Source organism: Microplitis demolitor, chromosome 4 (genome assembly GCF_026212275.2).
Source record: "Microplitis demolitor isolate Queensland-Clemson2020A chromosome 4, iyMicDemo2.1a, whole genome shotgun sequence".
NCBI lineage: Eukaryota > Metazoa > Arthropoda > Insecta > Hymenoptera > Braconidae > Microplitis > Microplitis demolitor.
Genome location: NC_068548.1, coordinates 7,820,671 through 8,380,685, shown reverse-complemented (window position 1 = coordinate 8,380,685; position 560,015 = coordinate 7,820,671). Strand labels below are relative to the sequence as shown.

General features: G+C 30.7%; 20 protein-coding genes and 1 long non-coding RNA gene across 53 annotated transcripts; 11 read left to right on the top strand and 10 right to left on the bottom strand.

Annotated features, from left to right (window-relative positions):
- Nucleotides 1–7,174: 7,174 nt before the first annotated feature.
- LOC103580536 (forkhead box protein F1) lies at nucleotides 7,175–18,064 on the bottom strand. The gene is made up of 2 exons (XM_014440340.2): nucleotides 16,615–18,064; nucleotides 7,175–7,415 (listed from the first exon to the last, which is right to left on the bottom strand). The coding sequence occupies exons 1-2, from the start codon at nucleotides 17,768–17,770 to the stop codon at nucleotides 7,183–7,185; spliced, it is 1,389 nt and encodes a 462-aa protein (XP_014295826.1). The 5' UTR covers nucleotides 17,771–18,064; the 3' UTR covers nucleotides 7,175–7,182.
- A 14,755-nt stretch (nucleotides 18,065–32,819) lies between these two features.
- On the bottom strand, nucleotides 32,820–96,605 carry LOC103580531 (exonuclease mut-7 homolog). 2 transcript variants are annotated; one of them, XM_008562312.2, is made up of 8 exons: nucleotides 96,379–96,605; nucleotides 96,143–96,310; nucleotides 95,920–96,060; nucleotides 95,659–95,843; nucleotides 93,948–95,594; nucleotides 93,690–93,886; nucleotides 93,298–93,602; nucleotides 32,820–32,917 (listed from the first exon to the last, which is right to left on the bottom strand). In XM_008562312.2, exons 2-8 carry the CDS (start codon nucleotides 96,282–96,284, stop codon nucleotides 32,835–32,837), a joined length of 2,700 nt encoding a protein of 899 aa, XP_008560534.1. In that variant the 5' UTR covers nucleotides 96,285–96,310; nucleotides 96,379–96,605; the 3' UTR covers nucleotides 32,820–32,834. The 2 variants fall into 2 exon arrangements, with proteins under 2 accessions (XP_008560534.1, XP_008560536.1); XM_008562314.3 differs by lacking the exon at nucleotides 32,820–32,917 and adding an exon at nucleotides 92,107–93,154.
- LOC103580533 (fork head domain-containing protein crocodile) lies at nucleotides 58,971–60,988 on the bottom strand. Its single transcript, XM_008562318.2, has 2 exons — nucleotides 59,353–60,988; nucleotides 58,971–59,269 (listed from the first exon to the last, which is right to left on the bottom strand). Exons 1-2 carry the CDS (start codon nucleotides 60,669–60,671, stop codon nucleotides 59,137–59,139), a joined length of 1,452 nt encoding a protein of 483 aa, XP_008560540.1. The 5' UTR covers nucleotides 60,672–60,988; the 3' UTR covers nucleotides 58,971–59,136.
- LOC103580532 (paraplegin) lies at nucleotides 88,864–91,954 on the top strand. Its single transcript, XM_008562317.3, has 4 exons — nucleotides 88,864–89,266; nucleotides 89,336–89,611; nucleotides 89,943–91,631; nucleotides 91,708–91,954. Exons 1-4 carry the CDS (start codon nucleotides 89,102–89,104, stop codon nucleotides 91,870–91,872), a joined length of 2,295 nt encoding a protein of 764 aa, XP_008560539.1. The 5' UTR covers nucleotides 88,864–89,101; the 3' UTR covers nucleotides 91,873–91,954.
- Nucleotides 96,606–102,455: 5,850 nt separating the features above from the next.
- LOC103572918 (frequenin-1) lies at nucleotides 102,456–163,656 on the top strand. 3 transcript variants are annotated; one of them, XM_053738689.1, is made up of 9 exons: nucleotides 148,585–149,422; nucleotides 150,542–150,713; nucleotides 150,785–150,920; nucleotides 158,296–158,320; nucleotides 158,408–158,456; nucleotides 158,567–158,656; nucleotides 158,805–158,883; nucleotides 159,479–159,567; nucleotides 163,080–163,656. In XM_053738689.1, the coding sequence occupies exons 3-9, from the start codon at nucleotides 150,857–150,859 to the stop codon at nucleotides 163,254–163,256; spliced, it is 573 nt and encodes a 190-aa protein (XP_053594664.1). In that variant the 5' UTR covers nucleotides 148,585–149,422; nucleotides 150,542–150,713; nucleotides 150,785–150,856; the 3' UTR covers nucleotides 163,257–163,656. The 3 variants fall into 3 exon arrangements, with proteins under 3 accessions (XP_053594665.1, XP_053594664.1, XP_053594663.1); XM_053738688.1 differs by having other exon boundaries at nucleotides 150,542–150,920; XM_053738690.1 differs by lacking the exons at nucleotides 148,585–149,422; nucleotides 150,542–150,713; nucleotides 150,785–150,920 and adding an exon at nucleotides 102,456–102,522.
- Nucleotides 163,657–173,061: 9,405 nt separating this feature from the next.
- LOC103572917 (uncharacterized) lies at nucleotides 173,062–189,699 on the top strand. 3 transcript variants are annotated; one of them, XM_008551727.3, is made up of 8 exons: nucleotides 173,062–173,851; nucleotides 184,454–184,585; nucleotides 184,649–184,859; nucleotides 186,045–186,523; nucleotides 187,792–187,969; nucleotides 188,663–188,884; nucleotides 189,088–189,317; nucleotides 189,392–189,699. In XM_008551727.3, exons 2-8 carry the CDS (start codon nucleotides 184,556–184,558, stop codon nucleotides 189,551–189,553), a joined length of 1,512 nt encoding a protein of 503 aa, XP_008549949.1. In that variant the 5' UTR covers nucleotides 173,062–173,851; nucleotides 184,454–184,555; the 3' UTR covers nucleotides 189,554–189,699. The 3 variants fall into 3 exon arrangements, with proteins under 3 accessions (XP_008549949.1, XP_053594474.1, XP_053594475.1); XM_053738499.1 differs by lacking the exon at nucleotides 173,062–173,851 and adding an exon at nucleotides 176,739–177,910; XM_053738500.1 differs by lacking the exon at nucleotides 173,062–173,851 and having other exon boundaries at nucleotides 184,543–184,585; nucleotides 184,638–184,859.
- Nucleotides 189,700–191,244: 1,545 nt separating this feature from the next.
- On the top strand, nucleotides 191,245–196,659 carry LOC103572916 (zinc carboxypeptidase). The gene is made up of 6 exons (XM_008551726.1): nucleotides 191,245–191,435; nucleotides 191,523–192,047; nucleotides 192,303–192,390; nucleotides 192,476–192,678; nucleotides 196,226–196,310; nucleotides 196,383–196,659. Exons 1-6 carry the CDS (start codon nucleotides 191,292–191,294, stop codon nucleotides 196,583–196,585), a joined length of 1,248 nt encoding a protein of 415 aa, XP_008549948.1. The 5' UTR covers nucleotides 191,245–191,291; the 3' UTR covers nucleotides 196,586–196,659.
- Nucleotides 196,660–197,642: 983 nt separating this feature from the next.
- LOC103572914 (probable G-protein coupled receptor B0563.6) lies at nucleotides 197,643–336,188 on the bottom strand. Of its 8 annotated transcripts, none has more exons than XM_053737880.1 (7): nucleotides 334,916–336,188; nucleotides 208,011–208,039; nucleotides 207,142–207,299; nucleotides 205,763–205,912; nucleotides 201,977–202,227; nucleotides 201,618–201,905; nucleotides 197,643–198,104 (listed from the first exon to the last, which is right to left on the bottom strand). In XM_053737880.1, exons 3-7 carry the CDS (start codon nucleotides 207,293–207,295, stop codon nucleotides 197,856–197,858), a joined length of 1,092 nt encoding a protein of 363 aa, XP_053593855.1. In that variant the 5' UTR covers nucleotides 207,296–207,299; nucleotides 208,011–208,039; nucleotides 334,916–336,188; the 3' UTR covers nucleotides 197,643–197,855. The 8 variants fall into 8 exon arrangements, 7 of the variants coding, with proteins under 7 accessions (XP_053593855.1, XP_053593851.1, XP_053593850.1 ...); XM_053737876.1 differs by having other exon boundaries at nucleotides 207,142–207,869; nucleotides 208,010–208,039; nucleotides 333,982–336,187; XM_053737875.1 differs by adding an exon at nucleotides 241,558–241,714 and having other exon boundaries at nucleotides 207,142–208,039; nucleotides 334,916–336,187.
- Nucleotides 240,967–241,641, top strand: LOC128667657 (uncharacterized histidine-rich protein DDB_G0274557-like). The gene has a single exon (XM_053738716.1). The coding sequence runs from the start codon at nucleotides 240,967–240,969 to the stop codon at nucleotides 241,639–241,641; it is 675 nt and encodes a 224-aa protein (XP_053594691.1).
- LOC103569411 (acetyl-coenzyme A synthetase) lies at nucleotides 274,769–333,988 on the top strand. 2 transcript variants are annotated; one of them, XM_053737872.1, is made up of 12 exons: nucleotides 274,769–274,872; nucleotides 275,288–275,424; nucleotides 318,855–319,070; nucleotides 323,755–323,950; nucleotides 324,043–324,271; nucleotides 324,385–324,556; nucleotides 324,647–324,839; nucleotides 324,909–325,064; nucleotides 325,150–325,317; nucleotides 325,391–325,580; nucleotides 327,386–327,631; nucleotides 327,701–333,988. In XM_053737872.1, exons 2-12 carry the CDS (start codon nucleotides 275,336–275,338, stop codon nucleotides 327,895–327,897), a joined length of 2,052 nt encoding a protein of 683 aa, XP_053593847.1. In that variant the 5' UTR covers nucleotides 274,769–274,872; nucleotides 275,288–275,335; the 3' UTR covers nucleotides 327,898–333,988. The 2 variants fall into 2 exon arrangements, with proteins under 2 accessions (XP_053593847.1, XP_053593848.1); XM_053737873.1 differs by lacking the exons at nucleotides 274,769–274,872; nucleotides 275,288–275,424 and adding an exon at nucleotides 293,617–293,778.
- LOC103569410 (enolase) lies at nucleotides 325,537–327,475 on the bottom strand. The gene is made up of 3 exons (XM_008546694.3): nucleotides 326,656–327,475; nucleotides 326,316–326,561; nucleotides 325,537–326,222 (listed from the first exon to the last, which is right to left on the bottom strand). The coding sequence occupies exons 1-3, from the start codon at nucleotides 327,167–327,169 to the stop codon at nucleotides 325,615–325,617; spliced, it is 1,368 nt and encodes a 455-aa protein (XP_008544916.1). The 5' UTR covers nucleotides 327,170–327,475; the 3' UTR covers nucleotides 325,537–325,614.
- A 1,084-nt stretch (nucleotides 336,189–337,272) lies between the features above and the next one.
- LOC128667577 (uncharacterized) lies at nucleotides 337,273–347,611 on the top strand. Of its 3 annotated transcripts, none has more exons than XR_008403512.1 (4): nucleotides 337,273–337,333; nucleotides 347,086–347,230; nucleotides 347,320–347,388; nucleotides 347,490–347,611. It is a non-coding gene; the product is annotated as an uncharacterized LOC128667577 (long non-coding RNA). The 3 variants fall into 3 exon arrangements; XR_008403513.1 differs by having other exon boundaries at nucleotides 337,282–337,374; XR_008403514.1 differs by lacking the exon at nucleotides 337,273–337,333 and adding an exon at nucleotides 337,389–337,742.
- A 483-nt stretch (nucleotides 347,612–348,094) lies between these two features.
- LOC103569408 (inositol monophosphatase 1) lies at nucleotides 348,095–350,304 on the top strand. The gene is made up of 6 exons (XM_008546692.3): nucleotides 348,095–348,520; nucleotides 348,834–348,967; nucleotides 349,165–349,424; nucleotides 349,510–349,615; nucleotides 349,693–349,844; nucleotides 349,919–350,304. Exons 1-6 carry the CDS (start codon nucleotides 348,464–348,466, stop codon nucleotides 350,023–350,025), a joined length of 816 nt encoding a protein of 271 aa, XP_008544914.1. The 5' UTR covers nucleotides 348,095–348,463; the 3' UTR covers nucleotides 350,026–350,304.
- Nucleotides 350,305–350,450: 146 nt separating this feature from the next.
- LOC103577725 (serine/threonine-protein kinase PRP4 homolog) lies at nucleotides 350,451–370,065 on the bottom strand. Of its 4 annotated transcripts, none has more exons than XR_008403481.1 (12): nucleotides 369,930–370,065; nucleotides 369,461–369,634; nucleotides 369,104–369,350; nucleotides 367,594–369,006; nucleotides 367,441–367,526; nucleotides 367,158–367,304; nucleotides 366,907–367,060; nucleotides 366,542–366,794; nucleotides 363,653–363,891; nucleotides 352,909–353,118; nucleotides 351,181–351,254; nucleotides 350,452–351,110 (listed from the first exon to the last, which is right to left on the bottom strand). XR_008403481.1 is itself a non-coding variant. In XM_053738042.1 (11 exons), the coding sequence occupies exons 1-10, from the start codon at nucleotides 369,932–369,934 to the stop codon at nucleotides 352,909–352,911; spliced, it is 2,928 nt and encodes a 975-aa protein (XP_053594017.1). In that variant the 5' UTR covers nucleotides 369,935–370,065; the 3' UTR covers nucleotides 350,451–351,254. The 4 variants fall into 4 exon arrangements, 2 of the variants coding, with proteins under 2 accessions (XP_053594017.1, XP_053594016.1); XR_008403482.1 differs by having other exon boundaries at nucleotides 350,455–350,813; XM_053738042.1 differs by having other exon boundaries at nucleotides 350,451–351,254.
- Nucleotides 370,066–394,594: 24,529 nt separating this feature from the next.
- On the top strand, nucleotides 394,595–395,580 carry LOC103577724 (U6 snRNA-associated Sm-like protein LSm5). 2 transcript variants are annotated; one of them, XM_008558509.3, is made up of 4 exons: nucleotides 394,595–395,031; nucleotides 395,135–395,331; nucleotides 395,414–395,478; nucleotides 395,562–395,580. In XM_008558509.3, exons 1-3 carry the CDS (start codon nucleotides 394,986–394,988, stop codon nucleotides 395,444–395,446), a joined length of 276 nt encoding a protein of 91 aa, XP_008556731.1. In that variant the 5' UTR covers nucleotides 394,595–394,985; the 3' UTR covers nucleotides 395,447–395,478; nucleotides 395,562–395,580. The 2 variants fall into 2 exon arrangements, with proteins under 2 accessions (XP_008556731.1, XP_008556730.1); XM_008558508.3 differs by lacking the exon at nucleotides 395,562–395,580 and having other exon boundaries at nucleotides 395,414–395,529.
- Nucleotides 395,567–398,587, bottom strand: LOC103577727 (mitogen-activated protein kinase kinase kinase 21-like; the record flags this gene model as incomplete). The annotated part of the gene is made up of 5 exons (XM_014440294.2): nucleotides 396,645–398,587; nucleotides 396,372–396,568; nucleotides 396,048–396,311; nucleotides 395,926–395,978; nucleotides 395,567–395,851 (listed from the first exon to the last, which is right to left on the bottom strand). Coding segments are annotated over exons 1-5 (882 nt in total), but the record flags the coding sequence as incomplete, so codon positions are not given.
- A 38-nt stretch (nucleotides 398,588–398,625) lies between these two features.
- On the bottom strand, nucleotides 398,626–473,321 carry LOC103577691 (band 3 anion transport protein). 5 transcript variants are annotated; one of them, XM_053738134.1, is made up of 8 exons: nucleotides 472,883–473,321; nucleotides 460,613–460,855; nucleotides 434,574–434,754; nucleotides 433,958–434,039; nucleotides 433,542–433,889; nucleotides 431,893–432,580; nucleotides 431,541–431,588; nucleotides 398,626–401,305 (listed from the first exon to the last, which is right to left on the bottom strand). In XM_053738134.1, the coding sequence occupies exons 2-8, from the start codon at nucleotides 460,679–460,681 to the stop codon at nucleotides 398,939–398,941; spliced, it is 3,783 nt and encodes a 1,260-aa protein (XP_053594109.1). In that variant the 5' UTR covers nucleotides 460,682–460,855; nucleotides 472,883–473,321; the 3' UTR covers nucleotides 398,626–398,938. The 5 variants fall into 5 exon arrangements, with proteins under 5 accessions (XP_053594109.1, XP_053594110.1, XP_053594113.1 ...); XM_053738135.1 differs by having other exon boundaries at nucleotides 460,613–460,852; XM_053738138.1 differs by lacking the exons at nucleotides 460,613–460,855; nucleotides 472,883–473,321 and adding an exon at nucleotides 437,697–437,746.
- Nucleotides 473,322–475,947: 2,626 nt separating this feature from the next.
- On the bottom strand, nucleotides 475,948–513,164 carry LOC103577686 (disco-interacting protein 2). Of its 6 annotated transcripts, none has more exons than XM_014440390.2 (14): nucleotides 512,988–513,164; nucleotides 489,413–489,484; nucleotides 487,608–487,760; nucleotides 483,996–484,659; nucleotides 483,509–483,920; nucleotides 482,684–483,425; nucleotides 481,994–482,424; nucleotides 481,449–481,680; nucleotides 480,545–480,675; nucleotides 480,084–480,470; nucleotides 479,680–480,015; nucleotides 479,292–479,588; nucleotides 478,663–479,216; nucleotides 475,948–477,829 (listed from the first exon to the last, which is right to left on the bottom strand). In XM_014440390.2, the coding sequence occupies exons 1-14, from the start codon at nucleotides 513,070–513,072 to the stop codon at nucleotides 477,577–477,579; spliced, it is 4,749 nt and encodes a 1,582-aa protein (XP_014295876.1). In that variant the 5' UTR covers nucleotides 513,073–513,164; the 3' UTR covers nucleotides 475,948–477,576. The 6 variants fall into 6 exon arrangements, with proteins under 6 accessions (XP_014295876.1, XP_053593846.1, XP_014295877.1 ...); XM_053737871.1 differs by having other exon boundaries at nucleotides 480,545–480,657; XM_014440391.2 differs by having other exon boundaries at nucleotides 487,608–487,757.
- Nucleotides 513,165–514,644: 1,480 nt separating this feature from the next.
- On the top strand, nucleotides 514,645–518,325 carry LOC103577687 (putative ankyrin repeat protein RF_0381). The gene is made up of 2 exons (XM_014440334.2): nucleotides 514,645–514,818; nucleotides 517,003–518,325. The coding sequence occupies exon 2, from the start codon at nucleotides 517,018–517,020 to the stop codon at nucleotides 518,170–518,172; it is 1,155 nt and encodes a 384-aa protein (XP_014295820.1). The 5' UTR covers nucleotides 514,645–514,818; nucleotides 517,003–517,017; the 3' UTR covers nucleotides 518,173–518,325.
- Nucleotides 518,326–522,090: 3,765 nt separating this feature from the next.
- On the top strand, nucleotides 522,091–550,855 carry LOC103577688 (triple functional domain protein). Of its 5 annotated transcripts, XM_008558451.2 has the most exons (29): nucleotides 522,091–522,282; nucleotides 523,137–523,426; nucleotides 523,526–523,639; nucleotides 524,093–524,417; nucleotides 524,498–525,156; nucleotides 525,314–525,424; nucleotides 525,753–525,848; nucleotides 526,259–526,437; nucleotides 526,580–526,727; nucleotides 526,834–527,025; nucleotides 527,103–528,569; nucleotides 528,916–529,217; nucleotides 529,296–529,998; nucleotides 530,090–530,446; nucleotides 534,608–534,929; nucleotides 543,626–543,698; nucleotides 544,587–544,929; nucleotides 545,010–545,093; nucleotides 545,206–545,537; nucleotides 545,653–545,812; nucleotides 545,920–546,147; nucleotides 546,248–546,436; nucleotides 546,511–546,743; nucleotides 547,762–548,014; nucleotides 548,611–549,154; nucleotides 549,228–549,759; nucleotides 549,842–550,177; nucleotides 550,263–550,455; nucleotides 550,529–550,855. In XM_008558451.2, exons 2-29 carry the CDS (start codon nucleotides 523,166–523,168, stop codon nucleotides 550,631–550,633), a joined length of 8,841 nt encoding a protein of 2,946 aa, XP_008556673.1. In that variant the 5' UTR covers nucleotides 522,091–522,282; nucleotides 523,137–523,165; the 3' UTR covers nucleotides 550,634–550,855. The 5 variants fall into 5 exon arrangements, with proteins under 5 accessions (XP_008556673.1, XP_053594588.1, XP_053594587.1 ...); XM_053738613.1 differs by lacking the exon at nucleotides 525,314–525,424; XM_053738612.1 differs by lacking the exon at nucleotides 525,753–525,848.
- A 105-nt stretch (nucleotides 550,856–550,960) lies between these two features.
- On the bottom strand, nucleotides 550,961–557,977 carry LOC103577689 (zinc finger protein on ecdysone puffs). Its single transcript, XM_008558455.3, has 7 exons — nucleotides 557,678–557,977; nucleotides 557,154–557,439; nucleotides 556,914–557,057; nucleotides 555,978–556,201; nucleotides 555,100–555,388; nucleotides 552,608–552,766; nucleotides 550,961–552,537 (listed from the first exon to the last, which is right to left on the bottom strand). Exons 2-7 carry the CDS (start codon nucleotides 557,430–557,432, stop codon nucleotides 551,206–551,208), a joined length of 2,427 nt encoding a protein of 808 aa, XP_008556677.1. The 5' UTR covers nucleotides 557,433–557,439; nucleotides 557,678–557,977; the 3' UTR covers nucleotides 550,961–551,205.
- Between the last annotated feature and the right edge of the window lie 2,038 nt (nucleotides 557,978–560,015).

Below are 560,015 nucleotides of genomic sequence, written 5' to 3'. Positions count from 1 at the left end.
AGAAGAATATTTTTTTTTTATTTAAAATAATAATCTTTTACTTATGAATCCGTTTACGTTATTTAAAAGCTGGTAAAATTGCATCAAAAGTGCAAAAAATTACATCAAAACCAATAAAAGTTTATTGGTTTCTTTGTGACCTTAGTTCCCTTTAATTAGATTCTATTCGAGTTCTTTGATATAATTTTTGTTAAAAAAAAAAAAAAAAGAAAAAACATTTAAACTACACAAAAAAAAGAATTTATTGGCGAAAAGAATTTTTTGCATTATGAATTGAAGACAACAATTTTTTTTTTTTAATTTATAATGTAAGAAATTTCTTGGGACAGTTGGAAATTTTTTGCACCAAGAAATCCTTTTTTTCTGTACATCAATTTTTTAAATAAATCGTACATGCTTTACTTGCAGCCCTTGGTCTACACTTGCAAGTAAGGGAGTTTGGTTACGGTGGGTGGTAAAAATGTGTGATGGAATATACTTCCATCCTTTTTTAACACTCTGTACGGCTGTATGCACTATAGAGATTGTCCTGAATGGCATTGAGTGCCTTTGTCAAGTGACAAAATGTTGAGAACTTTTTTAGAATATTCCAGATTTTTCCAGAATGTTCGAGAATATTCTAGAATATTTTTAAATTTTTGAAATGAACTACAAAAATGTATGACTGTAATTGGTTCTGAGTGTGCTAGCTTGTTCTTGAAATTTCAGGAATGATCTGGGAAGTTCTGTATTATGTCGAAATATTTAAAATTATTAAAAATATCGATCTTTAATGTTCTGGAATGTTCGAAAAATTTCCAGCATTATCTGGAAAATTCCAAAATATTTTTAAGTTTTTAAAATTATTTTAATCAGCTCTGAAAATTTTGAGAATCATTTGGAAAGCTCTAAATTCTACTAAGTTGATATAAATCTCATAAATTGTTTCTGATTTGCCTAGAATGGTCTAAATAGTTCAATAAATTATCAGGATAATCTAGAAAGTTCTGGAATATATATTAAAATTTTTGAAATCATTCAAAAATTTTTCTGTTCCTTCAATTTATGGTATGATCGCATACAAATAAAAAATGGAAGAAAACATTACGGAGAGCCGTAAGATCATTGATGATTTCAAAATGTAACAAAAATACCTGAAAAAAGAAGTTGAGGAACCCCTTAAATTAAAAGACGAAATGTCAGTAAAGTCTCAAGAAAGAAATAAAAATGTTTCCACTGAAGTAATCGTGGGCCCGGAGCCTGACCTAGAAATTAAAAAATTGATAAACCATGAAATATTGAATTTACCAATCGGTTCACGATATTTATTTAATGAAACAACAGATAAAGTTCATGAGAAAGATTCTGACTGCGGTCATAACTCTGGTAAATCAGAAATAATTCTTAACATTGAATCTGAATCGCAAGAAGTAAGGTTTAATAAGGTATCAAATTCATCTTCCTATCTACAACAATCAGGAATTTCAACGCCTACTTCAACGGATAGTATCGATAACATTTTAGGTATAAATAATGATGATCTTGTGCCAATAATTGCTAATGGGAATTGTCTATTTCGGAGTTTATGATATATTTTATATAATTCTGAAAATGAGCATACACGGATAATAATATAGTGAGAACAGATTCTGATCATTGGGATAAATTTTTAAAAGATATCAATTTTTATTCATTTTATCGATTTTATGATTGTAAAATTTATTTTAATTTTATAAACAAAAAAGTTCAAAATTCCGTTGTTATTCGAATTATTAGTATTTGTACAAATTTATAATATTTTGGTACATGTATATCTTCCCATCGACGATTGCACTTGCAAAATTTTAGCTCTTTTCAATAAAGATGGCAGTACTACTAATCAAGAGCACGAAAAATTGTTATTTAAAGGTACATACAAAGAAAGACATTTTGAAGGTATAAAAAATAAGGTTGCCAACAAATCTGAATTAAATACTGACTTCGGCTCTTATTCAAGTTTAAGTAAGAACCGTTATGAGGATGAACAGTCTGACAAATGTGATAAGAAATTAAATGAATTCATAGGTGGATACATTCGAGATATTGAAAATAGTATAGATAATGAAATGGTAGAGGAAGCTCCCTTGGCAGAAGATTCAACGTCTCATGATACCGACGGCGATAATGATTCAAATGTAGAAGATTCAGATCATGATACAATTAAATCATCACCTTTAAATTGTGAAATGAATAAAAGTACAGATAAAATTGCCCATGACGGTGTAGATAAAACGGAGGAAAAAACATTACCTTGGTAGATTTATATTTTATACAAAGTTGGCCGTCATTCGCGATAATCATGGGTGTTACTATCTTAATTCTGATTTATTACAGTATATGGTTAAAAAAATGCACGAACAACTCGATTGTCATTGTCCTACAATTTTTTACAGTGGAGTGAAACCCTATAATGAATACTTCTCGGCGTATGCAAGATGTTTTGTTTTAAGTCATAAAATACGTTTTAAATTTGATGTTAGAGAACGTTATGCTGATGTCTTGGAAGTTAACGCTAACAGTACTATCCCTGTTGCATTTGCTCACGATCCTACTGAGACAGTATACACGGAAAAATTGAAACTCGACTGGTTTCTGTGCAGCACACGACTGGTTCGGGTGCGCATCAGAACCAGTCGTGTGCTTGCCCTTATTTTTTCTTGCAAACGACTCAGTCGTGTACTGCACAGGAACCAGTCGGGTTTTAATTTTTCCGTGTACTGTACCAAAATGAGCTCGATGTTTTTTTTAATTAAACATTATAATTTTATGATAATTGTTCATGTTTTTAAATTTTATAATAACTATTTCTTAAAATAAAAAGCGAGAGTTTGTTTAAACTACGAATATGTTCTTTTGTGAGCTGGCCGAAAAAAAAAAAATGATACGCCCTTTCACCTTTAGATCAACAAAATTTCGAATTCTTAAAAGTAAAAGGGCGTATATTTCAAGACATTTTACCTTTCGACTTTTTTTTTTTCAATTTTAAGCGTAGAATGTGTCTACTACTCGATTGGCAATAAAAAAAAATATGTGCCCTTTTACCTTTACAAAGGTAAAAGGGCGCATAAATTATTATAAGCCCTTTTACCTTTAAGCACGTGATGTAGTAAAAATACATTTTGAGAAGTATGCTTTAAAAACTTTCTTTTTTTGAGTAAAATTTTGCTAACTTAAAGTCTTAAGGAGATCCACGCAAAGTAGTCAAGTTTTTAAAACTTCCTGAAAATTTGTAAATTTAATCTACATAGCCTAATAATCAATAAAAAAATTAAAAAACAGTAGGTTTCCCGGATATTTTATGAAATAATGAAGTTTGAAAATTGTAATTTTTACATGTAGTTAAATGGAGGTTCCACCAGCCGTGTATTTGGTTAAGAATTTAATGCAATTAGCGATTTAAAAAAAATTTTTTTTTATTGAATTTGATAGAAAATTTAATAAGCTTTCGATTAAAACAATAAAAAAAGTAGGTTTCCGGACGTTTTACGGAGATATTTTATATTTTTTATGAAAAATCACAAGGAACTTCCGTTCTTTAAATTCTCGTATTTGACTTGGCAACACCGCTTGCGCAGTGACCCAGCGCATAAGTAACCGCGGTTTTTTAAATGCTAGAAGATCTTAGTCATTTTAGTTAGACAGTAAACATAATTTTTTTTATTAAAGTAAGTTAAAAATACAAAGATACTTACAATTTAAAGTTGGAAATCATTTAATCGATGAGTGAGGAATATAATTTAATTAACAAGATTATATAAATAAAATAATATATTTCTTTGTAAAAAAATATTAGTGTGAACTTCATGAATTTTACAGCAACTCAAACATTTAATGCAAAAAATATTCGATAAACCAAACTGTTTTTCACTCTGAATATTTTTAAGAGATAAGGAAATGCCACATTTGAAACACCACAATTCTTTGGCAAGTGTATTTATTTCAACTATTCTTCGACCCCAATCCGTCAAAATTTGTTCGTGAACTTTAGATTTATTATATAGTGCCTCGTATGTTCTTTTTTTAGTAGTTTTAATAAAACGTGTAGAGAATTTTCCAAACTGCGCTCGCAAATTATGCCGGTTTATCTGTGACATGTTTACAAATAAATAAATGTCAAGGTTAGAGAACTCTTGCGGTGTTGTCAAGTGTATATCGGTAATTCAGAGTTCTCTATTTTTTTTAGTCAATTAAATAATTATTAAATGTTAATAATTATTTAATGCGTAAATTTTTCGGAAATTTCCTCAAAAATATTATTAATTAATTTAAAAATTAATTTTAAGATGCATAACAAAAGTATTTCTACGTATTATTTTTTTTTAGACATTCTTTACACTAGCAGGGTACTTGGATTTCCTTAAGCAAACCTTTTTTTTACCAACAAAATTATAAAAAAGTTCTACTCGAAGTTTTAATTTGTCTCAAGCTTCTCGAACTTTTTTGGAATCTTTTTGGAACTAATTTTTTTACACGGTTAATAGGGAGACTGAAATTTCAAAAAAAAATTCTTTACGTTCTTTAGACCAGGCTTATAACGGGTAGACGGCTGTATATTCTTGTTTAGAAAATACTAGCTAATAACATCACGATAAAAAACTACAAGAAAGTATTTTTTTTAAGCTATAAAATACATTGAGGCTATCAAGTGTTTTACTTGCACGTATTTTATTTATGAATTCTCAATGAGATTATATCTCAAGGGTTCTGTTGTCGAAACAAAATCAACTAACAGATGAAAAATAAAACATTTTCCAAGTCTAATAATTATCAATACTTCTTTTATCCCACGAGCTATAAAAACAAATATCCATCATCTATTCATTACTTATATTTTATTGCTTTTTAATTTCTTATTCGTAGTGAAAACTTTTTAATAAAATATTTGTAAAATTTATTGTTTTACTTCCTTTCATTCGGCAACGACTCGATAAATATTTGAATTGTTTAATTTTAATCTTTAAAGTTTGTTAAGCCTGGGCAATATAAGCCACATATTGGTTGTGTTTCTATCCCTCTGGCTTTGTGTATATAGTTTATTATTTTAAGAGTAAACCTCTTCTTTTTATTTTCATTTTCTTCTTCTTCTTCTTCTTCTTCTTCTTCTTCTTCTTCTTCTTTCGACATTATTTTTTAATTGTTTCTAATTTTTATCCTTTATTGTTAAAAAATTTAAGTGTTTGAAATAAAGTAGTAAAAAAAGATTATGAGTAATGTACATTGAGCTATCATCAATGATGCTGAGTGGCTTCACTAGTACATCATGATACCCATATTTTCTGACGTATATATCATTCACCTACGTAGATTTCATACTTCATTGAGCATGTAAAAGCTAAAAAAAAAAAAAAAAAAAAAAAAAAAAAAAAAAAAATAAAAAAACGTTAGTAAAATATTTAGGACACAAAATTTCATATTTTACTATACACTTTATTGTACAACTTTTTTTTCTCTATAGTAAAAATACATTTTTTAACTTTGGTTTTTAATATTTAATAAAATTTTATACATATAAACAAACGAGATTTTATAGAGACAAAAGGAACGTTTAATGTAAAGTTCAACGATAGTATATGTGTAAAAGAACGGGGAAAAAGAAAAAAAAAGAGAGGCGATGGTGTTGAGTCTGCTTCGTGTACGCCGACGCATGCCACATGCGTTCAGCCGTTGTGGATCGTACTGTGAGACGTTTAATTTATTATGTAAACAAATAGAGAGAAAAGATGACCTGAGATACACGAATTGATTATACTAAGCAATTTGTCCATCTTATCTTTATCCTCTATTTTGTGATATTAACATTTTTTTTGTGAATGAAAAAAAAAAAAAAAAAACAAAAAAAAAAGTTGGGCAGATTTTATAGGTTTTGAGCACATAGCAAGCTTTTTCTTTTAATAACGTAGCGTAAGTTTGTTAGGCCATTTCCAAATACTCTGGTTCTACGTCTGGATGCAACGTGTTGGTTTCATATTATTTTATTTTTAATTCGTTCAAAATTATAAAGTTGAAATTTCGAGTTTCATGACTTGCTTGAAGCATTACTTAAATAATTTATTTGTAGGAAAAAAATGGTCATAACAATAGTTACTATTTTCTAATTATATACTGTAAAAAATTTGCGGAGTAAATACGGATTTGAATAAAATCTAAGCCGCTCCGAAATCACTCCGCTGAAAAGACAAACTCCCTATTTATTCAGTATGCAGAGTGATTCTTTTACTCCCGATATTTACAGTGTAATGAACACTTTCAAACCGATAAAAATAATAAAGAAAAAAATTATCCATATTACACGGAACAATATTTGATATATTTTTATTTATACACCCCGGGTGAAAATATTTCACCGAAATTACGTAGAAACCATACAAGTTTATTCGAAGAGGCCTAAATTTGGCCGAAATTACGCCGTAGCCGTAGAATTTTTTTGGAAACGGCCGAAAACACCGAAATTTTATTATTCTTAACAAACGCACTGAGAAATGGCCGATAAATTTAGTCGACCTATTTTTAGCCATAGCATTTTTTTTTTAAATAAAATTATAGAACTTAAAAAATTTTCAAGTATTCGGCGGAGAAAAAATTTAATTATTTTTTTGACTGGAAATTTTTTTACGTGACACGTCTTACAGTACGATCGTACTTTTAAATATAAATTCATAATTATAATGTTTCATTTGGAGCTATTTATAGTAGTGCCATTAACAATAGACCAGAACTTATTGCTTAAAAAGATAAGAGACGAAACAAATTCTTTACAAATAAGATTTGAGATTTACGTCATCAAAGATTTTTAAGCACTACCGGGAACTTGCAGGAATAATTTATTTATATTTTTATTAATAACTGTACACAATGTAATTATTTTGAATAATTTTGTATTGCTCTGAATTTTGAAACTTACGATAAATTAATAAAAACGGCGATCAAAAATCTTTTTACAAAATTTTTGACCCACTCCGTGTCGCAGTCTTTCATGTATTTATATGCACATGTGGATATATTTAAATTTTAGTTTTCATTTTCTTTTCAACGGATAATGAGATGAATAATAATGTTTTGACCATTAGAAAATGAAAAACTATTAAATATTTGATATTTTTATAATTTATTTAATTATTTCGTAAATTAATAGTTTTTTTCGAGCATTAAAGTTTTTTCTTACTTCTACATTGAATATTTTATTTGATCATAGTACAAACTTGCGTTGGGTAATGTAGTGCTGTGAACATTTGATGGCACAGTACCAGGTATGCTCAGACCACTGAGATTACTTAAAGATAATGAACTTAATGAATTGAGACTATTTAATGTTAGTGAGCTTGATGTCTGACCGATGTAAGGTTTTCTTTCCATTAGAGATCCACCAGAACTGGCATTGGAACATTGAACCTTTAAACCTGCGATCAAAAAATTATTAGCAATAGTTAGAAATAATTAAATAAGTTTATTTATAATTTTACGTAATTTTTTTTCATCAAATTAAAGACCACACGGGTTTAGAAGAAAGAAAAAGTAAAAAGTCAAGATAAATTTAAAGGGGCTTGAAACTCAAGTGGATTACTCTCTTCAAGAACCGAGAAACCACTCCGTTCAATCTCTCATTATATTTTTTTTTATTTTTTACAGTACTTTTTTTTTCCTACACTTCATACGATTAAATCATATAAAAGTTTACCTTTTATGCACTATTTTTTACTCTGACTGTTTAAAGTTAAATTTTTTTGTTCGTCAAGTTGTAATAATTTATTTTAAATGAATTTCATTTTCAAGAAAACTTTAATTATCTTATGACTATATAGCAAACTGACAAATTTCAATGAAAAATATTTTTTAAAACAAGAAAAGTCATTGGATTCGGTGCTGAAAATGATTGTCAGTGTAGGAAATCAAATATGCACATTAGGGTGGCCCAAAAAAACCGACTTTTTTGTTTTTTTTCGAGTCTCTTATGAAAATTTGTTGGCTTACGATGTTTTAAAAAGCCTCTCCAAAAATCAGCTCGATAAAAAATTTTAAAAAGGTCGCTCACGAATTTTGAAAATATCAAAAATGATCGAAATTTGAATATTTATTTCAAATTTTTTTCTTTCTCGTGGCAGCAATAGTTTATATTTGTGAAATCATGTCTATGCTGAAAATTTCAGCCCAAAATTTGAATATTTAAACAGCGTTCAAGAATTTTGAATATTAACAGATAATATGTGATTAATACTTTGAATTAGTTTTTGTATTTTTTTATAACTCAATTATTGTCATTTCACTAAAATTTAACTTTTGCATAACCAAAAATATACAGGACAGTCTTAAACAATAAAATTTGCTGTTTTGAATAAACGAAAAAACCTAAAAATTGAATTAAAAAATAAAAAAGTATATTAAAAACTTATTATTTCTATCGCTCGGGTTATATTTTCATTCATTGTGATGCAAATTGATGGTGAAAAAATTGAGAAGCTTTATTACCAATATTTTCGAGTTGCTCGAAAACGTTCAAAAGACAGCATTCGAAAACATTTAAAATTCTTGAGCGAGGTTTAAATATTTAAATTTTGGGCTTAAATTTTCAACGTAGTCATGATTTCTCAAATATAAACTATTGCTTCCACAAAAGAAAAAAATTTGAAATAAAAATTCAAATTTAGATCATTTTTGATATTTTCAAAATTTGTGAGTAACCTCTTGAAAATTTTTTATTAACCTGATTTTTGGAGGCTTCTTAAAACATCGTAAACCAACAAATTTTCATAAGAGAGTCGAAAAAAAAAATAGTTGTTTTTAGGCCATCCTAATGCACATTTGATTTTTCATGAGAAATAATTCTAATTCCATCGGTCCAGATGGATTTTCCATAAAAAGCTATAAAATTTTGCTATCATATTTCTTACTAATATTTACACTTCTATTTAATTTCTCATTGTCAACTTGTAAATTTTCGGATTTTTTGAAAAAATGATATGTAGTACCTTTGCTTGCCTAAAATACGTGATCCATTACAATTTTCAGATTATCGCCCAATATCTATTTTATGTATGTTATCAATAGCACCAGAGCGATGTGTACGAACAAATTTTAAAATATATTGTTGATTATAATTACATTGATAAATATCAAACAGCTTTTTAAGGAGTACATGAATACTGAAACAGCAATTACTAGATTAATTGATGGTGTACGTTTTGCAGTTGATCATTCGAAAATTACAATTGCAGTCTTCTTTGATTTACGAAGGCATCGATTCTGTTTGTCATATTAAACTATTTTGTAAATTAAGAAATATGGGTTTCTCTGATACCTCTATTCAGTGACTTTTGTCTTACCTTAATCAAAGAAAACGATATTCGTGATAATAATAAGGGCACAAGTTCATTTTGGAGAACAATATCAAGGAGTGTTCTCCAGGGTGGTGTACTCGGTATTATATTATACTCTTTATATGTATCTGATCTTGGAAAATTACTTAATTGCAAATACTTATTCTATGCTGATGATTTTGTTATTTATTTATCTTGTAATATTGCTGATATTAATGATTGTATTAGTGAGCTTTAATAATATAACAAGAGTAATTTGTAATTGGTGTGATGAAAATGATCTTAAACTAAATGCTACGAAAACAAAGGCTGTAATTTTTGGTACACGGAGAGAAATATCAAGTGAATATGCAAATACAGCATAGAATCATTTGCATTACGCTATAGTTTGTGTCCTGCCGCTCTTATGTAACTGCTTACACAAACTATCAAGTAATGTAATTATTACTATGCTGTATAGGCATATATTTACTTGACATTTCCCTCCGTGTAGCTCATATAATGTCAACCGCGATGAGTCTATACTCTGTAACAATATTACTGTTAATGATGCTATAATTGAATTTATAAATTCTGTAAAATATCTTGGAGTATTTTTTGAAAATACAGTTCGTGTCACTTGAATAGCCTCACTAAAAATTTGTTATAAATTAAGTTTTATAGAGCCAACCGTAAATTTTGTACCATCAACTAATTGTGTTAATTTACTACTACAGTGTTATTAAATCAACTAGACTTTTAATATTAAATACTAAAAGTTTAACGCCTAAGTTTAAACAAGGGCTGGTCACTTGAATAGCCTCAATAAAACAAAATACAGATTAACATGCTTTATATTGACTTTTAATATTTTGTATACTTTCCATTACTTTGAATAACATCAAAAATTCGATTAGGAATGGATTTATATAAAGAGCGAATGTAATTTTGATCCAAATTATTCCAAATATAATTTATTTCCTGTATGAGCTCTGCGCTGCTGCTAAAAGTGCGTCCACCGGCAAATAATTGGCGAGATAGGTAGCCCCAAACATTTTCTATTATGTTTAGGTCCGGAGAGTTTGATGGCCAATCTAAAACTTGAATTTTGTTTAGCTGAAACCACGTTTTTGTTTCATGTGATGCATGTGAAGGGGCATTGTCTTTCTGAAAAATCCACTTTTTTGACTTAAAAACTTTACGAATCTCTTTAATCTTTTCTTCCAGTAATTTGATATACGATGTAGACGTTTGCTTTCCTTTTATAATGGAAATATTAATGATACCATAATAGGAAATCGCACCCCATACCATGACGGAGCCACCTCCTGAATGACGGCGGGATAAAATTATCTCTTCTTTTCTCAAATCATGGAAATAATATGAATATCCATCTGGACCATCTAAATTAAACTTTTTTTCATCACTGAAAACAACATTATTCCACTGATCTGTCCAGGACATGTGTATTCTTGCGAACGATAATCGAGCCTCTTTATGAGAATCGCGCAGAAGGGGTTTCTTTCTCATTTTATTGCGTTTGAGGTATGATGACGACTTTATTATACGTCGCACTGTAGACAGTGAAGCACTAGTGTTTACGTCATTGGCTATTTGTCGCACTGTCTTCGAAGAATTTGATGCAGCACGCAAAATAAGTCGACGTTCCCGAGATGAAGTGGCTAGTTTTGTTCGACCTTTATAATTTTTTCCATAGTTTTCTTTATGTTTTATGTAATTATTAACAACTTTCGGACTACGACCGATTCTTTTAGCAATTTCTCGATTACTTAGTTTTTGATCCATATAAAATTGAATTTTTTCCATTTCAAGATAAGTTAATTTACGACCACGACCCATATTAAAAAAATAAATAAAGCAATGCACAAACAATATTTATCAATGATTTTGTAATTAACGCTCTTAGCAAAGCACTTATCAGCCAAAAGAATAGAAACAAACGAACACGAAGACTGATTAAACTGGACTGAGGCTATTCATGTGAAACACGCAGGAGAGGTACGTCACCTTGCGCAGTGCATCGTGTGCAGGTTCGAACATATTCGTGCGTGATTCGCAATAGACACTGTACGAGTATTTAAAATATGTTACAATAGTTGTGATATTAATTTAATACAAACAAAAATAATTTAAAAATTTGTGAGGCTATTTAAGTGACACGGGCTGTACTTATCGTGGAATGAACAAATTAACAATGTTTGTAAGCACAGCAAGAGAACTCTAGCACAGTTGAAGATGAATAATGAAGTTTTCAGTGAAGATATTAAAATTAAACCTTGTTACCTCTTTGATTTCCCCAATATTTGATTATTATGCTGCAACCTACACTAATATTACTCAAAGCCAACAATGTAAATTATAATAAAAACTTAATACTTGCGTTCTTTTCATGTTTAAACTTAGCAGATTTGAGCTCATTACACCATACTATCGCATACTAGGTTGGATAACTCTAAAAACTAGGAGAAATTTTTTTCTATCTTGCTTGTTATACAAAGCTATTTATATGATTCAGGGTCAATTATTTAATAATGAGTAGCCTTTGCGTAGGAGAGATGTAAGGCAGGACTATTTATGTCCACCTACTAGTCATCTTGCATTTTACATCATGTATTGTATCTGCAATTTGCATTAGAAACACACTGCTCCTTGGTGGAAGTTTTTCGAAATTTTTTCTGAAAAACTTAGTTTTAAAGACTTTTTCAGACAAAAGTCCGAAAAATTTCCACTAGGGCTACACGCCCATTATATTGAAATTAGTCAATAGGTTAAAAAAGCTGAGCAGGTAAATTAACTAACTTGTAATTAGCTTAGCTGATTTAATCGATTAACTGAATTATCTTGGTTATAATTAGCTTCATATATGTTCATCCCCTATAAACAGTATAAATAATGTTTACTTAAATTTAAAGATAAAAATACCACAGAAATAGTATATTACACACCAAGAAAGGAACGTGGAATATTTCAACCCATGTGCGAGTAATTGACTATCCGAGCTGAAGGCATCCTACTTTCCTTTGAGGTGTGTATATTTTTCACTAGATCTCTATCTGAACGTTTAAATTGGTGCCTCTGTTTATGGAAAAAATAGCGCACGCGCTAATTTTATCATTTGTTTTTTCAAAAAGGAGAAGAACGTATTTCTTCCCTCTAGCAGGGCAGAAATTTGAATTTTCGGGACAGATACACTACAAAAAATTGGGAGTGAAGTCATTGCGGAGTTTTTAAAAAATCACTTCATATACAGAGTGTATAAATAGTTTTTTTTTTTTTTTTATTTTAATCAGTATTCAATCCGATTCGGAGTTTCAATACTAAAATAAATTTCCTTTCGGAGTGAATTTCACTCCGGATGTAATCCACGTTCACTCCGCAAATTTTTGACAGTATATGAGGAATACGTACATGTGTATAATTTATAATATATTAATTAATAGAAACATGTAGAGTAGTTTAATTTTTAAAGCTTCAACACGTGCTAACATATTAGAAGTTATAACGAGTGACTTAAGAAAAAGAATATGAGATTTAAATTCAATAAACTGACGGGTATGTCATGTAGGTTAATAGTCGCTGTCATTTTCCGTCGGAGAGACAACGTTCTTCCGCTTCATTAATACCAATATGTAAAGTGCTAAGAAAGTTTTAAAGTTACTGGTGTGTTAAACGAGAACGACCGATGAAAATAAGGGATTGAATAAACTATAAGTCGACCACTAAATAAGAACCATTAGCACACAATTACAATCAATTCCAAAATTTTATTTTGAAGGATATATAAAAAAAAAATAAGGCGTATTTAGAGATGAAATTTGAATTTTAAATGAAACAATCTCAATATTAGAGAGAAAAGTTGAAAGCAGTTTAAAGTTTGATTGATTTTTTTAAGTAGAAAATTACGGTTTACCAAACTAACTATTGTACATAGAAGCTTTGTGTTACTTGACTAATGAGGATTTACACGTAAAGTGACTATAAAATTTCCAGATGGCTAGTCTTCATCATAACCTTGTCTGTATCCTTTGGAATCAATGTAAAAATTTAACGCTCGTAAAAGTAGACACATTAACTTTTAAAAATCTGTGGGTGGTAAAAAAGGTCTTCATTCATTCCTATATGCTTTTTCAAACCTTTTAAAAATATTATTTTTATTTTTACTACACTATATGATATTCGTCAATGAGAATATTTTGATTTAAGCGATTAATTTCATAAAAAATTATAAAAACAATATAAAATTATTGAACAAAAGTTTATACATTTTTAGTTTTAATTATAACATTTGTTATCTATATATACATATATATCTTGTGATGAGTGGTAAATCTTTTATAAATATATATATATATACTCCAGATGTGTTACGTATGTCAACGATAAAAGAGATTTTCTCAATAAAATTGATCATTTTTTATTTTTATTGTACTAACTATTGAATTTACGATTAAAGTAGTAAGGACAATTTTGAAAAAAATTTAATTCTCTTCAAAAAAGATCTTATGAGTCAAAACGCTCAACCTCACTGTTTACGAGATACATGAATTTTAATGATTCAAAACAAATTAATAATTTTTGAACAAGATATTTAGTTTTAAAATTATCGAAGTTCTTATATCATGTAAATAGTGGGGTCGAGCGTTTTGACTCATAGGATATTTTTTGAAGAGAATTAAATTTTCTACAAAATTTTATTTGACGATTTTATCGTATATGCTGTAATTAACACAATAAAAGTCGAAAATGATCACTTTTATTAAGAAAATGACTCTAATTGTTGACACTTGTAACGCAGCTGGAGTTATACTCAAACAATAACTAACACTTTCAAAAAACAATTAATTCCGTACTAGTCTCCATAAGGAGAAGATATCATAATACTAGCTGAACATTAGGAAATTAAGAAAAAGCAATTATATTTTCATGCTTTTGAAATAGAAAAAATTCAAAATTGTAAGAATTGCTGTTAAAATTAGAAATGATGGCTCAAACTTGGAGGAAATTTTTGTTTTGATATATACAATAATCTTTTGTGCGTAGGAAGCAAAGAAAAATAAATTTTTAAAAGTTTCAGCAGGGTAAAAAAAATGACTGTTTAAATCAGAGTTCTTAATATCAACATTAAGAACTTCTTGATTGCAATTTCCAATTTTTCATTTGAATAACATAAGGAAAGAAAATTTTTAAGAATAGACTAAAGTATACCGGTAAGATTAATACATATTTTTGTCATATCAACCGCGGAAGTTGAATTTTCGAGTAACATGCAGAGGGCGCAAACTATACGATTTCTTGCAATCTATAGTTTAGTTAATTTTCTTCGAACTAGTATCGAAAAGTAACTTCTCTCTCTCTATCTGTCTCTACATTCCTACACGACTACCACAATACGCTATAGATGAGTCGAATTATCTTTTAATTCGACAAACGTCCGCTAGGTAGAACTTTCAAATTAAGTAAACAGTAATTAAACATTTTTGACTGTTTCTCTCGCAAATTCAACTACCGCCGTCGATATGACAAAAAATTATGTTCGATACTTTATGCTCAAAGGTAGAAACCTTGATAAACTTGAAGTGCAGACACGCGTTTGAGGCTATGGATACATTCTCATTAAGACGTACTATATCCGGTCTTGCTAAGAATGCGCCCATAGTCTCAAACTCGTGACGTCACTTCAAGGCGTCACAATTCCTACCGTTCCGCATACGTATTGAAAGTAACTATTTTGTAGAAAATTAAATGCTGCACAAAAAAGTCTCTTATCATTTTTTGATAAATTTAATATTTCAAAGGTTATTCAAGGTCAAAGTTTAATTTATAGAATTTTTCCTATTTTTCCACATTTCGGGCGAAACTATCAAACTTATTATAAAATGTTATAGGACCATTTTAGTAGATTTTTTGATTTCCAACAAATTATCTTCTACAAACTTTTCGAAATTCTTGAACGCTCTACAGTTATTTGCATTAGAATTAAAATCAGCCGTAATACGACTTTTGAAACTGATTGATTTTGAATAAGAATAAGTAAAAATTATTCAGAAATTTAAAAAAATTTGTAGAGGATAATTTATTGAAAATAAAACAATCTACAAAAAAGGTCTTATAACATTTTGTAATAAGTCCGATAGTTTCACTAGAAATGTAGAAAAATAGGAAAAATTCTATAAATTAAACTTTGACCTCGAATAACTTTTCAAATTTTAATCAAAAAATAATAAGAGGTTTCATTGTAGATCATTCAATTCTATACAAAAATATGTATTGATCTTTTCGGTATACGTATTCGTTGATAAGTTATAAAATCCTTTCTTCCTGTGTAGGTATATATATTTTATAAAAATAAGGTTAGTTGTGAATATATACATATCGACGTTTTAATTAGCAAATGGTCTAACTACATTTCAGAAAATTCTCCATTTATGCGAAAAAAAAAAGTTGAAAATTTTTTTTTCATCTATAAATTAATTCCATGTCTAGTACATGCTTAGTATTTTTGTTAAGGTTACTCAAATGATATTTTCTCTGACTATTAGTATCTGAAAATTGCATAGAATCACCTACAAAAAATAATCAGTTAGACAATTTGCTAATTAGAACATCCATATGTATTTGCTGTTGTTGCTTATTGTCACGAGAATCAGGCCAGCAAACTGAGGATACGATTCGCACGTGGGAGATCAGGGTTCGAATATCGGTCAAGTCAAGTGATTTTTAAGTATCGAAATTTATACCAACACCCAATACACATGCCATAAATAATAATATTTAATTATAAAAATCCGAAAAACTATTAAAAATGTTATTTTATTTAACTCCGCTCTAACATAGTAAAAAATTTACTATACTGAATAGTAAAATATATACTCATATATTGGATAGTAAATTTCACTAAATATAGTCAAATTTACCAATACAGCTTATGTTTACCGACATATTGAAATAATAAAAATCACTAAATATAAATAGAAATCAAATTTTCAAGATAAAAAAAATTACACTATTTTAATAGCGTTTCAAGTTTACAATATGAATTTAAGTATTTTAATTCATATTTTTAAGTAAAAGTTCCCGATATTTTTAAACACTCAGTTAGTGTTTACACGAAATAATCATTAAAAGGTAACAAATACTTAATTTTATGAAATTATCTATAGTATTGTCAATATAAAATATAACATTGTAAAAACAAGAAAATTTTCAAATCAAAAAAAAAAATTTTTGTTTAATTGACTACATTAATCATTGGAAAAGCATTAATTTATAGTGAAAATGTGTTTACCATGTTCGGCTACAGAATTTTGAGACTCCCCATGTGAATTACTGATATTTCCAATAGAACTTAAAGAATTCGATTGTCCTTGAAGGCCTCGTAGTGTAGCAATATTGCCTGGATTTCCGGTGAATCCATAACCGATGTGATAATCTTCAGATGGTATACATTGTGACTGTTGATGAATAGTAGTATTTTCAACAGTTTTGTAATTGCAACTAACTAAACTTTGGTGTTCATTTTCTGTTTTGTAAGTGATATCTTGGTTTTGCTGATGTTGAGGATGATCTTTATGTTGAAAAGATATTTCATTAGGTCTATAAGTTATAATTGGATCTTGATTTCTCGAATAAGGTTCATTCTTCAATGCAATCTCTCCGTTTCGATACAGAGAACTATCTCCAGTTTTATAAGTAACTTCGGTCGTTTTATAGGTCACCTCTGCTATTGGTGGAGCTGATTTATATTCTGGATACGTCCAATCCGTAACCGATCCAGAAGACGGCCCGTACATTGCATATTCTTGATAATTTTGATATTGGTTTGGATAACCATTTGAATATTCTATTGTCCCGGTCAAATTGTCGTAACCAGGAGGCTGGATATTTGTTCCAACACCAACTCCGCCAGTTCCCGAAAAATACTGACTGTATTGAGGTTTTAATGCTTGACATTTTCTTCTGAAACCTCTTGGTCTACGACGAAAACTTCCTTCCTCGAACATGTACTCGCTTGCTGGATCGATTGTCCAATAATGTCCTTTACCTGGTCTTCCCAGTCCCTTTGGTAACTTAACGAAACACTCGTTGAGGCTCAAATTGTGTCGCACTGAATTTTTCCAACCTTGATATGTTCCACGGAAAAAAGGAAATCGCTGTTGAAGGAAAGTGTATATTTCAGATAAAGTCAATCGCTTATCTGGACTGGATTGGATTGCCATCACTATTAAGGCTATGTAAGAATAAGGAGGTTTTTCTTGTCTACGTGCACCAGATTTTCTTACCGGCTCTGTTGTTAAATTTGATACTAGTATACTTTCACTTTGAGATAAATTTGAGATAACACTTGATTGACTTCGCGAATTTATCACATGAGGATTTGTTGATGATTCTATTAAATTATGACTATGCACGTGTAAAGATGACACTTCTGCTTCGTTCTTCATTTTTTAACACTTAATTTATTAATTTATGTTCAAATACAATTTATAAGATTACAGTGGTAGCGTGAAGAAACATTGTATTTAATTGTAAGCAATTGTTTTATCTTTTTATCATTTCAGAAATATTGATATTACTTGTAGATAATTTATGATATTAACTTATCCAAGGTCTAGGTTAGCGTAAAATAGTTTACATAAAACACAAAATAAAGTAAACTGTTTGTGGTAATTCACCAGATCAATTATAATATTTGTTTGTAACAACTCTTTCTCTCTCGTGATGAGAGGACGGAACTACTGTATTTGAGTGTTTCGCTTGACTGGAAACCAGATATAATGTCTAAGTAAGATATAATAGAAAGAAGGTGTGGCTAAGATATTTAAACCCGCCTTTGGGCGGGTATTGATTCATGAATGGTAAATATCCAGCATCCGGAGCTGTATCATCCAATCAAGTATCTTTCAATTTTATAAAAATTATCTCAGAAAAACCAGAAAAATATTCGAAACAACTTTTAATTGATAATCTAAAATGAATAGTTTTTATATTGCATCTTTATAATCGACTATAAATTCCTGCTGTGAAAAATGAAAACGATTTATAATTTTATTGAACATTGCGTGGCTGTGCCAGTTATGAGACATAAATATTTTTTATTTATTATGTCGACAATTATTTTATATTAGCTATGTTCAATTTTAAAATTCTTTTTTCTTACTACTCTCTAAAAGTTAATTAGCGAATAGTGAATATTCACTAATAATTCAAAGTTCTAGTCGTACCACTTGGAGTAAGTAGTACGACTATCACTGCGGATTAGTGAATATTCACCAATTTTCATTAATGGTCACAGTAATTTGTGATATAATTATTGTTAATTTTACCATGAAGCTGAATCTAGCGGCCGTTATAAGTAGCGGCCAGAAATTTTTTGCGTTCTCTTGGGTTTTCTACATTAGACAGTAAACTTTGTTACACTGAAAAATAGTATATCGTGTGACACCCATACAAAGAAAGAAAATCGGCCCATTACTGGGTTGTGAATGGCTGCCAATTTTCAAGCATCGGCTGAAGATCGGCTAAATATCGGATGATAACGGTATGCCAAGCATGGCAATTGCAAGCATTGGCCAATCGTGGCAATGAATCATCGGCCAAAGCTTGGTATCAAGAGCACTCGATCAAACCGTTGGCCAACAAACGATGGTTAATTGTGCGCCGTTTTTATAAGCAAAAAGACACCTTGACGATCAAAATCAGTTCATCCATTCGAAAGCTATAGATATTTACATACGTACACTCGAACACCATCGTAAAATTAGTCAGGATAGCTTTCTAGAATCTCAAAACGTCAAGATCTCTTAGAAATTCAATTTTCGGAAATCGGACTGAAACACCCATAACTCCGAATTTTTGAAAATTTCAAATTTTTTTTAGCGGGAAGTTAAAAATGTGCAGTTTTGTAAGTATCGCCCGTATTTAACCCGCTTTCCTATCAATTTCTCTCAAAATATCTTTAATAACTTCCAAACATTTTTATTTAACATATCATTGCATATAATTGATATCAAATTATAAAAAAATATTACATCATTCAAGCATTGATATTTAATATAATAAATTCACACAAAATCAATATATTACTTTTTTTATTTTCAAATCGGCGAAACATTATTTTTCTGATGTTATCTGAGCTGATATTTTATACGTTCTCATTAAGAATAACATAACATACAAGCATATACCATTGAAGCCCATCAATCTGTTATTAGTCATAAGATGGAGAAATAAAAGAAAGTTTTTTTTTTATCGTCAGGACAAATCTTTATATTCATTGCCGACAGAAGTTTATCATATGCACACATAATTATAGTGATCAAAATTCTGAGAATAATATGAATCTTAACTAACATGATACAAAATAAAAATACAGGATACATTTAATATTTATCTACTTCATAATGAAAAGTAAAAATTCATTTTTATTTCCTTATTAGATATTCATTGAAAACGAACATTTATCGAACGGTCTAACGTCAGCAGAAATATTAATGGTTATGAAATTAAAATTGCTGAGAAAGGTCTACAGTACTAACCGAATTTCCGGAATTTAGATTTTAACTCGGAGAAATTGAAAAAAACACATGCAAAAATTACTATAGTCATTTTTGTATGTGTTTATTTCAATTTCTGTTAATATGGTCCGGCTTTATTATAACACCGTAGTATTTCAAACTAGAATAATTTCTCTGTGTATTAATTATATTGAAAATATTGATGGGACTCAAATGATGAAAATCTACCGTGGAAGTGTTTCTTATGCCTTTTTGTGAAAGCTGAAAAAATCGCTGTAATGATAATAAATTAATATGTAGAAATCTAAAATTCAAGAATTTGTTCTTTAGCTTCAAGACATCCAGGGCAGGAGTTTGTCAACCTCCTCTGATTTTATCCAAATTTAAAGAAAATCCGAATATTTGTGTTGTTTTAATACTATCACTGGTGGGAAGGGACCATTAGACTCGGATCCAGCTTTAGCCAGTCGTCATGCCAGAGTTCCAAGCCTTGATCAAGCCTTGGATGGACCATTGGGTGAGTATTGGTCCAAGCCTTGGATGATGTCCATGTTCCAAGCCTTGGGAAACAAAAAATCTAAGGCTTACCCAATGCTCCATCTAAAATAGTCATTGAAATCAATAAATATAATTTTAAAGAAGTTTGAATACCCTTTTATCGACATTACATTGGAGTGTAATTAACTAATTACTGAATTAATAGAAAATAACAAATAAAATTATTTAGGCGCTACCGGGGTTCAAACTGAGATCCTTCTGATTACTAGATCGGGACGCTATCCACTGTGCTAGATCTAATTTTTAAATAATCATGATTTTTTTGCTTGTTAATAATTTAAATCCAATTTAATTTAGAAATATTATATAGTAAAGATGAGGTGAAATGTAGTTTTATTCAATGAACTTAGAATTGTCTAATGGGTAATGACAAACATTTATTAATTTGTAATTTTATGATTCGATGTAAATGAATAAATTAAGAGTAAAATCAAGTAGCACTACTACATTGTTTATTGAACTTTAACATTTATGTTAACTAAAGTTTTGTTCATAGCAATAACTTTCCAAGTGAAAATTATTGTAAATCGAATAATTTTGCTTTTTAGAAAATTTCAACTCTTTTGATATAAATTGTATACTCGGTAGACCATCATGTCCTGGTCTTCTCTATATACAATAGACTGGGCCAAAAAAATCGAATATTTTTTTTTTCTTTCGATACTGTGAAAATATTATTCCTGATGACCAACAAACATTTTTGTGCAAGTTTGAGCCCTTAATATTGATATTAAGAGGTGTATCGTTACGGCTATTCGTTTTTTGACAGAAATTTCATTTTTTACCCAAAACTCGTCAATCATCTATCTGAAAAATTTGAGCAATGTATGTTCTTAAAGGAAATTGAATTCCCTACAAAAAATCGCTCTTAGTAAATTGACATAAAACGAGCCGTTTTTTTGTAACCGTGCCTTAAATATTGATTTGTTTTTTAAATTCTTTGTTTCTATTTTGGATTTTTATAACTACTAGAAATATTAAAATTTTTTCTAGTCAAGATGCATATTTTCGAAGGAAATTTAATGCTATACCAAAAAGGTCTCTTAACATTTTCTGCTAAATTCACTCCTTTGAAAGTTATTCAGGTTATTTAAGTCGTTTTTACTCAACTTCAACCTTGAATAACTTTTGAGGGAGTGAATTTAGCAGAAAATGTTAAGAGACCTTTTTCGTAGAGCATTAAATTTCCTTCGAAAATATGTATCTTGACTAGAAAAAATTTTAATATTTCTAGCAATTACAAAAATCCATAATAGAAACAAAGAACTTAAAAAACAAATCAATATTTAAGGCACGGTTATAAAGAAACGACTCGTTTTACGTCAATTTACTAGGAGAGATTTTTTGTAGGGAATATAATTTCCTTCAAGAATAGACATTGCTCAAATTTTTCAGATAGATAATTTACGAGTTTTGGGTAAAAAATGAAATTTCTGTCAAAAAACGAATAGCCGTAACGATACACCTCTTAATATCAAGGATATTAAGGACTCAAACTTGCACAATAATTTTTTTTGGTCAGGTATAATATTTTCACAGTATCGAAAGAAAAAAAAATAGTCGATTTTTTTGGCCCAGTTTAATATATATGTATATAGATCCATGTAAAGTTGCTAATTTTAATATAAAATAAAAATTCAACCAATGCTGAGACATTGGCCAATGGTCGGTTCTCAGGTAGGAATCACCAAGGCTGACTGTTGGCCGAGCCTTGACCCTGTTGTCATTTGCCAAGCTTCAGCAGCTGACCATTGGCCCAAGTCTCGGCCAGGGCTTGGGCCAATGGTTTGATTAAATTAAACCGAGCCTCGGGTAGTGACCATTAACCCGAGCCTCGGCCAGGGCCAAACCCTATATTTTGATTTTTGTTAAATTGAGACTGCGCACTGACCATTGGCCCAATAGTCTCTGATCTGAGCCTTGGGGAAGGACCATTGGTCCAAACCTGAATCGAGGCTGGATCCGATAGTTTAATTTTTGTCAAGCTAAGCCTTAGCAGACTCAATAGACAATTTTAAGTTCATTGAATAAAACTACATTCCACCTCATCTTTACGATCTAACATTTTTTAATTAAGTTGTATTTAAATAATTTAACAAGCAAAAAAATCATGATTATCTAAAAATTAGATTTAGCAGAGTAGATAGCGTCCTGGTCTAGTAATCAGAAGGATCTCAGTTCGAACTCCGGTAGCGCCCAAATAATTTTATTTGTTATTTCCCATTAATTCAGTTATTAGTTGATTACACTCCAATCTAATGTCGGTAAAAGTTTGATCAAACTTTTTTTTAATTATATTTATTGATTTAAATAATAATATTTTAGATCGAGCATTGGGTGAGCCTTAGATTTTTTGCTTCCCGAGGTTTGGTTGAGGCTTGATTTTTCGTTTCCTAAGACTTGGCCCAAGCCTGATTTTTTTGTTTGCCAAGCCTTAGGTACATCGTTATCATCAGTGGCCTGGACCAATCCTTGGCCCGATGTTTAGCCAAGTGTGGATTTAATATAATTAACGTCTTGTAGGTTGGTCTACTAAATCTAATGTTTTCAATACATTCTATAATAGATCTATTGTAAAAAATGAAAGAGTGGTTGCTACAATAACTTTACTTTAAATTTAAAATAATTCAAACTTTACAAAAAAGAATATTTCACCTTTAATTTAATATTGTACTTGAAGTTTATAAAGCTGTATACATTCTTGTTCTTAAAGAATTAACTTCTGGTTAATTTTTTTTAGTACATGTTAAACATCTTATATATAGTATGATCTCTTTGAAAAAAAAAAAAATTGTCATAATCGTGATTGAGCTTCGTCCGCTTTCGGGGTCTCGCTCGATCATTCAACCGTAAATATTTATATATGATCTATGCATGAACATAAGTGAATAAAAATTGTGTTCTTTTTACTAGCATACAATTTATATAAGACTATATATGATTCTGCATGAACATATTATGATCATATATGATCCTGTATGAATTGTATGTGACTAATCAAATTATTATTGTTTTTCATTAATGTCAATTTATGTCCCTACATGATCACATATGATCTTATACTAATTGTACATTAGTTAAATAAGTTTTATACTGCTTCATATGATTATATATATGAATCATACATGATTTTATATGAATCATCCTCGATCACGTGTAATCGTATCTGAGTATATATGATTGAAATTTAAATTCTCAACAGATTGCAACGTCGTGCGGTCTTCGGAACTATTTCAGATTATTTTTAGCATAATATCTGTGTGCGTGTGTGTACACGTGTAAGAAGAAATATTTTACATTTTTTGAAGGAACAAACCGATTTAGATGGTTCTAGCAGCAATTTAGGACTAAGCTAGTAGGTTTCAAGTAATTTGAAGTATCATTGGGAATTTTTGTTTTTAATTAGGCTTTATTAACTTAAAAATTGTTGATTGAACTCAAAAAGTAATCAGCATTGCAGCTGAATAGAATCTTTTAGTTGACGTAAGAATCGTGTTGTCAGCTTAGATTAACTAACCTGAGCTTAAAAACTATCGATGTTTATAACGAGACGTTAACCATGTTAATGTTAATATTAACCCTTTTTCAATTCAACTGAAAAATGATAATCTTCCATAACAGAAAAGTTGCTAAAGGATGGTTGAAAAGAGGAGAATAAAAGTAAGTACCTCGTGTGATATTCTGACTGAGCAGTGAGCACGTGATGTGTAGTTCACTGTATAGATCATGTGAGGGAACGAAGATAGCCCACCCAGGCCGTCATCAGACATGCCGACAAGTCTTGTTGTTTAGATGATACCGTAATTTTATACCACTGGTTGTACGTATGTTAAACCCTACAGTTATCTTGTTCTACCCTTTGCTATTTTCTATACATATCATTTATTTAAACTTGGATTTTAAATTCATTTTTAACTTCCCGCTAAGAAAATCGATGATTTTCAATAATTTCGGGAAGTTATTGTTTTCACCCCGATTTTCGAAAATCCAAATATCATCAGATGTCGACGTTTTGAGGTCCTAGGAAGCTATTCCGACTATTTTCAGAATGATGTCGGACTGTGTGTGTGTGTGTGTGTGTGTGTGTGCGTGTGTGTGTGCGTGCGTGTGTCTGGATGTAAACTTTTAATATCTTTTTAATGAACTGATCGATTAACAAGTTTGAGGTGGCAATCAAAAGAGTTTATTGACCGTCAACTTTTCTGAAAATTTCAAATCGATCGATCAAATAGACTTTAAGATATGGAAGAAAAACAAAAATTTTTTTTTTTTTTCAGTTTTTTTGAAATTTTTCAGAAATGGCTTCATCGATCAATCCCAAAATCTAATCAGCACAAGAATTCAATAAAACGCGTCGATTGCCGCCTCAACCATCTCAATCGGTTAATTCTTTCGTAAGATATCGTGGGAGAAAGAAATGCTAAAAAACGGTTTTTTCCTAAAACAATAGAATACAACAGTATTTCCGAGCTCGAAGAGCTCGAAAATGTATTCACATCAATGTTTTCGAGCTCAAGGAGTTCAAAAACTACGGGAAGTTTTAGGGCTGGCCTGCAGGGTCAACCGATAGGCCGATTTTTTTCCGGATTTATTGTAATATTCATTTTTACTGATGTCACCATAATAATATCGATACTTGTTTTTCAATGTAAGATCTTAGATTGCATGATATTTATATATTTATAAATAGTAATTATTTATTCAATTGTAAAGAAGAAAAAAGACTACATCGAAATTCATTCCTATAATAAATAACTTTCTTTTCTTTTAGTCGGCTATCTATTGTGAGAATCGTGTGCCGCAAATAATATGTAATTTTCGAATATGATCTATATTTTTTTCATATCAACTTACAGATCTTTACGTACAGACACACTAATAATTTGTAATATTGATCAAGTAGAGATTTTATTATAATTCTTAGTAGTAAGATTTTCTGGTCAGAAAATTGGTGTCAATTAGTTGCTATCAAGTCGCTGCCGGCAACTTCAGCCTTTGTAATTAATGACTATATGTTGTTGTCAACTTTCCCGGAAAATTGAAAGCAACTTTATGTCTATTAATGGATGCCAACTTTTGTCATCAACTTTCTCAGAAAATTTTGTGATCAAATTACAGCAGTAAATAGTCGATAACATTCAGTCAATTAGTTGCGATCAAGATCACGACAAGTCAACTTTTCAATTCAGTTCAGCTTTTGTAATTTTTGACTCTAAGTTGTTGCTAACTTTTCCAGAAATTTCTCGACAATCTATCGCAGTAATCTATCGCCAACTTTTTAGGACAATTGAAGGCAATCTTCCATTAACCAATAGATGCCAACTTTTGACATCAACTTTCTCAGAAAGTTGATGTCTAGATAAAGATAACTTATGGAAATACCAACTTGGCGTCAAGTTGCAGCAACCTGGCGTTAATTTTCTGGGACAATTGAAGGCAACTTTTCGTCAACTAATGGTATGCCAACTTTTGTTATCGAGTTACAGTAGTACTCTGATAACACGAGTTGATCGTGAAAAAGTTGGTCATTCATTAGTTTCCGACCAACTTGACGACAAGTTATCGACAACTTCAGCTTTTGCAACTTTTGGCTACAAGTTACCGCCAACTTTCTCAAAAAATGTCTATCAACTATTGGAGGTACCAACTGTTGGCGGCCAACTTGGTGTCCAGTTGCGGCTGCAAGTTTCTCGTCAGTTTCTCGCCAACTTGGTTATCAGGGTTGGCTAACTTTATCTTTGCAGAGATTAACGTTATCATTGTTTGTTAATTCCATTAGTCTGCGACCTTACTTACTATATATAGGTTGCAGGTATATCTCTCAGACAGTTTCCACTCTTAACCTTTGTTGCCTTAAGAGGAATCACGCAAGTTGGTTTTTACTGAAGTAGAGTTTTATCTTACCAACATTATTCTGCTGATATTGTCAATATTCTGTCAACTTGATTACTTAAGTTCAGAAGTCTTCATATAGATAGATCTGCCAATCACAAATAAAATTTCAATCGTTCAAAAAGTAATACTTCTAAAAATATTACTGTATTTAATTTATTTACCGTGACTTCTATTAAAAATGGAATAATAGTGTCGTTGTTTCTTTTTTGATTGATTTATGAAAATACAATCGTCTGATTGTTTTAAATCCAAGCAGAGCTTATACTGAACGGATATTAAGCTTTTAATTTTGTGCTTTTAAGTCTAGAGCCGCATATTTATTATTTTAGATTTATTTCTGTTTCACAATAACAACGTGTTCGTCTTAAAAAACATAAATAATTTTAACGCAACAATTCTTTGTAAAAATGTTAAGTCTTAATTGGCGATAATCGACTATATAAATATAATTTCAGATTACGAATAAATCTTAATGTAGTTGAAAAGATTATTATGTTAAAATATTATCATACCAGACTAAATAAAAACATTGTTGGAATTATCTTATCCCCTATCTGTGCGACGCCAGATTTTTGTATATTTTCTCAGTCAATATAGAAGCTTCGAATCGACCTTGATATACGCGACGGAACAGGTACATGAGGGAAAAAAAAGTATCAATCACTTTATGACCATAGAAACTTTTCCTATTTTACTTACATGGCTAAATTTCTCTTATGGAAATTTGATACTGAGTTTTCGATGAGTTTTATAAAAATATTTTATATTTGTGTTCAAAATAAATGTCTATGAAAGTTTTATTATTGACTTAAGCATCTTCAATTTGAACTATTAACCGACATCAAAATATATGAATTACATTGGTTAAAATTCACCATTGAAATGTATTGTAAATTGTTATTCTTTATAAAGTTTTCGCTGCTAATTTTTCACGGGTAATTAAAAGAAAGCTGAAAAAATGGGTTAGATGCATTCTGTAGCTTAACATAACTGTTAATCACTTAGTAACAACAAATTATGAGCATTTTTAGTTTTGTAAAATGAATTACATTTATTTTAACAAAAATTTACATGAATATCAAATCCATACCTGTAATTATAATACGAAATAAAAATCACAAGATGTCAGGCGTAAAGATCTTCGTTCACACTTTAATGCGCCATATAATTATTTCTAACCGATAAGTACTAGAATGAAAGAAAAGAGCCGAATATTTCCGAATAAATTTGAATTTAGAAGTCGAAATTATAGCTATGATTCCATTATAAACTAATTATTGTTTTCAAAGTAACCGGTGTTATGATCTTCATTGTTATTAATTATATAAAACTTAATAATTGAAGGCTTATTATCATATGGAGCAGCAGCTTCCTGATCGGTAATTTAGATATATTTTTGAATTTTTTAATTTAAAGTGATAAATTCTCTATTGCACCGTGAGTTTTTTAAAATTATTTCTTATTGTAAATATTGAAACCTTAGCGAATCCGAGTTACAGTAAATTACGGTAATTTACCACAACATACCATAATTTACGGTACTCACAGTAATTACCGTCAATTGCCGCAAACTACCTATTTTACCGTAAAATACGGACTTTAGTAGTAAAATTGCGGCACTGCTGCGGTAGTTTAGGTTAGATTGCAGTATTTTACTGTAAAATGGCATACTTTAAGGTAAAATCCTGTAATATTTTACGGTAATTCTTCTGAATACAGTAAATAACGGTACTTTGCCGTATTCTACTAATTTGTAGTTATTACAGTATTTTGTGGTAAAATCCGGTAATTTATCGTAATTCAGATTCGTTAGGGAGTAAAAATTACAGAAATAAACAGTATTACTTAAGAATATCTAGTTGTCTTTTCGTCACCTAAATTTTTAGGTAATTTTTACTATAAAATTCTCTACGTGATATAATACGCACATTTTAATAAACAATTATGATGCTATTTAAAGTGAATAAACTTGAGTAATTCCATCAAATAGTTCTATTCATTTTTTATTTTTGGTCAAGTTTGCTTATATATACATATGTACACGTAAAAAAATGATGGAGTTGAATTCACCACTTTAAACGAGTAATAATTAAATTAAATTTTGTGGTCATCGCGTCGACAAATGTAGGAGCCGGTATCATCATTAATCTTTACTGTAGTATATGTCGTTTTTTTATTTTTTTAATCTACTGATACACGAAAAGAAAATTATGAGAATGGTTCCTATAATTTTGTGAAATTTCATCCTATACCAGTATAGAAATGGTTCCTATAATTTATGGGAATGGTTCCTATAATTATAGGAATGGTTCCTATAATTATAGGAATGGTTCTTATAATTTATGGGAATACTTTCTGTAATATTATGGGAATCATTCCCATAATATATAGAAACGATTCTTATATTTATAGGAATGGTTCCTATAATATTATGGGAATGGTTCCCATACTATCATGAAATTATTTATTCAAAGAAAAGTGTGAAAATGACTTCTACACGAAAAAAAATTATAGGAAGTATTCCTATGTATTATGAGAATGATTCCCATGTCATTATGGAAATGGTTCCTATGATGATATGAGAACCAATCCCATAATGGTATAGGAACTGTTCCCATACTATTATAGGAATGGTTCCCATAATGTTATAGGGGTGGTTCCTATAATATATAGGAATACTTCCTATTATTTTTTTTCCGTGTAGTTGTTACCATGATAGTAGTAGATATTACAGTTTGTGTATTACAATGAGCCAATATCCCCCATTGTAGTAAATTTATCTACACCTTTTTTTACGTAAACGTGCATTTGAACATTTAAATAATTATTTTCAAAAGCCGTAATGAGTCGACGTATAACCTAATACCAACAATATCATTAATATAATAGTAGTATAAATAAAAAGTAGCTTTCGAAAAATCAAGTTTATTTTGAAAAAATTTAATGCGAAATATCACAGATACATAAATTTTGAATTTGATATACAAGCCGATCAATAAAAAATTTAATTATTCACATCAAAGTAATTATTAATATATTTTCGATTTCTGCTACTTAAATAACAAATATTTTATTGTTTTAAATAATTATATCGATAATTATGAAATAATAATAATATTGTGATTCGGGAAGTATCGAAAAGAGAAGCATTCAGAGATGCATTCGAAAGAATATGAATTTTCCTACATTTGTTTCGGCTTAGTGAATGGTTAGCATCTGGAAAGACTTAAAATGTAGGGATTGAAAGAAGCATCTCAAGAAACATCTCAACGCATCTTCAGTATAAGGAAAAGAGAACAAGGTCGAGAGTTAAAACTACTCTTGTCTCTTGTCAAGTTTAACTATGGAGATTTTTTTTCTATTATAGAAAATAGAGCCTTTTTGCCATGTGACGAAAAAGTTTACAAACCTAAACTAAAAATCCAGATATCCTAGAAAGGGTAGAGGTCAAAAACTGGCGTTTATTCGACCAAAAACGTACAAGTAAATACATCATTTGATTTGCCAATATCTCATTATGTAAATTTATACTAACAATTAAATTTTAATTTTAATGCAACATTTAAGGATATCCTGTAAAAAATTTGCAGAGTAAATGCGGACATCCAGAGTGAATGTTAAGCGGATAACCGGGCAATTATTTAATTCCCTTGGAGTAAAATTCACTCCGAAGGGGAGTTTATTTCTATATTGAAACTCCAAATCGAAGTGAATGCGAATTTAAATCTAATCCACGTTGCTACAAAATCACTCCGTTGAAAAAACAAACTCCCTACCCGAGAAAAAATGCTTAGATATGATCATATCTGTTCATGTATCATCCTTTATGATCATGCATGATGTCATGTATGATCGTGCATGATCATACCTGTTCATGTATGATTTATATGAACTCATATATGATTATGCATGAGCATGCATGATCATATCTGCAGCCTTTTACGAGGAAGAATAATCAGGTATGATCATATCTGTTCATGTATGATAATATATAAAGCCATGTATGATCATGCATGATCATGTATGAGCAGGTATGCTCATGCAGGGCCATTTTTCGGATCTGATTAGATCTGAGTATTCATACATGACCATATATGATAATGTCTGAATATTTTTTCCCGAGTATATTTACTCTATATGCGAAGTGATTTTTTCTAAAAATCCGTAATATGTATAGGAGTTAAGATTTATACTGATAAGAGAGTTAAGACACATAAAAAATTGCATGAGTGTATATAAGAAAGTCGATAGTGCAACATCAAAAGACGGTGAGAACAGATACGACTAAGCTATGAGATATTCAGGGTGTTCTTGGCTTTTCGTTTTCAAGAAAAAGTCATCAAAGAGCTGCGGATGGATAAATGTAAGCACCCGTTTAGTGTCAAGTCAGTGCTAATTTTATTTACCACCTCTGTGTCTACTTTTTTTGTTGTTGTATTATTAATAATATTTATTGAGAAATTTGGATATCATTATTAGTCTAATAAAGTTGCTGAATATAACGATTAATTAAAAACAAATTAATAATAACGCGGATAGATAATTTGTTAGAGTAAATAGATGTAAACATTTGATATGAATAGTAAATAAAAATAAGCATTTCATTGCCTTAAGAATAAATATTAGTTTAATACTTAAATCATAGTGATATCTCTTCAGTTTTAGTGGTAAGCTTATTGTCTTTAGGCAGACGTAAACGATTAATAACTATAACATTTTTATTATCTTTCATTCCGCTTAAAAAAAATATTTCGAATAAGGTACTTAAAAATAAAAAATATATGATATGCTTCATAAACGCCGCATTTTAAATTATTTAATGTTATTGTTTATTTGAACTATGAATACGATACAAATAATTTACTACATTTTATTATATTATCTTCACACAGCTTAATTACACTTTTAGATCAGTGACGAAAAACTTAATTTGAATTCTTAAAAATTTGATTTTTTAAATATTTAGTAAACTATTCGTTCAAATGATCTTTTACAGAAATTTTGATCTCGACATAATAAAAATTTAAAGGAGCTTACTCACAAATATATAACGTCTATCTAAAAACGTTCTTCGTTCTTTTAACTCCCCTCTATAAAAAATTGAAAATTTTCAAAAAAATTGTTTCGGTCCGATTTTTGTAAATTGACTTTTCATCAGATGTTGACGTTTTGAGGTCCTAGGAAACTATTCTGAATATTTCCGAATGGACGTCCGTCGGCGTGCGTGTGTGTATGCATGTGTGTAAAAAGTTTTTTTGTCCGACGATATCTCTGGAACGAATCAACTGATTCGAACGTACTAGGCGGAAATTGAAAGGCTTACCAAGACAGAACTGAGTAGATCTTAATGTTGGTCGGTTAAGTTTTTTCCAAGTTATTCAAAAGATAAAAATTAAAGAAAAAATCTTGTGGTCTTTGTTCCCAACTGGGTCCCGATGTGGCAAACCTAATAAAAGTTATTTATTTCTGCATTGGGCTATCCCAACGAGTTCTCAATTAGGTCCCACTCAGAAAAAGATGTCGGTTAACTAATTATGGCATTGGAATATCCCTACAAGTTACCAATCGGGTTCAGACCTACTGGGTATGCCACAGGGATTCCCAATTGGGAACCAATATATATATTGGGACAATTTCTACTTGGGTAAGTGTGACCAGGATAGCGCCCACAATTCTTATCTGAGTAAAACGTGGCACACGTATTTTTTGGTCTGATAGCTTGATGAAGTTCAAAAATGAGCTGAATCGGTTGATTAGTTTTGAAGATACAAAAGTATTTGAAGAAGAGAAGCTTGAAAACTAATAAATAACTGATAGGAAATCTACTTCTATTTCCGTTGCTGAATGGCATTTTTTAGCTTTAGAGCAATAAGTCATAGATTCGATGAAAATGATAGTTTTGAGGAAAAAACTTGTAAAAAGTTTGTTTAGAATCATATACATTTTTGATGCGTTCGAATGAATAAACTTTCTTTTCTATTTTATTTTTCTATAATTAGCTTTTACTCGTTATCTATAAAGAATTTATATTCTGCGTGATTTGATAGCAAACGTTCTATAGAGTTTTAGTTGCCCTTATACCAAACAAAGGAACTTATTCTCACTGACATATTTTTATGTATTTTCTTCTTTTATATTATTGTGTGTTTTCTTTTCCTTTATTTTTTTTCTCTCAAAATTTTAATTCCTGTTTTTTTTTTTTTATACGCATCATTACTAGTGTTAGGGAATGTTCACCTACGTATATAAGTATAACTCACTTAAAATGATCTTAAAGATACAAAAATTATCGAGATAGCGGACCAAATATATGAAAAAACTCGAGAGATGTTCACTAAAATAGTTTCGGCAGACAGCGTGGCACCAGACGGACTAAACTACCAGAGGGGATTGTCCCCAACGACAGCAATAAGGAAGTTTCCTGCTGGTTGAAAAAACACAAGAGTCGCTAAATATCGGTATGTGTCCCCTTATTGCCTGAAAAAACACCATATTCTTATACTTTTTATATTTGTTTTCAGAACTATATTAGAGCAGTTCAAAAATTACCTTCGTTGAGCATACCATGTAAAATTAATCCGATAGTCAATGAAAAATCATTAGAATTATCCATCTTTGTTCCTAAAAAAAAAAAAACAAAAAAAGTCTACAAGTTATTTTTATTATTAATTAGTTTACATGAACTGTTTCCATATCAAGTTTTGTTGCTGAAAACGAGTGTAACCACAACGTAAACAAACTTATCCAAACTTAAACCAAAATAAATATTGTAATTTTTTACTTTTTGGCCGTCGAATTTTTTCTCTTGAAATTTATAAGTGCAAAGATCCTATACCTGAGTCTCGATCCGTACTTGACCGGTTTTATTTTTTTCGAAGCATATATAGAGAATTAGTGACGAGGGGGACTGATTCTATACGTTAATAAACTCACACCTCGTTGTTATGTGTCTTGTTACTCCCCTTTTTACGGTTCTCATCGCATGGCAATAGAATATATAGCCATTGCTGTCAGTTGACGGGCACGACTTGTGTACACATCGAGCGTACTTTCCCCTTAATACATGGTGTTACCACTCCTACAAACATGGAAATATATATATATATATATATATAAAATCCAGTATGGGTTCATACAGTGACTATCAAGAAGTACAAGAGGTAGAAAAGTGGGCAAAATAAATATGGCGAGAACGTCTTTTGTATATGAAATTGAACGGCCATTACGGTAGCATTTCTGTTATGAACTTGACAGGACTTTGAATTCCTTTTATGAATATTTAATTTATTAATTCATGGTATGACTTTTAATTAATTTCATAATAAAATTATATTAAAAAATTATTAATAATAGTTAGTGAAGTAAAACCATTTTCAAAAAATATGAAAAATGAATTTGTATAGTTGGGTATAAAAATAGTGATATTTTAAAATGTTGTTAGAAAGTAAAAGTTAGTACCAGTAAAACACCAGTTTAGCCTTTAGTATTCACTTATAATCCTATGAATTAACTCGAATTCGTTTGGTAGTTTGTAAAGATAAAGTGGGACAGTAAAGGCAATGAGGCATATTCGATGTTTTGACACTATGCCACCTTCCGGGATAATACTTTAAATGACGGATGCGGGTGGTCCAAGTCATCTCGTCATTTTCGACTTTAAACTTTAAAGATTCTAAGGACTTGTCGAAGGTATAAAACGAATTAGATATTGGGAAAAAACCTAAAAGTAAAGCTAGGTCGAGTCTTTTTGTTCGCTAATATAATCCTCAGTCATAATCCTTGCCACCAGAAAAATTTCTCAGTGTATTATCTTTTAGCCAAGGAAAAGTTTGAAAGTATATACACGGTCTATCTTTGGAAAAATGGGAAAAATAAAATAATACTTTAAATTATTCGTAAACTCCTTCTTATTGGGATTGAAAATTAAATAAAGCTAGTAAATGAAGTGTACATAAAAAAACAATTAGAGTTCACAGACAAGATTTTAAATGATGAGATTTTTACATCGAGTTTAAATTATATATAACAGATCAATGCATTAGAGCGGTGTAATGAAAATTATAGGATATCAATACAAAAATAATTATGGCCCGCAAAATCATAAATTGATTAGAAATCAAGGTTCGGCTGAATTCTGTCAAAATCATGTCGAAATCATAGACGGAGAAAAAAATATTGTAAAAATTACAGTACTATAGTAAAATTCACTAACAGATATGAAAAAATAAAATCTGTATTATACACAGAAAGAAAATTCTAGCAAAATTTACGATGTTAATATCGTAATCGTGGACTAGGCTTTTATTAGCGTCAATTTTAAAATATCTTATTTCAAAATTTACTATATGGGTTATATTTTTAACTATTTAACATCGTAATTTTAACAAAGACTTTTAGGATTAAAAATTCCTTCAAAAATTGCAATTTAATATCGTAAAAAAAGAAAAAATAAAAATTACAATTCAAAAACTATATTTATTCCTATATTTATTTTTCTATGTACTTTTGAATAAAATAAATATTACAGTGCTGCCTCTGTTACAATAATTACTCGAAAAATTATCGTAATTTATCGTAATTTTTAAATATTAATTGCGTCCTCCGCAAAAGGCGCTCATGACTTATGAATGTATAATCAAATCATTTGTATAGACCTTAAAAATAAATTAAAGTGTAAGCCTACAGTGGTCGAGTGGTCCAAGGCGTCCGACACTTCGAACTCGAAAGGACTTGGGTTCGAATCCAACGACCGGACGAATATTATTTTATTCTTTATTTAAAGTTTCTCTTGAAATTTTACGATATTCACATTGTAATTTATACTAGAGAGCTTAAGACTTCGTGATATTTGTCTGAAGTATTATTTCTTAAATGAAATTTCCAACGCTACATCGTAAAAATTACGATTTTGAAAGTCTAGTTTACCACTACAATAATCAATAGGGTAAATTACGATATTATTATCGTAAATTTTACTAGAATTTTCTTTCCGTGTAATTATTACTAAACATTTAGTAAAACTTAATAGTTAGTAATAATTATATAATAAGATATTAAAAATTACTATGCGTAATGTATGTTTTGCTAAGACGATTATATTTTTTACTATTTGTATAATAAACTTTACTATAAGTTCTATTAATAAATACAAATTTAAGAAAGTTAATTTTCTAATACAATGTAGGATTTGTTACTATACAAAATCTTAAAAATTACTTTACGCAATGTATTTTTCGCTAACACGATTATATTTTTTTACTGTCTGTATACTAAATTCTACTGTGTATAGATAAAATTGAAAGTTGGTGGGATAGCATATACAAATATGTATTACAAGTTCTGAAACCTTTGTCCGAAGGAGGCATCGGGCCGTCAGACATAGGAAAGGACTTGCGCGCGGGAGATCAGGGTTCGAATCTCTGTTAAAACAAGTGATTTTTTAAAAAACAAAAATCGACGCTAACACCAATGCAGATGACAAATAACAATAATAATCAAAATGATAGCAATAATAATAAAAAGTTCAAAGCCAATAAGAATTTAATTTAATTTTTTTCCATTTTAATATAGTAAAATTTACTAAACGGGACAGTAAAATTTACTAAATATAACTAAAAATTAATATGTAATATAGGAGATTTTCCATAACCAGTATATGAGAAATTATTAAACGACTTGTAAAATATGCTTATATGTTTATTAATTTTTCATATAAATCATAAGCGTTTCAAGATTACTATCCAAATTTAATAATTATTCTCATATTTTTTAGTAAAATTTACTATATTTTTTTCTCCTTGTACAATTTTATTTAAAGAGGCCTAAACTCGTCCGAACTCACAGCAAAGCCTTAGCTTGTTAATAGAAAAAGCCGATAAATTGAGTCGTCTTATTTTTGGTTATAACCCTTTTGGGAGAAAGCTCGAAAAATTGATTACTTTTTACTTGCGACATCCAGTTTTAAAACTTGAAATCTCCAAAAAACCTTCAATAGAGCTTTTTTTAACAGAATTTTTTTGTTTACTGAGTGCTATATTGTATTTATGTACGTAATGTATTTTCAAACAAAACAAAACTCTCGGAAATGTATTGCGAAATTGATCATTTTTCTCAAAAATAGACAAATTCAAATAGTAAATTTTACATTCGACTAAAATTTATGTCTGAATCAAATTCGTACAGTAGTTGAAAATTTAAAACAAACGCAAAAAAAAAATTAAACCCTACCGCTTTACTCGAGAAGGTTTTACCTGTTGCTTTAATTTAGCTCTACGTTGAATGTTTCAACAATTATTATGATTGCTAAGATTTTCAGTAAACACCATTTGTTTAGTTAAATTATATACATATTTGGAAATAAGATTAGTATCAGAAATTTTAAAAGTTGATTTATGAACTGAAACGTTTTACTCTGAAACATAATTTTCAACCGATAAAACAATGTTTCGGTAAAAATTAGTAGAAAATAGAATAAATTTAGGGTATCCAAGCGGTATATATCGTTTTGTCTTTTGAGCTAAGGAACATCCGGTTCCGGTTTGTTATCTCAAGTTACATGAATGTGATCACTTTATTGTCAAACACATGTGTCTTTTAACCCCCAACTGCAAAACATACCAGTAAAAAAACTGATGAAAAAATTTTATCATTTTTTATGGAGAATTTACTATTAACTATTAAGTTATATAAATCTGGACTATATTATGATCATAAATAGAATACCAATTTATCACACCCTTACATATATTGGGGTTGGGAATTTTTTTCGTTTCGTCTCGCGAATAACGTTCCGATTTTCAGGTACATAAATATTTTGAAAATAATACAATTTTCAAAAATTTAATTTGTTCTATTTTTATGAGGAACATAAACGATTGATATGTGTTCGTTTCGATTTTTTAACTTTTTTGTTTTATGAAAAATTTTAGAAAGCTCATTTTACCTTATAGGGCTTGTGTTGCTCATTTTTCCTTACGTCGTCGGTAGTTTAATTTTCAATATTTCTACTCCCGAATGTACATAGTGAAAAAAGAGGGGTATGTTCATGTCCCTAAAAATCTCTTGTAACTTTTTTGTTATAACCCAATTTTCTTGTAATCTAATTTACATAAAAAATTGTTTAACTAAAAATACCTCTATTTTTTAAATATTTTATGTTGTTGACATAATATTTTTTTTTATTAATTTTTTATTCAGCAAATAAACCAGCAAAAGTTATAAAACCAAACCGAAATTTGAAAATGGGCTGAGTTTATTTTGAAGATTAATGATTCTACGATCTTCGGATTAGTAGGATGATAAGTAGAAAGATAATAATAAAAATAGGGAGTAGTATAGAAGCAATTTCATATGGAGGAGAATTTCCATTGGAATGTTAAACAATTTGACATAGTTTGAAATTGGGAATAAAAAAGTTGTATGGTGTACTTTTTAATACACTAATCGAAGTGATTTGAAAAGAGAGTTCCTTTGAATATTGTTATCTTTTTTCTTTATATTTTTTGCTCTTCTGATGAACTTAACAAAGAAGAGATTGGACGAGTTATCTGTCAGATTTTCAGGGTGACATTAAATAAACGAGTAAATAATTTTCGTCACGTTCGGTGGCCGAAGAGTGACTATTGTGCCAGTCTGAAATAGGATTATATTAAGCTGTTTCATGGTGAGAAGAATGAAGTCAAATGGAGGAGTAAGGTGATGTTTTGGTAGGCGAGCGACGTGAGACCTCTAGTGAGCCACGAGACAACCGTAGAAAAGAAAAAAAAAGTAAGTGGCAACACGTTTCACTTAAAGTTGACAGGTGAATGCTCTTTTCTCATCTTATATTCGTTCTTTCTCTTTTAAACTGTTGTAAACACAATTCCTGAACATTCAACGAGTTGGTTCCTTTTCTTTTTTATAACGCACGTTATTTTCCCACGGATGTATTTTTTATCTGGTTTACTATAGATACGAATTTAAAACTAGTGAAAATTTTAAAAACACAATATACATATATTGTGATACATATATATATATATATATATATATATATATATAGAACGTCGTGTGTATGTCAGTACGAGTCAATTTATTTTAGCTAACCGATATTTCCATCCGTCCGAAAATTCAAATCATAGCTACGAGCCAAGAACAACAGTAGCGAGACCATGATGTTTTTCTCATTTATCTTTCCTCTTTTCTCTTTATTTTCTTCATGAATTCTCAAAACGTATTTTATTTTATTTAAATACTCCCAACATAGAATACAAAATATATTACAATAATGCGTTTCAATGTTGGAGAATTCATTTTATATATATAGTAAAATAATAAATTATAATTACTAGATTTGATTCATCAAACACTCAGGCATTACGCGTGAATATTAGTAGATATTAGTAGATCAACCATGGCTGGTGGGCTTGAAAATGACGTAGCATTATAAGAGCCTATCTTTGGATACTTATAATCATCATACCAATTTAATTCCTTATTCCATTGAGTGTGTGCTTGTGGATACCCAAATCCATCCAAGTCCTTAGTCACTTTTATGTTTAACGTGGTTCGGTCATTCATTCAACTTGTTCATTTGCTGCTTCTTTTTTATTCATTTTTCTATACGAGCTCTTTTACTATACATGACTCAAGTGAATTCGAAGGCATAGTAAAGTGGGCTGTAAAGAATTTTATTTTCGACGGATGAGGAGCTTCATTGCATCCTACGTTTTCAACTTGACATGTCGAGTTCTCCATTTTTAATATTTTATTCAACTGAATATATATTTATACATATATTTATTGTTATTAATTATAGTTTTTTTTTTTTAAATACAAAATTTGTTGAAGGTAAAAAATTTATCTCTTTATAATTTAATTCAATCAAAATATTAAATGGGATGTTAAGATGAATGAAGAATTTCTTTGATTCAATATCAAATATTTAACCATCTTGTCATGTTTGCTTGAAGAAATTCATGGTCATGATAATGCATCCTTTAACTCATAGAAACCTCTCTAAAACAAGTTCGGTACGAGTCCTTAGATTCTTCCAGACTGCTTGGCGACTTCAGATGACTAAGTTTTACATACTGTAAAACACTCCAAGTAAACCGAGGATTAAGGAAAATAATATAAGAAACTAGATAGGATAGAAAAAATAAGAAAACATACAAGATGTTCCTATGTGAGGTCCATATGTATCAGTCACGTGGCAGAATAGGAATGTTTTTCCGGTTTAGAGATTTTTTTCAACTGATGTTTAGACTTTTAAAAAACGTTGCGGTTAATTCATTTCTACTTAATATTTTTTTCTTAGCTACTGGAAAATCATTAACATTTTTCTTCTTATTGTTCATTTATAAATAATTAGATATTTTAAAAATTATAATTACGAAATTAAAAAAAAGGCCAATTTCAGAGAATGGAAATTTTTTAAAAATAAATATAACTTTGAACGTGAAGAAAAATAATTTTTTTCAATCCAAAAATTTATAACTTCTTCAATCAATATGTAATACTTATCATAGAAAATAGGTAAAATTATAATAGTCACGAACATTAACGATCGATCAACAAGTTGTTTAGTCTCGTACATTAGTTTTAAAAAGAAGCCTTTGAACGATCAGTCAACATGTTGACATTTAGGTGTGTATCATCAGCAAAATAAAATACTGTCGGTATCTTTTAAAATTTTTGTGGCTCTATTGACAATCTCAACGTCGACAAGTTACCGAGAAACTCCAAAGACAGGGGGATGCATTCGTGCTTAAAATTTTTATACCCTCAAATCTTTTCATGTCGTCAAGGGAATATATTTTGTTGAAGGCGCATTAAGATGTAGGCGGTACCGACAAATTACTATTTCCTGATGGTGTTTCCTTGTAAGTTTTTTTAAGTAAAAATTATAGGGCGTTAACAAACTTACGGAAGCGTATTTACGATTTATTATCCATTAAAGTTATCCATAATGATATATATATATATATGTAATTAGTCTTATAAAAAAATATAATCTAGAAAAACTTCGATAAATAGCTTAATTATTCAAACATTTTTCACACTGTATTTGCTTATAACATTTATTATTATTGTACAACGAAATGAATTATAAATAATTAAAATATAGATGCTCGTATATAAATATATGCGTCTCGGGAAACAAATGTGGTGTATAATCAGATATATTACACTTATCCAAAAAATTAAAGGAACAAGAAAATTTTATAAATTTTTTAGTGATTTTTGGAAGTCTGTATTTTTGTGAAAAATTATCGTATCGAAAAAATGAAAAAAGCAAATCGAAGCTTGAAATCTCTTCTTTAAAGGTCTTTCAGCCAAATAATTTTCTGAGCCACGGTTTTTGCGGAATCATAAGAAATATGTCGAGACAAAATTTTTCTAAATTTTTTGGTTTTGTTTTTTAGGTCTACGGGGCCGGAAATTTTTTTTTTAATAAAAAACCAATTCATGGCTCGTTTAGGAAATTTATTTAACTACAATTTGCTTTTTTTTGTTTCTCTGTATGACAATTTGCTGCTGAGATATCAGCCTTCAAATAAATAAGGATCCTTTTGTCTTTGATTATCGATATCTCAGCAACTAATGATCGCACAGTAATTTAAAGGGCAATTTAAAAAACTTGAATAAACACCGTACAAGCTTCATTTGCGATTTCTTTGAAAAAAAATTTTTTTTCATCTTTAATATCGATTTGGAAAATCCACAAAAAATGGCCATTTTCTGGTTTTTTAGTCAACTCATCGCTACTTTGTAAATATCGATAAAAAAATAATGTTGTCAGGTGATTTTATAGCTTAATGTACTCCCAAAAACCCTGGAAATTTTCAAATTGATCCATTGAACCGTTTGTCCGGGCCGATTGCTCAAAGTTTTATAAAACAATTAAAGGAACAAGTTTTGTTCCTTAATTTTGTGTAATCATTACCGAAATAAAAACATTATTTTTTTTCGGATTTTCTTTCATTTTTGCGTTAGTTATTCAGTAAATGTCAGGTAAGGAGAAAAAAACAAAAAATTTTTCCAGAAAACAAAAAAAAAAAAAATCTTGTTTTATTTCGTTTTTTGAAAAGAAAAAATTGTTCCTTTCCCTTTGCCTTATATTTACTGAATAACTAGAATTTCAAGCCTGGCTCAAGCTGGTTTGGGTATCGAAATGATAACTTCTTGCCAGGCTTGACACTTTATCCTGGCCCAATATCAAGTGCTAGTATTGTACTCTTTTTTAAAATGAATCAGTGAAAAGCACCACAAATAATTGAATATATACTGTCCAAATAGTCCCAAGTATATCACTAATTCAATCAAAAATAAAACTATTAGTGAACTCGAACAATAAATTTGTTAAAAAAATTACTCTTAGGCCAAGATTGGCAAACCAACGCTGGGTAGTCGAAGATTAGCAGAGTCTTAATTAAAGACTGATAAACCAAGGCTCGGTAGCCCAATATTCTGCCAAGACAGGCTCCGCGTATAGATTGGTCGAGTGATTAGCCGCTCAGATTTCAGACTCGGACGATCCAGGATCGAGTCCAAGAGACGCCGCGATTTTTTCATCGATAAAGATAAATAATTATTCTTACCATAAACTCATCTTTCTTGTTTAGAAGACACGTGAATATATTGTTGCAATTAATATTATTTTTTTCGTAATTTTATCAATTTTTTAAATAATATTTACTATATTTATATAATTATAAATATTTTTTATTTTTATTTGAGATAACTTTTTAACTGCTGCGGTCAACAGCGACTATAAACGCTTGGGAGTATTAGTATACGTTGGGACTTTATGGTTTGTACGGTCCGTGGCTGGCCGAATCTCAGAGAACCGATTTTTCGCCTAACACTGATATTCGAAATTACGCCTGGTTGAAGTAACTATCTATTAATATAAATATTTAGATTAATACTCATAGAAGTAGTTGTAACAGATATGTGTATAACGACCCCAATATTTTGAAGAAGAATGCTTTTTCGTTTTTTGATTTATAATCTCAGTATACTTATTAAATATCTGTTGGACAGTACACCTGATATTAAGTTATGGATTATAGGTTTTTTTAATTACGCCTGCAATTTATGTCATTGAAAATATTATAAATTATATTTTGTTTATTTTTTTAAATATCATAGATAAAAATATTTATATAACTTTATTTTATAACTGAATCTATAATTTTATTTATCATGATTAACTCAAACTTTGATGTACAGTCCACTTGTTAAATTATTAAAACGAAATGAAAAAAGTTTTACGAAAAATAAATTTTTTTCTTCGTCAAAATTGTCTTCTTTAGTGCCGGGTACCTATAAATTTTTGTGTCTAATTTAATCTTGATCTTCTTTATTTTTAACCATGGATAAGTTTAGAATACAGAAGAATTAATTTATATTATCTACTTGCTAAAATTTAATATTGTCAGTTTATTTTTTTATATGATTAAAAAGTTGACGAAAAATTCAAATTCTGTTATTTTTTAAAAAGTAATTTAGAGTAAGAAAAAAAAATTATATAAATAAAAATAAGTCTTGTACGTAGAGAGGTCTATTTCGAGAATATAAAAAGATAAAGAAACGATGCTAACAATTACGTAGAGTTCAACGCAATAATATCTTTGAAAAAAAAATCTTTGAGGAAATAAAAGGTTACAGATAATTAATAAATAAAATAATATTGTGAAGTTAAAATTTTTAAAAGAACAGAAAATTTTGACTTTTAGGTGTAGTTACTGTATATGTATATAAAATAAATATTAAGGAAAATAAATAATTATTGTAAATTATTTTACTTATCTATGATATTTTTATATTAAAAATTAAAAAATTTCTTAAACACAAGAATAAGTGGCAAGTTGTGCTCAATTTATTTCTCTACACTTTCGTCTTCTAACCTTTTAAATACTTGTTTTTTATTTTGGTCGTTTAAGTTCGTCGCCGCACATTTGCAATAAAACGGTTGAACACCCTGAAAAGAAGATGTGACACAGTCGCACCGGCTGTCGCAACTCCAATTTCCTTTTTTCGCTTTAAGTTTCTCACTTATCCGTTAGTTGTTTATTTTTTTTTTTTATTTTTGTTCTATAGTCGGATCTTCTTTGAATCTGCGCCCCATTACTCAAAGCCCTTTGATATGATAAGAAAAGATTGGACGATAAAACGGCAAGACAAAGGTATCACCTAATTGATAAAAAAAATTCAAAAAATAAGTGACCACGTAGACCAGACCCGTAACTTGTCGGCTGTTTTCAAGCTCCTTGATCTCAAATAAACATTATTGTGGATACATTTTTGCGGTTTTTAAGCTTGAATATATTCATTAGTACCACGGTACTTTGAGCTTCTCGAAAAAAGTTACGGCCTACGACTGAGCTACGAAATTTCAAGAAATAAATTTATGGGACTCGAATTTTGAAAAGTCTTGTGCATTTTTCCGCAAGGTGGGAAAATCGCTGTAATGATAATCAATTAATAATTTAATAGAAATATAAAATTCGATAATTTGTCAAGTACGGCCCAGCCTTAACCGATATTTTAAATACTTCCTTTATATTATAAACAAAAGTTTACATTTAATAGCTTATCGAATTCTTTGGTAAATCGAGCATGATTTCCAACGTAGATTTTGGTGTATCTCGTATATAAGTCTTTTGTGAATGAGACTCCTGTGGTGTCACGGTAAAAGACATTAACAATAGGTCTGTTGAATCGACTATGTGATGCGGCTTTTATACCTTTTTATATTTTTTCTTTAATACTGTTACTCCAGCTAATTTTAAATGAATAAAAGAACCTAAAAACTAAATCGTAGTGAATGTATACTTTTATGTACGAAAATGATTTTGCGCCATTTTTTCTTATTCTTGAAAATAATATATCCAATAAATTACAAGTTATGAGGACGATGGTTTTTGTTAATTCAATCATTTTTTTTCACCATACTTAAACCTAAAGTTTACATTTCTGCCCTGTTTAGAAGGAACAAAGTCGTTCTTTTCTTTTATGGAAAAAAAAAAAAAAAAAAAAAAAAAAGAAAAATGATAAAAATTAGCACATGTGTCATTCTTCCCACAAACAGAGACTAAAATTTAAACTCAGGTACAGATCTGGTGAAAAATTGTAAACACTCCATGGAGAAAGGTAGGGCGTTCCAATCCACGTGTTTGCCACCGGCAATTACACGTGCCGATTGGAATGTTTTACTTTTCTTCTTTGGTGTGTAATATACTATTTGAACTATTTTAACGCAATTGTTGGTTTAATAAGTTATCATTAGAATAACATAAATATTTGAAGGCTTACAACAAACAAATGTGATTATGATAAAGACAAAATCAAGTCAGATTAAGAGCTTTTACGAAACTAAAAAAACTCTGACGCCAGCTTTTTGAAGAAGTTGAAAGGTGACTGTTTCATATGCTGAAAGTGAAGAACATAGAAAAGTGTCTGGACTTTGAACTAAACAGTTGTACATATGTATAATCTATAACGTCGCATTTGTCCTAGTCTCTGATGAGCACCGCTAACGAGCGTCCACGATGATTGACAATATATTCTGAGTTTGCCGGAGTATTCAAGACGATTACATACAGATATATTTACTCTAAAATTTCATACTACAGTTTTTTACTGTAAAGAATATTCTTTAAAGTTTTCTGGCCTTTGTAAAATGTCGCCACAAAAATAACAAATATTAATTTTTTGATTTGTCGGATTATGACATTATTGTACACTTATTCATGAAATAGTAAAAAAAGCTTTGTTTGTATGTGAACAGACATATGAATAAAGTTTCTGATGCACAACCATTGCATTGATGATGTCAAATAGCCAATGTTTTGATCGCAAGTATTAGCTAAGACTTGCTATAATATCAGGAGACACGGTAGTGTCTCGCGCCAAGTACACGTTCAAACACATGTATATGTGTGAAGTGTCATAGTTTCATTTTCACAAGCTGTAAGTTAAATTGATTCAGACCGGTCACTGTGCATTCATTTTCGATAAGTATATGCTCGCAGCTTGAAATAAGATGGAAAAAATTACAAAATACAGCTTATCTTCACGGAAAAAAATATAAGGAACTTGACTTAAAATATGAGTTGAAATTACTATAAATCTATATTGTGATTTTTTAGATACTGTATTCAACTTTATTGTTGCACATGTGTATATTATTTATTAGTTATCTTTAACCTACCTCACGATATCTTTTCTATTTTTTAATTTTTTAAAAATTGAAAATAAAAGGATTTAATAACCAAAAAAAAAGATATTATATAAGAATTATAGATTGAGGTGAAGTGTGTTAAGAATAGTACTAAAAGATAGTAAAATCTCACGTATGGTTTAGGCCACCCGCAATGCGGGCGCGTGGTCTCCCTCTCATCGAGTTTCATATGAAAAAGAGTTGGCGGTACTTGTTTATAAAATTACGAATGATAATGTAAGCATTTTTTCACGCTCTCGCCACGTGTGGGTGCGAGTCGAGTCGCGTCTTCTTAACCTCTAGGGCTAATTTTAGGGTTTATCAACCCTCGCGTGTGCTGCTCGTCACTCTGTGTACGACCCAACATGCTTTTGTTTACGTTAGAATATAGTTTGAACACTTCAATGGGCCGAACGTTTTTTCAACGTATTTCAAATAAAACTATTTTATATTATCAACAGACAAAAAGTAATTACGGTAAACTTTTTTTATCGCTCACTACAAACAAATAGTTATAATTAACAATGTAATTTTTTTTTATTAATTGAAATGACTTAAAACACTTTTAATAAATTCAATATTTCAATTTAAATCGTTATATGACAGAACTCTGCTCAATATAGCGTTGAGAATCACGGCCTTGGGGTGAATCGAATTAACACCACGGATGCATCATGATTAAATCAATTAAATTTGGCCAATTACTGGAGGAATCAGCTCAATTCGAATCTATTTATACTGTATTAATTGCTAGCATGACCCCCGATATGAATCATTTTTGGTATATAGAGGAGTATTTTAATGTATCAGGTGTTATGTATATAAGCGCAATAAGTTTGATATTTAATATCATAATAACCATTGAATTTTTTTTGACATTGACTTTGGGCTTTTATTAAAATTTTGATTATAATTATAGCGCTACTTATTAAATACCATCTATTACATTTTGAATTAAAATTATTCTTTACGTTCATTATATATAGTTTTATTTACACATTTAACTGACATAACACTTCACAGAGAGAAAATTATGGTAACCGTTCCAAGTACGTTTATGAAATATCATCTCATACCGCTATGGTAATGATTACTTGGGACTATGGGATATAGACCTATACTTTCTGGGAAAAGTTCCCATATCGCATGTAAAAGAATCATGGTAATGATTACCATATTCATAGGAATAGTTCCCATAAGCAAATAGGAACCAATCCTATAACCACATTGTAACGGTTCCTAAGTGTATATGGGAATAAATCCTATATATTATGGTAACCATTATCATAGTTACATGGTAACGATTACCATAACTCCATAGGAACTATTCTGATACCATATAGAAATTATACCCATAATTATAGGAATGATTACCATAATATATATGGGTGTGCTGTCAACTGATCCCGAGAATTTTATACCACGACAAGTGATCCTTACAAATTGATCCCACCGACATCTAATCCCATTGACATACGGTTTGAAATGATGAAAATAAAGGTTTCGAAGATGATAATAATGAAAGTTATGAAGATTTTGATCTTGAAACTGATGAATTAGAAGATAGGTTGTCAGTTGGGCCAGTTGTCAATTGGATCTAGCCTGTGGGATCAGTTGTCTGTGGGATCGATTGTCGTGTGATCACTTGTGGGGGATCAGTTGTCATGGAACCATATATATGGGTACCGTTCCTATCATTAAAATTTCAAAAAAACCGGTTACCATTCATTATGGGAACCATTCCCATAATATATTGTAACTGTTGCCATAATTTTCTCTCCGTGTTGCCTTATAAATTAACGAAAATCAGAAATATAAAAATCGAGCTTCTTGAGTATTACTAATAAATGTCACTGAGTGGATCAGTAATTTTGTTTCTCTAATGCTACCAATTGGTCAATAGACGACTGGTTACTTAGCTACTATTTAACGGGAACGAATATTGACTTTTACTGATTAAACAAGTGATAAAATTCTACTGATTTAATCAGTGAGTATTCATTAAATTCCAGAGGTATAGTTATAGCTGAGAAGAATAGTGAATATTTACTATGGCTCAGTGGAACTCAAAACTATTTCAATTTTAAGATTACTGTTATATTAGAAGGATATGGACTTTTTGTGTATCCATATATGTATTTCAAGAATGTTTCATTTAAGTTAGTAGAGCGAATTTAGCTTTGCTCTTTTTTTATTATCCTCTTTCTGTTGTTCCACATACACATGCTTTGGTTGATACATTATGTGTGCCACCGGCAAGTATTATATAAGTCGGCACAATAGTTTAAGTGACAAGGGAGAATCACTCGCTCAACTTACTTGAACACGACTCTTCTCTATTTAAACCTCATTGTTCATCTCATTCTCTCGTAAGCTTTTTTTTACTCTCTTATGTTATATATTTTAACCCCACTTTACATGCCTCGACCAGCAAATAGCGGCAAGCGATATCGTTTTACCCTCGACGCATTATACGCGTGGCGTGGACGATTTAGTCAATCGTGAAAACCGTGAAGTACACAATAGAAATGTTTGCTGATCCTTTTAAAATCCTTCAAATAGATACCACTGCTCTTTTTCAACATACTATAAAGATCTAATTATCCACCAAATTCTTTTTACATTCGATACAATAAAACATAATATTTTTTCTACTGAATATTCCAGTAATCGTTTGAAAAATAATTTCTTACATTAATTATCATTCAAGATGATAGAAATTTCTAAATTTATAATTACTATTTAATACTTTTATGTAGAGACAATAATGAACACATTAAAAACCATAAAGAAAATACAAAGTGAAGGCTAAAAAATGAGGTCAGGTTAGGTTAGATAGCAAGCATTGAGCGATTTAAGTTTTGCGTTTCGCCGTGGGGCTCTCTGAGAAATAATGCACCTGCTCATCTTTCCAGGGTTACGATAAATACATTTTAGAGAACGAGCGAGTGCTCAGAAGACGAAGGTATAAACGATAATGGAATGCTCCAGGAAATGTAACCGACAACTAAGTGCCTCTGGTTATAATAGAATTTTCCATCACATTTTGCTAAGATTTATTTCGTTACACTTCGTTGCTCCTACCTTTCATATCTAAGATATAAAATAAATATATTTAATGATATACAATATAAATTCATTTATTACGATATAAAAAAAAGATGTGACTATTTTGTGACCCTGTGAGTCAACGATATTGAATTTTTCACTATTCTAAGGATTGGAAACTTATTTTTGAAAGATGTATGTTATATAAAATTATAAAAAAAAAAAATTGATTTAGGCGTACTTAAATACTTTACAATTTAGAAAAGTTACTATATCTGTATAGTAATTTCTGTAAGTCAGATGAATAGCCGAGTATTGAGTATTATACAGCAACAAACAAATTACTAAGCGGTTTGTGGTTTTTCGAAGTCAGATTGACAAAACTAACAATTAATAGAGACTGCGTAGACGAATATTTGTTAGAAATTCAGAGACCTTCCTTTAAAAAAGACACTGAACTGCTCTTATAAGAAAAAAACAATGGTCCAAGTATGGCCGAGGTTCGGGGCACAACTTGTAAACTCTAGAGAAAGCTTGAAATCCAAGCTTGGCCCAAGACTGTCTAACACTGAACCGAGCTTAATTGTCAGCATTGTGCCAAGACTACATCTAAGTATTGGCCCAGTATTGAGAGCTAGTACTGCGCCGACTGTAGCTAAATAAGCACCTATACTTATTAGAATGAAATAAAAAACAAAAATAGGGTAGAAGTACCATTTGTGGTCATTGCTTCATTTTTGGACTTAGTACTTTATTTTAATCAGTGAAAACGTATTAAAAAAAAATTCCATTGCAATGTTGTGATAAAAGTATCTTCGAACAAATTCAAAAAATTATTTATGTCCTTGCGTTTTTTACGAATAATTTTATTTTAAGCTTCTCAAAAGGCCAAAACTGGCTCTAAAGTGATCAAAAACTTTACTTCTACTCTATACTAGTAGACATGTGGGTAAATGAAACTAACTTCTTTCGTATTTGCTGGGTCTCGAACCTGGTCCTTCATGGCTGCTAGGTATCTTATCCACTAGACTGTTACGCTATACTTAGACGCCAGAGATTTTTAGGTACCATTTGTTATTTAAACTGGTAAACCAAGGCTGGTTACTTGAGTATTGGCTGAACGTTGCCCGAAGACTGGCAAACCAAGACTTGTCAATTAAATGTCTGTTGAATCTTGGCCCAAGACTCGTAAACTAAGGTTCGTCAATTGAACGTTGGCTAAATCCTACTCCAAGACTGGCAAACTAAGGCTTATCAGTAGAGTATTGACTGAACCTTGTTCCAAGATTGGCAAACTGAGACTCGTCACTTGAACATTGGTCGGATCTCGGACCAAACTATGGAGGCCGAGCTTTGGTAGCCCAGTATTGTGCCAAGACCGGCCTCGTAATCAATGTTTTTTTCTTACAAAGCTATCAGACTGAGGATAGGATTCGCACGCGAAAGATCAAGGTTTGATTATCGGTCGTCAAGTGATTTTCAATTATAAAAATTGACACCAAAACGAATACACCTGCGATAAATAATAATAATAATTGAAAGTTTAAAAATAAATAAAAATGAAATTCTCAAGATAGTAAAAATTACACAATTTCAATAGCGTTTTAAGTTTACAATATAAATTTAGTAATTTTGACTCATAGTTTTGAGTAAAATTCCCTACATTGTTTTCTCCATGTAAGTTTCGAAAAAATCTTTTTAATGTTTCAAGTCTATTATATTATTATAGTCAATTTCGGTCTATTCGTTAAAAAGATCTCACTATCTCAACCTTTGTAAAGAACTCGAACGTTAAAAGTTAGTCAGATTGATAAAGCGTCTTTTTTTGAAAAATTTTCAATTTAAAAAGCAAGAACTTAAAAAGCGGAAAAACATAATTTATCATATATATTTGGATAAATATATATTACAATAGTTAATATAGAAAATTTAATATTTTCAAAAAGAGTGGTTTAGAATATTAACAAAAAGTGTTCTATTTATGAAGTGATATATATATATATATATATATATATATATATATATATATATATATATGTATATATATATTTTAAATATTAATTCTTAAATTTTACAAACAAGAAAAATATTTAATAAAAAAAAGTCTAGTAGCTTTCCCACGAAGCATGACTTCCGTTTATATTCAAGAACTTGACGACAGGGAGGACGCAATAGTAATAAGACGGACGAGAAAAGACCAACTGTTTATTTTACTAAGCTCGTCTTGTCCCTTTTCTGTTACCATCATTTTTAGAGAATTAATTGCCACAACTAATGGTCCTATAGCTGACGAAAATTTACGATGAAAATAGAATGGTCTGAATCTAATATATTAGTTAATAAACAATTTATAATTATGGCGTATTTGCATACTCGACATTCTATTTTATTATAAGTATATTCGTATATTTTGGGAAAAATCATAATTTCATATACGTTTTTTTCGTTTTTGTGTATACTGTTCAAATTTGAATGCTTTATTAAAAGTTCTTCAATAGAGGACTTGTTTTACTAAAAATGCTAATACATAAAAAAAATTTTTTTTTAATTAATTTCCAGTAATGAATACATAATACAAGCTACAGTTTTTAACAAAAATATGATAAAATAAAAAAAAAAATTCACATCTAAGTATCAAATCGATATTGAAATTTTCAACAAATCATTCGATTATAATTATATTCAGTTGAAATGATATACACTACTGGAAAAAATTAAAGGATAAAAAAAAAATTCCAAATTTTCGGGTAATTTTCAACAGGTCGTAACATCGAGAGAAATGGTCGTACAAGGAAGAAAAAAAAAAGGAAATTGTAGCTCCAAGTGTCTACTTTTTGGATTAGAACTTCAAAAATTTTTAGCGTCAGCGGTTTTTGAGTAAGAGACCACGGAATGCAGCGAAAAAATCGTGTTAAAAATGGTTGGGCGTTGGTCTTTTAAATTTCTTAAAGTTGTTCAAAAAAAAAATTTTCAAAAAAAAATTTTTTTTTTTTTTTAAATTTTTTTATTTTTTTAAAATTTGAGCACTGTTATAAAACGAAAATGTGGACGAAGCTCGGAAAAAAATTTTTTTTCATTTGTTAAAAATTATGAGCATGTCAGAGCAAAAAACGTGATCCTTTAATTTTTTCAAAAATTCGATCGAGTGAAACAAAAAAACGGCTGGTTGGGTTAATCTGGCTCTTTGTAGGTTTTTTGTGGGCATATTTAACTGTAATATGCACACTCAACATTATTGATTTCCACAATATTTTCAATCCAGCGCTTGATTTTCCAAAAAACCACCAAAAGCCCTTTTTTTGTTACATTTTCAAATTCATGTGACGAAAGAAAAAAATTTTTTTTTTTCGAAAAAATAATAGCTAATTATTCAAGAGAATTTATTTAAGTTTTTGAAACCCATCATTAACTTTCTGTGCGATCATTGGTTGCTGAGATATCGATAATCAAAGACAAAAGGATCCTTTTCCATTTGAAGATCGATATTTTGGCGACAAGTGGACGTATCAAGGTCTATAAAAAATGAAATTAAAGCTGAATAATGAAGGTATCAGATCTTTATAGTGGTCAAGCACAAAAAAATTTTTTTACGCCTGTAGACCAAAAAAAAAAAAAGTAAAAAAAATTAAAAAAATTTTTTGTCGCTGGTTTTTCTAAGATTACTCAAAAACCGCTGACGCTAAAAATTTTCGAAGTTCTAATCCAAAAAGAAGACACTTGGAGCTACAATTTCCTTTTTTTTTCTTCCTTGTACGACCATTTCTCTCGAAGTTACGGCCTGTTTAAAATCACCCTAAAATTTGGAATTATTTTTTTATAGTGTGTGTGTGTGTGATTGGTCTACAACTTTTTAACTAATGAACCGATTTGGATGGTTGAGGCGGCAATCAAAAGAGCTTGTTGGTCATCAACTTTTCTGAAAATTTCAGATCATTTGATCAAGTAAATTCGAAAATATTGGCGAATTCCGAAAAAAAAAATTTTTTTTTTCAGTTTTTTATTGATTTCTCAGAAACGAGTCTAACGATCGACGTCAAAATCTAATCAGCGCTCAGGCGTAATAAGATCCGTCGATTTCGCGCTTAGCCATCTCAATCGGATAATTCGTTCTAGAGTTATCGTGGGAAATAGAAATGGTAAAAAATGGTTTTTTGCGAATATATTTGAAACAACTGAACTAAACAATTCCAAAATCTGATCAGCTTTAGAGTTTATTAAAACAAGTCGATTGTCACCTCAACCATCAGAATAGGGTCATTTGTCTAAAAATTATCGTGGAAAAAAGAAATGGTAAGAAACGGTTTTTTGCAAATATCTTTTAAATAACTAAACCAAACGATTTCGAAATCTTATCAGCTTTAAACTTTATCAAAACGGGTCGATTGCTTCTTCGAACATGAAAATTAAATCATTTGTCAATGAAATATCGTGGGAGAAAGAAATGGTAAAAAACGTTTTTTTCGAAAACAACGGGTATACAAAAATGTTTTCGAGCTCGAGGAGCTCGAAACTGCATTCCTGATAATATTTTCGAGCTCAAGGAGCGAGAAGTTTTGGGGCTGGCACGCAGGGTCAACCGATAGACCGATTCTTTACTCGGTCATGATATAAATCATTTATTTGTGATCAAAAAATAATTTAAAAAAATAAAAAAGTTTATTCTAATGCCGTTTAACCTTGCCTAAGTAATGTTACTTTCTCATTTTAGTACAATTAGAAAAATTTTATTACACACTTTAAAATAAGTGTGCAACAATGACTAATACATATTTTTGTAGGAAATATCATAGCCAAGTAAAAAAATCTAATTTGGAAAATAACGGACACCCCAGTGTGTATGTAAGTACGCATGTAAATATCTGTAACATTGAACCGATGAACCGATTTTGATCTCCATAGGAGCATTCGATACGGTTTGTTAATATCTAGAAGCTGTCAAAAATTGAGCTTGATCGGTAGGGTGTGTTCGGAGATATTCCAAAAACAAAATTTTTTCAAAAATGTTTTTTTTTTTTTATAGTTTATAATGGGCTCGATGTATTGAATTCAAAATTTAATCAACTCTAAAACTTTATAAACCTCGTCGAATACCACTTCAACCATCAAAATCGGTTCATTTGATCAATAGAAATCGTTGTCGAAAGAATTACAAAAAGATTTTTTTTTAGTTTTCTTGAAATTTCTCAGAAACGACCAAATTAATCAATTCTAAAATATAATCAACTCGAGGTCTCAATAAAACGCGTCGATTGTCACCTCAACTGTCTCGATCGGTCAATTAGTATGAGAGATATCGTTGGAGAAATAATGGTAAGAAACGTTTTTTTTTTTTTTTTTAAGGCAATGCCATACTAAAGAATTTTCTTCCTTTGCATTGATAATAATTGTGAAATCTAATTTTCTTTATGTATAGATTACTTATAAGAAAATTTAATTTAAACAAATTTATTTAATGTCTAGAAATTTTTTTTTTCACCTTTACCAGGGGTTACCAAATTTTGCCAACAAAAATTGAAAATTTTTTTCTAACGGCAGCTGAAAATTTTTCCTATTTACTTTGAATATCATTAAAAAAAAGATTTAAGGTATTTGAGTTCCCCGTAAATTTAGTATTTCCTTAAGTATTCCGTTTTGCCTCTCTCCACTAAATAGGTGTATATATATGGTCAGTGGGAGACTAAAAAACTATTAATGGTACGAATTAAATAGATAATCCAGACAGGACAGTACGTTGGGCCCAGGCTTGGTTCAACTACATTGAACTCTGGTCCAAGCCTGGGTCACCACTGAATGGCCAAAATAGAGGAACCCAGTCTTGGCCCAGACTCGGGTAATGATTGCAATGGCCAGGATTGAGTAACCTTTCTTGACTCAAGCATGGGCCAATATAGTTTAGTTTAGTTTAGTTTATTTATTGACGATCATGGAGCTGCTGCTCCTTGTGATCAAATATCAAAATACATATTATTTTGTTATATTATTAGCGATAACAATTAAAATAAAATACCATATAATTATAATTCAGACGCTATAATTTAATTTAATATAATTTAATTTAATTTAGACGCTTACTCACTCACTCTAACACATACAATATTTTAATTTATTAAGGCTCTACTGGTTATCTAGATCCATTAAATACAAATAGCATTTACTTCGAAATTAATTTAAACTTACTGATGTCGTAATTTCGATTGGAATATAGACGTGCCAAAGCTAGATTCCCCAGTCCTGAGCCAAGGACGGCCCCGTTGTTTAACTCTGGCAGCTCTTGCATGGGTAAACGGAAAGAAGATGCAAGAGTGGTTGAACATTGTTTTTAAATGTATAGTAAAAAGTGTTTTTGAATTGTCAGTGTTTTAAAATTTCAGATTTACTTGAAAATTTACTGGGAATTTGATTTTTACAGCACACTTAATTTTTAATTATTAGCTAACCACACTTATCATTAAAATTACAATGTGATGTCAAAACGGTGTACATGTGAAGCAATTTAACTTCGATTGGAGTATGAGAGTATGAGTTATGATTTTTTTAAAATCTACAAAACAGAAAGAACAATTTTATTATCCATAAAATAAAAAATGTCACTTATTCACTCTTTGAACAAATTGCCGATATTTTTGATCACTTATCAAATTAAATATTTTGAAACAATATTATATATTTATTTTTACTGTAACTCTAATGTTTTTCATGAGGTAATAACTGATTTTAAGATAATACATTATAATCATTGGTAATTTTATTTTATTTTTTTCGCTGATTTAGTTTGCAAAGAGGTTTGATTTATAAAAATCTGTTTTTCATATTTTATACAGTAGCATTAATATGACATTGTAGACAAACATTCTTTAGATTTTTTCATTAATTGGTAAATTGGCGGTATCACGCATTTTTTAAATTTAAAAAATTTTTTTATTCATTTGAAATACAATCGGACTTCTGATACTTGAAATATAAAACTACTTTTTTTTTAATCGGGAGAAATCTTAAAACCGCTATTGGTGTTATTTTAAATCCATTTTTGGGGTTGAATTTAACATTGAAATTACGTGAACTTGCGCGGTTTTTTTTAAAAAGGTAATATTTAAGGATCACAGAAAAATGTTCAAAAAACCACTCGGAAGCATTTAAAATTCTTAAGCGATATCTTAAATATTACAATTTTTAGCATATTCATGATTCTGTATATACAAACTATTTCTGCCACAAGAAAAAAAAATCCGAGATTTAATAATTTTTGAATTTTCGAAATTCGTGAGCGATCTCTAAAAAATTTTTTATCGAGCTGATTTTCGGAGAGGGTTCTTAAAATGTGTTGAACAACAAATTTTCGTATGAGACTCAAAAAAAAAATAGTCGATTTTTTTGGGCTACTCATATATATCACTGCAGTACATACTTAATCTGCTTGAGAGTATAATGATAAATTTTCATATGTATGAATATGGTTTATACTTGCCTATACAATGTTCTCATAGAATTCATTTATTCTCAATAAATGAAGCTATAAAATCTGATGAGAATTTCTATGATGTAGAAAAATTGTTACTTTTTTTGATGTGCTAAGTTATGTTTCGATTAAAATAGTAATTTTTATATGATGATAATAAAGTAAGCACTTTTTTGATAACTTTCTTTGTTGGTAGGGGAGAGTGGGGTCAATTGAACCACGGGGCAATTGAACCAGTAAGCTTAAAAAATCGAAAAAAATATAAAAATAAGTCGTTCTCATGGAATTATATTTCAATACACTAAACCTCAGTCTGACCAAAATTTTGAACCAATATGATGATTTACTTTTAAAAAATTCAAGTTTTTGTGTTTTTAGGCATCTGAACTTTGTTTTTCAGCTCTTGAAATTGTTTAATAATTTTTTAATTTTCAAATGTAATCTTAAAAATTTTTTTGTAATAGCTTCTTACATATATTAGTCATAAATTTCAAACTTTACTTCTAGTAAAATAGTTCTTGAATATTTTTTTTTTAAACTAATTATTTCAATAAAATCATATGGGGTCAATTGAACCAGTACTCTCGGGGACGGTTGAACCACACGAATCACACTGTGAGCATCAGACATGCGCGCGCATCTTGACAGAATGTGAAAACAAGCTAAACTAACCAAGAAAAAAAATAATTATATTGACAGAAGTTTTTAAAGTGATTGTTTTAACATATAATGTTATATAAAATAATAAATATTATTAGAAGTGTTGTAATTTTAGTTTAAAGCTGTAATGAATAGTAAATTATTCATTAAAGTCATTCGTTTGTGGTTCTAATACTCTTGGTTCAATTGCCCCCGCAAAGGGGACGATTGAACCATTTGATGCAGTTGTACAGTTTCGTATTTATTGAAAATTTTTATCATTTGTCAAGTTATGTGCTTACGAGAAATGATAGTCTATATAATGAATTTTAATTTCGTCAAAAAAAAAAATATCTTTTTGCTTTTATTCATATAAAAAAAAAATGTCAATGTATTTATGGTTCAATTGACCCCACTCTCCCCTACTTGAATCATTTAGAGAATAATCAAGTCTAAAAAGTATGATTTATTTTTCACTTTTTCGAAAACATACACTTGATGATATTTTAGGAAACTTATTAATAGAAAAGTTATATGGATGTCTATGGACATAATAAATTTAAAGAAAAAAAACATTTAAGATTAACTGTGAGATGGAATGTTAAGTATTTTGTACACAAAAGCTTACAGGATTGATCGAAGTTGTTCAATCTATTAGATATATACACACTATAACTCTTATACAACTAACAAAGTGTCCAGCTTCATCGACAACAGTAAACCTGATGAGGGTCTTTGCAGTTTATCCGGAGCACGTGTTTCAAAAGCAGATGTGGTTCAATCTCAGCCTCGGGTAGTTTTAAGTGCGGAAGATACAAACCCGATACGACCACCCAAGCAACTTTTGACCCTTCGAATACTATCTAACTACCCTCTCTTACTGACAATCAAAAATTCAAAAGCTTTACTCAAAGATTATATTTTTACATTTATCTAATAACAAAATTATTTTTCAAATTATTTTTATAAGATTTTTTTTTTACAAGTTTTAAAAGTTGAATTTTTTGAATGAATATATAGCTATCAAATTATATCAATAAGTATTACAAAACTTTATTAATATTCCATTTAAAACGTTTTTTTTTTTTTTTTTAATGAGTGTATGTATGTATATTCAAATAAAGATTTTCATAATTAAGAGAATATATAAATGATCCTGGTTACAATAATACATCTGTATATATAATTTAAAATTTTTAAACAAATAATAAATTATTTGATTTTTTTTTAATATCGAACTGAAACAAATAAATGAACACATTTTTCTTTTAATTCAATTTTTATTTGGAATATTCACATTAATATGCGAGGTATTTTTAATGCATATATATATATATATATATATACATATATGTATAATAATAATAATAATAATAATAATAATAATCAGTCTCACAACTTGCGAGACATTCATGTGCACTTGAAATTTTTTATTTGTTTCTTAAAAATTATCGTATCATATCTTTATCGTTTTTTTTTTCTTTTTTTTTTTTTTTTATAATATACAAACTATTGAACATTTCTACACGCAAAGAACCGAACATGAAAATTCGTGATCGCTCAATAACTAATAACTACATCGTCTATGTCCAATATTTTATTCCTACATAAATAATTATAATCATTTACTTTAAATCTATTTTCTATTTATTCACATTATTTTGAATTAAATATTGATTTTCTCTTGTATAGACTATTAATAAATATATCTCAGTTCTTTTATGAACATACTGGTTATAGAAATTTTCGTGATATAAATAAAACGAAAATGATTACTAAAAATATAAAAATTAAATGCATCATTAAATAGATAAATAAATAATTAATGAAAATCAGATAAAAACTCCATAACAATTGATAAAGGAATGACTTTGATTCGTCCTTTTAAACGCATTTTTTTTACATCCGATTCTTCATGATATCGAGACAGACGATTGGTAAACAAAAATTTAAAAAAAGTGTCATCACGTTGATTTATTTAGTGCCATGTTGTCCTCTATTTACACAGTTATTATTTCTTACACTCGACAAGTATAACAAGAAAAAAATTAAGCAAGATCATCGATATGATGTAGATAAGGTGATGGTAAACCGGAAAAGAAAGAGTATCTGCAGATTCAATGTCAGCATAATAGCGTACGTACTTAAAAGTATTTTTTGACTTAGGTCAAAAAACTCGTATATTAATGAAAGCCTTCGGAAACCTCCAGTTTACACAGTTGTCATATCAATCTTGACCTTTAAATTATATTAATTACTTTATTCCACAATGTTACGCGCAAATATATACTTTTTTTTTCTTTTTTTATATGTGTTTAACATTAAGTCACGTATAACTTATCAGTGCCATTCTTTTGGATGTTCATCAGGTGAAATCCACTCTTGCTTAATGTAAACTAAATATGGATCATAATCTTCATGCCTCTGTTGATGATAATGATTGCCACTTATCGATGATACAAGGTCTCTTTGAGACCTTGTTCGATAATCTCAGTACTTATGTAACGTTATTGGAAGATTACCACTAGTATTAACTGCATTGCAATCCTGATAATATCTATGACTGTGATATAATGGCGGCGAAGGAGCCGCACTTGAGGATAAAGGAGTAGGTGGGCTCGACCTAGAACCAACCGAGGAAATACTTTATTTTATTATTTCATCTATTAAATTATTCGGTTACCCTAATTATAGAATAATAACTACCTGTATAATTGACAGCTTGGTGATTGTGTATCCTGATAAATAGTTGCGGAATCGGGACTTGCAGCCTCTTGATACCATTGGGAATGTGGTGGATTATGATTTCTAGCTGCTGTAGCATTATAATCCGTATGATCCATTATATATCCCGAAGAGCTTGGACAGTAGGGAGAATACATTGTTCCAGATGGACTAGAATTACCTCTCGAGGGTGTTACATGACTGTACCCAGTGGAAGCAGGCATCATTGCGACTGCAGCAGCGGTTGTCGTGCTAGTTGTAGTGACCACTGATGTAAGATCTCTAGTACCGACGGTAGTATTGGGATCTCGCGATGTCGTCATTATAGACGGATGCGAAAGCCCAGAATGCCCATGAGAATGCTGAATTGAATGAGGATGTTGTGAATGATGATCACGGTTCATTAAAGCACTATTTTCCCTCGAAGTCATTAATGCGTCAACACTGAAATTGGCTGGATCCAAACCAATATTTACATCAGTTACTGCAACATCTTGGTGCACTTGATGTGGTTGATGTTGAATTTGCAGACCAGATGTATGTCCCAAATTCGTTTGAATTACACTTGCAGTTGTTGTTATTGTTTTACTATCTTGCATGCTTCCATATTTAGCGACTGAACTGTTATTACCCATGCAATTAGGCTGGTCATTCAACGGCTCTCTTTTCGGCTGCTTGCACTCTGATGATGACAATTTTTTAGTTGAATCTATACTGTGATTAGATTTGATGTCATCACGTTTATCTAATACAATCCCTTGGCGTTTTAATGCTTCTTCTTTTTCTTTTAATGCATCTTTTTTCTTAAATCGCCGTCTTCTTCTTAAATAAGATCCGTTATCAAACATATTGTAACTATCAGGATCCAATGACCAGTAACTTCCTTTTCCTGGTTTTTTATCATCCCGTGGAACTTTTACGAAGCATTCATTGAGACTCAAATTATGCCTTATTGAATTTTGCCAACCTTGCTTGTTTTCACGATAATAAGGAAATCGCTCCATAATAAATTGATAGATTCCATTTAAAGTTATTTTTTTATCAGGTGCATTTTGTATCGCCATAGCTATCAATGCTATATAAGAGTATGGTGGTTTCACCATATCTTTGGCTGGATGATGCATGTGCTGTTGTGATATTCCAGCGACGGGATAACCCGCTGTTGCATAACCACCATAACGATATTGCTCATAGTAAGCCGGTGCTGCACCAACTCCTGGATATGATGAAGTACTCATACCAACTGGAACACTCGTTGCATGCCTGTAATAAGCATTTTGTTCACCAAATAAAGTATGCATCGTATTGCTGTTTATATTCGTTCAATAATAACTTAAACTTCACTCACTAATCACTAAAATTTTCTTTTAATTCTTATATATCATCACTACCATGTTATTAGATATCGTTAAACATTTGATTAAAATAATTTTCATTCACATAATAATCACAGTTCACAATTTATAACGAGATTCGAAGGAGGAGTGTTTTTTTTTTTTTTGCCAAATAGAAAGAAATGAATTTTTCGCGTTTAAGTGGACGGAAGAAACGAGTTAGAGTCAGTTAGTAGGTACAGCAGCAGGCGTTACGGGTATATTATGATACACAACAAGCGGCTCGTTTACTCAGCCCCGAGTAAAAACACACTGGGGGCTCGTCGTTGCTCGTGGCAGAAACGTAGAGTGTCGAGTTGCCTCTTTCTTCTCTTAGCTAATGTTACTTGCTAGTAGAGTGAAGAAGATGCGCGGGCAGAGCCTCCTTCAATTCTCCTAACTAACACTTGAGTTGTGTTTCAGGATCATTCAGGCAGTTTAGAGGTGGCACGTTACGAACCAACTCAAGGAAAAATTTGGAAAATCCTGAGAGACGCCCCTTTGTAGTGGGGATGTGCTTTATCATTGGCTGAGATATTTAGTTGAGCCACGCCTATGTGGTTAAATTCAGCAATCAGATTCACCAAAAGAGGATTATTCGCAAGAATATGCAACGCCCATCATAGTTGATGCTATGGAAATGTAAAAAGTACGCCCTGCAGTTATTTCTAACATCTTCGGATCTTATAAAGATGTATACGTAGAATAGAAGTATGTTGCTTGAAAAGATTTCTGGTATTTTGTAATTTTTTTTAGTTGACGCTGTGATGTATTTGTGGATTATATGTGTGTAAATTTTATTTTATTTTTATTTAAAATTATGTAGAATGCGAATACTTATTTTGTGATTTCTATTATTTTTAATAATTATAATTATGGATACAAATGTGATTTATTATTTTTTAAAAAAATTCAACGCGACTATTTTTGCCACAAATAAATTTTTATGAGTATTTATTTGCCGATAAATCTGTGAATTAAATTAAAATTAAGTTCAGTAAAATACCTCTTTCATAGAAAAGATTCCAGTTAAAAATTATAAAATCAAATAAATCAGAACGTGAGTCTAAAAATAAATATAGTAGTATAGAAAAAATTTTTATGAAGTTATATATTAGTTGTTAAACAAATCATAAAGTCATCAAAATTATAAGCCAAAAGTAGACAAAAAATTAATAAAGTATAGTGGAGCAGATAAGTAATGAAATATACCGGAAACACAGATAGTCTCAAGTGCAGAAAAGAAAAAGATAATAAAAAACGTTGAGAAGAGTATTTCATACTCAAGGGATTCAATTTTGACAGTGTTATTTCAAGGGTTCGAGTCCCGACTTGCACAAACACTCATAGGACACTTGGTCCTAACCATACCATCTTCTTCATCATCCTTATTTCCATCCCTCCATTTTGATCTTTGTCTTCTTAACTTACTTTTTCACTGTTATTCCATACACCTACTAAATTCTCACATGTAAGTTCGTACCCAAGTGTCTCCATTAATCTAACGTCTAAATCCGCTATCAACAAACTTGGAAATAAAGAACTCGACTCACTCATTGTCGAGTTTGTAATATAAATTCAAAGGAAAACGTTTTTATTCAAGTTTCTCACCAAAAACTTGAGTGAAAGTCAACTGATCACTTACATCAATTTCATTCGAGTTTAATCTTTTTTAACAAAAACAATTTGTTGCTTTTTTATTGAGTAAAATCAAATGGTTCATGCTAATATAAAAGTTCTGTTAATTTTCATTTAAATGAAAATGTTCAAGAGAAGGTTTTAATAGAGTGCCCTTGGGCTATTGGATAAGTATATTGAAATATCAAATTCCTTTTCAAGTTTCAAACAAACTTTAATTGTCTTTTGTATTATATGAACTATATCATTTCTGTTTATATCTTGAGAAAAATTTAGAGAAAGAACGCCAGTAGCCATTTTCGTCCCTTTTTTTTTTTTTTTTTTTTTGATGAAACATGTATAAATGGAAAATCATTATTTTTTATTATAATTGTATAGTCGTTGCAGTATTCCCACGATGTCATCAAAGTTCATATTTAAACAAATTTTAAGGTGAATTGGTTGAGTAGCTTATAAGCTATTAAAAAAAAAATAGAAAAAATTTAATAGTTTGTTTTTTTGGTTCGTGAAATCCTTTAGGTGATTTATTAGTACATTGTACAACAAGGGAGGAAAGTAGACATTTCAACCCATGTGTTTAATTGCCTACCCGAGCCAAAGATATTCTACCTTCCTCCATGGTGTGTATACTTTTTTCCACCAGATCTGCACCTGGAAGTTTAAATTTTTGCCTCTGTTTATGAGAAGAATGGTGCATGTGCTAATTTTTATCATTGCTTTTCTTATAAAGGAAAAGAATGACTTTCTTCCCCCTAAGCAGGACAGGAATTCAAACCCGGCGCAGGTATATGGTGAAAATAAACTTAAACCGTTCTTATAATTTCAAGACAATCTAACTATAGTAATTATTCCTTTTTTAATGACACAATGACAATAAGCGGGTGGCGTGCACAAGCAGGGGCTTTATTTTACAAATCGATCCAATGTATACAATGTTATTTTTTCAGTTTTCGGATTATAACACTTCCCAAACATACTTACCGATCGGCCTAAGTTCTTATAGCATTTAGTCTATGAAAAATTTATAATCGATCAAAATTACTATTTAACTGGACAAGTAAAATTTAAGAGAATTGAAAAAAACCTGTTTTCTGTAAAACTTAAAATCTACATTCTGTGAATGTAACAAAAATTTTCCTAATATTATTACATTTATCTGAAAGACATATGTTAATTATTTATATACGAATAACATTTAGAAAAGTCACGTTAAAAATATAGTTGGAAAAAAAAACCTAAACTTCAATGTACTGACATTTGCTGAAAATCGTAAAGCTGAAAAGACCCAAATCAATAAGTTTTTGGCAGTACGAATCATCTTTATTTAATGTAATTTTACAGTTGAATTATTTCTAGTTGGCTCTTATTGATAACACGAATATTAAGATCATGATCTTAATATTCATGCACAAGGCAGCAAGTGGAATTGAATCAACAGTAATAATTATACATTACATACTAATTCAATGTAAATGTCTGCATATTTATACATACATGTATATATGTACTTTTATTTATATTAAGGTTTATTTTAAATACGGTACAAGTCCCCTAAAGTTGCTCTCTCCGTCCAGGACCATTATCTAAAGTTGCTTTTACCCTTATCCATATTCTATACATGCTTACTAATATAATTATTTTCCTATGCGCGTTCCCATGCGTCATAGAAATTGAAATCGTTATCGATATTTAAATAGCGCGTATTTTGATACGTCTTGTAAATATTGCAGTTAGAGGTGTGCAAATAGTCGAATGGACGAATTCTTTGACACGAATTCGAATCAAGTAATCCGAAAAATTTTCGAATAATTCGTGAATACCAAAACTTCAGAATAAAAATAAACTATTCAATTAAAGAATTCGAATTGTGCAACAAATTCAAATAATTGGAAAATTATCGAATACTTTGAAGTAACGACTTATTTGAAAATTCGAACTATTCGATTCGAACGCTATTCGTACATCCCTAGTTGCAGTGCGCATTGCTGGGGGTAAGTATACGAGCAACTTTAGAGAACGAATCCTAATAACTTTAAGAGACTTCGAATGCATTTATTTTATAAAATAATTAATATAAGATTTTGTGACTACCAACAGAAAGTCAATTTATATAAGGAATATTCTATGCCAAAACAGACGATTTTGAATCTTACATGTTTTATTCGTTCGAAAATGTTTTATGTATCTTTTTTGAAACATCAAGAAAGTCTTGAAAATAGTTGACCCTATCCAGTCTCATTCAAATATTGTGTCGATATCATGAAGAAAACCAAAACACAACATGCAAAAAAAAAAGTCCAAATTTGGTTGTTATTTGGAAAATCTGTGGTATATGCGGCTTAAGTTAGACATATCTTTGAAATTTCTGACTGGAATATTTTAAAGCGATATGATCAAACGCTTGCTAAAGTGTATATAAAGTTTGTCAAATTTGGCTGTTATTAGGAAGATCTGTGGCATGGTCTAAATTAGGCCTATCTTTAAAATTTCTTACTGATACCTTATAGTAGTTTATTTAGCATAATAAACTTAGGAGCCACAATCGATTGCGTGTAATAGTTGAAGCGTCGGTCTTTTGTACGTGTAGAATCCTAGGTTTGAATCACACTTCACGGAAAGAAAATTCTAGCAAAATTTACGATGTTAATATCGTAATATACGTACGATAATTTATCGTAATTTTTAAATATTAACTGCGTCCTCCGCAAGAGGCGCTCTCATGACTTTTGAGTGTATATCCAAATCGTTTATATGGACCTTAAAAGTAAAATATAATGTCCTCGGTGGCCGAGTGGTCCAAGGCGTCCGACACTTCGAACTCGAAAGGACTTGAGTTCGAATCCAACGTCCGGACGATTAATATTTTATTCTTTAATTTAAAGTTTCTCTTGAAATTTAACGATATTCACATCATAATTTACACTAGAGAGCTTAAGACTTGGTATTATTTGTCCGAATATTATTTCTTAAATGAAATTTCCAACGCTACATCGTAAAAATTACGATTTTAAAAGTCTAGTCCACCACTCCAATAATCAATAGGACAAATTACGATATTATTATCGTAAATTTGGTAGAATTTTCTTTTCGTGTAGAGCGTGTGCAGTTATGCATAGGTCTAGCGTTTTTCCTTGAACTAAAAATTTTTAATTCGATTAGAAAGTAAATAAATAACATCTGTAATGATCACTGATGCTTCTCAAAAATATTTTAAAAAATAAAAAAAAAAAATTTATTTTTAATGTAGTTAAAGTTGTATAATCATAAACAGTCATACAATTACAATACATGTATTGCAAATTTTTATGCATAGCCACCTGTCGCGGATAGGTTGCAGTTTTTAGATAAGAGTACCATTTCTGAAAATGTAATGAATCTTCAGATGCAATATCAATAGGTCTAGTTTTATTTTTTCCGTGAACCTTTATCTTTTTTATTCGTATAGCAGGTAAAAATAATTAAAATTTTTTATTTAATTATTTTTATTATATTTTTATTTTATTTTTTTCAATTTTTTCTCTTTGATGTCAAAATTATGTTTGAGCTATAAAATTCATCTTAAATCTATGACGATTTTATAAGTGGAATCTTGATAGACGCGAATAACATTCTGCTTAGGGTGTGTGAACTCAAAGAACATTTGTTTGTTATCTTGGTATATGTCTTTCGCGTCATATCTTTTGCAGCCTGAACTAGAACATAAGTAAAATACAGGAAGGTTAGCATATTAGACTGAATAGAAAATCTTCAAGTCATTAAATAAACCGTTAAATAGTGTCAAATCAAGGCATATAAGCCAGATATTTTAACTATTTAGAAGCCACGCAGAAATATATTTAATAACTAATAGATATACATATATCTACTGAAAATATCTCCGGCCTTTTTCGCTGGGCAACAAAATGGACTAATTAAAAAAAAATTGATAATATATTTAAATCTCAGTTATAACTTTGAAACTAATTGAATTTTGATTATTTTTAAGCTTTGAAAAAAAAAAAATTAATTTTCAAATTTAAGTTCGAAAAACTTTTCTATTTAGACGTGTTAAAAACAAATCACAATCTCAAACACTTTGCAAGGGTTCCTTGTTCATAAATCATTTAAACTGAACAAAAACTTTCGGGGCCCATTTTGCCCCCAGATATTTCGAGGCATCAAAAATTTTAGGGGGGCCTCCCTCCTCCCTCCCTTACCCCTATATATATAATGTGGACAGAATAACTGATTTTAATGGTTTCTGCGGGAATTGGAAATTTTTATTAAGTTTTGAAACTGATAGAGATTTGTTATTTTGATGTAACCAATTAAAAAATTCTTCAAATATTGACAAAAAAATCATTTTCATTTTTTTTTTATATTTTTGAAACTGCCCATACATGTTTAGATTGTATTACATCTGTTTACATCGTAATATTTGTTCTGCAGATATACTCATGAAAATATATACGAGTATATTTTTATTTAAAATCTCCAAACATATATATTTAGATCTTCTCGGATAGAGAAGTATACGGGTCAATGTATATATACTAAATTGGAATTCCCATCAAAATATAGAGATAGTTATATTCAAGCGTATATAAAAATTTAAGACCTGGGCAAAGTGAGATATTATATTCCTTGTGTATATTTCTTATACTAAACGAATCATAGCAACAGGATTTTTCATGTTGTAGCAACAGGATTTTTTCTGTGAAATCAACAGGATACGAAACTAATTTCATGCACCAATTTTTATAGTCCGTATAATAAAATTTCAAAATTTGAAAAAAAATTCAAATTTACAAAAAAAAAAAAAAAATTTCTGGAGTTACACTTTTAGATCACAATTTTGTTGAGTCTTACAAAACAAGTTTTTTGTTAGTGAATTTGAATTCATAATCATACTCGCTCATGACGCTTGCGCAAAGAGTGGTAGTATTGTTTGCGTTTATGAATTTAAACTTCACTTTGCACTAGTGTGCATCAGCTGATGTAATTCAAAACGTGTGCTTTTAGTTTCGATCAATTGCAACTTCACTTTCGTCAAAATTTTTATGGATAATTTTTTCATGTTGACCCACCTAGTTATTTTTTCCCGTGTAGATAATGTGAGTAGACCTCACTGTTTTTTGGTTATGAACGAAAAACAATATGTATGCCTAAACGCGGGCCAAAATATTCACGAAATATAAGACTGCGAAAAAACTTTTTTTTATTAAAATCGAAATTTTTTCCAAGCTGAATGCTTTTTCAAATTTTCAAATTTTCTCATACGGACTATAAAAATTGCTGCATGAAATTAGTTTCTTATCCTGTTGATTCCAAAGGAAAAATCCAGTTGCTTCTATAGGAAAATCCTCTTGCTACAACAGAATTTTGTCCTGTTGCAGCATCTATTTTTTTCCGTGTATGGGAATTTTTGAATAGAGTATATTATATACAGAAGAGAAGGTTAACTTGGCATAAGATAATTTTTGTCTTAATTTTTTCATCTTGCACTGAGTAATTATGTTTTTTTAATTTAAGAACATTAGCGACTGAGGCGGCCGTTTGGCACGCGTGTGGCTCGGGCGATCACCAAAGTTAAGTAGCATCGAGCATGATTACTACTTGGTTGGGTGACCACTTAGCCATGCGTCGGGTTAGAACGGAAGTCTCAGACCCTTAGGCGCGGGATGAAAATCCAGTGATCGGTAAAATGGGAAATTTATCGATCACTGGAGCTTCACCCAAACCGAAACTGTACTGGCTAGGTTTTCTCTGTGGTTTTCCTACGCCACTTCACCTCCATTGCACAAGGGAGATAGTAGGGCAACATCGTAATAATGCAGTACAGTACAAGCACAAGTCGTGCCACAGTCACACAAAAAACCGGGTATAGGAAAAATTTAGACGAGTAAACATTGCATACCATGTGACAGGCGACACCTAAATGTATGGTGGAATTGCGAATAATAAAAAAAAAAAAAAAAAAAAAAAAATTCAAGAACATTTTTCTTTGATTAATATAATAAGAATATTGAATCAAGACCAATTCAATTTTAATCTAAGTAAAATAATCTTGAATTAAAAATATTTATTTTGTTTTTAACTAACCCTGGTATGAATTATTCTGGGCACCTGACCACACTGTGGAAAATTTCTATTAAATTTTACTATGGATGCATTGTAACCCCGGACCATAAGGAAACTGGTACAAAATTTACAAGTGTCTTATAGTAAACGTATGCGCATAGGTCCCAATCGTGTCATCTGCGCATACTATTTGTTGGAAATTTTTCACAGTGCAGGCTTCATATAATTTGCCCGATTTGAAATAAGGTCCCGAGAAATTGCCCCGATTATTAGCTCGACTAGAATGTAATGCTTTTTGAGATGGCCTCAGCAAAAAAGCCCGGTCGGATAAGTAATTGGACAAACAGAGGCTAACAACATTCTCCCTGACTAGTTACCTAACTGGGTCTTCGATGGGTCTGGCACCTTCTTGGGTACATGTCATCGGGCCTTATTTTTACTCCCCGACCGGATGTTGGTCGACAGTCAGGGGACGTTGTCGGGCACTTTCTACCAGGGTAAGTAAAAAAAAAACAAACGTCTCAATATATATCAACACCTTACGCCAAGAACTTCTTTCCCATATTGTCTATTGGAATGAAAAAATTAAAATCTTGATTTAGTAGACGTACCGTATAGACGCTTGAGCCTCATTGACAATGAATCATTTTTCATTAATGAAAACAATAATTATAAAGGTACAATCATAAATAAATGAATAAATGAATTGTATTCTATATACCTTCCTATTTCTTAAATTTGAAATAGTGAAAATAGTAACTATTCACTGATTACTAGTAAAAAATATGTCACTAATTCAAATAGTGGTATATGTACTTTTTATTAGCAATAAGTGACTATTCACTGGCAAATAGTGATTTTCACTAATTCGTTTTAGAGAATAGATCAGAATCGATCTTAACAGATATTGAAAAAATGCAGATCTGTTTAGATCTGAAAAATTAGATCGAATTTTATCTGGCTATTTAAACTTTTTTTTGTCGGGATATGCATACAACGTAACGCATACTATATTTTGATGAAAAATGAAAAATTTAAATGAAAAGATTTGTTTTATTGTGGTTTATATATAAATGAGGAAGTTGAATGCATACTGATGAATGTATGTTATATTCTTTGGAAGCTGGAGAATGGTGATAGGATTGAAAAGTAATGTTGAAGGGAGAGGTTAGTGCATTAGAAAATTTCCACAGTGATATAATAAGCAGAAAAAAAGCATAGAACAGAATAAAACAGGACAATGTAGCGTACCGACAGGCAATTTCACGCGACAAGTACGAGCATCAGCATATCAATAGCCCGACTAGGATTATCTGGATGCAGAGTAGATATACTCTGCGGTTGGTGAGACCAGATAGGGTTGCCTGTATTAAAGCTTTACATTATATACCACCCTCTTGCATATTTTCTTCCTGCGATGAATTTGTCCGAAACTCGTCAATTAAAATTGCTATAACCCTATATATTATTTCAAAAAATTATAGTTATATCATATACTGATACTATTTTTATTACTAATACCGTTATTCAGATAAATAATTGTGATATCTTCAATTAAACTAGATTATTATAAAAAGTATCATCCATAAAATATACCTATTGAAAAATAATTTTTGCATTAAAAATAATAAATATCTAAAGATAAAATTTCAAAGATTTCCGAGTATCCTTGAACTTAGTATAGCTGATAAATGACAAAAAAAAAGTTATCATACGACATTAAAAAAAATATTTTTTTACTGTATGTTTAAAAAAATAAATAATGAATCCGACTTGAAAATATAAAAAACGACGAAAAAATGACGCAGGCGAACTCTTTTGCACCTGTGCACATGTACATAACGTATGTCGTCATTAATTTATTTTATTTTTGTTATACATCTATCTCTTCAAATCGAATACTTGAATAAAAATAAGCGTAATCCATATTTAAGAGAAAATGCTTTCGTTGCTTTAAGGTATAGCTCTTGTACAATATAATTATACTATGTAAAGAGTTTTTCAAGAAAGCATTCTCATAATACTCTTTGAATCATTGCTTGTTATGAGAACTGATCAAGCTTTCGACGCTTTAACTTCATTATTTATATGGATTATTATAATGTTAATAGTTTTTATATTTTGTAATAAATCCATAAAGAGTTTTACCAGTGACGATATGTTGTCAGCACAACAATTTTAATTTAATCTGTATAAACACATACATTGTAAATTAAAATAAAACAATTGGCACTTTTCAAAAATTGTCTTGACATATTCTCTTACTGTTTAAAAACCCAACGCTCGTCAGCCCGCACACCATTTATTTGTCTTGAAAGCCAATCGGCCATGTTTTTTTTTTCATTGTGTCTAAAAAAATAAATCGACTGTCAATCAGATAAGATCGTCATCTCAATGAGACTTTACTCATTTACGTATATGCTATAGCGTACAAACATTTAACTAAATATTTTCTTCTTGTTAATGATTACATTTATGTGTTTCAAATATAAACTTATGATACATATTCATAAGTACAGTTTTTTAAAAATAATATATAATATGCTGTAATGTTGAAAGTAAACGATTTTTAGATTTGAAGCAAATGCCGTAAAATGGGTACGCTTGTATTGAAATATGTACGAAAGTCTTATTTTTCAGTTGAATTTAAAATTAAAGTCGCAGTATTGAAAAACTAAATTAATATATAACTTTAAAATATATATTTTGCTTTACGCATATTCTAATGTTGATAAAATTTCTTGAACGAAAAATTTCGTTGTACCAGTAAACCTGTCATGGTATACAAAAGATTAAAGTTGCGGCTGAACAAACATTCTGTTTATTCTTTCTTTTTTCTTACTTATTCTTTCTCTCGCCTGCGTCCCTAGTAAACTACTGAAAGTGTTGCGTGACTGTCAATCGTACTAGTTATACTGTGGGGAAGGGAAAAATAAATGATTAAATTTAAATAACATAAATAATACTAAAATACTTCTTTCTACCATTATAGATCTGATGAGATTTTATTAGATTGTTATAAAAGCTTTCTAAATTAAAATGTTATTGAAACGCACTTGTGATAAATAACATCAACGCATCATTAGTTTACCGACGGCATGCCGAAGCCGTAAAGATGCTCTATTTTGCCGAGGGGATGGATGAAAAAGTACTTGGTGTTCCTAATTTGAGATGTTTATCCAAGAAACCGACGTTATACCTTCAAGGCTTCTTTTTGTACTTTCTTGCCCTCTTTTTCTTCCTCTCTTAATTCATAACCCAACACTGTTATTCCAGCTTCAGCGCCAAATTTATTAAGACAGTTTCTGCGGCATGACAGTTTTACTTTAATATTAATCATAATTATTAAACTTATAATCTTTATAATATTACAAATAGATTTATAAGAAAAAAGTTATATTCAACCTGATGATGTCTAGAGTTTTAGATTGTTAAACTCTTCTAATAATAAACAAAATTATTACTTACTTACATATGGGCATATCTGATAATAGTAAAAGTCTGTAAAATCTGAATGTCCACATCTCAAACATTTAAATTATGACTGAAGTAATTTATTTAAACTTATAAATACAGCCTTGAAGACGATAATTTTATAATTTAATCATTTTTTGTTTAATAAACATTTGCCGTTACCCAACAAATTCGTTAATATGTATAGTTCTATATTTTATTATTAAAACAAATCTACTGGAAACAATGTTATATAACTATACTACATAACGAAAAAAAGTGATAAATGATTGATTTTAACATTGTAATTATGTCCTAAATATCTTAAGAAAAATTATTAAGAATTTACAACATTAGTTCCCGCTACACGGAGAGAAAATTATGGTAACAGTTACAATATATTATGGGAATGGTTCCCATAATGCATGGTAACCGGTTTTTTTGAAATGTTAATTATACGAACAGCACCCATATATATTATGGTAATCATTCCTATAATTATGGGTATGATTCCCATATGGTATCGGAATAGTTTCTATGGAATTATGGTAATCGTTACCATGTAACTATGATAATGGTTACCATAATATTATGGTAATTGTTACCATAATATTTAGAAATTATAATGAATTTTTTTTTTGTAATAAGCGTTTTTTTTATATACTTAAAATTTTGTAATATTTTGTAATATACAAAAAAAAACGCTTCTTACGAAAAAAAAAAAATTATTATAATTTTTAAATATTATGGTAACTATTCCCATAATATTATGGTAACAGTTATCATAATATCATGGTAATAATTTCCATACATTATGGGAATGATTACCATAATATTATGGTAACCAATACCATAATATGATGGTTATGTTTACCATAATATTATAGGGTTTATTCCCATATACACTTAGGAACCATTACAATGTGGTTATAGGATCGGTTACTATTTGCTTATGGGAACTGTTACCATAATGATAGGAATTGTTCCTATACTTATGGAAACTTTTTCCAGAAAGTATGGGTCTATATCCCATAATCCCAAGTAATCATTACCATAACGGTATGGGATGATATTTCATAAACTTACTAGGAACAGTTACTATAATTTTCTCTCCGTGTAAACAGTAGTCAGACATGTGACTGAAAGCAATAGTTCCTGTCCAACACAGGAATGGTTACTATGCTGAATGATAATGAAACGTGTTCGTCCGGGGAGTCTTTCGTATCTCCACACAGGACCCATACCTATTTTATATAGTAACACATCGACTGGTAAAAAGAACCTGTATTATCTGGAAAACGAAAAGTGACTGTGAACACGATAACCAGTCATGTTTTCGACATAATGTGTAACATAGTAATGGTTGCTATGTTAGATCATACTCAGTTGTATGTAAAAACGACCCATTCCTATTATAACGAGAACTAGTAATGTGCTAAGATTAATTTTCACAAAATTTACGATCATTATTGTGTAGCACAGTAACCATTCCTGTCTATTCTTTTCCGTGTAGGGACTATTTATTCTTTCGCTATAACGAATTGTTAACCGCTGTTTCTGTTGCTACCTCTAACCTTAAAAATAATTATCAATGTTGTTTTGTCGTCTGTTAATTTAATATTAAAGTATTATTAAATTCAAACTATATATTTAATGCAGATACAATTTTTAACTACTCTAATATCAAGTTTGAAAACTGTGTTTTTTATGGAAGTATTATTAATAATTGTAATAAAAATGAATACATCTTTGATAAAATGAAATTAATTTATTTTCAAAAAATACGACCAGACTGGACTCTTCGAATGTATTTGATGCCTGCCTCCACGACCAGCAGCACTCTCTTCGCTCATACCGCAAATGTCGGGGCAGACATCAAAAACATACTTATTAACTTTTAAAATTAAAAAAAGAAATATTACTAAAGTATTTTCGACCGGCTATTAAGAAAAATCATATACACTACACGGGCCAAAAGTTGAAATCTCGGTCCTGCGCGTCATGATTCAACTTTCGGCCCTTGTAGTGAAAAATACTATTTTTTTGTAAGTCCAAGTTTAATTTCTGAAAAAATTATTTATGAAAACATTGATAATAAATATTAATGTCACGATATAAAATAGGATATACTATGTTACCATGAAAAAAGGTACTTGTCACTCTGTCAAATAACAGAGAAGTACTCGTGCCAAAATTGCCCTCAAGATTGTAATATAATAGTTCTGAAATAAGTTTCTTATCAGGGACACTACAACCGGTGGGCGCGATCTCGTGGCGAGCATCGAAGTACTTCCGTTGCTGCTTATAGCACCGGTGACTTCCCTCTACTGCATATATAAATATATTAATATATGTATATATATATATATATATATATATATATATATATATATATTTCAATTAAAAAAAATATGATTTTAACTACTATCGTCGAAATGAAAATAAATGTTTAGTTATTTCAACTTTTTTCATGAAAAATATATCATTATCCCTGATTAAATACTTCAATTAAATCCGATTGAAGCTCCATCGAATTTTATTCGTATTAAATCGGTTCAAACGGAGTTTTTAGTCATGGATATTGATTAATTTATTATCAAAAATATTTTTAATGTTTGATCGTACATGACTCATGAATGATCTATGGTTGACTACGCTTGGTCTTGCCTGAATCATGCATGATCATGTTTGGCCATGCATTCTGATTTTTTCCCGGGCCTATTAAAAAAATTCCATATGGGAATCTAGCCTAGATTTCTATATGAGTTTTCACATGGCGTTTTCAGATAGATTTCTATATGGTTTTCTATATAGTATTCAAGCATAGAGCCCAATATAGATTCTCACATGAGTTCCCGGGAAAAAATTATGATTCATTCATGATCGTGCATGATTCGCGCATGGTCGGTCACGCTCCATGCATGGTTCAGGCGTGGTTGCACATCGTCTAGACATGATTTTTTTATTAAATAATATAAAAATAATATATAGGAATAAAATATATGGAATTTTTACTTAAAAGGAAAGGGGACATTAAAAAATATTCAAATGGATGATGTCTATATGGACGATTAAAAAAAAAGCTTACGTACAAAAGAGAAGCAAAAATAATGGAGTAAAAAACAATTACGATAAAAAAAATAAAAATACCAGAGTGAAGGGAATATACAGAAAATGGATTGTGAAAGTGCACTCGATTTGCAAATCGGTTTAACAAACATACTAGTCTATATACATATATATATATATATATATATATATATATATATATATGTATATATATATATATATATATATATCTTTTACTACATACATTTGATGCATAGAACAAAATAAGACTAGCAAAAATAAAATGTTAACACTGATGTTAATTCAAGTTATGCTCAGAACATAGGTATTTGTCACGTAAAAACTCACATGATCAACAACCTGTAGGTGAAAAGTATTTTATATATACACTCATGCCATAAATTAAAGGAACAGAAAAATTTTAGAAACTTTTTAGTGATTTTTGCAAGACTGTATAATTTTGTGGAAGATAATCGTATCGGGATTTTTAAAAAAGTATTTTATAGCTTGAAGGAATCCATGGGCCGTGGAAAATTTTTATCAGCTCAACCAATCCATAAGTCAGTTAGCAAATTTACTCAGCGTTAATTTGCTTTTTTTAGCCTAATTGTACATCAATTTATCGATGGGATATTAGCCTTCAAATGAAAAAATATCCTTTTGGCTTTAATTATCGATATCTCAGCTACCAATGAACGCACCATAAATTGGAGGGTGGCTTAAAAATCATTAATAAGTTCCTTTCAAGACCCTTTCACAATTTGTTATGAAAAAAAATTTTCTCTATCTTTAACGTCCAATAGAAATAAGTATACAAAAAATGACTTTCTTTAGTTTTCCAATACTTATTATCATAATATATAGGAACCATCCCTATAATAGTATGGGAACTATTCCCATAATGGCATAGGAATACTTCCCATAATTTTCTTTCCGTATAGTACCATTTTGTTTTTAAAAATTTATATTTCTCTTCTTCTTTAACTTAACAGGTACAAATTTTGATAGTGGAACAAATGTTTTTATAAATCACCAAAATGGAATGTCGATAACTTTTCAAATTGGAAATATCACAACGAAACTTATCTTTTATCGGCTGATAATCTATAATCACGCATCAAAAAATTAATCGATATTTTATAATTATAGTGACTTTATAGAATACAAAGCTTAAAAATGTGATTTTTTTCTGATAAAAAATATAAGTCTATTATTGTGTTAGTTATTAGTTAATTTTGATAAAATACTATGAACATGTTAAGTTTCACACTCGTATGGAAAGACAACAATAGTAGGTTTATATATATGTATATACATATATAATAAAAATGAGCTTGAAAAATAATTTCCTGTCAACGATATATAGATCGTGTGAGGGGGAGAAATATGCTTCAGGCTATCAAAATATTATTGGAAGGTGTACAAGAGATATAGCTAGAGTGCAAGTATAATAGGATAGTTGCGCATTTTCACACTAGTCATATAAAAAAAAAGCCAACTGTTTATTGTTAGTTGTCAAATGAAAGAAAAGACAATTGTTTAAAATCTTCATTATCAAATTTGTTTAAAGTTTTAAAAAATTTTATTCATTTGGCGAAACTCTACATTGAAGGATAGGTGAAATTAGTGAGTTTGTTGTTGGAGGGTAAAGGGGTGAAGAAAAGAGACGAGCAAAAGCGTGACTCGGTCGATACGTGGACACAATGGAGGGTGTGGCGTTCGACAACGAAAACCTAATATTCACTTCGTTCTTTCATTCATTGGTTCACCAAGTAATATACAAATATGTGATCTTGTATATTTATTATATTAGAGCATGTTAACATTTTTCTGACTGACGATTCTAGTATTAACAATTTTATATTTTATAAAACGATATTTTTTATTTTTTTAATATAATATAAACTTTTGATTATATTTTTCAAATTCATTGTTGCTAGAAAAATCTCGAGTGGGCCTTACCCCGCCATTTTTTTTTTTGTCTTAAAAAATCATAGCGCCCAAAAAAACTCGTAGATAAGAGATCACTAGGTGATAGATGAGAGCAAGTGTGAATAATAGTTTATCGAAAATCTTAGTGACTATAAGTGGAAGAAACCCTTTTTAGGGTATTGAGAAGAGGTTGCGCCTCACCACTAATTTGCAACCTAAAGACCAATACAGAGAATTAGTACCATATGGGGGGCCCATTCCAAGCCCCACTTCGATTTGAGTCTCTCTGTTTCCTGAGATGGGAAGAGGGATGGGCCCAAGTGAGGTAGGACTCGCGCTGGCTGACAGTGAGGTACCCATATGCATTGCATACCTAATGGGTAAGCAAATCTGGGCTTTGTTCACATTTCGCTTTTATAATACCATGGTAGAAAGTAGTCGATTTACGCAACGCGAGTATGCCCAAAAAGGCGAGGTATCGGCTTCTGGTCGGCGGAGGTGGACTTAGTCCCCGTTCAATTAATTAATTAATTTTTGCTAGAATAATTTTTGAACAATTTCCCATTGAAAGAAAATATCCAATTTACTCTCTAAAACTGAATTAGTGAATTAATATTCATTATTTGCTTATTTATTTGTAGAGAGTATACTCTATATACCTATAGGTCTTTTATTAATATCATAGGTTACCTGTATGATTAAATTTATGAGAATCTGGAAGAAATCGAAAAACTTTTTGAATTTTCGGATCTTAACTGAACAATCAATCTTTATAAGGAAACAAATTATAATATATAGTAAAGGCCCAATTGTTATGATATATATAGTAAAGTGCTAATTCTCGTACTCTAGAGGCTCCAGGTTCACTTTTTGATGAGCTCTGCTTGATTTTTTATTATCTATTACAGCACGTCTATTATAAGTTTTATTATTTCTAAAAAACTTTTATTCCTCGTTCAATTAGTTTTTTTTTATTCCACGCATGCACAGTTATTCTGTTTTACCATAGCTACACAGCGAACCCTAAGAAGCCGTTTATCAACCGGCGGATTTCTAACTTTTTCATCGGTGTAACATAATGATCTCATTATGGCACTCTGTTGACGTCAATATTGAATATTTTTTTCATCTCATCTAAGTTGAAACTGCAAGTTTCAATACTTTTTTTCCCAGTTGAGACAATCCAGTTTTAGACTACTGCAGTTTATCGGTTAGAAACTGACTAGTTTCTTCCCTTTTATTGAGAGGCTCAATAAGTTTTTGTATTCATTTCATTTCTGTAGCTGATACAACAACCATTGAATTCCATGATGGTTGGAAGTCAGCAACTACTAAGGAAGACTTCATTCAAAACTCGATTAGAAACAAACGAAAAATATCTAACCATAAATAAAAGAATTAAGCGGTCAATTGTCATTACTTTTAGCAAAAGATAAATCTGTAACACTAGAAAAGAAAATCAAAAAATAAACAACTAGAAGACGATTTGCAGAACCGAAAACATCATCATCAGGAACAGGAAGGTTTCGAATTCTGCATTATTTTCTAGCTATTTCCATTTTTATGCCTAGCTCCTAAAAAAATAGTGTTCTGATCGATTTTAAGAACTTGGCATTAAAATGGAAATAACTAGAAAACAATGCAGAATTTAAAAAAAATTAACCAATACTAATTTGTAGGAAATGAAATTGTCTACAAAAAAGATTTTATGACATTTTATGATAAGTCCGATAGTTTTGCCGGAAAAGTAAAATGATCTCGAAATTTACTCTAACTTGACTTCGAGCTCGGATAACTTTTGAACAGATGGATTTATCAAAAAATGATAAAAGTCTTTTATTGTAGAGCATTTGATTCCCGACAAAAATATATTCTGAACTTGTTTGTTCAATAAGCCATCGTCGAGGTATAAAATTCCAAACTTAAAATTTTTTTTTTCCCATGTCATTTAAATGGAAAATAGAAAATCGTGAATCGCCACCTTTAAATATTAATATTTCAGTCTCATATTTTAACAGGGTCTTTGTATAGAGATACTCTGTCGATTTTTCAATGTTCTTCGAGAAAAAAAAAAGTCGATTTTTTGAAACACTCTAGTATAGCTGGTCCATGTTGGCCATGAGCAGACACTAAAATGATCACATGCAAAAATTACTATGGTCGTGGTAAAATTGACAACGATAATATCACAAATTACTGTAACGATTGTAAATTTTACTATGGTGATAGTAATTTTCGCATGTGTTTATTTCAATTTCCGTCAGGTCGTCAACATGAACCGCCTTTACTCTGACACTATAACATTTCAAACAAGAATAATTTCTCCGTATACACATCCAGTTTAAATATAATAGTTCGATTGTGTTTCCACTATATTGTTCCCATATTTAACGATGGTACACTAAATTATTTTATTCACAAAAATTTTCTCCAATACAAGTGATAATAGTCATAAGTAAATGACTATCTTGAATACAACATTAATGAGTTATATTCTTATGAATGCTATTAAGAATGAAATTTTTTAATTTTCGTTTGTAATTCAAAATATTTATTAAATTAACAGAATGTTGTAGTTGATCTTCGGTTATATAGACCAGGGCCGAAGCCTTCAAAAATAGTCAAAAGTGAAAAAAAATTATAGTAGGATGAAACCCATTAGAAAAGGAGGGGAATATGATGAAAATAAAAGGAAAAATAAATTACAGGCGATCCGAGTTCGGGAAGTTGGAGGGGGTGAGTTTTCAAAGGTAAAAAATGGTTTATCAAGATTTCCGGCAAAACTACAAGTCCTATGGAAAAAAGTTAAATAGCAAAGTTGTAGGTAATAAAAAGATCTACAACTTTTGTATTTACAATTTTTTCACATAACCCTAAAATTTAGGTGAAAAATTCAAATAACCAAGTTTTTGGTTTTTTATTTTTATCTTTTTCGAACAAATTTTTTTTTCTACGAAATTTGGTGAAAACTTACCTTATTATGTCCCAAATACACTGTAATTTATTTGATTTAAAATATTTATTTTTTCGCCTTATTTTAACTTAATATCAAAAAAGTACCCTAATTTTCAATCAAAAATTCTCGTGCCAAAATATCAGCTTTTTTCAAAAAGTCGGGAGGCTTTTTGTTCGTTGAAATCTCGACTTTCTGATGGTGTTAAAAAAATATACATTTCTATAGTAAATGTTCTCAGAAAATGCAAAAAATTGAAAAAAACTCGAATTCGACAATTTTTTTTTAATTACATAAACTACAGTGTATTTGGGACATAATAAGATAAGTTTTCACCAAATTTCGTAGAAAAAAAAATTTGTTCGAAAAAGATAAAAATAAAAAACCAAAAACTTGGTTATTTGGATTTTTCACCTAAATTTTGAGGTTATGTGAAAAAATTGTAAACACAAAAGTTGTAGATCTTTTTATTACCTACAACTTTGCTATTTAACTTTTTTCCATAGGACTTGTAGTTTTGCCGGAAATCTTGATAAACCATTTTTTACCCTTGAAAACTCACCCCCTCCCACTTCCCGAGCTCGAATCGCCCGTAATTTATTTTCCCTTTTATTTTTATCATATTCCCCTCCTTTTCTAATGGGTTTCATCCTACTGTAATTTTTTTTGGTTTCAAAAATTATCGACCCAGGTCTAATATTTTCTATTTTTTCTGTAAAAATCAGGATGGAAATGAATGGATTACTTCATACTTAAGTCCTCATAAAACTAATGATTATACTTAAAATTTATCTTAAAAACTCGAAACCTAAAATCTTAAAATACACCTTCCAATAATCAGACGGAATTCAATCAATAACTTTATATTTCATTTGCTTTATTTTTTTATATTTTTACAGGAAAGTTAGGAATTATTTTTCGTATACTGTTATTTATGATATGCTGTCAGAAGGATATGCACACGATCTGAATGTCTATATAGTAATATTTTTTCATACTTAAAACGTGACGACAAATTTTGCTATTTACATTTCTCTCTACCCATAAAACTCTTTTCTGCAAGAATGAACTAAACTTCGGTCAAACGACATTCGAGTTGAATTGGCCAATTGTTCGATCGAAAAAACGCAATGTTATTGTTATAATTCAATGAACGCCCTCTCATTCCCTTATACTGGGGAATCGTTCCATTCTCCAGCTATTCGCCCTTTTGTCCTTTCTGCGGTAGGGAGTTTGCGCAGAAAAGAGGGAGAGAATGAAGAGCTAGAGTGTTGTTTTTATTGGCCGCGTTTAGGGAGCAAGCGAGTGAAAATGGGCTGTTGTTTCGCCCCATTTCACCCTCTTCTCGGTCTCTCTCTTTCTCTCTCTGTCTTTTTCTCTCTCTCTTTCTCTCTCTCTCTATATATATATAGCTCCAAGAATCGAAATGCCTTGGAAAACGTCCTTGTCTCTGTGTAAGAATACGTATAGAGAAGACGATTGTCAACGCCGCTCAGTTGTTATTTCAGAACAAATTTCCATTCTCCGTCCCTTTATCTTCATTTCATTTACTATTTCTCTCTTATTCGCCTCTATCATTAATTTTCAATTCACGACTCGAAACTCGCAATGTGAAAGACATACTATACACCATAACGTTTTGTCAACAATCGTTATCTTGATTCTTAACTAGAGAAACGACCCAGTTATTAATAGGATGTCAATTGCTGACACTATAATTTAATTTAATTATTTACTTAACTTCCCTTAACATCTTTAGGAGTTTTTAATATTTTTATGCATTTGTTGAAGTTTGCAAAATGCTGAAAAATTGCACTTTTTATAATACGAAAGACTATATGATCTGCAGACGGAAACGATAAAAGCACAAGAAACTTGTGAATTTCATATTAAAGGGTATGTAACGTGTTACTAATTAGTACTTTTGAGTGACTAGCTAAAATGCTCTAGTTGTTACAAAAATTTTAGTTACTATCCGTAAAAATTTTGATCAGCTAATGTTAACATTGAAGAGTTATTTTAAATAGGAAGATGATAAGTTTTATTTTAGTGTTTAAAAATAAAATTATTGGAGATTCCTTATTTTGGTAATAATAAGATATTTCGAGATTAGATTAGAAAAATTAACAAATGGAAGAAATCGTCGTCACCTAAGAAAAATATATATATTTTTTATTGTTATTAAAGTCTTATGATACCGTTAAAATTGGTTATTGAAAAATTTTCATTCTTCCGGTTCACTATCATTATATGGAAAAAGTTTCTTTGTGCCTGAAATACACCCTAGGATCTAGCAAGATGTGGCATCTGTAATAACAACCGATGAGATCTTGTTCGTTTCCCATTATGGACGTCATCATCGTTACTGTTATAGACGTCGACGTCAAGTTGATGCTTTCGTTCAAACAGCCTCGGTGACTAGTTTATGAGCTCAAAAAAATTATTGACCATTTTTTTTTGAAATAAAAATATTCAAAGATATGTACATAATCAGAATCTTTGATTCTATATTAATATAAAAAAGCGATTTTCATGTTCGCATCAACTGCGAAAAATTACTGAATACATGAACAGAAAATCTGTACACGGAAAGAAAATTCTAGCAAAATTTACGATGTTAATATCGTAATCGTGGACTAGGCTTTTATCAGCGTCAATTTAAAAATATCTTATTTCAAAATTTACTATATGGTATATATTTTTTACTATTTAACATCGTAATTTTAACAAAGACTTTTAGGATTAAAAATTACTTCAAAAATTGCAATTTAATATCGCAAAAAAAATAAATAAAAATTACAATTCAAAAACTATATTTATTCCTATATTTATTTTTCTATGTACTTTTGAATAAAATAAATATTACAGTGCTGCCTCTGTTACAATAATTACTCGAAAAATTATCGTAATTTATCGTAATTTTTAAATATTAATTGCGTCCTCCGCAAAAGGCGCTCATGACTTATGAATGTATAATCAAATCATTTGTATAGACCTTAAAAATAAATTAAAGTGTAAGCCTACAGTGGTCGAGTGGTCCAAGGCGTCCGACACTTCGAACTCGAAAGGACTTGGGTTCGAATCCAACGACCGGACGAATATTATTTTATTCTTTATTTAAAGTTTCTCTTGAAATTTTACGATATTCACATCGTAATTTATACTAGAGAGCTTAAGACTTCGTAATATTTGTCTGAAGTATTATTTCTTAAATGAAATTTCCAACGCTACATCGTCAAAATTACGATTTTGAAAGTCTAGTTTACCACTACAATAATCAATATGGTAAATTACGATATTATTATCGTAAGTTTTACTAGAATTTTCTTTCCGGATACTATTGGAAATTCGATTTACTTTGAAAATGGATTAAATATATATTTTATTATCAATTTCTCATTAGTATCAGATTTTGTTGAAAGTTCTTTAGTTATTTTCATTTTAATGCCAATTTGTTTTAAAAAAACGTATTTTTACTGATTCTAATCAATTACTTTTAAATGCAAATAACTGAAACTTTCTAAAATTTCGAAAACTGCAATAAATAATATGTGTGAAACAAAATGATCTCCAAAAAATGTCCTATATCGTTTTGTGACGTCTCATAGTTTTGCCGGAAAATGTCACATAAAACTAAAATTTACAGCTAATCCAACTTTAATCTAAGGTAACTTTTGAAAAAGTAAATTTATCGGAAAATAATAAAAGAACTTTTTGTAGAGCGTTCAATCTCCAAAAAACTATGTCTTTTTGACCTTTTCGATACACTAATCCGCTGAGGAGTTACAAAATTCCAAATGGAAAAAAAAGAAGATTTATCCATGTTATTGAAATGGGAAATGAAAAATTACAATTAGCGATTTCTTAGCATTAATTGCAAAGCGCTTAAATTTCAATAGAACCGTTTATATTGATGTTTTCTATCAAAATTATGTATTTCGGATGGCCGCAAGGAGTCTCGGTTTTATGGCCAATTAAATAAATGAATAATATTAAAATTTTAAGACCATTCATAAAAAAAAGTAGTCGGTTTTTTTTTACGGTCTAATATATATATATCTATATAGCAAGAAACGTTTGAATAGCATATACAGCACTTATATACTACTAAAGTATTGTTTTGGTTATTTTAGCAAACCTAACACAACATAGTTTGTTATTTAACAAAATAAATGATGTCGAGGCGTTCTTCTTTTTTTACTTGTATTCTCTTGCGATTCCGCTACTTAATACATATACGAAAATAAATTCATTCAAGTTTGTCTGTTAGTTAGTACATTAGATTGAGTAGGTTTCTGAATCGTTCGGTAAAGCCAATCGATTTCGTCGACTGTAATAAATTTATACTTGAAACGTTCACGTTATAATCAAGTAGTAAGTTAAACTTTACAATAAAACTTTTTGTGATTTTAATACTATTTTATTATTTAATAAAACATATAAGATGTATGAGTCAGTGAGTGATTAAAAATAAAAATTATATGTTGACCGCTAATACACGATATCCAATGTATGCCAACTCCGTCGCATAGCTAAATAAAATTTACCCTCTACTTTATGCACGATATCTTAGACAAGATTTATGGCATACAATTTATAAAATACAGTATTTTACGGCAAATTTACAATAAAATTGCAGTAATTCACCGTAAAATTTACGGCAATACTGCGGTATTTCTACCGCAAATTTGCCGTAATTTACGGTATTTAGAGGAATTACGGTAAAAATATGGCATTAGACCGTAAATTGCGGTAAATTGTGGTGATCTACCGTAAATTACGGCAATCTGCCGGAAATTACGGTAAATCGCGGTATTTCCCCGTAAAATAGGGTAATTGACCGTAATTCGGATCCATTGGTGTTTAATACGTAAAAAATTTTCTCTGAAACATTATTTTCTTAAACATATATGGTCACATATGAATCTGTACGTTGCGACTATTTGTTATAGTTACAAGTTCTTACTACACGGAAAGAAAATTATGGGAATGGTTCCTATAATTTTGTAAAATTTCATCCTATACCAATATAGGAATGACGACCATAAATTATAGGAGTAGTTCCTATAATTATAGGAATGTTACCCATAATTATAGGAATAACTTCTATAATTATGGGAATGATACTCATACCATAATGGGAATGGTTCCTATAATTATAGGAATGGTTCCTATAATTTATGGGAATACTTTCTATAAATTATAGGAACCATTTCTATAATATTATAGGAATGGTTCCTATAATATTATGGGAATGGTTCCTATAATATTATGGGAATGGTTCCTAAATATTATCGGAATGGTTCCTATACTATCCTGAAAATATTAATTCAAAGAAAAGTGTGAAAATGACTTCTACACGGAAAGAAAATTATAGGAAGTATTCCTATGTATTATGGGAATGGTTCCCATAATGGTATAGGAATTGTACCCATACTATTATAGGAATTCCCTATAATGATATGGGAACCATTCCCATAATGATATGGGAATTATTCCCATAATATTATGGGAATGGTTCCCATAATGGTATAGGGATGGTTCCTTTAATATATAGGAACCATTCCTATAATAGTATTGGTACAATTCCTATACCATTATGGGAACCATTCCCATAATACATAGGAATACTTCCTATAATTTTTTTTCCGTGTAGTTCTGAATTGTCAGATTTGATTATACATGAGGTTATATTCATGCAATTGTGCTTCAATTTCTCGATATGATTATGTATGCATGATAAAGCTAATTTGTTTTCTCCAGTCGAATCAATATAAATCTATTATTGCTGAGTATGTGTGTTCGACTTCTTGACACAATGAAACTCAAAAATCAACAAAATTATAGAGTTAATTTCGTCACATTATACTTTTTAATTTATTTTAACAATAAAATTTTCTTTTGTTTCCATTTAAAATATTATATTATTGTTAATTATTGACACTAATATGGTGATATCTCAATTTAGGATACTATATAAGTGGTATTCACTTTATGAAGGAACAAATGTGAGCGACGATCCATTAGCTGGGAAGCCTCATCTGACGCACCCCGACGTTATCAAAACACTGTCTTAAAACTTATATTCCAGCTTGTATTAACCTGTAGTAGTGGAAAATCCATATGGGTGAGATAGAATAACAATGTATAGATATAACAAGTATGTACTAAAAATATTCTTAATGTCATCAAGTTTCTCTTATTTGTTATTATTTATTAATTTTATTTGAACTAATAATCGAAAGTTATAAATATAATTATTTTTATATAATTAAACTCTATTTCCAGTTTTAAAAAGATATGTATTTTTTTCGTACCTAGCACGTTATACACTTACGTATAAACAAAACATCTTTTGTTTTACATATACTTGGATAAATGAGAATTTTATACAAGTTGTTTCCTGAGATAAATTAAATTTTTCAAGCGAATAAAAATTTATTTGATAACTGCATTAAATCTTCATAATTCAAATGACATAATTTTATAGAATGGTTTAGAGTTTCATCTGCAAGAACGGTCAAGCTGACCAGTAGCTGCCTGCTAAATCGTATATTGGTTTGAAATTGGTTTGATTCGACTAATAAAACAAGCATTGAAATTTTCAGTTTTACTAGGTAAATGATATAAAAAATAAACTTATCAGTTTTCTGAAAATACAGGTCTATCCAGCGATTCCTCATTAATCCCCAGTAATCAACGCAACTCAAAAACAATCTGATGATTGAAAATGAGTTTATCTTTCGATACAGATTGTACTGTTCGTGATTCAATAAAAAATTTCTTAAATATTGCATGTAGACCATGGGAACGGTCTTAAAAGGCTCGTGAATCCTGAAAACTACACTGAGAGAACAATTTATTTGAGCCAAATGAGATTTGTTTCAGGCAAATAAATCCCATATTTGAAGGGACCCAATTATTGTTTATTTGAGACAAAGATATGGTTCATTTGAATGAAATAATGATTTGTTTATAGTTAACAAATCTCTATTTGACAGCGCCACCAGCCGTAGTGAAATTTTTTTCAACCAAGATTTGTTAACTATAACCAAATATATATTTGAATGAAATAAATGATTTTGTTCAGTCAAATAAATCTATTTAGTTGGCTCAACTAATTTGTTCTCTCAGTGTAGAATGTAAGCTTCAAATCTAAGAAATTGTTTGTGAGGACACGTTTTTATCGACTAAAAATTACGTCTGCGTGTAAGTTTTTTATTAGGTAACTGACGTCACGACAACCAAGAGGCATCAAGCTGTCAGACGACCCTGAATAGCTTTCAATGTCAATCCAGCTCCCATTACTTCGTATTAAGCGAAGTCTGAATATTTTCAGGAGGCACACGCCCCACCTCAGATCCCTTAAATCGACCCACTGGAACTTTGGTCCAATGCTCTGCAGACCACCTTGCAGAGACATACCCGACTGGATCATTAAAAATGAGGCTAGTTCGACCTATGTGGCGCCATCTCTAAGAGGGAAGCAGATAAATATCAAATTGATTTACTTATTGAGCGACAAAGCGTGGATTCACACAACGTTGTTGCAGATCACAGTAACAACGGGCTCTGGAATTTTCCTAGGAGTTAAGCAGTTGGTACACTGTGCTTTGAGTAACCGGAATCAACATTTAGGAGGGAAAAGATTGTACTCTTGATTCTCGTGCCATAAAGTACGGACGTAAATTTTGATACCGCAGATAAAACTTTTGTAATTATCAAGCAAAACAATTACTGGAATTGTTGAGGTTTTTGGATATTTGGCCGAATGATAATCGTATATTATCAGTCCTTGTGAATATTGTAAATATCGGTAGCAGCAGGTAATTATGTATTTAGATGTCGAATGATTACGCGTGTAAAAACAAGTAAAGTCTAGTTACCTGATCAAACACCGTGAACATAAGTCTATCTAGATACTTCTCCACTACGTAGAGGATCCCCTGGCGGTCCTGATTCACCGTGATATAGGGTGAATTACGGTGAATCAGGCTGATAGGGTGAAATTACGGTGAATCACCGTAAACTACCGTGAATGTGTGCGTGATATCACGGTAAGCTTTCACGGTAATTCGGGGTAAAATCATGGTGATTCACGTCTATTCACGGTGAATCACGGTAATATTCTATAATCGAACTCTGGAGATTTACCGTGATTCAAGATGAATTTTTGTAAAATTCTGCTGCCCCATCGAGGTTTCATAATGTACTGCCTTTTTTTTATACAATAACAGTGATTTTCGAGGAATTGCCGTGATTTACGACATCACGGTGAACTCTCACAGTAAATCACCGTGATTCAAGGTAGCATCACGGTGATTCACTGTAATACACCGTAATTCAGGACCGCCAGGGGAGAGTTATCGTTTCATGTTTTATCCTTTTTTTTAAATTTGTAGTTAATGAACCGTTTGTTGAAAACATATCATCAGTAAACAAGTAATAAAATTAAACAACTCACATAGTGGTGCTCCTACGGTGCCCGGGTAGTCTAGAGGTAACGTCTGAGGGAACAAAGCATTCAACTAATTTTTTCAAAGGCACCCTGATAACACGAGTTGATCGTGAAAAAGTTGGTCATTTATTAGTTTCCGACCAACTTGACGACAAGTTATCGACAACTTCAGCTTTTGCAACTTTTGGCTACAAGTTACCGCCAACTTTCTCAAAAAATGTCTATCAACTATTGGAGGTACCAACTGTTGGCGGCCAACTTGGTGTCCAGTTGCGGCTGCAAGTTTCTTGTCAGTTTCTCGCCAACTTGGCTATCAGGGCAAGCTCATTTTCCGCATTGCCTATAGACTGCCATCTATTATTAAAAATCCAAACTTCTTTACTATTCTCCTGTAATGGTAAGAGTCGAGAAAAAATCTCGACTGTTACTACTTATTCGACAGATGAATGCAAAGTATGTATACCCTAACTTACTTGATTGACTGTAGAAAACAAAGTTTATTTCTTTAGTAATTGACAGCAAAAAACGTTTGTTATGCATTTCGGTATCAGTTAATAAAAAGTATAAAAATTTCGGCTTATACTTACATTCACTGTTATAAATATAAATAATTTCATGATTTAGTGTAATGTAGTGAATTAAATAGTTATTTAAAAATATGTTTGTATGCTACAATTAATAAGTACACGGCGTTATAAAAAAAGTTATTAAAATATTGAGTAAACTATTGAACGAAAATAATGAACCGTTCATAACCTGACTTAACTTTTTCTTAAAAATAAAAAGGAAATTACAATGCAAAATATACCAAAATCATCTTGTCGCCATTTATTTTCGCCGAAATATTTCATAAGCTCAGTTATACATCTCAGAAATATAGAAAAAAAGAATTTCAATCGCAGATTTTTAAAGTTTTGGAATGAATCAGCTCGTAATATTTTTTCATCAGTCTCGTCTAATGTAAATTATTCAATGCATTCATTTTATTATTAAACTATTTAAATAATGGATGTATTTTTTTCTTTTCAGGTTTTGTATAAAATTTCTAGAGAATGCAGGTCAATGTGTTATTGTATATTAACACAAAATCTTTACTACAAAAAATCAGACATTACTAAATTATTAGAAAAAAAATTTAGTACACATTCATCTAGTAATGGCAGGCCATCACCTGATGATCCTTCGAAAAATAGACCCCCGAATAAAGGTGACGAAAGAGCTGCTTTTATTAAGCTCATTCTTATTTCATTATTTATTTATGGAGTTTTTATTTATCCAATGCAAAGAATGGCTTATAAAATTGAGGTACTTTTATAATGTTCTCTCACTCTTTCTTTTCATTTTTAAGCAATACCCTCGCAGTTTTTACAGTACTGTGTAAATGCCGTAAGAATTTACCGGCTAACCTTAGAGAATGTCTAAACAACCTGGAGAATATACACAAGATTATTCAAATGCTAAAAGATACAAAACTGTTAAATAATATATAATTTTTCCTATATCTATGTTTGTTTTTATAATCTAAAATCTATTTTATACTACTAAGGTCGCTAGTGACCTAGTTGTAAAACTACGAGGGTATAAATGAATTTAATGGTTATATTCGATTAACAATCGTTTAATTTATATTTATTAGGAGTCACCATTCGTCTCGTGGAATGAATTCGTTCACAAAATGTTAGCAAAAGGTGAAGTTCAAGAATTGATTATAAAACCAGAAATGGACTGGGTGACAATAGTTTTGTACGATGGTGCAATAATAAATGGAAAACGTAGTAACCTTCGTACGTATCAGATGATTGTAGCAGATGCAACACGTTTAGAAGAAAAACTACGCGAAGCTGAAAATGCGCTTGGAATTAAAGCTGGTGATGGAGTACCGATAGTTTATGAGCGTGTAAATGAAAATACTGCTTTCTTTATTATGTTAGCTATTGCAGTGGGTATATTGATAGCAATAAGTAGAACTTCGAATAAAGCTGGTTCAATATCAAAAGATTTATTTAGTGGAATGACACGAGCTAAATTTACTCTAGTTGATCCATTGACTGGTGGAGGAAAAGGAGTTAGATTTGCAGATGTTGCTGGTTTGAAAGAGGCTAAAATTGAAATAATGGAATTTGTTGATTATTTAAAACGCCCAGAACATTATAAAACACTTGGTGCTAAAGTTCCTAAGGGTGCTTTATTACTTGGACCACCTGGATGCGGTAAAACAATGCTAGCAAAAGCCGTTGCTACTGAAGCAAATGTTCCCTTTTTATCTATGAATGGTTCTGAATTTATTGAAATGATCGGAGGTTTAGGAGCTGCAAGAGTTAGAGACCTTTTTAAAGAAGCTCGTAAAAGATCACCGAGTATTTTATACATTGATGAAATTGATGCTATTGGAAAGAAACGATCTGGTGGAACTGATAGATCAATGACCAATGAATCAGAACAAACTTTGAATCAATTACTCGTTGAAATGGACGGAATGGCAACCAAAGAAGGAGTTATTGTTTTAGCATCGACTAATCGTGCTGAAGTATTAGATAAAGCTCTATTACGACCCGGACGTTTCGACCGACATATTTTAATTGATCTTCCAACGCTTCTAGAGAGAAAAGAAATTTTTGAAAGACATCTTAGTACTATTGTTCTTGAAAAAAAACCACAAGTTTATTCATCCCGACTTGCACAGCTTACTCCAGGATTTAGTGGTGCTGATATCGCTAATGTTTGTAATGAAGCAGCTTTACATGCTGCTAGATTCAAAAAAAAATTTATTGATGCTAGTGATTTATCTTATGCAATTGATCGAGTTCTTTGTGGTCCAGAAAAAAAAAATCATGGTGTGTCACCAGCTGAAAAAGAAGTTGTAGCTTATCATGAAGCAGGACATGCACTAGTTGCTTGGTTATTAGAAAGTACAGAAGCTCTATTAAAAGTTACCATTAAACCCCGAACAAAAGGAGCTTTGGGTTTCGCTCAGTATACACCCACAGAGCAAAGAAATTATAGTAAGGATCAATTATTTGAAATGATGTGTGTCGCTTTGGGTGGTCGAGCTGCAGAAAGTATTATTTTCAATCAAATAACAACTGGTGCGCAAAATGATTTAGAAAGAGTTACTAAAATTGCATACACACAAGTAAGACAACTTGGGATGAGTGAAAAAGTCGGTTTGCTTTCATTTTCTGATGAAGAAACTGGATTGGACACAAAAAAACCATACAGTAAAAAATTAGCAAATTTGATGGATCTAGAAGCAAGACAGTTAGTGGCCAAAGCTTACCAACATACTGAAAAGTTATTGAAAAATAACGCTGATAAATTAGAAAAAGTAAGTGTTTTTTTTTTTTATATTTCAATTCACTTACACAACGTAAAAAATTAATGAATATACATTTTTTTTAAAGATTTCACGACAACTTTTGAAGCAAGAAACCCTAACATATGAAGAAGTTGAGGCTCTAATTGGACCACCGCCTTTTGGTAAGAAGAAAAAAGTTGATTTCATAGAATTTGATGTACCAACAGCCACAGTAATTGAAAATACTCCAGAAGTACAACCAGCATCGTAATTATTAGAGATGAGATATAATTTTTAACAATGAAATTGGACATTCAAGTACAGTTTGTATGTGTGATTTAAAATTGGTATATTTGTAAATTTAAAAATTTAAGAAAATAAATAAAATACGTTCTATAATAAATGGAAATTTATTTTTTACATTTTTATAATGTAATCTCCAAAAAATTATCTTAAATTTATAGCCAAAGATATTTCAATACTATAATTTTGAAATTAAAAAATATTACATTAGTTAAATTAAATAAAACCGGTGATTTGAATTTTATGCATGACATATCACTTACTATTATTTCCGCATGACAATAATTGAACTAGATAAAGTACAATGACATTATATCATTTTTTTTATAAAGTTTGACTAAGTAAGAAACTTTATTCATTCTCTAAGAGTATACTTATTTGAATATTAAGTTAAGTCTACGTAATAAAAAAAAAAAAAAAAATTCTGTTGGTTTAATTATTCTTGTGAATAATTATAGTAAGATTTCGAATATTAAGTAAAATTAATAAATCTTTAAGTATTCAGAGAAATAGTGTGAGGCTGCTAACAACTTTTATAATAAGCTTATTCGATGTTGAATACTGGATATCAATTATTACCATTGCACTTCAAACTTTATCTGAGTATGCTGAATAATCATTTGAAACATTCAAATATAATATCATTAATCTCGCAACAAAAAAGACGTGACAGAGATTTGAAATGAGCTTTTTTTAACATTAGACTAGCTGTACCTGTGTGCACAGCTAATATAATATAAAAACATATATGTTTCAAGTAACAAAATATATCAATATAATACATAATATATATTAACTAAACTAAGGCCCTATAAGATACATAGATGTGGTTGATTTTAAATAACCACATTGATAGCGTTTACTATCTATTTATAGCAAGAGTAAAATAAAAAAGTATAATCAATTAATCCGATATTACTAATATATTTTTAACAGTCAATAATTGGATAAATTAAATTTCCTAATATAGAAAAGACATCAAGTTATGGTACGCACGAAATATTTTTCTCTACCTTTATTTTAATAAATAATATATTTTGTGAATACAATTATTATGTGGAAAGTAACGCGAGACTGTTAATGGATCCGATAGCTATTACTTTTGTCAAAAATATCGGATTCAATTACTGGGTTTGTTTTGGGTTACTTTCTACATGGTAATTTTTGCTTACTTTTATTTTCCACGTAAGCAAACGTGCTTGCATCTCTTCAATCACGTTTTCAAACACCTGATTAGTTATTCACGTATGCTATAGATCAGAACATAAAAGAAAACAATTACACGAGCGGTCATACCATAACTAAGTTTTGAACTAATTCAGAATCGTTGAAGAATTATTTTGCTATCACTTATTAATTTATTATTGAACACAAGCTGTTTTCGTTTACTTACGGACAATTAAATCCTTTAAAGTACCATTTAAAGTACGCTCAAAATGAGAACCATCCCAATATACTTTACCACATCTTTCGCATACAAAAAACTGTGGAATCGTTTTACAAACAGATATAGGAACTTGGTCTATTTGAACAGGCGTATCATACTTTGTTTTACAATTTGATAAATTTAAAGTTTCTATTGATAACAACCATGTACGAGTATTACTTCCATACTTAATGCCAGTATACTCAATATTGTCTTGACTATTTTTTACTAACGTTGTTACTGAAGGATGGTCATATTCACGTCCAAAAAACCTAAAAAATTTTTTTTTTATTTTTACTTAAAAAATTGATTATTTACTTGTAATATAATTGTTTTTTTTTTTTTTTTTTTTTATTTACGTTTTATTAAGTTCCCACATTGTATTATTAGAAATTTGAACAAATTCATCGCAGTTGCAAATTTGGCAGCGACTAAAAATATCATTTTCAGTAACGAAAATATTAAAATGTTGAAAGACTTCTTTTAATTGCTCATCAGAATTATCACTTTTGACTATGTAATATTTTTCTGGTGGAAAATCAGCCAACTTTTCAAGCTAAATACATTAAATGGAAATTAATAAGTTATTTTATTAATATAAGAAATAGAAACGATACCTTTTCTGAATTAGGATTATGTGTAAGAAGTACTCTATTGTCTTGACGAGCCAATTTAATTGATTTATTGCCACCTCGATCATGCCCTAAATAAATACAATCACAGCCACACATTCTTAAAGGTCTCACTAAATTACTTAACACTGAATCACAAACAACTCTCCATTTATGCACAGGAAATTTTTTAAATTTAATTGTTGGTGCAGTAACAGCAGGAGCATCAGCAGCAGCAGCAGCAGCAGAACTAAGATGATTATTTTTCAATTTTTTTTCACTTTTTTTCGTATTTTTCTTTGGTGACATGCAAGATCGATATTGAAGTTCATAACAAATTTCTAGCAGAGGAATATTACGTTGATTACAAAGATCAATAAATATGTTATAAACTTCAATTAAACAGTAGGCGTCTAAAGCAGCATACGTGATTTGATCCTCACGCAATGGCCTTCTTCCCCAATTTGAAAACTGATCAGCTTTATTCAATCTGCTTCCTAGACAAATTTCTACCAATTTGCTAAGACTTTCACCAGTAAAATTTTCATCTCCTTGATAAGGAAATGTAAAATTATATTCTTTTACAAGTTTGAGCCATAAATTATGAACATCTAAATAATTTGAAATGCCTTCTCTAGTATCAAACATCGCGGGTAAACATTCTTTGAACATTAAAATATCATGGGCTATTCCAAATCCTAGTTTTAAAATATTATTATTGCCGAATAATTGACCACCAAATTGTTCCCACAATTTTGTTTTTTCAGGTCCGATTTTTATAACATCTAAAATAAATATATTTTTTTCTGTAGCTATTTGTATTAGAGCCAATTGATTTTTTTTCAAGACTTCGAAGCTCGGTTTCCACTCAGAATCAATTCCAACAACTCTGAATTCAGGTAATTGTTGGGTTATAAACTTTTCAAAGTCATCTGGATGATCTATAAGCTGTATAGAATCTCTTGGTATACGCAAAGAATGATAATTAATTACACTCTGATGTAAATCTTCCCAATTATTTTCCTTAGTATCCCAAGATGTATTGAATTCCGTTAACTTACTGTTCAAATTGGATACTGACCAAGGCCATTTGTCTTTAGAAATATTAAATATTTGTATCCAATATAAAGCTTCTTCGGGATCATATTGTGCAATCATTGTTACTAAATCAACTTGAAGATTATCGTCTATAATAGACGTTTCACGTACCATTTCTCGCCAGCATTCAGAGCTTATACTTCCTTCTACAAAACGCTTGTAAATAAAAAATTGTAGAGTACCTTCTTCACGTTTACGATGCAAATTAGGACAGATATCTGGTGATAAATTAAATATTTTAACCAGACGTGTAACCAATTTAGTCATTGCACGTGATTGCAATGTACACATTTTAATGTCTGTAATATTATTAGATTCAATAAAATCATTCAATGTATCTTGCATTTTTTCTTTTGGTATAAGTATATTGTCTAGATATATAACCATTTTTTTTTGGATTTCTGGACAATTTTTGAGAAAATCTTCTACTATTGTATTTTTATTTTGAAGAATCAGAGGTAATAATATTGATTCAGGATCTCCAAAGTGTTGCTGTAAATTTAACATTGTTGCATACTGAGCTACTTCTTTGTACTTTTTTTCATTCAGCATAATCTGTAATAAAAATAAACTGAATTAAAATATATTTTTAATTATAAAAAATAGAAAAATGAACTACCTGTATAAGAGGCAAAAATATTTCTTTATCAATTGGAAATTCATATGCATCTGATACTAATTTAACAAGTTGCATATTACGTTGTTTGCTAACACCTTTGAATGCCCCAATTTTTAGCTCAGGAACAAGACAATCTTTGTGTTCATTTTTATTAACTGAGAGCCATTTTTGAAAATCTTCAACAACTATTTATAATTTAATCATTTAAATAAAGTTAAAATTAATAAAAAATAAAAAAATTAAAAAAATTTTCATATTTACTTGTCATTGATATGGAAGATTTAGGTTTTATATTATTAAAGTCTGCAGCATTTAATAAAATTCTGAGAGTACTTAGATACGGATTGGGAGCAGTATCAAAGTATTTATTGAGTATGTCAGTAACTGCTTTACTTTTTTTCCCTAAAATATATAATAAAACAAATTTATATAATACTTTAATTATTGCAACATAATTTGAAAGTATTGAAGAAAAATTATTTACAATGATTCCAAATACTGTGTAATTGCTTAAGCCAATTACTTGTGGCTTCATCAATTGAAGTATAATAATCCAATTCTTTAATTACTGTGTAATTAAAACTACCATCTTCAGTTGGATATCGTTCATTTGTTTCTTCATTCATTATTGAAAAAATTATGTATTTTTATCCTATAAAAAAAAAGAAATTAATATACTTCTATTTTCATTATGTAAATAAAAAAAAATTAACAACTAACCTAACATAAACAACATAAGAGAACTTAATAAATTTTTCAAGAGAACTCAATAAAATTTTATTCAATAGTGAAAAACATTGAAGGACACTTCATTATTTTATTTTTATTCTTAATGTAATATTTTTTGAGAAATAGAATTGAAAAACGTCTTATGCAAACACTTCTAAACGACGATTATCGAAATCCTTAGATTTATTATGAAAAGCAACCAGGGTTAGTATGGGGTTACGTTTTGTCAAACTTCTCCGCTTGAGAGCAGCATCGGGAACTGACACGGAAGCGTGGCCTACAAAACATGGCGGACAATGGGTTACACTTTTAAATACGTAACCATGTTATGATAGGACTTATAAATAAAATGTTACTAAATTTATCAGTTATTTTATCTTGGACGGGTAAAAATCCAAAATAAAAAATTATATATGACGCAGAACGAAATTTATCTATTGGTTATTTGATAATGTATGGAATAAACCGCGAAAAAAGCGATAAAAATATGACCGTAGTTACCGCGCTTTCTATCCAAACGAGTCATATAAAAAAAAAATCCCATGAAATCAATGCTAAAATATCTGAAAGTAGAAAAATAATTTCGATAATTTGTTCTTGTAATAAAATGTTTATTTACTTGAAAGACAATAAGAATCATATTTTCAGTTTTTAATGTTTAGGTTAAACTTTACAAACGTACCTGGCAATATCGAATAATCTTTTTTTTTTAAATGTAAAGAGCAAGCTTTCATGTGAGGAGTAATTTCATTTGTTTTTGAATAACTTCTTCGTCGCTTCTAATTTATAAACTTTTTCAAAATTACCAAAATAATTTTCTAATAGTACTGAACTACCACCAGCCTTCGGAAACTTATGAAAAACCAGATTTAAATTTTTATTTGTTTTACTCTGACAATCTCTAACTACAAAGCATACTCTACTTTTTGTTTTTTCACGTTCTATAAATATTCCAACTTTCATTTTAATATTTATTTCTTAATAATTTCTTGTAAAAAAATTATTTCTGTGTTCACTGCATGCATTTACTGTATTTTACTCGACTTTTGTAACCCATCATTAGTTTGATTTTTTATCACCAGATTGCGTGACCCTGTTTGTCAGTTTCCAATAAGTTTGTTATTCATACTATTTGTTTTTTTCATGTTGGTAACTGGATTTTTGTTTAATTATCACATTTTACGATTGAAGTGCGAGTGTCATATCAATTTAGAGTTTTTATTTTGATTTGTACTTCATTTAGTGTAATATATAAGCTGTGGAATGTATATACTTTGATATTGACCAATTTTGCTTTTAAATTTTCTTGCATTTGTTGCGTTGGCTACATTTTCGGATCTCTCTTAGGCACCCTTCCAATAATAGTGAATTTGGTGGAGCGCAAATTTTTAAATGTCAAATTTAAAAAGACAAAAAATTTGTTCTAGAGTGATTTAGGAAAAAAAACCCAAGAAATTTTCAATTTTACAATCAATTAAGGTAAAAGCCCCTATACCCGCTCACTTTTCATTGGTGTGAGATTGAATCACTCAAATAAATTAATAAATAAAATGAAAAACCATATTTTTTTTTTATAGTTATTTTTTATAGTTTTAAGTATTAGAATAAAATTTTAGTTTAAAGAATAATGTGGATAATTAATTATTATTAATTTTTTTAATAAGGTCCTTGAGTGTACCCATAGTCGCTCACTAAAAGTTGCGATGTACCATTACTCGATCAACACATGGCCCTATAGTCGCTCAAAGACAATTTCAATTAAAATATGATCAATTTATTAATTTGGAAAATAATTTTGAAATTATACTACTTTATTCTTTCATAATATAAAATTTAATAAGATATAGTTATAACAATTCTTAACAAATTTGACGCAACCTAAATTTAATCTAACGGATGTACGTTAAAGTAAAAAATCCCCGGCTGAGCGCGATTTTGAAAACAGTCATTCAATTTAAATTTATAATCTATTATAAAATAATTTGATACATGATATTTTAATATATTTAGATTCACAAATAATTATTTATCAATAATAATATTATTAGTTGTAATTTTTTTTAATAGAAATTATAAAAAAAAAGCCTTAAACATTCAAAGTGAGCGACTAATGGTACTGAGCGGGTATAGGGGCTTTTACCTTATATGATGTTTGGAATAAATAATATACCCTGATAGGGGTGTCATCTTTTTGTCCTAACAACCAGTTCTTTCGAGTCGAAAAGTATTTCGATTGAATATTATTTCCGGTATAGTTAAGAGTCAAATGATGTTAATAATGACTGTATTTATTTCTAGTGGATGTTTGAGACAGATTTGTATTTAGTCAGTTGCATTTAATGTTGTTTCCTTTAAATACAGATGGCTGATAGTAACAGTACGAGATGGTGACTTAGTAATGTAGAAAGATGTCAAATTATGAACAGTTGTACATCTAACTGATGTTATGTATTTGCATACAGTGATTAAGTCGGACATAAAATGTTACATGTGTATTTGTTGCTATCATGAAAAATAGTCACTAATCTATTAAAAAAACGATAATTTAATGCATTAGTATTTTATACTTTTTTTAAAATGAGTCAAATAAATTGCGAGCAGTTTGCTGATAATGCCAGTTGAATTTTTGTCTAGCCTTATTTAAGTTTACAATAATTTCGAGTCAGCGATTGTATGTTGCCAACATACTTGGTAGCATCGAAAGTTGTAGCAAGTGGAGGTTTATGCTCGTGCGATTTAGTGGTAGCAGTATATTATACCAAATTAACTTTATACTAGAGTATACAGCGGTACCAACTTTTTTAATTTTTATATCTCTGAAGGTAAGGTAGATCTCGAAAGGTAACTCTAACATTATACGCGGGTAGGGATCGGAATAAGAAAATTTAAATTCATATAAAATTTCTATTAAAACATTTATTAACAAAAATAAAGACATTAAAATTTACGACTATCATTAAAGATTGTTATTTTGATAACTGTATTTTATATTTTCTTAAAAATAGATAATTTAATTAACATATTTTTTAATAATTTAAAATATTTTATTGTCATAATATAATTTTTACTTTATTTGAAAAATTTAATTATTTACACATAAGTTACATAACAAAAAAATAATAGTTAATTGAAAAAAAGAAAATTATAAATTATAAAATAATTAATTTACTAATTATATCAATATTATTCAAATAAAATATTAGTCTTCACTTTCTATCCATAAATAATAAATAAATTATTTAAAGAAAAAAAAAAATTCGGCAACAAAATGCCCAACATTATCAAAAAAATTTACTCAAATCATTCCTTTAACGATACAAAAACATAAAATAAATTTCACAAAGTGTAACATTTTAATTTCTTAAATTATTCAATTTGGCGTGAAATACGCTAGAATTGAACACTCTCCAAAAAAAGTCTCTTATCGCTTTTTGATACATCCATTCTTTTAAAAGTTATTTAAGCTTGATGTCTAATTTATATTAAATTTTTAGATGTTTTAACTTTTCCGGCGAAACTATCAGACTTATTACAAAATATAATGAAACCTTCTTTGTAGACAATTTTATTCTCTAAGAACTATTTCTAATGAAGTTCTTCGGATTCCGCATTGTTTTCTACTTCTTTTTATTTTAATGTCAAGCACGTAAAAAAATAGTCTTCTGTTCGATTTTAAAAGCTTGGCATAAAAACGAAAATAACTAGGAAACAATGCGGAATTCGAAAAAACTTTATTGGAAATAATTTGTAAGGCATAGAATTGTCTAAAAAAAATGTCCCGTGATATTTTGTGATAAATCTGATACTTTCGCCAAAAAAATGACAAAATTCTGAAAATTTAATTTAAATTCGACTTCACGCTCAAATGCTTCACCGGTTAACTCAAATTTCCATGGCTTATTAGCTAAGAGTTATTTTAGAAAATCTATTGGAAATACATCAACCGGTGAAGCATTTGGCTGCTTAGCCAAGCTAATGAAGTTAATCTGTTAAATTAGCTAAGCTGACGAGCGAGCCAGCTAATTAGCCTACTTAAGTATGTGTGTGTGTGTGTGTGTGTGTGTGTGTGTGTGTGTGTGTGTGTGTGTGTGTGTGTGTGTGTGTGTGTGTGTGTGTGTGTGTATGTAAACTCTTTGTAACTTTTGAACTAATAAATCGATTTGGACGGTTGCGGTGGCAATTGAAAGAGCTTGTTGGCCTTCAACTTTTCAGAAAATTTCAAATTATTTGATCGAATAGACTCGAAAATATTGGCGAATTACGAAAAAAAAAAAAATTTTTTTTTTAGTTTTTTATTGATTTCTCAAAAACAACTTATACGATCGACTTCAAAATCTAATCAGCTCTAGAACTCAATAAAACGCGTCGATTGCCTTGTCAACTATCGAAATCAATTGATTACTTCGAAAGATATCGGCGTTGAAATGTTAAAAAAATAATATTTTATGTTATTTGTTCCGGATAAATCACAATATAACATACTAAAATGTACCTGATATCATACCAACTCATCTTTTTAATAGTTTCTTTTGATCATATAATGTCATCGAACTTGGTTTTTAGTTTAAATCATATTATCAACAAAAAAATCGATAAAACGTAGTTTTTAATATTTTTATCGGATATTTCATATTTTATTGTTTCTTACATGAGTCAAAACTTATTTAAATCTTGATTTTGATCCCTGACATTGATTTCTGCCTCAATACACTTATTTTACTGAACATAATCAGGAACTAAATTTTAAAAACCGCTTCATTGATGATTTTCGATTCTTAAATTTTCAAACTTCAGCATAACAGGTAACTTGTTAGAGCTTGAAAAGATCATAAAAAAACAATTGCATGTGATAGCATTTTCGAGCTCGCAGAGCTCGAAAATATATCTACACTAATGTTTTCGAGCTCTTTGAGGTCGAAAACAGCGGGAAGTTTTGGGGCCGGCCCGCAGGGTCAACCGACGCCCAGATTTTTTGTTATGTAACTTATGTGTAAATAATTAAATTTTTCAAATAAAGTAAAAATTATATTATGACAATAAAATATTTTAAATTATTAAAAAATATGTTAATTAAATTATCTATTTTTAAGAAAATATAAAATACAGTTATCAAAATAACAATCTTTAATGATAGTCGTAAATTTTAATGTCTTTATTTTTGTTAATAAATGTTTTAATAGAAATTTTATATGAATTTAAATTTTCTTATTCCGATCCCTACCCGCGTATAATGTTAGAGTTACCTTTCGAGATCTACCTTACCTTCAGAGATATAAAAATTAAAAAAGTTGGTACCGCTGTATACTCTAGTATAAAGTTAATTTGGTATAATATACTGCTACCACTAAATCGCACGAGCATAAACCTCCACTTGCTACAACTTTCGATGCTACCAAGTATGTTGGCAACATACAATCGCTGACTCGAAATTATTGTAAACTTAAATAAGGCTAGACAAAAATTCAACTGGCATTATCAGCAAACTGCTCGCAATTTATTTGACTCATTTTAAAAAAAGTATAAAATACTAATGCATTAAATTATCGTTTTTTTAATAGATTAGTGACTATTTTTCATGATAGCAACAAATACACATGTAACATTTTATGTCCGACTTAATCACTGTATGCAAATACATAACATCAGTTAGATGTACAACTGTTCATAATTTGACATCTTTCTACATTACTAAGTCACCATCTCGTACTGTTACTATCAGCCATCTGTATTTAAAGGAAACAACATTAAATGCAACTGACTAAATACAAATCTGTCTCAAACATCCACTAGAAATAAATACAGTCATTATTAACATCATTTGACTCTTAACTATACCGGAAATAATATTCAATCGAAATACTTTTCGACTCGAAAGAACTGGTTGTTAGGACAAAAAGATGGCACCCCCTGATAGCCAAGTTGGCGAGAATCTGACGAGAAACTTGCAGCCGCAACTGGACACCAAGTTGGCCGCCAACGGTTGGTACCTCCGATAGTTGATAGACATTTTCTGAGAAAGTTGACGGTAACTTGTAGCCAAAAGTTGCAAAAGCTGAAGTTGTCGATAACTTGTCGTCAAGTTGGTTGGAAACTAATGAATGACCAACTTTTTCACGATCAACTCGTGTTATCAGGGTAAATATCAGACCATAATAAATATACAGTATATTTGTCAGTTAAATATGTGTTTTGGAGTAGCTATAAGTGTCGCCTAATCATCATGTATACAGTCGAGTCTCGTTATGAGTCCGCTCGTTATGAGTCCGTGAACCAGGATTTCCACGGAAGACCTTCCCCCTCCACAACGTGAAAAAAAAATTAATTTCAGAGTCTCGATATGAGACCGTATATTCATGAAAAGAAATTAAGAGTTTATTTATCATATTAGTCCTATTTACATATAAGAAACATAACACTCAAGTCAAACGGACTCATAACGAGATACTGGAAACAATCACGTACACACTCACACGCTTAAAAAGTAGGGGAAGTTCAACTCACGACTGTCGCCTGCACTGACAGAGTGGGGGTACACAAATTCTTAGAATTATATTCCCCTACACCCCTTTATGCGGGTTCATAACGAGACTCGATTGTATTCGATATCAGAGAAATTAAAAAATTATACAGAATATGGGTAACTGATGCCCTGCTTAAGAAATCCGATAGATTCTTATAGTTGTGTGCATAAGATCATATGCTTAACTATAGCACTTCTTATAGAACTCATTCATTCTTATAAAAACTCTATGGGAATTTATGAGAATCTATTGGATTTTATGAGATTTTCTAAACAGGGTGTGCTCTTTTTTGTAGAGGAAAAGCAACTTTTACTTTTCCCAATGATGGAAAACATCGAGCCTTTTGGGAACAGACTAACAATGTAAATTTTCGGTCTTCGAAATCATCGAGGTTATGTCCTAATCATTTCGCGAAGGGTGTTATTGTTAAAAAAAAAATCTGGACGTCGGTTGACCCTGCGGGCCAGCCCCAAAACTTCCCGCTGTTTTCGACCTCAAAGAGCTCGAAAACATTAGTGTAGATATATTTTCGAGCTCTTCGAAAATGCTATCACATGCAATTGTTTTTTTATGATCTTTTCAAGCTCTAACAAGTTACCTGTTATGCTGAAGTTTGAAAATTTAAGAATCGAAAATCATCAATGAAGCGGTCTTTAAAATTTAGTTCCTGATTATGTTCAGTAAAATAAGTGTATTGAAGCAGAAATCAATGTCAGGGATTAAAATCAAGATTTAAATAAGTTCTGACTCATGTAAGAAACAATAAAATATGAAATATCCGATAAAAATATTAAAAACTTCGTTTTATCGATTTTTTTGTTGATAATATGATTTAAACTAAAAACCAAGTTCGACGACATTATATCATCAAAAGAAACCATAAAAAAGATGAGTTGGTATGATATCAGGCACATTTTAGTACGTTATATTATGATTTATCCGGAAAAAATAACATAAAATGTTATTTTTTTAACTTTTCAACGCCGATATCTTTTGAACTAATCAATCGATTTTGATAGTTAACGTGGCAATCGGCGTGTTTTATTGAATTCTAGAGCTGATTAAAATTTTAAATCGATCGCGTCAGTCGTTTCGAAAATATTTAGAAAAAACCGTTTTTCACCATTTCTTTCTCCCGCAATAACTCTCGAACGAATTATCCGATTTTGATGTTTGAGGTGGAAGTCGACGCGTTTTATTGAGTTCTAGAGCTGATTAGATTTTGAAGTCGATCGTATAAGTCGTTTTTGAGAAATCAATAAAAAACTAAAAAAAAAAATTTTTTTTTTTCGTAATTCGCAAATATTTTCGAGTCTATTCGATCAAATAATCTGAAATTTTCAGGAAAGTTGATGGCCAACAAGCTCTTTCAATTGCCACCCCAACCGTCCAAATCGATTCATTAGTTCAAAAGTTACAAAGAGTTCACACACACACACGCACACACACACTCACACACACACACACACACACACACACACACACACACACACACACACACACACACACACACACACACACACACACACACACACACACACACACACACACACACACACACACACACACACTCGGACATCATTCTGAAAATAGTCAGAATAGCTTCCTAGGACCTTAAAACGTCGACATCTGATGAAAACTCGATTTTCGAAAATCGGGGTGAAAACAATAACTTCCCGAAATTTTTCAAAATCGTCGATTTTCTTTGCGGGAAGTTAAAAAAAAAGTTATTACACAGGTAAATAAATAGTTGAGTTATCTTCTTTTAACTGGGCAACATCACTAATAGCACAGTTTGTTTGAGCAAATGTTCACTGTACAAAAGTTTCGTTGAATTTTTCGTCTAATTTCCGTCAACTTCGGACTTCTCCATTTTTTACGACAATTTGTATGCAACTTGCTATTCAATTTGAAGTGAATTTACTGCCCGAATTTGAATACAAATTTACTTCAAAAGTTGACTAGAAAAAAGTTGACTTTAATTTTCACCCAAATTTTATGTCAATTTATCGTCAATTTAACTTGAAAAATTGTTAAGTATATTTTTACCTTCAAATTGTAGACAATTTTATGTATAAATTTGTTTATCTTCTGAAATGGTAAAAATGAACATTATCGACTGTTTTTTTTTTCGTAAACATGCCAAGTTCGATGATAAAACAAAACATTTCCGATAAAATAAAAAAATGGCTGCAGTGTGTGTTTGTTTATATTGTGCCGGTTTTAACAGAAGTGATTTATTATAAAAAAAAAAAAAACAGAGAACTACATTAGTGATTCTCGAGAAAGATCTTCCTTGCATAATTCTGAAGACAGTGAAAAAAAAAATAAAGTCATTTTGTCAAGCTGTTCACGAGATATTCGTGCCACAGACTTTTTTTGGACTATACAGACTAACTAACGTCCACGATACATATTTTTTATTGAACTTTTTTTATTATAATACGTATAGGACAACTTAATGAAAGTATCAGACTTATTAATTAGTGTTTCCTTTTATGATTAATGTGCTTTTTATAACGTGTAAGTGTGATATGAAAATAATATATACAGTTTAATGCGAAAAAATCACTTGACCTTGACAAGTTCATTATAAAGCACAACCTCTCCACTTTGCGTTCGAGGCGTGCAATACACTTTTAAATTAATATAACACACACATTTCGATAGTAAAATGTAATAATTGAACAGCATTATAGTGACCAATATAAAAAAAAAAAAGTATGGATAATAAACTCTTCCCTGATAGTCAAGTTGGCCGCAAAAGTTGACATTTCCATAAGTTGACGGCAACTTTCCGAGAAACTTGTCGACAACTTTTAGCTCGTGTAACTGTTGCCTACAAGTTGACTACAAGTTGCACAGAAACTTGGCGATAGGTTGCGGAAGTAGATTGTTGACAAGTTGCTAAGCAACTTGTAGCCAACTTGCCGCTAACAGTTTCACAGTATGAAGTTACCTCCAAGTTGCTAACAAGTTGGTCGCAACTAATGTACACCAACTTTCTGATCAGAAACTCTGGCTATCAAGGTTTAAAAGTACAATACTGTCTAATAATTCTTGAGCGGTAGCATAGAATCGGTAAAAAAAAAATATCTCAAAATAAAAATGTATGACTACTTTCATACAAATGTAAAAATATAAAAATAAAAAGTTGTAAAAAAAAGTTCAATGTTTAAAAATATATGTATATTAATAAAATGTAAAATTATAAATATGAATTGTAAAATAAGTGAATAAAAAAAAGTCCCTATATAAAAAATCTTTAGATTTATAAATCACTAAGAAAAAATTACTATAAAAAGAAAGATTCTACAAACAAACATTTGCAAAACTAAACATCTTTATAAAAAATTATGTATAAATAAAAATCTCTACAAACAAAATATCTATGAAAAATAATCGATTTTAAAAATCTCAATAAATTATGACATCTATAATCAAATATCTAAATAAAGTACAACTCAAAGGCTAAAAATTGAATTAGAAGTACATCTCGATCCCCTGCATGGAAATCAGGCGGAGTATGAACCAAGAATCCATAAGAAAACAATGCAAAGGGTCTCTAGGTGGGAAAAATAGGTCGAAATCTCGATTTTGGCCACTAAAATCGATGTAGAAAATGTAATTATCGTTCTAGAAGGCTAAAAATTGGTTTGGAACTAGATTTCGATCCCCTGAATCGAAACCAAGCAAAGTATGAGTTAATTTTCCCTCAGAAAGCCATCCAGGGTGTCCCTAAGTGATAAAAATGGGTCAAAATCGTCATTTCGGCCACTAAAATCGATGTAGAAAATCTAATTACTGCTCTAGAAGTTTCAAAATTGGTTTAGAAGTAGATCTCGATCCCCTGCATTGAAATCGGGCGGAGTATGAACTAAGAATCCATGAGAAAGCTATGAAAAGGCTCGCTAGTCGGTAAAAATTGGTCAAAATTGTGATTTTGTCCACTAAAATCGACGTAGAAAATCTAATTATAGCTCTAGAAGGCTAAAAATTGGTTTAGAACTAGATTTTGACTCCCTGAAACGAAATCAAGCAAAGTATGAGTTAACATTCCACAAGAAAGCCATCGAGAGGGTCCTTCAGTGGTCAGAATGGGTCAAAATTTAGGTTCTGGCCAGTAAAATCGATCTAGAAAATCGAACTATAGCTTTAGAAGGCTAAAAATTGGTATGGTAGTAGATCTCGATCCCTTGCATCGAAATCAGGCAGAGTATGATCTGAGGATCTACAAGAACGCCATGCAAAGGATCTCTAGGTGGTAAAAATGGGTCGAAATCTCAATTTTGGCCACTTAAATCGAAGTAGAAAATCTAATTATTGCTCTCGAAGGCTTAAAATTGGTTTGGAAGTAGATCTTGATTCTTTGCATCGAAATTAAGCGGAGTATAAACGAAGAACCCATAGGAAAGCCATACAAAGGGTCTCTATATACGCAAATTCTTTGTACTTTTCTGGTCTGTGGATTTTGAAAATGAATATTGGTCAACCAGTCGTTATAGTAGGTGTCATTTCGTACTTTCTAGGGTCTCGTTTGTCAATTTCAAAAGTTCCTATAATGCTTTGAGGCCTCAAAACTGCCTCAGGTCAACTGAACTCATTGATATACGCAAATTACTCGTACTTTTTCCGTTTTTGGAATTTTAAAATAAATTTTGGTCAACTAGTCGTTATAGTGGGTATCATTTCGTACCTACTAGGGTCTTTATTGAGGATATAAGGGCCTATAGTTGAGTATAGGTTCTTATACATACAACTATAAAAATCTATCGGATTTCTTAAGCAGGGAAGATACTTACTCCAGAATTTTGCTCAAACACGTGTTATTAGGGCACTTACTCCACCTCCAATACCCTCTTTCGACAATGTAACGTCACAACATTTAATGACTCAATGCATAAGCTCTAACGTCAAAATATAATTAATCGCTCATGTCATTGTTACTAAAAACTAGGGTTTCATCAGTCCATATTGTTTCACAATATTTTCTAATTTTTAGGCTATTCGAAATGGACCAGTAAGATTTATGTTATTAGTTAATTTTTTTCCTTTCCTAAGAGTTTCTGAAATCAGTTAAAGAATAGCATTACACAACTTTTGTTGAAAATGTGTTAGGTAATCGCTTCAATTTCAAAAGGATGATTCACGGAATGGTTAGCTATTGGGTTATGTAATTGTTAAAATATTCAAATGTGTTAATTTTCTAAACGGCTAATGTAATTAAATTATTTTTAATATTTCTACTGAAGAAACATTGAAATAGTGATAATAACCTTCAGTGCATTGTATAAGCTGTCATTATAATTTTAAGTTTTTTTTTTTTTTTTTTTTTTTTAAATATCTTAGGTTGCTAATTGTTATGTATCGATAATATCGAGGACTCATGGCAATTGCCATAAGACTTAAGTCTATTTATTTATTAATATCGATAATGAAGCACAGCTAATGACCGATAATACATTAACTCAAAAAATCAAAGGAATAGAAAAATTTTAGAAATTTTTTAGTGATTTTGGCAAGGTTGTAACTTTGTGAAAAATAATCATCGTTCTCGAATAAAGCATTTTATAGCTTGAAATATCCAAGTTTGGTGCATTTTCATACAAATTTTTTTAGAGGTATGGCTATTGCGCAAACATGAGAAATACCACGATACAAATAATTTCCAAATTTTGTTTTTTTTCCGAAGACCTTACAGGCCGTGCAAAAATTTTTACAGCAAAACCAAGGCATAGGTTTAGGCATAGTAAATCAACCGCTACTTTGTAAATATCGATGGATGCATCGTATGCGATTGTTTTTTAATGAGCTTTCAAGCTCAAAAGAGTTGCGTTTTATGTTTAAATTTGAAATCTTAGAATCAAAAATAATTATCGAACGAGCGTTTGTTGAATATTTATTTATATTTATGTTCAATAAAAATAAAAGTTTATTTAGGCAAAAATCAATGTAAGTGATCGAAGTAAGGATTTAAATGAGCTCTGAGTCATATCAGAGTGTTAATACATGAAATATCTAAGAAAAATATTGAAAACGGTTGTTCTTCAATTTTTTTTGTCGACAATATTACTTACACTGAAGAATGAGTTACATTTCCTTACATGACGGTCAACAGAGATCATGAGCACGAAGATTTGTTATGATTTTGTATACATTTTAGTACATTATACTATGATTTACTTGGGTAAAATTACATAAAATGATGTCTTTTTAACATTTTGACGCCAACATCTTTTGAGCTAATGAATAAATTTTGACGTTTAATGTGGCAATCGACGTGTTTTATTGAGTTCTATAGCTTATTAATATTTAAAATTAGTCAGTTTAGCCATTTCAATGATATTTGGAATAAACCGTCTTTTAGTATTTCTTTCTTCTGCGATTTCTCTCGAACAAATTAACCGATTCTAATGGTTGTGGCGACAATCGACGCATTTTGTTGAGTTCTAGAGCCGATTAGATTTTAGAATCAATAGATATAGTCATTTCTGAGAAATTTTAAGAAACTAATAAAAACTGTTTTTTCAGATATCTTTCATACCTTAGAGATCAATTGATTGGTCGATCCGAAAAGTTGACGGCCAACAAGTTTTTTCGATCGCCGCAAGAACCGTTTTGATTGGCTGATTATTTAAAAAGTTATAGCAAGTTTACACACACAAATACATACAGACGCTCAGACATCATCCTGAAAATGGCCAGTCTAGCTTCCTAGGACTTTGAAACGTCGATATCTGATTCAAACTCGATTTTCGAAAATTGGATCGAAATCAATTTCTTCCCGAATCTTTGAAAATTATCAATTTTCTTAGCGGGAAGTTAAAAAAAAATTGAATTTTTTTTTTTGTGTTCGAAATTTATTTTTTTACATTTTTTGGGTATTTTTTTTTCTTTCTCTTTTTCCCACATTTACTGAGTAATTAGCGTAACAATGGCAGAAGAAAAAATTTTATTTTGATAATGGTTACACAATTAATGGAACAAAACTTGTTCCTTTAATTGTTTAGCAAAATTTTGATCGATCGCCTCCGGACAACGGTTCGCTAGATCAATTTAAAAACTAACATTGTTATTGGGTGTATATTAAGCTAAAAAAGTACCTAGCAACATTAAATCTTACCATAGATATTAACAAAGTAACGGTTGATTTACTGAAAAATCAAAAAAAGTCATTTTTTGTACTTATTTCTAATGGATGTTACAGATAAAAAATTTTTTTTTTACAAAAAATGATCAAAAGTTCTTGTAGACAGTTTATTCTAGCCTTAACGCCGCCTTCAAATTTACTGTGTGATTATTGGTACCTGAAGTATTGATGATCAAATCCAAAAAGATCATTTTTCGTTTCGACGCTGATATCTTCGCGACAAATTGTCCTATAAAGTTAGAAAAAACAGAATTAAAGTTGAATAAATTTGCTAAACGACCTATGCCTTGGTTTAGCTAAAAAAAATTTTCCACTGTCCTCGGGCTCTTTGGAACAGAAAAAATTTTTTAACAATTATCGTTGATGCAATGTAACGAATCAGTGCATTAAATGACTGATTAACTCATTCAATTGTTTAGCAATGATGATTAAGATTTGTTGGTCATTTTATTACAATCCGAATTAATCAATTGTTGCTGAGCAATCAATACTATGACACCGTCTATATATGTTCTGTGCTATTCTTTTGTGTTTGTGTTGAATTTTTTTAACAAAAGAAATGCCAAATTGATTTATAAAAAATGACATTATCACTTTAAACGATAACTTTTGTCATATAATTATTTAATCATTTTTTTCATACATTTATTAGAGATACAGCTCGGGGGGTATATATATATATATATATATATATATATATATATATATATATATATACTCCTCCGTGAGGTAACTAATAACAAGAATAAAACTAAAAAAAATTATTATTCTATTATTGTTTACAGTTCTGCTTATTTTCATAACGGTTTTATCGATAGGCATTACAAAATTATTTACATTTATAATTTAAAAAGCTATTAGAATAACATGTCGATAACGGAGCAATACCAGTTTAATCATTTCATTAGACCAAATCAAATCACAACTTTAAATCATTGGAAACGTCGATCAATTCTTTATAAAGATAACTAATGACGTCTATTAATATGCGGCATTGGTCTATACGCACTGTCGTAAATATGAGTTGTTACTTTACTCAAATGCACATTATGAGAGATAATTAAGATAATCAATCAGTTGTTTTATAATGATGCGCATCAATTAAAAACAACGAATATAAAAAAAAGTTATTTCATTCGGTATTGTGGCCAAAGTTAGTGGTGGAAAATTACTTGAAAAAACCGTTATGTCGAAATTAAATAAAAATGTTATTTTTAAACTATGAAATGATTTTCGAGCTAGAAGTTTCACAAGCATAGTCTGTTTCTGTGAAATGTTGGTATTTTCAAAATGACTGAACGTTATTTCTAAACTGATGGGTGTTAAGTGTACGTGCACTACGACTATTATAATGAACTCGGCTCGAAATCGTTCAATGTAATTAACCGCCAATAATGAGTAATAATATCACGTATGTCTGACCAGAGGTCAATATAACCTCTTATCAGTTTCATGTAATTGGGTTTTTAGTGTTTCATCAATAATGATTAATTATTGAACGGTTAGATAGACAGCAATGGTTGTTTGACGTCAAGATGTCTTATTCCTGCTGTCAATCATTTGTCATACATGCTATGCCATCTGGCTATTCGCTATGAGTGTGACTGCAGCGCCAGACAAAATATGAACTACGGGAGGCTGTCAGAGTATGTTTTTATACGTATGTCAATAGCAAGAAACATAAAAATAAATAAATATTATAAATAATAGTAAAAAAAAAGTTGTAAAAAATATGTGACAGTTTTATAGTAATTGCAGTTTTGTTTTTTAGCTAAACGAATCATCAATAAGTAAGTATAATGATAAAAAATAAAAAAGATTGCAGTAAGCATTTAGGTTAAGTTATTTGAAATTCATATCAAAGTCAAAATATGATACTAAGAAAAAAATCAAAATGAAAAATAAATAATTAAATAATAACAAAATAAATACTTTCACGTGTGCTTGCTTACAATTTCAGTAATCATAGCCTCCCGTAACTCCGAAAGTAACCACTGCAAACGCTTCAGTCAATTTGATTTCCCCTACCATGGCTTCACTCAGAGCGAATGCATAAATTAATGAATTAGCAAATGACTTATAGTCATCATTACGGCTGATGATTTTTTAATTTGAATTTAAATTCAAATTATTTTTATTTGTGAAAAATTAGTATAATGATTATGAATAAATATGAAAATACATAAATAATCATCAAATAAATCAAGGTAACAATTTAATTAACTAAATAATTTATTATAAAATTTGTATAATAAATTGATTGTTTTTGAATAAATTGAATAACAAGTGAAATCGAGAGCTAATCCATTTTATAAAGTGTTGAGATTGTAATCTGCATTTAATTGTCTATTGCGAATCAAATTTTGTTTTGTAATAATTTTTAATAACTGTATTGATTCAAATAAATTTGGAAGTTCTTTTAATTTAGCTTTCATTATTTCACTAAATTAATTAAATTTTATTTTACTTAATTTTTAATATTTTTATTTATCTTTTAGACAACGATGCATTTTTATTTTCATTTTATTTTAAATAAACAGTCATCATTATAACTCCGTTCCAGTTATTTCGCTCAGCGAACGGTAAACAGGAGCGCTAGACTTAAAATGTGTTATTTTGACACATACACGTCCCGATGAAAGCTTGGGATTTTTTTCCCACCAGTTCTTTTCTCCACCACCATAATATTAGAATGAGCATATGCGCAAAGCCACTAAAACGAACATTTAAAGGGTGGGGGAAGAAACTGCGATGGGAAAAAAATCCCAAGCTTTCGTCAGGATGAGGTCGGGATGAGGTTAGGACCAGGTCTCGAAAGATGATCTAGAAAATACTTATCTATCTGTAGATCAGGTGTTTTTTTATGTAATGCATTTATGAAAAAAACAGCACATGTTTGGTCTTTCTTACTAAATGATTGAGACTAAATTCACGAAGTGCATCCAAATTACTATAATACACTACTAGAAAAAATTAAAGGATAAAAAAAAAATTCCAAATTTTTGGGTGATTTTCAACAGGCCGTAACTTCGAGAGAAATGGTCGTACAAGGATGAAAAAAAAGGAAATTGTAGCTCCAAGTGTCTACTTTTTGGATTAGAACTTTAAAAATTTTTAGCGTCAGCGGTTTATAAGTAATCTTAGAAAAACCAGCGACAAAAAAATTAAAAAATTTTTTTTACTTTTTTTTTTGGTCTACGGGCGTAAGAATTTTTTTTTTTTGCTTTTTTTGCATTGAAAATGAATTCCCTTGGATGATTAGCCATTTTTTTTCAAAAAAAAAATTTTTTCCTTTCGTCACATGAATTTGAAAATGCAACAAAAAAAGGGCGTTTGCTGGTTTTTTGGAAAATCAAGCGCTGGATCGGAAATATTGAGGAAATCAATAATGTTGAGTGTGCATTTTACAGATCAATATGCCCACAATAACCCTACAAAGAGCCAAATTAATCCAACCAGCTGTTTTTTTGTTTTACTCGATCGAATCTTGAAAAAATTAAAGGATCACATTTTTTGCTCTGAAAAGCTCATAATGTATAAATGAAAAAAAAAATTTTTTTTCCAAGCTTCGTCCAAATTTTCGTTTCAAACAGAGCTCGAATTTTCAAAACATAAAAATTGAAAAAAAAATTTTCAAAAAAAAAAAAAAAAAAAATTTGAAATTTTTTTTTTGAACAACTTTAAGAAATTTAAGAGATCAACGCCCAACCATTTTTAAAACGTTTCCTTCGCTGCATTTCGTGGTCTCTAAAATAGTGAAGGTATCAGAGTCATCAATTATCGGTGAGTTTGTAGTAGTAAGTCTGTCATCGTATTCGTTTCAGGCGTGTGGTTAGTAGAGGTATCCGAGTCATCAATCATCGGAAAGTTTGTAGTAGTAATGTCTGTCGTCGTAATCGTTTCAGGTGTGTAGTTAGTAAAGGTATCCGACTCATCAATTATCGTTGAGTTTGTAGTAGTACTGTCTGTCGTCGTCTTCGTTTCAGGCGTGTTGTGAGTAAAGGTATCCAAGTCATCGATCATCGGTAAGTTTGTAGTAGTAATGTCTGTCGTCGTATTCGTTTCAGGCGTGTGGTTAGTAAAGGTATCCGAGTCATCAATCATCGGAAAGTTTGTAGTAGTAATGTCTGTCGTCGTAATCGTTTCAGGTGTGTAGTTAGTAAAGGTATCCGACTCATCAATTATCGTTGAGTTTGTATTAGTACTGTCTGTCGTCGTCTTCGTTTCAGGCGTGTGATTAGTAAAGGTATCCGAGTCATCAATCATCGGTAAGTTTGCAGTAGTAATGTCTGTAGTCGTATTCGTTTCAGGTGTGTAGTTAGTAAAGGTATCCGAGTCATCAATCATCGGAAAGTTTGTAGTAGTAATGTCTGTCGTCGTAATCGTTTCAGGTGTGTAGTTAGTAAAGGTATCCGACTCGTCAATTATCCTTGAGTTTGTAGTAGTACTGTCTGTCGTCGTCTTCGTTTCAGGCGTGTGGTTAGTAAAGGTATCCGAGTCATCAATCATCGGTGAGTTTGTAGTAGTAATGTCTGTCGTTGTATTCGTTTCAGGCGTGTGGTAAGTAAAGGTATCCAAGTCATCGATCAGCGGTGAGTTTGTCGTAGTAATGTCTGTAGTCGTATTCGTTTCAGGTGTGTAGTTAGTAAAGGTATCCGAGTCATCAATCATCGGTAAGTTTGCAGTAGTAATGTCTGTAGTCCTATTCGTTTCAGGTGTGTAGTTAGTAAAGGTATCCGAGTCATCAATTATCGTTGAGTTTGTTGTAGTACTGTCTGTCGTCGTCTTCGTTTCAGGCGTGTTGTGAGTAAAGGTATCCGAGTCATCAATCATCGGTAAGTTTGCAGTAGTAATGTCTGTAGTCATATTCGTTTCATGTGTGTAGTAAGTAAACGTATCCGAGTCATCGATCATCGATGAGTTTGTAGTAGTAATGTCTGTAGTCGTATTCGTTTCAGGTGTGTAGTTAGTAAATGTATCCGAGTCATCAATCACCGGTGAGTTTGTAGTAGTAATGTCTGTCGTCGTATTCGTTTCAGGCGTGTGGTTAGTAAAGGTATCCGAGTCATCAGTCATCGGTGAGTTTGTAGTAGTACTGTCTGTCGTCGTCTTCGTTTCAGGCATGTTGTGAGTAAAGGTATCCAAGTCATCGATCATCGGTGAGTTTGTAGTAGTAATGTCTGTCGTCGTATTCGTTTCAGGCGTGTGGTTAGTAAAGGTATCCAAGTCATCGATCAGCGGTGAGTTTGTCGTAGTAATGTCTGTAGTCGTATTCGTTTCAGGTCTGTAGTTAGTAAAGGTATCCGAGTCATAAATCACCGGTGAGTTTGTAGTAGTAATGTCTGTCGTCGTATTCGTTTCAGGCGTGTGGTTATTAAAGGTATCCGAGTCATCAGTCATCGGTGAGTTTGTAGTAGTACTGTCTGTCGTCGTCTTCGTTTCAGGCATGTTGTGAGTAAAGGTATCCAAGTCATCGATCATCGGTGAGTTTGTAGTAGTAATGTCTGTCGTCGTATTCGTTTCAGGCGTGTGGTTAGTAAAGGTATCCGAGTCATCAGTCACCGGTGAGTTTGTAGTAGTAATGTCTGTCGTCGTATTCGTTTCAGGCGTGTGGTTAGTAAAGGTATCCGAGTCATCAATCATCGGTGAGTTTGTAGTAGTAATGTCTGTCGTTGTATTCGTTTTAGGCGTGTGGTTAGTAAAGGTATCCGAGTCATCAATCATCGGAAAGTTTGTAGTAGTAATGTCTGTCGTCGTAATGGTTTCAGGTGTGTAGTTAGTAAAGGTATCCGAGTCATCAATCATCGGTGAGTTTGTAGTAGTAATGTCTGTCGTCGTATTCGTTTCAGGCGTGTGGTTAGTAAAGGTATACGAGTCATCAATCATCGGTGAGTTTGTAGTAGTAATGTCTGTCGTTTTATTCGTTTCAGGCGTGTGGTTAGTAAAAGTATCCGAGTCATCAATCATCGGAAAGTTTGTAGTAGTAATGTCTGTCGTCGTAATGGTTTCAGGTGTGTAGTTAGTAAAGGTATCCGAGTCATCAATCATCGGTGAGTTTGTAGTAGTAATGTCTGTCGTTGTATTCGTTTCAGGCGTGTTGTGAGTAAAGTTATCCAAGTCATCGATCATCTGTAAGTTTGTAGTAGTAATGTCTGTCGTCGTATTCGTTTCAGGCGTGTGGTTAGTAAACGTATCCGAGTTATCAATCATCGGTGAGATTGTAGTAGTAATGTCTGTCGTTGTATTCGTTTCAGGCGTGTGGTTAGTAAAGGTATCCGAGTCATCAATCATCGGAAAGTTTGTAGTAATAATGTCTGTCGTCGTAATTGTTTCAGGTGTGTAGTTAGTAAAGGTATCCGACTCATCAATTATCGTTGAGTTTGTAGTAGTACTGTCTGTCGTCGTCTTCGTTTCAGGCGTGTTGTGAGTAAAGGTATCCAAGTCATCGATCATCGGTGAGTTTGTAGTAGTAATGTCTGTAGTCGTATTCGTTTCAGGCGTGTAGTTAGTAGAGGTATCGGAGTCTTCAATCACCGCTGAGTTTGTTGTAGTCATATCTGTCATCGTATTTGTTTCAGGCGCGTAGTTAATAAAGGTATCCGACTCATCAATTATCGTTGAGTTTGTTGTAGTACTGTCTGTCGTCGTCTTCGTTTCAGGCGTGTGATAAGTAAAGGTATCCGAGTCATCAATCATCGGAAAGTTTGTAGTAGTAATGTCTGTCGTCGTAATCGTTTCAGGTGTGTAGTTAGTAAAGGTATCCGACTCATCAATTATCGTTGAGTTTGTAGTAGTACTGTCTGTCGTCGTCTTCGTTTCAGGCGTGTTGTGAGTAAAGGTATCCAAGTCATCGATCATCGGTGAGTTTGTAGTAGTAATGTCTGTAGTCGTATTCGTTTCAGGTGTGTAGTTAGTAAACGTATCCGAGTCATCGATCATCGATGAGTTTGTAGTAGTAATGTCTGTCGTCGTATTCGTTTCAGGCGTGTGGTTAGTGAAGGTATCCGAGTCATCAATCATCGGTGAGTTTGTAGTAGTACTGTCTGTCGTCGTCTTCGTTTCAGGCATGTTGTGAGTAAAGGTATCCAAGTCATCGATCATCGGTGAGTTTGTAGTAGTAATGTCTGTAGTCGTATTCGTTTCAGGTGTGTAGTTAGTAAAGGTATCCGAGTCATCAATCATCGGTAAGTTTGCAGTAGTAATGTCTGTAGTCCTATTCGTTTCAGGTGTGTAGTTAGTAAAGGTATCCGAGTCATCAATTATCGTTGAGTTTGTTGTAGTACTGTCTGTCGTCGTCTTCGTTTCAGGCGTGTTGTGAGTAAAGGTATCCGAGTCATCAATCATCGGTAAGTTTGCAGTAGTAATGTCTGTAGTCCTATTCGTTTCAGGTGTGTAGTTAGTAAAGGTATCCGAGTCATCAATTATCGTTGAGTTTGTAGTAGTAATGTCTGTCGTCGTATTCGTTTCAGGCGTGTGGTTAGTGAAGGTATCCGAGTCATCAATCATCGGTGAGTTTGTAGTAGTAATGTCTGTCGTCGTATTCGTTTCAGGCGTGTGGTTAGTGAAGGTATCCGAGTCATCAATCATCGGTGAGTTTGTAGTAGTACTGTCTGTCGTCGTCTTCGTTTCAGGCATGTTGTGAGTAAAGGTATCCAAGTCATCGATCATCGGTGAGTTTGTAGTAGTAATGTCTGTAGTCGTATTCGTTTCAGGTGTGTAGTTAGTAAAGGTATCCGAGTCATCAATCATCGGTGAGTTTGTAGTAGTACTGTCTGTCGTCGTCTTCGTTTCAGGCATGTTGTGAGTAAAGGTATCCGAGTCATCAATTATCGTTGAGTTTGTAGTAGAAATGTCTGTCGTCGTATTCGTTTCAGGCGTGTGGTTAGTGAAGGTATCCGAGTCATCAATCACCGGTGAGTTTGTAGTAGTAATGTCTGTCGTCGTATTCGTTTCAGGCGTGTGGTTAGTGAAGGTATCCGAGTCATCAATCATCGGTGAGTTTGTAGTAGTACTGTCTGTCGTCGTCTTCGTTTCAGGCATGTTGTGAGTAAAGGTATCCAAGTCATCGATCATCGGTGAGTTTGTAGTAGTAATGTCTGTAGTCGTATTCGTTTCAGGTGTGTAGTTAGTAAAGGTATCCGAGTCATCAATCATCGGTAAGTTTGCAGTAGTAATGTCTGTAGTCCTATTCGTTTCAGGTGTGTAGTTAGTAAAGGTATCCGAGTCATCAATTATCGTTGAGTTTGTTGTAGTACTGTCTGTCGTCGTCTTCTTTTCAGGCGTGTTGTGAGTAAAGGTATCCGAGTCATCAATCATCGGTAAGTTTGCAGTAGTAATGTCTGTAGTCCTATTCGTTTCAGGTGTGTAGTTAGTAAAGGTATCCGAGTCATCAATTATCGTTGAGTTTGTAGTAGTAATGTCTGTCGTCGTATTCGTTTCAGGCGTGTGGTTAGTGAAGGTATCCGAGTCATCAATCATCGGTGAGTTTGTAGTAGTAATGTCTGTCGTCGTATTCGTTTCAGGCGTGTGGTTAGTAAAGGTATCCAAGTCATCGATCAGCGGTGAGTTTGTCGTAGTAATGTCTGTAGTCGTATTCGTTTCAGGTGTGTAGTTAGTAAAGGTATCCGAGTCATCAATCATCGGTAAGTTTGCAGTAGTAATGTCTGTAGTCCTATTCGTTTCAGGTGTGTAGTTAGTAAAGGTATCCGAGTCATCAATTATCGTTGAGTTTGTTGTAGTACTGTCTGTCGTCGTCTTCGTTTCAGGCGTGTTGTGAGTAAAGGTATCCGAGTCATCAATCATCGGTAAGTTTGCAGTAGTAATGTCTGTAGTCGTATTCGTTTCAGGTGTGTAGTAAGTAAACGTATCCGAGTCATCGATCATCGATGAGTTTGTAGTAGTAATGTCTGTAGTCGTATTCGTTTCAGGTGTGTAGTTAGTAAATGTATCCGAGTCATCAATCACCGGTGAGTTTGTAGTAGTAATGTCTGTCGTCGTATTCGTTTCAGGCGTGTGGTTAGTAAAGGTATCCGAGTCATCAGTCATCGGTGAGTTTGTAGTAGTACTGTCTGTCGTCGTCTTCGTTTCAGGCATGTTGTGAGTAAAGGTATCCAAGTCATCGATCATCGGTGAGTTTGTAGTAGTAATGTCTGTCGTCGTATTCGTTTCAGGCGTGTGGTTAGTAAAGGTATCCAAGTCATCGATCAGCGGTGAGTTTGTCGTAGTAATGTCTGTAGTCGTATTCGTTTCAGGTGTGTAGTTAGTAAAGGTATCCGAGTCATAAATCACCGGTGAGTTTGTAGTAGTAATGTCTGTCGTCGTATTCGTTTCAGGCGTGTGGTTAGTAAAGGTATCCGAGTCATCAATCATCGGTGAGTTTGTAGTAGTAATGTCTGTCGTTGTATTCGGTTTAGGCGTGTGATTAGTAAAGGTATCCGAGTCGTCAATCATCGGAAAGTTTGTAGTAGTAATGTCTGTCGTCGTAATCGTTTCAGGTGTGTAGTTAGTAAAGGTACCCGAGTCATCAATCATCGGTGAGTTTGTAGTAGTAATGTCTGTCGTCGTATTCGTTTCAGGCGTGTGGTTAGTAAAGGTATACGAGTCATCAATCATCGGAAAGTTTGTAGTAGTAATGTCTGTCGTCGTAATGGTTTCAGGTGTGTAGTTAGTAAAGGTATCCGAGTCATCAATCATCGGTGAGTTTGTAGTAGTAATGTCTGTCGTCGTATTCGTTTCAGGCGTGTGGTTAGTAAAGGTATACGAGTCATCAATCATCGGTGAGTTTGTAGTAGTAATGTCTGTCGTTGTATTCGTTTCAGGCGTGTGGTTAGTAAAGGTATCCGAGTCATCAATCATCGGAAAGTTTGTAGTAGTAATGTCTGTCGTCGTAATGGTTTCAGGTGTGTAGTTAGTAAAGGTATCCGAGTCATCAATCATCGGTGAGTTTGTAGTAGTAATGTCTGTCGTTGTATTCGTTTCAGGTGTGTAGTTAGTAAAGGTACCCGAGTCATCAATCATCGGTGAGTTTGTAGTAGTAATGTCTGTCGTCGTATTCGTTTCAGGCGTGTGGTTAGTAAAGGTATACGAGTCATCAATCATCGGAAAGTTTGTAGTAGTAATGTCTGTCGTCGTAATGGTTTCAGGTGTGTAGTTAGTAAAGGTATCCGAGTCATCAATCATCGGTGAGTTTGTAGTAGTAATGTCTGTCGTCGTATTCGTTTCAGGCGTGTGGTTAGTAAAGGTATACGAGTCATCAATCATCGGTGAGTTTGTAGTAGTACTGTCTGTCGTCGTCTTCGTTTCAGGCGTGTTGTGAGTAAAGGTATCCGAGTCATCAATCATCGGAAAGTTTGTAGTAGTAATGTCTGTCGTCGTAATCGTTTCAGGTGTGTAGTTAGTAAAGGTATCCGACTCATCAATTATCGTTGAGTTTGTAGTAGTACTGTCTGTCGTCGTCTTCGTTTCAGGCGTGTTGTGAGTAAAGGTATCCAAGTCATCGATCATCGGTGAGTTTGTAGTAGTAATGTCTGTAGTTGTATTCGTTTCAGGCGTGTAGTTAGTAGAGGTATCGGAGTCTTCAATCACCGCTCAGTTTGTTGTAGTCATATCTGTCATCGTATTTGTTTCAGGCGCGTAGTTAATAAAGGTATCCGAGTCATCAATCATCGGTGAGTTTGGAGTAGTAATGTCTGTCGTCGTATTCGTTTCAGGCGTGTGGTTAGTAAAGGTATCCGAGTCATTAATCATCGGTGAGTTTGACGTAGTAATGTCTGTCGTCGTATTCGTTTCAGGCGTGTGGTTAGTAAAGGTATCCGAGTCATTAATCATCGGTGAGTTTGACGTAGTAATGTCTGTCGTCGTATTCGTTTCAGGCGTGTGGTTAGTAAAGGTATCCGAGTCATCAATCATCCGAAAGTTTGTAGTAGTAATGTCTGTCGTCGTAATCGTTTCAGGTGTGTAGTTAGTAAAGGTATCCGAGTCATCAATTATCGTTGAGTTTGTAGTAGTACTGTCTGTCGTCGTCTCCGTTTCAGGCGTGTTGTGAGTAAAGGTATCCAAGTCATCGATCATCGTTGAGTTTGTAGTAGTACTGTCTGTCGTCGTCTTCGTTTCAGGCGTGTTGTGAGTAAAGGTATCCAAGTCATCGATCATCGGTGAGTTTGTAGTAGTAATGTCTGTAGTTGTATTCGTTTCAGGCGTGTAGTTAGTAGAGGTATCGGAGTCTTCAATCACCGCTCAGTTTGTTGTAGTCATATCTGTCATCGTATTTGTTTCAGGCGCGTAGTTAATAAAGGTATCCGAGTCATCAATCATCGGTGAGTTTGGAGTAGTAATGTCTGTCGTCGTATTCGTTTCAGGCGTGTGGTTAGTAAAGGTATCCGAGTCATCAATCATCGGTGAGTTTGACGTAGTAATGTCTGTCGTCGTATTCGTTTCAGGCGTGTGGTTAGTAAAGGTATCCGAGTCATTAATCATCGGTGAGTTTGACGTAGTAATGTCTGTCGTCGTATTCGTTTCAGGCGTGTGGTTAGTAAAGGTATCCGAGTCATCAATCATCCGAAAGTTTGTAGTAGTAATGTCTGTCGTCGTAATCGTTTCAGGTGTGTAGTTAGTAAAGGTATCCGAGTCATCAATTATCGTTGAGTTTGTAGTAGTACTGTCTGTCGTCGTCTCCGTTTCAGGCGTGTTGTGAGTAAAGGTATCCAAGTCATCGATCATCGGTGAGTTTGTAGTAGTAATGTCTGTTGTCATATTCGTTTCAGGCGCGTGGTTAGTTAAGGTAACCGAGTCATCAATCTCCGGCGAATTCGTAGTAGTTATGTCTGTCGTTGTGTCAAGTTTAAGCGTAGTGTCCCGATACGTGTTTTCTGTGGAGCGCTGTGTGGTGTTTATTGTGTTATTTTTAACCGATGAGAATGATTACTTCATATCCACTATGCAATTTGGTGGCACCTGAGAAGCAATACAATTGGTTCTATTACACTAGTGATAAGGTGTGTTCGTCGTCTCATGAAAGAACGTTCTATCATTACCGTTACGAGATTTAATATTTTATTTTCATAAAAAAGATTTGTTTTTACAACCTAACTTGATCGTGTCAATAACAATTTACAAAGAAATAAGTATTCTTCACCTCATAATCTGCGGGAAGTGTTAAATTTGCCGCTGCTGCTTGATAACGATAAATTGGATTGTTTGGTAATTTTTTGTTAAACCACCATTTTTGATTTGTATCCTATGTTTCTTTTGGAACGATTATAGTGTTGAAAGGCTTTTCATCATCTGAGAAAAAAACAAAAGTAACTTTAAGTATTGGGCGAAATGAGACCACAATACTAGACCATATTTTTCATAAGTGTGTATATACATAATTGTAATTTCGAGCTTGGCTTTATTAAAAAAGTCTCTATTTTCGTGTATCAAGTCCCTATCAGTAGAACTTTTTAAATCTTTACCTTGGAACCTCATTTCATGTTCAGACGGGTCGTGTACAAAATTGGGTGGGTGCGTAGCACCCCCGCTAGAAGCATATTATAGAAAAAAATCTGGACAACGGTTGACCGTCCAGGCAAGCCCCGAAACATCCTGCTGTTATCAAGCTCTAACTCGAAAACATTTTCGTAAATCAATACTTTTGAATACGTTTGTTTTTTTTTTACCTTTCTGAGCCCAAAAAAAGTATTGTTTTGCATTGAACTATGTAAATTGGAAAAATCTCAAACTGCTCTTGGATGTGATCCGCATTTTTGTTAGTTCTATAGTTGAATAGATTTTGATATTGATCGATATTGTCGTTTCAGAGTTATTAAAAAAAAATTAGTTTAGTATCAGTTCCTTCTACAACTATATTTCTTGAACGAATTGACCAAATGAAATGATTCTGGTGGCAATCAAAGCGTGCTATTGAGGTATAGAGCTGATTAGATTTTGAAATCGATTCATTCAGTCGTTTCTGAGAAATTTCAAAGAAACCAAAAGCAACATTTTTTTTCGTTGAGTATTTTTTAATTTTCTCAGAGTTGATTGGATCAAATAAATTGAAATTTTCAGGAAAGATGATGGCTGGAAAGTTCTTTTAATTACCGGGAGAATCATCTGAATCGGTTGATTTATTTAATAGTTAGAAAAGTTTACAAGCACCCAAATACACACACGCACACAAATACATACAGAAACTCGGACATCATTCTCAAAATAGTCAAAATAGCTTCCTAAGATCTCAAAACGTCGACATCTAATGAAATTTCGGTTTTCGAAAATTGGGGTGAAAAAAATATTTCCGCATTTTTCGAAAATCGTCGACTTTTTTCAGAAAAGTTGAAAAAGGATTTTTTTCTTCGACACTGTTATCACACACAAAGTAAGATCGAAATGAGTGAAAAGAGACACACATTAACACTTCTACTCGCTTATTTCATGCGTATGAATTCATGGAGTTTTTTAATTTACGCTTTGCAGGTGGACATTCATTAGTTGTGGGCTAGAGATTACAATGATGTTCTGAAAAGATTATTTTAAAATATGCACATTAATTATTAATACTTATAGATTCGACCTTTTGGATTGCAGCGTCGTGGTATCTGAAAAACAATATACTTAATTTTATTACACTAGTAATAATCTGTCGTCAACATCTCGTGAGAAACTGTACTATCGTTATCGTTACAAGATTTTACCCGAGCTGTTCGGAACTTCGATTTGGCTTGAATAATCAAAGTAGCTAAAGGCTTGGGTGTGACGCGTTTTGGTCCCAAAACATTTCATCCCCGACAACTCATCCCCGACAATTCATCCTCGCGACAGTTCATTTCCTGACAACTCATTCCCGACGATTCATCCCAGTGATAATTCATACCTGCGACAGTTCATCCTTTGACAACTCATTTTCAAAAATTCTTTACCAACAATCCATCTCTTAATTTCAATATTCTTATTAGAAATCGAGAAAATTTCTAATGAAATTCAATCAAAAAAAAAAAAAAAGTTTAATTACAAAACAAAAAAATTGCCCTCCCTGTTTAGAAAATCTCATAGAATCCAATAGATTCTCATGAATTCCTATAGGGATTTTATAAGAATGAATGAGTTCTACACAGAAAAAAAGGATATCTTAGCGTAAGAAATTTTTTCTTGCCGCAAGAATATTTTTTGCAATTTTGAATGAAAACGAAAATTTTCTTGGTTCAAGAGCAAAATTTTCTTAAATTTAGTCATCTTGGCATAATATTTTTTTCTTATTCAACCAATATAATATATGTTTCTTGAAGTAAAAAATATTTTCTTAAAGTGGGAAAAATAAATATTTTGCCCCAATATATAATCAATTGTCCGAAAAGTAAAATATTCTTTCTTGAAGAATAATTTATTTTGAATCGAGATGATTTGTGACTCGAGTCAAGAATTAAAAGTACTCGATTCAATGGTAAGAAATATCTTGGCTTAAGTATTTGTTGTGTTGCAGCAAATAAGCGTAGACGTTTGAACCAACAGCAACTGCGCTTACGGCTCAACGCAAAAATTCTCTTGGGAAAGCTAACTGTACTATACTAAAGTGGCGGTAGTTTAGACTCTACATTGTACAGTGTGCTAACTAGATATGGGTAAAGTGAACGAATATTCAGGAAATGGTCGGGTAGCATAACTGGTAAAGCTCTCGCATGATGCTGAATCGGTCTAGGTTCGATTCCTACCACGAGCAAACAATTTATTTTTCTCAATTCGTTCATAAGCAATTTAATCGAGAGAGTTTATTCCTTATCCTCTCTACTGCTGTATTGCGGTGTTCTAAAGATACGCATACACTTTCCTGCTTAACAATATTTAATATTTCTATTAGGTTAGATTCACTGAAAAATATAGGTCGATATATTTTTTTAAGTAGAGTCATTTATTTTCTTGAATCGAGACTAGAATTTTTTTAAGTCAAGAAAAAAAAAGCATCAATGGGAGAATTTTATGTCTTCCGTTAAGTAAATATTTGCATGATTCAAAAAAAGTTATTTTATTAAGCTAATATTATAATTTATTTAAATCAAAATTAAAATTTTCTCATTACAATAGACCGTTGTCTTGAGTCGATAATGTAGTTTTCTCAAACTGAGAGTAAATGTTCTTCTGTCACGCAAAAAAAGTTCTTGGTTTGAGATGTTGATATATATTGTGACAATTTACTATACTCACCGACCAAGACAGAAAAGTATCTTGTTTTGATAGTTTTTTTTACTTGGTTAGAAACAAAATATATTTGACTTGAAATAAATATTCTTAAACCAAGATTATTGAACTTGAATTAAAATTTAATTATTCTTGATACAATATTTTTATAATATTAGTCGAAGAAAATGTTCTCGGATTAAAAAAACCCAATTACTCAGCCCAAGAATAAAAAAATGAAGGCGAAAATTATCTTGGGCCAAGTCAACCTTTTTTTCTGTGTATGAGAAATGCTATAGTTAAGTATAGGGCCTTATACATACAGCTATAAGAATCTATTGGATTTTTTAAGCAGGGCTGGGGCCTACTGCAATTTTTCATATTTTGTTATGTGCGGGTATATTTTTTTAATTGCACACACACAAAATTCGTGAAAAAAGAGCGCTATGTTTTACATTTTTTTGTGTGTGGGTATATTTCTGCAGTTATACGCGTACTAATTTGAGGTTTAATTATAATTTATTTTTATGAGTTATTAGTTTTTTCATTAGTCAAATATTTATTAAAATTATATTGATAAACTGTTTATAATTAAAAAAATTTATAGTTGTTTTATTGCATTTAATATTTTTATTGAAGTATCAATTGTCCAACAGATAAAATATCGGGTATAGTTTGTCTGAGTGTAAGTTGTCATTGTCATGAATCGTCGCGGGGATGAATTGTCGGGGATGAGTTGTCGGGGATGAATTGTTTTGGGACCAAAACGCAGTGAACCAAAGGCTTGGAGAGTACAAAGTTATCAGGGATTGAACAAGTGGATAATAGCTTGTTCAAAACTTGAACAATTACAAATGGAGGGGGAACCCTTTTTAAGGTGTTAAGGCCAGGTTGCATTTCACCATTACCCTGTAGCAACCTGATTACCAGTAAAGAAAACTGGTACCACTGGGGGCCTTTTCAAGCCCACTTCGACTAGAGTCAAGAGAGGTATGGATTTGTGGTGGCTGTGGTTGAATATCACGTGCAATGAGGCTTTTTAATCATACCTCCTGTTAACGTCTACTTAGTCGTTATTCGATCATGATTTTTGACTAGTCGTGCCGTTTGAAGTGGAGGTAGGCATATACGAAACACATGTATACCTCAATAGGTGAGCAAATGGTTTCCTGTACAAAGAAGGCAGACTCCGTCTCGTTATATCAATCTTTACAAGATTCTATTCTTATAAGAATCGGTTACTTGCACAACCTTATTTGAATGAGTCAATAACAATTTACAAAGAAATAGATATACTTCACCTCGTAATCTATTGGTAAAGTTAAATTTGCTCTTCCTGCCAGGCATCGAAAAGACGGATAGTGGACTAAAAAGTCATGCCATTGTCTTTCATATTCGAATTTTATTTTCGTCGTATCTACTGTTCTATACAATATCGGCATTCCATCATCTAAAGAAATAACAAAAATAATTTTAAGAACCAGGCGTACCTTAAGTAGATAATTATAATAATGAAAATGTATATTATGTATCAAAAGAATATCTTTAACTAACACATAATATTTAAATCAATAATCGAATAATAAACTAATCACTGAATTTACAAAATCCCATGTACGAAAACATTTTTCGAAACTGATTAAACAATCTTTGAGTATACTTAAGATAATCATTTAAAAACATAGTTGTACAAGCTCCGTACTAGTAATAATTTGTAAAAAACTTAGATGATATGAAAATAGACTTTTACTTTCATTAATGTAGATAGCAAAGTCAGGTGGACATACATTAGTTGTGGGCTGAAGATGACAATGATATTATAAAAAAATTAATTTGGAATATGCACATTAAATATTAATACTTACATGATAAAACTAGTGTTGGAGTAAACGCCAACAAAATCACTATAGACAACATGTTCACTTAACGTCTGTTGGTATACTGAGTAACTGCCGTTGAAACTTTCCGAATCCAGTGTTTGACAACTGTCAACTGATAAAAGAATAACACCCCATTGGTTGGAGGACTTGATCTCAAGAGAGCGTGTGCTCACTCTATTATTCGCTCGGTCCAAATGCAGTCAATATTATCAATTGCCAACGATGAGTAATAATATCATCCCGGCCTGACTGGAAGTTAATATAACCTCTTATCAGTTCTGTATGTTTGGGTTTTTTTGTGTGCCACCCATGAATGATGAATCATTGAACAGTAGATGAAAAAAACAATTGTGACTCATTGTCAGTAGCCTACATGAATGGCTGTTACTATGTCTCTAAATAATTCTACTTTTTAATAGTTTTGCATGAATGCAGATTTCAATGTGGGTTCCTACATGGCGTTCCCGAGAAAAAATGTTTGTATATAATCATACATAATTATATATAACTATATATGATCATATATAATTATATACAATCTTGTATATATATCCATATAGAATTAAATATAATTATATATGATTATATATGATCATACATAATACAATATTTAAACGGAAAAAGTCATATGTAGCTCCATACATATTATATATAATTATATTTAATACTATTCCGAGAAATTTTTTTCATATAGAATCATATATAATTATATATAATCTTATATATATATATATCCATATATAATTGTATACAATCATTAGGGTGTTTAAAAAAAAATAATTTTTTTTTTTCATGGTATTCAAAAATTGGAAGTACCCAGTTTTTCAATCGGTTGAATTTCATATAATTTTGTGAAATTATTCAATGTTTCCCAAAATTTTATATAAGTTTTTTTAAATTTCACGTCACAACAGAAAATCAAAAAATTTGAAGAAACTTAATAAAATTTTATATAATTATCATTGAGGCCAACAAAAATAAAATTTCATATAAGTTCATGGAGTTGTTTTAAATTGTGTAAAAATCCATCACGAAAACTTATGAACTCGGTCTTTACCGGCATTTCACTCTAAATACATCAATTAAGCACATGACTTGAACTCTCGTGACGTGGACCAGTGATCAACGTTCAGGGCTACCAGCCAAAAGAAGCCGTGTTCGAACCCAGCAGATGTTCCAGGATTTTTTCATCATTTACTGCTATCAATTCTTGTTTCTGAATTTGTAATGCGTTCGCGCGGTAATAACCAAATAAAAAATTTCGTATTTAATTTTTTTTTTTTTTTTTCAAAAATATTTTTTAATTATATATAACTTGATTATATATAATCATATATGAAAAATGGCCAAATATAATTATATAGAGTTATTTATAATTATATACAGTTATATATAATTATATATAATTTTACATGATTATATATAAAAATTTTTTCTCGGGTTTTCGGATAGATTTCCCTATGGTTTCTTATAGAAATTCAGTACAGATCCCGATATAGATTCCGAGATGTTTCAAAACTTCCAACCGCTGAAGAATTACATGTGTAAGTGTCAATCTTACTTTACTGACATTAAAGTTCAGATTCTATGACACAGAAATTTTCTAATTGAAGAACGTCACTAGTACGAGATAGTTGGAAATGTATGAAGATTCCATACATATTTCCAAAAGACATACTAGGGATGGTTGTTTAATAGAAATTTTCAAAAAACACTAGCCAGGTATCATAAAACAACTTTAAAAGATTTCAAATCAACATGAAATAGTTCAAAGCATATAACATAACACTTATTGCTCATATCTAGACAATCTAATTAGCATTTTCGTTCATTATTCAGACAGCTATTAGATTTATCAGTTAAATTTTTATGGTTGAATTCAATGTTGTAATGAAAAGCAATCGAGAAAAGATAATGATGGTTTAGTCTGGGATTTGAACTCAGATCATCTGATATCGCGTCAACTGCTTTAAGTTAAGCTAACCTTAACTATACCACTGAGCTAAGCAACCATCTACATTATTCCATCTTAATTTCTCTCTTCTGTTACTCATTGAATTCTTTTTGCTTTGATGTTTATTTGTTTTTGTTTTTGCATTGCGCATGTTCATGTTGTAGTTCATATCAGTTTGTTTAGATGTCTTGCACCTTGATATGGACAATTAATTATTATTTTTATTTTCGACCGTAGTCTTTCGACCAATAGACCGGGATCACATTCAGGGATTATCTAGAAGGCTTTGTTTTTGAAATAAAAAGATTTTGGATTTACAATTTAAACTATTATATATTATACAACTCAAAATTTTGATGATACGAATAATTTGAATATAATAAACTTAAAAATTATTGTGAAAATATTAGGTGGCTAGCAGCCGACACTAATCGTATAATTAAAAGTTACCATAAAATTGCTATCATAAATTCGAAATTATATTACAAATATTAGGTGCCTGGCAGCTGACACTTAATTTTACAATAAGATTAGTACGATAAAACTTGGTTTCAATAATCAGGTAGGACTGTAGAATTTGAATACGATACAATTTGCTATGATATTTCCGTGTGTTGGAAATGTTTTGGTATTTTAACATAAAATAAACTTAAAAATTACAGTACCTGGATTCGCAGCAACTTAATTATTTTAATTCGTTGATACACTGATTCTAATATATAATTCACGTTATTACAATTCTATTTACTTTTTAAATTTATTTATGAACAACCACGAAATGAGACGAGAAGACTAGACACTTGTAAAATAATTAATAACTTAAGTGTGAGAACACTTTTACAAAAACTAGTGTGGAACTAGGGTAAAACTTATGTGAGGACACTGTGATTTGAACTTCACTGTCTCAAGGGAACTCCTGTCCTGAGCTAATTATGTTTTGTTGAACGACCCTTTTTATTCGTTTTTACCTGGTTCCGTGTATTGTTTGGGGGAAACCATTCAATCGGAATGTAGTTCCCTTGGGTCCTTTCCCTTTCCTCTTCTAAGTCACGTCGGAAAAGTGGTAAGGGTCCGCCCGATGCTGGCCTATGTGCGTGCACTCTCACACATACACCCGCATGTACGATATTCTATTTATAAAAATAATTTTTATTTATTTATTTGTTGGAAATTTATTGTTGAATTACCGGTTGTCTATTCTTTTATTTAAATTATTTTATCTAGTTAATTTTTTATTTATTTACAAACTTGTTATTGAGAACTATTCCATCTAGAAATTATTAATTTTTTAAATATTACTTCATGTAGAATGATTTATTTATTTAGAAATTGTTATTGAATATTCTTTCGGTGAAAATGATTATTTATTAAACATTCTTTTTGTTAAAATTCTGTTGTCAAAATTATTATTAATTGAGTATTCCTTCGTTAAAGTTGTTTGTTACATATGCTTTCGGTAAAAATTATGTTTTTTTTATATTCTTCCGTTAAAATTGTTTACTAAACCTTCTTCCAGTTAAAATTTATCATTTATTCAATATTCTTTCAGGTGTAATTCTCTTGTTTAATATTATTTATTTGAATTTATTATTGAATATTCAGAGTAACGTGTCATTAAAATCACATTTGGGCATCTATTTTACGTTTACGTAGGTACCGAAGTGTTATGTAGAAAAGTGCACAAAAAAAGGCAAGATTTTATAAGATAACTCCTTTATTATATTTATTTAAAAATAAGTCACTGTTAAAATTCATTTTAAAATTTAATTTTTTCTTTTGAATATTTTACGTGCATTTTTGTTGATAATCCTTTAATTGCTTTCTAAAAAAATATTTCCAGCTGGCCTTTGGGCCTTTACTTTATGGTGACCGGAGGAGTCATTAAAACTTCAATTAGGTGTTTGCTCTAACATTTCAATAAATGTCAAACAAACGACCTCGACTTATTTCGAAAGCATACTCAAAACTACAACATGTCTTATCAGTTTGAATTAGTTTGGAAGTAAAATTTGGTCGTCAACTAATTTTTACAAGAAAATAAAATTTAATATCTATAACAGGGCTATGCTGTTACTCTGGTCGTCCTTAATTTACCTTCTTAAGGGCGCCACTGGAAGTGATAACGGCCTCCCAGAACCGGATCTTAAATCGTCAGGGTCGGTATAATTTATTTAATTGTAAGAGAAGGATGAGGAAGGATAACTTACAAATGATTTATTTCTCCGATTAACAATTTAAACCTTTTTATTTACTCCATAACCTATTTAACCTTTATAAACCTTATTTACTTATAACCTTTTATAAACCTTACACATTATACCTTTTATAAACCTTATAACCTTAATTAACCTTTTGTTTATTGATCCGCGATATTTTCATTAACTACTAATTTATTTATTACCCGCAATAATATATTTAATAAAATTAGCCAACTACCTTTGGCATTTCCACACACACACACAATTGTTAAAAATCGCTTAACCTTCGCGATACTTAATTACTACAATTTTCCGTTAAGATTCTGATTTAATTCATTCACACACTCACTCAGTCCCCTGGACTTTATTCTTTTCACACACTGAGTTAAAATAATTTTCCCACAAAATAAATTAATTAATTTAGAAGTTTAAATAATTATTAATTAATTTATTATTTACTTTTGATTTTCCTTAATTTATTATTATTCTCTTATCACTTTCATCACCAATTATTTCTACTCCAAAATTTAGAACTTATTACTCAGTAATTTCCATCAACACGTTACCAAATTATTCAACTCAAAGTTCACCCGATTCAATTTATATACTTTCCACGTGCTCCTTCCAGGTACTTTATGACAGAGAGACTAATCTTGCCAAGTCTGGTCGCACCTAGTATTATAGTCGAATATTGGGGCGTCACTGGAAGATGGACTCGGCCTTCCAGAACCGGATGTTATATGATTTTATTTTAATTAAATTAATTTTATTTATTACTCAGGGTCGTTTGTAATATTTTGTGAGTGAGAAGAGGAATCGTAGAGTAGGCTGAAATAATGTTAATTCAAATTTTATTTAATTTAAGCACCTTGCTTTATTTTCTTACCCTGTGACAATATTTATTTCTTATGGCAAACTAATTTTACTTATGACAAACTAGAATTCTTATGACAAACTAATTTCTTATGACAAACTAATTTCTTATTACAAACTAATTTCTTATGGCAAACTAATTTCTTATGGCAAACTAAATTCCTCGTCCCCTGGACGGTTACTTATGACAAACTAAATTCCTCGTCCCCTGGACGGCTACTTATGACAAACTAAATTTTCCTCGTCCCCTGGACGGTTACTACACCCACACACCCACACACCCACTTAAATTATCTCGTCCCCTGGACGGTAAGCCTTAACTTCAATTTAAAACCATCCCCTGGATGTATAATTATTTAAAATAACCTTATCATGTCCACCGGACCTAAATCACAGACACAGTTTTTCTTTACTTAAAATTATTGACTCTACTTTACTTTATTTAATTCATGACTTCATTTTCTTTTACTCAATTTCTAAACTCGACATAAAAATTTCACCAATAAAAATTCCCAGTATAAAAATTTCACAACTATTTAATTCTTATTTATTTTCCCTGATTTATTTAATTCATTTATTAATTTTCACTGTCTTATTTAATTCAATTATATTTATTAATTAATTAATTTTGGTTTTATTTTAATTATTAACTAATTAATTTTCCACTGATAGTTTTCCCATTAATATCTAATTCCAAAAATTTATATATAATTAATTTACTCCAAATTTCTGAGAATTATTTTCATTATGTATTTTAACACTCAACTTAATTCACTGACAAAATAATCCATCCTTAACTTTACTCGAGACAATTTTATCGTAATTTTCTAGCGTCTTACTTTTGATTTTATAATTTTAATTAGAATTATTTTAACATTATTTTATAAATATTTTATGACTAAATTTTACGACTAGAATTACGGTTAAAATTGACTAGAACATTCGGCCGGTGAGTTGGCGTCGCAAGGCCTTAATTTACGATCTTACACGCGGACAATTATTGTCTAGAGCGGCCGACAGGCCTGAATACTTTTATTAAGTTATTGAATTTCATTGAATTTAATTATCAAATAATTTACGCGGAAAAATTTATTTTATTCCAGCCGAGAGGCCTCGAATAGAATAAATTTAGAGTTACGACAGAACAACGAGTACCCGGCAAAGATTTTACGGAAATTTCGAGGGCGTATTCAACTGGCCGACGGGCCTTGAGATACCGATCTAATTTACGTAACCAGTAGAAAGATGTTAAGTAATTAATTTATAATTAATTCGGCCCTCTAATAATCAAATTAGAGGCCTTAATCAATTATAAATTTTACCTTGCGAACTCCAGACGCGCTGAGTATTTTCCTGTTGCTGCTGTCTTGGTTCTGCTGGTGATGTCTGGGGGCCTCTCGAGTTTACCGCCTCTCTCTCTCTCCAAATCAATTTTCCAATTCATAACCTGTCAATGAACAGTACGTATTAGTATTGTATTAAATAATTGCTTATTATAATTATCGGCCTAAAGGCCTAATAATTTACAGAATAGAAAAAATATAAATTAATAAATCGCCTCGTTCCACGTGAAGCGTGAACGGACTTCACTATTTACCTGAGGGTTTTCTTCCTGGTGTACTCGTCGTCTCGACAACTCTCTTTCTGCTTCTTTTTCGTTCCGCAGTCCATTATATCATTTCACTCCCGTTCACCATTCCGGAAACTTATTCCCACTACCTTAGACTAAGGAAATGACGAACGGACGGGCCTTAGCGATTCACGCGACGCCCGGTGACTAGTCGCAATACTACTCGTAACTTACGAGGTCATCGGCCGGTCATTGGCGGGAACGAAATTCAAATTCAAATTAATTTAGTTATTCATGTTTATTAAAATTACCCTGTTACACTCCCCCCTGCCAGACTGTCACCCGGGTTTCGAATGATCGCGAAGGCCTGGGCGTCCTAAGGATAGGAAACGGCCGTGTGTTTCAAACTAATAAATCTCAAAATTGTGGAAAAATGTAAGAAAATTTAATTTAGATATTTTAATTTAACAAAAAAAAAAAAAGAAGATTATTATAGATCAAAAGTAAAGGGGGAAGAAGTTATTATTTTTTTTTCTTCTTATTTGATTTTGGCGTTGGTGGCCCAGTGTACAACGGCTCGTCAAATGAGCTTATCCCTATCTCGAGGACGTCCTCCATTAAGAAATCCTCGTCTGCATAGTACTTGGGGCTAGCACACCCAGAATCGCCTGAGCAATATGGTCCCCCGTCAACCATCTCCGTTTCGGCCCAATTCGGCCCCGGTTCTTTATTCTTCTTCTTCTTCTTTTTCTTCTTCTTTTGATCCCCACTGCCAGTTTTGGAACCACCGGCTTCACCAGCGGCCTCGGGTGAGCCTTGCTGGTGGGCTGCTTCCTCTACTATCGGATCTTTAGGTGGTCGGTCTACCGAATTGTCAGCCTGAGGAAGTGCCCTGGCTTTCTCCTGCCAAGCTTCGAGATGTTGGGCTGGTATCGGCATTACGGTAGCAGATTTAACCGCTGGTTCAGGATGAGGGCAGCCTCCATCAATTTTTAATTCCCCTAGAACCTTTTCAACTAATTTACGACCCCGGTTCGTGCTCACATGTTTTTGCAACCTCTCCAGTCTAGACATATCGACCGTTTCTGGATGTTCAGCTAATTCACGAAGTGCTTCGTGTCGTTTCTCTCGGCGTTTAGCGCTTTTGGATTTTGCCGGAGGTCTCGTTACAGCCTCTGTGGTTGTCGTGGTCAATGCTGCAGGTGGTGAAGTCAATACAGTTGTCATTGGGGCTGACGTGGTGGCTTGGCTTTGAACGGGCGGTATTGACTTCATAACCGATATCCGAGTCTCTGAAACGGCGGATCCTCCATCTAATTGTATCGGTTGAGATACCACGGGTGTTAAGGGTGGTATCTGGAACGTTGATGGTCGTCGTTCTCTACTAACGTCCAATTGTGTCTCGATGACTCGACCAGAAGCTATGGAACTGCCTTGAGTAACTCGTGGACCCAATCGATTGAAAACTGAGTGACTAACTACCATCTCACCCGGATTCAACGGCCACTCCAGTATACCAGTCTGCGTCGCCACAGATCGATATACTGAAGCACCGCCTGAAGAACCCCGACGACGGCCAACCTGGTATTGTCTGAAGCGGCCCACTTGTCTTCGTGCGGCATCAGCTCTTGACCAACCCCTTGGTTGATACCGGTTCATCTGAAATATAAATTTATTAACATCTTTCCACATTCAATTTAATAATAATTTATAATTAGATTTTATTATTAGTCTTAACAATTAATCGTTCGCTTCTGCGAGGGAGTTTTAAATCGGGAGTATAATGGGTACCGAGTATTTTACCGTTATCATTTTTCAACTCGACTACCAACGGACTGACAATTTTTGATACGATAGCCGGACCTAGATATTTATTGCCTAAAATCGCACTATAACCTTGGCTTTTATTACTAAGTTTACGATTTGGGTAGAAAACTTTGTCACCCAAATTAACTGTAGGAATTTGTGTGTTTTTATTATGATATGTTTCTTGTCTTTCACTTTCCTTCCGCATCACTCCTTCGATTTTATGACGTAATTCATCGAGACGTTGTACACGATTTTTCCATTCTTCATTGTTAAAATCCAGATCATCTAATTCAGTTTCAGTGATCTTGCCTGATAATCGTGGTTCTTGTCCATGAACTAAGTAGTAAGGTGACAGTTTTAGAGCAGCATGATATGAACTGTTATATGCAAGTTGGAAATCACCCAGATGTTCATCCCATTTAGTCTGATCTTTATCAATGTACGCTCTGAGCATCGGCTTCAAAGTTCTGTTGATACGTTCAACTGGATTGGCCTGCGGATGGGCGACTGCTAACGGAGTGAACTTAACTCCAGTACTCTCCAAAAATTCCTTGAGAGTTTCGTTGACAAACTCTCGACCATTATCAGTTACCAAGAATAATGGATATCCTCTTAAAGAAAATGTGCGTCTAAGTGAGTCGACCACTGCAGCCCCAGTATGACGACGAAGTGGATACAGTTCAATGAACCTCGTGTAAAGATCTTGTATCACTAACACATATTGATGACCTCTTTTGGACCTCTTAAATGGGCCTGTAGTGTCAGCAGCGACTACTGCCCACGGCCGAATAGGTTGTCTAGTTTGCATAGGCGCCTTGGATGATGTTTGCTTGTACTTTATCTTCTTACAGGTTTCGCAGGCTTCTACATAGTTATCAACATCTTTGAACATTCCAGGCCAATAGTAATGTGTTTTTATTCTCTCGTACATTCGATCTCGTCCTTGATGAGCCGCATCAGGATCTTCATGATTCGTTTTAAGTATTTCCAACACTTCTGAGTCCTTAAGTACTTGTTTCCATGCCGTATCATCACCGACTATTGATTTAAACGGGTCTGGACGATAGTATTCTAGTCGATCGTCCACAATTCTCCACTCTGAATGACTACTAGGATTTCTACGTACATTATTAAATTTTAATTCATACCAATTTGCGACTTGCAAGTGAAGACAATCAACTTCTTTCAGGTTATCTTTAATGTCTAGCCAATCTTCTGAGTCTTGATCTTCATACATCCGACTTAAAGCGTCTGGACCCTCGTTCTCAGTGCCTTTACGATGCTCCACAGTAATTTGATGAGATAGCAATTCCATTGCCCAACGGGCAAGTCTTCCATTGGGATCACGTAAAGAATGTAACCATCTTAAAGCTGCGTGATCTGTAATTACTGTAAACGGTGTACCTTCTAAATAGCATCGAAGCTTCCGCACTGCCCAAACGACTGCCAAACATTCCTTTTCTGTGGTCGTATATCTTGTTTCTGCACCACGAAGCTGACGACTAAGACAGATAATCAAATATTCTTTTCCAGTGTTCAGATCTTTTTGTACTAAAAACGCACCGAGTCCAGTGTCACACGCATCAGTGTACAAATAGTATGGGAGATCCAGTCGAGGGATAGCCAACGGCCGGGCTTCCACCAAGGCCTGCTTGAGCTGTTGAAATGACTGTTCTTCTTTTTCACTCCATTTCCATTCGGTATTAATTCCAGTTAATTTATTAAGAGGACCTTGAGCTTTGGCAACATCTTGTAAATGACGATGGTACCAGTTAACAAGTCCCAAGAAACTGCGAAGTTGTTTTCTATTTGTAGGTCTTGGATAATTGACGATTGGCGCGATCTTTTCAGGATCAGGATGAAGTCCATCTCGATTCACAATAAATCCCAGAAATTTAACTTCTGGACGACAGAATTTACATTTTTCAGGGTTGATTAATAATCCAGCTTCTCGAAACACTTCGAAGACTAAACTCAGTATAGCTTTATGTTCATCCAGTGTGGTACTGATGACTATCCAGTCATCCAAATATGCGAATACCTTTTCTGACCAATACAGAGGCAGAGACCGATCAATTAATTTTCTATGAAATTTATCCTTAAGTTCATCCATTGCTTTTTGAAACGTACTTGGAGCCCCGACAAGTCCATAGGGCATTCGCAGCCACTCAAACTGCCCTCGTCCTTCTACGGAAAAAGCGGTAAGAGGAATCGACGCAGGAGACATACGAACTTGATGAAAGGCTTCTTTCAAGTCCATAGTACTAATCCAAATAGCCTCATGTAACGCACTTAAAATTCGCAACATATTAGGTAATGGATGCGCAGGTGGTATAGTAACTTTATTAATCGGTCGATAGTCTACGCAGAATCTCCAGGCTTTATTTGGTTTCGAAACCATGACTGGTGAACATGACCACACACTATAGCTGGGTCTAATGAAATTCTTCTTTAATAATTCATCTATTTGTTTATTTAATTCTTCGTTTATCACTGGACTTCGACGATATGGTTTTATTCTCACTGGAGTAGCTTCTGGCTTCAAAACGATCTCATGTTCAATTAAATTGGTTAAATCCTGATTAGGAAGACCTTCGAATTTCTTCATTTCCTGATCAATAAATTTTTTGAAGTCCTGTTCTTGTTCTGAAGTCAAAATGGCGCAGGCAGAATTATTATCCTTACAGGAGATAAGCTCAAAAGGATGATTTTCAGTGCTTCCGTTAAAATGCCAAATTCTTTGCTTGCTATCAATCACAACTCCAAAATGCAGTGCAAAATCCATTCCTAGGACGACTGAATGTCCTAGATTCTCTAATATACTCAAGTACTGTTCCCCAGCTACCGAGCCAATCTGAATTATGAATGGGGCTCCTCCAAGACTTTTACACTGAGTATGATTAGCCAACAAGATACCTTTTTTCTGAGTTTCATCAGATCTTAATTCTCCTGAAGCATATTCCCGTATATCTTCATATACTTTCGCGTTAATGTATGACCTTTCACTGCCAGTGTCCAATATTCCATTAATTTTGACTCCAAAAATCCACAGCGATACAGGAATCCTAGCTGTAATGATAGGAGGCCTCGGACCTGATCCTGGAATGAAGATTTTCCTTTCTGCCAGACGATGTTTAATTGCCGAAGGTAATGGTTTCTTTTGAAGTAATTCTGGAACGAATGCTTCTCTAGATGACGCCGTTGGTATAAATGTGGAGGCCTTAGGCTCCAAGGGTTGGCCGGGAGAGCCTAATTCTTGAGGTATCGGCCGAGACTGGACTGAATGATGGGCCTGGGATTCAGAGAGTTGGCCGAGAGGACCTAATTCCAAAGAAGACGGCCGGATCGTGTCGTGTACTGGTTCAAAACCTGGATCAAATTCTTCTTCATATGGAATCTCAAGCTCTTCGTCTTCTAAATTCATAGCTGATGTTAATAAATTACAACTGGAGTTCATTTCAATATCCCTTATATCTTCTGGGATACAACTTGGATCTTCAAGTATCCGTACTGATTGAATGACAACTTCCTGAATATTCCTAGACTGGTCAGCTTTGCTCCAAGAAATTATTTTATTTATGTCTATGGTGTCAGTTGACATTTCCAATGTTGATGTTGATGATGGAATTGAAACTGGAGGGCTTGAAATAGAGTGGGACGGCCGGGACCAGGCCTTACCCAACTCCAAACAGCCGAAATCATTTATTAACCCCTTCTTTACTTCTTGGATAACCTGTACCGACGGGGAATTCGGGACAGGTTTTACTGGTTTTTTCGTTCATCTTCAGTATTACTTATGCTGTCTTGACGACCCGTATCTCGATTGTCTTGTTGTATATTTTGTAATGAATTATTATTATTACCTCGAGCCAGCAAACTACAATTATTTCTAAGATGACCAATTTCAAAACAGTAGTTGCAAACATCTTGTCTCGGGTTCTCACATACTTCAAACATGTGTCCATGGATTCCACAATTAAAGCATGGACGACTATTTCTCGGTGGTGATGAAGGATATCGATTATAATTACTTGAAAAACCCGCAGGTTGGTTCATACGTGGTCGATAATAATTTTGTTGTCTTTGAGTGTATGGTGATGAATAATTATTGTTAGTTGGTCTAGTCTGAACGCCATATTTGTTGTTATAAGTTGATGGACTAGACGACTCCATTACATTACAATTTGTTAACTCATATTCATCCTCTTCATGGCTGAGATTCTCTGGTGTAGATTGTAGTAAACCAAATCGTGGTTTATCCTGGAATTTCACTGTTTTTACTGTTGGAGCTGGTTGTTGAGCTTCATCAATACATCTGGTTGCTTCGTGTAAGGCGTTAAACAGATGCTCATAGGTGAATACTGGCCTCGCAAATACAAGAAATCTCAATTCATCAGTAAGATGGTTTCTTATACATGCTACTTGATCATCAACAGGAGGTGGAATCTGCATGCTCTGATATTTCTGTTGTATTTTTAGTACAAATTCCGTTGGGCTTTCTCCAGGTTTCATACGGAGCTTACTAATTTCCATTATGATTTGATGGTCTGTTGTTGATGTTCCACAAGCTTTAATAAACTCAGACTTGAAGTGTTCAAAATCTGTCCAACTTTTGTAATTTGCATCGTACCATCTTGCTGCAGTACCATGTAAAATATAACTCATAGCTTTCAGTAATTCATCTTGGGTCCAACCCTCTCTACGTGCTCTGGACTCTACTGCAAACAAGAACTCGTTAACAGACATTCCTTCTTGTGGATAAAATAAATTACCCATTTTAAGACTTTGCATGATTCCTTTCCACCTTCTGTCATCTGTGTACAACCCAGATGGACTTTGTTGTAAATTTTGAGTCGGAGCGGCCGACCTCGGCCTTATATTAGAAAAGGCCTGGGGTACCGGGCCTCCACTCGATCCCAAATTATTTTGAGGACCACTCGACTGACGTTGTTGTGTTGACCGTAGTTGTTGTATTTGATTTTGAAGAAAATTTATTCTTTCAGCCAATGGAATATCTTGGCTAGGTTCGGCTCTTTCTTGATGATTATCAGGTTGAGGTCTTGATGCAGCTGGATGGTCTCTCCCCCCCGCCAAACCTTGACCCATCGGGGCAAAGGTTGAACCTCCTAATTGGAATTCAGCTGCCTGCCAATTCACGGGAGAACTTCCTCGGAAAGAATTATTACGAGAGGTTATCCGGTCCAATAGCTCTCTCTGTGTATTCATCATATCACCTAGCATACGTGTCAGTTGATTAATCGACCGCGAATTATCCTCATTAATTGCACGTTGTTCCATTGACATCTGTCGAACCTGATGAGATGCTAGATCCATTCTATTAAAGATTACTCGAAACTCTTGTGGTATATCACCTCCCGCAACTTCATCCACATCCTCAAAACGATCATCGACCATGTGTACTGGCAATGTGTTTTGTCTATCCAATGGATTTGGATTGTTTATGTTTTGTAGTTGAGATGGATGACTTATTCTGGTACTCATAGTAGTTGTTACTGATGACGTAGTTGATGTTGTTGACGAAACGGTTGGTATTTGTGGTAAACCCGGATTGATAATTGGTAATTGTTGTTGTATACGACCACGACCATTTGACGATCTTCTTGTTTCTTCATCGATAAGTCCGTGTTGTTGTAGTAGATTATCCATTTTGTATCGTATTTTGTTGATTGAAATATATTGAGTGATAAAGTTTTCTTTTGTATAGGGATTATAAAACTTCTAAATATATTCTGAACTATTGTTTCTCTATTGTAAACGGATTATTTTGTTGTTGTAAATTAAATTTAATTTTTATAAAGTTTTAAATTTATTTTATTTTAAGTTACTAATATAAATTATGATAAACTTCTTAATGACTCATCGATAATTTATTTTATCTATTCCCGGTTAATTTTAATCTAATTAAATAAATGAATTAAATAATTAAGTAATTATAATGTAAAATCAACTGTTGTCTGTTTGAAATATTTCTGATGCTAAATTTTATTTGATATTTCGATAGTTTTATTTTAAGTTTTAATCCCTTGAATTCTTTTATTAGTGAGAATTTAGTATGAGTAATTTTATTTGATTTTAATCCCCAAATAATATTTCGATATTTCTATCACTCTAATTTATTTTATATTTGTCACAATAATTTTTCAAAATTTCTAAATTTTCGTATATTTAATCCCACACTTTATTTCAATTTCAAAATTATTCCTCCTTCAATATTTATTTTATTTATTATAAAATTTGATGTCCCACAATTTTCAAAATTTTCCAATACTTCAGCAAATCTCAACTCCTCAACACTCTCACAAAATTTTACGGGGGGTTTTATACTAATAAGTTGGGCGCCAAATATGACAGAGAGACTAATCTTGCCAAGTCTGGTCGCACCTAGTATTATAGTCGAATATTAGGGCGCCACTGGAAGATGGACTCGACCTTCCAGAACCGGATGTTCTATGATTTTATTTTAATTAAATTAATTTTATTTATTACTCAGGGTCGTTTGTAATATTTTGTGAGTAAGAAGAGGAATCGTAGAGTAGGCTGAAATAATGTTAATTCAAATTTTATTTAATTTAAGCACCTTGCTTTATTTTCTTACCCTGTGACAATATTTATTTCTTATGGCAAACTAATTTTACTTATGACAAACTAGAATTCTTATGACAAACTAATTTCTGATGACAAACTAATTTCTTATGACAAACTAATTTCTTATGGCAAACTAATTTCTTATGGCAAACTAAATTCCTCGTCCCCTGGACGGTTACTTATGACAAACTAAATTCCTCGTCCCCTGGACGGCTACTTATGACAAACTAAATTTTCCTCGTCCCCTGGACGGTTACTACACCCACACACCCACACACCCACTTAAATTATCTCGTCCCCTGGACGGTAAGCCTTAACTTCAATTTAAAACCATCCCCTGGATGTATAATTATTTAAAATAACCTTATCATGTCCACCGGACCTAAATCACAGACACAGTTTTTCTTTACTTAAAATTATTGACTCTACTTTACTTTATTTAATTCATGACTTCATTTTCTTTTACTCAATTTCTAAACTCGACATAAAAATTTCACCAATAAAAATTCCCAGTATAAAAATTTCACAACTATTTAATTCTTATTTATTTTCCCTGATTTATTTAATTCATTTATTAATTTTCACTGTCTTATTTAATTCAATTATATTTATTAATTAATTAATTTTGGTTTTATTTTAATTATTAACTAATTAATTTTCCACTGATAGTTTTCCCATTAATATCTAATTCCAAAAATTTATATATAATTAATTTACTCCAAATTTCTGAGAATTATTTTCATTATGTATTTTAACACTCAACTTAATTCACTGACAAAATAATCCATCCTTAACTTTACTCGAGACAATTTTATCGTAATTTTCTAGCGTCTTACTTTTGATTTTATAATTTTAATTAGAATTATTTTAACATTATTTTATAAATATTTTATGACTAAATTTTACGACTAGAATTACGGTTAAAATTGACTAGAACATTCGGCCGGTGAGTTGGCGTCGCAAGGCCTTAATTTACGATCTTACACGCGGACAATTATTGTCTAGAGCGGCCGACAGGCCTGAATACTTTTATTAAGTTATTGAATTTCATTGAATTTAATTATCAAATAATTTACGCGGAAAAATTTATTTTATTCCAGCCGAGAGGCCTCGAATAGAATAAATTTAGAGTTACGACAGAACAACGAGTACCCGGCAAAGATTTTACGGAAATTTCGAGGGCGTATTCAACTGGCCGACGGGCCTTGAGATACCGATCTAATTTACGTAACCAGTAGAAAGATGTTAAGTAATTAATTTATAATTAATTCGGCCCTCTAATAATCAAATTAGAGGCCTTAATCAATTATAAATTTTACCTTGCGAACTCCAGACGCGCTGAGTATTTTCCTGTTGCTGCTGTCTTGGTTCTGCTGGTGATGTCTGGGGGCCTCTCGAGTTTACCGCCTCTCTCTCTCTCCAAATCAATTTTCCAATTCATAACCTGTCAATGAACAGTACGTATTAGTATTGTATTAAATAATTGCTTATTATAATTATCGGCCTAAAGGCCTAATAATTTACAGAATAGAAAAAATATAAATTAATAAATCGCCTCGTTCCACGTGAAGCGTGAACGGACTTCACTATTTACCTGAGGGTTTTCTTCCTGGTGTACTCGTCGTCTCGACAACTCTCTTTCTGCTTCTTTTTCGTTCCGCAGTCCATTATATCATTTCACTCCCGTTCACCATTCCGGAAACTTATTCCCACTACCTTAGACTAAGGAAATGACGAACGGACGGGCCTTAGCGATTCACGCGACGCCCGGTGACTAGTCGCAATACTACTCGTAACTTACGAGGTCATCGGCCGGTCATTGGCGGGAACGAAATTCAAATTCAAATTAATTTAGTTATTCATGTTTATTAAAATTACCCTGTTACAACTTTTATTATCATAATAATTATGGTTATTTCATTTACTTGATTTCTTTAATTAATTATTTTTTCTAACTAATTATTTTTCCGTAATTTTACTTAAATAAATTATATCAGTGACCTTGACCTTTTTATAACTTTTATCAAGACAATTTACTGTTAAATTGATTTATAATTATTTTATTTGTTTTATCATTTGAATTACTTATAATTAATATTATTTAATAATATTATTAATTAATTAATATTATCGACTAGCGATTCGTGACTAGATTTGACCGTTTCCGGTGCGTGAGTTCCACGATTCACCTGGAAACTTCTAGAATAATTCCGGCTACCTGCCTGGAGTTAATTAATCACTTAATTTTATATAATTACGTCCGAGTTTAATTTATGAAATTTTATTTACGAAATTATTTATTTAAATTGCGAGTAATAGTTTCCGAATGCTAAGACGCGACGCTACCAGACGTATACTATGGATTTAATAAAGTTTTTCGGCTTACCGCCTGGAATAAATTTTATAAATACCTTTACAACCTTCTCAATATCAATTCTGTCCTGGCGTTGTCCCTTGCCTCGTCCTGGTAACTGTCCTCGTAAATTTTTAGGTCTTGTTGTTGCCTCGTCTCTCTCTCTCTCTCTCTCTCTCTCCTTCAACTCTCTACCCGTTCTCTCCTTCAACCCGCTTAATCAGACGCAATCAGTAATATTCATAAGAAATACCGGCCACCTGCCTGGTATTTGTTAATAAAAATTGAAAATGGCATCGCTTGGTTCCACAATAAACTCAAGCTATTAATTAAATAATTACCTGGTATGATTATATTAACGGCGTCTGTTATCGCGTCACTTCGCTATTCTCTCCCACGTCTCAACGATTCGGATGTTCCGAGGGTTAATGCCCGATTCTCGTTCCGGTCCCAGTTTATAATTGCTCGCGTACTCTTGACTTTGGTTGTCTTTTTCTCTCCTACTTAACTCTAAGTGGGGTTGACGGTTGAGCAAGTGAAATTTCCATTTCCGGACGACTAGTCGCTACCTACCCGGAATACCCTGAGTGGTAATGTCACATGACCGACAGTACACATAATAGATTTTATTTTGAACTTATTTGAACGCGGTAAATTTGAATTTACCCCGTTAAATATCATAAAAAAAAATCAATAAAAGTTCAGCATCTAAGCTGGACCCAACAAGTTAAATATTGCGTTGAAATTGAATAAGCTTCCATATTAGACTTGATCTATCAATTCATTTTACTATGAATTTTTTTTAATCTATCTTTTTAATAGAAGCAAAATGGGTATATATATGTATATATATATATATATATATTAGGGTGCTTCGTTTCCGGCGAAAGTATTTTTTTCGTTGCTCATCAAGCAAAATATTGTTTTTTATACTAAAACAAAAATTCCTGCCAAGTTTGAGCTCTTAATTTCAATCCTAAGTACTTTCCATTTTATTTCCAAAATTTCCCATTTAAAATACACGTAAATTAAATTACTATTTTTTTAACTTTCTAATACTCAGACGCGTTTTATGATATCGACGCGGTTATGGTGGCAAATTGTAGGGCATTTGGTGTTCTTCAAAAGTGCCCGTAGTAACTTAGTTGTAATTCCAGCTGTTTCACTTGTGTCCGCTGAGAAAGTTATTTTTCCTATAAAATTTACCTTTATTGGCTTGTAGAACGTAAACCGATGAAAGCACATTGAAAATGTTAATGGGAATTTTATAGAAAATTTTATTCCCTTCAAAAAAAGTCCTATGAGTCAAGTCGCTGGAGTCTATAGTTTCCGAGTTATAGTAATTTTTATAATTTAAGAAATAAACAAAAAAATTAAAATTTTTAGTTTTAATATTATATTTTTTAAATTATTAAAATTACTATAACTCGAAAACTATGGAATTTAGCGACTTGACTTATAGGACTTTCTTTGAATGGAATAAAAATTTCCTATAAAATTCTCATTCATATTTTTGGTGTGCATTCATTGGTTTACGTTCTACAAATCAATCAAGGTCAATTTCATAGGAAAAATTATTTACGCAGCGGACACAAGTGAAACAGCTGGAATTACAACTAAGTTACTATGGGCACTTTTAAAGAACACCAAATGCCCTACAATTTGTGACCATAACCGCGTCGATATCATAAAACGTGTCTGAGTATTAGAAAGTTAAAAAAAAAGTAATTTAATTTACGTGTATTTTAAATGGGAAATCTTGGAAATCAAATGGAAAGTACTTAGGATTGGAATTAAGAGCTCAAACTTGGTAGGAATTTTTGTTTTAGTATAAAAAACAATATTTTGCTTGATGAGCAACGAAAAAAATACTTTCGCTGGAAACGAAGCACCCTAATATATATATATATATATATATATATATATATACCCTACTTTTAAGATTTTTTTTTTTCGCTGATTTCAATAATTTAGTAGATTAAAAAAAATCCAACGCTTGATGAAAAAATTGTAATGGACTATTTCGAATGATCTAAACATCAGAAAATATTGGAAGGGTTTTATGACAACTGATTCCAGACAACTGATCCCCAATAAGTGATCACACGAGAATCGATCCCACAGACAACTGATCCCACAGCCTAGATCCAACTGAAAACTGGCCCAACTGACAACTGATCTTCTAATTTATCAGTTTAATCAAGATCATCATGACTTTCATTATCATCATCTTTAAAATCTTTATTTTCATAATTTTAAACCGTATGTCGATGGGATCAGATATCAGTGAGATCAATTTATAGGGATCACTTGTCGTGGTATAAAATTGTTGGGATCAATTGACTGCACACCGCATTAGCGTCTCAGGATGTTGCTTACATACCCTACACAGTGTGTCGGGTAGCTGCATCTGGAGCACTTTAGCACGGTACTCGAGAGTGTTGATCACACCATAGTGGCAAGCAAAAATATACCCTTCGGTTTCGGATATTAGACCAGCTGATTTAAGGAAGGAAAACGTCAGCTGGGTGGACAAGCCATGGTCATGCACGTGTTTAAAGAACACGCTGTACATGGACTTGTCCATGTATGTACTAAGCAGTTTTCGCTGCTCAGCGTTCCTAATCACCCTCTTAAAATCCTCTTTAGGGAGATAAATAAGAGGGTTAATTCTTCCAAGACCGAGGGATTGTGCCGTGTACATTGCTACCTTATATAAGAACGCTCCCTTATGTCCATTCTCAGGACGATGAACAATTTGCATAAGGAAGTCATCTTCATCGGCGGTAAAATTGATAACTTCGTATGGTAGACCCAAAACCAAACGATCGTGTAGACACTCCAAGCTCTGCATACCTCTCCCTCCGATGTGCCGTTAAAAGCATAATCTGGTGACTGAGGACTTAGGGTCCATTCTCCGATTCATATTCATGACTTTGCGTTTCTTGATATGGAGGTCTCTGAGCTCTATTCGGGCCTCATTTTAGAGATATCCTGCTTAGGAATCTCGTCAATCCCTAGATATTTGTATGACTCTCCGGCGTCAAGATGATTAATGACGCTCTCATCTACTAACTCGATATCATCACGCAAATGAGATCACTAACCCTACACCAGATTAACAACCGCGCACTTGTCCAACCCAAAAGACATGCCGGCATCCCGTGTATACGCTTCTACAATGTTCAAGGCTGTCTTCCCATTAAAATATAAAGATGGGAATAGTTACTTCGTTAAAATGGGAAGTATTACCAATTTCAGTGTGTAACTAAAACTAATGAACCAAAACAAATCTGAAATTTCGACTAGGGAGGATATTCTAGTTTCATAGCAACTGTTGGTAAGGTAAATAATATCCAAAGGCGTTGATCATAGGCTAAATATGATCTCTATTGCAACCATTGCTATGATAAATGATCTGTGTAACAGTTGATGCTAAATATCAGTAGTGTGATCTCATGTTGATAATGTTAATCGTCTTTATAATGTTGAGAGAAATTAAAAATAATATGTACCCCTAGGAAGGCTCATAATCCGTTTCATTCTGCGTGTTTGCTACCCTTATTTGTAGCTCAGGTAAGTATTGACAAGGAAATTAAATTGCCAAATTTTCTTTCGAGGTTCAGTTTCATAATCACTATTTCTCGCTTGAAAAGCTAAAAAAACGTATTTAGCATAATGATTTTGAGCTTTTTAATCCTTTCGATAGCGAAGAATTTCGAAAGTGTATTTAGCTTTAAAGCTTTTAAATCGTCGCTCTATTTCTAGGAAAAAGCACGTCAGTGTAGAGTGGCTATAGGCAATATCACACAGTTATAATCGTAATTTTTGGATGTATGATGCGTTATTTTATCATTGACGCTTATCAAAATCACTTGTCCGTAAACTTATGTACATTAGATGTGTAAAATAGGATTTTTTTTACTGTTTATTCACTAGTTTAATGACCTACATTATTAGTGTTGGATTTTAATGAACAATCTAAGTTACGTCTAGCTCTATCGAAATGATCCTAAGCGTTTCCATCTGATCTTTTCAGGAATATTGGAAAAATAATGTATGTCTTTGTATATATTAAAAAAATTACGCCGTAATGAAATCAATACTGAAAGTATACATATATACAAAGCACTAGAAATTTTATAAACATTTTCATACTTTGATATACTTTCTATAGCAATAATAATTGATTACTCGAATAATATTATTTATTAATGAATGCGGTAGCTGACATACTTTTCTTAATCAAATATATTGTGTATAAATTGAAAATATATAATTGTCTATGTACATAGTATTACGTATATAGCATAAATATATAATTGTCTTTACATATAAATGTATTAAAAAATCGACTATTTATCCCGATTTTTCAAATTTGGCGCTATCAATTTAATGACATTATTCCATAAAATTATATCGTAAACGAATATTGTTTAAAAAGTTGCATTGGATTACAATTAGTTATAATGTGTAAAATTATTAGTGACAAAAAGATTCAAATATCTTTTGTTACATAATATAAGCACTTGTACAATTTATTAGCACGAAATATTGTAGCGCGTGCGCTGTCGATGTATTTTCTTACTCTGTCTTTCTATCGAGTTAGGGTTTTCCAACTACTGTCTAAATGCTCACCGGTTTACATACATACATTTAACTAGCCAGTATGACGCCGGGAATCGCTACGTCATGACGGAATCACTTCCATACACTATGTTCTGTCTTTTCTTTTTGTATTGTGGTAAAAATCAAGTGAGTGCAAAATGTGCTCATATAAGTTTATGAATGAAAATTCCTCTGATTATACTAAAAAATAGTTTTTATCAATGAAACAAATATAAGTAAAGCAGTTTTTGTTCTTTATGAGAATTCATTTTTCGATTTTATCAGAGTAAAAAGTGTCACACCCTGTGAGAACCATCGAAGTCCTAATAACAGGCCAAGGACTAATATTTAGTGCACGCGGTAATGCCAACTGCTTAAACTTTGGTTTTGAAGTCTTCTACGTATATTGAAGTGTATATCATGCACTTCTTTGTAATTGGAAATATTATTTTTTCTCTTCAATTCGTACAAGTAACGTGAATGATAATCAATAAACTAAAATGTTTAATTGAAAAATTTAACATTGATAGAATCCAAACAAACTATTTGAACAAAATTTAATTTAATCGATTTTCATTATCAATTATTTTCTGATAATCGATCTGAAAAATTAAGAAAGTTAAAACGTTTCTCTACAATCACTACATAATAAGATACTTGAAGAGAAAAGTGATATCACTTTTAGTTTTTAACAATTAAATGATGCAAAATATAAATGATGTTAAAGAAATACTTAACTCTTAACATGAGTATCTACGTACTTTTCTGTATATCCGTTCTTCTCATTCATAAATTTGTTTTACTGTAACTATGTACATTTTTCTTTAACAACTTATATATTTGATCCTTAAATATACTTGAATCCGGTATATACAACGCAGACTAGAAATACCAGAGAAGGGAATGAAAAGTCTGAAAATTTTAATACTATTAATGTTAAATTGAGTCATATTAAAAATTAAAGTTATATTTTCGAAAAAAGTATCATCAAATCTATAACAAAAGTATAAAATATTTTACATTCTAAGCTTATAACCTAAAATAGAGTACCAATGAAAATAAATTTTTGTACATAGTTCTCTTGTTTCTTTTCATGGGTAAAATATTTTTCAATTTTTTCATTTCAGAAAGGAAATTTGGATAGAATATTTTATCGGTTAAATACTATGTTGACTTGTAAATGTGACTTTAATTTTGATTATTGTTACTTTCGAAATAAACAGTTTTGTCAAACTTAGCTAATTAATGTTAAAAATAACTTGCTTATAATCTTTTTTTTTATTTTTTAGCTTTGCCTATTCACCGATAAATTTTATTACGAATAAAAAATTTTTTTTTAAATGAAGTGCAGCGAGATTCCCTCCGTCATATGTTAAAATTTTTTGAGCAACGTTTACATTGACTTATCAATTTATTATTTTTTTTTTTCATTGTAGAAATAGAATAATAAAAAACATAAGAGATGCTCTTGCTTAACAGGTAGAATTGTCTCCCAATGGTGCGTCTATCGGGACTCAACGTGAGGATAAAAAATAAAAATGTTATAAGTAGGTTTTGAATTGTGGCGTTCATGAGCATGATAGAAATGAAAAAAAAAAGGCGTTAGTATTTTTTATCATATTTTAAAGAAGAGGAACAAAAATTAGATAACGTAAATAGCTCAGCAAATAAGAAATACAATTTTGTAAAGTATCCAAAACACTATAGCCTTAACTATATTAGGTGAAAGAAAATTGAAGGTAACTGAAAAGAGTTAAATTAACTGTGAATATAAGCTTAGTTACTCAAGTGAACATGGGCAAGAAAAACAGCAAACTCAAGCAGGACACAATCGATAGGCTTACTACAGATACATATTGTAAGTATTTTACGAAAGAAAAATTTTCCCAGTGTTCCTTTTCTTTTCTTAATATAAATATCTTGATAATTATTCGTAATTTTTAACTTCCCGCTAAAAAAATCGACGATTTTCAAAAATTTCGGGAAATTGTTTTCACCCCGATTTTCGAAAATCGAGTTTTCATCAGATGTCGACGTTTTAAGGTCCTAGGAAGCTATTCTGACTATTTTCAGAATGATGTCCGTGTGTGTGTGTGTATGTATGTAAACTCTTTGTAACTTTTTAACTAATGAATCGATTTGGATGGTTGAGGTGGCAATCGAAAGAGCTTGTTGGCCGTCAACTTTCCTGAAAATTTCAAATCATTTGATCGAATAGACTCGAAAATAGTTGCGAATTACGAAAAAAAAAAAAATTTTTTTTTTAGTTTTTTATTGATTTCTCAGAAACGACTCATACGATCGACTTCAAAATGTAATCAGCTCTAGTACTCAATAAAACGCGTCGATTGCCACCTCAAACATCAAAATCGGATAATTCGTTCGAGAGTTATCGCGGGAGAAAGAAATGGTGAAAAACGGTTTTTTCTAAATATTTTCGAAACGACTGACGCGATCGATTTCAAATTTTAATTAGCTCTAGAATTCAATAAAACGCGCCAATTGCCGCCTTAGACATCTCAATCGGTTAATTTGTTCGAGAGATATCGCGGGAGAAACAAATGGTGGATAATGGTTTTTTCCAAATATTTTCGAAATGACTGACCCGATTAATTCCAAATTTTTTTTTTTTAGTATTTTGAAAGTATTTCAAAAACGACTTGATGAATCAATTCAAAAATCTGATCAGTTATAGAACTCAATAAAACATGTCGATTGTCGCCTTGAACGTCTTAATCGGTTTATTCGTTCGAGAGATATCGTTTGAAAAAAAATCGTAAAAAACGTTTTCTTTCGAAAACAAAGGCATACAAAAGTATTTTCGAGCTCAAAGAGTAAATGTATCTACAACAATTTTCTGAGCTCAAGGAGCTCGAAATAGGCGGGAAGTTTTGGGGCTGGCCCGCAGGGTCAACCGACAGACCGATTTTTTTTTTAATGGCAATCAAAATAAATATACTTATCCAAAAAATTAAAGAAACAAAAAAATTTTATAAATTTTTTAGTGATTTTTGGAAGGCTGTATTTTCGTGAAAAATGATCGCACCGAAAAAAAAAAAAAAAAAAAAAAAAAAAAAGCAAATTGAAGCTCGAAATCTCTAGTTTAAAAATTTGTGGAATCATAAGAATTCGGTCGAGACAAAATTTTTCTAAATTTTCTAGTTTTGTTTTTAGGTCTACGGGCCCGGGAATATTTTTTTGGAAAAACTAATTCATGGCTTGTTTAGGAAATTTATTTAGCTACAATTTGCTTTTTTTTGTTTTTCTGTATGACAATTCGCTGCTGAGATATCAGCCTTCAAATACAATAGGATCCTTTTGTCTTTGATTATTGATAACTCAGCAACTAATGGTCGCACAGTAACTTAAAGGGAAGTTTGAGAAACTTGAATAAAATCCCTATAAGCTTCATTTTCGACTTTGAAAAAAAAAAATTTTTTTTATCATCCTTAATATCAATTTGAAAAACCCACGAAAAATGGTCATTTTCGGGTTTTTTAGTCAACTCCTCGCTACTTTGCAAATATTGATGGAAAGGTTAATTTTGCCAGGTGATTTCACAGCTAATGTACCTCTAAAAACCGTGTAAGTTTTCAGAATGATCTATTGAACCGTTTGCCCGGGCCGATTGCTCAAACTTTTATAAAACAATTAAAGGAACAAGTTTTGTCAAATTTGTGTAAATTACCAAAAAATGAAAAAAATAATTTTTTTCGGATTCTCTTTCATTTTTGAGTCAGTTATTCAGTACATATGAAGTAAGGAGAAAAAGAAAAATTTTTTTCCAAAAAACGAGATAAAACAAGAATTTTTTTACTTTTTTATCTCCCGCTAATTTCATTAGATGTCGACGTTTTGAGATCCTAGGTAGCTATTCTGACTATTTTCAGAATTATGCCCGAGTTTGTGTGTGTGTGTGTGTGTGTGTGTGTGTGTGTGTGTGTGTGTGTGTGTGTGTGTGTGTGTGTGTGTGTGTGTGTGTGTGTGTGTGTGTGTGTGTGTGTGTGTGTAAACTCTTCATAACTTTTTAACTAATAAACCGATTTAGATGGTTAAGGCGGCAATCGAGAGACCTTTTTGGCCATCAACTTTTCTGAAAATTTCAAATCATTTAATCAAGTGGACTCGAAGATATTGGCCAATAACAAAAAAAAAAATTTTTATTTTTTTATTGATTTCTGAGAAAAGACTTATACGATCGACTTCAAAATCTAATCAGCTCTAGAACTCAATAAAACGCGTCAATTGCCGCTTCAGCTATCATAATTGGATGATTCGTTTAAGAGTTATCGCGAGAGAAAAAAATGGGTAAAAATGGTTTTTTGCGAATATCTTTGAAACACTTTAACGTAACAATTTCAAAATCTGATCAGCTCTAGAACTCAATAAAAGACATCGATTGCCGACCCAACCATAAAAATTGGTTCATTCGTTCGTGAGATATCATAAGAGAAAAAAATGCTAAAAACAATTTTTTTCGAAAACAACGGCATACAAAAATATTTTCGAACTCGAAGAGCTCAAAAATGTTTTCACAACAATGCTTTCGAGCTCAAGGAGCTTGAAGTTTTGGGGCTGGCCCGCAGCGTGAGCCGATGCACAGATTTTTTTTTTATGTTTTACTCGGGGGTTTTTCTTTTTTTTTCGTTTTTCAACGAACTCAACTGGACTATATAAATTTTAATCCAAAAAGTTTTTGTTAAAATTACGATGTTAAGTAGCAAAATATTTAACCTACATAGTGTATTTTAAAATAAGACATTTAATAATTGATGCTAATAAAACTATAGTCCACGATTACAATGAACAGGGTGTTTTTTAACCTTGCCAAGTTTAGCCCCTTTATTAATAGATCTTAATAAGGGCGCCACTGGAAGATAAAACTCGGCCTTCCAGAACCGGAGATGTTAATGTTAAAACTTCAGGGTCGTTGAAATATATATAAGAGTGAGGAAATTGAGGAATTAAATTTATTGTACACAATATTTATTCAATATAATTGTGAACCTTTATTTATTAATTAACAATTTTGTCCAGTGGGCTTCAATATTTACTTATAACTAATTTATCACGCAAATTGTCCACCGGACTTTATACTCTTACACAATTGAGTCCTCTCGACTTTATTAATAGTAGCCTGATCCCCCGGATCTTATTCAAAATGAGCCCTCTGGACTTTATTACTATTGGCCACCGGCCTGATCCCCTGGATCTAATACTTTTACAACAATCAACATAAAATCGGCAATTTGCCAGATCCTCTGGATCTAATTATTGAAAATAATTAATTAAAATTTTAATTCCCCTGGAATTATTGTATCTCACATACACACACACACACACACACACAATTCTATTTAATTTATTGTCTCCTGGACGTAACTCACACACACACACACACACACACACACACACACACACACACACACACACACACACACACACACACGCACACACACACACACACACAATTTTTTTCACTAATTAATCGCCGCAATTGCAAAAATTAATTTTACTGACTCTATAATTTTAATCTTTTAATGATAATAACTAATGACAATTTTTATTTTACAAAATTTTCCAATCACCAGCTTTGAGAATTTGAAAATTCTTGGTGTTGAAAAATGACGCCACGCGCTCACGTTATTTCTCTCTCTATTTCACGCGTCTACTGCTGTCTCTCTCTAATTCGTGTACTACTTGTCTTCGCATACAAATTTTACTTGGAACAATTTATATATTTAACTGACATCAACTTATCAATAAACTTTAATTAATTAATCTTTTCTTTTTATCATGATTTTTACAGCACTGAGTTTCAGGATTAATTTTACTTATCAGTCTTATTAATTATTGCCTTGATTTTAATGTTTATGAAAATAATTTTGAATTTTCTTAATTACTGAATTATAAATTATTATTTCTGGCTTTCCCGCCAAGAAACTTAATTATATTTATTATGCAATTAATCAGTAAATTCTGGCTTGTATGCCGAGAATTTATCAGACGGACCGCATGCTTATTTTATGAATTCTGGCTTTCCCGCCGAGAATTTTATTAAATATAATTTAAATTTGGAAATGGCAACCCCGGGTCGAAAAATTTGATCTGTTTTTAATCAACTAAAAATTTTAAGTTATTTTTATTCAATTTTATTTTTTATTTATATTTAATTAATATGTGAATTTTAATCTAGTTTTGCCCTTACTATTCCTTATTTAGACTATTTTCAGATTTATTTTCAATAATTTTTGGTCTGTTTTTATTCTTATTTAGATCAAAATCAGACTTTTTCTGTCAATTGTTTTTAGTCTGTTTTTGTTTTAATCTAGATCAAAATCAGACTTTTTCTGTCAATTATTTTTAGTCTGATTTTGATCTATATTCGATCAAAAACAGATTAAAATTTTTTTGTTATAATTATAATGATAAATAATATGAAGAAAAAAATTAATGAAAGTTTGATATTTTTTTACACATTGAAATAAAATAATATTTATTTAATAAATAAATTAGCCTCAATTAACATATAGATATTACTTTAAAAAAATTTAACTTTATCCTCCTTCTTTTCTTCTGATAGTGCACCCTAGTAACTGAGACTCTCTTTGAACATTCATTCTGAGAATGATCAACTATTTTTCTCTGGCTTCTTCTACCTCCAACTTATTCAATTCCTTATCATCATCTGTTAGATATTTTTATAAATACAGAAATTTATTATTATAAGTTTATATTCAAAATGAAAGAAAATCTTAATTTAAAGAATAATTGGTGAAAAACCTTGCCATTAAAAAATGAATTATTCTAAGGAACTCAAAGATTGTGCGACACTGAGTAATCTTAATTAAAAAAAAAAAATTACGTGGCAAAATTTTTTTTCAATTCTTTGCTTCATTAAAAGCGTTATATAAAAGCAATAAATTTGAATTCAAAAAATAATTAAGAAAAAAAATTATCATTTCCATTTATGGACAAAATTAATTACTACATGATTTATTAAAAATAACAAGAATGAATAAAGTTCAATTAAACTTACTGCTCATGGAAAGTGATTCGGGATTATCTAGATATAGAGGATTATTTAAATTTTCTTGATATTTGAAACGTGCTGTTGCTATTTCGTATTACAATGTCACAGAGGAATATTTCAATACGGTTTTTACTGTCAGAATATTTTTCGATTTTATTCAGTGAATTAAAGAAATTTTTGTTGAGATTTTAACGCCAATTTTACTACTTTCGTTAAATATTATTAATATTCTATCAAGACAACTAAAAAATATAGCTGTCAGATAATCATTAACTGCCGCCATTTTTAAACAAAAGACACTAAATAAATAGTAAACAAAAAAAAATCCATTCTAGACCTTAGAATACTTTTTATAAATTTTTTCTAGACATAAATGAAATTATTATAAGTCCACGATTTAATCTAGTTTTGTCCTTGCACAATTTCAGAACAAAAATTTTTCTAAGTTCCAGAATTAATCTAGTTTTGTCTTTCTGTATCGCAATTGTTTTTTTAAAACAGCAGATCAATACAGCTTAAAATTTTTATAAAAGACCAAAAACAGATCAACTAGTTTAAATACAGACCAATTAGTCCAAATGCAGTGCACTTAGACTAAAATCAGTCCAAATATTTCGATCCGGGAGCTTACGATTAATTAATTAATGATTACGAACCTGATTAAAATTAATAATAAACTATGGCTTTCCGCCGACAATTTATTTATCTCAAGATTATTTACATCCGGGTCCAACATGTATCGTAGCGTCTTCTAATACCTCCTGCTGAGTTCCGTTCCTTTATCTCCTTCTTTTCTTCCCGCCGGATACAAGAAATCATTAATTATTTATTACAAAACTCATAGCTTCAGGAAGTTCCACTCATAACCTCTCTCAAGTTTTTATATTTACCTTTGTTTTTCCAATTGCGGTCACCCGTCCGATGGCTGCCCATACAAAAGCTGCTAGAGTTGAATGACGGGGTCCTACTTGGCCCAGCACTGGGGAACCTAGTTTTGGCACACCTATATTGGCCCATGCTTGGCTTAAGATTAGGTACCAAGTCCTGGCCATTACAATGATTACCCGGGCTTGGGCCAAGACTGGGTAACCTAACCTTCGGCGTTTAATAAGTAGATCATATAAATGTATCAGTTCAACATTAGTAGGTTTGTCCAGTAGCTACCGTTCGGACCCAGCAATCAGAAGGACGGCAGTTCGCGCCCAGAGCCCAGCAGAATTTGCACCGAGTTTTTTTCACATCATTTCCCTCCCTCAGATAGTTTAAACGTTAATGATCATGAACTCTACGAGGTTAATAATAACAAAGTTTTTTTTTAATTAAATTTATTCGTTTCCTCGACTATGTGTCATTGTGCCTTCGTCACTTACTTATCAAATCTAGGTTCGCAACCCTCCAGCAGTTTTCGTAAATTAACCACTCCTTTTTTGATTTTAATTGGGTCTGGAAGACGGCCTCTTAAATTATCGCTTCCGGGGACAAGTCGAAAAACTAGACCACGTGTGTTTGTCAACGCACGGTAATTATCCAACCGCGGGAAAAATAAAATATTTTAATTTAAATTATTTAATTTAATCGAATTTTACTCCGTTACAAATGTTAACATTGTAAATTCTAGTGGAATTTTCTTTCCATGTAATATTAAAGATTCCGCTGTTATTGATTTCTTTGCTTTATTACTAATGCTATTGTATGAATTAACTACGGACAATTTATAGAAATGTCATCAAGCATTCACTTCAAAATACTTATTGCAGTGACATAGATTTACAATGTTTGTTATACTTTTTCCACTTTTTTTTATACTTTATCTGTGACTTGATAAATTTTGAAGATCATAATCTAAACATTGCTAAACAAAAATGAAATTTTGGAAATTTTTAAAATATATGAAAATAACAATAAATAACAATAAAAAACAAAAATAATAGTCAATTTTTCTATTCTGATGACTGTGTTATTTTTTAAGTTGACATTTTATAAAGCACTTACTTTACAGAACAGTTGTTCATTAAAGCTCGTTAAATTATATAAATCTTAAATTTCTTAAAACACCTTGTTATTTTACTTTCCCTTAGTCTTTCATATATGCATATGATTTTTTTTTTGGTACATTTTTCTCGCCCTCTCTATTATCATATTTTCAAGAGCAATAAAAGTTTCAACATCATCATTAACAACGTCTTTTTTTTTGTTCCAGTTACTGAGAAAGAAATTCGACAGTGGTGAGTTTGCTTCTAAGTCCACAAAAAAAAAAAAAAATAATAATTTGTTTATTAATAACTGAAGTCAAAAGTTCATTTCTTTGTTAGGCATAAGGGGTTTCTCAAGGATTGTCCTGATGGTCTTCTAACAGAACAAGTAATTGATATATATATATATATATATATATATATATATATATATATATATATATATATAATTTTACTTGTATTTCTAAATATTATAACATTTTGACCATTTATTTTTAGGGATTTATCAAGATATACAAACAGTTCTTTCCACAAGGAGATCCGTCTAAATTTGCTTCACTTGTGTTCAGAGTTTTTGACGAGAATAATGTGAGGAATTACTATTTATTATTTTAATCTTGTGCTATTTTATAATCAGTAATTTTGTATATGCTTTTGACTTGACAAACACTTGTGGAATTACTAATTTTTCAATAGTTTTTTTTTCAACACGTTTTTTTTTTTTTTTTTTTTAAAGGATGGAACGATAGAATTCGAAGAATTTATAAGAGCACTTTCAGTCACATCTCGAGGAAATCTCGACGAAAAGTTACACTGTGAGTATTTAAAAAGTCATTCGAGAAAAATGTAAGCAATATCGAGTAGCCATTAAAAGTTCCACTCTCTAAATATATATTGGAAAAATTCAACGGATTAATTTCATTGCTCCAACCGATCAATTTTATTACTCCAACAACTCGACTTTGTTAATGTAAACAAAAAATTTTATTTTTTTTTTTGCGCAACAAATTACTTTTGTTGCTTTTTTACTCTTTAATAACTACAATCATAATACTTTTTCCATAACCTGTATCGAAAGTTTAAATTTTTGCTTCGTTTAAAAGGAAGAAAGTCGTTTATTTCTTTTTTAAGAAAACAAATGATGAAAATTAGCGCAAGAGCTAATTTTCACACAAACAGAGCAAAAAATTTAAACTTTCAGGTAGAAATCTGGTGAAAAATTGTATACATACCACGGAAAAAAGCAGGACGTCTCAATCCGCATGTTTGCCATCCTTGCTTAAGGCTCGGGTAGGCAATTATACACGTGTTTTAAAATGTCCTATTTTCCTTCCTAGTTGCGTAACATACTATTTCATATGTGAGATGCATTAAAAAAGATTAGCACGATCAAATGAATCGATGTTTCAGGGGCTTTTCGTTTGTATGATGTCGATAATGATGGATACATAACACGTGATGAAATGTACAACATCGTAGATGCAATATACCAGATGGTGGTAAGCTTCCTTAATTTTTAATACATTTAAATATTTTAGGATTGACATCATAAACAGATATCATTATTTGAAGTAAGAAGTCTATTACTTTATTTTATATTTTCAATAAACGATAATTACAAAAAAACTACGTGGAATAAAATATTTACAAATTTAAATTAAAAAATCCCAACTTTTCTTGAAACTTTGTACTCGACAGTACGATCATTTTATTAAAAATCATATAAATTCGAGCTTGTACGGAAATATTTGGCTTGTTTCGTTCATTCTAGATCTTAAAGGCTAGAATAAATTTGCTGTTACCTCTCATAGAAGTAAAAAATTTAAATACTCTTGCTATTTACTAACAGTTTTTAAACTATGAAAAACGGTTTATTTATGGTTGTAATGTATGAAACATAAACAGTTTTCAGATGAAAATAAAACCGTGATCGAATAATTTGATAAAAAACTGTTACTTAGGGGGATTTTAACTTACCCAGTAACTTATCCAACATGAGGAATGTGAAAAACTGATGTATGAAATTTTCCTTTATTTGAATGTAAACAATTAAATGGAATTACTAACGACTATGGCAGGATTCTTGATCTATGCTTTAGTAATATGGACATCTCAATCGATAAAACATTCATGCTCACAACAGAGAATAAGCACTATCCTGCATTAAAAATTTGTCTTGAGTTCTGATCTAGACTGACATCTGAAAATTTTCCTACGTTCGTATTTAAGAGCATTGACTATGTTAAACTTAATAGTTTTTTTCTTAGAACGAACTGGATTGACCTGTACAAAATTGATACGGTTGACGATAAAGTCAATTGGTTCTATAATAAAGTCTTCGAAGGAATCTCACAATTTGTTCTGGTTTACTCGAAGAAAACTACTGATTATCCATGTTGATTCTCAAGAGAACTGATAAAGAAAATCAAGGTCAAAAAGGCTGCCCATGCTACTTATAAAAAGAGAAAAACAAGGTCTAAGTACAAGAATTTTAGCAGTCTCAAGTTAGAGTGCAAAAATCTTGGGGCTGAGTGTTACTAAAACTACGTTGCTAAGGCTGAAACCCTAATGAGAACGGACTCAAAAGAGTTCTGGAGATTTATTAAAAACAAAAAGCAGAGTAACCTTGACATAACATCTATAATGAATTGGAATGAGTGATCAGCAAGCACAGGTAAAGAAGTCACTAATTTATTTGCGACTTTCTTTGAGAGTACGTATACGCCGGACACGCATGCTGATAATGCGAATATAAATATGAACAAAGAAGGGCCTAGAGACCATGATGTGAATTTGTCTAATCTTAAAGTAACTTTCGATGAAGTATTCAAGCAGCTAACTTAATATCAAAAAAGTAGCGGGGCCTGATGGTCTTCTGAATATTTTTCTGCGAAACTGTGCTGTGGGGCTCAGTGAACCAATTACACACATCTTCAGACAATCTTTACTCCGTGGTGTTTTTCCAGAGCAATGGAAGGTGTCATATGTTACCCCAATTCACAAATCTGGGCCGAGATCTGGTGTAACTAACTACCGACCTGTATGCATTCAGTCAGCTATTGCCAAGTTACTAGAGAAGCTAATTTTACCTCAGCTTACTTTTACATTCGAAAATATCATCACGACGAGGCAACATGGGTTTATCAGCGGCAGATCCACAACTACAATAAAGTTGATCATGATATCCTGCCACGCAAGCTAAATGAATATAGTGTCATTGGAAATGCATTCGAATGGCTCCGCTCATACCTGACTGGCAGATATTTACTAGTCAGAGTGGATGGGCACATCTCGAATGAATATGAAGTTACGTTCAGGGTCCCGCAAGGTTCTCATCTTGGACCAATCCTATTCAATATATTCGTTAATGATATCGGCAGCAAGCTTATATCCGAATACTTGTTGTATGCAGATGATTTGAAGATATTTAGAAAAATAACCGGTGAGATCGATGTCGATATACTACAGAACGATTTCAACGAGATTCACAATTGGTGTCAAGTCAATAAGCTTAACTTAAGCATAAAAAAATGTGCAGTGATGTCTTTTTCCTGGTCTCACATCAGAATCCCAACTGGGTATTTCCTTGGTGATCAGCGTGTTCAGGAAGTCTCAGGCATCAAAGATCTAGGCATTGTCGTTGATAACAAGTTAACCTTTGCCAAACATGTAGACAAGGTCACTCTTCAGGCCTTCAAAACTACATTTATTTTTTAAATATCTCGAAAACTATGATAGTTACTATAATGATCCAAAGCTTGTTCTGAAAAGGATACTTGAGGCTATGAAAAAAAAAAAAAAAAAAAAAAAAAAAAAAAAAAAAAAAAAATATTGAAAAATGACAAATTTGTCAAATTTTAAATTCTTGAAATTCGTCAATAATGACGACTGACATTAAATTTTTGGCTCAAGTTTTTTTGTATATCACCTTATTTGTGATTTTGCAAAAATATGAATTTTTGAATTTCATTAAAAAAATTTTTTTTTTTTTCTTAATTTTTTTGTTAACTAAAGTTACGCCATCACGTAATTTAGTAAATTTCAGCAATCAAAATTTCACTTATTGTCATAATAATTTGAAGAAGACCATCATCGACAGTTATATTTTTATTTATTTGGTATCTATCGACTGTATTTTTTACTTTTTAAAAAATATGAATTTTTGAACTTTATTATATAACTTTTGTTTTTTTTTTTATTTTTAATTAAGTAAAGTTGAGAAATTAATCATTTTTGGGAATTTCAGCAGTCAAAATTTCGCTTATTGACGTAATAATATAAAAAAAGACCATTACTGACGGTTACATCTTAATTTATTTGATATCTATCAAATAAATAAAAATATAGCCGTCAATGGCACACTTCTAGTCGCATGCAGATTATCGTTTAACCCACAAAAATGTCGCGGTAACAGTTGAATCAGCAAAAAGCTACTTAGAGAACAAAACCACGAGCACTAAAATAATACTCATATCGCATTAATGATAAAAAAAAAATATGTTCAATTCGTGCGGTGTTGTCGATTACCTACACGAGCGAATGAGCGCACTGACTTCATTCATGCGCTCATCTTCGCTCGCGTGGGCAATCGACAACTTACCGCACTAGTTGTACAATACAGTGTTGTATAGTCTTCTTACAGTTGAATAATAGTTTTTAAATGATTTTTCACGCATTATAAAACATCATTTAATTTACAGTTTTCGTTTAGTTATGTTTTCGTTATGTGATGATTTTAAAATCGCACAATACAAATATTTATCAACCGTTAATTTATTGTCAGATAACAGTTTTTCACTTTTGGTAGGGTATATTTTTTGATACGCTTAAAGTATAAGAACTAGAAAATTAATGTTAAAACCAACACAAGCTTTATGTTGTTATCTCTTAAATTGACACAAAAAATAGAATCTGAATAACAAATTAACTACGATTATCTAATGCTTAAGTTTTAATCCTATAAAAATCTATTTAACCAACTTTTTATATACTTGAAATTAAATTTTTTTAGGGTCAACAACTGCACGCAGAGGACGAAAATACACCTCAAAAAAGAGTCGATAAAATATTTGATCAAATGGATAAAAATCACGACGATAAACTTACCCTTGATGAATTTCGAGAAGGTAGTAAAGCAGACCCGAGAATTGTTCAAGCTCTTTCACTTGGTGGAGGGGAACCTGGATAATATTGATTTAAAACTCAATAATCACATTATAATAATTCTTATATTATTTATTATCTTTGTTATTGTTATCAACGAGCAATATTTAATCAATTATTAATTTCAGAATTCAAAAAATTGAGTTTAAATATTATTTCTACTAATTGAGAAATATCAATCAAACATTAATTCTTCTATGTTCATTTGTTTCTTTTATTTTTTCTTATTAACCATCGTATACATGAAAAAGCTCAATGATTTTAACCAAAGAAAAAATAAATCGTTAAGAAAAATACAAAATATTCGTCACAAATGTTAATTCGGAACGTAAAAGAAAGAAAAACAATAAATGTCATTGTTGACTCAAAAATTTACGTAGATAGATGATTTATTTTCGATAATTTCAAATTTATATTCTTGACAAATTAAAAAAAAAAAAGAAATTAAAAATGATTATCGTCTGTTTGATAATATAGGAAAGAAAGTAATGACGTTTCAAAGAAATAGATTAAAAAAAAAAACGAAAAATATCATTAGGAACAGTAATCTTGAAAATATCGGCCTACTAATAATATATATCTGAAGCATTCAACTGAAAGATTAAATATAAAAAAATTATAAAATACATTTTTAAAATAATTATTACCATCCAATCAATGGGCTTTAATAAAGCTCAGATTATGTTTTTATTTAAATCTTTACACTTAAGATTTTTGAAATTAATGATCTCATATACCCAAATCATGTAAACGTCCTTTATTTATATATACACTTAAAATCATTTTACAGCGCACAAAAAATTGATTTATATAATAATATTCAATATTTTTATTACATTAAATATAAATGTTCAATATTTCAAATATAGCTAATAAGAATAATTCTCATAATTTCGGTCGTTTCAGAGTTATAAAAAAAAAAAAAAAATTACTATCACTTTTACAACTATTACAATTAAAAAATCTTGAACCTATCGTTTATAACAAAAATTAATAAAGTTATTACGTGTTACAAGCTTTTATAAAATAATAGGCTATACGATATGTGATATATTATAGAATCCGTTTTGTGTTGAACGGTTAGAATTCTATTCATTCTCAATTAATCTTATGAATTTCCGATAAACTGTGTCTTACACGCACTACACTTTTTAAATTTTTCTTCGTAACCATCGAAAAATAATTAATGTTAAATTTTTTGACTACGTCCGCAGTCAATCAATAAGTCAAGCAATAAATCTTTTAAATATAGGAAGTTTGAGAAAGAGAGTTTTTCATTGAAACTCTTTACTTTTCAATAGTATTCAAGTAAATGAAACTATCAATTCAGTAATGATCTAATACTTGTGCACACTTTTATTAGTAGTGTCTTCAATTAATTTCAAATCAAATTATTATACATAAATATTCATTCTCTAAATATCTGGACTTGTTTGTCAATGTTTGAATCTATATTCCAAATTATCCTCAATAGAATAAAAAAGGACAGGTAAAAGCTAGAAAATTTTAGCAGCAAAGATATTTCATAATAGAAACTCAAATAATTGTTGTTTGCTATCAAATTCATTTAGATAAAATTTTTAAATTCTTAGAAATTACCAGTGATTGTGAGAAAAATTTAAACAGAGTGACGTATTTGTTATGAAAGTAATTATAGGCAAAATTATGAATGAACTAAGTAAGTCAACCACTATACTTTTTTATTGTTCTTGTTGTTAATGTTTCAATTTTTCAAATCTTATCTCAATTGCGACCTTACAAAGATTAGTATGTCAGATGTAATTTTGAGTATTTGTTGCAATAGTCAACAATATAGTTTTTTTGTTACCAATCAATAATTCTACTTTAGCTATTGAAGAAAACAAAAAAATACATTTGGTTTTATGTAGGAATTCATGAATAAACCCATTGGAAATAGTTTTTTTATTCCCAAGCTTATGTAGAAAATTATAGGTAACTGGATTCATATAAAAAATTACACAGGAATAATTGAATATCTGATTGAATATATGGAAGGCTTAAACGGAAATAAACTGTTAGAGACATGACATAATTTATAATCTACCCGAGACGGTATAAATTTCTATAAGAAACAATATGGAAATTCATATAAAAATATTACAAAAGAATTCATGTAAGAGTCTATGATGGATTTCTGTATGAGATTTTTTTAAATACATGTAAAAACTCATTAATTAATTGACTTAAATAGCTCGAAGAAACTATAGACGCACTCTTTAAATGAACAAGACACATTGGAAATATTAATTAACAGTTATAAAACATTGTAAAATTAACTTTAAAAATTTTCACTTCTTTGTTTTTCTTAATAATCACACGATATAAAATCTTTTAGCCAATAATTTTTTGAGAAACTCTGATGTATCGGCTACCTAAATGTAGATAGCCATTAAAGTAATTTAATCAGTCTTACTGATATTAACGCTTTACACACCTTCAACAGAAAGTAAATGTGGAATTACTATGCAAATCGTACATATTTGTTATTAATTTTGAAAAAAATTTATAATAGCATTTGAATCTGAAGAAATTTAAAACATGTAAAAAAAACTGGTTTATCAGTTGACCCTGCAGGCCAACTCCAAAACTTCCCACTGTTTTCGAGTTCGTTGAAGTCAAAAAAATTGTTGTGAATACATTTTCGAACTCTTCGAGCTCGAAAATACTTTTGTATCCCGTTGTTTCCGGAAAAAAAATTTTTACCAATTTTTATTCAACAATATCTCTCAAACGAATTAACCGATTGAGACGCTTGAAGTAGCCATCGACGCGTTTCATTGAGTTCTAGAGCTTATCAGATTTTGAAATTGATTTATCGAGTCGTTTTTGAGAGATTTCGAAAACACTAAAAAAATTTTTTTTTTTTTTTTCATTCTTTCGTTAACGGTTTCTCTTAAACGAATGAACTGATTTTTGATGGTTGAAGTGGCATTCGACGCGGTTTGTGAAGTTTTAGAGCCCAATTGATTTTGGAATCAATCCATCGAGCACATTAAAAGTTATCCAAAAAAAAAAACCTTTTTGAAAAAATTTTAATTTGTGCGTATCTGCGTTAGTATGTATCCGTGAGCTCTGGCAAACAGTATCATACGTAAAAATAAGAATTTAAAAAGAAAAGAAATTATGAGAAATTCATATTTACAAAAAAAAAAAAAGTTGAATTCAAATTTCTTTTAAAACTTAAAATAATTGATAATATTGAAAGTAATTAATAAAATAAAATCTTTGAAAACATTAAAATAGCAAATAAAAGGGTACTAAAGGAACCCACCACATGAGTGAATTTCGGTAACGACTGAACCTGAATCTCATAAACTGAGGTAGTGGGGAATGTGAGCGCACGCTGTAGGCTATCACTTTGGCGCCGTGCGTACTATTTTGTCCGACTTCGCCGTTAAAGGGTTAACCCCTTAATATTGATATTAAGAGGTGTATCGTCACGATCATTCGTTTTTTGACAGAAATTTCATTTTTTACCCAAAACTCGTAAATCATCTACACGGAAAAAAAATATTGTGCTCACCACTCAACGGTATCGTGATATTCACTCTCCTCGGTTGGTTATACTTTGTATACGGAAAGTGTTGGTCTATCGGATCGTGATTATTACGATCCAGGGGGATCCCGAAATCATAAGATCGTTTTGCTATAGTAACGATCCGTTCTGTTATAATAATGGCAAATGCCCATGAAAAATTTGAGGTTAAAATAGATGAATTTTTAACTTTAACTTCATTACAATTTTATTTTTAGTTGAAATTAATAATTACATGTTAACAATTCTAATAAGTGCAATAAAAAATTATTATTTAATATCAAGAAATGTAATCAAGTAATAAAATATACGTAAGTAATTGATCTAAATTTTTTATTTAATACTTTGGTTATGAGTACTCGAGTCAAAAAACAAATTCGGATTTAAGTCTGAAAGTTCTCAATTAGGTTTTTGAGGATCAATTTAGAATTTTAAGATTGACAACAGTATAGAAAGTTATCCTAGTTTAGTCCTCAAAGCAATCATTACGACCAATTTTACCACTTTGAGGACTAAACTAGGATAACATAATCTGGATTAGAGGCTCAAGATACTTAAAACATACAGGAATAATTTTATCCACATTTGAATCTCAAAAGTCTCATTCGATGTATTTCCCCCCCCCCCTTTTTCTATCTAAAATTTTGTAAAGTCCGAAGTATAACTTTTCATTCGTTTAGGATTTTGAGGTCTTGGTTACAATTTAAAATCGATAAATTATTCGCAATTAGGCTTCATAGTTCTTTTTGAGGATTTTGAATACTAAGGTAGAGTTATTTTCTGGGCGGCAAATAAAACATCATAGGAATTGAGGCTTTTAAGGACTAAAATTCCATTTTTTTTTTGACTTGGGTAGTGGCGCTTGAGAAGTAGATCGCGATAATCACGATCCGTTTTGGTATGATATGGATACGTTAACTGACGATCACTATACATTTAAGTATATTCACAACCCGTAGGAGCATTATAATAAGTATCTAGTGTTTCATTCATATTGATATATATATCGTGAAAATCAAGTAAGGATTTAGTACTAATCACGATACAACTGTCGCTCTCCGTTGGTGAGCGATAAGCGCAATAGTTTTTTTTCCGTGTATCTGAAAAATTTGAGCAATGAATATCCTTAAAGGAAATTCCATTCCCTACAAAAAATCTTCTTTAGTTAATTGACGTAAAGCGAGCCGTTTCCTTGTAACCGTGCCTTGAATATTGATTTGTTTTTCAAATACTTTGTTTCTATTTTGGATTAATGTAACTATTAGAAGTATTAAAATTTTTTCCAGTCAAGATAAATATTTTTGGAGGAAATTTAATGCTCTACAAAAAAGGTTTCAAAAGTTATTCAATGTTGAAGTTGAGTCAAAACGACTTAAATAACCTGAATAACTTTGTAAGGAGTGAATTTAGCAAAAAATGTTAAGAGACCTTTTTTAAAGAACATTAAATTTCCTTCAAAAATATTGTTCGTGACGAGAAAAAATTTCAATATTTCTAGCAGTTACAAAAATCCAAAATAGGAACAAAGAATTTAAAAAACAAATCAATACTTAAGGCACGGTTATGAGGAAACCGCTCGTTTTACGTCAATTAACTAAAAGAGATTTGTTTGTAGGGAATTCAATTTCCTTTAAAGATATTCATTGCTCAAACTTTTCAGATATATGATTTACGAGTTTTGAGTAAAAAATGAAATTTCTGCCAAAAAACGAATCGTCGTAATAATACATCTCTTAATATTAATATTAAGGGCTCAAACTTGCACAATTTTTTTTTACAATCACCAGAAATAGTATTTTCACAGTATCGAAAGGAAAAATAATAGTCGATTTTTTTGGTCTAGTTTAATATACACTTAACATGGAGCAAATCATTTTTCTTAATTAGGGTAATGAATTTATTATCTCTTTCATGATGCTACTTTGTATTTATTAAAGTGATCAAAGTCTCTAGAGTGCACACTCGAACTTAATTAATCAGCACGCGTATGTGATAATCAATGGAACATCAGTTGGAATTTATAATTTTACTTATCTTTATTAATTGATATGACATAACACCAATACTTATGTTTATTATTTTTGATAAGTCACTATAATTGAATAAATAATTTAATTTCATGCAGTATTAATCATTTTTATAATAATAAAGTAAATAATTTTTATAACTGCGACTGCATAGCAATGTCTTTATAAGTTAAATGGTGTCGTTCTTTGTGGATTAATTATATAAACTATTATATATATATCGAACGACATCAAGGATGATACTCGATGCCACAAGATGTATGACATAAAGTAAAAAACCTTGTACCTGATCTCTCCATGTATTTTTATACATATATCTAGTAAAATTGAGTAAATATAGATATGTTAATACATGACTGATCAGGTAATGAGTCTCTTACCTTAGTACAAATTTACTTTATATTGAAATTAACACATACGGTGAAAGACCTAGTACCCGATCAGAGAAGTAGTACTCGATCACTCTATGTATTTGTAAATCTATATTTAGTAATGATAGATATGAGAATACATGAGTAAGCAGGTACTAGTTTCTACGACGTCACTGGGTTTCTTATCTTATATTATGAATACAAATCGAATCAATTGTTAAACTACTAAATGTGCTAAAACTTAAAAATTATTAGAGTCTTAAAACCATGTTTATAAAACTATATTTTTAAAAAAAAGATTAAATTTATTTGATTGAATAACAAGTAATCAAGTCCGGTTATGTATTATGTAATTATTTTCATTTAATTTTTTGAATTTAATTTTATGATTATTGGAAAATGGAACAACGATAATTAATAAAGTTTATTTTTGCAACTCATTGTAAGAAAGCACGTATCTGATTGGTTAAAAATAACACTACAAAGAATAAATATTGCGAAAAATATCCACATTGTTCGTGAAAAATATAACAAATCTACACTTTTTATACATACGTGTAGATATACTATATATTAGTCACTAAAAGATCCAACAAAAAACCCAATAAACAGCCGTCTCGAGTTAGGACAACGGAAAGTCCCAGACTATAGAAAATCATCTTATTTTATTTAATTATAATGAAGGTACAATTCACTATATGAACCTTGATTCAAAACTCTACTTATTTTTGTTGAGTATCTATATATTGAAAATAATAAAAATAATTTAAAATTATTATAAAAACTTATTACATCATATTTAATTGTTACTGTTATTATTTAATAATCTTTCACATCAGAAATAAGACAGGAATTAATTTGATATTAATACAATTGAATATTAATTCAGGTTAATCAATAAATTAAATTCAATGAAGTGTCTTTTTTTACCAATAAAAGACATTCTTCCTTACCACTCGATGCAAAAACTATTGTAACGAATTGAGTAGGAAGGGCTTTCGACACTCGTGTGTTGGTAACACTCGCCTAACAGCTCGTGAACCAATCACACTCGTTGTCGAAAGCGCCTTCCACTCGATGCGTTAATATACTATAATGTATTTATTGTTTACAATTTTTAAATCGATCTATCTGTAAAGTTTAAAATGTTTGTTATTTATCGTTAACAAATAAGATAAATTTATCTTAGCTATTATAATTATTGCTGTAATCATTATTACGGTCATTATTTTATAAACGTTCTGTGATAACGATTAACAATCAACAATTAATTACAAAAGATAATAAAGTTAAAAATTGCGCAGTGCTCCATAATTGTTATGAAAAAGTAAAAGAATAATGTGGTGTGAATTTTTTTTTCGTCAGAAGTGGTTAAGTAAAATTAAGAAACAGGTAATTAAGCTGTAATTTGCAAATTGTTGTTAAAGTCTGCCGCTTAAGAATACGCTGTAATGAATTTTTTCAAAAATTCAAAATAAAAAACAAAAAAAAAAAAACAAAAAAAAAAAAAATTAAGGCGATAATTAAAGAATTAGAAAAAAATATTAATAATATTTATACTAAAAAGTGATACCTTAGATTGTTGGTAATAATGTTACAGCATGGAATGCGCTTTGTTATGTTGTATATTTATAACCATATCGTAATTCTATAATCAATGATATGGAAAACAATAAAGTAATTTAAAGCACATAATGGAGATTTTTTATTTTATTAGTTTCTCAAATACATGTAAACGCTTATATTTTTGTTTCCAAAAAATGTCCGATTTAGTATTAAAAAGAGGTTATCAGATATTTTTGGCTAAGTTTTTCTTAGAAACACAATCTTCAAATACAAATTACTGACTGCTTATGATATAGTAATAGTTTACCTAACAAATAAAAAAAAATCGGAATTTCCCTAAGTTTTTTTTGGCTGCTGGTCGGTAGCATGCTCGGAAAATTAGCAAATTTATCACAGGACCTGCCTAGGATATCACAAAGATATCCTGTATTTAATATCCACGGACTAACAATTATATTCAATATTTTATCTAAACAAATTATCGAAATGTTCGAAATTTTTATTTCATTTTTATCCAGACACTTTATTCGCTACCTGAATCGTAGAGTTCTTACTAGGGCTTATGGTCTTGGCTCTCTCATTGAGATTTATCTTTAATGGAGTCTTATTCAAATGCTTAATAATCGAAACTACCAACGCTATCTTGCGTTTATTTTTTTTTTTCAATGCCCAGGCCCTCAAGTATTAGTTTCGTCCCTGAAGATTTGAGTTTGGCTGCTCACGCGTGGCTGCTAGTTTCAGTCTCATTAAGATCAATAGCATTGCTAATCATGATGATGGTAATTGCCAGAGTGATAACATTTCTTTTCCACCTGCTGAGTAAAAATTATCTGATAGTAAAATTACTCGATCAACAGATGAAAGTTGTAGCTTAGACGATATCAATGAAAATTTAGATTACGAAGAATTAGTAAATAAGAAAAAAAAATTATATAGTAAAACTTGATATTGAAACAAATACGGATATAAATGAAAACAAAACTATTTGTATTCAGCACATTGGAGAAGTGTCATTTTTAACAAATAAAAAATGTCTACTGACTTTCACATCAGGATTCTGAAAAAATAGTGTAAATAAAGTAGGGTATGCACAGTGCAAAGTGACAGTCATGGTCCAAAATATAAATTTGAGGTCATTGAAAAGGACGGTCACTATGTTCAGCTTGATGTATCAAGCAATATGAGCATTGAGTTTTTGCATGAACCCCGTGATAATCCATTTACTCAAATCAGAGGTCAAAAACGAAAACAATTTTTTAAACTTTCTAAGTATCGTACGAGTAGAAAATTGTATTGAGATGATTGTCGTGAAAATTATGAAGAGTATTACGAAAAAAATTACACTGATAAAAAAATAAAAATGTCAACTGTTGAAAACATAGTTTCTGAAGGAAAGGTAGCTAATCGGAAAAAATTAAAATTATTAGATCTTTGAAATGTTATGCAGCAATGGCTTGATGATGATATTTTTCAGGTTAAATTTGTTCGAGAATTTAAACTATTACTATCAATAATATTATTTACAGAAAAATAATTAGAAGTAATAAACTAACAAAGTAATAAAATAATTAGAAGTATCTGCTGTAGTTCATATAGATTCGACTGGTGCTCATGTGAAAATTCCTAGTGATTTAAATTGTAAGAGAGTGTATTATTATGCATTAGTGTACAGAGCAGAAAAATCTGCAATACCATTGTGTCAAATGATAATTAGTGAACACGACCGATAATCTTTCTAACTTTTTCAGACTTCACACTCTAGTGATAAAAGACTTCTTTGCTACATGACCTATGCACAGTATTTTAGATATTTATAATAATGTGGACATCAATAAATATTTAGAAATTACGTATGATTATTATATGGACAAAACAAAGAGTTAAAGAATATTATTTTTATGTTAAGTTGCTGCGTGCATATTATGCGTAGAGTGGTGAAAGAAATAAAAGATATGGGCTTAGATGAAAACATAGTATATTACACATCTAGGGAAGTAAAGTAAGAAATCTCTAAGGCTTTCTTATTTACTCCCCGAGGTGTATATACTGTTTTTCTCCTCGACGGAAGCGGAACGCGACAACTTTGTTTTACTCAGCGGGACGAAATATTTTTTCTCACCTCCGAGCGGAAAGTGTCAACTTTTGTCCCACTGTGCAAAACGAAGTTGCCGCTTTCCGTCTCTGCATGAAAAAAACTAGTAAACACACCTCGGGAAGTAAATAAGAAAGTCTCAGATCATGTGTTTGTTGTAACAACAATTACATGTGATCTGAGACATTTTTTATTTTACTTTCTTAGATGTGTAATATACTATTATTAGAATGTATGAGTAAGATAATACTATGTCGAAGTAGAGATGAAATGGACAATAAATTTAAAATAATTGTCAGTATAATCTTAACGAAAGATAAAGAAATGGCAGATAAATTATAGTTGAACTGGAGAATATATCGAGTGATATAAGTAGTGATTTTACTGGTTTAGTAAAAGAGACTGATTTAAAACCAAAAGCAAGTGTAATAACAGAGAGGTATAATTTAAAAGAGAGGAGATAATTCGAGGAAGAAAGTACCAAGGCGTATATTGCGTCTCTGAAGAGGTTAGTGGTAAATTGTCACTTTGGTAGTAATTTGAATAGTACGTTAAGATATCTGTTTGTGTGGGGTTAAGGAGTGATGCAATTAGAAAAAAGTTATGGAATGAAGCAGATTTAACATTTAAGAAAGAGGTTGATATAGCAACAGCAGTGAAAACGATGGCGAAGGACGTTATAAAGACGAATAGAATTAAAGAAAATGTGACCAGTGTAAATTACATACAAGAGCGTAGAACTAAAACAATAAAAGATAATATATAGCGTTATTGTTGTGGAAAGAATTATCATATTAAGAGTCAATGCAGATTTAAGAATTATAAGTGTAATGTATATAAAACAGTGAGACATTTTGTATGCCGTAAGAAGAATTGGGAAAATTATCATAAGAAGGTTATGACAAGTATGAGAAAGAATAGAAAGATTGTAAAGGATCAAAGGGATCATAATAATCATGTGAATAATGTTGAAGAAAGAAGTGTCCAGTAGGAGTAATTAAAGTGAACGTGAGTAAGGGAACCACCATACGCGAATTAGAGCTTTTTGTTTTTCTAGGTATCAGCAATCCAATAGTAGGTAGAGATTAGATTGACGCTTTATCACTGATCGAAGGAAATGCAAAGAGTCTTAATTTTAATTATATGAATTAGGAGTATCCGTCAGTCACCAATTTAAAATGGCGCTGTAATCTGGTGTCGTTTAATTACAATTAATGCAAAATATTGTAAAATACTGGCCAATATAGGTATATTTCGATAGTTATACGATGTTCAGCATTTGGCCGCGTTGGAACGCTGTTAGCCAGGCTGGATAAATATGTACACGCTTGCACCGTATGTTTCTCATTGAACGCAAATACCGCGAAAGATTAAACCCTAAAATTCAAATAACTGAAAGTAATAATAAAAAAAAAAAATAAATAAATACAAAACCATTAGTATTCATTATTTTTGTTTATATATTTAATTCTAATTCCTTCGAAAGAATATTTAAATAATAAATTATTTTGTATATTTAAATAAGCATTATGAGACAGGCACTTTTGAATTTTCCAAACTTTTTTTCGATGATGGTTAAACCTTTGTATGAATTGCTTAAGAATAATAGAAAATGGGTATGGTGTAAAGAAGCTGAGAGCATTTACACTCGTAAAACAAAAATTAGGGGCCAATGATATTTTAGCATATTATGATCCAAATCTGCAAGCCTAAATAATGTGTGATGTGTCACCGGTAGCAATTGGGGCTGTATAATTGCAAGTATATGATAATAAAAAAAGCAGGCCGATTGCATTTGCGTCTCGCTCGTTATTTAAAGTAGAAAATAATTACTCTCAGTTAAATAAAGAAGTGTTAGCCTTAGTTTTCGGGGTAATAGCATTTCACCAGTATATATTTGGTAGAAAATTCATTTTTGAAATGGACCATAAACCGTTAATTTTTATTTTTGGAGAAAAAAATGGATTACCTATTATGTCACGAAGTAGAGTCTACAGGTAGACAGTATTTTTATTAAATTACCATTTTAAAATTAAGTTTGTAAGTGAAAAAGATAATCGTGTAGCAGATTGTTTATCTCGGTTACCGTTAAAAGCTAATGAGGGAAGGAAGTTAGTGAATGAGACTGCTTTGAATGATTGCGAATACTCGTATTTAAATTTTGTTATCTATGGTATAAGTGCACGGATAGATTATAAGGAAGTATTAGGTAATGAGACAGAAGAATCCAATATTAAATTAGTTTATACGTATGTTTTGTATAGAAGGCCTGAAAAAGTTATAGAATCATGTAAGGAATTTCAGCATAGATAGAGGGAATAATGTACGCTTGACATAAAATCTACATCATATTGTTACGTAGTAATAAAGTCATTATCGTATATCATAATGACGTGATTTAAAAATAATACGCTTATGTCAGTAGCAAAGTCACGGTTGTACGTAATATGGATGTCATTCTTAGATCATATCTTTACATCCGTGACAAGTCAATATTTTACGCAATGCTGATGGAATTTTTGAGTCATAGTGTTTTATCATCTATTTATTAAAATAAATCAATCATAGAATGAATTTTCAAAAATGTGTAAATGTGTAAAAATAACAAATAAATGTCGAACATTTTTGGGGCCAAAGTAATCGATCAACTCGATAATAGATTTCAGGCGTTTTAGATTAAAACATTAACGTGAGCAAAAAGCTATTAACTTGATTTTTTTAGATGTGTAATGGATTTTTCACCACGGGGGATCTACCGGAGTAAAGTCCGAGTACACTTACTATTTGGCAACCTTGTTCAAAATTTAAATGTTGGGCGCCAGGTGATTTTAGTCTCACCAATAAACAATTGTCGAAATGTCGGCTCAGGGTGGCGGATCGGGGAAAGGTCAGGCACTTAAGATTACGATTAATGATTGATCAGAATTAAACAAATTAGTCGTATATTAAATACACAAAATAATTGATTGGTTTCACAAAAATGATCGGTTACAGAAAAAAATAATAAATGCCGTTGTCGGCTTGACTCGATATAAACACAATTATTAAAAAAATCGTAGTTGATCGAAACCAAAGTCAGTTAGTCGCTCGGAAAAAAAATAACAGTCGTTTTACGAAGTTAAAATACACTTATTTTATTTCACCAACACACATACGACGTAGTTCTTGATGAAATACTTGACCGGTGACGTCAGAGTCTTTTACATATGGCAAGACTCGGCTGCCGCAACGAATGAGAGAGAAATAGTCCGTAATTCTCAGAATTGCTCGATTGAAATAAAATAAAATATAAAATAATATTTTATTTCGGTAACGCGTAATTTCCACTATCACATAATTATTGCGCGTAATTAATCATTAAATTAATTATCATTTAGATAAAACGCGTTTCACTTGTTCATTAAACAAAATCAGTCGGTCGTACATTTGCTTAGTTCTCGGGCTGAGGCTTCGGCTTGTTCACTTGGTCACGAGAGGCGATTTTCGTCGGTTTCAAACTATTTCTGACGTATAATTTTTAGTTGATAAAATTCGGATTGTTTTTAAATTCGAAATCGTATTGTTCAACTTGGACGGAATTGTTCTTTGGTCGGATTCGAATTGTTCAAATACAAAAAAAGCTACCGTTCAGTACGGCTTGTATCCCGGATCTCTCCTCACAATCCATGAATCCATGCGGTGGATCGTTTGCTCGGTCGAAGTCGAAATTGTTGATTCTAGATGTCACTAGAATTTGCTCATCCGGTAACGATTGATGATTTCAAATAAATTCAAACCACAAGTCGATGTCAAATTTTTCATCATGCTACAGATGATATACCGAAAATATCATTGAGGATGACAAAAAAAAATATAACGACAGTTTGAACTCATTTGATATTAAGATTGTAAAGTTTCGTTTTGCAATTTTTCAATCGAATGATTTCATACAACTTTGTGGAATTATTTAAAATTGCGCAAAATTTGATATTAGATTTTTTTTAATTTCACATCACAACAGAATATTAAAAAATTTGATGAAACTTAATAAAATTTTTTATAAATATCATCGGGGTCGACAAATATTTCTTTTATAAACTTTTATATAAGTTCATGGAATTATTTTAAATTTAGTAAAAATCCATCACGAAAACTTATGAACTCTGTCTTTACCGGCATTTCACCTTAAACACTTCAATTAAGCATAAGACTTGAACTCTCGGGATGTGAACAATGAGCAACATTCAGGACTACCAGCCAGGATGATGACGTTGACATCAGCCATATGTCATTCTTAAACATGGAATATTATACAAACATCACATTTACGTTATGTTTACGTCATTGGTTTTACATCATAATCTTACCTAATAAAGTGTGAAATGATGAGTTAAACCTGACTCATTCATGACTTATATCTTACGTAAATGATGACATAGCGTAACGTCACTCTGACGTCAAATTTACGTCAATGTGTTTACTGGGATAAGTATCATTACTGAATATCACGTATTGTTGGATGGTTATATGAATAACAGAATAATACTCGTAAGTTAGAAAGTACGGGCAACAGAAGGGAAAGGATTATGAAAAAAAATTTTTGTGAGGACAGCTATGCATCATGATCGTTAACAATTGATTTATGACTTAATCACATTTCATTCTTCAATTCATTGTAACTTCAATATCATATAAGACTATATAACACATATTAGATTTTTTATACAAAAAAAAAACTATTAGAACAATGTTAAGACGGAAACTGGTATTAATGAATAATATGGAATTTAGACTTAGTCTATACTCAGGATAACATAATTCTAAATTGTCATCACAGAAAAATAGCTCGCGTGACCAGCAATTGTACAAAATTACTAAGTATTATAAAAGCGGACTCATGATAGTAATTTTAATACAAACTGAATCATTTGAAGGACAACTTGTTATGTATATAAAAGACAGTTAAATTGATAATGTACACAGAACTGAAGAGCTTGTTGAACTATTTAGTGAAGTGAAATACATTGAAAATTAATTTTTATATTGTACAACAATATGGCATCCAATTTTATTTCAGAAAATTTTGATGTTAGTGTAAAAACTTATTATAATCACGTGTGAAGATTTCTGCACCGAAAATTAGACTAATTTTCATTGAATTCAGTGTATGTGCGTGCGCGCATATGTGTGTGTGTCTGTGTGTGTGTGTGTGTGTGTGTGTGTGTGTGTGTGTGTGTGTGTGTGTGTGTGTGTGTGTGTGTGTGTGTGTGTGTGTGTGTGTGTGTGTGTGTGTGTGTGTTTGAAAGCATAATTTTGGTAAATAATATCTTATCTCCAATGTGAGTTAGTTGATTTCTTAGTTTTTTATAGCAATCGAAAAGGTTTGTCAAGAATAACTAATAAGAAACAATTTCTTTTTTACCATTTTGTTCTCCCGCGATTTCTCTCGAACAAAATAACCGATTGAGATGACTGAGATCACGTTCGACGCGGCTTAAAAAGTGCTGGAGCTGATTATATTTTGAAGTCGATCGTTCAACTCGTTTCTAAGAAACCAATTAAAAACTAAAAAAAAAACTTTTTTTTTTCGTAATTCGCAAATATCTTTGAGTTTACTTGATCAAATGATCTGAAGTTTTAAGAAAGTCGACGGCTAATAAACTCTTTCAACTGTCGCAAAAACGATTTAAATCGGCTGATTAGTTTAAAAGTTATAAAAGGTTTACATACACACACATTAGGGTGTGTCATTCCAGAGCAACATTTTTTTTTTAAGTACATGGGAAAAAAAATCATAGTTCAACACAAAAAAAAAATTTTCGCGCGAGAAAAAAAATTCTATGTCGATTACAGACCTAGCTCATAGAAAAAATCGATTTCCCGTTTAAATAACACGGGAAAATTTTATTTTCAACTTTGAGGATTTCTAACTCGCTAACTAACTAGTAGATCGAATAGACTAATACATAATTTCGTAGGAAATTGTACGCACTACAAAAAAGGTCTCTTATCATTTTTTGATAAATTTATCTGTTCAAAAGTTATTGGAGTTCCTAGTTAAGCTCTAGTAAATTTCAAGATCTTTTTACTTTTCCGGTGAAACTATCAGACTTATCATAAAATGTCATAGGATCTTTTTTATTGGAAATTTTATTTTCTATAAATTATAATGAATAAAATTTTTTCAAATTCCGTATTGTTTTTTAGTTATTTTCATTTCAATAATGAGCTCTTTAAATCGATCAGAACACTACTTTTTTAAAAGCTTGAAATTAATATAAAAATAACTACAAAACAATGCGGTATTTGAGAAAATATTAGTGATAATAATTTGTAGGCAATAAAATTTCCAATAAAAAAGATTCTATGACATTTTGTGATAAGTCTGATAGTTTCACCGGAAAAGTAAAAAGATCTCGAAATTTACTAGAGCTTAACTTGGAACTCCAATAACTTCTGAACAGATAGATTTATCAAAAAATGATAAGAGACCTTTTTTGTAGCGCGTACAATTTCCTACAGAGCATATGTTAGTCTATTCGATCTATTGATTAGTTAACGAGTTAAAAATACTCAAAGTTGAAAATAAAATTTCCCCGTGTTATTTAAAGGGGAAATCGATTTTTCTTTATCCCTTAGTCGAAAGTACGCGCTTCCCTCCCCAATTTTAAGGCCTAAAGTCTTATTTTCCTCCTCTGACGGAATTACACGCGCCCCACTTATATCGCCGAGAGCCAAAATTTTTTTCTGGCCTACAGAAACAGCCGACTGCTGCCATCTAGTGATCGTCTACCACTTTATCAATAAAATTTTTCACAATAACCGCGTAGATCGTTGCTTTATACCTATATATGTCAGTATTTTTGTGTCTCGTTATATCTAATATTTTAATAAACATTGTATTTACCATAATAAGATGAATGAAAAAGTTTCATCGGATGAATCTATGGTTGAGTACACGGAGAGAAAAATATGGTAGCTGTTCCTAATACGTTTATGAAATATCATCCTATACCGTTATGGTAATGATTACTTGGGATTATGGGATATAGACCCATACTTTCTGGGAAAAGTTTCCATAAGTATGGGAAAAATTCCTATCATTATGGTAACAGTTTCCATATCGCATGTGAAAGAATCATGGTAATGATTACCATACTCATAGGAATAGTTCCCACAAGCAAATAGTAACCGATCCTATAACCACATTGTAATGGTTCCTAAGTGTATATGGGAATAAGCCCGATATATTATGGTAACTATTCCTATAATATTATTGTAAACATAACCATTATATTATGGGAATGGTTACCATAATATTATAGTAATCATTCCCATAATGTATGGAAATTATTACCATGATATTATGGTAATTGTTACCATAATATTTAGAAATTATAATAAATTTTTTTTTGTAACAAGCGTTTTTTTTGTATACTTAAAGTTTTGTAATATACAAAAAAAAACGCTTCTTACAAAAAAAAAAATTATTATAATTTCTAAATATTATGGGAATTATTACTATGATATTATGGTAACCATTCCCATACTATTATGGTAACTATTCCCATAATATTATGGTAATGGTTACTATAATATCATGGTAACCATTATCATAGTTACATGGTAACGATTACCATGATTCCATAGGAACTATTCCGATACCATATGGGAATTATACCTATAATTATAGGAATGATTACCATAATATATATGGGTGCCGTTCCTATAATTAACATTTCAAAAAAACCGGTTACCATGCATTATGGGAACCGTTCCCATAATATATTGTAACTGTTACCATAATTTTCTCTGCGTGTATGAGGTGATAAAAGATTTTGATGCAGAGGCGAAGTTACTTATTAAAACAGCAATTTTGCCAAAAAAATCAGCTAATAGATACCAAATGGTCTACGAAGGATTTATGCCATATATACCGTTGGACCTCGTTATAAGACTATTAGATTCTCTTTCAAACTATCGCAACACTTGATTTATTTAAAAAAGACAGCACTATAGTCTTATAACGAGGTCCGACTGTACAAAAAAATGTTTTATGCAAATAATTTATTTGTTTATGTATTGATTAATATATTTTTTATTGGCAAGAAAAAAAAATCTAGTTCATAGGTGTAAATTTATTTATTTCGAAAAAAAGTAACTATTAATTATTTTTTGTAAGTATAATTATGTCTTTTTTTTGTTTTGTTTTTGATGCCTGTCTCTGCCGACCGGACGCACTCGCTTCGCTCGTGCTTTCAAATGTCGCGGGGCAGGCTTCAAAAACGCAACAAAAAAAAAAAAGAGAGACAGAAAAAAATTAAAGTTTTATGTATGTCCGAAAGAGGCGCGTCAATAGGGAGCAAATAAAAAAAACATGGCTAACCTGTCAGTTGAAGGCAGGACGTGTTTGTGTTGTCTATAGTATTCAAAAATGTAAATGATAAACGAACTTTCGACTAGGTATAAAGAAAAATCGTATATACCACACGGGAATATGGTTGAAAGCCCTTCGCGATGTGATGAGATGCCCTCGGCTTCGCCTCGGGTATCTTATCACACAGGGCAGGAATTTCAACTTTCTTTCCTTGTAGTGTAATGTACTATGTTCTATGAGCTAGGTCTGTAATCGACATAGAATTTTTTTTCTTGCGCGAAAATTTTTTTTTTGTGTTGAACTATGATTTTTTTCCCATGTACTTAAAAAAAAAAATGTTGCTCTGAAATGACACACCCTAACACACATACACATGCATACAAATACTCGGACATCATTCAAGCTATAATATGCTTTTTTTAAAATCTTGAAACAATCCTTCTCACGAAGTTTCAGCCTTGCAAAAATTACTACAAATTTCTAAAATTTTTCTATTCCATTTTTTTATAAATATTGACATACTTTAAACATATTCCCGTTTGGAAATATTTGTAAAATATTTAAAAACTAATAAGATGTACAAATTCAATTTGGGAATGAAGCATTATACCCGGGTCGAAAAATTTGATCTGTTTTTAATCAACTAAAAATTTTAAGTTATTTTTATTCAATTTTATTTTTTATTTATATTTAATTAATATGTGAATTTTAATCTAGTTTTGCCCTTACTATTCCTTATTTAGACTATTTTCAGATTTATTTTCAATAATTTTTGGTCTGTTTTTATTCTTATTTAGATCAAAATCAGACTTTTTCTGTCAATTGTTTTTAGTCTGTTTTTGTTTTAATCTAGATCAAAATCAGACTTTTTCTGTCAATTATTTTTAGTCTGATTTTGATCTATATTCGATCAAAAACAGATTAAAATTTTTTTGTTATAATTATAATGATAAATAATATAAAGAAAAAAATTAATGAAAGTTTGATATTTTTTTACACATTGAAATAAAATAATATTTATTTAATAAATAAATTAGCCTCAATTAACATATAGATATTACTTTAAAAAAATTTAACTTTATCCTCCTTCTTTTCTTCTGATAGTGCACCCTAGTAACTGAGACTCTCTTTGAACATACATTCTGAGAATGATCAACTATTTTTCTCTGGCTTCTTCTACCTCCAACTTATTCAATTCCTTATCATCATCTGTTAGATATTTTTATAAATACAGAAATTTATTATTATAAGTTTATATTCAAAATGAAAGAAAATCTTAATTTAAAGAATAATTGGTGAAAAACCTTGCCATTAAAAAATGAATTATTCTAAGGAACTCAAAGATTGTGCGACACTGAGTAATCTTAATTAAAAAAAAAAAATTACGTGACAAAATTTTTTTTCAATTCTTTGCTTCATTAAAAGCGTTATATAAAAGCAATAAATTTGAATTCAACAAATAATTAAGAAAAAAAATTATCATTTCCATTTATGGACAAAATTAATTACTACATGATTTATTAAAAATAACAAGAATGAATAAAGTTCAATTAAACTTACTGCTCATGGAAAGTGATTCGGGATTATCTAGATATAGAGGATTATTTAAATTTTCTTGATATTTGAAACGTGCTGTTGCTATTTCGTATTACAATGTCACAGAGGAATATTTCGATACGGTTTTTAATGTCAGAATATTTTTCGATTTTATTCAGTGAATTAAAGAAATTTTTGTTGAGATTTTAACGCCAATTTTACTACTTTCGGTAAATATTATTAATATTCTATCAAGACAACTAAAAAATATAGCTGTCAGATAATCATTAACTGCCGCCATTTTTAAACAAAAGACACTAAATAAATAGTAAACAAAAAAAAAATCCATTCTAGACCTTAGAATACTTTTTATAAATTTTTTCTAGACATAAATGAAATTATTATAAGTCCACGATTTAATCTAGTTTTGTCCTTGCACAATTTCAGAACAAAAATTTTTCCAAGTTCAAGAATTAATCTAGTTTTGTCTGCCCGTAACGCAATTGTTTTTTTAAAACAGCAGATCAATACAGCTTAAAATTTTTATAAAAGACCAAAAACAGATCAACTAGTTTAAATACAGACCAATTAGTCCAAATGCAGTGCACTTAGACTAAAATCAGTCCAAATATTTCGACCCGGGTAAGCACAGTCAAACTGAAATTTTTCAATTGGTTCCATAGGGTATAGTAGTATTATCGTCGGTCTCTCACGCGTTTAGTGAGTTAGGAGTTAGGTTCAAATCCTCCGTAGGATAGTTGCAAAAATCCGATTCCCAGAGAAAAGAGCGAGCATGTAGGTATGATATTAATATGTTAATACAGCATATATGTAATCACCCTCGTACTTCACTTGAATTGAGAATTTAACAAAAAAAAATTTGTTTTTGGAATTAATTATTGTTAAAATAGTTGAAGGCTCTAAACTAATGTAGTGGCTAAAACCTTAAATTCTTAATTGTGGCTACTATATTTATATTGTGATAATAATTATATCGAATTAGGGTTGCTAAGAGAAGTATGATTGTCATATTAATTTTCTTCTAAACATGCTGAATAGGAAGCTGTTAAATTTACTACTTAATAGTCTTCTTAATTATATTTTTCTAATAACTTAAATCATATCAGCTAACGAAACTGCAGTTAATAGTGGATGTCTCATTGAACTATGTTTTTTATAGTTCAAAAAACCATTTTTTTCTCTCAATGTTTACATCAATAAAAGCCTATTAATTTTATTTGATTTAATTAGAATTTTCGTTCGAAGTAGTTTTTTTTTACTCAGGTCAAAAAAATAACTTGATTTTGACTTTTCTAACTTATTTGACTTGCTTTTGACTTAATTATTTTTATTTTGACTATTATAATTCTTTTGACTTGAATATGATTTTTTTAACTTTAGAAAGAAATTTAAGTCAATTAAGTCAAATTTAAGACAACGAGACTTTAATTTGACCTGGATGGCGTAAATGGGTACTAAGTAAGGCAACTTAGTCGAAAAGAACTCAAATAAGTCAGAAAAGTCGAAATCAAGTTATTTTTTTTACTCAGGTGTTTCAATTATAAATCCACCATGTTTGTAGGCGTTGTCTGTCACGTAGTACACTATATGTACTTAGCTCCTTCCTATTAACCGCACTGATAGAATAACTTTTTTGATTCAAGAAAAATTTTTCAATTTGTAATTTATTCAAGTTTTTAACTTTTAAATTTTTGCAGCATGAAATACATTTTACTATCGAAAATAGAATTTTAAAAGGTAAAGAGTTTACATACTTAGTCGAAGGAAAAAATAATTTTGGCGAAAACTTATTAGAAAAAATGAAAAAAAATCACAAGTCTGTTGGTCAGGTATGAGATAATGAACTATTTTAAGAAAATAAATGTAAGAAGTCAAAGTTAGATTTTATCTAGGTTGATGCAATCACTGGAAAGATAGATACATTTGGAGAGATGGTAGACAAAAGTATTAAGTGTGCACTTTGGCTTCAGAGTCAAAACGTTCAACAAGGCGATGTTATTGCCATTTGTACACACAATCATTTGAATCAAGTAGTTCCAGCACTTGCTGCGATGTACATTGGTGCTGTCTTCAATCCATGGTGGGATTATGGATTAACTCGAGGTATTTATAGATATTTCTTTTATAGAATTCATAAAGTTAATTACAAAAATCTGGAAACCGGTTGACCCTACATTGTGAAAATTTTCCATTAAAAAAGACTATGGGTGCATATTATAGGTGAACTATAACGAACTTGTCCACAATTGTAAAATGCAACTAATAAAAAATCATATTTCACTCATAAATTTTTACCAGGGTATAATGTGTTAAATTAACACAAAAAATTGAGTGGACCGTTTGGGATATGTGATTTGTGTTAAATTTAACACAAATTTTTCAACTATGTGTGTAGCACTTAAGCTGCTTCTGACATTTCATGCTTTATTTTCTATAATAACTTAAATTATCTGTAACATAACGTAAAAAATCAGTAATAAAATAAATAAAATCAATTAAGAGGTAAAAAGTCTCGCTGTAAAAAAATATTTACAGCTAAGGTAAGAGACCTAGTATTTGATCAGAGAACTAGTACCTGATCACTCATGTATTTGTACATCTATATTTACTAAATTTTACCAAATTAATAAATAAATAGATAAATAAATATAGATATACAAAGACATGAGTGATTGAGTATTAGTTCCTTGATAGGATACTGAGTCTTTTATCTTAGCTGTAAATCTTTTTTCACAGCGAGACTTTATTTTTTAAATCGTCGCCCTAACTTATTTTACTATAGTGCGCATGTTAATTTTAAAATTGGCACTTTTATTCATTTTACTATGCTATCTTCTATTTTTTCCATATACTGTAGCTAACTTTACTTATTATTAAAATTACAATGTGACATTGTAAAATATAGTAGTCAGCAAATAAGGTTCACCAGTAATATGCGCCATAGTAAAAAGTGATGCCAATGAAAAGTAAAAAATAATGAAAAATTTTTACAGTGTACAGGGCAGCCCTGATACCTCTCACTGTTTTCGAGCTGCTTGAGCTCGTAGTAATTTTTTCTCATGTAGGTTCAAAAGTAAAGTTGTTGATTTAAGTTAATGCAAACATAACATTTACATTTTCAACTGTTAAGACGAAATTTCGAAATTTATACATTAAAGTCATTCTCTTAAGTTTATTAACTTAACAAATATTTATATGATTGTTGCTAACATACATACACAAGCTGATATTGAAAATTTTGAAAGTATAAATAAATATTTCTCATTGTAATAAAAAAATTACTTACAGATATTGCAAAACATTTTATTAATCTAACTCAGCCAAAAATACTATTTGTAAATGAAGAATGCTCAAAGATAGCTATCGACGTCATTAAAGAACTCAAATCGAATCTAAAAATCGTCGCTTTCGGAAATTTTGGAGGTTTGGAATCATTTGAAACGATAATTTTGAAGCAAAATCCTGCTCAAGTACAAAATTTTTGCTGTGCCAAATTATCAAGTGTAGACCATCCTGCACTTATTCTTTACACTTCGGGAACCACTGGACTACCTAAGGGTGCTCTTCATTCTCACAAGGCATTATATGGAAATGTCCAATTGACAGAACATATTAATAACAATTGCGATACTGCAATGTGGTACTCAACTCTTTGTTGGGTAACAGGGATACTTTGTTCATTTTCATCAATCTCACGGGGTATGAAACGAGTAATTCCTGGACATTTTGTAGAAGATGACGCATGTAAAGTTATTGAAAAATTCAAGGTAGCTAATCATAGTGTTTTGAAAATTTTTATTCCATTATGAAAATTGAAAGTTCAATTTTCAAGATTTTGCATTACCGTAACTACTCATTGAAAGACAGATAAATTGAATTTTACACTAGCTTATTATTTTTATACATTTGTGGGACATTCATAGACTCTCATTAGCGTACTTTATGGAGCCTCATGTTATGAAAATTAAGCTTCCCTCTGACAAGATATAGCAGTGTCTCATGACAAACACACCATATAAGTGTGGCTGGTCCTTTATAAATCAACGCTTTATTGGTCAATACTTATAGATACATACACTTATATACACGTCCGATTACGCTGTTCCTCTCATTAGCTTCACCTGATCTATGGTAGGTCATGGTAACTTAGGTTCTTCTACAGCTGCGGAGATTAACTGTGTGGCCTTGTGGTGCTCTATGGATATTCCGAACGTTTTGGGCGTAGTCATATCAGCTCGGCGTACGGTTGACTTTGCCACCACACATGGTTGGTCGTCCTGGTAACTCATGTTCACCACCGTTAACACCAAGATCTACATGAGTCGTAGTAGGCACTCCTTTAGTCAAACTAGATACGGTAAGTGAGGTCGTACTGGATTCCTCATCAGGTTGTCCTCACTTGGCAGAATTTCAAAATAAATGTAAAGTACTTGAAATTAAAACCAAGGGCTGAAACTTGCAGAGCATTTTTTTTTCAACGTTTACAACATTTTGAAGTAGAAGTAAAGAAAAACAATAATTTCTGCAAATGAACCACCCTAGGATGTATATACTATTTTTCAGTGGTTTTCACTGTTTCAGATTTTGAGAGCATGAATCTAAAATTCTCCTAAAAAATGTTTCTGAAATAGTGAAATTCAAACAAACGTAATTACAGCGTCTTTTTTCATGTTTGTCTCATAATGTTAATAAAAAATTATTGAAAATAAAATATACTCCAACTGTAGTAGTTCTGATTTTATTAGTTAATATAATAAACATTCTTTTATGAGATTTGATATTTTTTTAGCAACCAATGAGTTGTAGTTTTTTTTTTTTTGCAGAGAAAATCATATTTAGACACGTTCATGCTTATCCTACATATGAACTTAGAGCAACTTTGTTATAGAGAATCTATTGTAATTATGTAATTAATTTTTTTTTCCGTTGTAATTCGGTTATTAAAAAAAAGTAAACTAACCATTTAAACAACAGAAAAAAAATCATTATTTAATTCATAGTCTACCATTAAGTCTGGTTCTTCTCTTAAATCTAGGTAAATTGGTTATTGATGGGAACTAGCATGGCTAATAGACTACTTAAATCTGGATCCATTAGTAAACATAACGTTACTTCTGTTCTATCACTTCTTATTGGTGGAGCACCACTGAAAGAAGAAACACAAGCAGAACTTCGTAAAGCTTTTCCTAATGCCTTGGTATTACAAGCTTATGGTAAATATACTTTTCACATGGGCTGTATTAAAACTGTGATATTCAATGTATGTTTTTTCTGTCGAAACGAACCGATTTCAGACTTCAGACATTCTGTAGGTAGAAACTGATCCGCTTCTTTCTTAAGGGAGACTTATTAGTTTTTGCCCGGTAAATTACTTTCTGATTTCATTTCATCCCGTTTGGAATCCAAATTATGTTTTGTTAACCTCTAAATATATATATATATATATATATATATATATATATATATATATATTATATATATGCCATTTCAGAAACTAACCAAACTAACAGTTTTAGTTTTGGGAAATTATGAACATAATCGTAGTTCCAATGAAATAAATATTAATTTATGAATATTAACGAACCATTGTTTTTCTTATTAAATTACTAAAATTTGCATATTTAAAATACAGCATTAGTTATTTACCTCGCTATCTATTAAAAAAAAATCTGTTTAGACTGGCTTCAGATATTGAAACTCCCAGTATTAAGTCAAATAATATGGAAAATATAGTTCGCAGCACCGGATAAAACGTGATTTCAGACGTCGTATGATATAAGCCCTCACTTTCAGCTTAGTCAGTCAATTTCACTCTCGTCTGAAATCGTCTTGTTTCATCCCTTACCACGCAATAAACTAGTCGTCAAATATTTTTTACTAAAATCATGAAATAAATTTGATTTTAGGTACAACAGAGTTATGTGGAATAGCAGCTAGGCAGGGAAAAAATTACAGAGTAAATTCTGTTGGAAATGTGGTTGGAAATCTACAATTAAAAGTAATAAATCCTGAAACTGGGAAAATTTTAGGCCCAAATGAAAAAGGTGAAGCTTGTATCAAATCACCTATGATGATGACTAAATATTATAATAATCCAGAGGGAACAAAAAAAGCTATTGACGCTGAAGGTGAGTTGTAAGAAATATTTAGATTTGGAGAAAAATGTAGATAAAATCACTACAATATAAATTTAACATTGAATCAATGTTTCTAATCAAATTATTTCTGCATATATACTGGTAAAAATCGCGGCTATAAAAGCCGATTTATCTCAATATATATATATATATATATACATATATATATATATATATACATTGTTCGGTTACAGGATGGCTCCATACAGGTGATCTGGCGTATTACGATGAAGACGGTGCACTCTTTATAATTGAACGATTGAATGAACTTATAAAATGGAGAGGTCATCACGTACCACCTGCAATGATTGAAAAATTAATTCAAACCCTTCCGGGAGTAGCTGAAGTTGCGATTGTGGGGGTACCCAGTTTAGAAGATGACGAGCAGCCTTTTGCTTTTGTTGTGAAAGCACCAGGCTGTCATGTAAGAAGCAAAAAATTAATTTTGGACAAATTAATAACTAAGAAAAAAATAATAACTCATTATAATTATTTTAGATTACTAAAGAAGAAATTCATCAAATAGTTGAAAAAAATTTACCTGATCAAATGAAACTCAGAGCAGGTATCAAGTTTATGGACACAATACCACATACGGCTTCTGGTAAAATCAGTAGAAATGAACTAAAAACTATTGCAAAATCTTTTGCAAAAAAGTAGTTTAAGTTGAAATGAAGGTAGATTTGTGGAAATTAGTGTGTGATTAGTATATTCTACTAAATGTATATTTTAGATACGATATTATTCCATAGCAATAGTGAGTAGTTCCTCTATTGTCGAATAAATAAACTATGTGATATAGTTAAGACTTTTTCTTTATCTATTCGTCGCGTTTACCTATCAACTGTTGTTGAACGTAAAATTCAACTTTTCGAGCAGGACGACGAATCATCGAAAAAAAAAAAAAAAAAAAAAACTGGAAACCGATTGATCCTGCAGGTCAGCCTTGAAATTTTCCACTGTTTTGGAGCTCTTTGAGCTCCAGAACATTATTATAAAGATACGTCAAACTTTTTTCGCTTAACAATACTTTTGAGTACTTTTTGTATTTTTGAGCTCGCTGAGCACGGAAAATGGTAGGTATTGTATTTATCTCCGAGAATTCGAAAAACAAAATAATCAATGAGGATCGTTTTTTAACACTAGGCGGACGATTATGCTTACTAAAATCAATGTTTATGGACATAAGTAGATAAAAATGATCAAGATGAAGAATTACATGACCTTTGAACCAATCCAAATCATTCATGTATAAAATATCCGAAAAAAAAATCTGGACAACGGTTAGCCTTGCATGCCATTTGCAACACTCCCCACTGTTTTTGAGCTCAAGGAGCTCAAAAACATTAGTATAAATATATTTTCGAGCTCTTCGAGCGGTAACACATTTCAAAGTCTACAACCTGTTACAATAAACGAACCAAAATACGCATTTGTTCGTGCAAATGGGACTTGTAACATATTAGTTCTGATTCAGTTTCGTTACGACACAATATTAGGCCTTAATTTTAAATGAGAACTAAACAAACAAGGTCTTATAAAACATAACATTTTATAGAACTCGCACAATATTAATTGCGCTCTTCGACTGTCTGGTCTTAACCATCCTAAATGTCTTCTGTCTTAAAATGTGAACATCTTGTCACATCTGCAACTCAAACCTCACACAATTATTTACCGATACAGTCAGAAAATTAACAAGGTCTGCTTTTAAATATGTAAATAGGCATGCACAATAATCCAAAATCGATTGAATATAGCCATCCTGACGAAAGCTTGGGATTTTTTTTCTACCACGGTTTCTTCCCTCACCCTTCAAACAATGGTCTTGGTGGCTTTGCACATGTGCACAATTAAATAGTGCATGTATTTATTCTAATATATGGTGGTGAGAGAGAGAACTGGTGGGAAAAAAATTCCAAGTTTCATCGGGACGACTATAATCGAAATTTTGTAATTGATATCAAGAAAATTGTTTTAAACAATGTAATTGATGAATCGATTCACACCAGCATTTCTTTAATCATGTGAATGATATGACTGAAGAGATAGGAATTTTTTAATCAATTTCAACAATCACAAATGAGTAAATCTGCGGGTGTATTGGTCTCGTGTGCACTTGAGAGTTGGTAAATAAATATCGTTCGTTTTACAGAGATCTGCACAATTGAGTCTCACACTTGAAAACGGTAAGACTTATGTAGTTTGTAAAGATTTTAATATTCAATAGAATATCGCTACAAAATTCAAGTGATTTAATACTTTTGTTATTGTCATATTAAATATTCGCAATATATCTTTACATTTAAGATCTTTAAATATTTACTGTAAAAAATTCTATTTTTTTATCACTGATTGATTACTGAATAATCTTTATCTTGATTTTCGTGTAAGAAAAATGATGCGGCTTGGAATATTTATGACTCTGCTAATATTGGTAATGAGTCAAACCAGAAGGTATGATAATTATCAAGTATTTAGAGTGGTTCCCAAAACTGTACAGCAAAATAATATACTCCACAAGATGTCAGAAACATTAGGGGTAAGATAAATCTCATTTTTATAAAAATAAATATTATAGTAGAATTTTATCATTAAAATTATTATTGATTTATAAAAAATATTTTAGTACTCCTTTTGGGATGGTCCACATTTTGTGAATATTTCTACCGATGTGATGGTTTCTCCTGACAAATTAAATGATTTTAAACAATTAATGAATGTATCTGAAATTGATTATGACTTACATATTAAGAATGTTCAAGATTTAATGGAATCTGAAAATTTGTCACACAATAAATTAATTAACGCTGGATTTGATTGGAAAAATTATCATACTTTAGAGGAGATTTATGACTGGCTAGATAGCTTAGCCAAAGCTCATCCAGATAAGGTCCAGATAATTGTAGCTGGTAAAACCTATGAAGGACGGGATATTAAGGGTGTTAAAGTGTCATTCAAAGAAGGCAATCCAGGTATTTTTATTGAGGGTAATATTCATGCTCGAGAATGGATTACCTCGGCTACTGTGACCTTCATACTGAATGAATTATTAACTAGTCAAGAAACTGAGGTCAGAGAATTAGCAGAAAAAAATGATTGGTATATATTTCCGGTATTTAATCCAGACGGTTTTGTGTATACCCACAACAAGGTATTAGCAATTGTTGGAGTGAATGAAAGTTTATTTATATGTACAATTTCTCATTAGTACGCATACAAGTATTGCCCTGTATATATTTTTATCTAATAATGCCAATGCCGATATTCCTTTCTATTTCCAATAATTATTATGATTATGGTGGTGATGATGATTATTATTATTATTATTTTATTATTATTAATATTATTATTATTATCAACATTATTATTAATATTTTTTATTATTATTTTTATTTTGTTTATTTAGGACCGATTGTGGCGTAAAACTAGAAAACCTTACACTCGTCTTTGTTATGGTTCAGATCCTAATCGAAATTGGGGTTACAAATGGAATCGTTAGTATTACTGATATCTTCTAAAAAATAAATGTCAATAATTAAATTTGATAATTATTGTATATTCTTTTTCTATTCATTATAGAAGGTGGAGCAAGTAGTTTTCCCTGCGCTGAGACTTATGCTGGGTCAGCTGCCTTTTCTGATATAGAGACCCAATCAATGTCTGAATATATTACATCGATTGCCGATAAGTTTTATGCCTACATAGCATTCCATAGTTATTCACAGCTGCTTCTCTTTCCATATGGTCACACTACAACACATCTTGACAATCACGATGAATTGGTAAGTCACTAGCATTTTTTTTATACATTAACGGAATTAGAGGATGATTTTTATCTCAATAATAACTATCAATATTCGAGAGATTATAACGTGAATGAAGATTATCGTACTGAGTTAAACATAAATCATTTTTAAGCTGAGACTTTAAATCTATATTTTAATGTAAACACTTATCTTACAAAGTTTAACTGAAAAAAAAAAAATTGCTATAATAGTAATGCCGTTAGGTTATAGAAACCGTCTAAAGTTCAACATAAAGCAATACTTTATTTGCGTAGTCTAGATTGCTGTATTGCCCATACGATGTTTTGTTAAATTAACAACCTTTATAGATGGTTGGTACGGTAATACATCTTGCTATTGAAAATATTTATCATTACGGATTTCTAGACACTGAGAGAAAAGTGCATGGTTGTGGTAGCTAGAAAGAGATGAGTATGAAAAAATAGTAATCTTTACTGATTTATAGTTTTTCGTACCATATCATAGTGCCCGAACGTATTTGAAAGTACACGGAAAAAAAAGAAATGCTGCAACAGGAACGTTCCTGTTGCATGATCCTGTTGCTGCAACAGGATATTCCTGTTATGGCTACAAGGTCAGTCCTGTTGCAGCCACAGGAATAATCTCAGATTCATAATAAGGGTAATAATGTGTATTAGTGGAGTTGAGAATAAACGACGGTAATACATATTTTTTTCTGCACACACACACACACACACACACACGCGCGCACACACGCACAGATGTGTGTGTTCGTATATATTTATAGAATAAAAAAATATTTTTATCGGGGTTAATTTCCAACTCCATTAATTCACTTATATTATATATTTGTCACGATTCCAAGACTATTCTTATGATTGCAACAGAACTGGCCCTGTGGGTGCAATAGGAAAGTCCTGTAGTATTCACAATATCATTCCTGTTGCAGCAACAGGTCCATTTTTGTGGCTGCAACAGAAATAGACCTGTCGCTGCAACAGGAATGATCCTGTGAATACTACAGGACTTTCCTGTTGCTGCGACAGAAATAAGTCCTGTTGCTGCCACAGGGCCATGTCCTGTTGCAGCAACAGTTCTTTTTTTTCCGTGTAGTAGTATCAATTACGCATTACTAATATTTTATGATTTGTTATGATAAATTGGAGAAAGGGGGGGGGCCCTTAAGAAATAAGGGCTTATATGTAATATAAATGTCAGCCTATTTTGATCCACTCTCCCCTAATAGAGGAAAGAGAGGGGGGGGGATCTGCCACTTAAAATTTTGAGTGTCTCGAATGATTTGAGGGTGAAATTGATCCTCTAAATTTTGGGACCCCCCCCCTTCTCCTATTTAATATTATTACAAAATTATACTTCGATGTATAATTCTCAATATATTTTCATGCTACTATTTTGTACCGCATTGAAGTATTGACTATACTTTATCAGTCCCTCGCGGTTTTGGAAATACCGAAATAATACCGGAATTGTACGGTATAAATATTGCATAAATATGGTATTACTCGAGTTATTTTGGCCAGTTTTTTTGCCGCATTATTACCAAAAATTTACGAAATAAATTCAGAATATTTACGGCAATAAATCAGAAAAAATACGGTATTTTCACAGCATTAAAACCGTAATTATACAGCATATTTATAGTATATTTTCGGCATTTTTGTAGCATCTAACCGTTCTACCCAGAAAAAAATTTATATATAATTGTATAAAATTTTATGTAGTTATATCTAATTTTATATAATTATATATAACCTTATAAAGTTATATACAATAACTGTCATGAAAAAAAAAAAAAAAAAAAAAACCGTCTACTCGTGGACTCCATCCCGAGACCTAATTATTCAAATTCTGATCTGGTAGCCATTATGCTAAATCACTTACTTGAAAGATGTTACTAATTGTATTCAGATGGATACAAACGAACTTTAGAAAATTGAAAACATCAATTTTCACAGATAGTTATTTTCACTTACATTTTTTTGTTTGAGTAAGAATTGTGTGAACCAATAAAATAAAATAAAAAATATTACATTTTGCATATTTTCGATGATGTTAAATGCAGAAGCAAACAAAAAATAAAACCATATTTTTTAAATCTGGCAAAATTGCAGGATACTGACAGTATTATTATCACAAAAACAACGATTTCATTATTGTAACATTATCGTATAATAGTTTTTATACAGTATTTTATTGGTAAAAGTTCAGCATTTTTACAGTTTTTTTACAGCATTTTTTTGGTAAAAGTTCGGTATTGTTATAGTTTTTTTGCAGCTTTTTTTCAGTAAAAGTTCGGCATTTTTATAGTAATATTGTTTTAGTAATCTGGTAGCTCTACAGCATAAGTACAGTAAGTATATGGCATAACTACAGGAAAAAAACTGGCCAATATAACCATATTAATACCAAATTATTACGGTAAATTTACGGCATTTTTACGGCATTCTCAAAACCGCGAGGGGTATAAGTAAGATTTATAATTTAACATCAAGTTATATAAATTTTATGTAAGCTAAACTATACCCGAATTTTATAATAAAAATTATATACACTGAATATACTTTCATTATATCCCGGGAAAAAATAATTTTGATCTCTGTACATCTCCGTTGATCAATGAAGATCAAAAAAATGGCGAGCCAGATGTACATAGATGTACGGAGATCTAAGATGATCACAATTGTGATGGCCGTATATCTACTTAGATGTACGTTGATCTTATAACCCATGTAACCTCCAAATTTCTGTCGATCAACGTACATCTCAGTAGATCTACTTAGATCAAAAAAAATTTTTAGGTTATATGGGTTATGAGATCAACGTACATCTAAGTAGATATACGGCCATCACAATTGTGATCATCTTAGATCTCCGTACATTTATGTACATCTGGCTCACCATTTTTTTGATCTCCAATGATCAACGGAGATGTACAGAGATCAAAATTATTTTTTCCCGGGATCGGAGTATTATAGCAGGAAATGTAGTTAAGAGAATGAATAACTTAAAAAAAAAAAAAACAACGGAACTTCAAAAATTAATTTATCATTGCAAACTTCTCGTTGATATTGATGAGATTTTATTCGAACTGTGCAATTTAATAACTCTAATCTCTATTGCTGTATTAGTGTATTATTACTCTGACCTAAGTCAAAACTCATCCAAATCTTGGTTTTGATTACTGACATTGATTTCTGCCTCAATACATTTATTTCATAGAACATAATCGGGAACAAAAATTTAAAAGCCGCTTCTTCATTAATGATTTTTGATTTGTAATTTTTCAAACTCTAGCATAAAACGTAACTTGTTAGAGCTTGAGAAGCTCAAAGAAAGTAATTTCATATAATAGCATTTTCCAGCTTGAAGAGCTCGAAAATATATTCATATCGATGTTTTCAAGCTTCTTGAGCTCGAATACAGTGGGAAGTTTTGGGGCTGGCCCGCAGGGCCAACCGACGCCCAGATTTGTTTTTAAGACTTCAAATTTGTTTTTTAATTTTTTGCAATGAGCATAATAACATTCTTTCGTTTCATACAGAAAGCTATTGGTTTAAAAACTATTGATGCACTTTCTAAGAGATATGGAACAAAATATATCACAGGAAATATTGCTGAAACTATTTGTAAGTGTTACAAAAATAGATTAATAAAACTTTGTAAGTTTTTATATCATCATAATTTTCATATTCATTTAGACATTGCTAGTGGAAGTTCTATGGATTGGGTAAAAGCTAACTTTAGAACTAAGATCTCATACACTTATGAACTACGAGACAAAGGAAACTATGGATTTTTATTACCTGCGAATCAAATTATTCCTACAGGACAAGAGACATTGGATTCACTAATTGCACTGTTTAAAGAAGCCGAAGCATACGGAATACCACAAAGACAATAAAATATATAAGCATGCGTACATACTTCAAGATCATCACGAAATTATGTATTATTAATGTCGTTCTAATTAAATAATTTTTGTTTATCAATGCAACTAGTTTATGTTGACTGTAGTCACTTACTCTGAAATTATATGATTTGTATAGTTACATTGAAAAATGAATATACAATAATATAAAATTCGATTATAATTCATTCAAAAGGGAAGAAATTACTCAATCAGGTATATACGATACCCATAAAAATAATTGAATAATATTAAAATAGTATATTAACGCATTGAGTGGAAGGTGCTTTCGACAAAGAGTGTGATTGGTTCACGAGCCGTTAGGCGAGGTCCAATAGGGTCCGTTAGGCGAGATCTCCAGGTAAGTAAGAGACCATCTTAAATATCCTTTCTCTCTTTTGATCGATTAATAAATGCAACGTAACCAAGCTCGAAGGCGTTTGGGTACACTCTCTTCGAAAAATCCACATTAAATAATAAATATAGGAAGTGAAAACCTTCCTCGTATTCTTTACTGTTGTCCGCAACCTCTATATCGCTCGTTAAATTTTTCTATCGCTACCATGGCAAAGGGAGAAATCCCAGATAATTAATTCAAATTACAGCAGCGGACATAACATTTCTAAGATCAAAAACATTATTAAATGATTTTAGGCTCTTCAAGCTCGAAAAATATTCGTATTTACGAGCTCTCTAAATGAAGTTTGATTGATAAAATTAAAGAATGGTTGATTGTTTTTTGTACCAACCGAAACCCCCAATCGAATTCTAGAACTAAATAAGTTAAAACATCAGGATCACAGATCTTAGGCTGAAATAAATAATATACTATTCATCATAGTCGATAAATACCATGCAAAAAAAAAAAAAGCTTAAATATTTTAACCGCATGTAAGAAAGATATCTATTGAGGTTTAATTTTACCAGGGATATTCTGTCACACATCTCAGAATAAAGGCACAAATTAGAATTGAAGGATTAAGATGAAATGATTGGCTTATGTAAAAACTATTATGCATGTAAATATAATTTAATTATAAGTATGTAGAGTTTACAAAATGTTCTGGTAAACTGAAGCTTTCTCTGTAACAAATTTATTTGATAAATATGTAAATAAACCAGGTACATATTCTAGGCAATTGAAAATCTTTAAATCACAACGTTGAAAAATCTATTTTAATACTTTTCTTCTATTTGTAGATTATTATTTCGTTCATTAATATTTATCTTCAATTATTACCGAATGGCATTCGTTGTGCAACAACTACACACTTGCACGTGATACATGTCCAGGAGTAGCAACGGTAGTAGTTGGTGGTGATGTGGTGATAGTCGGTCTAGGGTTAAGAGATCTCTTCATTGGCAACCTATGTCTATTTTGTGCGGTTTTACACCATGGCCACTTAATAGTTCGAATAAGCGTATTACGAAAATCCTTAGAAAATAAACAATAAATGTAGAACGTAATTGAGTAATTAGTAACTTCGAGTAGGTTAGCCAAAGCACGAAACATCTGCAATGATAAAATATTTTATTTTTGGTAAAAATTAAGTTTTTGTAACTCACGCTCAAAGAATTCCATGTACAGTCTACATAGAGCACCTTTATTATACACAACAAGTCGAATACAGTGTATTAGTAATTGTGTCTCAAGCGCTATCCCTCTAGCACCAGTAGTACCTACACATGCATGATCTAAAGGCATGTATTTAATAAAAGCAAGATAAAAGTTAAAGATTTTGCACTTTAGCTCTAATAAGTTAGTTTACGTTTTATGCATCATACATTATTTTATATATTAACTACGCAGTGTAAGTACTAACTAGATTATTTTTTCATTTGACAAATAGCAATTTGTGTATTCAACTTGTCACGTAGTTATTTAAACGTGGGCCGCTACATGCGCTCTACTGTCTCACCGTGAATTTAACAATACTTCTTGGCTGACGAAAAACGCATAAATAGATTAGTGCTGAGTAAAATATGTAATACAGCTAGTAATAATAAATGATCACCTGAGTGTAGAAATGTCACAGGTATCTTATAGATTTTTATTCATTCAAAAAGCGTTAATACGAGACTGTAAAATCTATATCATACAAATTACTAGCATTATTCAATAAAAATAAAAAAAAAGTTTCCGTGATCAAAAAACCATTGACATTTTCTATTTTTAAAAAGATTTAGAGTAAAAATGCAATAGCAACTAACCTAATTTTTCAGATGATTCGCGCTTGTACAAGTTGTTCTCTGTAGATACATTACAGGATACTCTTTGAGAATTTCATTCAAAAACATATTATTATACACATCCTATACCAACAAGCATAACAAATTCGCTTGTATTTTCAATGATTGCGCGTTACCCCAGGAAAAAGGTCTTATATAATTATGTATGAACATACAAGAACATATATGTTCATATATGTTCACATAAAACTTTAAAAATTGAACATCAAACCATTGTAATTCAATTATAAGCTTAGTTTTTTAATTAATTAGAAAAATTTTTAAAATATTTGTTAGCTTCCCATATTTTAAATTTAAATATGAACTAAATTATTAATCCAATCGCAGTAAAAATATCAAATGACTAAGTCTTGATTGCGACGCTTGAAACTTTATTCATCAATATGATCGTATAAAAAATATATAAAAATCATGCATAATCATATAAGATTGAATATGAACTTATATGATTATACCGAAGCTTATGCAATCTTACAAAGCTTTCCCTTTTTTAATTAAGGTTTTCATTTTTTTTTAATTAATTAATATAATTTTGATACGGTTATGAGAGTTAAAAGCCACTGAAATTTTTGAAAAAGTGAGGGGCCCTGTCTGAGGTCCATGGATGGCCTGCAGGGTCAACTATTTTTCAAATTTTTTTTTTTAGCCCGCCCCGACCAGCAAAACCTCGGCTTTGCAAAAGTCGGGCGGGCAGCCCCCTCCGCCAACCTTTGTCCGTATTTCCGTACTTTCGGTTGGAAATCAAGAAAAATAGTATACAACCCACATAATATATAATTTTTATCTATGTATACGAAAAACGTTGTAACTGTAACATTTCATGAAAAATATATATAAATGTGTTATATAACTTTTAAAGCTGCTAGATTGTCACGATCAGTATTGTTTGCATCGTTAAAATTATATATTTGTTATGAAAACATAAGAAAAAAACCGAATGATATGTGCTTCGACTCATATACAGAAGGATCCAGTATTGAGCCCCAATAGCAATGAATTATTTTTTATTAAGAGAAAAAATAATTTGCATCTATAAATCTATTTTAAAAATTGACTAACAATGAAACCATGTTCGATTAAAAACTCCGATTTCATCCAATTGAGTCTGATGAAAAAAATTTTAATCGAATTCAATCGGAGTATTTAAGGTAGTACTATCGGTTTTAGAATTGACGTTCAGAATTTAATGAAACTTGGCATATTGGCACATTATTATAAGACAATGAACGAGTTCAATTTTTAAAGGTCTTCAGAGAACTGAAAAAAATAAGATATTAATATTGAAAGATTTTTGTTATTTGCATTGATCCTTATGGGAAATCACATAGTTTATTTTATTTCACAAAATCTGACGTTCAGATTTTAATGAAAGTGGTATCGAAGGAAAGGAAAAAATGCGTAGAATACTTTGGCATATTAAAATTAGAGCTTCAGAACTTGTGATAAGAGTAATTAGTAAATAATTAAGAGAAATTTGGCATGTTACTTACATGTGACATCGCCGCTAAAAAGGTTATGACGCGTGTGAAATTTAAACATGCATCGAATGCGGTATGTGGGAATATCAGTGTTATACTCATTTTTTATTACAAAACATGCGATATATTTTTTATTAATATAGTTGCATCATTAAATAAAGCAACATGTTACAAAATATATAATATTGCATAAATTAACTTTAATATTACACATTTTTTTAATATTTCTTTCTTTAGTTTCAGAGTAATTAAAAATTTTTTCTAAAATTATTGACGTTAGCCGTAGGGTTAGGAGACGTGAACTTTCCATGTTTCTCACTTAATTTATTTGCAAATGTTACTTGTTACAGATTTTTTTTTATACTTTTTTTTCTGTGACTTTCCGTTCCAATGAAATATTTTTTTTTTATTATTTAATAATTTTGAATCAGACATTTTAGTAAACAAACATGTAAAGCCAATAACTTGTATAATAGATGTTTGCGCAATATTTTGCGCATGATCTCATATTTTGAGTGAAACAGAGTTACTGTAAGCAATACTTCTATGTCATTTGCTTTTACGCGACGTTGCCAAATATAAATACTACGGTAGTCAAATTAGACAAAGCACACATTTGACACTTGTGGTATCGATAGTACTACCTTAATCAGAGAATGGTACATCTTATAGTATTATTCGAAAAATTAATTTTTTTAGTTTAATTAATTTTTTCTAAAATCCATTTATATAATTCATGACAATACTCTTCTGGCGGATCCGAATTACGGGACTTACTGGAATTTACGATATCCGGAATAATTACGGCATTTTACGGTAAAATACCGCTACTTCCGGTAAAATACAATGTAAAAAATAAGGTACTGACATAAACTCTCTAGGAGTTTGACAAATTTCCTCTACAGTGAAACCAAGTTCGTTTGAACCAACGAAAACTAATTTATCTCAAGAAAATCATTTTTAAGTAAAGTATTGCAGTGTAAAAGCTGTCAAATATAAAATCGTATGGTCCTACTTACAGTAAACAATCTGCAAAATGTGGTAAATTACCGTAATTCCGATCCCCCAGGGTCATCGAAAATAATTGAATAAGACTTTAGATGATTATATAAAACTTTATCAAGTCATACAAGTTTTTACAGGACCATATTATAACCAAATTATAAAATTTTATATGACTCACTTTTTAAAAACTCATATGTGATTATATATAAAATTTTTTTCCCAGGTTTGTTTGATACTCATTTAAACGGAATGTATAAAATATTATTATTTCAGCACGATTGATTTATTCTTACTTGATAAGAATATAAAGTTAAGTTGCTCTCGCTCAAAGTAACATTCAATATAACCATTGGACTAACACAAATAAGAAAAAGAATACTGGTACTACTGAGAAGTAAGACAAGCCGACGTTCTTCAGCAAAGGATCTCGAATCATCATCACCACTGTTCATGATTCGGGATGTCATTTTTCGTCTGCGTTCACATGATTTTCTGTACACAATCATTATCCGTAAATTAAATCCTGCAAGTAGTATTGTTGGCGCTACTTTAAATACAACTTCTAGGACAACTTTGTATATCTAAAATGAAGATAGAATAATTAATTTTGATACAAATAATAGTAACAATGACAATAACAATTTTAACTTACTTGATAAAAAATTGAATGCATAAATGATGAATTGTCACGTTTTTGGTAAATTACAGAGTCACTCGATGATAATAGACAAGTTATTACCTCTCCTTTAAATACACTAGGAAGATAAACAAGAAAAGTTGCAAGCGGAATCAAACTCACTGTAAAATATGGAGGTCCACATAATGGACGTGTGTGTTGACCTGGATGGCATACACTCACATAACGCTCAATTGTTAAAGCTAACAGCATCATGACTCCAACACCTAATCAATTGTCAAGGAAAACTAATTCATGCAATATATTTATTGTATTTATATTTGTTTTTATATTTTTTTTGTTGTTGTTATTCATAGAGGTAAAGGTAGGACAAAGTAAAACACCATCTTTTTGATAGGTGACAGAAGATGTTTTCATTGGAAAGATGGTTTTTTCCGCGCATGCGCACTGCATACACAGAGTTTCCATGCATTTTTTTTGGCGTGAAATTTTAAATTCAGGGCCGTGTTCGCTGGCACTTTTTTTGGCGCAGGTGGTCTTAATTTTAATCTGCGCATGCTCAAAAAAAGATGGCTATTATTTATTTATTTCTTTATTTATTTATTTACTCACAATGTGCCATATCTGACTTCAAAATCAACCTATAGTATTATTTATTAGCTTAAAAATATTAATAAAAATATCTTTGCTGAATCGCATTTCGTAAAGAGTATCTGTACAGAAAAAATTTGGTATGCAATTTACCCGATTGTATTTTTTCTTGTGTTCCTATTGAAATCCTAATATGATATTATTCACTAGACTCGAGATCCAAATAAATTCTCTTTATTATGATGATGATTATCATGATGATCTATAAATTTTCTATGGATTTTTTCACATACTGCCCTGATGAAAAAAAACAATTCGAAACGATTGGAAATGTTAAATGCCTGTAAGAAGGGTGATTCAAAAGTATTCAAAGTTCTCAAAAGCATTAAAAAATATAAAATTTTTTTTTTTCTAATTGTTTTAAATCGTTTCTTTTATAAGGGTGACAAGACTTGATTTTCTATGGATTTTCTTAGACAGTAACAAGCTCTGAATTCCTTTAGACTTTCTATAGGAATTCTTTAAAAATCCTTAGAAATTCTTGAACCCAACATTTTCTTTTTGAAAATTTAAGGTCAGTAAGTAAGTAAGAAAATAAATCTGTATCATCGGGAATCTGGATATTCGGGTCTAGATCATGAATACACCTGCCTCATTGGGATCTGTGTGATAGATATCCACTTATTTGTCTGTTTATTCATAATGTGTCATATATGACTCCAAAATTAACCTATAATAATATTAGTTTCAAAATATTAATAAAGCTATATCTGCTGAATTGCATTTCGTAAAGAGAATTTATAGATCATCATGATGATCATCATCAAAATAACGAACATTTATTTGGATCCCGAGTTTAGTGAATATCCTATTTGGGTTTCAATAGGAATACAAGAAAAAATACAATCGGGTAAATTGCATACCAAATTTTTTCTGTAGAGATACTCTTTACCAAATGCGATTCAGCAAAGATATTTTTATTAATATTTTTAAGCTAATAAATAATACTGTAGGTTGATTGTGAAGTCAGATATGACACATTGTAAGTAAATAAATAAATAAATAAATAAATAAATAAATAAATAATAGCCATCTTTTTTTGAGCATGCGCAGATTAAAATTAAGAGCGTCTGCGCCAAAAAAAGTGCCAGCGAACACGGCCTTAATCTGAAATACTATTGAAATATAATTGAAAATCTTTCCGCTGTTTCGTTTCGTTACTAATCAATTACTTTATTTACGGTACAGCTTGGAGCATTAATGCCTGGTTACGTTATTTTTCACTCGTAGTCAATCTATTGAAATGTATGGTGAGCGCTTGAAAAATAATGTTGGTTACCTTGGAGTGCAAGTAAAATGTGAACTTGGCATATTTGTGATATTGTTAATTAGGATGGCTAGTAGTGGAAGAATTTAACAGTTTTAGATAAACAAATAAATATAAACATTGGAAGAGGTTATCTTTAATATGAATTAATTTGAATCAATAAAATTGCCGGATATTATTTCATTAACTTGTCAAACTTTTTTATACGTAATTCATTTAATGAATATTTAAGTTTTCAAATAAATTATAATTTTATAAATTATCAATTTATTTAGGATTTATTTCAACATATTCCTTCACAATATCTAAAATGGCTAGATTCACTTAAGCATCTATCAATGTGACCATTTAATGAATCACATGCTCCTTATAACTCTCGATTTATTTCTCATTGAATGCTCACATTGATAGATGTTTCAGTGAATGTGAACATGTTAGACATTGTGAAGGAATATGTTGAAACATATCCTAAATAAATTGATAATTTACAAAATTATAATTTATTTTAAAACTTAAATATTCATTAAATGAATCACCTATAAAAAAGTTTGACAAATTAATGAAATAAAATCCAGCAATTTTATTGATCCAAATTAATTTACATTAAAGATAACCTCTTCCAATGTTTATATTTATTTGTTTCTCTAAAACTGTCAAATTCTTCCACTACTAGCCATCCTAATTAACAATATCACAAATATGCCAAGTTCACATTTTACTTACGCTCCAGTGTAACCAACATTATTTTTCAAGCGTTCACCATACATTAGATTGACTACGAGTGAGAAATAATGTGACCAGGCATTAATGCTCCAAGCTGTACATTAACAAAATTTCCATTAATTAATTACTTTCTCTCGTAGTTTCGGAAATATTGAAATAATACCGGAATTTTACAGTATAAATATTGCATAAATACGGTATTACTTAAGCCATTTTTGTTAATTGTTTTGTCGGATTATAACCAAAAATTTTCTAAATAATTTCAGAACATTTATAGTAATAAAACAAAAAAATTATGGTATTTTTACAGCATTAAAACTGTAATTATACAGCATATTCATAGTATATTTTCGGCATTTTTGCAGTATCAAACCGTTCTACCTGGTAAAAAAGAATTTATATATAATTATATAAAATTTTATTTAGTTACATATAATTTCATATAATTATATATAACTTTAGAAAGACTCCTATTTCATCCCTTATATTTTTACCTGTTTAGCCGCTTAGACTGATAGTTCACCGTAGGGGTACACAATCTTACGTTTACCGCTCGACTTTTGATTGTAAAATGAAATCAGTCACATCATAGATTGAAAATTGTTTTAGGTGATCAATATTGTCTTCACACAGAAAAAAAGTTGCACCAAGAAATTCTTTTTTTCTGTACAACAATATGGTGCACGCACGATTTAAATATAAAATAAAGTTAACTGAACTCTTTAAAATCGAATTAGTGACAATCACTATTTGGCAGTGAATAGTCACTTATTGCTAGTGAAAAGTATACCACTATTTGAATTAGTGACATACTTTTCACTAGCAAACAGTGAATAATCACTATTTTCATTATTTCAAATTTAAGAGAGAACATTTGGTTAACGTTGGCCAGGCATACGAACTGGACCTTGATCAACATAAGTACCCTTTTATTCAATACTTTTATACGAAATTAGTGCCTACGCCCATCACGATTTTCAATCGTGACATTCGTAAATTTTTGAAATCAACCGCACTGCCCCCGCAGATCAACTTGGCCCATTCTTTTTTAAAAATCATACTAATCGATTTCGCAATCAAAAAATTTCGCTTTGTTTAAAAAATAGTGTCTTAATTTATCCCACTTTTTTCTATTAATAATTAAAGCATGCGAGTATTACCTAAGCATCCATTTCCTAAAAAAAGTTCTAAGTGAGCATGATAAAATGCTTGAGGCCAGTTACTCCATCTTCCTGTCTCTTTGTGAATGAGAACCCGCAAGGCAAAAGGAATACAGAACAGAATTGCCAATAATGCTGCCGCCGAGTATCCTATAGAGATAATACAAACTTGATTAAATATTTATATAATTATTACATAAATCGTATTCTTAAAGATATACTGCATGCAACTAAAACAGAATATTAGAAAGCTTTAAATTTTTTTTATTAATTAATTATACTGTCCCATCATTAAACTATGTTCTACTTATATTTTTTAGTTCATTTGATGCTTAGTTAACTTCATTTTGAGATATTGCTTCTCCGTGTTATCATTTTCAGCATATAGTGATAGCAGAAATATTTATATTCATATGATTATTTTGTTCCTGTTGTCGCAAGTCTTTTCCCGACTTACTTAAAGAAAAATTACTGACTATTATAGATATAATATGATATATTATGATTGTCAACGGAAAAGTTAAAAGCTACAGTTAAAGCTTACGCTTATTCCTATAGCTTGGAGGGATAAGCTATGTATCGTCTTTTACGTACCATATGCATTTCCCACAAAATGCTTACATTTTCAGGGAAACTATTCAGCTTTAGAGAAAGGTTAAAATAGACTTCTACTGTCAAGAATAGTAAAGAGATATATGAATGTAGTAACCGTTCATGTCAGAACAGAACTGAGTACTGTTTTGGATATTAATGACAACTATTTTGATAGTAACCAGTCATATGGTTCATGTACTGTGTAAGACAGCACTGGTTACTGTTTAAAAAGTAATAGTTCGTGTTAAACTATAACCCACTCCTGTTCTAACATGAATCAGTCATGTTAAAATGTATTTTTACCTATATTGTTCGTTGATTACTGCGCAGAACAGTAACCAGTACTATCTTGTTTGTTCCGTGTACGTCAACTCTATCTAAAATACGTTTTTACGGTTATTTACGTTTTCAAAGTTTGAATTTACGTTTTCAATGTCTAGTACGTTCAATCTACGATTTAAATTTCAACTCGGATAAAAAAAAAAATAATCGGTTTTTTTGGGTCATTCTAATATATAGAAGATATAAATTTATTATATTAATTATTATAGGCTGAATAGTAAGAAAAAAAAAACATATTAAAAAACCCATTTTAGTGATGCTTTACGGTGACGATCATTTTGCTCAAAATATGATTTTCAAAAAAATTTTAATAATCTGCAAAATCATCTTGAATGGTAAACATCGTGTGTGGAATTATACTTATATAGTGTCCAAAAGTGCTATCGATGTAAATAAATTTTTTTTGTTTGCTACAATATTTAAATTATAATCTTTTCACTCACCTCGCATATAAATATACGCAGTGCCTCGCATATTTTTTCTTGTTAGTACAACAAGATTGAATATATTTCCGACAATCCCTAAACAACAGATAGCTGGTAAAATTATCCCATAACTGATTCGTCTCAATGATGCTGTTCTTGGATCTTCTTGCATCTCCGAATCATCCAAGAGTAAACAAAGACGTGTATTAACTTCACTTTTATTATAGTTATTTATCATTATGATGTTTTGGCACCCTTTCTATTCTAAACTATTTCCTACTTGAAATATCATTTATTCTAATCATTACTTTTCTATGCTCCCTCCAATTTTATTTTCGACCATTTTCATATCTTTTAATTTTATACGATACAATATAATAATTTTCAAAACAACTACATGTTCATGTTGTAGCATTATCTTTTTTATGCCGAATATGATATAAATGATTTCAAATGATATTTCCAGTGATACACAACTATTTGTCTCATGTTATTTCGGATGAATCACTTAGTATTCTTACAAAAATCATAAAATTATTAGGTTTAATTATTTCGTTATTGAATTGTGGATTATTTTACAATTTTTTATTTGATTAATTCGTACTCCCAATTTATTTTAAAAAATGCGATGAAACGTAAAATATCTACATGGTTTAGAGTTATTTACATAGCGTCTTTAGCATTCTTGTATCCATTACACGTCCGTTGCATTTGACATTCGATAGACTGCAATTTTAAAAGATACGCTGACGCGAAATTTAAAAGCTTTAGAACCTCGTATATACTCATTTGCATGAAAGAAGTGAAATGATAACAATTAGAAAGAACGAAGCAATAAGAAACAATATTTATACGCTAGGACAAAAAGTAGTCAGATGCCCAATACCTACAACTTGATTTGGATTCCCCTTGAATTCTGCGAACAAAAAAGTCAAATATTTTTTTAACTTTATCACTGATTCTAAAACTAAAAATATTTCGTAAAGATAGCTGTGAAAACTAATCATGATTATATGTGCATATACAGCCTGTTGATATAGTATATGGGTCATTCCATGCCAAATCGACAAAGTTTTTACTCGAACCCGGTTGATTTTGCTGAATGTTTTCAATTTTTCTACTCCCTAAAAGACATTTTTAGAAATATTTTTTAAAATCGCTAGAACTTTATCAAAAATTGACCGATTGGGATCACACCAAATAGGACATTTGTGTTTTTTTATGTAGTTTAAAAAAAAATACGAAAAAAATTTCAAAAGCGTTTTATTTTTTATTTATTTAAAGATATTAGATTCGAATTATGAATTTATTTTAGAGTGCAGATCGTCCTTTTCTTTATTCTTTACTTTATTGAACGAAAAAAAAAACACAATATTTCGGACGATAAACCTTTAAATTTTCGAATAAAATTTTATTTTATAACTTCTGAAATTTCACGAGGAAGTCAATAAAATGTCATAATAAAGTCACATAAAATAAGCCAAATTCGAAAAATTTTTTTTTTTAATTAAAAAAAAAAAAATTAGAAGCGATTGTTGACACATCTTGAAACTATCGCGCAGATTTTTTCAGAATTAGTTGAAGTTTTTTTTTAATTAAAAAAAAAAAAATAATAAATAAAACGGGTCAGACTTCAGGAAAATAAAGGTTATTTCGAAAAAACCGAAATATTTTATAGATCTCGGATTTTTTAATTTTTTTCGTATTTTTTTTTTTTTTAAATAAATAAAAAAACAAAAATTTCCTATTTGGTGTGGTCCCAATCGGTCAATTTTTGAAAAAGTTCTAGCGATTTAAAAAAAAAAGGAAGGATTTTCTTCAAGAAATCGTAATATTGTTTCGGTTGGTTAAAAAAATCTGAAATTACTTCTAAAAATGTCTTTTAGGGGGTAAAAAAAGATAGAAAACGAGGAAAATGAGGAAAATCGAAGAGAGTCGGGTAAAAAATGTGTTGATTTGACATGGAATGACCCATATATTAACGATCATACATCAGTAACTTGTATGATTTAGAAGATTCGTAAAAAATATGAGAATGCAAATATTTTTACAAATGAAAAAAATATTTCCACTTTCTCTTGTCAGTCCATAAATTTTTTCTGTTTGATATTATGCATCGTATGACTTTACTTTACCCTCATTCTTCCTACCAGCAATAAGAAAAAGTTAATATGAGTGTATTTTCCAGCAGTACATTAATAAAAGTGAATTTGAATTCTTCAACTGAATCGAAGAGAAATTTAAAAATATGAATCACCCAGCTAATGATAAATATATTATAAAATCCTTGCATACTAAAATGTGTTGATTTGACATGGAATGACCCATATATTAACGATCATACATCAGTAACTTGTATGATTTAGAAGATTCGTAAAAAATATGAGAATGCAAATATTTTTACAAATGAAAAAAATATTTCCACTTTCTCTTGTCAGTCCATAAATTTTTTCTGTTTGATATTATGCATCGTATGACTTTACTTTACCCTCATTCTTCCTACCAGCAATAATAAAAAGTTAATATGAGTGTATTTTCCAGCAGCACATTAATAAAAGTGAATTTGAATTCTTCAACTGAATTGAAGAGAAATTTAAAAATATGAATCACCCAGCTAATGATAAATATATTATAAAATCCTTGTACACTAAAATTCGCTTAAAACTATTTAATACATATCTACAGTACTGTTAACATTATTTGTTGTACTGGACATAATATTTGATAAGATCGCTGATAGAGAAACAGTAAATTTTCGAATTTCCCAAAAGCAAACACTGTAAAAAAATTTTTGACTCGGTGTAATGTAAATGACTCATTGTAAAAAATTAACTCTAATATCGTGTTAAATTTAGGCGGTGTGAATCGAAAATTGTTACACCGTTAAGTGTGTAAATGTCTAACTTATGATAATTTTGCATTAAGAAAAATAATCACAAAAATATTGAAATGTTCAAAATACTATTTAATGTCCAAATAAAAGTAATATATAATTATTGGTTAAGTAGTTAGAGATGTTCAATATCATTTGTTACTCATTATTAAAATTACAAATATTAGCACGGAATGGTGTAAGAAAAGTAGATTACACTGTGTTAAAAAAAGTCTTAATTTTTTTTTTTATTAACAAAAACGTTTTGCAAGTAACGTCTCAGTCTACTCTAACGGAATACTGGATAAAGATTTTTCTTATGCAGTTAATTAAATGTACAAAATAAAATAATTCAATCTATTCTGAATCGTTTGGTCACAAAGTTTATACGAAAATGTTTATTATTAATAATAATAATAATTATTTAATTTAATCAACACAAAAAAATTCTAGCCAGACAGCTACCGTTTGTATCGACGTGGTCTGCACGTATCCATAGTGGAGAGAAATTGCGCTCGTCTTCACGACTTTTTTAAAATTCCAAGCGCGTGAATTATTTTATTACAGGCAATTATTTATTTTAATTTTATAAATATGGCTTTGTACTTTATGACCTCAATATGCCCTTAATGAGCCTGTAAAATTTTAAATTGATCTATTAAACGGTTTTTCATAGTCTATGGATCAAAATTTTACCACCCAATTAAAAGAACAAGTTTTGTTCCTTTAATTATGTAATCAAAATCAAAATGAAAAAATAATTTTTTTTGTATTTTTTTTCACTTTAGCGTTGATTACTAAATAAATGTGAGGAAAAATGAAAAAATACAAATTTTCAAAAAAGTCCAAAAACAAAAAAATCTGTCTATCGGTTGACCCTGTAGGCCAGTCCTAAAACTTCCCACTGTTTTCAAGCTCCTTGAGCTCGAAAACATTGTTGTGAATACATTTTCGAGCTCGTCGAGCTCGAAAATACTATTGTATGCCATTGTTTTCGAAAAAAACTGCTTTTTATCATTTTTTCTTCAACGATATCTCTCAAAAGAATTGATCGATTGAGACGGTTGAGGCAACGATCGACGCGTTTTATTGAGCTCTAGAGCTGATCAAATTTTGAAATTGATCAGATGGATCGCTTCGAAAATAATCGAAGAAAACCGTTTTTCACCATTTCTTTCTCGATCGATTTCTCTCGAACGAATGAACCGATTAAGAAGGTCGAGGCGGCAATTGACGCGTCTTATTGAATTTTAATGCTGATTAGATTTTGAAATTGATCGATCGAGCCATTTCTAAAAAATTAAAAAAAACCTAAAAAAAAAAAAAATTTTTTTTTTTGTTTTTCTTACATATCTTAGAGTCTATCTGATCGATCGATTTGAAATTTTGAGAAAAGTTGACGGCCAACAAACTTTTTTGATTGCCACCTCAAACATTTTAATTGGTCAGTTCATTAAAAAGATATTAAGAGTTTACGTCCACACACACACACACACACACACACACACACACACACACACACACACACACACACACACACACACACACTCGGACATCCTTCTGAAAATAGTCAGAATAGCTTCCTAGAACCTTAAAACGTTGACATTTGATGAAAACTCAATTTTCAAAAATTGGGGTGAAACCAATAACTTCTCGAATTTTGGAAAATTGATAATTTTCTTAGCGGGAAGTTAAAAATCTCAAACACATAAAACAAATCGATTTTTTTTCTTAACTTTTTTAGTTCCTTCAATCGTTTAGTAAAACTTTGATCGATCACCTCCGAAAAACTGTTCGATAGATCAATTTAAAAATTTACATGGTTATTGAGGATACATTAAGCTAGTAAGTACCTGGCAACATTAGTTTTTTTATCGATGTTTACAAAGTAGTGGTTTATTTACTAAAAAACCAAAAAAGGCATTTTTTTTGTTCTTATCTCTGATGGATATTAAAAATAAAAATAAAATTTTGTACAAAAAATGATGAAAGAGTCTTATAAGGAATTTATTCATGTTTTCAATGACACCCTCAAATTTGCAGTGCAATCATTGGTACTTGAAATATCGATGACCAAACCCGAAAAGATCATTTTTCGTTTGAAAGCTGATATCTCAGCGACAAGTTGTCGTACGGATCTCCAAAAAAATGAAAGCTGATTAATTTTGCTTACTGACCTATGCATTGGTTAAGTTGAAAAAATTTGTTCGCAGCCCGTGGACTCTCTCAAAGAACCCGGGTCGAAAAATTTGATCTGTTTTTAATGAACTAAAAATTTTAAGTTATTTTTATTCAATTTTATTTTTTATTTATATTTAATTAATATGTGAATTTTAATCTAGTTTTGCCCTTACTATTCCTTATTTAGACTATTTTCAGATTTATTTTCAATAATTTTTGGTCTGTTTTTATTCTTATTTAGATCAAAATCAGACTTTTTCTGTCAATTATTTTTAGTCTGATTTTGATCTATATTCGATCAAAAACAGATTAAAATTTTTTTGTTATAATTATAATGATAAATAATATAAAGAAAAAAATTAATGAAAGTTTGATATTTTTTTACACATTGAAATAAAATAATATTTATTTAATAAATAAATTAGCCTCAATTAACATATAGATATTACTTTAAAAAAATTTAACTTTATCCTCCTTCTTTTCTTCTGATAGTGCACCCTAGTAACTGAGACTCTCTTTGAACATACATTCTGAGAATGATCAACTATTTTTCTCTGGCTTCTTCTACCTCCAACTTATTCAATTCCTTGTCATCATCTGTTAGATATTTTTATAAATACAGAAATTTATTATTATAAGTTTATATTCAAAATGAAAGAAAATCTTAATTTAAAGAATAATTGGTGAAAAACCTTGCCATTAAAAAATGAATTATTCTAAGGAACTCGAAGATTGTGCGACACTGAGTAATCTTAATTAAAAAAAAAAAAAATTACGTGACAAAATTTTTTTTCAATTATTTGCTTCATTAAAAGCGTTATATAAAAGCAATAAATTTGAATTCGAAAAATAATTAAGAAAAAAAATTATCATTTCCATTTATGGACAAAATTAATTACTACATGATTTATTAAAAATAACAAGAATGAATAAAGTTCAATTAAACTTACTGCTCATGGAAAGTGATTCGGGATTATCTAGATATAGAGGATTATTTAAATTTTCTTGATATTTGAAACGTGCTGTTGCTATTTCGTATTACAATATCACAGAGGAATATTTCGATACGGTTTTTAATGTCAGAATATTTTTCGATTTTATTCAGTGAATTAAAGAAATTTTTGTTGAGATTTTAACGCCAATTTTACTACTTTCGTTAAATATTATTAATATTCTATCAAGACAACTTAAAAATATAGCTGTCAGATAATCATTAACTGCCGACATTTTTAAACAAAAGGCACTAAGTAAATAGTAAACAAAAAAAACTCCATTCTCGATCTTAGAATACTTTTTATAAATTTTTTCTAGACATAAATAAAATTATTATGTCCACGATTTAATCTAGTTTTGTCCTTGCACAATTTCAGAATCAAAATTTTTCTAAGTTCCAGAATTAATCTATTTTTGTCCTTCTGTATTGCAATTGTTTTTTAAAACAGCAGATCAAAAACAGCTTAAAATTTTTATAAAAGATCAAAAACAGATCAACTAGTTCAAATACAGACCAATTAGTCCAAATGCAGTGCAGTTAGACCAAAATCAGACCAAATATTTCGATCCGGGAAAAGAACAAATTTAGAAAATTTTTGTCTTGCGGTATTTCTTATGTTCACGCAATAGCTAAATTTATAAAAAAAAATTTGAACAAAATGCGTCGAAACTAGAGATTTCAAGCTACAATATACTTCTTTTTTTTTGTGATATGATTATTTTTCACGAATTTACAGCCTTGCAAAAATCACTGAAAAATTTCCAATATTTTTCTGTTCCTTATATTATGGCATGAGTGTATAACGGAGGCAATGCCTGGCTTACACCGTTGAAACACTGTTAGTAAATCAATACAGTCTGTAATTGATTTTAGATGTATGAAAAATTCTACTAATCAATTATTAATTATTTAAACAGCTTATTATAGTTTTTTTTAATAATACTTATTTTTGATTTTGAATTAAAGTAAATTTCAATTAATAAATATTGCACATCTCAATCGAATCAAATTCGGAGTGAATTCGGAACGGATGAGTGTTTATTTATTTTATTCCCACGAGTATAATTCACTTTGAAGAAAAGTTTATTTTAATACTACAACCCCGCATAGGCGTGAATGCAGATTTAAATAAAATCTAGATTACCCCACTTAAAAATGAAATTCATTATTCACTCCATATGTGGGATAATGTTTTATAAACTCCGGAACTCTGAGTGACGGAGTAAATTTTGATTTAGATAAAATCCGTAACCACTTTAAATTCACTTCCAATTTTTTTCACTGTATTGGTGCCTTACAATCAAAATTTCTTTAATAAAAATTGTCTTACGTCTTAACTTGCAATTCTTATCATTTATGACGAGACAGCTTTTGGTATGACAATTCTATAGCTTTTTTTTTCCTCTGATATTTAACACCCTAGGTTGACTTCTTCGTCGAGCTTTCGGTCAATATTGTTAATGCATTAGCGTCGTTGCCAATGGAGCTATGCTATCCTTCATGACTCTATATCTTTCTTCATCTCATCGCGATAAATCACCAACTCTATTTAACGTTTATTATTTTGCAGAGATGCTCACTAAGAAAATCATGTGTTTATGTCGTTTGTACTACCGTAATCATATAAATAATATAATATAGTTAGAAAATTTTATTGAGATTTCAATCAGTATAAATAACCTAATTAAAATAATAATGTATATATTACCGCACTATCCGCTCTATATATAGAGAAAATGCCCTACTATTTTGATTTGGATACATCCTTACATCAAGTACTTGTTTTATAAGATCATTATTACATTACATACATCTATAATTGTTTAAATATTATTTAAATAGTTACAATTAAATTTTATTAAAGATAATTAATGTCAATTTATCGCTCAGAATAAATTCTAATTCAAGTTTATAACGAATAGAATATCTAATTTATTTCATTTACTTTTTTATTACACCACCTGGTTACCTGATATGCTACTAAAGCCGCAAGAGAATTTCTCGTTAACGCGCTTTTTTATTGGCTTTAAAATACCATCACGACGATACTTTATTATGCAACATGAATTTATTCAGTGTCTTAATAACTTTTATATTTTATAAAATTATATGCATTAGTTGTTGTTGTATTTTTTTACTTAGAATTACATACTTTAATTGTGAAACGTTGAATGTAATTGTAATATTGATAAAAGAATGTATACTGATTTAATTAAAATAATATTTATGGTGAATTATACAAGTTAATATAATGCAAGCGTACTTTTACACAAAGAACATTTAAATATAAATTTTGGTAGTCATGGCAGTCTCTACGCATATTTTTATACATTTATGTATGGGGCATTCCATGCTAACTCGTCCTACCAATGGATTTTGCATCTCCGATTTCGCTGAAATTGGGATATTTTACTGTACTCCTAAAAACAGGTTTTTATGAATTTTTTCAAATTTTTTCATCCAGCTAATCAGAAGATATAAATTTTTCAAGATTTCGGGGCATTTTTTTTTAAATAGCCATAACTTAGTGGAAAATTGTCCGATTTGGTTTTTTTTTTTTTCAAAATTCGTGTTTTTTGATGAATTTTATAGAAAATTCATGCAAAAAATTATTCATTATGAATTTTATTGTTTTTTTCTTATTTTAAATTTAAAACGGAAATTTTACGATTGTCTGTATTCTTCGATTTTTTTTAAAAATTCTCAAAAATATAACTCCCCATAACACGAATTTTAAGCCTACTCTCGTAATGGGATAATGATGGGTTATAATTTTTTTTAACTTCTCGGTAAGAAAATTGAAAATTTTCAAAGATTTGGGAAGTTATTGGTTTCGGTCTGATTTTCGGAAACCGTATTCCTATCAGATCTTGACGTTTTGAGGTTCTAGGAAGCTATTCTGACTAATTTCACGATGATATCCGAGTGTATGCATGTGTGTATGTACGTCCGTATGTGAATATCTGTGATTTTTGAACGGATGAACCGACGTCATTCGATGCGTCTCGTTAATATCTAAAAACTATGAAAATTTGAGCTTAATCAGTATGGTGCGTTCCAAGATGTTTCAAAAATTACATTTTTTCAAAAATTTTTTTTAAATAACTTTTAATTTGCTCAATGAATTTATTTCAAAATCTTATCAGCTCTGAAACTATATGAGCCGCGTCGAATGACATCTTAACGATCAAAATCCGTTCAAAAGTTACAGATATTTACATACGGACGTACATACACCCATACATACACTCGGATATCATCGTGAAATTAGTTAGAATAGCTTCCTAGAACCTCAAAATGTCAAGATCTGATGGGAATACGGTTTTCGAAAATCAAACCGAAACCAATAACTCCCCAAATCTTTGAAAATTTTCAATTTTCTTACCGAGAAGTTAAAAAAAATTATAACCCATCATTATCCCATTACGAGAGTAGGCTTAAAATTCGTGTTTTGGGGAGTTATATTTTTGAGAATTTTTAAAAAAATCGGTCTGTCGGTTGACCCTGCGGGCCAGCCCCAAAACTTCCCGCTGTTTTCGACCTCACAGAGCTCGAAAACATTAGTGTAGATATATTTTCGAGCTCTTCGAGCTCGAAAATGCTATCACATTCAATTGTTTTTTTATGATCTTTTCAAGCTCTAACAAGTTACCTGTTATGCTGAAGTTTGAAAATTTAAGAATCGAAAATCATCAATGAAGCGGTTTTTAAAATTTAGTTCCTGATTTTGTTCAGTAAAATAAGTGTATTGAGGCAGAAATCAATGTCGGGGATCAAAATAAAGATTTAAATAAATTTTGACTCATGTAAGAAACAATAAAATATGAAATATCCGATAAAAATATTAAAAACTACGTTTTATCGATTTTTTTGTTGATAATATGATTTAAACTAAAAACCAAGTTCGATGACATTATATGATCGAAAGAAACCATAAAAAAGATGAGTCGGTATGATATCAGGCACATTTTAGTACGTTATATTCTGATTTATCCGGAAAAAATAACATAAAATGTTATTTTTTTAACTTTTCAACGCCGATATCTTTCGAACTAATCAATGGATTTTGATAGTTGACGTGGCAATCGGCGCGTTTTATTGAGTTCTAGAGCTGATTAAAATTTAAAATCGATCGCGTCAGTCGTTTCGAAAATATTTAGAAAAAACCGTTTTTCACCATTTCTTTCTCCCGCGATAACTCTCGAACGAATTATCCGATTTTGATGTTTGAGGTGGCAATCGACGCGTTTTATTGAGTACTAGAGCTGATTAGATTTTGAAGTCGATCGTATAAGTCGTTTTTGAGAAATCAATAAAAAACTAAAAAAAAAATTTTTTTTTTTTTCGTAATTCGCCAATATTTTCGAGTCTATTCGATCAAATAATCTGAAATTTTAAGGAAAGTTGAAGGCCAACAAGCTCTTTCGATTGCCACTTTAACCATCCAAATCGATTCATTAGTTCAAAAGTTACAAAGAGTTTACACACACACACACACACACACACACACACACACACACACACACACACACACACACACACACACACACACACATACACACACTCGGACATCATTCTGAAAATAGTCAGAATAGCTTCCTAGGACCTCAAAACGTCGACATCTGATGAAAACTCGATTTTCGAAAATCGGGGTGAAAACAATAACTTCCCGAAATTTTTGAAAATCGTCGATTTTCTTAGCGAGAAGTTAAAAAATCGAAGGATACAAACAATCTTAAAATTAGTTAACAATTTTATAAAACAAGAAAATTAAATGTTAATAGAATATTAGTATTACATCGAAAATTCACTATGATTTTTTTAAAAGCTCAAAAATAAACCTTCACTTTAAAATGACACTTAATACAAAAGTGAATCAAATAACAAAACATAAAAAAATTATTACAAAATAGCTTCATGAAATGAATTTATCTCTTATTAATCTAAATAAATTGATTTTACCTTTTTCTTCATTGTTGTTTTAATTAAGTGAGTTTTAAGTTTATAATATAAAAACACATCTTACTGATTTTACAAATTCATTCGTAAAACAAAAGTTTCAGAACTAACAAATTATTAAAGCATTAACGTTTAATGGATATTCCAATAAAAAGAATACTGGAAAAATGTTAGGTTTGAGAATAAAAATGACCCTATTTCGTCAAAATATGATATTGAAATTTTTTTCTCTTGTTTCATTTCACAGCACACTCCAGTTGCTGCTCTTATGTCGCGTCGCGGCGCCAACTAGTAGCATTTGCGTCACTGCCAATTCTACCACCACCCGAAGAAAGTGGTGAGTTAGCGCAAAGAAAAGTAGGAGAAGCTTTTGTGGACTTCGTATAGCTAAAGTTTAGAATTCAAGATAATAGCAGAAAAAATCACGAATCATAAATTCAGCTTGATGCGTGCTTTTTACATTTTTTCTTTATGGTAAATAGTTGTAAATTTTACATTAGAAAAAAATAGTGACTTCGTTCTTGAAGTATTTATAAAAAGTCATAAAAAGTCAATCTGTTGGAAAAAAAAAAATTGGTTTTCTTGGATTTGACCTCGCAGAGAACCAATTTGGAGTTGTGAGCTGCTGTGAAATACTGTCACTCATCTAGAGCTGCAGGACTTTAGAAATCATAAGCAAATTGAATTTATTTCACTATGAAATTCTAATTATGCACAGAAAAAAAATTCTAATTAAATTTACGATAATAATATCGTAATTTGTTCTGTTGATTATTGTAGTGATGGACTAGACTTTCGGAATCATAATTTTTACGACGTAGCGTTGGAAATTTCATTTAAGAAATAATATCCAGAAAAATAATACCAATTCTTAAGCTCTCTAGTATAAATTACGATGTGAATATCGTAAAATTTGAAGAGAAGCTTTAAATAAAAAAATAAAATAATAATCGTCCGGAAGTTGGGTTCGAACCCAACTCTTTTCAAGTTCGAAGAGTCCGACGCCTTGGACCACTCAGCCACCGAAGAGCCTACACTTTATGTGATGGTTTTATGTTTTTGCATATCAATTAAAAATTTATTAAAAATGTCATAAGACACAAAAACAAACGATAAAATTATAAACAAAATTAGATGTACCAAAGATAAAAATTGTACTGAGATTTATATTATAGCTATAACCAAGTATAAACCAAAAATATTATATTTTATTTTTAATCTGTTTAAGTTATTTTTAAGATGTTTTTTACTTATACCATGTATCAGAGATTATATCAAACAAAAACATACTTTCTAAATCGAAAAAAAAAATCGAGCCTACACTTTAGATGGATTTTAAGGTCCATATAAATAATTTGAATAAACATTCATAAGTCACCAGAGCGCTTCTTTCTAAAGATGCAGTTAATATTTAATAATTACAATACAATATATTTATTGTAATATTTATTTTATTTGAAAGTACATAGAAAGATAAATATAGGAATAAATATAGTTTTTTAATTATAATTTTTCTTTCTTTTTTTTTACGATGTTGACTTGTAATTTTCGACGTAATTATTAATCCTAAAAGGCTTTGTTAAAATTACGACATTAAATAGTAAAAGATATAACCCCCATAGTAAATTTTGAAATAAGATATTTTAAAATTGACGCTAATGAAAGTCTAGTCCACAATTACGATATTAACATCATAAATTTTGCTAGAATTTTCTTTTCGTGTAGCGAAAGTATATACGGAAAAAAAAAATATAGAAAATTTTATTAAAAAATATGAGAATAATTCAAAAAAAATTTGAATAGTAATCTCGAAACGCTTATGATTTATACCCAGAAAGAAAGAAATATTTGTCCCAAATGAATTAATTTATTTGTGACTTTTTTTAAAATATTTCTTAATGGTAAATAAATATATTTGGTACAGCTAAATATGACAGTTGATTGAAATAATTTTATAATTTGATGGAAACATATCATTTATTTGTGGTAAGTAATTGATATATTTCTGGTAAAGATATTAAATTTGTGACAAATAACCTAAAATTTGGTGATACTATACATATATTTGAAGCCCTTATTTATTTGTAGCAATTGAATCATCTCATCTTTATCACAAATAAATCAAGCAATTAAACTACTCAAATATATTGTATATTTGTCACAATTAAATATTTATTTGGCCATATTCAAACATACGATATCTTTGGCTCAAATAAATCTTAGTTGGTTCAAATAAATCTTTTTTCCAGTGTATTGTTATGTTCAACTAGTAGCTTGTACTGTGATGTTGGACAAGTTATTATTATTATTATTGTTTTCGGCCTTAGTCTTTCGACCAATAGACCGGAATCACACTGAGTAATTATCTGGAAGATTTGTTATGAAATGAAAGATGTTGAATATACGAATTTAACTACTATATATTATACAATTGAAAATTTTGATGATGTGAATACAATAACTTGATATCAAAAGTATTAGGTGGCTAGTCAGCCGACTCTAATTTACAATAAAATGGTTACGATGAAATTCATTTTAAATACTAGAGAAGACTATAGAATTTTGAATACAATACATTTTTTTATAATCTTTCCGTGTGTTGGAAGTATTTCTATATTTTGGCATACATAAACTTAAAGATTACAGTACCTGAAGTTGTGGAGATTTGAGTATATTTGTGGTTTACACTAAGTTTACTGTAGGGTAGGGCGGGGCTAGTTGATCATAGGGGCAAGTTGTGCAATCGAAATATCTCGAAAACTAAACAAATTACAACAAAAGTGTAAATGGTGAAAAGAAGGGGTTACGGGAGGAGAACACAGCACGCGACAGATAACGGCTGTCCAGTGCGCAGACTAGCTGACAGAACGCTTTGTTTTTTTTTTTGTGTCAAAAAAAAAAAAAAACGGATGTTTAGACTTTTTCTCCTACACTTGCTGAAAAAAATTTTTTCGTGATCACGTAAGTATCCAAGCATAATGTAGTTATTGCTCTTTCAATTATATATGATTATTTGTTTTTAATTCTTATCATTCTATCATAACCTAACTTTTAGTTTGTTGCTCCAATTGGGGCTAGTTGAGCAAGGCGCGCTGACTGCTTGCTCAACTAGCCCCACTAGATTTTTATTATACACAAGTTAAATTTTTCTTTACTTAATTAATAATTTTCAATTTATTTGTACATGTGATGATTTAACATAGTGTGTTACAATTACAATAATTCGTTTTGATGTTATAATAATAATTATTATTATCACATTTCAGGATGCGTACATACAAAAGGAAGACCTCAAGAGGTTTAGCTTCAAGTCAGCAACTTAATGATGCAGCAAAGGCTGTATCAGAAGAAAAAATGAACGTTGGTCTGACCTATGTTTGTATCAATTGTGATAGTGACTAAAATGATTAATAATTTGAGATTTTTAATCATCTAGCAATATTTCTGGTCTCATAATTTGTCACTAGTTTAATTTAATATTTATTTACTTAATAATTATTCTTAAATATATCATTTTAAATGCAAAAAGTATAATAATGATCCAAAGATTAGGAAGTGTTAATTTTGTTTGATTTTACCAGAGTTATTCTAATAATATAATAAGTAGATAACATAATTATAATTAATATTGTTATATTTATATTTATTATTATTATTATTATTATAATTATTATTATTATTATAATTTTAAGTATGAAGAATTATAATAAATAAATAATTGCTTGTGAACAAAAATTTTATTTGGCCTTCATATACCATTCTGTAAGTCACTCCGTGTATTTCATCCGTTGCACAACTAGCCTCATACCCTTGCTCAACTAGCCTCATTAGTGGGGCACGTTGAGCAATTTGGAGCACCCGCGTATTTTCGGGAATAACTTGGAAATTTGCAATTGGATCGTTTTTGGGTTGCTAGACCATTTGAAGAAGACTAAATTATGAACCTAACGACATGTCACTCGATTAAATCCGATACACAGTCTTAAAGTAATGGAAGCTCAAAGAAAAAAGTGATCAACTAGCCCCGCCCTACCCTATTATTCGCGATTACAATTGATTTCGGCGTTAACTTGATATTTCTAAACTGACTGACACAATATTTACTAAACACTAGTAATATAATTAATAAAATAAAGTGTGAGGACACTTGTACAATTAAATAAAAATTAATAATAAAGTGTGAGAACCCTTGTGTATAAAAACAATAACTAGTACGGAACTTATGTAGAAGTGTGAGAACACTTGTAAATGAAAAACTAGTATGGAATTAGTGTAAAGTGTGAGAACACTTGTACTTAAATTTTCTCATTCTTACTGACCCAGGACTGAGAACTGAGACTGAAACTCTGTGACTGAGAAACTGCTACTCCAAAAAACTCTTCCTATGTTTGATTTTGCGGCCCTTTTTATGTGTTCTATTTTGTCCTATTTCGTCTATTGTTTGGGGGAAAACTGTGTCCAATCGGAGTACAGTTCCTTTTGGTCCTTTCCCTTTCCCTATGAATTTTCTTCGGGAAAGTGATAAGGACACGCCTGAATGCGGGTCTATGTGCGTGCGCGACCACACATACACCCACATGTACAATATTTCATTTAAGACAATAATTTTTAATTTATTTATAATATTGAAAAATTACTAATATACTATTTACTATTTCAAAATTATTAATTTTTGTATGTGATTATTATTTGAGTTGTATAAATTTTACTTATTTCATTTATATAAAAATTTAAATCTAATCACATGAATTTTATTTATTTAAATTTAATTAATTTATTTGTGATGATTTTGTTTATTGCCAAAATTACTTATTCATTTAATAAATTTCATCATTTATTGGCGTCTCGCCGATTAATGTATTCATTCTTATAAATTTACTAATGTAATATTATTAGTTTATTTGTTTAATTAATAGGAATTATTTATTTTAATATTATTTATTTAGATACTCTTCTTAGTTAAATTTCTTCATTTAGAAATTATTTATTTGAATTTCCTTTAGGTAAAATTTATTTTCGTATTATTTATGTGAATATTTTCGCCAAAAAATCTTTTATTTAAAATTTATTTCATTTAATATTATTCTTTTTAATATTTTGGACAACGTGTCATTAAAATTATTTCTTTGGGTATCTATTTTACGTTTACGTAGACACCGAAATATTATCTACAAAAGTTCACTTACAAATGTAAGATCTTATAAGATTATGTACTTCGTTTATTCTATTTATTAAAAAATGAGTCGCTGTTAACATTCCTTCTAAATATTTTGCGTACGTTTCTGTAGATAATCGTTTAATTGTTTTTTAAAAAGTATTTGCAGCTGGCCTTTGGGCTTTTTCTCTATTGTGACCCGAGGGGTCATTAAAAATGTATTTTGTTGTTTGTTCTAATATTTTTACGTGCGTCAGAGCAAACGAATTTACTAATTCTAAAACTTTTTTTTTACAACTACATTATTTCTTTTCGCTCTAGAATTATTAAAGAAAAATTAAAATTTGGTCACGTAATTTTAATAAGAAAATAAAATTTAATATAAAAAGTTCAGCGTCTGTGCTGGACGTAACAGTATGAAAATTTAATAAACAGATAAGCAGATTTTATAAGTCGTTTATTAATATCTCATATACTGGCAATGGAAAATCTCCTATATTGTATAATCCCGTGAAAAATAAATCATACATGGCCGCATATGGCTCATATATATGAAGCATATATGGCCATAGATGGAGTATAAATGGTTTTGTATGATTATTTGGCCATGCAAGACCGTATTACAAAAATTGGTATGCCCATGTATGACCATACATGCTCCATGCATGGCCATGTATGATTTATTTTTCACGGATATATATATAGATATATATGTGCTGGTTCGGCTTCACTCCGTGAGATGGCATTCATAACTTGCGCCTCTTGCAATACCTCGTCCCTATGCTTGTTTCAATATATAACATTTCCAACATGTAACTTCCAACACGGCGTTTTAGGTGAGGGTATACGATTGACACACCTAACTGAGAAGTCTCAGCTATCGAATGCTTAGACGAAACGCCTCTCACCCCACAAATACCTTTTTCCATCTCGCCTCTTCCCATTGTGACTCACAACGCTTCATTCTTTGGTAGTTGGCGACTTAGGCAGTGATTATTGCACTCTAAACCTAAAGTATCGTCGCCAAATATATATATATATTCACATTCCGTCTCTAGCACATTCGTAAAAACATTGCAAGATACACCGCTGAACTACGAACAAGCTTCCAAGCGATTTTCATTTTGTATACTTTCTTTTTACTGAATTGATTTCGTTGGTTAAATAAACCACTTTGGCAACGATACTTTAGGTTAAGAGTGCGATAATCGCTGCCTAAGTCACCAGCTATCATAGAGTGAAACGTTGTGAGTGATAATGAGAAGAGGAGAGATGGAAAAAGGTATTTGTGGGGTGAGAGGCGTTGTGCCTAAGTTGCGATAGCTGAGACTTCGCTGTTAGGTGTGTCTATCGTGTACCCTACCTAAGACGCCGTAATGAAAGTTACATGTTGAAAATGTTATACATTGAAACAGGCTTAGAGACAAGGTATTGTGAGAGGCGCGAGTTGTGCATGCCATCTCGCGGAGTGAAAATGAACCACCACGTATTTATATAAGAATTCGAGATGACTATAACAATCTCTTATAAACAGGATGGTGTAGTGTAAAAAAATAGGAAATTTTTTTAATATCACTAACAGCATATTGATGATTATATTTTGCTTTTTCGAAAGTGATTAGTCGTGATGATTTAAAATTGAGATTGGATAGATCTGTAAACATGACACTGTGGTTAAATTCACTTTACTTTGTCATGATGTTTTAAAATTGAGATTGAACAGATCTCTGAATATTCCTGTTGGGAATAACCCATCATAACATTAACGTTTTTTGTTCGTATTAATGTCCTCTAGTAGAAAAAGCCATAAAAAGTCACGGAAATAATTTATTTTTTCGAGTTGAGACCCATATTGGGATAAATTTAGATGAATGGAGCAAACTGAGGATGAAACTTTCCATGGCTTTCTATAAAGGGTAGCCCTTAACTTTGCTCCTGTTAAGAATACCCCACCATGACATCAAGTTTTTTGTTCATAATAATGCCCTCTAGTAGGAAAAGCCTTAAAAATTCCTCTAAATTAAGAAAATACTAATTTATTCTATACCGGGAGTATAACAGTAAAGTTGGAGTACACCAAGGTCACGGAAAACAGGGTTAAACGTCCTATTTATCTTCCTATGACTTCAAGAGCGATTTGAAGTCGATTTTCTAAGAAATCGATTTTTCTTTAACTCTTGCTCATTTAGATTCAGAATGACATTTAAATCAAGATAATACGAATTTATTTAATATCGTTAGAAAAACAGTTATTTCTAACAGAAGCAAAGTTACGGGCTACTCTTCATGAAATGTCATCTCCACCCATGTCCACCTATCTCCATTTTCTCGTTTTGTTTCTAAGTTTTTTCGAAAAAAGTTCAATTTCCGTTGAAAATGGTAAAATAAAATTTCTAAAAAAAGTTGCAGTATACTTAAAAAAATAAAATTTCAAAATTGTTAAATTTTTTATTTTATCAAAATTTCATAGTTACAAGTGTTAAACGTGGGGGTCTCTAACGGATTCCCCGCCTCCTCCCCGCGCCCCGCCCTACGCCGAGTATTCCGAGCCTCGGCCTCCTCGTTTTATTTTGCCATATCAACTTGATTTAAAATTCTTTTAAACAAAGCGAATTTTATCGCCGAAACTATCGACAAACGAAAGGTAAAAAGTGTCGGAGGGAGAAGCAAAAATTTTTGGGTATCCAAAAAAAAATAAATTTGGGGGGTGGGGGGAATTTTTTTTTGGAAAAAAATGTCGACTTTCGAAAAACATTTAAATAAAAATCCGAGATGATTTTCTTATTTTCGGTGTAGTATCAGAAAAAGTGGTCAAGGAAAAAAACTCTAAAACTGTTCAAAGATAGTTGGAAAAAAGTCTAAAAAAAGTTTGAAGAAAGTCTAAAGAAAGGCGGAACCAAGTGAAAACTGGTAAGAGCCGGGAACGGGAATAACGTGGGAATCTGACCCAGTGTCTCGCATGGGGCCTTCGGCGGGGGGCGATCGGCCTTCGGCCACCCGGGATAACCGGCCTTTGGCCGAAAGACACTGGGCGGCCTTGGGCCGCCCTGATTGTAGCCCGCAGAATATTTGGTCACGTCCTCAACTAGGTGGTGTCCCCTAGGAGACGTGACCAACCTGATGAAATAAGTGCGTGGTCAATTCATTTCCCAACAGAAGAAAAGTTACGGGCTACTCTTCATAAAATGTCATCTCCACCCATGTCCACCCAATCCTAATATGGGTCTCAACTTGAAAAATAACTTATTCCCAGGACTTTTTATGGCTTTTCCCACTACAGGAAATCATAATGACGAAAAAATGTTATTGTAATGCTGAGTTATTCCTAACAGAAGAAAAGTTACGGGCAACACTTTATAAATCGTCATCTCCACCCATGTGCACCCAATCCTAATATTAGTCTCAACTTGAAAACTTAAGTATTCCCAGAACTTTTTATGGCTTTTCCCACTAGAGGACATCATAATGAAGGAAAAATGTTATTGTTAAGCTGAGTTATTTCCAACAGAAACAAAGTTATGGGCAACTCTTCATAAATCATCATCTCCACCCATGTCGACCCATCTCCACCCAATCCTAATATGTGTCTTAACTTGAAAACTAAAGTATTCACAGAAATTGTTATGCTGAGGACATTATAATGAAGAAATAATGTTATTGGTATGCTGAGTTATTTCCAACAGAAACAAAGTTATGGGCAACTCTTCATAAAATGTTATCTCCACCCATGTCCGGTCATCTCCGCTCATGTCCGACCAATCCTTATATGGATTCCAATTCGAAAAATAAATTATTCCCAGGACTTTTTATGGCATTTCCCACTAGAAGACATCATAATGAAGAGAAAACGGTTTTGTTATGCTGCATTATTCCCAACAGAAAAAAGTTACGGGCAACTCTTAATAAAATGTCATCTCCACCCATGTCTACCGAATCCTAATAAGGGTCCCAACTCGGAAAATAAATTATTCCTAGGACTTTTTATGGCTTTATCCACTAGAGGACATCATGATGAAGAGAAAATGTTTTTGTTTTGCTGAGTTATTCCCAACAGAAAAAAGATACGGGCAACTCTTCATAAAATGTCATCTTTACTTGTAAATTATCAAATTTGACACAATTTGTACAAAATTAAAATTTCAATTTGACATACTCGTCATATTTTCGTACCTTTATACTCTTTAGTCCACTACCAAGACCTATGTCACATTTTTATAAGCTATAATATAGAGTAGTTTTGTCCTTTGTACAAATGAGGACTCATAAGTAAGGCTGTGCCTACACCTTTTTGTTTTAGACTACTACTCTTAATAGTACGAGCCGGCGTCAAAACAAATTGCTGTTTTCAGCTTATTAGTATACAAGTACACGAAGGCGGATACCTTCCAATGTACTTTCAACAAAAAATATTTTTCTATACTTGTAAATTATCAAATTTGATACAATTTGTACAAAATTTGCATTTTAATTTGACATACTTGTCATATTTTTGTATTTTTAGGCCCTTAAGTCCACCACCAAGGCTTGAGTTACATTTTTATATGCCATAATACATAGTCATTTTGTCCTTAATAACTATGAGGACTCACAAGTAAGGCTTTGTATAGACCTTTGTGTTTTAGTCTACAATTCTTACTAGTACGAGCCGGTGTCAAAACAAATTGCTATTTTCAGCTTATTAATATACAAGTATGAGGAGGCAGATACCTTGCCATGTACTCTCAAAGAAAAAATATTTTTCCATAGTGGTACACTGTCGAATTTGATACAATTTTTCCAAAATTAGAATTTTAATTTGACATACTTGTCATATTTTCGTATCTTTGGGCTCTTAAGTCCACTACCAAGACCTATGTCACATTTTTTTTAACTATAATGCAGAGTAGTTTTGTCCTTAGTACACATGAGGACTCATAAGTAAGGCTGTGCCTACATCTTTTTAGTTTAGACTACTACTCTTAATAGTACGAGCCGGCGTCAAAATGTATTGCTTTTTTCAAATCATCATCATACAAGTATATGGAGGCGGATACCTCCCGAAGTTCCCTTAAAAAAAATATGACAATGTGATTGTGTAACAAAGTGAAGATCAAGATGGGAATCGTCATGGTATTCACTGGGATACTGGTGATCATCTTTATGAATCATTGTAACCTATGGTAAAACAACTAGTTCAGAATGCGCGATATTTTTATGTACAAGGGCCAACAATGCAAAAACGACTCGAAGAAATGATTGATTATGCAGTCCCAGTTATTGGTTTAGAACAAATGAGATATTTTTCGATTGATATTCTCGAAAACATAAACAGACCTCAATGTGCATTCAGATTGAACCACACCAAACTCGGACATTATGCTTGTTCATATGGAACTGTTCAGCAGCTAAAACAATGGTTTTTGAAATATTGGGGCTGTAATCAATCATATGAGAAATCAGTACAGATATTCTATCAACTATCAGATTTGAGAAAAATGGATGAAGCTGCCATCGCTTGTCTTGACGATGTGTTCATTCTCCAATTCGCTCGATCTCAAATACGATTTGTCTGGGATAAACTACCAATTAATTTAAAACAGAACTTTAAAATTATGGACTATAAGTTTTGCATTGAACATAATTCTATTACAAGTCTTGATTATGATGTCCCAGGAATTTATCTTTATCCTTACAAAAAAGATTGTACTAAGTGTAAAAGACTAAAAGATGCATTAAAATAATTATAAATTCATACTTAACATTTGTTTCAAACTTATATAATTATATGTACTTATCATGCTATATTAATTAATTAATTATGTGTATTGGGTATAAGCAAAATAAAATTTATTAAAGCATATTTTTAATTGTGAAAAAATTTATTTATTTCTCTCAACCTTGTTATCTAATACAATAATTATTAAGTTAATTTTCTTACAGCACTACTCAATGGATTATATTTAATAATACGATCATGCAGAATTAAGCAGTATGCTGATGTCTGACCGGGAAACTGATCATTTTTATTCAAATTCAACACGAATGTCAACTGGTCCAGATTTGATTGATTCATTTTGTTTTGAACAATCGATAATGTAGAGTGGTGCTTCTTCCAAAAATTCTGATTTAGTCAACAATGGTTCCGGCTCTTTATTATAGTATGACGTTTGAAAATTAGTAAACATATCATACAATAAAGCATACTGATTGCGATTAATGTTTAGATCCAAATTTCCATACGGATAAATTTAAGAATTGAGAAAAGCTTTTACATCTCAGATATTACAATGATCAAAGTGACTGGAATTTTTCGTCACAATATTTTTTCTTCCAGTTTGAAATTCCAGAACCAAATATCGTGGTTTCTCCAATTGCGCTGAAGTTTTGATAGGCCAAACATGTTTCGTTGTTTTCGGAAGTAGTGGATATTCATATAATTGCCATGTACGGTAGCTTAATGGAATAGCTGGATCATTTGCGATAAAACTGAGTGCTTGAATCTTCTGTTTATCCGACATTGTAATGTATGGTACATTCCATTCCACTTTATTAAGAACTATTTTAACTTTTTCAGCAGCCTCTCGAGCAGCAGGTGTATGTAGATATGAGTTAATATCAGTGTTTGATCTTATGAGAATTAATTCATGCTTAGCATTCATAATAATCCGATTATAATCTTCAGCGAATCCAAGTAATAAACTCAGCGGTATAGAAATATCAAAATATCCGTCACCATTAGTCAATTTATCATCATGTAACGTATACCGTAATTAATTTCCGTGACGGAGACGCGGATCAACCGGTAAACCGTATGCGGTCACCCACGTGTAAAAAAAAGAAAAGAAATAATAATAGATAATACAAACAAAAAAAATTAATAATATTTAAATATTCAAAAGTATATATGAATAAACAAAATAAATTTAAACAATAAACATAAAATAAATACTGGTTGTGCCTGAACCAGCTCCTCAGGCTGGGTTAGTGCACGCAGGCGCCAGACCGTTTATCCTAAAACGGACAAAATTTAATTCAGGGGAAAATCTGCGAGGAAAAATCCGAGCAAGTGACTCACGACAAAGCGGACAAACAATTGAGAAAAATAAAATGAATAATAATAAAAAAAAAAAAATAGTAAATATATAACAAATAATTATATTACAAATAATAAATAAGATCAGAAAAATGAAATAAAGCAGTAGGAAAAGATCCAGGGAAAATAAATATTAAATTTTCCTCGACAGCTGTTGGTTTCCGAGTCTTTAATTTATAAACAATATAAAATTATAAGTTTTCACAATATTTGATTTCATGTAAATTTAGATCAATAATGACACTTGGTGACTATATAAAAAAAAATACAATTATATAAACTCACTACTCAAAGTAAATACAACTAAATTTAATTGAAAATATTAATTTTGAGATTAAATAAAGGAAACCAATTATTTCATCCGAATGTATCCAATATAATAAATAATAATAATCTCTTAACTTTATTTTACTCTCTCAGCACTTGCGAGAGGGAGAAAGACACGGAAGTTATCCTCACTCACACTCAAAAAGATAAATTCCTCAGTATTAAACTAATTTATGATTTATAAAATATAAAGCTGAATTATGATTTTAGTATAAAAATATCAATAATAATTTTAGACCACTGGGGTACATAAATAAATAAATCATAGAATATAAAGTTACTTAATTATTTTAAATAATAATAAACATAAATAATAATTGATAATATCGTACAGATATTTTAAATAAAAATAATAATTATAATAATTCGGGAATTTTTCATCCGAGTGCTGACATCAGTACTTGAGGAATTTACTCAAGCACTGTATGCGCTCTACAGCTATATATACTATACGTGTATATATAGGTATACCGGCAACGCTTTCCCAACGCTGCACTCAACTCATATATACATATATATATATATATATATATATATATATATATATATATATATATATATATATATATATATATATATATATATATGCGCAATAATATCCGAATAAATCCACCAATAATAAACAATAGTGATAATTAACAATTACTTATAATATTTACTTTGAGTAGCGAGTTTATATAATTGTATTTTTTTTTTATATAGTCACCAAGTGTCATTATTGATCTAAATTTACATGAAATCAAATATTGTGAAAACTTATAATTTTATATTGTTTATAAATTAAAGACTCGGAAACCAACAGCTGTCGAGGAAAATTTAATATTTATTTTCCCTGGATCTTTTCCTACTGCTTTATTTCATTTTTCTGATCTTATTTATTATTTGTAATATAATTATTTGTTATATATTTACTATTTTTTTTTTTTATTATTATTCATTTTATTTTTCTCAATTGTTTGTCCGCTTTGTCGTGAGTCACTTGCTCGGATTTTTCCTCGCAGATTTTCCCCTGAATTAAATTTTGTCCGTTTTAGGATAAACGGTCTGGCGCCTGCGTGCACTAACCCAGCCTGAGGAGCTGGTTCAGGCACAACCAGTATTTATTTTATGTTTATTGTTTAAATTTATTTTGTTTATTCATATATACTTTTGAATATTTAAATATTATTAATTTTTTTTGTTTGTATTATCTATTATTATTTCTGTTCTTTTTTTTACACGTGGGTGACCGCATACGGTTTACCGGTTGATCCGCGTCTCCGTCGCGAAAATTAGTTACGGTATACGTTATATGGCGCCCAACGTAGGGCTAAGGACTGCATCAATCAACCCAAGGAGGATCGTGCTTTTTGTAAGGAATGCCTCACCTTTTACTCTTGCGAATGTCCTGGAGCCCATGGTCGGCTACAGCTGGCTGTGCGTGACCGATGCATGGTCTGCAGTCGAAACTTGCGTGGGGGCCGTTGCCCTGGTGAACATGGTGGACTGGGAGATCAGTTGAGCCAGTTGGACTGGATCGCTTGGACGACTCCAGATGAACGGATGCGCCGTGTTTACGGTCTATACCAGATGGGCCCGAGTGACCCGAAAGTGGCCTAACTAGAGGCTTAGCCATTTGTATTTAATTCTTTGTCGTTTGTCATTTGTTGCAAGTCGCCCGGTGTCATAGTCACCCAGGGGTTTTTGTTTGGGAAAATAAAAACGGCGCAACCGATTAACTACTGAGTGCTTTATTTGTAGTAAAGTTTGACACACTTTTATCTTTCCTTTCACCCATGGTCCGAGCAAGTTGGTAAGTGACAGGTTGGTCAGCAATTCGTTGAGTTATTTTTTTTGGTTAACATTGATTTTCTTTTGATTTTGATTATTTCATTTTTTTTATATACCCGTTACAAAAGATCCAGGTGTAAGTGTTGGATTTAAGGTTTTCAGGTGATTGTGCCGGCGAAATGGAATGCAGTGTCTCACCCGTATTTTTCGGGGCGAAACACGGCCTGGTGGGGGGGGGGGGGGGGTGTCACGTAACGATTCAAATTATTTAATTTTTATTTAGTTATAAGTTGAATATTTTAATTATATATTTGAATTTGAACCGTTACGCGGGCATTTCGCCATTTCGCCGATGGAGACAACGGTCCGTGCACGGTGCTAGCACATGCGCGCTGCGTGAGAGTGAGCACATGTGCGAATGAATATTAATTTATAATTAAAAAATGCAAATACCTGATTTTTTGTATAATTTAAGTTTTTATTTATGATTTTGGAACAGTTGGGATGCATAATCCAGCGTAGCATTATGCCCCAATATAACGTATACCGTAATTAATTTCCGCGACGGAGACGCGGATCAACCGGTAAACCGTATGCGGTCACCCACGTGCAAAAAAAAAGAAAAGAAATAATAATAGATAATACAAACAAAAAAAATTAATAATATTTAAATATTCAAAAGTATATATGAATAAACAAAATAAATTTAAACAATAAACATAAAATAAATACTGGTTGTGCCTGAACCAGCTCCTCAGGCTGGGTCAGTGCACGCAGGGCCTTGGCTTCACGAAAGCCATTTTCACGCTGCTTAATGCTATACAGCTCCAATTTCGTCATAACGATAGCAGAGAAATTTGTGCTATTTTCGTGGATTTCAAGAGGGCATTTAATTTGATCCCCCACTCCCATCAATGGCAAAAATTGCGCCACCTAAATATCAGCTCGAAATTTATTTTGACGGTGAAATCCCTCTATGAAAATGCAAAAGTTCAAATTAAATCAAACGGATCCAAGTCCAATAAATTCGAGGTCACCGAGGGCGTCCTACAAGGCGAGTCTCTAAGCCCTGACCTTTTTTTATTTTTTGTGGATGACATCGTACAATTCTTTAGCCAAGGTATCGATTTACCGTTACCCGGCGGTCAATATTGTCAACTAACTGACATCCTTAGTCGGATGACAAGTTTCAATCAAATAATACATTAAACAATCGTTGGGGCATAATGCTACGCTGGATTATGCATCCCAACTGTTCCAAAATCATAAATAAAAACTTAAATTATACAAAAAATCAGGTATTTGCATTTTTTAATTATAAATTAATATTCATTCGCACATGTGCTCACTCTCACGCAGCGCGCATGTGCTAGCACCGTGCACGGACCGTTGTCTCCATCGGCGAAATGGCGAAATGCCCGCGTAACGGTTCAAATTCAAATATATAATTAAAATATTCAACTTATAACTAAATAAAAATTAAATAATTTGAATCGTTACGTGACAATCAGTTTGTAACCACTCGGCGTTTTCCATTAAATTAGCCTGTCCGGGAGTTAAAGATATATAATTCTTCATAAGACTTGTAATTCCAACATTCTTGCATCTATCAATTTCAATAGCATTCAATTCGTAGCGTATTTCTTCAAACATATGACAAATGGCCATGTTAGCCAACTCCATAGTTTGACTAACAGCAGTGCCATTTTCTTTCGTAAATCTCTTAAAAATGTGTAAAGCACTCTTACTCGAGAGAATGCATAAATTTTGGTGTTGAATACTGATTCTTATTTCATCACTATTATTAAATGTTGTTGAAGCATAAGGTTGATGTGAATGAACCTCATAGTGAGAAATCGATTCGTCGAAGATTATTGGTTTTTGGATGTTTAAGATTTCCGCCATGGTAGTATAATGCAGCACAAATTGATTTTTCTTATTTTACCGATCTTCCACATAATTTTAATCCTAGGCTTTTGAGAAATTGGGCGTTCTGAGATGGAAGCACCCTGACAGGGACACGACGACTGATGGGCTTTAGGCATGATGCTTGACTTTTATAACTGCCTCCAATTTTTTTATCAAATACAATCCCCATTATTTCACTGATTTTATATGCAATCTTATTGTAATCGTTTCACCACGAAAATTCACCAAATTCCCATCTTGATCAACAATTCGCAGCTGAAGATTGTGTATTGACTGTACTGCGACTGGTAAGTAAATGATGTGGGATAGTACTTCGATGATCTTATATCCTGGTGCAACACTTGGGGAAAACTCATGAACTGTGTGAACTTTACGGTTATTCATATATGCACCAGTAGTAATATTGCACTCAACTCGCAGTGCATTGATTTTAAGGATTTTTATTGGTAAATCGGATTTGTGTAGAAGGTATGGCGCAAGTCGACGATTTCCAAATCCCAATAATGATGCGATAGAATCCTTCGGCTCAAAATTTACAATTTGATTACATTTAATTTCACTATGTAATTCATTGTTATTTGCTTTGATACTCAATTCTACTCCCTCAGGTAATTCCTTTATTAAATACTTTTCAATGTCACGTAGTTCATAACTTCCGGTCGGTATTGTTATAATTTTATCTGCTTCCTTCCCATTTATGCTGGATAAATACAATTTATTACAACCTTCATCGATTTTAGGTATAGAATTGAATGTTAACAACTCTACAAGCCCCAAGACATAACTTTTCCCAGGCGATAATTCAATGGGTGAAAAATATTGAGCTTCCAATGTGGAGGTCGCTCCAGATAGTGTTAACGTCAACGAATCAGCCATGAATAAACACATTTATACTCGTCTTATATATTTATAATTGATTATTTAGAAATTTAAGACACAAGTGTCCACATATAACGGTATCATAATCTTGATATTTCTGATGATTATATTTCACGCTACCAACATCGAGATATTTCATGAGTTCATTTGGTGGTTGGAGGTTACCAAAACTGTCAAAATAAATGACGTCATCACCATTCTTCTTGTATGCAACCCAATGAGTTCCACCACCATTTTTATCATCTAGATTTATGATTGCTGATTCCTTTTTCCATGAACCAGATTTTGGTAAATTATTTCTCATGAAAACACCTCGGAAATATGGAATTTTTAAATTTTTTGCATATTTGATTAAATCAAAATTGGTCAGAGCTCGATAAGGTAGCGTTACATGTTTTTTGAAGGAGGACTTAAATATAATCCCATTCCAGACTTATATGATGACAAGCATAACCCTTTTCCCAAGGCTATAGCTTTCATTGTTGAATTATGCCGTTTAGTCTCCTCCAATTCACGTTTAGCAGTCTTGGCAGCATCCATAGCTCTAGCGATACCAGCAGCGCCCCCAGCTAATGCACTAGTAGCGCTTAAACCAGCAAGAATTGGTATTGAAAATGGTAGCAATCCACCTACTTTTAGTGGTGGTATGGGTAATACACGCGATGATCGTATATTTTTTTTTCCCACCAACCATTTTTACAGCTTCACGAGCGCCCCGTAATGCAGACTTAAATGAGGTGAAATGAGTACACCATCGTTCATCGTTTTTTTAGCTGATTTTAGAATTTGTCGGATGGGGACAAGTCGTTTTTTTTCTTTACTGTCTTTTTCCTCTTTTTACTATTTCTCTTAGACTTCCCCTCTTTAATTTCAACTTCTTTTTAACTGTAGCCATCTTTTTCATGCCCATACCCAAACTTCTCTTCACTCTCATGGTTTTATTGACTCCCCAAGCCACAGCTTTTTCACCAAGGCTAGCATCCTTTGCATGAAGACGTTGTAAAGCTTTTTCAGCGAGCTCTTTATCAGCCTCATGACGTGCTGCCATATTGTCAGGATTTTTAGAATAAGCAATGTCATGAGCTTTACATGCTCTGTCCAGAGGATTTATACCTGGATCACCTCGAGCTAATCTTTTCGTTAATTTTGTACCAGGTCCACAATACTGATATCCCGGCACATAATTCTATAGGTAGTTTTTTTATAACACTGTTGATAAAACCTTTGCCACGCTTAGTTTTAACTTTACTAATACGTCTGCTCTTAACCATTGCAGATCTATGACTAATCTCAATTGTATAAATACTCGGTACTTATAAGCATATTGTTGAGTCAGAATTGAGTCATCAGCAGATTAACATAGTATTTAGTGTCATCTAAAATAATTCGAAATGAAGTTTGAAAAACAGACAGCAAAATTACCTGTGATCAATTTTGATCAAATAATTCAAGGTGATAAGAAAAAAATTCAAAAACGTCATGGTTCACTACTACCAAATACTGTTCGAGCAGTCCTTTGTGGGCCATCGAACTGTGGGAAAACGAATGCACTCCTTGCACTAATTATTCATCCTAATGGTTTGAGATTTGAGAACATTTATGTATACTCTAAATCATTGAATCAGCCTAAATATAAATTCTTAGAGTCAGCACTACAGCCTATAGAAGGAGTTGGATACTTCCCATTTAATGATCATGAATCAGTTGTTAATCCAGATGATGCACAACCGAATTCGCTTATGATATTCGATGACGTAGCTTGTGAGAAGCAAGATCATGTCAGAGCATATTTTTGTATGGGGCGGCACAAAAATGTTGATAGCTTTTATCTCTGTCAAACCTATACACGTATACTAAAACATCTGATACGTGACAATGCCAATTTTCTTGTACTTTTTCGTCCCAGAAGTTGTTTTGGCGCCCCCTAGGGGACGTCAAATTAGCAAGTATCACCCTCTCCGTGGGTTCTGGGACCAGTACTTCAACCGTTAGCGGTGCCCGCATGTCTTGCACCCGTAACATGCGGCAACTCCGTGGTTGCAGGAAGCCAATAGGTACCTCTGCGTGGGTAAAGATCCTCCTTTGGAACGTCTTAAAATTCTGAGGTCAATATCCCATACACAATACTATCACTAGCATATAGTGATAATCACTCGGTAATAATAATCGAGGGCAAGTTTATTTGACTGCTGTCTTAAATCCGAGAGAGTATAATGTGGAAGAAACCCTTTTTGGGGTAACGAGTGCAGGCTGTAACTCGCCACTTATTCTTCAGCATGTCGACCAATACATGGAATTGGTACCATGGGAGACCCAATCCAAGCCCCACTTCGACCAGAGTCTCTCTATTTCCTGAGATGGGAGGAGTGTTTGGGTCCAAGTGAGGACGGTCTCGTGGTGGCTGTTGGTGAGGCACCCACATGCACTGCATGCCTAATGGGTAAGCTAATGTGAGCTTATGCTCACATTTCGCTTTTATAATATTATGGTAATGGATAGGCGATTACGCAGCGCGAGTATGCCCAAAAGGGCGTGGTATCGGCCTCCCGTCAAACGGAGGTAGACCTAACCGTCCCGTTACATTAATTAATTAATGTACTTTTTCGTCAAGATGAAATGAATTTGAAGCACATATATGATGATCATGTGAATACAGATATGCCCTACAGTGAATTCAAAGATTTATGTTCAGCATGCTTGAATGATAAGGAAAGTGATAATAAACACGAATTTGTTGTTATTGATAAGGATAGTGAATTAAATGATGGACGTTATAGAAAAGGTTTTGATTTTTTTATAAGTATAAATTAATCATACTCTATACAAATTGACCCAGTCATAAATAACATTCAAGTGTGCAAACATGGCGTGTAGAAATATTTCTCAGCAGAAAGATATGCTGCTTCAGATATCCAAAGTTAGTGATGCAATAAGACAGAAGCATAAAATATTAAAAGTTGATAAAGATACTTCTGAACAAGCTGCAAATGAAATGTTTAAACCTATAGTGACGCCGTTAAAGACATTAGTTGAGAATTCTACAGTTTTGTAACATGAAATTAAAGAAGAAGCCGTGGAAAACTTTCCGTTAAAGAAACGCGAACATAGTGACTATCCAAGTAACTATCAAACTGTTTATTTAAGGCTTAGATACAAGATTTGGGATTCGTAAAAAAAATAATCAATCATTTTTTGGAAATTCACCTATCCAATTTGGTGATAATACAATTTCAGTGAATCATCAAAGTTGTGTCTTATCACCGGGACTTATAGAATTATTATTTAAAAGTGATCCACATGAAAAATCTATTACAAAAAATGATTTAGATGTATACCATAAACTGATCATTTCCACAAACACACACAGGAAAAATTATGAATCCGAAAGAAGTCTTTACGTTGAAAGGAGTTCTAAATATATTAAATATATTACTGCCTATGTTCAGTCACCAATAAAAAAAGGTAAAGGACTACCAGACTTAATGACTGTTTCAAAGAAGCGAAAATATGTCGATTATATTTATTAGGATGATCCTAATAAACTCGTAGATCGCCTTCGTCTATTGATGGCATCTCAAACAGCTGGCAACTCTAGCAATTCACATGAGATAATTTCAATTATTGAAGAGCTGCGTGAAGCTGAAATTATTTATTAAGAAAGACATTGACAATAATTTATCATTTATAACATAATATTCAAGAAGAGAGGGTCATCAAAATGGATATCGATATATTTGGACGTGTATCTCCCCAATCGAATCAGACACAATTTAAAGGTTGCAGTAGTGGTGTTGGACCACCTGGAAAACGTTTCAAGTTAACAAATGATGGGCAGTTCGACTTAGAACAAAAGAGGTTATGTAATGTTGCTGAACCTAAGAATGAAAGTGATGCAGTCATACATAATACTATGAAAGCTGCAATAAACCATATTGACGATAAATACAAAACTGTAAGCCAACAAGTTGATAACCTCATGAAGACATCTAATGTCGAGCCAATGGACCAACTGAAAATTGCAATAAAACAGGAATTAGACAATGTGAAAATAATTAGTGAATATAATAAATATCGTATAACTGATCTTGAAGATAAAATAACAGTTGAAATAGTTAAGCTAGAGGATAAAATGACGAGTAAAAATCCAGACCTCATTATTGAATTGGCAACCAAAGTGAATGCATTAGAAAAACTTGTTAGTGAACAGATTCAACATTTCGAACAGCTATCAACTCGTGTAACAACAGTTGTGAGATCTATAGTACGCGATACTCAAACTATAGCGGATACTGATCGTAGGCTATTTAAACTTGAAACACATGGAAAGTAAGAAGAAAGTCATAGCTCAAGAGCTTCACAAACCAGCACGAAAAAATTATACTCGTCGTCATGTTGACATTCGAGGACTCGATGAAACTTGGCAAGCTCATTTGGTAGAAATGATGCCATATAGTTCTGTAAATAGTACTCATAAAATTTGAAGTAAAGAATAATTTAAATTATTCTATAAAGTAATAATTTTAGTTAAAGAATTTTTTAAATTATTTATAGAAGATGGATTTTCTATATCGATGAACATTTAATACAAAAAATTTTAAATAAAGAAAAATAAATATTAAGAATTTATTTCATTTGATGTATAATTTTTCATTTTTTATCGAATCTAAATGTATTTTTAAAACTCCATAAATATTTTTTCATAATGATTTGATTTTACATCTACGAACAAATCATTTCTATCAATCAAAGTTTTACTCATATGAAAACAGTTATATAAATTTAAAAAAAATTTTTAGTATATAGTGGGGTTCAAAAATATGCTTCGAAAAGCATGAGATATACATCCTATACTAGAAATAGTACTTTTTTATACATGGTGGGGGTTGAAAAGATGTATATTAAAACTTATAAGACAAACCTTCTTACAGGTAAGTAATGTACAAGTGTATAGCGTGGAGTAGACCAGAACCCCTACTTAGATATGGATAAGAAAACTGTAGCTCCATCCGTTTTTATGGTCAAAATTTAAGCAATAGGGTATCGTCCTAATGAGATGGGATGGTTAAAATTTTGCTACCTTCTTAGAGATTTCCAATGTACAAGTTTGTGGCAAGGGCGGATTAGGGGCCCTACTTTGAAAATAGATAAGAAAACTGTTGCTCCACCTGTTTTATGGTTAAATTTCGAGTGATAGGTCATTGTCCTAATGAGGTGGGTTGGTTAAAATTTTGTTACTTGCCACTGACCATACAAATATCGGCTACAAACACTGCAGAACTCAGTACAAAGCATCTTGTCAAACTACTTGTGCTTTGAATTTCATTGGCATTACGTTCGTGAATAGATTTTTATATCTATACGATAGTATTTCCATTAAGAAGAAAAATTGGTTTTTTTTTTTTGCATTTCAAAAATACGTTAATATTATATCCAAAAAGATTGAAAAATGGATATTAATAACGTAAGTATAATATTATTTATTATTTTTTTTTTATTTATGTATTTCGATTTATAATATGCATTCAACTTATCTGTTTATTTCGTTTCTTTTTTAGATTTTCACTGATTCATGTTACTTGCCAGTAAAGTGGGTGAAAAAATTCGGGTTAGCCATGCTATGGTAAACTCTGATGGGTGGAGTGTGGCGGCACATACAGTCTGGAGAAGATTGCTTAGAAAAAATTTATTTAATTGATGAACAGAAGATGAGGATTATGCAACTTGGAGCAAGCATCTGGTGCTTTTTTATGGTTGAGGACAACGATGACGAGGAAATTTCGCATGCAGACCTGCGACAAATTTCCCATGACTACAATTATTTTTATTTGGATGCGATAACAGCCCGCTGCATAAGCTCCACAGTCTATCGTGAAGGATGGCCAGGAGTAATAGTCAATTTCCTGAAACCTAGTGAAGAACCGATGACCATCGAAGAAGACATTGAAGTCATCACGCTTGATAATAATGATGATGAGGATACCGAAAATGATACAATAACTACTGATGGCGAGGATGAGGACGAGGATGGCAATGACGATGTTGATCTTTTCCGGTATCACCTCCACCGCCATATTTACCGCCACCATCATACTCATCATTATCATCGATGTATACAATGCCTCAAACATTGTATATACCATCAACATCATCGTATTTATCAACATCATCAGGCCCATCATATGTGTCGCAGCCATTACCATCAGTACCACCATCATATTCACCACTACTATCATCATCGTCATCACAACAGTCATCATCATCATATTTGCCATCACCAGCAATACCGTCATATTTACCGCTATCATCATCATCTCAACAGTCAGCATCATATTTGTCGCAACCATTGTTACCAGCATCATATGGTCCACCACAATCACTGATTCCATGGGCATAGTTATCGAAATGAATTGGTTTTGATGATGCCAGCTCCACATGAACCAGGGCAGCAGCCACCTCAACATCAACAAGAAAATTATGATTATGAACATCATTAGCAGTATCAGCACCACTACCACCACCAACAACAACAGCAATATTATGATAATGGGCGCTACTATTATTATCAGAATGAACAGTTTATCCAAAATAATTTTTTCAATACGCATAATGATGACGAGGGTATGGACAATCATTTTATATAATAATGTTAGTATTATTATTGTTATTATTATAATTATTATTGTAAGTGATTTTCATATTAGACTAAGTGTATTTATAATTAAGCATTTCTTGAAATTTTTTTATAATTATTATGTAGTATTATTTTTTATATTTTATCATTTTAAAAATAATGATTACTAACTGGTAAATAATTTTAAGTTTATCCTAAATTTATGCATACATTTTTTTTGTAAAGTATATTAATATTTTTTGGTTGAATAAAAAAAAATATATACTTTCATTAATATTGTATTTATTTGATCATTTATATATACATTTCGTAAAGTAAATTGAGATTTTTTGATTGAATGAAAAATTATATATATATAAATGTATTTGCAACATTGCTGTAAGATATAATAGTTTAAATTATCTATAGAAATATTTACTAACTATCTAATTTATATAATGTTTAGAAATCATGATAATACTTCTAATTTATTAATCACGATAAGCCATTTCGGAGTCATTATATTCACCACCGAAGAAAGTGATGTAAACCTTATGATATGGTATAGGGTTGAGCAAATCTTCGAAATAATTAGGATTCTTCGTTATTAACGCTGACGTTCTTCTTGGTAAAAATACATTGAATTCGTTATTGATGGATGCAACAACTCTTATTCCGAATTTCGTATTGACATTTTTGAAAGCCGTTAATTGATAATGTCCATTTCTCTCCAATTCGTTTAGCTTTTTAGTAGGTAAAAATACTGGTAATTTGATGGCCTCATTAACCTTCGAAATGTCCATTATTTTTCTAAACAAGTATTTCAAATATTACAATTACGGTTTCGAATTTTGAATATATTTAATAGTTTTGAAAAATAAAAAAGTATACCTGATTAAGAAGATCAATAGTGCACTACTTACAAAAACGAATCTCCTAACAACTGTAGAAAATGTAGCAAAACCCAAGTTTTTATAATAGCGATCCCCACTAAAAAATGCCTCGTGTTGGGGATTTCTACGAAAAAAATTATTTGGGGGGTATAAAGTAAAAAATAATTGGCCCAAAACCGGTTAAATCAACCGTTAAATCCCCTACTTCTGAAAAAATAAAAAATATTCTCAGAAAAACTTTCAAATTTTTGTTTATAAACCGCCCCTTTACAGCTGTCAAAAGGTTTAGAACGATCCAGAATGGAAAAAAATATATCCCCACTAATTTATGCGTAGAAAATTCAAGATAATTCTCGAATGTTCAATCCCCTCCAATCCTACGTAAAACAGTGAAAATTCAAAAATATGTTTACTAAAAAGTTCTTGAATATCCACTAAGTCCCAAAAATCTGCTTTTATCGATCGGTGGAAACAGGTCCCAACAAAATCTTCATTGCCATTATCAAGTTGCGATTAAATCTGCGTTACCATGATCAGGGTTCAACCAAGCCTGCATTATCATGAGCAAGTCCCAACAAATCTACATTATCATCAATGAGAATAAAGGCCCAAAATATCGATAAAATTAATCTACATTACCGATAACAGCCCCTAATATCGATAAGAACAAATCTACATTACCACATATATGAATAATGGTCCCAAATATCGATAAAATAAATCTACATTAGCGATGACAGCATCAGATATCGACAAAAACAAATCTACATTACCATATATATGAAAAAAGGCCCAAAATATCGATAAAATAGATGTACACTATCTACAACAGCCCAAAATATCGATAAAAACAAATCTACATCACCAACGACCGTTACTTATCATGAGTCGATAAGGTAGAGCGCTGTTTTGATTTCGGGGCCAAACCCCTCTTATTTAACTACTGATGTGCCTACACCTTTTTGTTTTAGACTACTACTCTTAATAGTACGAGCCGGCGTCAAAACAAATTGCTGTTTTCAGCTTATTAGTATACAAGTACACGAAGGCGGATACCTTCCAATGTACTTTCAAGAAAAAATATTTTTCTATACTTGTAACTTAACAAATTTGATACAATTTGTACAAAATTTGCATTTTAATTTGACATACTTGTCATATTTTTGTATTTTTAGGCCCTTAAGTCCACCACCAAGACTTGAGTTACATTTTTATATGCCATAATACATAGTCATTTTGTCCTTAATAAATATGAGGACTCACAAGTAAGGCTTTGTATAGACCTTCGTGTTTTAGTCTACAATTCTTCCTAGTACGAGCCGATGTCAAAACAAATTGCTATTTTCAGCTTATTAATATACAAGTATATGGAGGCAGATACCTTGCCATGTACTCTCAAAAAAAAATATGTTTCCATAGTGGTACACTGTCGAATTTGATACAATTTTTCCAAAATTAGAATTTTAATTTGACATACTTGTCATATTTTCGTATCTTTGGGATCTTAAGTCCACTACCAAGACCTATGTCACATTTTTTTTAACTATAATGCAGAGTAGTTTTGTCCTTAGTACACATGAGGACTCATAAGTAAGGCTGTGCCTACATCGTTTTCGTTTAGACTACTACTCTTAATAGTACGAGCCGGCGTCAAAATGTATTGCTTTTTTCATATTGTCATCATACAAGTATATGGAGGCGGATACCCCCCTAAGTTCCCTTAAAAAAAATATTTCTATATACATATCCGTCGCCAGAGTCTACGCGAGCCTATTAAGCGAATTCTATTAAGCAATCAATTCTATGTATTTCATCTGGGCACGTAGTTTGAGCTCGAAACCAATTCAAAATGTATGGGTGTCGAACAAAGAACTCAAAAATCAGATCACTAAACTTGGCCATAAGGACAGATAGAGAACGATTCAGTTAAACACATTTAGCTACTAACTTCACATACACAAAAACGTATACTGTACCGACTTCTTGGATGAATTGAGGTTTTATAATGCAAATCCCCACTACAAGTTTTGTAAAAATTGGGGGAAACAGATAAATATTAGATATAAAGCATTAATTTTTAGAAAACAGATGATTCATTTGTTATAAACAAAAAAGTAAAAGTTGCTTAAGATAAGTAAGGTACACATACATCAATAAGTGAAAAAATACGTCATTTGTTATAAGAAAATCTCCCCAACCTTCCACATATCTCAAAGTTTAATCTTAAAAACATTTAAACAATACGATAAGAACATACGTCATTTTTCCCACCTAAATTTTGAAAAATATCCCCACTACAACGCCCTCTATATCCTTATTCATAAACCCTATCAATCTCATGCCCCCCACTCTATATCCCCACATACCAACTCCAAGCAGTGCCCTCTATATCCATAATATCAATCCCATACCCCATAATCCAGGCCTCAATCCTACAGTATCAATCTCATATCCCCTTCCTAATCCCACATCCCCCTTTTTAATCAATATCCTCCCCTTCCCTCAGGCCCGCTCCCCACCAAATCGACTAAAAAAATGCTACTAGTACCCTTTCTCGGATATCGGTATAGAAGATCTATAGAATGTACTACTAGCACCCCTATTTCGACTGTCGGTATGGAAGATTCTCCCGGGGCCCACTTATTCATTATGGTATTGCAGATCCTTATTGTGGGAGTGGAAACATCCCCGTATAACTACTAATATTTTTTTATACTGAGTAGTGATTATTTGTGGATATATTTTAAAAATCATGTAATAATCCATGAAAACGGCCTTAAGAAGAAAATAAATCTAATTTTTTATTTTTGAGATAATATCAATTTTATTGAACAATTTTGTATATCTTACTTTATTTACATTATCTATAGTCCTTTTTACGACCTGTCAAGCGCAAGTATAAGCGTCATTTTGAAAAGGCGGCAATATGAAAGTTTCGGGCACTTTTTATGATTATGGCCGGACAACAAGTATCTTTACCTTTATGACCAGTGCAATTAAACGAAATTTGATTGATGTTACATCTTTAGTGCATCCTACAATAGAAGCCCATAATTGTGTTCAATCGCGACGATGGTTAAAATGCCATGGTTGTCCTCAAGGTGTAAATAAAGCTGATTCCCGTCTGGCAGAAAGATGACATACAGAGCTCATAAAGATAACATTTTTCTGATCTGATATCCGAAATAGTTATTCCGAAGATAAGAGAAAGATACCAGAAAAGTCTCTTACGCGCCATCTGAGAATATTGTCACGATTGCAGATCGTGATGGGCGTAGGTACGATATTCGGATAAAATGTAGTGAATGAAAGGGTGCTTACATTGATCAAGGACCGATCCTATGAGCTGGGCTCACGTGACCAAATGCTCAGTTTATTCTATTTTATATTTAATTCGCGCCCACACAATATTGTTGAAGACAATATTGATAAAACCCAAAACGATTTCCAATTTATTATGTGACTGATCTAATTTCACAATCAAACGTCGAGCGGATAACGTAAGATTGTGTACCTCCTACTGTGAACTATCGGTCTGAGCGGCTAGACAGGTAGAAAAATAAGGGATAAAGGAAGGTGGGTTGCCGAAAAGCCTCGTGAAGCTAGTATCTCATTGTTAAAGTAAAATTATCTGATAAATAATGTTTTCCAAGCGTTTTATGTCAACGAGTAATTATTGATTAAAGACTCAATATTCTCAAAATACAAAAGGGTTACAAATGGCAATAAATAGTAAATATAAAAGTAAATGTTTCATGCATATGGGTTACAAATATTTCGGAGTATATAAAAATAAAAATACCAAACAATGGTTACAATGTTTAAAAACTTACCCTAAACAGGTTTTGGTGAGGTGTCAGGACTGTCAGCAGTTACACAGGACACTTATTCACAACGCGTTCTCGCGGTCAATTAATGTGATTACAGTTTATCGAATTATTTATTTATTTGTATGAATTTCAATGTTTATGCGTTTTTTAAATCTCTGTAGGATAAATTAAAATGAAGGTATTCGCGCCTCTCGCGGTAAAATAATTTAAATGTATTCAAATTCTTCGCGTCTTCCTGGTAATATAAATTTATAAAATCTTCGCATATTTTCGCGGTAAAACTATTTCAAAATTTTATTCAAATTCTTCGATTTTTCCCGGCAAAATATTAATCAAAATCTTCGCATTTATCGCGCTAAAATAATCTTTGATTTTTCACGTTTCTCGTGGTATATTTCAATATAAAAATAGTAAAAATGAATGAAATTAAATGGACTAAAGTAAGATGAAGATAATCAATGCTGTACCGGTGCTAAACGGTTGATATTAGCTCACGACTTACAACGATCAAGGACCAATCGTACGATCTGGGCTCACGTGATCGGATGCTATACGCTAATATCGCGTTAATTATGCTTCTGAAGCTAGTAGAAAATAATATACCGATTATACGAGTGCTGACGACGATCAAGGACCGATCCAATGATCTGGGCTCACGTGACTGAATGCTCAATCGGGATACAAATCCTCTAGCCACGAACACCGTCAAGTGTCCGGAGTTCGGTAAGGTTCAGAGTTTGATTCCCAAAAGAACTGATGAGCTAAAGTCCATGGTCTTTTTATATGATCCTCACATATGAAAAGTGGTGGTAACCAGTTTCCCATATGAGAGGACGCGGACTCGCCCGAAAGTTCTAGGCCCATGCACACGTGTGATCCCTGGGAAACAGATTTTGACTATTAAGTAGGCTGGCGCCACTCTATCGCTAAGCATGCCCGTGTAGGAAACCATAAATTTGGAGGTTTCTATTAGCTTTCTCTAATTTCTAGGAATCACATGCAGGTGCGCATGAGTTGGGTGGTCTATAATTTTAAGATGAAAAATCAAAGAAGACTACCGCTTCTATGCTTAGATTAGTTAAATGGGAACGGATACATAAATTTTAAAAGTACGTTAAGTAAAAATGATGAAATTTCCAAAAAGAGAAATATCTAATACGCGTGGTCCATTAGTACAATACGACTTAATTGTAAAGCGTTGACAACGCTCAAGTAGGTATATTTGTCCGGTACGACTTCTGGCGTCAGTAAGTCGGCGTCATAAAAAAAAGGTCTAAGTGCATGAGGTTTTTGGGTTCTCACGTATTGGGTGGACCGTTATGCGATCTACACTACTGTTATTCACTCTGTTAATTATTATATATAAAAAAAAACAGGACTGCAGGTCTATTCGGAACGCATCGTTTTGTGTTGCCGCCTGTGTCTCACTGTTTCTGACTATGTCGCCATAGTTCTTGAGAAAAATAGTTTTCTCAAAGTACTTTTTCTTCTCAAGAGAGAAAAATATATATATACATAAAAAAAAATTCTTTCATATTTTTACGACTTGTAAGGATACGAGTTGAACGTATCAGCCGTGACAATATCTTTAAGAGCTCATCAGTTAGACGTCAGAAAGATAACATTTTTCACGGATCTTAAAGAAATCAGTTTACGGAGATAATAATGTCATTACTTTTGGGTTTTTCATATCCATGATATATCCAACTTACAAATGGCTGGGAAACTTTGGGATGAATTAGCTAGAGTTGGGTAGTTCTAGGAACATTCCGGATTAAACCTGGAACGTTTCCGGCGCGAAAAGGAACTAGTTCCTGGAATCATATCCGTGAAACTATTTAATGTTTTTAATTTTCATCAAGGTTCAGTATTTAGAACGGAGACATACGAAATATTCTAGTATACAAAACATTATGCTATGCGACCTATATGTTTAAGACGCATTCACGGTGAACTATATTATTTTATACTAAATAGAGAATGAATTATGATTGGTATTCAACTCAAAGTTCCATAAAAAATCACCTATCTAAAATTGTTCTGCTGCTTTACTGCTTATTGGTAAATGACGGCATTGGCGGACAAAAAAGAACTAGTGAATATACTAAAGTAAATTTTGAGGAACGATTGGATACGTATGCGACAAAAGACAGTTCATGGAACTATACAGCTCCGGAACAACCCACCTCTAGAATTAGCGCAAAAATGGGATATTGACTCATCGAACTTTTAGTAATCGGCAGCCCATCGAAATTAATATTAATGACAATCAAGTCCGGTAGAGTATAATAATCAATAATTCTCAATTGATCGGTCAAGGCATTTTTTAACCCGTAATAAAAATATTGACCAGGAGAAACTTCACGAGTTACTATCAGTGTTTCCGGTGTACCGAGTAAGGTCCGAGAATCGAGAGGTAGATTACTGATTTCTTCTTGATTCGATGTTTTTAATATTTTTAGGAGTTTATTCGTTGCTTCACGTGATATATTGAAATCAGTCACCTACTGAGCTAATTTCGATGGTAAACTTGTTTCATTAATAGCTACTAAAGCATTCTTTTTTAATTGATGACAGATCGATAATATACGTGCGTCAGAATTGCCACTAATTTCACTGTCAGAACTGCAATTACTTATTTCATTTTCATTAAGTTTTTCGCCATCAATATTATTGTCTGCATTAATATTTCTTTTATTATCAACATCATCCAATTCATCACAAGGTATATTATTACTCACAAAGCATGAATTATTTTCTACTGTTTCACTTTCATCACTAAATGAATATTTAAAATTATGTAATTTATTTGAAAAACAACGTATTGGTTTCTTTTTTTTGACCTTTACACAAATTTTAGAAATTTTTTCTTTTCGACATTTTGCTATTGTATGTTAATAACTAATTATATGTAATTACTTTAGAGCAGAATCAATAAATAATGTTTATACTGCCGTGCTTAGGAAGAAGGCAATAAGATGACGTTACTGCCTTCTTCCTAAGCACAGCAGTATAATCATAAGTACTTATAGGTTACAATGACATTATCTGACGAAAGTTGAGGTTATAATGGTCTCATAAGAAAGTTATTTTTTTGATGTTCTAGGGACATCCATAAATAGTAATCATTTTGCTAACTTTTAGATTTCTTTTAAATGACCTCAACATAAAGTTATCAAGACGATAACATTTTTCTGAGCTCTTAAAGGTAACATTTTTTGGATAACATTATGTCATCTTTTTGATATTGATGCCGGACGGGTTTAGTTGAGAGGTTAGCAAAACAATAATATTAAAGTAAAGATGATAATAATTTGTAATCTTCAAAATTAAAAATAATTGTAAGCTACTCTATATAGATTAGGTTTTAAATTTTAATGCTAATTAATTCGTAAGTAGTGATATATATAATAAAAATAATTGTATGCAAGTCCGACAAATAATTGTCTATCAAAAAATTATAAAGATTTACAACAAATTACGATAAACTATATTTTTTTAGGGTCAAAAACGCTCTGAGTAATAATGTTCCAGTAGATCCAGTCCTTGATGGAGGAAAGTGGCTGAATCTTCAAGTACAAAAACAACAAAACCATCGATCAACTTCAATCAGTTCTTCTTTGAAATTTCCAGATGAATGGAAAAAATTTCCATCTAAAAATTTACCTAATTCATTTAACGAAACATCTATTTATGATTATTTAATTTCATCATTTATTGTTGAAAAGGACGACAATGATTCCAGTGACGGAGAAAATGAGACTAATATTCTAGATAACAATACGGCTAAGCCTTTAAAAAGAGAGAAGCTTTATGTTAATAGTAACCATGTAACTGAAATATTAGATTCGGTAACATCAAATATTTATCGCATTAAAAGTAAAGTTAAAGCTTCCTATAAGGTAAAAAATAACTACTCAGTACACGCGATGATTAATTCCGAAAGTGGTAAAATTATTCAAGGAACATGTGAGTGCAAAGGTTCGAGTTTAGGACGTTGTGCTCATGTAGCTGTTCTTTTGCATATTTTGTTGATGCAATGTAAAGAAGCTGAAAAAGAAAATGTAGCTTGTACAAGTCAACTCTGTGTTTGGAATCGTGGGTCCATCAAAAAAAAAGCTCACAAAGTTGATTATCAGTACAAAATAACAGACAATAAACCAAAAAATAATAATAATATTAATAACAGCAAAGAAAAAAAATAATACGTCTGACAATTTGTTAAATCTAGAATCGAATGTTCAAAAAACTATGAATTTTGTTCATGAATTACAGACTTTTAATCAATCTAAAAAACATCCGAGTATATGGGAACTTTTGATTACTCCTTGCTAGGAAGATTATGAACTGAGCTTACTACGCAAAAGTATTCTACGTAGTTTAGTATACCAATTAACTGCTTCACTACATAAAGATCGAAACGAACCACTTGATTTAACCAATGGAAATCAATCTTATTGGGATGAATGGTGGCAATATCGTAAAATTCTGATTACTGCGTCAAAAATAAAATATTTAATCCGAGAAAGAAGAAAGGAGCAAATTTTTAATTGGATTAAATATCTCCTGTGGGTGGAAAAGAATTTTGATAATCTTGCTGTGCAATATGGTCGCGATAATGAAGAAAGAGCATGAAATGAGTATATCAACTTTACGTCTCGACAGTTTGGGTTTCAAGTAAGTGGCAGTGGATTATGGATAAATCCAAAGCATCCAGGAATAGGAGGTTCTCCTGATGGACTTGTTACAGATGTACCTAACAATTCACGTGGTTTGCTTGAAATTAAATGCCAAAAAATTTTAGAAAACGTAGGACCTACCGACTTACACACTCTAAAAGCTCAACAAAGAAGTTCGTTTTGTTGTACTCTTTAAAAACCGCGGTCAATGAAATTAAAACGTAACGATCAGTATTATTATCAAATCCAGACGCAGATGGCAATTACAGAAAGGCAATAGTGTTATTTTATGGTGTGGACTTCAAAACGTTTTCATATAGAAAGAGTAAAATACGACGCTCAATTTATAGAGCCAGTGTTAAATCGTATCAGTAGATTTCACTAAAACGTTTTGGCCCCTGAATATTTCGAAATGCGCATTCCTCGTGATTTGACACCATTTGATCTATCCTCAAGTGTAAACCAAAGAAAAAAAAATTAATTTATAATTATAATACGCTCCAAAAAATTTTACTATGTCTTAGTAACTATAATTTTAATCATTTTAAAATATATATTTTATTTATTATGTTGTATCACCTTTCAGTGATTCATATTATTTATTATGTTGGATGTTCATTGTAACAATCGGTAAACCTGAGTCACCACTCAACTGAACCTTAAGTTCATAATTTTCTCTTATTTTTCTATAAGAATTAACCTGGAGAACGTACGTCTTTCTTTTTCTATGCACAGCTGCACCACCACGGCCGGTCCCTTACGAAGAATCCACCGATTTAATGTCTTCTAGATGTCCCTCGTAAAGATTTCTCTGAGTCTTCCGCGGCCACGAGTCCCTCGTCATCATAAAAGTCATCGTAAAGGCCTCAATAAATTTGTCAAAACATTTTCTGGTTCTAGTTCGACTCAAATTTTTACGACTTTTCTATTTAAACCATCTGTTACCAATAGGTTCCACAGTCTCCCGCGGATCCTTACTATTTCTTTTCTAACGTAAAAATCTTTCTCTAATTTTATATTATTTTTAATTTTTAATTGCATTTCTCAGAAGTGTCTAAAATATCGGTAGTAAATGTCACCATATATTTTGAAGAAACATTGTTTTTACAGAATCTCACGATCTCCCGCGGATCCTTACTTTTCCCTTTTCCACCATAGAAAGCTCTTCTATTCTAAAATTTTAATCACATTTCTCGGAATCACCTAAAATATTGATAATAAATGTCATCATAGAAACGCAGTCTCCAAAAATTACATGGTCCCCTGCAGAATCTCTCCGTTCCTTCTCTTATCACTCAAGATTTTTCATCTCAATTTTGTATTATTTTTAAAATTATACTTTTCTAGAGTATGTAACGGATTGACCATAAATGTCATCATATATTTTATACTTTATTTTTAAGCAGTCCACCGCGGACTGATTTTTTTATTTACATCCTGTTTACTACAAAAATCCCAAGAACTCCCATAATAAAAATATCATTCTCAGTTGCCCAAAAGAAGTCAAACCCTTCTGTATTATTTTTCCCTCTTTGCCTTTAACCCATTCTCTGTATCATACAAGAGGCATCTTCTGCCCCACTTTTCTTTCAAACCTTTCATATATAAGCCCCGGAAAAATAGTCGAAATCAGTCATTACCGCCGCAACTAAAACCCTTGTCAGATCTATCTGCGAGTAAAATTCCAAAGTTCGTATTCGTGACGCTCCACAGCTTAGGCAACCGGGGGTCCTAGATCGATAATCGGTATTCAACCCGCGAGTAAGGCTCACTGAATTGATTCCAACTTTTGATCTCATGACGCTCCACGCCAAGGCATCCGGAGGTCCTAGACCAATAATCGAGGCTTGATTCTTTTAATTTTTATTTCGCGACTTGAAATTTTATCTTTACAATCGTTCCTTGTGAGGTCCTACGCTTAGCCATCTGGACTCCTAGGTTTAATACCTAGAGTAAAATCATTTAAGTTCGCATTAGATTTATATAAACTCTTTCACGTGACGCGCACAGCCTAGGCAGCCGGAGTCCTTGTTCGGGAATAGTTAATCCTTTTTATAAAATCATTAAAAGAATATATATATATATATATATATATATATATATATATATATATATATATATATATCATTATAAATTCACTAGAAAACAAAGCCGGCCTATCGGTTCAGCGTGCATAGCATTCTCGTGAAAAGATTGAATCTGTGAATCTCGATAAATATTATAAAAATCATGGTAAACTCCTGTGTACACAAATTCAAATTGGTAAATCTGAAGTGAGTATGTGTGCAGGTATATCAACCCATTGGGGTAAGTTCATTATTATAATATTTTGTAAAATTTAACCTGTCAATATACTACACATGTTTTTGTATACATTTTTCTTTCCATTTACTGTCCTTTTCTCTGGCATTTGAGTGTTGGTAATTTAAGTCATAGTAAATTTAAAAGTAAGACAGAGAAAGAATACGGTCTTCTCGAGGGCCAATATTCATCGACTCAATATCCCTCTCGCTTAGAAAAATCCCTGACCTACCCTAACGCCACGTAGGTCTTCGAACGGGACGGTCTAAAGTACATCCGCTTGGTACCAAAAGACAAATAAGTTGTAGAACTACATGAAATTATAACATTTTTATATTAGCCACGTGACTGCAAATCCTTGGTTGGATGACAGAATAAAAATAATTTCATACATTAATCTATTAATTAATAATAGGTGCTCCAATTCCTATATTCTCACACGAACTCCTTGGCTGAGTTATAGAACAGGGAAAATCGGCATTTCGATATTAAATAATAAATTTAAAATTATCCTTTCGCCCGTCGCCTTCACTCACTTCGATCGTGACATCATCATCAATTAACAAATTATATTATTATTATAATTACTATTATTACTATTATTATTATACGACCAGTAGTCAAAATAATATTGATAAGTAAACAGCTTTAAGTAATGAGTGCGAAAAACGATAGGAAATATTACTTAGTATACTGTATAATTGTTGCAATAAAGATACAAAGTTTAAAAAATTAAATATAAATACATTGATGTAAACTGCAATGTGTACATTATTTACACTTAACATAAGTATGAAGTAAAGTTTTTGCATTTTTCAGCAAGCTATTTCTCTAACATCTTTTTGACGATTTTCACTTGAAATTATCATGTATCGTAAATACATCATTGATAGTCTGAACGAGGTTTTCCCACTATCACAATTTAATCAATAATAATAGGTGACTGAAAATTAACTGAACAAGCACACACAAACAGAATTTGAGACATCAAGGAACGTAAGCTTAAAGGCAAAATTTTTTGAAGAAGTCGAAATTGTTTAATTCTTCCCATAACGTGTTCAATGTAAATATGTTGCTTAGCAATCCGTTTTGTCTCCATTTCTTTTTGAGGTGATCAACGTTGCCTGCCATTTAGGAATGGTGGTATATTTAAATAAGCTTGCTTCGATTCAACAATATCATGAGCTGTAAATCCTCTATCAGCTAAAACTCAATCTCCAGGTTCTAAGTGATCACAAATGTTTGATTTTATAAATATTTCATGGTCTGATATACTTCCTTCGAATACATCTGATACAAACCAAATAACACCATTAGGAGTACATCCAATTAATAATTTATAAGTAGTTCAAGCTTTGTAGGAAGAATATAAATTTCCTTTATGTTCAAAGTTCGATGGCGACTGACATTGGAATTCCGTATAATCCGCAATGACTCTAATATTTTTGCACGACTCATGATGCGAAATATCAGAGAGTGCTTTACGATCAAAAAATTTTTTTCACCTCACTTCGGCAACTATTTCAATTATTATATCTTTGTTGATTCACAGAATAAAGATATGTTGCACACCATTTTGAAGATAATTTTATAAAAATTAATTCCATACTTTTTAAAAATTTATTTAGTTCAATAAAAACGGAAAAAACATCAAAATAGTTTGACAAAATTTCCTGTCCGTCAAGTGCGGATCCCGTATACACGATAACTTGCGAAAGAATCCAGTAATTGAATCAATTTTTTTTGTTTAAATTCTTTGAAAGATTTGTAGATTCCCTATTGAAAATGACTAGGTAACTCAGTGTCGTTTAATTACAATTAATAAAAGAATAAAAAGGCTGTATAACTATACATATATATATATATATATATATATATATATATATATATATATATATATATATATATATATATATATATATATGTAAAATTAACATGGATGGTGATATATCTATATATTATACGTACATTTATTCCACCAGGGGCGCTTGCACATTACCGTCCTAGTACAGCTGATTTTTTTTTGTGTTATTGCTAATTGGTAAGCCTGAATTTTTTCAATTCAATTCTTTTTTTTTTATTTGGTTTTATTTACATATACTTTTTTTTAGTTATTAATCGAGACATTTTGAGAATTTTTTTATAGTTATAAAAAATTTGTAAAGTGAGCGAATAAACTAAAATGGATCTCGTTTAGGCGTGAGGAATTAAACAATTTAAAATTACATAGTTTTATCGAGCAATAAATAAGATATTTATTTACACTATGTACACTGAAAAATTGCAAGAAATTATGCTTGATAGCGAATGCGACAAAACAGACACGCTGTAGCGAATGCAACTTTGGTGATAAGATTTACGCATAGTACTGGCACCCCGAGAAAAATTTTTTATATATAATTATATATAACTCGATTATATATAATCATATATGAAAAATGACCAAATATAACCATATATAATTATATATAACTGTATATAATTATATATGACTATATATAATTATATTTGGCCATTTTTCATGTATGATTATATATAATCAAGTTATATATAATTAAAAAATATTTTTGAAAAAAAAAAAAAAAAAATTAAATACCAAATTTTTGATTTAGTGATTACCGCGCGAACACATTACAAATTCAGAAACAAGAATTGATAGCAGTAAATGATGAAAAAATCCTGGAACATCTGCTGGGTTCGAACACGGCTCCTTTTGGCTGGTAGCCCTGAACGTTGATCACTGGTCCACATCACGAGAGTTCAAGTCATGTGCTTAATTGATGTATATTTAGAGTGAAATGCCGGTAAAGACCGAGTTCATAAGTTTTCGTGATGGATTTTTACACAATTTAAAAAAACTCCATGAACTTATATGAAATTTTATTTTTGTCGGCCTCGATGATAATTATATAAAATTTTGTTAAGTTTCTTCAAATTTTTTGATTTTCTGTTGTGATGTGAAATTTAAAAAAACTTATATAAAATTCTGGGGAACATTGAATAATTTCACAAAATTATATGAAATTCAACCGATTGAAAAACTGGGTACTTCCAATTTTTGAATACCATGAAAAAAAAATTATTTTTTTTAAACACCCTAATGATTGTATACAATTATATATGGATATATATATATATATATAAGATTATATATAATTATATGTGATTCTATATGAAAAAAATTTCTCGGAATAGTATTATATATAATCATATATAATGTATATGGAGCTACATATGACTTTCTCCGTTTAAATATTGTATTATGTATGATCATATATAATTATATATAATTCTATATGGATATATATACGAGATTATATATAATTATATATGATCATATATAGTTACATATAATTATGTATGATTATATATAGTTATATATAATTATGTATGATTATATATAAACATTTTTTTTCGGGGCGTGGTCAGAGTGATTACCTAAACGGCAATTATTTATAATATAATTATAAATCACAATTAATTAATTTACTCTCAGTAAATAGCAGCCTTAGTATACTGACTAAATAAAGAGAGAAATTAGCGTAGCGGTTTGATTTAATATCACACAAGAATTAATAATAGTAAAGCGGTTTCAAGAGCACGAGGTTGCAAGTAGCAAAGCACGTTGTATAATATTCGCTATGAGTGTGACTGCAGCGCCAGACAAAATATGAACTACGGGAGGCTGTCAGAGTATGTTTTTATACGTATGTCAATAGCAAGAAACATAAAAATAAATAAATATTATAAATAATAGAAAAAAAAAAGTTGTAAAAAATATGTGACAGTTTTATAGTAATTGCAGTTTTGTTTTTTAGCTAAACGGACCATCAATAAGTAAGTATAATGATAAAAAATAAAAAAGATTGCAGTAAGCATTTAGGTTAAGTTGTTTGAAATTCATATCAAAGTCAAAATATGATACTAAGGAAAAAATCAAAATGAAAAATAAATAATTAAATAATAACAAAATAAATACTTTCACGTGTGCTTGCTTACAATTTCAGTAATCATAGCCTCCCGTAACTCCGAAAGTAACCACTGCAAACGCTTCAGTCAATTTGATTTCCCCTACCATGGCTTCACTCAGAGCGAATAGATGGTACCGCCGTTTTGTCGTCGAGAAGCTTGGTGTCAACGTGGCAACCTTGCTGCATATAACGAATTTTCCCATTGGCTTAAAGGCACGCCAACAGGTAGCAGTTGATAGTGAACTCTCTCATTGGCTGACCAATATAAAACGAATTATGTGATTAGCTAGCTTCTAGCGGGTTCTCAAGGTGTCTTGACACGGTCCTGAATTAGAAATTGTATGTACCGGGCCCCAATAGCGAGTGACCCGGCACTATTCTAACCTTCAGTCAGTAGCGAGTTCGGCAACTCCCGGACTTGGCGAAAATGCACGAAGCTTGATTCAAATTAGTCAAGCTCGTGACTGAACAAAATTACTAATGTAATTAAAAAAAAAAAAAAAAAAACAACAAATTTTAATGACAGAAAATTGTGTATATTTTAAATTTATTCGTACTTCTCGCCATTTTTTTATTATTATTTTATTATTTCATAATAAATGAGCATTATAAGTCGTGCACTTTTAGATTTTCCAAATTTTTTTTGAAAGACTTAAATGTTTTTGGTAAAGTTTCTGCAAGTTTTTGCTTGGAAGGAAAGATATATGGCTTCAAGTTACATGTAAATTGATCACATAAATGTTGTATCCATAATTTTCTTGTTTTAGAAACTAGAGCTGTCGAAATTTCTAATCTGTAAGCTAAATCTTGAACTAGCGTACCAACACGTAATCGTATAAGTACTAAAATCAATTGCTGTATTGATGTTAGTTTTTTATAACTATTGTTACTTTTTTTCTGTTGATCAAGTACATCTGTTACACTTTTACACTCTGGATTAACAAAGTTATGAAGAATAACAATTTCACAATACTCCAAACTTCTGTAAAATTTACATTTTTTAGCATCATTCCTAATAGATTCTTCGAATTTATCCATCGCTGAACTTTGACGTAAGCTAACTTGAGTTCTCTTACTGGTAAATTTTTTAATATCAGTTTGAACACCTTGGTCGTAAGTGACATACGGGAGTATGTCATCTTCTATATAAGTCACTACTGACGTTAAATCCTTACAATTTTCAACGGTGACAGGAGATCTTGATATATCATTTTCTTCATTACATCCCTAGCAGATTTGAATCACGGTGAAAACACCGTGGAAGTGTGAACACCGTGGATCCACCGTGGTTACACGGTGGGTTTGTTCCATTTTACCACCATGTATACACAGTATATCCACTGTGACTACGCTGTGTATCCACCGTGATTCCACGGTGACTTTGTGCGATTTCACCACCGTGGAATCACGGTGGATACACCGCGTAATCACAGTGGTAAAATGGAACAAACCCACGGTGTTTCCACCGTGATTCAAATTTGCGAGGGATTGGATAGTGCTTAAACGAGTGCAAAGTGCCCGAAAAACATGGCGGAGTTAAAGCATGCCCACGAAAAATTTTCAACTATTCAAAGGACTATAGGAAAATAAGGTTCTATGCGTTTCGATCCCCGGACAAAATATCCTCAAGACAAAATATTCCTGGGCAAAATATTTCGATGACAAAATATCACTATGCAATAATCTATACTTTTTCAATTCATATTCTGATAAAAAAATATTAAATACTTAAATATTTTCAGGTACTTAGAGAGGAAAGTACCACGAGCCCAGGCTTGGCCCAACTTTGTAGAATCTTGAGCCAGGCTTGTAAGCCAGTCTTGGCCCAGTTCTGGTAAAAGCCTGAAATGATAATCTCGGGCCAAGTTTGGTTACCAGACTTGGCCCATGCTTGATTATTAAACCTGGGCCATGCGTGGTTACCAGACCTAGCTCATGCTTGGTTGCCAGGCCTGACCCATACATCGAGTAAACGAATAAATTTCATTTAAAAAAAATTTTATTATTATTAACCTCGTAGAGTTCATGATAATTAACGTTTAAACTATCTAAGGGAGGTAAATGATGTGAAAAAAAACTCGGTGAAAATTCTGCTGGGCTCTGGGCGCGGACTAGCGTCCTTCTAATTGCCGGGTACGAGCTGAAGCTACTGGACAAACCTACTGATTTTAAACTGATACATTCATATGATCTACTTATTAAACGCCCAAGGCTAGGTTGCCCAGTCTCTGCCCAAGCATGGCTTGCCATTGGATGGCCAAGGCTAGGTCACCCAGTCTTGGTCCAAGTCCGGGTAATCATTGTAACGGCCAGGACTGAGTACCCAATCTTGAGCCAAGCATGGGCCAATACAGGTGTGCCAAAGCTAGGTTCCCCCGTACTGGGCCAAGTAGGGACCCGCCGTTCAACTCTGGCAGCTTCTGCATGGGTAGTTTACATAATGAAAATCAAATCAACAACTTATTACAAGTACATAATATCATGAGAGTTTTATTATATAATGTAAGTTCAACTTTATTAAAATATTTCTTTATTATTATTGTCATCATCATTTATACTTACGAATTTATTCGAAAATAGACCAACACATACGCTTGTTATCGTGTTGTGCCCGTTTTTCATGGATTTTATGTAGGTTTATTAGAAAATAAATCCATACGAATGTATGCAAAAAACATATATATATATATATATATATATATACTAGCAGCCACCCGCCCGCTTCGCTGGGCACACTATTAATTTTAATCTTTATTTCTTATATTAAATACAAAATGTATATTTTCTTATCGATAAATGAAGTGAATTTTTAAAATTTTTAGTCAGGAAAAATAGTACCAGTCAATGCATTTGTCATTCACAGATTTCCGCATCACCCATGAGGTACTGTGTATTGGAATGCGTCCCCGTTATTTAACGTTGCGGGATCCCCAGGAGGCATTTTAAAGTTATTAATTTTACTCCTTTTTTAGAAAATCGAGTTTTAAACGGATGTTGACGTTTTGAGGTCCTAGGAAGTCTCTCCGAATGTTTCCGCAGTGATGTCCGTATATCTTTATGTATGTGTGTGTGTGTGTGTGTGTGTGTGTGTGTGTGTGTGTGTGTGTGTGTGTGTGTGTGTGTGTGTGTGTGTGTGTGTGTGTGTGTGTGTGTGTGTGTGTGTGTGTGTGTATGTGTGTGTGTGTGTGTGTGTGTGTGGGCGTATGTAAACCTCTCATAACTTTTGAACGGCTCGACCGATTTGATCTCGGTTGGTGCCATCCGAAAGGGCTCGACCAAACTTAGATTTTAAATACAATTTATACCGATTCGAACCGGTATATTTTGAGAAATCTCAAAAATACTACAAAAAAAAAAAAATTTTTAAATGTGGTTTTTATAGAATTACTTTTAAACGACTACTGATCAATTCCAAAAACTAATCAGCTCTCAACATCAAGAAACCACGTCGATCGCCGCTAGCCCGGTCACAATCGATTCATTCTTTTATGAGTTATCGTTGTCGAAAAAAAAAACAGAAAAAATATTTTTTCTGAATTATATCGAAATTCATACTTCGATCGATTAAAACTCAAGGACTCTTTATGAGGCCTGAAAAACTGCGTCGAATGCCACCAATCGCGTAAAAATCGGTTAATTCATTCAAAAGTATTTTGGTTTTAGAATTTAAGAAATAATGTTATATTAAACTTTTACCAGATTTTTGAACTCGGAGTAAGTACAATTTTGAGCGCTTAAATATAAAATTAACGGGAAGTTGCAGGGATGACCTTTAAGGCCAACCGTTTTTATATTTTTTTTTTCATAATATTACTTTTTTAAACCATTTTAGAATCTTACAATTATGGGTTAATTTTGACCTATAACTTTCAGAAAAAAATTGATTAACTAACCAATAGTTTAGACTGAATCGACCTAGTAGAAAATTTGAAATCAAAATATATTTGCCTAACATTATATAAAATAATACTGTAGATGATTTATAGAATATTAGTATTTAATATCTTCCTACTTTTATTCTAATGATTCCTCTGAATTTAATTGACAACTGAATTTGTTATTACAATTTATTCATTTTGACAGTTATTATAACAACGGTTACCATGGTAACCACCTTGATAACCATAGTAACAGTAACCATGGCAACGGTAACCATGGCAACGGTAACCATGGCAACGGTAGCCATGGCAACGGTTACCATGGCAACGTTGGGGGGAGGGGGTAGCATACGTGATGGTTATCGAAAAATCCATTTTGGCTAGGAATTGCGCAAAATCCCTTCTTATCTCTCATCTACAGTGAAAAAGGAGTACCTATGCCAAATTTTAAATGAATCGGTCAAATAGTTTCGGAGATCTGGTGATGAGTCAGTGGTATTTCGCTTATATGTATATAGATATATGTGTATAATATAACGCGCCTTGTCATCACGATAGCGCCCGCAATTCTTAACGAATCTTAATGAAATTTTACACACTTATTTATTGGACGATTACCTTTATCAAGTTCGAAGATGAGCCCAATCAGTCGATTAGTTTGGAAGTTGTTGGTGTTTGAAATTTTTTCAGATTTTTATAAAAATAAATTTTCTGGCTTTATCCTAAAATAACTTTTGAACCGAAAATGATAACTCAATTCTGTAAAAAGTATCTCAAAATTCAAACGATTAGCTTTTCTTTTCACTGTAATACTTGATTTTATGAAACATCTTTTCTAACAATTTGATGATATTGAAAATTTCACAAAAAATAAAAAAAGTATATTTTTGCAGCTTAGTATTCTAATAACTTTTAATGGATAAGGCATAACTCATTTCCTTGAAATTCATATTTAAGCTTTCAAAATAAGTATTAATTACACTATTGCAGCTTTCTTGTATTTACATAAGAAATCTACCTTTCTATTCCGGGTAAGGCCGGATGACTCTTTTTATTTTTCTTAACACTTTGCATGTTAAGAAATAGAAATATTTAACGCAAAAATTTCATTCTAGTTCTAGCGATAGCTGTTGGTGTATTAAATAACATATTCAAATTTGGAAGCAATCGACCGGATAGTTTTTTTTTCAACTACGCCAAGCAGAAAAAAATAGTTTCGAGATAAACGCGTTTAAAGTTTTAGTTAAAGAAATTCTGAAGAAAACTAGATTTGAACATATACTTACGATTAATCAGCTATTCCAGCACCATATTTTTTTCTTGTGCATTTCTTCGGTTTTTCGTGTTTTTCATTATATGTTGACTTGTTTATCATTATTATAACTTAGTTATAGAATTCGAAGCAAAGGTTTTCCGCCGAACAATAGAATAAAAATTACTCACTCGGCCAGCCTGCTAAATAGCTTTTAGAACATGAAATACTGAAAATATCATCACCATATTTTAACAGTATATTTTCGAAATATGAAAAAAAAAAAAATTTTTTTTCGAAATTTCTAAACCACCGGGTCTCCTTAATCAAATTTGACGATGAGCTAAATCAGTCGATTAGTTTTGAATTAATGGCTGTTTAAAATTTTCACGATTTTTCGGAAAAATCAGTTTTCATTTACAGTCGTTCATATAACATTAAAACTAAAACTAATAGACAATATCAGTAAAAAGTATCTTAAAGCTTGTTTAGTAAGCTTTAATTTTTAACCTTATACTTCATGTTTTGACCATTTCTTCCAATAATTGGATAGCCTTGAAAATTTTAATAGAATCATTAAATGTGGAAAATATGATGTTCATTACACATAACTTATGCATTTTCTATTATAATACAATTTTGTCAGTTGTATCTTATTGGGAACAAAATAACTTGTAAATTTTGCCGCTATTTTAAAGTTTAAAAGGATTTCTCTTATTATTTATGACATTTTAATCGTACCTGTACGTCCTATCACTAATTGGTCTTGCCATCGTAATAGCGATTACAATTATAATCTCAAACTAATTAAATTTTCTATACTTTGTGTACGTGAAGGTTAGTTTGGTATATTAGCTATATAATTTTTTGTCTAATCAACTATCTGAAGTTCTCTATCGAAAATAGTCGTTGTCTTTTTTTACCCTTACTCTCAAAAAACGAGCCTGATTTCATATCATGACTATACACTAACATGTATCACAAAATATGTATGTATGAAACTTTTTATATAGATAAATTGGAAAATCAACCTATCACTTCAGCTGCCGAATGGCCTTTTTTTATACTTAAAAGTGATGACTGATAGCATTTTTGTATACAAAATCCCGTATATATTTTTTGCCGCTGGTGCTACTTCTGACGGATATTTTTGCAAACATATATATAGATATATTCTGTTGTGGACCTTTTACCAGTGCTGCATCCAAGTGGCAAATTTTTACACAACTCGTTTTTAATTTTCTTTCTATTTTTTTGACGTCAAATGTTGACATAAACAGAGGCGTGATAGTAGCGAAATTGTTTTTTTGTTTTATTCTTTAATTCAGAAATACAAGTTATTTTGTCTTCAAAATTAAATAAGCGTTTTGAGGTGTGCACTTTTGGATTTTCCAACCTTATTTCTTAACTTCCCGCTAAGAAAATCGACGATTTTCAAAAATCGAGTTTTCATCAGATGTCGACGTTTTGAGGTCCTAGGAAGCTATTCTGACTATTTTCAGAATGATGCCCGAGTGTGTGTGTGTGTGTGTGTGTGTGTGTTAATTAAGTATATAAAATTTTGAAAGCAATTATTAATGGGAAATTTATCAGTGGAAAATTAATTAATTAATAATTAAATCAAAACCAAAATTAATTAATTAATAAATATAAAATGAATTAAATAAATCAGTGGAAATAATTAAGAATTAAATAATTGGGAAATGTTATACTGGAAATTTTATTAGTCAAATTTTTGTATTGGAAAATCAAGTTTATTAATTGAGTAAAAGAAAATGATGTCATGAATTAAATAAAGTAAAGTAGAGCCAGTAATTTTAAGTAACGGAAAACTGTGTCTGTGATTTAGGTCCGGTGGACATGTTAAGTTTATTTTAAATAATTATACATCCAGGGGATGGTTTTTAAACTAATGTTAAGGCTTACCGTCCAGGGGACGAGGTATATTTTAACGTGGGTATGTGGGTGTGGAAACCGTCCAGGGGACGAGGAAATTTAGTTTGCCATAAAAAACCGTCCAGGGGACGAGGAAATTTAGTTTGCCATAAGTAACCGTCCAGGGGACAAGGAAAATATTAATTTGTCATAAGGAAATTAGTTTGTCATAAGTATATTAGTTTGCCATAAGAAATAATTATTGTCACAAGGTTAATGAAATAAAGCAAGGTGCTTAAAATAATAAAATTTGGATAAACATTATTTCAGCCTACTCTACGATTCCTCTTCTCACTCACAAAATATTACAACCGACCCTGAGTAATTAATTAATTTAATTTAATTAAATTAAAATCATACAACATCCGGTTCTGGAAGGCCGAGTCTATCTTCCAGTGGCGCCCTAATATTCGACTATAATACTAGGTGCGACCAGACTTGGCAAGATTAGTCTCTCTGTCATAGAAGAGTACTGGAACAATATCGTACTGCCCGGGAAAAATTATCAGACCTGATCATGCATGATTCAGGCATGATCGTGTATGATCCAGGTATGAGTTCGCACGATTCATGCAAAGGCATGCAAGACCAGGTTCAATCATGCATGATCATGTATAACGAGGCAAGAATAGTTATGCATAATTCATGCATTATTATGCATAATCAAGCTTAGTCATGAATGATCATTCATGACTTAGCACGATTGATGCAAAGGCATGCATGATCATGCAAAGCCAGGTTCAATTATGTGAGGTCATGTAAGACGAGGCAAGAATATTCATGCATGACCAAGCTCGGTCATGAATGGTCATTCATGACTTTGCACGATTCATACAAAGACACGCATGATCATGCAAGGCCAAGATCAATCATGCATGATCATGTATGACGAGGCAAGAATAGTCATTCGTGATTCATGCAATATCATGCTTGACCAAGTTCGGTCATGAATGATCAGTCATGCCACTGCACGAATTATGCAACCTCATGTATGACCATGTAAAATCATGCCCAATCATGCATGACTATGTATAACGGGAAATTAATCATCATGCGTGAGACTGCATGACTGAGTATGACTTTGTATGAATATACATGACTATACCTGATTCATACAAATTGATATTCAATCATGTGTGATCATGGATGAGAATGTATAGTTTGGAATGTATAAAAATAATTACAATTTAAAAATTTTGTTGCTTAAAATTTGTTTTATAATAATTTGCAACTATTACATATAGAATTTCCTAGACGCAATACATTGTGCGTTGTTTTAATTTGATTTATTCTTAGAAATAATAGTTTTTCAATTTTACGGATAGGCATTATTTGTTTCATATACACCTGATGTTTCATACTACAGAAAAATTTAGTATGTTCAATAACAAATTCTTTTAAAACAATTTAAATTATTTTCTCTAACTATGAAAAATTCTATTGATCCATAAATAATTAAATCACTATTAGCCAAAGTTATCTGTACTGTGAAACTGATAGTTTTTATTGTTTTATAAGCCTTAGGCTTAGACGAGACTAAGCATGGTCATGTATGAATCATGCACGATCAAGCATGATTCATGCAAAGTCATGTCTGATCATGCAAAACAATACAATCGAGATTGAATGGAATTTAATCGAAGTTTTTAATTAGAAATAATCAAATATTTTTGATGAAAAAATTTTAATAATTAAATATTTATTTTTATTTTTTTAAGTTAGTAGTTAAAGTTGTTTTGTTTTTTCTTTATCGACGATTAAAGTAAATTTAATTTGTAATTTTTAATTCAACTCATAATGAAAATTAATCTTTTTTTCCAAAAAATAATTATAACAATATATATGTAATAACCAAATCAAGATTGAATTCAAACGATATTTTATTTTTACAACCGGTGTTTTTAAAACATGTTGAGAATCGTCGTAAGCTAAATGAGACGGGTTAGCCTAGTGGACAGCGGACGTGCTTTATAACACGACGGTCGTGGGTTCGAGACCCGTCACGGGTAAAATTTCAATAACACTTTTAAGCCAGTAAACATTAACTATACATCAATACTAACAAAATAAGTTAATTTAAAATTGAATTATCATTATTTTCATTTTTTTTTCAAATGATTCTAGGGATTGTGCTTAATCAGGACTGATCATGCTTGCTCAAACATGATTATGCTTGCCCAAGCATGATCATGCCTGAATATTTGCCAGCCATGAGCATGCGTGATCATGCATGAGCGAGCAAAATCATGCCTGACCGAGCATGATTACGCATGTTCATGGCTGGCAAATATTCAGGCATGATCATGCATGAAATTAACGCATGATCATGCATGATCAGGTCTGATGATTGTTTCTCGGGTGAAATTCTGAATTTTACAATTCTAGAATACCTTTTTTACCACACCGAAAAAAAATTTACTATAATAACAAAAATCAAGATTACGCAGCTATTTGTTACAATAGCAAAACTATCTTGGTTAACGCAACGAAGTGACATTTGTTGTGATAAATAAAGTGAAGTTGCTGTTGTGAAAAATGATATGTGTTGAGGAAAAATTTTTTGAATACGCATAGAATTTTGTACTTTAATGAGGTTAGCAATATCATTTAGAATTCAACACGAGTTTTGGATTTTGGACATAAATTGTGTTTTTAAATTATGGCTAAAATATTAAAGGCTATTTATTTTGAAAAGCATACCAATATGTCTATAAGTATAGTTAAAAGCAGGCACCTTGAAGAAGTGATTTTCTTGTCTCACGAGAGTATATCGCGCCGCGATAATATTTTAGGTGAAGTACAATTTTCTCGAGTCAAGTAATCTTAATAAAATATAATTTAATATTTAACTCAACGCATGTCATTCGTTATATTTTTTTTCTTGGCTCAAGCAGCTTTTGTTATCTTGGTCGGAGAATACAAGAATACTTGCGTGAAAAAAATAGTACTTGTTCCGACAAATTTTATTTTCTATAACTAAAAAAATGCAATGTCGCTACAAAAAAATAACGTATCTTGCTCCAAAGAAAATATCTCTTACTTTAAGGCATATAAACTCTTCGAACAAGTGAAAATTTTTTAATTTAAGCATAAAAATATGTTGACGTGAGGAAAAAAAATGTTATTCAAGATAAAAATTTGAAGATAACTGTTTACTTGGGGCAAGTAAATTTTTATTTTCCGAATCGATCAAAAAAAATTTCTTGAATCAAGAATATTTTCCTTGATTCAACTGTTTTTTCTGTGCACGCGACCGATGAGTAGCCATCGACCTTACTTGACTTATAAGCCAAGCCTCCAAGTACTCACTTCGTTACAGCAACAAAATTAATTTCATTACGGCAACCATTGTTTTCGCTCACAAGTTAACCTTTAGGACTTGAAAAAATTCACATATCACACTAAAAAAAAAAAAATTTTGATTATAAAACAGAAATCCATGTCACAAAACTCTGAATCGACTGACATACACAAATTTCGGTCAAATGTTTTTGTCTTATAAATTTTGGGCTCAGGAACTTAGAACAATTCAGACGTTTCAGACTTAGAAAAATTTTAAGTTTCGGGACTGAAAAGATTTCGGTGCTCAAAAAATAAAATTTAACAAAGTGCAAAAGAATATTATATCAAAATCACGTCAATCATTGCAGCATGGATATTTTACTTTTTCATCAGTTATTCTTTGTCATCATAATGAATATAATGTTTACACTTACAAGATCACATATGTATGTCAGCGCAGTGGATAGCATCAAGGACTTTGAATCGGAAGAACACAGGTTCGAACCCAGCACTCATCGGGATTTTTTCATAAAAAAAAAATATGTTTACTTCCTCTAATTAATGCTCTTAATACAATAGATAACATTCCCGATCGAATTAAAATTCTCTTTTTTTTTCGCAATTTAATATTTTTTTTTAAATAATTACTAATAAGGCAACCCTGATAAGGATTTGACGAGGGTATCCTGGTAAGGGCCTGATGAGGTATTCCTGATAAGGATTGGGTAAGGATATCGTTGTAAGGACCTGATAAGGCAATCCTGATAAGGACCTCATGGATCTTAAGCGTTACATATATATCAATTTTTCGTCAAGATACCCTGATCGGGACCTTATTTGAAATCAGATTAACCTGATAAATACCTCGTCAGGTCCTTATGAAAAATTCTAGTCGTGTATGTTCATGCCTGTTTATGCCTATCCAAGTAAAAAAATTATAGATAAAATGGCCTTATATAATTATGTATAGTAGGGTGGGCCAAAAAAAAGAACTAATTTTTTTTTCTTTAATTACCGTGAAAATATTGTTAAAGATGATGAAAAAAAAAATCTGGTGAAGTTTGAGCTCTTAATATAAATATTAAGAGGTGGCTCATCGGGTTTTTTTAATTCCCTTATTATTATTATATATAATTATATATATTATTATATATAATATTATATATAAAATTATATATAATATTATATATATAAATTAATAAATTTAATTTAATTTAAATGACATGGAAAAAAATAATTTTTTAGTTTGGAATTTTTTACCTCGGCAATGGCTCATCGTACGAATAAGCCTAGCATACATTTTCGTAGGGAATTTAACGCTCTACAAAAAAGCTCTCTCATCATTTTTCGATAAATCCATCTGTTCAAAAGTTATTCGAGCTCGAAGTCAAGTTAGAGTAAATTTCGAAATCTTTTTACTTTTTTGGCGAAACTATCGGACTTATCGTAAAATGTCATAGAATCTTTTTTGTAGACAATTTTATTTCCTACAAATTATCATTGAAAAATTTTTTTCAAACTCTGCATTGTTTTCTAGTTATTTCCATTTTAATGCCAAGTTCTCGAAATCGATCAGAAAACTACTTTTTTAGGAGCTTGGCATTAAAATGTAAATAACTAAGAAAAATAACGAAATTTAAAGAAAATTTATCAAAGATAATTTGTAGAAAATAAAATAGTCTACAAAAAAGATTCTATCACATTTTATGATAAGTCCAATAGTTTCACCGAAAAAGTAAAAAGATCTCGAAATTTACTTTAACTTGACTTCGAGCTCGAATAACTTTTGAACAGATGGATTTATCGAAAAATAATAAGAGAGCTTTTTTGTAGAGCGTTAAATTCCCTACAAAAATGTATGCTGGGCTTATTCGTACAATGAGCCATTGCAGAGGTAAAAAATTCCAAACTAAAAAATTATTTTTTTCCATGTTATTTAAATGGGAATTTAAAAAACCCGAAGAGCCACTTCTTAATATTAATATTAAGAGCTCAAACTTTACCAGAATTTTTTTTTCGTCATCTCTAACAATATTTTCACGGTAACTAAAGAAAAAAAAATTAGTTCTTTTTTTTGGCCCACCCTAATGTATAGCTATAAATAATTATTCATGTATAATTGTATATTATTATTTCTATAAAAATAAGAGAAAAAAATTCGGGCGTGTGTAGGATTCGAACCGTGGACCTCACGCTTCAAATATTAAGCCGCTACCCGTTGACCTTAGAGATTAACTTGAAAAGTATGTTTCGTATGAACTTCAAGTAATAAAAATCATATACGTTATAGATTCTTAGTCAACAAAATTTGAAATCTAATTTATTAATTATTGATATATAGTTATATAAAATTATATATAAGTTATATTTAATTATAACTACGTTAGCTACATATAATTATAGCTAAGTTAGTCATATACAATCATAACTGTTTTTCAACTTTAATCTCATATATTAGGCTGGATCAGACATGGTCAGGCATGATCAGGCCTGTATGAATTTGACACTTGATATGACCATATCTGTTCATGCTTAGTCATACATGGCCATGCATGATCAGGCCTGAATGTATTTAACGCTTCAGATCTGATCATGCATGATCAGGTATGGTCATATCTGAAAATTTTTTTCCGGGTACAATAACTATTTAAATTTGTTACACAAACTAAATTAAAATAGTTGTCTCTTTTTAGTTGTGGCAACTACTGAGATTTCTCTTAGTGTACAACTGAATGTAAGTTTACTCAAATTTAAAAAAAATAGATAGAATATTATCATTTTTTACATCAAATTTAAGTAATGTAAAAACAAAAGCAGAAGTAGGCGAGATAAAGTCTCTAGTATATTTACTCAATTACAGATATTTTTTAATTGAGTGCATAATAGTCATCACAAATACAAATAATATGATCACAAGTAGATAATTCCCTCCAAATACGTGTGGCCTTTTAACTAAAGTCGTAGCTTGTTTCGCCATATTTAAAGTCGTATCGTATTTGGCTCAAATCAGACCAAGTTGACTCAAAGATTTTTTTTTATCAGTGTAGGTAAAAATCCTCATGAAATTATATACGATTACCATGTGGATTTGGCATGGTGTCGATTCCAATGGGAACCCATGGAAGAATCTACATCGGAATCTATGCTTGGAATACTATCTGGAAATATGGGAATTCATCCAAAAATGACATGTGAGAATTCACATAGAAGTCTAGACTGAGAAAATTAATGTAATTGCTAAATTTGTTTCCCGGCTTAAAAAATCAGATAGATTCTCATAGCTGTATGTATAAGGCCATATACTTAACTATAGCACTTCTCATAGAACTCATTCATTCTTATGAAATCTCTATGGGAATTTATGAGAATCTATAGGATTCTATAAGATTTTCTAAACAGAGTTGTAATTGATAACTAGAATTCTTTTCATTTATTATTCAAAAAAAAATGTAATAACCAAATCACGATTGAATTCAAATAATATTTTATTTTTTACAACCTTAAGTTTTCAAAAGATGTTGAGAATCGTCGTAACCTGAATGAGGTAGGTTAGCCTAGTGGACAGTGGATGTGCATCATAACATAACGGTCATGGATTCGAGACCCGTTGCGGGTACAATTTCAAAAATACGTTCCAACCAGTAAGCATTAACTATACAATAATAATAACAAAATAAGTTAATTTAAAATTGAATTATGATTATTTTTATTTTTTTTTAAATAATTCTAGGGATTTTGCTTGATCAGGACTGATCATGTATGAGAAAGCATAATCATACCTGACCGAGCATGATCATGCATGCTCATGACTGGCCAATATTCAGGCATGATCAGGCCTGATGATTTGTTTCCGGGAAATAATATAATCTATTGTTCATAATTGTAATCATTCATTACAATTATAGCTTCTGTTACAATTTAAAAGTTTTATTAAGCATTATGTTGATCAATAAAATTATTATTATTACTGTAGTTAATACCCTTCTCATAATAATTTTTCCTATTAAAATTATTATTAGTGTAAAAAGATAAGTATTAAAGTTATTATTAGTGTAAAAAGATAAGTAGTTATTTTAGCGCTATAAGCATTGGAAAAATCAGGATACTGACGTATGTAGTGAAGAGATTGAAATTCCAAGAAAAATTTCCCTTACGTCCCCTAGACCAGGCTTATGACAGATAGTCGACTGTACTACAATGATTTCGAGCTACATTTTTACATTTTCGTTTATCTTATTTAACCCTCCGTCCATCGCGCGGTCCCGCCACCCTTCGTTCATCGCGCCACGGGGTTCTGCCGCAATGTATTTTATATTGCGGCGTTGCCAAGTATCATAATTATGATTTTTCAAAATTCAAATCACACAAACTTATACGACTAGGCAATTATAATTGTATTTAGAATCTTTTTATTAAAATAAAAATTTTGTATTAAATAAAAATATTAAAGAAAGAGATGAATTAAATGAGCTGGAAATAAGTCGCTATTGGTAACTGGCAACACTGCACAGAAAATCCGAACAAATTAGACGCCGAAGTTTACTCGCGTCAGCGGCAAATCGCCGCGTTTTTCAAGTTTTCTTACAAAAAAAATTATTTTTTTAATATTTAAAATATCGGAAAAATAATAATCATCAATTCATTCGATACTAAAAGTATAATAGAAGAACTCAAAATTTCAAAAGACTAGGAAATTTATTTTTTTTTTTTAAATAATCTTTTAATAAAAATTGCGGCGCTGCGCTCATAGCGCGATGGACGAAGGGTTAATAAGGAATATAATAATCATTTAGTACTATACCTAAAACAAAATTTAACCCTTACCCGAAAGTCCGTGTCGAAACATATCGGTGTGAACTCTACAGGGGTAGCGCCAATCAAAATTCATTGTAAGGCTGTGTGAGTAACGGTTTAATCGCTGTAGTGCATGCATGCGCCTCCTACTACTTTTTTTTCTGCCCCGTCTTTACTAAGCAGAATAGCGCTTTCTGACTTTAAGACGAAGACATATGATTCAAATTAAGAGTGAGTAAGATCATGTCAAGTGGACCCCCCATTTTTCACTAGATCATGAAAATAAAATCTATGTAATTTTTTCTTGAGTAGTCACGATGAAAAATCAATCCCTGAAACGATTTTTCAAAAGTTTTATCTTTACAACAAATTTTTTTACAAAGAAAATTTTAGGTACTTTTAATTAAAAAATAGATTTCAAATCAACCGTTAAAGATAAATTGATAAAATTTTCAGGATTTATTGTTAAATATCTATATTTTATTAAAATATTAGTAGCTTAAAATTATTTGTTTATTATCCGATTGTTAATTAACTTTTAAGTAAACAAATCAAAATTTCATTTAATTCTCGGTAAAATAATTAAGTTTTTTTTTCATTGGTTATATGCATTATTTATTTATTTGGCATAGTGTCGATTCCAATGGGAACCCATGGAAGAATCTACATCGGAATCTATGCTTGGAATACTATCTGGAATACTATCGTGTTTCCGGGGTGTTTCCAGGGTGAATCAAAACCGCGAGGGAGCACCAAAATTAAAGTTTAAGATCCCGAAAGAAAGTTTCATTGCTCGTGATTAGTTTAAACAATATGAATTTATTTATCACCGCGTGCCAGGCGCTCTCAATGCAGCGCGCGGCCAATCGTCTCAGGCTATATTTCAGCTTCGGTCAGTAATAATTAAATCTGCCAGTAATAAAAAGGGCCGAAAACCTGGTAAAACTGAAAATCCTTGCGGGAAACCTATAAATAAAAATTGTAATGTTGACGAGACTGAACCAGGAGTTGATGAACATTTTTCATTAACAAAGTTTTTAAAAAAAAATAAAGTAGTTTTTAATTGTAAAAATTAATAATTAATTTAATTATTAATTTATTCAGTCTAATTTCCACAATTAAAAACTATTTTATTGTATCATTCATGATATTGTTCAAAGGAATTAAATTTGTTTAATAATAAAAGCTATAATTGTTATTTTTAATTATTACTGACCGAAGCTGAAATATAGCCTGAGACGCTTGGCCGCGCGCTGCCTTGAGAGCGCCTGGCACGTGGTGATAAATAAATTCATATTGTTTAAACTAATCACGAGCAATGAAATTTTCTTTCGGGATCTTAAACTTTAATAAATAATGCATATAACCAATGAAAAAAAACTTAATTTTTTTACCGAGAATTTAATGAAATTTTCATTTGTTTACTTAAAAGTTAATTAACAATCGGATAATAAACAAATAATTTTAAGCTACTAATATTTTAATAAAATATAGATATTTAATAATAAACCCTGAAAATTTCATCAATTTATCTTTAACGGTTGATTTGAAATCTATTTTTTAATTAAAAGTACCTAAAATTTTCTTTGTAAAAAAATTTGTTGTAAAGATAAAACTTTTGAAAAATCGTTTCAGGGATTGATTTTTCATCGTGACTACTCAAGAAAAAATTACATAGATTTTATTTTCATGATCTAGTGAAAAATGGGGGGTCCACTTGACGTGATCTTAGTCGTAGGGACTCAAGGTCAACCGGGAAAAGGTTAAAATAAAATATCATGATGAAAAATAATAATATGATTGTTTTATAATTTTTAAATAAATTTTTTCAGTTCTACACCAATTAGCTATGTCCTACTTGCAATTTCATTCATTATAGTGAAAAAAAATTCTATAACTTTGTAACTTTTTCGAAATAAATTTTTTGTAATAAGTTTCCAACTTGATTTTAGTAAAAATGAATGTATAAAAAATATTTGTGAATGGTAAAAGGACATAATGTACCTAAAGTATACCCAATGAAACATTCTACCACGTGTATCGATCGTCATGACATGCTCCCCACTACCATTCCAATAGCCGACGTTGGACTGAATTCAGCTCTGGATTGGCCTTTCTATCTTATTTTAGAGTCAGTGCAGTTAGTTGCACTCCAGCCGTTGTGAACGGTGTCAAATAGAATTCAGGTAAACTTGAATCCACATTTTAGCTATATATATTTAATTGTAAATTTAAAAACAATGTAGTTTCAACTACAAATAATATATATCTATTTATCAATGTACATAACTATACATACGTAATTTATAATTCAGTTTATATACTACACATAAAAGAAATTTATAAAATAATCATTTATATTATTGGCTAATCATTTGTATTATAATTCTTTTTATTAGCTGACTCATTCATATTCAGTGTACTGTATTATTGTAAATTAATATAATAATCTAATCGATCATAACTTTAAAAAAATTGATAAATATTGTTATTTAATTTTTAATTTTTTTTACTTAGATTTGAAATAAATTTAAAGTGTGATTTTTTTTTGTTTTAAGTATTTATAAAATAATTGAAAAATTAAATTTTTTGATATTGTAGAAATAATTATACAAGCGGGTGCAAATATTTGAATTAAGGGTAGCAAAGATGGCGGATAGGATATATTATCCAAATGCTGAGCTTGCAAGAACAGCATATTGCAACAGTATGGAACAGTTTAAACAAATGCATGAAAAGTAAGTGTACAAAAACTATGTTTTTTGACTTTTTAATTAAAAACAATTTTAAATTTTTTAAATGTAAGGAAAAAATATTCAGTTAAATTACCAATGTAAAAATAGTAAACAGCCTATTTAAAACGTCAATGTGTTTTATAAAATATATTCGTGTTGACAATTACTACTCTACATAAAAAAATGATAGAATTGTTGAGTTACAACAACGCGCATATTATGAGATGATTGATAAGTAACGAAAATAGAATAACAAAATCGATCAGATACACTACAACCTGATATCCATATTTTTTACTTCCTACCATAAAAACTGGAAATTAAAAAAAAAAGGGAATTTATTGGTTCCGATCCGATTTTCGAAAATATTGTTTTCATCATATTTTCACATTTTCAAATACTACGGGGCTATTCGGACTATTTCCTGATGGACGCCCGTATGGGTGTGTGTGTGTAAAATTTTTTGTCCGACGATATATTTGAAACGAATGAACCGATTTGAATGTTCTTAGCGACTATCGAAAGGCTCATTAAGACTTAGAACTGATAAGATTTTAGAGTTGATCAGCCGAGTAATTTACACGTCATACAGAAAATATATATTTTTTTCATTTTTTGTTGCAGAACTCGTAAATATCTCAACTAATTTGTTCCTAAGTATTGTCGAATCTAAGTCTCATCAATCTCATTTAATTACCGTAAAGCCCGTGCAATTCGATTAATTTTTTTCAAAAAAATTGTCCAACAAAAATTACTTTTTTTTTTCAGCAAAATGTACATGTCTTTGGTCCAGCCGTTTTTTGGTAGATTTTTCCAAATTATAGCTATTGTATCTGTCCTAATGGTCGATTCTTCAAGGAATTTTTTCATGTCCTATCATAATTGTTTAAATGAGGTTCAAAAACATCATTCGTTTAAAAATTAATATATGTATTTGGACAGATCAATTACTTTTCACCGAATAGTTGCGGAGGTGGGTCACCGATTTGGCTTCCGATTTTTTTTACCAAAAAAAGGTCAGAAAAAAAGAAGATCCTAAAAATTTGATCTTGATACGCCCAGATCCGGCCACTGAAGAATTTTTGGAAACTTTAAAAATTAATGGTATGAAGTAGCAGCCCTGACGGTTTTAAATCAGCCTGGAATCACCCTGGGAGTGGAAACACGGTGGAATCACGGTGGATCCAGGGTGGTTACAGGGTGGGTTTGTGCCATTTTATCACCGTGTATACACGGTGGTTACATGGTGTTTCCACGATGGTAACACGGTGTACCCACCTTGATTCCATGGTGTATTCACCGAGATTCCACAGTGTATCCACGGTGATTACGCGGTGTACGTGGAATCACGGTGGGTACACCGTGTAATCATCGTGGAATCTCGGTGAATACACCGTGTAATCACCATGGAATCACGGTGATAAAATGACAAAAAACGCACCGTGTAACCGCCGTGGATCCACCGTGATTCCATCGTGTTTCCGGGGTGTTTTCAGGGTGAATCAAAACCGCGAGGGAGCACCAAAAGCGCCCGAGTCGAAATTCAAGAACTCATTTAATCGTAACAGTTTCCAATCACTTTGATGTTTACCGCCTAAGACGACGCCTGTTTTGACCGTGCAAGATGAAACATAAGAATAAATACGATGAAACCAGGCTTGAGATAATAATAATAATAATAATAATAATAATAATAATAATAATAATAATAACTATCTTTAAAAGTATGTAGCGAGTGTGGGTACGAATCCCACTTAGATTCATTCTTTTTTTTTTATTTTTTATTTCAAATTATCTGTTTAATAATCAGCAAGAAAATGATCTAAAATTACATAAAACTTCATAAAATTTTAATTATTTTGTAAAATTTTATGCGATGTCATAAAATATTCCAAAATTTTATGATATTTTTCATTCGAATTTTACATTTTTTTTCTTTATTAAAATTCATGCTATTTTTTATTCGAATTTTACTTTTTATTTATTTTTTTTTTTTTGAACTTCATAAAATTCGTAAAATTTGATTGATTTTAATAATAGTCCCCTAAATAGTATGAAGTTTTTGAAAATTTTGAACGGCCAGCAAAAAAAATCGTTATGGAAATCAAAGTTTTTATACATGAGTATAAAATTTTATAAAATTTGCTAAACGATTAAAAAATCTTATTAATTATGCTAACAACATTTGATCTTGAAAAATATTTTTAATTTATTCAGATAGCAGTAAATACAGAATCTGCTGGATCCGGGTTCGAGGCCAGCAGATACCAGAGATTTTTTCATCAACATCACACATTCTCGGTCGATCTCAGTAAACATCCTCACCCGACAGATCATAGAAAATGTCTTGGTAATTTTTTTTTAACTTCCCGCTAAGAAAATTGCAAATTTTCAAAAAAGAAGGGAAGTTATTGGTTTTGTCCCGATTTGTGAAAATCGAAATTCCAACAGATGTCGACGTTTTGAGGTTCTAGGAATCTATTCTGACTAAATTCAAGATGATGTCCGAGTGTATTTATATACGTACGTACGTACGTATGTAAATATTTCGTAACTTTCGAACGGATGAACCGATTTTGATCGCCAAGGTGTCATTCGACGCGGCTTGTTATTTACTATTAACACTGGAGCTTAATCGGTAAGGTACATTTGATGATATTTCAAAAATAAAATTTTTTCAAATATTTTGCTTACTTGATTACTTCAGTTAAGTAGTGTTTTTATTGATTAATTTAATTATTGGTAATAGAAATAGTAGGCGTAAAATTGTGTAATCTTTAAATAAATTACGTAAAACATAAATAATTATTTAAGAAAGCCCATAAAAAAGTTGCAAAAATTTGGGGAGTTATTGGTTTTGGTCCAATTTTTGAAAACCGAGTTTCCATTAGGCATCGACGTTTTGAGGTCCAAGGAAGCAATAGCTAAGTTTGACTTAAGTTTTACAATTTTCAAGTTGATGTCTCGGTGCCTGTATGTGTGTGTGTGCATGTAAACTTGATACAACTTTTGAACTAATTACTGATCAGAACGTTTCTTGTAACAATCAAACAAGCTTGTTGGCCGTCAACTTTCCTATAAATTTCAGATCGATCGATCAATTATACTCCAAGGTATAAATGAAATATGAAAAAAATTTTATTTGTTTTTTTAATTTCTTCTCATTGACTCTACCGATAAATTCTGATTAATTCCGAAATCTAATCAGCTCTAAAATTCAACAAAATACGTTATTTGTCGCTTCAACGATCAAAATCTATTAACTCGTTCGACAGATATCGCGTAATTATTATTATTATTATTATTATGATTATTATTATTATTATTTTTGTTAAATGCTCAGAGGGTTATCCCTGGTAGTCCGACTCTACCGAGGGCCTCACCTAAGCGCCAAATCGTTACTGCTGCGATGCATCATCAACAAGATGATCAACATGCGCAGCAAGCCAAGTTTCGATGCCTAAGTAGATGGAGGGATCCGAGAATCACAGCCTTTTGCATCCGAGATGCCAAAATCTTAACTTGCGATAAACAAGTTGGGATTTTAGCCAATGCAGACCCAAAAGTCTGTTTCATTCCTCCTAGGACGCCAGCAATGAGTACGACAAGCTTGACACGATAGCCTGGATAAAATTTGCCAATTTCAAACAGGAGATCCTGATATATTTCGTGTTTGTGCTCCTCTTTAACCGTAATGTTATACTCAGCCGGAGCTCAAAACTCGATAACATAAACGTTACGAGCGGTTTTATCGAAGAGCACAATATCAGGTTTATTGTGGTCGATTTTCCCTGTTGTTGCTGATGGCACGTTCCAATAAATACGGCAACGGTCATTCTCAACAACTTGCGGAGTATCTTCTGGCAAATAAGGCAGCACTGGTGTTTTATCGATACCGTGTGTATGTCTAAGATGATAAAAAAATACTCGCAGAGCAGCATTGTGATGCTGGACGTTTGCATTTCTTACCAGCACAGGACATGTTGACAAAAGATGTAGAAGCGTCTCTGGATGCTGTTTACAAACCCTACACAAAGTGTCGGGTAGCTGCATCTGGAGCAATTTAGCACGGTATTCGAGGGTGTTAATAACACCATCTTGGCAGGCAAAAATATATCCCTCAGTCTCGGACATCAGGCCAACTGATTAAGGAAGCAAAACTTCAGCTGCTCGGACAAGCCATGTTCACGCACGTGTTTAAAGAATACGCTGTGCATGGACTTGTATATGTGTCTGCTGAGTAGTTTTTGTTGCTCAGCATTGCTGATGACCCTCTTAAATTCCTTCTTAGGGAGGTCAATAAGAAGGTTTACTCTTCCAAGACCGAGGGATTTTGCCGCGTACATTGCTGCCTTATATAATAACGCTCCCTTATGCCCATTCTCATGACTATGAACAATATGCATAAGGAAGTCATCTTCATTTGCAGTGAAATTGACAACCTCGTATGTTATACCCAAAACTAAACGATCGTGTAGACACTTCAAGCTCTGTAAACCTCTCCCTCCGATGTTCCAGAAAAGGTATAATCTGGTGACTGAGGATTTAGTGCGCATGCTCCGATGCATATTCATGACTTTGCGTGTCTTGATATCGAGGTCTATGAGCTCTTTTCGGGCCCATTTAAGGACACCGAAAGAGTACAGGAGTACCGTGACAGCAAGCATGTTTGTTGCAGAGACTTTGTTTTTTCCGGAAAGTTCTGATGACCAGATTTTCCGGAGTCTCCGCACATACTCGCTGCAGAGAGTCGTTTTGATTTTCGAGACATCCTGCTTAGGACTCTCGTCAATCCCTAGATATTTGCACGACTCTCCGGCGTCAAGATGGTCAATGACGCTCCCATCTATTAACTCGATATCTCCACGCAGATCAGAACACTTACCTTTCACCAGATTAACGACCGCGGACTTGTCTAACCCAAAAGCCATGCCAACATCCCGTGTATACTCCCCTATGATATTCAAGGCTGTCTGAAGGTGTTTCTCAACAGAAGCATACACATTCAGATCATCCATGTAGAGTAAGTGGGTTATCGAATACTTCCGATCAGTTGGTGGACCCACTGAGTATCCACGGGTGCGGCGCAGCGCAACAGATATTGACAGTAGCGAGATGCAAAACAGCAGAGGGCTCAGAGAATCTCCCTGAAAAATTTCTCGTTTGTACTGTACAACTTCGGTTACACGTTTGTCGTTGCCACATTTAATGTGGAACCGTGTTCGCCAATGTTGCATCTTACGCTGAATACATCCAACTGTATCGCGATTGACCCCAAGGCATTTGAGCAAAAAGAGAATAAGCTCATGAGATGTTGAATCAAATGCCTTGCGGTAGTCAATCCAGCCCATTGTCAGGTTGCGCTGATAGTAGATTGCGCCTTGAATGGCACAACGATCCACTAACAGATTCTCTTTGCAACCTGACAGACCTCTTTTACTGCCACGTTGTTCGTATATCTGCTGCCATACAGGGTCTATCTCCTGCAGAATGCGATTATTCAAGATTTTGGTGAAAATCTTATAAACCGCATTCAAACAGGTGATAGGCCTGTAGTTTTTTGGATCAGACCATTCGGTTGGAGGTGGGGCGGTAATACCGCCAGGCAGCCTTTTTTTAAATCCGATAGATGGCACCTCTGGAGTGAGGTCTGGCAAAGCTCTCCTCATAAAAATCTTTCATATATAAGATATAAAATTTTGTTGACCAAGAATCTATCACGTATAAGATTTTTATTACTTGAAGTTCATACAAAACTTACTTTTTACATCAGTCTTAATCTCTTAGGTCAACGAGTAGTGGGTTAAACTTTCGAACGCAAAGTCCACGGTTCAAACCCTGCACAAGCCCGAATTTTTTTTTTTTTATTTTTTATAGAAATGATTATGTATTATTGTGTATAGCTATAAATAATTATACGTAATTATATACCCGCATAGAAATACATATATGCGGAAAATATATGCAAACATAAATGTATTATATATTTCACATATATAGAAATATATGTTACTTATATAAAATATATATTCCGATTAATTTTTTTTTTTGCGCCAAAATATATTTCAAGTTAGATAAAAAAATATATAATTTGATAATTGTAAAATATATACCTACGTATATGCATACGTATATTTAGATATTTATATAAGAATATAAAAGACATTTATGTCGACGTATATACTGTGTTATGTCCAAATAATTTTTTTTTATACTAATAATTATTTAAAAATAATTATTACAGAGCTCTTCTTTTCAAAAGCGCGCGAAAACGCAGCGTCAGCTTTTTCCACCTTTTTATGCGACAAAGAATGGTGGGAGGATAACTGCAATAAGTTGTAAGAACAATTGATAAACTGTCGTCACCTTCCACCAATGACAATAATTAAAAATTCCCCATCAATCGCGAAATCAAAGTTTATCAAAAGCCTGAGCACCCATCGCTCATGGCTAGTCGGTTCATATAACTTACAGTCCGCGGATATTCGAACGTCGAACTTTCGTGCACTCTTATTGCAGGATTCCGCCTCAGGCGTTGAAAGGTCAATAAGAGGATCTTTAATATTTTCTATTTAAACCTTATTGCAAGAATCCGCTTCGGCGTTGAATAATCAATAAGGCATCCTAAACTTAACACCTTTTCGCAATCAATTATTGCAGGAATCCGCTTAGGCGTTGAAAAAGCAATACTCGACCCTTTTATCTATTAAAAATCCTCAAAGATTGATAGAAACTTCCGGTCCGATTGAAATAGTGACGCAAATCACGTGAATTTCCGATTCCATCTCGGGCTGAGTTATTTGGCGCATAAAATCACTTTTCGGGTGTGTAAAAAGGATGCATTAAACATAAAATAAAAATCTTATATAAATATCCTTGAATAATAAATATCCTCACGCCTATCCAACCAAATTCTACAGGAGGAAGCTGAGTGAGCTGCAACGTTCTGGAGGGATCTAACTTGCCGTGACTAGAAAGAAAGAAACATCGAAAGGTAGGTGAAAGATTTACATTCTATTCTTTCATAAGATAACGGGTTCAACACAAGATCACCAGTCTCTTCGGAGACGTTTGGGTTCTTACTTTTCAAATGATCCACCATAAATAATAATTTATAGGAAGATACCTCTTCCTCGTATTCTTTAATGTTGTCCGCAACCTTCAAATCGCTCGTCTAAATTTTTCTATCGCTACCACAGGGAGAAATCCCGGATAATTAATTTAAATTTAAGCGGCGGACATAACATAAAGAACACTGGTGGCAGCGGTGGGATTTAAAAAGTAAAAATCCTTCTTGTTGAGCCACAGTTATAATTCTTCTACCATTTTTGAGAGACGTTAGATTTTTGTGGTTATTTTTCTCTTCTCGAAATTTTCACATCTTAGAATTTCGAGTTTCGTGGCATTTTCTTGAGAGTGCCACACACAGCTTTCGTGGACTTGCCACACCTTAACAGGTAGCAATTCCACGTATTGTAAATTCAGCATCCTTCGCCCCTCGATTCGAGTTGCGAAACGCCTGAGTTCACCGTCCGCGACTTTGCGACCAAGTCGCAAAGTCTGCAATAAGTCGCACATCAACCTTACTATACAGCTTTGAGCTGTTGGAAAAAAAAATTATTATTAATTCTTTCTTTCTCTTTCTGACCAAGTCAGCAATTTTGCTCAGAGTTCAGAGACGTTTGACATCCTTGTCTTACGCTTTACCTTAGGGTGTGGTCACCACCATTACCCGTACCAACAAAAACAGGAGGCGAAGAAATTTAACGCCTCCTCCAGTCGGTGGTCTAAGGGGCGAAATGTTCAATAACGAGGAAAGACTCGTTATCCGTCTAGATGCCACTTTGCACGATGCAAACACTCCACCTTATCAGTATGACATGGCCAAGGAGCTCTATCGAGAGCTTCCTAAATTTAACAGAGAAGGTCCAAATTGCGAACAAGATTTCAAGGAATTTGACGCAATCGTACGGATTTGGTTACCTTGCATCATCCCGGAACATCAGAACATGTTCGTTGCAAAAATCGTAAAAAGAATTTCCGGTCGTGTTAAAGATCAAATTGAATACACTCCGATTCACAGTGTCGTAGAACTTCTCGGGATACTGGGAGAAAGGTATCGAGACGGCGATCCAGCTCTTGTTTGGCACAAACGTCTAGCTTCAGCTAGCCCGAGAGAGTGCGAAACTATCGAAGATTTCTTTTTCAGGTTGCGCAAAATGATCAGAGGCCTGGAAGCCGCGTTACCAGAGGAGAATATGGAAGCCATCATGTCGCAACAAGAGAAGGTTGCATTCGATACTCTGTATTCCGCTTCGCCTGACCTTCCAAAATGACTTGCGAGTCTAAAAGATCCAAAGACGCTCGAAGATCTTTATAAGGCAGTAAAAGAAGAACGAACTCGCGAATGCATACGACCAAGGCGGAAACGTGAACCTAACGACTATCAGCGTCAGTTTCAGAGAGACAGAGGCTACGACCGAGACTATATCAGACGTTACTCGAAAGACGACTATCAGAGACCTCGCAAGGATTATGAAGATTACGACGACCGTCGAGAAACCAGAGGACGAACATTCTCTTACTCTAAAAAGCATTACAGACCGAGTAAATACGCTACAGACAGCGAAGACAGTGTGGACTCCACACCTAAAAATAATCATCGTCCCGATGATTTACAATTTATGCAATTATTTGCATAAATAGCTTAAATCAAGTTCAATTCAAAAATTTTCTTTTGTTATTTTACGTTCGTATTTATGAAAAGGTCTGGATAAGAGGATAGTAAAGAAAATCACTTAAAATTTACTCATCTCAAATTGTAGTGATGTCTCTTCACAATAATTTTGGTATGGTGGATTTTCAAATGTTGCAACTATCATGCGTTGTAATTTCGTTGATGTACTCGTACTCAAGATGATTGGTGACGTTATTATGTTGGTGAACAGACGGTGGTGGTTGAAGAACTTTATTGATGATTCCATTTTGTATGTCACAAATTGTGTTGTTCTGAGTCTCCAAACGAAGTCTCCAGTGAAAGATCGTGGACATGTGGCAAATTGGTAGTACAGTTTGATGGTTATTATTCTATGCAACAATCAACGTTCTCGATGCTCTTATTGTTTCTTATTCGTTTTGGTTTTTGTAGATAGATGATTTATCGGTGATGTTATTCATCATTTTCATGTAGATGATCTTGAAATAGTGGTTTGATTGAGTTTCTAGAGACAACTAAATTGATGTTAGTATATATTTTCTTCTATTTCAAATTTTCTTTCTAAGAGTTTTTTTTTATGTACTTGGAGGAGATAGGATGAGGTTTAGGTAGATTAGGTAGGTAAAAATTTCTAGGGGTCAACGAACTCAGGTGTTAAATTTACCTGTACTCTAGTATTCTTGTTTAATTCTTAAGACTGAAATTTTTATCGAAATAATTGCAAAACTTGTAAGTCATCACAAATGGTATTTCGTTGAGTTATTTTGAAAAGACAGTTTCAATTTTTTCATGATTCCTAATTTACTCAAAAATATATGTTGGAGCAAAACAAAATTTGTATCTTCTCTTTTTCCTTTGAATGGTAATTTTGTGTTCCTCCAACATATTTATTAACTCACTAGTATTTCTGAGGGTTAATAATAACAAAAATAAAAGAATTAAAAAACAAGGAACAGTATGAATGAAAATTTTAACGATACGTTTGCGTTTACAATTTTTAACACTCAGAAATCTAGTATCTTAAGCTAGACATTGTATTATCGGACTATTGCGTAGTTCCATGAATGGTATATCATGGTTTTTAATTTTAAAATCTCCTGAGATCGATGATGGATAATTATATAAAGCTAATAAATTTATTGTTCCTTGTAAATGGAGTATGTTGAGTAAGATGAGCGTAAGTAGTTGATAGTTACGTCCAACATTGTTGTGTAGATTCTCAGCTTGGATATTTGAGGTTAAGGATCCTGTCTCTTGGTTTGAAGATGGTGTGATAGGAAGAATGGAAGATGCTTTCCGGTTGTCCCATGACGATTTTAAAAGAGTAGACAAGCCGAGGGCCTCCTCACCTGAAGTAAACATCTCTTTGGGTGATAAACTCACTGCAGGTAGTGGTCTGGCTTATAAAGATAATGAATCGGTCTTCGAAAGTAAAGTTTTTCCCTCAGTAAGTGACGACACGTTATGGGGTGTTTCTGGACTTTGTATATTGGTCTTGAGGTGTAAACAATACGATGGCTTCTTTTTAGCATTAAATAGAGAAGATAATATGGTACCTGTTTGTAATTTAAACATTGAAGGATTTACAATGATCTTGAGATCAAAATCACGAGAATAATATTGTAGATTGAGGTATCGGTCGAGTGTTCGATAAAGTTTTGCAAAATCTTGAACAGGATAACTGTTAAATTTTTGGTTTTCTTTCAACAGCTTAAATGAGTGTATCGTTGAGTGTTTTTTCTCTGTAATTGATTTTTTCAATTTGTAGTTGAAGTCTTCCTTTATCGATTGAGGTTGTAACATTTTAGATATTGCTCTTGACTTACTTGTGGTTTGGACAATTAAAATATTCAAGTTAAGAGCTACATTGAATTCATCCTTGTTGGTATAGAGTACTGAACTAGTAGGTGTGTTTATTTGAGCTTCCTTGAGTTGTTTCCTTGACTCAGGTAGAGGTTGACTTAATGATACATTATCTTCTTTTAGTCTAACCGAAGGTTGTAATGTAGAAATTTTTACAGTACTCCTAACGGCGGGGTTCTTAGTGTTAACCCGTGGCTGGTGTAATACTTGAATGTTGGTTCCTTCAAGGTTTATTTCTTTGCCTCTCGGTATTGAGTGTGAAGCGACTGATAATATCTTAGCTTCTAATTCGTTATGTAGTGAAGAGTAGGTTTTCTTTTTTTTTTGTGTTGATATCTTTGTTTGTTTTATTATGTGTGTGGTTTGTTAAAAAGTTAGTTTCATGCAAACTCGTAATTTGACTGGCTGGATTTTGAACTTCTGAATTAGTATTTGAAAATTCGTTTTGATTGTCAGTATTTTGGGTTGTTAGTTCGATAGGTTTTTCCGAATTATCATGGAAATTTTCAAAGTCAAACGATTGTGAACTAATAGGTAATTTGTAGTGTTTAAAAGGAAATTTTCGCGATTTTATTTTGGAAAAAATCCATTCCGATGACTCCGTCAGTTGTTATACGCAATTTATCGTTGTTGAGGACTTGAAATTGTTCACGATTTGAAAAGAGAAAGATATTCGTAGATCCTTCAGTAATTAATTTATTAAATGTTATTTCAGTTAGTATTATAGCTTCATGCGCAGCTATTATGCAATTAGATTTTAGTGCCGATCGTTTTATTAATTGTACATCGGTACCGGTATCGATAATGAACCAAGCACTGCCGTTCTTAAATTCGGGTGCATGAAAAGTAACGATAGGATGGTTTCCTTGAACTGTAGTGAGTCGTGAAAATTTTTCAATACGAGGGTACGACTTTTGATTATCCGTATGACTTGAAGTTACATTAGGCTGGATGTTTTCCTGAAACTCATAATAATCTCTTTCATTAGTAAAAGTAGAGTATAAATCATAATTTGACTCAGGTAGATCGTCATGGATGTAAATATTATGATAGAAGTTAGAAAAATGTGGTGGATATCAAGTGGTGTTCAAGTATCCCGGGGGATAATTGAAATAAGGCATTGGTTGTGGGGGATACTGTGGATAATACCTTCTCGGAAATCTGTTCCTATCATAATCGTGTCTGTTGTAATTATTCCTATCATAGTTATTTCCGTCATAATTATTTTTATCATAATTCTTTTTATCATGATTGTTTTTATTATAATGGTTTGATCTATCACGATATCTATGGTAATCTCTATTAGGATTAAATTTATTTCTGTCATTAAACATTGATTGCGACATTGCGTCTCTGTTTGTCTTAAAAGGAACTGTCCTTCTTTGCTCCTCATCTTGAGAGCTAAAAATATGAGATGTGCGAGCAGGTATGCTCTGTTCTTTTCCTTCGGCTTGAGTGAGCCTCAGGTAGTTGAAATTTCGGGCAGTACTGCATTTTAAATCTTCTTCTATTCGTAACGCTATCCTATACGCGTCTTCTAATGTTTGAGGGTCTTGAACAGAAACCCCGTAGATTAACTTGTCCGGTAGCCCTTGTTTGAATGACTCTAGAACTAACCCGTTTAATAATTGTTTCATATTGGTAACTTCGGCAGGATCATTAAAATAATGCTCTAAAATTGATGAGATATGGAGAGAATGGTTATGCACAATTGAGAGTAAATGGGCATGAGCATACATGACCGTGTATAACTTATGTGAAGTCATGCTTCGTCATGCATCACTAAACTAATCAAAAAACTTATGAGGAATTGTATGGAAACCCATAGAAATCCTTTGAAAAAAGTATGGATTTATCTGAAAATCCCTAAGAATTAATACAGAAGAGTATGGTTTTTTATAAGAATTCATGTAGGAAACCATGAGTATCTGGATTCCCATTTGGGAATTCATATAGGAAACTGTGGGTACTTGAATTTCCATTTAGACATGGTGCACATTCCCGCAGGAAATTGAGGCAAAAATCCACATGAGATTCCATACGGTTCCCATATGCCTTGACACATGGTGTGGATATCCATAAAAACCTATGTGAGAGTACATATCAGGATCTATGATGGATTACTATATAGGAATTCATCTGAAAACGCCATGGAGAAACTCACATAGAAATCTACACGGGATTCCCATATGGATTTTTTTGATAACCCGGGGGAAAATCAGTGTGCATGATCGTGCTTGATTCAGACAAGACTACCCTCGCAGATTTGAATCACAGTGAAAACACTGGGTACACACGGTGGTAAAGCCACCGTGGAATCACGGTGGATACACCGCGTATTCACAATGGTAAAATGGAACAAACCCACGGTGTTTCCACCGTGGTTCAAATCTGCGAAAGTAAACATGGTCATTTCTGAATCATGCACGATTGAGCATGATTCATGCAAAACCATGTCTGAATCATGCACGATCAAGCATGATTCATGCAAAGTCATGTCTAATCATGCGAAAAATCCAATCGAAATCCAATCGAGTTTGAATCAGACTTAATCGAAGTTTTTAATCAAGAATAATAAAATATTTTTGATGAAAAAGTGTTAATAATCGAACATTTATTTTTATTTTGACGTTAGAAGTTAAAGTTGTTATGTTTTTTTTTTATCGACGATTAAAATAAATTTAATTTTAAATTTTTGATTAAATTAAAATTAATCTTTTTTTTTCCAAACAATAATTGAAATAGATTTAATTACAAACTTTTTTTTTATTGATTAAAGAATTGAATGATTAAATTCTTGCGAAATTGATAATGATAGTCAATACAATTGCATATTTATTTATTTTTTTCAAAGAATAATAAGATTAATTTAATTGTTAAATTTGCTTGTAATTTATAAATAGAATTCTTTTCATTCATCATTAAAAAAATATGTAACAACCAAATCAAGATTGAATTCTAATCATATTTTATTTTTTACAACCGGAGTTTTTAAAAGATGTTAAGAATCGTCATAAACTGAACGAGTCAGGTCAGCCTAGCGGACAGCGGACGTGCTTTATAACTCGACAGTCGTAGATTTGAGACCCGTTACGGCTAAAATTTCAAGAACACTTTTCAGCCAGTAAACATTAACTATACATCAATACTAACAAAATAAGTTAATTTAAAATCGAATTATCATTATTATTTTTTTTTTAATGACTCTAGGAATTATGTTTGATCAGGATTGATCATGCCTGAATATTTGCCAGCCTTGAGCATGCGTGATCATACATGAGAAAGGATAATCATGCCTGACCGAGCATGACCACGCATGCTTATGGCTAACAAATGTTCAGGCATGATCATGCAAGAGATTAACGCATAACAAAAATTCCTATAAGAGTGGATGTCTGTAGAGATAAGCGTAAATAAACTAATTTCAAAAAGTAATAGGTGATAGCTGCTGATCGTTAAGGGAACGTTGTATGTGAAGGTAAGAGTGAATATAAGAGTGGGTGTATGTGGATCTGTAAATTCAGATCGTGACACAAATATGATTTTCATTATGAATTTGTATCAACAACGTTAATTTGCTTTCTTTTTTTGCTGGGTTTAAAAATTTGCTGGGACAAGATATATGTGAAGGAGGAGAAGAAAGTCACCGGTGTTAAGAAGTAGTAGGAGTAGTTCAGTGCTCGCCACAAGATCGCGCCCACCCTATTATTTTGTCCTGTTCCTGGTTAGATAGGTATTTCAGAATTTTTATATTCTATACTTAATCACAATTCTGGCACGGGTGCTTCTCTATTATTTGATAGAATGACAAGTGCCTGATTCGATAGTCATATAGTAGATGCTACATTACATTATAATGATAATGTCCATTTTTTTTGTTTTCTTGAAAAAAATGGTTTTTCAATCCAGAAATTTAAAATACGTTTCAAGTAATAAAAAAAAAATTGATTTTTGTGTTCAATAAATTCTGTTCAATATCTAAAAGTAATATATTTCGGTAAATTTTTTCAACTTCCTGATTAGAAAATCGATGATTTTCAAAGATTTCGGGAAGTTATTGTTTTCACCCCGATTTACGAAAATCGAGTTTTCATTAGATGTCGACGTTTTGAGGTCCTAGGAAGCTATTTTGACTACTTTCAGAAAAATGTTCGAATGTGTGTGTGTGTGTGTGTGTGTGTGTGTGTGTGTGTGTGTGTGTGTGTGTGTGTGTGTGTGTGTGTGTGTGTGTGTGTGTGTGTGTGTGTGTGTGTGTGTGTGTGTGTGTGTGTGTGTGTGTGTGTGTGTGTGTGTGTGTGTGTGTGAAAAGTCTGTAACTTTTTAACAAATGAATCGATTTGGATGTTTAAGGCGGCAATCGAACGAGTTTGTTGGCCATCAACTTTCCTGAAAATTTCAGATCATTTGATCAAATAGACTTGAAAATGTTGGTGAATTACGAAAAAAAAATTTTTTTTTTAGTTTTTTATTGATATCTCAGAAACGAATTGAACGATCGACTTTAAAATCTAATCAGCTATAGAACTCAATAAAATGCGTCGAATGCCGCCTTGACCATCTCAATCGGTTAATTTGTTCGAGAGATATCGTTGGAGAAAGAAATGATAAAAAACGTTTTTTTTTTTTTTTTTTTTTTTTTTTCAAATATCTTCAAGACGGCTGAATCGATCGCTTTCAAATCCTAATCAGCTCTAGAATTCAATAAAACGTACCTATTGCCTTCTCAAACGTCAAAATTAGTTCAAAAGATATCAGCGTTGAAAAGTTAAAAAAATAATATTCTCTGTTATGTTTTCCAGATAAATCAAAATGTACTGCACTAAAATGTGTCTATAATCTTACAAACTTTTCCCCTTTATGGTCTCTTTTGATTATCAGATAATATCATCAAACTTGTTCTTTAGTTTATACCATATTATCAACGAAAAAATCGAAAAACACAGTTTTTAATCATTTTCTCGGATACTTTATGTATTATTGCTCTGACCTAATCCCAAACTCATTTAAATTCTTATTTCGATCACTGACATTGATTTCTGCCTCAATACATTTAGTTTATTGAACATAATCGGTAATTAAAATTTAAAGACCGCTTGTTCATTAATGATTTTCGATTCTTAAACTTTTAAACTTTAGCATAAAGTATAACTTGTTAGAGTTTGAAAAGCTCATAAAAAAACAATCGCATGCAATAAGATTTTCGAGCTCCTTGAGCTCGAAAACAGCGGGAAGTTTTGAGGCTGCCCCGCAGGGCCAACCAACGCCCGGATTTTTTTTTTTTTTGCAGTATTCATTTATTCAGAATACTCTCTGGTTTGACCCTACTCTGGAAGCAGTCTGGAAACACTCTGGTATCAGTTTATATTCAATGTCGATGGATAACGGTGTCAGTATGGATCCACTCTAGATACTTTCTGGAAACACTTTGGATTTACTCCATATCCGCTCTGGAAATACTCTGCGTTCACTCTCAGAAAAGGGCACAAAACCGTTCTAGAAATACTCTGGAGTCCCTATGGTTGCATCGTGTTACCAGAATATTTCTAGAGTGTTTCTAGAGTGGGTTGAAGGTCGCAAGGGTAACCGGCTTACGTACGAGTCGTCAATGCGCACGCACGAGCCGGAAGGCAAATGTTTGAGATTTTGTTTTACGAGAAACGGTTTGTTACGTGTTGTGCAAAATACTTCAACGCATGTCTGGTTTTACTAATTTATTAAACTTCCCTGCTAAAAGAACCCGATAGATTCTCATAGCTGTATCTACAAAGTCCTATACTTAACTATAGAACTTCTGATAGAACTCATTTTAGGGGACTTTATGAGAATCTATTGGATTCTACGAGATTTTCTAAACAGGGCTGTAAAGAGAAGTAAATAACTTCACGGAGATGATAAGTGACAGTCGAATACAAAGAACGAGTTTTCCAGGCAGGAAAGCACGACGGACCCAGACTTGGTTTAACTATGTGGAAATATGGGCCAAACTTGTAAGCCAGCATGGTTCCAGCCTTGGTAGAAGTCTGGAATGATAACATCGTGCCAAGCCTGGTTGCCAGCCCTGACCCATGCTTGGTTGTCAGTCCTGGCCCATGCATCGAAAAAACAAATAAATTTCATTAAAAAACAGTTTTATTATTACTAAGGTACTAGAGTTTGTAATCAGAAACGTTTAAACCATTTAAGTGAGGTAAATGACGTGAAAAAAACTCAGTGAAAAGTCTGCTGGGCTATGGGCGCAAACTGCTGTCCTTCTGATTGCTGGTCTAAACGGTAGCTACTGGACTAACCTACTAATGTTGAAATGAGATTTTTATGTGATCTTCTTATTCATTTTACTACGACCACTCGGTTATATGAAATATAAAGAGCAATTTAATTCATATTTTTGATTAAGAAAAAAAAATAATTTTGTATTATTTATATTATAATCACATAATTTTTTAAAATAAAATTTATGAAATTTGGTTGATTATTTACCAAGAACCCAGCTCAATTATCTCGCTCTACCACCATTGTTAAGAAGATCATGTATTATAAAAATTCATGAATTGTTTCTCAATTAAATCAATTGCTATTAGTAAAATTATAAAATTACGGTTATTGATTGCAAATAATAACAAACTAAAAAATGTACTAATTATTAGTTGTAAATAATTTCAATAGGGATGTTAAAATATGTATTAATTAAATAGTAGTTTATCTATCGAGTGCGATCGTGTTTAAGACGCGAGTGTGAAGTTTGACGCCCGAGCCGAATGCGAGGGTACCAAAACACGAGCGTCTTAGAACGATTGTACTAGATAAATACATTAGTTTTTGTGACAAATATTTGAAATTTACTACATTTAGTGCCTATAAATGGCAGGTTATCAATCCGCGTTTATTTATTTGGTAAGATTGTTTTTAGTATTTGTTGAAAATTAGAGAGAAGTCGGTAAATGGACGAATTAAAATTGTCACGTAACGATTCAAATTAGTTAACTTTAGTTAGTAGTAAGTTGAATATTTTAATTTTACGTTTGAATTTGAATCGTTGCGCGGGCATTCTGCCATTTCGCCGATAGAGACGGCAGTCCGTGCACAGTGCTGGCACATGCGCGCCGCGTATGAGAGAGCACGTGTGCAAAATAAATTTTAATTTATAATTTAAAAATACAAACAATTGATTTTCGTTAATTTTAAGTATTTGTTTATAATTTTGAAACAGTTCGGATGCATAATCCAGCGTAACATTATGCCCCAACAATTGTTTAACATATTACTTAATATAAACTTGTCATCCGACTAAGGATGTCAGTTTTGGTTTGGGAAAATATTGACCGCCGGGTAAAGGTAAATCAATACCTTGGCTACATTCCCGACGTCAATTTTATGATTCTTAAATAATTATTATTTCATTTATTAGATGAAATAAAAACATGTATATGTTATAAGTAAATAGTTCATACACTTGAATAATTATTCATGTATCATTCAGGTGTCCAGAAATTATCTTTATAATTTATATTTTTAATTTAAAACTAGGCCCAGGGCTAGTAAAGATAATCATAATAGTAATTAAGGGCGATGGGTGCGCCACGTCGGCGACGACCAACAGGTGGAGCATAGGGTAATTAAATTAGAAAGATACGGGCTAGCATTGTGTGTGGACACTGTACATCCTTGCATTTATATTATTTTCTGAAAAAGAGTATAGTTATTAAAGTTCACCGGGTGAATTAGCTTATATATTTCTTTTCAACTCATATTATTTTGGTTGTGTGGAGTATTAATTTTGAGTAAGTACTTTGGATTTCTTTCACGGCATATATTTTCATGTGATAACCTCCCCCGGTAGTTGTCGGTCGCCGCGGCGAGTGAAATTAATTTATCTATATTTACTGGCTGAATGATACATGATTTACATTATCTATAATTGTTGTTAGAAATTTCGTTTTATTATTGTTAAAAGTATCCTGATATTTCTACATATATATATATATATATATATATATATATATATATATATATATATATATATATATATATATATATATATATATATATATATATATATATATATATATATATATATATATATATATATATATATATATATAAGTCGAATACAACGTAGTTAAACGTTGCCGGTAGACATATATTTATATCTATAGATATATATATATCTACAGAGCGCATACCGTACTTGAGCGAATTCCTTAAATACTGACATCATCACTTGGGTGAAAATTCCCCAAAGTTAAAATTATTTTTCTGTTTTCACTCAAAGTATTTGTATGACTATTGAGCATTATTATTTATATTTATTATTATTTAAAATAATTAAGTGACTCTACTTTTTTTTGTTTGGATTTATTTATTTACCCCAGCGGTCTAAAATCATTATTGAAATTTTTGTTTTAAAATTATAAATTATTTTCAACACAGAGAAATTTATTACTTTGAGTGTGAGTGAGGATAAATCCCGTGTCTTTCTCTCTCTCACAAGTGTTGAAAGATAAGCTTAAAAAGGAAATAAACAAAGATTATATTATGTATTATTCTATTTTTTGAAAATCTAAATAATTAAATAATTGTTTCTATTGAGTTTATATAATTTATTGTGATACTGCGATCATATTTTTGGCAATCACCAGGTATTATTATTGTTAATAATTTAACAAAATTAAATATTGTTAAATATTATTATTTTTCTATTGTTTAGTAATTAAAACTCGGAAACCAACAGCTGTCGGGGAAGATTTAATATTTATTTTCCTCTGGATCTTTTCCTACTGTTTCATTTTATTTTTCCTGTTCTTATTTATTACTTGTATGTATGTTCCGCGTCTCTGTCGCGGAATTTCAGCTAAGTATACTTCATAAAATGATGATAAATTTTGTCACAAGATGGCTCGTTAAATTACTCTGATATTTTTTGGTCATTTGCTATCGTACATGTAACCAAAAAATATTTTTTGATCCAATGATGACGTCACTATTTGAACGATTAGGTATCTTTTTTACCAGCTGTATCTTATCTAATATTTTTAGCTGCCGGCTATAGGTGCTAAATGTCGTAGATTTCAAGTGTCTGTCACAAAAACTTATCTTCGTTCAAAAATAAATAATTATTCATTTAAAAAAACTATAATAATAAGTTGATTGAATAATTAATAAAAAACCTGGATTAGCCAATTCTTGCCCAAGGATGGGTAGCTATAGGTTACCAAAACTTGGATAATCCTGCCTTGGCTCAAGTCTGGGTTTCCATTGAATGATCAAGGCAGACGAATCTAGTTTTGTCTTAAGCTCAGGTAATCATTGGGTCAGCCAAGTCTAGCTTACCCAGTCCTGGTGCAAGTGTTGGTTCCCATTGGATAGCCAAGACAGGAGAACCCAGTCTTGGCCTAAGCCCGGATCATTGTAACAGCCAAGGCTAGGTTACCCAGTCCTGGCTCAGGCTCGGAAAATGATTGGAATAGCCCGGATTAGGTACTTATTCTCGACCAAAGCATGGGCCAATATAGACGTGCCAAAGCTAGGTTTCTCAGTGCTGAGCCAAGGAGGCCTCTTCGTTCAACTCTGGCAGCTCCTGTATGGTTTAAATTAGAAAATATATTTCAATATTTCACCCTCTAAATTTCCGGCTTCAATGAAAAGAAAACGATACGATACTAAAAACAGCGTAAATCTGAAATTTTTTATTTTTAATCAACAAATGCATTAGTATCATGAAAAATTATTTGAAATCATGTACACAATTATTTCCAAAATTCCTCAGTGAGTTATTTTTATATTGATGTACATGAGGCGTTCCACGCCAAATCGGACACCAATCAGTTTTTGCACCTCGGATTTTTTGAAACTTTTTTATCTTCTAGTATAGGCTGAAAAAGGCATCCGTGATTTTTTTCAAATTTTATCCTCCAACCCTTTTTCGAGACATCGAATTTTGAAAAATGTAGAGATTTTTTTTTTTTTCAAACGCCTGTAACTTCGCGAAAAGTGGTTTAAATAAAATTTTCAAAGAGACAAAAAATTTTCGTTTTTGGACATTTTTTCGGTAAATAATATCAAAAAAATTTTTTGAACTACGCTTCTATTGATATTTTAACTTTTAAGTATAAATTGTCGATTTACAAAAAATACGTACTGATCGATTTTTCTCATAATTTTTCATGGTAAACTGTCACCTATTCTACAATTTTTTCAGCTATGCTCATAATGGGACAACAATAGGATCTATTTTTTTCGATTCTTTAAATTTCATTGTTTTGACTCGCGGTTGGTTTACGGCAAGTGATTAATGTTACGTGCAAGACTTGCAATAAATCTTGCACCAAAAAAATACTCAAAATTTAAGTGAATCAGTAGTTTATTTTATGCGACTGTGCGCTATGATATTTTAGAAGCAACTCGTATTACAAAAATTTACAAAGTTCAAAGGTAGCTTGACCCAGGGCGGAGGTCATTACAATATTTAGTAGTGGGAATCGGCAAATAGGAAGTAGGATGAGTTTTCAACCAATGGCAAGTAGGTCAGGTGACCAGAGGGAGGAGTAATTAAAAGATGACAGTTTTTGGGAAGGTGTGGGTGGCGAGAGAGGCCAGGTGCAAAGTTTGACGTCATTGGGTCCAACGACATACCTGAGGATAATTAAGGTAACGGCATGGCTGGACCCTAATGGCAATGTTTACCAAAAATATTAGCACGTCTACTGAATTTTATAATATGCAGATTACAAAAAAACGTGGAGTATTGTTAAAAGTTTACAAAAAAAATGCCCAAATGTAAACTTTATGACTATAAGAGGATGAGCGAGAATACCCATCTCTTTTGGTATAAATATTTGAATATTTTCTAAAAATTATAATATTTTAATGACTGGGAAAAATCCAGTTATTTAGTGACAACTCAATATAATTTTTAAGCCAAAGGCTGCAATAAACAAATAAGCAGCTTAAATACTTAAGGAAAAAACTAACACTTAAGTGTATCTTTAAACATACATTTAGACTACAATTTTAAGCAAATGAATTTAAAATATAAAGTCTAGACAAAATAATTATTTTAAAAAATATAATAAAAATATGTAAATTTAAAGATATAGTTTATAATAAATTTATAATAAAATTTATAAATGCGCGACTGAACATGCCGCCCCCCTTGAACGGCCTGGTTCAATCAGCTGGAGTGAAGTCGTCATCTTCTTCATCTATGGTAAGAGGGCAGAGCTTCTTAACACATCGCTGGTATTCGCCGGTTTTGGTTTTGAGTGTAACTACTCTAACAATTCCATCCTGGCCAGGATGTACAGTGACGATGCGTCCTAGAGCCCATTTTAAAGGAGGCAAATTCTCCTCAAACATGAGAACTAAGGATCCGACCTTGAGATTAGGTGGTTGAGATCGGGATCCGCTGAATTTGATGAGCTGCTGAAGATACTCTTTATGCCATCGTGTCCAGAAGTGCTGCTTGAACTGCTGAGCATGCTGCCAGGCTGACAAGCGATTGGATGGTGTGCTTGAAAAGTCAATCTCTGGAAAAGAAGTCAATGGACTACCTATAAGGAAATGGGCAGGAGACAATGGGAGCAGATCGTTGGGATCAGAGGACATAGGAGATATGGGCCGAGAATTTAGTATTGCCTCTATTTCAATGACATAAGTCTCTAATTGCTCAAAAGTAAGCAAGACATCACCTACAGTACGGACGAGGTGATGTTTAAATGATTTGACTGCAGCCTCCCAAATCCCTCCAAAATGAGGAGACCTGGGAGGAATAAAATGCCAAGAGATTTTTTCTTCATTACAAAAGTTTACTATAGCGCTCCGATGCGCTTCAGAATTGAACATATTATAGAGCTCGTTTAACTCGTTTTTAGCTCCAACAAAATTAGTGGCATTGTCGGAGTGGATTTCTGCTGATTTTCCCCTTCTCGCAAAAAGGCGCTTCAGGCTTGCAACAAAAGCCTTTGTTGTGAGGTCACTGACGAGTTCTAAATTCACAGCTTTTGTGCACATGCATATATATACCGCTACATAAACTTTTATACGACCGCGATTACGATGACGCTTTTCCTTTATATAAAAGGGACCACAATAGTCCACACCAACGCGAAGGAAAGGCCTCGAAGAGGTCACACGTTGAGCAGGTAAAATTCCCATACGATGATCCAAAAGGCGCGGCTTAGCCCGATAACAGGGCACACATTTGTGAATTACGCTCCTCGCGGTGCTCCGGCCGTTCATAGGCCAATATACCTGACGCACAGAATATAGAGTCGACTGTATTCCAGCATGCTTAAGCCTTATGTGCTCTGCTCTTATAATTATCTTGGTAATGTGATGCTGGCTTGGCAATAAAATAGGATGGCGCTGGTCCGAAGCTATAGAAGCACGTGCGATCCTGCCTCCAACACGCAAGATACCACAGTCATCCAAAATTGGGTTCAACGGAATTAATTTGCTAGTAGCAGGAAGCTGTTCCCCTCTCTTTATTAATTCAATATCTTTTTTAAATAATGATAATTGAACCATTTGAATAATTAAGTCATGAGATTGCGAGAGTTCATCAGCACTTAATGGACCAAATTTGCGCTGATTAGATGATTTGGCGTTGTGGATAAAACGCCTTATGTATGCAATAACTCTCTGGAGCTTGCTGAATGAGCTATATCTTTCAATAAGATTATACTCTTTGAGTTCAATTTTCATACAAGCAATTTTGGGAGTTATTGGTTTCAACTCAGGAATGTCGATAGAATTGAGTTCTTCGTTAGGCCATAATGAGCTTTTTTGTAATAGCCAAGATGGACCCTCAAACCAAATGGAGCTCGCCATGAATTCCGATGGAAGTTAACGACGTGATATAAGATCCGCGGGGTTATCTTGTGAAGAGACATGACGCTAGTAGTAAGACGCTGCAACTTCTTGTATTTCTGCTACACGATTAGATACGAACGTTTTCAGGCGGTAAGCTGGAGTATTTATCCAATGCAGCACGATTGTAGAGTCGGACCAAAGATAAGACTCATTAATTTCTTTTAATATAGCCGGCTTTACAGTACGATAAAGTCGAGCAAGCAGTAGTGAGGCACAGAGCTCTAATCTGGGCAACGTTAGAGGCTTGACAGGTGCAACGCGTGATTTAGAGCAAATTAGGCGCGTATGGACTCGTCCATGAGTGTCAGTCGAGCGCAAATATAAACAGGCGCCATACGCTTTCTCACTGGCATCGCAGAACCCATGCAGCTGTACATTAACGGCGTTAGGTATTGTCACTCCTCGATGAAAACGTAATTTTTCAATCAATGATAGCTGGTCCTGATACGCAAACCACGATGAATGAATTTCAAGCGGAATTGATTCATCCCAAGCAACACCAGCCTTCCACAGTAGCTGGATGAGAATTTTGGCGTACACAATAATGGGACCAAGCAGTCCAAGAGGATCAAAAAGTTTAGCTATTTGAGACAAAATAGTCCTTTTAGTTATGGTCTCACGAGGCGTAATAGTCACGGAATAAAAGAAATAGTCCTCGCGGGAATTCCAACGGATGCCCAAAGCCTTAATGGATGAATCAGGATCCAAAGACATATGGGTGCTATCAGGATGCTCCTGATTCTTGATAAGCATTGACAGGTGATTTGAAGCCCATTTTCTTAGACAAAATCCACCTTTTTTTAACATCACGATGAGTTCATCACGCAAAATGATTGCTTCAGAAATCGTATCTGCACCTGAGAGTAAATCATCCACGTAAAAGTCTCTGCGCAGCACTTGAGCTGCGATAGGAAAATTATTTTCCTCATCTTCAGCTAATTTAAATAAAGTTTTAATAGCTAAATACGAAGCACTAGTAGTGCCATATGTTACTGTATTAAGCACATATGTCTGAATAGGCTCAATTGAATTTGCGCGATACAGAATTTTTTTATATTGGGCATCGTCGTAATTAACACACACTTGCCGATACATTTTTTCAGCGTCTGCAGTAAGCACATAATTATGAGAACGAAAACGCATGAGAATAATAAATAAATCATCTTGTAGTTTAGGTCCAACCATGAAAGTATCGTTTAAAGAAATCGCGGTAGAAGTTCGAGCAGAACCATCAAAAACAACGCGAACTTTTGTAGTTAAAAAATCCTTTGTTTTTTGCTTCTTGGTCATCTGCCAGTGACATATGTCCCAAAGATATATACTCGTTCAAAAATGCAACATAATCATCCCGAACATCAGGCTTCTGCTGAAACTTTCGCTCCAATGCATAGAAACGTCTTAGCGCAGACGAGTAAGACTCACCCAAAGCCGATTTCTTATTGTTGAATGGCAATCTAACTTCATACCTTCCATCAGCATTTCTCTTGGTATAGCGAGAATAATGTTCTTCACAAGCCTTTTCTTCTGGCGACAGAACCACAGCATCTGAAAGCTCCTCAAGCTCCCAAAAACGAGTTAAGTTTACATCTGGAGGGTCTGACTGAATAGCCATATGACAAGATACACTTGCAGCCTGAGGAAATTGATTGAACTCACCGGCAACTATCCAACCCAATTGTGTTTTCTGAAGTACCGCCTCAGGGTGTTTTTTTAATGATATTTGCCCAACGCTGAGCAATTTATAAAATAATTTAACTCCAATCAATGCATCTACCTTGGAAGGCCTGAAGAAGTCAGGATCTGCTAGCTGGATATTTTTTGGTATGTCGAGCGCAGCCTGATTAATAGTAATAGAAGGCATCGCTTGGCTGATCTGAGGTATAATTAAAAAATCAGTCGTTTTTTCATATTTGCTGACACGAGAACGCAATGTAACACGTGCAGAGAAATTAACATTAGTAAAAGTATTATCGATGCCTGTGACAAAAATGTTAGTAGGCTTTTTAACTAAATTTAAAAAGTTTGCAACGTCCTCAGTTATAAAATGTGCCTGCGAACCCGCGTCTAAAAATACACGACAAGGTTTACTTTTACCTTGACTATTTACAAAATCAACGATAGCAGTGGCTAATACCGCTTGTGACGATGATTGAGTATGCATGCTCGTAGTACTCGTAGCAAAATGTGACGAAACTTGAAGTCCATTAGTTTGATCAGAAGGATTATTACCTTTCTCAAAATGCAAAAGCGTATGGTGCTTTTGCTTACAATTGCGGCACGGTTGAGACGTGCACTTGGACGATCGGTGGTTCTTTTTTAAACAATTGGTACACCAACCACCATTTCTTGATGCTTCGTACCGAGCGTAAGGAGTTAAGGCAGCGAACTTGCTGCAAGTGTACACTTGATGATTTTCATTACAGTATACACACCGCTGCTCATGTGTCGCAGCGATGAATGATTGCTGCGATTTATTGTGATTATTATTATTATTATTATTATTATTATTATTATTATTATGCCGAGAACTCTGCTTTTCCTGCGAATATTTTGAAGCTGAAGTCTGTGCTCTAACGCCTTCTAACTGCGCACGCCGTTTAAGAAATTCTAGGAAATTTTTAATAGTAGAGCGACCTGCACCAGTACTGAGATCCTCCCACCGTTCGCGGGCAGAAGAGTTAAGCTTTTCACGAAGTATAACAATTAATATGGAGTCCCATGAAGCTATGGGCTCCTTCAAAGCCTTCAGAGCACGTAAGTGCTTCTGTAAGCTATCCAGGAAAGATCGCACTGACAATTCCTTGGATAAAGACGGCATATCTATAATAGCTTTAATATGACAATCCTGTATGTAATTACGATCATCATATCTTTCTTTCAAAAGCTCCCATGCCACTTCATAATTTTCATCAGATGCCTCGATGGCCTCAATTATCTCAGCTGCTTCACCTTTCAAACAACCTTTTAAGTAAAACAGCTTACGAACAGGTGGGATATTTAAATCCTTATGAGCAAGAGAGTTAAACAAATCATGGAAACCCAACCAAGTGTCGTAAGTCCCCTTGAAAGTTGGCAACGAAATAGTCGGCAATTCGGATGCAGTACTAGCATACGGATCATAAGAAAAGCTTTGCGAAACTTGAGGTAGTAATTGCGGTTGATTGCGAGAATTTAAATTATGAGAAACTCCAATCTGCTGACCAGGGTCAGCGCACGTCGGAAGAACTGGCTCCTGGATTGCTGAAATCTCTGCAAACGAATCAGGAACTTGATTGTTAATATGAAGCGTCGCATTACTGGTGTTTGCTCCCGTATCATTAGTATTGATATCTTGTGGCTGCGGCGCGATATTTTGAGATAACTCTTGCGAAGGAGCTGCAGGTGTCGCGAAATTTTTCGAATACTGCGCCAAAAGTTTGGTAGCGATACCATACTCATTAAAATACATTTCATCAAATTCAATACGATGTGCAAAAAGCTCATCAGATTCATCCTGCAAGCCTTCAAGGTCTTCTTGAAACGCGAGGAATTTATTACGCACTTCCTCTATTTCGCGAAACCTTTTTTCGAGAACCGAGACATCACTTTCTGGTCCAAATTTAGCCAAAAAATTAGAATAAGCAGTCAAGGATCTCTTGGCACCAGCCCGTTTGCTGGTCAACGATTTCATAAGAGCTTCCGTCATAGTAAGATAGCGAATTTGATATAGCAATAATATAAAAACCCGAAAAAATCAAAATAAAGGCAATAACCAAAAAACAATATTCGAGGAATGGAACAATATGATTAAGAAATGTAAGGAAATTGGTAGTCAATTGACTTACTTTATCAACTGGATGATGATCACAGAACTTGGTGTGACAGCACGGCCGACTCTGGATACAAGAAGTTGAACAGGAACAGCCGATGTCGCTTCCACTGGATAACAGTTGTTGGGTAGGAACAGGCGGTGCAGATGTGTTTACTGGTCGATGCTTGATAATGTAAACTGATTGCACTTAAACTTTGTTGAGCACGCACTGACTAGATATTAACAAAATTGCGCAATTGCAACGTAATAATAACACAAAAAAAAGAAAATGCCACTGGAAAGTTAATTAATTTTAACTATCCGGCTCAAAGGACCAATGTTTTGACTCGTGGTTGGTTTACGGCAAGTGATTAATGTTACGTGCAAGACTTGCAATAAATCTTGCACCAAAAAAATACTCAAAATTTAAGTGAATCAGTAGTTTATTTTATGCGACTGTGCGCTATGATATTTTAGAAGCAACTCGTATTACAAAAATTTACAAAGTTCAAAGGTAGCTTGACCCAGGGCGGAGGTCATTACAATATTTAGTAGTGGGAATCGGCAAATAGGAAGTAGGATGAGTTTTCAACCAATGGCAAGTAGGTCAGGTGACCAGAGGGAGGAGTAATTAAAAGATGACAGTTTTTGGGAAGGTGTGGGTGGCGAGAGAGGCCAGGTGCAAAGTTTGACGTCATTGGGTCCAACGACATACCTGAGGATAATTAAGGTAACGGCATGGCTGGACCCTAATGGCAATGTTTACCAAAAATATTAGCACGTCTACTGAATTTTATAATATGCAGATTACAAAAAAACGTGGAGTATTGTTAAAAGTTTACAAAAAAAATGCCCAAATGTAAACTTTATGACTATAAGAGGATGAGCGAGAATACCCATCTCTTTTGGTATAAATATTTGAATATTTTCTAAAAATTATAATATTTTAATGACTGGGAAAAATCCAGTTATTTAGTGACAACTCAATATAATTTTTAAGCCAAAGGCTGCAATAAACAAATAAGCAGCTTAAATACTTAAGGAAAAAACTAACACTTAAGTGTATCTTTAAACATACATTTAGACTACAATTTTAAGCAAATGAATTTAAAATATAAAGTCTAGACAAAATAATTATTTTAAAAAATATAATAAAAATATGTAAATTTAAAGATATAGTTTATAATAAATTTATAATAAAATTTATAAATGCGCGACTGAACATTCATATTTAAGTTTTTTTTTAGAAAACTGTCTAAAAAAATATCGTGCTAAGGATTTACTATTAATAATTATCTGACACACAACTATGATCAAAATTTCCAAATTTTATTCCTACAGAAAAATTATTACTAATGTATCAGTAATCATTAATTAATTAATTATTCTTAATTCATTAGTAAAAAATCGAAAGAAAAAATAGATCCCATCGTTGTCCCATTATAAGCATAGCTGGAAAAGTTGTAGAATAGGTGCCAGTTTGCTCTAAAAATTTATGAGGAAAATCGATCAGTACGGGTTTTTTGTAAATCGACAATTTATACTTAAAAGTTAAAATTTCAATAGAAGCGTGGTTCTAAAAAATTTTTTGATATTCTTTACTGAAAAGATGTCTAAAAATGATCATTTTTTGTCTCTGAAAATTTTATTTAAACCACTTTTCGCGAAGTTACAGGCGTTTGAAAAAAAAATCTCTACATTTTTTAAAATTGGATATTTCGAAAATAGTTGGAGGAAAAAATTTGAAAAAAATCATGAAGGCCTCTTTCAACCTATACTTAAAGATAAAAAAATTACAAAAAAATCCGAGGTGCAAAAGCCAATTGGTGTCTGATTTGGCGTGGAACGCGCCATATATATGATTCTTTTATTTGAAAATAAAAAAATATCAATTGTCTGCTGATTTCACCGTTGTCAAACTTTTGACTAGTGTATTTCATTTTATTATAGTCCTCAAAAACAGGTTTATAATAAGCCTGTTCTATCATGCTTTTCGAATAGATATATTACACTTTCACTACACTCAGAAAATTAAGTAATTGTGATTATTATGCTAAATTTTTAATTCCAATCATCTAGAATGATTGAAACGTTTTACAATGCTAAGATAGTTCGTGTTATAATTTTTTTTGTAATAGAACTATTACACTAAGAGTAAAAAAAATGTTTTCGGAACCAGGAAAACGTAGTAAAAAAGCACCTCAGCTATTAGCTGTAGTACCCGCAACTAAAGTGTTATAGTAAATAGTACTACAAAAAAATAGTCGATTACACTATTATGCAGTTGAATACTCTACGATGATACTAGAGAACATGACTGTTCTGAGTTGAGTAATTTAAATAAAAAATTTCTAGTCAGCAGAACTATACGATATCGTAATGATTTAATATTTATATCAAGTAAGATCTACCAATCGCACATAATTTTCTTAACTACAAATTTTAAGTCCGCGTAACTACATTATTTTGTTACGGCTAATCATTTATATTAAGTTGGATGAACTGTGTTACGCTGGGTTATTTGAACTAAAAATTTTACAGTATATTTTACTGAGAAAGCATAGTCATTCAGACTTTTCATATATGCTGTCTTCCGAAATTTTGTTTTAATTTAAAATTTTTTTTTTGTTAGTTGGAAAGTATTTTTTATTTTTTAATATGAAGAAATTATTAATGTGATTATGTAGTTAAGCATCTACTATATGACCACCAAAACAGGCATTTCTCACTCTGTCAAATAACAGAGTAGTACTCGTGCCAGAATTATTTTCAAGTATGGAATATAAAAACTCTAAAATATATATCTAACCAAAAACAGAACAAGAGGGTATTTCCAACAAAACCCTGTTGGGTGCCTAAATGTTCTTTGCAAGTTACCACAAAACTCAGAGAAATGAAAAATTGCGAAAGCAAAGCGGTTAGTTAACAAAAAAAAGGTCTTTGGACGATACGATAGAAATTCGTTTCGGAAAAAATGCTGACGATTGGTGGTATCGACATTTTGTGACTTTTTTTTTTTTATTTTCTTTGATTTTTATGTAAAAGACTTAAAAGAAATATTTGTTGGGAGAATATATATTTGGAAGAGGAGAAAGTCACCGGTGCTAGGCAGCAGTGGAAGTAGTTCAGCACTCGCCACTAGATGGCACTCAACCTCTCGTGCTGTTCCTGGTTAGAAATATATTTTAGAGTTTTTATAGTCCATACTTGAAAACAATTCTGGCACGGATACTGCTCTGTATTTTAATTTGTTAATGCAAACTATGAAACGTAGTTTTTATTACTATTACATCTTAAGTAGCAAAGACTTTTTTTTTATAATTGCTATAGCTAGGTTAAAATTGTTCGTAAAGAATAGTTGGTGTTGCTATTTTGTATTAGTTTTGAGCACTACCATGTAATACCACCCATATGAAAAAAACATATATGGTCAAAATATACGATAAATAACAGAAAATATACGTGGCGAATTTAACTATATTTTCTCATATATTATTTTTTTATATCAAGAAATATAATATTCATCATATACGAGTCTATGTTTAGCATGTATAAAATAAATATGTCAATCATATACAAAAAATATATTTTCATCATATATGTAAATATATATTCTTGTCATATACAAAAGCTATATTTTTATCATACATAAAAATATATATTTCTATCATTTACGAAAAATATATTCTGATCATATATGGTATATAAAAACATATTTATACTGTGTATGGAAATATAAAGTTTCTTATTCATATGAGTCACTCCAATTAAATTTGATCTAAATTTGAACATACTCGTTCAATTGCATATAAAATTCTCGAAATTAGTTAATTAGAAGCGAATATATAATATACCCATATACATACACATACACCAAATGAAACATATACTTTAATATAACAAAAAATATATATGGTGCCATATATAATATAAATTATATGCTACCATATACTTCATTTCATATAAAAATTTTATTTTTGAATATGAAAGAAAATATATCAATACAATATATTATAAGGTAAGTTTGAATGTATATATGGCTTAAAATAAAAGAGATATAAGTTACATGTATGAAATACATATATTTACTACTGTTTATAATTTTATATTAAATCGGCGAAAATCTCTATATAATTTGTTATAATATACAATATAATATATCATATATTAGTAAATTTCATAGAAATCTAACTATGGTATTTGTCCTCACGATGAAATTCTCGAAAAGTTTTGCTTCATCTAAACTCAGCTCGACGAGCTAAGTCAGAAAATACATTTGGTTCAAAAGTTTATATATGTATTTATATATCTTAGGGTGATTCAAAAAAATCGAATATTTTTTTTTTAACTTCCGACATTGAAAAGTTGGTTCTCAGGTACTTCTAGAAAATGCTCACCAAATTTGAGCTCTTAATATTAATATGAAGATTCTCCTCATCATAGTTTTCCATTTTTTCGTTAGTCCCTTATATAAAAGACCATATCTCATGATTCATTGATGGTTTAACCAAAACATCATACATATTTTTATAGGAAATTGAATGCTCTACAAAAAAAGATAAGTGTGTTCAAGCGATAACTTTCACCATTTAAAAGTTATTTGAGATTAAAGTTTGAAGAATTTGTTAAAAAATTTTGCACACCTCGAACGCGAAGCGGCGAAGTAGTGCTCTACTGTCGTCAAATTTTTTTTTTTATAATCTTCTACATCATTGAGAAATGATCATTGATAAATGAGCATGACACGTTTTTGTGGGAAATTTAACGCTCTACAAGAAAGGTCTGATATGTTTATTTGATTTCTCTAACCGTTTAGAAGATATTCCTTGCCGAATTCCAATGCGTTCTCTCCAAACATAAATTTAGTGAAAATAAGTGAATCTTCACTATTTCCTAGTGTAAACCGTACCACTAATTTCAAAAAGTAGTTTAATTTTGCACTCAGAATTAGTGAATATTCACTTATTTCATTTATTCAAGTTGAGAGAGTTTGAATTTCAGAAGTTTTTTAATTACTTTTTTAGATTCATTAACTTAATTCATGGATTTTATAAACATTCATAAGAATTTCAGCTTATATAAATAAAATAAAAGTATTTACTTCAGATTTAATGTTTATATCAAGAATATAATATTTTTTAATCAATTTATTAGTCATATTTTTTAACTGATTTATTAAAAATCTAACTGTAAGTTTTTCCCGCAAAATTGAAAATTCAGTATATTTTTTTGGGAAATCTGGCAAAATATCCCAATTGCAATAAAAGCCAATTTTATTAATAAGACCAACAGATATATTGTTTAATATAATTAATATTTCCGTAAGTACTAATTCAAAATAAATCGATTATGTATAATTAATTCGAAATTTTTTTCTTTTATATTGATATAAATAAAGAACCTTCTAAAATAAGAACGTTTACAACTCAAAAATGGATCTTTATTTATCTTTAAATAATAAACTGACGTATGATTCTCTTCTTCCAAAAGTGAAGCTTACCTACATCTATGAAAAGGTTTCAAAAAGAGTAGAAAATGTTAATTCTATTGATATGAACTGAAATTCTTATGAATATTTAGAAAATTCATTAATTAAGTGGATGAATCTAAAAAAGTTATTAAAAAACTTTTGAAATTCAAACGCATGAGGATTCGGCAAGGAATATTTTCTAAACGGTTAGAAAAATCAAATAAACATATCAGACCTTTCTTGTAGAGCGTTAAATTTCCCACAAAAACGTGTCACGCTCATTTATCAATAATCATTTCTCAATGATGTAGAAAATTATAAAAAAAAAAAATTTTTTTTAACAAATTCTCCAAACTTTGATCTCAAATATCTTTTAAATGGTGAAAGTTATCGCTTGAACACACTAATCTTTTTTTGTAGAGCATTCAATTTCCTATAAAAATATGTATGATGATTTGGTTAAACCATCAATGAATAATGAAATATGGTCTTTTATATAAGGGACTAACGAAAAAATAGAAAACTATGATGAGGAGAATCTTCATATTAATATTAAGAGCTCAAATTTGGTGAGCATTTTCTAGAGGTGCCTGAGAACCAACTTTTCAATGTCGGAAGTTAAAAAAAAATATTCGATTTTTTGAATCACCCTAATATATATATAGATATATATATTAGACTGGGCCAAAAAAATCGACTATTTTTTTTTTCTTTCGATACTGTCAAAATATTATTGCTGATGACCAAAAAAAATTATTGTGCAGGTTTGAGCCCTTAATATTGATATTAATAGGTGTATCGTTACGACTATTAGTATTTTTACAGAAATTTCATTTTTTGCCTGAATTCGTAAATCATTTATCTGAAAAATTTGAGCAATTTATATTCATATAGGAAATTGAATTCCCCACAAAAAATATCTCTTAGTAATTTGACGTAAAACGAGCCGTTTCCTTGTAACCGTGCCTTAAATATTGATTTGGTTTTTAAATTCTTTGTTTCTATTTTGAATTTTTGTAACTACTAGAAATATTAAAATTTTTTCTTATCAAGATAAATATTTTTGAAGGAAATTTAATGCTCTACCAAAAAGGTCTTTTTAACACTTTTTGCTAAATTCACTCCTTCGAAAGTTATTTAAGGTTGAAGTTAAGTCAAAACGATTTATATGTATATATATATCGTTTATGTAAATATATATATATATATATATATATATAATAGCAATTGTCATTTTTTTTTAATATTATATTTTTTTAATTATTAAAACTCCTATAACTCGAAAACTATAGACTTTAACGACTTGACTCATAGGCCATTCATTGGTTTACGTTCTGCAAGCCAATAAAGGTCAATTTGATACGACAAATGACTTCCTCAGCGGACATCAGTGAAATAGCCGGAATTACAGTTAAGTTACTATGGGCTTTTTTGAAGGACACCAAATGCTTTACAATTTGCGATCAAACTCGCGTGGGTATCATAAAATGCAGCTGAGTATTAGAAACTTAAAAAAAAAAAAGTAATTTAATATACGTGTATTTTAAATGGGAAAGCTTGGAAATCAAATGGAAAGTACTTAGGATTGAAATTAAGAGCTCAAACTTGGCAGGAATTTTCGTTTTAGCATAAAAAACAATATTTTGCTTGATGAGCAACAAAAAAAATACTTTCGCCGGAAACGAAGCACCCTAATATATTGTAACGAATGTGAAACTGATGTTTTAAAATATTTGAATAGCTAGAAAACAAATGCCTTCTTCTCTTGTTTTTATAGATACGCGACTAAGTCAGTCATATATTGACATCAGCATAACAGCATACATCTGTATATTAATAAACTATATTTCTCTTTGACTTTCTTTTACTGCTGTTAATTGTGGTGTTCTTATTTCTAATATAAGTGTGTTATTATTGTAGTGCATATGTTATATTAATTTTTAAGATACCAGTCACTGCAATATATACGATATAACGCGCCGTTCTCCAACAATAGCGTTTACAATTCTACACCAATTATAATTATTTTTGTGATTTGTTTATTTAAGTTATTTGGTAAATAAGTACCCTGTCCCCCTCGCGGTAGATTTTTTTGAGTGAGAAGGTAGGTGACAAGCGGTATGATTTTTATTGTTTAATTTTGTCTTTAAATTTGATATCCAGGTAGTGAATAGATAAATGTCGCAGCAGGTGAGATGCAGTTGTTAACGGCGAGTGGAAATGCGAGGTCTCTCGGCCTGTGTTTTCCCGCGGGATAAGCACGGCCTGGTGGGGGGGAGGTGTCACGAAGCGATTTAAACGTGAATCGCTGCGCGCGCTTTTCTATCTCGCCGTGAATTTAACAACACCTCGTAGCTCAAATCAAGCGCATTTATTTATTATAATTTATTATTATTTAAATATTCATATTATTTTGATAGATTATTTTAGTATGATTTAATTATGAATTTATTGATATTATTGTTTATTATGTTTATATATATGTTTTGATAATTATTTTGAATTTATGTACTTAATCGATATTTTCATTTCAGTCAGTACCACGCGTGTGTGTAGAGCATACATAAAAATATCGACCGAAGTGAGAGTAAGTCGAATAGTGGGGATAAAATTCAATATTTTTCTCCAGCCACGTGGTGCACTGAAATATTTATTATGTTATCGTTTAAAGGGTTAATAATTGTTATGTTTATGTTGATAAATAGGAAATATTATTCAATTTATTATTCTAAAATAACTCAGGTCGTTTAATGATTTTAAATATTTTATTTTAATTGAAAATTTCGGGTCCGAGGTCATGAGAGGGGATAACACGGAAGTGATACCCCTTCCCTCGGAAAAATCAACGAAAAATAGAGAGAGGACCGGGATTTTGTAAAGATAGGACGTGTTGCTGCTCGTGATTATTTTTGATTAAATTGTTCTGGCCCAGTTACCGTAATAACATAATTAAATAGTTAGAGTTTATTTAATTTGGATAATCAGTATCTTATTATATTAAATCAAAAGTATTGATTGTAGTTTGAGTATTGTTTATGGTTAAATAGTTCCAGAAGTAAATTATTATCAACGCCGGTAAGTCAATTGTGTCATCATTTGTTGCATCGGCTATCGCTGGTCCTTCATTAGAGTTGATCGCGGTATTTGTTTCATAAATAATTGAACCTGAGTTATTGTTATAATAAGTTGAATATATTCGGCGTCCGTCACGGCATTTGGGTGCATATGTACTAAGACGCGTCAAGTAAATTCCTGAGAAGATTAGACAAGGATATCGTATGTAGCTCCTTGTCTTACAACAGTACTTAAAATATTATTTCTCTGGGTAAAATTTATTTTATAATTTAATAGTATGTGTTCAGTCACGAGCTTGATCAGTTCGAATCAAGCTTCGTGCATTTCCGCTCGGTTCGGGAGTTGCCGAGCTCGCTACTGACTGAAGGTCAGAATAGAGCCGGGTCACTCGCTATTTGGGCCCGGCACATACAATTTCTAACTCAGGATCGTGTCAAGACGTCCTGAGAACCCGCTACAATCTGACCAATCACAAAATTCGTTTTATATTGATCAGCCTATGAGAGAGCTCGCTATCAACTGCTACCTGTTGTCGCGCTTTCAAGCCAATAGGAAAATTCGTTATATGCAGCAAGGCTGCCACGTCGACACCAAGCTTCTCGACGATTCAACGACGCTACGATTATTTTTTCTACAACGTGCTTCGCTACTTGCAACCTCGAGCTTGAACCGCTTCAGTAATTAATAACTTGTGTGAAATTAAACTAAACTGCTACGCTGAATTATCCTCAATATTTAGACAGTATATCAAGGCTGCTATTTATTGAGAATAAATAAATTGTTCTTTCGCCAATAATTAATTGTTAATTAATTATTGTTGACTTAATCGCTACTGACCACATGTCAATTTTATACGTGAATAAAATATCTGAGTTTGCATTCGCTATCGCGTATAAATTTTCTAGTTGCATTTGCTCTTGATTATAAGTCTCATAATTTTTAAGTGTAAATAAGTGTAAATAAATCTATAATTTATTTAGTGATAAAATCTGAGTAATTCTTAATTGTTTAAGTAACCTCGCCTAAACCAGATCCAACTGAATTATTCGCTCACTTTACATTTTGATCCTTCGAGCCGGATCTGGCGAAATTTAAACAATCAAAAATTATGTAAAATTAAAAATCTGAAAAAAATTGTGAGAAAAAGTGTAGTGTCAGTTTGTGTCGTGAAAATCGCTAAGTGCCGTGGGCATTGCTGAGTACTGCTAGAGTGCTGCCCAGGGTGATCTATTTTACACACCGGTGTAAAAAGACTTTTTAGAAAAAAAGATCGAAAACTTAGCGTCGGTTTCACGTATCGCGTCCATTTTGTGCCACGTATCTTCAAGATTGCTACCCGCTTAACTGATGACGCACTCGCTACACAAAGTTTTGCCGCTATTGATGCTGAACTCACTATTCTAGAAAGTTCATGGACTCGTGTCAAAAAAAGATGCCTTCTATTCCGCTTGGAAATTGGTGAATATTCACTACACAATCACGTCGATGCATTAGGACGCTGCATCGATGAATTCGCTTAGTGACACGCCGCTTATCGTCAAGGTACCAAATAGTTCCAATTTTGATACCTTTTTGAATTCGCTAACTTAGTCTGCTTTCAACTCATTCGCTCAATGTTGTACTCGCTACCGCTATTGTTAAGTTGAATTCGCTAACAGGAAGTACATGTACGGCCCGTGTACTTATTGATCAAGGATCGGAGTTATTCTTTGTGACACATTCGCTAATCAAGAAGCTGGATATTCAACTCAGTAAAGCAGCTGTACCATGACGTGGGATTGGTAATGTGTCAGCTGGGCATTCGCTTGGGTCATGCAAGATGACGCTGCATCCGCTACATAACAACACCTATTACTGCCCAAGCTCATGTGCTTGCTCTATTGGCGGTAAACTTACCGTCATTTACGCTAACTAAGAAGAAGAAATGGCCGCATCTAACTGGGCTACAACTCGCTGATCCAGACTTCTTGACATCACGACCTATTGACATCATTCTGGGTGCAGCACCAGCTGCACATATAATCAACGCTAAAATACGAAAGGGGAGTGACAATGACCCAATCGCTCAGTCAACATCGCTTGGCTGGATCATATATGGATCTGTGGACACCGCTACATCAAAATCGACCGCTTATGGTCATCATGTCGCTGTTGATGATCAACTACAAGAATTGTTAAGCAAGTTTTGGTACCAAGAAGAGCCACAGACAGAATTCGCTACACGCTATACTGAAGAAGAAGAAGAGTGTGAACAACACTTTGTCAATACACACTACAAACAGTGTGATGGTCGATATGTCGTTCGCTTGCCGCTTAAATCTTCGCCAAGTCAACTGGGTGATTCGCTCAGAGCTGCACAATACGCTTTACTACGTCTTCGCAAACGATTGGAAGCTAATCCAATCTACAAGAAGTTGTACTTCGACTTCCTGAAGGAGTATGAAGACTTGGGACACATGAAACGTATGAAATTAAAGGATCTACCACCGAATAGCTACCTGTTGCCTCATCATGGGGTTCTGAAAGAGCAGAGCACTACCACCAAGCTCAGGGTGGTATTCAATGGGTCCTAGAAAACAACATCTGGCGTATCTGTCAACGAGATACTTCATGTGGGCCCAAAGATTCAAGTCGACATCAGTGATGTACTTATTCGCATCCGCTGCCATCGCTATCTATTCGCTACTGACGTAAAGAAAATGTTTCGTCAGATCGCAGTTGACAAGGAAGATCATCATCTACAGTGCATACTCTGGTTTGACGAAGATGACATCCCAATAGTATTTGCACTCGCTACTGTTACTTAGGGAACAACATCGGCTCCATATCTCGCTGGAAGAGCACTTTTACAACTCGCTGAAGACGAAGAAAATAAATTTTCGAAGGCTGTCGAACCGCTAACTAACACACGCTACGTTGATGACATCTATGGAGGTGCAGATGAACTCGCTGAGGCAATCCAAGTTGCTCTCGACACAAAAAATATGTGTGCCACAGGATGTTTTCCGCTTGCCAAGTGGGCAAGTAATTCAACTGAATTACTCTCTCAAGTCGCTCCGGTTGAAGCCCAAGAAGATACACCAAGAGAGCTTTGGGATACTACAGTAAAAGTGCTCGGGCTAACCTGGAATTCAACACAGGATAAATTCCAGTTCGGCTATTCGCTTCCAGAAGCATCACCATCTACTAAACGCACAATTTTATCTGAAATTGCTCGCTTGTTTGACCCACTGGGGTTTTTGGCACCGATCATCGTGAGAGCCAAGATGTTCATGCAGAAGCTCTGGCTGCAGGACTTTGAATGGGATGCTACGCTATCACCGTCGCTTCTTCAAGAATGGAATTTGTTTCGAGATGAACTACATCAGATCTCGGAGATTCAGATACCTCGCTGGAATCATGTAAAAAATGGTGTATCAATCGAATTACATGGATTCTCTGACGCTTCACAACTCGCTATTGCTGCTGTAGTTTATCTAAAAGTTACTGACGCTACTGGAAGCTCCAATATTTCGCTAGTGTGTGTCAAAACACAAGTTGCACCACTGAAGCCTATAACTATACCAAGAATGGAGCTCAATGCCGCTGTCTTACTCGCTCATCTGGTACCCTACGTAAAGAAGGTTTTGAAACTTGAAAACGTTCCAGTTTTCATGTGGACAGATTCCGCTGTATTCTTAACGTGGATACGAAACAACTCAGCTAGATGGAAAGTCTACATTCGCAACAGAGTTACCAAGATTCAAGAATCGCTACCAAGTGTCAACTGGGATTTTGTTCCTGGGAAACTTAACCCAGCTGACTGCGCTTCAAGAGGTTTAACAGCAGCCAATCTAGAACAGCATTCGTTATGGTGGACGGGACCAAAGTGGCTCAGTCAATCAAAAGATAACTGGCCATCCTTTGATATCCCTACGCAGACGGTATCACTTCTTGAAGAACGTCCAGGTCTGGTTTTTACCATCTTCAAGGCAGATTCACACCCGCTATACACGCTACTAGAAAAATTCTCTAAGTTGTCACCTTTACTTCGCACTCTTGGAATCTGTCTTCGTGCCATCGCTAAATTTAAAAAAGTGCCACAGTCCACACTGGACACAGCACTCTCTACAGTTGACCTGGAACTCTCTAAGACTTTGCTGATCAAGTATACTCAAAGTCAGTACTATTCGCAAGAGCTGAAGCTATTGAAAGATGGTGATTATCTACGTCGACATCATCACCTCGCTAAATTGATTCCCTACGTCGACTACAACGGAGTACTCAGAGTCGGTGGTCGCTTGAAGAATTCGCTGCTGGATGATGAACAGAAAAATCCAGCCATTTTACCAAGGTCATCACGCTTAAGTACGCTATTGATAGATCATTCGCATCGAAGAACATTCCATGGGGGAACTCAATTGACTCCCGCTGATCTACGGAGATCTGTCTGGATAGAAGGTGGTCGAGTTCCAGTCAGATCACACATTCTTTGCTGCATCGTGTGCACGAGACATAGAGGTGTTCGTGCACAACAATTAATGGGACAATTGCCATCCACTCGTGTAAGACCATCTAAAGCATTCTTACACACTGGAATAGACTACGCTGGGCCAGTAACACTGAAGACATTCCAAGGTCGAGGTGCCAAAACCTATAAAGGATGGATCGCTGTGTTTGTATGTCTCGCTACGTCCGCTATACATATTGAAATTGTCACCGATTACTCTACTGACGCTTTCATCGCAGCATTTAGAAGATTCACTAGTCGAAGAGGCGCCTGCAGTATCCTATACTCGGACTGTGGTACAAATTTTGTAGGAGCAGACGCCACGCTTAAGAAAGAATTCGCAGCAGTATCGAGACAGCTAAAAGAACTCCAGTATTTACTCGCTACAGATGGCACAGACTGGAAGTTCAACCCACCAAGCGCTACTGGAAAATAATTCAGCTACGTTGTCACGCTGGCAACAACTACAACAAATGTTCCAGAGATTTTGGAGTAGATGGTCATCAGAGTACCTGCAACGTCAGCAATCTATTTCGAAATGGCATAATCCGCAAAACAACATCAAAGTGGGTTCATTAGTCTTGTTGACTGATGAAAGATTCCCACTATCGAAATGGCCGCTTGCTCGAGTACTCGCATTACATCCAGGCAGAGATGGCCTGACTCGAGTAGTCACGCTGAAGACCGCTACCACGGAACTTGTACGACCAATCGCTAAGCTGTGTGTATAACCAGTTCACTCTCCAGAGGACAATCCAGTCGACACCGTCGCCAGTGCTAGGGAGAATGTTCAGTCACGAGCTTGATCAGTTCGAATCAAGCTTCGTGCATTTCCGCTCGGTTCGGGAGTTTCCGAGCTCGCTACTGACTGAAGGTCAGAATAGAGCCGGGTCACTCGCTATTTGGGCCCGGCACATACAATTTCTAACTCAGGATCGTGTCAAGACGTCCTGAGAACCCGCTACAATCTGACCAATCACAAAATTCGTTTTATATTGATCAGCCTATGAGAGAGCTCGCTATCAACTGCTACCTGTTGGTGCGCTTTCAAGCCAATAGGAAAATTCGTTATATGCAGCAAGGCTGCCACGTCGACACCAAGCTTCTCGACGATTCAACGACGCTACGATTATTTTTTCTACAACGTGCTTCGCTACTTGCAACCTCGAGCTTGAACCGCTTCAGTAATTAATAACTTGTGTGAAATTAAACTAAACTGCTACGCTGAATTATCCTCAATATTTAGACAGTATATCAAGGCTGCTATTTATTGAGAATAAATAAATTGTTCTTTCGCCAATAATTAATTGTTAATTAATTATTGTTGACTCAATCGCTACTGACCACATGTCAATTTTATACGTGAATAAAATATCTGAGTTTGCATTCGCTATCGCGTATAAATTTTCTAGTTGCATTTGCTCTTGATTATAAGTCTCATAATTTTTAAGTGTAAATAAGTGTAAATAAATCTATAATTTATTTAGTGATAAAATCTGAGTAATTCTTAATTGTTTAAGTAACCTCGCCTAAACCAGATCCAACTGAATTATTCGCTCACTTTACAGTATACAACCCAGTGTTGCCAAATATATATATTGAGTACCCGCGTCTTTCTCTCCCCAGAGTAAATAATATAAAATAAAGAAAAAGAATAGTATTATTTTATTTGTTTACAATCTATATTAATTATATTGGGTAAAAATTTGTAATTTGTAATTTGGTTTCCCCAGTGGATAATTTAATAATATTATTTAAATTGAATTGATTATTATTGTAACCATTTGTTGAGTTTATTTAAATATATTTTGAATTAAATGATTTCGTAAAAGGAACCCAGTGATAGCCAATATTTATTTGTTAGCTTCCTGGATATATTTAGTAGTAATTATTCCTTATTATTATTTTTATTCATTATATATTTGTTTGGTTGTCATTCCGCTTGGTGCATACACTTTCGCTCAAGATTTTGTCCCGTGATCTCTCCCCTGATTGGTTATAATTTTCGTCCGTTTTGTAAAAACGGGCTGGCGCCCTCGTGCACTAACCCAGCCTGAGGAGCTGGTCCAGGCCCACCAATATTTTGTTTATAATTATTTATTATTTTTAGTTATAATTATTATAGTTATTTATATTTTTTTTTATACACTTGGGTGACCACATACGACTCCGGGTTGGTTTCACGTCTCAGTCGTGAAAATAAAAACGGTCTACGTTATAATTTTAACCATATATTGTTTTTTCATACATGCAGTTACTAAGAAAATTAGTTTACAGAACTGACGTATAATATCTGTGACGTCGTATTTCAGGCTGCTATGCATTTTTCTCTCATTGCACTTATTGGATGATAGCTTCTGTAATAAATTTCATAACAGTTCCTATCAGGATGGTAACAGTTACCATCAGGATAATAATACAGTAGAATCTCGATAAGTTAAATTTCAAGGGAAACGTTAAAACATTTGAGTTATCAAGTTTTTTACTTATCGAGAGTTCAAGTTAGAGAGATTATTGAAATAAAATTTTTAACTTAACGAGGTTTATCGATTTTGAAATTTTAAGTTCCTTTCGTTAAGAGATTTATTGTAAGACTAAAGTGAAATTAAATTAAGCTTTCGGCAAAACCTTTTGTTTATATACATACTCAGTACGATGACTCACTGATAATTCTTGAAGTTATGGAGGTCACCAAAATATTATTTTAAGTTATCGAGGGCAATGTTCAAAATATTTGTTTGAGTTATCGAGGTTTTTTGTTTTAAATAGTAGGGGTTTTAGGTTGGCAAGTGAAGGGAATCAAAAAATTTTTTAAGTTACAGAGGTTTTGAACTTACCGAGATTTGAATTATCGAGGTTCTACTATATTTACTTATGCAATAAATTTCGTCACAGTTACTATCAGGATGGTAACATTTATAATTTCTGATGGTAGTTGTTACCATCTGGATTATAAATATATCTATTTAGAATAATAATAATAATTCACTCTAGTTAACATACAGAATTGTAACAATTATTATAAATATGGTGAATATTACAATCTAGATAATATTCACAACTATCGGATTGATGGTAGAAATTTTACCATAACTAGATAGTAGTTTCTATTATTTACTTTTCTGAGTGTAATTATTATTCACCTGCTTATCTTTTTTTATAGATCTATTAAGCATCCAGAAGAATTTTGGGGTGAAATAGCAAAACAATTTTACTGGGAAACAACTTCTCCAAATGACAAATTTTTTTCTTACAATTTTAACCGTAACGACGGTGATATTTTTATTAAATGGATGGAAGGTGCATCAACGAATATTAGTTTCAATCTTCTAGATAAAAACGTTAAATGTGGAAATGGTGATAAAATCGCATTTTATTGGTATGTATTTGTAAGCTTTTCATTAATTATGAATCAATCTTATCAAAAACTTCATAATTATATTTAAAACGTTGTCATATATTTCAATTAAACAAAAAAAAAAATTAAACGGATTATGTAAAAAATTACCATTTTTAATTTTGACATTGAGGAGAAAAAAATATTTTTTTATTTTATGTCATGTTGACACTTTCGTTATCGATGAAACGAATATTTACATACCACAATTTAATTTATACATACGTTATAACGCTTAATAGAATCGATAGCATTGTAATGTAGAACAACGAAGTTTACGCTAAGATATTAAAAAATTGGCTTTTATTCGCAAGTCACTCATCCATTCTGTACATAACTAAAATGTGAATTTGAGTAAGATTCATGTCGTTTACTATTGAAGAACGACCTTTCAAAGTTTTTATTTCGTAAAATTACAACATATATTAATAAACGCTATTGTAAATGTATAAATGAAATGTAAAAACGTTGGTAAAAAAAAAAAAAAAAACTGATTTCACACTTAGTTGACCTTTAGAAAAAAAAAAAATGAAACAAGTGATTAAGATAATTTAAAAAAAAAAGAAGAATGATAAGCATCGAAAAATCATCTAAGATTCTGAAAACATATCATTGGTTAAGAATAACGCATGTTTCATTCGGACTTTACTATTAGTTGTTACTAGAGTGATACGAGATGCATCTGCAGATATACCTGATGACCCCAAATGCATTCCTTACTTTTCTTTATTTTATGATTTGACAATCGTTTCTCGAGTTAAAGAAAAACTTTTCTTTTAAAAAATGTAAAATTTAATTATCAAAAAATAAGTTACATATATTTTATAAAGTCTAATTTTTGTGAATACATTACGTTGCATGAAACAAATATCAGAAAATTTCCAATTTAAATACATACAATAGAATAATGTAAGTTATTCAGTTTCTTTAGTTTGCAGAATTACTCATTTTGTCGTAATAAATATGACGTTATTTTAATCAGATAAAATTCATCTCTTACGAGACTGAATAGTAAAACGTGAGATTATTCATGTGTTTATATTTTTACTTGCATAAAAAAATACAGAAAAATATTTATGTAACGGATAAATATGTTTGATCTAATTACACTTTAAATCAATAAACTCGGTTGATTTTACTAATTAATTTGAATAGTCTTATTAAAAGATTAATTCATTACAAAAAAAATTTTAATTTGAAATATCTTTACAACAAAAAGTAAACAAGTTATAAATTTCAAATTTTTTTAAGACTGTGTTTATTCATATCTTTTTTTTATGTTTACGTGCTTCAAGTAAAGTCAATAAATTGTTAAAAAAATTAATAATCTTAGCGATTTTCAATCAAAATTGTTACGAAATTATTTTCGTGCTCGATTGTGTACTGACAATAACACATAAATAATTTTGTTTATCAATGCACGGGGAACTTGACTTTTGACACAAATAGCTCTTATACAAACTTGTAGAATAATACACAATGTTATACGACCTGTTTCTGATTTCATTTCCATTTTATAATCAGAAATAACTATTTTATAAAATGCAAATTTCATGATATTTTCAATTACAATAAATAAAAAAAAACATTATGAATCATTTTATTATCACATACCCACACAAAGTAGCCGTTAATGGAAAAAATACCGTTGGTTGGCCGATGTCTGACTGCCGTCGATCGGTCAAAGATTGGCAGTTAGTAATAGCCCAAACTTTGTTAATTACCAGCAACCGTTTTATTTTTTATCAAAATAGCATAGTCCAATCGAAGTGAGTTTCTATTAAAATTTTTGTATGTATGTGTTATGGCATCATGGTTTCATATCAGAATATGACTTCCCATAAAGGAAATGCCAGTCATACAACGCTGCCGATGGCTGGCTAATGAACGGCTACTTATGACTGGCCGATTATCGATTTGCAACTTTGGACCACTGTTGGTGAATTTTTCCGTGCAGTAGTCCATAATTGATTCTTGTTAAATGAAAAAACTACTAATCAATTATTAAATATTCAAATAACTTATTATTATGATTTTCTTTAATTAATAATTATTGATTTTTGAATTAAGCTAAGTTTTAAGTAATAAATATTTTAATTTTCCGGTTAAAGTTATTTACAACTAACAAATAAAATATTTTTTAGTTCGTTATTACTTGCAATCAACAACCGCAATTTTACAATTTTACTTATAAAAATTGATTTAATAACAAATAATACATGCATTTTAATAATAATAATAATAATTTTTTCTTTAATAATATTCATTTTTGATGGTGGTACAGCAATTAAGATAATTCAACTATGGGTTCTTGATAAATAACCAATATAATTCAATAGGTTTTATTTTAAAAAATAATGTAATTATAATAAAATAGAACGAAATTCTTATTTTTTTCTAAATAATCGAAAATATTAATTAAATTGCTCTTTATGTTTAATCAAATCGAGCGGTTGTAGAAACCCAGCAGAATATTTCATCGAGGTTTTTCAATTCATTTACCCCGCTTAAATAATTTAGACGTTAATGATCATGAGGTTCTACTACAATAATAATCAAAAATTTGATTTTTAATTAAATTAATTTGCGTGCTACGCCGATTGCCGGTTGCCATTAATCGACCGATAGTCGATTGACTATTGATATAAATAATGGTTGACTAGTTCACTCTAAAATTTTGTCATTCATTTAAACATTTTATATTTATAGATAATAATTTTTAATGAAATCCCTTAGGAAAAAAAATTGTTTGATTTAGTATAATACACTCATGCCATAAATTAAAGGAACAGAAAAATTTTAGAAATTTTTCAGTGATTTTTGTAAGACTATAACTTTGTGAAAAATAATCGTATTGGAAAATAAAATAAGGCATTTCGTAGCTTGAACTCTCTAGTTGTGACGCATTTTTACCAAATTTTTTTTATACCTTCAGCAATTGCGCAAACATGTTTATGGGCTAAAAAAAAAATATTCAGCTAAACTAATGCATGGGTCGGTTAGCAAATTTAATCAGCTTTGATTTGCATTTTTTTTTTTGAGATTCGTACAATAACTTGTCGTTGAGATATCAGCCTTCAAACGAAAAATGATCCTGTTGGGCTTCATCACCGATATTTCAGGTACTAATGAGCGCACAGTAAATTGAAGGGTGTCGTTAAAAACTTAAATAAATTCTCTACAAGAGCTTCTCATCATTTTTTGAAAAAAAAATTTTTTTTATTTTTAACATTCATTAGAAGAAAATACAAAAAAGTAACTTTTTTTTGGTTTTTTAGTAAATCAACCGCTACTCTGCAAATATCGATGAAAAAAATAATGTTGCCAGGGAATTTTTTAACTTAATGTCCCTCCAATAACCCTGCAAATTTTTTAATTGATCCATCGAGCCGTTTTTCGGGGTGGATTGATCAAAGTTTTGCAAAACAATTAAAGGAACAAAACTTGTTCCTTTAATAGTGTAATCATAAGCAAAATGAAAAAGTATTTTTTTTTCGACTTTTCTCAAATTTTTGCATTCGTAACTCGTCAAATGCAAGAAAAAGACAAAAAAAAATTTCAAACAAAAGAACAAGTTGGAATTTTTTTTTTTAAATTTTTTTTCGATTTTTTTTTTTTGCAACTTGCAAAAAAAATTGCAACTTGTTCTTTTGTTTGAATTTTTTTTTGTCTTTTTCTTGCATTTGACGAGTTACGAATGCAAAAATTTGAGAAAAGTCGAAAAAAAAATACTTTTTCATTTTGCTTATGATTACACTATTAAAGGAACAAGTTTTGTTCCTTTAATTGTTTTGCAAAACTTTGATCAATCCACCCCGAAAAACGGCTCGATGGATCAATTAAAAAATTTGCAGGGTTATTGGAGGGACATTAAGTTAAAAAATTCCCTGGCAACATTATTTTTTTCATCGATATTTGCAGAGTAGCGGTTGATTTACTAAAAAACCAAAAAAAAGTTACTTTTTTGTATTTTCTTCTAATGAATGTTAAAAATAAAAAAAATTTTTTTTTCAAAAAATGATGAGAAGCTCTTGTAGAGAATTTATTTAAGTTTTTAACGACACCCTTCAATTTACTGTGCGCTCATTAGTACCTGAAATATCGGTGATGAAGCCCAACAGGATCATTTTTCGTTTGAAGGCTGATATCTCAACGACAAGTTATTGTACGAATCTCAAAAAAAAAAATGCAAATCAAAGCTGATTAAATTTGCTAACCGACCCATGCATTAGTTTAGCTGAATATTTTTTTTTTAGCCCATAAACATGTTTGCGCAATTGCTGAAGGTATAAAAAAAATTTGGTAAAAATGCGTCACAACTAGAGAGTTCAAGCTACGAAATGCCTTATTTTATTTTCCAATACGATTATTTTTCACAAAGTTATAGTCTTACAAAAATCACTGAAAAATTTCTAAAATTTTTCTGTTCCTTTAATTTATGGCATAAGTGTATTTAACGGCTTTTCGACGTTAAAATTTTTCAATATTCTATAAAGTTAACAATAAAAAATTGATTCAATTCTGACAATATTTATTACATATTTGGTAATTTTGTTTTCTATGCTAGTAGAAGATATTATTGAAAATTAATGAAAATTTTCTTTTCATATCTTTATCATAATATAAAAATAAAAATTAGAATGTTTTTTTTTAAACTAAATTTCAGGGAAGGTAACGATATTGAAGATTATTCACGATTGACTTACCGAAAATTGCTTGAAGAAACTTGTAAATTCGCCAACGTCCTCAAATCTAAAGGTGTTCAAAAAGGTGATCGAGTAGCAATTTATATGCCAATGATTTTAGAATTGCCAATTGCAATGCTTGCCTGTACTAGAATTGGCGCCGTCCATAGTGTTATTGTAAGTTCTAAAGTTTATATTAAAATAAAAACAATGAAGAATTCTATGTCATGAAGTATATATAATAACGAATATTATTATTTTTATTTTAGTTTGCTGGTTACTCATCGGATTCGTTAGCTGAAAGAGTGTTGGATTCTAAAGCCAAGGTTTTATTAACGGCGGATGGTGTTTGGCGTGGTCCAAAATTTTTGAACCTAAAATCAATTTGTGATCAAGCAATGGCTAAAGTTAAATCTCATGAGCATAAGGTGGAATCTTGTATTGTTGTATCACATCTACGGCGTGTGACCAGTCCTCCAGGAAACACATCAGACGGGGGTGAGAATGCAACTTTTCGCTTTCGAAACGAATTTCGATTTACGGTACGTAAATCGATTGTCAACCGTTTCTCATAATATTTTTATTAAAATTCGATAACTCATTAATTCTAGAGAAAACAAAAAATATTAACAACGGCACTACTAATGGAAAGAGCAATGAAATGGATCTTTCTTGGGATGACGACCGCGATTGTTGGTGGCACGAAGAAATGGAAGATGCCGAAGCAAGTTGTTATCCAGTTTGGGTTGCAGCTGAAGATCCTCTTTTCATTCTTTACACTAGGTATACCAAGATCCATCTTCATATAGTAATTATAAAATATATTAGTTCATTATAGTTAATATTAATTATTGCAATATAAAATTTGTTAAGTGGCTCAACTGGGAAACCAAAAGGCGTTCTTCACACCACCGCTGGTTACTTAATTTACGCTGCCACAACATTTAAATACGTTTTTGATTATAAACCAAATGATATTTATTGGTGTACTGCGGATATTGGTTGGATTACGGGCCATACATATGTAGTGTACGGCCCATTAGCTAATACTGCAACTTCAGTATTGGTAAATAATTTAATAAATTTTTTTTAATTATAATTTCACAAATATTTTAGCTTTATACTATTTTTTTAGTTTGAAGGGACACCATTTTACCCACATAACGATAGATACTGGTCAGTGATAGAAAAATATCAAGTTTCACAATTTTACACAGCACCGACAGCCATCAGAAGTCTAATGAAATTTGGAGATGATTTAGTAAAAAAATATAATCTTAGGTCCCTTAAGGTATAGTTATACTGCGTAAACAATTTTAATTTATTTGTCAAATTTGAGAAAAATTTACAATCGCAATTTAAATTTATTTCTTTAGGTTCTTGGGTCAGTTGGAGAACCAATTAATTCTGAGGCTTGGTTGTGGTTTTACAATTTAATTGGTCACGGTAAGTGTAGTATTGCAGATACATTTTGGCAAACAGAAACTGGAGGACATGTCATAACACCACTTCCGGGAGCTACGCCAATGAAACCTGGATCAGCAGTTCGTATAACTCTGATATTCACAAAATATATTTTTTATTATAAATTTATTTATAATCACTTACATTTTACAGACATTTCCATTTTTTGGTGTACTCCCAGAACTTTTAAATGACGATGGTAAAATAATAGAAGGTGAAGGTGAAGGATATTTAGTCTTCCGACAGCCTTGGCCAGGTATGATGAGATCACTTTATGGAAATCACGAACGCTTTGAGACTACATATTTTGATAAATTTAATGGTTTCTACTGTACAGGAGATGGTAATTATATCTGCAAAATAATCTAAATACAATTTTAATATGTTTTCTTTCTTTTTTTTTTTTTTGTTTCATCTTTCTGATGATTTTCTGAATGACTTATTAATGATAATGGGTTCTTGAACATCTCTCCTGCATACTTAGCTCCTTGACCGAGTTCTTCTTCAATCCTCAAAATTTGATTATATTTTGAAATTCTCTCTCCTCTACAAATCGCACCAGCTTTAAATTGTCCTGCTGATAATCCAACGACAAAATCCGCTACGAAACAATCTTCAGTTTCACCATAACCTGCACTTACAATTGCTGACCAACCACTTGATCGTGCCATTTTAAAACAATCAATAGCTTCAGTAACTGTTCCGACTTGAGGCAATCTTATCGTTAAACAATTTCCTGCTCCTCGTTCCGTGGCTTCTTCAATCCTTTCTAAATTCATTGCGGTCAAATCATCCGCTACTATTTGAATCGGTTGGTCTGATAACATTGGCCAACTATCCCAATCGTCTTGATCAAATGGATCCTTAATTGATACCAACTGTGGAAAATCTGTTAAAATTTCGAGGTATCGATTTTTTAATGCTTCAGCCTCTATATAATCATCAGGATCTGTATCTTCTGTCTTGAACTGAAGATCATATTGTCCTTTAATAAATGCAATAAGAATAATACATCATTATAATCTCTTTGAATATTGTAATTTAGTTATATATAACAAAATTTAGGAAAAAAAGATACCATCCTTGCAAAAAGAGCTTGCTGACATATCTATGGCAATTTTTACTTTTCCTTCATAACCAGCAGCTTTAATAGCTTCTACAATCATACTTAAAGCTTCTGTATCCTCTTCAATTTGCGGAGAAAAACCTCCCTCGTCGCCAACAGTTAAAGGAAGTTTTAATTCTTCAGATTCAGCAATCATTTTTTCAAGTATTTTAAATACTTCTACACCCATTTTCATAGCTTCTTTAAAAGATTCAGCACCTGATAATAATTAAAAAGTTTTATAGCTTTAATACACAAACTTTATGTTCATTTTTTTTTTTTTTTTTTTTTTTTCATTACAAAGTAATCAAACCTGTTGGCATAATCATAAATTCTTGACAAATCAGAGGATTTCCTGCTAACTTTCCACCATTGATAATATTAAACATAGGGACTGGAATGATTGGTTGAGTATCTGCTAATCGACTTATATATCTATATAAAGGAATACCGCCCTTAATGGCACCTGCTTTACAACAAGCCATTGACACTCCTAGAATAGCGTTTGCCCCGAGCTTCGATTTATTTTTTGAACCATCCAGCTTTATCATAAGTAAATCAATTTCTCGTTGTTGACAAACTTCAAATCGACTTTTTATTAACTCTGGAGCTATTATCTTATTAATATTTTTAACTGCATTCAAAACTGAAGGTCCATTAAAAATTATTGCATTATTACCACGAAGATCTAAAGCATCGTTTGAATTTGATGGAGTACATGGTACTGAAGATCTAAAGAGTCCAATATCCGTAATTAAGTCGACTTCTAAAGTAGGCTCACCTCGTGAATCAAAAATTTGTCGCGCTTTAACTTTTTCGATAGGCATTTTAGTAAATTAAAATTTTTAATATGACAATGAAAACAAGAATTCTTAAAAAAAAGTTGTCACTTTGAAGGCTATAAATTACAAACTTACTTCATTCTAAAGTTATGCCATTACTAATATCTTAATATTTTATTAAATATCAATTTTTGTATTTACTCATTAATTTTTTTTATTTCAAAAAAAGTGAAAGCTTTTAATTTGCGAAAATTTTTTTAGGGGCAAGACGTGATGCTGATGGTTATTTTTGGGTTACTGGTCGAATTGATGACATGCTTAACGTTTCCGGACACCTCATGTCAACAGCTGAAGTAGAAAGTGTTTTAGCTGAACATACAGCAGTTGCTGAAGCGGCAGTTGTCAGTAAGCCTCACCCAATAAAAGGGCAATGTCTATACTGTTTTATTACAACTAATGAGGGAAAAAACTTTGATAAACAATTGCAAGACGAACTTAAAAAAAAAAGTAAGGCTAACAAGAAACAAAATTATTAATTAATAATTTTATAATAATCATAATTATTTGAATATGCAGTAAGAGAACGGATTGGACCATTTGCACAACCGGATGTTATTCAACATGCTCCAGGTCTACCTAAAACACGCTCAGGAAAAATAATGCGAAGAATACTTAGGAAAATTGCAATTGGTGATCGTAATGTAGGAGATACTTCAACTTTAGCTGACGAGAGCGTTGTTGACTTACTTTTTAAATTGAGGCCAAGTGCTTGAATAAATTAAGAGAAAATTAGTAAAAAAATGGATAAAAGTATAATTAAAAACCAAAATTACCACTAACTTCATAAAACATTATATAAAATATAAAACATTTAATTTTTCTAGTAATTTTTTCATTTGACGAATTTTTTAATTTGCACCCAAAGAGTTTATAGAAAGTTATTTGAAAACGTAAATATAGCATTGTATGTTTAAATTTATTAAAATAACGCTCAGTAACGAGTTTAAATTTATCATTCAGATCGAAGCAATTATAGTAATTTCATCTATTGACATATAATTTAAGAAAAAAATCAGATTAAATGTTTTTTTTTTTTTGCAATTTCCCTTATTTTTTATCAATTTCGTTTTTTAATGAAACATTTATAATTTTAATAAAACCCTGATTAAGAAAAATGATTTGCTCGATGTTAAGTGTATATCTATATATTAGTCGATTCAAATTGTTTTAAATCATTTCAAATTGTTTTTAATCATTCCAAATCATTTTTCGTAATCAGGAAAATTAAGAAAGTGAACAATGAAAGTAATACCCATATTCCTTATAAACGACACAATATTTATTATTAAAGAGATAAACTTATTATAAAAAAAAAAAATATTTAATGTTGAGTAAAAAAGTATTTAAAAAAAAAAAAAATTGTTATAATAACAATAAAAATGAAGATATAAAAAGTTTATAAGAAAAAATACGCACTAACATCAACGCACGTTAATTATTTGAATGAAATTTTTCAGAAACAATTATGTGGGGGAAAGTGAAGCACAGTGAAAATATTACACTTTATCTGTTTTTAATTAATATTCGAAGTAATTTACTGATTTCTAAAACAATCAGTTATAAATCAGTGAATCACTTCAAACGCTTTATAAAACCAGATAGGAATATCACAGTTAGTAACACTATGTTATCTTTCACCTTTCCCAATATATATATATATATATATATATATATATATATATATATATATATATATATATATTCATGTGAGGGTGCGTCATTTCGGAACAACATTTTTTTTTTAAGTGCACGTGGCAAAAATCATAGTTCAACACAAAAAAAAAGTTTTAGCGCAAGAAAAAAAATTCTATGTCGACTACAGACCCAGCTCATTGAAAAATTTTCCATTTAAATAACACGGGAAATTTTTTTTTTAGCTTTAAGTATTGTTAAATCTTTAACAAATCAATAGATCGAATAGACTAATACATGTTTTTGTCGGAAATTGAACGCTCTATAAAAAAGGTCTCATATCGTTTTTTGATAAATCCATCTGTTCAAAAGTTATTAGAGCTCGAAGTAAAGTTGTAGATCTTTTTACTTTTCCGGTGAAACAATCAGATTTATCACAAAATCTTATAAGGTCTTTTTTGTTGACAATTTTATTTTCTAAAAATTATTATGAGTCAAGTTTTTTTAAATTCCGCATTGTTTTCTTGTTAGTTTCATTTTAATTTCAAGCTCTTAAAAAAGTGGTTCTGATCGATTTCAAGAGCTCGACATTAAAATGGAAACAACTACTCTTGTAGGAAAAAAAATATTGACAACGGGGCCGGCCTTGGCACAATACTGGGCTACCGAGGCTCGGCCTTCCAAGGTTGGTCCGGGATCCGACCAACGTTCAAGTGACGAGCCTTGGTTCGCCAGCCTTAAGCCAAGATTCAGCCAATACTCAAGTGACAAGTCTTGGCTTGCCAGTTTTGGGCCAAAATTCAACAGAAATTTAATTGACAAGCCTTGGTTTGCCAGTCGTGGGCCGATATCCAACAGACATTTAACTGTCAAATCTCCGTTTGCCAGCCTTAGGCCGAGATTCAGCCAATACTCAAGTGACAAGTCTTGGCCTGTTAGTCTTGGGCCAAGATTCAACAGAAATTTAATTGACAAGCCTTGGTTTACCAATCGAAATAACAAATGGTACCTAAAAACGTCTGGCTTCTGTGAATAGCGTAGCAGCCTAGTGGATAAGACGCTTGCCTACCAGCCTTGAAGGACCAGGTTCCAGACCCAGCAAATGCAAAAAAAAATTAGTTTCATCGATCCACCTGATTTCTCCGTGTACAAATTTATTTCCATATCTTACCATCATGCACATGTCTACCAATATTTTTTTTTTAATTTATTTTTAATAAGCATAGGTGTTTATTTAGCAACAGTCGTAGCACAATACTGGCCCTCGATATTGGTCCAATACTTAGATGTAGTCTTGGCACAGCGTTGTCACTCAAGCTTGGCTCGGTGTTATCATTTCGATGCTTAGACAGATTTGGGCGAAGCTTGGATTTTAAGCTTTCCCCAGAGTTGATAAGTCTTGTGCCAAGCCTCGGCCAAGCTTGGGGCTAATGTTTCTTCCTATAAAGATAGAAAACAATGCGGAATTCCAAAAATTTGTAGAGAACAAAATTGTCAACAAAAAAGACTTTATAAAATTTTGTGATGAATTTGATAGTTTCACCGAAAAAGTAAAAAATATCTCTAACTTTACTTCGAGCTTCAATAACTTTTGAACAGGTGGATTTATCGGAAAATGATAAGAGACCTTTTTTGTAGAGCGTCCAATTTCCTACAACAATATGTATTAATCTATTCGATTCATCAATTTGTTAAGGATTTAAAAGTACTTAAATCTAAAAAAAAAATTTTTCCCGTGTTATTTAAATGGGAAAATCGAATTTTTCATTGAGCTATGTCTGTAATCAACATGGAATTTTTTTTCTTGCGCACAAATTTTTTTTGTGTTGAACTATGATTTTTTCCACATGCACTTAAAGAAAAATGTTGTTCCGAAATGACGCACCCTAACAAATATATATATATTTGTTAGGGTGCGTCATTTCCGGTGAAAGTATTTTTTTTGTTGCTCATCAAGCAAAATATTGTTTTTTATGCTGAAACGAAAATTCCTGCCAAGCTTGAATTGACCTTTTAAACTTAAGTTTTTGAGCTCAAACTTGATGAGATTTTTTTTTAACATACAGTAACAATCCGAAGGGTAAAATTGCAAAAATAAAAATATAAATGTATATATTCATTGTATACATATATAATTAACTATACTTTTGCGTCGTTCTCAATTTAAATAAAACGACGCGTCGCATACATATCATTTTGTTCAACAAAACTCTTAGATATAATATCTATAAACTAATTGATAGGCATTCAAAATAAAAATATACAAAATACAATATTTTATTGCATAAATAAGTTTTATGCTAACAAATGTATATAAAACATGTTAAAACTTCAATGATAATTAAATGTAATACAAAGTTGAATCGTCTAATTATTTTTCCGTTCATTTATATTAGCCAATAAAAAACTTATACGTATAGTGGTAAAAAATAATGTTTAAACTACACAGTAATAAGGATTCGTCAAAATTGATACTTGCCTCGTGTAAAACGGTCGATTTACACTTATTTATTTTATTTTAACATAAGTCGTTTGTGTAGAAAAAGTTACACTCAAGAATGTTAAAAGTAACACACACACTCAGAGAAAAATCCAGTAAATCTAACTATAAAATGACAGTTAAATAGCGCTTCAACTATTTTTTGAAGTTATTACAACACCAATACATAGTCATTATAAATATCTCTAAATAGTTATGTTAAATATTTTTTAGTTCACTCAACTATATAAATAGTTGACACTTATTTTAAAAAGTGGTTCGGTTTGCACTTAAAATTAGTGAATTTTCACCAATTTCACTTATTCATGTTTACAGAGTAGCATGGGGGTAGAATTTGTACCTTATGAAAAAAAAAATTTTTTTACTTTTAACATTTTCAGGTAGCCCACTCGTTTTTTAAATAAATAATTGATCAAACGAGTGGTTCTAACGAAAAAAAATTTTTTTTGTCCAAAATCGTGGAAAACATCTTATAATTGTCAAATGTGATTTTTTTTTCTCCACTTTCATTTTAATTCAAAAGAAAATGCATTTTATTTTTGGATTTTTTACTTAAATCACAAAAATAATAGGAAAGAAATTTTTTCAACTTCTGACTTTCAATTAGATTTCGACGGAACACCCTACAGATTCTAGAACACCATTTTTATATTTTTTACTACCTCCCGTTCTCAAGTTATTCGAAGTTGGGTTTTGTACGTTCAATTTAATATTATTGAATTTTTATTACTGTTTATATTGTGTTGATATTGTTCATTAATTAATTCTGTTGTTATTGATTAATTATAAATAAAAAAATCGGTCTGTCGGTTGGCCCTGTGGGCCAGCCCCAAAACTTCCCGCCCATTTTGAGCTCCAAAAATTGTTGTGGATACATTTTCGAGCTCTTCGAGCTCGAAAATACTTTTGTATGCCTTTGTTTTCGAAAAATAACGTTTTTTACCATTTTTTCGACAACGATTTTTCTCGAACGAATGAACCGATTGAGACGTTTAAGGTGTCAATCGACGCGTTTTATTGAGTTCAACAACTGAGAAATAAGGGAGGTTTTTGAGAAATTTCCGAAATACTAAAAAATTTTTTTTTTTTTAATTCTTTCGTTAACGGTTTCTCTTGGACGAATAAACCGATTTTGATGGTTGAGGTGGCATTCGACGTGGACTACAAAGTTTCAGAGCTGATTAGATTTTGGAATCAATCCATTGAGCTAATTAAAAGTTACTTGAAAAAAACATTTTTGAAAACATTGTATTTTTGAAATATCTCCGAACGTACTCTACCGATTCAGCTCAAATTTTCAGTGTTTATAGTAAATAATAAGCCGCGTCGAATGACACCTCGAAGATCAAAGTCGGTTCATCCGTTCAACAGTTACAGAATATTTACATACGTACGTACGTACATACATACATACACTCGGACATCATCTTGAATTTAGTCAGAATAGCTTCCTTGTTACGTCCTGGATGACGAACACAAGTTATTCAGTCCCTTAATTTTGAGTTATAACGTTCTCTTCTATTTCGCGCGTCCCACGGCGGAGTGTAGTTGGCGCTCAATAGCCGTTATGGCTCTCCGTTGGTCGAAAACTGAAAATAAAATAAACCCAGAACCAAATATCCCACCTGGAGATGTCTTGAACCTCCCTGGACTGGCTGCTCTGCTCAGGCTGGGTTAGAAAACCTAGTTGGGCGCCAGTTCGTGTGCCCCACGAACAAAATTAACTCGAAATAACACAACGGAGAAAATGAAAATGAAAATAAAATAAGATGACAGGATAGCGATTTCAGATTTAGGAAAAAGGATAGCAAGAAAGATAGCAGTAATTAAAATAATAAAATTAAATAAATACCGGGTTGATGACCATTTGCTTTAATTATCCATCAATTACTTAAAATAATCAGTCAATATATAACGCATACTCACATACATAATGTCCAAAAAACAATAATAAATCACTTACAAAAAAATAATAGTAATAGTATGCGCATATAAACTTAATTCAAATAATAATACTATTGCATAAACAATAAATGTATTGTAAAACATATAGCTATTAATAATTAATAGTCTCACTCACACGTGAACATAAACAAATGTAAATTAGGAAATAATAGATAAATAATCTTGGATAAGAATTTGAAGTATTTCCCAATACAACTTCCCAGTAAATTCCAATGGTGAATTTACAGTATTTCAAAATAATTCTGTTTTGAACGCAAATAATAAAATAATTATTTGATGAATCAACTCACAAATAAATATAATAATACTTCAAATTAACAATAATTAATAACTCAATTTAATAATACTTAATACGCAAAGTAATAATAATTCATAATCAATATTCAAATAAATAATAATTAATAATTCAAGTTAGGAATAATCAATACGCTAAATAATACTAATTCGTAAGCAATATTCCGTTGAATAATAATTAATAAATCAAATCAATAATAATTCATAAATAATACTCAAATATTGAATAATTTCACTGACTGTATTTGTGTTCACTGGGTATAATATTCACGCATTCCACTATATGCTTATGACCAGTTACTGATACTCAGAATTCTCTGTCTCTCTTACTCTTATGCTATATACAAATGATCACCAACTCGGGAACCAAAATTACACGCCAATGTATTAGCCAAAAAGTACTTACAGTTTACGTATTATTCAACTCCCTTGGTTGCACGCTAATACGGTAAATGTATTTTCCTTTATGCAATTTAACAAATGCTCAACTAATGCCAATGGGTGTATATTATTTACACGAAATACCAATTGGCGACAAATGTATAATTAATTTAATGTAACAGAGCACACACGCTACTCTTACAGAGACTATCCCACGTCTGACCATGGCAGCACGTGAATCTCACGCCGGCACCTAGGCCGACGCCATTTTGTCGTATATCTCACTTCACCCAATAGAGATATACAACTGTCGCATGTTATTGCTTTACAGTACCACCAACGTACTACATAACTGTGGCCGTGTAGTTTATCAAGTTCCCGACGCTAAATGACCAATTGTATTTTCCCTAATTAATTCTTAATAATATTCACCGATAAATCAACCAATGATTTATTCATAAAACTAGTAGATTTATTTATAATAAATAAATCTACGGATGCCAACTGTTGCGTTGACGCGCATGCGCCAACCAATTCAAAACAATCATAAGCACATAAATGAAATGCGCAACTATTTTCCCCAGCGCTACAAAATCCAAATATATGCTTAACTTAATCAGTAAAATCTCCTGATTTAAACACAATTCACACCTAAGAAATCAATTAAGTATTATTAATATAATAATTAAATAAAATCTTATAAATGAACAAACAACAATTATAATACAGTGTCGGATGAGACGTGTGAGCAGCGTGTGCTGCCCTCTGTTGCTCACCGACCTGATGCGAGACTGCCGCGATATTAAAATATCGTGACAGAGTCAAAGCACTTAAGCCATTTACTCGGGTAGCGGGGACCTCGCTATTTAGTGTCGAGTATGTCAATATACGAAAATGAGATGTACGAGATGAATGGATGTGTCTTATCACTAGATAAATGAACAATTAATTTAACTTACGGTTGGTTTATTCAATATAATAAATTGTCAGGATACAAGATTTGGCTGAGCTGGAGACCAGATTGTTGATTGAGATTCGATTCGTATTAAATTGTTGTTGATTGAAATTCGCTTCGAAATAAATTGTTGTCAGGTGGCTTGATAGTTGGTTATGGTTCTTGAATGTTGAGAATTGTTGATGTAAAAATGAGCAAAGGGGTTTACTTATACTGGGTAGTTGACAATCTGTCTGAATATACACTTTTAGGATGACTAAATTTATTTAAATATGAAAAATAACATTTAAAACAGTAATAATATTCAACAGAAATAATTTAATTAATTAAATTATTTGTAATGTCGAATGAAAGAATTAAAAATCGAAATTATTTTTATTTAGGATAATTCACTTTAAATTGTATAAATTCTGAATTTAATTATTAAGGACTCGAACAAAGAAATTAAATTTTAATATTTTCAAATAATGAGATTATACGTAATCAAAAGCTTGATAATAAATGGGCATTGAGGACCGATTTGCGGCGGTTTATATAGGCGCCAATCATAGGCGAGGGGTAGCACGCGCGACCTAAATTTAATTTTGTTACACTGATAGAAGGATTTGTTTAGGAGTAATAAATTGATTTATTAAATTTTTCTCAACTGACTTTTTTGGATTTAACAAATATTTAGTAATTATTAACAATATTTATTATAATGAAATAAGTAACTTCTTTATTATTAAGAAATATTTTTAATGCTAACAAAGTCTTATTAACATAAAAGAAATATTTGTTAGCACCAAACAAGGCTTGTTAATATTTAATAAATATTTCTTAGACGAATTTGTCGGTAGAGGGCTACACACGAGCCTGTAGTGGTGTACACGTATTAAAAGAGCTATATGTGTGTGTCGTTGCGACGTCATATTTTTTACTCCGTTCTAGCTTGCATTGTTGGTTAAACGTAACCTACAACTGAAGCTCTCATATACTTAAATAATATTTATATCAGAAGTGTTTTGTAAATTGTCATCCATATTATAAATATAAAAATATGGAAGCCTTGTTAATTTTATTCAGTTCAATTTTAATCAAATATAAAACCATTAAAAACACATGTACTATCAAACGGATTTTATGTTATTTCTCAGCGTAGTTTAATATAAGAAATTTTAATTTGTTTATTCTAGTTATAGTGTTAATTACTATGAAATTGTATTTTGAAATTAAAAGAACAGAAAATTTTATACGATGGTTGTTTTAGTTATTTTTGTTTATAAATATAAATATTAATGAATGTGTGTAGCTGCATGCAAAAACATATATAGATATATATTCTTGAATTGTGTGATTTTATGAATTAAATTTTAATAAATAAGTTAATAGATAATTTCTTAAATATAAAAAAAAAATTTGTTCAAATAATAAAAAATATATTAAATATAAAATATTCATTTATTAATTATTAAAAAGTGATTCATTAAATGTTAAAAAGTGATTTATTAAATACTAATAAATCATTTTTTAAATGGAAAGAAATCGTTTATTAAATATTAACAAATCGTTTATTAGATGCTAAGAAATATTTATTAAATACAAAAAAATGATGTTTAAGAAATGATTTGTTAAATATTAATAAATATTTCTTAAATAAAGCTCCGTTAAGAAATAATTTGTTAAATATTAACAAATCTTTTTTAATACTAAGAAATCCTTCTATCAGTGTACCGAAAACTAATGTTATTAAGCAGAGTCGAATACTTGCGGGGTGTGGTGTAAGAAAAGGCATACGTGACGATCTCGGATCGAAACTTCTAGAACAATGACAAAGACTCAAAAAAAAAAAAGACGATGGTAAGAGCTACGGGTGGAAGAAAGAGATCCGACCCCATGTTATTAAATAGGAGTTATTTTAGTCTATTAATTACGGGTTATTAATTAGATTTATGGTATAGGTGGTTATTGATTATTGATCCTTTTGTCATTATCTTTCGATTGGTTATAAGTCATTTCCTCCTATCGTCAGTGGTTTAAATGTTACATCTATTTTCAATTAGAATATTCAATAAATGGAAATTATTATTAGGTTCATAGATAGACGCGCGTTAGAGGATTATGGTGACAATTTCAGTTTTTCATTATTTTAATTATTTGTCGAGTTATTTAAAGTTGAATTTAGCGATATTGTCGTAAGTGTTAGAGAGAGAAGATGATCAAGGTGAGTCATGCGCCACGCCTTAGAACGAAGCTTCTAGATCCAGCTCAATGTTATTAGACGAGCCTTATTTCAAGTGGTTAATTACCGATTACTAATTAGGATTAGGGTATGAATGGTTATTGATTATTAATTCTTTCGTTATTAGCTTTCGATTGATTATAGTCATTCCGTTCTACGGTTATTGGTTGAAATGTTGTACTTATTCGTAATTATTGTGGGGTAATTATTAAATAATTTGGAATTATTATTTATTCAATTAGGTAAGTTATTTTACCGGATTATTGTGAGATGTTTAGTTGGTCAATATTTTAATTAGATATCGAGTTATTTAAGCTAAAATCTATCGATATAGTTGTATGTGTTAGAAAGAAGTGACGAAATACGTCAGGCGATACGTTACAAGAAGTAGCAGTAGCAAGAGGATGAGTCATGAGCCACGCCTGAGTTAATGTTTTAGTCGAGCCTTATTTTGGATAGTTAATTACGCATTATTAATTATGTTTAAGGTGTAGATGTTTATTGATTATTAATCCTCTCGTTATTGTCTTTCGATTGTATGGGTTAGAGAGAGAAATGACGAGATACGTCACGCGGTACGTCATAAGAAGAACCTTGGGAGCGCGAGAAGGTAGGCCGTATTAATTCTACTAATGGAAGAAAGAGAGGCAATCCCATGCTGTTAGATGGGCTTATTGTAAATGGTTACTTATGAATTATCCGTTAAGATTAAGATCTGAGAGTTTAACAATTAATAATCTATTTTTCCTTATCTATCGATGGGTTATGATTATTTGTCCCTATCGTTAGTGGTTTCGAAGTTATGCCTGTTTTTGGTTTTAAATAAATAATAATTTGCAATTATTATTGATCTCGTTGGTAAAGGGACACTAGTGGATTGTCGTGAGAACTTGGTTAATCATTATTTTATTTATTAGTTGAGTTATTAAAGATAAAAAGTACGCGCTTACGAATGTATTAGTGAGACAAGGGTGAAGCGAAAGAGTTAGGTTCCTTGCTCGGCCTCTGATGGTTATTTAGTTAATATATAGATTTTTATCTAAACTCGAATTCTATTTTCCCTTATTTACCGATTAATTATAATTTACTCCTGTTGTTATAGCTAAGTAGCTATGAAATTAATTATTCCTTGTTAAATGTTAAGGAATTATTATTATGGTTACTTTTTCTATCATGGTATATTATGGTTGTCCGCTGTTTTAATTGTTATCTTGTTTATTATTTTTGTATCGGTGCGTTGGGATATTGTGTCTTAAATTGTTAATATTTATTTACTAATAAGGTTCTTGGGTTATGGTGCAATATCTACTATTGCGTACTGAGCGTTATTTATGATTTTATTTACTGTCAATGGTGTCGATCATAGATTTTATTACCTTGTTTTTGTAAACAATTATCAGTTTGTTTTATAGTTTATTTAAAATTTTAAATGAATTTCGATATTATTTGGGCTAGTAGATACTAGAAAGAATGTGGAGGGTCCAAGTGAGTAAAATGTAAAGTCAACGATGCATAGATGTAAAGGTTATCGAGATGGTGACACTTGACTTTATGAAGAAAAAACGGAGGAGCATCGCACGGCATTATTTGAAAGTGGTAATATTTGGGTTGCAAGCATTAGGGAGCTTATCACGCTTTAATTGATTGTTCAATTCGTTAGTTAGTTTATTATTTCTTTATAAGTAATAAGAAGGGAAAACTATAGTATTCTTCGTTTACATCAACAAGTTCTGACTACTCCCTTGGTTGGAAGGGGCCACTGGATAAGGCTCGGACCAGGCATTGGCCAGTCGTCATGCCAGAATTCCGAGCCTTAGCTAAACATCGGGCCAAGGAATGGCCCAGGCCTTGGATGATAACTATGTCGCCAAGCCTTGGCAAACAAAAAAACCAGGCTTGGGCCAAGTCTTAGGAAACGAAAAATTGAGCCTTGGCCAAGGCTTGGGAAACCAAAAATCAAGCCTTGGCCAACCTCGGGAAGCAAAAAATCTGAAGCTCGCCCAATGCTCGATCTAAAATATTATTATTTAAATTAATAAATATAATTAAAAAAAATTTTGATCACATTTTTATCGGCATTACATCGGAGTGTAATTAACTAATTTCTGAATTAATGGGAAATAACGAATAAAATTATTTGGGCGCTACCGGGATTCGAACGGAGATCCTTCTGTTTACTAGGCCGGGACGGTATTCACTGTGCTAAATCTGATGTCCAGATAATCATGATTTTTTCGCTTGTTAAATTATTTAAATACAATTTAATACAAAAATATTAGGTCGCAAAGATGAGGTGACATGTAGTTTTCTTTAATGAACTTAAAATTTTCTGTTGAGTAATGGAATATATTCATTAATTTTTAATTTCATGATTTGATATAAATGAATAAATTAAGAGTAAGATCAAGTAGCATTATTAGGAAAGGGTGGGGGGGCGGCAAAAGGGGGTAGAGTAGGCAAAACGGAGTACTCCCACAATATTTAAAAAAAAAATTTTTTTTTTCGTCTAATTGCTATAAATCCGATATGTTTGCGCATTTTTAGCCCTACGCATGACACCTGGGGCAAAATGGACCATCCGAAAATTCTGAAAAAATGATTCATATTTTTATCATCAACTTAAAAAAAATTTAATATATTAATCCATTTTTCGGCTGATTCTCTGTACCTGGGGCTAACTCAGCCACTAAAAATATTCGAGAATAATATTTTATTTATTAATTGATAAAATTTTTGAAATAATGCTAAATAATCTGTAATCTAAAAAATAAAAAAATACGTTTTTGGGTTTGAAATAATGGCAAATAAAAAATATAGAATTGTTTTTTTTTTGTTTATTGAAAAACAATTAGCAATTAAGCTAATCGAAGGGAAACGATTTATTAAGCCAATGATGTGAAATGTTATTTTTCTTCATGTAGAAATTTTTTTTTTTCAATTTTTTTAAAGGGTACCCCATTTTGCCCGCCAAAAATAAAAATTTCATGTTTACTAAAGTTTTGCACATAACAGTAACTAATCAAATGGAAATTGATATTAATCGTATACTCGGTAAACCGTTATGCCCTGGTCTTCTATATATATATATATATATATATATATATATATATATATATATATTTATACACATATAGATAGATACATGTAAAGTTGATAATTTGAATATTAAATAAAAATTTAACCCAGGCTGAGGCGTTGGCCAATGGTAAGTGGCCAAGGCTCGATTTAACAAAAATTAAACTATCGGGCCTGGCCCTGGCCGAGGCTCGGGCCAATCGTCACTACCCAAGGCTCGGCTTAATTTAATGAAACCAATGGAACAAGCCTCGGCCTAGACTTGGGCCAATGGTTAGCTGCAAAGGCTTGGCTAAACGTAATCAATCCATTGGGCCAAGCCCTGGCCGAGGCTTAGGCCAATGGTCAGCTGCCGAACCTTGGCAAGTGACAACAGGGCCAAGGCTCGGCCTATAGTCATCCTTGACGATTCCTGCCTGGGTTATCTGACCTTTGATATATTTCCCTGATTAAAAACTCTGATTGAAACTGATTGAATCTGATTGAAACTCAATCAGAATTCTATCAGTTTCAATCAGAAACGAATTTTCAATCAGAAATGTTCGGGAGCGTTCGAGCGTCCTGATTGACTTTCTATCAGTTACAATCAGATTCTATCAGAAAAAAATATTTAGTATTTTCTGATTGAAACTGACTGGATTTTTTTCTATCAGTTTCAATCAGGTTCAATCAGAAAAAAATAATTTTAATTTTCGAGTATTTTCCGATTGAATCTGATTGAAACTGATAGAGAAAAATCCAATCAGTTTCAATCAGATTCAATAAGGAAATAATAATTTTTAAGAAATAATTTTCTGATTGAATCTGATTGAAACTGATTGGATTTTTCTCTATCAGTTTCAATCAGATTCAATCGGAAAATAATCGAATATTAAAATTATTTTTTTCTGATTGAACCTGATTGAAACTGATAGAAAAAAATCCAATCAGTTTCAATAAGATTCAATAAGGAAATAATAATTTTTAAGAAATAATTTTCTGATTGAATCTGATTGAAACTGATTGGATTTTTCTCCATCAGTTTCAATCAGATTCAATAAGAAAATAATAATTTTTAAGAACTTATTTTCTGATTGAATCTGATTGAAACTGATTGGATTTTTCTCTATCAGTTTCAATCAGATTCAATAAGAAAATAATAATTTTTAAGAACTTATTTTCTGATTGAATCTGATTGAAACTGATTGGATTTTTCTCTATCAGTTTCAATCAGATTCAATAAGAAAATAATAATTTTTAATAACTTATTTTCTGATTGAATCTGATTGAAACTGATTGGATTTTTCTCTATCAGTTTCAATCAGATTCAATAAGAAAATAATAATTTTCAAAAAGTTATTTTCCGATTGAATCTGATAGAAACTGATTGGGAAAAATTCAATCAGATTCAATCAGAAAATAATAATTTTTAAAAAATTATTATTGTAATAAAAATTCGTATAACGACAATGTACAGAGAAATTGAGCTTCAATGTAATATTAAGCATCAAAATAATTTTTTTCTCTCTAAAGTAAGTATTTAATTTGTAGATAAAAATAAAAGTCAACTTCAGGGTTGAAATTATAACTTTTTTTTTATTGAACCTCAAAATTATTCGGTTGCATACAAATATCCCTGATTAAAAACTCCGATTGAATCCGATTGAATCTGATTGAAACTCAATCAGAATTCTATCAGTTTCAATCGGAAACGAATTTTCAATCAGAAACGTTCGGGAGCGTTTGAGGCCTCCGATTGAATTTCAATCAGATTCAATCGGAAAAAAAAATTTTTTATTTTCTGATTGAATCCGATTGAAATATTTCAATCAGATTTAATCGGAAAATAATAATTTTTTAAAAACTACTCTCCGATTGAAACCGATTAAAACTAATTGAGAAAAATTCAATCAGATTCAATCGGAAAATAATAATTTATTTCTCGATTTTATCCCGATTGATCAATTTTTTATTTCTCCGTGTACCATGTTCTACTTGATTTTAAACTATCTTCCTGATGAGCTAGATATAGCTAAAGTCCTTAGTAAAAATGAAACGAGGCACTGGCTAGCGTCTCGCTAGCGTCGCTAGAATCAATGCTAACGGTAGATGACAGACGAGGCGGCCCTCGTTTATTTTTAATAGGGGTATGCGTATTATCTATGAGATACGAGTAGTTTAACATTAGACAGTATAAAAATTGTAAGCTTAATATAGTATAAATCCTTTTTACTGTAGAATGTTCTACTGATTGTATCTTATAAACAGTGCACTTTAGCGATATCACCCTGTTTAGAAAATCTCATAGATTCTCATACATTCCCATAGAGATTTTATGAGAATGAATGAGTTCTATGAGAAGTGCTATATGGTTAAGTATAGGGCCTTATACATACAGCTATAAGAATCTCTCGGATTTTTTTAGCAGGGAAGTATAATAAACAATTCTGTAGAGGACGAAATTTTCTAAAAGATGGGTGCTATGCATCTTTTTCGTACGATGAGCCGTTTTTTTTTTCACTATTAACAAAATTATATGAAACAAGTGAAAAATAGACTTTCGGAGCAGATAGAATCGACATAGATCGAGTTAGAGCAATTTGTTTTATAGACTTTCAAATTCAACAAATTCTCTGCAAATTAAAACTGGTTTCAAAACGATAGCTTAAAATCTGGCTAAGTTATAGCAATTTTAAAAAAATGTTATTCAATTAACATACTTTTTAAATGGAAAAATTTGATACTCGAGAGAAAGTACTTTAAATTAAATTTAAGAGCTGAAATTTTCAGGGAATTTTTTTCTCAATATAAACAACAAAATTTTCTTGTATCGGCTAGAAAAAAAAAATTTCGTTTCAAACGAAGCGGATTCAATTAGAAAATAATCATTCATTTATCGAATATTTTCTGATTAAATTCGACAGACAATTTTCAATCGGATTCAATTGGAAAATAACAATTCAGATAGTATTGATAATTATTAAAATTTGGGCAGATATGAATTTCATTTATCATTAATTCAGCAATTTTTAAAATATCCGAGTATAGAATTTTATCTGTCTTTCCAATTTAATCAATTTTATAAAAAGTTAAAACAAGCATTTTTCAGGATTCTATAAAAACTTTTTTTAAAAAACTGTATTGATTGAGTTTAAAACTATCACGAAAATAAAAGGAAACATCAATAAAAAATTATATATATATTAAGATAGTTAAAAAAAAAAATTTTTTTTTTTTGGTATCCCAAAATTGACAGTCTACCTAAAAATAAAAATTTCGGTACCAATCCAAGCTCTTAATAATAATACTACAGTTTGCGTCAATCAATTTTTCTATTTTCTATTTAAATAACACGGGAAAAAAGCTTTTTATTTTTTAGAATTTTCTAACTTACAAGCCAATCAACGAATTATTATGCACGATAGATATTTTTGTAGGATATTGAATGCTCTACAACAAAAGTCTCATCATTTTTTGATAAATCTAACTGTTCAAAAGTTATTTGAGCTTAAAGTCAAATTTATAGAAAATTTTGAGATCTTCTTACTTTTCCGGCGAAACCATCAGATTTATCAGAAAATCTCATAAAAACTTTTTTGTAGGTAATTTTATTTCTCATAAATTATTATGAATAAATTTTTTTAAAATTTCGCTTTTTTTTTCTAGTTATTTTCATTTCTACGTCAAGCTCTTAAAAAAATAGTTTTCTGATTGATTTTTTATAAATTCTAAAATATATTTTTTGTATTTTAACTTATATTTTTTTAATAAATTTTTTTCGTGGGGGTGTTTAACGCAAGGATTTTCGTATGCTCCAACTAATAGAAAAAAAAAGTTGCTTGAACCAAGAGAAAAATTTCTTAGAAGAAAAGATATATGTAAAGGAGAGGAAATTCACCAGTCCTAGGTAATAGCATTGGGAGTAGTTCGGTGCTCGCCACTAGATAGCGCCTACCACTTGTGACGTGTCCCTGGTAAGAAACGTAGTTCAGACGTATTGTATTCCAGACTTGGAAGCAATTCTGACACGAGCACTCCTCTGTTCTTTGACAGAGTGACAAGTGCCATTTTTGGTGGTAATATAGTATATCCTATATTACTTCATGACATGAAATCTAATTGTTAATATAGATTCAACGTAGATTTTAATATATTTGATTTTTTAATTTTTTACCATTTAATAATATATAAAATTATTTTTTCCCGGGAACCGATAATTTTTGATTAATTTACAATCGAAACCTTCCGGAAATATCTGATTAAATCCGATTGAAACTAATTGAAAGTCAATCAGAATTTTCCGATTAAATCTGATAGGACGTTTTCAATCAGTTTCAATCGGAGTTTTTAATCAGGGTTAGTTTTTAGTTTTTAAGAATTTCGTTTTTATTTTTTTTTTTAATTATACGTCATCTTCGTATTTTCGTATGTTACGCCGTAACATCCTAGAACCTCAAAACGTCGATATCTGTTGGAATTTCGATTTTCAGAAATCGGGGTGAAACCAATAACTTTCCGAATTTTTGAAAATTTGCAATTTTCTTAGCGGGAAGTTAAAAATATTCAAAACTCTTCAATTTTATCACAAATTTTCATAAAATTTTCGATTAAACACTTTAGAGTTACTAATTAATTTCTCTCTTATCAACAACTTGAGAACGGGTGGTAGTAAAAAATATATAAATGGTGTTCTAGAATCTGTAAGGTGTCCCTTTGAAAGCTAATTGAAAGTCAGAAGTTGAAAAAATTTTTTCCCTATTATTTTTGTATTTTAAGTAAAAAATCCAAAAATGAAAAGCATTTTCGTTTGAATTAAAATGAAAGTGGAGAAAAAAAATCACATTCGACAATTATTAAATGTTTTTCACGATTTTGGACAAAAAAAAATTTTTTCGTCGGAACTACCCCGTGTAATCAATTATATATTTAAAAAACTAGTGGGACACCTCAAAACGTTAAATGAAAAATTTTTTTTTTCTTGAAAAAATTTTTTTTTTCATAAGGTACAAATTCTACCCCCATGCTAAGAAAAACAAAAAAAAAGTTTTTTTTTCAACCCACCCTAACCTATACACATGCTTAACGGTGTAAAAATTTCTAAATCACACCGCCTAAATTTAACACGATATTTGGTGTCATTTTCATACCAAAATTTTCACACTGTCATTTACTCTATACCGAGTCCAATAATTTTTTACAGTGTAGAGGAACTTAATTTAAATTTGAAAGACGCACTTAGGTTTACATAACATACAAATAAAGAACCTTATAAGCTAAGAGTAAAATTTTTGTAGCAAAATACCAGAATTACATGTATGCTGTTTATATTGGAACAGATTTATAATTTTTATATTATAATTCCAGCTATTAATATTCATCCTAAATGTATTTTAAAATTCTCGGATGTTTTCGTGAATTATAATTACATAGAAAAAAGTTAACCTAAATCAAAAAAAATATTCTTGATACAAGAAATTTTTTTTTAACTACTCGAAAAATCAAAAATTTCTTACACCAAATAAGTAATTATCTTAAAATTATTACATCTTGAATCAAAGTTTATTTTCTCAAGTCAACATATTTTTATGCTTCAATCGAAAATTTTTGTACGGAAGTGCAGTTTTAGTATTCTAATTTACCTAAAAGAATTTTATATTAACTTTAAATCAGCAGTTATAACAACAACAACTTCTATTTACGATTCAACTGTATATTTTCACATCATTCAAATTTATTCTTTTACAATTGAATAAATCGGATCCAAATACATATAAAATAATATATTATATTCAAACAACCAGTTTATTTCAACCACCAAATGGTGGCTGTTCAACCCATATTTAATTATTATTTATATTATATTTGAGTTCTCATTACATCCAATTGAAATTGACCGATCAACTACGCCAGCACCAAGCCATCAACCAGAACGTAACAATTCTTCGATGAATTTTCTAGATCTCGAAAAAGGAGTTCACACAAAAATAATACCAAAAAAGGCACCTTCACTCACAGAATCTCCAAGACGATTCACTTATTTTATCATAGAAGGTGTAATTAGATCCTCAAGAACGTATAATAAGAACGTGGAGCTACAATGTATCCACGATCTAAGCCCAGGCCTTTTAACTTCCCGCTAAGAAAATTGCAAATTTGAATAATAAAGAATTATCATAACTATTTAAAGTAGTTACAACAACTAAATAAAAATAGTTGGATACAACCATGTAAAATGTTTTACCACTACTATCTGAAACTTGTTACATCAACAGCAAAAATATAGTGATATACGGATACAACTTAAAAAAAATCGTTGAATCAACTATTTCGAAATAGTTAAAAGTATATAATTACTGCTAGGATTTTTTTTTAGTTAAATTGGGTACCAAATAATATTTGATTCAACTAGTTAGTATTTGTTGTGACTACTAAACTTTAATTATAGCGATAACTAAAAATAAATAACAAAATAATTTTAGTTACTTCAACTATTTTTTTAAAGTCATCTGAATAATAAATAGTTACAATAACTATTTGAATTCGTTACACTAACTAAATTAAAATAGTTGTCTCTTTTTAGTTATGGCAACTACTGAGATTTCTTTCAGTATACTGGAATTTCATTTTTTTTAAATCTATCCAATGATTTCAAACTATTATAATCGCATTAAAATTTTATTATGAGTAAAAAAAAAAAAATTAAAACATTAATTTAGAAAAAAAAAACAATGTAGTTGTAATAGAAAAGAATAGCTTTTCGAATGTTAGAAAATTTACCATATTTTCAGCGGGAAATTGATATAAGTACAAGAAGAAAAGTACCCCTCTAAATTATAGCTCCTCAAACTTTAATTTAGTCATGAATTATATATAAATCATTTGTTTTTATTTTTTTATAGCACAATTACAAAATATTATTAGAGATATGGAGATCCAGTGGGGACGGTTAGATGCCGGAATTGATATCAATCGTCAACGTCGATCAGTTCAACGTCATCATGACATCCGCATTCAGCATCTTCAAGCATCTTTAAGATCTGGAAGGTAAAACAACTCAGCCAATTAATGAGCAATTAATGAAATAAAATTAATATTAACTAAATATGATAATATACTCTATTCTACGTTACAAGAATTCCTACACGCTGCAGTGAATCGGGATCTTCATGATTCAATATTTTTAATTTTAAATGATAATCAACGTGAGTCAAAAACTTCCATGTAGACAGTTTGAAAATTATAGATATTTGAACCTTTCCAGATTTTTAATAGAAATTATTACTTTTTTTTTCTTTTTTTGCAGGTGAACAGCTACCAAATATTGGCAATATTGAACATTTAAACCTCATTTTGCAGGATCATTAAGAATCTCTCTATTATGTGTTATTTTGTATTCCATTTGATATTTATTTTTATTTAATAATAAATTTTAACAACCATTAATTCCTTGCAGTTTTATTTTTATTTATTAAATTAGCTGTTAAAACAACTTACCTGTAAATTTCAAAATTAATGTATAGAAATTTTATGTTTTTTAAACAAATTTTTTCAATTAAAGACATAAATATACCTCAATTTATAATTATAAACTTATAATAATTATAGAACTATTAAAACATCCGTACATTTAGTATTTTTATTGTATAAAAGTTGTTAATAAATTATTTTTTATATAATATTTGAATTATATCTCATTATCTTAATTAAATACTGAGATAATTTTAGAATCTTCACTCAGCGCCATATGATAATGACCGACCTACATACTTCTTTCTTACCGACGCCTGCTCTCTTATTGGCTGGGCCATTGAGTACAGTTGTCATTGAGTAAAGTCGTCCTTGAATAAAGAGAGAATTGAGTACAGTTTTAAAACAAAACTGGTGGTTCAAGAACTGCTTTTGAGTACAGATGGCTCTCGAGTAAAGAAATCCTGAGTAAAGTTGTCATACTGCCTCTCGAGTAAAGAAATCCTGAGTAAAGTTGTCATACTGCCTCTCGAGTAAAGAAATCCTGAGTAAAGTTGTCATACTGCCACATATATATTCATTCCACAAATATGAGCTGTACGAATTTTACTCAAAGGCCAGCACTAACCTGTAGCAAGAGGAAAAATATAATCAGCTGACCAATACTATGACGATGAAGCAGTATTCTCTTTGGTCTTCTGTCAGTTTATCATAAATTATTGTAGAAAAATCAGTTGATAGTATTTATTAATCGTTATAAAAAATTTAGTGTTGTTACTTACGAAGTTTAATAAATTCTAAATTTAAAAAATGAGTATTGATAACTTTTATACCGTTGCTTTTGATCTTGTTAAACAAGCCGGCGCAGTAAGTCTTAATTTTTAATTTTATTTAATAAAATAATCAAAGTGAAGACAAATGAATTTAGTTTTATAAATTGATGTAAATTCTATTTGTAGTATAAATTGTAATTTTTTATCAAGGATAATTCATGTGCTGACTATATTTATTTTATCCATCTGTAAACCCATATAAGATCATTTGAATAAATTTATAGTCAGTGGGAAAATATAACCGCGAAATTTTTTTTTAATTTACTAACTTAAATAACTCAATAATAATAGTTAAATAATTTATAAAGTTTAAAAATAATTTGATTTTGCTAATACTCACTAAACAGATTATTCGTGACAAAATAAACAGGCCAAAAGATGTAATGGTTAAGTCTTGTGACGTCGACCTTGTGACTGAATCTGATCAGCAAGTAGAAAAACTTTTTATGGAAGGAATAATCGCAAACTTTCCGGATCATAGGTATTCTTTCAAATTTATAAAATACTTTAAGTTAAATTAACTATATTATTATAATATAATTCTCTGTACATTACTTCATCGTCAACATTAATTTAATTTAATTGGCGATTAACAATGTGTCTTCAGTTATTAATTTTAAGCTATACTACATTAAATGTTTGTTATCATTAATATTATTATAACTACGTATTTATTAGATTTATTGGAGAAGAAACTACAAGTTCTGGTACAAAAGTACAATTAACAGATGCTCCAACTTGGGTAATAGATCCAATCGATGGTACTATGAACTTTGTTCATGGTCTTCCTCATACATGCATATCAGTAGCTCTTTTAATAAATAAAATCACTGAGATTGGTATAGTTTATAATCCTATTCTCGAGCAACTTTTTACTGCTCGGAAAGGCCAAGGTGCATTTATGAATGCAAATCCTATTAAAGTATCTGGCGAAAAAGGTTCATTACTAAATAATTATTATTAAATAATCCGTTGAAAAAATTTCCTATAAGTATAAATTAAATAATGGTAATATTTTTTCAGAACTTAATAAATCTCTACTTATGTTTGAAATGGGAACAAGTCGAGATCCCGAAAAAATGAAAATCGTTATGGAAAATTTAAAAATATTAACTTCTAAAGTTCACGGGTATATATAAATACATATTAATAATAAAAATGATTTAAATCATTAAATAATTATTAAGTTAATTTATTATGATTTAGATTACGAGCATTAGGATCAGCAGCATTAAATATGTGCATGGTAGCTTTAGGTGGAGCTGATGCTAATTTTGAATTTGGTATTCATATATGGGATTTTGCAGCAAGTGATTTAATTGTTCGCGAAGCCGGTGGATATTGCATTGATCCAGCTGGTATTATAGATACATATAAAAATTTACATAATTATCTAATTATCAATATTTTTATTTTGGTAATAATTTTATAGGTGGTAAATTAGATCTTTTAAGTCGACGATTACTATGCGCATCATCACCAGAGTTAGCGCAAGAGTTATCAAATCTTTTAGTTCAATATTATCCAGAACGTGATTAAAAATTTAAATAAAAAAATTCAAGTTCTATAGTTTATTAATGATGAAAACAAATAGATTACATATAAGAGGATGTTAGTGAATTTCTTGTCCATATAGATAAAAGAGAATTTAACACATGTCATTATGATAATTGAAGCATTTATGGGATATACAAGATAAACAACTATAATTTTAAAAATTAGTTTAAAAACTTAATTTATTTTATTGGTTGTACTTAATTTATAATAATCCAATTTCAATAAATAATTCCAATAATTAAATATTAAAATATTTATTGCTACAATATCAGTAATATCGTAGAATTCATAAACATTTCTTGAAAATCATATAATAACGTCATTCCTTATCCTTAATATATTTTTGAATCTGAAAACTTAGAATTATTACAGTTATTTTACACTGACTAATTAAATTATTCAAGCGTAATCTGCAAGTTGTGAAAATAAATTAATATCAAATGCTTTACTTTTTTTTTTTATTTATATATTATTATAGAATAACTTGCAAATTACACCTCATAAGAAAAAAAAAAATTCTACATAAAAAAATCTGAATTAAAATACTTTTAATACTTGCATCTTACCTGTTATGAACACCACTTACTAAACTATATGGAAAAATATACCAACTATTAATGTGTTTTCTGAAGTAATCGTCTCTCATTTGAAGTGATATTAGGTGTTAATTGTTCGCTTGGATCTTGTTCCACCAGATAAGTAATATGGTAGTGAGTTCTTACTCCTGATATGAATTCTTCATCCATTTCCTCCCTTCGTTACAGGGAGGGCTACAAGTTAAAACATTACCAAACGGCCAATTAGAAAAATTACATCAAGAATCACCATTTTTATGTCTTTCAATTTTTACTTTATTGCTTTTTTTAATAATATTAAAAATCTTAAATTTTAAGCAATCGTAATTAATGAAAAGTTATTTTTAAAATAAAGGAAAACTCAGAGGATTTGTTTCCCCAATTGTTTAGCTTTCCTAATAGATAGGATAAGTCAATCTTCTTGATTTATTATAGCCATGTTTAAACTTTTTTTTTACCCTAATTCCTATCACGCGATATATATCTTGTTTGCTAAAAAATATAGTGAAATATTGAATATTTGGATATAACAAATATCCCATAAGGCACGCTCCATGAATACCTTGCAACGGGAACGGCGCTACTGGCACTCACTAGGTCCATCAATGGTCATTGAAGAATTAATTGAAGAGTGATCTGAAACATAATCAACCTAGTACAGTCTTGCTTTTTACCATTTTATTAACAATACAGGAATCAGGTTTTCTTTAAGGAATTAACAGCTCGGATATTCTTCAAACAAAATTATTTTTGTTGTTATGATTAAACACGATAAAAAAATTTCTATATGATCAATTTTAACTATATCGTACGGCTTATATTTTTATATTCAATTAGTATAACAATATATACTTGTATTAAAGCATTAACAGACTCACTCTATTAACTAGTTCATGGCAATGTTCTTCAACACTTGCAACAGCGAATAAACAAATTAAATCCGTTTAAAATAAAATAACATTTGAAATGTTAAGTATTTAACAGAAAATTATTAATCGAAGAATTATTTTAACATATACTTAAAATACTTAAAAAGTTTTACTTTTATTTATCGGAGTGATTTTGAATATCCGGGCTGTATTGTTAGTTAACGTAATTATTTGATTTAAAATATTATTTTAGTAATAAAAAAAATTTTTTGAAATATGTACTTCCTAAACCTTTTCTGTTATCAATCATTTAGACATTTGTCGTTTTATTTCAACTACAGTCCTATTTACTATACAATTTTATTTTGAATTCTTAATACACCAAATTGTTTAATCGATTTGTGTTAGCTTTTTTTTTTTTTTGTTTTTTTATTTTCCATAAATGTGAAAATGAAAGCTAATGAACCATGATTAATGAATGCGTAAAAATGTTTATGATATTAAAAGTCGTCGATTGTGTATACGCGAATGCTTGTAAATTACAGCATAAATTACGGTTTTATATATGTACATATATAAATTTTCTTTTATGAAAGGTCTAATTGTTATCCGACTTAATAGAATCAAAAAAATAAAGTGAGACTATAAATTTTTGTTTGTTAAAAGATAATTTCTTAATGTACAATTATAATTTTTCTGTAATAAACTAACTAAAAATTTATAATATGAACTGAAAGTTGGTGTAGATGAGGTGGTGTAAGCATGATAAAACTTTTTGACAACTGTGATTTTTAATTTAGTTATTTCGTGTAAAAAAAAAAAAAAAAAAAAAAAAAATGTATGCTCTTCGATTGTCTTAATCTACTTAAAAATACAACCCACTCTTTCAATTACTTGAGTGTCAGCTCTTTTAATAATGCGTTACAAAACACAGCTTGTAAAATATTACGTCGCATAATAATTTTTATGAAATGGTGAACGTTGAAATGAAGCTTTTTCGCTTGTTCCGACAATTTGAGATTTAAAAAAGGTTATTTCATTGTTTAATATATAGATAATAGCGTGTCATGTGTGCGCACGCATGTATTGTGAATGTGTAAATAAAATTTATATGATTATGTCAATTCAATTTATGCATTAAGTGTAAAAGAAAAAATTCTTTTACGACTAAAAACACAAATAGTTATATAAATATCACCAATGAAACATAAACGTATGAAAAAAGCAAAATAAAGAAATATTAAATCTCTTGACCACATATAATTCTAATTAGTCTTATTCCAACAATATTTTCTCAAGTCTCGAATTCTGCAGAAAAGCGATTATGCTTTTTAAAATTAAACGTTCAAATGTACAAAATTTACGTTAAATCTCAATGAGACAAACTCCATGTTCATAAGGTCCCCGAAAATTGGGGTTACCTAATTTTTGTCTAGTATAAATGGATGAAGCAGTGCTTCCTTCACTTTTATTCTTTTGGTGTGATCCAACATTATTATACGTTCTAGAAGATCCTTCAGCTGGCTGACTGGGCTGACCCTACGACTTTGCTCTGCAGGTAACGAAGTTCCACCAAGCTCCGAACCAAGATCCCGCGTTGGAGGAATTGTCGACATAACAACTATTTTTTCCTGAAATATAAATCAAATTATGATATATTTAAATTTAAATAATATATATATTTCAAATTATATTTATTGTTAAAATTCAAATATATTGCTTTAAATAATAACGAGAAAACTCAGGTTCTTTTGGATGATATTTCTTTATTTCATAATATCAATTCTCCAAATCAGCAGCGTTTCGTCGCGTATCGCGATTTCCTCAAGCGTCGACAAATACATATAAATCAATCAAACACCATCATTTCTCATAATTATTCATACAATCAAAAACAATGTAAAGTAAATGTCCCAATACCGAAACAAGACCTAATACCGAAACGATTTGATAATCATTATATTATATTTTAACTCGTACGCGATGAAATTAAATAAAACTTTCTTCATTTAAAACCTTAATATTTTAGTTACAAAATAGGATATAAAATAGATTTTAGAATACAGTAGGACCTCATTATAAGACTACGCGTTATAAGACTCTTCCCCTCAATTTGTAAAAATTCGCTCGGAACACTTCCCCCATCAACAACTCAATAAAAGTTTTGCGCCGAAACCTCGTTATAAGATTAACGACCAGTACGACTAAAATCGAGATAAAATGTACATACATGAAGATTGTAAATTAAATAATTTATTTCCATAAAGAATACTTAAAATTTCGTGGTATCACGTAGTTAATAAACAGAAATGAACGACAAAATTTTGTTCATTTATGATTGTATATAAAATAGATTCACTAGAGTAGAGTTGAACCGAATACATAAATAAAACGCAAAGCGGTGATAGTCTTATAGCGAGGTGTGGGTGCAAACGCTATTAAAAGGAGGTTCGACCGAAACTAGTGGGTCAAAGTAGTGTTTGAATTTTTTTGTTAGCTAAATTCTCCTAATAGTTATAAAAATTCATTATTTTAATTGATAATAACATAACGAATTCATAAATTAATATTTATTACTTATTTAATTAAAGAAAGTAATGAAAGGACTTGGTTATGTTTGACTCATATGATTTAATCAAAAGATTTGGCAACAGCGCCTTCTAACTTCTTACACATCGATATTCAAATTAAAGCGGGAAATAATTGAAATAGTTGCCGAAGTGAGGCGAAAAAAATTTTTCGATCGTAAAGCACTCTCTGATGCTGCACATCATGAGTCGTGCAAAATTTATTTCTAATCTCGTCTTTCTTATTAATGTATTTCTATCTTCGTTTTTTCTCTCAGCTGCTTGCGCGACGTTGCCAAACCCTCAATAATATGTATCTCTGTCGATGAACGAGATTAAATAATAAAGCTTAACTTGAATTATTTAAATAATTACAACGGTAACACTATATTGTTAAAATCTTATCATATTCTGAAAATATTCAAGTTTATGACATGTGGTTTTTTATTTTTTAAACTTGGGCAGTTAATAATGAAAATAATCAAATAAGTCATGACGGAAGCTTGTCCGCCATAAGAGCCTGTGTATAAAAACTTTAAAAACGTTATTTTTAAATATTTTTTTCTAAAAAACTAGACAGTGGATCATATTTAAATTTTGAGAATACATAGATAAAGTACTTCTTTACATGTGTACTAAGTTTCAAATCTTAAAGTTGGAAAATCTTTTTTACATCAGATTCGGTCGAACCTCCTTAAGCACACTAGTGGGGGTACCTTAATTCTAAGAGTTTTTTCCCCTACATCCCCGAGCTAGTCTTATAACGAGGTGCTACTGTATATCCAGAATATGAAAAAGAAATGTTAATTAGCCCTGATTAAAAATACTCATTGGAAAGGATTGAAAAAGATCAGAATTGAATCGATGATTTTCAAAAATTTCGGAAGTTATATTGTTTTCACCCCGATTTACGAAAATCGAAATTTCATCAGATGTCGACGTTTTGAGGTCTTAGGAAGCTATTCTGACTGTTTTTAGAATGATGTCCGAGTGTCTGTATGTGTGTGTGTGTGTGTGTGTGTGTGTGTGTGTGTGTGTGTGTTTGCGTGCGCGTGTGTGTGTGACCGTTCTAAAACTTGTTAACTAATGAACCGATTTGGATGGTTCTTGCGGCAATCGAAAGAGCTTGTTGGCCATCAACTTTTCTGAAAATTTCAGATCATTTGATCAAGTAGACTCGAAAATATTGGTGAATTACGAAAAAAAAAATTTTTTTTTGTAGTTTTTTATTGATTTCTCAGAAACGAGTCTAACGATCGACTTCAAAATCTAATCAGCTTTCGAGCTTAATAAGACCCGTCGATTTCGCGCATAGCCATCTCAATCGGATAGTTCGTTCCAGAGTTATCGTAGGAAATAGAAATGGTAAAAAATGGTTTTTTTCGAACATATTTGAAACAACTGAACTAAACTGAATAAAAAAATGCCTTGATATGAAATTTAAATTTTACAAGTGTTATTTTCGAACTTTAAATTTTTTGATTAATTATCATTTACTTTTAATTATAAATCAACAAATTAATGTTTACAACATTCATAGTTAATGGTATTTAATAGCACAGATAATTAAATAATATAACAATGCATTTTTTTATTTTTAATTGATATTTTTATTCTCTTTTTCCAATTATTAATTTTAAATTTCATTGAACTGTGAAAGATTTAGCTAATTATTAAATACTAAGATTATTTTTAATAAGAAGACAATAAAACCGTAAGTAGAAATTTTTTTTTTCAATTTTCTATTATTCTAAAAATATTATAATACTTGCATGTAATCTTTTCTTATTATTAATTTATTAAATTTCTATGTCAAAGAATATTGACAACATTTCAAATTGCAGTGGATGAAAACCACTGTGCTCGGGCCCGCGCCGCCACCAACTTCAGTTACTGCTACTTTGTTACCGACCGCGTGATTAAACATAAACAAATAATTTTTTTTTTTTTTCATTAATTTTTTTCGCGAATATAATAAACTGCAACGGGTTTATTTTTGTGGTTTCTAATTCAAAATTTTTCGCCTTTTAATACAATACCAATTTTAATAGAGCTTTACAGTAATATATATAAGTTATTTGATGAAAATACACGGTGTCTCAGCGACCCTAGTGTAATTTTATTATTTATTTAAAAAACGCGGGGGAGTTAAGTTTTTTTATTAACATTTTCGTAATCTACAGATTTTTTTACAAAAATAGAACAATAAAATTCCACTAGCAAATTAGTTGGTACAACGGGTAAGAGTAAAGTCAGTGGACTATAATACATAAAACATCTAAAAAAAATTGTTTAAAATGCCATTCGGCAGCCGAAATGGAAAGAAGATTTTTCAATTAATCGATATAAAAAGTTAGTTCTATCTATACATAACTTGTGATACATGTTAGTGTATAATCTTGACATGAAATTAGGCTCGTTTTCTAAGAGTGAGGGTAAAAAAGGACAACGATTATTTTCGATAGAGAACTTCAGACAGTTGATTTGACATAACGTTATATAGGCAATTTACTAAACTAACCTTCACATAAATAAAGTATATCCGTGAAAAATAAATCAGATATGGTCATATATGACCATATATGATCATACGTGACCATGTATGGCCATACATAGCTTGATACGGCCATATATGACTTGATGTGACTATGTATAGAAATTTTAACTAAATTTAAAAAAAAAATCGGTCTGTCAGTTGACCGGGCCAGCTCCAAAATTTCCCGCCGTTTTCGAGCTCGTTGAGCTCGAAAAACTGTTGTGGATGCAATTTTCGAGCTCTTCGAGCTCGAAAATACTTTTGTATGCCTCTGTTTTCGAAAAAAAAACGTTTTTTACCATTTTTTCTCAAACGATCTCTCGAACGAATAAACCGATTGAGACGATTGAGGCGGCAATTGACGCGTTTTATTGAGTTCTACAACTGATCAGATTTTTAATTGATTTATCGAATCGTTTTTGAGAAATTTCGAAAATACTAACAAAAAAATTTTTTTTTAATTCTTTCGACAACGGTTTCCCTTGAAAAAATTAAACGATTTTGATGGTTGCCTGGCATTCGACGCGGCTTATAAAGTTTCAGAGCCCAGTTGATTTTGGAATCAATCCATCGAGCACATTACAAGTTATCCAAAAAAAAAATTTTTGAAAAAAGTTTATTCTTGGAATATCTCTGAACTAGCTCTATCGATCAAACTCAATTTTTTCAGCTTCAAGATATTGACAAGCCGCGTCGAATGACACCTTGGCGATCAAAATCGGTTTATCCGTTCAAAAGTTATAGATATTTACATACGTACGTACGTACATACACTCGGACATCATCGTGAAATTAGTCAGGATAGCTTCCTAGAACCTCAAAACGTCAAGATCTCTTAGAAATTCGGTTTTCGAAAATCAGACTGAAACCAATGACTTGACGAATTTTTGAAAATTTGCAATTTTCTTAGCGGGAAGTTAAAAAGTTATTATTATTTTCTTTTCAATTATTTGGGAGATGCAGAGATTATCAGATGTGAGAATAATTGAATTCCTAATCGAATTGGGAATTCTTAATTCAGAGAAAAAATGCTAGACTTACTAATGACCGCACCCGGTTCAGTAGGATTTGAACCCGGGACCTTGCGTTCGAGCGATCGACGCTTTGACGACTAGACTATGCAACTGACAGTTACAACGAAGTTTAGTCGTGCTACGTAAGATTGGAAGAATATGATCACTTTCAAAAAAGTAAAATATAATCATCGATATGCTGTTAGTGATATCAATAAAATTTCCTATTTTTAACTTCCCGCTTCGAAAATCAATGATTTTCAAAAATTTCGGGAAGTTATTATTTTCACCCCGATTTTCGAAAATCAAGTTTTCATCAAATGTCGACGTTTTGAGGACCTACGAAGCTATTCTGACTATTTTCAGAATGATGTCCGAGTGTCTGTATGTATGTATGTGCGTGTGTGTATACATGTGTGTGAATGGTCTATAACTTTTTAACTAATGAATCGATTTGGATATTTAAGACGGCAATCGAAAGAGCTTGTTAGCCATCAACTTTCCTTAAAATTTCAGATCATTTGATCAAGTAGACTCGAAAATATTTGCAAATTACGAAAAAAAAAAAATTTATTTTTTATTTTTTTATTGATTTCTCAGAAACGAATTAAAAGATCGACTTCAAAATCTAATCAGCTTTAGAGCTTAATAAAACGCGTCGAATGCCGCTTTAACCATCTCAGTCGGTTAATTTGTTCGAGAGATATCGTTGGAGAAAGAAATGCTAAAAAACGGTTTTTTGCAAATATCTTTAAGACGATTGAATCGATCGCTTTCAAATTCTAATCAGCTCTAGAATTCAATAAAACGCGCCTATTGCCACCTCAAACAACAAAATCGGTTAATTAATTCAAAAGATATCAGCGTTGAAAAGTTAAAAAAATAACATTCTATATTATTTTTTCCAGATAAATCAAAATGTACTGTACTAAAATGTGTCTAAAATCTTACAAACTTTTCCTCTTTATGGTCTCTTTTGATCATCATATAATGCCATCAAACTTGTTCTTTAGTTTAAACCATATAATCAACGAAAAAATCGATAAAACACAGTTTTTAATAATTCTCGCGGATATTTTATATGTTATTGCTCTGACTTAAGCCAAAGCTCATTTAAATCTTGTTTTCGATCACTGACATTGATTTCTGCCTCAATACATTTAGTTTATTGAACATAATCGGAAACTAAAATTTAAAAACCGCTTGTTCATTAATGATTTTCGATTCATAAACTTTTAAACTTTAGCATAAAGCGTAACTTGTTAGAGTTTAAAAAGCTCATAAAAAAACAATCGCACACAATAAGATTTTCGATGAGCTTGGTGAGCTTGATGAGCTCGAAAATATAGTCACATAAATATTTTCGAGCTCAAGGAGCTCGAAAATAGCGGGAAGTTTTGGGGCTGGCTTGCAGGGCCAACCCATGTCCAGATTTTTTTTTTACACTACAACATCCTGTTTATAAATAATTGTAATAGTCAGCTCAAATTTTTTATATAAAAAATCTGTATATCTATATATGGCCATATAGAATAAGTGTAGAAAAATTCATTAAGATCCGAGAAGAACTGTGGGTGCTATCGTAATAACAAGACCAGTAATAATCATAGGGCGTAGAAGTACGATAACAAGCTTTCCGTTACCCAAAGCGTACCACGCGGAGGCTGCTCGAACGGATTTACGCTAATGCCTGCGGTAAAAAAAAATTGACGAATTTTTTTTTGACAATAATAAATCATTGGGAATATAACGAAAAAATAAATTTTGAAAAAAACATTTTGAAATCGAAAAAATGAACAAAAACCGAGAAATTACCAATTATGGTGATTTTTGGCAAAATCGATGAATTTAAAGCTTCGGGACACTAAGAAAAAAAAATCGCAGCGCTTTAAAATTTTCAGGACACTTTGAGGTTGAAAAAAAAATGGCGGTATCATTTGTTCATCCGTTATATCCAGAGTTATACCAAGATTTCCGTATGTCCTTAAATATGCGAATTTTTACCTATTTTTAATAAACATTATCGCTTCAAAAAAAAATTTTTCATCAAAAGCCACTAATTTTGCCTTATTGGAAATGTTTTGCAGTTTTCAAAACCCTGCTTTCATTCTCTGTACGACCAACACATCCGGAGTTATTGATTATCAAAGCCAAAATGGACTTTTTTTGCTTTGATCATTGATAACTTGGCGCCAAATTATTTAAAATAGTCAGATGCAAAAAATATGAATTTTTAAATGAATTAAAACATTAGGATTATTTTTTAAAGTCATTAGTTATTGTAAGCAAAATCTAAAATCTGAGATTGGAAAATAATATTTTAATTGACCTGGAACTGTCAATATCATATTTATTTTATATGAGTAATTAAAAAATAATTTGAATATTTATCAAAAAAAGAAAGACGTGCAAGTAATTTTAAAGACGCTTAGAATATTAAGAAAATTACTTACAGCAATTACAAATACCCACTTGAGGGTGGTTTCTTTAAAAAATTTCAACATTATATTTACCATTTAGTAATTTTTTATTTTGATAAATGTAAACATCAGGTCTGTACTATTTTTTTGCTGCGTGCAGGGTGCTTAAATAGACTAGCGGGAAAAATTTAATTTAATAAATATTCATTTCTTTTAGAAATAGTAATAATAAAATTTTATTTAATTTATGAATAAATAAAAAATTACTTGCTGTTGATATCAATTGGAAGCTAAACGAAATTTGTAAAATAAATTTCAGTAAAATCGGGTTGAAAATACAGCTGAAAACGGTAACTCACGGTTGCGTAAACTCTACCCACTTCGGACCTTTGATAAAAAAAATAGTGTTTAAACTTATTAAATATGAAAGTTAAGAAATGAAAAAATTCAAGCACCTACAGGATAGATTAATGAACAAAAATCCGGTGATCAAAAGTTTTTATCGCGATTTTTCAATTAGTTAATTAACAATTTTTTGTCGCACGAACATAAACATTGAAAGTGCGATAATTGTTTGACTATTAATCTGAAATTTTTTCCTTGCATGGAGCTATTTTACAAAGATTATAGAACAGATTCTCGTTGGAAAAATTAAAAAATTAATAAAAATTAAAAGAAAAAAAATTTTTTTTTGTTTTTAAAATCGAAATATCTCATCAACTATAACAGATACGATAAAAGTTACTTATATCTTTTTCATTCTGGTTTAGTTAATAAACAAATTGAGCTCCTAGCTGAACCTGTAACTGTATAATCTTAAAAATTATGAATAAATGTGTCAAAAAAAAACAATTCTTTTCTTTTAATTTTTATAAATAATTTGCAATAAAATTATATAAATAATTAAGTTAGAGCTTTAGTTTAGTTATAAATTTGTTGAGTAACTAAATTAGAAGAAAAAAGGTCTAGATGAATCAGTTGTATCTACAATATTTTATAAGTTATATTGATAATAAATAAAGAAAAGCAGGCGCGAAAGGTAAGTTCGAATATATGAGATAACTTAAAATTAAATAAAAAATCGAAAAATCAATTTTTTTCCAAAAACTGATACTGAGTTATTTTTGTTGTATTTTTTAGAATAAAAAAAATATTAATAAAAAATTTAATAGTTTATAACAAATTGTTTATTCTATAAACAATTCAAATTTGAATAAAAATAAAATTTTTTTTTCAGGTATCGGAGAGCAAGGTGAATTATGATTTTTGGGAAAAAAATGGTTCCTTAATTTTCATAACAAGTGATAAAAAAAATAGTTAATTAACAAATGCGTTTTCAAGGAATAAAAAACTTTTTTAAGGAACGATTTTTTTTTTTAAATCATAATTTTCATCAAAGATTATGTCATGAAAAAAACTTTTTTGATTATCTTATAAACAACGCATTTGTTTACAACTATTTTTTAAACAATATGAGATAAAAATTATTAAAAATCATTTTTAAGTAACTTATGATCATAAGGAAACAAACCAATAGCAATATTATAAAAAAAATATTTTTCCAATGTTTAATCGAGGTTGATAATTCTTAACTTAAGTAAATTGCTAATAACAAAGTGAAAATTAACAATTTTTTAATTTTTCCAACGAGAATCTGTTCTATAATCTTTGTAAAATAGCTCCATGCAAGGAAAAAATTTCAGATTAATAGTCAAACAATTATCGCACTTTCAATGTTTATGTTCGTGCGACAAAAAATTGTTAATTAACTAATTGAAAAATCGCGATAAAAACTTTTGATCACCGGATTTTTGTTCATTAATCTATCCTGTAGGTGCTTGAATTTTTTCATTTCTTAACTTTCATATTTAATAAGTTTAAACACTATTTTTTTTATCAAAGGTCCGAAGTGGGTAGAGTTTACGCAACCGTGAGTTACCGTTTTCAGCTGTATTTTCAACCCGATTTTACTGAAATTTATTTTACAAATTTCGTTTAGCTTCCAATTGATATCAACAGCAAGTAATTTTTTATTTATTCATAAATTAAATAAAATTTTATTATTACTATTTCTAAAAGAAATGAATATTTATTAAATTAAATTTTTCCCGCTAGTCTATTTAAGCACCCTGCACGCAGCAAAAAAATAGTACAGACCTGATGTTTACATTTATCAAAATAAAAAATTACTAAATGGTAAATATAATGTTGAAATTTTTTAAAGAAACCACCCTCAAGTGGGTATTTGTAATTGCTGTAAGTAATTTTCTTAATATTCTAAGCGTCTTTAAAATTACTTGCACGTCTTTCTTTTTTTGATAAATATTCAAATTATTTTTTAATTACTCATATAAAATAAATATGATATTGACAGTTCCAGGTCAATTAAAATATTATTTTCCAATCTAATTGTTGTAAATAATATTAACTTAATTTCAAAGTTTTTCAGCTCTAGTACTTTTTTAGCGCGGCTGCCGGCCACCAAGCAGCGCCGCATTTTTAAAAAAAAAATGGGGGAGGGCACCCTTAGAGAATGGCCTTAAACTTATTATCACATAACCTAACAAATAACAAATCAATTTCAAATATTAATGTTAGAAACTAGGTCTGCAAATATCACTTTTGGAAACATCGATTTAAGTTATTGATTAGCTGCAAATAATTATTTTGTGTTTTTGACTTGATCTAAAAATTATAAACTTGTTTATTATGTAAAATAGTATTTATTTAAATGGAATTTTCTACTAGTTATCATAGAATAATCTCAGCTGTCACTCTTAAAGTATTAGAAACTGGGCCTTTTAACTTAGTGTATTATCGAAAAATTTATTGGACACTTTGACTCACTCGCATATGCTATCCTCTATTGACGCACGAATAGTAATCTGATCTCGCATGTCATACTCCGTCCTTGTCCAATACACATTTCGAAATCAAGTGTTTGATTTTTTTTTTTTTATTCTCTTGCGCGGTCAAATATAAAAGAAAATCTGACTTCAACTTTTTACTTTAAATAACCTGTCATTTAAGATTCAACGAACTTATTATTGTGTCGTTAGTTGTTTTAATATAGTGCATACCATTTTAAATATTATTTTTTATTTATTTAACAATAGTTAGTTAATGATAAAATTTATGGAATATAAATGTATATAGTGTATAAATGCGAATGAGTGTAAGTGTGTAAACATGAGACGTTGCAGCGCATCTTACATGTTTCGCTCGCTCGTATGACTTTTTTATTAACAAATTTAAATATTTCCGTAAATATCTATAATTAAATAAAATAACTAAGACGTTATTTATTCCAAATTTGGTGACGAATTCGATAGTATAAAAACAAATTTACAAAAAAAATTATTTTTCAAGATATCATCCTTTAAACATTTAAATTGTTAATAACTAAAAATTCGACCATCCTCCAAAAAAATGAACTTTGGATTTGAATTCCTTGTATAAAAATACATAAGAATATACCTAAAATAGCCTTGGACATAATTTTTTTAATTTTGCATACAGAACTGTCTTGGAGCGAAAGGACTATAATAACTTCCGGTTTTCTCTGTTTGTGGTCACCATGTTCAACTTGAATCACTGAAGATAATTTTAAAGAAATAACAGTAACTTACGCGTTCCGTGACTCTATCAACCTCATGATAGAGAAAATTACAATTGATGTCAAAGTGCTGATCTTTAAATGCTCCTTTTCTTATTAATTTATTAGGCATCTTGCCTTTGAGATCCATAAAAAATTTTAACATTTGATTATTTGTTTTACCAGAAAACATAATTTTGCCAGTATATAACTCGTATATGGTACATCCAACTGACCACATATCAATAGCACAGTCGTACTTTATTCCAAGAACTAGAAGATAAAATTATAGGAAAAATTAATCAAATACATTGATTTTTATATATTTTTCATTCAATTTATTGACATATAGCAATAACTTTTATGTCTATAAATAATATAATGGTAAATAGAAAAAAAAAAATATATATATATATGTATGTGTATATATACATATATCTTTATATATATTATGGTGTTACAAAATAAACATTTTTTTTTTTTCGAGTCTTATGGCCTTAAAAGGTAGTCTTAAGTATTAAAAAAATCCTCCTAAAAGAGCAGCTCGAAAGCTCAATCCTGCTAAGAGCTCAACGAATATAATTGTCTCATTTAAATTACTTGTGAAAAAAATTTTTTTTCGAAAGTCAATGGTTGTCAATACATAATAAGATATTAAAAATTAATATGCGTAATGTATTTTTTGCTAACTCAATTGGATTTTTCATTATCTGTATAGTAAATTTTACTATAAGTATTTTTAATAAATACAAATTCAAGAAAGTAAATTTTTTAATACTATATATTATTTTTTACATAAGAAGATATTAAAAATTAATATGTGTAATGTATTTTTTGCTAACAAGATATTTTTTACTATCTGTATTGTAAAATTTACTATGTATAGATAAAATTAAAAATTGATGAGGATAGCATACACAAATATGTATTACATGTTCAAAAACCTCTGTTCAAAGGAGACATCGGGCCGTCAGACATAGAAAAGGACTCGCGTGATATTATAATAAGTGATTTTTTTAAAAATAAAAATCGACACCGACACCAATGACATAAATAATAATAATAATCAAAATGGTTGCAATAATAATAAAAAGTTAAAAGCCTTTAAAAATTTCATTTCATTTATATTTCATTCATTTATTTCTATTCTAATATAGTAAAATTTACTAAACAGAATAGTAAAATTTACTTATCTGTTTATGAATTTTTCATAAAGATCATAAGCATTTCAAGATTACTATCTAAATTCAGTAATTAATCTCATATTTTTTAGTAAATTATACTACTTTTTATTCTCTGTGTATAGTTCAAAGCTTCATAACTTTTTTTTTGTTAGTTCTGCAGAGAAAACATTCGGGAGCATTTTTGTCGAGAATTTAATTTCCTACACAATTATGTACTTTGATCTTCGACAAAATTTTTTTTTTTTAATACTTTTATATACAAAAATCAAAAAAAAATTTTTTTCACAAGTAATTCTAATGAGAAAATTAATATTCGTTGAGCTTTTAGCAGGATTGAGCTTTCGAGCTGCTCTTTTGGGAGGATTTTTTCACTACCTAAGACTACCTTTTAAGTCCGTGAGACTCGAAAAAAAAAAATGTTTATTTTGAGACACCCTTTTATATATATATATATATATTAGAGTGCTTCGTTTGAAACGACTATTTTTTTTCTGGTCCATCGACGGAATAATGTTCTAAACATGTAAAAAAATATTCTCACCCAAGATGAGCTCTTAATTTTAATTCTAAGTGCTCGCTTAATGAATATGAAATTTTCCCATTTGATTAACATATAAATTTTGATTTTTTTTTTTCAATTATCTTTAGCTCCGCGAATTGCAAGATATTAAGTCGCTATTAGGCAGAAATAACAGAGGAATCCTTCCTCTTTAAAAGTGCTTGTAGCTAATTTACGTTTCGTAATCGTCCTCATTGACAAAAAATCTTAAAGCCAATTTTTATCAAATTTTATGGTTTTTTTTTTATTTTACTCGCAAACCACTAACTTTTGAACAAAATTGTACAAGACTTTTTTTAGAGAATTTTATTCTCTACAAAAAAGGTTATTCAAGCCATTAACGTAGAGCTAGTAGCTTCCGAGATAAATCTAATTAAATATCTCAAAATTTGAGATATCGCTGTTTTATCCTCGATTTTAGTACTTTCTTATAAAATTATGGCCGAAGAAATATGTAATATATCCTGGTTAATAATGTCTTTGATTGACCATCGGAAGCTTTTTCAATTACTACCTCTCTCAATACAAAGATAATTGTTTCATACTTTTTATAATCACATATAAATGTGTAATATGTATTTTCATAATTTACTCTGATACATGATATGTTTCTACAGCCATTATTTCATAAAAAAGTACTGAAATCTCGGATAAAATAGCGATATCTCAGATTTTGAGATATTTAATTAGATTTATCTCGGAAACTATTATCTCTACGGTAATGGCTTGAATAATTTTTTTTGTAGGGAATATCATTCTCTATATAAAAAAGTCCTGTACAATGTTGTTCTAAAGTTAGTGGTTTGCGAGTAAAATAAAAAAAAAACCATAAAATTTGATAAAATTTGCTTCAAGATTTTTTACCAGTGAGGCCGATTACAAAACGTAAATTAGCTACAAGCACTTTTAAAGAGGAAGGATTCCTCTGTTATTTCTGCCGAATAGCGACTTAATATTTTGCAATGCCGCGAAGCTATAGATAATTGAAAAAAAAAATCAAAATTTACATGTTAATCAAATGGGAAAATTTCAAATTTATCTAGCGAGTACTTAAAATTAAAATTAAGAGCTCATCTTGAGTGAGAATATATATATATATATATATATATATATATATATATATATATATATATATATATATATTAATTTAAATGAATTAATTGCAAAAACAAATGCTTACTTATTTCTGGAGCACGATAAAATCTTGAGACGAGATATGGCGTATTTTCATTTTCATGTGTGTAACACGCCGATCCAAAATCACATAATTTTAATACAATTTTATTTTCATTGACTAGAATATTATCTGGTTTTATATCGCCATGCAAAATATGTGATTTACCTAATAATTTTAAGGCAAGGAACAATTGTCGTGAATACGAACGCACTGCTTTCACATGCAAACCTACATCTTTGCCATATTTCTTCAATACCTGTACCAAAAAAAAAAAAAAAAAAAAAAAAAAAAAAAAAAAAAAAGAATTTATTTTGATCTACAACAAAAACTTAATTTATATAATATTACTTTATTTTTTAATGACTAACCTCTCTTAAATTCATTGAAAGCGGTTCAAAAACCATACACAAATGATTTTTATGAAAGAAATGTCGAAATAATCGCAGACAATGAAAGCGATCTTCTGGATCTTCATCATTAAGCTTTCGAAGAATTTCCAATTCTTTCAGACCTGTCCTATGCCTAAAATATTATTACATAATAAAATAAATTATAAGTGTCTATAAAAAAATTGGTTTATTTAATTAAAAAGTAAATTTTAAATAAAAAAAAAACTTACATTATTTCATTATTTCTTATGATTTTCACAGCAACGTCCATACCTCCTCGTGTAGTATCTCTTGCCCTGACAACGTTACTAAACACTCCTTGACCAGTGTACCCATAAACAGTATATCGACTATCAAGAGTTTCACCGATACGTACACTAATTATTTAAAAAATATAATATTTGATACATATTAATTTCTGACGAAAAAAAATTTTACTAATTTCATCGAAAAAAAAAAAAAAAAAAAAAAAAAAAAAAAAAAAAATGATTGACAATAGTAATTATTTATTACCGGTAATACCCTTCAGCATCGTCCCAATTATCAGTCAAATTTGGATTCTCGTGGCCACCTACTCGATTACCTTCAACAGTAGGACTCTACAAAAATGGTTAATCAACTACAAATTTCAATAGAAAAATCAATATAAAAGAAAAAATTACTTACATTGAAATCTCCTACATTATCGATATCAGCGAACATATCCCACTCACTAGATTTTTTGACAATAATCTTCTCTTCGTTTTTTTCAGTCATCTTAGTTTCTTCTAGCTTCTCCAATAATTTTTTATTCGTCGGTGGTTCATCAAATCTCGACTTTCTTTTTTTTGCCAATAATTGTGACTTTTCTTGATCTGGTAATGGTGGAGTGTGACTCTCCAAATTTGAATCATTATTATTTAATATTTCTATGAAATTTGAAGATGAATTTGATTGTATTGTATTACTAGGATTTAAAATAATATCTGTAGACAAATTTGAATCTTCTGCTGGTCCACCTAATCTTTTAAGTAATTCCTCTCTTTGTTTTCTACGCCTTTCAATGATCGTTTCTTCATCTTCTTCCTCCTCAATATCAATATCCTTAAGATCATCTTCGCTAGAGCTATCAGATCTTTCTACCTTCAAGCCTTCAGAAAGTGAATCTTTATATTTATCACCTCGTTCACGTTTACCATTTTTTTCTCGATCTCTGTCATTCCGACCATATCTGTCCCGATCCCTACGATTTCGTGACAATGATCTTGATCGTCGATACCTATCATTCCGGTCTCTATCACCTCTATGACGTACAGGACTCCGCGATCTTCTGAGACTTCTAGCTCGTTCGAAAGTTTTATCATGATTTCGAGAGTCTCGACAATCTCGACTGTTTGCTCTATCTCGAGTAGAAATATAACGATCTCTGCTATTATGTTTAACCCTATTGTCTGTTTTATCTCGACTATTGTGACCATCTTTATTTATTATTCGTTCTCGACTACGTGCATCTCTACCTAAATTACAATTTCGATTTTCTGTTGGCTTTAAATGTTTTGAATTCCCTTTAATATCTCGATTGTTTGTATCATTTCGTGATTTAGATGAACGATACTCTTCTCGTTTGCGATCATCTTCTTTAACATCATGATCACGCTTTCGTAATTCATTTCGCTTCACAAGTTCTTTACGACGATCCCCATCCACACGTTTTCTTAAGTCATCTTTATGGATTACATCTTTTTTTTCTACAACTTTTCGTAATTTATCTGATTTTTTTACTTCATCATTAACTTTAATTTTTTCATCTCGTCTTCTATCTAAATCTTTTTGTTTGTCATTTAAATCCTGTTTAGATTTTTTATCCCGATTTATGTCTACTATTACATTTCGTTCTGTTAATTTAGTAATTTTTTTACGTTCCCTACTATCAGATTTACTTCGATGACGTTTCTTTTTAGATATAATATCATCACTACTGTCATCTTCAACAAGAATTACATCAGGAGTTTTTTTTAGTACTTCTTCTGAGTCAAGTTCTTTTTCATCTTTTTCAGATTCATCAGAAAGATATTGCACTAAACATGCTTGAAGTCGTTCCTTAAATATATAAATAACGTTTTAATTTTATATTTTCTAATTTTATTCAAACTAATTTTAAATATAAAAATTAATTTATAAAAATAAACGTACATACTTTTTGTTTCATTAATTCTTCTAAATCTATATCATCCTCAATGATTGTACAATCAACCTCATCTGAATCTAAATCCACTAGATTTTCTCCTTCACTTTCCGTAGAAGGAATTTCCATTACAGAATGTACAAGTTTACCATTAATAGTTGGTTCTTTAATATCAACTTTTACTGGTATTTTCTCTTCTGTAATCCCGTTATTTGTTTCTCTTTCTTTTTGTAGTTTTTTATGTTTTTTGTGTTTTTTTCTATAAAATTGATCAAAAAAAATTTATTGAATTTTTTTTTTGTATATAATTAAAGCTGATAGATAAATTAATAATTTCTTATATTAATAGAAGCAATTACTGAAATTTACCTGTCTTGTTTATCACTTTTTATTTCAATTTTTTCTTTATCTATTACTTTGTCTTTTTTATGTTTATGATGCTTATGCTTGCGCTTTTTTTTTTTTTTTTGTTCAGAAACATCAGCATCTTCATCGACATTATGAATTTCTTGCTTTGAATCAATATATTCTAAATCAGATGATCTAGAAAAAAAAAAAATGATTATTATATCTTATTTGTTAAGCTTGATGCAAATATTTGTTTATTCAATTATGCAACAAAAATCATACTCATAAAAAAAAATAAGATATTTAGATACAATGATAGAACTTGATCGTTATTTTAAACATTTTAATGATTAAAAATATTATGTTAAATCAAGGAATTAAATTTGTTTAATATAGCATAAGCAAACGTAAGTATAAAAAATAGTAAACATAATCTCGTTGGTCTGTGAACTTTGAAGTCTAAAACAAAATTTAGTAATAAAATACTTACCCCATTTTGTATGAGTTGAAACACTTTTTAACTACAAAAATAAGTATGATTTTATTATACTCCAAAAATCACCAATATCAACTTGATAATCAGTGTATCATCAATGACCCGCCATCTTGTTATACTTATAGTACACGCATACGTGCTACATGTATAAAAATTATAGTAGTCCCGACGAAAAAGTCGTCCTTAAATGGGGCTGCCTTAAGTTGGCGGTGATAATTCAATTTTTTATATTTTTCGATTAATGAATCGTTTGGTCGTCGTTAGTTCTTGATTGTTCGCTAAAAAATAATGTTTGTTCGTTTTTAGTTTTTTCATAAAAAATTATTAAAAAATTGACCCTTAAATTGGCGCCAACTGCGGCTTTTTCGACTTTTTTTTATACTTTCGAGCTTTTTATCGTTTATTTAATAAAAAATAAAGTTTGTTCGATGTTTTTTATATTTTTCATTAACTATTAAAGAATTTTTTTATGGGCTAATTAATTATTGTTGCGCCTGCGCAAAACCATTACCGCACCGGTTAACGCGGGTTTATTTGAATTGTAGACCGCGTATGCAATATAATAATAATAAAAATAGTATATTTTACACCTCGGGCAGTAAAGTAAGAAATGTCTCAGATCTCATGTAAAAGTTAGCCGAGGCAAAGCCGAGGTCAACAAACATGCGATCTGAGGCTTTCTTATTTACTGCCCAAGGTGTCAATACTATTTTTTTCCTCGACGGAGGCGGAAAGCGTCAACTTCGTTTCGCACAGCGGGAAAAAAGTTGACACTTTTCGCCTGGAGGGGAGAAATAATAATTATTATTAATATCTGTTGCTAAACATAATGCATCGACAATTAACAAAATATAAGTTCTTAAGTAGAGTCTCGCGCCAAATAACTACCCCAATATGAGGATACATTTGGAAATGTTCTAACAATTGCTTTAGCTTATACCTGGGAGCTAAAGCATTTCCGAGTGCACCAATCTTCAATACTTTATTCTTTGTCTATTCTAATTGAAATAAAGGCAGGTATACGACTCAGCCATAAGTCCAAGGTTACTAGAATAGGGAGGTTGGGTCAACCATTATGGGGATTCTCTTAGGATTTCCCTTTCCAATTTTTTTGATAGAAGCGCTCCCTGGTGTCGAAAATCGATACTACAAAATTCAAATTTTTTTTTTTTTCAAAATGATTAAATAATTAATTAATAAGTAAAACAATAAATTATTGAATTAAATGATGTTAGAAATAGTTGATAAATGTTTGTTGGATGATTTTTAATCATTAACTATTTACAAAAATTAATTATCAAGGAATTTCACAATTACTGGTCAAATATGGACAATTTTTTTTTAAATTTATTTTATATTTATCCGATAAATTCACAGAAAGCGAGATACTAAACTCGATTTCTAAAAAAATTACGAATTTAATGGTCGTTTTATATTGTCATGTCGTTTAGTATTCAATCAATGATTTTATAAATAAATTTTGCATTTTGTCACTTGATGACCGTACCGTATCAATTTTAAGGTACCATGGGGCGATTTATAAAGGCGGTAAAATTCAAATTTTATAATAAAAAATATTCATCATTTTTTTTTTTTTAATAATTTTTAATAACGTAAAAAATTTTTAATCACATAAATGTGGTTATTGATCTTATTCAAAGTTACTTTTCTCAATAAATAACATTATTTTATTGCTATTATTATTTTTTTTTCTCAATATAATCGTAACTTTTCTTTTACCTGCACCTAAATATCTTTTTGGGCATGACCAAACTATAAAATATTACGAAATTCTAGAAATGTATACTCGAATAAAAAGTATAATTGTTTTATAATTAAAAATGTTCATGTAAGAAACAGCATAAATTTTCTATAGTGTACTTATCACTCTCATTACTTCCATCTTATTCATCGGTAGATGAATAAAGTACTATGTATATTAGATCGGTTTAAAAAAATCGACTATTTTTTTTTTTTTTTTCAATGTCACACACTCAAAAGTGTCAGTAGGATAAAAGAGGAAGTCTGTTAAAATGTAAGCACTTAATATTAATATTAAGTACTCTTTGATTTCGATTTTCTATTTCCCATTTGAATAATGTGAGAAAAAAAACTTTGAATTTTTATTTTTTATATCTCGGTAAAGGTGCATTGTACGGATAATTCCACGATACAATTTTGTAGGAAATTTAACGATCTACAAAAAAAAAGTCTCTTACGATTTTTTGATAAATCCATCTGTTTAAAATTTATGTGAGCTTAAAGAAAAATTTATAGTAAATTTTGAGATCTTTGAACTTTTCCCAGCAAATCTATCAGACTTATCACAAAATGTCATTGAACCTTTTTTTCTATACAATTTTGTTTCCTACAAATTATCTCAGCCAAATTTGTTAAAAATTTCACATCGTTTTCTAGTTATTACTATTTGAATGTAAAGCTCTTGGAAAAAAAGTGTTTGGATCGATTTTTAGATGTCAACATTAAATCTAAAATAACTTGGAAAATGCAGAAATAAAAAAATTTCTTGAAAAAGATTTGGAAGTAAGTACAATTGTCTACAAAAAAGATGCTGGGACATTTTGTGATGTCTTATGATTCGCTAGAAAAGTTAAAAGATCTCGAAATTTACTATAAATTTAATTTCAAGCTCAAAGAATTTTTGAACAGATGAATGTATTAAAAAGCATAAGAGATTTTTTTTGTAGAGTTAAATTTCCTACAAAAGTGTACTGAGGAATCATTCGTACAATGTACTATTACCGAGATTCAAAATTCCAAACTCAAAATTTTTTTTTTCCATGTTATTTAAATCGAAAGTAGTAAATCGTAATCAGAGGGTACTTGATATTAATATTGACAGCTTGAATTCTAACAGGCTCCTTCTTTCATCCTATTGACACTTTTAAGAGTCTGTCCTTAATGATAACACGTATACTCCAAACGAAATAAATGTCAGTCAAGTTATCAATCAAGTCTCAGGAGTTGTTTGCGTTATCTCGGCTTTATGATCATATTTGATAGCAAAGTTAGTTGTACCCAAAAAAAAAAAAAATAATAATTTAGATCAACTGCGATCTAAATCTTGCATGAGAATAAACGTCACAAAGATGTCGTTTTTTCATTTTTCGGATCTACGAAGATCAAGACGGAGATGGAAAGTCACTAAACAATAAAAAATTTTAAATTCCGATGTCTATCGAGATTACAAAAATCAATAAATCAAATTTTCTCTAAAATTGTAAATATCAATAGATTTTCAAGAATTTGAATTGATTAAAATAAATCCACTTGGGTCACAATAGATCTTATTTTTCGAAAAATTAAATCTTTCTAGATTCTAAATTATTTTTCTTCGGCTTAAAATTATAAGTTTTTCAGTCCATATTCTCACAGAATTATTATAGATACGTCAATATAATGAGTCTATTTTCAGGTATTACAACAATCAAATTTTTGTTATTACCAACATTTTTACTAGGATTAATCGAACAAATCGGTTGATAAATGAATCATCAATCGCTTGGGGTGTTAATGACTTTTGTTGAAAGGGCTCTCGCGAACTGTGTCTTTGCAGCCTGGGTTTTCGTGGACTGCTGTTTCGCGGACTAGTCTTCAAAAGCCCTACTAGTAATTATATATATGTCTATATTCTCCAGTAGATAGATAATATATATATATATATATATATATATATATATATATATACATTTATTTATTTACATAATATCCATCTACCGATGAATAAGATGGAAGTAATGAGAGTGATAAGTACACTATAGAAAATTTATGCTGTTTCTTACATGAACATTTTTAATTATAAAACAATTATACTTTTTATTCGAGTATACATTTCTAGAATTTCGTAATATTTTATAGTTTGGTCATGCCCAAAAAGATATTTAGGTGCAGGTAAAAGAAAAGTTACGATTATATTGAGAAAAAAAAATAATAATAGCAATAAAATAATGTTATTTATTGAGAAAAGTAACTTTGAATAAGATCAATAACCACATTTATGTGATTAAAAATTTTTTACGTTATTAAAAATTATTAAAAAAAAAAAAATGATGAATATTTTTTATTATAAAATTTGAATTTTACCGCCTTTATAAATCGCCCCATGGTACCTTAAAATTGATACGGTACGGTCATCAAGTGACAAAATGCAAAATTTATTTATAAAATCATTGATTGAATACTAAACGACATGACAATATAAAACGACCATTAAATTCGTAATTTTTTTAGAAATCGAGTTTAGTATCTCGCTTTCTGTGAATTTATCGGATAAATATAAAATAAATTTAAAAAAAAATTGTCCATATTTGACCAGTAATTGTGAAATTCCTTGATAATTAATTTTTGTAAATAGTTAATGATTAAAAATCATCCAACAAACATTTATCAACTATTTCTAACATCATTTAATTCAATAATTTATTGTTTTACTTATTAATTAATTATTTAATCATTTTGAAAAAAAAAAAATTTGAATTTTGTAGTATCGATTTTCGACACCAGGGAGCGCTTCTATCAAAAAAATTGGAAAGGGAAATCCTAAGAGAATCCCCTTAATTAATTAGTGAACTTGAGATACATACATATGCGCACAGTTAAATTTCATTTGAAATTATATATTAATATTTCACAACACTTATTGCGTCTTATTAATATTTAGTCAATAATTTAAATAATAAATCGTCGTGGCACATACTCATAAAATTATATATTTTTATTATAAGAAAAGTTTAAATAAATAGATATAGATAAACCTTTATTTTCTATTCAGAGAAATATAAATACAGTTTGAGTGGTCTTGGAACGTTTTCTGTCACCCGATACTTAAAACCCAAACAAAACACACGCATAAAAATCATGAATAGGCCCTTGTTCTATAGTTAACAGTAAATATGGTTATAAACAAATGCATACTCTATAAACACATAAGGAAAAGAAATATATAATAAATAAATGTTACTTATAAATGAAAACCATATCACAAGGACTCAACTATTATTGTATATATATATATATATATATATACTAGCTGTCTCTCACCCGCTCCGCTGGGCTGAAATTTATGTTTAGTTATTAATAAACGATTAATGAAAAATTTTATATTTGTTATTGATTATTTTTTTTTAAATGTACTTTTTTTCAATATACACCTATTTATAAAATTTAATTACAATTTTAAAGTCGAACCAAATTATAATTAATTTATATAACTACATTACTGAACTAAAAAGTTATGACAATGCTTCTTTATACACTGAATTCTGGGTCATGCCATCTTCTGGTGCATAAATAAATAAGCTGGAAGACTTATAATCTTTAAAAATTATTAAAAAAAATTATTAGAATATATTTACGAATATATGGGGTTTAGGAAATTAATTAATATTAGTTACGTGATTATCATGAAATTTTAGTGACTGTATCCGACTCAACCGAACAATTATAAAAGTTGAACTCCTAATAACTATACTCCTTCAGAAAGCGTAAATACAAAATACTCAACGCCATTATAAAATTGAAACTCATACATCTTCACTATAAATTCTTTGAAACTGTTTAGAATAATAATTTTTTTAACTTTTATTGTACCATTAATTTTCAAACCAAGAAAAATTACATACTCATATAATTGATTGGCCCTGATGTACCGATGACGAATAAAAATGATACTTCGCAAATGCATTATTATCAATAATTCTTGACAGCACTCGATTTACCAAATGTCAAATCGATAAATAAGCATAACCAACAGAATTAAAAAATTTATTTTAAACAAATGACAATCGAATAGAATAAATTTAGTTACAATAAAAAGTAGTTTTCGCAGTATAACTGAACAAAAAAGTCGGCTCTCCATTTAATAGTATATATATATATATATATATATATATATATATATATATATATATATATATATATATATATGTATATATATACATATATCAGACTGTGTCAGAAATAAGTTTTTTTTTCAAGTGGACGTATTTTAAAAGTTTCTTCAGTATGAAATGAAAATTCTCTTAAAGTTTGAGCTCAATACCTCAAAAATTAAGCTGGCGCAAAGGGAAGTCTTGTAGTAATCTAATTCATTGTATTAGTGATTTTGTAACAAGGTAATATTCAACCTTGCCAAATTTGGCCCCTTTATTAATAAGGGCGCCACTGGAAGATAAGACTCGGTCTTCCAGAACCGGAGATGTTAAATTTAGAAAATTCAGGGTCGTTGAATTTTACAAGAGTGAGGAAGGATGAGGAATTAAATTTATTACACAATATTTTATTAATATAATTAACAATTTTATTTATCACAAAACAATTTTTTCCACCGGGTTTTACTTCACTTATAATTATTTTATTAACTAACGGAGTTCACCGGACTTTATTACATTACTTACTTTGTCCTCTGGACTTTATGAATTAAAATATTTAATTGGCCACTGGCCTGATCTTCTGGATCTATTTAAAACTGAGTCTCCTGGACTTATTAATATAAACTTGGCCACCGGCCTGATCCCCTGGATCTATTTAACACGGAGTCCCCTAGACTTATACAATTTTGGCAAACTGCCTGACCCCCTGGATCTTAATAAATTTTGTCCCCTGAACTTTATTTATAATGGCCACCGGCCTGATCCCCTGGATCAATATTAAAACAAAATCAGCAACTTGCCAGATCCCCTGGATCTAATTATTTCAAAATAATTAATTAAAAATTCCCCTGGAATCATTTTATATCGCACACACACACGTTTTATTTAATCAATTTACTGTCCACTGGACTTAACTCACACACACACACACAATTTAATTTTCTTCTAAAACTTTCCTTAAAATTTAATTTCAGTTATTCCTTAATCTTCTCTTTTGTATAACCGTTTACTTTAATTCATAAAAATTTTCCAGTATTAATTTTCCATCAAGTGATAGACACTGACTCGAGCGACCGACGCTATCTCTCTCTACTTCGCGCGTCTCAGTCTATCTCTCTCTATTTCGTGTCTTTCTTCGCATTCAATTTTACTTTCCTTTAACAATTTATAAATTTACTGACATCAATTTATTCTACTCAAAATTAATTTATTAAAATTTCAATCTTTTATCCCGCTTTTCACAGCATTTGATTTTTAGTCTTGTAAATTTTATCTTATTAAATTACCGATTAATTTATTATATAACAATGACTTAATAACTATTATAATTTTTGGCCTCCTGCCAAGAAATTTTACTCCTTAATTTACAATTAATGATTAATAAATTCTGGCCTCGCTGCCGAGAATTATTTTACCAAACACGTGGTTAATTATTATTTTATTTCTTTACAATAAATTCTGGCCTCCCCCGCCGAGAATTTACTCTATTGAAGACGCAAAGTTGCTAACACTTCTGATAACTTTATTCTCGATGTTAATTAATTTAATAATTCTGGCTTACCTGCCGAGAATAAGTTACGCACAGCACTTCGATATTAACACTAAACTTTGCACTTATTCACCGGATGATATCCTTGGCGGCTATCTAGCTTCCCTTGGTCTTTCCTTAGGTTCCGGTTTTCTGGATAAGGCTCACAGCAGATGGACATCCGTTAAGCTTGTCGGCTCGACCGACTCTCTCCGATTTTGCTGCTGTCCTGTTGTTATATATTTTCAGCTAGGCCATTTTCGGAAACTTCCGGAAAATGGCCTCCCCACTAAATTAATTTTGGGACAGAAGTCCGCGCTTCTTCAATTAGCGCGCCCGGCGACAAGTCAAAAAACTTTAACGGGTACTTATTTGGGGTTTCGGCTCGGGTAACTGACCAGCCGTGGAAAACCACGATTTTCCTTGATAATAAATTAAATTTTACCTCGTTACAATTTATTTAAAGTTATAACTACACTCTTTACAATACTCGACTAATGTTAATTATTTTCCACAATAAGTAATAAAACCCGTAGAGTATAGTTATCGATAATGTGATACAATCTATTAAATTCAAGTATAAGTATGAGTGTCAAAACAGTACTCCGCGATTATAATGATACGATAAAATAAAAGAAAACGGGGCCAGTGTTGCTAACTGGTGGTGTGAGTCTCACGAAGGCTGAGGAAAATCTGCCTCGTGCCCTTTGACTCTCGAGGGTATTGGCTTTTGCTAACACTTAGAGTTGTTCTTTGGATCCCGCGACGTCATGAGCCCCTTGAATGCCGGGCAGGGATTTTATGACCCAAAGAGTACGGTGGTTGACGGAAATTTTTTTGAGAGTGGAAAAATACTCCCACAGTCTCCTTTCCCATTGAAATAACATTGTAAAGTTTTTTTTTTTTTTATTTTTAAAATTACTACACGAAGAAATTTTTTTTTTCAATCTTGCTCTCGATTATTTTATAGGTAATTTAATTCTCTACATAATTGTCTATGTCCATTTTTTTTCTAAACTCAACAGAAACGAAGTTACAGAGGGCCGAATAGGAGGAAAAAAATTATTAAAAAAATTTTATTTTATTTTATTTCAAAGCATTTACAAGATACAATTCTCATAGCAGTATAATTTAATTTAGGAAGTTTGATTGAGTTGTATGAGTACGTCTGGTTAAATTAAATTATTTTTAATACGAAGAGCATCTCTACAAAACAAAAATAAGTTCATAAGTTCAATGGAGGACATCGACATGAGTATTTCCGGTGTAGGTGGCTGTTGTTCGCTAGAAGACGAAAAAAATTATTAATGAATTAATAACAAAAAAAAAAAAAATCTATTATTTTAACTTATCAAATAATTAACTCAATTCACTTCATTATTCATAAGAAATTTTCGAATTGAATATTGTTTCGAATTAATAACAAAATAATATTTACAATAAAACAGAAATGAATTATAATTATAATTAAAACAGAAATGAATTTTAATTATTAATAATTTCTGTTTTATTGTAAATTTCTTGGTACTAGATTGATACTACGTAGCATCGATAATTTTTAATGGAATATCGATATTTTATATATATTTTGAAATTTTAAAATATCCGAGTATAGAATTTTATCTGTCTTTCCAATTTAATCAATTTTATAAAAAGTTAAAACAAGCATTTTTCAGGATTATATAAAAACTTTTTTAAAAAAACTGTATTGAATGGAGTTTAAAACTATCACGAAAATAAAAGGAAACATCAATAAAAAATTATATATATATATATATATATATATATATATATATATATATATATATATTAAGTTGGTTAAAAAAAAAATTTTTTTTTTTTGGTATCCAAAAATTGAAAGTCTACCTAAAAAATAAAAATTTCGGTACCAATCCAAGCTCTTAATAATAATACTAATGTTTGCGTCAATCAATTTTTCTATTTTCTATTTAAATAATACGGGAAAAAAACTTTTTATTTTTTAGAATTTTCTAACTTACAAGCCAATCAACAAATTATTATGCACGATAGATATTTTTGTAGGATATTGAATGCTCTACAACAAAAGTCTCATCATTTTTTGATAAATCTAACCGTTCAAAAGTTATTTGAAACAATCAGTTTTATCTGAAAATCTCATAGAAACTTTTTTGTATGTAATTTCATTTCTCAAAAATTATTATAAATAAAGTTTTTCAAAATTTCACTTTTTTTCCAGTTATTTCCATTTCAATGTCACGCTCTTAAAAAAATAGTTTTCTGTTTGATTTTTTATAAATTCTAAAATATATTTTTTGTATTTTAACTTATATTTTTTTAATAAATTTTTTTCGTGGGGGTGTTTAACGCAAGGATTTTCGTATGCTCCAACTAATAGAAAAAAAAGTTGCTTGAATCAAGAGAAAAATTTCTTAGGAGAAAAGATATATGTAGAGGAGAGGAAATTCACCAGTCCTAGGCAATAGCATTGGGAGTAGTTCGGTGCTTGCCACTAGATAGCACCTACCACTTGTGAAGTATCCCTGGTAAGAAACGTAGTTCAGACGTATTATATGCCAGACTTGGAAGCAATTCTGACACGAGCACTCCTCTGTTCTTTGACAGAGTGACAAGTGCCATTTTTGGTGGTAATATAGTATATCCTATATTACTTCATGACATGTAATCTAATTTTTAACATAGATTCAACGTAGATTTTAATATCCCTGATTAAACAAAACGATTTGTGACGATTAAAAATTAAATCACCATTAATCGTCTTTAATTGTCATAATCGTCATGGATTTTCAGATTTAATCGTCCTAAATCGTCAAAAGACGATTTATTATTTTACGATTAAAAACGATTCATGACGATTAAAATTTTTAATCGTCATGAATCGTTTTTAATCTTCAATCGGAACCAGAAATTACAATATCATTTTACGATTAAAAACGATTCATGACGATTAAAAATTTCAAATCGTCATGAATACATAGAAAATTATAAAAACACTATTTCAATTGACCATTTAGCATTATAATGCTTTTTAGTAGTAAATAGTTCAAAAATTATTTTCATAATAATTTAATTATTGATGTACTTATTTACTTATTCTGTAATTTTTTTTTTTTTTTTTTTTTTTTTTTTTTACCAAAATAAAAATAATTTCAATTCTAAAGGAAATGTATTGGTTTATGTTTGATAGACATACAATTATCATTAATTTATTATTTATTTGATTCTATTGCAATAATAATATAGATAGTTAACACAAACATAATGCATTAATGTAAAAAAAAAAAACGATAAATAAGAAAAAAATTGTACATTTCATCAATACCTGTGACAGCATCATGAGAACTTCACGAGACTCTCAAGTGATAGGTCGCAAATTCGAAACCTCAGTCTATTAACACTTTTTTTTATTATTTATTTAAAAAAATACATAAATAAGTTATTCAACTAATATACTTAAATACATTGAATATATCGATATCTGAGAATTTTTTTTTTCTTAGTATGATTTCGGTATTAATTGTTTAAAAACATACCTAAATTATTATTATGGATGAGTATAATTTGAGTATACTTTTAGAATTATACCGAAATCATCGTTTTAGATATTCTTTCGGTATAACCGAATTCGCTCCCTCACGGTTTTGATTCACCCTGGAAACACCCCGGAAACACGATGGAATCACGGTGGATCCACGGCGGTTACACGGTGGGTTTTTTGTCATTTTATCACCGTGATTCCACGGTGATTACACGGTTTATTCACCGTGATTCCACGATGATTACACGGTGTACCCACCGTGATTCCACGTACACCGCGTAATCACCGTGGATACACTGTGGAATCTCGGTGAATACACTGTGAAATCAGGGTGGGTACACCGTGTTACCATCGTGGAAACACCATGTAACCACCGTGTATACACGGTGATAAAATGGCACAAACCAACCCTGTAACCACCCTGGATCCGCCGTGATTCCACCGTGTTTCCACTCCCAGGGTGTTTCCAGGCTGATTTAAAACCGTCAGGGCTAAGAAAGCCCAACCACACTTTCGATCATTTGTATTAACTGCTCTAAATTATTTATCAGTAATATAATGAGTATGAAATCGATTAAGTTTAATTCACTTAACCCGGAAAAAAATCAGCATGCAAGACCATGCTTGATCGAGCATGAACCAGACATGATCATACCCCAGTGAATACACCAACGTAATAGTGATATCACATCTAGAGAACATGTAACGTAACAAAGTCAACGTAAATTGTACATTCTGATTATATACATTGTAATGTAAATGCTACGTCAAATTTGTGACATAAATATGACATTAAGATTACATGCATGTTACTGACCGAGTGATATCACCTTGGTGACCTTAATGTGACGTTATATTTATATCGCATACTAACATTAGCTTTACATTCTAGATATTACGTCAAAATTACGTAATAAAATCGAATTATAAGTGACATAATCTTGGTAATTCTATTTTATCGTCATATTTACATCACAATGTAATGTTTCGGATATGTTTATACTGTTACATCACTCTTACATAAAAAATAGTTATATTTATTTTACATCGAAAAATTTCATCACATTTATGTAAAAAATTTTACTTTAAAATGATGTACGTATTTTGACGGCATTGCAATAGAAAGGGTTATACATAAAAAGAATGTATTTGTAATAATTAATATTTTTGCATTTTATTTATGTAAAACCTAATATTTAACATTGAAACGCGCTGAGGTTTATGTCGAATCGATGGAGTAAACGTTTTTATTAATTTATATAAATTTACATCTGTATTTTTCATTGGCTTATAAATATGTTTATTTTATTATTGAACATTTTCTTTGGTTTTTTTATTTTTATTATTCTTATTGATTAAATTAAATACAAATAAATAACGATAAAAATAATTTTAAAATAATTATTTACAAGCTGGCGGAAAAAATTAATAAAGTGTCCGACGTGAGTGCATACAGTCGCTGCACAATAAATATTTGGTAGTTCAGGAATCCACCGCTAAGATATTCGTGGGCGCGCGAATTGTTCCTCCAAGAATACATGCGATCCACCTTTTATCCCCCAATCGATGCACATTCGAGGTAACCTGTACAACGGATACATTTTTGTCGTATCGGCCCATGTGAGACGATACTTGAATAAAAACAAAATATTTCAGTATTAAAAAAAATAAACAAAAATAAGAACTTGGAGATTTTTAAATATTTAATAATTAGAAATATATTTTCGTATAAAAAAATGTATGTATATTTTTCAGCCAATAAATCAAATATTAATGTCTCTTATAGTTATTTTTTATGATTTTATTTTTTTTAATATTGCAATTATAATTTCTAGCGCATAAAAGTGCTTTGTACAATTTAATAGAAAATGATGTCACTTAGAGCTCACTGTTCTATAACCTCAACGTAAAATTTGTATTTCTTCATGACTTCTATGTTATATAAATATGATATTCAAATAACATCACCGCTATATCACCAATGTAACATGTACGTCTCATTAATATCACATTTACGCTTACTATGTTACATAAATGAGTGTGAAATAGTGATATACGTGTTATGAAGATGTGATGTACTTGTGACTTACGATTTTACGTAACCGAAAGTTTTCATTCTATAAATGTGACATCCCTGTTACGTTGATGTGTTCACTGGGACATGAATCATGTATAATCGTGCATGAATCAGCCATGGACATGCATGAATCATGCAAGGTCATGCAAAGTCCTATTTAACTATATATTTCAATCATGAATGGTGATATACCATCATGCATGAACTTGCATGATTCATGCACAGTCATTCTTGACAGTGCACGACTATGTACAATAGAAATGAAAAGATTGTGCACAGGCCTGCATAATAATGCTTGTTCTTGCATGACCAATTATGATTTTTGTTTGATCAAGCCTGATTATGCACGATTCATGCTTGGTCAAGCCTGGTCATGCATAATAATACTTATCCCAGTCAAGACCATCATGCACGACTGCGCATGGCTCTGAACGGGCATCGATGATCATTCTTGATCATATATGACCATCCATGTCTATTTTCGAACGGCCAGAATGATCGAGTTCGAGCCTACCTGACCGTCTATAACTTTGTATGAGTGTGCATAAACAGACTTGATCAAGCTTGATCATTCACAATTATTTTTTCTGTACTTTATACGATTATATATGAGCTTGCATGATTACGTATGACTTTGTATGGTCGTACACAATTTATGCTTGGTCAAGACTGGACATGCACGATAACACTTAACACAGTCAAGACCATCATGCATGAATGTGCGTGGCTTTGAATGCGCATCCATGTCTATTTTCGAGCGCCCAGAATGATCGAGCTCAAGCCTATCTAACCGTGTATAGCTTTGTATGAGCATGCATAAGACTTGATCAAGCTTGATCATGCACAATTATTTTTTGCGTGCTTTATACGATTATATATGAGCTTGCATGATTACGTATGACTTTGTATGGTCGTACACAATTTATGCTTGGTCAAGGCTGGTCATGCTCCACCATTTTTTACGTCACTGAATCGATCATGCATGTACTTACACGATTGCTTATGAGCTTGTATGGTTAGATATATTTATACGGATTTATACTCATACGAAATTATAATCATGTAAGACTATTGAAACAGTAAAATCATGTTATTTCGTTGATTATCTCCAATGTATTAACTTACTAATTACAAAAAAATGAAGTTTCTTTACAAATAAATTAATAAACATCTAAAAGTTATTTTTTAATAATTTCAAATTGTAACATACCAAGTTCCCTATACGCAATACGTGACTTATCATCTTCACTTGATTTATAGTAAAAAGAGTTAATTTTTTTACTTTCAATTATAGATATTAAATGATCTATTTTAACTTGGTGTTCTAAATTACAACAGAATTTTTTTTTTCAATAACAAATTTATCTAAAACGAAACACACAATGTAATTCATTTCTACAAAAAATTTTATTGATCCATAATTTTCAGTACTATAAGTTAAAGTAAATTTTACTGTAAAGCTATTTATTTTTATAGTTTTATAAATCTCAGAAGTAAATAGTTTTCGTTGAATTTCTGCTCTGCTATAAATTTGTAACCTTTTTGAGTCTATTCTGAGTGATTCAAACAGATATAACTCATTATCGTCTAATTAATGGTCATCGACTTGCCCCCTTCGGGAAAAATCAGCATGCAAGATCAAGCATGATTCAGGCAAGACCAAGCATAATCAAGGATGGACCATGCATGAATTATTCACAATCAAGCATGATTCATGCAAAGTCATGTCTGACACTGATAGAAGGATTTCTTAGTATTAAAAAAGATTTGTTAATATTTAACAAATTATTTCTTAACGGAGCTTTATTTAAGAAATATTTATTAATATTTAACAAATCATTTCTTAAACATCATTTTTTTGTATTTAATAAATATTTCTTAGCATCTAATAAACGATTTGTTAATATTTAATAAACGATTTCTTTCCATTTAAAAAATGATTTATTAGTATTTAATAAATCACTTTTTAACATTTAATGAATCACTTTTTAATAATTAATAAATGAATATTTTATATTTAATATATTTTTTATTATTTGAACAAATTTTTTTTTTATATTTAAGAAATTATCTATTAACTTATTTATTAAAATTTAATTCATAAAATCACACAGTTCAAGAATATATATCTATATATGTTTTTGCATGCAGCTACACACATTCATTAATATTTGTATTTATAAACAAAAATAACTAAAACAACCATCGTATAAAATTTTCTGTTCTTTTAATTTCAAAATACAATTTCATAGTAATTAACACTATAACTAGAATAAACAAATTAAAATTTCTTATATTAAACTACGCTGAGAAATAACATAAAATCCGTTTGATAGTACATGTATTTTTAATGGTTTTATATTTGATTAAAATTGAACTGAATAAAATTAACAAGGCTTCCATATTTTCATAGTTATAATATGGATGACAATTTACAAAATACTTCTGATATAAATATTATTTCAGTATATGAGAGCTTCAGTTGTAGGTTACGTTTAACCAACAATGCAAGCTAGAACGGAGTAAACAATATGACGTCGCAACGACACACACATATAGCTTTTTTAATACTTGTACACCACTACAGGCTCGTGTGTAGCCCTCTACCGACAAATTCGTCTAAGAAATATTTATTAAATATTAACAAGCCTTGTTTGGTGCTAACAAATATTTCTTTTATGTTAATAAGGCTTTGTTAGCATTAAAAATATTTCTTAATAATAAAGAAGTTACTTATTTCATTATAATAAATATTGTTAATAATTACTAAATATTTGTTAAATCCAAAAAAGTCAGTTGAGAAAAATTTAATAAATCAATTTATTACTCCTAAACAAATCCTTCTATCAGTGGATCATGCAAAAAAATTTGTCTATTGGTTGACCCTGCGGGCCAGCCCCAAAACTTTCCGCTGTTTTCGAGTTTTTTGAGCTTGAAAACATTGTTGTGCATACATTTTCGAGCTCGAAAATACTATTGTATACCATTGTTTTCGGAAAAAATCGTCTTTTAGCATTTCTTTCTCCTACGATATCTTACGAACTAATCAACCGATTGAGAAGGTTGAGGTGGCAATCGACGCGTTTTATTGAGTTCTAAAGCTGATCAAATTTTGAAATTGACCGATCAAACCATTTCTGAGAAAATTGAAAAAAACTGAAAAAAAATTTTTTTTGTTGTTGTTTTTCTTCCATATCTTAGAGTTTATTCGATCGATCGATTTGAAATTTTCAGAAAAGTTGATGGCCAACAAACTCTTTTGATTGCCACCTCAAACATTTCAATCGGTCAGTTCATTAAAAAGATATTAAGAGTTTACATCTATACACACACACATACATACAGACACTCGGACATCCTTCTGACAATAGTCAGAATAGCTTCTAGTACCTCAAAACGTCGACATCTGATGAAAACTCGATTTTCAAAAATCGGGGTGAAACCAATAACTTCCCGAATTTTTGAAAGTTCATAATTTTCTTAGCGGGAAATTAAAAATACAATCAAAATGTTATCGAGCTTCAATCGGATTTAAGTAGTTTTTAATGAGGGATAATCAAATATTTTTGATGAAAAAATTAAAATAATAAAACACTTATTTTTATTTTGACGTTAATAGCTAGAATTATTATGTTTTTGTTATCGATGATAAAAATAAATTTAATTTACAATTATTGATTCAGTTAATAATTAGAATTACTTATTTTTTCAAAAAAATAATTAAAACAGATTTAATTAAATTGTTTTTTTTTTTATTTAATTTAAGAATTGAATCAATAAAGTTTTGCGAAATTGATAATGACAATCAATACAATTAATTTTTTTCTTTTTTCAATTAATAATGAAGATTAATTTAAGTGTTAGATTTGCTTGTAATTTATAAACAGAATTCTTTTTATTCATTATTGAAAAAAAATCTAGCGAACAAATCTGAATTGAATTCCGATAATATTTTATTTTTTACAACTCTGAGTTTTCAAAAGGTGTTAAAAATCTTTATAAACTGAACGAGACAGGTCAGCTTAGTAGACAGCGGACGTGCTTCATAACACAACGGTCGTGGTTTCGAGATCCGTTACGGGTAAAATTTCAATATTACTTTTCAGCCAGTAAACATTAACTATACTTCAATACTAGCAAAATAAGTTAATTTTAAGTTGATCATTAATTAAAAATTATCGTTATTTCAATTTTCTTTTTATTAATGCTAGGTATTGTATTTGAGCAGGCCTGATCATTCTTGGTCAAACATGATTATGCTTGCTCAAGCATGATCATGCATTAATATTCGCCAGCCATGAGCATGCGTGATCATGCATGAGAGAGTATAATCATACCTGACCAAGCATGATCACGCATGCGGATAGTTGGCAAATATTCATGCATGATCATGCATGAGATTAACACATGATCATGCATGATCAGGTCTGATGATTTTTTCCCGGGAAGACAATTATTATTTTTATAATCACTTGACGTTTCTGAGTTGAATTAGTCTAATGTACCGAGAAAAAGTTGGCATGGAACTGTAACAATCAGAAATAATGAATAAGTGCTCTTAATTGCTCACAAAATTCTCAATTAAAATCTGCAATTGTTCACATTATTAATTGATAACTGATTTATTTATTGCTAATTAAAAATACAAAAAAATGTTTTTTTTGTATCCAAGTAAATATAAAGACTTTTCTGAAAATTTTTCGTACTAACAAATTGCTCACCTTTTGCTTATCCAATACCTATACGTTTTTTCACAAAATAACTTTCATTTATTGTTAATTAATTAAAAATAATTATTATGATTCAAATAGTTGTCAAATGGTGACGTCATGAGTAGTAGGAGACACCTTGACTTTGCGCAGACGCACAAATGAACTCATCACGCATGCGCATTAATAAACTTATCGCGTATATATGGCGTGTTCGCTGGCACTTTTTTTAGCGCAGGCGCCCATAATTTTAATCTACGCATGCTCAAAAAAAAGATGGCTATTATTTATTTATTTATGTATTTACTCACAATGTGTTATATCTGACTTCAAAATTAACCTATAGTATTATTAGCTTAAGATATTAATAAAAATATATTTGCTGAATCGCATTCCGTGAAGAGTATCGGTACAGAAAAATCTGGTATGCAATTTACCCGATTGTATTTTTTCTTGTGGTCATGTTGAAATTCAAATCAGGAGACACGGTAGTATCTCGCGCCAAGTACACGTTCAATCACATGTATATGTGTGAAGTGTCATGGCGCAAGCCTACCGTGTATCTATACCGTAAACATAGTGGTTTTTAGCTCTCATTTTTTAAAACTTTTTTAAAATAATAAATTTTCAGAAAATTCCTTCTCTATTCGAACGATAATTGATTGTTCGAATTGAAATTATAAAACTTTATTCATTTTAGTTATAAGAACTAATTTAAATAATGAAATTAGGCCAGCATATACTATAGCACCCCCAATTTAGACACTTTTATAAATTTTTTCATGCGTTAGGGACACTGCCAAAGAATAAAAAGTTATAAAAAAAGCCAAGATTGAGTAAAACATTGAAATATTTTATAGCAATGGTTCATTATTGCACCACCAGCGGTGCTTCGGTCTGTATTTTTTACTATAGTTTCATATGCAAATTTTTTATGAGCATAAATAAATACGTTTCATAATCATAAATAAATCCGTGTTGATATTTAAAATGAATTTTATTTATTTGACGTCAGTGTTCATTATTATAATTTCAATCAATTTTCCCCGATTTTGCATAAGTACTACAGAAAAAACTACACATCTTACTTTAGTTTTACTTGAAATTGTTGTGAGTTGCATGCGAATTGTCATAAATAGATGAAAAAACTTGTAGTCTAAGAGCCGGACCTACTTTGACCTTCACCGACCCTGCAACCTAATGAGATATATTTTCTAAAACGCTTAGATATTAGATAAATACGCCTATAAAAGCTTGCCTATCAAAATCCTGACCAAGCTATTTTTAAATAAATTAATAAAAATTAAATTTTTTTTAATTTTTTACCGTACTTGCAACCTGCCAAATTATACTCTAACCGACAGCAAATAATGCATAGAATATGCCGCGGTAGCCTTGCCTATCCATTTTTTGACCAAACTACCTGGCAAGCGGGTATAAACAGGTAAGTCAATATAAAAAAACTCCACCGATCTATGAACCGCTTCAATTTTATACCAAAATGTAGTTAATTTTATAACAATCACGATGGTATAGGATTGCCTACGAAAACCTGGTCATTAATATCCATTGTCAGGCTTTGAAGTTTAAAAATCGGAGCAAACAGTGGTGCGCGAGAGAGAAAGTCGAGCGGCAAAAGTCCGTGCGTTAGAAGAAGACATAACATGACAGTTGTGCGCGCTATATTTCCGAGATGTAGGCTACTGCGCATGCTCTGTCTCATACTTCTTGTTATTACTCGGAATTATTTTGGAGCAATCGACAATAAAATTTATTTATTTTATAATTATAGATTATTTTACTTATATTTATAATTATATTAGTTATATCTCTAATTATAATAATGTTAGTATATGCATAATAAAAAATATATCCTAATTATAAATGAGAATATATATATTCAGTTTTTATAATTTAACTTTTAACTAAGAAAACTTAAGTATAAGCAAAGGAAATTGAAAATTAATGAAAAAAAAAAAAAAAAATAAATAAAACAATATTTATTACATTTGTAATTTGTAAAAATATTTATTAAATATTAATTAATTTTTTTTTTTTCATTAATTTTCAATTTCCTTGCTTAAACTTAGGTCGAAGTAGGTCCGGCTCTTAGACTATTGACAACTATTTCAACCAAGCTAATGTCAATGTTTTACCAATTAGCTTAAATAAAATTAAATTGAAGAACTCCTAATAGCCACTTTAGATTGAAATTGACAGTAATTTGACATTAAAATTACTGAAAATTTGCTGCACGAATTTGCCGCCAATTTAACAGCAAAAGTTAAAAAGAAAAATTTACGGTTAATTTTCGCTCAATTTCGAGGTAACACTTTTTGCTACACATAAAAGTCGGTAATATTCATTCTTACCATTTAAGAAGGTAATCAAATTTATACTTAAAAATGTATACAACTTGAATATAAAAAAATAGTTTACAATTTTTCAAGTGAAATTAACAATAAATTGGAGTAAAAATTTACCTGGAAATTAACAAAAAATTTTTCTAGTAAGATTTCGAAATGAAATTGCATTTTAGTTCGGGTAGTAAATTTACGTCAAATTGTATAGCAAGTTGTATATAAATTGTCCTCGAAAACAGAATTGTCCGAAGTTGACGGACATTTGATGGAATTTTCCAGGAAACGTTTGCTAAACAAACTGTGGTATTAGGGTGTCTATTTAAAATATTTAAACTTCTTAATATTGCAGTTATAATCTCTAGGACGTACCAAAATTAGCTCTACTTACTTAGCCGTACAATAATAATTATTCGTACAATAATATTAATCGAGTAATATTATAAAAAAGCAATGCTAATTGTAAGGATATTCCCTAATTGTACAGTTTACTTAGCAAAATTTAAGTTGCGAAAGTTTCCTCGAAATTTTCGTCAAATGTCTGTCAACTTCGGGCTCTTCCGTTACTGACGAGAATTTGCATAAAACTTGCGATACAATTTGACGTAAACTTACTACCCGAATTCGAATCCAAATTAATTTTAAAAGTCGTATACAAAATACCGTCAAAAACGGAAAAGCCCGAAGTTATCAGACATTTGACGAAAATTTCATGGGAACTTTTATTAGTGTTTTTTTCTAGTAATCAAAAAGTGACCTCTAAATTAAGGAAAAATCAACCGCTAATTTTTTTTCCAAGTTTTGCTATCAAATTGTCAGCCGATTCGGACAGCAAACTTCGATAATTTCAATTATCAAATTACTATTAATTTCAAACTAAGGTGGCTTTTAGGGTTATTTCGTACATCTAACATTGTGGCGCTACCTGTCAATACCTTATTGGCAAAATTTGAAAATCGGGTTTTTAACGAATGGAAACATATAATTATTTTTAATCGGAAGATTTATTATCGTTATACAAAAAAAAATGTATTATTTTTATTAAAGACTATTAATGGCAAATCTAGTTTCTTAATAACATTTTTGTTATAAATAAATTACTGTTTTCTTTGTTTTAACCAGCAATCATCGACAAACGATTTCCTAGTGATTTAAATGGAAAAATTAATAAAATATTGAAGTAGAGGGGTCAAATGGAAAAAATTAAAGGCTAATTTTTATTTACTTTTTCATAATTAAGCAATTAACTCACAAACAACTTTAATAGACCGACATTGATCTACAAACGACCAACAAACGATTGCAATCAGAATAAATCAGATCGGTTTACATTAAGTTGGTTTGTAATGAGGAGTTAAGTAAGTGGAGCTGAGATATACAACTTCAGCCATAAGCGATTTCTGATAATCAAGTTGGAAGCGAACTAGTGGCAACCAACTGCAATTTGTTATCAAGTTGACCGCAAAGATTGTTGGCATATCCATAAGTTGACGGCAATTAGTCGCCTATTTTCTGAGAAAATGTGTGCCAACAGCTGGCATTCCCTTAGTTGACAGGGTTGACAGAAAGTTGACTTCAATTTTCTCAGAAAGTTGGCGTCAGGTTGCGGCAGTCGATTATCGTCAACTTTCTAGGAATGTTGGTAACAACTTGTAGTCAATAATAACGTCAAAATTTTGAATTTCGTTCTGTTGTATATAAAGTTATATCCGCTAAACACCCAGGTAGGAATCGCCAAGGATGACTATAGGCCAAGCCTTGGCCCTGTTGTCACTTGCTAAGCTTCGGCAGCTGACCATTGACCTCAGCCTCGGCCAGGGCTTGGCCCGATGGTTTGATTACGTTTAGCCAAGCCTTGGCAGCTAACCATTGGCCCAAGTCTAGACTGAGGATTGGCTCGATAGTTTAAATTTTGTCAAGCCGAGCATTGGCAACTGACCATTGGCCAATGCCTCAGCCAGGGTTAAATTTTTATTTAATATTCAAATTATCAACTTTACATGTATCTATATATATGTATATAGAGAAGACCAGGGCATGACGGTCTACCGAGTATACGATTAATATCAATAATTTCCATTTGATTAGTTACTGCTATGTACAAAACTTTAGTAAACATGAAATTTTTATTTTTGGCGGGCAAAATGGGGTACCCTTTAAAAAAGTTGAGAAAAAAATTTTCTACATGAAGAAAAATAACATTTCACATCATTGGCTTAGTAAATGGTTTCCCTTCGATTAGCTTAATTACTAATTGTTATTTAATAAAAAAAAAAAAAAAACAATTCTACATTTTTTATTTGCCATTATTTCGAACCCAAAAAACGTATTTTTTTATTTTTTAGATTACAGATTATTTAGCATTATTTCAATAATTTTATCAATTAATGAATAAAATATTATTCTCGAATATTTTTAGTGGCTGAATTTGCCCCAGGTATAGAGAATCAGCCGAAAAATAGATAAATATATTAAATTTTTTTTAATTTGATTATAAAAATATGAATCATTTTTTCAGAATTTTTTGATGACCCCATTTATGAAAAAAATTTTCAACTTCCCGCTAAGAGAATCGAAAATTTTCAAAAAAAGGGAAGTTATTGGTTTCGGTCCGATTTGCGAAAGTTGAATCTCTAACAGATCTTGACGTTTTGAGGTTCTAGGAAGCTATTCTGATTAATTTCAAGGTGATGTCCGAGCTTATGTGTGTATGTACGTACGTACGTATGTATGTAAATATTCTGTAACTTTTGAACGAATTAACCGATTGAGCTTTTCGAGATCACGTTTAAAGCAGCTTATCAATTCCAACAATTTCTGAAAAAAATGAGCATACCCGGTACAGTATATTCGGAGATATTCCAAAAATAAAATTTCTTCAAAAAAATTTTTTTTGGATAATTTGTAACGCGCTCGATAGATTGATTCCAAAATCTCATCAGGTGTGAAATATAAGCCCCGTCGAATGCTACCACAACCATCAAAATTGGTTCATTAGTTGAAGAGAAACCGTTGTCAAAAGAATTTTGAAAAAGTATCATTTTCTAATAAAAGCAAAATTGTTGAGCTAAATTATAAAATATTTTTTTAACATCAGCGGTCAAAATACTGCGTCAAATGTCACTTTAAACGTCAAAAATCGGTTCATTATTTCAAAAAATATTGGTGACTAAAAATGAAAAAAAAAAAAACGATTCCTTCTTTTTTTCTGAATAACTCATAATATCATTCATCAAATGTTTCTCAATTTTTTTTTTGAATATAAAGGTCAAAATATTGTGCCAAATGCTTTAATATTGAACGTCAAAATCAGTTAATTATTTCTAAAAATATTACTGATATAAAATTAAAGAAAACAACGATTTAGTTCTTTATTTTTTTGTTTGATATTGTATATTACTTGAATTGTCGGGATGGAAAGTCCGACCTAACAATTTTTGAGCTTAAAGAGCTCAAAGGTAAATTAAAAATAATATTTTCAAGCTCCAGAGCTCGAAAATAGCGGGAAGTTTTAGGGCAGGCCCGTAGGGTCAGGCGGTTTTCAGATTTTTTAAAATAACGTCAGCTGTAATTATAAAAATTTTTGAATAATTTTCCAGTTGAAAATATGGATGTTGATCCTGCAGAAAGATCATTTGAATAAATTATAGAAATTAGTAAGTGTTGAATTTAATCGTTTGGTAAATTTCGATGTAAATTATTATTGTTCTTAAGATTTGCTTAATTGGGTATGTTTATAATTATAGTTGACAATATTTAAAAAAATTATAAGCAATTTTTTTTTTTTCATAAATAGGGTTGACAAATATGTCCTTGATCTATTATTAACCATTATCAAAGCGAAATTAGTTATAAATATATTTTACAAATGAGATATTATTGTCAGGGTAAGTTCACGATTGTAACTTGATCAAAGATTACTGATAGCACTGATGTAGGGGAACCTGGGGCACGAAAACCTCCTTAAGCCGGTTTTTCCTTCTTGTGGCTTTTAGCCATCAAATTCATTTATTTTCCGTCTATTTCGGAAGAATCAGTCGAAATTTTGCGAAAAATCGAAAAAAAAAATTTTTTTCTGTGGCACGAAGGCCCTCTTCCCAAAAAATTATAAAAAAAAAATTTTTTTTAATTTCCCGTAAAGTTATGACCTCTATAATGTTTTTATCATATTTTAGGCCAATATGTGATATATGGGGTAAAATGGATCAATAAAAAAAATTGTAACTAAAAAATTAACTTAAAAATAAATAATAATAAATATATATAATAAATAATTTTTTTTTCGAGTGGTTCATTTTACCCCACATATCACATATTGGCCTAAAATATGATAAAATCATTGTAGAGATCAGAACTTGACAGAAAATAAATAAAAAATTTTTTAACTAATTTTTGAGGGGGGCCTTCGTGCCCTAGGCTCCCCTACTATCTTAGAAAAAATTTTAATTTTCATAATAATTTTTTTAAAATTCTGGCGCTTAAAACAAAAATGCGCAGAACCAGTGCGCCTTTTGATCTGTGCATGCGCGAGAAACAAAAATTTCTAAAGAAAACATACTATGGACATGTTCAGAAACATACTCTGGAAGAGAAAATATTCAAATCTTGCGTTCAGATATATCCTCTGGTCGAACTCAAGGTGCGATTTAACATTACAAAGGTACTAGTTACACCTGGATAGGTAATTCTTTACCTCCAGAGTATATTTCTGAACACGCCCTATGTGTGTCATCGACTTTTGAAAAAAGCCAATGGCATTTCAATAGTCACTTTAACTTTAATTTTACGGACATTTAAGGAATCGCCTTAAGTATTTACATGAAATATTTTATATCCATTCAATATTATTAAAATTTTACCTTTAAAAAAAATTGTGATTCCGCTATAAATTATTTACAAAGTTTTAATATAAAATTATTTACAAAATTTGTAATTAATTTGATAAATATGACGAGTTCAGTGACCACAAATCCATCAACTTTACTGCCATTAGGTTAGAATTTGTGATATTTATATTTTAACCTCTTATATACTATAAATCGATTGCTAGTAAATTATTAAATTATGTATTCAAAAAAAAAAAATTTTTTTTTTAGAATTGGTCGATAAATGTATCGGTTCAAGAATTCATATAATTATGAAAAATGATAAAGAAATTGTCGGCACTTTACAAGGCTTTGATGATTTTGTCAATATGCTTCTAGAAGATGTTACAGAAAGTGAAGCAACCCCAGAAGGTCGTAGAGTAACAAAACTTGATCAAATTCTCCTCAATGGAAGCAATATTACAATGGTACTATATTTCATTTTTTTCCATAACTGTAGATATTAAGTAATTATTTTTACATAACTAATTAATTTTTCTTTATTTGCAGTTAGTCCCTGGAGGAGAAATGCCAGAAACATAAAAAAAAACATTCCTGTTCACTATAAACAGCATGTAAGACTTAAATAATTATTTTAAACAATAAACTAAATTTTTCTCAATAAATTATTTGTAAATCTTAATTTTTTTTTAACAAGTAATTCAGTTTAAAAATAATAACTTCAAGACTCGGCCTGGCAATAGCATTATCGGACCACAATTGCTGATACAGATTTTTATAACCACCATGACATTCATCATCAATATCATTATCGACAGGCCTTATTCCTTTCCCAGTAAGATATAGTATAGTATGAGAATGATAATTCAGAAAAGGAAGTTTTCTTGATAACATTTGCCATGCTATTATTCCCAAAGAATAAATATCTGATTTAACTATCGGAATACAACCTTTTATAACTTCTGGCGCTACATATCCTGGCGTTCCCTAATTAAAAATAAATAAATTGATTTATTTCTAGATCTTTAGCTGCCACTTATATAATTATTGAAATAACTTACGCGAAAACTAATAGGTTTTATTGATGTACCTATATTAATAGAACTTCCAAAGTCTGAAAGTTTAGGTTGACCATCAGATGTTATTAAAATATTTTTTGGTTTAACATCAGCATGAACAATACCTGCATTGTGGCAAAATTCCAAAGCAGAAGCTATTGCTTTCCACATTTCAATTCTTTCAGTTCTAGTTAACATAACATTATCTAATTTATCTTGTAATGACATGTCACAAAGTTCCATAGTAATTAATGACCAAATAGAACCTTGCTCTATGCCAATAATTTTAATAATATTAGGATGTTGTAAAAAAGATGCGAGTTTTTCTGCTTCTACTTGAGCATCGTGGATATTTTTTCGCTTTATTATTTTAACAGCTACTTGATTACCTTACAAAAATATATCGAATTATTTATTCAATATTATAAATAATAATTAATATTTTATACCTTTATAAAACGCTTTATAAACTATTCCAAAACCACCGCAACCAAGTAAAACTTTTTTTCCATTTGGTAAATTATCATTTATTATTTTTTTGCGATTTGGTGTGTCTATACTAAAAGGTAAAATTCTTTTTGTTTTATATGTTTTTTCATGATTATTTTTACTCAGAGTTGGAGAAGTTTTTTCTGATTTTCTTGGACTTGAAAAATTTATATGATTAATTATGGTTTTTTTATGTTAATAAATATATATGCGCAATTGAATTATATATTTACCTGGGACTGAATAAATTTTTAACAAGATTTGGTGATAAATTACGATGACTTAAAGTTGAAATCGCAAGACGTGGTGATGCCATTTTGGCTTTAAAACAATACGCTCTATTTATTATAATATATAACACTAAATATTTTTAATGAAACTGTTCTCTTTGCTTACATTTGACAATTGAGGAACTCGGATTATTATTTAGGATATAAATGTATGAATAGTATTAGGTAGTAAGTATATAAACACCATTAATAATGTAAACAAATCACAAAATACATTTCATAGGACATTAAAATATTTATTTTTTCTTCTATTTTAAGGCATAGTTCTTCTATATCTTATTACTGTAATACTGATTATTTATTTATTTACAATAATATTTTAAAACGTTAATTTAACAATTCAAAGTAACATTTATCTTATAGAATATTTTTAATCTATCATTAATATTAACGAGTTACAATGTAATAGGTATTTAAAATTGGCGCCAAGACGTACTGCAAGAAAAATACTGTTTCCCAAGCGGCACAAAAAAAAATTGTTGACTTTTTTGCTAAATTTAAGTCCAGAATTGGTTACATGATTACAAATTGTCGCCTTAAATTTAGCAAAAAGTAAACAATTTTTTTTGTGCCGCTTGAGATCATTACAATTGTATAGATATAATTTTATAAATTTATTTTCAACATTCATTATATGCTAATATTTTTTTTTTTTCATATTCTAAGTACGTTAAGAAATTCAATACGTGTAAAACTTTAGTCTTGCGGCTGTGGTTAAACATCAATATTTAATAAATACTCTCTCTTGTCCTTGTTTATTTACTTAAACATTTTTAAATACACAGAGCTGTGGAGTCATAAAATATGAATTACAATTATTGAATAATTGTAAGAATTTTTGAAAATAATAGTAATAATTTATAATTTGAAAAAAAAATTAATAAATGTTATGAATAATTATAATAAGCCATAAGGCTCTACAGTCTTACTCGCATTGAATTAATAAAAGACAAACATTAAAATAACACGTGTAAACCGATACCAATAAATCCATTGCATTATAAAAATATCTTATTAATCAACAATTCCTAAAATTTATCGTTGATTAATAAACCACTCGAACGAAAAATAAAAATATATATTCTCTATTTGTTCGTTAATTTAATTTATATTTATATTAGATAATTTAAAATAGAATATTTTATATTTAAAAAAATTTTTTTTCTTGCTTGGACCCGCAACATCATGATATTCATCTCATTCAGGTACTTTTAATCTATCATATTTCTTTTATGTATACTATAATCACTCATTGACCCATCTCAAAATCTCTGTTTATTTATATTTTTCATTTAGAAATATTATCATTGACGCTTAAAATGTTTGTAGAATTGAAAAAAAAAAAAAAATGTTATAAATGGCCTTTTTTCAAGCAAGTTTACATGCACTGAATTATTTCTTGAGCTCATAAGTATGCAAACTTTATTATGAAAGCTATTTGAAATTATTAATTTTATTCTAAATACAAAAGCACCTAAGTACGGGTTTTTTAAAATTTATTTTATCAATTGATTCGTTTTAAGATTGACAATGTACTTTTTTCAATCACACTAAAATTTGGTGATAATGCTGAGGTAGCAAAATCCTAAATAGCTATTATAATTAGTATAGAAAATATACATTTAAACAAAATATAAAATAATTTTAATATTTAATAATAAAATGAACCAATTTTTTTTTCCTCTTTACAATAAAAAAATATTCAAGGATAAAATAAGCACCATGAGTATTATTAATTTTGATTTTTTCTTCAATCAATACAGTAGAAATATATATCTAGAGTAGGAAGTCACTGGAATTGATTATTAAATTTCAAGTTTAAATTATAATTATAATTAATATTTACATTTATTTTTTTAAATTTCATGATATTACGGAATTATTCAATTATTAATTATTTTTAAAATAATTATTATGTTATTAAAATATGTAAATTTTTTTTTTTTTTAATAATTGACGGTAATTTTTTTACTATGATGATAAATGAATTCAAAAAAATAAATTTGAATTTATATAATTAGTAACCAAATAGATTGAAAATGCAATTGACAAAAACAAATCTAACTTTTTTACACTGAGTCTAACCTGAGCAATAAGATATTTATCTACTGATTCATAAGATGAAAAAAATTTATGTAATTACTTTGAGATAAACTAAGAATAAATAATAGGCAATCTATAGAGGGATATTTTATCCCTTTAGAGAAAAAAAAGGATATAAGTAGATAAGGCACGATCTAACCAGGAAGTGGCGCTTCTTCGTAAAAATCAAGTTCATCTTCAACAGTCTCATTATCAGGGCCTTTACTGTCAAGTGCCCGAAGTTCAGCAGCCGTAAAAAATCGGGTCATTTGTGAGCGTAGAGGTATCATAAGAATAAGAAAAAAAGGAAGTGCAAGGGCTGCTGGAGTACTTTTTACAATCCATAATACAGTTAAACATAATATTTGAACCAACGTAAATAGATGCATTTTATATGTTTGAACTCGTCTTACATAATTAGCACTACCGTGATGTTTAACAGGCATAAAGAATAATTTAAAACGATCAAACAATTGAACTCCATTAGTTGATGATATACCCATGTAAAGAAAAACTCCAAGGAGGACGGCCATGGGTACTCGGCGCAACAGGGGAGCCATAAAAACACTAGTTCCCACCAGAAGAGCGACAAGAAGTGCACTAACTCTTTGCTCCTTGACCTCAACGATATAAGGTTTGTCTCCTGGTGCGTGAGTGCGCGACATGACCGTCACTGCCGAGACATGAGTCAAAGAACGTACTGATGCAGCTGAACACCAAGGTGCACCCATTAATCCACATCCAACGTTCATTAAACACACTACAACAATATCCATATGATATCCGTTTCCTTTTCGTAATTTACGTTCTTTTTTATCAATTATTAATTCTGATATTTGTGTTTCCATGAAAATAAGAATGTAAGCAAGGAAAGCTGGAACAGCGCAAGCAAATGCCATCCATACAGGAATTGTTCTATTTATACCAGCTGGAGATACAATCCAATTTCTTCCGGGTACTGTAGGACTTAGACCTTCTGGTACAAGAAGTTTTTCAGTTTTTACTTCAGCGAGATAATCAATTAAGACAAATATAATTATACTGATAGGAACCCCAAAGTCTCCGAAAGCTCTTCTTGCACTACGGCCTAAATAGTGACTATTACGGAATATTCGAAGATAATACGCACCTAAAAATGTACCTAAACATAGTATAGTACACATAAGAGCCGTATTTGGTTGATTTATCAATAAACCGGCTTCATTATAACTTGGTAAAAATGAAAAAGTTGTTTCAGGAATACTTATTTCTGTTACATTAGTTAGTCCTATGTACTCTTTTATGTCTGTTAAATTAGATGTATAATAAGTACCATTGTCATTGGGATCAAAGCAGTATTTTGGTAATAGGGGATTTTTTTTGAAATAATTATAAAGCTTGATAAAAGTTTCGACGATATAAAGTAATGAAATAAGTCCAGTAAAAATTTCTTCAGTAAAACGAGTAAAGAGTCTAACCAAAACAGATCCTTCGATACAGGCAATCGCCAAAGCTAGTATACCTAACCATATACCAATGTATAGTCGCATTGTAAGAAATTCAAGTTCATATGCAAGACAAAAATTATAAAGACTCTCGTCAAATAGTAATAAAGGCCCAGTCGTACCTATTATTACTAAAGGCTGGGTTGCAAAAAGTGCCATTATAACACCTGTCCATGAGCAAGAAACAAGAGTCTCAGAAATTCCAATAACATTATGAGTTTTATCGCTCATAAGACCTCCAAATGTAATTGCTGCACAGAGCGCAGCAAAGTACATAAAAATTGCTGCTGCTATACATGAGCTATTTAATCCATCCGTAAAATCTGATAAATAATATGGATAACGTCGTTTTATATCATTTATAATACCTCCGAAAGGACGGCGTGTTCGACGAAGAGGATCATCATCAGGTGGACGTTTACCATCTTCTCCACTAAGAATTGCTTTTTTTATGGCGGCGTCACTTTGAATTATTGGTGTGGCTTTTGCAAGCGCTGAAGCCTTTCGTTTTCTAATTGCTTCACTTTTCGCTTTAAGCTCATCAAATGGTAGTAATGCTTGACGTTCCCAATCACCTGGCGGTAATACAATCGAATCATCCAAGAATTCATTTATAGCAGAAAGAAGTTCACGTCGTTCTTTTGCTTTATATGCAACTTTATGGAATGATTTATTGGCCATAAGTGTTGATATTGATCTTCCAATTTCATGATAGTCTAAATCTGTATTACGAGGTCCAAGTAATGTAAACATAAAACGTACAGGAATTGTTACTTCTGTAATTGATGGCATAAATACACCTTCTGCTAGTCGAACAAAAGCAATAGTAGGTTGATCCAAAAAATCAACAGCACCAACTAGGACAATAGTTCCCTCTGCTCCTGCTGGTATGCGCTTGAAAATATAATCGTTATGATTTTTTTTTAAATCCTCGTTGCTACTTGTATACGTCATTTCTTCCTTCATATCAATTGTAGTATGATTATTGTCCAGAGCTTGAGTTGATGATATGATTTTTGGCTTTGTGTCATTCAAATTCTGTGAAAATTATTGCATTTATTAATAATTAAAACTTTATTAATACATATTTAAATTTGATTATTGAGTTCACAGACTTTTCAATACATTAAATAAATACTTGATATATATTTTTAATATATGTCTGTATACTTTATTAAGTAAAGAAAAATCTTTGTTTCAAAATTTATTTTTTTATGTTTGCATTATTGAATGATGACACACAAGTGCAGATGCGGTTGATACGACTTTACAATTGTCAACGTCATCATGATGAGATATAACAACGTACTCAAAAATAATGATACAAGAAATAATAAAATGAAATAAAAAAAAAAAAAAAAAAAAAAAAAAAAATTATTATTTATAACATATGGGCAAAACGAATACAAAGTTATAATTATATTACAAGTTATTTTTTGATATCATGAACTCATAGGAAATTATTCAATAGTTTATTATAAAAATTGAATTAATCTATTATTCATTGAATATGTATTTTTTCATTTAATATTGATTATAATAATTATATATTTATAAATTTTTATAAAATTGTCGAGTCTTGAACTGTGATTAAGCCTTGAGCACTTTACTTTCACTGGTATCCTTATCCTATCCTCAAATGTTGGGGTGAATATTTCTAAATATAGGATATTACATGAATATAGCCCCTTGCAAAATGGCCATAACGGCCATTCGTTCCCGCCAATAACCGGCCAACGACCTCGTAAGTTGCGAGTAGTGATGCGACTAGTCACCGGGTGTCGCATGGATCACTAAGGCCCGTCCGTTCGTCATTTCCTTAGTCTAAGAAAGTGGGAATAGGTTTCCGGAGAAGTGGACGAAAAGTGATACGATATAATGGACTGCGGAACGTGAAATAGAGAGAGTTGTCCAGACGACGAGAACTACCGGACGCAATTAGCCATCGACAGGTTATCAATTCAAAAGAAAATTTCCCTGAGAGAGAGATTGCGAGGAGAATAGACCGGCGGAAAAATTTAGGAGTGAACGAGACCACCAGATACGTTCCTCATCGTAATTGTTGGAGTTTTCTCGAGGTAAAAATTATAATTAATTAAGGCCTCTAACGTAAATATTAGAGGGCCTAATTAATTATAATTAATTTACTTAATATCTTTCTGCTGGTTGCGTGAGATAGATTGGTAGCTCAAGGCCCGTCGGCTAGTTTAACCACGCGTCTCGTGTTCTCGAAATTTCCGTAATTTCTTTGCCGTGTACTCGCTATTATGTCTGAACTCTAAATTTATTCTATTCGAGGCCTCTCGGCTGGAATAAAATAAATTTCCGCGTGAATCGTTCAATAAATAAGTTAAACTTTAAATTCAATATTTTAATAAAAGTATCCCAGGCCTGTCGGCCGCTCTAGATCAATTTTCCCGCGTTGTAAAATCGTAATTTCAGGCCTTGCGACGCAAATTCACCGGCCGAATGTTCTAGTCAATTTTAACGTAATTCTAGTCGTAAATTTAGTCATAAAACATTTTTAAATAATTTTAAATAATTCTAATTAAAATTAAAAAACCGAAAATCAGAAGTAAGACGCTAGAAAATTTACGGTAAAATTGTGTCGAGTGAAATTTAAGAACGGATTATTTTGTCAGTAAATTGAGTTGAATATTGAAGTATGTGGTAAGAATATTTATCAGAAAAATTTGAGTGAATTAATTATAAAAATTTTGGAAGCAATTGTTAATGAAATTTATCAGTGAAAAATTAATTAATTAATAATTAAATTAACACCAAAATTAATTAATTAATAAATATAGAACGAATTAAATAAGTCAGTGGAAATTAATAAGAATTTAATAATTGGAAAATTTTATATTGGAAATTTTATTAGTGAAATTTTTATATTGAATTATCAAGTTTAGTAACTGAGTAAAAAAAAGTGACGTCATGAAATAAAATAGAGTCCAAAGTAGAGTCAGTAATTTTAAGTAAAGGAAAACTGTGTCTGTGATTTAGGTCCGGTGGACAGGTTAAGTTGTTTTAAATAATTATACATCCAGGGGATGATTTTGAAATTAATATTAAGGTTTACCGTCCAGGGGACGAGTTATTAAAATAGGTTAAGGTTAATGTCCAGGGGACAAAATTAAGGTTTACCGTCCAGGGGACGAGATATTTTAACGTGGGTGTGTGGGTGTGGAAAAACGTCCAGGGGACGAAAATTTAGTTTGTCATAAGTTACCGTCCGGGAGATGAGATAATTATGTTTGTCATAAGGTAAATTAGTTTGTCATAAGGAAATTTAGTTTGTCATAAGTAATGTCCAAGGGACACATTAGTTTGTCATAAGTATATTAGTTTGTCATAAGAAATAATTATTGTCATAAGGTTGATAAAATAAAACAAGGTGCTTAAATTAATTGAAATTTGGAGTAACATTATTTCAGCCTATTCTACAGTTCCTCTTCTCACTCACAAAATATTACAAACGACCCTGAGTACTAAATTAATCTAATTTAATTAAAATAAAATCATACAACATCCGGTTCTGGAAGGCCGAGTCCATCTTCCAGTGGCGCCCTATTATTCGACTATAATACTAGGTTCGACCAGACTTGGCAAGAATAATCTCTCTGTCATAAATTATTCAATAAAAAATCTGACTATCGGTTGATCCTGCGGGCCAGCCCCAAAACTTCCCGCTGTTTTCGAGGTCCTTGAGCTCGAACATATTGTCAGGAATACAGTTTTGAGCTCTTTGAGCTCGGAAATACTTTTGTATGCCATTGTTTTCGAAAAAAATCGGTTTTTAGCATTTCTTTCTCTTACGATATCTTACGAACAAATTAACCGATTTTGATGGTCAGTTCTAGAGCTGATTAGATTTTGAAATCGATCGTATAAGTCGTTTCTGAGAAATCAATAAAAAACTAAAAAAAAATATTTTTTTTTCGTAATTCGCGAATATTTTTGAGTCTACTCGATCAAATGATCTGAAATTTTCATAAAAGTTGATGGCCAACAAGCTCTTTCGATTGCCGCCTTCACCATCCAAATCGGTTCATTAGTTAAAAAGTTACAAAGAGTTTACACACACATACATACATACATACATACATACACACTCGGACATAATTCTGAAAATAGTCAGAATAGGGATGAAAACAATAACTTCCCGAAATTTTCGAAAATCGTCGATTTTCTTAGCGGGAAGTTAAAAAACCCAAAAAAAATATGCTAATCATTCTTAATTTTTGGATTCAGCTTTCCCTCTGGTTTCCAATTCCACTTGAATTGACTTTTTGAATGAATTGAAAGATCCACCAAAGAAATTTACATTTTTTGAGTAATCATTGACTAGTCCAAATATTCTGTTCCTGGGCCCGTTTTGTATAAATGACTTATTGGAGTATGGTACTTGTAAAAATCTATTTTCTCTCAGATTTTTATTTGGAATGTTGAATTTGATATCTGACAATATTTCTGGAGAATCGATTATATAGTTTACTGCCTTGAAAAAGAAGGTTAAATCTGTTAGTACGCGTCTTTCGAATCATTTCATGATCCCCAAACTTGTTTTCACATCTTCAGCATTCATCACTACATCTTTTGCCTTCCAATACTTGATTATACTCTTGATGAATAGATTCTGGACAGCCTCCAGTCTGTCAATGTGTACCGCATAATGCGGTGACCAGATAACCGTGCCATATTCCAGTATGGGTCTGACTAACGTCATATACAGTTGTCTCAATGTAGACAATTGTTTGAAATCTTTTCCCAGCCTTATTATACAACCTAATACACTTTTTGCTTTTGCTATCACATTATCCACTTGACTGGTAAAGTTTAGTTTATTGTCAACTAAGATTCCCAGATCCTTCATCACTGCTATTTTCTCCAGACACGAGTATTGCGCATAAAGTATTGCGCTTGATATTTTATGCTTGCACCTCGTGAAAAGACCATAAAACCGCATTTCTTGGCGTTTAGCACCAAGCCTTTTTTACTGCACCACTTGGATAGCTTGAAGATGTCCTTTTGCAATATCCTCATATCTTGCTTGTTTCTAATTACTCTGAAAATCTTCATATCGTCAGCAAATAACTCATGATCGGACTCCAATACCTCCGTTATATCGTTGATATCCAAGATAAAGAACTTTGGATCAAGATGTGATTCCTAACCTTTATTGATGGCATCAAGGACCTTATTAATGTATGTGTACAAGTTAGTCACTATTGATATTCCACTTACAAAGCCGTGCTGTCTACTAATGACTAAGTTTTCAATAGTATAAGAAAACTCCGGAAGAATGAGCTTCTCCAATAGCTTAGGCAGATTCGACTGAATACACACCGGTCTATAATTCTCGGCTTTAGCTCTATCTCCAGCCTTATGTATAGGTACTATGTGAGACACTTTCCAACTTTCAGGAACCACTCCAGTCTTCAGCGACTGATTAAATAAGAAAGTAACAGGTTCGCATAAACCTACTGCACACTCCCTTAGCACCAGATTCGGTATCCCGTCTGGACCTGCTCCCTTATTAACATACAGTTTAAGTAATCCGTTCAACACATCATCGTATTTTATTTCGAATCCACTTATATCTACTAGGTCAGTTTTGTTTGATTTAATACGTACTCCGTTCCCCCTCTCTTCAGCAGCAGATACACTCGGCACATCATAAACACTTTGAAAGAACTCTGTAAACAGGTTACTAACCTTCTCTATGCCCTCCGCAATATGGGTTCCCCAGATCATTCTTGAGGGTATTCCAAGCACGTCGTTTTTCTTACTTTTGACAAAATTCAAAAAACTCGCGGCATTCCTGTTAATACTTGACTCTACTTTACCCACAAATGATTCATAGCACATTTTGCTTAAAGCATTACAATCCTTCCTGAGTTTTTGAAATGAAGGATAGTCCCTCTTTCTGTCGAATGCTTTAAATTTGTAATGCTCTAATCTCTTTTGCTTAACTCTCCTTTTTAGCTCCTCTGAAAACCAATTTGGGCAGCTTGAGTGCCTCCTCACCCCTATGGGAACATAATGTTTGAAACCCTCCTTGATGACAACATTAAAGTATGCGACCATTTCATCTATATTATCCATTTGATATATAGCTATCCAGTTAATCCTAAGTAAGTAGTTGTTTAATGCAACAAAATTAGCTTTCTTAAAGCAATTATATGTTTGCCTTTCTTCCTCGTTAATTGCCAGCTCAGTAGTCACTCTCAGAGCTGGATGATAATCATCTTACAGTATAAGTGGAGCAGTTTATTTACTATAACCGGAGTATTCGCCCAACATAAGTCCAGCAACCTCCCCTTCGCATTTAAGGTAGTTCACTCGCGACATTCGTAGCCAAAAGTATAGCGTAATCGTAACTACAAAAAGTTAGAGATACTCAATGCGAGAATATTTTATTTTTGTGAGAGACTGTATCCAATACATTTTAGTTTTAAATATACAGATACACGCTAATACAATCACACTGATGAGTATAATAAATGTGGCAACGCTACAAACATTTATATTGAATAGTCTATAGATTGAACGTATAGGTAGCAATCTTTATTTAGTGTGAGTTTAATATACATGTAGTTTGTTATTACTGACAATCACAAATTTTGGATAGAATCAATTTTTGTCCATATTTTCATAATTTTTTTCTATACTTACAAGAAAATCGCAATTAAAAAGAAAAAAATTGTTCGATGTGTGCTATTTTAAATATCATAATTTTTAAAAATTCTAAAACTCTTAGAAAAGCTCGGCTGACCAATTTCAAAACACAGTAACTGACAAAAATAAAATTTTTGAAATATGTATAGAATCATGTTCACAAAACTCCATTGGAACTAAAAATACTAAAAAATCGATTTTGAAAAATTTGTCACTTACTGTGTTTTGGAATTGGGCAGCCGAGCTATCTTTAATATAAGTTGATATCAAAAAATAATTTTTTTGTTTGTTTAAAATCATTGAATAAATGTTTAACATTCATAAAAATTATTTCGAAAAATTTTTTACAAATTTTTTGACCTCCAATACTTTCACGATCAAAAATTAACCTAACTAAGTGACATTTGAATTTCCGCGGGTTAAGTATGACCACTGCAACGTTGCCGAGTTGTGATTGCTGTACCCTACCACACGTCAAGAATTTTAAAATTATTTATATTTTAAAAATCAATATTTTTTAAACAAATCGGTCAAAAAATCCAGAGTTTTTTTCAAAAAATTTCTAATTTTTTCATTTAACAGTGGATAAGTTTTTTTAAAAAATGGTAAAAACCGTTTTAAGATATTCAGGAAACTACATGTTTTTCTTATACTTGGTAGATCTCCAGCATGTTAATTGTGCACTTTTTGATTGTTAATATCTCGTCTTACAATCGTTGAAAAAATTTCGTTTTTTTTTTCATTGAAGATTAGACATTTTTGTCAATCTAATGTTTTAATTGCATCGTATTCCTAAGAAAAGTCGTTTTGCAAGTGAACTACCTGAATACATTATTGTATTGCACACAGTATTGAAGAGCAAACTCCATCAGTGTTAGTGTTTCGATCCTAAGAAATTAGATCCCGAGATTACAATCTCATGATAATTTTATCGTCACGGTAATAAAATAATTTTCTGATATCACTTCTACTTCATTATTTTGAAGGATGAATTTTATAAATGAAATTTTTTATGAATAAAGATCAAATTTTTGACAATTCTTATGTTTGCAACCTCTTACTATCTAAACATTGCATAAACTATTGTTTCTCTGTATAAATTTATATTAAGCTTGCAGAATATTGATTAGATTATGTACCATTATCTATTACGTTATTTTTCTTTCTTTTTACTAAACATAGAATTATTTCCTTAATTTCTAAATACATATTATAATACTTATGTGATTAATTAAAATTGTTACACTTTTTGTACTTGCCATTACACAGAAAAAACAGTTAACTTGAATCAAGGAAAATATTCTTGATTCAAGAAATTTTTTTTGATCGATTCGGAAAATAAAAATTTACTTGCCCCAAGGAAACAATTATCTTCAAATTTTTATCTTGAATCAAAATTTTTTTTCTCACGTCAACATATTTTTACGCTTAAATCAAAAAATTTTCACTTGTTTCAAGAGTTTATATTTCTTAAAGTAAGAGATATTTTTTGGAGCAAGATACATTATTTTTTTGTAGCAATATTGCATTTTTTTGGTTAAAGAAAATAAAATTTCTCGGAACAAGTACTTATTCTTTTCACGCAAGTATTTTTGTATTCTCTGACCAAAACAACAAAAGTTGCTTAAGCCAAGAGAAAAAATTTCTTGAGAGAAAAGATCGATGTGGAGAGGGGGAAAATCACCGGTGCTAGGCAGTAGCAGCGGGAGTAGTTCGGTGCTCGCCACTAGATTGCGCTTACCATTTGTAGTGTGTCCCTGGTACGAAAGATATTCTAGAATTGTTAAATTCCAAATTTCAGTACGATTTTATTTGAGCACTTTGTCATTTGACCGCGCTACAAGTACCTCTTTGAATTGTACTATAGTATATCCTATAATACATCATGACTTAAATATTTAATATTAAAGTTTACTTGAAAATTTTTTGCGAAATAAAAATACAAAAAATTACGTTTCAGATAAAAAAAAAAAAAAACGAAAAGAATCAACACGTCAATCTTTTGTAGAGAGAATAAAATTTTTGATTGAGAAAAATTTAAGTCTGTATTAAAGAAGCAAACTTTAAGAGCAAGAAATTTTTTTTTCTTGGCCCAAGCAACTTTTATTTTCTCTTAAGTAATTTATTTTTCGGAGCAAGAGAATTTTTTTCTTGCGCCAAGAGATTTTTGCTTGGCTCAAGGGTTTCTTTTTTTTTAATCAAAAGACGTTTATTTTTTGGAGCAAGAAATTTTTTTTCCTTGGGGCAAGGAAAAATATCTTGGTTCAAGTAAACTTTTTTTCGTTCAAAACTTTGATTTTTTGGAGTGAGAAATTTTTTTTCTTGGGGCAAGAAAAAGTTTCTTGGTCGAAGTTAAACTTTTTTTCGATCAAAAAGTCGATTTTTTGGCCAGAGATGACTTATTTTGTCTAGCCAAGAATTTCTTTTCTTAAACCAAGAAATTTTCAATTTCGCTTCAAAAATAACTTTTTTTGGAGCAAGAGAATTTACTGTCTTGAACCAAAAAAAAGTTTTTGAATCAAGTATTATTTTTATTGAATCAAGACAGAAAATTCGGAAGACAATAATTTTCTTGAACCAAGTTAACTGTTTTTTCTGTGTAGGCTAAATGCCTTGGCATATAAAAAAATAAAAAAAAAAAAAAAAAAAATTATCAAGTTTCAAAAGCACCTACATGAATTATTATGACTATAATTATAAATATAACCTTGTCTTAATAGTTCTCATAGCTCATTGATAGTTATCATGTTGTTTACAACTGATATCGATGTCAAAGTATCGATATGTCGAAACTTATAAATAAAAATAATCGATTTTTCTACATAACATCATTGACTTTATTCTAGAATACCTCAACAAATGAAATTAACAATTATATGTCATATATAAACTTATTTTTAACTTCCCGTTAAGAAAATTGTAAATTTTCAAAAATTCGAGAAGTTATTGGTTTCGGTCCGATCTTCGAAAATTGAATTTCTGAGAGATCTTAACGTTTTGAGGTTGTAGGAGGCTATTCTGACTAATTTCAAGATGATGTCCGAATGTATGTATGTATGTATGTATGTATGTACGTACGTATTTAAATATCTATAACTTCCGAACGGATGAACTCATTTTGATCGTCAAGGAGTCATTCGACGCGGCTTGCCAATATCTAAAAGTTAAAATAAAATTAAGCTTGATCGGTAGGGCTCATTCAGAGATATTCCAATAATAAACTTTTTTTAAAAAATATTTTTTTTCAACAACTTATAATGTGCTCGATGGATTGATTAAAAAATCAACTGGGCTCTGAAGCTTCATAAGCCGCATCGAGTGCCATCTCAACCATCAAAATCGGTTCATTCGTTCAAAAGAAACCGTTGTCGAAAGAATTAAAAAAAAATTTTTTTAGTATTTTTGAAATTTCTCAAAAACGACTAAAAAAATCAATTTCAAAATCTAATCAGCTGTAGAACTCAATAAAATGCGTTGATTGCCACCTTAACCGTCTTAATCGGTTAATTCGTTCAAGAAATATCGTTGGAGAAAAAATGGTAAAAAGCGTTTTTTTTTCGAAAACAAAGGCATACAAAAGTATTTTCGAGCAGTAAGAGCTCGAAAATGTATTCACGACAATTTTTCGAGCTCCTTGAGCTGGAAAACAGCGGGAAGTTTTAGGGCTAACCCGCAGGATTAACCGATAGACCGATTTTTTATAGTTGTTTAAAATTATTCGTTTACAAATCAACTTTTTTTTATAAATTTAAATTATTTTTGTTTAAATAAACTTTTATTTTTTTCCCAATTTTTTTTTGGTTTTTTCATATTAATATCTTGCGTCACTAAATAAATTATTTCGTCACATAATTTAAATAAATTTCATAAAGAAACATATTTTTTCTCCCTTGATTAAAAAAAACGATTCGAAACGATTTACAGTGTTAAAAGCCCGTAAGAAGGGTGATTCAAAAGTATTCAAAGTATTCAAAAGCATTGAAAAGTATTTAAAATTTTCATTTTCTAATTGTTTTAAATCGATAATTTTTTTTTGTCACTAATAAAATAATTTTTTAATTTGTTCACACTGAAAGATAATATTTTGGTAATAGTAATACCATGAGATTCTAGCAACCATCTAAAAATTAAATAAATATTGTAGATTATGAGTATAGCAATACTTTATTTGCGCAAAGGTTATATTGGTATGTTATGCATATAATGTTTTATCAAATTAACTATCTAAAGTTCTTCGAGAAAGTAAGTCCGTCACTTTTTACCCTGATTTTTAGCAAACTAGCCTAATTTCATACTATCACTACACACTAATATGCATCACAAAATACACATGTACGAAATTAACTTATTGAATCGATTGAGTGAGTAATCTACCTTCCATTTCAGCTGCCGAATGGCCTTGTTTTTCTCGAACTCATTATAATTAGATTTTATTTTAGTTGTTTGGAAATTAATTTTTCAAAAATTTGTTTTTATGTAACACTGTTGGACTTGCCTAATTTGGGTACCCATGCAGGGGCTGCCAGAGTTTAACGACGGGGCCCTGTTCGGCCCAGCACTGGGGAACCTAATTTTGGCACACCTGTATTGGTCTATGCTTCGCTCAAGGTAGGGTTTTCAGTCCGGGCCGTTACAATGATTACCCGAGCTTGGGCCAAGACTGGGTGCCCCTGCCTTGGCCGTCCAATGGCAACCTAGACTTGGTCCAAGGTAGGATTACCCAAGTTTGGCCATACCTATGGCTTAATAAATAGATCATATAAGTGTATCAGTTCAACGTTAGTAGGTTCGTCCAGTAGCCGCCATTCGGACCCAGCAATTAGAAGGACGACAGTTCGCGCCCAGAGCCCAGCAAAATTTTCACCGAGTTTTCTTCACATCATTTACCTCCTTTAGATAGTTTAAACGTCAATGATCTGGCCCTGTCGTACTTTCCTCTCTGGGTAGTCTAATGTTAAGCTTTTAATTATTTTCATTAATTTATGATACACAAATGTATTTATATTATGCATATGGGTCATTCCATCTCAATTCAACGATATTGCGATGGTGACCCTTTTCGATTTATTTGATTTTTTTGATATGTTTTTATACATGTAGAAAGAAGTCTTGAGCTAAATTTTTAGCTCTTTATCTCCACCCCTTCCAAAGTTATCATTTTTGCTTAAAAAGGATATAACTTTGATTATGGTTATCCCTGATTAAAAACTCCGATTGGAACTGATTGAAAACGTCCTATCAGATTTAATCGGAAATTTCTGATTGACATTCAATCAGTTTCAATCGGATTTAATCAGATATTTTCGGAAGGTTTCGATTGTAAATTAATAGAAAATTACCGATTCCCGGGAAAAAATAATTTTATATATTATTAAATGGGAAATAATTAAAAAATCAAATATATTAACATCTACGTTGAATCTATATTAACAATTAGATTACATGTCATGAAGTAATATAGGATATACTATATTACCACCAAAAATGGCACTTATCACTCTGTCAAAGAACAGAGGAGTGCTCGTGTCAGAATTGCTTCCAAGTCTGGCATATAATACGTCTGAACTACGTTTCTTACCAGGGAAACTTCACAAGTGGTAGGTGCTATCTAGTGGCAAGCACCGAACTACTCCCAATGCTATTTCCTAGGACTGGTGAATTTCCTCTCCTCTACATATATCTTTTCTTCTAAGAAATTTTTCTCTTGGTTCAAGCAACTTTTTTTTTCTATTAGTTGGAGCATACGAAAATCCTTGCGTTAAACACCCCCACGAAAAAAATTTATTTAAAAAATATAAGTTAAAATACAAAAAAAAAATATTTTAGAATTTATAAAAAATCAAACAGAAAACTATTTTTTTAAGAGCGTGACATTGAAATGGAAATAACTGGAAGAAAAGTGAAATTTTGAAAAACTTTATTTATAATAATTTTTGAGAAATGAAATTACATACAAAAAAGTTTCTATGAGATTTTCAGATAAAACTGATTGTTTCAAATAACTTTTGAACGGTTAGATTTATCGAAAAATGATGAGACTTTTGTTACAGAGCATTTAATATCCTACAAAAATATCTATCGTGCATAATAATTCGTTGATTGGCTTGTAAGTTAGAAAATTCTAAAAAATAAAAAGTTTTTTTCCCGTGTTATTTAAATAGAAAGTAGAAAAATTGATTGACGCAAACCGTAGTATTATTATTAAGAGCTTGGATTGGTACCGAAATTTGTATTTTTAGGTAGACTTTCAATTTTTGGAAACCAAAAAAAAAAAAAATTTTTTTTTTTTAACCAACTTAATATATATATAATTTTTTATTGATGCTTCCTTTTATTTTCGTGATAGTTTTAAACTCAATCAATACAGTTTTTTAAAAAAAGATTTGATATAATCCTGAAAAATGCTTGTTTTAACTTTTTATAAAATTGATTAAATTAAAAAGACAGATAAAATTCTATACTCGGATATTTTAAAAATTGCTGAATTAATGATAAATAAAATTCATATCTGCCCAAATTTTAATAATTATCAATACTATCTGAATTGTTATTTTCCGATTGAATCCGATTGAAACTGATCGAAAATTGTCTGTCGAATTTAATCAGAAAATATTCGATAAATGAATTATTGTTTTCTAATAAAGTCTATTTTTCCCTTGTTTCATATAATTTTGTTAATAGTGAAAAAAAACGGCTCATCGTACGAAAAAGATGCATAGCAGCCATCTTTTAGAAAATTTCGTCCTCTACGGAATTGTTTATTATACTTCCCTGCTAAAAAAATCCGAGAGATTCTTATAGCTGTATGTATAAGGCCATATACTTAACCATATAGCACTTCTCATAGAACTCATTCATTCTCATAAAATCTCTATGGGAATGTATGAGAATCTATGAGATTTTCTAAACAGGGTGATATTGCTAAAGTGCACTGTTTATAAGATACAATCAGTAGAACATTCTGCAGTAAAAAGGATTTATACTCTACTAAGCTTACAATTTTTATACTGTCTAATGTTAAACTACTCGTATCTCATAGATAATACGCACACCCCTATTAAAAATAAACGAGGGCTCCCTCGTTTGTCATGTACCGTTACCATTGATTCTAGCAACACTAGCGAGACGCTAGCCAGTGCCTCGTTTCATTTTTACTAAGGACTTTAGCTATATATCTAGCTCATCAGGAAGACAGTTTAAAATCTATTAGAACATTCTACACGGAGAAATAAAAAATTGATCAATCGGGTTAAAATTGAGAAAAAAATTATTATTATCAGTTTTAATCGGTGTCAATCGGACAGTAGTTTTTAAAAAATTATTATTTTCCGATTAAATCTGATTGAAATATTTCAATCGGATTTAATCAGATTCAATCAAAAAATAATCGAAAATTAAAATTATTATTTTCTGATTGAATCTGATTGAAATATTTCAATCGGAGGCCTCAAACGCTCCCGAACATTTCTGATTGAAAATTCGTTTTCGATTGAAACTGATAGAATTCTAATTGAGTTTCAATCAGATTCAATCGGATTCAATCGGAGTTTTTAATCAGGGATGATAACCTTACGCCATAGGGGGTCATTTTGTTTGATTTTCAACGCTCTTTCTGAAAAAAATTTAAAATCAGAAACAGAAAATTTTGTAATGCTTTTTCGGCCATTTTTAGTCAAAAAAGTAGTTTTTCGTTTAATGGGACACTTTTAATTTTATTCGAAAAAATTCCTAAAATTCTATGTTGAAAGACAAAATTTTTGAGCCATAAACCAAGATGGGCATCAAATATCTTCTAGTAAAATAGAGTAGAAAACAATTTTTTTCTAACTTCCCGCTAAGAAAATTGCAAATTTTCGAAAATTCGGGAAGTTATTGGTTTCAGTCCGATTTTCAAAAATCGAATTTCTACAAGATCTTGACGTTTTGAGATTCTAGGAAGCTATTCTGACTAATTTCAAGATGATGTCCGAGTGTATGTATGCATGCATGTACGTACGTGTGTAAATATCTGTAACTTTTGAACGGATGAACTGATTTTGATCGTCAAGGTGTCATTCGACGCAGTTTGTCAATGTCTAAAAGCTAAAAAAAATTGAGCTTGATCGGTAGGGCTCATTCAGAGATATTCCAATAATAAACTTTTTGCAAAAATGTTTTTTTCGGATAACTTGTAATTTGTTCGATGGATTGATTCCAAAATCAACTGGGTTCTGAAGCTTCATAAGCCGCGTCGAATGCTATCTCAACTATCAGAATCGGTTCATTCGTTCAAGAGAAACCGTTGTCGAAAGAATTAAAAAAAAAATTTTTTTAGTATTTTTGGAATTTCTCAAAAACGACTACGAAAATCAACTTTAAAATTTGATCAGCTGTAGAACTCAATAAAACGCGTCGATTTTCACCTTAACCGTCTCAATCGGTTAATTCGTTCGAGAGATATCATTAGATAAAAAATGGTAAAAAACGTTCTTTTTCGAAAACAAAGGCATACAATAGTTTTTTTGAGCAGTAAGAGCTCGATAATGTATTCTCGACAATTTTTCCAGCTCCTTGAGCTGGAAAACAGGGGGAAGTTTTAGAGCTAGACCACAGAGTCAACTGACAGACCGATTTTTTTAATGTTATTTTGATTTATTTTCCTTTTAAGATCGCAGAATATTTTCAGATAGTCTCACAATACATAAACTTACTTTTTTTTAACTATTCTTAGTGGGAAATATATTATTTTACACGAAAATGAATAAGTTAAGAACTTCTTTTGCAATTTATTGTATCTTTTTAAATTAAAATTCAAATATATCAACCGTTACATCGTATTATTCACACTTATTTCTCTCAAATCTATTAAGTTATTATCGGTAGTACTTATCTGATATTACTTTAAGATAATATTTTGAGACTATTTGGAGAAATTACGTGATTTTAATAAGATAATAAATTAAAATTAAAGAATAAAAATTGTTTTTTAATTCTTTTCATTAGAAGTTATTGGATGCCTATCGTGGGTTATTGCTCAAAAATTTTATTTTTCAAGATAGAATTCTATTGAACAAAAAACTCATTTTTTGACCAAAAATGGCCGAAAAAGCATTACGAAATTCTTTGTTTCTGATGTTGAATTTTTTTCAGAGAGAGCGTAAAAAATCAGCCAAAATCACCCCCCATGACGTGAGATTATCATAACTATAGTCAAAGTTATTCCCTTTGTAAGCATAAATAACTCCAGAGTAGGTGGAGATAAAGAGCTAAAAATTTAGCTGAAGACTTCTTTCTACATGTATGAAAACATATTCAAAAATCAAAAAAATCCAAGAGGGTCACCTTCGCAATGTCGTTGAATTGAGATGGAATGACCCATATATTACTACTTCGCAGCAATAGTAAACCTTTGAAACAATTATATTGAAACAGTTTTACATGATATGATAACTTTAGTCCGTTTGACTCACGCTGTTGCGAGTCGTTGTCACGAAAGGTTGTATTTAATATGTCTAGTAACCGCATTGGATTTTCATTATTCTTCAATATTTATTTATGATTATTGCCGTTTATTAATACATGCTGTATAAATTATGAAACAAATTTAATCAATAATAATAATTGTTATTTTAATTTATTATATTATACAATATTATTATTAAAATTGTATAAACTTGAAAGTGGATAAAATCTGATTTTTTTGGAAAATCGTGGAAATTTCATTGGGATCCGGTAGGAATTGTAGGCGCAATTGTGTCCTGAAAAGCCGATTTTATTACATACATATATATATAATATTAGGGTGTTTAAAAAATTTTTTTTTTTTTTATGGTCTCAAAAGTTAGTCTTAGGCATAAAAAAATCCTCCCAAAAAAGCAGTTCGAAATTTCAATTCAACTAAGAGTTCAACGAATATTCATTTTCCCATTCAAAGTGCATGTAAAAAAAATGGTTTTTTGTTTTTTAAACATAAAAGTATTAAAAAAATTTTTTTTTGAAATCCGAAGTACATAGTCTTGTAGGAAATTACATTCTCTACAAAAAAGCTCCTGAGTGTTTTCAATAGAGAACTAAAAGAAAAAAAGTAATGAAGCTTCAAACTATATGAAATAGTATAAGGGTGATTCCATTCTAACTGTAATATTCAATGTCCTGTATTATTTGTTCTCACAGGTCATTAATTAATAATCAATTAATGAAATTTTCGTGTTAATTGGATAGTGATGAACATATTACAACATTATTTTTCTATTATATAACTTGCCACTCAGAAAAAACTTACAATATTCCTGATTAAAAATACTCATTGAGAGGGATTGAAAAAGATGAGAATTGAATACTTTTGAACACTTTCTATACCCCAACATTTTCATCTGGACATAAAATTAATACTTTTCAATCCAAAAATAATACGAGAATTTCTAAACTTGCGAGGAATTGAAAAAGATTCAAAAGAATTGATATTTTTAATCATTCTGAATACTTTTCAATACCAAAATAATATTACATTTCGGGTCACGTGTAGGATTGAAAAGAATTCAAATGAATTGAAATTTTTTAATCTTTCTGAATCATTCTCAATACCAAAATAATTCCATATTGGGAGGTATTAAAATGGTGGAAGATTGAATTCCTTTCAATACTTTTGAATTCCATTTTAAGAATTACAAAGTATTCAAATGATCGAAATTTCAATTCCATTCAATACTTTTCAAAACCTCTGTATAGATTGAAAAGGATTGAAAAAATTTTCAATCCCTCTCGAGTATTTTTAATCAGGAATATCACTTGAATGTCAGTACCGTGACATGTCCATTTCAAGAATTTACCTATAAATTGTTAATTTTTTTTGTCACAAGAAATGATTTAAACTAATCACCTCATAAATTCTAATGTTTATGATCCAACTGAAAAAAATTGACACACTTTCTGCTTAATGTATTAAGTTAACAGTAAATTCCGGTTCAATAACTTTTGTCTTCAAATTTTAACGAATTTATGAATTTGAATTTGTGTGACTCGAACGCCATGTTCGTTGAGATTTATGAAACGTCTAGTGAACTACACTGAGAGAAAAAATCAGTAAAATTAACTATAAAATTGTAGTAAAATAACGCTTCAACTATTTAATCATAATATCTACAATAATAATTTATAGTTATTATATTAATCGGATAATAGTCAAGATAAGTATTTTTTAGTATAATCAGTCATATCAAATGTTAACGTAACTAATTTAAAAATGTTTATGAAATAAAAATTTTATTATTTTCATAACTTAATTCTAGTAGCTTTATTTACTATACGTATTTTATTGAAAAGCATCAAAATTTAAGTATTGTTGAACATAAAGTAATAATTATTGGTAACTAGTTGACCCGGCAGACTTCGTACTGCCTAAATCGATTGTAGAGCAAAATAAAAAAATCAACTCTGTTTAGGTTTCCACTATAAAAAATTGGTGCATTATCGTACGATGGACGGTGTGACTCAATAAGTTATAGATCAAATTGAACGGAATATAGTATAGTGCCGGATAGCTCAACTGGTACAGCACTCGGCGCGATACCGACATGACTATCGACTTTTCTTTGAGTGTATCTTGAAAGTACGTCATCTGAGTAATATTTACAAACACTGAGTTGATGAAAAAGTGCCAAGAGTTCGTGTCATGTTAGAACTTAATTTTTAAAAAGATATGTCATAAATTGTCTTGTCGATACCGTGGTATTGATAAACTTAATTAACTATTAATTTTTTTTTGAACAAACTATTAAATTTTCTCGTACTTAATACCAGTCTAAACTTTACAGTCAATGGATATTATCAAATACATAACCAAATAATTACAGTTGTTATTTAAAATGAAACTTTCAGTACCGTGTCTGTCAGTACCATGTAAAATAATAATAAGAATAGCATATAGTTATAATAATTAGTTGTAAAATTATTTTAATCAGTAATTAAAATTTTTTTTAATACAGATGGTACCAATACTTCGTGCTAGGAAGCTACCTGATAAAAGTGACAATTAATTTATTCAATGTTTATTAATTTATTTTTTAGTAAATTCTATAAATTCAATTATAGTTGCTATAAATTATAAAGTTAATCGTTATTGATCATCATTAATGTGTTAAATAATCTTTAAAAAAAGAGTTTAAAAGTGTTACAACAGAATTCATAAATGAATTTAATAATTTCTACCAAATTTATTTTATATCAGTATATACCATGGGACGCAAAATTTGAAATTAGTTTCTCGTTCTTGACACTTTCAAGTTGTAGTAAAATCCTCTCAGATTTTTATTTTTACAGTAAAATAGATAAATAATGTGCATAAAAAAATTGAAAAAGTTTAACTTCAAAATCTTAAAAGTTTTAATAAATAAATTCACAGTTAGAACGGAATCACCCATAACTTCTTGTTAGGTAAATTTAAAAAAATTTAGCTATTATATTTGTCCTCGTTATCAATTTTTCAAGGGATTTTGTCATAACCTATCATAATTGGTTGAGTAGGGTTCCAAAATACCATTCATAAAAAATTCATCTATGTATGTGTATATATGGGGTATTCCACGCCAAATCGACCACTTTTGACCCCGACCCCTTTCGATTTGGCTGAAAATTTTTTTTTTTCTACCCCATGAAAATCATTTTTCAGGAAATTTTTAAATTTTTTTTACCCAACCCAAAAAAAGTTGTGAATTTTTCAAAAATAAGGCTTTTATTTTTTTAAATAGCTATAACTTCTTCAAAAATTGACCAATTGGGACGTTTTTTTTTTCAAAGTTTTGTCTTTGAATGTACTTTTCAGAAAAAAATACAAGAAAATTTTAAGATGATAAACTCTATGAAATTTTTGGCTTTTTTGAAAAAAACCGCCATTTTCTTCAAGTTCACCATTTTTGATTTTTTTTTTTAATTTCTCAAAAAAAACTTCAACTAATTCTGCAATTTTTCCCGCCAATCCCAGAGTGGGCAGACTTTTCCTTCTATTATTTTTTATCAATTGAAAAAAAAAATTTTGCCCCGTTGGGCTTATTTTACAAAACATCACTGTGGAAATTTTTGAGAATTTTTCGACGACTTCAGAGTTTGAATTGACACGGAAAATGAATTAAAACTGGTAATCTTCGAAAGAATTTGGATTTTTTTTACAACAGTGAGAAAAAAAAATAGAAGATACCTATAAATACTTTTATTGCAATTTTTTTGTAACTACACCTGAAATAACGATGTGCGTTAGATTTATTTTTCGAAAGCCATGACTTGGTCAAAAATAAACCAAAGGGCAATTTTTTTTTTTTTTCATTTTCTTTGTTTTCTGGTACTGGAAATGTTGATGGGAATTTTGTAGGAAATTTGATTCCATTCAAAAAAAGTCCTATGAGTCAAGTCACCAAAGTCCATAGTTTCCGAGTTATAGTGACTTTAATCATTTAAAAAATAAAATATCAATCGTAATTTTTAGGTAGATTTTTTTAAAAATCTAGGTATTGTATTTGTCCTCATGGTCGATTTTTCAAGGAATTTTGTCATAACCTATCATAATTAGTTGAATTCAGTTCGGAATTACCATTCGTTGAAAAATTTATATATGTACGTATATATATATATATATATATATATAGTCGGCTCTAGGAATCAACGCTTGCTTTCGCGGCTTTTGTCTGGGTTGAGTTTGCGCGTTAGTGCGAAAGACGCTCACCCTATTGTCGCCTGCCGGTACTACCGGTAAAACCGCCACAGCCACTCCCTCCCTTGTAACTTTGTCGGGAGGCGGGAAAGTGACTGTCTTGTTGCTTCTTCGCTGCTCGGACAAAGGCTCCGTTGACGTTGTTGCACTGGGTGCAATTGTTACCCTTGTATTTATGGTCGTGTTTTCAGGTACTCGTTTAATCGCTGGCTCTTCATTTACTGTATCAACCGGCTTCAGTCTTTCAGTAGATATGTTTTTATTTACTCCTTCTACTTCAATTGTAAATAGTCGGTCATTTATTCTTTTTATCACTGGATACGATCCTTTGTACGGTGTCTCCAGTGGTGCTTTTACATGATCATTTCGTAAAAACACGTGTGTACAGGTGTTCATGTCCTTGTGTACAAACAGACGTGTCTTTTTATGATGGGCAGTCTGAACTGGTCTTATTTCTCTCATTATGTTTCTGTGAATCTCGACGAATTTATGTGGGTCTGCAGGTGCTTCGTTGTGAACAAAAAATTCGCCTGGTACCCGTAGTGTAGTTCCAAAAAGCATTTCTGCCGGAGATGCTTTTAAGTCTTCTTTGAAACTTGTTCTCAGTCCTGGCATCACTGCTGGAAGAGTGCGGATCCAAGGTGCTATATTTTTACACATCAATGCTGCCTGTAACGATCTGTGCCAGCGTTCTATTATACCATTTGACGCTAGGTGGTACAGTGACGTTCTGTATTTCTCTACTCCAATTAATCTATTTCGTTGCTTGAATAGTTCTGATTCAAACTGCTCTCCTTGGTCGATGGTAATCCATAGTGGGGTTCCAAACAAACAGATCCAGTTGTTGAAAAACGCTGCTGCTACCGTTTCAGCTATGATGTTTTTTAGATGCACTGCAACTGGCCACCGAGAAAATCTGTTTATCATTGTTGAACAGTATCTGTAGCCTTCAACTTCAGGTAATATGATTATATTGATATTAATGATGATTATAATCGATTGATTGTAATATGATTATATTGATATTTATGATGATTATATCCATATTTACATGGTTGAAACGTGCATCAGGTACTGTTATTCTTTCTGGTGTGAGCCGGTTATGTCTTTGTACTTTCGCTCGTTGACACTCAGTGCATTCCCTGGACCATTTAATAGCGTCGCGTTTTATTCCTGGCCAGACGAATTTTTCTTTTAACACGCCGCTAGTATTCCGCCTACTTGGGTCTGATGGATTGTGTACGATGCAAAGTGCTGTCCTCCGCAATTTTCTGGTAGCTACGGTCTTACTATTCCAGTTGAAATGTCGCAATAAATTTCCGTATCGGGTTCAACGGTGATCTTTTGAAGTTTCAGTGATGGAGGGTGGTTTACCAGGTTGATTAATTCCTCGTCGACTTCTTGATCTTCCTGGATTGTTTGAGCACTTAGGGTGGTTGGCATGTCAATTGTATATATTCTAGAGAGCGCATCTGCGACTATGTTGTCATCGCCTTTTATGTGTACTATGCTAGTAGTGAATTGAGATATGTAACACAGTTGCCTGGCTTGTCTCGGTGAAGCTTTCTCCGATTTCTGTGCAAACGCATACGTCAGAGGCTTATGATCTGTTTTTATTATGAACTGCCACCTACCCACTAAATGTTCAAAGTATTTTATTGCAGCAAAAACTGCTAATAATTCCCGATCGTAGGTACTGTAGTTTTGCTCTGCTTTGCTTAGCTTGTGCAAAAAATACCTAACAGGTATCCATTTCTCATCTACTTACTGGTCCAACACAACTCCAATTGCTTTATCAGATGCGTCCATGACTTGTGATAACGGTGCGGTGGGAGAAATGGATGCCATGAGAGCAATAGACGCTAAGCTCTGTCTGCTTGTCTCGAATGTTTCTTCTGCCTCTTCAGTCCATTCAATTATCCGTTTGTTATTCTTGCGAGAGTCTTTCAGATACTCGTGTAACAGTGCTTGTACTTTGGCTGCGTTCGCTATCAATCTGCGGTAATAGTTAAGCGTTCCTAAGAACTTTCTGAGTTCTTTGATGTTTGACGGCTTCGGGTAGTCATTCATAGCTTCTACTCGCTCTTACGATGGCTTGTAACCAACCTTATTGATTCTATACCCCAGAAAATCTAGCTCTTCCTGTCCGAATACACATTTTTTCCGAGTTAAGGTAGTACTATCGGTTTTAGAATTGACGTTCAAAATTTAATGAAACTTGGCATGATGGCACATTATTATAAGATAATGAACCAGTTAAATTTTTAAAGGTCTACAGAGAACTGAAAAAAAGATATTAATATTAAAAAATGTTTGTCTTTACCATGGATCCTTATGGGAAATCACATATTTTATTTTATTTCATAAAAGGTGACGTTCAGATTTCAATGAAAGTGGTATCAATGGAAAGAAAAAAATGCTTAGAATATTTTTGTTAATCAGAATCTGAGCTTCGGAGCTTGTGATAAGAGTAATTAGTAAATAATTAAGAAAAATGTGGTATGTTACTTACATGTGGCAACGCCGCCAAAAATATTATGACGCTCGCGAAATTTAAGATCAATCGAATACGGTAGGTATGTAGCGTATCACTGTCATAAATATTTTTGAGTACAAAACATACGAAATATTTTTTATTATTATAGTTACATTATTAAATAAAGCAACATGTTACAAAATATATAATATCTCATAAATGAACTTTAATATTATACATTTGTTTAATATTTTTTTCTTTAGCTTCAAAGTAAATACAAATTTTTTCTAAAATTATTGACGTTAGTCGTAGGGTTAGGAGACGTGAACTTTCCATGTTTCTCATTCAATTTATTTGCTAATGCTACTTGTTTCAGATTTTTTTTTATACTTTTTTTCTGTAACTCTATTTCCTATCCAATGAAATATTTTTTTTTTTTTTCATTATTTAATAATTTTGAATCAGACATTTTAGTAAACAAACATGTAAAGCCAATAACTTGTATAATAGATGTTTGCGTAATAGATTTTGCGCATGATTTCATATTTCGAGTGAAACAGAGTTACTGTAAGTATACTTCTATCTCATTTGTTTTTACGCGACGTTGCCAAATATAAATACTACGGAAGTCAAATTAATTACTAGCCCATGCTCTTTTAATCTCTCGAAAACGATTCGCAGGTGTTCTTCATGCTCTTCTGATGTCTTAGAGTAGATTAGTATGTCATCAATGAACGCGAATACGAAGTCCAAACCTCGTAGTACTGAATCTAAGTGTCGCTGGAATGTCTGAGCTGAACCGCATGCGCCGTGTGGTATCACCAACGATTCAAATAATCCAAATGGCGTGATTATAACGGTCTTTGGAATATCTTCTTCAGCCATCCAGAGGTGTTCAAATGCTTTACCTAAATCAATTTTAGAGAACACTTTTTTTTTGTGCAGTCTCGGAAATAAATCTTGTATGTACGGTGGTTGGTATTTATCCGCTCGCGTCACTGAATTCAATTTTCTGTAATCTCCACAGGGCCTTCAGTCATCAGTTTTCTTCTGTTTTATCAACAGTGGGCTTGCCCAAGGACTGTTCGAAGGTTTGATTAGTTCCTGGTCCATCATTACATTGAAAGCATCGCGTGCAACTTTCAACTTCTCTCCAGCCAGTCTACGAGGTTTTTCTGCTACTGATGGGCCTGTAGTTACGATGTGATGCCTCACTTTGCTTTTTGATTTGTCGTACGTACGGAAAGATGGTTTGATGATGTCGATGTATTCATTCAATATTTTGATATAACGGTGATTTGCCGCCGCAGTTTGCTTGTTTTCATTGTTGATCGTGGATATTCCATATTCACTGGTTTTTTTTTATTTTAGCTGCTACTTTTAATAAAGTGACTGAGTCGTGTAATTTACGTTTCTTGCGATCAATAATGAGACCATAGTGCGATATCAGATTGGCTCCTATGATCGCTGATTTTACGTCTGCGATTGTAAAAGGCCATATAATTACTCTGTGTAGCCCGATGTTTAATGACATTATTTTTTGGCCGTATGTGTTTATTACTGTAGAGTTTGCGGCGTACAGGTTATTTTCCGTTTTACATGATTTTCCTTTTATCCGGGCTTGAGGTATGACAGATATTACAAAACCTGAATCAATTATCAATTAAGAATTGCTTGTGATTAGCTTTGTCGTATATATGTAAGCGGTACTCATGGTTTTCTGTTAAACACACGCTGTCGCCGTCTGTCGCTGAAGACGACAGCCTCGTTAGTTTTCCGGCTGCGTAGTTTTGTTGAAGTTACACGGATGATTGCACTTGAATGAGAAAGCCTCAAACTTTGCATGATAGCATACCCCATCTGCAGTATGTGGACGGCTTCGTGATCGCTAACGCGCTTTTGACGTAGAACTGGTTTCTGTCTCTTTTTTGGTGTCTAACCTCTTCACAATCTTGAGTACATCTTGCATGTCCTTTTCAATCTTGTTTAATCTTTCATCATAACTATTATTATTATTAATATTTCTGGGTTTGTGCAAGAAATAATCTTATTCTTTGAACGACGTAGCCATTACCAACTGCTGGTTGTCGCTATTCTCCATTATCTCGTCAGCGATGTCTGACAATACGTCCAATGTTGCATTGCGTACTGCCTTCAGGATGTTCTGGACCCCAGGAGGTAAAAGACCCATCCATTTGGTTTTTAGCAATTCATTTGACGCTTTATCTTTTGCCAGCTCTTTCATCTCGCGAAGTAACTGAGATGGTTTCATGAAACCTAACTTAATTTCCGAAAGTAATTTATGCAATTGTCTTTGAGAGGAATCTATAAAACATTTAATGATATTATCTTTTAAATTTTGATACTCGCCCGGTAGGTTAACGATGATATCAGCTACTTGTGCGATGGCTGTCTTATCCAGAGCTTCTACAACAGTATCATACTTGATCTGATTGCTACGGATGTTTTTACGCCGAAATGCTGATTCTGCTTGCACGAACCAGAGATCTGGTTTTGTCTTCCATAAAGTCCCCAGTTTGAATTTTGCCACAGCAGCTATTTCGTTTGGTACATTTCCGTTTACACCCCTCACCTCCTTGTGGTTGATTATTGTTGTTCGCTTGCAACGCCTGCTGTTCTTGAGGATCTGCTACTTGTAGTTGTCTGGCTGCTTCGAGCTGCTGCTGCAGTTCCCTTACTTGCTGCCTTAATTTTTCTTCCATTTTCACATAATTAGTATTTAATTTTCTCTGATGTGTAACCTCTTTTTTTAATGAAATGGCGGCTAATGATAGTGTCTGTTTTTATTTCGCCACTTTTATACGGGGTCACCAATTTGTAGTGGTTCAGGGCACTAGGGTTACCAAATCACTAACAATAGAATATTAGAAATAATAATTATTTATTTAATAAAGTTATATTTAATAAGTTACACTCAGTTTTATATATCAAATCTTTTTTTCTATATATCGCTACAGCTGTAGCCACATGCTTGTATATATACATATATCTAGTCGACTCTAGGAATCAACGCTTGCTTTCGCGGTTTTTGTCTGGGTTGAGTTTGCATGTTGGCGTGACAAACGCTCACCCTATCGTCGTCTGCCAGAACTACCGGTAAAGCCGCCACAAGGGTGTTTGTGCGCGCTGTTATTGAGTCTCACCATCACTTGCTTTCATCCCCTCTCAATAGAGCGAGCAATGCGCACTTTGACGTCACGGTAGCTTCGTTTTCCCCGGGACCGTTGCTGGCATATGGAGTCTCGCCCTATTGTTTGTAGCTTAGGCCCAGAAAAATAATCCCTTAATGGTTTTGAATATTTTGGGAAAGTTTTGTCAACAAGAGGATTACAGTCATACAAATATGGAATTATACATCTGACAGAGGATCCTCGTGGGTTTTTCCAAAATATTCATTTATTTTATACTCTGAGTGACCATTATAATAATTCTATTCTTATTTTAGTTTTTTATTTTATATCTACTATATCTTGTGACGTTACATTGCCGAAGAGATGGAGTTGAAGGTGGAGTAAGTGAATCTGTGTGTTAGAGAGAGATAAAATTAGTATGTGTGTCGAGTCGAGTGTGGTAGATAGTAAATAGAGAGTATGAAGCATATGTGTGCCGTGAGTTAAGTGTGTTGAGAGTACGAGTACGTGTACGGTATGCTGTCTGTTTTGGAGCGTCTGTGTGGTAGAGCGTGGATTTAACGGGGGGTGTCTAGCTGCGTCGCAGATAGTGGCCAAGATAACGTGCCTCCCGATCAGTGATGACGACCAGGTCTAGGCTTAGCTCTCGGGGCTGACGTGATGATCGCGGAGGAACGACTGAGATGTCACCGCCTCTTCGTGTTGGTACCCGGAGTTAGCTGGTGTACGTGTACGTTTTTTTGGGGATGGTAGGCCTCGTTTACAATGCTCGAGGAAGCCAAGGTTTGCTAACTTCGAATTTCACGGGAAGCGACATTTCGGGAAGACCCGTGAGTCCACGGCTTGTATGTGGTGGGAGAAGAATGGATGGAGAAGCGAGGATGTGAGAGTGACTGAAAGTAGTAGAGCGTGCGAGTGAATGGAGTGGGAGACTGGAGAAGAGTAGTTGAGAGCAGACCATGGTGTAAGAGAGTTGGGATTCGGAGTCATTCGAGTACCAGTAGACTCAGTAGTCGAGTTTGGAGTTTTAGAGCGAGTGGTGGTGAGTCGGAGAGTCACCAAGGTAGACCTCGACCACACCCTTGACTGATATCGTTTTGGAGCTTGGAGCTCTGAGTATTGGGTTCTTGGGACTGTTTGTCGTGATATTTGTCGTCTTGATTTATCGCATTATTTATTTTATTATTTATCTAGAAGTGTGTGAAGTTTTGTGATTCGTCGTCTACGAGAGGTTCCCGATGTCTTACTCAGGTATTTCTTTGTTTGATGGACCGAGAGTACTCGACTGCGGGCCTTTTGAGCCCTCCGCGTCATTCGCGCGTCATTTTTACGGTATGTTATTTAGTTTTCTTTTCTTTATTTTATTTCAATTTAACGTAATTAAACGGCTTCTTCCGCGTCATAAGAATCGCGACCCTCTCTCCATAACCTAGCATAGTGAGCGCATCAAGACATGCCGCCACCACCGTTCATTTCTCTCATCTCCGAAGGGTTTAAATATTAGGTTTTAATTTACGTGTATGTTTAGACCGATTGCAGATACCGGGGAAATAAAAGTCGGCTGGCGCCCGTCAGGATCTGGAGGAAATGAGAGAAGTGACCGGTGGGCGAAGTAACGTAGCCCGATTTTGTGTAATTTGAGTTTGAGTAATTGAGTAATTTTATTGAGTAAAGATTTATGTATAATTCCCAGTGAACACATGACCTTGATTTGACGTTATACGTAGGTCATAGAAATGTCACGGCATCTTATGTAAATTTAATGTCAATGTGACGTTCTACATGACTTTGATATGATGTAAAAGCTTGACATCATATTGATGTAAGCATGACTCTTGTATGACGTCACAGTTATGACTTATGTATTACGTACGCTTGACATAAAATCTACATCACATTGTTACGTAGTAATAGTCATTATTGTATATCATAATGACGTAATTTTAAAATCATACATTTTTGTTAGTAGCAAAGTCACGATTATACGTAATATAGATGTCACTCTTAAATCATATCATTACATCAGTGACAAATCAGTATTTTACGCAATGCTGATGTAATTTCTGAGTCATAGTGTTTTTATCATCTATTTATTAAAATAAAACATTCATAGAATGAATTTTCAAAATTGTGTAAATGTGTAAAAATAACAACTAAATGTCGAACATTTTTTGGGCCAAAGTAATCGATAAACTTGATAATAGATTTCAGACGTTTTAGATTAAAACATTAGCGTAAGCATAAAAAAATTAACTTTATTTCTTTAGATGATACACCGAAAATATTATTGAGGATAGCAAAGAAAATATAACGACAGTTTGAACTCTTTTGATATTAAGATTGTAAAGTTTAGTTGTTGCAATTTTTCAATCGATTAAATTTCATACCACTTTGTGGAATTATTTAATGTTTCGCAAAATTTTATATAAGATTCTGTAAATTTCACAACAGAAAATTAAAAAATTTAAAGAAACTTAATAAAATTTTATATAATTTTTTATAATTATCATCGAGGCCGACAAATATTGTTTTTATAAAATTTTATGTAAGCTCATGGAGTTCTTTTAAATTTTGTTAAAATCCATTACGAAAACTTATGAACCCTGTCTTTACCGGCATTTCACTCTGAATACATCAATTAAGCACAAGACTTGAACTCTCGTGATGTGGACCAGTGATCAACGTTCAGGACTACCAACCAAAAGGAGCCGTGTTCGAACCCAGCAGACGCCCAGGATTTTTTCATAATTCACTGCTATCAATTCTTGTTTCTGTATTTGTAATGCGCTCGCGCGGTAATAAGCAAATCGAAAATTCGGTATTTAATTTTTTTTTTTTCAAAAATATTTTTTCCGGATTGATAATTTTGACATCATCCATATGTCATACTGACATCATGAAATGTCACACAGACATCACATTTACGTCATGTATACGTCATCAGGTTTACATCATAATCTTACGTAAAAAAGTGTGAAATAACGAGTCACACCTGACTCATCCATGACTTATATCTTACGTAAATGATGACATAGCGTAACGTCACTCTGACGTCAAATTTACATCAATGTGTTTACTGGGTTTTGTTAAGTTTAATCAAGTATTAAGAAGAATTTACGTTACAATCTATGTATCTATATATCTATTTTATTTCTAGTTATTTTATTTTATATCTAAATATAGAAGGTATTCAAAAATTACCGCCTATAAATATAATTGTTTTATTTTATTTTCTGTAAGATGGTCATAGAGAGCGCTGTGTAACCCGTTGGCTACACAACACAGTCAAGCGCGTCAAGCGATTGAGTCTACCGCCCTCTACGTTTGACAGTGTATTTTGCGCCAACTGAGTTTCTTGAGAAAAAGTACCGAGTCGTTTGAACTAACTATGTAGTATTTGATACAACTCAATAACTTTTTTCATTTAAAAAAAATAGAAATTAGTTCATCACTAATGCTGTTGATACAATAACGATTTTAGTTTTGTATAAAATAATTAAAAATTCCACTCAAAGTAAATTGTGAAGTGATTGAAGGTATGAATTTTAGGTTAAGTCAAAATTTTATTAAAGCTAATGAATTTTAGTGTTGAATGTAATATCTTTTTAGGTCCATAGAAACTGTCCTTGCAATTGATTCAATAAAAACTCGATTCATTTCAAATTACTGTATTGCATTGATGAAAAAAAAAAAAAAAACAGTAATCTGAATCAAGTGAATATTGCTTTCAATTATTTCATTAATAATTAATTTAAAAAAAAAATTTTTTTTGTTATGTATTTATTTATTTTTAATATTATTATTGTTTTTTTTCTTTGTTTTTATTAAGTAATGGGACAATTAAATTATATTATTATATTACATCAATTATACTTTACATATCATCCTAACATACTCAGAGTTTTTAGTGAAAAATAAAATAGTTTTAATATTGCCATCCGGAGGATTCGAATGCGGTACCCTACGCGCGAGTCAAACGCTTTACCGCTACGCTACGGAACCAGTAAGAAAATTTCAGTTTAGTTGTGCTTCCAATACTTCGTTTTCATATTGAATGGATTTATACAATCAAATACTTATACATTGATCTAAACGAGATAAATATGTGACTCTTTTTATAAATAAATTTTTTTATCGAATCGATAATATAAAAACTTTCATTCAAATATACTTCGTGCATGAAATTATTCCTACAACCTCATCGGATTCTCTCCCCAAGAAACTCGTCGGTTGACACGAGACGTTCAGTATTGTAACAAACTACTTTTGTTTCATTGAAACATAAAACTGTCAAACTAAACGTTTCAAGAGTTTCGTTAAATTTCTCAAAATTGACAAGTTTGCTTCAACAAGTTCTTATTTTTAAATCAAATACATCCAAACTTTAATTAAAATATATTTTACTATTCAATCAAATGTTAGTTTAATTACGGTCAAACTTAAAAACTTTAACATAAAGATTTAAGCAATTTCTCATAATCGAGTAGAGATTTTAATTCAATAAAAATGATTTTTTTGAGGCAAACTAGTTTTCGTTGGTTCAAACGAATTTGGTTTCACTGAAGAGGAAATGTGTCAAACTCCAAGGGAGTTTGATGTCAGTACCTTATTTTTTACAATGTATATATATATATTTACACATATATAATTTTTCAACGGATAGTATTTTTGAACTCTACTCAACCAATTATGATAGGTTGTGACAAAATTCCTTGAAAAATCAACCATGAAGACAAATACAATACCTAGATTTTTAAAAAAATCTACCTAAAAAGTGAGGGGCACTGTCTGAGAATGGCCTTAAAGACGTAACGATTTGACACGATTTGTTGGGAGGTTTTTGTCTACAAGGGTAAAATGAGCAGTGTAATATATTTTTTATGTTTAAAGCAGAAATTACAGCTGTTAGATATACTCAGGCGGTAATGCGTCATTTAGAACTTTAATTTAATGGTTGAAAAACTATTATTAATTTTATATCCATTATTGGATATTTAAATTAAAGGATAAATTTAATATTGTTAATATTACTTAACATATTATTGCTTTTGATAAACAATTTTAAAAATCAATCTTTGTGATAGTTTTTTAATTTTTTTAAATTATACTATATAAAATATTCCTGTAAGTTCATGGTTAATAATAGGTGTTATCAAACATAAAGGTTCATTGGATAATATGGTGTCAAAATACAACTATGATGGAATAAAAAAAGATAAAAAAAAAGTACGTCAATGTTTTTGGGACACGAAAAAAAGAGACAGGTTAACAATTTAAAGTTACATGTTTTTCAGTGTCTTCCCGCGCAGCATCTTCTTCCAGCCAGATAGACTGCGGAAATAACATTTTTTCCGAAATTAATTTTCAATTAAGTTAAAAAATTTTAGTTTTTATTCTATATAAAATAACGATTAAGTTTATTAAATTAACATTTGTCTACAGTTATAATAACCAAAAATAGTAAAAATATGGGATTTTTTAACGACCGATTCGACGTTGAAAAAGTACATAATCGAATAAAATAGTAGAATAAAATTTATATACAAAAAAGAAAAAAAAATTTTCGTAAAAATTGTAAATTGAATTAATTAATAAATTTAATGCTCAACTATACAATTATTAGACAATTACCTACCTGGAGACTGGTATAACTAGCGTAGTTACGTTTTCCACCAAAACGAAAACCTCTGTCGTGTTCATTAACGTGTCGATGACGAAGTAGTAAAGCTCTCATAACAACAGGACGATCCTCAGGAAGAATAAGTTCATCAATAACCATTTGTTCAACAACTCGATAAGCCATACCAGGTACATCTTTTTCTTCTAGATCTAACAAGACAACGCCAGTCTCTAAACATCGACGAAGATTAAGCAATGAATGAAAGCTTAAAGATGCTACATGAGGTCTTCCCCATCTATCTGCACCTTCTTCGACATCTTCTTCATATTTAATCCAACGAGCTGTTTCTCTCCATTCACGTTCTTCACCCACCCCATGAAGTTCATCCAATTGAACAAAAACTTCGTGAGGTGAATGATCATACATTTTTTTTAAAGTTTCATGAGGGATTCCACCTTCTTTTTTACGCCCTATTTGTATTGTTGGATGCGAAGCTTTATGTCTTCTCATTCCACGAGGATCATCACTCCGATGAGACTCTAGGTCATCTATATCGAGTTCTTGAAGTGTGCTTGCTTCTTCTGGTTGAACACTTACTCTTCTGCCTAAAAGTCCTACACCATCTGGAAGACCTGCACCTGATCTTTTGCGCCATTGTGGATCTTCTTGCAAGGAATATTTTCTGGATTTATGATGGTGTCTTCTGAAAATATCAATAATACCAATTTCAAAAATTAATTTTTTTATTATTTAAAATATAAAAAAGATAAACGATATTAAAAAAATTATTTAATGAATAATATTTTCATAATCAATTATACTAATTAATTATATTATTGCTAAATTCACGCTATTGCATTAGTTTATATTTTCTTGAGCCACGTCTAATGATGGTTTGAGAGCAGACATTTCGCGTGGTGACTTAAATATTTGAATACGTGCCAAATATACGAGTATTCGACCCTGACAGTGGTTTTATTCTTTAACGTGTCAAGTTACTTTTAATTAATATTTTTTAAAGAAAATTATAAATTGACTTATATTATTTAAAATTGATAAACCAAAATTAACATTCATGTATACAATCAATTTATGTTTTAATGATAAAATATATAATTACGTGCATTCTATGGAAAATGAAGTATAATTAACAAAAAAATTAATATATTTGTAAAATGCCTACGGATTTCGCCTGATGTTGCCGATGCGATCCTGAGATCGGTTGTAAGTTACCGACATGTTTCAAGAACAACATCCACTAAGCACCTCGAACAAAACTCGTTTGACCTAATTAAATGACAAGACTATTGTCTAATAGTCGTAAGCGTACTTTGATGGTTCGAGAATTACTTGGCGCAATTGACTAAGCGGAAGTGGCTAGTCCTGGCCAAAGGCCATGGCACCAGGTAGTACCAAGTCTGTACTAGAGTTGGTTCTTGTCCCAGGTCTAGGCCGTTTATGAAAATAATTTTAATATTCGTCGAGCTCTCTAAACGGTTATGACAAACAGCACGAAAGCTCGATAGCTTAGTTGATACAATTTGTGTAATATATACTGACTGATTATATCTTGTAAAAGTATATTTTCATTTGAATTATTTTTCTTTTTACTTTTATTTAAATAAGTTAGTTAGTTTTTATTGTTATTACAAGTAGTATCTTACTTGTGATCGTGATGTTTATTGTGATGTCTTCGTGTTTTTCGTTCTTCTTCACTGAGTGGCTCTTCTAATGATGATAATACATCTTCTTCTTCTTGAATTTTTTCAAATTGTACTCGAGGACTGCCGATAGCAGGACTTTCAATAATACTTGAAGCTGCTCTTTCAGATATTGGTGCCTCAGATTCACTGCTAAGTGTATTTTCTTGTTCGTCGGATGGTGAATTTACATCATTTGTTGGTGTTGTGACAACACCATTATCCATAGTGTCCAATTCTTGATCACCATTACCTACTTGACCGTTCCCGTTGATACTTTCTTCTTCGTGATCGCAATCTATTGATCCTTCTCTGTATGAAGATTTTTTTTTAATTTTTCCATAAAGCGTTAATATGAATAAAAAATATTTTTTACTTACGGTGATAAATGTCTCCGCATTGACTTGGAATGTAGACTTTTTAAAGGCATATGAGGGTGAGGATAGCTTCTCTTGCGATGTTCTTATTAAAAGATAAAATTTAAGATATAATAGTGTATATTCTAATAAATTTAAATAAAAGAAAAAAAAATATATTTATAGATAAAATCATTAAAAATTCTCAGATGGAATTAATAAGTTTTAATTGATTTATGTATTTTATTATGTTGATTTTAATTTTTTTATCGCTCAATCACCTTTGTGTATAATTGACTTCTTGCAACATATAAGTTTTAGTATTTTTTATAGCTAAGAACAGTATAATCGTAATGTCATCTATGTTGTAACAATATACATACAGATATTTGTTTGAGCATGCATAAAATGTCTAGCTACTGCTTCTTAACTTTAAATACATAGAGAAACAACAAAGTTGTAGTTACTAGCCAATTATTTAAATTTACTTTTATAATTTATTTTCTAATTAAATGAATAGTCGAATAAAAAATAAAATGAAATAATTATCAATGTAATATAATGTATTGATAATAATAATTATTACTTTGGTATAAAATAAATATTACTGTCATTGATAGTGATTCAAAAATAAACTTACGATCAAAGATGTCATCGCCATATCGAGGTGGAGGACCACGATCGCGGTCACGATCGGAAGCAGTCGATTCGAGCGGTGATCCTAAACGAGATACGTCAAATTTTTTTCCAGAATCCATGGCAAACACCTTTTCCATTTCCTCGTCCAATTCCGGTCCCGCTTCCGTACCATTTCCGTCGGTCTAAAATTTTTTATTACAAAAATTATTTTCGGGTGGGTAAAAAGGCTGATGCTATACTAAAAAGTCAACTTATTATTATCATTCTCAAGTTTAATTATACTATATTATATAATTTATAATATTTTAATAATGCGTATAAAACAGCAAACGTTTTTTTTTTTTTTTTTTTTTTTTTTTAAAGAATTTTAATCTCTGTTAAATCATACTCTAAGTACTTAAAAAAAAAATTATACTAAAATTACAATTTTTTTCAAGATAAATAATAATGATAATTAAAATTAAAAAATATAATTATAGCTGAAAACTTACAGTCACATTTTTGTTCTTTAATCAAGATTGATTTTACTATTTGCAGAATACATTCATAACTATTTCTATATTTTTACTGTTATAAATTTGAAAATACATAATATAATTTTAACCTTGAAAATTTTGAGTTGTACCAATATTTCTCGATTATCTCAGTCCAATGACTTTTAAAGCATTTTAGAATAATTTCAATATAAGTGATAACGCATTTGCTTATACTTTTTTTTTCCATATGTGATATATATTTGGGGCATTCCACGCCAAATCGACCACTTTTGACCCCGACCCCTTTAGATTTGACTGAAAATTTTTTCTCTTTTTCTACCCGATCAAAAACGTTTCTCACAATTTTTTCAAATTTTTTCACCCAACCAAAAAAAAAGTTATGAATTTTTGAAAAAAATGACTTTTTTTATTTTAAATACACTGTGAAAAATTCCTATTAAATTTTACTATGGGTGTATTGTAAACCCGGACCATAAGAAAACTGGTACAAAATTTACAAGGGTCCCATAGTAAACGTATGCGCATATGTCCCAATCGTGTCGTCTGCGCATACCGTTTACTATGGGACACCCTGAAAATTCAAACAAAAAATTCTTTTAACCATAAAACAATAGGTGTAGAAGGAATTTTTTTGAATTGCTAGCATCTGTCCAAAGATGGACCAAACGAAATTTTTTTTTTTTTTTTTTCATTTTCTTCGTTTTTGAATATAGTTTTAAGAAAAAAATACAAAAAAATTATTCAGAAGGTCCTACTATTTTTTAACTTAATTTGTCGAACAAAATTCCAATTATTTCAATGATTATCATTTAAATTTGTTTTTATTTTTTTTTCCAAATTTAAAAGTTCTCTGAGCACTCTCAAAAATTTTAAGCATGGTGTTATCCAAAATGAGGCTAGTTATAAAAAAATTTTTTTTTTCAATTGGAAAAAAAATTATAAATCGAAAAAACACCACTCTGGAAAAATTTGAGGATTTGCAGAAAATGTCAAACTTTTATATTAAACAAAAAAAATAAAAAATGGTAAACATCGAAAATTTTTTGATTTTTTCCAAATATCTACAAAAGAACAATGAAGATAGGTTGCATTCATTTTTTTGTATTCTTTTTTCAAAAAGTAAATTTAAAAACAATAATTTTGAAAAAAAAAAAATGTCCCAATCAGTTGAATTTTGAAAAAGTTATAGCTATTTAAAATAAAAAAAGTCATTTTTTAAAAAAATTCATAACTTTTTTTTGGTTGGGTGAAAAAATTTGAAAAAATTATGAGAAACGTTTTTGATCGGGCAGAAAAAGAGAAAAAATTTTCAGCCAAATCTAAAGGGGTCGGGGTCAAAAGCGGTCGATTTGGCGTGGAATGCCCCATTTTTATTAAATAAAATATATAATACATCCATTACAAAAGAACTATTCCTTCACATCAAATTAAAAAATTTTTTAACAATTTCAATTCCAATTTGTTTAAAAAATTTTTTTTCGATTTACAATATAATTTATTTAATGAAGTTTAATTTGGCAAACTTAATAAAATGTAGAGTTCATACATATAGCAACATATTATATGTAGAAATAAGCCAATATAAATTGCTATTATCTAATAAGACGATACTCAGAACACCTGTTTTAAATGAAAAAAATAATTAATGAAATTATAAAATAAGTTGTTAGATTGAAAAATTAATTTTAATTGATTGTCCATTACTGCTATTAACACTATACGGAAAATATTGTTTTCAAAAGCTTTTAGATGATTAGAAGGGATGATAAGAACGATTCAAACACATGAAATAATTTGTCGGCTTGTATTTTTTTCGTGACAAACTGTTTCAATAAAAATTAAATTGTTCATTCCTTAATATTTAACTATGTCATTAAAAAAAATGATTGATGAAAGTTAAATGACATTATAAAAAAAAAATACGTATAAAGAAAATATTTTTTTAATCATTACACAATCCAAAAAATAATAAAAGAAGTGCAATGAAAAAATTTACTTATTAAATGCAAATAAATGTCGGTAAATATGTGATAAATTGGCCAGACTTATTTTTACACTAGATTTGATGACAATTATATATAACTTTTTTAAATCATATGAATATTTATAAAAAATGATAATTAATATATTTTACAATGATGTCTAACTAATCTTAAACTCATTCCACGAACAATTCTAAAGGAAGTGATTTTAAATTAAATATTTAAAAATTAAAATCTTTAAAGATAAACCTTAGGATTGTTTTTAAATACAAACCTTAAGTGCATATCGATGTCACAAAAATGTAGTAATTGAAGAGTTTAATATTATCTCAGAGAATGTCAATATTTAATGTTTATAAATAAATCAATTAAATAATTTTATTAATTTAAAATAAAATTTATATAATTTTTTCATTTTATTTAAAATAAAAATTAATCGAGATTTTGATTTTGTTACATTACGCAGTAAAAATTATTCGATTTTAATCACAAAATTTGATTGACCTAGAGAAAATTTGGCAGGTCCACAGTATGAATAAAAGAATCAATTGATAACATGTAAATTTTTTGATAAAACAAAGTCCTCTTTATTATTCACACAAAAATAAATAAACAAACAGAAATGTAATACATTTAATGACACACCTGATGAGACGTTCGCAATGAACGTCGTAACCAATGAAGTATTTTTCCCCGCGCTTTTTGTAGGAAGGCCTTCCCAGTGGAACTTCCACTGGCTTCGGGCATGACATTCCGGGCTCAAATGATTTGAGAGCTTACAGCTGAGGACTAGGGCGCAGTCCGCGCGTGCTTGTCAGCTTTCACAATTTCTATCCCCGCTGTTGATTCCAAACGGGTCGATAGATAATTCATCTTATATATATATATATATATATATCAGGTATGTGCGTGCGCGCTCGCGCGTGTGTGTGTTACATCAGCAGTGTTATTATCTATTTTTCCTCCTCAAGTAAAAAGGAAGAAACGTAAAATTACTTCCACAAGTTTTTAAATATATTCTATTTCATGTAATCACATAAATATGTATTATGTACCTTCAAAATCATTTGAGCTGAAGAAATATTACTATGACCTATTTTAGATCTAATGCAACAAACTCAAAGTTCTTGAAAGAATGAACAATCACATAATTTATTGAAGATCAAACCATGTAACTGATCTGATCTCATCCGAATTCCGATGTACAACCGACCACATAACATTTTTTATGATGACATTCACATAGCAAAAGAATCTGGATATACAAACATAGATTGTACATATTGGATAAAAGAAAAAAAAATGCTTTTTCAAGAGTTATGAGATTTAAGCTTACCGAGGAAATTATTTAAAAAATCAAATTTATAAATAGATTGATAGAAAATTTTACAAATTTATAAATAAACAGTTTATTGATTAAACTAGTTACCCTTGATACTGGTTCTTCTGAAACTGTTATCGCGCGGTAAGCAACAAGTGTTATTTGCCCATGAAAATTCGAGGTCTCGGTCATATGAGAAAAAAAACTACTATAATATATATTAAATATATATGACTCAAATACGTTAAAAATAGTATTGCTGATGAAATTATTATGATTGGAATTTGTGAATTGAATACATAGTATTTTTATCATTAAGATCTACAATTGTAGGTCATTATAAAGAGTTTTATGTATTGACTTGCTCACAGCCACTCACAGCGACGGCGCACCTGACTTTCTATTTATTACCTCTATTTTATCCCCAAAGTTTCACTGCATAGCAGCATTTTGAAAATTGTTTTTATAAATACGTCCTCAAAATTTTAGAGTTGCTTAATCAATGTTTAAAATTAATTTTTTTACTATTTTACAAATTTTATTCGTTTATGAATTTTACTATGATGTGTGTGATTAACAATTTAATGTGAAATCATATCCTTGATTTATACATTTTTTTCAATGATAAGTAATAAAAAACAACTTGCTTGTTTAAAAACGATAAAAAAAAATAATTGAATTTATTTGTACTGTCGATTTTTCACGTGATAAAAAAAACGGGTTTTTCCCTTCCGAATAAATATTAAAGATAATCATGTATAGCTATAAAGTAATGGGTTGTCGTGAAAGGATACATTGAAAAAAATTGGGAGAATGTTATGGTAAAATTGTAAAAAATATATGTAAATTATTTTTTTTCAACAATAGCACTGTTTGATAAAAAAAAAAAAAAAACTCTAAAAAATATCAAATTTATTAATTTCTATAAATATTTTTTTTATGTATTTGCTGGACTTGCAGAAAATTTTTTAAAAGTACTTCATTTTTAGGTACATTTCATGGAAATGTATCTATTACATTTGCTATACGAAGTCGCCGTTAATGGAAAAAATGCCGTACTCCCTAAATCTGAAACAGTGAAAAGCACTGAAAAGGAGTGTATATGGGGCATTCCACGCCAAATCGGACGGTTTCAAAAATTTATTTTTCTGACTTTCTTAATTTTTTGGTATTTTTTAGAACCCCTCAGAAGAGGCTTTCTAAAAAATTTTGAGATTTTTTTGATCAATGGTTAAAAAAATATCGAATTTTTAAAAAAACCGCTCTTTTTATGGTTTTTCGATCATAACTTTCGTAATAATGGTCGTAATTCAATGTTTTTTTTTTTTTTTCAAAATTTTCGTTCGTAGATGGCCTTTACAGCAAAAAATACAAAACAAGTATGCGAAACGTTTTTAATAGAGATTATTGAATTTTAAATTTTCAACCGTGGTTTTAAAAAAAGATGTATCCTTCGATTTTCTTGAAAATTTTCTATCTTAAACTTCTATCCATTCTGCCACTTTGAAGCCCGGTCCGGTAGTGGGCCTTCCATAATTATTACTTTTTTTCGATATTTGAAAATTAAAAAAATTTTTTTTTTGCTATAAATTATTATCAGTGCCGATTTTTGACGCTGCACACTTGTTTTTCTTGCATATTATAAATTTATTCCGATACTTTTTTGTTTTGAGTAGAGATTTAAAAGCAGTAAGTAAAAGTTAATGCTATTTATGAGCAGTTATCATAAATGTTTTTATTTATTAGGAAGCAACTATTTTGAAGCGAAAGAAACATTAGATTTGCTATACAATACAGCTAAGACCATTACCGGACCTTGAAACCTCCATATAATTATTCGAAAAAGCGACGGAGCTATATTCACTGGGAAGTACTCTGGTTCGTAAAACAATCGTTAATGTAAGATTTTTGAAAGAACACGGAAATAATTGTGCTTTGTTTCCGGCGAAAGTATTTTTTTCATTGCTCATCAAGCAAAATATTGTTTTTTATGCTGAAACAAAAATTCCTGCCAAGTTTGAGCTCTCAATTCCACTCCTAAGTACTTTCCATTTGATTTCAAAGATTTCCCATTGAAAATACACGTAAATTAAATTACTTTTTTTTTTAACTTTCTAATACTCAGATGCGTTTTACGATATCGACGCGGTTTTGGTCGCAAATTGTAGGACATTTGGTGTTCTTTAAAAGTGCCCATAGTAACTTAGCTGTAATTACAGCTGTTTCACTTGTGTCCGTTGCAAAAGTCATTTTTCCTATGAAATTGACCTTTATTGGCTTGCAGAACGTAAACTAGTGATTGCACACTAAAAATGTAAATAAGAATTTTTTAGGAAATTTTATTCCCTTCAAAAAAAGTCCTATAAGTCAAGTCGCTAAAGTCCATAGTTTCCGAGTTATAGTAATTTTAATAATTTGGAAAATATAATATAAACAAAAAAAATTACAATTGATATTTTATTTTTTAAATTATTAAAATTACTAAAACTCGGAAACTATGGACTTTAGCGACTTGACTTATAGGACTTTTTTTGAAGGGAATAAAATTTCCTATAAAATTCTCATCAACATTTCCAGTGTACTTTCATTGGTTTACGTTCTGCAAGCCAATAAAGGTCAATTTCATAGGAAAAATTACTTTTGCAACGGACACAAGTGAAACAGCTGGAATTACAGCTAAGTTACTCTGGGCACTTTAGAAGAACATCAAATGCCCTTCAATTTGCGAACAAAACTGCATCGATATCATAAAACGTAGCTGAGTATTAGAAAGTTAAAACAAAAGTAATTTAATTTATATGTATTTTTAATGAAAAATCTTTGAAATCAAATGGAAAGTACTTAGGATTGGAATTAAGTGCTTAAACTTGGCAGGAATTTTTGTTTTAGAATAAAAAACAATATTTTGCTTGATGAGCAACGAAAAAAATACTTTTGCCGGAAACGGGGCACCCTCCCTGATTAAACAAAACGATTTGTGACGATTAAAACTGTTTTAATCGTTTTAAATCATCATGAATCGTCAATTGATGGTTCAAGAGGACTAAAAACGATTAAATTTTTAATCGTTTTAAATCGTTTTTAATCTTCATGCAGGACCAGAAATTGCGATATTATTTTACGATTAAAGACAATTCATGACGATTTGAAATTTTTAATCGTCATGAATCGTCTTTAATCGTAAAATAATATTATAATTTCTAGTCTCGCATGAAGATTAAAAACGATTTATGACGATTACAAACGATTAAATGTAAAAAACCATGACGATTATGGCGATTACAGACGATTAATGATGATTAAATTTTTAATCGTTTTAAATCGTCACAAATCGTTTTGTTTAATCAGGGCTCATATACTCTGTTTTACAGTTATAAGTATACCACTTTGTATACTTATAACTGTGAAACAGTGAAAAGTCACTGTTTCAGATTTACAGTGTAGGTTGGCCGATGTCCAACTGCCGTCGATCGGCCAAGCATTAGCAATTAATAATGGCCCAAACCTGTTTGATTACCAGCAGCTGTTTTATTTATTATCAAAATAGCGTAGTCAAATCGAAGTAAGTTTCTATTGAAATTTTGGAATGTATATATCATGGCATTATGGTTTCATATCAAAATATAACTTTCCGTAAAGGAAACGCCAGTCATACAACGCTGCCGATGACTGGCCAATGAACGGCTACTTATGACTGGCCGATTATCGGTTTGCAACGTAAGGCTACTGTTGGTGAATCGGTGGGCCATGATTGACTCTTGTTAAATGAAAAAATTTACTAACAAATTTTAATTATTCAAATAACTTATTATTACAGTTTTCTATAATTAATAATTAGTTATTTTTTAATAAACTAAGTCTTAATTAATAAATATTTTAATCTTGCGATTAAAATTATTTACAACTAACAATTAAAATATTTTTTAGTCCGTTATTATTTGCAATCAAAAACCGCGGTTTTATAACTTTACTTATAAAAATTAATTTAATTAAAAAATAATATATACATTTTTATAATCAATGTCATTTTTAATAATGGTGGTAAAGTAAGATAACTCAACTGGGTTGTTGATAAATAATCAATTAAATTTAATAAGTTTTATTTTAAAAAATTATGTAATTATAATAAAATAGTACGAAATGATTTTTTTTTTCTAAATAATCGAAAACATTCATTAAATTGCTCTTTACATTTCATAAAATCATGTGGTTGTAGTAGAATAAATAAGTAGATTATTTAAAAGTATCAGTTCAACATTAGCAGGTTCATCCAGTAGATATCGTTCGAACCCAGTAATCAGAAGGATGGTAGTTCGCGCCCAAAGCTCAACAGAATTTTCTAAAAGTCAATCGCCATTAATGGGCCGGGGTTATCATTTGTATATTCAGCCGTTCATGGGCGATTAAAAGTTGTAAATGACTGGCCGTTAATCATCATACTTCGCCCGACGATGGGCCATCCAAGGGCCGGTTTCTAAACTTTGTATCGGTTGTCTTTATATATATAAAGGTATTCCATGTCGAATCACAAAGCTTACTACGTGAACCTCTTTGTTTTTGCTCATCTCTTTAAATGATTTTATACGTATTAAAAGCTGCTTGTACACCAAGTTTAGCGCCTTTTATTCGAAACCATTACTGCGTTATTGATTTTTTAAATTTTTAGGTCAAAAATTTTCAATTATTAATAAATATCGACATCCATAAAAAGTCGGACATCATATTTTTCGTCTTGGAATGAGATTTCAGCAAAAAAATTATTTGAAGTATTTAAAGATTAAAATGGACATTTTCAAAAACGTTCGATTCCTTTAAGACGAGTTTTCATTTGTTTCTCTATTCGCACTCAACTGGATAAACGGTACTATCTTTGTTGCACTTGTACAGTAAATGGGAACTTTGTCCAAGCTTTTCTCATAAACAAATGGAAGTTATCAAAAAATTCAATTGCACTTCGTTAGTTCATAGAGTAAAACATCGGGCCTGTGTCTTTATTTTGCATTTAGAGCTTTTATTTCAGAGAAAAGCTGAGAAAAAATTATCTGAAAACCGTTCTTAATTATTGTTTTAATTTCCCGAGAAAAAATAATCAGACCTGATCAGATATGAAAAATGACCGGGCATGATCAGGTGTGTTCATGCCTATCCGAGTAAAAAAATTATAGATAAACAATGGCCCTGTATAATTATGTATAGCTATATATGATTATTTATGTATAATTATATATAATTATTTACGTATAATTATATGTAATTATTTCTATAACAATAAGAAAAAAAAATTGGCGACCCGCTTGTTTCAATCCATATAGAGCCTTTTTTAGTATACACGCATTGCCACCGTCATGTAAATCACTTATCATCTTCATCGCTTTGACCCCTATATCTGAATTCCTGCCCTCCTTGGATACAATCTTGTTTAACATCTCCCAAAGCATTTCAGGGACCGTCATGACCACTTCCTCACTTAATGTCCCATTTAGGTAGGCTATTACCACGTCGAATTGCCAAACCGATATTTCAAATGCGATTGCGAGAGCTAATAAGTCTCAACGTCTCTAATCGTGCTACTGGAGCCAACGTCTGGTGATAATTGACGCCGTACTTTTGGCTGTACCCTTTAGCCACCAGCCGTGCCTTGTGTCTCTAAATATTGCCTTCTGGGCCGTATTTATTTGTAAGTACGAAACGACATCCGACGATATCTCTTTTGTCGCAGATTTTTACAATTTGTCACGTATTATTTTTGACAAGACTAAGCACCTCAGCTTCAATAGCATTTTTTCACTCTTCACATGCCTCATTCTTTGAGGCGTTCGTGATGCTTACTTCGGCTACATTAGCAAAAACCTCATCTTCTGGTTTAGCTATGTCACCGGCTGGATCCTCATCATCCGCTGATGAGCGTGGCGAGTGAAAAAGTTTGACGGGGCGCCCTCTTGATCCGGTGCGAAGCAATCTTGGCCTACCACGACTTGGCCTACCACGTTTTTTGTTTTTGCAAAAATATGAATTTTTGAATAAAAAAAAAAAAAAATTTTTTTTTTTCTTTATTTTTTTGTTCAGTAAAGTTCAGCAATCACGTGATTAAGTGAATTTCAGCAGTAAAAATTTCACTTACTGTCATAATATATAGAATTAAACCATGGAATTTATTCTTTATCTAACTTTCACCAACAATATTATTGAGACAAAACCTCGGGAGTTCCCGGTCTATAGGCTTCGGCTTGGACCAAATACTCACTAAATATTTAAATAATTACGTACGAAATTGGACGTAACATTACCAAACGTATGTGTACGGAAAACTCGAAAAAAACTAGTAGATGTGCCCATATCAGGGCATATCAAGCCATATCAAACCTGATCAAGATTTTTTTTCACAAGCATATTAAAATATATATACCTTTATCAGGTTATATCAGGACCATTAAAAAAAATTATATACAAGCATATCAAGCCAGATCAAGACATATCAAATCTGATATCGACATATCATGTTGATATGGCTTGATATGGCCAATTTTAATATCAGACTATATCAGAATATATCAAAAATTATATATGGACATATCAGATCATATCAGGTCAGATATGAATATATCAAATTTGTTAATATGGCCATATCAGGTTATATAAGGCTTGAGCAGAAAATTTTTTCACAGGGAGTAACATCTGACATAGCGCTGAGTACAATGTAGAGAGTAGCCAGTACTACGTAAATAGAACCCACTGCTATCTCCATTTTTAACTTCCTGCTAGAAAAATCGATGATTTTCAAAAATTTCGGGAAGTTATTGTTTTCACTCCGATTTGCGAAAATCGAAATTTCATCAATGTCGACGTTTTGAGGTCTTAGGAAGCTATTCTGACTGTTTTTAGAATGATGTCCGGTGAAGTGGCTAGTCAAATAAAGTGGCTAGACAAATAATCTTTATGTGTGTGACCGGTCCATAACTTTTTAACTAATAAACCGATTTGGATGGTGGAGGCGTCAATCAAAAGAGCTTGTTGGCCATCAACTTTTCTAAAAATTTCAGATCATTTGATCAAGTAGACTCGAAAATATTGGCGAATTACGAAAAAAAAAATTTTTTTTTTTAATTTTGTATTGATTTCTCAGAAACGAGTCTAACGATCGACTCTAAAATCTAATCAGCTCTCGGGCTTAATAAGACGCTTCGATTTCGCCCTTAGCCATCTCAATCGGATAATTCGTTCTAGAGTTATCGTGAGAAATAGAAATGGTAAAAAACGGTATTTTACGAATATATTTAAAACAACTGAACTAAACAATTCCAAAATCTGATCAGCTTTAGAGTTTATCAAAACGCCTCGATTGCCGTCTGAACCATCAAGATCGGGTCATTTGTCTAAGAGTTATCGCGGGAGAAAGAAACGATAAAAAACAGTTTTTTGCTAATATCATTGAAGCATTTGAAGAAAACAATTCCAAAATCTGATCTGCTTCAGAATTTAATAAAAGGCGTCGATTTCAACCTCAACCATTAAATTCGAGTTACTTTTCTAAGAAGTATCGTGGAAAAAAGAAATGGTAAAAAACGGTTTTCTGCAAATATCTTTAAAATAACTAAACCAAACGATTTCAAAATCTGATCAGCTTTAAACTTTATCAAAACGGCTCGATTGATACTTCAAACATGAAAATCAAATCATTTGTCAATAAAATCTCGTGGGAGAAAGAAATGGTAAAAAACGTTTCTTTCGAAAACAACGGCATACAAAAGTATTTTCGAGCTCGAAGAGCTCGAAACTGTATTCCCGACAATATTTTCGAGCTCAAGGAACTCGAAATGAGCGGGAAGTTTTGGGGCTGGCCCGCAGGGTCAACCGATAGACCGATTTTTTTTTCTACAGATGGCACTGACTACTATCTGACATAGTAACCAGTTCTATTTAATTTTTTTCCGTGTACCTTCACCCACCATTCCAAGGTATTAGAAGAATAAAAATTTCTTTTATTTTTTTTTAATTTATTAAATGCATAACTACAATCTGTCTATTGACAATAAATAATTGGGATGAAGGAGTAAGACGTGGAGATTAGAGCTTTACCCAATGACAAATGCTCTAGTGCAGATAGAATATTAGAAGCGTTGTGGGAGGTCCAGGGCTTTGATACGCTTAAGGCGTGCGGGTTCACTTCTGAGTTCCAGGAGATCTTTCACCAAAGGATTTGGATGTTTGTGGAGTCTGACTTGATATTTTGTGCTGTAACGCAAGATTTCCTCTCTGACTGTGGCTACATGTAAATCCTTGTGGAGAGTTTTGTTGGAAACGAACCACGGTGTGTCGATGGTACTCTGGTATACTTCGCAACCTTTATAATTTGCCAGATGCGTTCCATTGCACAACACACTTCACCGGGGTATCTCTACTCTTTAGACACGTCGTAGTGTCGTGGTTTCCACCACACTTTACGCACTTAAGTGATCTATTGCAATATTTTTTGGTATGTCCATACATTTGGCATTTAGTGCATTGCACTATTGTGTTTTTCTTCCGAGGTGGTTCAACAGTGACCTTAACTAATAGTAAACTCACTGTGTTGTAGATGTCCTTATTATTAGGATTTGGCTCCAGGTCCATAAAGAGTAGTGGTAGCGGTAGTTTGGTTCCGCGACGATAGATATTTGCTACGTTGCGTACTTTATAATTTGATTTGTCGACCTCAGACTTAATTTGTTCTAAACGGACTGAGGGATACAGACCTCTAATTACTACTCGGTAAGCACGTTCTTGTTTGATTTGGTATGTGTGGAACTCAGCTTTTACCTCGTTTAGCTTGCGAATTATATTTCTATACGTATCTACGTCGTTAGCAAGGACTTTGATTTGATTTTCTTTGTCAATGGTTTTGTATGATTAATCACCTTGTATAATGTCAGAGAATTTTTTAATACTTTGTATGCCTGGAATAAATATTCGTGGTGGTTTAGGAATCCTTTTAGAGTTAGCACTTTGTCCCGTTCCAGCTTCTGTATCATGAGATACTTCCATTTGTTCTCGTACAGAAAATCTATTTTTAGTTGGTGTTGTTGATGTACTGGATACGTCTAAATTTGCACGTCTACGTTTCAAGGGGCTTGAGGGCACTATTTGCCAGACATTGTTCGCGATTTTATTCAGCTTCACATTAAGTGACGAGTCGCTCTTGGTGGGACAATTTGGTGGGATGAATCAAAGCTGATCCACTTGATGATCCGTAAGGTCCATTGATTCCACTGTTCTCAGCCGACATAACAGCCTGCTTGAGTTACGTGTTAGAAAGAGACACTTTAGAATTAACCATACACTATACACTCACAGTTATACAGACAGTAATCCAGTTAGATACCCAAATATGTACGTACTTTAAGAGTGTATCAGTCAACCTAGTTAAACTTTTTATAAATATTTACAATTCCTTTCTAAACAAATTAATGAAAATAACCTTTTTTTGACCACCTCAGAATGATCTCTTAAGAGAGGTCAAGTCATTTTTTTCTCTATCATTATCTACTGGACGAACGGTGTTGCAATTGCACGATAAATAGAAATTTTTTTCTTTAACGAACATTAATTTTCAAAATATAAAAATATAAACTGCTAGATTATAGAGTAATACATGGAGCCTCGTTCTTTACTTGGCGTTTAGAGTTTTTTTTTGAGTAAAAAACGGAAAAAAATAAATAATCTAAAGACCCAGCTTAATTGAAGGATATTGAAAGTAACCCATACAATTATTATGATTAACATAATAAAATGTTATTTTATATTATATTTGCGACACAATCGTGTATAGTGACTTGAGTGTCCCTTGAAATAAATAAAGAATACTCTCTGAACTCATGTTTGTATATTATATAATTCGATTGGCACTTCATAATTCTGTGAAGCCTTACGTACGGTCATGGTTAAGCCTTGAGCATGAAAGCTTCATTCGTATTATTACCCCTATTCATCTTTAATATGTTATTTTTTTTTTTTTTGTATTTATACATAAGACACAAAGACGATAGAGTTCGGACCTCATTTATTAATCTCCCGATTAATAAATCACCGAAATTTTTCAATAATTTTATTAAGTACAATTAATTCCATGTGCACCAAAAAAAATAAAATTAATTGTTTAGTGTTAACTTAACATTTTCCCAAGTGATAATTTTTTCGTGATTAATTCTTTTTCAAATCACTGTATATTTTTATTTTTATTCAAATACTATTTTTACGGCTAAAACCAGTAAAATAATATACACATAATTTACTTATTATTAAATTATATCATCCCTTATGAAAATAATGTATAGTTCTCAAGTATATTACAAAGTATAGCCTTGGGTATACTTTCTATAAATGCGGCAAAATATCTCATAAATAAGTTATAACATGTGATACCTCATTACTATAAATTTGAGATATAATTAATTATATAGTATTAAATATATTTAAAATTATACCTTATTGTAGATTTAATTATTTAATACATTCGAAATTTATAAATTAAACTATAGTTGATCGAAGATATTTATGATAGAAGTAGAAAGTATAATAATCGATATACAATACAAATCTATCAACGAGTATATCTCAAATATATAAAAGAAGTATACAAAAAAGTATAAAAATAGTATAGGCTAGGAAAACCAAAATTATATTGGTTGAAAAAAAATTATCTTCAGAAAATTTATATCTTAACATAATTTCTTCTTACTACAAAACAACTTAGATCTTCCTGAGAATTCTCTCTGTTCAAGTAAAGCGATTTTTCTGCTTATATTTATCCATTACGTATACATGGTAAAACTTCTTATAAATTTTCTAGGCAAGTTATCCAGCTGGAAATTGAGAGTAAAATTATTATTTTGCGGTTCGAATAAAAAATAAAAATTTATCTTCAATATCATCGAAAAGTTTGCAATGATAAATTAATTTTTGAACTTCTGTTGTGTTTTTTGTTTTAAGTTTTTCATACTCTCAACTATACTTTCAGTTATAATATTCCGATATAATTAGAGTATACTCATTGTATATAATTTTTATTATAAAATTTGGGTATAGTTTAGCTTATACAAAGTTTATGTAATTCAAAGTATGTTAAATTTTATATCTTATTTATACTGATAAAGTATAATCAAGTATATCAAAACGGCAAAAAATAGTAGCATGAAAATATATTGAGAATTATACATCGAAGTACAATTTTATCTAAACAATTATAATTTGAGGTATACTTTTCACCTATACACTTTTTTCATGCGGGATTATTCAATTTTTTCGCTGTAATACAGTTTGTTAGTGTAACTTGAACTAAATTATGCTTACAGCTAGTTTATATAAGATTAACTAACACAATTTGTTTACAGCGGGATGCATGAGTAGAGTATGTGCTTCAGCGATGAACTTTTTATAATTTTTAATGTTAAACTTTTTGCTGCGTATCGATAAATACTATAAAAGAAACTTGAATGTTTTGTTTTATAATTTAAAAACAAATGGTAGTATGAACTATAACATTAAACTTATTATTTAAAAGAGTCAAGGTGTTAATTTTCAGTCCACTATTTACATTTTTTGTCACTAAATTTCTGTCGAATATTTATAGTTATTAAGATTATCTAAGCAATTTTTTAAAATAGAATCATACCTTTTCAAAGTGATATTGTTGAGATTTTTAATGTTTAATTAACGATCGTTCGTCGATAAAAATCAAACTGTTAAAATTGGCATTATAGTGAATTTGAATAAAACCTAAGGTAGAATTACTGATTGTGGCCAGATCATTTTTTTCGACACTTAATACTTTAAGTAACGAAAAATTTTAAAAATTTTCATTGTAATAAAATGTAATGAAAGAATTTTTAAACGCATTTAGAAAATTAATTATGTCATTGGGTATTTTACAAATTATTTTATTGAATTTATTGGTGCCGAAAAGTGACCTTAAAGTGGCCACAAACTATATATCTCTATCCTATAAGCCCTTGAAAACACATAATTTGAACATTTATTGTTAACTGAAAATAATTAAAGGTTAGTGAGATTGTAAACATATAATAATAAACGGAAATTTAATACGTAGACTTCTTCAATAGTAATGAGTTTATTATTATCATCTTTATTTGATAGGTAAATCAAAATATCGAATTAGCCAAAGAGGAAAGTACGACGGGCCCAGGCTTGGCCCAGGTATGTAGAACCTTGGACTAAGCTTGTAAAATAGTCTTGGCCCAGCCTGGAATGATAACACGGGGCCAGCTAGACCTGGCCCATGCTTGGTTGCCAGGCCTGGCCTATACATCAACGAAACAAATAAATTTAATTTAAAAAAAAATGATTATTATTAACCTCGTAGAGTTTATGATCATTAACAATTAAACTATCTAAAGAAGGTAAATAATGTGAAAAAAAACTCGGTGAATATTCTGCTGGGCTCTAGGCGCGAACTGCCGTCTTTCTGATTGCTGGGTCTCAACACTAGTCACTGGACGAACCTGCTAATGTTGAACTGGTACTTTTGTATGATCTACTTATTAAACCGTATAGGTTTAAGCTATAATAAGTTTATTAACCATATAGGTATAACCAAACTTGGGTAATCCTACCTTGGCCCAAGCCTGGGTTGCTATTTGACGGCCAAGGCAGGGGCACCTAGAGTTGTCCCAAGCCTGGACCACCATTGAATGGCCAAGGCTAGGTTACCCAGTCCTGGCCCAGACTCGGGTAATGATTGGGATGGCCAGAACTGAGTACCCAATCTTGAGCGAAGCATACGCCAATATAGGTGTGCCAAAGCTAGGTTCCCCAGTGATGGGCCATGTAGGGCCCTGTCGTTCAACTCTGGCAGCTCCTGCATGGGATGGAGAAAAAAATCTGATATTTTTTATTTTTCAAATAAAAATTACTATGTCGCCGAGGCAAACTAGAAACGGTCCAATAATATCGAAATTTTTCTTTCAATAAATAAAAATTATAATCGCTTAATCCTCTGAATTATTAAATTATACGTAAAATTACTATGAGTTTTAGAGTACAAAACACAAGCATTCAATAAAATTTACTATTTGATTTAGTAAAAAATCTATTTTAAAATAAAACTTTCACCGAGACTGCTATTGTATTTTTACTAATCCAGATTGTAAAAATTGTCTCCTTGAGTGTAATTATATATATATATATATATATATATATATATATTATATTGTTGGAATGTATCTGTATATTTGTTTATGGATATATCTCAACTGTCATCTTAAAATCCGCCATATTTTTTTTTTTTACCACTGTGGAATTCGAACCTACGTCTTGCGAATAATCCAATTCGAATGCAAGCATGCTAACCACTCGGCTACAAGTACCATTCGAATTTCTCGAAATATATGCCAAATATAAATCAAATACAATAAACCCGAGATTATATCTCACGTATTAAAAGTTACAATGTCAAATAGTAATTTTTACCCGCTAAGTGACGATTCACATCCCTGCTTAAAAAATCCGATAGATTCTCATAAAAAAATTTTTAGGAGAATGGATCGGTAAAGTGTCCCATCGAAAAATGATAGTTCATATGAGAACCTATGAGAATATTCAAACCCGAGCATAATCCGATAGAAACTTACCAAATCCTTCAACTTATGTCTCATTCATTCTTATATAAGATTTGTTGTACATGTTCACATTTTTATCAGAATGATTAGGAATGCGTCGTACTTCTACATTTCGTAAAAGAATCAATTGGAAATATAGACGTCTCGTTTCTTCTTGTTGTAAAAGAATGAATGGAAAAATAGTTTCATTTTTTCACGGGAATTCGTAAGCGACATTCTTATGGGAATCTATGAGATAATAATTTGCGATGCGTCAATTTGTTATAAGATTCTATGGGTACAAGTTTATACCACTCTTACTGCTGTATAAGAATAGTTTTATTATTTTTACGTTAATTCGTAGGCGACATACTTATAGGGTTCTATGAGATAATAATAAAAAAATGAGAGAAATATCGTATATTTCTGTTTCCTAAGATAATTAAAAATTATTTGGAGTAATTTAAATTTTTAAATTATTTTCAGTTGAATTGAATAAGAAAACAAAATCATTTATTTCTTTGTTTAAAAAAATAATTTAATTACTAGTTGACAACTCATTTTAACCCACTGAGAGTTATACAGTAGACTCTGGTTATAAAGTTACATCGGACGCTCTACTCACTCTCACGTCAATTTCATTTTTTCCTGTAAGTAAGAGTATAGACAGAAATATAACTTATAACCAGAGTCTACTGTATATTATTTTTCAACTTCGGTAAAGAACAAATCTTTAATTATTTTCCAACCGTGATGGGACTCAAACTGACGACCCTTCGATTGAAGCTCTGAAAACAGTTCAAGTCAAGTGCTTTAGCACGCTCGGCCACCACATGCATTTGGAAATCGAAATTTATTCTTTTACTTAAAGCTATCCAGTACTATATATGGCCAAGACTAAGCTTAAAAAAAATTATTTTTATTTATTATTGAAATTTTGATAATATGATGTTCTCTTTATTTTTTTTAATAGTTTTAAATTCATTTGATGCATTTTTTTTAAGAAAGTTACTCAATTGTTTGTTTTCTTTTTTCATAATCTTGAAAAATGTCAGTTTTAAACTTTATTAAATTGATTAAATTACAAGAAAAAACAGATAAAATTCGACTCGAATATTCCTAAAATGTTTTCCAATAAAAAAAAAACACATGGTTGTTTTTAGTATTTAAAAAAAATATAGCGGAAAAATTCATTTGTTTACAACAAATTGTTTGTTTAATAAACAAATGAAAAATTGTTAAAAAATTATTTTTTTATAAAACAAGAGAACATGATAAATTATGATTTAAAAAAAAAAACAGTTCATTGATATTAATACTAAGCAACAAAAAAAATCGTTAATTAGCAAATGCGCTTTTTAGCAATAAAAAAAATTTTTTAAGGGACGATTTTTTTCTTAAAAATCATTATTTTCATCAAGCATCTTATTCCCAAAAAAAATTTTTTTAAATCTTATTAACAATGCATTTATTTATAATAATTATTTGAACGATGTCAGTAAAAATTTTTTTAAAATTATTGTTAAGTAGCTTTTAGCAATAAAAAAACAAAATAATCAAAAAAATAAAATTCCTTGATTGCTTTATTTACATTTTTAATTTTTCAATTCCTTAGATCGTAAATAAAAAAGTGAAAAATTGAAATTTTTTAATTTTTCCAACGGCGATTTTTTCTAAACCCTTTCAAGAACAGCTCTACGAAGTGAACAAAATCCTGGATTCTTAGTTTAGAAATAATCAGGGTTTTTATATAAACTTTGAACGAGTAAAAATGAACTAAATAACAAAAGCATAGTTAATTGAAAAATTGAGGTAAAATTTTTTATTCGGTGGATTATTATTAATCCATCTGTTTAGAAAGAACCAAATTTTTTTTATTTCTTAATATTTATATTTAATCGGTTAAAATAATTTTTTTCGATTATGCTATTGATTCTATTAACGTGCGTGCATGCGCTGCTACCCGTTTTTAGTCCCATTTTCACCGCTAAATTAAAATTATAAATATTGTTGGTACAGTTCGGGGAGTCAGGACTTTTTTTAGAAATTTCCTGCTCTTTGAGGATCTTTTTACAGATTTTGGATATCGTAAATAGTTGTTGAACTATTTAAAAAAACCAAACCACTTTTTTTTTTTACTAAATTGTTAATGACTTACAATTTTTGCCAGGCCCAAATTTCCACTTTCATTTTTTTTTATAGATGCTATTTCGAATGAAATCAGACCTCAATCATAATTTTCGGTAGTCTTGGACAGATTTTCAAAAAGGCACTTGTTGACTAGACTAATATGTTTATATGCGTAAATACCGTAACTTGCATGAGACAACAAGTCATTGAACATACAAATGGGAATATGATGAATTTTATTATATTCTCATAAAATTCAATTATTAATGACAGGATCATTTTCTCATGCGTTCTTACTAAAACAGAAATTTTGTAAATTTTATTGTTTTCTTTTAGAATCCAATTGTGACTGATAAAAATATTTTCGGATACGTTCTCATCCAAACGGGAAGTTTATAAATTTTATTATATTCTCATAGGATCTAATTATTAGTGACAGGATCATTTCCTCATACATTCTCATTAAAATAAAAATTTTGCTAATTTTATTAATTTCTCATAGATTCCAGTTGTAAGTGACAAGATCATTTCCTTATACATTCTCACCCAAATAGAAATTTTGTCAATTTTATTATTTTCTCATAGAATCCCATCATTACTGACGGAATGATTTCTTCATACGTTCTCATTGAAACGAAAATTTTGTTAGTTTTATTATTTTCTCATAGATTCCAGTTGTAAGTGATGAGATCATTTCCTTATACATTCTCATCCAAATAGAACTTTTTTCAATTCCATTATTTTCTCATAGAATCCCATCATTACTGACGGAATGATTTCTTCATACGTTCTCATTGAAACAAAAATTTTGCTAATTTTATTATTTTCTCATAGATTCCATTTGTTAGTGACTAAATCATTTCCTCATACATTCTCAACTGAATAGAAATTTTGTAAATTTTATTATTTTCTTATAGATCCCTATAAATTTCGTGAATATTTTATCCCATCCAACCTTATAAAAACTCGTTTTTTATAAACATTTGAATTTTCCGATAGATTCTTATAAAGAATCCCTTATCAGAATCTATGAGAAACTAATTTTTTTAAATACCTCCTATACAATCTCATAAAATTCAGTAAGTTCTATGACAAGAGGACTCCCGCTTCCCATAGAACTCATTGATTATCATAAAATTCCTATGAGAATTTATAAGAAGCTATCGGATCTTATGAGATTTTTTAAGCAGGGATTACCGACGTTTTAAAAACTACAATACCTAAAGAAAATTTTATTTGATAGTATAAATTTTAGAATATTCTAGTTCTTTTTACAATGTTTTCAGTAATAGTTCTAAAATGTTATGAAGTAAAATTAATAATCTTACAAATTGTACTAATCGGGATATAAATGAATAACTTTTGCGAAATTCATATAATCATAACTTGAGTCACGTGTGACTTTTCTGTTGTTTCCAGATAAAAATCACTATCTACTCTATACTAATATTTTTTTATTTTATCTACTGAATTTTACAGAATAGATAAAAATAAATATAAGTTTTACAGTAATTTATTGTTAATGAATTGTAATATTCAACTTCTACGCTTACAAATCTTTTTAACTCAGAGTTGTAATATTATCAAAGAGATTTTTAAATATTGTTATTTCCAGAATGATCGTTGTGAAATAATTATGGATTGTTAACATTCTTTATTCATTTTTACTAATCTGCATTATAATTTTCACAAATCGTAAAATTTACAATACTGATTGTAAGAATCAACAAAAAAATGGAACTTTCCATTATTAATAGTAATTTTTGATTTGGATTGTAAATTTCTCTTCGGAAAGTAATTTTTATTTGACGACTATAAATATCATCTAATTTTGAACTCCGTTTTTTTCCGTGTAAAAATTATTCAATTTTGTTCTCCGTGTATAAATACAGTTGAAAAATTTGTGTTAAATTTAACAGAAATCACATGTCCCAAACGGTCCACTCAATTTTGTGTGTTAATTTAACACTTTATACTTGTGTCAAACAATAACACAAGCTTAGTGTTGAATAGATTAACACAAAAATTTTGGAAATTTAACATTTTTTTTTGTGTAAGCCCAACAAACTTGTTGTGTTAAATTTAACTTAAAAAGTATGTTAAATCTACATTTTTTTTAATGTAGTTTTCACAAACTACTATGTGTCAAATGAACTCAAGTATTTGCTTAAAAATTCAACGCAAATAATTATTTTGACTGAAATTGAATGTCAATGTAATACACGTCTAGCATTGAATTTAAGTCAATGACTATGTTAAAGTTACATTGGTTCAGTGTTGAAGAATGAAAAGTTATCTTACGTAATTAAAATATTAATTCAACATTAATTAGTTCTTAAAATGTTATCATAGAAATTCTATAAATTGTACTTCCTTAAAATAATAATAATAACAATAACAATAATAGTGGTCACGATGGTGAAAACAACGATAACCAATATTTTTAGAAAATAAAGTATTCATTTATTCAAAATTATAAAATTTTACATAAAATAATCGGTAAGTACGACATTTGTTCCTTTAAACTCATTTATTTAACTTGGAAATACGACAGAGTATACTCTGTTTCCGCGAACATCCAATTTTTGAAAAAAATCAAACAATTTTAATAATAATTATTCATTTTTCACAAAATATTCTTTAAAATATAAATAAAAAAAAGTCACGAACAATAATTCACAGAAGAATACTAAATGATAAACTTTTAAGCAATATGATGATTCTATAGGTTATGTTGGATGATTATAATTAATTCAATTATTATAAGGATATTATGTGACATCGACATTGAATAATTTAACCCGGGTAAAAATAAAAAAATTTACGGTAGATTTATGGAGGATCTACCACAGATCTTTCGCCTATAGATCTGCAAAAGATCTACCGAAGGTCTGCCTGAGGAGACAAAATTCGAAAAAACAAAAAATACATCAAAAACTCCTGAGATATCTCTTGCAGATCTGCGATAGACATGTGATAGATCTCCGGTTGATCTGCAATCGATAAACTTGTAATAGATCTCTGATGAGTCTGTTAGAGATTGATCAATTTAGATTTGGTAATTCATATTATCTGTTAGACGCGGCTGCAAATTAAATGTGATACATACTTTCGACCTGAGGAAATTTTTTCGTAAAATTTTGAAAACTCAACTTTCCCATTTCCACCGTTTTGAGCTCATAGAACTATTCAGTTTAAAAACTCAACTTACCTGTTTTATCTTAAACTAGCAAGAATTATCGTGGTCCAGAGAGTTATACCACCGTCCAAAAAGAAAAAACTCAAGCAGTCTTCAATAAGTTGAAGAAAATTTCTCACTGGATATCTATAACTGACCTATCTTAAAATAGATGATAACTGCTATATTTTTGAGCCTGATTTCGTTGAATCATTGCGTTTCCTAACAGTTTTAAAATTTATCTTGAGATTTTTTCCTTACACTTCTTGGCATTAAAGTATTTCCTAAATATTTACTGATAAATCAAATTTTCTATCAATTTGGGGACAAAATTTTTTTTTATTTGGATAAATTTAGAAAAATCTGTCTATCGGTTGACCCTGCGGGCCAGCCCTAAAACTTACCGCTGTTTTCAAGCTATATAACTTTTTTTGCTTCGTTATAATTAATACATTTATGTTAAACGCGAATTGATATTTTCAGTTTTAAAAAATGTCTTATTATTTGTTTTTTAACCAATAAATTAATTAATTTGTTAAAAGTTTTTTTTAAATTCTGCAAGAAACTGATTAATTAAAACAAGTCACTGAGTCTGAACATTGAAACATATCATATGGAATAGTTAATGAAGCTGTACTTTCAACTTGGCATCTTTCAATTTACATTCATTTTTTTTTTTTTTTTTATCAAAAACTATTGATAAGATTGTCTTATTAGCGATTCTTCGGGATATCTATAATAGTATTGCCATTTTAACGTTACGCTGCGACGATACTTGGATCGCCAAAATGACTATACAGAGTATTGTAAAAAAAAGTTGACTATACATAATAGAGCGGTAATAACGAAACGTTTTGTTGTTTTGACGAGATTTTTCTGGCCGTATAATTAAAGTTTTGTACATAGCAATAACTAATAAAATGAAAATTATTGTATATCAGATAATTTTACTTTTTAGAAAATTTCAACTCTTGATATTAATCGCATAATCGGTGGACCGTCACACCCTGGTCTTCTCTACGTACATATATATAGATAAATATAAAGTTGCTAATTTCAATATTAAATAAAAATTCAACCTAGACTGAGACATTGGCCAATGGTCAGCTGTCAAGGCTCGGCTTCACAAAAATTAAACTATCGGGCCTAGCCTCGGTTGAAGTTTGGCCCAATGATCCTTCTTCAAAGCTCGGCCTAGATTTGGACCAATGGTCAGCTGCCAAGGCTTGGCTTAACGTAATCAAACCATTGGGCCAAGCCCTGGTCAAGGCTTCAGCCAAGGGTCAGCTGCCGAAGCTTGACAAGTGATAATAGGGTCAAGGCTCGGCCTATAGTCAGTCTTGGCGATTCCTACCTGGGCGAATTATTAAGTTTAAAAATTATGACTCCCAGGACTTTTTCTTTTAGGAAATTGAATGTCCTACAAAAATATACTAAAACCAATTTTTTATCTCGAACACTTTAACAGTCATAATGTTTTTAATGAAAAAAAATTTTCTCGCGTGTTATTTAAATGGGAAATTTCAAATAGCTGCCGACCCAGGTAAAATTGGGCTAAAAATTTTTCCCAACGGGAGAATTTTTTTCTCGGTATATAGGTCCTTTTCAAGCTATAAATTCGATGAGTTGGTTTTTTTGGATCACCCTAGTTAAAATATCATTCAAATGTAATGTAGTTGTAGTGTTGTATAATTCTAGTTTTGTAAAGTAAATTTCGATATTGACTATTAAAACAAAAAATAACTGAACTATTAATCAGCTGATAAAAATATAGGCCAACTGTTTTATTTAAAAAAGGCCTTGTAGCATTGAAAAAACAAAATATTTCCACGTCAATTAGACTTAGGTCGTTGACGGAGGTTTCTCTCATATCGTAAACTGAAAGTTTTCTGATGAATTACGTATATAATTCGTGTATAGCTGAGTGACGACTTTTATCAATATTCTTTTTTTTTTAAATAACTAAGATTTATTAAAATAATTAGTATAGAAAAAAAAAAGTTTAATGTAATGAAAAAAGGTAGAGACTAAAAATTAATGAAGATTGATTAGTGTAATTATTTTAAATTATTGTAACTGCATTAACAAGTGAAAAAATAGTGAATTTCATGCTATTATCTATTCTTACATGTTGCGCGTTTGTAATTATATTCGATTATATCAATATGCAAAAGAATTTGACTTGATTAAAAAAAAAAATTTTTTTCTTCAATATTTTATTTTAAATCATTATGAGTGACATGAAAAAATACAAATTTTTGTTAAGTATGAAGTATTTGAAATGTAGTTTTTATTGTTAGTTACAATCAACTACCCGCGTAACGCCATGTGTGTGACTTGTATAAAAATGAAGTGAGACGGCCTCGTAGACCGATTGGCCTGATTGTTGACGGTCATCAGTCAATAAACATTTGACATTATCAATATAGTAACAATAATGCTTAGAATTTTACACTGGATTATAACATAATTTTATTGTCGAAATAATAAAAAATTTAATATTTGAGTATTATTTAATATATATGTATATTAAAATCAAACTCCAAGATTCTTCAATGAGGCTGATAGATTATATTTCTTAAAGGTATAAATAAAATTTTCATTTCTTTTAAGAATAAAATTTCTTAAGAAAAACCTTAATTAAAGTAAACTCTCATAATAAATTAATGAACCTAGTACTGCAAATATATATTGTAATTTCATATTGAAATATGTTTTGTTCATTTTGATCAAGTCACGTTAACGATAAATTTTAACACTTTAATTATAAACTGTGAAGATAATAAACAAAAATGATTATTCGCAATTGAATACTTATTAAAAATTATCGCACTATAATTCGAAACAGACATAACTTGTTTTAAAAGTAATCACTATAACTAGTTACTTTTTTTATCTCGTATACATTTTTGCCTATTATCGTCGTAATTATCAATAGTATACAAACAGCTGATGATAATCATTTTATATAATATATATATATATATATATATATATATATTTGTTTATATATGTTTTTTTATTCATTTACCCAAACATATTAAATCAATTATTCGAAAATAATTAGTGATCGCGAGGTTAGGGTGATAAAACGACGAGAGTAATTATTAGTGTTTTACAAACACATTGATGTTCCTAACAATACAATAATTACAACCAGTCGTGTAGAACACTTTAATATTGTACTGTACGTGTCCACGCGTTTATTTTTAAACGGAAACTAACAACAGATCTAAACAGTATATGATAGATTATGTAAAATTATTTAAACTCAATTTTATTGTTTCAAATTTACTGATAGTAAGTAATTTAACTTAATAAAATATTGCGAAAATATACTTACACTATTTCTTCTGCCGAAACCCAAAAATGAAAGTTTCCGCTTGTACACTGCTTTCTTGGAATTATCCATTATTTGAATTTTTAGTGTCAAAATGATATATGATTTGACTTTTTTTTACGATTATATATATATCACAGTAAAGAGTTTACGGCTTTTTTCTTGGTGCTCGACCGATTCTCAAACGAGACGGCGATGTCCACATGTGGAGAAGGCGTTTTGGTGTCAGCTCCGTTCTGTTAGCTGCTGCAACAAACGTCCAACTGATTTTAGAATTAACCGATGACCACAACGAATTAAATATGACAGTAAAACCGTTATAAGCCAATAGTATTTTTTTTTTTTGTAGACTAATATTTTTGAGACTAACTTATTACAATTAATTAATTAAGACGCTATTTATTTAATTTCAGCAGTAACTGATAACTATTATTTTTAATTTTTATACTTTTAAATAAATCATTGACCTGACTGTTAATGTGAGTTATTATAAATAAACATTAATTTGATACATTGTTATCATAAATTTTTTCAAATGACATAAATCATTATTTTACACCAGACACAAGTAACTTTAATGTTTATTTTTCACTCTGTCAGTAATCACAAAAAATTATAGGATAAATTTAAATTGTTATAAATTTGAGTTATTTAATAATATTAAACGGGAGTGGATTTAGTTTTTAAATAAGAATAAATGATCTCAAAACAGAGAAAAAGATAAATAAAATAAATACGGCACTTACAGACGATTGAAAAGAAATAAGTGTTATTAAGATGCACACTCGATATTTTATAGCCAGAGTGGTAATGTATATAGATAATAAAAGTTTAAAACATTGTCCTTGTATCAAAATTCTCCTCTTGTATTGTCATGAACTTGTATAGATCGTCTGCAACTGTCAGCTGGTTTTTTTTTTTAATATTTATTTGAATATTAAGGTATTCATAACGGTTTGAAATAAATCAACATTTTTTTAATTCGATTACAATCAAGCGCCTCGAAACCAACAGGATTATAAAATTTTTGAGTAAACATTTAAAAAAAAATTATTTATATGATTAAGTGATTATTACATATTTTTATAGCACTTTAATATGCACTTGACAATAATGATAATACATAACGAATAAATAAATACCACGCAGCTGTTTTCAACGTCAATTATTATACTTTTTATATAAAAACAAAGACAAACCGGCAACAAGTGAACAGTTTTATAAAAACCAGGTCAAAAATACCTCGATATGGGTCATTTTTAACCTTGCAGGAATATATTATATCCTTTCTCTTATTAAAATAATAATATATATTGAACATCTTATTTTGTACAACAAATTATATCTTAACTATTAACAATTGTTTTTAAATTTTCATTTCTTACGGTCATTTTTAAGAACAATTGTTTATATTTGATCACTTCCAAGGAAATATGCACATATATTTTTTTCTTTCTGACATCAAATAACCAATTTGGTGTGAATGTTCTTCAATAATATTTTGATTGTATTTATATTTGAATTATTAAATAATAAATAATGATAAAAAATTTTCGGTATTTGCACTTTAATGCGATAAATAATAAATGAAAAAATAAATCAACATAGTCACAAGAGTTTAAGAAAAACATTCTGTTAATCTAAACGAAAATGAAAGTGTGACATTGAAACATTTCAATTGGACCAATTAAAGCTTATTAACAGCCTTTGAATAATTATTTACACTTAATGAATTAAATAAACAAACAAATTAATTCATGAAACCCGTTTAATAATGAATATTTTAATATATTTATCAAATATTTTTGAAAAAGGAACTGTTTTTATAGTGACTCTTTTTATGATGTTATAATACTCATATAATGAAAAATTTTGAGATATTTACAGAAAAGACTCACAAATTTTTTTTTTTTTAACTTGATGATACAATGACTGAATCATATCAATTAATATATAGAACATCCCACGCCAAATCGATCACTTTTGACGCCGACCTCTTTCGATTTGGCTGAAAATTTTTTCTCCTTTTCTACCCCATTAAAATCATTTTTCAGTAAATTTTCAAATTTTTTTACCTAACCCAAGAAAAGTTATGAGTTTTTCAAAAAAAGGCTTTTATTTTTTCAAATAGCTATAACTTCTTGAATAATTAACTAATTCCGACGTTTTTTTTTACTAAAATTATTGTCTACGAATGTACTTTTTAAAAAAAAATTTCAAGACAGTAAATTCTATGAAATTTCCAGCTTTTTTGAAAAAAACCGTTATTTTTTTAAAGTCCACCATTTTTTATTTTTTTTTTTTTATTTTCTCAAAAAAAATCATTAATTAATTCTGCGATTTTTTCCACTAATCCCAGAGTGGACAGACTTTTCTTTCTATTTTTCTTTTATCAATTGAAAAAAAAAATATTTTCCCAGTTGGGGTTATTTTACAAAACATCACTCTGGAATTTTTGAGAATTTTTCGACGACTTCAGAGTTTGAAAAATTGAGTCGAAAAAATTAGTTGAAAGATATGATCCTCGAAGAAATTTGAATTTTTTTCGAAAAAGTGAAAAAAAAAATTGAAGATGCCGATAAATAACTTCATTGTAATTTTTTCAAAAACTACACCTGAAAACAAAGAAAATGGTAAAAAAAATGCCATTTGGTTTATTTTTGATCAAGTCGCAGGCTTTCGAAAAATAAATCTAACGCACATCGCTATTTTAAAAACCTGTGATTTTCAATTAATTTTTTCGTCTCAATTTTTCAAACTCTAAAGTCGTCTACAAATCCTAAAAATTCCAGAGTGATGTTTTGTAAAGTAAGCCCAACTGGGCAAACATTTTCTTTTCAATTGATAAAAAAAAAATAGAAGGAAAAGTATGCCCACTCTAGGATTGGCGGGAAAAATCGCAGGATGAAAATAGACAGACTAACTTTCTAGAACCTCAAAACGTCGACATCTGATGAAATTTCGATTTTCGCCAATCGGGGTGAAAATAATAACTTCCCAAATTTTTCGAAAATCGTCGATTTTTTTAGCGAGAAGTTAAAAATAAAACCCTTCTTTTTGAAAAACTCATAACTTTTCTTGGGTTGGGTATAAAAATTTGAAAATTTCCTGGAAAATGATTTTAATAGGGTAGAAAAGGAAAAAAAATTTTCAGCCAAATCGAAAGGGGTCGTGGCCAAAAGTGGTCGATTTGGCGTGGAATGCCTCATATGTAAGGGCAGATTCATTTCATTTCAACAGAAGTGTACGGAGGTTGGTCACCGATTATGTGGCTGCCGATTTTTTCCTTGAAAGCAGTCCAGAAAATGAGATGATCTTTCAAATTTGAGCCCGAAATGACCAAATTCGGCCACTTGAGAATTTTTTGAAAATTAAAAAAAAGGTGATTTTTTAATCGTTTTTTAAAATTTTTATCTCAGCTTCCTAGTAACTTAAAAACTCCGTCAAAGCGGCATTCTTCTCCGCATACTTCTCCGCATATAGTACTTAAATTTATAAATTTTGATCGAGAGAAAAAAAAATATGATATATTAACTATTTCCATATTTTTATTATAGAGTCCGTTCTACTCCCATTTATACAATAAAACCAAGAAACAAAAATTATTAAATTACGTGAAAATGGTGAAACTAATGATAAAATTACAAAAAAAAAGTCATATTAAAACGAAAATTTGATATTCTCCAGAGTTCATATAGCTTAGAAACCAGTTTTATTCCAAACTTGAGGAAAATATCAGGGTGGTTTCAGGATAGAATGAAGTATAATCTCTAAAAATTTCAAAGGATTTCGAGTTCCTAAAAAAAAAGTAATGGGTATCTAAAAAAATCGATTTTTAAAAAATTCATCGCCTTTGGATAGCCATATATTAAAGAAATAGAGGCAACTATGATAAATTAACGCAGATACCGACAGAATATACCTTACATAACAAAGAATATGAGCTATCAATCATCCCTTTATTTTGAAAACTGTCGATTTCAGAGCTATTTAAAAACAAGTGAATGTTTGAACTAACAGACTATTTTTTTCTTAAAAATATCGGGTTAGCGAAGAAAAATGCTGCTTGGACGAAGTCTCAAAGTTACCAGGAAGCTGAAATACAAATTTTCAAAAATCAACTTTTTTTAATTTTCAAAAAATTCTCCAGTGGCCGGATTTGGTCTTATCGAGCTAAAATTTAGAAGATCATCTCATTTTCTGACTTTTGCTGACTAGTAATAATATATACCCCCGTGAAAAATGAATCATACATGGTCATATGTGAGTGCTATATATATGGCCATATATGATCAAATATGCTTATATATGATCATACATGACCGTGTATGGCCATATATGACCATACGTGGCCATGTATGACCATACATAGCTTGATATGGCCACCCTGGTTAAAAATACTGATTGGAAAGGATTGAGAAGCGGTCACTCCATGCAAACTGTATATCTATATATACAAAGAAAAGAATTGAGATTATTGAAAAGAATTCGAATTTCATCATTTTTAATTCTTTTCAATCAATATTTTTAAACAGGGCATATATGACTTGATATGACTATGTATAGAAATTTTAATCAAATAAAAAAAAAAATTTTTTTTTATTTTTTAATTATTTTAGCGACGCAGAGATTATAAGATATGTGAATAATTGCATTCCTAATCGAATTGGAAATTTTTAATTCAGAGAAAAAACGCTAAACTTATTAATGACCGCATCCGCTTCTGTAGGATTCAAACCCGGGACCTTACGCACGAAAGATCGACGCTTTAACGACTACGCTACGCAACCGACAGTGACAACTGAGTTTAATTGAGCTATCCCTGGTTGGAAGGAACCATTGGCCAAAGCTTGGACCAAGCCTTGGCCCGGCGTCAGCCAATGCTCCTCGGCTTAGCGCAAGGCTTGGGGCGAGCCTTGGCTGACCATTGGGCGAGCCATGGTTCAAGCCTTGGATGGTAGCCATGTTCCAAGCCTTGGGAAACAAAATATCAAGCCTCGGCCGAGCCTTGGGAAACGAAAAATTGAGCCTTGGCCAAGGCTTGGGAAACAAAAAAATCAAGCCTCGGCCAAACCTCGGGGAGCGAAAAATCTAAGGCTCACCCAATGCTCAATCTATAACATTGTCATTTAAATTAATAAATACACGGAAAAAAAATTCGAAGAAAAATTCAAATATTACTATCGTAATCCTGGACTATACTTTTATTATCTGTAACTTTCAAATATATGATACGAAAATTTACAGTTTCTAAAAGATTTTTTACTATTCACTATCGTAATTTCATTAAGAGTTTGTTGTATAAAATTTAATAAGAAATATTACAATCTTACTATCGTAAATAGTAAAAGAATAAAAAATAAGATTTAATTATAATATTTATTCCTTTATTCTTCCTCTTAATTTACAGTGCTGCCTCTATGTTTTTACAATACAAGCCACAAAGATTACGATAGTTGGATTGTAAATCTTCTGAAATGGTATAGTATATGCCATCTGAAGCATTTACGTATGAAAGATAAATGTTGTCACAATACCATGATGTGATGCTTGTGTAAGAGTATATATGTATATACAAATGATAACATCTATTTCGTTCGTATTATGTGTGGTCCAACGATATATATTTATAAATCAGTGCATCTTTACCTCCACTTTAGTGCAGAAATAGAGATTATTGTTCATGACATTCTTCGGACAATGATAAATAAAAAATTGAAAAAAAAACACTGTGCTTTCTTCAAAACAAACCTACGTAGATTAAAGAATATAATAATTTGGTGGTGTGAGTATATTTATTACTATTCATTTATTATTAAACTAAATATTCTGTGGGTATTTCGTTCGTTTTAAAATTATTTATCTGGACATGAAGTTTATTTTTATAAACAAGTAGTATCATTGTCATAGAATGAATGAATCTAAAAGAATGAATTTTTTTTTTTTTAATATATTCAATTCTCCTAATTTTGTTACAGAATATTATTTATTTGTCGACAATGAATAATTTTATCCGACTCGGCGATAAGGTAAACATTTCAATAACCTCAAATTATGGACATTTAATGTTTCTTTCTGAAGTTAGCCGACGCCTAATAATTTTTGGATTTGTTTAAAAATGATAAATTATGAGAAAAGAATTTTCAAGAAAATTGCACCTATGGTTTTTTTAATTTCCTACATGTGCATATTTTGGATATAAAGGAATGAGTTATTTTTATTCAAAAAGAAACAAGTATAATACTTTTTGAACCTGATGTGATATTACAACTTATAAGTTAAATTAATGAATAATTAATAATAATTAATAAATTTTATATACCAAAAAAGTATATTTCAAAAAATATTAAATAAATGTTTTATTATTATTACTTCAACATGTTTTATTTTTATTTCGACATTGTATTTACCTTCTCAATTTAATTATTAAAAAAAAAAAAAAAAAAAAATACAAAATGATAAATTTTCTTTTTTTTTTATTGTAAGTTTTACTTTTTTAAGAAACTAAATTTTACTCCGTTGACTTCTAATTATACTTTTATATTTAAAGAAATTCTACATTACCGACTTATTCATTTTACGATAGTTGCATTGTAATTTTTATTAACAGAACTTGTATAATTTACTCTATAGTATCTGATTTTTTCTATCTTGTAGTAGTATTAATTATAAAACAAAATTTACTATAGTCTATTGTAAAAATAATGATTCAAATTTTATAGTCCACCGTTACGATACCATATATTTTTTTTATCAATTAATTTTTTAATTTATCTTTGAAAAAAAAAGACTTAAAAATTGACATCAATTAATTACGTATATTCTATTACTTTACATTTCTTGATATTAAATAATAATTTTTTATTGCACTTATTAAAATTATTAACATGTAATTATTAATTCCAACTAAAAATAAAATTGCAATGAAGTTAAAGTTAAAAATTCATCTATTTTAACCTCAAATTTTTTATGGGCATTTGCCTATATAAATTATTTAGATTTCTGGCGTATCGTTGACAGAATGATTCAAAAGATAGTAAGTATAACAGAACGGATCGTTACTATAGCAAAACGATCTTATGATTTCGGGATCTGCCTGAATCGTGATAATCACGATCCGATAGACTAACACTTCCCGTATACAAAGTATAACCAACCGAGGAGAATGAATATCACGATACCGTTGAGTGGTGAGCGCAATATTTTTTTCTCCGTGTAAATGACCAAATAAAGAATAAGATCAAGTAGCACTACTATATTGTTTATTGAACTGAGGCATTAGCCAATGGTCAGCTGCCAAGGCTCGGCTTTACAAAAATTAAACTATCAGGCCCAGCCTCGGTTGAGGATTGGGCCGATGGTTCTTTCCCAAGGCTCAGATTAACATTGTGAGACTATTGGGTCAAGCCTCGGCCGATCCTTAGACCATTGGTCAGCGGCCAAGTCTCGATTTAACAAAAATCGAAACATAGGGCCTGACCCTGGCCGAAGCTCGAGCCAATGGTCATTATCCGAGGCTCGACTTAATTTAATCAAACCATTGGACCAAGCTTCGGCCTAGACTGGGACCAATGGTCAAGCTGCCAAGACAGCTTAATATAATCAAAGCATTGGCCCAAGCCCTGGCTGATGATCAGCTGCCGAAGCTTGGCAAGTGACAATAGGGCCAAGGCTCGGTCTATAGTCAGCCTTGGTGATTCCTACCTGGGTACGTAGGATTGAAAGAATATATTCACTTTTCAAAAAGCAGAATGTAATTATCAATCTGCTATTAATAATATCAAAAAAATTTCTTATTTTTGTTTTTGCACTACAACATCCAGGACCTGTATATAAGTAATTGTGATAGTCAGCTCAAAGTTATTTTAAAAATCTGTATGTCTTCATATGACCATATATGCCCATATATTGCCATATATGATATATAAGAAGGTATAAAAACAGATAGTGCGCTATCATATATGATAATACGTAACTACGCATTAGGAGTATACGAATAGTTCGAACTTACGACTTATTTATTTTGCATCGAATCAAGCTATTCATACTTGAAAATCATTTGAAACTTTTAGATATTATGTGAACTCTAAATTTTTTTTAAATTATTATTATCATTAGTAATTGCCAAATTGTACTTAAAAGTAGATCAGCTGATACCTCTTTCGTGAAATTTTAAAGATATTGAGCGACCTTTAACAATTTATATTTTGACTTTCAATGTTAGCAATTCGATATCCCATTTATATATCACGGGAAATTTTGAACTTTCCGCTAAGAAAATTTGAAATTTTCAAAAATTCGAGAAGTTATTGGTTTCATTCCGATTTTCGAAAATGGAATTGTTTTTAAATACCTACTTAAAACAAAAAAGTTTAGAAATCAATTTATAATATGTAAGAAAAACAAGTGTATAGTGTCAAAAATCGGTACTGATAATAATTTATAGCGAAAAAAAAATTCTTTCATTTTCAAAAATCGAAAAAAAATAGTAAGGTAAATGTCCCAATACCGGAACGACGAAGGGTATATGACTGATTTTTATCGTTTTAAAAATATTCAAATAAATTATAAACCAAAATAATTTATTACATCATATAGAATAGACATTTACCAATTCAAAAATAATCAAATAAGTTCATTTTTCTTAAATTTAATATAAAAAAAAAAGTTTTTTCTATGACACCCAAAAGACCCAATACCGGAACGCTGAAATAGCTTTGTCCCAATACGGGAATTCGGTTGTCCTAATACCGGAACAGTAAATAAAATAAGTTATTTTTTGCATTTATTCATGGCGAAAATATTAATAATTATTACATAATATTAATGTAAAACGAGTATGAATGTAGCAGACATCAGAGAACTTTAAAATTATAAATAAATAAGATAAATAATTACAAAATAATATTTACAAAAAAAGCACTATTAATTTCAAAATTTTTTGAATTTGCATTTTTTTAAATTTTATATTATTGATTATTTACTCGATTTATTAATAATTTTAAATTTGTCTGATGTCTGCTATATCACACCCATAATGTAAAATGTATTTAAAATTTTAAAATGATTGAATATTCAATGAAAATAAATATTTTGAACTAATGAATAGAAACAAAATAAATCATTTGAGGTTATACTAGAAAAATAATTAAAAAAAAAAAACAAAAATTTATTTTTTATGATTTAAATTAGAGTTTATCTATACTTAATCTATTTTTTATAACAATCATACATACTGCATTAAATATTAGGGCTCCAGTAATAATTAATATTGTACTTGATTTAGCCAATCAATGAAACTCATCGTTAATGTCTATCGATAACATTAATATGATTGACTGTTCCGGTACTGGGCACGGGTTCATTTTGGTGTACCAATAGACGAACAGTCAAATTAATATAATAATACTATTTTTTTCATATTTTTAATATGTTTTCTTGAATTTTATGTCATTCAAGATGCATATACAAAAAAAAAGATTATTGAAAAATAATTTTATGCATTTTCTATAAGCTTATGACCATTGACTGATTTCTTAGCAAAACCATTAAGAGACATGAAAAAGTAATGAATCCGAGACTAATGCTCTAATTAACATTTTTTTTTCATATTTTAAATATTTTCTAAAATCTATTTTATATATTATTTTTTAACTTAAAGATTAAGGTTTCAAATAAAGAAAGTTTTATTTAGTTTCATCGCGTACGAGTTGAAATATAATATAATGATTATCAAATCGTTCCGGTATTGGGTCTTGTTCCGGTATTGGGACATTTACCTTAATTATGGAAGGCCTACTACCGGACCGGGCTCAAAAGTCGCAGAATGGATAGAAGTTTCTGATAGAAAATTTTCAAGAAAATCGAAGGATACGCACAGTTTTAAAAACACGATTGAAAACTTTAAATTCAAAAATCTTGATCAAAAACATTTTGAATATTTGTTTTGTATTCTTTCCTGTTAAAGCCATCTAAAAAAGCCATCGAAAATTTTGAAAAAAAAAAAAACCATTGAATTTCGACTATTATTGGGACAATTATGATCAAAAAGCCATGAAAAGAGCGGTTTTTTTGAAAATTCGATATTTTTTGAACCATTGATCAAACACATCTAAAAATTTACCAGGAAGCCTTTTTTGGAGTACTAAAAAATACCAAAAAAATAAGAAAATCGGAGAAAACAATTTTCGAAACCGACCAATTTAGCGTGGAATACCCCATACATATTGTTCCCACTAGCAGTTTTGATATAGAATAAATATAAAAATACAATCGAATAATATATACAACGCTAGATCTGCACATTCAAAAAACAATAAGTTATAAATGCCTTACTTTTTATAACATTATATCATTATTAATAGTTTTACAAAATTTGAAGTACATATCTTTAACTTTCGACTAACAAAATCGAAGGTTTTTAAAAAATTCGGAAAGTTATTATTTTCACTTCGATTTTTGAAAATCGAATTTTTATCAGATTTCAACTTTTTAAGGTCCTAAGAAGCTATTTTGACTACTTTCAGAATAATGTCCGAGTTAGAAGTCGAAAAACTGCGTCAAATGCCGTTTTGAACGTCAAAATCGGTCCATTATTTCCAAAGCTATTGTCGATATAAATTTAAAAATAATAACGATTTACTTCTTTTTTTTTTTTTTTTTTTTTTTTTATATTGATTATTACTTGAATTTCCGCAATGAAAGGTGCGACATTACTATTTTCGAGCTCGAAAAGCTCAAAAATGTGTATTCACAATAGTATATACTCCAGAGCTCGAAAATAGCGGGAAGTTTTAGGCCTGGCTAGCAGGGCCAAGTGGTTTTCAAATTGTTTTGTTAACTTCAGCGTTAAAAATTCTTATTTTATTTTTTTTGTTTTTGAATATTAGCTCGCTAATTTCGGATTAGATTGATGTACAAATATAATTAATTGTAAATCTTTATGATTAAATCTCTTGACAATTAAAAAAAAACTAATTAAGTTCTAGATTTCATAAAAATTTGAAGATTAATTAGATGATTATTTTACAAAATATTGAAGAAATATTAATTCTGATTCAAATTCAATATACTTTTATCAGGGTATCAAAGTTTTTAAGTTTTGTATAAAAATGATTAAAAAATATTATTCATCCAAGAATAACATAGATTTTTCTTTAAATTAAGATCTAAGAATATTTAAACCGTAAAATTAAAAAAATATAGTTTAATATTTCAAAAACATATAATATAATGTACGTATTTAAAATCTACTTAATGAAAATTTATCTTAAATAATTATATTTAACATGTAACTAGTCGTCGACCAAATAGCGAATGCTTGTAGCACTTCGTTTTGAAAAAATAATTAACTATAATTATTTAATCTAGTTAGACATTTAATTTATTTGTAATAGCTCTTATAATTCTTTAATTATTTATAACAAAGCATGTAAGAATAAGTTTCAAGTTCACATATCACATATAATTTTATTGATCGGTACATATGAAGAATAAAATAACTGTTTAAAATGAATGTTTTGATACACGCCTCCATATCGATCTCTTGTTATATTATGTCTATCCCTTTTTTTTTTTTTGTTAACTTTTTACTTATAACCTTGATAAGTTTCATAATTTTTTAAATTAAATATTTACGAATTTGTGTATACCTATATAACATTCCTAAAACTGTCTGATTATTGTTGATAGTTAGAATTATTATCGATTTAGCGAACTTCCTAACCCTACGATATAATATAAATGAAGTTAAAAAATATACCACGGTTAAAAAACACGTGAGTGTAATTGAAGTAAGTGGTGGCGTTTTTTTAAATATGACAAATTAGCCAAAACTAAAATAAAAATAGCTTTAAAATTTTAATAGCTAAGCATAAGAGAACGTAAGTGTTTAAAAATATATTCTTTTATTTCTGAACTCTCGTAAAATATCTCGTGTCTATCATTGCACTGGAAAAAAAAACTAAGCCACAGCCAAAGTTTTTTCTATACACAAAAAAATAAAAAAAATTCTTTATTTTTGAAATATTTTATTTTAAAACATATTCTTTGGTATGCAATTAATATGAAATATTATAGCATAAAGTTTTCAACTAAATTGTAAATAGAAAACTTTGTCATCTATAAAGTTTCTTTTCTTTTATGATATTTAATTTAATTTACAGCTTACACTGGCTCAACTGTTTTTTAAAATTTGGGTTAATTTTTTAAGTGTTTATACTTTTTAAAAATATGTATTATAAAATAATAAAAATAAATATATTTTTTACTCACCAATTTCTTGAAAAAGCGTTGAAAAAATATTACGATTTAACGGCTCCGTAACAACAGCCGATTTTTACGAATGGTAAACGTCTTTTAAACGTTATTATGGAAATGTTTCACATTTTTAAGACTGTTTATCATTTCCATAATGATAAATGTGTTTATAAAAAACTATAATCGATCTACACAAAACTTGGTACAGTAGAATCAAATAAATAAAAACTTATATATATATATATATATATTATGCACACATATACATACATATAAATTTTTCATATGAAAATGTATATTGCATATATAATAAACAACAGAGTAAACGACCGACGAGAAACAACGGTAACGCGTGCCACTGCCAACCGTTGACTAACTTGACTGTGCTCGACTGCTTATGCCTTTATAAAAATGTTATAATACTATTCCTGGTACATTTACGGGCAGCAGTTACTTTTTTTCATTCTCGTTTCTCCTCGATCTCTCTTTCTCATCTTTCTTCTCTCTTTCGCTTTTATTTTTCTTTTCTTTTTTCTGACGTCCGCTTACGATGGCAATCAGTTGGCAAACTATGGATAGCCAGTTTAGTATTATACTTTTTTTTTTGTACTGTATCGTCAATATAAGCTTTTATTTTGCATACTTTTCACTTTCCGACAAATGTGAATAATCTACTCGAATGCTCATTCATAAATGTCAAAAATGTTAAATTGTTAAATAATTAAATTATCAATTTTATTTACTAAAATATCAAATTTAGAGTAGAGGTACTTTTTGTAACCACTCAAGGGCGAGTTTTGGACTTTACGAGAATTAAAATGAAATAATTTATAAAATACGCAATAACAATCAATTTTTTAAATGTACTCGAAGATATACTTTATTACGAAATTTTTTTTATACGTTTTAATTTATTAAAATAAAGTATTAAGTGTTCAGAAATGGTGCAGCGACCACAAATGGTACTTCTATTCAATATATAAAAAAAAAATCTGTCTATAGGTTGACCCTGCGGACCAGCCCCAAAACTTCCCGCTGTTCTCGAGCTCTTTGAGCTCGAAAACATTGTTGTGAATACATTTTCGAGCTCGACAATACTTTTGTATGCCATTGTTTTCGAAAAAACCGTTTTTTAGCATTTCTTTCTCCCACAATATCTCACAAACGAATTAACCGATTTTGATGGCTAAGGCGGCATTCGACGCGTTTTATAAAGTTCTAGGTTCTAGGGCTGAATAGATTTTGAAGTTGATCGTTTAAGTCGTTTCTAAGAAATCAATAAAAAACTAAAAAAAAAAATTTTTTTTTCGTAATTCGCCAGTACAGTAGGACGTCATTATAAGACTCTGCGTTATAAGACTCTTCCCCTCAATTTGTTAAAACTCGCTCGGAACACTTCCCCCATCAACAACTCAATAAAAGTTTTGCGCTGAAACCTCGTTATAAGACTAACGACCAGTACGACTAAAATCGAGATAAAATGTACATACATAAAGATTGTAAATTAAATAATTTATTTTCATAAAGAATAGTTAAAATTTCGTGGTATCACGTAATTAATCAACAGAAATGAACGACAAAATTTTGTTCATTTATGATTATATATAAAATAGATTCACTAGAATAGAGTTGAACCAAATACACAAATAAAACGCAAAACGGCAATAGTATTATAGCGAGGTATGGACGCAAACGCTATAAAGCACACTAGTGGGGGTACCTCAATTCTAAGAGTTTTTTCCTCTACAGCCCCGAGCTAGTCTTATAACGAAGTTCTACTGTATTTTCAAGTCTGTTTGATCAAATGATCTGAAATTTCCAGGAAAGTTGATGGCCAACAAGCTCTTTCGATTGCTGTCTTAACCATCCAAATCGGTTCATTATTTAAAAAGTTACAAAGAGTTTACATACACACTTACATACATGCATGCATACAGACACTCGGACATCATTCTGAAAATAGTCAGAATAGCTTCCTAAGGGACCTCAAAACGTCGACATCTAATGAAAACTTGATTTTCGAAAATCGGGATGAAAACAATAACTTCCCGAATTTGTTGGAAATCATCGATTTTCTGAGCGGGAAGTTAAAAAATAATTTTTTTAGTTATCTATTAAAAACTCAATTTGCCGTAACTAGTCACTCAAACTTTATTGAAGTCCATAATTCGGAAAGAATAAAAAAATTATTAGATATTATAATTTTTAAAATATATTTTCTGTATGAGGCTATTGAATTAAAAGATAAAATTTAATGATCTCGGTTCAATATTTGTTAATATCAATTGAGAAATCAAAAAAGAAATATTAACGGCTTTTTATTGATAATTCGATAAGCTTTCATATTTTTTTTTTTTTTTTTTTTTTTTTAATTTAAACTTGTTATAAACACTACATGTACAAGTTAAATTATCTACTTATTCACGATATAATTGACAAGGGATAAATTTATATTAATAAGGAATACATAAGAAAATTTTTAAAAAATGTACATTACGTTTATTTGATTTGCTCTGGGCAAAATTTTTATTTTTGTTTAAATATTAATGTAAAAGATTGCGATTGTATTATTTTTTTCGTGTTTTTCTAAATACGCATATGCTATTTATTTTTTAAATATTTATTGTAAAGAAAAAATTTTTTTCATTTAAAAAACACTACAGTAACTGCTACGACAGTCTTTAATTTTTATCTCACTATCGTGAAGTTAGGGTATTACAATATAGTAATTATTGGGCAAACTGTCAGATCTTCAGGAAGTCTAATAGATTAATTTTATTCTGACATCATTAATGCTTAACTCTTCTACTGACAGTTTTTATAATAATTGTATTTCAATACAATAACTATCAAGTATACTTCACGTACAAAGAATTTTTTTTTATAATCTAAAAGAAAAAAAAACGATATTTCATTTATGTACATACATATGAGCATGATTATCAAGAGAATAAATAAATGTTTATCACCTTAAGGGTGAATATTAAATTTAGGAGCCGTCCGCAAACTAATTTTATTAGATAATTACGTCGTCTTTATATAAGATGATGAGTATGGGCATTATTATAATATGACAAATATCCCATATTCCTATCAATTATTATTATCAACATTTATACATACAATAGAAACCTTTTTTTTCGCATGCACGCATTCTCCATTAGTTTTGTGCGATTCCATTTTGAGAATAATTATTCCATAAAATTTTTATCTCAGATTTGTTTTTATGTTATTACAATAAAATTTTATAAAATGAAACTGATCATTGTAAAAATATAAACATTATTCGTTCTTATGGTAATAATCATTAATGCAACTACTTTATAAATTAATATGTTTCTTTTTTATATATTTTGAATGATAATTGTTTTCTGATTAAAAATGTAAATCACAACTGATAATTAACAATAATTATAATGACTCCAATAGACACAATTTGTTACAATATTGAAAGTTTATTGTTAAAAACAAAAAGAAAAAAAATATACGTGCCTTGAATATATATATATATATATATATATATATAGGCATGGCACATTTTTTCAATTATTTTCATACTTAATATCAAAATTGAAGTTCTCGAAATTCAATGGTGCACAAAGGTTTACATTTTTTTTCGTAGAATAGGCGAAAAAAATTTTTATTTTTGTTCGTCTATTAATTAACTTGAATTATTTACAAGGAATATCGATGATTACAGTATTAAAAGAGCTTATATGTATTGCACTCGACGATACTCAATCACTGTTTAGCTTGATGACATATGGAAAAAAAATATGATAATTAACTTACAATCAGTGCTATAAAAAAATATCCGCGTGATTAAATTAATGTAGAATAACATAAAATTATAAAACTAACGACTGTACAATTTTTTGATAAAATGGCGTCCAGAGAATTAAAAAACAATTGCTCGAGTAATATGTATATATATATATATATATATATATACTTGTTTTTTTATTTTAAAGATAAACAATAAATGAATATTGACTGAATTATCATTATATAAGTATTTATAAGAGTAAATTTGAGCCTGAATTATAATATTAATAAAGTAAAATTTAAGCGCTAACGATCACATCTTTTTTACGTTTTCAGCTCTTTAATTGAATAGGAAAAGCATATAATGCTTACAAATATCAGATTATGTTACGTAAAAATAATGTAGTTGTTTAAGATCGATGGTAAGAGAAAACTATACGTAGTCTAATTGATTACGGGATCAATACAAATATATAGATATGAATTAATGTTTGTGACTTTAAATATTTATTTTATTAAACGTGGCTATAAAAACGATAAATATGTATTGTCCGATCGATCTTTCAGTCTACTCCAAATACGAAATGGAGTTTAAAGAAAAAAAAATCAATAATTTACAAATAGCTGCCCTTGAATACTCTCGAATCAATACGTTATTCGAAAAATGTTTAATTTTCGGCATTCATCAATGTTAAAATTATAATTCTGAATGGATTTGAAGATAAAAACACATTCGAAGATTATATTACGTTAAATTATTAATTATGGATAAATAAATTGATATAAGAATGTTATCACCCATTAGGGAGTCCAAAAAATAAAACGAATCAACTATGTCGATGTACTGTGATGAAAATAAATGGTCTTTGACTACAATTAATTATCAAGAAGTGAACAATGTAAATTAAATTAATAATAATTTTTTTTGCCACTCTCAAGCTCGTTTACATATTATACGCTACATAAATAGGATCTAATTGATCTGCTAAAAATCCATCCCGCAAATGCATTCTTTGTTTTTCTCCGCGTGAATTGATCGGCACCACTCCAGGGTCAACGACTACGACGACACCAACAACTAAATGATGCTCCTCCAAAACAGCACTAGTAACAAGAGCAACAAGATCCAAAGCTTCGCTCTCACTTCCATTTAGTTCAACAACAACCACAAGTAAATTAGTCCAAGTAAACACAGCGCTGTAATTAAAAAACAATTCAAATATTATTTCAAAATTATTAATATATAAAAAAAAAAAAAAAGTTGTCAATAAGACGATTTACTTTGTTACCACTAACCGAGCGAGTGACTAAATTTATTTTAATATAATTTTAACTTGCTTATAAGATTTGATTTATTAATTGTAAAGTAAATTTTAGTTTGTCATTTTATTGACAAAATTTAAATATTTCAACTATTAAATTAAATTTTCTATTTGTATTATTAGAAAATTTTAAATGTCTAAATAATCTTGTCATGAAGATTTTACTGAAATTTCTTTATTGTATAACTCCGAATTTAGAAAAACTAAGTTTTTTTTGTAATTCTGTATCCTAGCGAAATTATAACTACGATGTCTTTTTTTTTAGCTAAGGCTTCAATTTTTTTTTTTAAATAATTAAGAAAATTTAAATACGACCATACAAGGTAATTAAATACTATGAAAATTTGCAGCCATCGTCTAAAAATGGTCTTAAACTGGTAGATTTAAATTGGTAATGTTTTATTTTTTATGGTTGGGAGACGAAAGGATAACAGTCCTATTGATATTGCATTTAATATCAAGACTCATTATTGTTATTTTTTATAATTTTTTATCAATATCCAATAAAGCGAGCGTGAATATGACTTTAATAAACATATAAATCACTAGAGTATATACTCTAATGTCAAGATTAATAAGTTAGTATCAAGATATCATTGGGAAAAAAAAAAAAAAAAAAAGTCGTCAACAATATCAAAGTAATAAATAAAAATGTGTTATTAAATAATAGTTATTATAAAATAAAGAAATAATAAAAATAAATTTTACCATTCTGCAATTTTTTTATGACACCGCATTACACTATTTTCAATATCAATAGGATGATAACGCATGCCTCGCAATAAAATTGCTTCGTCGAGAGCACCAACAACAAAAACAGCGTCATGTAATTCAGCATCACCTGGTACAATATCAACATCTGCACTTGTATTATCACCAGGTACTTCACCAACAGCTGATTGTTGAACACATTCAGTACGTCTTAAAAAGCCAAGATATCCAGTTCTTGCATACACTTCACCAGTATTTCCAGTAACCAATCGAGCATTAAAATGATCTGCATAATCACTTTCATCACCATAAATAGTAAAGTACCCACTGGCATTATGAGCTGATTGTACCCAAATTTCTCCTAAATGTGAATCCCCACATTGACCTTTTGTCTCAGGATTTGCAATTATCACTTTTACACCAGGTAGAAGTTTTCCAGATTCCATTAAGCATAAAGAATGAGGACTTCCACGTTCTACTAGAGAAACTCGATCGTTACGAAGTGCTCGAAGATCTACATAAACTGTCGATGGTTCTGGGCTCGATGCACCCTAATAAATATATTACTTTCTCAAATAAATTGTTAGTTTTTATTAATAAATGATTTATAAAACAATTATTATTACTTGTAAACAAATAGCAGTATTGACCCGACAGCCAAATGATGTTGACACAGCTCGTGGACTAAGTCCAAGAGCAGAAAATAGTTTACTGAAACTAGTGGTAAGTGCAATTCTTGGTCTTTCTTCAGCCACAACAACACAAGTTCTTACACATGCGAGACTAACACCACGTGCTTTTAAAGCGTGAACCGAAGATCCTAATCCTTTTGTACAAAGTTCCATCACTCCATAAGAACAGAATGTATCTCTTACTCTTGACTGACTGACTGCAGATAACCATAGAGCCGGATTAGCTTCAACCTGAAACAAATGTTATTAGTTAAAGAAATCACTGATAAATTTTTAATTTTAATAGAAAAAAAAAAATATGTATAAATATATATATATATACTTCTGAAGGAGGTATCAAAATAGAGTGATGACCACTATATATACTGCTAAGACACCAAAGAGCAAAACCTAGTCCTGAATATGGATCCAAACAGAGAGCAATGTGTCGCGAAGGATATAATTCACAAGCTAATTTCATAGCACGACAAAGTGAAGTGACAGCAGCATGTGACATTTTTATACCGGCTAACATTCCCGTCGTTGAAACACTAAAGTCTAAATAGGCAAGCATTTCAGCAGTGGGTGCTCGATACATCACGGGCAACTTCTTTTTTGGCATATCATCCATATCAAGGACTGTTGGCCAACTTTTTATGTCGACTACATTATTAGCTTCCTAAAATATAGATAAATAATTTATAATTTATAGTTAATATTATTTTATAACTACTCTTAAGCTACTACCTTAGTCTTGAGCAGCTTCAATATATTTTGATTGGTAAGAACAAGTACAGATTTACTGACATCGACAATCATGCGTACAGTAGGCAGTGTGGTTTGTAAATTTTGTGGATGAGGTGGTCTTATAGTTACAGGAACAGCTCCAACATAAAGGCAACCGTAAAAAGCACAAATTAAATCAGTTCCTGGTGGAAATATTAAAGCTACATGGTCCCCAGTATTGATTCTTCCACGATCTAATAGAAGATTACCAATTCTCTCAGCTTTTTTATGAAGTTGAGAGCATGATAGAGAAGTTGCAACAGCTCCTTTAGCATTGAGTGATGTAAAAATTACATGATCTGATGTACTGACCGCACGCCATCGAAGAATTTCAGAAATAAATTGATACTGAAATTTTAAAATCACCAATAAAATAATGAAAACAATAAAAATTTGCTTATAAACGATTTAGGGATAAATACCTTTTTGGCATTATCGCTATCTTCATCGAGTACACCTAAGTCCCGTCCTTGAGCTGATGCAAGTCGGTTACCCTGGACAATGTTGCCCACCATAACACTTGCTGGACCAACATCTGAAACAGAATCCCCCGCTACACGCCCCCGCACCATTCCGTTAGTAAACCAACGCAAAAACTCAACTCAATAATGAGTATGCTTGTATACTCTTTCCTGACTGAGGCCGGAAAATCAGAATTAGAAATAAATTACAACAATTTAACTACTAAAATAATTTTATAAAGCGGTACATTAGCTTCAAGTATTATTCACAACTTCTCGCCTAGTCTTTCAAAAACTTTCCGTCAGTATAAAAAAAAAAAAAAAAAAAAAAAAAAAACTTTTAAACATAATGAATAATGTGTGAAATAAAATTAATGAAAATAATAATAATATTAATTTTAATTATAATTAATAAATGATATTCAGAACTCAGCCAAAAAAATGAAAAATATAAAATAAATAAAAAATTAATAAACTCTAGTATAAAATAATTATTATAATTTTTAACTTAAATATTTAATTGCACGCAGTTATTCGGGATAAAACCATTTTTATTACATAAGACTAACAACATTGTAAATTCGCCCCACATTGAGTCGAGTATTTGCGTTTGTTTTTGTTTTATAAAATGTTGTATTAATTGAATGAAATGACAGCACAAAAATTTTATTTTTTTTTGTTTCAAAATATTGTGAAATATTATGCACAGTAAAAAATATAAATAATTCATTGATAGAATCTTGAGATGATAAATCTCAATTTAATATTGTGTACTTACTCCCATTATACTTGCGCGAATCAATACTCGATTTTAACAGCATGGGACTACTTTGATAATGAACATAAAAAATAATCAAAAACTTACCTGAATGAACTTCACGCGGTTTTGGTAAGTTGGTAACACAAGTATGGGGACATAATAATACATTTGCTGGGTGTAAAGTTCCTTCTAAAAAGCGTCTCTTTGTTTCAGATAAATGAATTCCACCAAGAGGTGTTTTAGGTAAGTAATTTGGAGGTACTAAAGCAAGACAATAAATTCCAACTGCATGAATAGAATCAACTGCTTGAAGCACTCGTGACATCCATTGAAAACTCTATTGAATGAATTTAATTAATTAATAGTAATGTAATTAATATGAATTTAATAAAATTAATAGTAATCCGTGGTGTGTTCACGATTTTTCACCAGACCTGCACCTGAAAGTTTAAATTTTTGTCTCTGTTTGTAAGAAGAATAGCGCATGTGCTAATTTTTATCATTTGTTTTCTTGTTAAAGAAAAGAACGACTTTCTTATCTCTAAACACGGCAGGAATTTACACTTTCGGTGTATGGCATAGTGAAAAAAAATAAATATAATATTAACTTTATAAAGTTTTAAAATTTAATAATAAAAATAAAAAATTACTTCTTCTTCACTACAGTCAGGCCGTTGCTCAGCGACAACACATATTCTTTCATCTCTTAAAACTCGTACACTAAAAACAGCTATCCTTCCGCGGTATATAAATTTCATAGGCTCTACCGCTAGTACAGTGGCAATTATGTCGTCAGCATTGTGTTTTCGCCCCGTGACGGTCATTAGGCCATCGCGTGAGCCGCAGACAAAGATTAAACCACCAGGACCAAGGAAACCCAGTAGGCCAGAACGCGCATATTCAGCATCACCCACAGCTGTTCCATCAGGCTGCAATGGCGATACTTTAAAAGTATTATTTGTTAAACCCTGTAATCCCCAGTATTGACTTGCAGTTGCAGAGCTGTGTACACATATTTCTCCAACTTCATCTGTTTTACAAATGAAAGGTTGACCTTCCATTTTTATCACGACAACAATAGCTATAAAAAAAAAATAAAAAAAAAAAAAAAAATAAGAACAAAAAATCAATAACAAATAAATTTTAAAAACAATTGAACTATTAATAGGGTAAGAGCACCAGTACCCAGCCCCTAACCAGTAGCCAGCCGGGCCTATACTTTAACATTGGCTCAAAATATATATAGATATAATTTAACATGAGGTGGCTGGCTACTGGTTTGGGGCTGGGAACTGGTACTCTTACCCTACAAACATAAAAAAAGAAAAAAAAATGCTTACATCCAGGCATAACTTGTCCGCAATCTTGTAATGTTAAAGAGGTAAGAGAATTCTCTTGATCGACACGTACAACACCGTAACTTAAACCGGACATAGAAAGAACTCCACGACCGGTTGCATTAACGCCAGCACGTCCTGGTCGTCTAATAGAGACTGTCAGAGCCTCACTAGATGAAGCACATGGGCAAACAGCGTCCGGTCGAAGACCTTTTGATTGGAAAACTGAGAGAAACTGGTCGCACGAGGAAAGAGACCATGGATTAGCACCATCGGCTACCAGTAATAGCCTAATAGAAGACAAAGATATATCTTTGTGATCTTTAGTTGCCAAAAGACCCCAATGAAGATCCCTAGATTTTACAACAGCTACACTCGCACGGTGCTTAGTTATCATTTGCATCCAACTTGCCGGGTTAACTTTCATCAGAGCATAAGGTATAAAAATGACATGCATTCCATTAAGCACACTTGTTAAAGTGCTATGCCATAGTCCAACTTCTCGTTTGAAGTCTAGCACACACACAGCATTTTCACCCTCAGTATAGCCGCAGGCCATCGTTAGTGCACGACAGTGTGCAAGCATTGCAGCTCTCGTCACTGTAACGCCCATCACAGAACCGTCTTTGTCAGTTGTATATTCAATATATGCTGGGGTATCATCAGTTAATCGTGGAGGTGGTAACCAATCCTTTGGAATTTTTCCTAAATGTTCAGTAACAAACCAATGTAATTTTGGCCAGCCCTAAAAAATATTGATTATTAATATTTTATTTAATAAAATTTAATTAACATTGCTACACGTATTAAATTAAATTTTATATTTACCTTGAAGGCAACGACCTCACCAGCAGCAGTCTTCGGTAAGCCTTTGAGGCACGCCTCGCTGGTCAGTGCCACCTGTATACCGCAGCTGCCGAGGAGAAAGCCAATTTGCTGAGAGCCAGCATCACGACGGGTCAGCGGTACTTCAATTGGTACTGGAACTATTCCTGCTTGAAGACAACCATAGAATGCACACATAAAGCTAATAGGATCATTGTTGGGATAGACAAGGGCGATTCGATCACCAGGCTTAAGACAGCATTCACCAACGTTGCGACTCAAAGCTTTATTTAATAGTGTATATGCTATTTTGTGCGATCGACTTAGCAGTTTTCCGTATGTAAGAGTCACACAGAGCTTCCCATTAGGATCTAAAACTGTTGCCGCTGAAGCTTTATATGTTGCCGAACCATACCTGATAATTCCAGAGCAGAATGAACATCAAATATCAGAGAAAAAAAAAATTTGCAATATGATAATATTAACGTACCTCTGAATAGCAGCTTCCAATGATCTTGGCAAACCTGATGGTACTGATAACTGTTCTCCAACAGCTGAAGTCATAATTCCACCTTCTGGTTTGGGAGCATTTGGATCTTTTGGATTAGCAGCAATCTCCAATTCAATATCATCATCTTCATAAAATTCTGGTAGAGGTCTTCTTTTAGGTCTCTTCAATGTATTCAAGAGTTGTTGAATTTTAGCTGATACTTTCCAACGTCCTGTTGTTCCTGTATTGTTTTCCTCAACTACATGGTACCGATTAACGCGGTCAGCACCGGGTCTTCTTGATTGCGTTGTATGAGTCACATCCGGTGGCTGAATATTACAGTAGGCATGCGGAGTATACTCGGCAATATCAGTGATGTCAGCTGGGGGTGGTCTTCTAGCTGGTGGTCTAGGCGGTGGTGGTGTATCTCGTGCTGAACCTGTGCTACTCGTATCTGAAAGACCAGTTCCAGTAGGACCACCAGCACCTGGTGATTCTTCTGTAACAACACTGTCTTCATCGCTACTAGACTCGCCACTATCTCGAAGTTCTCGATCTGGACTTCGTGCCATCACGGATGTTCTTTTTGATGGCATTGGAAGTGAAGGCTTTGGTCTACTCTGCATTGCTGCCAGGGCTTGTTGAACTGCCTCCTGCCGTACTTCTGTGCATATTTTTAAAAAATGTTAATGTTATTTTTTTTTTCTTGTGAGAATATCTGATTTGTTGATTTTAATTATTATTTTTTTTTAATTTCAGTTTTGTGCAGTAAACTTATTCAGATAAAATTTTTAGAGATTTACGATAAAAAAAAAACAAGAATCGATTACGTCATGCTAGTGATTACAACACGTACATATACATAATACACACAAAGAAAATTAAACTTCATGCCAATATCCGATGATGACGTCATCACTCTACTTGCGGTTATTTTTTCTCATAACTACAATGAATTCTATATGAATACATGATTATTGAGCTATTGTGTAAACTGCGTATACATAAGCAATTACAATAATCATTATAATGCTTTTACGCGTCCTTGCAACTGAACTAGCGGGAAACAGTTCGCACGTGGAAAAGCTAAACAGAGAATACCTTCCATAGTAAAATGCACTATATATATGTAAAAAAAAAATATATTATACTGTATAATAACATATGTTACGATATGTACTGATTCTTTTGCTGATGCAGCAAGTGATTATATTTTATTTAACATAGACGAGATATTAAATAAAAAATTTGATGTAAAAATAAGTATGATATATATTTTCTTTTAAATTAACTGAAACTCAGAATTAGTGAAAAAACAATAAATTTTATTACAATAAACAAATTTAGGTATTTAATTGCTATAATTGTACTATTAGATACATATGTTTTTTTTAAATAATAGATAGTAAATACGTTAATAACATTATAACTGAATTTTATATAGAGTTCATTGTTTCATAGCATGTATTTATGTCTTAGAATATAAACATTACTTTTATTATACAACCAAAAAAAAAATTCAATTAATGATAACTTATTAACAATTTTGTTGAGAAAAATAAAAAACTACAGTTTTACACAGACTGTTTTTATATTTGTGTATGTATCATTTTATGGAAAATAATATACACCCTTATTAAAAGAAACGATTTAAAACGATTAAAAAAAAATTTTTTAAATACTTTTAAATGCTTTTGAATCACCTTTCTTATGGGCATTTAACATTGCGAATCGTTTCGAGTCGTTTTATTTAATCAGGACAACACAATAGATCAACAATATAAATCAGTCTCGATAAATTAATGTCTTTTTAGATAATAAATACTTATAATTTTGGAATATAACACAAACGGATAAAGAATTTAGATCTGTTGCTTAGATATTTTCAAATTTTTATGTTTGTAAACCAAATAAACAATTTATATTGATTTAATAAATCAATTTTTTCATTCCCACAAGTAAAAATTTAGACAGCATTTTTGAAGAAATTAGGGAAACAAATCTTACCACTCCTTAAAATTTTTGTCATATTTGAAAAATAACAGGCTGAGTGAGTCACTATCTTGACTTTGAAACTAATTGTTTCCATAGAATTAGGGCTAATATATATTAGAATTTGAATAATAACACTACCGTACTATAATTGTATGTTTAGACTTTTTTTTTATCGTAAAAATTATAAAATACTTACCGTAGTTCAACAGTGATGATAGAGTGGCATAGATTACTCACAAAAATTAAAAATTTCTAAAAATTTTATGTCATCTTCAAACTGCTCTGTATTTGAGAAAAAAAATAAACATCGGGGAGAAAAACAAAAAACGAAGAATTCGAACCATAAAATCTTTAAAAAAATATCATTTCCTTATTTTGATTTATCAAAACTGCCTTAAAATTCCTATGCGATAATTGGCTTATGAGATTATGAAGTCTCAAAATCAAAAACGTAATTTTAGCTTTCATTTGGCGATAAATCATAGCACCGACCTCTATAATCGTTCAAATAAAATATGGCAATTCATGAAAAAGTTTCTAATCGACCATTAAATAAAAAAATTTTTTTTTGTCTGAACTTCTCAGATCTGAAAAAAAATTTTCGGACATTTTTCTTTAACGATTTGTTTTTTAGTTGTTATTAACGAGGGGTAAAAAAATCTTTAATATCAAAAATTAAAAATCAAACTCTTAAATGCTTTCTTTTTGTTTTCTCTTAAGATGCATATTCTCGGAAATGGTGCAATTTTAAAATGAAGTAAAATGTTGTTATTTTTTTTGTTCCTTCAATTTTTGTGAGTAATGTAAATGAAAATTATTTTGGCTTAGCAAAATTTCAAAATTAATCTAAATGAAATTAGTCTATAATAATTGAAAAGATTTAAGAAAAATATATCATAGTGAAGGAAGAATTAATTGAAAGTTTTTTTTAAAAATAATATTCTTTTTTAGCTCTCCGTTGAATAAAAAATACTCACCAGAGTGATATCGGCTCTCATTTCGCGTAAGTCTGCGATTTCCGCGTCTCACAGCGGCAGCAGAATTTGCGTTAGCTCCAGTGTTCCCCGCCGAGCTGCCAGATCCCGGAGGATTGGCAATGCCCCCAGGTACTAGCCGGCCTCCTGCATGCAATATCAACGTCAACAGCACATAAATAATACGACAGCTAATGTAAGTTACTTTCTCTTTTATTTTATCTATATGAAATATTTATGCTTTTCTCAAGGCCCTATTACATTATTTTATTTTTTAAATTTAATTTAATCTTTATCTTTAAAATAATATTGGATCTCTGATTTTATTTTAAAATCTACGTATTTTACTATATAAAAAATATATCCAATGTTTACAGATGAAACCAGTGTAGACATAAGTAAAGAGACAATACAAACACGTGAAGACCATGCAAAAGAAAAATAAAAAAATAAAAGAGAGAAGACATTTACTAGTCAGTAAAATGTAAAATAATAAAGCGAGTAAAAATCCAAAACCAAAGGAAATGATGCAAACGATAATTTTTATCGACGAAATGTTGGGAATTTACGTCGATAAGAAAGTGGCACAGTGAAGCCGGAAACATGAAAAACATTGCTGCATAAAAGCGCTAAGCAAAACTACCTGAGTGATAACGTTTTTCTGAATGTGTGACTCGACGTTGGGTTCGTCTTGCACGTGGCTGTGGACGTCCACCAACACCACCGCTTCCATAACTCGTTCTATCACCCCCGCTATCACCTGTGCCACCACCACCAGATCCAGTTCCACCTCCTGCTAATTATAATCATGCTATAAACGTTCTCAAAACATTTTTTATTTTTTATTTTTTATTCAACATAAAAAATGAAACGTTTATAAAACAACAAGTGATTTATATTGTCCAATTTTTTGCTATGTATAGTATTAATCCATTATGGACAGTTACACCTACACGATTGTTTTTTTTTTCTTCGAAAATTTTAATAATTTTATGTTCATTATTTGGATACATAATATTATTAAAGTTAATATTTTAACGATTATTAATTAAAATTTTTTAAATCGGAGTTTTTAAGTGTCAAGTAATATAGCAGATGGTGCTGGGAGCGGCGTAATATCGCACGCGGAAGTAACTTGTATGCTCTTCTATGTACAGTTAGCGGTATATAGTAGTTGAAGTTGAATATATAAGATTATTCTTGGCATGCGTATAGTTTGCATTTCTTTTTGTTCCTTCCTTCCTTATAAAATATTTCCATTGTATGCAATACTTTGAAAAAGTTAATATGGACGGATTAGAAATAAAGTTGACTGCACTATGTAATAATTTTATACCTACATCTTCTATATTTTATCTCTGATTTTCAGTACTAATATTTTACTTTGATTCGTAATTAACAAACCATATGATGACATTTATAGAAATGTATACTTTAGACTTAACAATTCGAAACTGAGATTGCGTTTCAAAGATTGCAGTTACCTTAATGTGACCTGAACTCACCCAATCGTAACGAATTATGCTTACGAGATCTTTCAGTATACAACATATAGCATAAATAATAAAATAAAAATATTTTATTATATTTTATAAGATAGATTTTTTCACGCACGATTTAACTTTTAGTTTAAGGTAATGTAAACACAATTAAAACTTAGTAGTGTTTTTTTTTTAAATTCTACAAGACATGTTTAAGATGAATATCATTCAAACGATCTGTTTATAATTTTTTAACATATTTTTTCATCTAATAAGAAAAAACAGTTACCTTTATTTTCGATTACAATTAATAAACTAATAGCTGAAATATTATATTATAAATCGAAAAACAAAGTGAAGAAATATTATATTACAGTATATTTCGACACAAAAAAAAGTATTCACCCGAGCATACAAAAAAAAAAACATCTTGGTGGAAAATCTTGACTTTCGCCTCTTGAGTTTAATTTAATCATTGTGCGTTTCTTGAGAATTAGGACTTAAACGTAACACAAGGCGAACATTTACAGCAAAATACAATTAATTATTATAACAATGTTTTCTTAGCAATCACCAAGGACATAGATTGTTTTATTACGTATTATAAAACTTCATTTGGGAAACATATTTGTTATTTTATTAATGTGATTGGTTACCAGATTTGAAAACGAATGATTTTTTTAGTAAAAAAATAATTAAATAAAATTCCATTACCTTGTTAGTAACATTTATGAAAATATCAAAAGTAGTTGATACAATAGATAGATAAGTATTGCGTTGCCATGCTAAACAATTGGACATTATTATTTTCTTTCAATATAAATTGAAAGTTTATTTATTTCATAAACCGACAAATATTTTTAAAAAAAATTTTTCGTGAAACTTTACACGATTTACAAACTTAAGAAAAGCTATGTTCAAATAAATATAATACATTATTCATATTATAAAAAGAAAATAAACTTACCGATTTGTTTTGTAGTATATTGTTGTAGGAGACGTGTGCGTTTTTTTTCATAACCTTTTTGTGTTATATCTCCTAGAAAATAAATTTTGATACATGTTAAATAAACTTGTATAAAACATTCCGTATACTAATCACCATACAATAAACGTCTATACATAAATTCTAAATTTTCTTTCTTAAGATTTTTAAAAATTACCAATTGATTAGATAATGCAACAAATTTTCCGAAAAAAATAGCAACCATGATTAGAAAAGAATTACTACTATGTAATACTTATAAAAAGGTTCTGTAATATTTGAACCTCGGTCAAAATAACCACGACAAAATAACCATTCAGAAAAAGTGCAAATTTTGATACTACAAGAAAAATTGTCTGTATTAAATAGTAGTGATCAAATTTTAATATTCATGAAATAGTATTTGACCCTTTTTAGGCAGTTTAATTGTGTGAAATAATAGGGTAGTTTAATATAATATGCTTGAAATAGTATTGAATTCTTTTTTTAAGCTATTTTCCAGAAAATTTTAGGTGTGAAGTGTAATAAGGTAATTGTCCCAATACCGGAACGATTTGATAATCATTATATTATATTTCAACTCGTACGCGATGAAACTAAATAAAACTTTCTTTATTTGAAACCTTAATCTTTAAGTTAAAAAATAATATATAAAATAGATTTTAGAAAATATTTAAAATATGAAAAAAAAATGTTAATTAGAGCATTAGTCTCGGATTCATTACTTTTTCATGTCTCTTAATGGTTTTGCTAAGAAATCAGTCAATGGTCATAAGCTTATAGAAAATGCATAAAATTATTTTTCAATAATCTTTTTTTTTGTATATGCATCTTGAATGACATAAAATTCAAGAAAACATATTAAAAATATGAAAAAAATAGTATTATTATATTAATTTGACTGTTCGTCTATTGGTACACCAAAATGAACCCGTGCCCAGTACCGGAACAGTCAATCATATTAATGTTATCGATAGACATTAACGATGAGTTTCATTGATTGGCTAAATCAAGTACAATATCAATTATTACTGGAGCCCTAATATTTAATGCAGTATGTATGATTGTTATAAAAAATAGATTAAGTATAGATAAACTCTAATTTAAATCATAAAAAATAAATTTTTGTTTTTTTTTTTTAATTATTTTTCTAGTATAACCTCAAATGATTTATTTTGTTTCTATTCTTTAGTTCAAAATATTTATTTTCATTGAATATTCAATTATTTTTAAATTTTAAATACATTTTACATTATGGGTGTGATATAGCAGACATCAGACAAATTTAAAATTATTAATAAATCGAGTAAATAATCAATAATATAAAATTTAAAAAAATGCAAATTCAAAAAATTTTGAAATTAATAGTGCTTTTTTTGTAAATATTATTTTGTAATTATTTATCTTATTTATTTATAATTTTAAAGTTCTCTGATGCCTGCTACATTCATACTCGTTTTACATTAATATTATGTAATAATTATTAATATTTTCGCCATGAATAAATGCAAAAAATAACTTATTTTATTTACTGTTCCGGTATTAGGACAACCGAATTCCCGTATTGGGACAAGGCTATTTCAGCGTTCCGGTATTGGGTCTTTTGGGTGTCATAGAAAAAAATTTTTTTTTTATATTAAATTTAAGAAAAATGAACTTATTTGATTATTTTTGAATTGGTAAATGTCTATTCTATATGATGTAATAAATTATTTTGGTTTATAATTTATTTGAATATTTTTAAAACGATAAAAATCAGTCATATACCCTTCGTCGTTCCGGTATTGGGACATTTACCTTATAATGTATCTTTAGGTTATTATTTTGTCAGCGATTATTAAAATGTGTCACTTATAAAAAAAGTGTAAAAAACGATGACTAATCGTAGTTGCAAAATTTTTAATAGAAGGACGATTTGGATAAAACAAACTATGTATTGAAAAATATTGATATCGAAATCTGTTTAAAAGATATTTTTTTAATCAATTTTTAAAAAAAAGTTCAAAAATCATTTATTATTTTTTAAGAACCTAAGATAGAAGGCTCAGAATTTACAGGGATGCATCTTTCAATACGGACGATGAAATACGAAATTTTTAGTAAACTCTTAAACGATTACGGTAAGATTAGTGATTCGAAATACGCTGCCTTATGCATTATTTAACTGACTTTTCTCTCATTCGTGGATGACAGTTCAAAATGTAACAAATAAAAAATTCTTTTTTGTGTTTATAAAAAAATTCTATTGGTTCTTTTCTATACTAAAATCTTTTCCTGTAACGTTTACCGAGCATATCAAGTCAATGAGAAATAATTTAAAGAAAAAACTTTTTTTTTCATCCTTAACTACAGTTACTGCCTTAAGGAGGTTCGAGACCGATTTTCAAAATAATACCAAAATTCTGAAATTTTTTTCATCGAAAGAGTTATAAAAAAAAAGATCACTGTTAAAATTTCAAATCGATTCACTACACCGCTTTCGAGAAATAAATTTTCAAAATTCGTCCTTATTATACACGGGCGTAAATGGGAGTAATTTTTCAAAATGCTATAACTTTTGCTACAATAATACCATCGCTACAAATTATTTAGTATCAAATAATTAAACATTTCTGAACATATTAATACGTTTTTTAAGTTTAATCATGGGTTTGTAATTAAATTATTAATAAAATAAGAGGAGAATTTTAGTTAATGACGTCACATGTGTCGTGAAGCTAAGAAACGACGGCAACAGCGTAAAATGACGACCGCGGGAAATTTGAATAACTAATAATCATTGGTGTCGGACCTGAGCTCCAGTTAGTAATAAACCTTGTGACCAACAACAGTACACAAAAAAATTACTACAAACTAGCGCGCTGTTGCTGTACTTCCGCATTTATTTTTTAATCACTTATTTTATTAAAAAAAAATTTTATTAGAAAAAAAACGTAACCAAGAAAATGAAAAAGAAAGCGGGGCAGAAAATAAGAAGAAAAATGAATATGAAAAGGGAAAAAAAAAGGATGAGAATAATAATAATAAAAATGGAAACGAAAGCGAAAACGAAAATGAAAAGGAAAAAGAAAAGAAAAATAAAAATGGAGGCGAGATAAAAAGAAGTGGCTGGGGAGGCTTGAGGAGCTGAAAGAAGACCTCCTAGATGCGCTTGACGACATCAAAGACAAGAGGAGGAAGGAAACGAGAATAAAGGGTGTGAACAGTGAGGAGGAGTGTGGGTTGGTGGAGGCAGATATAGAATCTGAGGAAGAGGTGAAAAACAAAAAAAAAGGTATTGGTGAAAAGAAAGCAGAAGAAAAAAGGAGCAGCAGTAGGGAACAGTGGCAGAGGAGAGGCTACTACAACAAGAGGAAAGGAGAAAGAGGTATGCATAAATCCGGAGGAAAAACAGAGTTGGGAAAGCAGTGACGAAAAAGATATACCACCGAAGGTTAAGAATAGCAAGACATACAGCGTGGCTCTGGATGGGGACGGAAAAGGAACAGGCAGTAGCTCTGAAGCGAAAGAATCAGTAAAATCTAGTGGCTCGAAAAGCACCAAGGAAATACAGAACCAGCACGGTACCCACCAGAAGTTGGAGCGAGCGATGGAACCGGAGCCACTAACGAAGGAAGAGTGGGAGAGAGAGAAGAACGAAAGGAACTACAGGAGGAATAGGATAGTGGTGTGGGGAGACCTAGGGAAGGAGAAAATGACTACGTTAAAAAAATTATTCGAGGAAAAGCTTGGGGAAAAAGTCATTAGTGTCAGAAGCACGAGGGAGACTAAGGAGGGCAAAGAAAACTATATCCTGACCTTGGACAAAGTGGAGTCAAAACTAAAGCTAATGAAAAAAAAGTCTTTGTTAAAGGGAACAGGCATCTGGGTGGATGATGACCACACGGAACAACAGGCAAGGGTAGTCCAGTGGCTAGAGCAAGAGGTTCAAAGACTCAGGAAAGAGGGCAAGAGGGTCAGTAGAAATTACATGAAGGTGCTGGTGGAAGGAGTTTGGTGGTACTGGGACGAGTTACTCGGGCGGCCAATGAAAATAGCGGAACTTCTCAATAGACAAAGACAGAGAGACGAGGTAAGAGGGGAACAGGGGGTTCGGAGAACCGGAGCAAATGAGGGAAAACAAGGGGAATAGCAAAAGGACAAGCAAAAAAAAAATAAACAGTAAGAAAGATGAAGACAAAGCTAGAAATAAAAACGAAAAAGAGTAGCAGATTATAATTTGGAATGTTGCAGGTCTAAAGAAGGTAGAGGAAATGAGAGAATGGATTGAAAGAAGGGAAGTGGTGGTTCTGCAGGAAACGTGGGTCACAGAAGACAAAGAAGAAAGGGCGAGAAGGTGGTTGAGTGACAAATACACATGTCATTTCAAAAGCGCCACCAAAGATAAGAAGGCGAAAAAAGGCAGGGCAAGTGGTGGGCAGGCGGTGGGCATAAAAAAAGAATGGGCTAAGGAGTGGGAAGTAAAAGAATGGGAGTACGGGATGAAAGCAGAACTAAAAAAAGAAGGCAGAGGCCTGACATTGATAACAGTATATAACAACGTAGGCATGAAAAAGTTGGAGGGACCACTAAGAAAGATCCTGGAAGATGGCATATATAAAGGAGAAGATACGGTGATAGTCGGGGATATGAACGCAAGAACTGGAGAGGAACCTGGATTTGAAGATGATGAACTGGGTCAAGTCGGGCTACAAAAGAGGGAGTCTCAGAATAAAGTGATAAACTGGGAAGGAAGAAGGCTGCTAAGAGTATGTGAAGAGCTGGGGCTGAGCATATTGAATGGAAGAGTGGAAGGGGATCGTAAAGGGGCAATAACTTTTGTGGGAGGAGGCGCAGAGGATAGCAGTACAGTGATTGACCTGGTCATGAGAATGGGAGAGAAAAAAGGGTATGAGATATCCATACTGGAAGTGGTCGCCAGGACTGACTCGGGCCACCTCCCGATTGTCCTAACACTAAAGGAAGAAGAGGGGGGTGAGGCAAGGGCGAATGAACCGGAAAAAGAGCCTGAAAAGATGGAAGCGGGTGAAGTGGAAGGTGAGAGCTACAAGCTTAGATGGAAGGCAGAAAAAACGGAGGAATATCAGGAGGTATGGAGGAAAGAGTGGGATATGAGGGTGAGAGGAGGGGAAAAGAGAAGATGGGATGAACTGGTCGAGACCACGAAAATTGCAGAAAGAGTGTGTGAAAGGGAAACCGTGGATCAATGGTGAGTGCAGAGAACTGAGAAAGAAAGTTTTCAAAAAACGCAAGAAGCATTTAAAAGAGAAGAGCGTGACAAGCAAAAAGGAGTTGATAGAAAGCAGAAAAGAATATAAGAGTAGGTGCAGGGAAAGAGCAGAAGAATGGGTGGAGGAAAAAAGATTAAAAATAAACAAAAGCCGCAGCATGGCGGAATGGTGGGACGCAGTGAATGCATTCAGAGGTAAGGCAGGGGTGCAAGTAAGTAAACAAATAGGGGAAGAGCAATGGATAGGGCATTTTCAAAAGACGCTGGGTAGGGAGGAGGAAAATGGGCTAACAAGTGACAGCGAAGACCTGAATCTGGAGTAGGGGCCCGCTTTAAACAAGACGGGGGAGGAGGACAGCGATGAAGCGATCCAGGGGGAGGAAGAAGGCACCATGGAAAAGGTCATTACAGGGGCAGAGTTACATGCGGCAATAAAAAGAATGAAAAACAGGAAAGCTCCGGGTCAAGACGGGATAGGGGTAGAGTTTTACAAAGCACTACCGGAGGAAGGGAAGGAGGTGATGCTGGAGGCACTAAATGAATGTTGGAGGGAAGGAGAGATACCGGAGGGGTGGAAAGAGGCGTACATAGCGCCAATATTTAAGGCAGGAGACCCAGATAGACCGGAAAACCACAGAGGGATATCATTACTGGATGTTGGGTATAAAATCATGGCAAACATAATGACGGCGAGGCTGGAAAAGTGGAGTGAGGAAAACGGAGTCATACAGGAAAGCCAGGCAGAGTTCAGAAGAGGCAGGGGAACGAGGGAACAGGTCTTTGTACTGAACGCATTAATTAACAACGGGATCAAAAGAAGGAAGCGGACTGTGCTGTGTTTTGTGGACTTTGAGACGGCGTTCGATAGCATTCCCAGAAAAAATTTATGCAAAAAGTTAAGAAAGGCAGGGGTCAGGGGTAGAATGCTGAGAATGATAAAAGCTATCTACAAAAAAACGTACAGCAGAGTAAGAGTGAGAGGAAAGACAACAAGGCAGTTTGGTTCAGGAAAAGGAGTGAGGCAGGGGTGTCCACTCAGCCCCCTGCTGTTCAACATTTATATAGACGATTTGGATGATGAATACATGAGGAGAAAACTGGGTGGAGCAACAATGGGAAAAATAAAAATGTATGTTGGGAAGTACGCAGATGACGTGGCGGTGGTGGCAGAGGACGAGGCATCCATGAAGAAAATGATAAAAGTGTTGCTGGAGTATGCGAGAAAAAACGGTATGAAAGTAAACATGAAGAAAACAAAAATCTTGAGGATAGGAAGAAGCAGAAATGAAAAAAGAGCAGCAAGAAAGTGGACTTTTGATGGAGCGGAGATTGAGGAAGTTAAAGAATTTAAGTATCTAGGATGCTGGATGACGAGTACGAGTAACTGGACCAAACACAAAAGGTTTCTAGCTGGGAAAGCGCAGAAGGCGCTGAATGCGACATGGGGACTGGTAAGAAGGGCCGGGAGGGACACGCTAAAGGACGAATATACCTGTACAACACAATGGTGAAGTCAGGGGCGCTTTATGGGGTGGAAAGGCAGCAGAGAAATAGCAGCAGTGTATAATAGGTATTGCAAAGCAGCGATGGGGCTGGCAAAAAATACGCCCGAGTACATTTGGAGAAAGGAAGCAGGAGTGGACAGTCTGGGGTTCACTGTCAGGCTAAGAGCGTGCAGGTACCTGAGAGATATCTTGAAGAAGAAGGAGGACAGATGGGTGAAGTTATGCCTAAGAGAAGAGTGCAGAGGAATTTTGAATAAAGAACCATCGCCATGGGGTAAGGAGGTACTAAAAGGTCTGACAGAAATGAGTTGTGAGGACGTGATAGAAAAAATATGGAAGAAGGCAGCAATAGAAGAGATCGAAAAGAGATTGAATGAAGGCTTGGAATACTACAAGGCAGCTATCGAAAAAAGCGAGGATGTAAAAATAATGAATTCGACATATAATAGCAGATACAAATTTCTGAAAACATGTCTAGGGGAGGAATCATACTGGAGGGACAGAAAAATACAGTCTTGGATAAAGGAGACGTGGTGCAGACTAAGGTGTGGCAACATAGGAAGGGCAGGAAAAAAAGGTTATCGAGACTGGTTGTGTAGAGCATGTGGAAATGAAGAAGAGAATCTTGAACACATATTTAAATGCAGAGAAACTATGATGAAAGTTAAAGAAGAGGTGAAAAAGTTAATTGAAGAATGGAGAGGTAATAGAGTGGAGGTGGACTTCGAATATATGTTGACGCAGATACTTAGGGGCGAGCCAATTTATGAGATATGCTCGTACATTAAAAAATTTGAGCAGTTAGTCAACAGCAAGGATGGTGGCATAACTGAGGGTTAAAAATTGGAGGTGAAGAGCAGCGGTGGTAAAAAAGACGCAGGAATGTTCGTAGGCAGACGGGAAACGAGTGCAGTAAAAAAAAAAAAAGAATGTAAATAATGTAGTACAGAAGGGAAACACCTTTTTAAGATGCACATAATATATGAAAAAAATGTAAAGAGTTATAATTGTAACTGTACATTGTAATAAAATTTTATTTATTTATCTTAAAACTAAGTCAATTTATAATATATTCTATCAATGAAATTTTGATGTGTAGGAGTTGTAATCTTGCAAAAATACAATAGAAAATCTACGAGATCTCCTAGAAAGATAATCGGTCTCGAACCTCCTTAATTCAGACGGAACGCTTATAAATATTTTGCGGAGAAACCGCAAACTTTTTTTTCAATTTTTGTATTAAACTGAAAAAAAGATAAGTGCTGCCAATGATGTTTTGGGTTGTTTATTACCGATAGGGAGTCGGACACAGAAAACTAAACACACTTCAATCGAATTAACCACGTCTTCAAAGTCAGAAATTTTTCACAACAATGCGGGCTGATTATAAGAACTATACTTCTATTAATTAAAATTGATTATTCTCATTAATATCTGGTAGTTGATTCAACATTATGAAATATTGCGCCAACGCGTTAGCATTAAAATCATCAAAAAAATTAGATCAATACTTTTTGGAAAATTCTCATCAATGAAATAACTGATATTTGTTTAAAAAAAAAAAGTTAAATAATGAAGAAATTTAAAAAAAAACTGCAATAATATTTTGTTTGGGTATACTTTGTCTGGGTACATTTCGTCACGGGTATATTTTTTCGCGGACATTTTGTCTTGAGCCCAAACGCGTGTCACCAAAGTGAGAATTTTATCGATCACTAGAGCCTCACCCAAACTGAACTGTACTGGCAATGGTTTTCTCTGTGGTTTCCTTGCTTAAAAAATCCAATAGATTCTTATAGCTATCTGTATAAGGCCCTATACTTAACTATAACACTTCTCATAGAATTCATTCATTCTTAAAAAATCTCTATGGAAATTTATGAGAATCTATTGGATTCTATGAGATTTTCTAAACAGGGTCCCCTTGCCCCTATACTCCTACAGCCAAGGTGGGGGATAGGGTATCACCGTAATGGTACAGTACAGTATAAGCACAAGTCGGGCCACAGCCGCACAATGAAGGCAGAACAAGTAAGCAGTTACGATATAAAGGCAAAAAGTGTAAAAGGCCGTACATGCGGCTATACACTGGAACAATTAAAAAAAATCGGTCTGTCGGTTGACCCTGCGGGCCAGCCCCAAAACTTCCCGCTGTCTTCGACCTCAAAGAGCTCGAAAACATTAGTGTAGATATATATTTTCGAGCTCTTCGAGCTCGAAAATGCTATCACATGCAATTGTTTTTTTATGATTTTTTCAAGCTCTAACAAGTTACCTGTTATGCTGAAGTTTGAAAATTGAAGAATCGAAAATCATCAATGAAGCGGTTTTTAAAATTTAGTTCCTGATTTTGTTCAGTAAAATAAGTGTATTGAGGCAGAAATCAATGTCGGGGATCAAAATCAAGATTTCAATAAATTTTGACTCATGTAAGAAACAATAAAATATGAAATATCCGATAAAAATATTAAAAACTACGTTTTATCGATTTTTTTGTTGATGATATGATTTAAATTAAAAACCAAGTTCGATGACATTATATGATCAAAAGAAACCATAAAAAAGATGAGTTGGTATGATATCAGGCACATTTTAGTACGTTATATTATGATTTATCCGGAAAAAATAACATAAAATGTTATTTTTTTAACATTTCAACGCCGATATCTTTTGAACTAATCAATCGATTTTGATAGTTGACGTGGCAATCGGCGCATTTTATTGAATTCTAGAGCTGATTAAAATTTGAAATCGATCGCGTCAGTCGTTTCGAAAATATTTAGAAAAAACCGTTTTTCACCATTTCTTTCTCCCGCGATAACTCTCGAACGAATTATCCGATTTTGATGTTTGAGGTGGCAATCGACGCGTTTTATTGAGTACTAGAGCTGATTAGATTTTGAAGTCGATCGTATAAGTCGTTTTTGAGAAATCAATAAAAAACTAAAAAAAAAAATTTTTTGTTTTCGTAATTCGCAAATATTTTCGAGTCTATTCGATCAAATAATCTGAAATTTTCAGGAAAGTTGAAGGCCAACAAGCTTTTACGATTGCCACCTCAACCATCCAAATCGATTCATTAGTTCAAAAGTTACAAAGAGTTTACACACACACACACGCACACACACACACACACACGCACACATACACACACACACACACACACACACACACACACACACACACACACACACTCGGACATCATTCTGAAAATAGTCAGAATAGCTTCCTAGGACCTCAAAACGTCGACATCTGATGAAAACTCGATTTTCGTAAATTGGGGTGAAAACAATAACTTCCCGAAATTTTTGAAAATCGTCGATTTTTTTAGCGGGAAGTTAAAAAATACAAGCATGTTAATTTTGTAAAATAAATTTTGATTTATTTATTTAAAGAAAGAGTTTTGATAGAATTATCATGTTGTGTAGTATAAAGTATAAAAAAAGTTGAAATTTTTAAATCGAAATTAATCATTTTTCAATAGAAAATATTAATTTAATGCAATTGCACCTATGAGCTTTTATAGTTCTATTACACCTCTATAGTTTTAATAGTTATTGTTTATTGTAAATATTAAAATAAAGGAATAAATTTTTTGATAAGTCAGAAATATTACTATGTGGTATAGTAATAATACTCATCTTTTAAAGTACATTTTCATAAAATGTTATTAAAAATTACTGAAACAAATAGTACAAATCTCAAGATTATCATCTCGTCTCAACGTCACCTAAAACTCTTGGGTAATTTTCACTGTAAAATTCTCTGCGTGTAATAAAAATCCGTTCGAAAGCACGTTGAATTTTTTGGTATGAGTTTCATATATATATATTTAGTAGTGTTTGCGTTTAGTGCGGATATAGAAAATAGCTCTTCACATATTGATAAAGGTATATATGGGGCATTCCACACCAAATCGGGCGGTTAAAAAAAAACTTTTTTTTTTATTTTCAAAATTCATTGGTATTTTTTAGAGCCCCTCAAAAGCGGTTTCTTGGTCAATTTTGAGATCTTTTTCATCACTGGTTCAAGAAATTTCGAATTAAAAAAAAAAAGGCTTTTTTTTTAGTTTTTTGCTAATGACTTCTTTAAGAATGGTCGAGCTTCAATTTTTTTCATTCAAAATTTTCGTATTTAGATGGCCTTCACAGAAAAAAATACAAAAAAAATATTTAACCCTTCGTAGATAGCGTGTCTTTTCCGAACTAAGTCAGTCGCATGGTGAGCGCTTTGCCGCCGTGTTAAAACGTACGCACTGTTGCCAAATGTAAACGAATAGTATTTCCTTGTGAGATAAAAATATTTTTCATCAATGTTTTATTATTAGATCTAATTTTATTTTTATATTTTATCATAAATTTAATTGAATAATAAAATTTTTTTTCTGTTATTTTTATTTTATCACACGTGACATTATTAAATTTAACATAATTAAATTTGACATCTAGGACTAGATTATAAAATTATAATTAAATTCAATCTTTGATTAAAAAAATTGATTTAAAAGAAAGATTAAAAAAAATAATTTTAATAATTGGCATTCATTGTTTTTTTAAAATTTGTTTATGTAAAATTTTTTTTTTTTTTATTTAAATAATTAGTAATATATAAACCCAGACATCCGTTAATTTTAATATGATGTATTATAATATAATTTACCTTCCGACTGTATTTTTATTATTATTTTTATATAAATAATATTTAATACGAGTGTAATTATTACATTATTTTAAACAAATCACATAAGTTATAATATAAACAGTAAAAACTAACCTCAAACATTTCTTTATTTTTTACCTCACATGAGGTAAAATAGATTGAAATAGTGGTGGTAACGACATTTGGCAACAGCGCAGTTAGAAAATTTCCCGGAGGTTCATTCACACCGGGCGGCGTAGCGCCACCCGGTTCAGAAAATTACTTTTTTAAATTGCTTTGTATATATTTTGATGCTTATTAATAATGTCACAATTTACAAAAAGGTTAAAAGAATGCACTTCATTTTTTTCAAAATTATCAATGAACTCAATTTTGAGAAAAAAAAAATGCAAAAAATGCAGCGCCGCGCTCATTATACGACCTACGAAGGGTTAAACTGTTTCCAATAGAAATTTTCGAATTCTAAGTTTTCAATCGTGTTTTTAAAACTGTGTGTATCCTTCGATTTTTAACTTCCCGCTTAGAAAATCGATGATTTTCAAGAATTTCGGGAAGTTATTGTTTTCACCCGATTTTCGAAAATCGAGTTTTCATCAGATGTCGACGTTTTGAGATCCTAGGAAGCTATTCTGACTATTTTCAGAATGATGTGTGTGTGTGTGTGTGTCTGTGTGTGTGTCTGTGTCTGTGTGTGTGTAAATGGTCTATAACTTCTTAACTAATGAATCGATTTGGATGCACTGTGGAAAATTCCCATTAAATTTTACTATGGGTGCATTGTAACCTCGGACCATAAGAAAACTGGTACAAAATTTACAAGTGTCCCATAGTAAATGTATGCGCATAGGCCCCAATCGTGTCGTCTGCGCATACCGTTTACTATGGGACACTTGTAAATTTTGTACCAGTTTTCTTATGGTCCAGTGTTACAATGCACCCATAGTAAAATTTGTTGGAAATTTTTCACAGTGTGTTTAAGGCGACAATCGAAAGAGCTTGTTAGCCATCAACTTTCCTGAAAATTTCAGATCATTTGATCAAGTAGACTCGAAAATATTGGCGAATTACGAAAAAAAAAAAAATTTTTTTTTTTAGTTTTTTATTGATTTCTTAGAAACGAATTGAACGATCGACGCCAAAATCTAATCAGCTCTAGAACTCAATAAAACGCGTTAAATGCCGCCTTAATCATCACAATCTGTTAATTTGTTCGAGAGATGTAGTTGGAGAAAGAAATAGTAAAAAACGGTTCTTTTCAAATGTCTTCAAGACAGCTGAATCGATCGCTTTCAAATTCTAATCAGCTCTAAAATTCAATCAAACGCGCCTATTTCTACCTCAAACGTCAAAATCGGTTAATTAGTTCAAAAGATATCAGCGTTGAAAAGTTAAAAAAATAACATTCTATGTTATTTTTTCCAGATAAATCAAAATTTACTGTACTAAAGTGTGTCTAAAATCATAAAAACCTTCCTCTTTATGGTCTCTTTTGATCATCATATAATCCCATCAAACTTGTTCTTTAGTTGAAACCATATTATCAACGAAGAAATCGAAGAAACACAGTTTTTAATCATTTTCTCGGATATTTTACATATTATTGTTCTGACCTAAGCCAAAATTCATTCAAATCTTGATTTCGATCACTGACATTGATTTTTGCTTCAGTACATTTAGTTTATTGAACATAATCGGAAATTAAAGTTTTAAAACCGCTTGTTTATTAATGATTTTCGGTTCTTAAACTTTTAAACTTTAGCATAAAGCGTAACTTGTTAAAGTTTGAAAAGCTCATAAAAAAACAATCGCATGCAATAAGATTTTCGAGCTCGAAAATATAGTCACATTCATATTTTCAAGCTCCTTGAGCTCGAAAACAGCGGGAAGTTTTGGGGCTGGCCCGCAGGGCCAACCGACGCCCGGATTTTTTTTGAAGATTTTCTATTTTAAACTTCTGTTCACCTGCAACTTTTAAGCCCGATTTGGCCGTGGGCCTTCCATAATTACTATTTTCTTTCCAATTTTTAAATAATTAAAAAATTTTTTTTTCGCTATAAATTATAACCAGTGCCGATTTTTGACATTATATACTTCTTTTTTTTTTTTACTTATTATAAATTGATTTCAATATTTTTTTTGTTTCGAGTAGGGATATAAAAGCAGTAAGTAAAAGTCAATTTACTTTATCAGCAATTATAACAAACGTTTTTATTTATTTATTTAGAAGCAAAAGAAAGATTAGATTTGCGAAACAAAACAACTATGACCATTACAGGAACTCAAAAATTTCATACAATTATTCCAGAAAGCAACGGAGCTATATTAACGAAGAAGTACTCAGTTCACAAATCAATCATTTATGTTACATATTGAAAAGATCACAAAAATTAATAAAGACGTTTATTATTCGTGTTCTTTTAAAAATAAAACATTTTTCGCAATAAGGTAAGTGATTTTTATTCACCGACTATAGTATAGAGGATTACCATTTTCGCGTTTAATTACTTTACGGTAGTAGACTTAATTTTTTCTATGAATTATCTTATGCGTATATTACTCCATAATGGCTAATCATCGTACCGGAAACTCATTTTTCACTCTACACAGCTTTACACTTTTTACTTAAGTCATGTTTTATTTAAGTAAATTAATGTTAGGAACATAATTTTTCTATGTTAATCAATGATTGAATTATAAAATAAATATTTGAAGTATACTAAAGTTTATTTTGATCCATGACGTGACTTGTTTGAAATACGGACGTATTACCAATCTGACAGACAAAATTACTACGACTTCGCATTCTTTTTGGCTTTATAAATCATTTTATGACTCTTTATTTAATCGGACTTGTCACTGACCGTCCATTATAGTACCTAAGATAACTAGTGCCATCGAGTATAATACTCGAGTTCAGAGTTTGGGATACGAGCAAAGCGAGTGTTACCAACAGAACGAGAGTATTATACTTGATGACACTAGTTGTCTACGATATTTTATATAATCAATGCTCGAAATTAAAACGTCGTTAAATGCTTAACGTCGGTGTTATGCGGTCGCGATCATTTTAATAATTTGTCTTCATAGAAATCAATTTTTTTTTTGGTTCAGTTTATTTATTTAAAAAAAATTACTTAATTGTTTATTTATTTAATTATTAAAAATAAAATTAAATACTTATTCATATAATAAAAATTAAAATAATATTTTTATTCTATTGTTTTATTAATCAATAAACATGAAAACTAACCTAATAAAAAGTCTAACACATGTATTATTTAACATAAAAACTTGAACAAGTTTTTTTTCTAAATAACAAACTAACAAGTCTTGAAATTTTAAGTTAATTAATGTCCTCTTTTGATTCCATTGGATTAAATTGTAGTATTTATTTTTACTTTCAATCACTTTTTAATAAAATTAGAATTCAGGTTATAAATCTAAAGTGCCACAAATTTATCAGTTAATGACGACCCACAATCGTTAGCCGGTCAATTTAATGCGCATATGTATTCTAGAGAATTTTTCTTGCTAGTAATGCAGCTTTAGGTAAAGGTGAGTTCACCAGGTAACCTATTTTGAGCATTTTGATAATTTGGATTATAGAGTAGGAATATATTACGCTTATTTTCGTCGAATTTTGCGGTAGAAGGGATGGACAAATGCTTTAAGAAAGTTTAAACACTTCATTTGACCAATCAGAAGTGATGAGTGTTTAATGAAAAAGTTTATGAAGCCGAGGTTAGGCATTTAATGGCGTTTATTTTGAGCATGTATTATATTTACATCATTTACTCAAATCGGGAATTCAAGTAATGCAGTGTCTAAATCAACAAACATGCCGTACAAATTTTAAAGCAAAAAATTAAGTGTAAAAATAAAAGAAGTAAATGGAAAACGAAAAGCGTGTTAGTTGAAAGTTGTACCGAGCTTCGATACACTTCCTACTTTATTCTTTACGGTTTGTGAGTTGTACAATAACTGGGATCGATTCGCATCGGTATCAATCGCAATAGTAACAATAGTATAAAGAAATAATGAGTCTCAATAATAATGACAATAGTTATATCTTACTAGATTTTTTTCTCAATGAAGAACACTTGCGAACTGGATAAACCGGTTGTCTTGTTCCATTAGCTCGCTTTAATTGCGATTTTCGTCGCAATGGACGTCGTTTAGGTGGTTTTGATTTTTCAAATTTAATTGTACAATCACCTTGTTTGATTTCTCGGTCATTCTTATAAATATAACATTTATCATTTATCTGGATCTGTCGCTTATCAATAAGTTGTTTTTTTTGTTCTGTTTCACTCTCACTTGATGATAGACAATGATAGTAACTTCCATTGTATTTAACAGATTCTTGTTGCTCAATTTTAATTTGAACTTCAGATTCTTTAGCTAAAAAGCTCAAGAACTGTTTGCTTGCAAAGAAATTTGACGAGGAGACAATGAATCTAGATGATTGCCAGATAGGTCGCTGTGCCAATACTCCTCTTAATTCTTTAGAGAATATCTTGTCTTCATTAAAGTCACTGATCTTTGGTTTACTAGAACATTCGTAACCTCTAGATGACTTGGATGATGACGATGAGAGAAATGATGAAGTCATCATTGAAGAAAATGAACTGTGTATTGAATTTGACAGTTCTCGTTTTTCATTAAAATCACCAGAAAGCAAGAGCTGATGATCATCAAATTCATCAGATACATTGGATGACCAATCATCCATTTTTTTTTCTTCTAAAGTAGACGGACTTTCATTAACAGTAGAATATCTAATTTCTTGCCACACTCGGCGTGCCTTCCGACAACTTCTTTTTTCAGGAGTTACGAAATTCATTTGATCATTAGATTTTGATGTTTCACTACTTTTATTAACATTATTGATAATTATAGCATCATCATTTCTTCTAGGTATGTTTGAATTTCTATGAGTGGTTGATCGTTTGAAATAGGCTTCTTTACTAGTAGTAAGCGATGGTTTTGATGATTTTTTCCGGAAGAATCCATTTTTTTTACATTTTGATTCAGCTACCTTTGATATGGATAATGAAATTTCATCAGGGGATGAGCAATCTTTAGAAACTACTACACGACTCTTTTCTGGTGCAGACTCTGTGCGTGCAACTTGATGCTGACCAGATTGTTTTCGTTCTTTCAGCGCACTGTCTAACGAATGATGAATAACAGAAGTAGATGATGATAATCCGTGAGATGGGAAAGGAATTGGTACTGAATCTAACCATACACGACCAAGACTTACACTGATACTAGGTGGTCCTTCAGCGGTTGTCATAGACGACGAAAGATCGTGAGTCAATTGATTGTCTTCTAAAGACTCTGAGATATTTTCGATACATGTTGTTGAATCGACAGAGTTAATTTTTGAACATCTCATGAATACAGGAGAACTTTCAAGTCGAAGAATACCAAATTCTTTTGTTATAGAATCAGAATTTTCGCTTGGCTTTGATTTTCTTGGAGGCTTCGGAATCTTCCGTTTTGAAATGAGCTGTACAGGAATCTCTAATTCTTCTTTCCATTTTTCTTGATATCCATTTATGTCATTTAACCATTCATTATAACCTATTGTGCCTTCAGTCTTTTTAACCTTTGTTTCTTCAGTATTTTGATTACACTTTGACGTAACAATTTCTTTAATAAACTCTTGAGAATCATTTTGTTCAATTTCAATCGTATTATCACTTTTCGAAATATCATTATTGAATTTTTGTTGTTTATTTCGTCGTTTACCACGATCTAAATAACTTTTGCGTATTGAAATTCTTTTGAAGGATTCGCTACGTTTAAAGGATGGCTCATTACGATCCTTCTTACGGCTTACGAGCCTCCTCAAATTTTCAAATGAGATCGACCTCATCGGCTTCCAAATATTTAATTAATATTCAAAAAATAATTTATTAAAAATGTTTTTACATTTTATAATTTTCAAGTATAAATATTTGTGAATCTTGCATGATAGAAACTTTTACTCTCATGATACACTCACAGTTTACTTCTCTTTCTTCTACTATTTCTCGTCTGCTCAACTTGTACCGGTTCGAGGTCTTCCAGTCTTCGTCGTTACTACTTGGTGTTCATTTTTCCTCGTAGAGTAACGTCGAAGATGTAGTTAATGCGGGTGACCAGTAGTATGTTCGTGGACGGTAAACAAATTTATCGTAGGACTAATGTAATTACAATATTTGTTTAAATTTTATAAAATAAGGTTTTTAATTTTCATTAAATTTCGTTAAGCATTTAATTTTGTAATTTATCATTTTAATTATTAAAAAATAGGTGTTTAATTAAGTTTTAAACAAATATACAATTTATATAATATATGAATTAATTATTCAATTATTATACATATTAAATCAGTCTCACTGGAGCGTAAACAAAAATTGAATTCTTACGACACTGTTACGACGACTTGTGTGGAGGAGTAGAAAGATAAAAAAGAAAAGGAGAATCCACAGCACGTTCGTTGGTTCATGGACAAAACGACTTTCTCCCTTGCGCTCTCCCTCTCAAACGATCACAACGACGTTGATTCTCGCCCTTTCCTTCGCGGTCTTCTGGTATTCACGACCTTTCTCACACTATTTTCTCAATACTTCCTGATTATTTTATTTTCTCATTTATTTATTATACTTGAATTAAATTTAACATTCAATAAACATTTGACGTCATAAAGTTATTTATAAAAAAATATGAATACATAAACTGATGTCATTATTCATTAACAAAAATTTATCCAATTCCACATAGCGATCGAATACTAGAGAAAACCATAGTTGGTTTACCACAAAATCAAACATCCGTAATATCGATATCTCCTTGCGGCATTTAATAGCAATGGCGTAAGATTCAACCATATATTATATTATATATAGTATAATGCATATTGGCGATGCAATTTCACTTCAGTTTTTATTAGATACTTTTGTTATTAAAAAAAAAAAAGTTAACAAATAAAATGAAAAATCATTTATAGATAAACATGAATTTTCACTAAATTAGTATGATAATGAAACAACTATTAATGAAAAATGATAAATACTGTAGAATCAAAATGATAACAATGTTGCCGCGAGTAAAGGTACAACAGCACTGTTTACTTCACCAGCAAGCAAGAACATCAGAGCGATCGTTCTCCCTATACTACTCCTTCTTTTCTTCTCTTCTCGCTACATCGTGGACCCACCCTCAGGGGGCAGACAGTCCTTACTAATACCACATTCCACAACGCGAGGCAATTTATTTATGTTATAAACGAATATTCAAATAGTTTTCGTATAATTTTTCATTTTTATTTTTATTCATTATTGTTTTTAATGTCTAATCAGCTGATTTGCTGAAATGAAAAGTTATACAGGAGTACAACGTTTTTTCCACTGCAATAGCAATGTCAAGTATACGAAAGAATATAAAACTGAAAAATCAAAATTAACAGTGATGCAGTAGTAATTGTAGAGTAAAATGGATACAGAAGTACAATAAAATGTAAAACAAGTTTCAAGAAAGATACACAAGCGGTGTTGGCCACGTTGGCAAGATACTGGTGTTGCTCGTGCGCGACCGCGATCGAGCAACGCAACGAAACGACGGCAGCCTGTAGGAAGGTGACGGGTAAATAATAGTTACACAGGAGTAACATAAAGGTAAAGTAAGGACGCAAACGAAGAGCAAAGAGTTTAAGAGAAAGAACGAGTAATATAAGAGGAGTGGTGGCATGCGGTCCGTCTACTCTCGCCTGCGAGCAGCACTTCTCTCCCGATGTCTTCACTTATACCAACGTCTCACTCCCCCTTTATACGTTACATTTAACAATCTTGATACATACTTGTTCCTATGCAATCTATACATTGTGAATAGTAAATAGTCCTAAGTTCAATTAGTCATGTAATAAAAATTCGTATAATTGTTTATAGTGGAGATCCGTAAAAAAATATCATAAATTTTTTCATATTCCTATTTTAATAATATTTCAATAAAAATTTTTAAACTCAATTCATTTATGTACATGTATACTACTAACTTCTTAGAAGATATGAGCCTTATTGCTGATCCCACCAATATTATTAAATTTTATACGTGTTTGAGCTTTTTGTAAAATTTAGACTTCTAATTCCACAGAGCTCAAACTATTCATTTATTATAATAATCATTAAAAATCTTCAATAATATAGATAACTAGATGTAGAAAAAACTAGATAAAAAACAATAATTTTTCCGATTACTTTATTTTTTATGATATTTTATGAAGGATTTTAATAGTTCTAGCGGTTAAATCGGAAAAGTTTATTGAGGCTAAAATCTTAGTTTTCACAATTATACAATATACAATGATATAATTTTATTCTTTGCATAACTTAATACAGAAGTATTTATTCAATTTATCTCTAAATCATGTAAGATCTGAATTATAACAAACACTTATAAATGATGTGAAATTCACCCAAATCAGTGATTTCGTTTAAAAAATATCGTGAGACAAAATTGAAAAAAGAAAAATAATTTTTGTGAACGACATCTCGAATAAACGTACCACTGTTAATGGTTTTATTGTCAATTGAAGCGGTTAATCAAAAACTAAATTTTTAAGTTGATTTTTTAATTTAGCGGATCAGTAGTTAATGACTTACTTGAATCAAATATGAACAATTAAAAAAATTTTTGTTTTAATTAAATTCTATCTTATTTTGACTAGTTTGAGCATTAACTCACTATAAGGTCTCGACAAACTTTTCTGATTGCCTTAGAAACCATTTCAATTGTTTAATTCGTTTGGGAAATATCAGATACATACGAAAAAACTTTATTTACATTTTCGAAAATCGGACTGAAACCAATAACTTCCTTCTGTTAAAAATTTTTCTTTTTCTTAAAGAGTCTCAAAAAAATTAAGGGATTCAAAAATAATATGATCGTATATTTATTGGGTTTGTAAATATACTTAATATGTGGACTATAGGTACATTACATTGCCACGGCGGAAGCGATTTCCCTGCTATACTATCCATAATAAAAAAATTTATTTTAATCTAATCGATTATTATTAAAATAAAATGTTTCATAGGTCCAAAGGAACCGTAGGATCTAGCACTACGTGAGAACATAGACGTATTGGGTACGTGCAAATTTATCGTACATTTCTACTACCATGCTTTGGTAAAAGGTAATAATTAGCATTCTAATAGGACTTATTTACTGCTTTTTACCTAAGCATGACAGTATACAAGTACACCGATAATTATATTTACTCAAAATTTAAATATAAAACTATTAACATTTAAAAACTATTTTCCTCATATTTTGATACTAAAGACATCTTAAAAAATTAATTCGTTCGTAACATATTGTTTTCTTTTTGTACCCAGACATTTAAATACTTTATAATCAAAAAATTTTAGGGTGAATATACAGCTACGAATTATATAGTTGTATAATTATTGTAAAAATTTCACTTTTAAGTTTTGTTGATAATGATGCAAGTATACGCTTGTATTAATTTTTTGTTTAAAAATTTTTTATTCTATATTGGCCAGTTACTATAATTAGATAGTGATAGTTAGATATAAATATTACGGTGTATTAAATGCAATAACTATCATAACTTGACAATCAATTATTAAAATAAAAAAAGAAAATGATATGTATCATTTTATTCTAAAAATTATTATATGCGTTTTCTTAGGTCCTAATTTTTTTAACTGTTTGTTTATTTTTTGTATCATAAAAAACAGAACTATTTCATGTTAACATGTTGTTTCAAGTCTATATAGTGATATTAACTCTACTAGAGTAAAGATTTTATATACTATTTATTTAAATGTATGGAATGATTAAATAACTATACATTGAGAATAAGACGACTATAAATATGAATTATGTTTGTTTTCTAAAAATAATTGGATAGGTTAAAAAAAAAATACTTCAATTCAAATAAAAATTTTAATATTTGAAAAATTTTCATCTGTTTTTAGGAGAGTGTGGGGTCGCCCCGGTCACCTAAGAAATAAACCTTCAGAAGTTTTCGAATTATCCTTATCAGATCATAAAACGGACATTATCATTCTATGGAATCTAGCAAACCAAAGGCACATACTTAAAAATGAAAGTATAAAAGTAAATAGAAATATTTGATGAATTAAAAAAATTGTAAGTTTGACCAGGGCGACTCAACGTGTCGGGTCGTCCCAGTCATTCGGTAGGTCATATATAATTTATTTAGTTGTTCATTGATATTGTAACAAAAATTTTACGATGTTATAGAAAAAAATGCTCATGATGAATAAAAATATCTTTAGCTTAAATTTTAAAAAAGCTTACCTTAATTAATTAATTACTTATTAAATAAGGTATTGATTAATATTTTTACTAAACAAACACACGAATTGTCAGTCGAAAAAAAAGTGAATGAATTGACCGTTATGACCCCATAACTTTGACCGGTACGACACCAACTAAGTTTTGAGAAAATAAACTGAATTTAAAAAAAAAGGATTGATAATTATACTTATATAAAAATTAAAATGAATTAAGAGGTGTTTGTAGATTATTTACATACCAATTATTAACTCTTTTTTTCTTGTAAAATATATAAAAAAAACCTTACACTGAGAGAACAATTTATTTGTGCTAAATGAGATCTGTTTCAGGCAAATAAATCCTATGTTTGAATGGACCCAATTCGTATCTATTTGAGACAAATATAAGGTTCATTTGAATGAAATAGTGATTTGTTTATAGTTAATAAATCTTCATTTGAAATTTTTTTTCAATAAAAATTTGTTAACTATAAACGCATATATATTTGACTGGAATAAATGATTTTGTTCATTCAAATAAATCTAGTTATTTGGCTCAAATAAATTTTTCTCTCAGTGTATAAGAATGTCCTTCATTTTTAGATCAAATGTCGATCAATTTTATATTTATTAAATATTATTAATAAGTAATTCATTTTTAACGTTAGGGCTCATTGATTACTTTTAATTGAATGAGAGTATAAAATTTAATTAAATTTAAAATCTATTATATGATGGACTTTTCCGTCAAATTCGGGTGACCGGGACGACCTGCTGACCGGGATGACCCAATGCTCCCCTAATAGCGAAAGTTGAATAAAAAATTCTTAACTTTTTTTTTTCAATTGTTTATTTCTTCTTCTTGTGCATTACACCTGAACAATAGTCTTATATTTGCGTGGTAATATTACACGTGGATACATACCGTAACATAACGATATGATGGGCCAGGACGGGCCGCAACGTTAATTCTCACAGAGTAGTGTTAACATCGTAACCCTGACTGACTTGTGTCATTAAGTATAACTTGTTGAAAAATATAAAAGGCTTAATAACTTGTTAGTTTAATATTAAAGAAAAATAAATAAATGCATACATAAATAAAATATAAAAAAAAAAAAAATTTTGATTTCCATATGGACAGGAAATAAAATAAACGGGTAAAGTAAGATGAGCAAAAATTGTCATTTTTATGAAAGAAACCGGTTATGATCGTGTCTTATTCATGATGTTATTCGAACGCAAATGTAAATGAGTTTAATTGTCTGGATGAATATTTTCCGAATAACACTGAAAACTCGAGAGATGTGTCAACAGAGATGAAACTGAGTTAATAAACATGATGTTATTTAAGCATTGCTTATGTTTAAGTAGTATAATATATACTCAACTACATTATTTATTCTTAGCAATAAATATAAATTGATTGAATACCATTTAGAAATAAATCAAAAAAAGAAATACATTAACGATAATTATAATGTAATACTTTTAGTTAAAAATGTAATAATTTAAGAAAATAATAATTTTGATTTAATTTTAATTAAATTTAAACTAGGAGGTGCGGTCGAATGAACAAATTGTTTGTCGTCGTCGCGAGGCATTTATGTTTATCAATTGGTCACTTCATTTGTCCTACTAATTATAATTTCTTAAATAAAAATTCATTCTTGCTTTATGACATCCTAACCGTTTTAATAAACTCATTGGGACCGTACAAAAATAAAAGGAATAAAATTATCGATTATCAACGAGAGTGCCTCTACGTCTACAGAGATTCAAATAGGGTGAGTCAGAAGGGTTACCTTCTCAAGGGGAATTTAAATTATAATAAAAACTTAGTTTACCTTCAGAAAGTTCAAGTTCTAACTCGGCAAGCTTTTCCCGCACATCCTCAGGAAGTTTACCGATGTCGATGTTAAATTCGGCCATTGCTAGGCCATCCACAATTCGGGAAAATCACTAATTTTACAGCCAGACATTCCACTACCCGTCACCACTTTACGGCCATCTTGCTCTCGTCTGACACTGACTCGGTGGTACTTCGTCAAGTATATTGGCGGCGACACATGCTTACTGATACACGGTTACTCTCGTTTTAAAATAATAATAATATTTATCATAAAATATTTTTATAGTTTAAAAATCACTCATCCAACACTAAAATACTAAACAGATTACCATATTAACGTTTACTTTTTTGGATTTTTATTATACCTAATAAAAAAAAGTTACTTACGTACAGGATAATTGAACCAGTAAATAACAATTTTTAAGCTGGTGTCACTAATTGGATTAACTTAATTTAAGATATTTTAATTTTATAAATAAACTATCTAAATAATTTTGTGGATAATAAATTACGAAGAAATATTGAGTCTTTATTAAAATTACGGTTAACGATCACTGAAAATTTCGATAAATTTTATAGCAGCCTCGTTTAATATCAATCATGTTTTTACCCACATTTATAGTATCAATACTAAAGCGCTTCTTCAAGCCTGAGTAAGCATTAGTTTGTAATTTCATTGTCAAGGTTTTTATTTAACAATAATTTTATAAATTAATATAAAAGAATATTTTTTAATTAATTAAAAAATGTGTTGAGAGATGAATTTTAAAAAAAGAATTTCATATTTAATTTCATGAGAAAATATTATCGAAGCTAGCATTTCATTTATTTTAAAGATTGAAAAAAGTCATCTTCTACAAATAATCGATCAATTAATAAGCAATTAATCTTACATATGCCTATTAAGTTAGTCGAAAAAATATTTAGCAACGAAAGATATTACATAGAAATATAAATAACTTTAATTTAACACTGTTAATAATTTGCTTTTTATTTTGCAATTAAAGTTAACTTAAATTCATGATAAAGTTAGCAAATGACTATGTTGTCTGTTTGAGAAATTCTAACAAATTCAAATTAGGCGGGATTTGGCACAGCGACATCTAAAAAGAAATTACAAACTACACCTGCTTTACCTCTTTCGGTTGTAAAAACTTTATCCTAAAGACTACTTTGTACAAATCGTATGAAAAGTAAAAAATTGTTGGATTTCAGACTTCTATATGATAATGATAGTTTGAAAAAACTAAATATATTTTAATAATATATTGACAAGAAGTTATGATAAGAATTTCAGAGTTGGATGCAGTATTATTAAGTCATATGACTAGGTGCGAGACACAACAATAATGCCAACTGATAAAGATACCGTACAACTATGTGGTGAAGGAAAGGGCTCCTTGAAGTTGGCCCCTTTCAAATTTTTTTTGACACTTTTTTGGAATTTGATTATTATAAATCGTTTGTCCGTCGTTTGTCCTTGAATTTCGTCATTAATGATTGTTTGTCCTAAATTTGTTTAATTACAAAAAATTAAATAAAAAGTTACTATTAGTTAGCCCAGTGCTGCCAGATCGTAGGATATTTTTACCCCTTCTCGTGGTGAAATAGCATGGAGTGTAATGCCAGGAGGGGGTAAAAATATCCCACGATCTGGCCGCACTGAAGTAGCCTTGTGTCAACAGTTTCGGCGCAAATCACTACTATTATAAACACAAACACCATAAAAATTTTACTCGTTTTATTATAGCCTGAAAAAAGGAAAACCAAAAAATTTGAAGCTGGTTCTCTTTTCTCGCTGCACCAATTGCTCACGATAATAATAAGTAAGACATTATCTGTTTTAATTTGGGAAAAAATATAACAATTTATATTTATTATTAAATATGATTAAGAAAAATAATAAATGAATCATGTTCCTCAAAATTTTTTGACAGTAATTTTTTATTGCCAAATAAAAAATGCAAACAAAAACCAAGAAAAATCAAATTAATAATTAATTTTGCACAGTACTCATTGAAACTAATTTTTCTATTATTCAAAATCTAACTTTGTTTAATTGTAATTAAAGTATCTTTAAATACGATAGAGAAATCTGTCAAATTCTCACGTATGGTGTATGAATCACTTTATCAAAATTATTAGTATTTAAAATTATAAATAAATAGAGTAAATAATTAAAAAAATAATATTTATAAAAAATGCACTTATTAATTTCAAAATTTTTCTCAAATGGGCGTTTTTTAGAAATTTTATTTTACTAATTATTTACTCTATTTATTAATAATTTTAAATTTGTCTGATGACTGCTACAATCACACTCATTTTAAAACAAGTACCCCGGATTGAAGAAAATGATTTACTCAATGATGAATGTATATCTATATATTTTATATAGTATTAAAATTGAGTTGTTTTGAATGATTTTTTAAAATCAGGGACTTAAGGTTCCACTCCTTGCTGAATCTTTTCTATTTTACAGTTATATGGAGTCAATTTGTCTATTATAAGCATTGCAATTATTATACATTATTTTGTTGCCTCTATTATGTATATTCTTCATTAATTTCCAAACCGCACAAATTGCCACTAAAAAAAATGTCTTAATTGTTTTTTTATAATTAACTATAATACTACAATATAAAAACATGTATGTAGGGTGACCCAAAAAAAACAGATATTTTTTTTTAACGTCCTATGGGCTCAAAAGTTACTTTATATTGTAAAAAAAATTCTCACTAATTTTCAGCCAGATTTCTTTAAAATTGAGCTATCACAAAGAGGGGTCCCGTTTCCGTTTAAAATACACGTGAAAATTTTTCATTTTAGTTTTTCGTTGTTAAGACTAAGAGAAAAATTTTTTTTTAAATTCTGCCTAGTATTATTTCATAGGAAATTAAATTCTCTACAAAAAAGTGCTAATGCATTATGTACGTCAAACAAACTGGGAAAAAGTTACAGGACTTCGAAAATCGACAAAGATTTAGTATTCTCAGTGTTATAAATAATTTTTTATTGTTGTTCATTTTTATTCTATCAAAATAATTTTTTTTTTCAAATTTTGGCAAGCGTATTCTTGGACAAAATTTAATTCCCTACAAAAAGTATCTGATATCATATATGCGTCAAATGAATGAGAAAAAAATTACAGGGCTTTAAATGTCAACGAAAAATGAAGTACACTTTTCGTTGACATTTTTTTTTAAACTTCAATTTCCTTGACATTTAATAAAGCCCTGTATCTTTGATCTCATTTATTTGACGTATATATGATATCAGATACTTTTAGTAGGAAATTAAATATCCTACAAGAACATGATTGTCAAAATTTGAAAAAACAATTTTTTGATAGAATAAAAATAGAAAATAATAAAAAAAATTGAACACTAAGGAAACTAAATTTTTGTTGATCTTTGAAGCCCCGTAACTTTTTCCTAGTTCGTTTGACGTACATAATGCATCAGAACTTTTTCGTAGAGAATTTAATTTCCTACGAAATTAAACTAGGCAGAATTGAAAAAAAAAAAAAAATTCATGATTTTAAAAACGAAAAAGTAAAATGAAAAATTTTCGCGTGTATTTTAAATGGGAAAGAGGACCCCCCTTTGTGATAGCTCAATTTTAAAGATATCTGACTGAAATTGGCTAAGGATTTTTTTTATATTATAAAGTAACTTTTAAGCCCATTAGAGGTTAAGAACGGTTATCAGATAATTTTGTCCAAGCTTTTCTATGCAATAAAAGCTCTAAACATAAAATAAAGACATAGACCCAATGCTTTACTCTATGAACTAGCAAAGTGCACTTCAATTTTTTGATAACTTCCATTTGTTTACGAGAAAAGCTTGGACAAAGTTCCCATTTACTGTACAAGTGCAACAAAGATAGTACCGTTTATCCAGTTGAGTGCGAATAGAGAAACAAATGAAAACGCGTCTTAAGACGAGAAAAGAAAAACATTTGTTTTTTTTTTTTTGGGACACGCTAATGTATATATATATTTATTTCAGTAATTTAATGAAAAGATGGATAAACTCACTCTAGATTTGAATAAAATTGACCATATGATGGTTGAAGATCTTTTAAGAAAAGGAGTAGATATTAATTATTGTGGAGTATATAATAACTTATGTTATTCATTATTAATGGCTGCAGTTGAGGAAAATAATGATAAATTAGTTGAATTTATCTTAAGTAAAGGAGCTGATCCGAATAAATTAATTCAATGCCATTCTAAATTTGCTATGACTGCTCTTCATGCTGCTATTTTTACGGAAAACATAAAAATAAAAATCATCCATCATCTCCTTGATTATGGTGCAAACATAGATTTATCAGCTATTGATGGAGAAAAAGAACATGAAGAATTTTCTTCACCTTTGCAGTATGCCGTACATACGGAAAATGAAGTAATAGTAAAATTGCTTTTGAGTAAGGGTGCAAACGTCAATTTTAAAACAAAAAATGATAATACAGCACTTCACATAGCTTGTATGTATGAAAATTCAAACATTGTAGATTACTTGTTGAAATATGGAGCTAATGTAAATGCTGTTTCTGATAATAAATTAACAAAAGGTCAAACGGCTATATATAATGCTATTTCTTGGAATCAAACAGAAGCAGTTAAGCTGCTATTAAATAATGATGCAGATATTAATATTCAAGATGCAAATGGCAAATCCCCTTTGAAACTATTAAACGAAAATACTAATGATGAAATCCATGTAATCATGAAACAACATGTAGTTAAATTAGTAATTGCTAATATTCATGTAAATGCATATAATTTACAAGAGATAGTAAATGATAATTCTTTAAATAACTTCAGAAATATTTGTAAAAATGAAATAGAAAAAATGAAAACAGAAAAAATTAGTGGAACTAATGTACTGTTTTATAACATTTTCATTAAAAATATTCATCAATTAGCACTGTATGCGAAAAATAAAAAAATTAGATCCGAACTTTCCGATCCAATGAAACTCAGCTTTCTTTTTCCCCAATATGCTTTTATATTAGTTAATCGTTTCAAAAAAGGATTACATAGAAAAAAATTATTAGAAAGAGTTGAAAATTTTATTTTAGATATTTTCATAGATAAATTTCCAAATACATTCATCAGACAAATATTTTTTTATTTGAGTAATGACGATTTAGAAATACTTGGCACAATCTAACTACTATAAATTATAATTTAAAGAAAGTATTTTACTATAATATCTATGTTTAGAAAAGTAATTATGTATTATATTTTTTGTTTATAATGTCCTTTTTGTAAAAATTTAAAATCTGAAAAGTGTTTTTGTTTGAAATAAGTTTATAATAAAATATTGAAATAAATGTTCACATGATTTAAAGCACATTACATCTCTTCTATAATTATAATTAATTTGTATTCAATATTTTGTTAGATTAAATAAAAAATTTTTACTTCAAGAATAAAGTATTTATTTTGAATATTTCATGTTAAATCATTTTTTTATCATAAAAAGAAATTATGTTATAATTTGTAGATGAGAGTACCCTGATTAAGAAAAATGATTTGGAATAATTTCAAACAATTTGAAATGATTAATAACAATTCGAATTGACTAATATATAGATATACACTTAACATGAAGCAAATCATTTTTCTTAATCAGGATAAAGAATCATTTTTGGACACTTGTGGATACTTAATTATTTATTTTGATTTCCGGAGTCATTGAAATACCTTTATTTTAAAATAAATGTAATATATGTAAGTTTAAATACAATAGGAAAGCTCTGTAATGTATAAGTTATTTTATTATCACTGATTAAAAACTCCGATCAAATCCGATTGAAAGTTAATCATAATGGTGGTAATGATATATACATTTATATGCAACTAAATAAGTTCGAAGTTCAATAAGAAAAAAATTTGAAGTTATACCCTGATAATTACTTTTTCTTTTGTGTACAAAATAATTACTTACTTTAAAAGAATAAAAAAAAACATCAATCGTTTTCAAAGTTTAAATAAAATATTTAGCTTTCAAAAATTATAAAAAAAAAAACGAATAACTTAGTGCTTGAGTTTATGTATTAATATATACAAAAATTTGATACAAAATTTTTTTTTATTGACATTTCTATATTTACATATCTTTTTATTATGAATCTATTATATTATTGAAAAGTTGTTTTACAAATTAAAAAATATAATGACGGTTTTTATAATTATTTTCATTTTTTGTTGTAGATTTTTTTTTTTATTCTTATCAACTTATTTTTTTTTTATATTTCGTATACTCTTATTATTATTTTGTATACTCTTTCAAATCTTTCTACTTTTTACAATTGAAAAACCAAAATTTATTGACACATTTCTTTTTTCAGAATTTTCTAAATATCGACATTTCTATAGAGACTATACACAGAAGACCGAACTTTAGCTAAATATATACGTATTATAATGCATTCAGATAATCACACTAATTCTCGAAGGAAGAATAGATTTTTATCTTTAATTCTCTCTTATATTTAGATTTTTGATACTTGCACCTCATTACTCTTTAGAAAGATTAGTCAAATTCAATTTTTACACCAATTCAAATTTACTCAAAACCGATCAAATTCAAATGTCAACATCGAGACGAATCTCAGGTCCGAAAGACCTCTCAGACTAGAGACGGGCGATATACATCGATGTTTTTTTTGGAAAACATCGATTTTTTTGGTCGATTTTTTTTAAAGTCAAAACATCAATGTTCGAGGTAATATAATGAACCATCGACATCGAAATAAATTTCTACTAGAAATTTAAATAGCGCGCTACGCACGACCCTTAATTTCAACCAATAAGGAATTGTGTCCAATTCTTTGGCAAATTTCGACTATTGACTAACTTCAAGTTTCAATGTATTTTTATTTAAAGGATTTTAAAAGTTTTCGATTATTGAAAACCTATAAATTACCCAGTACAGTAGAGTCTCTATAACTTTTTCGTTTTGTAACTTTAACTTCCCTTAATTTTTCCTCCGACAGCAGGGGAAGTGTTCTCTCACTATCACTCAACTGCGTACATGCGCAAAGGTAAAGAGCGGTTCTGCGTATAGGCGTTGCGAATAAACTGAGTATTTTAACCCTAAATTTGTGTACGTAAATAAACATTTAAGTTTAATAAGCTTTAATATTGTGAAAATCAATAAAAAAAAAACTTATTACGTGATGGAAAATGAGTTTCACTGGAAAAATTGATTTTCTATTTAAGAAGTTTAACAACAATAAAATTGACATATTAATTTTGGAAAAAACCTAACCTTTAAAATTTAAAAACTCGTGGATCGTTTTGACTGACTTACTATTTTTAAGCCACATCTTCTAGTAAAAAGAAGGGGTAGTTCTACAATTTTAATTCCTGGAATTTTGGATTCGTCTCAGTCAAAGTTAGAGAGACTCCACTGTAGCAGTACATGATGAAAAAAATCCTGGGCGTCTGCTGGGTTCGAACACGGCTCCTCTCGGCTGATAATCCTGAACGTTGATCAGTGGTCCACATCACGAGAGTTAAAATCTTGTGCTTAATTGATGTATTTAGAGTGAAATGCCGGTAAAGACAGAGTTCATAAGTTTCCGCGATGGATTTTTACAAAATTTAAAAAAACTCCATGAACATATATGAAATTTTATAAAAACAATATTTGTCGGCCTCTATGATAATTATAAAAAATTTTATTAAGTTTCTTCAAATTTTTTAATTTTCTGTTGTGATCTGAAATTTAAAAAATCTTACATAAAATTTTGCGAAACATTCAATAATTTTACAAAATTGTATGAAATTCAATCGATTGAAAAATTGCAATACTACACTTTACAATCTTAATATCAAAAGAGTTCAAACTGCCGTTACATTTTCTTTTTCATCCTCAATGATATTTTTTATGCTCACGCTAATGTTTTAATCTAAAACTTCTGAAATCTACAATCGAGTTTATCGATTACTTTGGCCCCAAAAATGTTCGACATTTAGTTGTTATTTTTACACATTTTCGGAAATTCATTCTATGATTGTTTTATTTTAATAAATAAATGATAAAAACACTATGACTCAAAAATTACATCAGCATTGCGCAAAATACTGACTTGCCACTGATGGAAAGATGATTTAAGAGTGACATCCATATTACGTATAACCGTGACTTTGCTACTGACATAAATGTATGATTTTTAAATTCCGTCATTATGATATACAACAATGACTATTACTACATAACAATGTGATGTAGATTTTATGTCAAGCGTACGTAATGCATAAATCATAACTGTGACGTCAGACAAGAGTCAAGCTTACATCAATAATATGATGTCAAGTTTGTACATCATATAAAAGTCATGTAGAACGTCACATTGACATCAAATTTACATAAGATGCCGTGACATTTCTATGAACTACGTCATGTATTCACTGGGATAATATTTATGAATTATTTCAAATATTTTTATGAATATAAATATTTCGAATGGCTGAAAATGATATAATTATTTTACATGAACCGCGTAAGTACCTAGACAAAGTATATGATAATATTGAATGTAATAAAAAATTTGTTCTTAATAGTAAATTATTGATTGATAAATAAATTATTTAACTTTCCTAATAATATATTTTTATGATTAGTAATTCTTAATACATTATAATTAGTAATAATTTAAAATTATTTCTTTTTTCTTATGTCAAATTTAGTGGTAATTATAACTTTTTCGAGTTTTCGCGCGCATTTTCTACTACATCAATGTCTACAATTAATGTTCCGATGTTTTTGTCAGAACATCGATGGTTCGATGGTGAAAAATTTTGAAAATCGATAGTCCGATGTCGATTTTTTTTTGTTGACATCGTCCATCTCTATCTCACACTTTATGTGTGAAAAATTCTTTCGGCCTCCACTGGGATTCGAACTTATAAAAATAATCGCGTTGATTAACAGGTAGTGGCATCTATAAGCGACTAGCGACATCACAGTAATTTCAAATAGTTCTAAAACCTACTCGGATGGTATTACTGAATATACTACGGTAATTTTAATAGGACTTAACTCTCTCACAGTCTTCTCTCTGGCAATCGTTTTATAGTTGGCAGTGGGAGTTGAAAACTCGGAGAAGATGGCAGAAGATGATATACTCCTCGCGTTGCTCGCATGACTTTACGCCGCCAATGGAACAATATGAACCGTGACGTTATTTATTCTGCACATCTGAGTGTTTTACATCATCACTCCAAAGAATACCGATGTATTAGTACTTTAAGAATCAGATTTACGCAGGTAAAAATAACATTCTTTACTCCCACGCAAATAATTTTTTTTTTAACAGAAGGGGAAAAGGGTGATTTTGACAATATAGTGCAACACTAACGCCTGTTTATCATAATCTTACTTGTGAAATTGTCATCTAATTTTTTAAGACTGTTACATTATTGTGTGTATTGTTTCAAAAATGTAAGCATCAAGAATATTTGTATACTTTTTTTTTCTTTTGTGTGTGTTTTTTACATCTATAAAAAACGAGGGTTGCAGGCGCGTGCACACGCTCTGTTTTCTTCATGGTCAGAGATTGATTTGCGGCTATTTAAGTTGTATACGTCCGATAAAAATGTTTTTTTTTTTTTTTTTTTGTTATTCTGAGGCTTCATATTTTTTGATAACATTATGTTATTAAGTTTATGTTGAAAAAAATGAAAAAAATCGATTTTATGTTTTTTTTTTTTTTTTTTTTTTTTTTTTTTTTTTTTTTTTTTCTTTTAAATATTATATATATAACGTATTTCATTAATTTATAAGAATCAGTATGTTCATATTAAATGTTTGAATAATTTTAATGCTTCATAATTAAAGAAAGAAAAAAAAAACATATAAGTGATTTCAATGATACTACGTATTATTACGTTTTCTTGATAGATTTGTTCGTACATTTAATTAAACTCAATAACACTACTAAAAACCCCTGACCGCAGTAATCTTTATTAAAAATATAGTTTCTGATTTGCATTATTTGTATTTATTGCCATATTATTAATAGTTGTTTTTTTATTAAGCTGTTAGTTTTTTTTTATATTTAGAATTAAAAAAAAATTAAAGTATTTGAAATTGTTTTATCTAAGTTATTTTTGTTTTTAAAGAAAATTCATTAGAAAAAAAAGCTTTAACAATGGACGGAACGCGTGCAGCAGAAGTTTTACCTTTGCTAGAAGAGCGGTTGGCAATATTACCAGGTGGACGTGATCGTCGTGGTGGTCCTGTTTTATTATTTCCTACAACATCAAGAAGAGAACGTGCTAAGCCAGAAGATTATCGTCGCCTGCTTCAGTATCTTCTAGCCATTCCTAATGATGAAGCTCGAGGACTTCGTTTTACTGTGATTGTTGACATGCGAGGAGCCACGTGGGACTCCGTAAAACCGATTTTAAAGGTATTCATATAATTACCTCAAAAAAAAGAAAAGGGAGAGCGAGAGAGAATATTAAAGTAAATTAATACAAAATTTTTAATACTTCTTTTTTTTTTGTAGGTTCTACATGAGCATTTTCATCGTTCTGTTCATGTTGCATTTATCATAAAACCAGACAATTTTTGGCAAAAGCAACGTACTTCGTTGGCAAAACAGAAAAAGTACAACTTTGAGGTAAATGGAACAATCAATAGTAATGTTCAGTTGAATAGAGATTTAGTGTATAGTGATAGCACCAGGATTGTTGGCAAGACTCTCTGTCCTACTTCGGACACGATATTGTCGCAGTAGCGTTTATTGAATGCATCCAACCAGCAAAATTCGAGGCTGCACATTGTGTTGCACTGATGCCAAGACCAAATATTCCACAATGCACACGTGTTATAGAGTGTGCATTCAGTCACGAGGAGATTATTGTGACAAAAACTTGACCTTCTAAATAATCGATTTCTATAACAACTACCGCGATTATTAAATTTTTTTTATTTTTTCATTTTCTTTTAAAAAAACACTGTTTATTTTTTTATTTTTTTTTTTTTCTATATAAAAATAATTAAAGCAGAAATAACAACAAGAATATAGTGTACGCCTGAACTGTCATGTTATTTATCTATTTATCGTTTTCAGATAAACACGATAAGCTTGGAAGCACTGACAAAAGTAATTGATCCATCTCAATTAACCGCAGACTTGGATGGATCCCTGCAATATGATCATGCTCAATGGATAGACACACGTTTAGCAGTTGAAGATTTTACTTGGCAAGCTGCTGATTTACTTGATCGTTTGGATGATCTTCAAGAGGATCTTAGTCGTAACGATTTTGCTGATGACGTAGGTGGTGCTAAACACGGTATTGATCTTCATAATGAGATGAGAAAGAAGATAATGAAAGTGCCGGTTGAAGAGGTTGAAGTTGTAGGCCAACGATTGCTACAACGTTTTAATCATGGTACGTTGGTATAAACTTTCTGGTGTGTCCAATAATAAGATATATTTTAATGGATTATTTAATATTTTTAATCAAATAAGGTATAAGTGGAACTTCAAGTGAAGGAGGTAGTATTGAGGGAGGTGCATCAGGTGGCGCAGATCCTGATGGTCGTGCATTAGCTGCTTTAGTCATTCAACATTTAGATTCTGTTCACGCAGCACAACAGCATCTTCTTCAACTTTGGCATATCAAGAAAACAAAATTAGATCAGTGTTTTCAGCTTCGACTTTTTGAACAGGATTGTGAAAAAATGTTTGACTGGATTTGTCACAATAGAGAAGTTTTTCTTGCCAATTATGTTGAGATTGGACGATCTTACCAGCTAGCAAAAAATCTTCAAGAAGAGCATAAACATTTTACAATGAGTTCTATGAATGTTTATGTTAATATTAACAAAATATTAACAATGGCAGGAAGACTTTTAGAAACCCAGCACTATGCCGCTGGTCATGTGAGGGCTGTAGCTAGCCGTTTAGATCGTGCTTGGAAAGAATTTGCTGCTGGACTTGATGAACGTACTGCTGTTCTTAGTCTTAGTGTGGTTTTTCATCACAAGGCCGAACAGTACGTTGACAGCGTGACAGGATGGAGTCAAGCATGCGAGTCGACAAATCTACCCAACGAAATTGCAGTCCTTGAATCTCATATACGACAACATCAAACACTGTATGAAGCCATGTGTCAAGCATACACTGAGGTATTTTATTTTATTTTTTTTTTATTCTTAAATATTTTTATCCAAGTAGAGTTAATAATAAATTTTACAAAAATAATAGGAAATAAAGTCTAGATTTGGTTTTCCTGACAAGTTTAACTCTCTTTATTCATCCTAATAAAATAGAAATATTTAACAGGTTTACAATGCGTATCAGGCCCTTTTGAGTGGTCTGGGTGCTATGCTACAAGTTTGTCACAGCTCAAGTTCCACTGGAGTCATCAGCAATGAGATTTTTCACAGCGATTATGTACGCTATACTTAGTATTTTATTTATTTTTACAGCCAATGACAATACCAAATGATTGCTTGGTGACTGGGCGAAGAATAACATTCATTGTTATTATTTCATTCTTTTCAGGGATATTACTAATTTAAACAATGGTGACGTAATTACATAATGTAATATAGTGACATTCTTTTTTTCTTAATTTAATTATATTAATAATCATAATAATAAACAAAAATAATATATTTAATAGTGGTTGTAAAAATTATTGCTAAGGTGAAGGTAGCTAAATCATCGAATAGATTTTAACATTCTCTTAAAATTGGCTTTGGCTTGTAATATTGTTTAGGTACACAGTACCAGTAAGAAGCTTCTTTATCAACTGGATCATCTTGTTCAAGTCTGTAATCAGCCTCAAGGGATTGACCACTCCAACAGAAAACATGTATGTTTATGACTTGCTCTCTTAGTGTATTCATGTGTGTTATTTATTTTCTTATTTTATTTCTTTCGCTTTGTCAATGCACTTTTACTTTTATTCACAAACTATATATTTATTTCTCTAAATTTTTTTATCATTACTTTAATTTAATGTATTGCACATATGAACTGCATGACTAAACTAAATATAGCATGATGCATAAAAAAAATCAATAGTTCAATGATTTGACATTAAATTAAATTTAATAATTAACTATGTATATATCAAATAAAAATATTTTTATAAAAATAAATAATAATTATTAAAATTAAAATTATTAATTATCATTGAACTATTGCAAGTTATAGCTTTTATACTTTAAATAAATTACAATGTGGTATAATAAATAAATTATATTAATTAAATTTGATTAGAGCCAAGATGGTCATGGAATGGACAATCGTGGTGGAATGAGTGGGAACCCAGCTGCGGATTACAGTGAGGGTGCATCACATGTGCTTGCGGTTATTCATCAAATTTTAGGTCATCATAGAGCTTTAGAAGCTCGATGGCATGCTCGTAAAGTCAAATTACATCAGCGGCTTGCTTTAAGGTATCATTCAGTTATTTCATTTGTATATAATAATATTTAATGATTATTGAAAAATAATATATATATATATATATATATATATATATATTTTTTTTTTTTTTTTTTTTTTTTTTTTTTTTTTTCATTTATTAATTTTATGTAGATTATTTCAAGAAGATGTAAAACAAGTATTAGATTGGTTAACAAATCATGGTGAAGTTTTTATTAGAAAAAATACTGGAGTAGGAAGGAATTTACAAAAAGCTAGAGTATATCAAAAAAGTCATGAACACTTTGAAAATGTTGCTCAGGTGAATACAAAAAAATCTACCTTTTTTTTTTTTTTTAATATTATTAATGCTCTCTGTTTTTATTATAAAAATTTTAATTTTAAAATGTATTGATTCTTTTATTCAGAATACTTATACTAATGCAACAAAATTACTTACTGCTGCTGAAGAACTTGCTCATACTGGGGAATGTGCAGCTGATGAAATATATGCCGTAGCTCAAGAGTTAGAACGGCACGTAAGTAGTTTTGCAACAAGAGTAGAACAAAGACGTCGTCGATTAGATTTAGCTGTTGTATTTTATACTCACGAAAAAGAGGTTAGTATAAAAAATTTAACCCTCGTTATTCTTTAAAAAAATAATCATTAATTTTGTTATTTTTAACTTAACTTTAGTTAAGCGGATGGGTAGATGAATTACGTCAAGAATTACAACAAGATGAAGTTGCAGAAAATTTAGAAACAGCAGAGAGACTTTTGGATCAGTGCGCACAACACCGAGCATCTTGTCTTGAAGCTTGTACTTCAACAATAGCTCAGGGTGAAGCTCTTTTGCAAGAACTTCGAGACTCAACTGAAGTTTCAGATACAACAGGGTCAGTAAGTGCAGTAGAAGCAGCTCTCGACCGACTCGCATTACTCCGCCAAGAGTTAGAAGAGCTTTGGGCCACTCGGAAACTACGATTAGAACTTTGTTTACGTTTGCGCGTCTTTGAGAGAGATGCACTAGAGGCAAGTGGACAACTTGAGATGTGGGCTCAAGAGCTTCGGGGATCACCCAGGGAAGGTTCACCTGAACAATTACTTCGTGTTCACAATGATGGAGTAGCTCATATGCAAAATACAGCATTTCAAGTTTTACAGCAGGGTCAAGAACTGGCTCAAGTTTTAGATCAAGCTGGAGTGTGTATAATGGCTGATGGTCAACATACTGCAACTGCTCGAGTTCAAGTTCTTTTAGAATTTTTAAACGAACGAGAAATGGATGCTGAAGACTTGGCAGAAATTAGGAGAGTACGGTTGGAGCAAGCCGCTCAGTTAGTCCAACTTCAAAGTGATGCTCAGCATGTCGCAAATTGGATAAGAAATGGTGAAGCTATGCTTTTGGCATCACTCAGAGTTCCGGAAAATTTATCAGATGCAGAACAATTACGCTTAGAACATGAACAGTTTCAAGTAGCTATTGAAAAAACACATACATCGGCAGTTCAAGTTAAACATAGAGCAGATGCATTAGTTGGTGCTAATCATTATGATCCAAAAAGTATTCGCGAAGTTGCTGAAGATGTAACAAAACGATGGCAACAGCTTGTTACTTGTGCTGAAGAACGACATAAACTTGTAACTGCGAGCATTAATTTTTATAAAACAGCTGAACAAGTAAGATCTGTATTAGATAGTTTGGAACGTGAATATCGTCGTGATGAAGATTGGTGTTTTGGTGGAGAAAAAGGTAGTCAAGTACCAACGCTTGTTGGAAAACATCAAGAACAAAAAGAAGCTTTTCTTAAAGCTTGTACACTTGTGCGACGAACAGCGGAAACATTTTTAAAGTATACAAATAGAAGTTTGCAATTTTATAGTTATAAAACTACCAGTGGTGGTTCTGAAAATAAAGTCAAAAATATTCTTGAAGAATTATTAAGTAAAGAAAATAAAGTATTAGAACATTGGACACAACGTAAGAAACGTCTAGATCATTGTCATCAGTATGTTCTTTTTGAACGTAGTGCTAAACAAGCTTTAGAATGGATTCGCGAAACCGGTGAATTATACTTAGCTACACATACAAATGTTGGAAAAAATCGTCTAGAAAATGAACAGCTTCTTCATGAACATAATGAATTTAAAGGTGCAGCAAAAGTAAGTATTATTGTTGTTATTATTATTATTATTATTATCTGCTATTTTAATTATTTATTTAAAAATTGTTTCATTTGTTAAAATTTATTACATCACAATTTAAAGTATTCTAAAGTCAGCATCTGACATCAGATATTGGGGTAATTTTTTAATAGTACAACGCTGCCAAGTATTACGAAATGTATTAAAAATCATAACCGATTGATTGTGTAGTTTACTCAGTGAATTTTTAAATAAAATATTTAAAAAAAAATATAGATAAATAAATAGTATTAATATCACTTTATGATTTAATAATATTTAATTTTTATATCATAAAGTAATTGATTTATTAACATGCTTATAGGAAACAAGAGAACGAGTGAAATTATTAATACAACTGGCAGATAATTTAGTAGAAAAAGGTCACGCTCACGCAACAGCAATAAAACAATCTGTTGCTGAAGTTGATCAACGTTATAAGGATTTTAGTATGCGCATGGATTGTTACAAAACACAAATTGAAGATGATTTAGGGATACAATCTGATGATGGCCACAAAGATTTATCAATAGATCGTAACTCAGATCCATTGCTTGAAGAAAAAATAAAAGGAAAAGATTTAAAAGAATTAAATGAAGAAAAACGACGTTCTGCTAGACGAAAAGAGTAAGTTATTACAACTTATTTATTGATATTAATTAAATTATATAATTTATTATTATTATTACTATTTTATTATTACAGATTTATCATGGCTGAATTATTGCAAACAGAACGAACTTATGTGAAAGATTTAGAGACATGTATTCGATGTTTCTTAGAAGAAACAAGAAATGGCCGTGGTAATGTTCCACCAGGATTACAAAGTCGTGAATCAATAATATTTAGTAATATGGAAGAGATTTATCAATTCCATAGTGATATATTTTTACGTGAACTTGAAAAATATGAAACAATGCCAGAGGATGTTGGTCATTGTTTTGTTACTTGGGCTGCTAAATTTGATATGTACGTTATGTATTGTAAAAATAAACCAGAAAGTAATCAATTGTTAGTGGCTCATGGAGGACTTTGGTTTGAAGATTTACAAAGAAAACATCGTGTTGAGCATCCAATAGCTGCATATCTTATAAAGCCAGTACAGAGAATTACCAAGTATCAGTTATTGCTCAAAGATTTACAGGCTTGTTGTCAAGAAGGACAAGGAGAAATAAAAGATGGACTTGAAGTTATGTTGAATGTGCCTAAAAAAGCAAACGATGCCTTACATTTGAGTTTACTTGAAGGCTGCGATGTTAGAATCGATGCACTTGGTGATGTAGTTTTGCAAGATTCTTTTACTGTTTGGGATCCTAAACAGCTCATACGTAAAGGCAGAGATCGTCATATTTTTCTTTTTGAACTATATCTTCTTTTTAGCAAAGAAGTTAAAGATTCTGCGGGAAAGGTAAATTAAAAGTATTTTACTGAAATACTTTGATTATTTTATAGATAAAATTTACTATTTATTCATTTACTTCTTTTTAATTTTTTTGTAGGTCAAATATATTTATAAAAGTCGTCTAATGACCTCAGAGCTTGGTGTAACTGAACATATTGAAGGTGATGAATGTAAATTTGCGGTATGGACTGGTCGTGCACCAACTAGTGACACAAGGGTCGTTTTGCGTGCAAATTCGTTAGAAGCAAAACAACTTTGGGTTAAACGTTTACGTGAAGTGATACAAGAAACTTACTTTAGTTTAAGTATGCCTAAGAGTCCAGCTAAAAAGAGTTCAAGCCAGAGATCAAGCCGTGATTTAGAAGAATGTGCATCCCTTGATGACAGTGTCGAAAATTTGGATAGAAATTCATTGGCATCATTTGGATCAACAAATACAACAGATTCAGATAAGGTAAATTAATTTTCATTAAATCATCAATAATTAAAATTATATTAGCATAAAGACGAAATATTTTTTTTTATTCGTTTAAAATATAATCATAATAATAATCGACCATAACTATAATTATAATTATTTTTATCGATTTTGTTATACAAAATGAGTATAATATTCTCACATTTTTTTTCATAACTTTAAACGTCAAATATAATTTCATAAAATCTAGTTGAGTAAATAGATTTTGATAAAAACAAATGTAAAAAAAAAAGTATTGATTATTGTTAATAATAATCTATAAAATTATTGAAATACTTAGTTAATTAAAAACAACTTGGTTTAATTTCACTAAATGAAAAATAATACATAATATAATTTGAAACGTACGAAATTATGATGGCCAGGTCATATGAGTTAGGCTTTTGTCCGAGAGTAGACAAAGCAAGATAAAAAGATAGAGCAGCCTGGGTATAAAGTGAATGTACCAGGATCGATGATCTGGAGCAGACGCTTACCAGATCTGTGAGGAAAAACGATTGAAAGTAGTTTGCTCGAGCAATATATAAATGTAAATTGCTCATCAGTTTTACACATGCGCGTAAAAGCTGTTAGATTGTGTGGGAGCTGATGGTACTATTTGCCAGCGCGCTCAACCGTACGTGAAGAGGTGTTCGCCGGGTTTCTGTCGTAGTTGCGTTGGGAGTTTATCCCAGGAACAGCTCAAATATCAGTACGGACGTGACTCTCGAGTCCGCCGGACTCCGAGAACGCCGTTCCAGTGGTTCTCTGGTCCGGCTGGAAAATCTCGTGATCATGACCGTCTGTGACTTTGTCGCCAAGTCCGTCGCCGCCACGGTAAAGGCATCGACGCGACTACGATTTTGTCATCTTGCATAAAAAACAAAAACACAAAAGCGATTTCTAGAAAATACCAACTGCAGTTGTACCGTCAAACAATAAAAATTTAAATTAGAGAACCGGGGAAAGAGTGAGAAAAAAAAATCGCGTGAAATCCGCAGTATCTGCAATGACGTCACCAGCTAGACAACCGACGACGATTGTCCAAAAGGCACGACGCAAGATTTCTCTTCCATGGTTTCGACAAGGCTCTGTAACACCACCACATCCTGCACTCTCGCGACAACACACTATTGATACACCTGGCTCATTCCAGGCTAGACAGTTACGTCGAAATCCTTCCTTAGCTCAGGTACAATGCGTGTGGGTTTTATGTTATAATAAAATTAATTATTAATATTGTAATATCTTGATGAACGTTATATAAATACTCGCTCGGTTTTGAAACCAAAACCATTTTTTTCTTTTTAATTTTTTGTTTGAGAAATGAAATTTCGTTTGTTCATAAAATATATTTATGCGATAAAAATAATTAATTGTTATTTCAGTGATATAATATAGCGAAACATAAAATAAAAAAACAAACCGCTGATACCATATCAAACAAAATTTTATCAATAAAGATGAAAACAAGGAATAGTATTTCCTATTGAAAATTTCTTATTTTTACAGTTTAATACTTCTCGCGTGAATTATAGATAAATAAATTATTTATTTTTATCTTTAAGGAGAAAAAAGTAATTTTTTAGTCATTTCATAAATCGAGTTGTGAAAATTACATTACAAGTGGAACGTATCAAAAATTTTTCATTCAAAATTTGATGTACAAACTATGTCACTACTACGCAGTCATTCTAAAAATATATTTTCCATTAACTTACTCTTTATAATTTCATCATTAAGTCTTACCAATATTGATGAAAAATTGATATTATTTTTTATTATAAAATTAATTTTTTTTATATCTCTAAGCAATCGATTCTCTTTTCTGTGTCTTCTTCAATAATCAGTCAAAAACAACAAGGGCGTTTCCGTTTCTTCTTTATTTTTTATTTACAGTGTAAGATTAATTATTTATTTTTATTATTTTTTCTTTTTAATTTCTGAAATGACAATGAAATTTATATAAATCATTTATACGATTATTCAATAATGGTGCACTTATTAATAATTATTTTTATTTTTTTTATTAATACAAGAAATTATATTTTTTCTATTATATAATTTATCGGAGGAAACTAATTTTATTTTATTAAAAATATTATAAAATTAAAATAAACAATGTTGTGCACTGTAAAATAAAATTGACCAATAATAATTTGATATTGCAAATTAAAATTAAATTCACTTGAGTAAATATCATGGTCAAATCACTTATGTGTATAAGCAATTCTATTAATTGATTTATATCAAAGTCGTTGGTTCATATTTTCTCAAATTGTGAAAGGACAATTTGTGTTAATTAAATTAAATAATTCAATAATATAAAGTCATTGTTAAACTTTAGGTAAAAATAATATTATTATTAAAAATAATATCATCTTGAATAAACTATTTTTTAATATTCATGAAAATGATAAACAAAAAACTTATTAAATATAAATGTAAAAAAAATATATAAGAAATAAAAATAAATTATAAAGAATTAAAATTTCTAATGTAAATAAAGATAAAATAAAAATGTAGCAAAATTAATTTAGCGAAAAGATACTAAAAAAGTGTTGGTATGTTTAGTTTTACCCAAGATGAACTGAAACCTCAACAGACATTGCAAAAAATAATGAATAGACTTATTATACAGCCTGTTTTTATGACTATGCTTTTTTGATTATCAGAAATACATCTTTAAGATACAACATCTTTTTATCCTCATTGCGAATGTGAATTATAGTAGTGCCATAAAGAAGTTTCTCAATAATTTTAGAATTTAAAAAAAAATAATTTTTTTTTTTTTCTAACATTATTTTGAATTTCACCTTTAATAATTTACCTCTACCCTTTCATTTGCAATAAATGCCATCGTTGATCTAATTTTATAAATATTAATCCGCAATTGATTGATCATTTATTAACTTATTATATTTCTCCTTGAATAAGATTTATTGACGCGTGAACTTATTGGAAAATGATATCCCAGTGAATTAAGCAAGTTTCAACGAGTCTTTTGTTTAAGTTTGTATTGGAATACATAAACATATTGTAATGGAAATTTAATCTAGCTGTTTTTTATAAAAATTTTAATTATTCAGTATGCACATCAATACACTGTAAATTTAATTAATTTATATTCATTATAAATATAGTTATTCAATAGCTTATTATTATATTAAATATATTTTTTAGTATTGATTATCATATTAAATGACAAAATAACGTAATTAATTTTATTGGAATAAAAATTGAAATGTGTATTTTTTTTTAATAATAATAAAATTACTTAGAGGGCAAATGTCGATGATCCAGATCATAAATAAAGGCCGTACTGTTTTCTCGTTGAATAAAGTATATCTGAAGGTCGTGAAGAGGCTTTATATCCTCGTTGCTTTGATTTCGCTTCACTGCGGATTATCCATGGTCATACACAATCGTGCTAGTCCAATTCAGTCTATAACGTAAAAAGATTTATCTAGGATAGACTCGTGTCCTTTGAACTTTAATTTAATAAATTAATTATAATTATATTAAATTATGATTAGATTAAATATTTTAATTATGAAAATGACAATATAATCTATTAATTAAACTAAATTTTTTAAATTAAAATTGTCAAAAAAGAAAAAAAAATGCATTTGTAAATCTTTTTAAGTAAATAAAATTCATTGGAGCATTAATAATATATTAACCGCTCCGGCGGTGCGCAAATTCAAAGCTCGTGAATACAATTTATTGATTTTATCTCATCGATTATTCCAACAAGTCTCTTAACTTTCCTAAGAATCTTTTAGTATCTGTATTATAATGTTCTTAAATTCAAGTGAATTTAAAAGCGACGAACCACCTGTTTTAGATTTTTATCTAACTAAGCTTGCGTGTTTACTATCCATACTACTTTCAAATAATCTAATCGTTATAATATCTTCGTTTGCACATTAAGTATGATTATTATTATAAATTAAGAATAAAAAAAAATGTAAATGAAAAGTTTTTTTAGCAAGTTAAAAAAAAAAAGTTTTATAATTTTTAATAATTAAGGAATCATAAATACGAAATTGCTTAAATCATACAAAATATACACTTAATATTATAATATATGTATTTTATTTATTCATAAAACGTACATATATATTTTTCTTTTTCTTTTTCTTTTTTTTTTTATAGACAGGTGTAACCGAAATGACTTGGGTGGTAGCTGATCATGCAGCTACACCAGGTTCTCGAGAGCTAAGTGTTACAAAAGGTCAACAGGTTGAAGTGTTGGAAAATGGAAGTATACATTCTGGAAGTAGTAATACGAGCGAATGGACTTTAGTACGGTTACCTTTAGCACCAGGTCAAACTGAACCACCAGCTGAAGGTTTAGTACCTACTAGTGCTCTTAAACAACCCCCTACAACATCTTGTAAAACTTCACCGTCTAGAAAGGCACCTTCTCAAACTAATGTTCCGATTGCTCAACAGTCTATTACTCAAGAAGATACTGGTGAGTGTTAATTTTAATATTTATTACTATCATAATGTAAGTAATTTTTTATCATTACAATTAGAAATATTATAATTATAATAGTATATTTGTATCTTAATTTTATTTTCCTTTTATTTTATGAAAATTATTATTTTGGAATATCGGATAAAATACTCTCTAAACATGAATAAGTGTAATAAGTGAATATTCACTAATTCATGCTTAGAGAGTAAAAGCTTGAAATAGAGTTTAATGGGGATTAAAAGTTGACTACAAAAGTAATTAAAATGGTGAGAAAAAAAAAGTTTTTATGAATACAGGATTCTAAGGTCAAGGTAACAATAGTTGAAAGATAAAAAATATAAAGAATTGAAAGTAAGATAGTGAGTGCATCGTGGACATGAGTAAAAACTCTATAAGAAAGGGAAATATTGACGGAACTTTGATTTATCTCATTTCCAAGTTTATTATAAAAGAAAAAGATAAAATAGGTGAATCAGAAATTTAATTGTGATGAATAAAAAAAAAAAAAAAAAAAAAACACAGAAATTAATCATTCTAAGAAAAATAAATTAATTGTTATTAAAACAGGATAAAAAAAAAGATCGTTCGATAACCGAGATTGAAATACATTTCTCATCATTTATTTATTAATTTTAAGCTTTCCCATAATAATTAATTGAAAAACAAATTTTTTATTGTCCAAAAAGCATATTGAGTAACAGAAATTAATGCTAATGAAAAAAGCTTTAAAATATCTTGAATGATAATAATGCATTACGATTTTTGATTCCAAAATAATTTATAGATTTATCAGCCAAAGATGATTTTTTTTCCAAATTTGAGGAATTTCAAACACCTATAACTTTTAAACTAATTTATGGATTTCGCTCATTTTCGAATTTGATCAAGCTATCGAACTAAAAAATAAGTGTGCCAAGTTTTATTATGATCCCTTCAAAATTGTCGGTACTATCTTGGTCACAAAGCTCGATAGTCTCTTTACAAATCATATAGTTGCTTTTACAACGTCATAATGATCGAAGTATAAGTTTTTAAATGAAATCACAGCAGTGTAATTGAAAGCTAGCGTAGTGCTCAGAATATATAAAAAATAAAAGGCGAAAAAAACTTTTTTTTTTCGATATTTTTTGGAATTTCAAATGCATCAGACTATTTAAAAAAAATTTTCGAAATGGTAAGTTACATAGTTAAAATTGAAGTTAATTACATGAACTTTAAAATACATTAAAAAAAAACAGCTATCACTTTTAATTCAAAAGTTAATAAGATAAATAAATAGGACATTATTCGTTCGAAAATTACAAAAATTTCAAACGCCCACTACTTTGAAACTAATCGACTGATTGGGCTCATTTTTGAAGTTGATCTTGACTTTCGGCCAAAGAATAAGTATTTCAAGTTTCATTTGATTCTATTAAGAATTAAAAACGCTTGTTGCCACAGGGCGCGTTATATCCCATATATATATATATATATATATATTAGGGTGGGCCAAAAAAAAGAACTAATTTTTTTTCTTTAGTTACCGTGAAAATATTGTTAAAGATGATGAAAAAAAAATTCTGGTAAAGTTTGAGCTCTTAATATTAATATTAAGGGGTGGCTCATCGGGTTTTTTAAATTCCCATTTAAATAACATGGAAAAAAAAAATTTTTTAGTTTGTAATTTTTACCTCAGCAATGGCTCATTGTACGAATAAGCCCAGCATACATTTTCGTAGAGAATTTAACGCTCTACAAAAAAGGTCTCTTATCATTTTTCGATAAATCCATCTGTTCAAAAGTTATTGGAGCTCGAAGTCAAGTTAGAGTAAATTTCGAGACCTTTTTACTTTTTCGGCGAAACTATCGGACTTATAGTAAAATGTCATAGACTCTTTTTTGTAGACAATTTTATTTCCTACAAATTATCATTGATACATTTTTTTCAAACTCTGCATTGTTTTCTAGTTATTTCCATTTTAATGCCAAGTTCTCGAAATCGATCAAAACACTACTTTTTTAGGAGCTTGGCATTAAAATGTAAATAACAAAGAAACATAACGAAATTTAAAGAAAATTTATCAGAGATAATCTGTAGGAAATAAAATTGTCTACAAAAAAGATTCTATGACATTTTACGATAAGTCCAATAGTTTCACCGAAAAAGTAAAAAGATCTCGAAATTTACTCTAACTTGGCTTCGAGTTCGAATAACTTTTGAACAGATGGATTTATCGAAAAATGATAAGAAAGCTTTTTTGTAGAGCGTTAAATTTCCTACAAAAATCTATGCCGGGTTTATTCGTACAATGAGCCATTGCCGAGGTAAAAATTCCAAACTAAAAAATTATTTTTTTCCATGTTATTTAAATGGGAATTTGAAAAACCCGATGAGCCACCTCTTAATATTAATATTAAGAGCTCAAACTTTACCAGAATTTTTTTTTCATCATCTCTAACAATATTTTCACGGTAACTAAAGAAAAAAAAATTAGTTCTTTTTTTTGGCCCACCCTAATATATATATATATATTCGGGTGCTTTAAAAAAAAATCGACTTTTTTTTTTTTAACATCTAAATTTTGTTGTACACATCGAAAAAAGATTTCCTTCAAAGTTTGAGCCCTTAATATTAATTTTAAGTACTTCCTTTTTCATTTAAAATTTTTCCCATTGAAAAAGCATGTAAATCGAATAACTTTTTTGTTAAATTGCTGTAATTTAGCTGGATTTTAAGCTATCGTTTTGAAATCAGTTTTTATTTGTAGAGTATTTGTTGCTTTTTGAAGTTCTATGAAACGATTTTGCTTTAACTCGATCCATGTGGATTGTATCAGCTCCGAAAGTAAATTTTTTCACTTTTTTCATATATTTTTGGCAATAGTGAAAAAACGGCTCATCTTACAAAAAATATGCAGAATACCAATTTTTCAAGAAATTTAGTCCTCTACAAAATTGTTTATTTCACTTATATTGTATTGTTCATAAGTGTATTGTTCATAAGATACGAGCATTCAAACATTTTACAGTAACAAAAATTTTTTAGCTTAATATAGTTCAAATTTTTTTTCAGCGAAAAACAAAAATAGTTGATTTTTACGATGCAGTGCTTCTCTATAATTCCCCTCGATATGATTCTACTTTCCCTCATTTTGAGGGGAATGTGTTCTCCTACTCTCGCTACATTGTATACAAAATATATTTGTGTACATTCAGAAAGACTGCGCGCGCATTTCTCTGTTTAGTACTCTTCAGAAAAAGTGGGGTCCCTCTCTAAGAAGGAATTCTTAGAATTTTAGCCCCGAGTTGGGGATTATAGAGAGGGAGCACTGTATTAATCATGATGACATAAAAAATTATCATGCAAGTTTGAGCCCTTAATATTAATATTAAGAGGTGTAACATCGCAATTTGCGATTTTCTTTTAATGGTCGGGTTTTTGTCTCATAACTCTCAAACAATCGAGATAAACGAAATTGACTTGTATACATTTCTTGTAGGAAATTGAATGCTCTTCAAAAAAGGTCTGATTGAAATTTTCCGTCAGATGAACCGTTTCCTTATAATCATGCCTTGAATAACTTTTAAAAGAGTGAATTTAGCAAAAATTGTTAAGAGACATGTTTTGTGGAGCATTTAATTTCCTTTGAGACTATCTATCGGCTTTTGTTCGGAAACTGATTTTTACATTAATTACAAAATTTCAAAGTTGAACAATTAAATTGTAAAATCATACTATTTTTCAAGGCATAATTATAAGGAAACAGTTTGTTTGACGGAAAATTTCATTCAAACCTTTTTTGTAGAGCATTCAGTTTCCTACAAGAAATGTATCTAAGTCAATTTCTTTTATCTCGATTGTGTGAGAGTTATGAAACAAAAACCCACCCATTAAAAGAAAATCGCAAATTGCCATGATACACCTCTTAATATTAATACTAAGGGCTTAAACATGCACGATAATTTTTTTTGTCATCATGATTAATATTTTCAAAGTATCGTAAAAAAAAAAATCGATTTTTTAGCCCAGTCTAATATATACAAAACTATTGAAGCAATATGATATTTCTGAAACCTACATAACTGATTATGATAAATTCAGAAAAAATTCTACGAAAAATTCACCATGACAATAAATGCAATAGCCAGATTTCTATAAAATCTACTAAAAAAGTAAAGAAAGGACACAAGTCTTAGCATCTATAATTTTCTACCTTGTATCGTAAGAAACGATGTACGTGTAAGTACTGTGACTCGCACTCGATCAATACGCACCAGCGCGTGTCCTTGACCAGTTCGCAGACTCCGAGTAGAGGGTGGTGCTTTTTACTGCGCGACCTATCACAATTTTCAACACGCGTGGATATACAAGAATGTGACACGACATCATTCAATTAATTATAGAAGAGAAATTTCTTAGTTTAATCTGTCGTCATGTAATTAACCATTCGAGTTCAAGAGTTAATTAAAATTTTAGATAAATATTCAAGGTTAATAATCAATGAAATTTATTGTCATTTATTTCTAGTCAAGTAATTTAATTCTACTAAATATTTAAATAATTAAATAAAAAATAAAAATAAATAATAATTTTTTTTATTAACTAAATTTATCTTAAATTCATAAATATAATATATAAATATTAATAAACGTTCATGAGTGTATGGTAGATATTCTGGTGGGAATAAATTGTATTTGCTGATATGAAAAATACTTCTTAGTCACATGACAAGTTCAGTTGTATCGACTCCTGCGTCTGAATACGTTATTAATTGTGGTCACGAATGGACAATATCACTGATCTGCGATTTGCTTCTATTATTAGGACACAATCGCTTCCATTATTAAAAATCTGTCATCGAGGTTTGACTTATCTATTGATAAAACTTATTACTATTAAAAATTTATTTTATATTTTTCAAAATATACACATATATTTATTAAATTAAAACGAAGAAATTATAGCTTTTTTAATTGATTAACAAAGCATTGACATTCAATACTTTTATTGAATTCCATTTGTGGAATTCAAAGTCTTCTACGCGTTGGAATGTAAAATTATTACTTGTGGTTCCAGTGAGTCTTGTAAATAATTTTTGAAAAATTTCTTATTTTATTAATAAAGCTAGATAAATATTATATTCAAAAATTTAATGAAACGATACATTTCAAAATAGTAATTTTAAAATAATAAAATTAAATAATCTGTGATAAAATGACTATGAAATATCGGACATCAAATGCTAAACTAAAATTCTTATTGTTATTACTATTTTCATTACATTTATTTTTATTAATTATTTATTTGCAAAATATTGATGACACTTTAAGAAAAATTACTTTTACTTAAAATCTTATTATTTCTATCAAAGTCTGTATTCAAATATTGAGCTAACTATATAATAAATAAATAGCAATAAAATTTATTAATGATAATTAATTATTAGTCTTGATATGAATCATTCTATGACAAAATTTGTAAAAAATATTTAATATGAAAAATTTAGCAAAAATAATTATTTTTTACTGAGAATATTCTTAGACAATGGTCCTCACTTTTTAAATCTGCCCAATAATTTTCAACTGTGATAACCGTATTAAAATTTTATTAATTAATAGAAAAAAATCAAAGCGCTCATTGAAAAAAGAACACGGTAGTTATAATTTTACTATAGCATATAGATTTAGAAACAAAAGTATTTATTTGTTTAAAATTAGCTATTTAATGAAACAATAAATAAATTATAGTCTACAACATTTGAAATTTTTAATTGTAAACGTCATGACGATTTTACTGAAATTTATTTATTTAATAAAGATCAACTCTAAATGGATAACAACTGTAAGTAATTTTTCTTTAAATCTATATCCTAGCGAGATTAAAACTACGTTATCCTTTTTTCAACATATCTTAGAATTATTTTTTTAATTAACAAATAAAATTTTAATACGGTTATGAAAGTTAGAGGTCATTCAATATTTTAAAAAAGTGGGAGCTATTATCTAAGAATGGCTTTAACTATGATTTCTGTAACGTATGAATTAAGATAATGAGAACATAACTATTTGAGTTCTAGTATTAAAATATTCAAGTATTAAAAATTATTATACGATTTATTTAAGATCTAGTTATTTTTCACAAACAAAAATATAATATGTTGCGTATCTTTATCTTTAAAAAATATATTTCTGACGTGTATATAAAAGTTTCCATTTTATATATGTATATAATACCTTAACCACTTCCTTTATTCTTGAAAATATAAATATTAAGTTGTGATTTTTTTTACATTCCACTATCAAAATTAAAAGAAAAACCATTTCGACCTCCACCCGCTTTTAAAAAAATATTTTTAAGCTATGATCATTGAAAAATCTAATTTTTCAAAACTGTACTTTTGATCTTAAATGATATACCTATTAGCGTATTTGTATACTCTAGCTAAACAAAGCTCGTACTTTTGCCATAAATTAATTTCCGTCTTTGTTTTGTTCTGCTCTAAAATGCTTCAACATATAAAAAGATGCATAGTACGAGCAAGGTTCCGAAAACTTATTGCAGAAAGTTTTATAACTGATTTACAGAGTTAGTGGATTGTCTTATTTTTTATTATAAATTTCAATTAATTACAAATAACCTTAAAAATATTTTTTTTTTCCTTTTGGCTATTCAAAATGTTTCATTGCACATCCTTTCAATCAGCTTTCATCCTTAATTCCAATATTGGAATATGAATGTTCAGCTAATCTGGCTGAATTCCAGAATCGTATAACCAACTATTATTCTATCTAGAAAGAATTTTTATTATTTTCATTCTATTTTTGTGAAAAAAAAAGGAAAAAGAGGAAACATTAAATTGAAACCGCGAGTTGATAACTCACTTTGCCAAGCCTCAGACACTTTCAATTATTAACTCTGAACTTTTTCATTTACTCCAAGTTACTTTTATATCATTACACTTATAAGTTTTTATATTATTATATTTACATTCAAACATATAATATAATCATATTTTGTCATTATTCCGCATTGTATAACTTTTTATTATTATTATTATTATTATTATTATTATTATTATTATTATTATTATTATTATTATTATTATTATTATTATTATTATTATTATTATTATATTACTCGACTTGACATAATTTCTCTTATAATAAAATATTTTTCAGTATAATTTTATTATATCATATGTATTATAGTAGCAAATAGTGCAGGAAACAATAATATTACAGATTTAACTAGGTACAGAGATGAGTGTATATCCTGGCTTCTTTCCAAGCACGCAAACATCATTTAATCGTCGGCATATGTATTTGAAACTCTCAAATTATTATTTTTTCATGATTTTCAACAATCTTTTTCTTAAACCTTTTTTTTTGCTTATACAGCAATTAAATTTTTTTTTATGACTCATTAATTTTTTAATTTTATTACATTTAAAATATCATTTTTTAATTAACAGTTTAATAGCTTTAACTTTGAAAAAAAATTTAATTAACTAAAAAGAAAGTAATTACTATGCTATTGTTTACATACCTTTGTTTTCTCCATACATTTCTATAAACAACCGACACTGTCTTAGTGAATATATATATATATATAACTATCCGAAATTCAATGAATCTTCTCAACCGTAGTTCAACATATTCAATGTTTTTTAAATACGAGAACTTTAAAATAAAAAATTATATTCAATAGATTGTATTTTTTTTACAACTAAATAAACTCTATATAAATTGTTTTTTACTGCCGAAATTTATCCAATAAAAGACGCAATTAAATGACAAATAAAAAAAAATAACCGTAGTTGTGATCGAATCGATGTATCGTATCTAAAAATATTGTAAAAAGACTACCTGACGTCAGAAGCATCCTCGAGAGTCACTTGGGCGGCCTTTGGTTGGCTTACTTGCATATTATGATACAGTTAACTTAGTTGGAATCGAACCAGAAGAGAAATCAAGACTTGAATAACTATTTCCGCAGCGATTACGCCGGTTTAAATCAAAAGGAACTTGATGCGTTGCGGTCAAGATCGAAATCTTTCAGTTGATCAACGAAAAACGTAGAGATCACTAGATTGCTACTTACATTCAAATTTTCACTCTTACATTACTTATTAGTATTTTTATTTACAAATAAAATACATAAGAAAATACTTTTTTAATAATATGTAATATTTAAAATTGCAAAAACAAATTCGGTCATTAATATGGTTCTTTTAAATGCAAAAACATCTATTGAAACCAGACAATTGAAAAGTTTAATCAAACAGTTGTTGATACATTTTATTTACTATAGTATTTAATTCAATTTAACTATTAATGTGATTTATTAAAATTGTATTATTTTTTTTTTGTTTATTTATTTATATCAGTGCTATTAAAAAGTAATATGAAGTGTATTATAACTATTTTAATTAGATTATGATTACTTGCATGTTAATGTAAATATTTTAATATGGGAATTTTACGAAATAAAAAAAGAAATACACGTTTAAATGCAAGTATGTTACACAGTGAAACCATTTATAATTTGAATTGAAAAAGTGTCTTTTGATGTTTTCCAAATTTAAAAAAAAAAAAAAATAATAAAAATAATTTTGGCCTTGTTTATTTCTTCACACGTTTAAAAGATAAACTTAGATACATTTACATAAATTTTTAGTCGTATATAATATATTTCGACATTGTTTTAGACACCGGTGGGAGCGACGGGAATGGATCAGCTAGTACAAGCTCACCAGGAAACCGGAGGCGTGGTTTTAGTGGGTAAGTTAAATTAATAAAGCGTCAACTAGTGATATAAATATACCAAGTATTTTAATTAGTGGTGCCGAAATCGAAGCAAGTATTCGATTTTTCACAATCGAATAGAATTGACTGAAGACTATCCATTATGGCGATTAATCGATGTTTAAAAAAAAAAAAAAACGATTTTTTTCTCTCCCAACTTTATAGTTGCAGAATCGATAGCTTAACAATCGATTGTGTAAAATTGATTTTACAATTTTTTGTTCAAAATAAAAAAACGAATATGAGTCCAAAATCACAAATTCAAAATTCATGTCTGTTATTAAAAGAAATTATATTAATATTTACTTTATATGAGAGTCAATTATTTCAACGCAACTTCAAAGCTGTAGAATCTTTGTAATAAAAATCGATTGCTAAAATTGATTATTTTTTAATTTTTCAAATAGCGTAAAATTTTAATCTATAAAATTATAAATTCCCTATATAGATATCTAACTTTAACCATTTCGCTTAAGTTGGTTATCATTTGTTCAGCTGTATTAGTCAAACAATTTTTATAATGTTTGAGTTAATGACTTTGAAATACAAATTTTTTCTTGAATTACTTTTACAAAAAATCGATGTTTAAAAATCGTTTTTAAAAAAAAGAATCGATTTTTTAAATTAATCGAAAGGCCTACAATCGGTTAAAAGAAATCGACAATCAAAACGAAAACATCTATTGTTTGATTAATCGATTTCGATTGCGCATTACTAATTTTAATATCATAATAATGCAAATAAATTTGAGAATTTATTATTATTATTTCATATATAAAGTTAAACTTTTTTTCTTTTTGTTAAAAATATAAATTTTAACAAAATTATTTATTTAATTCATTTTTTTTATAATATTTATTTTAGAAGAAAATGGTTGCCACAACAATTTCGTAAACTTAGTCAGGGTAAAGTTGAAAAATCAGCAGATCGGCCATCAGCACTTAAAAAGACTGGTTCTGATAAAAGATTTAAATTGCCAACCGGCGATAAATCTGGCCGTACTGTTTCTGAAGGTGAAGAAGAAGAGGAGGAAGTTGAATGTGATGACAGTGAAACGCCACCATTCTTGGAACAAAACGGTGGAGAAGATGCTGAAGATGATTTTGAATTACCACCTCCCATGAAACCTATTACTGAACCAATACTAGTAGCTTCTGGAAACGGTCCTCCAGGATCTACTGTTCCTGATGAATTACCTGGAAAAAGAGTAAATAATAATATTTATTTATTGTTTAGTTTTATATTAGAATTTATTTTGTAAAATTTATTTTATTGTAATTTCTTCAGACAACTGAGCGATCAATAAAAAGTTTGGATGGTGCTACAACTGCTGATCTAGCTGAGATTGAGCAAATTGTCAAAGAAAGAATGGTATTTTTCAAAAATTTTCTTATATTAATCTATGGTTACATATTAAGTAACGAAAACAAATTAATTTTTTTTTTCTTTAATGATATATTTTCTAAATGATGAATATTAATAGGAGCAACATACAGAAAATCAAGAACGAAATAGTTTAATGAGAACACCAGGACACCCGTCATCTACAGATGATAGTTATAATAGTTTAAGTGGACCGACAATTTCTGAAGAAACAGATCCTGAAGCTGCAGCACTTGCAAAACGGCAATTTGTCATTAGGGAGTTGGTCGACACAGAACGAGATTATGTAAATGATTTGAAGCATATTGTTGAGGGATATATGCTTCCCATGAGAGATCCTGACAGTGAAATACCTTTACCTGAGGATCTTCGTGGTGGTAAAGATAAGATGATATTTGGTAATATTGAAGCAATATATGAGTGGCACCGAGAGTAAGTATTGAAATAATATTAATTAAATTTTTTTTATAATTTTTATACAAAAAAAAAAAAAAAAAATGAAGATTTATAAGAAAACAGCTAAATATTTTCTTTATTCAATTTCCAGCTTTTTCCTCAAAGCTCTTGAACGTTGTTTAGAACGACCTGAAGAGCTTGGCCCATTGTTCAAGAGATATGAAAGGAAGTTACATATGTATGTTGTCTATTGTCAAAACAAACCGGTCTCAGAGTATATTGTTTCCGAGTACATAGATACATATTTTGAAGTAAATGCATTGAATGATTTTAATTATTTCAATCAATCTCATTTGTTGTTTATAATTTTCTTAACCAAAATATACATAATATTTATTAGTATTATTTTTTAAATTAGGAATTAAGACAAAAGCTTGGACATCGTTTACAGCTTTGTGATTTACTTATAAAGCCAGTTCAAAGAATTACTAAATATCAGCTGTTACTTCGAGAAGCTTTACGCTTGACTGAAAAAACTCAAAGAATATCAGAGATTGAAGGACTTCGTGCAGCGGCACACGTAATGCGAATTATTCCTAAAGCCGCTAATGACATGATGGATGTTGGTAGATTGCAAGGTTTTGATGTAAGATTATTTATAAATTTATCTGTTTAAATTCATATTAGTTTATATAAAAATTACAAATTATTATTTATCATATTTTTTTTTCTTTTTTTTTTTTTAGGGAAAAATAACGGCACAAGGTAAACTTTTATTGCATGGACCTTTACTAGTTGCTGAATTATCAAGTGTGCCACAACGAGGACGTGAATGGCAAGTTTTCCTATTTGAGCAAAATATTATTTTTAGCGAAGCGCTTGGCAAGAAAACTCAGTTTACAAACCCTGCCTATGTATACAAAGCTCACATTCAGGTGGTTAAATAATTTGATATTAATATTATATATTTTTATAATATTAAAAATATTTATAATAAATTTGTAAATAGGTAAATAAAATGAGTCTAGAAAACTCAGCAGATGATCCTGAAAAATTTGTAATTCGTTCAACGGATCCAAGAAAACCTGGACTTGGTTTTATCTGCAGTGTAATAGAGGATAATGGACCCCGGAAACAAGAATGGGTTGATACAATTACAGCAATTCTACAAACCCAGAGAGACTTTCTTAAAGCGATTCAATCGCCAATTGCCTATCAAAAGGAACTTACCAAAGATCCACTGTAAGCGTTTATCACTTAAAAGAAAAAAAAACTGAAATTTTAACACATTTATGAATACACCTAATATTTGTCACATTTTGACCTGTGAATATTTGTTCCAACATATTTTTGTATATTTTATATAAGGATATGAGCGACCATAAGGTAGTTTAACAATTGGTAGAAAATTGTTTCTAATACTGTAAAACTCTAATTTAACTTGTATTTTATGACCTTTTATTAATATCTTAATTTATTACTGATATTTATTTCTTAACACGCTCTCTATGTAACTAACTCACTTGATTACACTAATTCGCTCCCAGAGCCTAATAATTGCTAAACCGTTCCAATGTGCAATGTATTTGATTAATATCCACTATTGTGAAATTAAAGACGCTTGTTTTTTTTTGGCGTGAGCGTGATGGTATCAATAGTATAACCATGAAAAATTGTACGATATATTTATAGTAATTTTTAAAACGTTTATAACACCACACTTAAAGTTTTCAAAATGAAAACTAAAGGTGTATGTAAATATTACTCAATTGAAGGGCGGAAAAAAATCAAATTATAATCAACATATAAACGTAAAAAAAACTTTATTTAGAATAAATTATAAATTGATGAATAACTAATCTATAAATTGTTATGTGCACCGTGATTCCTTATTATTATTTCCTCTTAAACGATTTTAAAAATCCTTATCTACCCTCAGCACTAAACTACCTCATCATTTTTTTAATATTAAGATCAAAACACTTTAGATAATTATTTCTTATTATCACTAATACCTTATAATTAATATCTACCTTTTGTCGCATCTTAGTCAATTAGCAGATTTCAATGTCAATGGATTATACCAGGTATCTCACAAAATATTCCATTGTATAATTGTAATAACCATAGTATGTGTATGTCAAGTAGATTAATTCAAAAGCTATAGTTTATTATGAGTAATTTTTATTAATATAAATATTGGAAAAAAAAAAAAAAAAAAAAATTTAAGACAACAGTTGACTTGTAAATTAAAATATAGCCGTTCGACGACCCCGGAACCAGTTACTCGTGCCGCAGTATCAATACCACCAATGTTGACAGTACCTGGTGCAAGCAATAAAGAGCGAAGTAATGATCATAGAAAGTCTCAAGCTGTTCATCGATCACACACAGGTGGTCTTGAAAATTCACCACGTACTCCATCACCAACCAAAAGCAAGCTGAATTTCCTCGAGGGATTTAGGAATACTATCACCCGGGCACGTTCACCTGTTCGCACCAATTCCATTCCGGTGAGCTTGGATATTTAATTTATGGTGCACGTTATTTCTACAATGGTGGATTTTATTAAAGGGAAACTCATTATTTTAATTGTTGAAAAAAAAAAAAAACTAATAATATTTCTTACAGCCACGGGATTCTTCTGCTTCTTCCTCTTGATGCCTGTTGCTATCTGCTCTCTACTGCATTACTTTTTGTCATTGCAATGACATACTGCTGTTACTAAAAATAAAAAAAAACACTGAACATCACTTATAATATAATAGTAAATAATAATAATAATAATAATAATAATAATAGAAAATAAAAAAAATCAATGAAACCCCTTAAAAAAGTACAAAAAGATTACACGTGCATAGTAAATAAGAATAGTGTTTAAAGTGCATTATAATAATAAAAATTGCATCCAATTAAAGAAGAATAAAAATTTATTTAAAAATGGGTACATATTTAACTAACTCTTGGTGATAATGATAATAATAATATATGGTGATGGTGAAGATGTTATTTGCGGTGAGCATGAACCATTGCGGCATGCCTCTATTTTACTTTTTTTTCTTTCTATTTATTTATTTTTTTTCCCTAATAAATAAAACGCCCGTCTCAGGTTGCGCCAGGAGCGCGTGTAAGACTTGCAGCAGATTGGGGTAAGCTTCACGCCGGTGATGAGCTTGTAGTCTCACATCTAGATGGTCCAGGAGTTGTTGTATCACCCCTAGATGCCAAAGAAGAACTTTGGATACCAGCAAGTCTTATTCCAAATTCATCCATCAGTCGTGCATGGTCCTTCCGTCCACGTAAACTTGATAACGAAAAACAGATTACTAGCCCACAGCGTAGTATTAGCGAACGAAAAACATTTCCACCGAAGATAATTCCAGGAAATGTATCATCACCTGTTAAAGTTTCTGTTGGAGAAATTGCCAGGCTATCCGTTGAAGTAACTAACTACGAGGGTATTAATGTTACTTGGAAAAAAGATAACAACAATACTGACATTGAAACAGATGATCGGATTAAAGTTCATCAAAGTGCTGGTCTAATTTACTTGGAAATTTCACGTTGTCGTATTGATGATGCTGGAACTTATCAATGTAATATTCAATCAGAAAGTGGATCATGTTCTGTTAAAATTTATCTTTGTGTTACAGGTAAATAAAAAAAAGCATATATATATATATATATAATTTGATGAATATTCTCAATGTTAATAATCTTTTTTAGGAGGAAGCGGAGTGACATGGGCTCAAGTAATGAGCACAACAAAAGTTAAAATTGATTGGGAAAAACGTGATATCGAACAAGGAACTTTAGAATGTCGAACTATACCTTCAACATCATGGATACCAATAATTGAAGAGGTTAAAAATCCTCCAGTTATTCTAGAACTGTCAGCTGGTGCTTCTTATAGCTTTAGAATTGTAGACAAATATGGAAAAGGTGGTACCTCACCATCTGCCGTTATCACTTTACCAGTTGATGAAAGTATAAACTGGGAAGCTGAACAATTTGTTGGGAGGTACTTGGAGTTAGATGAACTTGGTAAGGGTAGGTATGCTGTTGTAAGACGTGCAAGAGACCGAGGAACTGGACAAGAAGTTGCACTTAAGCAAACACCTAGGCACAAGCAATCGCGATTATTAACTAGAGCTGAGTATGATCTCTTGGCCTCCACTCACCATGGTAACATCATACGTGCTTATGCATTATTTGAAAATGCGCCTCAGCCAGGATTAGATACAATTGTCCTTGAATTGTAATTATCAATTGATTTCCTAAAATTTTATATACTTTATCTTCAAATTTTATTTTTTAAATTTTTTTCTTATCATATTTAGAGTACGTGGCCCTACATTATTTACTTACTTGAGTAAGAAGACTGAATATACGGAAGCAATGGCAAGTAAATATGTTCATCAATTGTTGTCAGCTCTTCAGTGGCTTCATCAACGTAATAAATATCATTTAGATGTTAAACCTGAAAATGTGCTTGTCGATCAAGATATTGGAATTGTCAAATTAATTGATCTTGGTGAAGCAGTACGTGGTCCAGTTGAAGAAGTTGTACCACCGGGAGATTTAGAATTTGCTGCACCAGAATTAGTTATTGGTAAACCCACTGGATTTTATACAGACTTGTGGGCTACTGGTGTTTTTATTTATGTACTTTTAAGGTAATATATATTTTTTTAAATTTAAGCAATTATTAATATTTAGTAAATAGGTTAATTTAATTATTTATTTATTATTTTTGTTTAGTGGCCTTTCACCTTTCTTAGACGATTCTGTCGAAGAAACAACTGCAAATATCTTGAAATGTGATTTTTGTTTTCCTGATGAGTATTTTGAATTAATATCAAATGATGCAAAGAATCTTCTTTTAAAACTCTTATCTTTAAAAGGAGAAGACCGAGGAACGGCTGAATCCTGTATAACATCTCCATGGTTTAAAGTAAATATTTGACAAAATTTATTATAAATCATATTTATATGATCTAAATTTGTAAAATAATTTATGGTTTTAGATATCAAAAGGTGCAACAATTCCTTCTGGGAGGATGGCAGCATTTATTGAACGTCGAACACATTGCTCTAAATCTCATACAGATGATTGCTTCTACTCCCCTTGAGATAAATAATTTTAAAAAACATCATCCAATTTGGAGACGTAGTTTTTATTAAAAACCGAACAAATTATATTATGTAAATAAGATAAATTAAAATTTTTACAATTAAGTAATTGAATATATTTCTATACAAATTTATGTTTACTTGTAAATTCAATTATTTTGTAATAGATCATACACTTAGATATCAAAATATTTATAAAAATAAGATTGAAAAAAAAAAATAATAAATAAATAAGATCGTATTTTATTTTTATTACTGCTTGGAATTACACTAAACGCAATAAATACATTATATTAAAGGCTGCTAAATTCAAAAGGCAGTTTATTTCTGATAGATAATTCAATTTTATGCATTTAATTTTTTTATTGTGTGTCAAAAATTTATAATTATTAATTACTATTACATAATTAAATTAAACAATTGATTATTTGAACAATTTTTTTTTTCTTTTTTAAATTTACTTTTCAATGATAAAAAAATCATTTAAAAATTTGTTAAGTATATAATTCATTACAGTCATTATAGAAGAAATAATAATTGAATATTATATTATTATGATTAAAAAAAAAAATTATCGACGTGATCGTCGCGCACGTTGATGACCTCTTCCACGGTAACCCCGACCTCTTGGTGTTCCTTTATCTTGAGAATTGTTTAACTTAACTGAAGTTACATCAACACTTACTGTTGGTTGTGATGATTGATTTTGTGGTGATGGTTGAGGAGTTTGAGTTTTCTGTTGTGGCTGTTTTTGCTGAACTACTGGTAGATTTTCCGGTTCTTGATCTTCATTATCATCACCAAGTAAATTTCCAAATCCAAACTCCGCTTCATTATCACCATCTTCCCATGCTTCTATTGATTTTTCATTATCGTTTTCTGTATTTGCTGTAGCTTCCTTTTCATTTTTATCTTTTTTAATAGTTTCCTTTTCATTTACATCATTTTTAACAGTTTCTTTTTCATTTTTATCATTTTTGCCATCTTCTTTGTCATTTTTATCATTTTCTTTTTCATCTTTTTTATCAGTTTTGGATTCAATATTTTCTTCTTCTGACTCTATACTTGCTTCCATAGGATCATACTTATCATTACCATCTTCTTTTTGCTTTTCTTTTTCCTGGGTAGAAGAAATTTCAGAAGTATCTTCAGTGTCATTCAATGGATCGTCTTTTATGATATCCTCCGATTCAACAGTCATGGAATCATCTAATTTTCGTCGCTTACTTTCTATTTCAACTTCATCATTAACTTTTGGTTCATTTTCTTGAGTAATAGATTCGTCAGTAGGTTTTTCATTATTACTTTCAGCAGTTATTGGAGTAGTCAAAGCTTTTAATTCAGAAACAAAATTTCGATAATGTGTCACAGTACGTAAATGAGAATTCATATCTTCTTCCGTAAGCATAAATCGTCGACACTTGTCGCAATGGTAACCCTGCACTTCCTTAACCAGTGAAGCTCCAATTTTTAATTGATTCTGACGACAATACTTGTAAGATGGTACTTTATATTTTGTCAAATCAACATCTTCTTTTATATCTGTAATATATTCAGTATTTTCTGGAAGTTCATCATCATTTTCATTGGATTTTGGATCAGATCCAGAATCTTTATCTTCATCTTCTGCTGTACGAACTTCCGATTCCCCTTTAGCTAATTTATTTTTCTTTGTTTTTTTTTGCTCTTCAATTTGAACGGAATTAACCATATGACCTGGTGTCAAACAATGTTCATCGTATTCTATACGTGATGGGAACTCCTTGGCACAAGAAGTGCAACGAGGATGTAAAAAAATTTTTAATTGCTGATGCTTCTCACTCTTTCTATGAGTTGATAAAGTACCATAGAAATGTAAATCACACATGGTACAATATTCTCGAACACTCAAATCTACAGAAACCTATTAATAACAATAATATTAATATTATTATCAACTGTTTTTTTAAAAAATAAGTAATTAATTTATTTACTTTTTTTCCGCGACGTTTTGAGTTATGTAGACTTAATTCTCGTTGTTCTTCAGCAACTTTTAGTTCATGTCTCATAAAATCAACTCTTAGCTTGTATGATTCATCCAACTTGTCCATCATAAGCTGATGTGCTCGACCCCGAAGATGATTTTCAAATGACTGTAATATAAAATTTTAATCACAGCTTGCTACTATAATTTAAATATTTTTTTTATTAAATTTATATATATTAGACTGTGTCGGAAAAAAAAATTTATTTTTTATTTTAATTAAGTACATCTTAAAAGTTGCTTTAATAAAAAAAAATTCCCCGAAATTTCAGCTCTATACCTCAAAAATTGAGCTGGCGCACGGGGGGGGGGGGGGGGGGCTTTCTTAGGAATGCGATGAAATTAAAACATGAGATTAACAAAAATGTCTAATATTTAATGGAAAAAAACAACGAAATTTTTTCATCGATTGTATATTAACAGTCAAAAAGTGAATAATTAACATACTGGAGATCTACCAAGTATAAGAAAAACATGTAGTTTTCTGAATATCTTGGAAACGGTTCTTACCATTATTTTAAAAAACTTATCCACTGTTAAATGAAAAAATTAGAAATTTTTTGAAAAAAACTCTAAATTTCTTGAACGATTTGTTTAAAAAATATTGATTTTTAAAATATAAATAGTTTTAAAATACTTAACGTGTAGTGGGGTACAGCAATCACAACTCGGCAACGTTGCAGTCGTCATACTTAACCCGCGGAAATTCAAATGTCACTTAATTAGGTTAATTTTTGAGCATGAAAGAATTGGAGGTCAAAAAATTTTTGGAAAATTTTTCGAAATAATTTTTATGAATGTTAAACATTTATTCAATGATTTTAAACAAACAAAAAAATTATTTTTTGATATTAACTTATATTAATGATAGCTCGGTTGCCCAATTCCAAAACACAGTAAGTGACAAATTTTTCAAAATCGATGTTTTAGTATTTTTAGTTCCAATGGAGTTTTGTGAACATGATTCTATACATATTTCAAAAATTTTATTTTTGTCAGTTACTGTGTTTTGAAATTGGTCAGCCGAGCTTTTCTAATAGTTTCAGAATTTTAAAAAATTATGATATTGAAAATAGCACACATCGAACAATTTTTTTCTTTTTATTTGCGATTTTCTTGTATGTTTAAAAAAAATTATAAAAATATGCACAAAAATTAATTCTATCCAAAATTTGTGATTGTCAAAAATAACAAACTACATGTATACTAAACTCACGCTATATAAAGATTGCTACCTATACGTTTAATCTATAGACTATTCAATATAAATGTCTGCAGTGTTGCCACATTTATTATACTCATCAGTGTAATTGATTAGTGTGTATCTGTATATTTAAAACTGAAATGTATTGGATACAGTCTCTCACAAAAATAAGATATTCTCGCATTGAGTATCTCTAACTTTTTGTAGTTACGATTACGCTATACTTTTGGCTACGAATGTCGCGAGTGAACTACCTTAAGGGAAAAAAGTTGAATTTTTAGGATGGGAAAAGGAAAATTTTTTTTTCATTTTTTTTTAATTCTACAAAATTCTATTGTAATTAAAATTGAAAATTGAGAATTCTTGTATTTGTCTTTTAGGTTTATAATCCTTCGAAATAATATTAGACTACAAATTTTTTTCTAAATAATTAAATTTTTCTCAATTTTAGAGCTCAGTTCTGTAACTTTCTTTCTATGAGCTCTATGAAAACGACTCTAAGGACCATTTTCATCGATAATTCAATTCTCTATAAGAATTTTAATTGCAAAATAAAAAAAAAAAGAAATCCTGCTAGTTTACGAATAAAAAACATAAATTTTTTTTGTCCTAAAAATTCGACTTTTTCTCCTTAAGTTTCAACTCCCATAACTTTTTTTCTATCAATTTTAAGCGTAAAACAAAAGAGACCTTTATTGTAGACAATTCAATTTACTACAAGACCTCTGAATTCAAAAGTCGGAAAAAAAAAATTTTTTTGACATAGTTATTTACAAAATAGAAAGAACAAATTCTTTTCAATGTATTTTAAATAAGAAAAGGGACTTCCCCCCCCCCTTCCCATGCGCCAGCTCAACTTTTGAGATATTGAGCTGAAATTTTAGAATTTTTTTTTTTTATTAGAGTAACTTTTGAGATGTATTTAATTAAAATAACAAATAGATTTTTTTCTGACAGTCTAATACACTGTGAAAAATTCCCATTAAATTTTACTAAGGGTGCATTGTAACCCCGGACTATAAGAAAACTGATACAAAATTTACAATTGTCCCATAGTAAACGTATGCGCATAGGTCCCAATCGTGTCATCTGCGCATACCGTTTACTATGGGATACTTGTAAATTTTGTACCAGTTTTCTTATGGTCCGGTGTTACAATACGCTCATAGTAAAATTTGTTGGAAATTTTTTACAGTATATATATATATATTTATATATATTTAATTTTTTTTACTCACGAATCCATCCCACATATGTTTATTACAAACATGACAAAACATTTGATTAATTGGCACAGCTGCATATCGACTTTCAGCATGTCGTGTCTCAGATTTTTTTCCTGCTGGTGCCGATTCTTCCGTTTTTTTAGGTGATGAATTAGTTTTATTAGTCTCTTCAGCTTCTTTAGTCGAATCATTCATAGGCTTATCATCATTTTCAGTAGCTTCAGTTGGAGTTACTTCACCTTTTTCTTTTTCTTCATCATTTTGTTCTATTTTTATGTCTTCGGTTTTTTTATTTTCATCGCTAATAAGAAATTAATTTTTATATCAATTATAAACTGTTAAATTATTGATTCATACTTTTAATCCCATATAATTTTTTTATTTTTATAAATTTCTTTCGACAGGCGATTATTGTATTAATGAGTTTTAGTTTTAAATGTCAATGTTTTACTGGCAATATGAAGAAAGATATATATGAATAAAATATCTGCAACTCTAAGACAATAAGTCCGTAAAATCATTTAAGACCATGAGAGATACGTGAAGAAATTGCATTACATTTGCAAAATCAAGAAAAGAATATATAAATGATAAATAATATCAATAACAATAACGTTATATATTATTGATGACAAATAAATAAAATTCAAGGCATTATATAATTTTATCGTTCGATTCGCAATTAAATAGAAGAAATAAGCTGCAGAATCTTAACGATTGAATATAAGATAAATATTGTAAAAATATTTTATTGAGACAAATAATAAGCAAGGCGTGATTTTTTATTTCAATTGCCACACAAAAACTCGGAAATTTTTTATTTATCGTTGATAATAAAAATAAATATGATTGTGTGTACATCACCAGTTGAAACAATGGCGACGGCTTACCTTTTCGCAATAGGCTGCGTATCTGCTTTCTCATTATCAGAAGTCTTAAGATCCTGCTGTTCCTTTTTGCCAGTCTGATTTTTTTTAGAGTCAGAATTTGATTTAGATTTATCGTTGCGATGTTGATTTCCATTATTACGTTGGTTGCCAGACTGCGCACGAGATTGTTGTGCGGATGATGGGCCACGTCGACCAGCGATACCATCGCGAGCACGATTGCCCATCTATTTAAGTGATAAGGCCATAATGACCAAAAAGCCAAGCCATCAGAAAAATGACAATAAATTTTTGTCATTCGAATTTAAATCGAATGAAAGTTACTTCAAGCAACCATAGGAATCATAATATGAGAAATAAATTATTTATGATTTAAAAATTTTTTGTTTGTACGATTTGAAGTGGGATATGTCCATAATTATACTTGGACAATACTTCCCAAAAGAATATTTAGGTGTTTAGCTCATGAAATATAGTTTTTAAACTTTTTTTCGTTTTCGATAAAATATTAAAGATTGACATCAACATAGAATTAAAGGAAAAAAAAATTTTTTTCCTTCTTCATTGTGATTGAAGATGTTAAATTTCATTTTATGTCTGGTTTATATAATTTTGCTTTGGAAAACTTATTTACACAATATTAATTATCTTTGATGGATGAATAAAAAGATAATCGCAACGATTTTGTGAGGTATAAAGAAATATATGGGATAATCTCATTTTATAATTTTGTATCAATGGATAATATTTTGATAAATAAGAATTTTGTATTAAGATGATTTCTCACCCAATCCGTAAATTTGTTTGAAGAAAATGCTAAATTTTAATGTAGTATAAAAAAAAGTAAACTAAAAAAACGTGAATGAAACGGTGAAGAAGCTTTTCAGTGTAACTGGAAAAACAAATGAAAAAAAATACATTCATTAAAAAATTTTATACCTTGCTATAAGGTTGCGAACGTTGGCTTTTCAAATTTCCTCGTCCCTGTCTATCACTATAACGATTGCTTGAATAACTCTGCGAGCTTCGGAAATTTGAACCTGGCCCATTCAAACTCGTTCCTAAACTCAAAAGTGATGGAACCTGAAATATAAAAAAAAAAATAATAAAATTATTAAAGTGAATAATTAAAATTAAATCACTAATAAATACGGTATATTTATTAAATATCAAATTTACCTGAGGTTGTGTATCTTGTTGACTTCTCAGGAGGTTACTAAGAAGATTACTAGCAATTACTAGTTGAGCTTGCGGTGAATTTAACGAAAGATTGTTACTTGGAGTAGGTAAAATACCACGACCAGGCATTACACCGCTCTCCCATGGATTCATTCCGTGACTTCCAGAACTTCCACCCCCCATGCCAATTCCACTATATCCAGAATTACCTCCTCCGCTGTTACGACTAAAACTACGATTCCCACTGGAATTGCGTTTAACTCCACGGTTGTATGACATTTTTGCTCTAAAATAATGAAGAAAAACAAAAATAATGATTAATGTCGTTAGAAAAAATCAATTTTTATTCATACATTTCCGGCATTATTTTCATTAAAAATGATGCCGGTTTTATGAACCAATCCATAAAATATTTATGCTTTTATGATCTATTATTACTAAGCAAATATAAATGAATAATATTAACAATACTACATTAAATATATATATATCTATATATACAAGTATAAAAATTATTTAAATACCTCAGAAATATTATTGATTACAAAGCGTCACTTATCTTAACTAGTTTGGACCACCACTATTAAGATGAAGGGTAAGTAATAGTATCTAAATTATAAAGAAAGTACGAAGATGAGATCAAGTAAGAACTAGTACGAACAACGACGAACTATAGAATGAATAAATGAGTTTTTAAATTAGTATGAGTTATAACAAGACGCAAATGGCCAGTCGCCGATAATTCACATGCGTAGAAAATGATGCCGATGCTGCTAAGTGCTGCCTTTAACAATAAATGGAAAATTAATATAAAGAGTCGGAGAACGAATTTGTACTAGGGGATTGGTATAGGTATATTTATTATTTTTGCTATACTTCAGTCTGGTCAGTTTAGTAATAAAAATAAATTCCTAGACAAGAATAGTGCACTCATTGTCATTGATGCCTAGCCTCTTCCTTGGTAAACAATTTATAGTCTGGGGGACCAGGACCAGGCATTAATGACAACAAGTGTAAGATGAGTAAGATCAAGGCTGAGTCTGATAAGTAAGATTTATTAAATAATTATCATAACAGCGATTTTCTTAACTTCCGACAAAAGCAGGAGATGAACTTCCTCGGAAGATTTTCATCATTCGTGTCCCATAAATATTCAAAACGTAATTAGAATTCTTAAATTTGAGATTTCGTTAGGTACGACCGAGTCTTGAAGGAGCTTGTGTCAAAAAAATCAAGGTTATAGTTTGATTAGCGAGACTTTGCGCTTCGGTTTTTTACCCCCACCATCAAGGCGCAATGTCATAGGTATTAAATTTATATGGTGGGGTAAAAACCGAAAATATCCGAAACGCAAACTCTCGCTAATCTACTATACTAGAATTACATTACTAGAACTTATTCTAGTAACCTTGGAAAAAATAATTTTCTCTGGCGTTGTAACTTGTAATCAATGCAACTTAAACTGATGGGTATAGTTGATTGAGAGAAGAATTATAGTAAATTATTAACGAACACAGAATACTTATATAACTCTGTTACTAAAAATAGAATTAATAGATTGCGGCCAAATATTTTGAGAGTCGTAAAATTAAATTCTATAAATGCATGATACATGTACCGATTGAAAGATAATAATAGTTAAAATGCCTGTTTTTTGAAAATGAATTAGAATACATATTCATTCTTTATAGAGATAAACGGGCACACCCATTTATTCCAAGGTTACTAGAATAGGAGGTTGGGTTCAAGGTTCAACCTTTATCCCAATGTTAAATTTTGTCGCTGGTATCTTTCTAGGGATAAATGCTAGTCTACCAATCAGCTTACTCGAAGCATTTTGATGAGTTTTCAATACTCTACAGAAATTGGATCTGTACTCTATAGGTAATTAAAAGTGCCTCAATAGCCACTTTAGCTTGAAATCGATTGTAATTTGCCATTAAAATTACCTGAAATTTTCTGCCCGAATTTGCCGACAATTTGACAGAAAGAGTTGAAAATAAAAATTTACGATTAATTTTTCTTCAATTTAAAGGCAACTTATACCCTGATAGCCAGGGTATCTCGTCCAAAAGTAGGTATTCATTAGTTTGCGACCAACTTGACGACAAGCTGTCGACAACTTTAGCATTTGCAACTTTTGGCTACAAGTTACCACCACCTTTCTGAGAAAGTTGACGCCAGTATGGAACCGAAACTGGAATGCAGGTTTCTGAGAAAATTGAAGTCGACTTTCCGTCAACTTATGGATTGCTAACTTCTGGCCATCAACTTACTCAGAAAGTGTCTATCAATCTCGGAAGTATCAACTTTTGCGGCCAACTTGCCCTGATAGCCAGACATTGCTCTACAAGTTCTGCAGAGCAACACTTTCGGCTTACTTAACGAGAAAGTTTCTGGCAAACCTTGGCTGGATGATACTTTCCTTTAAATTGGCTTCAAAATACGGCAGTAGCTTGAATGTAACGTGTCAGAAAAACTTGCCGTCAATTTGAAGTGAAACTTTCAATCAACTTAACGTCATTGTCTGATGTTAATACTTGTATTCAAATTAAATAGAAAATTGCAGACAATTTACTGTCAACTTAAAGGTAACTGCTTACTCTCAAACACTTACCTTTAAAATACGGCAGTAGCTTGAAGTTAACTTAGGGTAGCTATCAGGGTGATGTCTAGTTAGGCAGTGTGACAACTGTACTCCGAATTTCTCTGTTCTATGCCAGCATTACTCAAAATGGATGTTTAGGTACACCAATAGTTTTCCGAAACTCTACTATATTCTTTTTCTATTCAAGGAGAACTCTACTCCATGTAAACTCTACTCCATTAAAACTGTACTCAATGACAACATTACTCAATGAT

Excerpts from the sequence above, each read along its gene's own strand:
- LOC103580533 (XM_008562318.2), bottom strand. The coding sequence starts at position 60,671 with ATGCATACTTTATTTGGTGAACAAAATGCTTATTACAGGCATGCAACG. Across the intron at positions 59,270-59,352 it reads CCAAGCTGTCAATTATACAG|GTCGAGCCCACCTACTCCTT; the intron begins GTAGTTATTATT and ends GGTTGGTTCTAG.
- LOC103577724 (XM_008558509.3), top strand. The coding sequence starts at position 394,986 with ATGACGAGTTCAGTGACCACAAATCCATCAACTTTACTGCCATTAG. Across the intron at positions 395,032-395,134 it reads ATCAACTTTACTGCCATTAG|AATTGGTCGATAAATGTATC; the intron begins GTTAGAATTTGT and ends TTTTTTTTTTAG. Across the intron at positions 395,332-395,413 it reads ATGGAAGCAATATTACAATG|TTAGTCCCTGGAGGAGAAAT; the intron begins GTACTATATTTC and ends CTTTATTTGCAG.
- LOC103577725 (XM_053738042.1), bottom strand. Across the intron at positions 363,892-366,541 it reads TTATCGTGCTCCAGAAATAA|TTCTTGGAATAAAGTACGAC; the intron begins GTAAGCATTTGT and ends TTTATCTTCTAG. Across the intron at positions 353,119-363,652 it reads TTGATAGAGTCACGGAACGC|GAAAAAATAGTTGTTATGTC; the intron begins GTAAGTTACTGT and ends TTTATATTTCAG.
- LOC103577689 (XM_008558455.3), bottom strand. The coding sequence starts at position 557,432 with ATGTCATACAACCGTGGAGTTAAACGCAATTCCAGTGGGAATCGTAGT. Across the intron at positions 555,389-555,977 it reads ACGCAGCCTATTGCGAAAAG|CGATGAAAATAAAAAAACCG; the intron begins GTAAGCCGTCGC and ends ATTTCTTATTAG. Across the intron at positions 552,767-555,099 it reads AACATATGTGGGATGGATTC|TCATTTGAAAATCATCTTCG; the intron begins GTGAGTAAAAAA and ends TTTATATTACAG.
- LOC103577691 (XM_053738134.1), bottom strand. The coding sequence starts at position 460,681 with ATGGATAATTCCAAGAAAGCAGTGTACAAGCGGAAACTTTCATTTTTG. Across the intron at positions 433,890-433,957 it reads ATGCGGAGACATTTATCACC|AGAAGGATCAATAGATTGCG; the intron begins GTAAGTAAAAAA and ends ATCTTCATACAG. Across the intron at positions 401,306-431,540 it reads GGGAAGACACTGAAAAACAT|AATTTGAATGACACAAAGCC; the intron begins GTAACTTTAAAT and ends TAATTTTCACAG.
- LOC103580531 (XM_008562312.2), bottom strand. The coding sequence starts at position 96,284 with ATGAATGAAGAAACAAATGAACGATATCCAACTGAAGATGGTAGTTTT. Across the intron at positions 93,887-93,947 it reads ATAATCCTAATTCAGAAAAG|CTTGAAAAGTTGGCTGATTT; the intron begins GTATCGTTTCTA and ends TAATGTATTTAG. Across the intron at positions 32,918-93,297 it reads TTTAAAGGATTTAATTGTCC|GAACAAAGATGGATAATTCT; the intron begins GTAAGTAAACGA and ends TTTTTTTTTTAG.
- LOC103577686 (XM_014440390.2), bottom strand. The coding sequence starts at position 513,072 with ATGGCCGAATTTAACATCGACATCGGTAAACTTCCTGAGGATGTGCGG. Across the intron at positions 484,660-487,607 it reads AGAAAAACGTTATCACTCAG|AAGTACGGCAGGAGGCAGTT; the intron begins GTAGTTTTGCTT and ends AAATATGCACAG. Across the intron at positions 477,830-478,662 it reads CATAAAAAAATTGCAGAATG|CGCTGTGTTTACTTGGACTA; the intron begins GTAAAATTTATT and ends TTTTAATTACAG.
- LOC103580532 (XM_008562317.3), top strand. The coding sequence starts at position 89,102 with ATGCAAAATATACCAAAATCATCTTGTCGCCATTTATTTTCGCCGAAA. Across the intron at positions 89,267-89,335 it reads TTTCATCAGTCTCGTCTAAT|GTTTTGTATAAAATTTCTAG; the intron begins GTAAATTATTCA and ends TTTTCTTTTCAG. Across the intron at positions 91,632-91,707 it reads ACGCTGATAAATTAGAAAAA|ATTTCACGACAACTTTTGAA; the intron begins GTAAGTGTTTTT and ends TTTTTTTTAAAG.
- LOC103577688 (XM_008558451.2), top strand. The coding sequence starts at position 523,166 with ATGGACGGAACGCGTGCAGCAGAAGTTTTACCTTTGCTAGAAGAGCGG. Across the intron at positions 530,447-534,607 it reads ATACAACAGATTCAGATAAG|ACAGGTGTAACCGAAATGAC; the intron begins GTAAATTAATTT and ends TTTTTTTTATAG. Across the intron at positions 545,538-545,652 it reads ATATATGAGTGGCACCGAGA|CTTTTTCCTCAAAGCTCTTG; the intron begins GTAAGTATTGAA and ends TTCAATTTCCAG.
- LOC103577687 (XM_014440334.2), top strand. The coding sequence starts at position 517,018 with ATGGATAAACTCACTCTAGATTTGAATAAAATTGACCATATGATGGTT.
- LOC103569410 (XM_008546694.3), bottom strand. The coding sequence starts at position 327,169 with ATGCCTATCGAAAAAGTTAAAGCGCGACAAATTTTTGATTCACGAGGT. Across the intron at positions 326,562-326,655 it reads ATTTATGATTATGCCAACAG|GTGCTGAATCTTTTAAAGAA; the intron begins GTTTGATTACTT and ends AATTATTATCAG. Across the intron at positions 326,223-326,315 it reads AAGCTCTTTTTGCAAGGATG|GACAATATGATCTTCAGTTC; the intron begins GTATCTTTTTTT and ends CATTTATTAAAG.
- LOC103572918 (XM_053738689.1), top strand. The coding sequence starts at position 150,857 with ATGGGCAAGAAAAACAGCAAACTCAAGCAGGACACAATCGATAGGCTT. Across the intron at positions 150,921-158,295 it reads GCTTACTACAGATACATATT|TTACTGAGAAAGAAATTCGA; the intron begins GTAAGTATTTTA and ends TTTTTGTTCCAG. Across the intron at positions 159,568-163,079 it reads ATGCAATATACCAGATGGTG|GGTCAACAACTGCACGCAGA; the intron begins GTAAGCTTCCTT and ends AAATTTTTTTAG.
- LOC103569411 (XM_053737872.1), top strand. The coding sequence starts at position 275,336 with ATGGCGGATAGGATATATTATCCAAATGCTGAGCTTGCAAGAACAGCA. Across the intron at positions 275,425-318,854 it reads TTTAAACAAATGCATGAAAA|ATCTATTAAGCATCCAGAAG; the intron begins GTAAGTGTACAA and ends CTTTTTTTATAG. Across the intron at positions 325,318-325,390 it reads CAATGAAACCTGGATCAGCA|ACATTTCCATTTTTTGGTGT; the intron begins GTTCGTATAACT and ends TACATTTTACAG.
- LOC103572917 (XM_053738499.1), top strand. The coding sequence starts at position 177,878 with ATGGCATCCAATTTTATTTCAGAAAATTTTGAT. Across the intron at positions 186,524-187,791 it reads AAGTTATTGAAAAATTCAAG|GTAAATTGGTTATTGATGGG; the intron begins GTAGCTAATCAT and ends TCTTAAATCTAG. Across the intron at positions 189,318-189,391 it reads TGAAAGCACCAGGCTGTCAT|ATTACTAAAGAAGAAATTCA; the intron begins GTAAGAAGCAAA and ends TAATTATTTTAG.
- LOC103580536 (XM_014440340.2), bottom strand. The coding sequence starts at position 17,770 with ATGAAGAACGAAGCAGAAGTGTCATCTTTACACGTGCATAGTCATAAT. Across the intron at positions 7,416-16,614 it reads AAATTCTGTAGCCGAACATG|GTTTAAAGGTTCAATGTTCC; the intron begins GTAAACACATTT and ends TTTTGATCGCAG.
- LOC103572914 (XM_053737876.1), bottom strand. The coding sequence starts at position 207,361 with ATGATAAATAACTATAATAAAAGTGAAGTTAATACACGTCTTTGTTTA. Across the intron at positions 202,228-205,762 it reads TTTAGGAAATGGATGCTTAG|GTGTTGGAGTCATGATGCTG; the intron begins GTAATACTCGCA and ends ACAATTGATTAG. Across the intron at positions 198,105-201,617 it reads TAACTTTATATTCTTATCAA|ATGTTTCGTGCTTTGGCTAA; the intron begins GTAAGAATAAAT and ends TTATCATTGCAG.
- LOC103569408 (XM_008546692.3), top strand. The coding sequence starts at position 348,464 with ATGAGTATTGATAACTTTTATACCGTTGCTTTTGATCTTGTTAAACAA. Across the intron at positions 348,521-348,833 it reads TTGTTAAACAAGCCGGCGCA|ATTATTCGTGACAAAATAAA; the intron begins GTAAGTCTTAAT and ends CTCACTAAACAG. Across the intron at positions 349,845-349,918 it reads ATATTGCATTGATCCAGCTG|GTGGTAAATTAGATCTTTTA; the intron begins GTATTATAGATA and ends ATAATTTTATAG.
- LOC103572916 (XM_008551726.1), top strand. The coding sequence starts at position 191,292 with ATGATGCGGCTTGGAATATTTATGACTCTGCTAATATTGGTAATGAGT. Across the intron at positions 192,391-192,475 it reads TTGGGGTTACAAATGGAATC|AAGGTGGAGCAAGTAGTTTT; the intron begins GTTAGTATTACT and ends TATTCATTATAG. Across the intron at positions 192,679-196,225 it reads TTGACAATCACGATGAATTG|AAAGCTATTGGTTTAAAAAC; the intron begins GTAAGTCACTAG and ends CGTTTCATACAG.
- LOC128667657 (XM_053738716.1), top strand. The coding sequence starts at position 240,967 with ATGAGGATTATGCAACTTGGAGCAAGCATCTGGTGCTTTTTTATGGTT.